Source organism: Zonotrichia leucophrys, chromosome 6 (genome assembly GCF_028769735.1).
Source record: "Zonotrichia leucophrys gambelii isolate GWCS_2022_RI chromosome 6, RI_Zleu_2.0, whole genome shotgun sequence".
In the NCBI taxonomy this organism is placed as follows: Eukaryota; Metazoa; Chordata; class Aves; order Passeriformes; family Passerellidae; genus Zonotrichia; species Zonotrichia leucophrys.
The window spans coordinates 8,688,452-9,265,167 of NC_088176.1; the positions used below are offsets into that span (position 1 = coordinate 8,688,452).

The 576,716-nt window shown below is 40.4% G+C and overlaps 6 protein-coding genes and 2 long non-coding RNA genes across 39 annotated transcripts in view; 4 read left to right on the top strand and 4 right to left on the bottom strand.

Moving 5' to 3' along the window:
- Positions 1–123,873, bottom strand: part of TCF7L2 (transcription factor 7 like 2) — a 171,209-nt gene extending 47,336 nt beyond the window's left edge. For 9 of the 26 annotated variants that reach the window (XM_064717458.1, XM_064717447.1, XM_064717446.1 and 6 more), the window contains exons 1-4: positions 123,048–123,586; positions 122,650–122,716; positions 122,339–122,463; positions 63,214–63,315 (exon numbers count right to left, since the gene is read on the bottom strand). In XM_064717458.1, coding sequence (XP_064573528.1) covers positions 63,214–63,315; positions 122,339–122,463; positions 122,650–122,716; positions 123,048–123,236 — 483 coding nt within the window. In that variant the 5' untranslated portion in view covers positions 123,237–123,586. Of the gene's footprint in view, positions 1–63,213; positions 63,316–122,338; positions 122,464–122,649; positions 122,717–123,047; positions 123,592–123,686 lie in introns of those variants that run through there. The other 17 variants (XR_010440905.1, XR_010440903.1, XM_064717436.1 and 14 more) reach the window with 10 other exon arrangements.
- A 63,193-nt stretch (positions 123,874–187,066) lies between these two features.
- VTI1A (vesicle transport through interaction with t-SNAREs 1A) lies at positions 187,067–443,578 on the bottom strand. 4 transcript variants are annotated; one of them, XM_064717431.1, is made up of 9 exons: positions 443,398–443,578; positions 436,851–436,909; positions 432,581–432,691; positions 393,527–393,604; positions 387,188–387,208; positions 382,266–382,350; positions 288,896–288,966; positions 284,503–284,564; positions 187,067–188,425 (listed from the first exon to the last, which is right to left on the bottom strand). In XM_064717431.1, the coding sequence occupies exons 1-9, from the start codon at positions 443,489–443,491 to the stop codon at positions 188,332–188,334; spliced, it is 675 nt and encodes a 224-aa protein (XP_064573501.1). In that variant the 5' UTR covers positions 443,492–443,578; the 3' UTR covers positions 187,067–188,331. The 4 variants fall into 4 exon arrangements, with proteins under 4 accessions (XP_064573501.1, XP_064573503.1, XP_064573504.1 ...); XM_064717433.1 differs by having other exon boundaries at positions 187,288–188,425; positions 284,492–284,564; XM_064717434.1 differs by lacking the exon at positions 387,188–387,208 and having other exon boundaries at positions 187,312–188,425; positions 284,492–284,564.
- A 349-nt stretch (positions 443,579–443,927) lies between these two features.
- On the top strand, positions 443,928–453,857 carry ZDHHC6 (zinc finger DHHC-type palmitoyltransferase 6). The gene is made up of 10 exons (XM_064717430.1): positions 443,928–444,294; positions 445,990–446,081; positions 447,030–447,189; positions 448,232–448,393; positions 449,035–449,088; positions 450,501–450,668; positions 450,950–450,991; positions 451,338–451,483; positions 451,572–451,615; positions 453,327–453,857. The coding sequence occupies exons 1-10, from the start codon at positions 444,046–444,048 to the stop codon at positions 453,428–453,430; spliced, it is 1,221 nt and encodes a 406-aa protein (XP_064573500.1). The 5' UTR covers positions 443,928–444,045; the 3' UTR covers positions 453,431–453,857.
- Positions 453,858–455,478: 1,621 nt separating this feature from the next.
- ACSL5 (acyl-CoA synthetase long chain family member 5) lies at positions 455,479–475,944 on the bottom strand. 2 transcript variants are annotated; one of them, XM_064716864.1, is made up of 21 exons: positions 475,682–475,944; positions 466,813–466,998; positions 466,164–466,272; positions 465,446–465,510; positions 465,265–465,366; positions 464,858–464,957; positions 463,519–463,697; positions 462,849–462,881; positions 462,595–462,646; positions 461,982–462,055; positions 461,461–461,538; positions 461,113–461,247; positions 460,509–460,643; positions 460,339–460,434; positions 459,757–459,829; positions 458,903–458,991; positions 458,706–458,822; positions 458,122–458,265; positions 457,139–457,240; positions 456,700–456,771; positions 455,479–456,315 (listed from the first exon to the last, which is right to left on the bottom strand). In XM_064716864.1, the coding sequence occupies exons 2-21, from the start codon at positions 466,966–466,968 to the stop codon at positions 456,175–456,177; spliced, it is 2,052 nt and encodes a 683-aa protein (XP_064572934.1). In that variant the 5' UTR covers positions 466,969–466,998; positions 475,682–475,944; the 3' UTR covers positions 455,479–456,174. The 2 variants fall into 2 exon arrangements, with proteins under 2 accessions (XP_064572934.1, XP_064572935.1); XM_064716865.1 differs by lacking the exon at positions 475,682–475,944 and adding an exon at positions 472,351–472,482.
- A 15,890-nt stretch (positions 475,945–491,834) lies between these two features.
- Positions 491,835–496,213, top strand: LOC135449660 (uncharacterized). The gene is made up of 3 exons (XR_010440810.1): positions 491,835–491,879; positions 491,994–492,226; positions 495,926–496,213. It is a non-coding gene; the product is annotated as an uncharacterized LOC135449660 (long non-coding RNA).
- Positions 492,753–501,454, bottom strand: TECTB (tectorin beta). The gene is made up of 11 exons (XM_064716866.1): positions 501,344–501,454; positions 500,374–500,462; positions 498,549–498,739; positions 498,008–498,150; positions 497,855–497,927; positions 496,459–496,562; positions 496,296–496,379; positions 495,940–496,102; positions 494,206–494,275; positions 493,295–493,327; positions 492,753–492,805 (listed from the first exon to the last, which is right to left on the bottom strand). Exons 2-11 carry the CDS (start codon positions 500,447–500,449, stop codon positions 492,753–492,755), a joined length of 990 nt encoding a protein of 329 aa, XP_064572936.1. The 5' UTR covers positions 500,450–500,462; positions 501,344–501,454.
- Positions 501,455–505,302: 3,848 nt separating this feature from the next.
- LOC135449659 (uncharacterized) lies at positions 505,303–531,977 on the top strand. Its single transcript, XR_010440809.1, has 4 exons — positions 505,303–505,496; positions 516,328–516,411; positions 520,486–520,558; positions 531,410–531,977. It is a non-coding gene; the product is annotated as an uncharacterized LOC135449659 (long non-coding RNA).
- Positions 531,978–533,061: 1,084 nt separating this feature from the next.
- Positions 533,062–563,003, top strand: GPAM (glycerol-3-phosphate acyltransferase, mitochondrial). Of its 3 annotated transcripts, none has more exons than XM_064716654.1 (22): positions 533,062–533,146; positions 533,332–533,485; positions 534,869–534,999; positions 536,929–537,051; positions 539,959–540,032; positions 542,915–543,028; positions 544,261–544,410; positions 545,055–545,151; positions 546,173–546,309; positions 547,617–547,716; positions 548,442–548,654; positions 549,036–549,149; positions 551,113–551,198; positions 552,138–552,253; positions 553,024–553,094; positions 554,209–554,473; positions 554,976–555,118; positions 556,455–556,532; positions 557,258–557,398; positions 558,135–558,324; positions 558,434–558,492; positions 559,674–563,003. In XM_064716654.1, exons 3-22 carry the CDS (start codon positions 534,898–534,900, stop codon positions 559,788–559,790), a joined length of 2,490 nt encoding a protein of 829 aa, XP_064572724.1. In that variant the 5' UTR covers positions 533,062–533,146; positions 533,332–533,485; positions 534,869–534,897; the 3' UTR covers positions 559,791–563,003. The 3 variants fall into 3 exon arrangements, with proteins under 3 accessions (XP_064572724.1, XP_064572726.1, XP_064572725.1); XM_064716656.1 differs by having other exon boundaries at positions 557,261–557,398; XM_064716655.1 differs by having other exon boundaries at positions 533,093–533,146; positions 533,335–533,485.
- Positions 563,004–576,716: the final 13,713 nt, after the last annotated feature.

A 576,716-nucleotide genomic window follows, 5' to 3' on the forward strand; every position in this document is an offset into this window, starting at 1 on the left:
TTCCATCCATGCTTGTGAAGAATTTATGAGCTATGCAATATCCAGTGACTTTAAAACCCCAGCAAGCACTACATTACCAGCGTGCAGGGGAAAGGCGCGCGCCAGAGCTGCCTCGCATTTGCATTCGCCCAACTCTTTTCATGTTTCAGAGAAAACAAACCCAACTCCCTGCCCGGGAAAGCAAAGGGAAAGTCCAACCAAAGACTTGACGCGAACTGTCAAGCGCCAAGAACAGGCATTCAATCAGCTGCCAGAACTTCCGCTCACTGAACTCTCACCCTCTTTTCATTTTATTGACATTTTCAAAAATAAATACATAAAAATAACCTCCCGGTAACACAGAAACAAGACACCCATGTCAACACAACATGGTCCATTTGCTGTGCTCAGCAACAAGTTTCAAGAGAAAGGTAAGCGTGTTTAATACGAGGCAAAAAAAATCGAAAGGCAATAAACCTGGGTTTGTGGTCTTTAAAGAAGCCCTGGCTTGCTTTATTTATTTATTTATTTATTTATTTATTTCCTTCGCCACTGTGCCTGCTTTGTGAGCCACCGTTTCATGCTTGTATTACATCTCCTAGGGAGTGAATAAAAGCAAGTTTAGTGGTGACCAAAGACACTCACTCGGACTTAATGCAAACAGAAAGAGCAGCTACACCCCGATAAACAGATCACATTCCTTCAGCCCATTGATTTTTTGATCTTTTGACATTTTTTAGTTCCTTCCTTGTCTTTTCCTCAATGTCACAAAAGACAAAATGTCTCGGCAATTGATGGCTGGGGTATCTATTAGCTTTCAAGCCACCTTTTTTTTTCCCCCCAGCCCTGGCTAAGAAAGCACAAAACAGAAAGCTGAGAACTGGCAAGGAAACAAATTGTGGGAATCATCTAATTTAATGGGCTCCTCATATTCTGGGATTTTGGCTTTTCCACATCTGATCTGTCTGGTAAGCAGCTGGAAGGTGCAAAGGGGAAAGGAAAAAAAGGTTACATTGAACGGATTTCTGTAAATTTTTTTGCTACATGGAAACAAACTGGAGAAGACAGAGGGGAGGAAAAACAGGAGGAGAGCTCCTGGGAGGTTTGGTGTGGTGCCTCCGTGTCTCTCGCGCTGTTTCCCTGCCCGCGCACGGAAGCGAACCCGGTGCAGAACGAGCGTCTCAGCTCAGCCGTGCTTGGGGGGATGCTGGACATGAAACACAGGCTACTGGAGCCTGGAAAACTTGTACAATTTTTTGGAGCAGAAGAGAAAAAATAATCGTGAGAGTCTGATGACTGACGGTGAATCTGCCTGCTTTTTGTTTTGTTTTGTTTTCAAAATTTCATTTTGGACATTTTACTGTTTGCCACAACCCTTGCCAACGCTGAGCAGAATGAAGGTGAAGCGCAGCTTATGTTTTACCTCCTATCATTTACAGTAGATGACTGTGACTTGTTCTTAGAAGATTTTTTTGGTTTAGGCAAATGAGTTATTAGTCAGAAACCAAAACTGTTTAAAACAAAAGCAAATCAGATTGAAACACACAATGAAACAGTCATTATTTAACAACAATAATAAGTAAAATGTAAAAAAAATTCTAGGCAAACTATAAATCTTCAGAAGATAATTATGCAAAAATTCTCAGCGACTATTTGTGTTTGGTTTTGAATGCAAAACCTGTAAAAAAACACCAGAGAAAGTGCTTCTTTTGATTTTACAAGATACCATAAAGCAAAGAAGTGAGTGGCACAAGAAAGATGAATTATTTTACAAGCAAATCTACCAGTGTCATTCAAGGAACAGACACTTTAAGCACAGAAGGGAGTGTAAAACAGAATGAATTTGTCCTTCGACAGCTTTTTTTATGTTGTTTTGCATTTGAAATTTCTAGGAATCTGCCTTTTCAAGTTAGGGCCTGATCCTGGTAATCAACTGTAAATGGGAGAGTTTTTTGCTTGATAAAGGACTTCAGAGTCTCTGACTGCATTCAATCAATTCTGCTGGACCACAGGCAGGGAACACAGTTTTGTCTTTTTTATCAAATTCATATGTCTGACAAGAATTGGCTCATTTTTGCCAGCAATGTTGCTATTTATCTTGATGTTGAAATTTCATCCACTTGGCAGAATAGAGATAAGGAAACTTGACTAAAAAGAAAGAAAAGGGTAGTATCTGTTAAGTGTAAAATATTTTCTCCAAAATATCATGAATCACTAAATTATTTCTTCTAAAACATGAAATATTGTACTGCATGCCAGGAATAAGCTTCTTTTCCCCTCTTTAAGTAAGTTCGAGTTCAACTCAAAGAAGCAGGTGCATATTCTGAAATCTTTATCAGCTTAAAAAAAAAATGAGGGAAAAGAAATCTGGAGAGGAGCTAGCTCAGTTTCTGCAAAAGCACACCTTAACTTTGCTGCTTATAAGAAAAGTTGATCGGTGCTCAGGTAAACCCCTGGGCTTGAAAAGAAGAAACAGATTTTACAAAACACCCCTTCTATTTTATTTTCCCTCGTCATTTCAGTCCGGAAATCCCAGCGATCATCCCTGCTATTCATGTGTTGATATTATCAGAGGTTTATAAAAAAAACATGTCTGATGAATTAAAACATGTGACTGGCCAACAGCAGCAGCCCAACTGACCACAGGTTAGCGAGGGGGATGAACTATGGTTATGTTTTTTTAAACCCCACGCTGTCCTTGGAACGGAGGCTGCATTCGGCGCCATTAGATACAGCCACGGTGCTCTTGATCTATTATTTACAAAGAAAAACCCTTCACTACTTAAGTGGCCCCTTCTACTTCAGCCTTCAATTTCAGCTGCATCAAACAACCTGGGGGGGGATGAGAAAGGAGGGGGGGGAAACTTGAGTTCATAATATAATTCTATGCAAGAGAAAATTATACTTGAGTAGAGAAAATACAGAATGCCTGGAATAAGGTTTGGCATCCAAACTGCAAACCTCTCAGCTTCCTGAAAAACTAAAATGGTAATAATCTTAGTTTTTAATAAAACTATGTGGGGTTTTAAGGAATTTATACACAGGTGCACAAAACAATTTAGCTCCTCTTTTAAAAGTAAGATGAAAGACTGAATGTGAATTGCAGGACTCCTCATTGGAAAAAATCACCATATTTCATTAAAATATAATTTTGCATTAAATTCTGTAATTATCAAGACTATTCTTTAAGTCATACTGCATTCAATCTAATTAGAAAGCTTAGATCTCACCTTTGTACTGAACTTTCAACTCTCTGATGCCAATTAGAAACTATTTTAAATGAATTTCCCAATTAAACTGACTCCTGTGATCAATTCTGACAGAAGATAAAACCCAGAATTTTCAGGGAGGGGAAAAAAAAAAGGAAAAAAAGAGAAGCATAGAGATGTACAGCCTATCTGTATTTCTGAAAATATTTTGAATGGTTTTTGCATCCTTATTATGATGAATATCTCATCTCCTGTGCCTGAAACATCCTCTCAGAAATAGCTTATATCAAAAGTGTTTAAACTGCAATTAGTATTGTTTCATTATTCAGCACGTTTCCATTTGCAATAAATACCTTGCTTTATTATACTCTGTATTTGGTTCTCATGTAATAAACTATCACATTAGATGAATTATAAATGTAAACTATTAACAGTTTAGATTCTTTTAAGTTGTTATCAATTTCAGGCTTTTGACAGCTTAAAGGAAATTCTGTAAACATACCTCCTCTCTAGAAAACGGCTTCTATAAAGCCAAGAGCCACCTTACAATTAATAAATGGCTGTATTCTCCTTTTGTGGAGAACAAAATTAACTGAAGTTTCCCATATAAAAGACCATATAATTAGCATTAGTAAAATGTGGCGAGATATTCCGACAGCCTAATTATATCAATGAGTCATCTAACTCTGCTGTTTGTATCAATTCAATTTATCTTCATTTCAGTCAGAGCAGCCTGACGGATAGGTATCATTAGAGGTGACAAAGGCTCCTGCTGCAGAGAAGCGCGGGACAAGGCGATATCCCAGATAAGGCAGCCCCAGACCTTCCAACGCGGCGGAGCTGGAAATGCCTCCTTGTACACACATCGCTGCCTCCACTAAGGGTGCCTACAAGTTATCATTAGGCACATTCATTGTTAAAGACTAACCAGGTCAGTGTTTCTGATCAGGTTGCAAATTAGACCAATTGAAGTGCTCTTAACCTACAGACTGGTGTCAGTAAGGACCTAACGGTGCTGAAGCTACATAGTAATGTGCACGGGCACACCACCATTACTGCACATTTCATGCTGAACACAAACAGATTTAAGCAAAACGACTGGGGAGGGATGTGTATAGAGAATACAAATTACACAGCGACATAATGCTGTTGTTTTAGTCCCATTTTGTTGCAAAACAATTGCTCATCAGCGAACATATTAACCAAAAGTGCAGACTTGGGCAATGAGAGCATTAGAGGTGCAGATAAACATGTCATTATAAAGCCAAGGAACCAACATGCATTTCTATTTCAAATTATAATCCTGCTGGCTTTCCATATAATAGTTAAATAATAGTTTTCAGAAATACAAATGATGGCTAAATGAGGGGTTTAAAGACTGATCTAACATGAGCATTATACTTGGCTGAAAAAGCTGATGTTGGGAAGGAGGGGGGAAGAGTAAAATCATTTCGCTTCCCACACTTACTGTTTTCTCCTCCATTCTATTTTCCTGCATGAATTCTAGCGGTGAGGGTTGCATCCTGCCTGCTCCTGTCCGTGGGGCATGGCACACTAGTGAAACCAAACCCACGGAGCACCAACACATAGAAAATACCTGCATGAAGTTATACTTCTGTTTTTCATGTAGTAAACCAGCATGCAAGGCACTCATCTGAAGCATGCAAGCTATCAGTGCTTCCCTGTCTGACTGCTACATGTTGGATAAAATGGGCATTGTTTTTGATGGGCTATTAAAGGATTTTTATTTGGAGAGCTTCCTCCCAAGTTGGATCTACACAGATAGAACAGTTAATAGGTGTAGGCTTGAAAGTTGAAAGGATATAGCCAAAATATTCAAAAACACACAAGAAAAAAAAAATCACGCAGGATGCACAAGGTTGTGCAATATAGGAATTCACTAAACAAGTTTGGTACATGACTTTAGGAGTTTGGTGTTGCTTTAAAAAAAAAATACATCCCCATCAGCAAACAAGAGAGATCTCCACACCAGTGTCAATCATATATTTTCTAATCACTGCACAGAAGCAGGGACAACATACAAAGAGCATGTCCATTAATCAATATGCAAAGAATACATCGTCTCAAGAGTATGTATTTATGGTTATAAGTTAAGATGATTATGCAGCATGAATTTCTGAGCTGGGAAACTCTTTATCAGCTAACAAACGGCAAGCAAACCTCAATTTAGAGCCATGTGCAGTTATGTCCTTAAAGCTACTTAAAGAATTCAAGGAGAATTAAGCTGAAATGAGTGACAAGGTGGAGAGGACACGGGACATTGCATGACAAGCAGTGACCAGCTGGAGCATTTCAGGTCAGCTGATAAGAAAACGGTACAAATTGTCTGACCTGGGTTATTACAACTGATAAATGCAAGGAAATAATAACCTTGTACGTGCATTCAAAGCTGTCCTGGGGTTACTGTAACACCCTGGGTTGGTCTCTATTGGGTGGACAAGGATTACACCAAAGAGCCCAGCACAACCCACAGGAGGAGTCCCTCAGCTAGGATCCAAACCCCCAAGCTGAGTTTGGATGGTGCTGGAGAAGATTAGATTTGGAGACATCAAGAAGGACTTCTAGTATTCACTCCACACTCCCAAACTGATGAGTAATAGCAATTTTTCCCTCAACAGCACTTTCTTTGTATGAGCACATGCACTGCAAGTTTAAAAAAATGGAACAACCACAACTCCAAATAAAACACAGAACAGAAGAAGAAGGAAATTAGTAAGTGTCTTGTTAATTAAAAAAATAATTAAGTAAAAGCTTTTCAGACAACCTGACTCAAATTCTGAATGAGCTGCTTCACAGTTTAGAATCCAAGCCAGAGGATGGTTACAAGCTCAAAACAAGTGTTATTACAGACTACTATCTAGACATGGGCCAAACTAAACAAGGCTTTGAAGATCTCCAGACAATGCTCTGAATGGGAACCTGATCCAAATTCTACCACTTGTTCTCATCTCAAATTCAACTCAAAACCAGACAAACCTGGATGCTTTAACATGCACTACTACATTTTTTTTATTCAGAACACAATGAGCACAAATACACACAAGCCAAAATAAACCAGTGAGCCGGGATCTGGAAAAGTAACCTGAAAAGTGAAATAAAGACTGGGATGGATCTTTTTTGAAGCAGTTCTCCAGAAAAGGACTACACACACACACACACATGTGCTGGATTATCTATATACAAGACTGTGTGTGCTGTCAATTGCTATTACATACCTGAACTTGCAGCAGCAAATGTCAGTGGCTCTTATATAACTTACACTTATTTCAGCCTTATTTTTCATGTGTTTACAAACCTGGCCTCTAACTTTGGGTCTGGGGTGATATATAGCTGTGCAGCATGTGTTTCTAGAAATACTCCATTATTGTAAAAAATGTTGAAATAAATTAAAATTAATGTGTTTGGGGTCTCTCAGAGGAACCGGCACTCTCTGTGGTGAGATGAGGCTCTTAAAGTGTTCCAAAAACTGGCATAACCTGGATTACAACCCTTTTTCTATGGAGAAGAGAGGCAATACTACTCCCTTGCATCACACCTGAGTACAGAGCTGGATGGACTATCTCCCAGAAAAGGCACAGTTCTTGGCATTTCTGCTGATGCTGCTTCCACACTCAGGAAGCATGGAGGCACTCTAGAGCTAGAAGTTGTCCAACAGCAAAGGCTCTAAGCAATTCTCCTTGAGAGGGTGGCATTGCCAAAGGTCCTTCCTTCCTCCTCAAGCCACCTCCTCGAGGTGAGAATTTTCTCATCTTAAAGAAACTCATCTTCACAAGACTTCTGCCAGGTAGGGAAGGCCACTGTCCCTAATTTACAGGAAGGACACGACATGGGGAAGACTGTGTAATTTACTTCATTTGTCCATCAGTGGGGCAGGATCCTGAACCCACATCTGGAGCTAACCTCCCAGGAGCCATTCCGTAAAAGTAATTATGTGTCTGACCTCAAACAAATAGTAGGAACTCACTGTTTAAAAATTCATTCTCTCTCCTCTTATCATGGAAATAACAAGGTATAACGAGACTCAGCCATGGGCAGCTGAATGCAGTTATTTCTGCAGAGGGATAAAGCTTTGAACCTTAACTGATGTGTAATAGTTAAATATGGTCACAACCCCAGTCGCTATCCCAGAACAACCTAATGTCCTCCTTCTTCCAATTTCCTCCCTCCCCAAAAAGTCCAATTGTTCTGAGGGGATAGAGATTAATGATATTCATACTAGAATAACAGCTACAGGGGAAAAAGCAACCAAATATATTACAGGACCCAAATTACAGTAGTAAGAAAATGCATCGTGCTGTGATGTAGAGATATAAATGAATTAATCCTGACATCTGTTTCTTTTGCAGAGGAATTAGTCATAGTTTGAAGCTGACCTTGCAAGAAGCATGCAAGGTGATCAACTAAAAATGGATAGTGTGCCCTCTCCCCTGCCATGGAGATAATACTCTTCAACCTCCCAAATCACACACTACAAGGTGTTCACCAAAGGTCACCCCACTTTGTACACTGAAACTGAGAGCTACTGGACAGTCTGTGCATTTGATCCAGATCATCCAAAGGTCAGACAGGTACCCTGAGTCCCACCTCAGCTACAGCCCATAGCAGCAGCACAGTAGATTGCCAGACAGTCAGTTTTTCTCTAAATTTTGATTTTTTTTTTTCCCCCTGATCTTAGAAGAATGTTTTATCTGCAACTGTCACAACGTGCAAGAGATTACCATCACAAAAGCTATTTTCATCTGGTCAGGTGGCTTTTTTTCACAACACATCATGGTGCTTCCTGGCATTAAGACACTTGTCAAATCATCTTTGTGGCATATTTCCAGACTTAAAAACCAAATCTTCATGCACAAGTTTGGGCCAATAGTTAAAAGGCAAACAAAGCCAGTGATCCTAGCAGGTTACAATGCTCTTGCCATATGCTTCCCTTCAGGCTCACATTTTCTGCAAGACGTGAACTAGTGTCAGTAAGCTAGAACTGCTGATTGCATGCTAAGATTAATACAAGTATTGAGGAACTTTGTGCCTCCATCGTGTTTCACCAATATTTTTAAAGAAAATACATTAGCATGGAAGGAAATGTGGTTCCTGCATAAACAGTAGAGCTATTTTTCAGAAAGACTTTAGAATCAGACACACATTGCATGCTTGAAAAATAAACCCACACTCAATAGGCTTTTCTTAGTGAGCCCCAATGTCTTAAAAGGACAAAGAAATCCTGGTTTTAATGAACTCCCTGAGTAAGTTTTTACATAATATATTTTAAAAAGTGAATAAACCTGTTTTAACGTGATAGCTTCCGTAGGGCTCAAGAGACATTCTAGTCTATTGTGTTGGTGGATTAACTCTATTCAGCAAGGAAGAGGATACCAACATGTTCTATTATGCCCAACAACTGCAGAGATCTGCACGAGTGAATGCTGCGCTCACACGTGTGTGCTGAATCATCAAATGCCCTTTCCAGCGAGAATCTGTATCTCCAACTTCCAGATTTTGCTGTGCAAGTTACTTAAGCCTCGTTGCTGTGCAAGGCAAGTCACCCTAGTGGAGACTCCTGGCTCAAAGGATGTTCACAGACCCTGGGTGCTGCTGGAGGAAACAGCCACAGTGCAGGACACAGCCACGCTGCTGCCTGCCCTGCACCTCCACCACACGTTAGGAAACCTCAAGCACTGGCATCCAACCTGAACTGCCACACTATCCCAAACTCTCACAGCCCAGAAATAGGGGAAAGCCCCTTCTCCCTGGAGTGGGATGGGAGCCCTCCAGCAGATCCATGGGGCAGAGGGCAGCCAGCAGCAATGCTTCAAGGGGCCCTGGTTAGATGCACTGGATGATCCACGCTGCAGCCCAGCACTTGCCTGACAGCTCTACTTTTGGTTAAACTGCATTTTTTGGTTTGCAAATGTGGGAAGTGGGAATACTTTGGGTGAAACCTGGCCCCAACTAAGAATGAGAAGCTTTGCAACCCATTTTCCCTGAAGGCAGCATTTTGCTCACTTTTTTTTAAGTCAACACCAGGCAGAACACGAAGTAAAGTATTCCTCTTTGCATTTCACAGAAGAAGGTATTCAAATACTGGAGGCTATCAAAAAGGAGAAAAACTTTGTTTCCATGTGCCTTCACTAACAGACTGAATGTTAAAACAATTAGAAACCCTGGAAAAAAGAAATTAAATTTAAAATCCCAGCATATAAAGAGATTAGGGTCATATTATACATGGCAGAGCTGCCCCCAGCCTGAGATTTTGTTGACAATTCTTGATATTTGGTCTATTTAGCTTCTGGGCTTCACCTTCTGCTTCCTCGGTGTGAGCAAAAGAAAATCTTTTCTTTTTTTACAGATGGGGTTTTAAGAGGAGGCTGTTGATTTCAATCAGTCGTAGACCTTTACCCTGTAATACAGGCCTCAACGCAAAGCCCTGTGTCCTTCTATTTACGTAAAAGACTCCCATGCTATGGGGCCCCACAGAAGGCTCAAATATCCACAAAGAAAATACCTAGGAATGACTCTTCCTACAGCTGATCTGGTAGAAATCCTTCCACCTGCAAAGACACGCTTTTGTGCACTGTCTCGCTCTGAGATGGGCTGTGTGAAACCACAAAAATGCAGCTCCAACGGCACAAGCTCCATCTGCACTATGGAGACTATTAAGGCTAATCCAGCATTCCTAGACTGTGGTGCGAGACATTCCCAGTATAGACCTGCTCCAGCAGCACTCTGCCAGTGAGTTAAGTACTCTAAAACCATAACTCATCTCATGTTTCCCCGGCAGCCGCGCCAGGTCAGGCGATCCCGGCGGCTCTCCCGCGCCTTGCCCTCCTCGCCTGCGTCTTGGCCGTGCAGCTGGTGGCCAGCACACACAGTGAGCTGGACACTGGCACTGACCCCAGCCAGGGCCACCAGCCTGAGTGCTTTGAGAGTGGCTATTTTTAACTCAGAGCCCTTCTCTGATTTGGTCTCCCAGCCATGGCAGTAGAGATGGGAGTATGGTTTATAACCCACTTGAGTGGGTCCAACCATGGGCAACAGCCCAGGTCTGACCATCTCTAGGATTCACACCACAGCACATCTGATCCCACAGTGAAACAGTTTGGAAAGCTAAATCCACACACTGAAAAAAAAAAAAAAAAACCAACGAAAATAAAGAAGAAAAAAATAAGCCCTCCTCTGCCAAGTTATCTGTCACTACAGCTTTTTGAGTTAGCTAACAGGAGTCAGAAAGACCAGCACTGGGTAGGGAGAAATGCTGCAAAGCCATGGTGAGGCCATTCCCTTCAGCTGCTTCAGCCTGATGCTGTATCAGCCAGAGTGCAAAACCATATCCCAGAGACAATCTGCATGGGGGGGTGACTGCTGAAGCTGGCATGGGCACTGAAAGAAAAGCTTGTCAAGCTCTACCCTTGGAGAACACACAATTTAAACTGGAGAAAGCAAGCTTCAGCCAGCATGGCTTCACAACGTTTTGCCCTCCAGTGAGCAAAATCAACCATATCATCAAAAGCGCAGTTTTGCTGGCATAATTGCATTTACGGAATCACCAGGGATTTTGCCTGAACAGCTACAGCAGTGTGGAAAAAAACCCCAAACCAAACACACACTTCATCAATATCCTTGACCAATGTAGCTGCGTTGGCAAAACTCTTCAGAGCAGACCTGGCCTGCATTACTATCACAAATCATATCAGAAAAAGTATTTTTCTCCTGCTTAGTTTAAGCTCTGCAGTTCATGCAGTACAAACCAACTTATTTTCACTTCTGATTGAATTCAATCCCTATTTTTTTATAGGTTTGCAGACCTTACAGATTTCAAATACTGCAGGGGGGGAGTTTAAAACCAAATGCCTTCCCCTTGAATGGGATTTGTAAATACAATTTTTAATAAAAAGGAGAGGGAATCCTGCCTGTGAAAAACTTCTGCTAATAATTCTCCTTACCAGTCAGGTATCTATAACCAATATATAGGTAGAGGTAGCTGCTGGCTAGCAAAGATGAACAGCCATAATTTGGTCCCCCACAATTAGCAACTCTGTCTCCCAGTCAATGGTGATTGGCAGACCCCTGCTAGGATGACAAAAATAAACATAAAATTTAAAAATTGTCTCCTCAGGTGTTGCTGGGAAAATGGCTTTGGGAGAGACAAGACAGCTGGTGGGCTGTAAGGCGAGGAACGAGCAGAGCTAAATGTGTGAGGATGATGTCCCTCACAAGAACAAGCACAGGAGGCAACAGCCGCTGGCTGGACTACAGGCACGTGTGTTGTCACCTGGAGGTGTCACTTACTGGGTGACCAAAACTGTTCCATACCCTCACACTAAAATTCAGATGAATTGCTCCTGCAAGCTTCTTCCTTTATGGCTGCTGCTGAAGGGATGGAGCATGCTCAGCCTGTGGCTGCTGAGCCCGTCCACATCCCTCACTCTGCAAAACAAGAGACTCAGCGCGCTCACAGTGACACCACAGCAGCCCCCTCGCTGCCCTGCCAGCATCCACACACCCCTGGGCAGCTGCTCCAACCTTTGCTGCCTGCCCCAGGACCATGGAGGCTCCACAGAGAGTTTCCAGGTACACCTGAGAACTTTGGTGTCTTTTGGCTGGCAAAGGACAGAGCCCCATGGCTGCCTCAGTCCCAAACAGGGGCACCAGCCTGAGCCCCCTCCAGCTGCCATCCAAAGGGCAAACTTTGGAAAATGCTCCGTCCAGAAACAACTTCACTCTCACTCCCCTGAACCTTTTGTGCCTTTTTTTGTCCCAGTTACTGGGGGAATTCACATGAGAAGAGCAACTCTGTTTCATAAAGGTGAACGGCAAGTTTGAAAACCAGAGGTCTTAAAGAGATACTACAGGCAATAGAAAATGAACGCAGGTTTAAGATTACCTCTCCATAATTTTACAACTGCAAAATGTTAAGAACTCTCTTTCTGCTTTGCAGCTGGCAAATCCAGAGTTAAGGGCAAGACTGCTTGATGTGTGGCTTTTTTTTTTTTCCTTTTAAATCACCTTTTTTTAATCACTTCTCTGCTGCAGAGGAGCCTGAATTCAGAGTGTAGTGGGAACCTCTACAAAGTATAGCCTCCATTTACTAGTATGAGGAAAAAGAGAGAAAATTATTCTGTTAGGTTTCTTGAAAGCATCAGTGTTTTCACCAAGCAACTCAATATTAATTAAACATCCTGTAGAGCAGAGAACATCAGCTCTAACTCAATACCTCCAACAATTCACACTGGATTGATTTAAGAGGTCATCACTTCTACCCCTTTCCCGGGGGCTGACACCTTCATCGGGATGGCAGAAGACAACATGTGCCCATGTGTGAACTGCAGTGCTCTGCTCCCCAAAACACTGACAGTGGTTTAAGGTCACCACCAGAGTTAGCACCCATCCTGCTCCACATTCTCTCCGGCTTGATGGAGGGTCAGGGCAGGCAGTTCCACTGCCAGCTCCTGGGTCAAGGCCCTGAAACTCATGGTTTGTTCTTCCTGTGGTGTCTGCAAATTACAAGATTATCTATCCTTTCCTGGCTGGAAACTGCCAACCATTTGGGCTTTCTGTAAGTTAGCCCAGTAGCTTTTTAACCACATTGTTTAAGTGCTCCCCACAAGACCATCCTACAAATATGCAGCAAGAGCTACTACGTCAACTACAGGCATCAGGCTGCAGCATGGACCTTCAACCAGCAAATGCTCCAGGCCTTGTTATTTATCCAAGACAAAGAATAAATGGTGGTGGCTTAAAACTATTGGAAGAACATCATCTGATTCAGAACGGCCATTTTTGGGACTAATTTGCCACCTCTGCATCTCAGATATAGAGAGATCTATATCATCTCAGATATAGATTTATATATATCTATATAAAATAGATCTATTTTATTTATATCTAGATATAGATATAAATAAAATTTCAATTTATTATATTGAAATAAGGGAGCAGGGCAGTGTCCAGGCAGTCACACGTGAGCTGGGCACTGCCCTGGCACTGCAGAGCAGAATGGGCTCAGGGTCCCAGGCACATGGACTGCCCCTCGTGCCTCTGTCCTGGGCTGCTCTAATACAAAACAGACACAATTTTCACCCACACTGTGACTGCTCCATGCAGAACCAAGACAGCAGCTCCCAAGCACTGCAATATTAGGCTCCACTTTAATGAAGATGGACTCAATCAGCTCTTTGCCCCTTCCATACCTCCTTCCTCATGCAATGCTATTTCTCACCACTATGACTGAGGACAATCCATGTGAACAACTTGAACCATGGCCCTGTTTGGATGGTGAATGTTTCCCTGACATGAGGAGCTAATCCAGAAGCAGATATGCCACCTAAAGCCGGAGGAAGGTGGCCACAGCCAGCCCTCATGCCCAGTCAGGGAGCTCTCCAGGGAAAGCACTTCTGGGAAGCATTCCTCCAGCCCAGACTCTGCTAACAGTGGTTTCTCTCCTTGCTGTGAATGCCTCTTGTGGCCACACAGGCAAAGCCAAGACACAGTCCAGGCTTGGCTCCTTTTATTTTTGCTCTCTTGGCACCTTCGTGCTGGCTGGGCACTACCAGCAGGGGAGTTTTCTTTCAAGGCACCATCACAGCAGCCCCATCATCCCAGAATAGCTGCACAGATGACATCCTGACTCAGCCCAGATGGATGTGTGCAGGAAAACTGACAATCAAAGCTGATGCAGAAATATAAGAAGTCTGAAGAAAAATATTCCAGACTGCCACAGCTTGCTTTCCAGAACGTAAATACATGTTTAATGCATCCTTGGACTTGCCAGGAGGGCTGCAAAGAAGATGTCAATGATCCTGGTCTAAAAAACCATGGTTGTAGACAGAGCTGTGCTCTCAGCATGCTCACCAGAAGCTGGTAACAGAACTGGGAGATCTCATCCAATTTTAGCATCTACCCACCCCAGTACACGCAGAACTTCCTTTCTCCCCTCACTGTCTTCTCAACCCCTCCTTCTACTTGTGACCATAACTTCAGGCACAGAGGGAGAAGGCTGTCACCAGTGTGATGTTGGCTTCTGGTTTTGGGACTAGCTCATGGGAGTCTCACAAGACCCCTGCAGCTTCCAGCAAAGGGGCATTTCTCCAGTCACAGGCCTTGCCCACCAGAAGTTAAACTAAAAAAAAAGAAACCTAAGCATAAAACCCGCCTCAAAAAAAATTCCTAACCAAATGAACCTTCCCAGCAAAGCCAGAATCAAATCAAATCTTTCCCCAGACAATGGATTTGTGGACAGAAGTGATGAAGAAATTCTCCAACTCATCTACTGATCTGCAGAGGAGGAAGTGACCTCTGTAGCTCACACTGATGAAGTTAACCCTGCAGATAGTCCCACTATTCAGAGAAAAACTAACATTAAGCAAGATGACAACTATTCCCATTTATCATTTCCACCACCCTGAAAGGATTCATGCACAAACACCTTTCAAACATGGGTATTGGGCCTACTTAAACTAAAGAGCCATAAGCCAATAGCTGGCTAAGAGGACACAAACCTAAGAACTCAATTAAAATTAAATAAGGAATAATGCATAGAAAAATATGGTCAGTAGCTATTCAGAATGGTGAGCTGAGACCTACCAGGACAGTCTTTCTAAGCCCCAACTCTGCCACTACCTTAGCTCTAGGACATGAAGGAACTTTAACACTTACAACCTCTTCTACAAACTTATTCAAGATGCTCAATGACAAAAGTATTACTGAGTGGAAGGAAAGAAAAACCTTTTGTCTACCAAAACTTTGCACCAATACTGCACTCCAACTCAAGTTTCAATTCCAACCCTAACATGTACTTAAATGCTAGACCTATGAGTGCCAGGAGACCACTGTACAACACTGCATAAGTTTTTCACTAAAGCTCAGAACTTATTCTAGTGACAGGGTACAAACAGGAATTATTCTGAGAGTTCTGCTCCATGCACACAGTCCCACTGATCCCCCAACATAATGCAGGAAAATGCATCCAGGATTTCTCTGTTCACCAGAAAGTAAAACCAAACAGTATCTGATTATTAAAAATGGTCAATAATAAGTGCTCCAGCAACATTTTTAATTTGTTGTAAGTATCTCCACAAACTTATAACCTTAGGACAGCAGCTAAAATTCACTCTAAGCAAGTGCTTTGGCTTGAAGACTGATTGTCCTGTCTGCAGAAATGAAATTTGCCTTATTACAAAAACAGCACATAAGCCTCAAAACCAAATTAATATTTTTTGGGTAAATGCTGTGGTCATCTCCACAGCAACTAACATGCTGTGAGCTGAGCTGAAAAAGTGATTATTTGTGAGAGGAGCAGTAAGTACTTTTATCAGCAACCATGTATATGGAGTAGATGCAAAGCCTCTACATTCTGGGTTTTTTCCTCCTTTGCTTTGGTAATGCACAAGCTACACATTTGTGTATAGACATGTACTAGAGGACAAACGCATACTCACACTCACCATTCACTTTGCAAAGTGCTGCATATTGTATATCAAGTTTTGAATTTTAAAACCCAGAAAATACTGGTTAAAATCTTCTACATGATATTTTATCAAACATGCCAGACCCCTTCATGGTTTGGATGTGGGTGTGGATATCTGCAAATGACTCACCATCGCTGGCCTGGAAGCCCAGGCATGCAGGGATGGACCGTGCAGGGAGGAGCAGGAGGTCCTTCCCTGCACAAGGAAGCCTTCCTCAGGTTCCCACTCACCCTCAAAATGCCAGTTCCAAAGCACCTGCCTCTTGCAGGGTCAAACCAGACACTGATTTTCCAGAATCCAGTATCTGGTTTTGAGGCAAGGTCTGAATGAACCAGGCAGATGAAAATAAAAGTGCAGTAAGATAGCAGGAGGTTGTCAATCCAAACCATGCATCCTTGGCAGGATGGCTTTTGGCTTGGGTGATGAGGCCCTACAGAATGCAAGAGCAAAATGGAAGATGTGCTACTTTTAAACAACTTAATTTCCTGTCAATATCCAGCTACTGGTGAGATGAATTTTCAGATGTGGGATGTCACGAGTACCCTGAATTCCTGTTTCCTAAAGCGCATCAGAGTGCCTCACCAGGGCTGACCATTCTCCTCGGAGATCATGGAGCAAATTCACAGTAGGTTTAAAATTAGTCACACTCTGTGTGGCCAATGATATAGTTTATTTTTGGCAACAGTGTGATATTCACAAGCATTACTTAATTCTATTGCCTGGGTAGAAGAACTGAGGCATGGAGTGAGGTGGGCTCTGGTCCAAGGTCATGCAGACAGTTGGTGCAGCATAATTCCAAGACACCTTTTAATTATTGAAGCCACTTTTGACTTTCTGAAGCCCCTAAGTAGCTGGGGGCTCAGGAAGGGGCTGCTTTTCTGCTCTGCTTGTGCTCTGCTGAGGACATTCATGCCACCATATCAAGTAGGATTCAAGCACAAGCCACTACTGTCCTGCATTAGCTTCCCTCCATGCCTCTTCCCCTGGAAAAGATGCAGGGGGAAAGAAGGAGCCTTAATGATGCCCAGGGGGTGCCAATAAGTTTAACTACAGAGAGTCATTTTTGTTAATGGAATTCTGGCTGATACAGTTTGAGTAAGGAGGATGAGAGAATCTTTCACTGTGTTTTTCTAAAGCAAATATTTGGTGCTTTCATCTTCCAGTGCTTTAACATGCAATCTGTCACCAAAAAAACCCATTTACGTGGGAGTTCATGGAAAATATATCATGTTTGAGACGGCAATTGAAGAACAGGGGGTATCCATTGCACTGCTCAGAAATGTAATTCACGGAAACTGGGTTGCAAACCACACAGCTAGTTATTATCCCATCTGCAGGTGTGACAATAACATACCTTAATATTGATGTTTCACACTTGCCACCACTATCTTCCACCACCACCATCATGGAATAAGATGGGACAAAGGGTAACAAAAGTTTCCACCATCACTTGTCCAAGTGTCCTCATCAACTTCCAACCCTTTCATTTAAAAAGTGATTATTTTTAAACAATAAACACCCTGATTCCCCAGTGCAATCCATAGCTCTCTCTCTGGGGTGCCAACCCCACGCTGTCAACTACCTGGAGCACCTCACACACACCTGTCAGCAATTCATACCACCGTAATAAAATCAGGCAAAGAATCCTACAACCAAGCACACTTCTCCAGGGCTTTGTTTTTCCTGGCTGGGAACACCAAGAATATCATGCACATATTTGAGCTGCTCCACCTAGTCATTATCCCGAGGGAAAAGGACAGCCACACTCCTGGTATGTAGAGCCACACAACCAGCACAAACACAAGCTCCTCTTGGCTGAGCTGCCTGGAGACTGCTGTGATTTGCAACTGACCCATCGCCAGCCAGCTCCATGACCACCCTGGTCGTGGCTCCCATTCTCCGCCTGCTTTTGGCACGGCGACGGCAGAGCCTGGGGTTTTTGTCAAGTTCCCTCCCCCTCCTATTTCACTTTGTGCCCGGCCAAACTCCTGCCTTTCTCCGTGCCATCAGCAGGCAGCATCAATGGGGCGAGCGGAAGGAAGGAGGGCACCGCGCGCTTGGCGGTCGCGGGGCGCAGCCGCCGCGTGGAAATGCTTCCAACGGCGTTGTGGTGGCACCAAAAGGGGACACAGAGAGGGCTGGCTGCACCTTGGCCATCGCTGATCTGCTAATGCGGCGTGGAAAATCACTGGAGTCACTTAGTGACACGCAAACAAGCCAAGGGATTTATTATTTTTCCCCTTGCCTTTACCACCCAGCTAAAAAAAGGTCAAAAAAGAGTCCTTGTACAAACCCAACAGTTTTCTTCACAAAACTCACAGTGTCCTACTTGCTGCTGACTAATTTCTTTTGTAGTGGATTAAACACTTGACCAAAGCTAGCTCTGAGAGTGGACCTGCAACAGGCTGTTACATAGAATTTGGTGGTTGTACGATTAAGAATAATCTATAGGGGTCTTCCACTTGTATTTTTAGATAATGGAGGCTGCTTTTGCACCGCAGCTGCACAGAGGCCAACCACTTCTACTACTGAAAGAACAAGGTTAAGTGACACACCCGAAGTCAAAAAGGGCAACAACCTCCTTGATTTGCAGTCTGCTGTTTTAATACTCAAGACAATCCTTTCCAACTTGCAACATTTCCATTTCCAGATGGAAAATTGCTTCCCTCTTACAACACAGAAATCAGAAACAACATTAAATCAGCTGCTGTTATTTTCTTCAGTCTCCTTTATTCACTTCTGCTTTTCTTCCCTTTCCTTGGCTTATACTCTGGGATCAATTATCTAAATTTCTTGCTCAGCTGAAGTTGCAGTTCTCCAGTCATTACAAAGAGAGGAATTAGATTACAGAGGAATTTACCTGCTGGAAACTGCCATTACCTTCCCAAGCAGAGCAGACGGGCAGAAGTTGTGTACCACGCTCACTCAAGCATGTCCAGCCCACCGTGTCAGTGTTGCTCAATTCACCCTGCTCTGGGGATGAGGCACCTACTGGGTTTCCATCTTCTGCCACTGTCATTTAAAATCCCTCCTCTCCCTAATTCAAATCAAACCTTCTTATCAAGGATTCTTATTCCCTGATGTGGACGGCAATAAGTCTTAACCTACGCAAGGCAGAAAAGTTCTTTTATTGCTATTACTTCCTATCTGGCTGTCTCTAGGGTGGCCCAGGGGTTTCCACAAGCCCAGGGGACATATTGCTGTTTAAGCACAGCTGTGTGCACCATGCACCCATGTGCTGGCCAGGGACATCTGCACCAACATCGCACCCAGAGGCTGGGCCAGGCTCTGGACTCATGTTGCACTGTCCAGTCTGGCTGTGCTGCGGCTTGCTGTCATCACTGCTGGTTTTCTCATCTCCTTCTAAGCTGGAAATGTATCTCCAAAAACAACCAGGGGGGTCATCCCAGCCACATCCACAAACAAGCTGTGTTCACTGGCAAGAAGGAAATCAAAACATCTGCTCTCCCTCTCCCAGCCAGCAACCAACTCACTTCTATTTTCAAGCCATGTTTGTCCTTTCCTGGCCACAAGTGCCCAACAGCTTTTTCCTGCCTGCTGTGAGGAGCAGGTTTCCTCACCTGTCACTTCAGCTCGTTGTAAGCAGAAGCCTGATCTGAAAGCCACCAGCAGTGATGACACGCTCAAATGAGCGTCTACTGATTGAAGGCCCTTGTCATCACCCTTGACCCCAATCCTGTAGATCATGTTAAATCCAGTATTATCTCCCTGCAAACTTTGTTTTCTTGAGAGGCGAAAAAATGACACCAGAGCCTGGACCCGAGGGGCTGAGTGAAGAGCCTGTCAGGCAGAAAGTGGCTGGAGACTGGAGAGCAGGATGAAGAGGCTGAGTGCCACTGACACCTTTTCTCATCCTTCCTTCTCTCTCCTCTTATGAAGAATTTTTTTAGGGATTAAAATTAAATAAAATAATAAATCAGAACTTGTACTTTGCAAAAGAAAAATAAGTCTTGTGTGAACTAAGTGTTCCCCTGTTGTTCTTCACTGGAAAAGAGCTATTAGTACTGGATTCAATAAACCATTCTGCTTTAGCACAACACAAGCAGGTACTCCTATTTACAAATGTATTTACCCCCTGAGGTAAGACACAGCTCTGATTCCAAAGAGCCAGGTGTGATGCATCTCCTCCCCTTGGGTTATCCCACTGCCCATCACAGCTGGGGTGGACCTGCCTCCAAGACGGGCACCTAAGTCCCATCCTCACTGAGCTATCTACAGACACCATGAGATGCTCTCCTCCAGTCTCACCTGACTACTCCCTGAGGGACCTGGATGGGTTAAAAGCAAGACACAAGAGATTGTTTCCATGTGGAAACAACTTTGCCTCTACTACTCTGCCAAACATGAAGTTTTAAATAGGCCTTGGGTAGAAATGACAGCATGCCTGAAGGTATGTGAGGCCTGTATAGAACACGCACAAGAATAGGATAAGCAGGGGGAAAGAAAAAGCCTTAGGTTTATATGCTGCTTCTTAACAGAAACAGAGTTTTAGTAAGTTATTTGCCTGCAAAGATCCACAAATTCATAAAAGGTCCTCTTGAAACATGTAAACCACAGTCCAACACAGAAAAGGCAGGTGTTGAAGTGCTATGTAGAAGTGAGGTCATAGTTATATTATTGGACCTGAAAAATGGAAAAGTCATTGTATGACTAAAGGATTAGGAGTGGGCCCACTAAGTGCTGAACTTTGTATCCTGGCTTATGAAGAGCCATCTCAACCAGGAAAGCCACACAGCTGAGGTGGTGGATTAAAGTCTTAACCTGTTCAGCAACAAAACCAGCAGTAATAACGTGACAGGAAAGAATTGCCATCACACAAAAATTCATGCTCGGAAATTATGGGCTGTATTTAAAATCTATTTAATGATTTAAAAGAATGACACATTTTACCAGGTTTATGAGATTTCATTGTACGAGTTTAAGAGACTTGGATTGGACCTGTTAATTCCATATAAGTCATGTTGTCTATAAAGTAGCTGGTATGTCAGCAATGTGCTCTGGTTTAGCTACGTCTGGTGAGATTTCACATACTGTGCTTATTAAAAAAAAAAAAAAGGCAAGCATGCCACCCCCAGCAGTTTATAGAACATGCTGTGGAAAATGCAGGAGCAGTATCATTCCATAAACACATTTAATACTCATACACATTATATTATACACGTATAGACGCATATACACACACAATGAGGCGGATAATTAGGCGATAAATTGTGGAAACATGATAAATTGCATTTATCTGGCACCTTTGATTGCTTCATCTGCTCTCTCCTCACTAATCCATCTCTGTGGAGGCTGGTTTCGAAGATTAAAAATCCCTGAGAAGTTTAGAAAACAGCCATATTTATTTTTAATTAGCCTTTAAAGATTCACTTGCTTACCACTATAATTTTGTACACTTTGCTTCATCCAACAGTACTCTTGATCCAACATGCAGAATGAGGAATACTCACTGCTGGCATGGACCAAAACACCATGTAATATGGATAGGAACTTTATACCCTGTGGTGCAGGGAATCTTCTTTTTTCTAGTCATACATTGCATGGTCTTTATGTCAAGAGTGATTCTATTCAATGTTTAACTTGGTAAACAGAGATAGTGCTGAAAATAACTTTACATTTTACATGGGCTCAACTTACAAGTAGCAAGGCAATAAGAACCTTCAGGATTTGTCCAAAAGTGGGTGTTCATCAACCTGCCCTGCTCTGAACTAATCCCAACGAGATAGGTTTGTTATCAGAAATAACCCACTCTAAGGCTATTAGAGGTGTACTGCTTTGCCTCCTGTCTCAGGACACACCCTACTATTGTCATTATTAAACCATGTTTAATGACCTAAACACAATTACTTAAAGTGACTTGCCTTTAAATCTGTATTGATAACTAAACAAAAGGAGTGAATGTTCCATTTTCTACTGTATTTACTTACTTGGCAGTATTTGCACAACTGATTTACCAACCTTAATGCTATGTGCAGAGACGTATTTACCATCTGATTGGGAAGCAGCAGGGAAATGTGGAGGCTGAGAGGGAGCAGGGGCGCACCCTTTTCACTCAGTGGCGACCACACTGCTTGGCAGGAGCAGATCCATTTGGACAGGATGGAATTCCTGCCAGACCATCAGTCTATTTTTATAAAAGCCAAGTTTGTTTATCAGCCATGCTCATGAAGTCACTGCCTCCTGAAAGCTTTCGAGAAGCCAGCGTGAAATGAGCTTCATCCTCATAGTTCCTGCTGGAACAGCCTCACTTTCACAAGTGACTAGAGGTGGGCCAGGTACAAGCCCTTAGGAAATTATTGTGGGACCCCCTCAGTGGGCTAAAACCAGCAGTGGGTCTGAGCATGTCAGCTCCATGCCAGCAACCCCCTCTCTAAATGAAAGCTAGCACTTTTAAAAGCATAGCCATGAGTGTGGGACGCTGGGCCAGAGAGGTTTCTTCTTTCTCCATTGTCACATCACCCACAAAAAATTCCCACCCAAATCCTACATTTAATATTCTCCCACTGATTTTGATTAAGGGCTAAAGCTCCTCACATACAAACAAAATGCACATACACATATGGAATAGAGAAGGAAGAAGCCACATTAAAACCACCATCATTCAGGTTAGGATGTTAAATTGATAACAATGGGGATATCCATGAACAAATTCCAAAATCATTAATTAAAACAGAGGGTTACTCCAGAAACTATGAGAGGCCCTTCCAGGTTGTTCTGGAATTCTCTGTATTCTCATGTAAGAGTCCTTTCTTCAGGTTCATCATAAAGGAACACCTGTCACTCACAGCAAGTTTTCCAAACAAACTCTAAGGTTGGCAAATAATCTAGTCCAGTCCCCAAATCCTCCAGAGATTTCTGCACTGTATGAATTCTGCAGCATTGAAATCAAAGTCAGAATATTAAAAAAAGTACCAGGTTGAAAAGTACATCTGTGGCAGGAATAGATTTAAGCCATGTTTCATCAAAATCAGTCCATCAAAATAACAAGACATTCCCTGCTTTCATGCTGTAAGAATGACTACATTTCGGAACAGCACTGCAAGGAGTCAAAACTCAATTAGGAATGAAGCCAAATAATAATTGGATTCATTTTTGAATATTAATAGGATTGAACAATTAAGGAAGAAAAAAGGGAACTCAAAAATCTGAAACAGGATCTCAAGCACCAATTCCTTTGAGCAATGAGAACTGCCACCAGCTCATGGGCTGATGAGGCAGGAAGCACACAGCTAACCCAGTAAATGCAGAATATTGGCTGAACTCCTTAAAAGTTGTCAAAATGCACAAAGAATACCTGTGCTAGGTGGGAGAGGATATTCTGGGTTAACGGCTTTGCTTCATTTCCTCACTCAAATTTTGGAGAAATGCATGCACACACCTCGAGCGGGAAACTTCCATCCATTGTTCCTCCTTAGGAACACACATGAACTCCAAAGGGCAAGTGATAAGGGCTAAACAAAAGTAAATCATTTCACAACAAAGGAAAGCATTAATAAATTCAGTTCACGAGCGTCTTCAAGCTTCATTAGAAAATTGAGAATTAAGGTCAACCAAATACAGGAAGATATTTAGTCAAGATAAATAAACTAGTGGCCCCCTTTTTTCCTCTAAGCTCGGAAGACAGGGGCATGGAGCCAACCAGGGAACATTCCTCAACAAAAGCTTCAGTTACCTCTTCTCAGGGGGTCAGTTGTGCTGTGGCTTAATATAATAGCGGGTTGGAAGCATAAACAAATTAGGACTGTTAGTTTGAAGGGGGACATGACCGTTGCCTTAGTACTGACCATCACAAGGTCAACAATTACAAACAGCTTGAAGGATTACAGCATCACAAAACAGCTGGGGCTGGAGGCACCTCTGGTCTCGTCCAACTGCCCTGCTCAGAGCAGGGTCTGCTACAGCAGGTTGCTCACGGCTGTCCAGTCAGGTTTTACCACCTCCAAGGATGCAAATGCCACAATCTCTCTGGGCAACCTGTTCCAGTGTTTGATCAGTAGGAAAGCCTACTGTTTCTTACACTGAAATAGAATTTCCTGTATTCCAGTCTGTGCCCATTGCCTGCTGTTCTGTCACCAGGCATCACCAAGAAAGGCTTGGCTCCATCATTTTTACTCCCCCACCAGGTACTTATATACAATGACAAGATCCCTCTGGCCTCTCTTCTCCAGACTGAGCAGTTACAGCTCCCACAACCTTCCCTTATATGAAGAATCTCCAGTCCCTTAATCATCTTTAGGGCCCTTTGGTGAACTCCATTAAATTCATGCCTCTTTTGTAGCACTGGGCCCAGCATCCCAGATGTCACCAGGGCTTAGCAGAGGAGAAGGATCACCTCCCTCTGCCTCTTTACACTCCTCCTGGGCCACTGACCTGGACATCTGCAAGGAAAACAAAGGCATGGGCACACCAGGAGGCATGGGACCTAGGAGGGAAAGGGCTACACCTGCTCACATGTCTACTTTCCCTGCCACCTTCCCAGGAACTGTGGGTGAACACAGCCACCACACTAAAATGCACCAGCGTGTTTGCACGAAAGCTCCACAAGGCTGAGGAGGGTCCTTCAGTCTGACTCCCCACTGCAGAGCAGGCAAGTTACACGTTTGAGATGAAAACTGCCTGTGCACTTTAAGACTTAACACTGCCAAGCTAGCCTGGGCTATTTTTCTGGGTGTTGCCCTAACATCTTGATCAGCCACAGAAATGTCTCAGCTGGAGTTTAGTCATGATTCTGACCCAGACTAGCTGGCACCACTGGGTTAAACAAAGGGCAGCCCTGCCTTGCCTCCTTCCGTGCCCAAATTAATCAATTCATCCCTGCTAATATCAAAAGGATGTGAGCACCTGAGTGGAGAGGGGTTACACAAAGGAGCAGGAGATTTAAGTGACAGTTTTAAAGTATCAAGAAAATACCATCGACCTGCAACAGTTTTCCAAAGGAATTCTTGGGTGCCCTCACCTCTATTTCTTCAGACATGTAAAAATGGATATGATAATACAGAAAAAAATACACTATGGCAAGGAATCCTGTTTTGTCAGAGCAATGGAAAGGAAAATTGAGAGTGTCTTACCCACTATAACTTCTGTGATTGCTGCTCGAATTATGATGATCATAACCTGGAAAAGGGAACAACTTCTTCCCCAGGAGTTCCAAGCACGGTGTCAGGGCTATTTTTACCAATTAATAGATCTCCAACTTGTCACAGAGAAAATACATTTTCTTCCCCAGGAGTTCCAAGCATGGTGTCAGGGCTATTTTTACCAATTAATAGATCTCCAGCTTGTCACAGAGAAAATACACTGAGCAACAAGTCTAGCTGCCTCAACTCATCACATGATCTGCCTTAAGAAAACCTTTTGTTTTTGACAGAATTAGCATGGAAATATTAAACTTTGCAGTATTTCGCAGCACCCACTCACACATTACGTTGCATATCCTGCATGTGTATGTAAAATACAAAATATAATTCACATGCGGAGAACACCCACTGATTACTAATTGGGTACAAGATATATATACCACTTCTTTTCCAAAACCAACAATATTTGTGCTTGAATTACTTGTCAGCCAGGCAGCAGGCTGGTGTTCACACTGCTACTTTAAAAACTTATGCAGCGGCACTGAGTTCTGTCTTTCCTGAGATAAAAGCATGTCCTGAATATTCTTTATTCTTCAGGGCTACTAATTTGAACACACTTGTCACTCTAAGTAGAGGGAGTTGTGGAATATTGACATTCTATTGAATTATTTAAGATAAATTAACAATGTTTCACATCCTAGGAGATTGCTATTTGCAGAAAAAGCCTGACATACTTGTGCTCAGACCTAGTAGCCAGAATGGGGAGAAGTTACAATTTATAAACTATTTTTTATTCTGTGCGGAAACAAACAGCAGACACACCAGCTGACTGCATGTGACTTGCCTCAGCACTGCAAGCAGCACTGTGAGTTTTGAATATTTTATTCTGCTTTGTTGCAGATGGCAAGGACAGGAGTTCTTATGTATCATCTTGCTAATTTATGGCAACACCAGCCCCTTTCTAGTCAACATAGACAAAATGTTGATGACTAGACTTGAAACTACAGGATGCTCATTCCCTGTCAGCAGAAGTCATGTTCAGACTTATGAGAAGGTTAGAAGGCATTAGCTCTCCTGCTCTGGAAATCCCAAAGAGGGACCTTGAGCACTGCTGCTGTTCCAGGCCTCTACCCTGACTGCAGGCAAGAGCTGAGATACCAAAAACTCCAGGGATTTTTTTTTTTTTAATGGTAACACAATGTTTCTGTCGGCCCATGTACAGACACGGATCTCTCAAAGTTTGTCGAGTTTGGAGCAAAAGTTTACAAGTAAGAGGCAGCATCAGTTTTTAATGGGTGCTGCTGCATAGGTGTTCAAGCCTAGATAGACATAATGTTCACAGACAACAACGCAGCCTGGTGAATCACCACCATAATTCCTTCACAGAATTACGGGCTTGGTTGATGTGCCGAGAAACGCTGTCCAGGATTTAACACCAGGTCGTGCTGGGTGGGAATGCTGCCTTCCAAATCCTCACCTGACAGACAGGGGAACATTGTCATGGAAAGGCACACACATATGCAGTTACATCTGTATATATATATGTGTACATTATTTACCTGTTTTTAAGTGTGTATAGATATGTGAAGGGAAACTCTGAACCACCTCCCTTTCCTGTTTTCCCTTTCTCTTTTTTTTTTTTTCTGCAAAACACAGAGCAGATGGTGAGAAGAGAAGGATGAAGAAGGATGTTCCTGAAGAGCAGAAGACAGCAGCAGTGTTTGCTTGCACGTTTTTGGGTGGGTGTCATCAAGACCCAAAGGCCCATTGAGGTGCCCAGTGAGAAGTGACCCCGGAGCAGCAGCTGGGGACAGACACAGTGGGAATGGGGCCGTTCCTGAGCTCCATATTCTGGGAAGGAAGCCCATCCCTCCTACCCACCCAAAGACCTTTGAACATGGAGAGGAACAATTTGGCATCTGACAGGCCACCAAGGGCACGGTACCCCGTTTGCAAACATGATGCTGAGTCACTGACCATGCCAGAGAGACTGACAACGGGAGATTAGCATGAATTTATGGCTCAAGTCCCTCGTTTTTCTTCATCATGGTAATGACTCATTTCCTACCCACGGGGGCAAAGGGCTGGCTATAAAACCTCCCATTGTTTCTCTCACTTACCTGCTAAGGAGATTAAAACAGATGTTTATTTATGCTCCCAGTTTCTACAGAAAATTATGTAGGAGGAGTTTGGGAAAATATTTCAAAGACAGAAGTGTGCATGTGTGGATGTGGAAAGAGGCTGTGAAAGGAAAATAAGACAAAACCTAAATGGAATTAATCTTCAATTCAGCATTAGTTGGATTATCCTTCATGTACAAATGGATATACATCTCTAATCTTGCAGATATAACCATAAGCACACATGGAGCCAGGCAGCGTTCATGCTCACACCAACACCTGGCTAAGGCTGATGGGAGCCCTCGGTTATTTTCTCCATCCCACTTTTGTTGGCACATTCCTACTCAAAGTTTCTGAGTCTCTCACATGTTGTAAACAGCTTCTTTCCCAGCCTAAATGTGCCACTCCATTTTCTTTCGTTTTTTTTTAAATAAAATCCCCACAAATATATCCCCATGTTTTTGAAGTTCTTATTTCACACACACAAAAAAAAAAAACACCACGAAAGAAAAAAAAAAAACAGGTAGGAAGAGGTTTCAAAATCCAGCATCTCCAAGCTCATTAGAAAACCAAATCATTTTATCACTGATTAGATAACCAAAAGAGCATAAGATACTAAATGTCAATCATCCATCATCACTGCATGCAACAAGTATTTTAAATACTGCAAGTTTCCAAAATGCTGTTGCTTTTTTATGAATGATCTACAGTAGGTTCAACACAGTTGGAGTCATGCTAAGAAAGGAGATAATTTTATAGCAATGAGGGTAAGAGTACCTCTCAGTAGCACTACCAAAATACTTTTATTTTCTTTTGAACAGCATAAATAGAACTTTGCTACCAGTTGTTCCTAACCATTTAACTTATCAGTCCTCAAATCATACTAATTAAGCATTTATTATACATAGTAAACCACATAAAGAAACCTCTTGTTTAGGAAAAATGCCAAATGCTACATGGAGCTCTGGCGAAGTCTTCTCCCACCTTCTGTGAATCATGCTTTTCAAAGAGCAGCATGATCCAGAAAAAGAATCAACTCAACAACTCTTTTTCACACACAGGTTTTCTATAGTGTCTACTTGGCAATTTATGTGGAGCACCTTCATACCAAGATGGCCATAATAAGTACTTTGAAGTAGCACCCTTAAAACAAAGGGCTTATATACACAATTGAAATGATTGCAAGTCAGGAGTTACCAAGCACCAGTGGAGCTCTTCAGCTGATGCCTGGCACTTTTATTAGTTCTCTGTAATTCCTAAACCTAAACTGTGATTAAATACAGTTTATCTTCAGAAAGTGCTGAACACATCTTTTCAAGCGAGCTTCTCAAGTCAGGTGTCCAGCAACACTTGTCATTTTGGAAAACTCAGCCCAACACTCAGGGCCTTTAACTCCCGCTGACACCACCACAGCCACTCGAGTGCAGCAAGCAAGGACAGGAACCAACCCTTCTCTAATTCCCATGCTATTAAACACAAGGGTTGATTACTGGCTCCCAGAGTAGGAAACCCTTCTTATTTTGCCATCACTGTTGATACAGGCGGAGCCCTAAGTAGAATTTGATATAAAATATGCACAAAGGTGCTAAAGTAACAACGGTAATGTGAGGATTTTATAAAGGAACAAATGCATACACATAGAACACATACATTTTGTTACTTCCCCTCTTTGCCACCCTACTATTTAGTATCACCAATGCAAGAATGAGCAAGAATTCAGATTTTAGATCTTAGGCTGTATTTTACAGACCAAACTGTCCAAAATTCTTATGTGTCAATTGGACAAATACGGGTCAGAAAATATCATAGAGAATGGCATATGGAAAAGGATAATTTTTATGAAATTATTCTCAGAAATGTACTTTAAAATAAGGCTACAAATCCAAGGTATTTAAACACATCTGTTTAGCCACACTAAAAACTGTATTTCCTGGAGGTCACCATGTTCTCTTGGTGTGTAAGAAGAGCATGACTAGTGAAGAACTTTGTACAATTGAGACACTGAAAGAGCTTTAAAAATTGCTACAAAAATTAGAACAATCCTGTGTTAGTGAACTCCGTTTTGCCTTTCCTTTTTAATTTTTTTTTTTACCATTATAAAGTAATAAACAGTAAAACCTTAAATTGCAAGGTCTCCAGTCAGGTCATGCTGATCTCAGTATCTTTAGTTCTCATCCATCTTACCCGCCACCGAAGGTGGTGTACCTTTGATGTGAACTAATTACATTCGAAACATTTTGTCAAACAGCTTAATGCAGATGCCAAATAAGCTCTGTCTGTCTAAACAGGGCTTTAGACAACTTATCACTTTCAGTGTTAACTAAGAGCTAAGTTCCACTTCAAATAGAATATTATGCTGCACAGGAAAAGATCTGCATATAAAACTCCTGCGAAAGGCACATTATTGGTTTTTTATTTCAATGCTGCTGCATTCCCATTGTTCTGATAGAACGGGCATTGCTGTGCATGGGTGTGTGTGCACACATGTGCAACAATAAAATATACAATGCTGAAAGCAACAATTCTTTTATCTGATAATACTATCTACATGACAAGAGGAAGTGTTTAAGAACAAGGCATTCTGTCTGCTGTCTGCAGCATCATTTCACGGTCTCCTCAAACGAATCTTGTTTATTAAAAATTTATTAAAAAGAATGATTATTGCAACACAAAAAAACAACAAGGGGGGGGAACAACGACCAAAATTCTGCATCCAGAGAAATAGAGTCCAGGGTGCTGGAAGGAAGAGAAAATTGTTCTCCTGATCCTGTAAGTAAAAAAAATGGCCTTTCACATCTGAGCAAAAGCATCTAAATTTTCTCCCTGGGAGTAGGGAGGTGAGGCAGGCAAAGTCAGGGGAGAAAGACACAGCAAGAGAAGCTTCTGAGGGGACTGGAGTTCACTCACCTTTTTTCTTAAGAATTCTCCTATTTTTTCTGCAGATACTCATATTTGTTTAAAATGCCTCTGTTGTATTTTCTTTTTTAAAAAAAGCAATGAAGACTGATTCTAACCTGCCTTGATGGAACAACAGCTGTCCCCACGATGGCCACCACCACTGTCTCATTAAATCAGTTTTCCAAGGTGTGTCCTCATACCTTTCTTCTGGTGTACAGTACAAACCCCTCTTACTATCAGTTTTGGCTCTTAAGCATGCAAGCAGTGATCTGAAACCCTTTGCTATACCTCTGCCCATGTTTTCAGAGTCTGGATCACAGAAAACTTCTCCTTTTCAAGCAGAAGGGAAAGGTTACAAGTTTTCCCACAGTTTGAAAAACACCAAGTACACTGTCCAGGAGATTCAGATACATCTCCTTTAAAAAGTTCACCTGCCATAGTAAAAATGTTGTTGAAACTACCTAGAAAGTACCTGCTGTTGAAAGCAGGAAAAACCATCCAGTTCCTGTTATACTGGTGAATACTGCAGCCTCTTAAAATGCAAATATTATATACCTTTACAAATGGAAAACAAAACAAAACAAAATCCAGATTGTTTCTCCTATTTGATGCCATTGTATGCATACAATAACATCCTAGTCCCACCTTTTCCCACTTATTCCTGTGTCCACCTGTTTACATCAGCAAAACCATCTCATCTGTCTTACATAAACCTGGAGGGAGCAGCTGATGTAAGGTTCAAATTAATTTGGGGCAGGAAAAAAGGGAGGGAAATGTGTTAACAGCCCAGTTCTCCAATTTGGTTCACATATCCCCAAGCACAAGGCAGAGGGCAAGAGCTGACTCTTCCCATATCACAATTGTCTGGGAGAATTTAGACGCTTGTGAAGCTCCAGCCTCCTCCAGTCTGATTGCTTCCTATTGTCTGAGACAGCCATGCAACTAAAACTAAGCATCTGATAATTAAATAAGAGGTGATAATCAAGATATACACTTTTAATTGCAGAAAAGTTAATCACTGCTTGCTTGCCTAAGAATTTAACAGGATTCTCAAGGCATTACCAAGTCTAAGAAAACCTTAGAAACTGCTCAGATCTGGAGGTGCTCCTCTGCTCACCTGTCTCTTTGCCTTGCTTTCCTTTTTTTTGACCTAGAGCAGACCAGTTGCAGTTTTCAGCATTTTAAGCCACGTGCTGTGTGCACACCAGAGAGACCTGGTAAGCTCCCTGTGGGTTTTCAGGGCATCCTTCCCTCCATCCCCACCTGGCCAGGGCTCTTCTTGTCCTTCTCCACAAGTCACCAAAACTCTCCTGGGTCCTGCCTCCCCTTCCCCTGCCCTGCCACGCAGAATCCTCACTGTTCTTCATGTGCTGAACTTCCAACCATCTCTACAGGGAGCTCATAACACTCCAAGAAACCACTTCTAATATTGCCTGCTCTCTCCAGCCCCAACCCAAAGGCACTGGTCCCTGCCAAGAGCAACAGATTAAAACCCATTTAAGAATTTAGGAGACTGTTTCTGAGTTTTGAAGAGCCAGTGCATGCTCAGAAATAAAGACCACCTCATTACACATTACCCTCTTGCTGCCTTCTACATTTGGCTTCATCTGAAGACTCTTAGCTCCCAGCAGAAAATTGTATTTATCAAGTTTGAGTATGACTAGGCTTTTAAAGGTCAAATTTAGGCTGAAAACAGGGAGGTTCCCTGCAAGGAAGGCAAACCCATCTCACTCCCTCCCCTTACTGTAAATGGCAGGGAATTAGCCTGTGGAATTCACTGATGCAGGGGTCAAAGACAAAATCCTGCGGGTGGAAAATTTTACAGCTAAAAATTACGCCAAATCCAGCAGCAAAGGAGCAACCAAAGGCTGCAATTTTATTTGCAAATGGCGCAGGAAAAAACACTCTCCACTGTGTATGTCACACAGATAAATGTACAGACAGACAGCTGGGCTCTAATCTGCAAAAGCTTGCACTGGAGAAGTTATCAATGTCATTAAATGCTTGTGACACCTCCCTCTTTGCTAGAAAGAGGGGACGGACTGTACACTGTAATCTCATATATCCTGTCCAGAAGGGGCCCGGTCCTGCTAGAAAACCAGTGGCTTGAGTTATCATCTCAGTATGTGTTTCCCTGGTACATCAATGTTCTAAAAACAAGCTATGGCAGAGGTCAAGGAAAGGCATTTTATAGCAGAATGGCAAATAATGAAAAAAGGGTGCAAGACAGTGATACAGCTCCAGGATCAAAATGCTATTCAGTCATCTCCATTATTGTGTCTCGCTGGTATTTCAAGCAAATCAATCTGATCTCATCACTGTGCCTACTAATGTTTTTAAATACAAAGAGCAGTTTCTTTTAATAGCACCTAGATTTCGCTCCTGGAAATATCTTTAGAATTCACATCTTATTAGCCACAAGAATTCCAATTACACATCTTCTCTTCTAATTCCTACCAGCTGATTATTAGCATTAGACGATAATAGAGTATTTTCTGCTAATATATTTCTTAATAACATCAAACTGCAGAATGCCTTTGTGGTCTAATAATTTAATAACTGCACTGAAGAGAGTACTAAATTACTGGAAAATGTTTTACTCTAAGTCTTTATTGCAGTTCAAAATCATGGAATATTTAAAATGCGCTCATAGTTTAGCTGCATTCATCAGGCAAGTTTTATTTGCAACCAAAGAAAAATGAACACAAACTGTTTAAAGATCAACACATAATTCAAGTTTCTAAGGAAGAAGGAGGGAGAAGACAGCTACATCCACATGCACACACGGATAATAAAAGTTTTAATACTGAGAAGAGAGTGCTGGATTTCTGGGTTTTGTTAGCAGATCTCAGTGCAGGGAATGATACCCCAAGACACGCATTCACAACACAAGCTGGTATCAGCTACTACAGAACATTTTTCTTTCATTTTGAGGACCATTAACAAAAAACATTAAAGCAAGAAATCAGAAAGTACTTGAAGAACAAGTACTTGAAGAACAGACATTGGAGACCACTGTCAGCATAAAAAAATCATCATATGTTTATATTGCAAAACTTAACCACTGAAATAAATTATGAGTAATGGATCCTATGGTGCCAGGGACTCTCTAAATTAGCCATTGACTCCTGCAAAAGAGTAGAGCTCTAGGGCTGGGATAGGCACTGCAAGTCATGACTAAGGAATGATAATGGGAAGCATGAGGTAGCTTGAAGTTCGTCTTCCTCTCACCCTTCAGGCTCACAGAGCCCCCTCTGCCTCTCTCCAAAATCTGCACAGGGAAATGTGCACCTACTGATCAATCCACATCCCCAGATAAACAGCATCTCGACTGGGAAGAGTTCAAGGTAAACACTTCAACTAAAGAAGAAAACAAGCCATGAATGGAGGAAGAGAGTTCACCTCTTTATTCGGTATCCTGTGTGGTGCAAATACTCCCAATTAGATGTGTCCATGTAATTTTCACATCAAACATCATGAACTCCATACTCAGCTCCCAAGGCAACTAATTGCATAGCTCACAGTGGATTTTCCCAAGTTTTTTGAGAACACTGCTGGCACTCTTCAATAAAGCCATTTAACATAACAGGAGGTTAAAGTGAGACACAAACACTTGCTTTTTTTAATTTACACCTTTCATTTACTTCCACAGAAATGTCAGGAAAGGGCTGAGATATTGTGTGATGTACTGTCATGTATGCTTCCTTTTAAGAGCTGGGTTAAAAGAAAAGGCTTGGATTAAGAGAATGTAATCAAGATCTATACCTTTAACAAATTTTTAGACAGTCAGAAGAGGGTGCATGCTCAAGGGCATTGATCTTAACGTGCCTTCAGAACAAAGAACGAGCGTCCTGTCTTATATATTTACAGACATGAAAACAGGTGGTAGGGAAATCTGCAAATGTAATGACTCTGGATGATCTTTTTCAAAAGATCAGGTGGAACTGGCCTTTACTGCAAGGACCAGGCTACTTTAACACTGTGCACATTGCACTAAACACTACAAACCTGCCCAGCCCTGGGAACTGGGCTTTATTTCATCATACTTATGCAGTTGTAGTAATTTTTTTTTTTTAATGTCTTTCACGAACCTCCAAGTTATGGAAGGTCCTTTTTAGTGCAGGTGTAACATGACCCAGCACAGGGAGAGGTGAGGGCAGTGCTGGATGCACTGATCTGACATTGTTGTGTAGGATGTGTTTTCAGCTTTGGGGCTTCTCCAAGGATGACATTTACATCCAAATTCAGCAAGCAATTTAAGCACGTGCATGGTCTCACAGATCTCACCTCCAGCATCAGAATCATGGTTTCAGCACCTGCTGAACTGGGCCTAAATGCAGCTTTTCTGTTCAGGGGACCCCTGCTCACTCTCCTTTTTCCTCTTACCCCAAAATCCCACATTTCCCAATGGGCAGCTGCTGCTCAACACAAAAACCAGAGAGAGATCTCTCTTAGAAAGTCAACACAACCTTCTTCACTTCCCAAAGACATTTGCATCAGCCGATCAAACACAAGGGAATAATTACTGCTGGTTTTCCTCTTCCAAAACTTCACTAATGGAACTCCTCCATATAAACTATTGAAGGAGGACTTCCTTACAGAGCTGAAGTGCCAGATATTCTGTAAATCCAGCAAAAAATAGGTATGTTTTAAACATGCAGTGAAGACCCCAGTGGGTTCAGGACAGACTCCAGCAGTGCTGCCAAGGCCCTGTGTCACTGCAATTTATTTTAATGTGCAAGTACTGTAATTTACAACCAGGCTAGATTTGTGCACCCAGAGTGAGAAGAACCCACGGCTATTATAAGAAACCATATAAATAAAGGGTTTTCATTAAAACCACTGTGCAATATACAAAATAATTACTTTAAGGAATAGCAAGAAGAGGGCTGATTTTTTCCTTGTGCATTTTGAAGATCAGTGTGTGAGAAGGAGCAGGAAGACAATAGTGGAGAGGTACAAAACTTCTCTAAAACTAGTAACACCAGAAATAAAGTGTGCAGGGGGAAAAAAATACAAGGCTTTCAAAAGAAAAATGGACATTTTCTCAGGAAAAGGAAAGAAAAATAGGCAAAGCTTACAATGAAACGAACTTTTACAAGTTTACAAAATTTTCTAAAGTGACAATGAAACCTATTCACGTGTCAAGTTTATCTCCTCCCATTTGTAACCACCAAGAAGACACTCCAGTAAGTGTCTCTGTCATCCCTTTAGCTTCAGTTCCCCTACTCTGCTGCCTGAAATTTTGCCAAGATGAGATCCGTGGGGGAAAAGAGGAGAAGCCAAAACAACACTGACACTGTTTGGCAGAAGCGTATCCCACAGCTGCTCACAATATTTAATAAACAGGAGAGGCAAGTCTAGTGTTTAAATTACAGAAGTAAGTTTATACTGAATAACATGAACTCCTGTTGGCAGCACATGGTAACAAAGTCGGTGCAGAGCCTCTACTGATGGCCACCATTCCCCAAGGGTTTCCTCAGAGGGACTGAATTCACACCCTGAGTGACACAGACACAGCTGGGGCAGGGGAAAAGTATGAAATGTAAAGGAAGGTCCATGCTTCAGTGGGAGTATCAATCTTGCACTCACATGGCATTGTGCTAAACCCAGGGCAAGGAGCTTTTGGGGTTTCAGCCCTGTCCAAGGAGGAAGAAGGGAAAAGCCTACAAGGTCAGCCAGTGTGCTGGCTGATGGAAAAATTCCCATTTCCAATCTGGGAATTTGGAGATTTCCATATTGGGTGTGCTGGGCGTGCTGAGCTGCTGCAGAGCTGCTGAGGAAAGCACATCCTGCCCATGGTGGTGAGGAAGAAACCCTCAGCAGAAGGAGGGTGGCAGCCCAACCTCCCTGCGAAGGGTGTGCGCAGACTGCAGCCACTGTCTCTGCCTGTGGGTTGCAGTAGAGACAACACATTCATTCTCCCGTGCTTTGCGAGGGCACTCCCTCTTCCCCCCTACCACTCCACACAAGACCATTAGCACTGTAAATTAAGTGTGATGTGTAAGTAGCTCCGTTCACCCTTCAGGAGATGTGGGCCAAACCAAGGCACACCGCTGTCAAGGATCCTGCTGCCTTAGTCTAACTCTGATCATTTTGTTTCTGGTGTTATTACCCAAAGAAATTGCCTACTTAACAGATGAGAACAGCGCTGTAACAGAGACCAGACACTTGGAAATTTAGCACAACACATGAAATACTGTCTTACAGCATGGTAATTTAAAAAATGAACAGAAAATTGACTTGGCTAAGAACACCATCATATGGCTAAAACGCACACAGCTAAGCACATGTTAGGTACTGTACAGTATATCCACATGGGTATCCCAAAGCTTGGGGCTAGGATAGCTTGGATTCAAGTATTTTGGGAATGCCATTACCTAAATGGGGTTTAGAGTCAAAATTATAAAGGAAATCGCTGCTTCCGTTCAGCAGCAGAAAATTATTATCTCTCCTTGAGATCTCAAAAAGATTAGAACGCCTATTTCTTGTTTGAACAAGAAGCTGGATCAGATTCTTGTTCATATACTAAATACTAACAGCCCATGTCCCTCTTGTCTCAGGGTGAGACAGTTCCAGACAGGGACAGCTACAGGACAGCCCACACCTGTGGGCTCTAGGTACTCTCAGGTACTCTAAAGACCCTGGTTTTGCTTTCCCTCTCTGAACACTGGCCCATCATTAACATTTTTAAATGTTTTAAACGATATACTTTTAAATGCTGAAAAAGAAATCCCTAAATAAGATAGATGAGATAGGCTGGGGACAAGGGGAAAAGAATAGTTTGGCCCAGCTCAGACTATTTCCCCACAGGTCCTACTGAGAACAACTCAGGAAGAGGGATGAAAGCACAGGGAGAGAGTCAGGAGGGCTGGTAGAAAAACAAGAGACGGCAACAGCCTCAACTGCAGAAATCAGAAATGACCATTGGAAAGGGAAGGAAAGCTGAATGAATAAAATTAATATTCCCTGCAGGAGGAGGAAAGAGAAGATTTTGTGCTTCTGAGCACTTAGGGTGAGAGGAGAAGATACAAATTTAATGAAGATAGTAGGTACACAGGAATTGATGAGCTAAGCACAATATATAAACCAAAGTCCAAAAGCATGTTTTGCTCCAACAATGCATTTTACTTCTTCCCTTGTGTCCACTCAACTTGTCAGAGACAGCCCCAATACTGCTGCTGATCAGTCTTATTTCTCTCATTTGTTTCAGCTTTGGACAGGCTGTGCAGAAAACGGTGACTTTTTTGTCCCACAACCTGCACAGATCGTGTTCTTCTGAAAACCCCAGTGAAACACCTAGCAAGAGCACAACACTGGCTAACAAAAGAAAAGCTGAGGCTGATAAAATCAAGTCTCACAGGAGCTTGTTCCAGGTGTCTGTGTGAGGGAGGAAACTGTTCTTTTAAACAATGGGCTGCCTGCCACCCTCAGCATTTGCATCAAACACATCCATGACTCAGGCAATGCAGTGGTGCAACATCACAGGTCAGGGACTGGCTCAGTGCATATGAACAAGAAACAAATGGATTGGAATCAACAACTAATGCCACCAGAAGGATTTCCCTAGCTGGTATCAAACAGCAGAGAGGGCTGGGTACCACCCAGCAGGGCTGATGCCTCCCTTGTGAATCTTGTCTGGGGACTTTGGCACTTTTCATTTTCTGGCAATTACAAAAATTTGGTTCTGTGCTTGCTCAGGATTTTCTGGGATGCATCCGTTCCCCTGGGTTACTTTCAATATTTCAGAAGCCATAAGGCACTTGCAGATAAAACAGCCCATGGTCACCACCCTGGGGTGAGTTATCATTTGCCTTGTCCCTCTTTGCTTGGGAGAGGTGGATATTTGGTGGAAATTTTGTCACCTGCATTGGCAGGACAACTGAATTTGAGAGGCACCAATCCTAGCATTCAAATGCAGCTCCCATTACAAGCAGCAGGGACACACAGCAGCCACTTCTAACCTTCTTCCATTTTCTGATGAAAGACAGGGAGAAGGTCAGCCTACCAGAACCAGGCTTTTCCATAATTATCTTTACCACCCCTATTACAACTTGCTTAGGGACAGGCCACCCATGGTCACAAGTCAACAGATGACAAGCTGGAGGCCCCTGGCCTGGAGTCTCATTTCCCTCCAATGCTGAGCAACAAACCCAGGTGAAGTGTGACCCTGAACCAGAGCATGAAGAGATGTTTTGATACTGAGGATACTCAGCTGAACGTGAGGCAGTGTTACTGCAGGCTGCCTTCAGCAGCTTGCCTTTGTAGCATTAAAGGAGAACAAACCCCACAGTGAGCTCAAAGCTCATTTGCTTGGTTGACTGTAAATTCCAGAGGCCAGATTTGGTTGTCAGTTGCATAAAACACAAAAACAACTATTTCAACAGAATTACTCCACATGCCTGGCCCTTAGTCTCAATCAGTAATAGGGCAGATGCTGGCAAGATAAAGAGGCCATCTATGCTATCATTAATGAAGTTTCAGGTAAAACATGATGCAATGTTATTTCAAAATACTGACATATTGCTACAGGTATTTGCTGCTCTTCCCTTAATTACAATTGCTGGAGAGCACTTTTTTTCTCTCCAACATTTGCTTGCCTGAAACCTAATGGCTGTGTTAGAAAGCCTGCAGCTGGATGGGTTATTTTTCTTTACTCATCTCTGTCATTAGCGTGCAAAACTTACAGAAAGGAGAACGGAATTTTTTTTTTTTTTTGGATAGACAGAGTCAAGACCCTCTACAAAGAATTACAGAATAACAGGGAATCTCATCTACTAATCCATCTGTTGTACAAACTCAGCTTCTATTAAACAAAAGTTGTACTAAAGCAATTTAGCCATGCCCACCCTCACCCCTGGATTTCTTTGCAGCACTTTGGTAAAATAAGCTCCCTCATTACCAATGGAGCCACAGCTGTCAAAGAAGCCAGTTGTTAAACAACACTTTGCAGTGATGCTATTAAAGCTTCTGGATAAAAGCTGCTAACAAGAGCAAAACAACTGTCTGGCATTTCCATCCAAGATGCTTTCCAAAGTTCCCTAAGCCATGCTGCAAGGAGGGCTTGCCTATTAGGGGAACATGGCACTGCAGACACCAGAGACAACATTGCTGACAACCTGCTGACCCCCCAGCTAAGGTAGAATCTCCATCTTCCATGCTATTAACTGGTTTGAAGTGAAGCAGCAAGCTGACAGCCCACCAGAGACCCCACCACAATACACTGCCATGAAGGGTGTAAAAACACAAGACCCACCAGAACATTCATATCAAACAGGCTCAGAATAGAAATGAGAGTATAAGAATAATTGCATTGGGATACAAATGGGACTTGTACCATTTGTGCCATTTAACTGTTCTTCCTAAACTCGACAATCAATAGTACAAAACCCCAAAAGTTAAAGTACTTTGTTAAAAATTTAACAAGACCTATAGTCCATGCAAGGGCTTTTGCTCTGCTAGAGTAGTGTCAGACCAATCACAACATACTATAATTGTGGACATTAAAACATTTAGTTCCAACCAGTGTTTTCACAAATCTTAGTTCTTTCATATAAACAAAAGTTATTTAAGGTTCTCATGTGAGAATGATCAGTCCATACTCATGGGCAGGATTTCTCATGGACCTCAGATGGTGAGGTACCACATGCAATCAGCACAATATGGGTCTGTTACTGCTACAATCTCCTGATAACAAAACTAGATTGTGATTCTATGCCTGGCTACCCTGAGAAAACATTAAATAAACATAGAGCTGCTAGGACATGTGCAGAAAAGAGTCAAATACAGATTCACTGAAGAAGCATGAAACCAGAAATAGACAACTTGACCCCAGTACCTACTAATGCACTGGTACTGGGTTGAAGAGGAGTTATCCAATTACTGTTTTTCTAAATATTACAAACAAGAAAATAATTTGCTTACTATTCTTTTCCATTTTCATTCTAATTTGAAACACCAACTTAGTTAACAAACAATCCCTCCAAAGGAGAATAATGGTGGGAACTGTTGTATTATCTGATTTTAAACAGGCACACTCATCAGTGTATCTTTCCAATTTCCTAATAAGGACTTTGCAACACCAGAAATTCCAGTTCCTTCAGGGAATCTATCCTAGATTTTTATATTGAAACTCACACACACTGTGAAAAGACCTGGGGGTACAGCAACTGTGTGCAGAGTTTCATATTGATGATCCCTTAGAGACAGGCCCTTTGGTAGCTACACACAGCAAGGGCATCAGACACCGATGGATGGAAGTTCAACTCCTGCAAAACTCTGAGACTGCATTTACCACAAGGGTTTTACCAGTTCCATTTTAAACACTTTGAGGCCAGAACCAAAGCTCTTTCCTCTAGCTGTCTGCATGGCAAATTAGAGGTGACCACAAAAATGAAACCTTGTAATACACCAGAGACCATGTGGGATTGTGGGATCCATTGTCTACAGACCCTACTGGAAAATGGATGAGCTGGTTTTGTGGTGGAAACCCCCTTTCCTCCACGAGTACCACTGACATTTGCATTCCCACCACTCCTGCCAACAAGCTCGAGCTGACTGCTGCCTCCTCAGTGTAAGGTGTCTACTTTCACATGAGTGGTCATTCTACACCAAAGAGTTTGGGACAGATATGAAGGATAAAGAAAGGACCCAATTTCTTGGCTTTAGTTAAGAAGTTACCCTTAACTTAAGGAGTTAGCTGAGAATCCCCCCACACTTTATTTCATTCAGTCTCTCCCTACTCCTTGTGCACCCCACGGGATTAATCACATTTGGATCCAGTTTGTTCCCCTCCATTTCACTCAGCACAAACTCTCAGTATAAACCAGAAAATCATTCATAACTCCATTCCTCCTCAGGCACTGGTCAGTCTTCCATCTCCTTAGCCCAGCTCCCTGAGGTGTAACTTAAATCATCGCTTCTCATGCTTTATCCATGAGAACATCTTTGCTAAATACAGCTCATGAAGCCTCTGTAAAGACCTGGGTGCTCTCTGTTGACTGCAAGGAATCGCACAGGTAATGAACCAGCCTTGCACACACCTGCTATTAGCAAACATTGACAAATAACTCACCTATCTTCTCCAAAAATAATTATATAGCATGTGTATTGCCCATATAAGTTAACTGACAGCACTGACAGTGTATTACTGCCCTAGTCTACAAAGACCTTTACACTTTGCCAGTCGAGTCACCAGCTCCAGGAAAGCTCAGATGCTCATGAGGCACCATAAAGCTCAGGTAGGGAGACCAGCCTGGGTCATGGACATTGTTAATGGCATCAGCATACTCCTACACCCAACGTAATTAGCGAGACAAATTAGCCTAGATGCCACACCAGAGTGAGCAACATAATTCTGCATTGGCTTGCACTGAACTGTGAGGTTCAGCACACAGGAGGCCAAACTCCACTGGTCCTTTGTGTTCCTTCTCATCCTCTCTCATGCTTTCCTCCCACCAGACCCGGAGGATCCACAATAAAGCGAGGAAAAGCCATCACAAATATTCAGCTTGACATTCTACATAATACAGGCACTGTCTATTTTTGTGTAAGCCCAAATTAAGCCCAATCTAATGCAGCGTTACTAATGCTTTGGAGCAGGGAACACATACTTGTGCAGGGTCAGCCAGTGCCTGGCAAAAGCCAAGGTGCCTGTGACCTGCCCACAGTGGGCACGAGAGCAAGGCAAGTTATAGGGCAATATTTACATCCAGGCCCAGATCTCCTTGCACACACGGAGGGGTGGCACATCTGAGCACACATGCGCGGCACCCAGGTTATCTGACCTCAGTCAGATACCATCTGCAATTCAGGACAGAACAGAAGAGTTTATTTTGACTCAATGTTAGCAGAGAATGCTTTCTGCCAGAGCAGCTCACTATATTGTATGATAACTGAATGAAGCTAATTTTCAGCAGATTCTATCTAACAGCTCTTAACTGGTAGAAATAGTTCAAGGTCTTCAAAGTATACAGTGTTGCATAGCCCCTGATTCACACATTCCGCTAATAACTGCCAGACAATTGGACTGAATTTATTCAAAAACCATTAGCTGCAGAAATTCATATTCTTCAATTCTGCCTCAGATACATGCTATACACTTACATTAAGGTTAATGTGCAATGCCAGTTCTTTAACAAAGGAACTGCAAATATTTGAAGTTACAGCATCTCTTACCAAGGTGTCTGTTTTAAAGTTTATTGTTTCTCTCTCACAATTCCCCTTTCATCCCTGCCCCTGCCAGGAGAGTTGGGCTGAAAAAATGGTGAGAATATTAGAGCAAATACAGGCACATATTTGAGACAGTCTTTGTACAGCGTGCATATGCTACCAGCATTACAAGGATTTTTCTTTCATCTGTTCCTTCAGACATGAGCCTCCAAAATACTTAAAAACCGCTTCATAAATATCCTTCAAAAAACCATCATCACATCTTCAGAGCGCTGGTGTGTTAAATGCCTGCCACCAAAAAACGATGTTAAAATTTGGGAAGAGCTAGAGGTGGAAGCTGAGGAGGAGAAGTAGCAAGAACAGAGGAATGTTTAAACAAGAGAGCCTCAGTGAGAGGCTGAGACATGGTGTACTTTCTATAAAGAAATAAAACACACCTCCCATTCATGTAATAAAAAATGATACAGGTAGGCAAGCTTCTGTAATTTATCTAATACTCTTATATTCATGTTTCCTTAGGTTTCATGCAATTTATTAAGTTTTCAGCGTTGCCTGCAGCAAAAAGGATAAACAAAAGCAGATGTGAAACTCCCTTTTTTAAGGGCCCGCCAACCTCCCGCAAAGCCTGCAAGCAGCTGGGGAGGCCTGATTGCCATCAGCTCTGTATGGCCAGTCCAGCTGCCCTCCCCAGGCTGAGCCCAAAGCTGGTACACCCTGATCCACAGCACGTCCTGCCTCTCTAAAAGGGGCTTTTCCTCTCTGTTCTCTAAGATTTTGGTTGGAAATATGTTTTGTTGGCCAAGGGTTAAGTAAACCACAAGAACAAAGTAACCTGGACAATAAAAGAGGACCAGCAGAACACAAGTGCCACACGTCCCTGGCTGGTCACAGGCAACAGAGGATTTCATGAACATTTACACAAACAAAAGGCAGAGCCATGGAGTTTGTTATTCCTCACAAGGAATAACCAAGGTATTACCCCTTCACTGCACCTACACTAAAAGGTTCTCAGCGACATCAAAGAAGCAGAAGCTTCACAAAATTGGTGTGTAAGACTCCTCAGTCATAGAAGAGGAGGTACCATGCTGAGGCACGGGAGATGCTGGAAGAGAATAGAGCATTACAAATCTGTATTTAGAAGACTGGTACCCCCATGTCCTGCTGGGCATCACACACAGGACACATCCATGCAGCAGAGCATGGTGCAGGACACCACCTGGGCCCATGCACCAAGCCAGCTCCAGTCTGCAACACGATGTCTTGGGTTTGCATTTGCTCGGCACTGGAGGAAATCCCTGTGTCTCTGTTCCCACCTACCCAGACACACCTTCTGTTAAAGGCCATGGGGAGAACAGACATGGAAGACCATGATACCTCCCACCATTACATGTGTTCCTTTCATATTGTTTCAGCTCTATTTCTGGTGACGAAGACATCAAATAAGCACACTTACTCTACAACCTTGATTTTAACCAAGGGGCTGTCTCTAACCTAATAATCTTGCATTTCCAATGACCATAAAATTCAACTAAAAACCAACAAGCTGCAGGCTCTCTCTCTCCTATATCCCATTGTCTCAAAGAAAAGGATTCAATCTTTTCCTATTTTGTACAAACCAAGAAAGCCTCTGAAACCACTTACACACAAACACATGCTAGAGCAGTTGTTTCCCAAACATTAACAGCCTCCACATTAAAAGTCCTGTAAGGCAAAACAGGCAAGAAAGGGGAGAATCCCAGCTCACAAGGTGCAGCTGAAAAATTAACAGACTGCTTTGAAAGAGGGAGGCAAATGTGCTGCACTAACGTGGCGCTAGCGAGCGCACACATAATAAATTGGGGATTCCCCGTGTCAGGGCTGGCTCCGAGCGTGAATTGCAGAGTTCCAGGGAGGATCAATAACTGTCAGAAGGAGAAGAAAGTGAGCACTAAATTCGCTCGCCTTTCATCTTCAACAAATGGAACAGAAAATCTGATGGATGACAGAACCTTTCGTTTCTATAGCGTTCGTGTTGAACTAAAGACTGGTGACATTGAGATGATTTTCGACATGCGCTTCTGTAGATCCTGAAGCAATTATAAAAATAAAAATAAAAGAATTTTGTTACAAAGAAGCCCCCAAACCAAAAGTAGCGATTCACAAGGGCAGGGTAAAGAAAAAATATTAATGAAAGCCCGTGCCAGTGGTCAGCCCCTAGCATGTGAGAGTGCAGAGTTTTGGAAGCATGGAGTACATTAAACACAACACACCCCTTGCCTCCCCCATAATTAAGTTAGAGATGTGAGAGCAAAAGCAATAGAGGCTGTCTGTTTAGTTTCTCTGCTTGGCAGGGCACCACACACACATGCACACAATTTCTCCTCTTCTCCATTTGTGAAAGGAAGGAGGGGGGGGTCGACAAAGGGGGGGTAATAGAAAGCCCAAATGAGCAGATAAACAAAAAATCCAAAGCAAACAGAAAAAAATCCCCCAGATTTCAAAGAAGGAACACGCTACTGCTCAAAGAAATGCCAAAATATCTTCTCCATCCCTTTATTCTACTGTAGACAGTCACTCAACCCATCAAGAAAATTATATTAAAAAAATAACAACAACAGCAGAAAGGAGACAGGACCTTTTGTACAATCCAGCTGGCTTCTGTACCTTGACTTTCATATCAGATATTTATTTTGGCATGTGGGCAGTGGGGGAAGGGGAAGCATCTCTGGACACTGCATGACATCCTCCACCATGGTGTAACAGTTCTGACACAGGGTACATCCCTGGCTGTCACCTGTGAGTGCTGAACTCGCCATGTGACAATGCACAGTGCCCTTGTCCCGTCCCGTGTCACACAAACAAGTCACAGGGCAAGGTGGCGGGAAGTCCCAGAAGAGAACACATGATCCATCTTCAGCCTTATGATCTGGGCTCAGCAGAGAGGTGGCACTGCCCAAAGCCACTGCTCTGGTGGGTCTGGGACTGAAGTGCTCTCCTGGAGTTTGCCAGGTGGGCTGCCAGGGTCACCCAGCACTGCAATAACGTACCCGCAGAGGATGCGTCACCTGGGCCAGCCCAGAAAAGGCATATTGCCACCACTGAAATGGAAAATTAAAAGCCTGCAAAACAAATGCAATGATTCAACTGGGCATAAGGGTTTGGTGTAAAGTTCAGAAATTGGCCAATGCATGCTAATTCCACCCTGAAGTGTGTGGAATGTGGGGAGGCTATTCCTGCTTTGTCACTGGAATGAAGATATTGAATGACAAGTTCTGAGACCCCAGACTAGCTGATAGCAATTAAAAAAAAAAAACATAAAAAAAATAAAAGCAAGCCCCAATTCTCATATTTTAATCCAAACAGACCACGCCACACAAAACCAAGATTAGCTGGGAGTCTCTGGTATCAGTGACTGCCTACCACAGACTCATTGTCCCTGCAGCTCCCTGGCAGTGCCAGCCCCACACCACGCCCTGTGGTTTCCCACTGACACACCAGCATTCCCCATCCCTGCACCCAGCCACCCTCTGGCTCTGCTTTTTGGGAGACACAGACACCACTCCAGCAGCCTCCTCTGGAGCCTCAGCAGTGGCCCAGTATGTTCCTCCAGCCCAGCTTCATTCACTTCTTTTAGACAGGCAAATTTGTGTATAGCCACAGCCAGTTTTACTGCTGGGAATCCAGAGAAATAATTCAGATATTGGCCATTCAAGCCCATCATCAGAGAGTACTGGAAATGATCCCTCTGAAAATCTGCATCACCCTAACAAAGGAAAAGAGTTGCCTGACACCCCCATTGAATAACCTGGTAATTTCAGCATCTCAACCAAATTGTGGTTTGAGAGATGAGGCTTTGTCTCCATATGAAAAAGATAAATCAACCTAGAATACACAAATGCAATTTTAAATGAGAGTATCTATTCCAGATCAAATACAGATGCGGAACCCACAGCTTCAGATTAACAACATCCTCCCAGTTTAGTTTAATCTACTTTGAAAGCAAATTACTCTGTGCTAGGCAGAGGCACTCATTCTCCAACAAAAGCATCCTCACACACCAAGTAGCTCCTCGAGAGCAATCCCGTGGGTGGGTAGATGGGGCATTGTTTCTCACAGACAGGAGCCTCTTGCTGTGCCTTCTCTCCCTAAAAGCTGTAAAAAGTTGCTGTTACTGCAGAACTTCTTTGTTTCACCTGAGTGCTTCTCAGGCCAGGTCACACAACCCTTCACAGCCTGCCCAGCTGTGGAGATGCCATCACTAGCAAGCAGTGTTTTAGTCTGAACTTTTCTCCACTGAAGGCAATTTTTTGCCTCTTAGAAAGATCTGTAAAATATAAACAGGAGCGAACAGCATTGTCACCAAAGCAGGGTCTCTCTGCACATTTTGAAAGATTTTGCATGAAGTTTCCATGCTTGACAAGGAGCATCTCATGAGGACAACGCACTGCAGTTGATTGCACAATGACAGCAAGTGCCAGAAAACTCCAAGTCTAATCTGAGATCTGACACTGTTGTGTGGGCTTGGGCAAACCACTTAACCTTTCTGCACCTCAGCTTTTCTGCCCATAAATGAGGGCAATAATGCCAAGCTCCCTCTTCCCCCAGGGACTGATAGGGAGCTTGAGGTTTTTATGGCACTTTGGAAATGTGAAGTGCTGCATAAGTGCAAAGTACCATTATCTAGAACTTCCACCACCACCTCAACATGTGGGTGCAGCAGATGCTGGTGAGAAGTGGCCTGCAGGGACGACTCCAGACAAACTGAATGTCCATGTTTACCCTGAGGTTGCACTGGGAAGATGTTCAAGCAGCAAAAGGGGAATTTAAAAGTCCTTTCCTCCCTGCTCACAGAGGCAGGAGGTACCCAGTGCAAGGGCAGCGTGGGTGCAGAGCCATGTAGGAGTCACTCATCCCTCAGAGAGGTACAGCTCTCCTGCTGACAGCACAGGGAAGGGATTGCTCTGCCTCAGTGGCCATATCTCAGATCTGTGGCAGCTCTCAATCACACCTCCCAACACCCAACCAGAACAACAGGGGTGTTCCTCTGAGCCCTTCACTGAACCACCACCACACCTGCATCTCACCAGGCTGAGTCAATATTCACGGGAGAAGCACAGCAACAAGAAGAGTCCAAACACTTACACCACCCAGCACGTGCTCATTCCAGAAGGCAGGCAAACAACATTCAACTCTTGCAAAGTGTGACTTAGCCCATTTCTTGCTTTGCTAGCTTCCCAAACTCCACAAGCAGGATTCAGGTCTTGTGAGGTGAAGGGACATGAGAGCACACGATGCCCAAGCTCCATGGGCTCGTCCAGGCACGTCTTAGAACAAGGGTGGGAGACAAAGCAGAGCAGATGACCTGCTGATTACACCTCACCAAAACCTTAATAACACAAGCAAAGGTTAAAGATGCTGTTCATTCTGGACAATTGAGCTGCCTTGAGCATGCCTTGAAGGGTTATAGACACCACACATAGCTACAAAGAGCATTTTCTCCTCAGTGTTCCCCTATTTCACCTACCAGTTCATCTAAACGAGAGAACTAACTACTTGCTAACTGGGATGGCCAGGAAAAGGCAGCCCTGAAAACTAAACAGACACATAGATGGGCTGTCCAGCTGTATAGCAGACATCTTGTGAACATGTTCTGCATTGGCACTAAAAATAGCATTGTTTCACCTGGAACAGCAGTTATGTCTCTCTAGGAGATGAGGAGGAGCAGAGAAGCAGAGATCTCTTGTAGGCTGTTATTATCAGTAATGAGTTTATTTTCAAATCAAAGCAGCTGGTTATTCATGACTAGAAAGAGGTGGAAATTTCAAAATACTCCTAAAAAAATGCTTCAAACTACTGATTTCTTTACTTCTGTGTTTATAACATACAAAACCACAGCAACCCAAGCTAGACCAGCATTACACTGTGCTCTGCAGCAAATAGGAGAAATTCATTAAGTGACAAAGCTAACTGCTTTCTGTGACTACACCAGCAAATTAATTCAGTGGTAAGGACACTTGCCAAGATGGTGAATTTATGCAAGTCCTGGAGAATCTTCATGGAAAATAAACTTTTATTAATTAAAGAGTATCACTCACTGCTCAACCCAGGGGACGGAAATGTATCACATGTTCCCCATCTCTGCTCAGAGGAGCCCCAACACCAGCCAGCTCAGGAACTGGTTGTGGATGATCTCCAAGACAAAATGCTGAGGCTTGTGCATGAGTAACAAACAAAGTTCCACAAAAAATCACGATCTCTTCAGTGATCCTTCACTAACAGGAAGAGCAATTCATTTTGCTGCACGAATGATTAATTATAAATTATTAAATCCAGCTCTACTCAGGGTACTTACTCAGGGAAGCAACTGCTCCAACCTGTCAACAACTTTTGTTTTCTAAATCTCTGAAACCAATATCACTTCAAAACACATATGGAGCCAGATTTTCCACAGAAGCTCTAGCATGTGTTCTTAGTGCCACTCTCTCCAGTCCTGGCCAGACTCTAAGAGGGCCAGCAACTTTCTGCCTGTGCTCTGGCTTTGGAAACAGCCTGTTTCAATAGGACACTGCCATTGTTTTCACCCTCCTCTCTCTCCTCCATCCATGTGAACCACACACGGAAGCATCTGGAGAGCATGAGCTTACTTTCCCCATCCTTATCCCACAGGACACTGTATCTCCCAGGCAGGAATTTGGGGAGCAGCCTGTCCATGAGCACAAGTTCTGCTGCGTTACTGCGTGCAGCAGCCAAGGAGGAGGCAATTTCCTGCCTGGCAGGGAGGCAGGGGAGAGCCCTGGGATGCTCCACGCCTCCTGCCTGCCCACCAGCAGCAGGCAGGGGCTGGGGAAGGACAAATGTGAGAGCAGGAGAAAGTGTGGGGCTGCAAACACGCATCCGAACACCGAGCAGCCAGAGGATGCACAGATACAAAAATGGGATGCATTATTATTCCATAAATTAAGTTAAAGCAACCTCAGCACATCCCAGACCTTTAATGCCGGGCTGCTGCACTCCAAGTGAGTTGGCTTCCAGCCTGCAAAATGTTTCAACTTCACTCAACTGAGACAAGACCCACGTTTTATTAAAAGAGGTTTATCTTCCTGCAAATAAACCTCAACAGCTTTTGCGCCCTGAAGAAGCAACTTCGGTTTGTGTCTCGCCCTCCTCCCCCCTGCCCACAACAAAACACACATTCAAAACCTGATGAGTAAAGAATTACCAGCTACAGCTTTCTGGACCTTGCCCATGTCAGGCTGGTATGCAACAGGTTTCAATGTTTGTTTTTATAATAAATAAAGCAAAAGTATGATGAGACAGCTAAGCTCCTCGCCTCTCCTCTGCCTTCTTTGAAGATGGATTTTTATTTTGAGACTTAGGCAAAACAGTAAAGCAGTTAAAAAAATAAAGGGTATTCCCTATCACATTTCAGCCTGCTCCAAATAATCTAGACAGCCTTAAAATACCAAGCTTGCCTGTCAGCCATTTAATGAAGAAGTACTAATTTTTAAAAAAATGTAACACACACACACTTTCCCTTATTCTTGTATATCTATTGCTCTGCCCCATGATCTTATTTTTCTGATAAAAACCAAAACCATTTAGAAGGGGGGGAAAAACCCCAAAAACACTTTTCCAAGCAGGGAGCAAAACCTGAATAAAATTAAGGAAGTGTAAAGCCCAACTTTAACAGCAGACAAGTATGCAGAGAACAGCGTGACCTTCCCTTATCACCCACTGACATGCTTGATCATTTCCAAACAAAAATGCTCTTCTCTGCAACTTCTTCACTCTGCGAGCACCTCCAGCTCCTACACGGCCAGTAAAGAGTTAAATCTCCCACTATCCCCTGCTGCCTGCGAAAAATCACTGAAACAATTGAGACATTGTCCAGTGAACAAGACTCCCAGGGCCTGACATTTTTGTTTATGTCCCAGTTCTCAGCCTGTCAATTTTCACTCCCAACGTTAAAAGCCTGGCTTGCCCCAATACAGTCTGCCCTCGTCTGAAAAGGCTCCACTTCATTTATTTTATTAAAGCTATGGTGTGTTTATGATTCAGAGCTCTCCCCATCTGAGGACCTGTTGGTCCCATCCCCCTGCCTTCCTCCCTGCCCTGCAACAGCAACTTCCTAACTCCGAGGAGGCTTTGCAATGCCTTTTGCAGAGCCATTGCCCAGGAAAATAACTGTGCTTGGGTTAAACACTGCTGTCCACATTTTCCTAGAGTATGAAATATCTGTTACTGAACTCCAGGCTCTTAAAATAGCCTTTCATTAGTAACCAGGGTAGGGTAGAGGGGAAGGGAGTTGGATACTAAGCCAGAGTGGCAGGAACTTTAAAAATAAAATAAAGTTAATTAAAAAAACCAAAACAAAACAAACAAAAAAAAGGGAAAAATAAGAAAAACACCCAGGAAAAAAACCCAAACCACACACATCCACTCTCACTACCCAGCAGCAGACTAGAAAATACATGTAATGGAGTAAAACAAACATCTTGGAGCAAAGCAGTGTTTTCTCCGCTGCTTCGCGGCTGCATTTCCTGCCTGTGTTTTCATAATGACCGGAGCGTCAGGCCCAAAATACATCCCTCTCCTTCACCCTGCCGTCCTCTCCCCCCATTCCCAGCAGCTTTTTTTTCCCCTTCGTTACGCTCTCAATACTTTATCTCCATGAAAAGCACACACAGCGGTCACCAGCGTTTCCTGTTTGCCGAGTGTGCTTTAACTATATCACACCCTCGGCTGCTGCGCTGGAATGCACAGCATATGGCATTGTGAAAGGCTTTACTGTCGAATAATGGCAGCAATGCAGCCCTGCTGGTTTATATCAAACCCTGTCACTCTCTTCACGGAGGTCTCCCTCGTGCTCTCCGAGAGGCGAGGTAAAACACACACACACACACACACACACACACACACACAACTTCAGCTCTCATGTAGGACCTCAGCAGAAGCCTGTCTGAACCAAGACCTGCGAACTCAAGGCAAGGAAGATTGCAGCTTATGAAGTGGGAACTGGCAGCCACTCTGAGAGTTATTTTGGATCTTAGCCCCCATCATAATGGAACCTTCTACAGGTAAACAATTGGGTTGTTAAAAGATTTTTGAGTCTCTCGCTGGGATTCCTCTGGGCACAGCCACCATGGGCTAGAGGATGGCTACATTCCCAAGCCCCTCTTCTCCAAGGCGGCAGGGCTGTCAGCCTGAGCACCTCCCTGTGTCCTATCCCAAAGCACAGCTTCACCTTCCCTGCTTTTAAAAATCAGCGCTGATATATTTGGTTATGAAAACATCCACGAGAAAAGCAAACGTACACCATCACCTTTCACTTTGGGTCAAAGTTTCAAAACTGCATTTTCATTTAATTGCTCACAGGTTTATTTTTGGCTTGGCTTTTTGTTTTTGTTTTTTTTAAGCAACTTTGAAAGAAAAATACTTCCCAAGTAAATAAATAGATAAAGTGCTGCTTCCAACTGCAGTCAGGTTTAGCTAAGATGCTCACAAAGGTTATACTTCAAAGTGCTTTTTGTGCAGATCTTGAAATGCCTTCCCATGCCCGGATGCATTCGGCCAGCAGACGCTGAAACGAGTAGCAAGACTTTTAAAGCCCATTGAAATGCATCCATCCACCCTCTCTTCATAAAAGGAAGCCTTACTTAACAGGCATTTATTATTGCTGAACTAGGGTTGAAAGTTCAGTGTCCTTATAGACCAAAATTATCAAGATTTCTGAGTTTGCAGCCCACGTTTAAGTCCTAATGAGCTATTGTACCCACTCACTGCTATTAACTCTTTGATGTCAGGAACCCATGATGCTCTTTTAAATGTCTCACAGATGTCTAAAGGAAAAAGTGCAAAGCTCACCTGTGCTGAAGGACAGGTGAACAACCGGGTTTGGTTTTTTCTTTTGCCTTTAGTCCCCTCCAGCAAAATATGCAAAGACAACTACATCATTAAATATGCATGTCAGAGACAGGCTAGCCTACCAGTCTGGACTGTGAACTCAGACTCAGGGGAGCTGTACATCACTTCCAGCTTTGCCATGATCTGATATGCAGAACACGCTACCTTCCTGGGAAAGGGACGTGAGCATACGGTGCCCGTCACAGCACACACGTACAGCAGCCCAACTGCTGCTGTGGGCACTGCTCAGCCCCATCTCCCTTGTATTTGGGCAGTCTGAGGCAGCGACAACAATCTGCTTTTCTGACAGTTCCGTGTCTACTACATCTTCCTAAATACATGTAACAGTAAAATGATAATGAAATTATCTTTAATTTGCACCAAGTGCTTTGACCTGCTCGTTACACAGTCACATCAATGAAACTGTGTCCACAGGGAGAAGGCACCACTACCATGCTTAAATGGCACTTGGGAAGGGTACCTAATTTTCCATCCCCAGACTAAGGCCCCCAGTCCATCCACCAGCAAACAGGAGCAGGGTGATGGTTTATTTCAAGAACCACAAGCCCAGCTGGGCACCCAGGCGTGGAGGAGATTGAATTGGCCAGACAAGAACATGGCACCAGCTCTTTGGCTTGGTTCCTCTCTACCACCAGTGCTGTGACTGCTCCCTCACACTTTCCCACTGTTTACTCGCCCCACAATTCCTCAGTGCAGTGACCTGAGGTGCCCAGGGTTGCCTGTGCAGGAATGGAGTTTAACAATCCATCTCCGGTGCGAGCGGACGCTCCCTGGACATGCCCCGGGCATGACGAGCAGAACAAGTCACTGCAGGGTGAGCCCAGCAAGGCCTTACAGCACCTCTCTAACTGCCCAGCCACATGCTAGACACCTCCAGCCCAAATGGCAGCTGCTGCCTCACATTTACCCCTCAGGCAGCAATTGTGGAGCAACCAGCATTGCCTCAGATTCACACCGGAGCTTATCCCAAAGTAACCCGTCCTGGCCATCAGAGCCCTTTAATAAGGAGCAGGTTATTTCATGTCCAGTAGATGACTTCCGTCCAAAGAGCTGGACATGCCTGAAAAGCATGGACATGAGGAGTCAATGTGGAGCAGTTATGGCTTTAGCAATTCAAACTCTTGCTTGCTTAATATTAATTAACCACGTAGACATGCCCAACATGCAGTGACAGAAGTTCTGCTGCCAGGGAAAGCTTCACTGCAGACATTTGGGGTTTTCTAATGATATGGCTTCCATGCAGCTGCTGGGTAGGAGCCATAAGTGCATAGTAAGAAAGTCTGGTGGCTTTCAGGTCTCTTCATTCTGTTTTCCTCCATAAAACATCATTTCTTTATTACAGGGCAGTCACATGCCCACAGCACTCAACATTGACATTGCAGAGCTCTGCAGGCACAGATTAGGCCAACTTCTTTTTGTTTTCTTTCCTTTCCCAGACACTATTCTTTCAGCCAGGGAAGGAGACCATGTTCAGATTTTCTTCATTTGTCAGTGGGCAGATGGGCATTAAGAGACCAAAATCCTTCTTCAGCTTTTCTTCTACTACTCCTCCTACAGCCCTGGGAAGAAATATGTCAGCACAAGGACAAGCTCCAGGGGAGAAGGGTTCAGGTCGCACTATTCCTTCTCCTCCTCTTTCTTTTCGGTAGTTGGGGGATAGGCAGAGGCCACAATTGTCTCTCAGGAAAGGACTTTATTTCATACAAATGCTCATTTCAAGCACCTCAACTCAGAAAAGCATCACTACACAAGACAGCACTTTGAGCACATGCTTAAGTGTTGTCCTGAACACCGATGGACATCAACGCATGTTTAATGATTTCTTGAATCAAGGCCTAAAGAGTAAAAAGGAAGGGGAAGCTGGTTTCCACAGTAATAGCAGTTGAGAAGTCTTTGAGTCGTGCCAAAAGGAAAAATGCATGTTAAAGAACCACTCGCCTCTCCTAGGAAACTGCAACTCTTTCTGCAGGCCTGCACTGCAGGGCCCAGGGTCACCATCAGGTCCTTAATCTGTACCAAGAGGGTAGAAGAATAAAGTTGGAGGAAAAAACTTTTAAAAATAACCTTTAAACCAAACCTATCCCTCTTTTTGCACATGTCATTCCCATAGATGGGGGCCTGGGTGCATGGCTACTCCAAGCCAAGGCAGAGGAAGGACTGGTCCAGCTCCCCCAAATTTACTAATTCCAAGACCTGAGGTGTAAGGTACATCTGACACAAGGACCCAAATGACACCAAAAGTAACTTTCCCCTAAGGTTTGATAAGATGCAAGGATTTTAGGTTTAGATTTCAAAAACTACTTCAGTTTCTGTGTTGTTCTTTTTTTACTTATTTATTTTTGCTTTCCTGTGGGGCTACAGGCCTTTTTGCTTGCCTCTAAAATACAGATGTGGAAATCGTCAGCTTCTCAAAATCAACTAGGGAAAGTTACTTAGCATCTCTTCTGGCCAGACTGGTGAAACGGAGGAGTGAGCAATGCTTCCCCACCTGGGTAAAGCGCTCAATGACTTTACTCACAGGTTAGATATGAGCAAAGCTTCCAAGTAAGTTCCCCTGGAACCAGACCCCTATCACCAGCCCACTGCACATCCAAACCCAAAATCTGTTTGACAACTTATTTCTAGCTTCCTTTTGTGAAAATACGCACAGAACACTGCTTGGGGACAGATTTGGGGTGGGAACTTGTTTTACAAAGGAATCAGTCCTTGTTAATTGTAACATCTCTAACTCCCCAAAGGCTTTCCAAAATGGGTCTGCCCCTTGCCAAACAGGTCTGCATAGGGCAGAGCAGAAAGCATCCTTCCTTCTCTTTATTCACTGGCTTACAAGGCAACTCCAGTTTCTTTCACAAGGGAGAGTAGAAATGTCTACACATTCCAGAAAGTAAAGCATCCCATGAATAATCTAATCCCAAACCACATGAACTGGTGAGAAAAGCAATAATCCTCGAGCAAATTGGCAAAAAAATGGTCCTGAGCCCAGCAATCCTGGTTTCCTTCCTTTCTTTTTAATGAAAAATACGTGCTGTTTACTTTACTATAGCACCTGGACACAGCACACAGACCTTGTTTAGACAGAAAATAGGTGGTTCCTATTCAAGTAGGCTCATCTGCACGGGAAAGTTTTTGTGCTCAAGTGTGAATTGAAAAACGCAGAACAACTATTTCGAATTATCTTTCCGTGTGGACACTGTTATTCAGCACTAAGAGTTCCTTTGTGAGATTTAGCTTAATCCGTTTCCAAAGCGGATTAAGCTAAACCACACAAAGGACCTCTTACTGCTGAATGAGAGTGGCCGCATGGAGAGATAATGAGGAATAGTTATTCTGAGACAGCCACTTCCACTGGGTATTTGGGCTTTTCCATTCTGCCTCAACAAGCCCAAAGCTGGACTGGTAAGGGAAGACTGTGGTTCTGGAAATTTGGAGAAAAATAAATACCAGGGCCATATGTGACAGTGTTCAAAGGGCTTCTTGGATGAGGGGAGAGATGAGAATGTTGACTCCATGTTCAGAAGGCTTGATTTATTATTTTATGATATATATATATATATATTACATTATAACTGTACTAAAAAGAATAGAAGGAAAGGTTTCCTCTTAAGGCTAGCTAAAAATATAAAAGAATGAATAACAAAGATCTGTGGCTCAGACAGAGAGTTTAAGCTATCTGGTCTGTGGTTGGCCAATAATCGTAAACATTCAAGATGGCCCAATCAAAAATCCACCTGATGCATTCTACAGCAGCAGATAACCATTGTTTACATTTTATTTCTGAAGCCTCAGCTTCTCAGAAGGGAAAAAATCCCCAAAAAAGGATTTTTAGTGAAAAGATGTCTGCGACAGCCACATCATACCCATTAAACCTTCTGCTCTGTACATGATGGCTGCTCCTGCTCCAGTCAGCACAGGCTCTGGCTCCAGAGGAGGCTGCATTATTCAGTACCTACTTCTCTGAGCTCCAGATTGAATCCAGCCACAAACTTCAGCTGCAGACGGGGTGCGCGGGGAGGAGGACCTGCGGCGAGCGGCCCTGCCAAGTCTGCCACCCTCGGCGCGCATCAACTTTGATCTGACAGGCTCACCCATCTGGCTCTGCAGCATCACCCGGCGCTGCTGCGGCGCCTCGGCCGCTGCCAAGGCCGAGCTGCTGCTGCTGCTGCAGCCCTCGCGCCCGCCCGGGCCCCGGGGACCGACCGTCTGCGTCCTCCCCGCTCCGCCTGGCACGGCCACTCCTCTGATGGAGAGCTCACGGCCTGCTGGTGTTTAATTGTAGGCCCACACAGGTCCCTAGAAGTTCATTTAACACGCATGCTTCAGCATAACAAACTGCCATGTGATTGAATTCAAAATGCACCTTGCAGTCCTCTGTGCTGAAATATCTTCCCAAACTATCTTTCCAGTACAGGTTTCTCAAAATATTGCTCTCTGCAGGTCTACTGCAGCCCAGACTAACTAGTCAAAAATGGCCAGAATTTAGGTATCCTATTTGTGTCATATTAAGGACATAAGGGCTTGTTTTATAAGATACAAGAAGGAATCCAGTAGGAGATGCACTTCCAACCATACTGAAGGCAGCAAGGCTACCTACATCTTTTTTAAGATAATGTGATGAGCAAGCTTTTGTCTTACTTCCCCTTCACCCAGAGAGCTTCAATACTCAGATATGTCAGAGAGAGATATACTTTGGTGTGTCATAACAAACCAAAATGTCAAATCTCAAGGCTCCAACTTATATGCAAGACTGCACAGCCTCTTCAGGAAACCAAAACTGCTGCTGGTTCACTGCAATATCCACAGCTATAAACCTGCACTTCAGGAGGACCTGCTGAGCCACCCCTAGTGATGTTAGAGAAGCCTGACCCTGCCTGGAAATGCTGCAGCCATCCATCACAAGGTAAGTACCCCAGCACTCTAAACCCAGAGCCTTTGCCGGCACCAAGGACCAGGTTCTCCTCCCAAAGTCAAACCAGATGATTCACAAGAAATGGATGATCAACAGATGAGGGTTTGAGCCTATCCTAACACCCTACTCAGCTGCCTTCTCCTGGAGCAACACTCAGGGTTGCTAACTCCCAGAATTTCACAGCCAGTCTAGCAGCACTTGCTGTTTTTCAAGGCATGGTAGCCTTGAAGTCGAGTGTTTAGGGAAGAACCTCAGACTCCTCTTACAGCACACAGCAAGCTCACAAACTGCTATAGAGAAAACTTTGAGATTGAGCAGAGTATACCCTGCAGGCTCAGGAAACAGAACAAATAAAGAGAATACAAAATGTATTATTTAAGAAATAGAAAACAAACAAAAACAAGACACAACCCCCCGCCCCACAAATCCCCATGATCTTTTGAGGCCTGACTCATGATCCTAGAACAATTGGGGTTGGCAGTACTGTACATTTTACAGCATTTATTCACAGCTGAAATATCCCAGCATTCAAATACTTCAGAGTTCTTGGAACTACCCACAGATCTCCTGACTACAACCAAGCGTGACAATTCATCCCAGCTGCCAATCCAGCCCCAAGGTGTCTTCTGAAGGTACTTTAGTGCTGACTGATGTTTGCAGAAGCATTAAATTCCTGCTCACTTCACAGTAAGAGGTGCAAGCCTGCACATTTCCCCAGCCTCAGCATTACAGCAGAGGAGATCCCTCCAGTACTGAAAGGAGGGCTGTAGAGGATGGAGACTGTGCTACTGAGTAAACACAAGGCCATGAAACAGTCCCCTAAAGTCTGAACTATTTCACAAACATATGAAATTACCAAGGGAATTACTTTCAAGGAGCCCAAATTTCTTCTGCTGTCTACACAAACCAAGCACTAGGTTTCCATTCATATTTAATGGGTACTGAATATAATGGGTGTGTTTTATAGGAACCCATCCAAAACAATTTTATTGGGCTGCCGGTAGGTGAATTCTATACTTAGCCCTAAACATTCTGGTTTGTACACAGGATTGCTTCAAACACAAGAAAAAAAAATCAAAAGGAATTAGTGGTGAAAGATTCAGCCACAAAATTCTCAGCAAGCTTAATTTGTTCTGTGGCTTAACTCCAAGAAGCTCCAAAAATTCAGGACAAGACGTTTGCATACTTTTGGGCATGTATTAATGAAACATTTTATTTACTTAGCAATTGCCAAAGCAATTAGCCAAATAAAGTATAGAGTATTTTAAAAGGAGAGAGTCACTAAAGGAGCTTTCCAATTAAGCCTGCGTGGGTGTTTCTGCAGTGTGAGTCTCGGGGATCTGCGTGTTGGGTCCATGACCTGCCAGGCATGAGGGATGAACAGACTGGGCACCAGCACAGCTCAGACACAGCCCTCTCCTCCTGCCCACAACGTGTCCCTCTCAACACCAGGCACTGACATCAATGCCCAGCTAAGTCCTTCCACCACAACACCACTGTGCTGCTCCTGGATCACCCTGCAGATCTCTAGGGACAGGAGAGGGTGTCCTGTCATCCTGCAGGCAGCCTGCAATCCATGAACATCTCAAGAAGTTACTGCAGAGGAAGAACAGCCTCCCTACAACAGAACATAAAAGACAAACAAAGCAACAGCTTTAAAAGCCCTCTCAGAGCACTGTGAGTGGAAGTTGCAAGATTATGGTTCCAGGTGGCTCAACACATACAGGACACATGTACGTCCAGGTGCACCCCACTTCCAGCCTGCACTGAAGGTGCATTTTAAAATCTGCCTAAAATAAACCTAATTGTCACTAGTAGGTATTTGTTTTTTCTTTAAAATGCAGAAGTACAAACCACATTAGACAAAAAAATTAGGGAACAGGCAGGGCAGACTTCAACTCCAGTTGCTCTGGGAAAAAAAACTCCTGACACCCAGAGGTCCCAGATGCCCACAGCCCATGCTCATTGAAGAGGCTGAGAACAGTCAGTATGTTTCAGATGGTTTTGCCTTCAGTTTTGCTTGTCACATTATGTTTTGAAAAAACATTTTTACTTAAAAAAAAAAAAAAGGAAAAAAAATAGATACACTGCTGCACAGTGATTCTTTGTTCTTGATGATTCAGTCTACTATATGGCTGTGTCCCTTACATATTAGGCCAAAAAGTACTGGAAGTCCTCCCCCCGAGGTTAGCACTGACATTTACTTCAAAATGCAGGAATTTTTTAAACCCCTTAGAGTTTTATAAGGAATATATTGTACCAAGACACCATCATCTTGCCTTCTGAATGTTTTTGCCAAGTAGTAAGGAAGCTAAAAGCAAGTCTTTGCACAGCCTGAAGGAGGCAGGATCCCAGGACTGGGCTTTCACCCACACTCCTGCCCAAAACAGGCTGAATCAGAGTATTTACTTTGTAGAGAACAGGGAAGAACAGCACTGGTTTTCCCCTTAATTTTGTAGGAATGCGAACAGATAAAAAAAGGTTTTAAAGGAGCTTGCTTTCTGCAGTGAGCAGATTTCAGAGATCCTCACACAGACAGACCTTGCTCACTTTCACCTGCCTGTCCAGGCTGCAACAGAAAATGTTCATGTGAGATTCCCACTCCTACATCACCCATCTCCCATCCTTATCACCCTGCTGGCAGCACACATGTGGATAATAACAAGTGCACACTGACCATGGGACTTCAGGACAACTAGCACCCCACCCCCTGAGAGCAAGCTGGGATCTGCTTTACACCCAAAACTTCCTGCTAAGGCTGTTTCACAAAATCTTAATACCTTCAATGAAATCAAAGGTCAGAAAAAAAAAAGAGGGGAAAATAACCACAAAAAGCACTTTAAAAATATCCCAGCCTCGTAATAGTACTGTCTGCAGGCTGAATACAAAATTTTGACCGAGCAAGCTTAATAACATACTATTAAAACAATTTTTGCCCCATTTTTCTTTCACCTTTGGACACAGATAAGCAGCATGACTGTGCCATAGCAAGATGCAAAAAGTCTTACCAGATGAGTGAAGCACCTAAATGTAAATAAATGCACTGGTCTTAAATGGAGCCTCATGCTGTACCTTCCTCAAGACACACTGAACATAATTTCAGTTTAATATTCTGTTTCTCATTACGGACCTTGGAGACTCTCTCAAGCACCATGAAAAAGCAGTATTAACCCAGCCCTCGGCACTGGGGACAGCAATCCAGCCAAATTATTCATGCTGGTCTTTTGCTTCAATTTTTGTAGTCTTAACTTAATGTTCTTAAACAAATCTGAAAGGAGGATGGCTGACAAATAGAACAGATTTTACTTTAGACATTACAGACGGCCATGTTATGCAGCCTTGAGTCATTAAGCTGAACTCCTAAGGGGAGTTTCACTGGAGCTGGGAGTAAAAACTGACACAGAGCTTGTGGTTGTCACAGCCAAGCACTGAGAAGAAAGAGTGTTAAAAAAGGGAAGACAAAAAAAAAAAAGAAAAAAGGAAGGGTAAAAAAAAAAAAAAAGGTGGGGGTAAATAAAAAAAAAAGTGGGAAAGGAAAAAAAGGAAATAGAACGAGGGAGGGAAACTCAAGCCACCACACTCTCCTTTCCTCTCTTTGTAATCCAGCTATGAAGATTAGCCTCAAATCCTGATTTCAGAGATAGGGGAAAGATAAGAAGTGATTTGCAGGTGTTAGCATTTTCCTACAGATCTTCAGGGCAGCCCAACTGATTTGAAGATGAAAAACTGGCATGGGTACACTTTATGGGTAGACTAGACTCAGCAACCAGGGTAGAGAACCAGTTTCTATCCCTACATGTTACACTTGCACAGAAACATCAGGATGCCCATGAAATGCACATCCCTGTTCCACAAAAAGATTAACTGTGTTTTCACAAATGCAGGCAGAAGTGGATACAGAGCCCTGTGCAAGAGCAGCCAGGTCCCAGGTGCTGTGGGCAGGCACAGCAGCAGCAATGGGGACACCAGAGATGCCTGACACATCCCAGGCCAACTGGCATCTGCAGCCACTTTATCTCCCACAAATGCCATTACCCGCTCTAACTTTATTTACCAAGGAAAAAAAGAGACCATTTTCACTCCACAAAATTAATGTGGCCTGGGGTCGGTGCCAGGAAAAAGGGTGGAAAAAGCTGCCCCTTATTTATATATTTTAACAGAACAAGGCAAAACAGTTTGCTGCTAGAAATAAACATTAAACCTTGCAGAACCTGCCCCCCTCCCTCCCAAAAACCCACTGCTCTCCCCGCTCCCTCCCTCCCTCCCTCCCTCCTCCTCTCCCTCCAACATTGTAAGTAGCACAAAAGATCACATTACAAATGCCAGCTGTGGCTCTTTGGGAAGGTGGCCTCCATCTCGGAGGTAGTATATGTTCCTCATGGCCTAAGTGGTTGCTATGGTAAATATGCTTTTTATTGAATAGCAGAGTGAAACAGCTTTTAAAGATATCCATAAGAACCCCATAAATGGTCAAAACACAAAGCAGATCAACCTCAGCCTCCCTGGAAGCAGGTTTCGCTTCGTTTTCCAAAATGATTGTGATTTTTGAACCCTTTTTGTATATTTTGTTGACTACTCATCTCGACCTCGCCCACACCTGGGTGGAAGGGCTGGAGAGAGCCAGGGGAGCTGAGAGCCCAGCGAAACCCCTGAGCACCAGGGGCTGCTTTGGGGTTTAAAGGAAGTGTCTGCTCTCCTGCAGGGCAGGAGGCTCAGGGACACTGGATGCTCAGCTCTGGGAAGCTCAGGGGATCCCAACCAAACTCACCCCACCCTCCCCACCTGCCTTATCCAGGAGAAGCCTCTTGTTCCCTCTCCATCTCTTCCTAGGAGCCTGACACCACTCCACCACGCCAGAGCCACAGGGACATTCCCACCCTGTGTCAGTCCTCCAGCACAGCAGTAAAAAGAAAAGAATTCAAATAGGAAAGTTTCTCTAGCTCATTTCTTATTAGGAGTGAGATGATGGCAGGTTTTGATGACTTTAGATTTCTGATTAAGCAGCCAGACATCTTTTCTTTGATCTCTTCCTCCAGTGACAGCCCAAGTGGACAGGAAGGAAAAGCAAAGTAATTCTGGAAAAGTGAAGCAGCCAGCACCAGATATCAACTGGGCAGATACCAGTCTTGTTCCAATTGCTCTCTGATGATTTGAAGGATGGTTTAGAAGCTATGGGTTCTAAAACATAGGAAATATTTTTTTCCTTTTGAATAAAGAACTATGACATTCATCACAATGGGCTGACAATTCTCAGTTTAAAGAGACAACAATGGAAAAAGAAGCACCTCAAACTGTTTGGTATGATTTGAAATTTCTAGAAAAGTCAGTGTGTGCCTTGGATGATCTACCAGCTGTGTCAGCTCTAGACTATGGAGCAGAAAGTACAGAATGAGCAGATTCTTTTCCTGGCATTTACTTTATCATCCAATGGTTGTAAAAAAGCTTTTTAAAAAAATCACATCAAACTTGATGATGAATTTTTTTTGGAAGAAATATTCTCACCCAGTACATGCCATTCTCTCCAGAGGTAAATGTCCCAGATGAATAGTCAGAGCTAAGATGCTCCTTAACAATAAATGGCATTGACACTGATTGTGGGTGAGGATGGACCATTGCATATCTCTGCTCTTGCAAATCACCACATAAACAAACCATTTCCTTCTTGATCTCTATGGATGCTATTTTAGAAAGCAAAATAAACCCCCAAACCACTTTCATGAAAATTTGTACTGAACATTGCAAACTCAACATTGTTTTCACAACAGAAGCGCAAGAAAAATTAACGAAGAATTGAAAATTAAAGTTAGAAGTTAATAAATAACAGTATTTTTTTAAAACACTATTCATTATAAAGAGAGTTTTATATTTTGCAGGTAGCAGTAAATATTTGATAACAATGTTTATACTAAATTAGAAGTCACCACAACACAAAGGAACATGTGCTTTGCTGAACTTGGCTCTTTTGAGCCTTCACCCAGGTAAAAGTCCTGACCAATTCTCAAACTCTCATCCAGGATTTTACAATAAGAAAAGATTTCTTTAGGTAAAGGACATAGAATAGGCTTTTGATTTTTCTAAGGCAATCTTAAGTCTAAGCTTTCCAGACAGTCTCTTCACTCTCTTCACTTCAACACAGGTAGGTCAGATGTGTAAACCAGCCTGACTGGACTCCACTGCCCCTACATCATTCTGCAGTGTGTAAATTTAGAGTATTTTTGACTCCCTGCTCTCCTGCAAGGCACATGGATGATAATTTCATAATTTCAGCCCAGTGATAACAAAAGTATTCCCTCCTTTTACCGCAAGCTTGTTAGGGATTTGTTTGTTTTGGGGTATTTCTCCTTTGGTCTGTGTAAAAGAAAACTGATGACAACCATTGCCATTAATGTCAAATGTTTTGATTTTTTTTTTTAAACAAAGGAAGAACATCTTTCTGTGTTTACTTACAACAATGTGTGCTGGAGATGGAGACCTAGCATCCTTGAGGGCTTGTCTACTCTGAAGGCTCCCTGCCTGAACATCAAGCAGTGGCCATTTCATCTGCAGATACTGGATGGAGGAAACAAAAATGGGAAAAGAAAAATGAGTTCAGAAAAGAAAGGCAAAAAAAAAAATAACAAATCTTAGGCAACATGGATAAAAAAGTATAAAGCAAAACTTATGCAAGGAACTGAAACAAAAAATTAAGACAACCTTACATGTTTGTGGATACAAAATCTGTGCAGAACTAACAATCTCATACCACTGTGTTACAGTTCAGGAATAAGAAAAAAAACCAGATTGCAAAGACATTATTACATTAATTTTACTGATCGCAGCAAATCTAGAAGTAGCATAAAACTCGCAAAGAAACAAAACAGCATAAGCATGGAGAGGATGGGACAAGGGAAAAGGTGGATATCAGTGTCAGGAGAGGGAAAACATATCATGAAATTAAGAATATGATCTCATTACTGAACGAGTCATCGGTCAGCCTTCTTTCAACAAATGTACCAAGTCAACTGCTCCAACTGCCCAGTGCTGTACAAGCCCTAAAGGCAGGGCACTACCCCAAAATGACTGCTGGGTCTTAGCACCTATTTTCTCTACTTTTCATCATTTCTAGAAGACACCATGGATTTTCTTCTTGCTTATCTTCTGTCAGACAACCCCGGCTTGGGGACAGCCACAGCTTCTCTGTGGCACTGCCACCAGCAGACAGGCTGGACACACACAGGGGGCACCTCTGCAGCATATGGGGGCACTGACTCAAAAGCAAGAAAAGCTTCAGCTCACTGCACCAGAAGTGCTCCATTCTGAACAAAAGCAGGTCCACAGAGAAATTAGTTATCCCAAACAAACTTCTGCGCTGTACATCTAAATATAATTTCAGCCCAGGCTTTTCTCTCTGCACGCTGCTGTGTGCTGTCCCAGTTAACACAGGTTAATAAGAGACTTCTAAAAGCCCTGTATCATGCTGGAAGAAATGTGCACAGCCACATACATTCAGCCCCCTCCCAGAACTAAGAAAAGCAGCTGCACACACAGATCAGGCCACTGCAGAAGCTCCTATTCAGCACTAGATGCTGCTTGACCTGACAGATCTATTCCTAGAAAATACCTGCTAGAGAAATAGTTATGTTTACCTATTCCTTCCTTTCTTTTTTTTTTCTTTTTTTTTTTTTTTAAAGTAAGGATAATCTTGAAGAAGTAGCATGCACAAGCAGCCCCTGCAGTGCAGGGGAACAGCGGAAGCTGTATCTGAATCTCCATGGAGGAAGGAAGGAGATCTGGTTCCATGCTTTCAGCACATCACTATCTATCACATTTGCTCACGTATGCAAAACATTTGCTCACATGCAGGGCCTGTTTGCTGCAAGACTCTGGGCACTGAGGTGCCCAAAAAGCAGAAGCCAGCAGGAGAATGTGTTACCAATTCCCATCACTTGGAGGGCCTGAGTTTTCCGAGCTACTGGAATGCAAATAAACAAACCCATACTCTGGATTTGTGCCCCATATGAGTTCCACAAGTTCCAAGAAGTCTTGTTTTTATTCATGTTCACATTTGGGATTTGTGCAATGTGGACCAGAATGTTTCAGCACTTCTTAAAAACAAGAAATAAAACCCAAACAAACCAGAACTAGACTACCGATAAGCAATATTTCTAACTCTTACAACTCAATTGTAAGTCTCCAGATATTTGATCACTTGCATCAAATCCCTGTTCTTCAATATATGTGACCACAACATAAATTTTAAAGTTGAGATCATGTTAAAGCAACTTTCTAACCCTTTGTGGTTGAAAAAAATGCATAAAAATGCAACCCTAGTGTGTAGAATTTGGACCCAAAGCTGAAGCCAACTGAGAGCCAACTTTTAAACTTGAGGGGAAATCTGATACATTGCAGATTTTCAGATGGCACTATTAAACAAGTAAACTGCTACATTTTCAAAAGTCCACCAGTTTTCTTAGACAGCAGTCAAAACACCACCACAAGAAGGGGTGCATGAATTTCCAGAATGGGTCCTGTTGGGTCACAGCTACTTCTGGCTTCCTCAGGTTTTCCAGACAATCAGCGAAGTATTTTTCCCTTCTTCCAAGGAAAACGTCCTCACAGGATGTGAGGCATGTGAAGCATGACTCTGCTTCAAAGTTCACAATGGTTTTTGGAGAGCAAGAACCTACCGCTGCCACAGCTGAAACCTCTACCAGAACATGACAGCTCAAACTGTGGATTTCCAGGGAACAGACACCAAGCCATTACCCACAAAAATAAACTCATCACCTTCATTTTTCCATAACCACTCCACAGTCACAAGCAGCCCTGGAATACGTGTACAACCATGACAGCCTGTGAGGAGCTCAGGTCAGCAGCTGTCCTAAAACACAGGCTGAGAAACACGTGGGCTTCTCCGAGACTGCCCCAAGGGCAGACAGAGGCATTGACAAGCAGCAGGGGTGAGCTCACAGCAGACCCCATCCAGTCAGTAATTATTGCAGGGATTACAAAGCCTTCAGGACTGTCAGTTGGGCTGTTTTTTACTAGCAATAAATTCCATTAGAAGAAACAGAGCAAGAAGGCATGGCTGCTCCCACTCCACCTCTATCCCACCACAGCCCGTGCTTTCAGCACATGCTTTCAGCTCCTACACCAGGCTGACCTAAGGGCAAGATGAACGTTTCAGAAGATCTTACTGTTACACTTTTTTTTTCCTCCTTTTAAAACCCTTAGTCTGGACTCTCAGTAAAGCCCTTCTCTTACCCACCCCTGGCAAAGAGGATCCAAGAAGTCTTACAGTGCAAAGGCTAAAGCACAAACAGCTTCTTTTGGACATGCACATGAAGCCCAGCAGGAACAGTCCAAACCCAGAGGGCTCAATTTTGCTCACAAGCACAGACACGGACAACTTCCATTTCTACCAGTGGATAACACACCAGTGGGAGACAAAATAAAATCAAATAACCACACCCAAGGGAAAGCAGTAAAGCACAAGGGTCCATAAAGCAACTTCCATGAGCTCTACCAAGTGGCCAGGATCCAGAGCAGCTTCCCAGCCCTGCTAAGGGTGAGATGTTCTGTCTGTCAGATAAGCAGAGGGGGCCAGAGCCCACAGCCAATGCCCACGTCAAGCTAGTGAACCCACACCTTCAACAGCAGGATGTTTGCAAAAGCAAAAAAATGTTTGCTGGCTTCAAAATGCCAGCCCTGTTGATAAAGTATGAAATATTAGCATTGTTTAAGGTGACGAGCCTGACTCAAGGCCTCCTCATCCAAGAATTGTCATGCCTGTAACACAATATTGATGTGGTGGCTTATAATTCTTACTTTACATAAAAGCCTCATTGTGTGCCAAATTCAATCTCCACAGGCTACCTGAGCCACAGATTTTTACAAGTCTACATTTCAGCGCTGCGAGTCTACAATACACATAATTTTCAATTATGTTAGGGCAGAACAGGATCACTGCCTATATAACATTACTGGTTGGAGGAAATGAGACTCAGCCCTACTGCCGAGAGAGCTAACTGGATCCAGATGGTGGCCGAGCACAGCAGCCACCCCCTCCACAGCTCTCTCTTTCGCAGTGCAGGGACATGCCAGGCCCTTGCTGGGGCTGGGAGCTGTGACAGGAGGATGCCTGGGCTGGGGGGAGCTGCATCACCTCGAGGAAGAGGAGGGAGAGCCCTGATTGCTCTCGGAGGTTTACTGCTGCTGCGCTACGCTATGATATTCTTATTAAAAAGGAGAAAAATTAAGTCCTGCTACAGCAGAGAGGTAAATCCTTTCCTTCCTCAAGCAACTAAATAGCAGGAAATCCTCTTCTTTTGGCCCTAAATGCAGATTTGAGCCAGACAGTTCCTCTGATTTGCAAGGAGCCCACAAAAATCCAAAGCTGACTTTCCCAGCCTTCTGACACTGCTTTTACATTCCTGCACTGGGCAGCTGGAGGGGGCAGAGGGGTAAGAGGGAGGGGAAGCTCCCACCAGCCTGCTCCTGCAAATGCTGGACACCCACTCACTCCTCTCCTGCTTCTTGTGTCTCAGTGTGGAAATCGGGACTTGCCTGTACAAACACTGAACTTTTCAACAAATTAACTCGAACAAATCTGTGCAAATTATTTCAGAACAAAACTGTTGAAATGGGCTCTGCTGGCCCGCTTTTAACATTTTTTTAAAATAATGTCATCATGGTGGAAGTACTTTATTCCCTGTTTAACAATATGATCTGATGGGGATCATTAGCATGTGTGCATTTAAAAAAAAAAAAGTTTTATGGCAAGTCTCAGAGAGCTTAAGCAAAATAATTGTTAAGCTCCAGGCCTCCACACAAGAATTAAAACAAGTTTGGGGCGAGCGTACTTGAGAGAAACCAAAGCTTTTAAAAAGGCTGTTAAATTGTCAGCACAAGGGAAAAGGCAAATGATTTGAATGGCCCAGATTTTTTCTGGAGAAAGGAACAAAAAATACCCAAGAACCTTCCTACACATCCACACCTCCCATCTACAACTAGAGGGTCCTGCAGAGCACAGACTCACTGGGAGCAGCTCTGCATAGGCACCCCCAAAGCAGCCACCTTCCTGAGCTCTGGCTGGGCAACAAACATCATTCCCAAGTTTTCACTGCAGAGCTGGTCCAAAGCAGCTGAACTTCACATCCAGCACTCGAGGAGTTTGCTGGAAGCGCCAACTCAGGGCCAGCAGCTGCCCCACACGCTGGGGCAGGGCTCACAGCGGTGCAGCCATGAAGGAAAGGATGGCACTGAGATCACAGGTGTTTCCTGCACTGGTGTCCAACCTGGACCCGCCCCCTGTCACACTTTTGTTTTCACTGCTAGATCACCCTACAAGTGATGTTCTTTAACATATAAAAATATAAACACAGTAAGGGGTGGGGGAAAGGCCATATTTTTAAACAGAAGGAAAGCTGCACAATGCTTTCCAGCTCAGGCTTCCTGCAGCTGGTGCTTATTAGCTCCCAGGAACTGAAACAAGCAGGAGCAGGGCTCCTGCAGTCAGCTTAATGCCCCTGGTCTCCAATACCTCCCCTAACCACTGGATCACACCTCCAAAGTCTGCACTTCCTTCCTGGACCTCAAACAGAAATATTCCTGATCCTAACTTTGGGGTCAGTCCCTCCCTTGGCCAGCATTGTAGAGTTACGTGGAAGTACACACCTGGATGTCAACTTGAAGGTCAGGAGCTTCTCCAATATTTAGTTAGAAGCATTTCTGGGAGGGAGCATCTAGACAAATTTTAACCAGAGATAATGCAGTAGCAACACTGAGATCACAATGCTGAGGGGAGAGCTGATATTTATGGGGAAGCCAATAAGGAACAAAGGCCATAATAGCTCTCTACAGACAAAAAAAAAAAAAATTAAAGTTGCAAGAGGATACTCATCTTGGTACCTACAAAGAAAGTTCTGTCACCTATTAGTGCCTCCACTTACATTAGAAGCAAAGCCTCTAAAGATTTAACTGTAGACCCCCAGCTTCTGCTCCATCGCTTAATTTACCTCAGCCCCTTATTTCTGGTCTTCAGTTATCACCTTGTTTGTAGAGGTGTGCGTGTGAGAGCAAAATCTGAAGGATTTATTTTAAATAACTGAAGGAGGCTGTTGAAGGAACTTTAAAAAGGCCTCCTATTCCTTGCAGACCTGCAATGTCTGGAATTTTTTGTATGAGAAGTAATAGACACCACCCACGATGCTGAGCCCTTCTACAGAATATGCAATGCACCACCATGAGGCACAGGGGAGCTGCTCAAAACAAAAGCAGCAAGGTTGGTTTCAGTGAGACCAATCCTTTCCACACAAAAGATTTCCCCAGAGCATTCAAGAAATTAAAGCATAAAATTGAAAACACAGAAGTATTTATCGTATATCTCCACTTTTCATTTTATTAACATAATCTTTTAAAATTATTAAGTAGAATGCATACATGGGGGAAAGTGGTACAAAAACCAGGAAATGGTGTTACATTCCTGCACTGACACATGCACATAAGGCCTCTTCCAAATTTAAAATGTCCTTTAATTCTCTCATTAAAGGGGAGGAATTTAAAATAATTTTTTTAGCTTTACAAGAGGAAGAGTGTTCATGTGACATAGAAGTACAGCATTACTTTCTGCAGTTCACATGGTATCTCTGCAAAGTAACTGCAGGCTGTATTTCTCAATCCTGGGTGGAGCTTGGGAAAGCACCATTACTTTTTTCACATTAAATTTGAAAGACCCCACCATCCTTCCTGCACAAACCAGCAGGCTGGCTGAGGACTATTCAGATATCTGCAAAGTGCTGTTCCAAAAGAAAGGTACCAATAAAAACATAACTTCAGTCAAGGAACAAGAATAAGCATTTTATCTACTTTAAACCATATAAAAACCCAACTTCATTTTTAAGCTACTTTCCCTAAATTTTCTCTGCAACCTGTTCTGTTGCACATAAGCACTGAGTTTCCATTAGATGAAGACTAGGACAGTCAAAAAAATCCCAAGAAATTCTTTCTGTAGGTCTGTCTTGCTTAGACTCACAGTTTAATCAGCCTCTAAGACTCACCAAAAAATTTGATGTACAGACACACAATTTCTCATCCTGGCAATCTCTCAGCAAGTGAGAGAACAATTGGTAACTAGTGTTTGCATGAAGTCCAAGAATGCATTTTATGGTCTATAAAATATAATTCCTTTCCTCCCCTTTAAATCAAGGCAGTAAAGATATCTGACAGCATGTTAGAGACAGAGATCATGGCACTGTGCTACCTCCACTCAAACAGAGGAGCTGCTCCAGGGGAGCCCTGCCTCCCTTAAAACCTTCCAACTCTGTTAGGAGCATAGCTCTATTTGTAAAGGAGGGGCTGGAACTTTAAGCCTTGCAACTACTTTTTAATTTTTTTTTTTTTTAAGGAAAAGCAAGAAAAACCCCACAGCACAGCTGTGCAAGGAGCAAAGGAGGCCCACCAAATCTGCTCCCATCTTTCCCTTCACTTCCACCACTTGGAGTTAGGAATAGAATTGGAAACATGGGAATGTATTTCCTGATTATGGGAAGCATCAACCAGTCTCCTTAGGTACCCTGGTAGTGAAGCCCATCAGGAAATTCATCTCTACATGACCATGATATTGAACTGGTACCATTTTCCACTGCATGTCTTTGTGTGAAGGCAAAAAAAACCTCAAACCCTGACAGAACAGACATAAAGAGGCCCTATCTTTGTACAACTCTGTCCTGCATCAGTCATAGAATCATAGAATGGTTTGAGTTGAATGAGACTTCGAAGATGATCCAAAGTTCCAACTTTCCTGCCACAAGCAGGGACACTGAGAGCAGGCTGCTCAGAGCCCCATCCAGCCTGGCCTTGGATGGGGCATCCACAATTCCTCTGGACAGCCTGTGCCAGTCTCCCAGCATCCTCACAGGAAAGAATTCCTTCCTAATACCTAATCTAGACCTACCCTCCATTAGCCAATCAAGGGTTGATTTATAAAGTGCTTGGCACCTCCAGCTACCAAAAGCCAGCAGAGGCATGACAAAGGCAAGACAGTCAAAGGATGCTCTGCAAGACAAGTCCCTCTCCAAAGGGGCCTCCAAGACTATCTTGGTTGGGAGGGGTTTCTTCACTCTTGGATCCAAATTCTCATCTCAGATCTTGTGAAGTACCTGTGAAGGAGTGGCACAGGTGGGTGAGATCCCTGAGTAAAAGTGCTACAGGAAAATTTAGCGGTTTGCTCATTATTGTAACATGGCCTAAGAGGGTTTTACCGAGAGTCATATTTTCTTCCACTGTTGGGTAAGTGAAACTCATGACTCTAATCACTACCACAAAAATTCCTGTCGATGTAGCAATTCTGGGTGAACTGCAGGGAGCCACTCTCTAGTAAACCCAGCAAATTTCATACCAAATTTCCTGTCGCCTCCCTTGTGGTTTCCATGTGTGATTGGGCCTTCAGTGCAACAAGGGGTAACTGCAGAATAGATGGCTCCAAGGGTTTCAGGCCTTCATGAAAATGAAGAACTTGCAAAATTCTCTTTTCTCTTTTCCTAGGGGTAGTAAGTTTTGTCCTTGGTTTTTTTTTTGGGTTTTTTTTTTTTAAGGTTAACACAAAAATGTAACCTTAAGGCAACCTCAGGAAAAAAAGTCCTGGAGATAACACTGGAACCAGCAATATTCTGACCTCCTAGGAGAAACTGGGAAGGTTGCTGTTGAGGTTTTGTTTTTCAGAAAGGCCTTGGAAGAGAAACTTTCCACTGCATCATATCCTGGTCCACATTCCTTGCAGTAATCTTTTAGCTCAGATGTGTGGAGATGTCTTTGAAAGATGTAAAAGAGGTCGAGAGTCCCCTCAGCTAATTGTGCTGGCTGAGAAACAAAACTTGTGGGCTGGGGTAGGATTTGTGTCAGCCTGACCTTCTGTGAGACCAGCTACTCCTCTGAATAAAACCTTCTCGCTGCCTCTGCCAGAATCCTCCTGCCACTCAAGTATCATCTTGCTGTAACAAATTACTCCTAACCCAGGATTATGGCTCTTTCCAAATCCCTCCTAGAGAGCCGGGAAAGAAACATTCCCTTCCCAGGATTTGGAACCCCCATCAATAACCGCCCTTTTTGCTTCTCTGATGGCACTGGTTCCTGGGGACAGCCAGAGCTGCACCTATTTTCCTTCCAAATGAAAGCTGGACATCTCAATTGTCCATCAGAAGAGGAAATGAGGAAGGCTTGCCTTTGGACACCTATGGAAAAGACATCCCATCTGGCCAGAGGGAAAGATGACTCCTCGCTAAGTAGGAAGAATTATATTTAGGTGGAGGACTAAGTGAATCATTTGGGATGAAAGCAAAATAAAACAAATGAAGTATTCACTAAATCTGTGCTGTCACCTCTTGTTCCTGAGCAGCCAGCCTGTGTATTTATTTTCTGGTTTCCTCCAGTACTACCAAAACAATGCAATATGCATTTAAGGAATTTAAAAGAAGTATTTTTTAAAATATTTTTAGTTGAATCATCAGCCACACAAACCGTTCCTCAAAAACACATAAAATGTTGGTTTTTCTTAAAGGAGATGCAGAGAAAAATATGTTAAAACAAATATGGCCCAGAATTGACACCATTATGCATTATTTTTCCCCAATTTAAAGGGCACCCCCAATGAAAATAAGCCAAATGACCACAAATTCCAAGTAAATCATGGCAAGACTTTAGAAAGGCACTCTGACTTTTCAAGTACCTTCAGGTTATGCATTAAATGTAAGTAACTTTTCTTCAACTGGCACAGTTTGCAGACTTAAGATGCACAAAATACACAACTAGAAGTTTTGAAGAAGGGGGGCTTATTGTTCATTCAGAGAGAAAAATTTTCCTCAGTCAAAGAACTACACTACCATATCCACTCCCTGAGCTGAAAAGAGTAGAAATAAAAATCAAACAGCAAAATGAACTAACGCAAAATAGTCATTTCAGTTTTGAGAAATTGAGGGGGAAAAAAAGGAAAATACTCTTTTTTGAGCAGCAAATTGAAATAATGCATTGCTCCATGTATGTATAGGGGGAAAAAAAACCAAACCAAGCCAAAACAAAAAAATTTCTGTTGCACGAGGAAAATGCAACATGCATGAGCCTGCATTCTTCTTCTCTAAGTGTGGGTGGAAAAGACGAAGGAGGGGAAGAAAAAAAAATTGAATTAAAAAAAAAAACATGTAGAAACAGTGGCTTGGAGGGTCCTCTGTCCCAGGGAGAAGGGCAGCAGCAGCAGCTCTGCAATAGCTCATGTCCTGGAGGGACTGTGCCCCATGCCCACATTCTTGTGGCTGGGGCAGAGGTTTGTTTTGGAGAGGTGAGGGTGGCTCTGCACGCCCAGCCCGCAGACACCGCACTCCCACATCTGCATCTGCCACACTCTCCTGCCACAGCCCCAAAGCTGAAACAAAGGAGTCATCAGAGCAGCCCTGAGCTGTACAAATCTGCAAATAGCTGAAAATGTTGCTCTTGTTGCTAAATATAGTGCAGGCATTTTGAACCGGCTGGCCCGCAAGGCAAATTTTGTATTTATTTATTTAAAGGACCACGGTTTGAAAACACCGAGTGTTTTTTAAGTCTGTTCATGTATGTATGTTTGCTCTCTCTCAATATCAATATGGAAAAAAAAAAATTGAAATAACTTAGCAGGTACTAGAAAAACAACTTCCATGTAAAGGAGTCAGAGAGCAGAGCAGAAAGATGTATTTGACTTTGCAGCGGGAGCAAAATCTCCTCCAAGGCTGGTAAATCATGTTCATACAGAATTAAACACAGAATAGCTTCAACCCTGCGCCCTGATACAATTAGCAAATATATACATATACACACCTAGATATATATATGTACACATATATATATACATATATATATGCACATATGTACACATGTATATATACACATATATATACATACATATATATACATACATATATACACATACATATACATATACATACATTATATATATATATATATATACACATACAACGGCTCCCTGTGGGAGCTCTCCCCAGGATCATCATAATTCCTGCCTGGCCATGGGAAGGGAGGGATGTGGATGCTCCAGGAGAGGGGAGGAGAGGTACAGCCCCTGGGCTAGGGAATGTCTACAAGAGGGATGCACGCCAGCCACCCTCTTGTGGCATCCCAAAGCCAGCACAGGGATGCCCTTCTGCTACTAAATCCCGGGAGCTGGGCACCAGCTCACCCTGTGCCTGTGCAGGAGCAAAGAGCAGGATTTCCCAGGAAGGGCTCTGGGATGGCAGCCCAGCCCCAAACCACACAGCAACAGAGCACACACCTATGGGATGCTCTCTGAAAGCCAAGAGCACAACCCTGGGCTTGGGGCAGCTGCTCAGACACCAAGGGGACACGGTGATCCCCACAGAAGCTCAGGACAAGGATGGGAGAGCACACCAATCCCTCCTGGCTCCATGGGGAGAACCACAGCCAAACCGGCAGCACCTGAGGCTCCACATGCCTGTGCCAAGTGCCCTGTACCCACAAGTGACAAATGAATATTTCAGGTTTTAGCCTTACCTGCAAGTGATAAAAAACCCCAGTAGCTATTCGAGGTTTGTTACAGCTGTACAGCTGTCTTAAGAAAAAAGGGGAAAAAAAAAAAAAAAGCTTTTTCTTAGCAGGGCGGGGGGTGGAAGGGGCTGCATCGACAGCTCCAGTAGCCAGAGGCACTTTGCAAGGAGGAAAGTAGAACTCACGATGTGGGCAGGCCTCGGGTTTCTGAGCCTCAGGGCACATCCAAGAGACACAGCCTATTTACTGAACAGCCAGGAAAGCAAAGGCTCCAGTCTAAAAACACCTTATAATCTTATTGCGGACGCTTATATTTTATAAGTATTTGAGGTTGAGGAGAGCAGGGTGGGGACACAAGAAGGCACTTTAGCTGCCTGGTGGGGTTCTGAGAGGCAGGTTTGTTTTTTAAAGATGAGGTAGGATGACTCCATATGTGGGTAATTATAAATGAAGCAACTAAGGATCAATGAGCTCCCTTTCATAGCAATCGCTTATTTATTTATTTTAAAAAATCATGACACAGCATTTCTGCTCTATTTCCAAGTCAAATTTATCCTAGGTGGAATCAGAGGAAGAAAAACCAGGTTCCTACACAGATTTTTTTTTTTTTATGAGAGCATTAATAGACTGGAGAGCATCTGCGCAGGACAGCGAGTTGAAGTCAGCGTTTCTGCATGCTGCACAGCCAACCCCACAACCTCAGGAGGGAACTTTCATCTCCACAGACCTGCACACAAAAGGTCACTGCAGTGCACCCTGCTCCCACTAAGGAGCTTACCTCTCACACGTAACATCAGGCTTATTAAGCAACGTGAGATGATACAATAGCCACTAATCTACTGAAAATTATTATTCCTTTCCTCCTGCCCCCAAGCAACACGGGGATTTGCAACATGCTGGTCTGGAGGATGTACCTGAAGGACAGAGGGAATTCAAACTGCCCTACCCTCCCCAGTCCCTTGGTGATACCTCCCAGTGATTTCCAGTGAGCCCAAGTATTGTAGAAAAATTCCTCTGACTTTGTATGGAATTAATCATAATAAAATAATAAAATAAAATATTATAGAATAAAATAAAAAGTTGCATTTAAAAAGAAAAAGGAAAGAAAAAAAAAGAGAAATTATTATTTCTCCAGCAAGCAGGAGAACAGGAAAAAAAAAAAAAAAAAAGGCAGGAGCTCAGTGCCATCATCCACCACCTCTTTCCATTGGTCCAAGAAAGGATTGGCAGCTCCTGCAAGACCTGCTTCAGGCTGTCACTCTGTGTAGCTGGATGTTTTGCCATCGCTTCTAAATGATAATTGGCTCCAAAATTAACGCGCCTCAGTGTGCCTGCAGAAAGAGCCCTGTGGTCCCATCCAGTGGGGTCATTACCCGCCAGAGCATTCCACATTTCCTCAAGTGAGCACGAATGGCCTCAACTCCCACACACTTCAGAGCAGTTAATTCACTCTACAGGGCAGAGTATTCAGGTCAGGATTTTTCCAAGAAGCCATAAGGACTTGGGTGCCTGATTGGCTTTGCTCCTTTGTGAATCCCGTCCCTTGCACTGGTGAGTGATTTAAGACCCACACTGAAGCTCTGTTCAAGGGGTCAAAAATTTGCAAATAATATGCAAATAATACTTTTTCATTTTAGAAATAAATTTGGAGAACTTTGAGCCATATCAGAGAGTGCTTTTATTCTCATAGTAATTTTAAACCTCCTCTCTCAGTTTATTAAGGCCATTAACTCTTCTCCTCATCTGAGTCCCTTATCTTGTTGCAGGATGAAGAAGAATACTCCTCTGTCTGGGGACTGACGGTACCCATGGTGCATCTCTCTCATATAAATGTGCTTGGAAAAAAAAACAGAGTCCTTTGGTTTTACTTTACTATGGAGTTAGCACTCACATCAATCATTCCACATACATACACACCAAAATACACAGCAGACAAACCCATACTCTATCAGTCCTGCATAACAATGCCTTAAACTTATAAATATAATACATCAGGCCAATTCATGCACAAGTGTTAAGAACCTCAGGGAAGTTACTGGAGTTTTCAGTGTTTTGTCCCTTAGAAACTCTGATTACAATATGACCACCAGCAAGGCCAAAATATTTGTGACAGTATCTTGTGCTGTACCTCATACCCCAAGCCATGCCAAATCATACAAAATTCCCTACCTTATTACAGTGCAAAAGGGAAAAAAAAAATCAAATCAACTCCCCAGACACACAGAGAATAGAGAAGATTGCAATGGAAAAATGGATGGTGCAGTCATTCGCCCACAGACATCAGGTACATTACAAATAGAAGTGAATTTTAAAAAATCTGGGGAAGTCCATACTATCTACTGTATGCTTAGAAATTATTTTTTTTTTAATTAGAATAAGGAGGAAGGCTTGCCAACAGACTTCAGCTAAATCATTTTGAAAATGGAGAAAACCCAGAAATGACAAAGCAAGTCAGCTGCAGGACAGGGCTGCAAGGGTGTGGAAGAGGCCACTGCCAGTGCTGGTACCAAGTAACAGCTCCCCAGCCAGCCAGCCCACTGCTTTCCCCATGCAGGAGGAATTAAAAAAGAAAAAAAAAAAAAAACCTAACAAAATAAAATGCCAAGCCTGCCCTTCAGTAGGACCTAGATTAATTGTGAATGCAAATGAAGCCCTTCTGCAGCACTAGGGTCCATTTCCAGGGAAATGTGTGCACCCGCCTCTGTTTACTCCAGCTCCAGCAATGCAGCACAACCTTCAGTCAAGCTATTAACTTGAACGTTGAACTTCACAGCACTGGCTGTCTTTCTCAGCCATTCTTTTGATGTTACCTCCAAAGCAAAAGATCAAAGACTTTGAGTGTGGTGAGGGGAAGTCCCAGGCTCTTAGCCTACCAGCCTGTGATATATGTTAAAATCCTGGCCAAAAGAGAGAGCGAAGGGAAAAAGAAAGGAAAAGCAAGCGAAGAAAGCGCTCTGGCAGAGCGGTGACACGAGGAAGCGGCACAGCAAAACCCACACGCCACGTCTGCCCGGGTTCATGACCCCAGAAAGGGGGTTTGTTCCTCTGCCCCCACGCTTTTTGGCAGTGCTGGGTTGCTCCCCAAAACCTGCAGCCCCCAACACCCCTCTGCCATGAAGCTGCACCTCGCACACTGCCCGTGCCAGCAGCGCTCCCAGGCAGAGAAGCATCCCTGGCCAGCCCTTGGTGCCAGCCCACGAGCTCAGCAGGACAGGGAGAGGCAACACAGGATCAGGCCTCTGCGAGACATTGAATTTCCACGTCCGTCACAGGCTCCCAGGCCATCCTGAATGAGTCACACCAAAATAAACCCTTCGCCTCAGCCTTCCTGCTTGTAAAACGCGGATAATATTGCCCTGCCAGGATAACAGCCTATTCTTCCTTGTGGGGCCCCAGCAGGCTGCAGTGCTAAAGGCCGTGCTGCTATCTGCAGGGTCCAAGTCCACACAGCCCCTCACGTGTAACCACACCCCAGGTGGCAGGAGGAACCCACAGTCACAGCGACAGGCAGCTCCCCCAGCCCAAAGAAGGGGCAGCGTGGCAGCAAGGCAGCTTTCTCACCACCACCACCCTGGAGCAGACCTGGAAGCCCCAGTCCTGCAGGAAAACATCCAGAAAGTAGCCATTTCCCCCATCTCTCAGCCTGTTTTTGGGGGGTTTGGAGGTTTTCTTATGGGTTTGTTTTTTTTTTTAATTTTAGCCACATGTTTAGAATAGGACAGGAAGGGGGCGACCTTTTTATTTTCCTTTTTATTTTTTTAATTTTAAGATTCTGTCCAATTATTTTTCCCCTTCCTGAGCCTTTTTTTGGGTTTATTTATATTCCCATAATACACAACAGCATTCCAGATTTAGATGGTGACACTTGGTTGACACAGTCAAAAGTGGATCCAGTGCAGCCTGTCTGCCAAACCAAGCCCCTCATCCATCAGCCCAAGTCCTTTTACCGCAGGGTCACGAAGGAATCAGGGACTGTTTGTCATTCCTTTCTACCAATGTCCCTCCTAACTCTAGAAACCAAAACCCTCTTATGCTTGTCAGCTCCTCCTCTTCCCCACCCCCATGAATTCAGCTCTTGGCATTCACCAGCATAAAAAGCCATGGGATTCAAAACAGAAATTCTTCAAAACAGAATTCATGGCATTAAGCAGTAAGTAGGATATTCTGATTTTATTGTACTTTACTTACTCCTACTTAGCTCTAATCCTCACTCCCTAGATAGAGGCTCGCTCTTGCTGTCAGTGAAGTCGATAGGAATTTGGCTATTGACTTCAATAGAAGTGGGATCAGTTCCTCACATCTGTTGCACAAGGCAAGCAATATGCACAGCAAAAAAGAAAAATAGGTGGGGAGAGGAAAATAAAGTGGGAAAAAAACAAGAGGAAAAATCTCCACGCTGAATTGTGAAATGATAAATTACACAAGTCAGGACTGCACATAACAGTCACAGGGGACCTCCAAATCTGCAAACCAACACTATCAATTCCTAGACCAATTCCTGCTTTCATAAAAAAGCAATCCAAACAACTTATGGGGGGGATAAAAAAACCCAAAACACAACAAAAAAAATTACTCTCCAGTCACAGTTTCAAATGCACCAGCTGGCCTGTCCAGTCTAGATTTTCATGCCGAGGAATCCCTCAGTTCCCTTCCCAGCCCTCTGCTCCCCAGAGGTTTGGAGCACAAGGAGAGAGGAACAGCAGGAGATGGCAGGATCCCAGCCTGCAGAAGATGGAGCCGACGGAGCAGTGCGAGAAGTCAAGTGCTCGTTGCTGCTCCACGGCAGGAGCAGGATCCAAAATAAACAAGACCTAGATCTGGAACGTGATCCTGCCCTGCGTCACAGCCCCGCGATAATGCACCGACAGTCAGGATTTCTTGGCATCAGCCACGCTCCCAGCAATAAACAAGCCAGTTCTCCAGAGCTGCGAGGGATGCAAAGGTAGCTGGAGAGGGAAGGAAAGGGAGAAGGGGGAAAAAAGAAAGATAAATGAAAAAGAATTATCTGTGTCTGAGACAAAAAAGTGTATAACGTGAGTATGCAAAGGTGGAACTTTCAATGGGAATGGGAAGAAAGAAAAGGAGATGCAGAAATGAACTTTATACACCTCCTACCTGCAAAGATGCTGTTCAAGGATTCGGCATCTTGGCCGAATAATTTCTCTTTCTGATAAATTAAAGGCAGCAGTACTAATTTACAATAGAACAGCCCCAAGATTCAAATTCTCCACCTAAATCTCTTAATATAACTAAGAATTCCAAAGTCTTGTTTAAAAAAATACAAAAAAACAAGTAAATACATAACAATCTAGTTGGATCTCAAAAATTCCTGAAGTCTGTTTGCTCACTATGCTCCATGGCAAATCAGAACAGCTACTCTCCCTCTCTATTTATACTCCATTTCAAGTTGGGGTTCTTACTACGTGCAGCATGTTCACCATGCCAGAAAAATCACTTAGCTTGGAAAAAGCCAGGAAGAGAATGATGAAACTGGGAAGAGAAAGAAGGCAGGGACAATATTTTGCTAAAAAAAGTACAGATGGCATTTGTGCTCAGACAGGAGCTAACGTAGTGCCTGTAAGTCTCCGATCCACCCAAGCACTTAAGCACCTGCTTAACTTTTAAGCTGGAGCAGCCCTGAAGGTTGCAGTGTATTTCAAGGTGCTCCAAGGCCTGGTGGATCAGAGTGAGTGGTGCTGGCCGAGTCGCTAACATTTACTGACTGCACGTATGGCAGAAGAGGCTTAAAGCTGCACAGCAAGTGGCTTTCAAAACCATCAGACCTGTGAAGAAAAATCAATACAATTTGCTTCTAACCACCCAGTGCTCAAGTCAGGTTTTTTCATTGCTGACCCACCTTCTTGCTCTCCCATCCTGCCTGATCCAAAATGCCCCGGGATGCTCGTGTATTGGCACCAAGGGAAACCCCAGGTCAGGGCAGAGGGATGTGATGGGAACCAGAGGAGACTGTCACACACCACTCACTCTAGCATGCTGTAAAAAGTCACCCCCTGCAACACAGAAATTCTCACAGAATTAAATCCCTTATAATCCCATTTAGCAGAAACAAGGTAGAGTGGTATGCTGGTGCTTAAGACATTTTAGTCTTTAAGAAAGTACATTTTGTTTAAAATTAAAAAAAAAAAAAAAAGAAAGAAAGCCCAGTCTTCTGTTTAAAAAACTTGAATGGAAGACATTTTAAACCAGAGTTTTAAACTCCTCTGTGAAGGTTCTTTTTGTTTGCTGGGGGTTTTTTTTAGGTTTTATTCTATTCCTTTCTACAAGGAATAGAATAAGCCATTGAAAATTTTCACTCTTTCCAAATTTTTTATAGGGGCACACATACATGCTACCTAGCTCATGTGTGCAAATAAATGTACTGAGCTAATATTAAAACAGCAACCAACTACAGTGAGACAGAAGCATTGGCTGCAAGACTATACAAATACAAGCAAAATAAAATATACGCTGCTTCCTAAATTAAGAGCTGCTAACTGTGTTTACAACTTCTTTCCCACTGGGAAATGCTATCTGTGGTCCAGCAGAACACCTTCCCCTCTCCCCCAGAGCAAATGACCTACCAACTAAGTACCAGCTTTATACTCCAGTTGGTCAAGTAGGTTTTTGCTTAACCCACAGGCATTTTTCATATTTCAAAGTTTCTATTAACTCCCTACTGATGTACCCTAAAAGAAGTTTTTAAGGGCTTGGAAGCACATAAATAAAATAGACTTTGCTGGACCAGCACAGATGAATTGAAAGCCTTTCACCTGCAGTGGTGGTGATAAAAATTTTAGATGTAGCTGCACACATGGCCCCTCCATAGACTTCAGATAGCTGTGATTTCCAGCCATTCAGCAATCTCCTGGCCACTGAGCTGCCTCAGTTATGAGACAAGCATCAGGACAGGACCTGGGGTTTGGGTTGGGTGTTTTGGGACTTGGTTTTCTTCTTTGGTTTGGTTTTTTTTGGTTTTTTTGGTTGGTTTTTTTTTTGGCTGTAGCAAAGCCCTCTTTAGCTGCAAGCTGAAAGAAGCTGCTAGCCTGTACAGTGATGATAAGAAACCTGGAAGAGGAGAGGGAGATGGCAAGGAAGAAAATCTGGGAGGAGGGAGGGTGACTTGATGTGAAACCCTGAAGCAGAAAAATAAAGGTTTGCTTCAAAGCTAATGCTGTGTACTAACCCTTCTGCCCCTGTCTGCTCTGTAAGGCACATGCCCAGCTAGAGACAGACCGTGCCTGCAAGGTAGAAACTCTGAAGGAGTGACCAGAGACTCAGCTGCTTTACTGACCAAGTTCAAGCCACTAAAAAATGGATGAATGCAAAACTGACCCATCCTCTGTGGTGTTGTATCAGCAAACACAGGGAGAACTAGTTATTGTCCTTTTTTAGCTTCCTTCTACTAACTTTGCACAGTAAAAGTTGATAAAACCAGACAAAAAATAAACACACCTGTATTATTATTTTTCCTTCCTTTAGTCATAAAGTGTTTTCCACATCTAAACAGAACTCCCACTACAATGAAGTGCCTGGCTGCACATTCTGTTTAGAGACTTACTACAGAGGATCAGGTCATGTCTCTCATAAAATATCCAGCAATTAACTCTTTCTATAAAGTTCATTTGGCAAAAAACCCTCAATCCTGCTTTCTCCTAATACAGCTTTCTGCTCCAGCCCCCACAGCACATGTTAAGCTGAGAGCATTTTAGGTTCTGTCTGGGCTACAGAGCCATGATAAATTAAGCACTGCACAGTTGCATGAACAAAATGAATATACAGAACCATTTAAAGCATGCTAATGTTAATATAAGGGAACTCCTACAGATAATCCCAAATTTTCTAATCCCTTACACTTTTCACCCATGTGAAAGGATTAACAGTCCCAGTCCCAAGACCACTCATTAAGCAGAGCATCCTCAGCACAGCCTGGCTGAGCCCTGCTGAGCACAGCTCTCCACTCAGCTGTGGGTCTCCGTGGGTCAGCTTTGCCCTGCGCTCCATCAGTAATCCTCAACAAACCTCTACCTTGTTGGCACCAGCCTGTTTCATTCTGCCTTTTCCCAGGCTCGCTCTTTTGATGCGTTTAAAGCAATTTTCACCACCTTCCAGGGCCCCACCACCCTGGGCAGTCACAAGCCCACGTCCAGCAGCCCCACAGAGGGTGAAACACTGGGCAATGCTCACCATTGTCACACCACCAAGAGCAGCATGAACAGGGGCAGAAAGGCCACCTAAGGCACTGGGTATCTTCCTTATGCAGGAAAATGTTTTCCCTTTAAGATGTCAATATACTGAGAAACATACAGATTTCATAAAGGGCAAAGGAAGGGATGATCTCAGAAATCAAACAGATATTCTCCATATCCCCTATTAGAGACATGAGGCCATTTTCCCTTCAGTTCTGCTCAGAGGGGATTTCTCATACATTTCACATGCAAACATCCCAGGGAAAGCAGGACTTAAGAAGAGACAAGAAAAAACACACCATATCCTTGGCAGCTTAAGGCCAACTTTGCCAGCATTCACTAAATATTCTCAGGAATCCTGCCCTGTAGCCTCTCATGCAGAGGCAAACCCTTCTCTGCCACTTCCCAGACAGATATCAGAGCCCCAGAGAAATGCAGCACAGACCTTTTATTTCCTCTCCACAATATGCAGCAGGTCTGAACAGCAGAAACATTGGTTGTTTGTCATTACAACTTCTGCATATATTTACAGAAGACCAACTAAGTAACTTAAGATTATTATCAGGGTATAAATCAGTTGGCAGCAGACACTTTCGAAACCAACACAACCATTCGTTATTCTGGACCAAAAAATAGAAAAAGGAAAAGTTTTCTTTGTGGTGTGACTCTGCTTCATCAGCTTTATTTATTTTCCCTAAATCACATGGTTACCCACAGCTGCCTTTAACTACTTTCATTTCAATTTTGATTCTGTGATTTTAATTTCTCCTTTCCAATAATGGTCAGAATTACTGGCAGGAGCAATGCCATTGACAAAACCACCTCCCCAAAAAAAAAATCTCACCTGATTAACTCTGATGAGTGTATTTTCACAGGGATCTCATGCTTATTTAACACAACTCAGGCAAGGTGCCAAGGTGATTTACAGATAGGGCTAACAGATGCAAATATACCTGGCCAGGAACCATCAGGTACAGACACAGCACATAAACACACAGGCAGCAAACATGCAAAAGCCATGTGTCTCTTGAAAATAGTTTCCTTAGTGGTCTGATGGCTGTTACTGGCTCTCTGCAGTACCACAACTACAACCCCCCCTAAAAGAAGTGCAGAGCTGTCCTATAAATGACATCAAACCAAAGAAAGACCAAGGTTAAAAATACTGTAAGGAAAGTCCCCTTCACATGCTTGATTCTACCCCAGTATGTGGAAAACAAAACCCACAAAACAAATCCAAATATAAACATACTGTGGATGATTCTGGTGAATTTGGTAAGAAAACAACTCTGTTGTTATCCACTCAACCAAATCCTACATGGAAGGGGGAGAAGTGGGGTACCTGGTGATCTGCTTTGTGCTTGTACACTTGCAGTTATTTACACAGAATGTGTGAGCAGATGGGATTTTGGAAATACAGAGTATTTAACTGGTGAGTAAATGCTCCCTCATAACCAAGGCATTGATTTAACTCAACTGCCAACATCACCTGGGCTGCTGGAAGCTGGGAAAGTTTGAATTCTTCACTCAGATGCAGAAACCAGCCAGATGTGTCCAGGATGAGCAGCCAACCTGATAAAGCCTTTCCTACTCATCCTCTCAATATTTTCTTATTCAGAGGACAGTTATAAGAACTTTTCATTGCCAGCTCTCCTCTTTTAATCTCATGATAAAAAGCCAGGCATGGCAGACTTGGAAGATTTTTTTAACTTTAAAAAAAACCCTGTAATACTTTGATTTAATTTTTTAATACACTTCCCACATGATCACCATCCCCAGTCATTCTTTGATACCCTCTTGGACCCATCTAGCAACACACTCTCTAAGCCAAGACCTATTTAAAGACCATTCCCATGAGGAAAGTACACTCAGCCCCATTCTGCACAGGGGCAGAACAGAGGAGAGGGATTCTGAGTGGTTTGCTCCAAAAATGAAAACGGGAAGTTTGTGGCAGAGCTGGAAATAGATCCCACATCGCAGTTCTCCATCACGTGCACGGCCCCACGCCACCCCAGCCTCCCTCCTGTGGCGGGGGCTGCTCTGCCCTGCTGCAAAGGCCACCCTGGGGGCTTCAGGCAGGGTGGCAGTGGGCAGATGTGTGACCCCAGGGCAGGCAGCAAGGCTGACCCTCAGCACAGGTGATGCCAGGGGAGCAGGGTCTGCGTCCCGCAGCGCAACCTGGGCTCGCCAGGCTGCTCCTATTCCAGCACGACTTCCCACCATTGCTATTCTCAGATATTGTCCTGCTTTTGAGGCTGGCAGAAAATAGCCTCAAGTACAGCAGTCCCATTCACACCGCTTCCCCTCTCCCCGCTCGGGTCACAACGTAACAGGTCAGGTCACACCAAATGCTAATATTAGCGGATAACAGGGACATTTTTAAACTTCTAAATTAAACTAAATTTGCTAGGACAGGCAGGTCATTCACCATGGTTTCCCTTGGTTTACTCCTTTTTCTGAAATGGCCCACAGCAGCACAGTCCCAGCATGAAGCCCAGCTGGCACAATAAAGTGGGATGTTGGCATGGTGGAGCTAGCAACACCTTTTCATGCATCATGTCACTCTCCATCCCAGCCCACATCCTCTCCTCACTGTCTAACTGCCTTGTTGGGGTGGAGAGATGGCACCTTGGATAATGCTGCCTCCTGTGCACCTGCAGCCTCCCAGGCACAGCTCTCCTGTACCTACACCCCTGGGGCCAAGGAGACCCATGCTGGCACAGCAGTGCCTTTATTCAGAGAAGGAGCCACTCCTCAGAAATAGTTTTTTTTGGATAAATACTCCTGGATGACTGTGAGAACAAAAGGGAGGAAGTCAACTGTATGCTGCCCATCCACATCGATAATAATGAAAGAAAAATGAAAGCAGAAGTCCCCAAGTCTTTTTTATCAAAAACTACTTCATGGTGAGAGGACAGGCCTTTCTCCCACACATGGCATTTATTTTTCTGTGAGTTGCTCCATTCAACAGCAAAACCTAAGCTAGTCACAGACCCCCCTCCCACTCCTCTGATACCATCCTATGCTTTTAAGTGACTTTGTGCTCGGTGTGACTTGTGCTGGTCAACATAAAGAAGAGGGAATTAAACCCTTAGGATAAGACTAAGACATAAGTGAACGCTCCTAAAAAGCCTTTCAAGCGACAGAAATAAAACTTCTCTAATTTAGAGCCCCTAAAATTAGGTGCATGGGATTTCCTACAGCCTGACTCTTGGTTTTAGTTTCATCTACAACTTAACTTCCCCAGAAGAGCTCAAGAATGACACAGCTTTTTTTTTTTTTCTAATGAGATTAATCATCTTCATATAAAATACTAACAGAGGTCACAGGGAGGGAAGGACTGAACTTGAATTAAGCACTTTCTGTTTTCCCTCTTCCAAGACTTTGGGGCAGTTATGGAAAATACACTTTAAATAAGAAACAGACTCATTGCTGGGAAGTCAAAGAGAAGGTGGATAGCATGGGGAGCAGGTTATTTCAAACCTCCAGGGGAAATCCTCAGCAGAAAGCCAGGAGCCAAGAGCTGTGGCTTCCCAGCAGCGGATTTCTGGCTGCACTGTGGTCCCCAGAGCCAGCTCCCAGCAGAGCCAGGGACAGGGGCTGTGGGGGGGACAGTGTGACCAACCCAGCCTGCATGAGGGCAAGCCCCAGGTATTTTGGGAGCTGTTCCTCACCTCCAGGCTCCTGTTTCAGGAGTACACACACATCAGGCAAGCTGGGGGACGGCGGCAGCCACTGCTGTCCTTGACAGCAGAGCAGCAGAAAGAAGAGTCTCACCCTTTTTTCTCCCTTCTCCTTAAGAGCTTGCTGTCTCACAAAGCCCTTAGTCACACTTGATTTTTCCAGTTCCTTTTGCACAAAATGCGGCATAATAACAAAATAAAACGGGGGCCCAGAGAACAATGAGTTCAACAGATTAATGGACAGGCACAGCCATCTTCAGCTTTTATAGCCATCAGCCCTGAAGAGCACTCCCTTCCCACAGCCTTTGAAATGAGCCTCAGCAGTCCTTGGACCTTTCAGGCAGCTGACAAACACGCACCTTCCTTTCTCAACTAAATCCCAAAGACTCATCTTCTGCCCGTGTGCACGTCAATCTTACCATCATTATTAAAGTTTTATTGGCACAACAATGCAAACTCTGAGCACAATGCATTAACCTTGTAAAAATAACTGAAAGAAGCCAGGTAATGGAAAGAGCAGGGGAAAGCTTTTTCATCTCTCTCCCTGAAGACAGAGGGGGGGAGAACCACACAGCGCTCTCAGCAGTGCTGAGTCATCACAAAAAGGATTTCCAATCTCTCCCCTCATCCCTCGAAAACCACCCACAACTTCTTGAAGACACCTTGGAAGTACTGTTCTCTGACCCAACTTGTCAACTGAAATTCCTTTCCTTAAAAGACAACACCATCCTGTTCTACTGTGGCATATTCAAAAGAGGAAGAGGAAAAAAAAAATATGTCAATGTCCAGGAAAGTAGGAAAGGTTACACTCAGCAGACAAGGACTCCTATTTTCACCATAGCAACAAGCCTATTTAGAATATGGCCTACCTGCATCAAAGAGCAGCCACAAGAAGCTAAATGTAAGTCTAGTGGTACATTCAAGCACTAAGATGAAGAAGCAGCTCACATAAGCATGTCAATGAAACACTTCCAATTACATTACACGCACAATTATCAGGGTTTACTCTGAACCTCCTTTCTTGGTGTGTTTTTTGTTTATTTGTTTGTTTGTTTGAATCCAGGTAAGAGTAGCAGGGATGGGGTGTGGCATTATGGAAGGTCCAGGAGCAGGGAAGGATCAAAAGGAAGCAATCCCAGTGACTTGGGTTTCAAAGGGGGAGGCTCCACCGGGAGGCATTGCAGGAGGAGGTTGCTAGCTAGGACAGAAATGGGAAGTTACTCACTGATTGTCAATTTGCTTCTAAACAGGGTATAAAATTACACATCCGTGTGTGGTGGCAAGAGCTCTGATGGGGTTTCTCCACTGGTGAAGGACACGATGCTGGCTGGCCAGAGCCATTCCTCCTCCTCTTCAAAGGTCCAGCAAGGACCTGAACAGATTCAGGGAGACTGAGCTACACACCACAAAATGAACAACTTCACTCCCATTCAGCCCATGAAAGGAAGAATGCAGAGGAGAGGCGATGAGGAATCTCTGGTTGAAGCCTCAGTTGCTTATTTTTCCAATTTTTTTATGCCATGGTCCTACCTTTACTGCATGTAGAAATGAACACCTTAAAAATCAGTTCTGGAATTAATTAAACCGAACTCATACAATGTCTTGTGCAATTGCTAAAATCAGGCCACATTTCCACGATGTTTATCACACGTCTGCAGCACTAGATCATCCAGCATCTCTCCAGTTAGGGTGTGGGCACTCAATTATGTTCTTGTCAAATTAACAAGAGACCATGGTATGGAGTTTATGTCCATGGCAGGAGGCCAGATGATACCTGATCTGGCATGAAGTCTGCCAGGACACCAAGGCTCCAAAAGATTTTAAAAACCAGAAACTGGTAGAGAGGTTTTATACAAGTTCAGTACTTTGTTTCCTGAGGCTGCAGCAACCTGTCTCCCTACAATCTGATTAGCTAGTCTGTGCAGCCAAAAACTCGGCTTAGAATCAGCTATACAGTCATTTCCACCTCTACATGCATTAAAACAACAATAAAGACCACTGATTTAAGAAAGTGTACAGGGAGTTGCACTCAGTGGAATATGCTGATTTCTAAATCGCACCCTTATGTAAACACAGGCTACTTTGTGTCTAGATCCTGTTTGAATTCTGTTGTTCCTATTGTACAAATGGGGAAACTGAGACAAACAGCAATTAAAGGAGATGCCTGAGGTCATGTCTTAGGTCTAGCAATCAGCAGAGGAATCTGGATTCCCAACTCCTACTTGTATTTTTTAACCACTAAACCACGATCCTTCCCAGTTCAAGTACAGTTTCAAGTTCAAGGACTCACAAGAAAAACAGGAGCAGACTCTGCTAGATGCATATGCAGGCTGCAATGTTTCTCAAAACACAAGTAACTTTCTGAAAAATCTAACTACTTTAAAGAAGAAAAAAATCACTGCAATATAGTCTTAGTTGGAGCCTGAACATTTTTCCACCAGGGAAGCAAAGTAAATACAAAACCAGCGACATCTAAGTACACAGGCCGATTACAGCTTTACTTTCAAAAGAGCTTTGATTGATCTTTTTTGATAGACCTGAAATAAATTAAACTAGATTGACTCACTTGAGAATGGACTGTAATCCTTTAGTCAGATCCTGAAGAACTCAAACCAAACCAGCTGTTAATTTAGGCTTTATAAGATAAAGCCTGAGAAATCCAACCTGATGTACCCCAGAGCAATGGCTTACATCATCTCTGCAAGCAATCAACTTGCTGCTTCTTTTAGGAGCTAATCAGTGCTCTCTACCATGTGGGTGCCAAACTTGTTTTCTGCCTCTCCAGCAGACTCCACAGCCAAAGTAGGGGGGAGGAAAAAAGAGCAAGGGACAAGAGGGTGTAATTTAAAAGATTCAGCTGTTGACTTCATGAAACACATTGCACAGGCAGTCCCAACATTGAGAGAGGGGGGAAAAAAAACACATGAGCTGACTTACAATAACTATTTCAATTCAAACAATTGCTGGATCTTGGTCGGGAATAAACTGCCCAAATCAACACTCACAACTTGGAAGGGGAAAGGAGGGGAAGGAAGAGGAGAACCCACACATTTGAGGAACCAGATACAGACAGACAAGGAGAGGGTCAGTTGCAGCCTTACATGAAACAACAAAGTAGGCAAAATAAAAGGTGGGGCTTTCCAGCTCTCACAATCCAATAATAAAAACATGCCCATCATTTTCTCATTCTCCCATCTGAGATTAGTCTGCAAAAAACACTTCTTCCTGAAATGCTGTTTGTTGAACCTAAGGGGATCACACTAGAAATACAATTCAAGGACTTGAGGTGCTTTTAAACTGGTTTTTTTCCATTAAAGAAAAGATAGTAATAAGGTTCTTAGGTGAAGCAAACAGAAACTGATTCTTACAATAACATTAATGTGGTATATATATATATACACACACACACACACATAGATATAGTGAATTATAAAAAGGGACATGCAACAGGCAGAAACTCCACTCTGAAATCCTTCACAAAAGGAGGTGAACATAATTCAAATTCAAAAAAAGATACGACTTCTAGTCATAAACCTTATATAAAGGGAAAAGAGGGAAGCAAGTCTTAAGACAAAATCTGAATTCCACCAGACACTCAGTAAATCCTTGGCAATAACATCTCCAACAGGGTGAGTTACTCCTGCAAGACAGCAGAGTCCCAGCCAGGTACTTCTGGGAGGGAGCACAGTGCAATCTGTGTTAAACACACGAGAGGTCCCTGAGAAAACCACAGCTCTGCAGAAGATGAAGCTGAAGATTACTCCAGGTGCCCAAGGTTGCATTTGCAGTCTCTGTGTCAAGAGGACCACTCTTGAAGCAGCTTTGTAGAACATTGGGAGAGGAGGAGAGGAAAGGGAAAAAGAGGAAAAGCAGTGCAAGTGTCATGGGGATTGAGTAAATCAGATCAGCCGAACTACTATGGGGGAGGAAACACCCCATCAGTGGGTAGTTCCTGTATGCTTTGTTTTACTACAGTATATTAAGTTCTTTTTAGAAGACTCCAAGCAGGATTTTATTGATTAAGATCACAGTGAGTTCTTCTCACAGGAAAGGAACATTGCAGGGTGTTCTTAAGAGCTGCAATGCTGGTTTATATTCCTACTCCTCAAGGTAACAAGGCTGTACCGAAACATCAAGCTGGTGCTTCTATTATCAAAGTATTACCAAGCACAATACTTGCACACGTTTTCCTTGGTTCAGAGTACAACTGAATACAGCAAAACACCTTCCTAGCACTTACTAGAAACACCTCTGCAGTGCTCAGCAGCCCTGTTCAACACTGATCAAAAACAAAGTCAAACTTCGCTCTGGTCAGCAGCGCTCCAAGGAAATTGTGGGCAAAGGAGAGGAGTCTATAAATGCCTTGAGATACTTTTGGAGCCTATCCAGGAATAACAGAGGTGGCCTCGGATACAAGCTTGCACTATGCAGTTTTATCCCAGCAAACAAGTAGATACAAGTAAACAGCGTTGCCTCACACACGTCCCAGAGGCGCTGCATACCTCAGACACGCAAGCGCTCCCTCAGCTCCGCGGCACTAACGCGCTCCAGCTGTGGGGCAGCTCCAGCTGTGGGGCAGCTCCTGCCCTGACTCCCACCAGCTGAACAAACCAGCACTGCCAGGCAGGGCTTGGGCACACATGATTTGGCCATCTGGGAGGTGGTCCCATCTCTGACCACCACAAACCTCTACGTGACAAACAGAAGCAAGAACTCAAATTCAGCTCGCTGTCGTTAACATCTAGGTCTGTCCACATCAGCTCCTTGCAAGAATTAAATCAACTCAACCTCATGATTTCTCACTTTCCCCACCTAAAATACATCAGCACCACCTTAGGCTGTCCTCTTCAGGACACCACCTCAGTCAGTCCCCTCTTGAGGGAACTTCAATCTCATAAACACACCAAGATGCCTGGCTCTCCATGCCATTGAGACCTGCTCAGGTCTTCTTAGTTGATCAAGGCCCAACAGTCAGTTTTAAAATCTTAGCTCAATTTTATATATATTAAAGAGCCACCAGACATGAAGTATGAAGTATGATTGTTGAGGCACACAACAACTTGGCTCCAAGGTAACTTCCTGCACCATGAAGAAAGACTCACCAAACATTCAGAGGAAAATCATAAATAATCAGCACAACAGGGAAGAGAGAGATGTCTCCACATACCCCCTCCTTCTCTATTCTTTTTCTTCATTAATCCATAAATTATTTCCCCTGGCCATCTCTGATGTGGACATACATTCCAACACAGTTGTAGGACTACACATGTCTCCTCTCCACACCCATTCCTAACATATGAGAAACATGTCCAGACCCTGGGACAAATTCATAAAGTCCTCAGGCCTTGAGTTATCACAGTCTTCTATCTTCAGTTAGGAAGGCACTACTCTCTCTAGTTTCACCTGAGCTTTTTGGATTCCTGGCTTCTTTCTATGGGATTCTGAAGCTCACCAAAAAATAAATAAAAAAATTTTTAAAAAATTAAATTTTTTAATTTACTAACTATCTCCTATGGGGATGAAGACACATTCACCCAGAGGTATTTTATATTCTTTCTAGGTAATCTGATCTTCTATGCAGAGACAATGTATTCTAAGTAGAACCTTGTTTACTGCTCAGGGAAACAACTTTAAAGAAATACAGGGGAAAAAAATTGAGTTTTTAATGCCAAAGCAAAAAAAAAAAAAATTTAAGGAATTACTTCATAAAGTATTATTCAGGGTTTTTTTAATTAACTTAAGTAACAAGACTGCTACTGTTGTCTTTATAGGAACCATATTTGTTCACAAAGTGAGAGTTTGGAGGCAGGGTTTATAACTATGTTTAAGTCTGCAATCCAGACAATATTAGAGTCAGAGATCACAAAATCAAACTGAATCCTTCACACAGCACCATCCATCTCTGCACCATACAGATTGGCACAGGCACTCCGTTGTGCAAGAAAGGTTGCAAAAAAGTTCGATGCAAACTTTATACCCTTTTATTTGTCTAACAACAGTGCCCAAAGGCACCACCAGAGAACAGAGTCCTTTTGTGCTAAGTACTGTACAAACAAGAGAGTGAGAAAGACTGACCCTGCCCAAAAAACAGATGGGAGTGAACGAGGGAGGCACGGAAAAGGGAAACTGCTCAGAAAAGGGAAACTGCTTGAATGAGAGACCTGTGAAACACAACATCCATGCTAAGGAACGCACTGCCTGTTTGAGTGGGTGACAAACTGAGAATCAGTAACAAAGAAAATCAGTTTCCTGCATCTCCCCAAATGCTGATCCCCGTCCCAGCTAAAACAAGTGTCCCTGAGCAAGCATCCCAGGAACTTCCTACAACATAATCAAGTACTTCCACACCACATCAGCCTGCCCGAGCCTTGTGACTAAGAACAAGAGAAACAAATGAGCTGACTTTGTTCTGCTGGAAAGTTGGGTCCCTCCCCTCGCCAGGGGAATTAAACTCCTGTTTCTAGTGCTGCAGGATAAAGCATCAGGTTTCAGAAATCATGGCACTTTTAGCTGCGGGGAGAGCTGCCAGCAGCTGAGACATAAAAATTGCTCATCTCAGCCTTGTGGTCAGAGTTAACATTTGGGGATATTTCCACAGACAAACAGATAAGGAGGGAATGTTTCCCTGGCAGATTTATTAATCTGTAAATGCTGGCTGAAGACACTGAGCTGTTTGGAGCAGAGTCCCAGGGAGATGGATTCGCAGCAGAAGCGTGGATGAGGTGGCTGTGGGTGCATAACGCTAATTAAATATAATCTGCAATTTATGAAATGGGTTTGTACATATAAAGCTACATTTCTCACCACTAATCACAGAAGATCACATAAAATCACCTTCTACAGCACGTGGGGGGTTATACACTTATTAATTGGAATGAACCATCAGGGGGTGTTTACTGTGCCTGTAAACTGTACCCCCACTCTTGTGAAAGCACTGCTACATCACCGACAGACTACAGCCCTGATGCTGCAAGCCAGAAAAACAAAATAAAATCTTCAAGCAGGAGAGAATTCCTTGCAATCAAAAGAGATGGACAAGCAGCAAAATGGTATAAACAGGCAACAAATTTCCTCTTCCTGCTGCCACTAATTTCATGCCTATCAATAAGATGAATTATTCTGCTGCTCATTTTCTGTGTAGTCTTTTGTTTCCCAACCCCAGGAAGATAAATTATGTCAAAGTATAGGCTTCACCACAAGCCATGGGCCCCAAACTATGCATGGGCCACTTCAATCTCTTCAGCATATTTTTAAGGAATGACATTTCTCTCTAGAACCATCCATGCTTTGCAGGATGCAGTTCCTCTATGTGCTCTAGATACAGAAAGTCTCCTCTACTTTTAGGAAGACATCATTAGGCAGACAAAGCCTTCTAAAAGGTGTTTATGCCCACACTGTGGTGAAACTGGAAAGCAACATTAGACCTTTATTAATAAACAATTAATTAACTGATAATTATGATTTGATAATTCACTTTCACCACTACTGGCTTTTCCAAGGTTATTGATGGGAGCAAACAGAGTTTCTATTTCTCAGTTTTATCATATGTCTGACAGTATTTGATGTTGCTTAAACAGTACAAGATCTTAGGAGCATGATGCTAGAAGAAAAACATTAGCTTTCACCTTGAAGAGGATTCCACTGCTCTCAAACATGTGAATACACAGGAGTTTTCATGCTTGGTAAATTTAAAAAGCATAAATTCTTCACCTTCCAAACATCCATTATCAATGTTCAGGTGGGAAATTCAGAGGTCCTGACTATTTTTTTCCTCTTCAGTATGTATTTTATATAGGCAATATGAAATAAAAGAATTACTGAAAGAAGCATCCACAGTCACTTGTAGTAAAAATTAAACAATTTGTTTAATTCTTTTAATTGTAATTTTTAAATAATTTAATTATGTCCTGAACCAGTGAGGTGTTAGACATGGACATGGTTCTGAGAGAAACAGTTCTTTAACCAGTTTATACTGAGACTTGTCCTTAGGTAGCTTTCCTGAAAGTGAGGTGTTCTGTCTCCATCCAGTTTGTCATGGTCAAGGAGAGGAATTTTACCCTACAGTAATTCTCAAACATTTTTCCTACTTATCTATCTTAAAGATCAAGCTAGAAATGGGACTTGCAAACAGCACAATTAAGAAGTCTGGAAGCCATGCTGAATATTGCTGATAAAAACCACAAAACCAAGAACTCAATTGCAAAGTAGGCTAAAGAGCAGAAACTCAAAGATAAAAAGCCACTCTTGCTGTAAATAACAACGATAACAGAACCACTAAAGCAGAAATCAAAACCCCACGTACTCTGCTTGTGGTTTTTGACAGAAAACCAATTCATTTGCTTCCCCTCAATTTGCACACCAATGTAACCAATATTTTGCATACTGATTGGAAAATAAAAAAAAAGACAATCAACACAGAAAAACCCCAACTCCTTATGTAATATATATTCCCACCACTCAATAGCATGCAAAAATATAAGTAAATACAGATTTTTATGTAAATACCTGGAAACATGATAATGCAAAAAACTGTCTTATAATATTCATGCTAGCTAGCTTGAACATTTCCCAAAAAATGAAGCATTGGGTTTCCAACAAGCCCACCCTGTATGCTTAAAACATGCTTTTCTTCTACACTTTGAAAAATGTTGTTTACCAGAAAATCCAAAAGATGGGAAAACAGTCACTAAATACAAGCAGCAAATGAAAGTTGATGCTGTTGCTAGAGCTCTTCACCATTCTGTTCCCTGACATGTTGTGATATTAGCATGGATTTTTTTTTCTTTTGCCATTCTGCTTGTTTCTTGTTAGGAAAAAAAAATAAAAACCATCAACAAATAATCACAGCATCACACATTTCCAAACAGACTTTGAAGTTCACAAAGTTGTTGAGGGGAAATTCACAGCCCTGTTGCTGAGATTTGGTTACAGGCAGCCCTATAAAAGCTGACTTGCTAGAGTAATCGTTCATCACCATTGAAAATAAGCATTATAATGATTATCAAATAAATTATAAAAATGAGAGTTTAACATCTAAAAATTACAAGATCAGCAATTTGCTCTGAAACAGCTCTTAGAAATGGTGGAATCTATTTAAATGCCTACAACAACCTTGAGGAGAAGTATTTTGTGTGAGCACAGGATTATAAGCACAAAAAGATGAGTCCTTGGTGGTATATTTGGCCCAAGCCTTGTACATTCATTTTCTTGTAATTTTTGGTGGGATTATAGAGCCCACTATAATAACAGGAGTAAAGCATGGAGTGAGGGGGTGGGAATCATTGTTTAATAAAACTAAACTTTGGAGTGGTATTTTCCATGAGATTGCTATAATCAATACAACTTTTACTCAGACTTTAGGAGGAGAAGAAAAAAAACCAAAAACGAAATGTGCATGTGGTCAGGCAGAAACAAAGCCTGAAATGTATCATGCAGTCTGGCTTCTCATGGCTACCCCAGTCCAAACACTTCTGAGAACACAAAACCGCAACGCCATAATGAAAATTCTTTCGTATACATAATTATTGAACACAATCAGCATCTGGTAGGAGAGAAAAAGAAAGAAGTCCAAATACACAGCTCCCATCATGACAAACTGTCAGCTGGCTTAATCAATCAGCAGCTTATGTTTGTACATATGATTTCGGTCAGAAGTCAAAAGGAAGGGAGCTTCAGGGGAAGGGAGCATTAAAAAAAAAAAACCCACACCAAAACAAAAAAAAACCCAAACAAAACTATTCTTTCATTTCATCCAGCTCTTATTTACTTTAGCCCCACTTCTCTTAAAGTTCTTTCAAGACAGCACCATTTTCCAAAACACAGAGAATATGACCTTATGCCTTAGGCTAAGTATTAGGTAAGCAGTGCTAGTCCCATTTCATAGATGGGTAAACTGAGGCAGAGACAGCCAGACCAAAGGACAAACAGAATTGTCTGTAACAGTCAAGAGCCATCTCAACCCTTTGGGTTCAACAACTTCTGCATCCTTCCTCCCATTTTAAACAACACCACGTCCAAGATCCTTATCAGCTGAGTGATGTTCCTTAAAGGACAGAGGCAGGATACACACTACATCCCAATAATACACACATTCCATATGACCTGTGCTCTCCAAACCAAGAGTGACTCCCATGTCAGCATCCAAGATCCTGCAGTCACCTCATTAAACAAACAGCGACCTTTTAATTAAGAATGAACCCAACATTCCTGTGACACGTGCACGCATCCCAAGACACCAAAAGGCCTTCAACTCCTCTTGTTTGCACTTCAAGCTTTTGTTTCAGGGTTTTTTTAAAGAAGTAAAAGCTATTTTATAATTTTTTTAAAGTATTAGGCAATTCCAAATCACAGCAGCTGGTGGGCCAGTTTTTTGAGACTTAAAAAAGAATGATCCACACAGGGAAAAAAGAAAATACACAAACTCTCACAGAGTGGGTCACTGGGCAATCCAGACACATTCTCAAAGGCAGACATTGCGGGAGATGAAGTTACTAGGAACAGGAAAAACAGTTGCTAAGTCTGAATATTTGGGTATTCTCAGAGCAGGGATTACAAGAGGAAGTGTTGACAATGTAAGAGTAGCTACCATGAAGTCCCCAGAGCTTTTTAGCTGTCCCTGCTGATCCCAGAGCGAGGGGAGGGGTGAGTGACAGTGTGACAGTGCCAGAAACAAGCTCGTGTGACACTCACAGCATGTTATACATTGTCATTTCAGCACAGATTCTTCCAGGCTCTCCAGAAGGACCTACCTACACACAGACCCTGTAAGCAACACTGGCTCACCTCAGTGTCACAGCTCACAGTGAATCATACTGCTCTTTTTGCCATTACAACATGGCTCCATCCAGAAAAAGGAATAAAACACCTTTCTGCCAGCACCACTATGTCCTAGGCCTTTTAAACAACTTGGAGCTCAATTCCTTTGATCCTCTCAGAGCAGGCTTTCTTAGCTTGTTTTCACTGAGGCTAAATGGACTTTCAGGACCAGACAGGAACACAGCCTACCAGCCTTCCCAAAACGGCTGATGGATCTGTCTTCATTACAATGAAGCATCACTCATTCAGAGTCCCAGGCACAGAAATAAAACTGTTTGAAAATATTTTCAATAGCTCAGATTTAGCAGATATCAAAATGAAATCATGCCTTGCAAAATTAATATGCTTTGAAGTATAGATGACTGAAAATGAAGACCAAATCTTCTCCCTGTGTTTTATTAAATAAAGTCCTGCAGAATCCCTTTTGTTATTACACTGAGCTTTCTGGTGTACCAAAAATAAGGAATTACTAAAATGTCCTAAATTTTTACTTATCAGCAGCAGGTTACTTCAGCCTAGGTTTAAAAGCCTCTAGAAATGTCACAAAATGACTAGCTGACCTCAACAGCCCAACTTGGAGACCCATAACCTTGGGACAGCTTCTCTTCTCCCATGTTATTTGCTACCAGCAGTTGCAGTTGAGCAGAGCACTGTGACAATGAGAGGGAAGCAAGGGGATGCTCAGCAAGGCAGGAACAGGCACAGAGGGATTCAAATAGGAATGCTGCCTCTTTATTCGTGGCTTTTAAATGTTGTGGAAAGGGCCTTAAATGAGTAATATAAGGAAAGATGGTTTGCTGTGGTTTTTTTTGTTTTTTTGGTCTGAAATGAGACAGAACACATGGATCTGGGTTACTGTTGCTGGAACCTACCGAGGACCATGAGCAGAGTCAAATTCATTCATTGTTCAACCTCTCCATCTTACCAATGTGATTCCTCTGTCAGATTGTTCACTTGCATCTTTCCTGGCCTTTTACAGCTGCCTAGTACACACATTTTGGGTATTACACCAAATATTTATATTTATAAATAAGCAGTGACAGCTTCCTGGGCCATCACTGCACAAAACCCTCATCCTCTGGAATATGTCAGTCATTCTGCCTGCACAATATGGTGCTTAATTTTCTCTTAAAATACTGAAAGCTGTAACTGGAAAACCTCTGAATAAGCACAGATTGAATACATCCCACAAAGCCATCACAAGACTAAGACAGACCATGAGGAAGTGATCAGTCCCTACCCTCTGTTCTTGAAAAAATAATGAGAAAAAAATTAAAGAAAAACCTTGCCTCCTCCCTTGCATTTCAATAAATCTTAAAAATCCCAAGAAGTTTGGGGAAAAAATAATTTTAAAAACCCCTTCACACTGAGTAAAAAAAAAAAAATCCAACAAAACACTGGTTTCAATTTATATATATTTCCTTCTCAATGGGAAAGATCAATAGTTTTAAGAAAAATACTACACCTTCTTTCTGCTCCATATGTTTCTCTTATTGGTTCATTTACACTGGGCTGTTCTCATACGAGCAGTTAGTACATCTTTTTGTCATTTTAGCCTTCCCCAGCCATTAGTGCTAACCACTGAGACGGTGCAGCTCTCCTCTGCCATCCTGCCTCAGCACTGCATCTCTTTCTCCAGCCCTTCTCCCTTTGACTAATGTTCACCAACACTCATACATCATTCCCAAATTGGTCCAAATGAATTAAACACAGCTCTGCTTAACATTACGAGATTTAAATGGATTTTCTCTCTGCAGGTCTGCCCCATAATTGGGTTTATCCATCTTGTTGAAGTACAGTTTACACTTGCTAACATCACGCCAATTCAAGCTACATTTTCTGCTCCAGTGGCAGGAGTGAAGCAGATTTGTCATCGGATCATAACAGGTAATTCAAACAACAATTAGTTTGATGACGGCCCGTATGTCAATGTCTGGTCCCAGTCAGCTCTGCCTGCACCCGCTGCTCTCTGTGTGCTAAGATGAATTGTGCTCACAATTCTTCAATTTCAATCGACAAATACTTACCGGGAAACGCTGGGACGCGATTGACACCGAACCCTCCCATCTCCCTGCAAGGACCAGGGGGGAGAGGCCCTGGCAGAGCAGGATGGTGCAAGCTCCTCTGCCCTCCAGCTACAGCAATGCTGAAGGACTGGGGCTGCCCCACGCGTCTGCAGGGCAGAGCAGCGCGCTGGAAACACCTCTCACCTGCGCACACAAGCCTCGCCCAAACGCAAACCCACCCTGCAGGACAGGTGCAAGCTGCCCTGACTCTGCAGCCCTGAAAACTCAAGCAGAGAGGCAAGTCTAGACAGAGGGCTAAAATGAGAATATTTTCTGATGGGTGCCACAAACACGACCCACCATCACTGCCCCAGGGGCAGTTATAAAAAGCTGAGCATCACCGAAGATGAGCTCCTCAAGGTGGGCAGTCAGCACAAGAAAGTTTTAGCTCCAGATTTCCTTGTACTGGGAAAGAGAGGGCAGAACACCCCGAGTCCCAGTTTTCAGTGAAATACTTCAATTCCCATAATAACGTTCAAAATATTTGCAGGCAAAGTCATGAGTTCTGGGTTTGAAAATACCATGCATTTCTTGGAGGGCTGATTTTGCCAATTAGACAAGACATCATCTGCTTCTCTAAATCTGTTCAAGAAAGAGGTCCCTTCATAAACATGGGGTTGTCTATGACACAGCTCTGATAATTTCAAACAGCCATGTACATCTGTATCTACAGTAATAACTAAAAATGTGATGAATCCCTTGGCTACTTTTCCTCTTATTCTTTCTGATTTAGAGAAAGAAAATATCTTTTTAAGCGACTTTTCACAATATCATTTTGTCTGCAATTATATACTAACATGCAATACTAGTTGCTGTACATCATTTAAATGAGAAATCCAGCTAGCTGGCTGAGAATGTAGGAATGCCTTTAATAATTAGAAAAAGATCTCCACTGAAAGAAACCAGCATTTAGATAGCAGCCTTGGTTTAAAAATTAAAAAGTGCTTAATGAGTAACAAAGACATCGGTGACTAAAGATTTTTGAAGCCAATACCAGCACACCATAAAAATGTCTTTAACCTAAACATTGTAAAGGAAGATGATTAAGCTCCAATCTAAAAGTGGTAAAGCAATGGTATATAAAATATTCTCCTTCTGGAAGAGGCAAGGAGAAATTCTGCACAGATAGAAAGCAGATACAGTAAAACCTTACTGGAACCTGGAAAACATCATTCTGTGTCTCTACACTAAAATTTAAGTCAGATACAAATCAAAGCTCTGAAAAAAATTACAGTATTTTGTGTCTCTGGTTCACATTTTCTGTTCTAATACCATCACTGCCTCCCCAAAAAAATTACAAGCACTTCTTTCATTTTCAGCTTTTTTTATTATTCTGATGCATGCCTTATAGATGGAGGCAAATCAGACTCAGCAGGCCTAATGCTTAGTTGACGAAAATCATGAGAGGGCCACCAGGGATTTTTTTTGTGGAGGGCTGGTTTTTGCTTTTTATGGGTTTTTGGGGTTTTTGTTGGTTTGGGTTTTGTTTGAAGGAGAGTTACCACAGCTCTGGATTTTGTTGCCCAAAATCTTTGGACAACATACATTTAGCAATTCTACATTTGTTTTTTACATCATGCTGGTGTTTCAGGATAGTTCTGAACACTGGGAACAGCTCCAAGTGTCTCAGGTCACTTCTTAAAGTACAGTTGGCATCAATCCCACAGGTCATTCCCTTGGAAGGCTTCCCAACATCTCAGGAGCACCCAACTGAAAACTCCAAAACCACGCAGAGCCATCAATTCCCACACAAAGCCCATCCTCTGGTGATTTGTGCCTGTCAAGCTCTGAAGGAAGAAGCCCCAACATCCCAAACAATGGGCAGAAAGAAGTCACAACATCTTCACCACATTCCCAGCACTTGACCCCAGCCCCGGGCAGGGAAGTGGTGGCAGCAGACAAGACTCTGGCAAGAAACCAGGACCCAGTTTTGCAACCATTACTCCTGTCCCACTGAAGGCTGAGGGTATGGGGTAATGTCCCCAGAGCAGACCCTTATCACCCTTACCCACAAGGCAACAAAGCCATCGTATCCCTGGGCAAGGCAGGCACTTTTTGCACGGTGGAGGGGGCAGCAACCTTAACAAGGTGTTTATTTTTGCCAAGCTGGCATGGGAATAGGGCACAGGTGTGCACGTGAGACAACGGCAGGGGTCACAGAGAGAAAAAGTAATAATGACTTCCAGGTTTCAGGATTGCCCGGCACTCCAGAGCCAGCAGATTCCAACTCTTCCAGCTATTCACAGCCAGGAAATACCCTCGCTCTCAGTCATCGCTCAAAATAATAAATATTTATTTATAAATTGCACACAGCCTGTTCACCTAGCACGGGGCTGAACAAAGCAGAAACAAGGGCAATGCAACCCCAGAATACCTGCAGGAACAAACAGGGATCACAAGTTCCATATACACACACTCAGTACCAGGAAGCATCACCAGCATCCAAGAAATTATGAAGACAACTGGAAAATTTCTCCGGGTTTTACATCTATCCTCTCTTCCAAAACAGAGAGATCTTTCCCAAGTCATAATCCCTCAAAAGAGGAGACTTCCTACTCTATCACCAAGCAGGCTCAGCTCCAGCCATGGAGCACAGGTGCCAGGCTCTCATCCTGGCACTAAAGGAGATGGGCGCTGACGGTGCCCTGGATGCAGCACTGGGTAGAGCACAGCCAAAAGTCTACACAGGCAGCAGGAACTGAGTGGAGCCCCCAATAAGTGGTAATATTTTTTTTTAAATTTCATAGGTCTCAGCTATCACTAGCAGCCAGCACAAAGCCTGAGAGCCAAGCAGAATAACCCATCCTCAGGCCTTTGTGTCCCAGCCTGTCCTGACGGCTTCTGTTGCAAATCAGTTGTGGTAGCTGGAGACGGGACTTGAGACGCTGATTAAACAAAGCTTGCTCTGCTCCTGCCTGACACAGCACTCCCTTGTCCAGAGCCTCATTAACAGGCTCATGGATACCCATCCACTGTGACTGCTAACTCCTCTGGCTGGTGAAGGGCATGCACCATGCTGGCAAGAGGCCGGATCTGAAAAAATTCCAGCTTTTCCAAGCAGTCAGAGCCCTGTCCCAGGGCAGCATGGATCACTGTGCTGGAACCACTCTCTTGCAGCGGGTGAGCTCAGGCAGCTGGCACGGGAGCCAGGCTGAGGTCAGGCTGCTTGGAAAGGGCAAAGGGTACTGGACCAGCCAAAGGGCCATCACAGCTTTTTAGATTTGCTGGTTTGTCCCAGCAAAATCCTCAACAAACCAGCCCCGCACTGCAGAGGGACTCGATTTGGAGACAGAGTGCATCCATACCCCTGTGCAAACAGCCCTGGCCAAAAGCCAACCTGAGAGACCCAGCAGTCAAAGTAGGTCCTGCTTTCAGGGGAAAGCAGAACACCAGAGATAAAGGCTGGTATACAATGGCCCTCTTTAAAATAATAATTGGGAAAAAAAAAAATCCTTAAGAAAACTCTCATCGGCTTCATCAAGGCCAGGATGTGACCCAAGCTTGTGGAGCCGCCCTGAGGGAAGGCAATTAGCCTCACTCAAGGGATGCCAAAAAATTTAGCAGAGCATCCATAATCACCCTGAAATGTTCTCTACTAGCAAAGCATAATGCGTTTATCATTTATTTCTCAATTAAGTGGTGCTTAAATTGACTAGGGAGTGGATTTCTATTGTATATTGATTAGCCAATAAAAATACATTCTAAAGCAAGTTGGCCCACAGACAAGGAACATCCATCCTTCTCCCTCTGCCAAGAAAGGTGTCTTCTTGGTCAGGCTGCCCTACCTTCTCTGCACCTCTCCCAGCAGTTCAGCTCTTGTGCAGAACACTTTTACACAATGAATGAATGAATTCCTAAGGCTACTTGTAAAATTACTAGGCGCAGCCTTGTTAAACATTCATTTGGAGCTAAGACAATACATTAAAAATCACAAAGCAAGCGAGTGCCAAGTGCAGTGCTACCATCAAAGCTAAATAAACAGAACAGTCCATCAACGGCTTATTCCCCCAGCTAACCCCAGACCATCCATCTGCACTCACAGTCTCCCACAGATCAATAGCAAGGCTCATTGATTATAACTGGAACAGGAACATCACACCCTTCTCCTTGCAGGTCAAAAGGCACAATGACTACAAGCCATTAAGTACTTTGTGGCATCATTGGATGACTGTATTTATGCCATGTACGTAGTTATGATTATTGCGTGGAATAATGTTCATCTGTTTCAGCAACAATCTGACAAACTATATTTATGCTGCACCTTTGGCCTCCTTGCTTGAACTCTGCTCAGCAACATCTCTCAGCTGGGACTACTTCTAACACACAAACCCTCCAAACTGCTTTCAAACTACCAATGTTTCTTGGATGTTGTTTTGTTTCAATCTACTACAAAAGGGCATTTTTTTTGCTCTCTGCTCTTCCACCCTCCTCCTCTTCTCCTCCTGCCCCTCAAGCTGTTGGCCAAAGAAAACAAAGGATTTTAAGATACATTTCTTGCGTGCCCTCTGCGAGCACTGCGAGTCTGAAGCGTTACAAAGGTTGGCCCAAGAAGCTGCATTTCACCACCCAGCTGGGGAAGATGCCCCTCAAACCCCAGCAAAGCACACAGGAAACCTCACCACTGCCTACAGTCCCTCAGGAGCTTCCAGGGGGCCTGGCTGACCACCTTGGAATGTCACCTTATAAAAGTGGCCTTAATTGCAGACATTCCCGTGTTGCACTCATATGACAGCTTCCCTATCATTCCAGGGTTGCTGTGTTTTTTATGGACAGCCAGCAGCAGAAATATTAATGCTACTTCTGTATTTCAGAGAAAGAAAAAAAAGCATAGACACATACTTCTATTTTATATATATATATATATATATATATGTATGCACACACACTCATATAAAACCCTTTGCTGTAAACAAAAAGGCTGGTTTGTCTGAAGGTGTTATAAATGCCCTTCAGAGCTCATTTAGTCTGGTCTACATAATCTCACCAATGAATTTGCCACTTGTAAATATTCCAAATTTATGCCAATAAAGTCTTCTCAGAAACCAGACAGCCTATATATGCACACATCTATATAATCCATGCATGGAGCCATTAACATCCGTTGGTGGTTTGTTATTCTTGTGAAAGATCAGCAGGGGAAAAAAGGGAAAGTCCAAACCATGTGTCCTCAGAAAGAACACTGAGCACTCAGCAAGTTGGAAAAGTGGAAGCTCGCACCCCATCCATGAGATGGGGCAGGTTCACACCACTTCTAATTTCAAAACTGAAAGCAGAGACAAGAACGTCAAGGAGAAGGGAGATAAATGATGTCTTGTCACGCTCTCATAAAAGGTCTGGGTACACCTACAGAGCCTTCCTTATGACTGCCATATAAACATTACACTGGAACTGTGTGCAGGAGATTAAACTGGAGCAGAGAGAAGCTTCACATGTGTCATTCTACCAAAGGTTATTTTAGGATCAGCTTAGAAGCTGAGTAGTGGGTGGCAGCTGATTATATTACCAGAGGCATATCTAAATATCATGGGCCCATCAGGATCTCTCATAAAGGGTTGTGGCTGCACTGGAACTTGAGCTTGAAGCCCAGCCTGCAGAGCAGTCCCCTTCCCCAGGGCTGTGGCAATCCTCCCTGGGCGTGAACTTCCCTCAGAGCAGGACACACACAGACAGCACAAGCACTTTGGCTTAAAAGCCACTTTATTCAAGGAATAACGTCAAGGGACATACCCCTGACTCAAGCAGCATTTTCCCAGCCAGGACCACTCTGCTGCCCTATGAACCCTGGTGGGCCACCATAAGCACAAAGAACACTTGGGCACAGGGCACATCCAAATATCACACGGACAGTCCTACATGGCCAAGCCACCACCAAGCTGTATTATCCCACAAGCCAGCAGCAAGCCACAGTTTTCTTGCTTCTGTGCATGACAAGTCCCAGCAGTCAGCTACCTCTGGAGTTCCAGCTGCCAGTGGATCACACCATGATGGGAACTGCAGCTGAAGGAGGGCTTTGGAAAAGCACAGCCCAGCTTACCACGAATCCAGAGGAATGTGTGTAGTGGATTAATCTCTGCTTATATAAGAAGAGCCTGTGTTCTCCCACATAAGCACCCACCTTCACAATCTTGAGTCAGAAACCAAGGCTACCTAGTCAGAGTCATGGCCATGGCTTGAGATGGCCAAGCAATGCTGCCAGTCCTGTCTTCAAATGGCCTAATTTCAGGTGATTTAGAGGAAACCACACAGCTTATTCATACAGACAGTGACCACTGAGCACAGCACCTTATGGCAGTGCTTGTTCTCACACACAGACAGGCAGGCCCTCCCTACAAATAATCCTCCAAAACAACTAAAAAATAATCATGATCTTGATTCTCAAATATTGCCATGACCTCAAGTTTGCAGAAAAAGAAATCTCAATATATACCTAAAATATATACGTGTGTATTTACATATATTAAATAATGCATATATCATCATTACAATAATATTATAAATATTGGTGTTACATAGATTATAGATGTTGATGTTATATAGATATTAACATCTATTTTAATATATAACAGATCTTAACAGTTTCCTATCAATTTCTTCCAGATTTCTGCACTAAACCCCTGGTTCATAATTAGCTCTATTTAAATATTTTCAAGGCTTAAAGCACAGTTTCTTGGTATTACTTGTATAAAATGTGCAAATATTTATTGAAGCTTTTAAAGAGAAGTTTATGTTGAAAATTAACCATTACCCTGAAAAGTAGCTAATTATATCTTCATAAATTTGTAACTGTTAAGCCATCCAAAACACTACCAAAAAGCCAGCTTCATTTTCGTTCAGAGGGAGCTCCTCTCCCATTTCCAACTGTTCCAACTGTTGGTACCTATGACTACATTGATGTGCCCAGTTGATTAAAACCAAGTATTTCTACTGCAGTTCTTGGATGAATCACTCTGTCAGGCTCTGCAGGCCCAAAGTATGAATTAAATCTGAAATCTGGGCCTCAGTTTGGGTGGGCAGTATTCCTTAAAGTTGTAAAAGCACTCAAATAACACCACATGTTAACAACACAACTGCTCCTCTGGCTTTGTCATCTGACAGGACATCTCTCCTTGGCTTTTTTCAGCACAGGAGGCCCGTTCATCACAGGAGGCCACATTCCCCGGATTTTCCCTGAACACGAGTCAGAATCAGCTGACACTGGACCTGACTCTTTGTCTGGATCAGAGAGAACAAGATGCCACCCAGTGCCCACCCTGCCTGCTCAAGCATTTCCAGTAAAGGGAAACATCTCACTACAGTAGCAGAAAAAAGTAATTTAGCTGCTCAAAAGGGGTCTCCGGTGACCCCACCTAGCAGCTGTGCAACAAACTAAACACAACATACGCTGCAGTGAGTGCATTTAGCATGGAACAGGCCAAATGATACAAATTTCCAAGGCAGGCACATAACTCTGCTGATAAAGTAAGAAATGAGTGCAAACAGCAGAAATTAATACAATCTCTATTGGTAAACACTGAGGAAAGGCAAATCAACACCAGTTCCATCTTCTCTTAGGTCAGTGTACACAGACTCATACAAAAAGAGATCTTTTTTTTAATTAATTTCCTCCCTCTACTTCAATAACAAGTCTATAACTTGCATCAGGAAAATCCACACAACTGCAAGGGCAAAGAATCACCATAACCACTAACTTACACCACCTGCCAGAAATAAGATCACCTCAACAGTTTGCAATTCAGAGGTTAATCTTCTTAAAGTTTTAAGACAAATCACTACACATTATCCTACTGCAACTACACTCTTTGGCAGGAGAAGGTCACATCACCCACCAAAGAGAAAAATACCTATCTCTAGTGGTTCAAACCATGGCACATCATTGAAGGACTATTTTTAGCCACCTTCCAGACAGCCTCAAATCAGTGAGAAATATCTCTTTCCAAAGTTTAAGTTAGCCTTTAATAAAGAACTCTGATTGTTTCCCCAGTATAAGCCAGGCTGCCTGACATTGCTTGGAGGGTAACTCATCCTCCTCCAAGCAGAGGTACAACCACAACTCCTTTAGTGCATAACCAAGCGAGGCAAATACTGATTTCTTTCTTGATCAAACAGTCCCATACCTGAGCCTCCTGTTGTGCCTCTCAGCTGAGTTATTACTCCTTGAAAAAGAACAGCAAGTCACTTCTGAACCATTTCACAGGCAACAGCCTTTTTCTCCCCTCCTACATGAACTGAAATGCCAAATACCAAACCTATTTGTAGCAGTCAGGATTAGTTCTAACAGGAGAACCACTGAGAGGATAAACTGATCTGAACATTTATCTAATTGCTAACCATCATTCCTACTCATTAGTTTATTGTACCCCAAATGCACAGAGTACTTAATGTAATAGAGAAAGTTTGACCTGTGCCTGGAGGAACTCCCAAGAGTAGGAAAGAAACTGAAATAAGATGAAACTGTAAGAGAAACCAATCTCAAGTTGCAACCATTTCTGATAGCAGGAACATGGATCTTGGTTTTCATTCTGCAAGAACCTCTTTTAGCTGTTACTGGAACTACCCCAAAGAGAGATAACCCTCAGTCAGATAATCAGGAAGTTACACAAAATGTAAATCTCTGCATCAACATCACAGAATACCAAGAGGAGATGTCCTACAGGCCCTAGCACTAAATGCTCCTGGCTGTTTTGATGTTCTTGCCATCTCTGAAGGTTGCTCTGGAGCCATGAGACAGCAAGTCACCTTTGGAAAGTACAGACACCTTCATCTTTAGAGGAACATCATCCTGGGAGCCAGACATCCCAACTGTGCCCCTACCAAACACAGCACAGCCACGTGAACACAGCCCTAATGCAACTTGCTGATTGCATCAGAACATTGCAGTTGGGGCTGGTGATTGCTGGCACCACAAACCACCCCAGTGTCCCAGCACCTCAGCCCCATGCAAGCACTCAGGCTGAGATGTGATCACTCTGAAGGCAATCAGTGTGCAAGATCATTACCAACCACCTCGTGCAGCCATACCTTGAAAAGTGACTCCATGAAAGTGGTATGAGGGTGAGGTAGGGAGGAAAGAGGAGTGTAGTGTTTATTTCCTTCTAACTTTCCATTTCATATGCATTCAGTGCCGTGTCAGAACACGTCCAGACATTTATTCCCCTCCCCATTTACTCTTCCTCCCAATCCTTGTCCTACAAATTTTTTTTAGGATCAGAAAATTAAGCTGAATTCATTTCTCTTTCTTATGCACACAGAGTAATAAAAAAAGACACTGCAATCCAAATCCTGCACTTGTGTACACCTGTGTTAACCCCATTGTCCTCAAATTATTCCCTTAACAATGGCTGTGGGTTTGTACAGGTGTAGAACAAGTCCTGCAATTAGAATTTAACAAACAATTCCAACAGCAGAGAAAAAAAAAAAAGTGAGACTTCAGCTCACTCCTTGTGGTATCAACTAACATATTCAAGTAGCAGGGGGGGGAAAAAAACACAAAATCAAATTTCAAAGGTATTTAGGCATGTGCAGATGCTGGCAGGAAACTCAGGAGATTTCCAAATACTGCCCATTTTCTACTTAGATCCACAAACCAGAGCAGTAGCACAGAGTAAATGAAGTTGCTTCTCATTTGCACCATTTTTTTCAGTACTCTCTTTAGCCTCCTTCCTGCTTCACCAAGTATTTTGCTTCCAGAATAAACTTTAAGTTTCCTCATGGGATCACTATTTAGGCCATGATCCTACAAGCCCAAAAGCACAGACCCAGCTGGGCTGAGGACAATTCCTCAGAGGGCTGGAATGGAGGAAAGCCCAGAGCGTGTGCAGGACCAGGGCTTTGCACCACCAGTGCCTAGGAAGGGAAGCATCTCCAAACTGCTTCTCCAGTCAGAAACAGCACCAAGAGCAGGCAGAGAAGCAAATCGGGGCCAGGCAGGAAAGCAGGACTGAGGAAACGTCACACAACAAGAGGAGGACATCAGCTGCTTTGTGTTGCCACCTCAACTAAACTTGACAGCTGCTCTTCCAGACTGAGCTGGATTTTACACAGCTGAAAGACCAAATAAAAGCTTTCTGTTGCTGTCATGAGCTCTGGCTTGCAACCACCACTTCAAATCAGCTTCCTCCAGCCCTCTTTCTCCATGCACCAGCCAGGACATAGACTACAGACCTGGTTAGGCTTTGTTGTGATGGATAACTTGGTCACAACAGCCGAATGGGAAATGTTATCAGCTGGCAAATAAATGAGATTGGTGACTTTACAGGGCCAGCAATTATTCCCCAGTCACACAGAATTACTACAGAGAACTCCACACTGAAGATATGCCCATTAATGACAAATTACCAAACCAAGAAATCAATTACCAGCTGAGAAAATAATGGACAAGGGCTTAGACTGAGAAAGCCACTTTCAAGAGAGGTCCATCATTTGCAACAAGTACATTCTCAACAACAGTGGGTCCTGGTACAATTAGTCCCACACTGGTACTCTTTCAGGATGGCAGACATCACAACTTGTCTGCAAACCATCAATGGCTGGGACAAAATAGCATCATCTAAAAAAGGAGACACTGTTCAACCTGACTGTGGCATTGTCCAACACACAAACCCCACTCTGTGCTCCAACACTGCACAAGCAATTCAATCAGCATCACTTCCAGGAAAATCAATGTCTCCCAACTCCTCTTTGCAACTCCAAGACAACTTCCCCATGATCAGAAAGCCCTGCCATATTCACACACCGTGCTCACAGATGAGGCAGCTGAGCTAGAGGAGCACCTGCTGCTGAACTTTAATAGGCATTTTTGAAGTGCAACCTCCAAGACAAGTAGTTTTTCCATAGTTTTTCATGTTTGGGCACAACCATGTAAAAAAAAGAAGTCTGCTTTTTGCTCAAACATAAGGAAACTAGCCAAATTCTTCATCATCATCATTAAGTGGAAAGTAATTGAAGAGGGATGAAGGGGAAAAAAAAATCAAACCACACACGAACACATGATCTCTGAGATACAATATTCACAGCCATGGCTATTTAACAAGGTATCCATAATCAGCAACAAGATCTTCCTTTACCCTCTGGGCCATGCCTTAGGAATTCACCGCACTTGCTGGCTGATCCCAGGTCTCCAGAAGAGAAGAGGGGAGGAGACAGACAGCACTCACAGGGTGCCAACAGAACACCTGACCATGCCAGAGGCCTTCCAGGCAATGTGACACAGAGAAACACAAGGCAGGGTGAAGACATTGGCCTAAATGGCTCCTCTCTCCCTCCCTCTGCACTCAGATGTGCATGAAAGGGAGAAACATAAACTGACTAAATTATTAAGTAAATTAGCCAAGGTTGCCAGCTCCAAACCTTAAAGTGGAGATCCTACATAATTTTGAGGAATTGTCTTCAGCCCAGCTGGTTCTGTGCTTTTGGGCTTTTAGGATCATGGCCTAAACAGTGATCCCATGAGGAAGCTTATAAAGTTTATTTTGGAAGCAAAATACTTGGTGAAGCAGGAAGGAGGCTAAAGAGAATACAGAAAAAATTATACTATACTATTATACTTCCAGGCAATGTGATACAGAGAAACACAAGGCAGGGTGAAGACATCGGCCTAATGGCTCCTCTCTCCCTCCCTCTGCACTCAGATGTAGAGGTGAATGAAGGGGAGAAACACAACACTGACTAAATGATTAAGTAAATTAGCCAAGGTTGCCAGCTCCAAACCTTAAAGTGGAGATTCTACATTATTTTGGGGAGAACAAATAAAAGGCAATCACAGAACCTAAGCAGCCTATTTAAATGGAACTGAAATTACCAACATTACACCCTGGGTGATTACTTAAGAAACTCAAGGATCTTGGTATTTTCTTTTCTTCAGAAGTAAAGGCATACAGGAAATTCAGCAGTCACATTTTCTTCCTGGGGCAAGAACACCCACACTGCTCAGTCACTCATTCACTCCCATTTTTCTCTGTGCAGTGTCTGACCAAGAGGAGCCCAGACCGAGTCCTCCAGACACTCCTGCATCGTGCACAAAAACAATCCTGATTTTCACAGTTTTATTTGGCTTGCTCACAAGACTCAGTCTCATGTATCCACGGGCCTGATCCTTCTCCTAATAAGAGCAATGGCAAAACTCCAGCTGATTCAGTAGTTCTGGACAGACCTTGCAGCGGCAAGAGGATAAACTTTAAGGGCCCAAGCCTTATCCATTCACTTTTCTTGCTTCCACAAGTAATCCTTTTAAAAATAATGGGACTGCTCTGAAGAGTCAAACATGCAGGACTGAATGAGAGCAGAAATCAACAGAGAAATAATATTTGGGGCTCCCCCTCCACCAAAGCACAAGTGCATTTTCCCAAGCGTCCTCTTATTCTGGTAAGTCAAATGACAGAACTAAAAAAACCCAACCAAACAAACAAAAAAAATTAAAATAAAAATAAAAGCAAAATGCCAAAAAATGCCATTGAAGGCAGGAAGAAGAAACCTAAGTCCTTCTTCTTTTTAAACACAGACAATCAAATGATGAGTAGCTGAAAATGTGGCCACACACACACACTTCTTCATATACACATACATACACAGAGGCAGTTCATCAGAAGTGAATCGGAGAGAGAAAGATGAATTTGAACCCTTTATCCCCTGTCCTTTATAAAGGCTGCCACTCAGTAAACGGAGATTGCTCTAATTACTGTGACAATTCTGCACCCCGTTCAAACAACTTTTGTGCTCTGGACAGGTTTCTCCGCGAGTTTGAAATTCTTGGCCTGAGAACCACTCTTGTCTAAAAGAGGTTTCTCGTTGCAAACGCAGAATGCAACACTAACAAGTTGTCCCTCTTTTCAGCTCCTTTCATTCTCCTCTTTTCCAACTGCCTGATTCAGGGCTTAATGGAAACTTGTCAAGGCTTTTCTTCCCACAAACCCTGTAGAGCCCCAAGGCAATCTGTGCACAGAGCAACCACAGGAATCTCATATTGTCAATTAAAATTGAATAGACACCTGATAACCAAGTATGTGTTCAAGGATAACATACATTACATGCATATACACAGATGTACCTGTGTAGCCAGTCCAATGCCAACATTTGGGCACACCAGCAGCACAGCAACTCACTACTTCCCATTTACAACCTCCCAGTGACACCCAGGTTCTAGTTTTCACTTTTTCATTCCATATTTATTAAATTTAATTTCACTCTTATGAAATAAAAAACAAAGTACTTTCAAGTACTGTAGTCGAGCAACAGAATACAATGGAAAACAAACTAAGTACATGTACCAAGCACTTGGCCTTTAATAACCCTGGGGATTGTAAAGATATTTAGCTGCTATCCAGATAAAATAAGCTCTGTGGATATTCTTTACACAGTGGTTTGTGACCAATGCAGCAGTTATGTTTGTGACTAGCTCCTGTAAGTACCTTCTTTAATTTTAATTGACACAGACATCATTTAAACTACATTTTTATGACGTAGTTGAAGAATTAATAAAAATCCCATGGGAGAATGTAACAGGGATTGAAGTAAACTGAGACATTTGATTAATAATAATAAAAATCTCAAAAAACCTGACTTCCAGACAGACAACTATAATCTGTAACTCCACTGAAAGGGAGAAAACCTTCCTATTAATGTCCCACAGAAAACAAAGATAGAAACACTAACTGCCATCTTATTCTTCTGATGTGTTCATTCAAGGTCATACCTTCCCTTGGATTCTTTAATATTGGCAAACATTTATAATAGAGCAGTTTCAATAGCTGTCTGTTCAGCCTGGGTGTAGATCAATGCATCATCCATACGCTGACTTCCAGACCTTGCCTATGTCAGAGTAGTGGTCCTGCTTTTATAAATCTCTTAAATCTAATTAAACCAATGCAAACCTCTTACTGTCTATGCTCCCAAACCAGTTCACTCATTTAACCAAGTTAAAATTATTCAGGCTAGGGTTAAAAGCAGTTCCGAGAGAACCTTTATTAAATATTACTATCAGTTAAAAACAGAAATCAGTGTAGCAGCTTTTCTCCAGAACAGAAAAGCCTATAGTCTCAGACTTTTCCAGATCATTATTTAAGGAGTCACTGATTCCAGTGGGAGTTCGGATGTGCTCCAAGAGGTACGCCTCCACCTTTTCTTGCTCTATTTTTTCCTTTCTTAAAATAGGACAATTTGTTTCTATTGTATCAACATCCAAGAATCTCTCATATTCTCCAGAATGTCCTTTTGCAGTATTTTCAGATTGGCAATTTCTATTACTTTATTACTTCCCACACCCTCCTTTTGGAATGGTTTTTTTTGGGTGTTTTTTTTTTTTTTTTTTTTTTTTGTGTCTCTGCTGCATCACCACCAGTAGTGAATTAAGCAGCAGAGAATGATTTTGTTGTATACAGCATCTCTCATGCCACAGATAGTTTGGAAAGACCTAGAAAGCTGTGAGATACACACAAGTTGAGCACATTTATATATTCATACTTGGTAGCCAAAGTAATGTAATTGTACTTCCAATGGAGCCTAGGGCACTAAAACCTGCTCTGCCAAGAGGGGAGAACAGTTATGCAGGACTAATTGTGTCAGCAGGAAGAACAAAATGGTCAAGTCCAACAAGAGTCCCTCCTGAATTCAGCTTCACTCCCTAACTGAATGCTGGCAGGAGTTTGGTACCCCAAACATCTGACCCCGAAAAGAAACTGCCCTCCCATCTTCTCCCTCCTTGCACTCCCTCCACCAAGCAGCAAAGGCATTTCAAACAACATAAATCCATTCTCCATTCAAAGCCTACTTGGCTCCTATAATTTCTATCATTTTCCTGTCATCATTTCTTCTTTGCTGAAGCCAGCAGCATATGAGTCAGAGAACAATCATTAACTTTTACAACTTCCATACAAATCCACCTACTCGTATTAGAAAAGCAGAACTGACATGCAACACAGCCTGGGACCAAACCCTGATCCTGCCAGGATGCTCCACACTTCTGTGGGAAATACTGCAGAAGCAGGAGCTCATTCAAGAATACACCATTGGAAATGCAACTTGACTTCTCCCAGCCTCCCCCCCTCCTCCAGGAGCAAAGGACTATGATGAAGGAGCTATACATCAATATCATATTTAGTTGAGTTTGGCATTCTCAACGCCTTCATCCACTTTTGAAGAACTTGGCCATTGGTTCAAGACACACGGGGCCTGATGCAAAACCCTTCGTTATTAATAGAAGCCTTTTTTCCACTGACTTCAATGGATCTTGGACCAAGCCCAAGGAAGACAAGATTTCACAGCAGTAAGAGTGACACACATTCTCCACATTGAAAAAAAAAAAGGCAAAAGAAACAATACGAAGCATTTACGATGTCAATCTGTAGCACACAGTTTTGTTTGTGTTTTGCTTTTTTAAAATAGGCTCTAGGCTGTTAGATTCTGAAGGTGGAAGGAAGCACAGGCAGATATGAAATGCTATGGTGAGATACATAACAATCCCAGTACCTCCCTCAACTAGGATATAGAGGCATCCTCTACCACAACATTTCTTGTAAGTTGCTGTAGCCACACTTGAAAGTGTCCCAGCACTATAAACTCCTCCAGTAACAGCTACAGTATTACCCATGATGAATTAATTTATATTAATATGGCTATCACGCGCATTTCCATATGAATCCCATTGTTCTGGAATATTAATAAAAACCTTACTAAGTGAAGTAACATGGTACCCCTACACTTAGTTTAAGGATATTTAAAATAAATACATTTAGAACAAAATTGCTAATATCTTTAGTTTATCAAATTTGGCACAGCAAGCAGAAACCCAGCTATCTTCTCAGTACGTATTTATAGCATCACCCGTTCCCATTCATTCTGCATTTTCTTAGAGAATCTGCTGTACCCTACATCTGCAATTCATTGACTTTACAATTTACCACATGTTGAGATGGAGAGGTCTCAGCTCCATTTGAATCACTGCACAAATATGCAAGTGATTTATCGTTTTAAAACTAAAGACTGCAGAAGAACGACTCCACTTTTCCTGAACATTACTCCTTCTGGCAGACCATGAACAATTACAGCGCGTACTAATTAAGCTCTGTAAATGTGCTGTGCCCTGCTAATGCCTACCAGGCCTCAAATTTAGTTGCATGAAGCCAAACTTCAGCCAGAGACTTAACTCATTCAGCACTGCCCAGTTGCCTGAGCGTGACCCCACAAAGAATAAGGGTCGAGGGTTTAGCCAACCTAAAACAAAGGCGTGAGACTGAACAGATTTTTGCCGGAAAGAATCACAGGGGGGAGATGCTGGAGGGGGTGGGAAGCATCTTGGGAACGAGGGGAACATCCTTGTTGATAACCTGTTAAAAAGGTACAATACCACACCAGCTTTGCAGCGCAGTGCTGGGGGATTCGGATCTGTCCCTGGGGGCTAATAAGTCACAGCGCTCCATTGATTAGGGAAATGCATAAAACCTTCAACAAAACTGTACAGCTATTTGTGGAAGAGCTGAATTGACAGCCCCCTCTTTTTTTTCTTTTCTTTTTTTTTTTTAAGTCAGGCTTTACATGGCTCTAGAAGAAAAACATATGTCTAAAGGAGTGCAGCTTTCCACCACACACATAACCCTGCCTTTTTCTTAAATTAGTCTCCAAGCACAACAGTAACCTAGAGGGAACCCGAAATCAACTGCTGGAGAAATTAAAGCTAAAAGTAACACCTAGGCATATTTGAGTAATCACATTATCTTGTTAAAACACACACACACACCCCCAGCACAGACAAGACCGCAGCACTTCAAATCTGACGGTCCACTCTACAAAGCCTGTGTAATGGGGAGTGAGCTGAGAACAACGAGCTCCGCTGAGCCAAGCACTGTTTCTTCTCGGGCCCCAGACTCTCCTGACACTTAAGAGTCAATCCCCAGATCCCAAGCTTCCCCTCCAACCATCCATTCAAATACTGGCGTTTCCCCCGCCCCCCCCCCAAGTTTCTACAATTTCTCCTCCCGCTCCAACATCCCTCCTTTGTCCTCCAATTACTCTCCAGTGGCCCCCCTGCTCCCGCAGTGCCTCCCCCCAGTTAACCCCTCCCCAAACACCACCCTGTGCACGTCCCCCTGCTCCCCTCCACGCTGACCTACTCGTCCATCCCACATTGTCCCTTCCAGCAGGACACAGGGCTTCTCCCCTAAAAACTGCCTCTAACCTCAACATCTTCATTCATTCAGTGCATGTTTTCCCTTAACGTGGGCTTTTGCTGCTTTCTAAGAGGCCCTGTTTTGTACACACAAACCACTCTAATATCTGTATTTCCAAGCATCCTCCTCCTGCATAAAACCCGAGGCAGCTTTTTCTTTCGTCCCCAGCTCAGCGGCATGTGAGAAAATTAAAGGACATTTCCAGGTGTCATCTGTCTTTAAATGTTTGCTTGTGCCGGTATCTAGGAAATGCTGCACGATACTGCTGAGACCTCTGTAAAGGACATGAGCTGTGCTAAACTTCTTCCCTCCTTCAGCCCGGCTGCATCACCCACTGCCCAGCCTCTACAGCACCACAAGCGTTAATTATAAACTTCAGAGCCTACGTAACAAAAAAAAAAAAAAAGAAAGCACAAACATAAAGCAGCGGTTGGGAGGAGCAGCAGAAATATTCTTCGCTTTTAGGTGGGGAGAGAAAGGATTTCCATATCTCCCCCACACACCCCCAGCACCACACTTCATCTCTCATTGCTTATAATTAGTGAAAGAAATTTGACCCACTGCCAGTGTCTGTGGACCTTGGATATTATAAGGCCAGCGTGGCGTCAAATATCTTAACATTCATAAGTGTTATAGGCTGTAAATAAACCCCGTGGATTTATGACCCTGCCGTGCTTGCCAGCAAACGACTGTGGCACATTTCTTTCAGCAGACCTGTCGAGGTGCAAGTTTGCCTTTGGTTGTAAAATTAACCATTTCCTTCACAAATGTGCCCAATTAAAAGTCAAAGTTTTAAGGCTTACTTACATATTTGCCAGGACGTGGGACTAAGGAGACACCCAGAGAACACAGCTTTAAACATCCCCCCAAACCTCACAACTCCCTCCAAAGCAAAACTTCTCACAACAGCCCCAATGTGCAAGGAAAGTGTCTGATTTCACCAAAAAGCCCTGAAAAAACCCCAAGCTGACGACCCGGCTGCTGTTCTATTTCTACGTGCCTATGGCCAGCCCTCATTTTTGGCTGCTCTGAGGCTGGGGGGAGCAGGCGTCTCCCCCCAGGCTGTGCCTGGAGAAGGATCTCCTCCCTTCCCCCAGGATAATGTCATCTGCTTCCTGTGTAGGAGAGCATTTGCTAAATCCAGGTTGTCTCATGCTTAACTGCCAATAATCCAACTTCCACATAACTCCCAGACAGCTGGGAAAAGGTCCTTAGAGTTTTTAGTCATGGTACAGAAACACACGTCCACACAAAAAATCTGCAGCTGTCCTTTTTCTCTACACCACATTTTTTATCTGATTTTGGGGCCCACTCATGAAAGTCTTGACAAATTTAAAACATTTTTACCTACATTCTGGTTTACAAGCGCCAGTGAAAGCTGCAATATATTCCTTCCCCCCCTCCATCTTCAGCTGACAAATCAGCACATACTTGCTTGAACAAAAAAATGAAGGGGAAGAAGGGAAAAAATAAACCACACCACCCTCTTCAACATCCTCAGTCGTTTGTATGAATGCATTCAAAAAACCTGGAAAGGCATCTACTGTATTTTTTTTACACTACAGATCAGCCACTGGTGCACCTATTAAAATTGTTCGATTTCCAAAGCAAATATTATTTTTAATGAAGTGCAGTCCTGCAATTATCCTGTACACTCAAGTAACAGTACTGCATTATATTGTTTTGCAAGGTCCCAGAAACATGAAACTTTTCTCTAACTAATTTTCATAGACCCCTGAAGAGAAACTGTTGGAGTAAGCAATGCAGCATTTGCTCCAGAATAAAATCTTATCAAGGAAAAAAAGAAAGAAAAAGACGGGGGAAAAAAAAGAAAAAAAGAAAAAAAGCATAGCATAAAAAATAAATCAGCATCTTTACTGCAAGTAAGTTAACAAACACAGTCTGTTTGCCACTGTATACCAGCCATGCTAATGCTATAGCAGAGTGATTCAGCAATCTACCTAATTAAGCACGAGCAAAGTTTCTTTTATGGAGGCTCCATTTGATTTACACCACAGGATCATCAGTTCTTATTTAACAGCTTGTTTTTACACAAGTCCAGAAACTTTATTAAGAGCATGTCCATTCATTTTTTTTAAACAAAGCAAATAATTCACTCTCCACTGAATAGCTCTGTATCATAAAGTACCAAAGTGCTGACATATTAAGTTGTATCTACATTATTAAACTAGTTGGGGGACATTAATACTATAATCCATACTGCAGACATTAAACCTCAACCATAAAGATTAGTAAAGAATTAATATTGTCACATCGAGACTGAAACCTTAACACTCCAGCCATAAATATTTCTGAAGGAGATGAAAAACAATTAGCATAAACACCAAAGAAGGGCAAGAACACCTGTTCTTTTTCAGGGCGATAAGCATTTTATTGTTCTCTATTTAAAATGTAATGACCTGTGTAATTACAGTAATATTACATTGTATTGCAAGGGCTTGGAATGTCACACTTTGAAAAGTGTTGTCAAAACAATTGGAGGGAGGGGAAAAAAAAAAAGGACCACCATTAACCCTTCACACCCCAGGGTCTAAAGCTTTTGTAATACGAAGGATTACATTGTTTGATTCAGTAGATAAAGAAAAACATCAATTTTTCAGGGCAATTAATAAAAAAAATGTTTCCTCCTAAACATAAAAATCAAGGCGATGGGGCTGATCTCCAGCACAGCTATTCCCGACTCCCAAACTTTGGGGCCAAACATAAGCTTATCCCTACAGCCTCACTCAGCCAGCAACAACTCAGGGGAAAGGAAGATGCAACAGCACTAGTAAAAATAAGAGCATCTGCCAGCAGGGTTTTCTCACATTACACTGCATATATTTGCTTACCAAAAGCATTAACCAAGCTCCAAATTTAAGCTAAAAATCAAGTACACCACTTCTATGTTTTCCAACTCTGAAAGGAAAACAGTCTCCTTTATTACCCACAACATGCAGCCACCCCAGTCCCTCCACAAGTGCAGGGATGGAACTGGTGCTCTCAGATGCGTCACTTCAGTACTATTTGACTAGACCTCTACTTAATAACATCTATTCTCATAAGCCCACCACAGTATTCTATCAACAGCAAGATTAGCATGCAAAAAATCTTTGATTTTTAAAAATAAAATTATTCCTATCAACCTTGATAAAGAGTTTGCAGTATTTAAAGCGTTATCCTTGAGAATAGATTATTCCTCATAAGCAGATTTTATGATGTTTCATAATTCTTCACATTCCTGAAGCAGTAAAGGAGAAATTGCTGCCCACAAGTTTGCTCTTGATCAGACAATTACAGGTACATTTAAAAAACACAATAATCCCACTCCACCCCCAAATAAAGCAACAAAAAAAATCCAGGAAAAAAAAAAACCACAACAAAAAAACCACACCCACAGACTTTTAAGATTGTACAACAGCAAAAGGAAAAGAAAAACAATTTTGCTACGTATCTGCATCACCTCTTTACCTTGCATGCTCTGACACTCAACAAATATGGCTCCAGGAAAAACTACATAAATAAAAATAAAATTCGTAATTATGCAGAAGCATCTATACCTTTCCAAAGCGCATTTAAAAATAAAATAAAATCAAACAGGAAAGAGAAAGATCTAGTTCATCTGGAATTGAAAGCTGGTACAGCAGAGAACTAGAATCCACCTAAAAATAGTGTGTGACAGACAACAGCTATCCCGCTGAATCTTTATAATATTCTGCTCTCAGGCCTAAATAAACAACTTTAATTTTTCCTGGCTATAATTAAGTGGCAGGCAAACAAACAAGAATACGGAATGTGAAAGAATAAGGTTAAGAAGATAGGAGAAGGTTGCTGGAGCCTGGATGTGGAAATAAGAAAATTGCCTATTGAGTGTGGAAATATCCTTTCAGAATTCATCTGATAACACAAGCAGGCCACCTGCTATACCAACAATAAACCAACCTGTAAGCTTTTGTACAGCACCTTTAATTCACACGGACCCAACATTCCTATGGAGGCCTTTTTTAGCGGTGGGGGAGCAAGGGGAGGAATGCTCCAGGAGAGCTGACTGCTGAAGAACCCTACCCCACATGCTAAGGGAAAAGGGATCTGTAATAAAGGTAATGAGGAAAAAAAGAGCTGGAGCTGGTGTAAGAAAAACGCTTTAAGAAAAAGGCAGCAGAGGTGTGCTTCCGATTAGTCTGCACTTGGAACAGTGGAATGCACTGAAGGTAAAAAACGAGGGAAAAAAAAAAGGAATACAAAGCTACAAAGCTTCACAATTCGTAACAAAGTGATTTGGAACAAAGATTGTTTTGCCATCTGGATTCTGGTACTTATGGAATTTGGAATTTATCACCATCATCCATATACATGTGGGCGACCATATTCAAAAGAAAAAATATAATGCATTCAGCCCCTGAATTCCCCTCCCCATCATTACAATTGCAAACTGCAGTCACCCCTCTGCTACTGTCCCAGAAATCACCTCCTCACAAAAAGAGCCTCACAAGCTTCCAAAATAAAACTCTGCCACAGCCCTAAACATATGCAAAGTCAGAAAACCTTCCTCACAACCTCCCTGTCACTCTACATTTACTAATCTGTGTCTACTGACGTTTTACTAAGTGAAAACAAGACTGACCCGATGTTTAATATTTTAATGCTTTAAAACACTTGTAGATCTGATATACTGAAGTTGTCCAAGCCCTCAGTCATTAGTACGGCTTCAACATCTACCCAACAGTAGATCTATTATTGTAAATCGCTATCTCGTGTTACCACAAGGAAAAAAAAAAGTGTATAAACACACATGGTGATGGTGGGAACGCTTCAGACTCAGAAACACTCTGAAGAAACAAAACAGCAACGCTAAAGCCATCGGTAGGAATCAGTGGTGTTTGGAAGTCCCAGTGGATTTAAGCATTCAAAATGAAAAATTTTTAAACTCTTTTCAAAAGGAAAGGTGACACTTGAGAAATCTGATGTTAGAGTAGAGCACACCGTGGGTGACACTACGAGCGGGGAAAACAGCTGGGACTACAAACCCACCAGCAGACCCCAAAGTTTCCTGGGATCTGGGCTAAACCTCGCTCCAGCTGCAGGCACACGCAGACCTGCACCCCCCCGCCAGTGAACCCCGAGTTAGGGGTGAAAAAAAGAAAAAAAAAGGTAAAAAAACCACCAACAAAAAACCGGACGCTTTCAGCAAATTGTTTTCCTGCCAGCATACTTCCAAGAGGAATTTTTCTCGACTTGTCTGATTATTTTTTGCGCTGCTGTTGTTGTTGCCAGAGCCAAGCGAGGCGAGTTGTTTCCGGACTCAGCCCCGTGCCCCGAGCGCGGCTCCCCCCGCTCCGCACCGGGACGGAGCCGCTCCCCGGGCTCGGCCCCGGCCCCGCCGGGCAGGGCAGCGGCGCTCGGCCCCCGCACGCCGCGGGGCGCGGATCGGGGCGGCCGGAGCGGGCTGAGCCCGGGCACAACTCGCGGCACGCACGGCCCGAAGGGGCACAATGAAATCGCCGCTCACGCAGGCCGGGGCGGGCGAGGGCAGGAGAGGGTTAAGGGGGAGGAAAGGGGAGGGGGAGCCGGCCCAGCCGCCACGGAGGAGGGCAGAAGGCGACGGATCACCATGGAAAACGAGGAGTTTGTGGAGGAGCGGATCTCAGGCTCGGCCAGGAGAAAATAACCCCCCTCCCCAAGGAAGGGGAGAGAAGGGAAAGGGGGGAGGGGGAAAAAAACCCCGCCAACCCCAAACTTCTTGGGTTTTTAAAAATTTCTTTCCAGTTTTGTTTTGAGGCTGAAATAGGTGTTGTTTGGAATTTGTTTGCTTTTTTCTTCCCCGCACCACACCCCCCACAGCGGAGGTTACAAGGGCTCAAAAAAACAAAACTGCCCACAAAACTGAAAGTAAAAAAGAAATTAACAACAAATAAGAAAAAGACAAAATAAGAAATAAACGAGGGGGGAAAAAAAAAGGAATATGGCGAAGTGTAAACAATCCCCCTCCCGCCGCGGCCCGCGGAGTTTGGAAAGTTTGCGGCGCGGGGGAGGGGGCGGCGGCAGGGCCGGGGCGAGCGGGGCACCGGGAGCGCGGCGGCGGCGGGAGCCGGGCAGGGAGCGGGGGGGAGAGGAAAGAGAGGGGGAAAAAAACCGGCACTTACCGTTCTCGCCGTCGGAGAGAGCGATCCATTGGGCAGATACGGGCTGCTGAGGTCGGGGATCATTATAAAGGGATAACCCGGGTATGGTGGGCCCTTAAACAACCCTCCATCTTGCCTCTTCGCAGCTAACATGGCGGGGAGACACGAGCGGGAGCGGGGAAGGAAGGGGGCAACAGGGGGAAGAGAAGGGAGGAGAGGGGGGGGGAAGGAAAAGTTTTTTTAGCAAGTGTCCCCAAAAGAGGAGCCGGGCGCCCGGCGGAGGGGCGGCGGTGCGGGGCGGGCGGCGGTGCCGGCCGGGCCCGCGTACTCACCTTCCTCTAAACTTTCCCGGGATTTATCTCTGAAAGTTTCGGACCGAGGCGGGGGCCGCCGCTCCGCCTGGGAGCGAGCCGGGGGTCGGCGTGGGGCAGTCGGGGAAGGGGTAGGTTGGGGTGGGGAGGATGGTTTTTGGGGGGTGTGGGGGAGAAGGGAGAAGAGGAGGAATGAGAGGCGAAAAAGAAGGGAGAGGTGCGGGGAGAAGGTGGAAGGGGAAACAAACAGAACAAAACAGAAGGCATCGTTACAAGTTGGTGCCGCGGAGAAAGTTGGGCGCCGGCGGGAGCGGGACCCGGCACGGCGCCCCCGGCCCCGGCGCGGCCCCGGGCACAGCGCGGCCCCCGCCCGCCCGCCCGCCGCCCCGAAACGGCCCCGCGGGGGGCTTCCCCCGTACCTCCGAGTCTGAGGAGCTGTTTTGATTCGTTTCTGATTCATTGACGAGAGACGACTTGACATCAGCTAAATCCCTCTCCGCCGAGGAGTTCTCGGAGATCTTCTCCTCCTGCTCCCCTTCGTCTTTGAAAGAGATCAGTTCATCGTTGGCGCCCAGGTCGTCCCCTCCACCGCCGTTCAGCTGCGGCATTTTCCTCCTGCTTCACCCCACCAGCAGCAATTTTGCAAAAAGGGGAAGGGGAAAAACAAAAGAAAAAAAAAAAAAAAGGAGGGGAATGGGGGGGGAAAAGGAAAAAGAAGGGGGGGGGAGGAAAGTTTGCACCAAAAAAGAAGAGTCCAAGGTGAAAGTTTCTTTTTTTTCCCCTTCTCTTTCCTCCTGGGGAGGGGAAAAGAGGGAGGAGGAGGGGAGGGAAATGTCTCTTCTTTGCTCCTTTGCACCAGTGACTTTAGGCTTCTTCCTTTCCTTCTTCGGGATTTTCTCTTTCTTTCTTCCCGGGAGCTGCTCGGCGTGCACTGCGCGCACACGCACACCCGCGCACGCACTCGCGGAAAAATTAATAATAATAAAAAATATATAAACCGTGGGGAGGGGGGAGCAGCGGGGGGGAGGGGGGGTTAAAAAAAAAATAATGCAACAAACCAAGCCCAGAAGTCAGCTGTGACGGGGGGGCAGTCGCCGCGGATATGGGGAGCCTGTGCCGCTCGGGTTTGAGTGAGTTGAAGTTGGACTGAGAGCTTTTCAGTTCAAAGGCGGCGCTGATTGACAGATAGAAAAAGGGGGATCGAAATCCGGAGGAACGGAGAAGTCTGGGATCCGGGATTATTGACAGGGAGCGAGAAACACACCAGGCACTTAATGAGATGCAGGAGAGGGCGGGGGCTCCCCGGTGACGTCTGCATAAATAAACAGGTCTGGGGCGCGGGAGGGGGAGGAGGAGGAGGGTGGGGGAAGTAGGAAACTAACAATGATCCTTTTTGGCATGGGAGCGGGAGCGCCAGGGGAGGGCAGCGGGGGCGGGGGCGCCGCTGGGGGGGCCGGCACGCAAAAGGAGGGGGGAGAGGCTGGCAAAAAAAAAAAAAAAAAAAAAAAAATTTAAAAATTGTGCGCCGCAGCTCAGAGCTGCGGGACGGGGGGAGCGAGGGGAAAAACACTCGAACGGGTGTCCCTGACTCCGCGCTCCGGGAGCGCCAACTTTTACATTCTGGACATTAATAAACATATCATCCCCCCGCAGCCCGGCTTCTCCTGAAGGATGTTTGTGTGCCCTTATTATTTGGGTACATGTGACGGCAGGGTGGTGCGGTGGGTGCTTTTTTTAAACCGTTAACATTTTTCATGCCACTCGTTGGAGGCAAGAAACTCCAATCATAATAAACACTAGAATATAGTAAAAAGTAAAAGCCTTTTTTTTTTTTTTTTTTTTTTTTTTGGGCAGCACTTGGTCCTTGCATTTATTATGGTTATAACACGCAGGATGAAAATGTGTGAGATCACTCGCTGAAGATCAGATATTTCCAAATTATCTTATAGTAAGGCATAATGTTTTCTGGTCCTTGATGTAAAAAAAAAAAAAAAAAGAGAGAGAGAGGAGGAAAAGGAATGTGACTGCTAAGAAGTTAATTAGCATGGCAGGACGGAGAATCAAGGACTCCCAGACTTCAGAAGTGAAAAGTTGTGGTGGCGTAAACATCGCGCTGCTGGGGGGCAGTCAAAGGGAAGGGGGGTCCGCGGGGTCCCTGCCCTGTCCGGCCGGGGCTGTGCCCGCACGGCGACAAAACGGGGAGCGGAGTCATGCGGATGCGAGAAATGGCATCTGTTCCCCGAATCTAATGTGGCGAGGGGAAGGGGAAAACAAATTGATCTTCCAGCAGTGACAAATTGTAACAATGGACGAGTCAATTGGAAACTTTAACATGGGCAAGGAACAAAAGGAGGGGAGTGGGGAGGGGGGCGGGGGGAGACAGTAATTTCAATGGGAATTAGTAAATTGCCTAATGGAAATGGTGTTTGAAAGCAAGGGACAGGCTGTACTAAATAATCCAAACATTCCTCCAGAAATCTAACCTGCTGCTCATGCTAAGGGTCATTCAGCACATAGGGTTTCCAAAACAAAGCCAATTTGTCATGCAATATTTAGAGAGTTTGGGGGTTTCAGCTAAACTGTCTTCTATAAAAGAATAATAAAAATAATAATACAGAGATCGACGAGGCTAACACGAATTCTCAGGCATTAAAAAGTTCACATAGAAATTTGCATACTAAAGGGAAAGATGCAGACAAAATAGAAATAAAAAAATCACTGCAACTTACAACTTTAATATTAATCAGTAAAGCAGAAGTAGAGTGAAAGGAAGCATGAAAAGAAGTAAAACAAATGTGTACATTTAATCAGACAGGATTGCATAGGACACAAAGAACAGGGCTAATTAGTCTCAGCAGGTAGGGACTAACCTTCAGACTTCATAAATAAATAAGTCTGTGAACAATGTCTAAGTGGGAATATGGAGACAGAAAAGGGATTATTTTAAGACACCAAGTAAAAACATGACTAATGAAATACTTCACTGTTAACTCAATGTACAAATGCATTGAACAGTTTCTTTTTCCACTGGTCTTTTGACTAACTTGCTTTTTACTTTCAGAAATTGTACTAAATAACTATCTGTGGGCATGCACACTCCTCATTTACCCCTGATTATGTACTTACTGTTTCTGCAAACTAGTGCCTTGCAGAGTGACACCTTAAATATTCTCCATTTTTGTTTGCTTTTTGATTTCAGACGCCTTTATATCCCAAAACAATACAAGATTAGAAATACAAATGTGACAGACTCCTATTTATTTTGCAGGGCCATGTGCTATAATTTGATCCAAATGAACAAAAACAGTTGCACAGTTTTGTTTTGTTTTCCCAAGATCTTTTTACAATCTGCTATGGATTTTTCTTTAAACAAGCATGCTTTTGCTTCAATCCCAGTGTAGTTGCTAACTACTTAGTAAGCACCATCAAAAGTCAGTGTGCAGGACAGAGGCAGTTGTTGCCCAAAGCTGGTTGCAGAAGAAGGGCCTGATTCTGTAGAGGCTCACACATGAGTCACATCACTGACAGGTGACTTGAGGAGGTGATGCCACACCCGGACTGCTCGTGCAAGCAATGTTACTCACACGAGTAAATGCTGCCAGAAGGGAGCTCAGTGCTGTTTGCCCCAGTGCCAGTGCTGGTCCTGGGTGTGGAAGATGGCTCTGGAAGGGCAAGGGGCTGTGCCCCAGCTGTGGAAGGTGTTTCTTGGGCACGTTTTTGCAGTTTTGCCCCCATGGTGGATTCAGAGGAGTCCCGTGAAGGGCCAGGAGACTGCTCTCGAGTTTTCATCAAGTTCTTCCTTTTGCAAACTTCCAGGAGTTTGTTTTCAAATTGCAGCCTAGAGCGAGTGTGGTTGTGAAGTCCAAGGACTGTAGATGTTTACTGAACCAACTCGGTTGAATGAAGGTAGTACAAGTCACTCTGGATGGCTTGTGCATCTGATTTGTATCATTTCCCCTTATGTAACAATTTGTTTCACAGTCAGGGAAGTGAGAGCTCTCCAGGGGTCAATAGCAGCTGTTGAGTAGTAGAGTCTCAGATGATACCTTGGATTTAAAAAATAGTATAGCGTTTAACAGTGAAAGAAACACAATATTAAAAAAAAAAATAGAATAAAAAAATTCAAGCTAGCCCATGTCACAAAACACGATTTATTGTTTGAATAGTCGATTTTAAGTGACAGCTGGAGAGACAAAGCCAGGTGCTCCACATTCGAGAGATGTCTTTCTTGCCAAAGCTGACCTCTAGCACAGATGAAGAAGTGGAAGTGCCTTTCTCCAAGCTTTTGTAACCCTCACCACTCGGTGCAATTGTACCACATCTGAGCTGTGGGGTTTGGTGACTGACGACGGTGTCACCATTTAATGTTTTGGCCCAACAGTTTGGTCCCGAGACTCCTGCAGTAGAACAGCAGCAGTGAAAAACCTCGTGAGCTTCACCTCACAGCTCACAGTGCAATGAACTGAAGAGGGGAGAGGTTGACATGGGGCGGCCAAGGAAATTTACTGTTTTATGAGGAATGTTTTGGAGTCTTAAACATCTCACCAAAGGCCCAAGCCTTTATTGGAGAAATATGGCCTGCTAAATGCCAGCTGGATCTCCTGGCTAATGTTTACATATTTGGTGTGAATCTGTTTTCATGGTCTTCTCCAAGAGGTCTCAATGTAGGTTGCAATGTGTAAAATTCAAATTATTTCTTTTGGAAAGATAAAAGGACTTTGGTTGACCAGGCTGGGATTTGAGTCTACAGCTCAAAGGAATCTGCATGTTTACAAATAATCTTGGATCATTAAATCTGCTCTGAATGTCAAAAAAAAAAAAAAAATCAATATTGAAAATGTTCCAATAACTGGAAGCAAACACATCTGCCTAGTGTCTTACCAGTACTGGCTCTTCCAGAGTTAGCAAAGAGGGGAATTTTTTTCTAGGGCAGACAAGATGACAGCATGAAAACACAGAAACCATGGCTCCTGTCTGCAGTCATTTGCATTGACTGAAACAAGCACACGTGAAAATTCAAGAAACCTATTAAACAGGAAAATATCAACAAACAGCCAGATCATGGTGCTACTGCCAGATTTCTTTGTGGCTTTAGATGTCACACATACTGACCAGGTCACTGTGTGCTACTAGATAAAGGAGGACTTTCTATCCTCATTTGATGGAGAAACATTGGAAAATTAGTTCCAAAAAAATGCATGCATTATTTTTCAAGCTCATAACACAGCTTAATGGCTCTTAATCCATGCTCTGCTTCCCAAGCCATGCCTATTGCTCAGTAGGAACATCCCTCCCTTTTAGCACCTAAACCACAGCTGTACCACTTGCTTTTGTTAGAGATAATTCTGTCAAATAATAAAATCGTTAATGGGTAGAAATATGCATTCATGCAGGGATTATTCACACTTTATCATGAGGTGATATCAAGCACTATAGGAGTGAATGACAAGAAATAGGCTTCTGTAACACGGAGCCCTCCATAAATATACCATTTTTATTGACAACCCATCTTTTAACCCTAATAGTAATGGAAGAAATCCAATAAATGAAACATTTACTGCATAACTTGCCTTATTTTCGGGTGGTGTCTGATTCCTTTCTAGCTGTCTCTAGAAGATGTTTTTAGCCTAATTTGCTCCCTAGAAATTTCACTCGCTAGAGTTATACATCTATGACGTTTTATTGCCTGAAGCCAAGTCTGAATAAGAACTTTCTTAAGATATACTTATCCTAATGTCAGTCTACAAGAACTGGGCTGCTTTAGTTTGATTTATTTGTGCAGCAGAGATATGGTGCACCTATATAGCTGGCCATGGCCTCAGACTGCATGTAATACCCCAAACATCAACAAGTAAGTGAAACCAGCAAGTTTAGCATGGTTAGTTACAAGTAGACACTTTGAACTAATCACCTTAGATTTGTATTTATATGTGTCTGTTTTCCAAAACAACCAAAGCAGAAGACCGTTGTAAAGCACTCTGATTTCACAGGAAGGGTGAGTGTAGGTGTTTATAATGTCTGTATATGGTCACAGGCACACACCAAGCACTAGCCAGATGCAGCGTGCTTCTACTGTCTAAGGAATACAGGTTGGCATTGAAGGACCAGGAGCGCAGAGGTCACTGGCTGAGCTTGCACTGCCTGGCTGGTTCCCTGGGCCCTTTCTTCTGCCTGCTGCCTCTAGCACCCACTTGTGCAGTCAGTCAGTGCTTTGGAGCAAGAGCCTTCTTTTTCTTGGTGGTTTTGCTGGTCCCTCACCAGAATTTGTGCATGTTATGGTGATGCAGACAATGCAGTGATAATAATTTGGCTTGCACGAATGCGGTGTCAGTGAGGGTGGTGGTGTAGGTGAACCATGGCTGAGAGCAGATGGTGGTAGGCAAGGAACCCAGCAAGCTGAAAGCCCCGAGCATGCCCTGGGCCAGAAAGGACTGCCCTTTCAACTGACACACAGTAATTAGCTGTGTGTGCATTTGTAGTCTGTTGCAATATGAGGTAAAAGGGATTAGTTTTGCAATGGTCTAGGAACATGAACATGCGCCAGCTGCATTCCAGCTGTAGGGATTCTGGCTGATGGATGACAATACTCAGCACAGGGGTAGCAACTTCTTAAAACAATCAAGTTTAACAGCAGAAGATTATTTGATCCTACCAAGCAATCAAAGAACCATTCATGTTGGAAGGGACGTGAAGACATCTTCAGTCCAGCCTCCTGCTCAAAGCATGTTTTAGCTCTGAATTCAGACACATTTGTTGAGGGATTTGTTCAGTCAGGTTTCAAAAGCCTTCAAGGACAGAAATGAGACAACTCTGAGTTAGAACTTTGCGTTTATTCTTTCTGAATTTCATAATGTTCCTGTTGGCTCATTCCTCCAGCCTCTCCAGGTCCCAGTGGACAGCAGCTCTGCCCTACAGCATATTAATTGGATGTTCCAATTAGATGTCCGATGTCCTCTGCAAATGTTATGAGACCTCCTCCAGGTAATTGATGAAATGCCAAAGAGGACAGGCCCTGGTTTAGGCCCCTTTACTACTGCACCTGCCATTGATAACCAGAGCTTCAGGGCATAGTCACCATTCTTTGGGTTTGGTCATCCAAACAGTCCTGTGTGCATCCAGTTATCTGCCTATTCAGACTGTAATGTCCTAATTTGGGTGCCGAAGTTTCCTCTCCTGAAGCCATAGATTTGTGCTCTGCTGCTTGTCTTCTTCACTCCTGTCACATTTGTGGCTCCTTGTAGTCACTACAGCCACAGCTGCTGTTGTTACCACATCCCTGTCCAATTCTTCCTTGCTTGCGAGTAGCAGATCCATCACCCACCTTTTGGCCATCCACCATCTGTGTTACAAAGTTTTCCTCAACAAACTCCAGAGGCTTTCCAACCCTATTCCATCCCACTGTTTTGGTCTTTCACCTGAAGCCAGAGAGGTAAAATTTTCCCAGTAGCCCTGTGGACTGTTATCTGGAGACTTTTAATTATGTAAAGACATGATTGACTTTGTCACCTTAATCAGATGATCTGTAATAAACCCATCAGTGTTACCCTTCCTGGGTTGCCCTCAAGCTCCCAATCAGCCTGCCTCTGTCTCCTGTTTCTGTATATTTGTCTCCTGTTTCCATGTATTTGTGCTGCTCCTTCACATAGATTCTCATGTGTTTGTTCTCCTCGGAGCACAGCCAAGTCAGTGCATTCCCTCCTGCCTCAGTTTTTTCTCAAAATCAGTCCACTTAGATTTTATGGTCCTCAGTGTACCAGTCTCTGGCACTGTGTTTTTCTGTCCCAGATCCCTCAGATCTTCAGAGCAGCCTATGGCCACTGTCCTAAATGCAGCCAGTAAGGGTGACCAAGAGGAGGTCATTTTGGGCTAAGACAGGAAGTTTTAATTTAGGCTAGGAAGTGAATGAGTACTGCATTTCCTGCAAGGCCAGAGTTAAACACGCAGCCCAAAGCCCAGGAAGGTCTGCAGGCTGGAGCCACATGTCCACATGAAATGCACTCCTCTCAGGAGCCATCAAAAGCAGATTTCATTTTACAGAAAACTACAGGAATGAAAAGGTTTTCCTCCACAGAAGCAGTAATTACCAGTATTTTGCACAGAGCCACCTCTATGCCACTTCACATGCAAACAAACTCCTGACACATGAAGCTTTTACAATCATATTAATTAATAGTTGATCTATTAATTCATAAACAAAGTAAATGAGTTCTCAGGAAAATCCTTCTTAACTTCCTTGAGAGTATTCCAGTAGCTTGACCAGGCCATTCTTAATAGAGATATTTACTGTATTTTACTATTTCCTAACAAATAATTTTCTGATTAATAATTCTGCTTTAAAACTTGCTTTGGTCTTTCCTTTTCTTCCTCCAGCTCCTGAAGCATATGTCTTCCTTTTTTTCTTCCTCATTTGGCAAAGGCCTCCCAGCTACATCAAGCAGTTTCAAGTCAGCCAAGGAGATAGACAGAGCTCTGCTGAAGGAGCAGAGCAGTCTCTCTTTGTAAAATATGCTGCCATTTATCAGCAGACAGAGGTTTTTCTTGCAACGAGGAATCTGAGCTAGTGCATACCAAAAGAGTGGCACTGGAGACTTTGTGGTTGGCTGTTGTTTCAGGCACATTCAGCGTTTACATAGCCTGAGGGCATAAATGAGCAGGCAGGAGGGAATGGACAGACCTTGCTACAGCACAATTAGGTGACAATGAGCTATCCAAAACAATCAGGATAGCAGCAACATCAAGTGCTTTCCCTGTGTCTCAGGAGTCCTCCCAAGACTTATTGCATCAGAGGCTCTGTCTATTGCTGGTGCCTCTAGATGGTGTCTCTGGAGAAATGCAGTTGTCAGGCGCTCTGGAACAGGATCCTTTCTGGGAAACTTCTTGCAGCCTGAAATATTGCAATTAGCTCCAGTGGAGCTGGTTTCTGAGCTCCCTGTCCTTACTTAGTGGTAGGAACAGAGGAAATGGACCTGCAGGCATTACAGGAGGCATATGTAAGGGGAATAATTTACAGGAGTAATTCCAAACATCCTCCATCTACTAGACTGGGAAAAGAAGAGAAAGGTCTCAGGACCTTTCTGCTCTGGTTCTTCAAGCCAGTCTTTCTTGGCTTACTTTCTCCTTCATAAAGCTTGCCTCTGAAAAAGGGAAGCCAGGGAGCTGCTCTCCTGCTCTTCCACCTCAGCTCTCTGGATCCATTAGCTCCTTCCAAGGACCCTAATCCCACAGAGCTCTGTTTTACAGGGGAGAGATCAGAAAGAAGGTTGCAATTTCAAACCAAAAGGCATAGAAGATTGTGATCAGCCTCTGTCCCACAGAAAATGCACCGTGTTTGGATTTCAAGGCATTTGGTAGATGTAAAATTCCACTGGAGACTGTTCTGTTTAGTTAGGGAGACACAAAGGGCAAGGGTGAGTCCTGCATTCACAAGAAGAAACCCAGTGTGTTTTGTCTGCTATTTTACCTGAAGCTCAAATCTACCATTTACACCTGCTCCATTCACTTTTCTTCAACAACTCACAGGTTGTACAAGTACCACTGTAATTCTTCAGGCAACAGCACCCTTAGGACATCTCCTACATCCGTGGGAAGACGTAATCTGGCATTCAAGGCATTGTGGTAGAATTGGCATCACCACAGTTTGCCTGGGGCACCATCTTCTTTCTGTGCCTTGCCAGCCTGCTTAGCTTAGCCTCCTTCTCAAAGGCAGGGAGCTAAGGCAGCGCTTTTGCCAACGAAGAATGCAGAAGAAAGCAGAGATTACATAGATAGAATAACATTGGCCTCTAGATTTCTTTGCTGCCCCAGACTGGAGAAATCTATGTTCAAAAGACCTGGGAAAACTGTGCCCATGGTTATGAAAATACATGTGTCCTCAGGCTTGCTCTCTTTGTCCCTCTGACCTAAAGCAATCTTTGTCCAGACAGGAGTGGAGAACATAGCTAAAATAGCACATGTAGTCCATTTTGCATACTTTCCTGTGGCACTAGGACTAAATGATTTATAACTGAAACATTGACTCTTGCAGTACAGGACAATTACAGGAAAGTTGGCAAGGCAGCAATTTACCATCTTGTAGGAGTATGAAATTCCTTTCTTCCTCCTGGTTTCAAACCTGTCAAGTGGCAAACTACCTTCACTCTCTTTGGGAGGATAATCAAAAGGTTGCAGAATCAGACCATAAGTTGTTCTTTTCAGGGCAAATAAGAACTGTTGTCAATGACCACCTATAGGCACCTCAGGACATGCAGGGAGCTTCTACTGTGCCTTGGGTACTTGACATGCCCAGAAATAAATCCTGTTCCACCAATTAGGTAATTTGTGCATGAATCTTTTACCAAAATCCATGAGATTCTTCCTGTGCACAAGTCTAGTTGTTTATGTTAGAAAATGGGTATTATATGCTTTTTTGGCAATGACTCTCTATTTTTACTAAGTGACTTTACAATGTTTAGCAGAAAATAGCAATGTTAGTTTTGATTTAGCACAACAAAATTTTTAAGAATATGTTTGGGGTTTTTTCTTCAAGCAGATGTTATTTGAATCTAAGCACAACTTTAATACAGATAAATAAAAGTAGGATTTTTAGGAGATTATTATGATCTTCAGCTCTGAGGTCCTGTATTACAGAGGTCATTGAATTTCAACAAGTGGTTCCTGCCATAAGTCTGTCATTTCTAGCTGAGCTACAATATTTCATTTAGAAAGACATCTGACCTGGTTTTAAATATTTCAAGTCAGAACTCCCCTTCCACTGTAGGCAAATTTTGTTCCAGCGATTGTTCATTACCCTCTCTGGGGAAAACAGAAAACAAAAAGGAAAAAAGAGCACCGCAATTCTATTTCAAACTCATTTCCCTCTTGTTCCAGCCATATAATACCATAAAAGAGTATCATCTTGTATTGCCTTTTCCTCACCAGTAGCTTTCATTCCTTTCCTGCTGTTCTGTGGTCCATGACTGAACTCCTCTTGCCTTCACATTTTCCTCCCTGGCAGCAGAGGGACACCACAGGCAGAGGGCTCTGCTTGTGTTTTGCATATTGCAGGATAAGGCAGTGAAAACAAATTTGAAGATTATCTGCAACAGTAACATATCAGAGAATATTTTGTCTTTCCTGGCCTTAAGCTGGTCGTCTGAGTGGCCTGCAAAGTTAATATAGAGGCCCAAACAGCAGCTTATCCCAGCTAGACTAAAACATCCCCGCTGTGCAATGCCTCACCTTGCTGTGGTACCTGACTTACTCTATTGACTGCAGCCAGTGCCTGCAGGACTGGCAGAGACTACACACAAAAGGTTTATATCCCTACAAGCTGGACTTCACTTCTAATGAAGATACTTTCTAGGACTTCACTTCTAATGAAGATACTTTCTAGAAGGAAAATGCTACTAACTGCCAACAGAAAATGTCTTTATATACCCTAAATTTATTGTCTGGAGTATAAAGCCACTGTACAGTAAACTCCTATTTGCATTCCATAGCTGAAATCTTGGCCATAAGGACTCCAATGGATAGACATTTCCATTTTTTAATAAAGAAAGCACAGAGACTCTGAGAGACAGACATTTAGGAACTCTGGTTTTAAGAGAAATGCCAAGATTGAGACATTGGGGATACAGTCTCTTGAACTGGCACCAACATTAATTCAATAGAATACGTGATATTCTAGCATAACTTTGACCAGAACTCATAAAAGTTTCTGTAAAATCCTTCTGGATTTGCTTCTCTGAACAACATAGAGCGCCCTTGTTTTGTTTTACTTTCTAAAAGATTTATTATGCTTGTTTTTCATCAGAGAGATATATGAAGTTTAACTTTCCCTAGTTTTGTTGGCTGACAATCTCACCTCTTTTATCTTGGCTTCCTGGAGAAAAGCAGCTCACCTCATCATGCTGTAGCATTTGTAACCATAGATTAACTTCAGCTGAATGTGACAGGAGATGGAGACATCAACAATATTTATGTCCTCCAATTTAATGACTGTTAGAAAAGTCCAGCTTAGCAGCCATGGGAAGGAAGGTCCATATGGAAAGGCAGTGGGGGTGGCAGAGAGCAGTGAATCCATGGGGAAAGGTGTATGGAGAACAGGCTGCCCAAGTCCCACTGCTCACCCCACTGCTCGTTCAGTGCTATTAATGCTGTGGTCACACACAGATTACTCTGTGAACCCCTTCTCCCACCTACAAATATCAAGTCCTTTTCCAGCCAAGATCACATTATATGCCTTGCAGTTACAGTCACTGGAAGGATTATTAGGGGAAAATGCACATATTGTTGACTGCCTTTAGATTTTCTTATAATTTTTTCTTAATTTCATTACAAAAAAAAAAGGAAATAAACATGTTCAGACCCACCATCCTCCCACAGATGTACCAATGGTTTCCTATGCAGAGTTTGGGGATTTCTGTGCAGGAGTTCATCCTGGAGTTTGTAGGATTTGTAAGATTTTTTTTGTTTTGTTTTGTTTTGTTTTTTAACAAAAGGTTAAATAGAATCTCCCAATTTACTCCAAACTGGCAGTGTAGACAGGGAAGTGATACTTCAGCTGTTGTAACATACACTTCAGCAGGACCAGCTCGTACATCATAAAGCACCACTTGCCTTATCTGTGCTGGAACAAGTCGCTCTAAATGCATGAACTATTCTAACAAAAATAGTGCAGACTTATCTCAGAATGCGCAGGGGGAAGTCTCACACGTCCTGATGGAAGGGCACAAGGGCTGAAACTTTGACAATGATTTAATCTCAGCTGCATATTTCACAAGGTTATAGTTAAGAGCAAATAAGCAAAACCAGAGGATTTTAACAGTTCCATGAAAAGTGGCTTCCCAATTTGTTCAACTTCTGATCTTCACTTAATGGGTAGTCCTGCTTTTTTTTTTAGAACTCCAGTGGCAATGTAGTCTGCTGTGAAAGATAAGACCTATACTAGCAATGCAAACAAGCAGCAAAGAAATAGCTTTGACTACAATTTTTAAGTCTTCTTCATATATTACAAACAAGCACCATACCAAAACCAAACCAAAACAAAACAAAAAAAAAAAAAGAAAACTAAGGGACTAAAAAAGAAGAAAAAGCCCACAACATCTAGGATGCAGTGATTTTTATATCATCCAAAGAACAGGGGGAAAAGCTTGATTACACTTTAAAAAGCCTTGGTAGTATTGAAAATACAGCAAAATCTTACTTGGGAAGTAACAAGGCTCAGTGGCTTCCTTTGCACGAAGCCTTCAAATTTCCAGATCTCTGTGCCCACTGTTTACACTGACAGATCTACTGCTGCCCAAGAAGAATGAAGGTTAACAGTGAAGCTGGAAATCCAGTGGCCCAGGTGGAGTTTACATCTATGGAGCTGTTCTTGGGCAGACAATGATCCTCTCTGTCCCTTTTCTAGCACCTTTGCAAATTGGAGGTATTGCTGGTCGAATGGGTGAGGGGTTTGCACTTTAATTAACTTGTAAGGTCTTAGAAAATGTTTTCAGTCTGTGACCTATAGACTTCTGCTACCTTTACTAATAAAAGGTTAAGGAGAATGGGTTTGCAGATGCTATGGAGCAATCTCTGCATATGGAAATGCTAAAGGGGGCTATACTTTTCACTGGAAATTTGTAGGGGTCCAAAAATCAAAAAAGACTGGAAAAAAAGTGGCTCAGATCTGATCTATTCAGATGAAAGAAACTGCTGAAGACTGAAGTGTAGATATGTATTAATATATCATGATATTGTAACTAAAGAACATTATACAGCAGCACAATGTTATGAAATAGTCCCATCTATTGAGTCTCACAGGGCTCTAGCAATAAAAACATAAGAAATGAAGCCAGACTGGGCTGTTTACTTTTAGCTTCTGCTCTCTAAAAAACGTTTTATTTACAATAGGTGGTTGTTAATGTTTTTAGCAATGAAATCCTTGGAATTATTAATCAGAGTTAGAAAACAGCTCCACACACAGGTTTGGCTTAAGAGTAATAGCTGTGTATGGCAAAGGAAGCCCTGAAGTCATGCAGGGCATCTTAATATGATACATGTACTAGAAAATATTGCATAGATGCAATGTGGCCCCCAAGTGTAAAACTCACACATATTCTCTCCTCCTCCCTCCCTCTCTTTTTCTCTCTGTCTTTCACTTGTAGTCTCTTTCTACATTGCTAAAACTGAAAACAAATCTGTTTGTCACTAGACTATATGAAAGCCAAAACCCTCCACATTTAGAATTGTGAGATCTAGCACAAGAGAAGGAGTACATTTTGGGGGAGGGAGACAGGATTTTTTTTCTTTTCATATCAGCAAAAAATATTGGAGGTAGATATCTGTGCAGTTGCTGAGCTTTTGTGTTCTGGGGCTAGGAGACTTGAATATTATTAAGGGATCAGTCACAAAGTGCATCAATCTGGCATGTACTAGAGCCAGATATCTATTTGCCAAAAACTGGAAAAAAAAATCTCAGCAGGCTCACAGTTGAAGAATGGTGGACATTGCTTTGATTCAAGAAAGCCCTGGCACAGATATCTTCCTGGATATGGATAACATAATGGACTTTGGGGAGCATATTAAGTCACTCCCCCGTGACTTGCTAGCAGCTCTGGATGTGAATTATACAACTCTGGATTGATATGTTAAGGACTTAACAATTTCTGTCTGCAGCATTTCCAACCTCTGAGTGAAATATTGGGTTATATTTTTTCCTTTTGGTTTGATGGCAAATTGTGCTATGCTGGGTAATACTTTTTTAAAAGCCTGCAAATAAAAGAAAGTGTAAATTAAGTGGGGTGGGGAGAGTGACTGTGAATGTGTGTGTGATGCACTGCATTTAATATTTCTCTAGAACAAAGTCACACTTGAAGGCTGGCTTCTTTATTTATACTGTTTGTTTATGAGGTCCACAAATGCTTGTTTTCAGCATGAAATAATTTTTGCAGTGGCTTCAAATGAAAATATGTTTTCACTAAAACCAGAAAATCAGCTGGGAGCTCACCAGTGCACTGAGGCCCATTCAGACTCACAGCAACCCAGCACCCAAGGGCTCATTAGAGATTCACCAGGAGCAAACTGCTGCATTGGCTCTGCTCTGGCTGTGTCTGGGGTGGGTTTCCTGGAATTCAGCTGAAAAGTACAGGTGTATGCAACAAACAGGTTGGATTTTTGGTACCTGACATCAGCTGGAGATTGATACTGACTGGCAGGTGTTGGCAGTTAGGGCAGGTGCAGACTTCTGAGAGGTTTCCTGGCCCTATTTGGTTTTAGGATCAGAATTTTTTCTTGATGACAGGACTTGGATTTGATTACTTGAGTTTGATCACATGTGTTCATACACATTACATTAAAGCTTTATTTCCTTATAAAACCAAACTGGTTTTATTCCTAAGTGTGATATGCAGAAGGCAATGGAAGGCCATGTCACTTTCTAGAGTATAATTTGGGTGAAAAATTCAACAACAGATACAAAAAATATTAATAAAGAATGAATGTGGGCTCCCCAATCTGTGTATAATGGAGACTAATTCTTTATATTGCTCTGTGGGTGCTTTGCCTTCTATCCCTGATTTCATGGACCATTATTTTTTATTTCATCCCACACAGACCATCTCTGAGCCATAATTGCATAACATATGAAAGATACACTATTTGCTTATCTGAGAAAGTAGCATTAGTAAAATAATGATATATTTTAAACCTAAACACTTTGTCCTGTTTTCTTTTAACAAGAAAACTGGCTGCCTGTAGGAGCACTGGGAAGTGACAGCTTGGAGTTGGAATGACATGACTGGACATCTCCCAGACAGAACAACCATTCATGCCCCACAGACCACTGGGTTTCAGAAGCTGTGATTTTATAGCAATAGCAAAAAAAGGTCACTTTGCAGATGACTTTTTAAAAGAGATGACCAAGATCCTGCATATGTGAGGATATTGAAGTTATGAGAGGAATTTATGCTGGAAAAAAAGATGGATCCAAGAATGGCAGTGAAAGAAGTAAGACTGGAATTATGGGTACAGAGAGCACAGGAGAAGAAGTCTTGGCATTTTACATTTGAAGCTGTTTAACTGCCACACAGATGTGATTTGCCTGGAACAATTCCCCATAAGCATCAGGGAAAAAAAGGGTATGGTGTGTAAGATGACAATTAAAAGACTTATTTTTTATGATTGCACAGGCATCAGTAAAGGGCTCAGAGTTATATATGAGGAATTGTAACTGTAACACACAACTTATAAACTCTGTGACTGTACTCACAAAAACACTGGACAAACAAGTTAAATTGCTCACCCCTGGCTGCTGTCACTGGCTGAAAAAAAATCAGAGAATATTTATTTTTTAAGTAGTCTCTTCTTCCATCACTCCACTTGGTCTCACTTGTAAAACACCTGGTCCATGGGGGTGCAAACATCAGGATGGATAAAATGGTCTTTCAAGAGAATTCTTTAAGGTTTTCAGGTCTGATACTCATAATTTACATGAAGAAAAAAAGAACTATAATGGATGCTTATAAATTCTGTCAGGAATGAGGAAATCTGTTAGCAGCTGCAAGTAACTACCCAGCATTTTAAAAAGCAGCCGTTTTCTATCTTGTTCTGTCACAGGGTCATTGAAAGTCAGAATCTAAAAGATCTTATCCAAGTAGATTTTCGCCATCATCCTGGAGCCCATGGGCCAAGAGGGATGGTTAGTGAGATGGATAATCCTGCCCTCCACACATTATGCAGCCAGGGAGAAGGGCAAGCATTCCAGTGGGAGAGACACTGCCAGGCAGCCTTTGTGGAGGTGGTTTTCTGGCAATAAGAATGAATTGGAGAATGAAGTGCAGCACCTGTGATAATGAGTCTTTTAAATCATTATGTCTAAACATTCTTCTCAGCCTTCTAAAAACATGTTTCAGTTTAAGTCAAACAACACCATTCAGCACAATATGTCTGAGGAAGAAAGCCACATATTGTTCTTGCATTTGTCTTTTTCTTTTCCCTTTTTTTCAGTTTTTTAAAAAATTTATTTAAGAACACATTATGAAAGGCCCAATCATTACAGTAAAAGAACAAGTCCTGCAAACCTTCACACATGTGATTTTAATAGGTGTAGATATGTGAACAAGGATTAGTAACACTCAGCCCTTGCTTAGCATTAGTGTGTGGGCTCAAGTTATGTTCTTGCTGTGAATTGGCAATGAGACACAAAGCCTTTCGCCTCTGGGGCTGTGGTTCAAATGCAGCCTGGGTCATTGGTGGCTCTACACAAAATGAGGGGGCTGTTTCTATCCAATTTCACCCTCTCCCTGTTAAAAGACAGTAGAGAATTCAAGGTCAGAGTGATCTCAGAGTCTCTCATCTTATTATGAATTGTTATTTTTCACTTACTATGCTATACTACAGAGCCTGGAGGCTTCTGCCAAGCGTGGGGCATGTCACACTGGTACTGTGAGAACAGGTGCAGCTCCACTTATTTACAAACACACTCGGTGGAAGAGGAAGATGAGCATAAAGAAATGAAGCTTCATATCCAAAGGACAGTGGCAATGCCCAGAGCAGAGCACACCTTTCCCTGAAACCTGACTGTTCCACTTCCTTCTGCACCTGCAGCTGTGGGCAAAACAGTGGCAGGAAACAGTGTCCTTGGACTTTTGCTTCCCAGCAGGTAACCTGCAAGGCTGTCAACCCTGCAGAGTTTATGGTATTTTTTTAGTAAGGTGGGGATAATATAAAACAAAGTGTGTGACAGATGAAATGCATTAGCCCCAACAATATTAATGGATGATAATGTATACAGTAGATCATTTTATCACACCATTTACATGTAAGTTTGTTTGGTGTATTATTTTTGACACAGTGGAAGATTCATAGATCAAGAGAATTGGTGTAACCCAATTTCATATGTTTTGTTGGATCTTGGAACAAAAGTGGATGCATTTTGAGTATACATTAAGCAAGTGCTGCATTAAGAACTTCCTTGCGACACCTGGCACCTACTTTTATGGCTTATTTTGTCAGATTGTTTCTTCTATTCAAAGATTAATTTTCCCACTTGCTGAATTTGTTAAATCTTTGAACATTTCAGCCAACGAAGAGGTTTTCAGATCTGAGTTTTCTCAGGATTAAACACTTCTGTAACAGAAAAAACGCTACTCAGTCAATACAGACAGACTTGTTTGAAACCTAGCATTTGTTAAACAAAAAAGGTTAAGCTGTTTATAAAGAAAAGCCCGGAATCAAACATGCCCTGGCTTTCAAACATGCCATCTGTACCTAAACAGGCATTGGCTCAAGCACTTATAAAAATGCTGTTTTATGCTCATTTAAAATTTAAAACAAATATTGGCTTATCATGTATATGGCTTAAAATCAAGGTATGTGCTGGTTCCTAATGCAGGAGAAAGATGTGACACCTCTTCCAAGGAGGAGATACATCTTTGCAACACTTTTTTGGGGGGTCAGTCCAATTGCTGTATCAGGTTAGTGCTATGCAGGCCACTGAGGGGGAATCTCCACTCAAGTACATCCCCGTGCCCATTGCAGGGCTTCTCCCAACACTTGTGCATCCTCTCACCAGACCTGTCAGTTCACACCATTTTTATCAGTCACTCCCCTTGGCAATGATAACACAGAGAAAACTTCCCTGGGACTTTCTGTGAGCTTAAATTAGAGATGAGGTGCTGGCATCCTCAAAGCATTCCACAGCCTGGGTTGTACCCAGTGGCACAGCTGAAAACTGGCACAGCTGTAGGATGTACCAGGTGCCAGGTCCACAGTCCTACCTGTGAGGCACACAATCATCTGGTTTAAGCCCAAGATTTCTACTGTGTGCCTGGCATCAACACCTGCAAGCTTGTTCTTCATCAGCCAGACTCGATGACATCCCAAACCTCAACTCAAACACTTACAGGCATTTGCTAATTTCTATAAAGTCCTTTCCCAGCATATTGGCATTTTTGCCATTTTTAACCTGGAAACAGGATTCTACTGAACTGTACCTGTCAGGGCTGTGTTTCTCTGAGATTTCGAGGCCTGTATGGAAAATCCCAAAGCCTCAGTACATATTTGGGTGGATTTTGCTGGTTCTGGGGAGTGCTGCAGAGGGCTCTGGGGTGTGAGAAGGGAGGCTGAGCAAGGCTGCTAGTGTGGCTGGTCTCTGGTATAGCAGTGGAAAGACTGGCTGCCCTCCTGGCTTGGCTCTGCCTCAGGAGCACTAAAGAGCCTGCACACAATTAGGGACAAGCCTCCAAACTTCTTCAAGTTCACTCATTTGAAAAAGAAACTAAACTCTAAAAATAAAATGAAGCCCAGACAAATGAACAAAAAGACAAGACAAATGCTTAAAGAAAATGAAAAGAATAAAGGATTTTAAGCTATTTCCTTGTTACCTTTGTTTCTCCTCAAGGAAGTAATAATTTTTGATCATTAAGATCCCTCTTCCATAATAAGGTAAAACATTAGATTATAAAGAACATTTTTTAATGAGAATTCAGGGACATTTCTGAGCTGGTTGAGAAGTATGAAAGTATTTAACCTCAGTTCAATGGACTGCCCTTTATTAACATTTTTCTTCTAGTGCCACTCACATAACTGCCCTTTCACAAGCCCCGTCTCAACCATTTGGTACGTATAACTTGGTTTTAGCCAGAGGGTGCACTGCAGAATACAAATCAATCATTGACTTTATTTCTTGTGACTAAAGGATTTCATAGACAGTATCTTTATGGACAGAGCTACCACTAAGAAAACAGTGCTTAATGATTAAAATGTGTCCATTTTTTCTCTCCATTCAGCAGTAGAACTATCAGAAGTGTTTGGAAGCCTGTTCAGTGAGTGATGTGGCACTGACAGTGCAGCACACCTCAGCTCAGCTGAGCACATGCATATGTAAACAACTCTGCTATCAAACACTTGTGCCTTGTCAAAGATTAAACGTGTCTTTAGGGAATGGGAACAGTGCCATGCTAACACCTTGGTAATACAGGCCAAGTGGCAGGACACTTGGCTTCCCATCAGTTTGTCATATGCCTCCCTTGGAAACATTCTTCTAAAAACATAAGAGCATCCCTGTCATGGGTTTCTGTCCACTGGCTGCTCTGGGTGAGCTGCCAGTGCTTCACACATTGCCAATGTTAGCAGTGCTTTTGTCAGGTGGACACTTGCCCACTAGGAAATGGATTGAAGCCACCCATGTACTTTAAATGTGCCATTGTCTGAGCTCCAAGTGCTAAAGAGAGTTAATGGCATCAAGTCTGGTCTGGAGTCTTATAGGAGCTGTATCCCTGCTACCCACTGTTACCTCTGAGGGTTCTGTCCTACCTCTCAGTATATAATGTTTGTACTACACCTCCCTAATGCAAGAGGAATATATTTGTATTTGTACATTGCACAAAAGAAGCAGAGCCAAGCTAGAACAGAGAGTAGCAACACTGTGGTTTAACTTAGAAATTAAGGTCAAGTTGATGAAAAAAACCCGATGAGGTTTTGCTATTCATGTAGAACAGCCGAGTTTTATCCCAGAGACTCCCATCAGTTAAGTGCATTTTGCTCTATCTGCTATTGGAGGGTGTAGAATGGACCAGCTGCACCTCTAATGTTTTGGAGAGCACTTCCAGAATGTTTTGCAAATTTTAGCTCAACAATTTTGACAGAGCACAAATTCTCAGGCACGGTCATGAGAAATTTTGCAACCCAGTGGACATGCACTAAACTCTGTCCCCCAGCCATGGGGCACAGAAGAGCTTTTTGAAATAAAAGGCTTTTCTTACAGGTCTCTTCCTTGCCAGTCTCCTGATGCCAACATTCATTAACATCCCAGTGCAGACGCACTGTACCTGCTACATTTGGATGCACGGCCAGTGCTCACCCTGCTTGGGCACACCAGAAACACTCAACAGCAGCCAAGAAAAACAAGAAGAAAGAATGTCCATTAGGAGATACTTTGTAAGAGTTACAGATTCCCAGAACAGCTCCAAGTTTTGAGGTTGAATCCTTGGGTTTCTATCTCTTGTCTTATTTTACAGACATCAGCTCAGACAGGTTTGCAACAGTTGACAGGCAGAAGTCAGTAGATTCCTGACCTCCTTGATGTCAGTGGATTTTGCTGCTAGCATTCATGGAGCCAATATTTAATTCCATTTTAGTACTGGATTAACTGAGGTACATAAAGCAACACACTTGTGAATAAAGGCAGTGCATTAGCCTCTGTTTTTCTAGGCATTTGGTGACACATCTCATGGTCTCAAAGCATTATAGCAGGAATATGAGATTTAGGCCTTTCAGACATGAAGGAATGCTGTGGCAACAAATGCAGCAAAAAGCACAGCTTATGAGAAATGCAAAGCAGGTTAACAGTAACTGTCTTTATCAGAATACACTTGTGTGTCTTCTGGTGTGAATATCAGCTCTCAGAGTTGGAGGTAGTCTTGCAGTCTTGAATATGTACAATACTCAGCAAGAATAAATTTTAGCGTGACATTAAAAAGGGTGCTTTTTTGTTGTTGTTGTCCATTTATTTTGTTGTTTTCAGTTACTAATCTGAACTGCATAATAATTTTTTTAGTAGTCATGTTGTTTGTTGGACAGTTCTGTCCAAACCTTAGGGTAGTGTACAATGAATTAAGACACACACACACATATACACCTGCAAACTTCAAAAATCCACAATGAAAATTTTAAGTAAATACATCAAGGAAGAAACTGGCCTCACATCCACCAATCTTCCAATGCTGTGTTTTAAATGAGAAAAAAAAAGAAAGCCACAAACTTTTGTTCTTGGAACCAGCAGAATGGTTAACACTTTTTTTTTTCCACTTAAGGAGTCTCTTGTTTTAGCAGTGAAAATAAAGGATGGTTTGCTTTTGCCATTCATGTATGACACTATTTTACAGCTCACAGCTAGCTGCATGCAGACTTTAGTAGATGCACAAGGAGGTGTTCATTACCTGAATGAAAAAGTTTAAGCAATCACAACTTAGCAGAATCTCTTGGCCCAGGTCTCATTAGCCTGGGAGTTCCAATTCCCCTGGAAGCACCTTGTTGAAGCAGACAGCTTGCCTCTTCCAGCACATCAGCTCTGCCTTTGTACAAAGGATGTTACAGGAGAGTGATTAGATGGAGGAGGATTTTTCTGCTAAGCAAAGAGCTGGCAGAGGAGGATGTTATAGTAGAATATAAAATCATGAATGGCACATGGAAGGCAAATAAGAAATGGCTGTTTCTTTTGCTGCCCCTAGCTCTTGCATGAGGCAAGCAAGTGGTACGTTCACAAAAAATAGCAAATGTTTTGTTGTACTCCTTCACAGAGTACAGACTGGAGCAAGTTGTGAAACTTCTTGCTGCAGAATTTTGTGTGCCAGAAGTTTGCACAGATGAAAAAAAGGAGACTAGATAAAGCAATGGAATTAAAAGCATTACAAAAATTAATGTACCAGTAAATCTGGATATGCCATTCTGTCTTGGGAAGATCTGAGCTGCTGGAAGCTAAGTGAATAAACTTGGGACATATAAATGCCAGGATACATTTGCCCTGTTCTTGTGCCCTTATCTGGGCACCTGGTATAGCAAGAACTCAGACCTTTGGCCTGACCATGCCAGACTGGTCTCGTGTTTGCACCTCTGCCTGGTTTGTGCTTATCTGCAGCCTGCTGGTAAACTTCTGTACAGCCTCCCCCAAAATGTCTTTTAAGAGCTTAAAGTATCATGAACTTTTACCTAGCAATTTGTGCAGATTTCTTGAACTTTAGAAGAAGCTATAAGTAATGACATTTGCTGAGGAGCACAATAAGAATACAGAGTCAAGCAAGCTTAAGTCTCCTAAGTGTGTGTGTGTGTGTGTGCATGCATGAGAAGGAGAGAGAGAGACAAAGAGAAAATATGTGCATGTGAAAGTAACTTTGTGTATAAACCAGATATTTTCCATGACATATGCTGATGAATTGAATTCTGTTAATTTATAAACTACATTCAGAGCTGGTAGAATTTCTGTAGTGTTTCACAGGCCCGATCCTGTGAATGGACTGGGAAAAATCTGTTCCAATTTACTGCACGCTCTGCAGTGATTTTCTGACCAACTGTGTGTGAATTATTATATTTCGATCTGTATATAGAGCACTGAGCACTCTGGCCCCAGCCCAGACAAGCAGTTAAAGGAAATGTCCTGCTGAATTCACAAAGACTGTTTGCATTCTTAAAGTTAAGCATGTGCTTAAGGGCTTTGCTAGATCATAACCAAAGATCTCAGAAGCAGTTGGCAAGACTGATACCACAGAGAATAGAAGAAGAGGAAAACAGCAAGAAAGATGTCAATAGATATATTGACATGAATTTGGAATGGTGCTTAGCATTTGAGCGCATTAAGGAAAAAGAGATCTAAAAAGCTCAAGAAAAGTATTTGAGAGAGTGTGTTGACTTCTAAAAAACCACTTCTTTCTAACAGCCATACATCAATCACTGACTTTCAAAGGAGAGAAACATTGCAACGCGTGTTGCACCATTCTCATTGTATTATTTTGCTATGTGTAACACTGCAGCAATTTTCAGCATACAAATTCTTTATCTCGTTTGGTTCTAAAGCACACACAGATCACATCACTGCTGAATTGGCATCTCTAGAGGTTGTCCTTTCAGAGCAGGGGCAGCTATAGCAGGTTGCCTGAGGGGAAGAGGATGCCACAGTCTCTCTTGGCACCTTGTTCCAGAGTCTGACCACCTTCACCAAGACTTTGGTATCTTCTTCCAGTGGTACAAAACTCCTTCCAGTATTCTCATAAATGTTTAGACCTTCTTCCTATACTCCTGCTCTCTTCTACAAAAATAGGTAGGCCCCAAGATTTCAAAGGGATTAGCCATAGGATTGTAAAATAGACATGAGTGCTTTCAGCACTTTAACTGGCAAGTCAAAGTGAGTTGGTCAAAGTTGTCGTAAAAATGGAAAAACCCCTCAAACTACATACTGCAGAACTCACAATTTCATGACACGGATATGACAATATGTGTGCACAATTTTTCCCCTTAAAATTTAGAGGAGTATTATTTCTTAATCCTGGGTCAGGTTTGAAAAATTTTCAGTTTTAGCTGTGGTAGTGGAGGGCTTTTAAGGATTCATTCACATTCTGCTTCCCCCCCACCCCCTCCCCCTTAAATTTAAGAGCATTTTCTCACTGATTCTGATTTCCATAACAGCCATAATTTCACTCTTTCTTTTCAAAAGTTCAAAGCTCCAGTGCTGGTAAAGTGTATATGGATAAGATTGAACCCTTGGAAAACAGCAAAACACACGAAGGCAAAGGTGCATGATAAAGCGATTTATCTGTGCCTTTGCAGTTATTACACAGATAACATTTTGATATGTGTATTATGTTTAGTAACTCAGTATCTATGTGTGTAATAGACAATTTTTTAGTTAGAAGTTTATCTTCCAAAACTGTAACGTGTTTTTCAATGAGTCAGCTGGTTACAGTGACTCCTGCAATTTGTGAAGTAAATGCATTTATGTATTATGACATGAAATGTGCTTCATTCATTTCTGCACCACTGTTTATTTATGATAATACTTCACAGGAGATGAGTGAATATTCTATAAAACCTTTCAAGAGGTCAATGTAGCCTTAACTATAGTGTCTTCACTCTGCACTGACTAGTAAATCTTTGTTGAGGGACAAGGTGGCTGGGGTTTGTATGCTCACCATGACCTGCATGGATTAACAGAGAGCAAAGGTTCCAGTGAGTGTTTTTGTGCAAACATATATCTACAGGAACCTTCAGGCATCCTGAAAGCTCATCTGCTTCCCTCAAGGATTTGAAAAGATGGGGAGGAGGACTAAAAGAGTGGCTAACAGATACAAAAATATTACAGTTATGTTAACTTCTAATTTTCTGGCCTTGCTAGTAAAAAAGAAATTGTTATTGTTTAGTTAGCATGGAGATGCTGTGGGGTATTTGCATCTTTCCCTAAAATAGGGCATTTGGAAAGCGGTTGAAAAGAATAATTATTTTGGTTCTGTGCGGATTTAAAGACAGAAAAAAATTGATCTGCCCTCAAGTCCACAGCTACCTAAAGAAGGGAAACAAAATATTGTCTGTACTGTACATAAGTGGCAAAAATATGATCTTAAAGTAAAATTACTAGCACCGCTTGAAAACTTCTTTCTTTCTCTCCTGGTGCTAAATTTTCAAAACATTTCAAGCACACAAAATCTATTTCATCTTTTCAGAGCAGTCCAGGTGCTACCAGAGTTGCCATGCCCATCCATCTCAGCAGCCATGCTGCTTCCAGTGTTTTGCTGGGATCACACAGCAAGGTGGAGGAGCATGGACTTTCAGTGAATGACTGACTTAGGGGGTTTTCCTGGCACCAGCTCTCCTTCCTTTGCACCACATCCCTTGAATCAGGCTCAGTGCTTTTTTAAAACAGCCCACCACAGGGTAGAAGACTCAACTGGCAAAAAATGTGAATAGCGTTCCAGTGGTTGAGTGAGCTGAACTGCCTGACTGAAGAGTGAGAAGGGAGGGGGAAGAAAGAAGAGAGAAGAGAGCCACTATGTTAGAGCCACTTTCTCTTGAAGTCTTATCCTAAGAAAAAACTCTAGGTAAGTATACCTGCAGGCAATGAAACTCAGGTCTGTTTTTCTCAAGTGCTCAATACTTCTGCTAACTCCCATGGCGACACCTTAACAGTCAGATTCTCAAAAGGACTTAGTCTTCAGTGAGCACCCAGGGTGCTGAGGCCTTTAAAATTTCTGCTCTCTTCCTTTGCTGCCTACTTGGGAAATGAGATTTTTGTAAAATTCTGGCTTTACTCAATAAGTAAAGCTTCTTAGTTAACTCCACTAGCTGGGGGAAAGACATGGATCTTTAATACGCTCTACTAGTATTTGCTAGAGCAGCCCAGGTTGATTATAAAGTGTGTCTGTGTGAAGGAAGCTGGTGTCTGTATTTCCCTCCAAAGCCAATGCAGAGTGTAGGGCATGAAATGCTATGAGATGATGGGTCAGTCTCCAGGTCATGGCCAGGACACACAACCCTTCCCTGAAAATAATTTCTTCCTCTCTCTAGCCCCAGGCTGCGTAAAAGTCCTTAAAACCATATTCTGAATTTTGGTGAAATTGTACAGTGCTTGAACCCAAGAAGATGTAAAGACACTCTCTCCAAGGACTCCAGGAAATTATGCAATCTACAAACCATTTACTACCTGTGTGTTTTACCCTTGGATTTTGCCAAGGTGCTTAACTCTGCTTTATGGACTTCCCATTAAACTTATCTCATTGTAAAACAGTGTTTCTTTAGGGAGGGGAAAACGTTTCAACCTTAAACGATTTAAATCAAAATCGCTGAGGATTTTTACACACCGGGAAGTGGCACCAGTTAGTTCTAAAGAAACTGTTGATGTGAAAGCACCGGCACACCCCACTCTCACTGGGGCAGCATTGGCTGAGGAAGGCTTCACCACTCCCACCTCCATTCACAACAGAATGGCAGGCAGGGAAATGTGCCAGGGCCTCAGCTACTCAAGTGTAAAATCTGGCATATTATCACAAAGGCTGAGAAAGGTAATGGAATATAGATTGGGGCACCTAGATGTAGGATGCAGAATCTGTCCCTTTGGTGCTTTGACAGCCTCTGACAAAACCTCGACAGGGAGACTTTCCAGTGTGATTTAGCTGAGGAAAGAGCATCCTTACAGGCAGCCATCCTTTATGGGTGACGAGCCCTCCTCTGGCGGGGTGGGGACTGAAGGGTGGCTACAGTCCCTGCACCTCCCCAACCACAGGCTCCAGACTTTGTCCTCTCTCTTTGTCCTTGTTTTTGGCAGCCAGACAGAGAGGAGAGCACGTGGGTGAATAGGCAGAGACACAACATGTTGAGGCTTGGCCTCCTGCCTCTCAGAGGTGGTGCGGTGGTGCCACCTCTTTGGGCTCTCTGCCTCCACACACTCAATGTCCTCCTTTTCCTTGCTCGTTAACACCCCCTGACTTGGTAATGAGCATCAAACTGTAATTTAGAGCATCCAGGAGAGTGGAAGGAGTGGAACAGGACAGAGAAAGTGCTGCTCAGCTCACCTCTTTGGCCCCACAGGCTCCTCCTGGACAGCTGACACTTCAAGTTTGGGATGGTGTTCAGAGCTTCTCAAGCAGCTCCAGGCCCGGGCAGGGAGCCTGGCTGCTGCTCCAAACTTCCCTTGGGGCTGAGGAGCAGAGTCTGCCCCATCACCTCCAGGGTTGACCTCCCAAGTCTGTCCATCACGGGACTGGTTTCCCAGACTGTTGGGGAAGGTTGTGTGGGAAGGGTGGGCCTGCTCAGCTGTCCTTGCTAAGCCGTGGCACCCAGGTCTCCCTGCTCCGGGGCTGATTCTGTAGCCAAAAGCACTACAAAATGCATACACATCCTCAATTTTGCATGAAAAAAGCCAGTGTTGTGCAACTCTCTCTCCAAAAGAGGATCCAATAGCTCTGTTTACATGGCCTCAGGCTGATGCTGGCTAGGCCATAAATATCTCACAGCCGTAGCCATGGGCATGCTGGAGCCTGTTTTGGGGAGGAGGGGGATGTCTTCATTCCAGACATTGCAAACCAGAACAGCTTCCCCGCTATCTGAACTTGCTGCTCCCTACTTACTATTAATTTGTCCCTTCCTGTAGCTGATTTGTACCTAAATTCCCCTGCTATCTCTAAAGTTAATTCGTTGTGTTTTGTCCTACAGAATGGTGCTTAAAGACTGATTCCTGGCCTGGCATTAGCTAGTGAATATCCAAACGAGATACCTTAGTCTTTCCTTTAAGGCTTCAAGGATTTGGATCTAAAAAATTAGCTAATTTTCTTTGTATTTTTTTTCCTGCTTTGAAATCCTGGAGGATAAGGCAATGTGGTTGCAGCACTTGTGAATGGATATCCCTGTCTCAGGGAAAATAAGGACAAAAAGGAGACTTCTAATCTTGACTTTTTATTGAGAAAGGTTTGGCAAAGATGCACAATTAGAGCTCTTAACTGGAGAAGCAGTTTTGACCCCCAGTTAAAAATATTTTTTACATATTTTTTCAATATAGTTAACCAAGGCTAACATGTGTCAAGAAAGTGGAATGAAAGGTAAGTGTAAAATGGGAATGAAGGCAGCTTAGAGTGAATGACAGGGAAGGAGACTGAAGGGACACGTAAGCCCAGAGTCTGTCCAGGTTGTGACCACACCAATGCCTGGATCAGGGGACAGGACACAATTAAAAATCTTCCAGTGGATCCTTTATGAGAAGGTGTGAGAGAGAGACAATAGCATTTCCTGACCGCACTGATTCCTGTGATCCTGTGTGGTCTTAAGCTCATTTATATGGAACACTGCAAGCTACATAACCTGAATTAATGCTGTGAGACAGAAATGAAGCCACTAATGGACAAAAGGAAGCATGAGTCTAATGGTTCAAACACAGAGCTGGGGAGTCAGGAGACCAGAGCAGTTTTACCTGATTTAGCTACTGACTCATCTTGAGAGACTGTGAGGAATTCACTAGTATCAAAACTCTTGCTGATTTTGGTTTGGTGTCTATGTTTTCTGAGGTTATGGTCATTTTGAGCACTTAGACCTGAGTTCCTGAATGCCACAGCTGCCTCATCTGGAGGCTGTGAGCATACACTCCTTCATGCTAGTGCAGCCCTATGAACCTCTCAGGGGAAAGGGCATAACATTATAATTTAAATAATTTACTTTAAACCTTGGCTCAAGGGACAGCACGGCTATTAAGTAATGGCCTTTGTAATCTAGAAAGCCTTTCCTGTCCTTCCCTGAGATGGATCCTGTACTTAACACTTCACCTGGCAAAGCAGAGAACAATTTTCCTCCACTTACCTTAACAAGGCAAGTCTTTTACTCACCACACCACAGGCGGGCTGGACGCTTTGATCGAGATGGCCCCGCATAGGCTGTACAAAGGATGACTCAGGAAAAGTTTTGCTAATCCTAAGAGTCTCCATCAGGCAGCTCTGCGGTATCCAGGCATTGCCACTGGTAGCCAGCTTGGGGCTCCCGTCTGCCCATCGGCTTCTGTTGCAACAAGCACCAGGTCACACATAGTCATATGTTAAAGGCTTAATTACAAACGAACTGTCAGCTTCTGCAAACTTGTTTGTGGGTAATTCTGTTGAGGATCATTCAGCTTCCAGGGGTAAATTGGGTGGAATTGAATCTCTAACTTCAAAAAGGCTGTGTTTAGGGACAGGTTTGGTGCCTGTCATGCTGTCACGAGTGCCACTAAGAGTACTTGGCTTGCTTCAAAATTGTGGGGTATATATACAGGCATACAGCTTATGTAGTGGTTCATGGGGGAAAAAAGAAAAGGAAAACAAAACAAACCAGCCAACCAGACAAACAAAAAAACCCTGAAGTCTGTCTTTGTGGATAAACAATTTGCTTTCAGAGGTAAGGTGAAACAAGGTTCTGACCCAAAGATACCTATTGAAAAATTTCTTGTGAGGCAGGTTTGTGAGGTACGTGTAGTTGAAAGCAACCAAGATGAGTGCAGCCATGAACTCTGTCCTCCCTGCATTTTCCAGTGGTGGGCATAGTCTGGAACGTGCTGGGAGGGAATTTATCCACACCAAGGATGAGTGCAGCCCCAGCTTATGCCTTTCTCCACAGCACTGGGTCCTGATTCCTGTAAGAGAGGTCACTTGATGAAGTATATCCTGTCTCAGGCATGATCTGGCATGGCACTGCCTGTATGTTTTCTCAAGTAAAACTCTCACTGACATCAGTAGAAGTTTGACTTCAGAGAAAGCTGAATTTCTGCCTATTTAATCTGATTCAAGCCTTCCTACATGAAACACAAGGGACTGACACAGCCTCTCCACCTTGGGAATCATATCTCCCCACACCACAGCTGAACATGCCCCAAGGTCTGCTGTGGAAAAGCTGAGCAAGTCTGAGCCATTTTCAAAATGTTAGTGGAGTTTCACAGCCTCAAGCAGTCATTATTGCACTGGGTCATACCCCTGAGGTAAATTATTAATAATAATAATATGTTATTTTTGTTAAACCTGACATCTCCTTTCATCTCAGCCCCATGCTTATCAGGAGCTCTGCAACAACAAAAAAGGAAAGTTTTATTTCCACATTTCCATCCCTTCGTCTCATCACGCCACGTCTGCTTTGGGGAGTGAAGAGTAATCTGTGGAAAGCTTTCATGCTCTCAAACCTACCAAAACATGCAATATTAATTGGGATTATTAATTGTATTTACTGCACTAGCAAGTCTAACCTTGTTAGAGGCCAGTGTGAAGATGTGGGATCATTTCTGTCATTTGGAACATCCTGCATGCTACCTCCTCTCAGAAATCAAAAGGAAAATTACCTCACTTTTATTAATCATCCTTTTTCTTACAAGATTTTGCCTTTTGTTTAGCTGCACTTCACAAGGAGAAGGTGTGTTTTTCTGTGCTGCTTTGAGATCTTGGCAGTTAATGGAACTCTTTGATTTTTAAATAAGAGTTATTCCTCTGAGTGTACAGTATAAACCTAACAGGCAAGGGACTGTGCCTTTAAGTTCATCAGTTTTCCCAGTGCTGTACTGGAAGGATTGGACTGAAACTTTAAACATTTCTAGCCATACCTAGCATATGTATAATTTATAAGCCACACACCGTTTTCTGTCAAATAGGCGATTGATCTGACTCGGATCTCGTTAATTATCCTCCACATACATTATACGTTAACAGATCTTCAGTATACTGTGTATCAATATTAATAAGATTATAAAACACTATTGATAATTAGGAAGAGAAAGAGACCAGGCCTTTGATTCACTCTGTTACTAACGCCCCTGCATCTCTAGATTAAAAAGAGACCACTTTTCGTTTAATAATATCAGATCAGTACATCCATCTTCTAAAAGGCTTTATTAAGAGAAAGCTAAGATTTGCATCCCTATGCAAGGGGCTATTTGAAATTGATTATGGAAGCATCATTGATGTGTGAGAAATTTGTTTCTCTGTCTTGTCTAAAGGGGGACCTAATAGGTGGGAGGGATTTAAGGTGGAGCACTGCACTCTTGGATCTTTGATCAGGAAATTTCTATTTTTCTTTGTCAGGCTATATTTGGTAAGCCAGATTGTCTTGTTTCAGAGGAAATTAAATGGGATGTCATATTTCTTCCTTTAAAAAATAATAACATCTATGCTATCACACTCCAAAAGAGAACGGTGAAATTAAATAACGATATTTATCTTTAAATTATGTGGGTCAGATTATTTTTTTTTATTGCTTTTTACAGTTTTCATTTTTTTAAAATTTGGGTCTGAGTTGCCCTTTTTATTTCCATTAAGATTGTTTGCAACAAGCAAAACAAAACAATGAATTGCTAAGGAGAGCTCTGAAACTTCATATCCAAATTGAATCAGGTAAACTTTGCTTTCTTAGAAATTTCATGCTAAAAGTGAGGGGGAATCATTGAAGGATGACAGGAGTCATTGCATAAACTAAAGTTGCCACATGACTGGTCCTCCACTGGAATTCTGTATTGCACCATAGTGGCTTGGGAACAAATGCTCTGGCCAAGCCCAGGTGGTTTTTCTAACACCTTAGAAAAATGATTTGGAATTCATGCAGGAGACCTGATTTTGCCTTGCTGCTAATGTCCACTAATTACTGAAGAACTTATGTCACTAATCACCCAGTCATTGTCTTCATGCAACTCCAGAGCAGCTCTTCCCCAGCTCAGCTCACACAGAGCTGAGGCAGCGTTCTCAGGCTCCCTCCCTGCTCTGGGGCAATTCTGCAAGGCATCCTTCCCACTGCTGACTCCCTTGGGCTGGCCACAGTTAGGAGACCTCATACCAGCCACCACAGATATTTTAAGCATCATATCCTGCAACCCTACAGAGATGAGATTTCTAAAATACCATGTTCAGGACCCCACAGCTTCTGCACGGGTGTGCAAGTGTTGCTGTGCAGAACAACAAGCTCTAGTGGAAAATAGTGTGAGCAGCAGAGGGAAGCTGAGAAAAACTGCCCTCACTTGGCCAGGGGCTTAGCTCAGGGAAATTTTACACATGTATTTCCCTGCAAAGTAACCCAGTAGATTCTGATTTCTCATGGCAATTCTGCTAAAAGCCTAAATAAAACCATCAATTTATGGCTTCCAGGAAATCTGCCCTATATATAAACTTTCCATTCCCTAGAGATCTGTGATTTTCAGACATACTGGGACAGATGGTGGTTTGCAGGACTGTGGAAGTGGCTCTGAGATGAGGGAGGTCCCAGGCTGCTGTGTCCATTGCAAAATCTTGAGAAAGTCCCTTTATCTGCCTGGGACATCCATCATACTTGTGAGGGATCACAGGAACTGCCTGGGTGGGTACAACCATGGGTACAGGACAAACACCCACAGTTCCTTCCTAAAAAGCCAGTGGGACTACACTGACACCCGCATCAACTGGAACAAGGCCACCAAACAAGATCATAACATTTAAATTGCTCATTTTGTCTCATCTCATTCCATGTGAAACTAGGAAAGGGGCAATCAGCTGAGACAGAGGTGGCAGAGCACAAAGAGAGCTGATGACCTGCTGGAGAAAGGCTAAGCTGAGAACAGGTACATAAACCCAGATCAAAATTTATGTACAGGGTACATCAGGAGCATAAAGGGCTTTCTGTGTTGCTACAAGTGTAGGCAATACAACATCCAAGAATTGTTCTTTTTTAACCTCTTGGATGGTTGTGCCCTTCTTCTTTCTTCAGGGAGCCTTGAAGGAAACTGTAGAAAGGACAGCGAGAGACAACAATGTGAAATGAAGCCTAAAGGCTTAGAAAGACATAGAATAAACCAATGGAAGTGCCACAAAATAGCACAAAACTTCCTAATTTTACTTCCTGATTGAGAAGTCTAATGGCTGGCAGATTTTAATGAAATTCCTGCAAGTCAAGTGGACATGAGGGCAGGAGGACTGGTCTGTGTCAGCCTCTGGCTAAAATCCTGCTGCCCTTTCTCTCTTCCTGGATGCACCGTGGTGCAACTTCCTGAGCCGAAGTTCATTTCTGGTGGCAGGCTGTCCCCTGTTGCATGGGGCATGAGCCTGGGACCCTGGAGACCTATCTGAGCCATGTCACATCCATTCACACCAGGTTTTTCATACGGTTCAGGCCATAAATAACTTGCTATGTGTTCCTGGAGATGCACCATTGCTGCGTGCTGTGTATGCCGTGTGTGTTGTGTGTGAGCACAACAGCACCTGCATGCACAAGGATGTTTACAAAAGGAAGCAGGCAAGTGCCTAAGGTATAGGATTCTCATGAAGGAGGGAGTTCATTCCCCTAGGCCCAGAAACACTTTCTCTTATGTCATTTCACAAGAAACACATGGGAAAACAAAACTACTTTCATTGAAAATGTAGAGAAGTAAAGATATTTACAGCACTGGGAGCTAGCTAGAAAGCCCTGAAGATCCAGTTCATATTCCATTGGGAATATCCTAAGTTAATGCATTCACATGAATGCATTTCCCAAAAGAAATAAAGGAAAAGGAGACAGTACATAGAAATTCGGGGTTCTGACCTGTCTTTGGCATTATTTCTTTAATGCCAGGCTTGTCCTCTTGGCTGCTGTGCAGTGCGGTGGCTCAGCAAGCCTGGCAGACTTCAGTGAGACTCTGAGGTCTGATGCTGCTCCACAGACGTCTTCAAGTGGCTGGAACCAGGAAATAGAGGCCAGGAACAATCCCTCAGCTGACTGGTGCAATGTGTGGGACAAACACATACTGAGATCATGATGAAATGCTTGTCTATCACCTTGTACAAATGAAAGATCTCCTGATATAACCAGGGCCATAGATGGGGCTGTCAGCACAAGAGGCAAAGAGCTTTGATGGCCAGTCTTATCCATCAGGCAAAATGGGTGTTGAAGCTGTACTACCCCAAGTCATGGGTCCTGCCAGCTTTGGGCTCAAATGTGTTATAGAAGAGCATGGAAGACTTTTTTTTCATCTATGGCCTTGCTGTCTAGAACTGTACAAAATCTTTCTGCCTCTACAGCTCTCAGGCTGGGTCTATTAATTAAGAATCAAAAGAGGGAGGTGAGGAGAAAATATGCATGATTCCTGGTATCATCACAGCACATGCTGAAAATGAGATCCTTGGAGGCAGTGGCAGCAGTCAGTATTTAGGCAAATTAGGGCAGTGGTTTAATGCATCAGTGCCTTCCTGATGAATCACAGAATTGTTTGAGTTGGAAAGGACCTTAAAGACTGTCTGGTTCCAACCCCTTGCCATGGGCATGGACACCTTCCACTGCACCAGGCTGCTCAAAGACTCATCCCACCTGGCCTTGAGCACTCCCAGGGATGGGGCACCCACAACTTCTCAGACAGACAATTCTGCTAGTGGCTCACCACCCTCACAGTCAAGAATTTCTTCCTGATATCTAATCTAAACTTACCCTTTCTCAGTTTGAAGACATTCCCCCTTGTCCTATCACTACATACACCTGTAAAAAAGTCCTTCTCCAGCACTCTTGTAGCCACTTTAGGTACTGAAAGGTGCTCTAAGGTCTCCCGGAAGCCTTCTCTTCTCCAGGCTGAACAGCTCTAACTCTTTCAGCCTGTCTTCACAGCAGAGGTGCTCCAGTCCTCTGATATCTTTGTGGCCTCTTCTAAGCTCACTCCATCAAGTCCACATTCTTTATTTTCTGGGGCCCCAGAGGCAGATGGAGCAATCCAGATGGAGTCTCATGAGTGCAGAGTAGAGGGGAAGAATCACCTCCCTTGGCTTGCAAGCTTGTGTTTATTAAATAGAGTTTCTTTTGATACAGCCCAGGGTATGGTTTATGGTGTGGAACCCTTATGGTGGAAACGGTGAGAATGATCCATTATCACAGAGATGGTGCTCCAGGTGTCTGCATAGCCCAGAGCAATTATTACATGGCTCCTTGACATGGTACCTCCAGACAGCTCCATTGTGCCAGGATTTGCATGTTATTAACCTGCTCAGTGTTAGTACATCAGAAGAATTAGAAAATAAAAGGAAAATAATATCCCCATTTGAGCTTGAGCATGGTAGACTATTTTTCAAGCCTGGCAACATTTTAGTTTCTATCAAAGAAGAACATTTGCTTTTGTGTTAAGTGGGGAAACCCTGCAGATGAATGTGCAGCGTGAATAAAAATAGCAAAACCTTGGTGGTTCCGCACTTAAGAAAAACAATACTTGGGCCACTTGAAACAATAAGGATTGGCTCCCAGCTTGAAATTTTGTCTGACAAATTTCAGAGAGAAGGGTTTTTTTCTCCCCTCCTCTAGCCCTGAGACATACTGCAAAAAAATGCATGCACACGAGCCATTGTCACAGGGAATGTACCAGCCTTCCATTAACATTGCTCTCTATAGGATGGTGGTTGGCAGGAGTGCTCATTTTAAAATCCAAAGGCTCATGTCTAGTGCTCCAGCCCTTATTCCCCAGAGTTTTTTCAAGCCACTTGAGCCACTTGTCTGGAGCCTGCTTGCTTTGATCTCCTTCTGCATCGAACGTGTCTGGAGAGAGCTCTGCAAGGGGAAAGCATGAATCGAATTGTGCGCTCCCATCTCAAATCTTGCCCATTGCAAAGCCATACCAGGAAATTGAGGAAATGCTCCAGGTTTAAGCTTTCTACCCTTAGCCAGAAATTAAAACCCCTTCATTAATCCAATCTTAAATCTCAACTAGCTGCTGCTTAAAGTGGTAATAAATATTTCATACCGATTGTGTTGCGTTCCTTGCTGTGTTTATTAAATGGAGTTTCTCATAATTCCAGTTATTCATTTTAATAGGTCAGGACTTGGCTGTGATTTAAACAGACCACTGAGGAAACAGCCGTGGTTAAACATTGTAACAATATGGATTATTAATTTAATTGGCCAGCTATTACTTGTTTTGACTCTGTGCTAACACATTTAGCTCAGTCTCTTGTGGCCTATAAACCACAAAGGTCGTGACTTCAACATTCAGAAGAATGGGAAAAAGAGAATCAGGGCTGAGATTATGAGGAAAAATAGAGAAACAGTGTGGGGAAGACAGAGTGGGGAAGGCTAAGGGCTTGCTGGAGGCAGTGCAGGGCAAAAGGGGATTTATTTAGTAGCTCAGCAACAGAACATCCTCTAAACCACCAGCCAAACTAGCAGTTTCTTTCAGTCTCGATCCCTCTGAGGTGATTTCAGACAGTGATATTTACCTGTGGGTATAACAATGGTATCCCCACATGTTTAATAATACCTCTATTTTCTTTCTAAATTTTTATAATCTAGTTGAAATTATGCCATGCAAAGACTTCACATGTGGATAATCAGCAATAATATTTATAAGTGTGTTAAAAAGCCCAATCAGGCATCCCCACCCTGGATATTTTCACTGCACCTTTATTGAAAACCATCTCATGATGCTAGTTAGATACAGTGGGGTGAAAAAGCACATTCCAAAGGGCATGCTAGCAAAAAGTGGCAGCAAGCTAAAAATGTGGGGTTTATCTTCTGTGTTCAACAAAGGCAGTGCAACCATGGACTGCTCCACTTGAAAGGGGTCAAATCTTTCCACTGATTTTTTTTATGCACCACTCTCATTGACTCCAAATAGGAGTTCCGTGCTTTGAATAGCATCAGGATATGACCCCGTATTTGTCTTAGCAACTGTGTATAAAATGTGGCGGTGGGCAATGTTTCCTTACTGGTTCCTGCGCCAGGTATGTTCAACATTCAATTCATACAGGTGCTAAGACTACCACGAAGGAAACTATATGAATACAAAAGGCAGACAGGTGTATTAGGCAGAGAAGCAGTCAGGTATGAATCTCCGTTTTCAGTGTTTATCATGTGCCTTGGAATCTGTAGCTGTTCCTGTAACAAACTGCACAGCTCAGTAAGTTGGAAGAACACAGCCCAAAACCTTTGTCTGCAAAGGCAGGCTCCAAATCATGAATCTAACATGGGAAATGTAGCATGCATGAGCACAGCATACATAATCAGCAGTAACAGCTGCCCAGACAAGTTGGTGGGATTCCAAGGCTGTAAGACTTCTTCCATCCTTGCTCTCTTATCCTCCTTTGCATAGCTCAACCCAGTTTTCCAAGACACAGGGACACTGGGAAGAAAAACACAGGCTTGAAATCTTATTGATTGTGTAGAAAAGAGCCAGATGGAGAAAAATTCCTTCATTGCTCCTTTCTGGTTTTTTCACCTCTCCTCCTTTTCTGTCTCTCTCCCCCTCTCCCTGACCTAACTTTGGCCCTGCTAGAAGCCTTTCTTCACTATGCCAGCCATCACTCACACCCCTATTGCACAGCTCAGCTCCCCTGCAGGCAGAACCCAGCCCCAAAGGAGTTCCCATCTTCCAGCCCACATTTCCTTGTTCACCTCTTGCCTTAGGCTTCAAATCCACTTGCTTTCTATCATTGCATCCCCCATCATGCACACTGAGTCTTGGCTCCTTTCCAACAGTTTTTATCCTACCTCTGAGCACCTCCTACTCCTTCTATACTCAAGAACCATTTCCAGACTCTCACTTTGTCCGTCTGGTGATACCAGCATCAACATCCTGTAACACTACTGTCCCCTTTCAAGAGATGTAATTTTTTGCATGCACAGAGTACAGACCAAAGGCTAGGCCACATAAATTCAGCCTCTTCAGAAATCCTTTAAAAGCATCTGAGAAATCCTTGCTCCATGTCGTCAAGCTGTGCACCTCCCAGACTCCCATCCTGCAGTAGTCTGGCTCCACCACTCCTCCTGGCTCTGTGTGGCAGTCAAGAAACCCCAGCCAGTGGAGCACAGCTCCCCATCCAGGGGCCATCCTTAAGCTGCTGCAGGTGCCGCGTGCTGGGCCCTGTATTTCTAAGTGCTGCTGACAAACAGGGCTTTCTTCTGTGGTGCCTAGCACCAGCAGCCCCTAAGGACAAGATACACTTCCCTTCTTCTCCCCCACCCCCAGCCCTTGCACACAATACAGTATTTGTCATGAACTTGTTTTCCAGTACATGAGTAGCACAAAAAACACGTGCTCTTTTATGATAAGGTAAGCAGAGTGACCCTGTAACATTCCACATCTGAACTCAGAACGGCATCTGCCTCACAGCTGTCCTTGTAGCGAGCATTTCAAAAACACAGACAGCAAAATCCAGCAACAATATCTCATCACCGATGTAGCTGCTTACAGCACAGTCCTGTCTTCCAAATACCCGTGTTTGAGAGGTGACCTACAGCTGTGAAATTTGGATGCAGATTCCAACACCACCCCTTAATTTCAAGGATGTTCCAATATGAGTTTCACACAGAGTTGCAGGCCAAGTGCAAAATTTGTGGCTGGAGCTAGGTTCAGACTCTGTACACCCTGAGTCACAAAGATTTCCAAGAGTTTTGGCTTCATTGCAGTATTCATGTTCCCTCATACTTGAGTGCATTGACATATCCTCTAGGAGTCATGGACTAGGAACTCACAGTGAAAGGCTCTGCACAAGCAGAATAAAAATAAAGGGAAGGGTTTTAAGTTCAGAGTCAAGAGATAGATACAGAGAAATGTGGAAGTGCAGAGAAAGAGTTGCACTGCCAACAGGACAGTCGAAGTGCAGTTAAGTTTTCAGTGGTCATCCAGACAAAGGAGAACTGAGGGAGATTTTGAAAAGTGAACAAGTCAGAAACATTGCAAATGCATGTAGAGTACTTCTGAAGAAACATGGATGAAAAGATAGCCAGCACGAAAGGACAGCTGTGGACATGGACATCTCAGACCAAATGGAACAAGAGCTGCCTTTGAGGAAATGAACAATGGGAAATGGATGGAAGGGGAAGAAACCTTGAAGGGCACTGAAGGCAGAAGCAAACTGTTGCTACTTGCTACAATAGCTAAGGTAGTGTAGGAAGGCAAAAGGAAGATTGATGGGATCCAAGTGATGAAAAATGGGCACCATTCAGAATGAGAGGAGATACAGAGTGAGAGAAAGGGATTTTGCAATCAGATGAGAAGAGCTTCAACGAGCAAATTGGTTGGTAGAAGAGTATCTTGAAGAAGTTGTGCAGAAGGTGCCAACCAAGATAACTTGGATGCAGGATTTTAAAAGAGAGTAGTCCAGATTAAATCCAATTTATTTATTTGACCCTATAAAAAGATATCCCAAAGAAGTGGTGGGATTTTAACTTGGATAGAGGGAAAAAATCACAGTGGAAAGAGGACTCAGGAAATCAAGAATGGTAGATGAAATTGAGTGGGTCTTTCTAGAAGTTATAGTTCAGTTTGCATGTGTAGTCCTTCACATAGTTCTGTTCTACCTTGTTTTTTGGATCTGGGGTTCTCTGGCAGGCAGTGGAGGAATAACATCATGAACTCCTCCTTGTCTTCAGATATCATATGAGAGATTTTGTAAATAATAATGTGGCTGCAGAAAACCGGGAGAATATTAAATGTATCTTTTTATTACCTCTAAGATGTTTCTCTCCACAAAATGTTGACAAAAATCAGCATTTCTAACATCACAGATTTTTTAAAAGAGGAGGGACTGTTAGGTCATCTGGAGAAGGTCCTGTTGAAAGATATCAGAATGTCTGTGGTTGCTCATATGCAATGCCTTCTTGGCAGTCTTTAGGGGATTAAAATGAATACTTTGAGTACAGGAGCATGAGTTAACTTTAGTCAACATCAGTAGCCAAAGAACTGATTACACTGGCTTGTGTCTCTGCTGTGGCACAGATGGAGACCATTCAGTAAATTCCTTCATGGTGAGAATCATCCCCCTTTGTTTTGGAAGAGAGGTGAGGACACAAAAAATATAAGAGAGTGTAGCAAAGAGCAGGTGCTGGCACTCTGCTTGTGCTAGCGAGAGTGATGTAATACTTGAATAAAAATAATTAGGCTGTTGGACACAAGCCTTCATATAAAAAATGACATAGAAAACACATGTTTTCACATGTTTCCAATGCAAAAACCACCTGTCCACAGTTGGTTTAATGAATGTTCACATTACTGTGAAGTTTAAATGAGCATGCAGTGGGTGTAGCCAGCACACAGCGGGTTGGTGTGAGCGCTGCTGTAGGTGAGCAGCAAGTCCTGAGCTCCACACACTCTGAATGTCATGCATTGGGCCAGGGGAACATGTGGAGGAAATGCCTCATTTTGTACTTCTTCAGGAGAAGGAATGAACCTATTGTCTGTTCTTCTGGGCAGCAAGTACCCGACTCCAAGCCCAATAAAACTAGTGGGAATCAGATTCCAGGATCCTGTTGACATTCTGCACATTCTGTGGTTTCTCTTTTGTCAGGATGCACACTGCTTTGGTGAGGAAAGAGGGGAAGGGAAGGAAAGAAATGTTCAGAATTCTCTCCAAAGTCATTTGTGGGAGCATTTATTGGTTTTGCTCTCTGTGCATAAACTTGCTTGCGTGGTCTTGAGCTGGCTGGGTCATTGGTTTCTGCCTAAGAGTTAACTGAAGTGAGAGTAATTTTTTGTTTCCCATGATAACTTGTATTTTGAAAATGGTATTCAAAAACATTGGCTTTTTGTCTTTAAGGAAAACAATTGTTCATTTGAAAATATGACATTAAGAAAATATTTTGCAATGTAAGGACAGCTGAAAATGCATTTTGCAAACAGTACAGAACTTGACCATGTCTCTTGGCAGATACATGTTAACTCCACCTTAAAGAAGAGATCTAGTCACTTAAAACTTGCTAGCAGTGTATATCGTGAATAACACCAGGGCTTTTTGTATTTATAAACACTATAAAATTAGTTTAAAAATAGATTTAGAACATACTCCGGAACACAGGAAAGAGCTGGTGTACAGTGCTTTGGAGGTTTGTTTCAAAAATACATAGCAGCAATGGATCATTACTTGGTTTTCATTCTCACCTGCCTCTGACTTGTCCCACAATACATTTCTGAAACTGTCCTGACCCATTTCCACAACATATTTGTAGCACCCACACAAATATAATCTGTATTTTTGCAAGATAAACATGTGAATACTAACTTATCTTGCCTAAACAATTCAAGTGGAACCCTAACTGCCTTACTAAAATCAAAATATTTGTAACTTCAAATAATTAGCCTTCATCATATGCATAAAGATATTTTCATCCATTTTTCTACCAGCTCCTAGATTTAAATCTGGACTCTCTGAAAAAGGTGTAAAAATCCAAAGTCTTCCTCTTCTGCATCCATTAATCAGATTGAAATATCAGTATTTTCTAAATATCCAACAATGTTTACCATGCCCAAGTGGTTTTTTTTAGTCCCCAGCCTTTCTCACAAGCTCAGGACATGCAGATTTGCAGACTTTGTTACCCCTTAATATTCATATCCGTAGAAAAGAGTGACAGGCTTGGGGAAAGACCCAGAGAATTACTCCAGACTCTTCAACTCAGATTTCATTTTGTTTCTTGATAGTCAGCACCTGACTGTAATTCATTTTGAAAAGTTTAAACAGAACCTTCTATTTTTGGTGACTTTGGAGCAAGGGCATTAGTCTATACCTCATTAATCTTTATGTCACTTGCAAGAAACATCACACCTTTTCCTTTTGGAATAGAGGAATTCTCCAAATAGAGGTCCAATGCTGCAACCCTTGTCCCCATTAAGGTTTTGCTAATGACCTTACACCACTCAGAACAAAGATTATTAAACTGGGCCAGATGCTTGCTAGATGAAGAGAAGTTGAAAAGTGGCACTAAAACAGAAGGTTTCTCCTTTGACCCTCCAGTAGAGTTTAAGGCATCAGCTTTCAGTGGGATTGACTTAACAGAAGCAGGGTGAATTTAATGATGAGTATTTTCCAAAATCCCACCTGAGAATTTGTTGGTGTTGGGTGGAACCATCAGCCAAGTGCTTCCTGGCACAGTTTGAAAGGTTATTGAATCTTTTAGCTGTCCTGTAGATACAAGTTCTGGGCTTGACAATATTGGTAGGCATTTACATACTTGCTAATGCAAGAGAGTCGGAAAGCACTCAGTCTGAGGATTAAAACTTCCAGCCAAAGAGTGAGAACTTGTTAATATACTCCAAGAGTATCTCAAGTCCCCTTTTTTCCCCTGCTTGGGTTCACAAAATATCATCCTCAACCTCTCAGGATTAAAGCTAACTAATAGAAAGGACAAGCATGCACCTTCATAGCAGAAGCTATCCCAAACAAAACCAGAAGTATCTCCTATGTAGAACTTTCCCTTGCTGAGCCCCACCTTTGGTAATCACAGAAAGAAACTTGGAGGAAAGAGTACCCAAAGCAAGGCTTGGAGATTTCATAAGAAAAGGAATGAAGAAAGAATAATGACATTAAAAAAGTATTGGAAAATAAAAAGGTACAGAGGATTTGCTATGGATATATCTGAGGAATCTATGTAATATTCTAGTACTGGAGAAGGGCAATGTTATTCTTAAATCTCCAAAACCTGACAAAACATATAAAAGACAGAACTGGGTTCATAATTACTCCCAAGTGTAATATTATTAAGTTCTTCCAGAAGGGACTTCACTGTAATAAAAAACGGGTTTGTTTCTTCATTTTACAAGTCTCCCTGACCTCATATGTTCAGTCTGCCTTTCACACCATCATTGAGTTTTCTTATTTCTGGATAACCACACTCTCTCACTGACACAGGAATGTTAGAGTCAACCTGACACACACAGAAATGTTTTCTGTCTGTTAAGCAGTGCAGTGCCAGAATATAACCCAGGATGTAACTGCAATGCACAGTGTCCTCCTAAAGAAAAAATACTCAAGAGATATATGTGTTAAGGACTCTGTAAAATGAGGGAACTAGCTATTACCAGAGTTTCCTTATTCAGGACATCAACAAAAGTGGACATTATTCCTTCAGTTGAAAGTCAAAATAACTCGACTCATCCAAATAGTACTGGTGGGAAAGGAGAAGGTTAGGAGAAAAAAAGAGTTTTTACTAAAGCTTGAGTTTTTTTGCTGAAACACTGGGGAATTTGGACCAAGTTAATACAGCCTCTATTTTCAAAGGGGCCTTTAATTTAAGACATCCAGCTTTCTGGTGTCCAGCTGCAGAAAGGGGCAGGCTGGCTACCGAGTGTCAGTCTGAGTTGTTGGGATGTGCAGGTGGCGCTGGGGAATCAATGTCAGGCCTTCTAGGAAACACAACATCAGTGGAAAGCGCTGACCTCCGCTGCTCCACGCCGTATCCTTCTGCGAGGATTCCAAATGGAAGAGCTGGTGTAATTATACTGCTGCTTGTAAAGCACAGGGATTGAATGTGCTACATCAGCACTCGCTGCTTTTATTACTGAGGGGGAAGAAAGTCTCGCAAGGAAAGGAGTGAATGAAATTCTGAGTGCTGTGCTGCTCTGGTTAACTTCTGGGAATCTAATTATTTGAGGAGATATGCACTTAGGAATCATTCTGTGTGGGTGTAAAAAAATTGCTAAAGAACACCTTGTCTTCCCTCCTCTATATCTTACCCTCAGAAAAAGAAGGCAGGTAAGGGTACATTTAACATTCACAGTCTTTTATACTACTAAGTGAAATCAGAACAAAATATGGTAATTAATCCATTGTGCATTCAAGGATTCAGGTTTGAGCAGCAGATGGGAAAAGTTGTGGATCATAACCCCATGCAATATTTGACAGAATATCAGTCAAATATAGTTCACACATCTTCATGTTTCTGTCATTCCCTCTCATCTAAAGTTAATTTAAAGTGACAAGAACTACATTAGCACTTTTCAAAGGGTAATGCAAACTTTAGAATATTCACCTCAAATCAATACCCATCCAGACTCCTAAATGGTCAAACTGGCAAGTTCCTGAAGGCGATTCCATTTTGCTTTTCATGCTAAATTTTCCATCTGTTTCTGGCGTTTATGCATTAACCTTTAAAACAACTGGTTCAGAAGCATGGCAGAGAAGGTGGCACCTGTTTATTCTGCATGATACTGTCATGCACACATGTACAAAAGAGTCAAGGCAAAGTGACTCTTTTGACAGACAATCACCCTAAAACTGCTCAGAATGAAAAATACTGTGAAAATTTTGAACTTCTTATCAGATACAGAAAATCTAGTTGTGCAAAGTAATAGTTTGGATCTTAGCCTGCGGGGTTTTTTTTAACAATGCAAGTGGTGAACTTTGATGCCCTGCTTGCGAGTCGGGCACCTCCTTTCATTTCACCACTGCAATAAAAGCGAGTCCAAAGCAGAGACCTCACACAGGCTCCCACAGAAATTTTCATCTGATGGCACTGGTGCTCACAGCAAAGTTCAGATTTCCTGAAAAGTGTATTATTTGATAGAAACAGTAACTTCTCCCTTTTTTTTTTTCCAACCAAAACAGCCTTTGTGAGCACATGCACATCTGCAAATGTACGCTTGCGTATTTTTGTGACTGACTTGGGTGTGGGAGTACAGCAAAGTCCAAATCCTCTGATCTAATGCTATTGCTGTGCTCGTTGCTTGTGCTTCTGCTCCTTGTGTTCACATTACCAAATAAGAGATCACACCCTGCAAGGCTCCACAGAGCTCATCTCCAGGGAAGGCAAAAGCACGTCCTGGCATTCGGACTGCACACAATCCCAGTGTTGTCCCCCTTCCCCCCCGGCCTTGTTACAAATGATTTAAGGCAGGCTGTGAATGAGAAACATAAGGTAAACACTATTTAGCCTTTATTGCCTTCTGTCCCAAGCATAATTTGGCCTTGCCTCTGGAGAGGTGCCCAGCTCAGCCCTTCTGGAGACACAGTCACTGGCTGGGATGTGTGTGTGTCTTCTGGAGAAGGTACAAAAGAGAAAGGATCACATTGGTGAAAGGACTCCGGCTTCTGGACTTTGCTGGGGCTGAGTCACACGTGGTATGGAAGGAGGCACAGAACCCACCAGCAGCTGGCGGGGTGGGGAAGGCTGAGAACATCCAGTCCCTTCTTGAATTCTCCAACTTTCTTTTCCATAGAGCAAACCCTAAGATAATCCTTTCCCTGGCAAAACTGACTCCACCTCACCTCATATTCCTTGTACAGGTTGTGCTCCAAAAGGGGTGATGAGGCAGAACAGCAGGCCAGCCCAGGCTGTTCATCATCTTCATGGGGTACTTAGGTATTACAAGATGGATAAATGGATCAAACTTAGACGTGTGCCTGGCTCATTTATAAGGCTGCATGAAAATACAGCAGGAAAAATAGCTAAAAGGGTCCCCAAAGAAAATTGTTAAAATAGATCAGACACACTTTTCCTCATTATTTCAAACTTGAGATAACTTTACCAAGATGTAGCAGGAACTTTGGCTACTTCAGGTAGGTGTGAGTGGTAACTGACTAAGATGCTCAGCTTGCAGGACTTAGTTTACTTGTTCCAGGTGGTATAAATCCCTACTAAAAGCCCACTGCTGCCAGCATCTTCCCAAAGACTGAACTGCAGCCTCTTGGTGCCTCAGCCTGGAAAAATCATGAAAATGCTTCACCATGGGGACTTTCTCTGTGCAGCAATTCAACCACTAGAATAAATAAAACATTTTCCTCTACTTCTTGACAAAAAGACTTGACTGGGAAAAAGGTTCTTTTCTTTCATAGCCCTGACCTATGAGTATTTTTAGGTTCACATGAGGGGATTAAGTGCCAGCTGGTTCCACCCAGTGTAACCAGGGAACCTTGTTTTTTTGTGTGTCTAGTCATATACACGGAGGTGACACTACACAGGGTTTTTTTCAGCATAGCCTTATGTTTATGAAAATGTCTATATTTAAAATAAAATAAATACTGAAATCCACAAAGGCAGAACCTGACATGTGCCCCACCCATCTGCCTGCCCTCCTGTACCTCCTTTACTGTCCATAAACCCAAAGTGGACAAAGTGGGTTCTGATAAACAGGAGAAGAAATTAACTACTGGAATCAGGCCACACCTCTTCTTCATGGTTGGACTCAATGATCCTAAAGGCCTTTTCCAACCTAAATGATTCCATGATTCTGTGATTCATAGACCACTTGACTACAACACAAAGTGGCACCAGCTGCCAGGTGCCCAGGACAGAGGACTCCAAGGCACAGGAACCTTGAGCTCCTTTTGCCCTTGGTAGGGTTTCCAGATGAAGCACAGACATATAAACCAGGCTTACCCTCTTAGTTTTTACCCAGATGTGCTCTGGCAAAGACTGCTTGCTCCTCTGGGCTGGCCAAGGGCTGTCAGGCTTTGGAAAAACTGTCGTGTGCTGCAGTGGCTCCCCAGGAGACTGGGAGGATAGCCAGGAATAAAAGGAATCTCCTGCAGGAATCCAGGAGCCAGACTATACCTGAAACCTCAGGAAAAAATCCCTGGTGATGCTGCCAAAGTTAAACATGGCAAGCAAAGGACAGACTATTCAGTGTTGGGGTTCATGGGAAACTTCTCTTCTGCCTCCTTCTTCTGCAGCCACTCTTTGTGCAGACCTCCACGATACCATTTGGTCACTGAAGCCAACACTAGCAATCAGACATTGGGAGTTATAAAAATGTCGTCATCCTTCTCATCTCTCTTCTACAAGAAAGAATTTAGTGAGAGACATGTTAGAAATGAGGAGCACATCCCAATTCGGGGGTTGAACACTGCTTTTCCTTGCATTCAGGAATTTGTGCTATTTTTCTTTTCAATTCTTGATGTCAGAACTATAGTGATCTGTAAAGCCAGAGCAAAATTATTCTTCTTTTCCCTTCTGTAGGGGAATTACTTGTATTTTCTGCAAGACTGCCTCCTTTTGAGGTATGCACTAAAACAGTTATACAAAATGCTAGGGAAAAACTGTGCTCGCATTTTTTCTGCTGTCACCTCTTTGCTAAGAAACACAAAATCAGTGAAAATCTCTGTGTTCTCCCTGCCCTACATTTTCTATGCAATTTCTGGAACTTTTAATGCCTGCTAAGAGAACCACATCGCAGGAGGAAGGCACAGCACCCTGGGAGGACTGGTATTGCCAGCAGGGCTGGCAGCAGAGCCACAGAGCCATCCGAGTAGGTCACCCCCTGGAGCGAGAGCCATGAGCTCCTCCAGCCTCCGGGGCTGCCCAGGAATGGAGCTGGCACACTCCCTCTTCTCAAGCAGACCACGGCAGCAATTAATTGCATAGTAATGCAAAGATGCAATTAGAGCCTGGCCAAGCACAACCTACCCCCTCCTGGGGCCTCCAAATTTGGAACATTTTCATTCAACAGCTCACCCAGACATGTGGGTGAGAGTTGATCTCAGAGGAGTATCTGACACCCTTGTCAGCACCACCCTGCTCCCATCCTCTTCCTCAGTGGGCGAGAGTAGCTGGGTGCTGATGCTCTGAGCAGGCACTTGGATATCTTCCCACTTTGTTTTGCCAATGTGCTTGCTCGGGGTTGTTTTCCTGACAACCCAGCAATTCTGATCTTTCCTCCAGGAGGCCTTTTAGTCAGTGTAACTCCCCGAGTTTATTCTCAAACATGCTGTACTTCAATTATGCCACTTATAAAGAGTGCAAACTACTACATATAATTTGTTTGTTTGTTCTGCCTGTGCTTTCTCCTTGGTTTTGTCCTCAATCAGTGAACTACCCAGAGCAGGGCAGTTGTCTGTGCTTGTTTGGAAATAAGCCAAGCACATAAAGTCTTATGATTCTGGGTCCATCCTCTCCCCTTCCCCCCACCTCACCACAAATGGACTCTATTACTAATCATAACTCACAGCCAACATCTCTTTGGTTTTAGAGAGGAAGAGATTTTCAGCCTCGGGCAAAAGACATCCAGTCTGATCATGAGAGATGCTGAAAGCTACGGGGGTTGCTGGCTCATAGTATCACTGAGGATATAGTCCTTGGGGAGCAGCTTCCCTGCTCATCTAAGTTTTCTTTCATCCAAAATTCAGGCCTGCCCTGTCCCAGTTAGCTGACTAAAATCTTTACAAGAAAAGAATGGATTTGGGTGGTGTATTTTTGGGTGTTGACCACAGTGGAGGGACCTGCTTTGCAGAGATGGCTGAGCAACTTGCTTTCTGAAAAAGAAATCTCCTTGCACACGCCAAGCAGAGCACCCTGAAGTGCAGGAATCTGAGCTGTTAGGGCACTTTTGAAAATGGCCATAAAACTGCTCAGAATGAAAAATACTGTGAAAATTTTGAACTTTTCATCAGATATGGAATTAGGTTTCACCTTCTATGCTACAAAAACCTTTTATTGTCATGTCCTGTAGCATTTTTAAAAAGAAAGACAATAAACATTAGAAAGCAAAGTTTTACTTTGGCTGAGATAGAAGTCTGCTACCTGTACTCTGCTACCCTTACCACGGCTTCTCTTTAAAGCCAGTGGAGGAAGCTCTCCTAGCACACCCAATCCATGTGTTTGTGTACTGTTTCCACCTATATTTATATTCTCCTAATTACTTTGTATCCCATACAGATTTAAAAACTTCTCTTTTAGTAACAAAGCCTTCCAGCTCACTTTTGTCTTTCTTTTAAAAATAAACAACTTAAAAGAAGGCAAGATCAGAGGATTAAGCAAATTAATGAGAAAGATACTTAAAAGGCTTTCAAAGTATCCTTCTTGCAACACTGGTATGTAGATTTCTTAAATAAGTAATCATGAGTTCGCAACTCAAATTAGCACCACCGTACACATTAGGGAGGTCTGGCTCAGGAGCTACAAAATTTGAACTCACCTCCGTGAAAGAGACAAACCACGTTTGGTTTCATTTTGCTTTTTCCTTTCACTGCACTTTCCCCTCGGTGGCTGGTGATGGCATTTCAGCATGGCAGGCATGCTCTGGGTTATTCAGAGCAGGAAGCTGTGCATCTTTATGCACGAGACAGCGCAGGCCGGCACCGCGCTCAGCTGTGGAAAGGTGGGAAGAGCTCGGTCTCCGCAGCAGCTGGCAGGTGCCTGCACACTGCTCTGCAGGCACCAGGGATGGGGACACAGGGAGGGAAGGCTCCAGCTAGAAAGAGACAGAAAACACAGGTAGACACAACTGAGGCCAAGCTTTGAAAGACGAACCATAAAGGCTACAGACGGATGTCTTAGCCAGGAGGCACGGAAAAGTATGAAAGGAAGAAGCAATTAGGAGTATTTGTCATAAGAAGCATTAGGGAAGAGAACAACTTTGACAACTTAACCTGTGGCATGTAGGCAACTTGCAGCTTGCTGTCACCGAAGCTGAAGGGCAAGGGCCGCCATTTTACAAAACCCCCAACTTCTTCCAGTTCAGTCAAGGGCCTGTTTAAGTTACTGGAGAGTACAGAACTGCTACACTCTGCAGTGCAGCACCTCCTCTCCTTCATACTTACTTTGAGAGAAAGTTGGGTGAAAATACTGCAGGTTTTTACCTCGAGGAGGAGAGGCTGAACACAAAGAACTCAGTGACCACTGCCTTCCACAGGCCATAACCACAGGGAAGCAGTGAGACCAAGGAGTCTGCATTGCAATCTGACCTCAGACACAGATAGATATAAATACAAATACAAATATTGTTCTCTTCTTAACAGATGTGTGAAACTCTAAGGCTGGATGAGAGGTAAGAGTATGCAATATTTTTTACCCTGATTAGCAAAGGAACCTGTGCTTCTCATCAGTGGCATCCAGACCTCCTCCACTTCCCCCTGCAGATTAACCCTGTCCTCCTTGGCAGGACAGTGGCAGAGCATATCCCCAGCCTAATTTTGGGAATCTTGCCCATGTGTCCTTGCTGCCTTGAGAAGACACCTCAGCTCACTCACCTTCCAGCTGCATTTCTCAGGATAAGAACTAAAGTTGTGTGGGACAAGTCTGGGCCTGGGTGATGAGGCCCATTGTCCCTTTGTGTCCATCAGCAGAGTTGTGCAGGCTCCCAGCATCTCCCCTGATTTTGGCTGTGTGAATCCTGGACTCCTGAAAAATCAGCGCATAAAGACCTAATTCCTCAGGCTGGTGTCTTAAAGAACCTTGGAGTAACATCCCTGTTTGGGCCAGTGGAAGTACCTGAGGCCACAGGAGATGGCTGCATCTCCCAAAGCCCTCAGGACGAGGAGGCCCAACAACTGGAGAACACATTTTTAATAAAATATTTAGTAGCATTTAGAAATTTAATTATCTAAGATTTGTTAGAAGGGTTTAGTCTTGGTTAAAAAAAATTTCACAAAAATACTGTTGAAAAGGTGTAAAATAAGATGAACAGTGAAGTAAGTGTGTGTGTGTGTGGGTATGTGTGTATAAGCATGCTAGAGAATTCTTTTATCTCATTGAAAGACATTTGATACTTATTAAAAGATTATTGCTTTAAGGCATATTTTGATTTTCTGCCTAAGACTGTGGAGAGTCTTGCTACTGAGATAATAACAAAGAAACCTTAAACATGAAAAAAAATACCCACATGAAAGATAATATGTTCCTTATTAGTAGTGGTATCATTTTCGGTGGGATTGCTTCTCTCCAAATATAACAGAAGTTTAAAAGTAAAAGCTCATTTCCAGTAAAAAGAGACACCACACAGTAGTTTTGAACTTTTTTTTTGTATTCAAAACTGCTGGTGTGTGATACTTCATTAAGCAATTATCATGACTATTTACTTCAAAAATTTATTTACAGTTTCAAGATCTGTGCAAAGGAGAATACAATCAACTATGTTGTGTGTATCAAGACAGAGAAAGTTAGACAAATCTATTAGACATGCCCCAACAATGCTTTCAAAACTAGACTTTTTTCTGCTCTTAGATGAAAGCATTTTGGGGAGCCTAAAAGCAATCATGTGCAATTTTAGAATGATTGAAACCTTTCAGAAACTTGACTATGTATTTGATGTATTTTTTACATATATATATATTTTTTTAAATGTGTGTTTTTACTTTGGTAGTTCTAGTCTCTCTTTACAGCACCTTTCTGCCCTCAGACTCTGCAGAAAGCTGGAGAGTCGAGCCCAGGGTGGTGGAAGAATATTTCAGTCAATGAGAGGATACAGCTGCAAATATAATCTCCTTGTAGCTGCAAACTGTTAGTTTAGAGGAGTAATTTATTTTTTATTGAAGTTAATTAAAGTCCATTTGGATTGATCTAGGTGCAGAAGATGACAACCTTCTTCACGGGAAAGAAGAAAACAATCATGGTACATGAAGCTAAATAAACAGCATGGAAGAAAAAGACCATCCCAAATTTACAGACTCTTCCTGGTTTACAATCTACTGAAGTTTAAATACCACATTAATAACCTCCTGAGCACGGAGGCACTTGAAATACATGCCTGATTAGGGAAATGGCACATAAAATTCATTTTTCTATGAAGATGTGCAAATATTTTATTTACTCAGGAGCATTTACAAATTAAGATTTAGTCAGATATTTTCTGTGTTTTGACCTACACTTATTTTAACAACATCCATCACTAGAATAACTGTGCTGCCTGCATGAACATGAACTCATTTGTATGAACATTGAGGAGCACATTATGTGGAGCACATTTCGAAGAAGAAAAAGACATAAATAAATAAATATGTGATTTTTTTTCTCACAGAACAGAAAGGTTAAGGGATCACTGACTGAGGCAAGAAATGCTTTGGCATTAGAGGAAAACTGTAGATCAAGAGAATATTATTTTTAACAGCAAAATAAAATCTCTTTTACATTCAGTACTTCCTTTGTTTCATTCAGGACAGTAGGCATTAGAAAAGGGACACAGCCCCAGGAATGTAGCAACCCAAACCCCATTAAACATGCATGGGGAAGATTTCCAGCCTGCTGTGCAGGGAGTTACATGCCCAGGCTCTGTTAACAACAGTAATTGTGCATATAATTTCCTGTGCATTGCTCTGAAAATTCACCCTACAGTCTTTAGCTCCATGTCAAGTAACTCTGCAGCCATTTATTATAGTCTGAGGGTGGAAACCAGAACTTTGAAACTGCAGAATGGCAGCGGTCCCCTTTGCTCCCCTCCCTTTCCCTCACTTTTTCCAGAATTCATCAATGAAGGGAAGGTCCAAGGTCCTCAGACAAAGCAGGGGTGCATCCCTGAGGGATGCAGCAAATCCTGTGAGGTGATGGCTCCCTGTCCCTGGTCTGTGCTCTGCTGGCCTCCTCACAGTCCCTGTTGGGGTCAGCAGATGTCTGATTGTGTCCAGAACTCTTTGGATCTGGGTTTCACCTCTGGAAGCCTTGCAGAGGCCTGGGTGTGGATGGCCCAAGGAGAAAAGACACAGCTGCAGTGTGGTGGAGGGTTAATACCCACAGGAGCCCAGAAAGTGGGAGAGGTGGCAGCTGCCACATGGCAGGAACAGATAAACTCACCTAAAGTGACAGACTGAAGGTGCTTCAACAGTGGGTTTGAATTGGGCTATTAAAACACGAGCGGCTGACCCCAGAGAAGGGGCTGGTGCTGAGGTCCTCAATTTCTGGATAGGGGAATTGCTAAGAAAAGTTACCAGGACAGAAAGTAGAAGTGAAGCTTTGAGAGGAAAAGTTTGCAGTGGGAAACCCAGCTGACAGTGCCCTGATGCCAGACACTACCGTGAGACACGCCAAGAACCCACAGCTGCCCTGAAAGCTCAGAGTTTTATGGGATCAGACCAAAGCACAACTGAAATAAAAACCTTCTCTCCTGGAAAAGCAGTGAAATGCCAAGCTGCCTTCCCTGGCAGAGAAGCAATTAAAAGTTTGGCTCTATCTGCTCACGGAAGAGTGAAAGCAGAAAGTAAAATGGGAGCTACATCTGAGGACACTGCAAAATCAGGGCAAGCCATGAAGGTAATTTGCTGTAGACCACTGGGCTCCAGAAGATCTTACAGTGAATTATGTTGAATAAAATCACTCCCTATCTGGTCTTCTGCACTTAGATACTAATTAAAAAAGTATCTTCATCCACAGAAATATGTACATACTCAGGCATCCAAACCAACATCCTGACTATGAAACAAAAATCCCACCTTCTCCACCGCACTCCTCACCAAACTATCCCCTCAGCACCAGGAGGAAAGGACAAGAGGAAAAAGCAGAACAAAACCAAGATGTTCTTGGCACAGTGTGCCCACAAGGTTAGGCAGTGATGCACTAATGAAAAAGGTTCTCCAGGGAACAATCCCACATCAGTAGGTGGAAGAGCTAATCTAATAGTTTTCTTCCATATCTAAATTCTATAAAGGTGTAACTTGCAGCAGGGAGCATGTGATCACTCTTTGAATAAGCAGTGGGAGGGGAAAGGATATGTTTAATGGCCAGAATTAGTTTCCTTACACTGGTTTCCTGAGCCATTGTGCAGAATATGCAGCCTAAGAGTAGTGTGAGACTTTTTTTTTTTGATTTTGAAATGGGTACACATCAAATGCACCCATCCCCCAGACACAAGAAAATTCTCGCCACATGCTTCTGTCCTCCAGACTTACACAGCATTTTATTGTATGGAACACATCAAAAGGGTTTGGTTCCCTTGTAAAAGTTTTACAGGAAAATCATTGAAGAGCAATGTAACTTTTCCTTTTTTTTTTTAAATTCAAAACTAGAACCAATATTCTGGATTCCCACACTTTGGTGTGGACTCAGAGAAAGCTGTGCTTTTCTGTACTGTAGAGCAGAAATACAGACCCTGTATAATTAGAATTGCAGTCATGGCCTGTGGGATCTAGTGATTTGGACATATTTTATTTAACCAGCTTAGTAAAAGGTAATATTCAGCAGCTGTGATCTATAGCAGAATTACAATTTTCAGGGTCAAGGAGGGATTTTGATATTAGGAGGTTGGGCAGAATTGCTGTAAAATCTCATGAGCTGTCGTTAAAAATAAATGAGAAAATAGGTTATCCAAGAGTCATTGTAAGGGAAAAATCAATAGGCAGTGTCTATTCACTTGGGCTGTCAAAATCCTTGAAATTTGAACAAAAGTTTCACGTTTAGTGTGCTGTAGGTTTTGAAATGTAAGTGGTGAATGCTCTGTGGGTACAAATTCATTGTGCTGTGCATTCAAACAAGGAGAAACCCTTCTGAAGTTCTGGAGTTCTCTATTAAGACAGTACAGCTCCTTCGTCACCAAGTCAGACATGTAAAACAGTTGCCAGCAAAACTTCAGAAGCAATTTTAGCTAACTGGTGACAAACTCTCTCTTGGAAATAGCGCGTTTCTTTCTCTCACCTTGCTCCTCGGGGGTTCCCTCCCACGTGTGGCTCCCAGCGGGTGCAGGGAGGGGCTCCAGCCCCGAGCCCGGGCTGCTCCATGCGAGCGCACGCGCCTGGTGCGGAACCGCGGCCGGCGGAGTTTGGGAGTGAGGATTATTGATAATTCGCTGCAGCACACATAATTGATATGGAAAGGGAGTATCATCCTCATTCAGAAACAATTAACTTCCCCCTCCAACACAGCAGTTCAAAGAAGACTCAGCCTTTTAAATATGAATGAGCAGAATTTCAAAATATGCAACTATTAGCTATTACAATGTACACATGGAGTAGGATTTTTTTTTTTTAATATTCTTGTGGCTACCAAATTTAAGGGTGACGTGGATGCAGATCTCCCGGAGCCCAAGTCGTGCATGGACTCCAATCACTTAGAAGTGGAAAGGGGAAAATGAGAGCTTCACGCTGCTCTTGAATTTTACTATTTTATTTGAGCCACAGCCTGATACAACCCAAAAGTCCAGTTAATTCCTGGTTCAAGACAAACAATCGAGACTTTACAGAACATACAAGAATTAGCAGAAAACACTCATTCCTAATGGACATCCAAAAGGAAAACCTTTCCCCAAAGCTCAACAACGCCGAGGAATTCAACAGACTCTTCTGCAGCAGCCCGATGAAGATTTGTACATTGTTAATTTGATTGCAGAAGGTGCATGTTAAATAAAAAAGAACTGAGTTTGTCACTGTCATCTGAATCCATTCAGTCAGTGCAACAAAGGTATATTTAACTAAAATATGAAACAGACTTGCTAACATCGCATTATTTTCTCAGGCTTACAAAGTTAAAAAAAAAATTAAACTGAATATAAATGACTTTGAGCATTTTTTATGACACCCACAGCCTAAGTGATCCAGATAATGTAATCTAACCATCATTAGAAACCATGAAATTACAATTCCTCTGGGATGGATATTTATCTCTCTGTTACATACAGAAAGGCGATTAATTAGTAGCTCTTTCAGTGTTTAACATTACTGTGTACGGAGGCTGATTAAAATCTAACTATAGAACAGCTATGATAGCTAACACGTAATCTGGGGAAAGTTTAGCTGGGGCACGAAGAAGCACCTTAAAAAGAAGACTTAAAAAAATGCACTCTTAGAAGTATATAGCTTCAAAGCCAAAACACAGACTTCCTTCTAATTTCTATTACACACAGCAATCATGACAATTACTGAGATTTCAAAAACCTCAATATTCAAAACAACTAAACCCACGTCAAATATTTTTGCAAAGTGGTACAATTCACAGAATACCTTTTTTTTTTTTTTTTTTTTTTGAGAAAAGTGTACAGAACACAGTCAGGAAGGGAAACACATTGTCTTGAATGTCTTATTCTGAAATTTAAATGGGAGGGTTTGCCAGGGTGTGTCTGTGTATGTCCTGCATGGATAGCACAGCGTGCACACACTGTGTGGGCTAAATTCATATTTCTGGTGTAATTTCACTGGCTCGTGTGGAATGCACCAAAGATGTGTCAATGTGTGTGTGCAGGCAGTTTCCTGCAGGATCTCACGGGGGAAAAGAGGACATGGATAATTTCACTTTGGAAGGAATAAACAGAGGCAACTTTAGCAGGTTTGCTTCCCAGAGCATTCCTTTTGTGAATAAAAATACTGAAGGAATTTCACGCAAGAGTGGCTGAAAAATCCCAATTCACTAGTTGTTATTTTGAAAATAATTTCTTACTTTGGTGTCACTGTATCTAGGTATGAGAACTAAGAGGTTTGGTCTGATTGAGAAAAGGGAAGAAGCTTTAAAAGCAAATGTGAACAACTCAGCAAAAACTCCAAGGTAACCCTGGTTATATTTAATTTTTTGAAACTACCAGCTGAGACCACAAGTCAGTATTGGGCACAGGTTGTATTTTAGTGACAACACACAGAAAGAAAGTGGAACTACCTTTAAAATGTAGTGTAAAGAAAGGACACTTTACCACCCCCACAGCCCCCCAGTTCAGGTCCCAAAGAACTGAGCCACTGATTCCTAATCCTCTCCATTGCATCAAGTATTGTGTAGATGCTGCTCTCTTCTGGCTGCCTACACAAATTTTAATATGTAAAATGTTAATAAAAAGTGAAATAAAAGGCTGTGAACAATCAAAGATGGCTTCAAAGTGCTGAGGGCAATGGAGGCACTCTGAGGCCTTGCTGAGGAGAGGTGACCTATAACCAGTCACCTCATAATTCTGATCCTACACCACGTGGGCCACAACCTCCTTCAAAATTTCCCTCCTCTCTTCCTGAAGATCTCACTCAGGATGACCCACGTTCATATTTGGAGGCAAGGGGAAGGCACACACTTATTTTTCAGAAGAAAATTATGATGGAGATGGGTAGCACTATCTACTTGGACAAACCATGCAGGGCAAGGGGTACAGCTGTGATGCCATGGGGTGTGTGTGTTTGGCCATGTCACACCTCATGGCAACCTGAATATCAACAGCTCAGTTTTGTATTCTTACAGAAAACAAGGACAACTGAAACCTAGTGAAAAGGTTAAAAAAAAAAAAAAAGGAAAAACATAAAAAAATTCTAAACTCTCAAGTGACCCTTGCATCAGGACAAGGATCTTCAAGACTATACTGCACAACTAAGCTGCCAAACCAAGTGTATCAGGGTCACACCACCCCTCCAGAGAGAGCGGAGGAGGAAAAAGATTCCTTTGAATAGGTTGGAGGTAGGAAATTACTTCCCATTGCTCCACTGCGGGACACAACAGGGTAGAACATTACTGGAGTCCAAGATGACCCCAAGATGGTTGACTTCTTTCCTCCCTCCAGTTCTACACAATAGACATATCCCTGTCAGGCACCTCTGACCATGCTCTCTGGAGATTTCCTCAAGCAGATCTGGCTCAGTCCTGTGCTTGAGAGGAGGTGCCACACCCTGCTCCATCCCTCTCATGTGCCCATGTGGTAACATCACACAACCATTGTCGGCCTGAGAAAGAAGGAGCTGCTCTGAGGGCGGGTGACACCTGTGGGTATGTGCGAGTTCACACTGTCCAACAGCACCCAAGTCACCAGTCCAAGCTGCAGGACAGCTCAGGCACTGTGTGAAAGCCAAAATATCTCATCCTAGAGGCAGAGGAAATAACCAACACTGCTCTAACCCCACACTAGTTCATTGTCGTCCTTAAGGCTCTTAAAAGATCAAATCAATCTTTAACTCAAGTGATATCTGGCTACGTTCTACATCCCTGGAGCTCTGCTGACCATGCAGCCAGGACGCATGGGCAGGGCAGAAGCCTTGTGAAGGTGAGAAATGCTGTCCCAGTGACAGACCAGCTGGTTGTGGTGGCTGGGGATGTGCACTCTGTGCCACGTGTTTGTGTGGCACTGGTTTATTTCTGCAGCGCGAGGAAGTGCAGTCCTCACAGCATCCGCGGGACTCGCAGGGATATCTGTTACAATTCATTAAGTAGTGCTCTAAGAAGTTACAATAATAACATTTCAACACAGTTTCCAGAGGGAGTCTCAGAAACTACAGGAAAAGCTGACAAGTTTCAATCCATTTATCAAAGCACTCCAAGACAGATGAAACAGCAGAGCTGCTTAGTGAGGAATGTCTCTCTTTCTGGGTGTCCAGAGCATTTTAGTAAATAAAAAGCTCTTTAAAAATAAGTCAATACAATGGAAACCCTTTTGCCTTTTGCCAGGGCTTGTATTACACTTGCACCCAAATGACCCTCCTACCTATAATACTGCAGCATTTACATATACATCAAATGGGTGCTTTTCACTTACATAATACATTTAATCCAGGGATTACAGAGCACATTATATATTAAACATCACACCACCTCGTGAGGTAGGTTAGCATTAATGAAATTGTGGTGGGTAAACTGAGGCACAGGCCAGCTTTATTACTTGCCTGTGGTCCAGAGGCAATCAGTGGAAAAGTCATTAAGATGCTGCTCAAACAGCAGAGACACATGTGCACCTACTTGAATGGGTAAAATAGACTGATCCACGTGTTCTAAAGCAACTTCAGCTGCTCATCTGGAGACACTCAGGTCTTGATTTGCTGAGGGCAGGAGAACAAAAGGCAAATAGGAAACGTCAAAAAGAAAAGAAAGCAAATGTTTCCTGTTAGAAATATATTTTTTTGTATGCCAAACTGTTTACACAAAACAAGAGGCATCCAAGACTGAAGGACACTTCAGATGCTGATCTCTAATAATTTGATTTTCTGAGTAAAGATTTTTCTAGACCTGCAACAGGGGTTTTGTTAGGTTTTTGTTCAATAATGTTGGTTTATATTTAGCTTTCGTATAGCAGAGAAAAAAAAAATCTTTGGTTAAGGTCTTTGAGCCAAGCATCTAGGATGAAATTTTCAAAAGCACTCAACAGTGGCTTTTGAAAATAGAATTAGGCTAGTTGCTGAGACAAGCTTTGAAAGCCACCCCCTGCCTCCTTTAGCATTTTAACTGAGAGCTGATTTCCTCAGCGATGTTCCCTGTTTTAGTCTCCCCATCTCATGGCCTTCCCCAGTATTGCTGAGGCAAGTTGGATTTAACGCCAGGAAAGCAGGCAGGAGACAGGAAAGGAGGGAGCCTGTGGTCATGACCTCCCCAGCAGGTCTGCTGCCCCAGAGTGCTGTAGCTGGACACAGGGATGCTCCCTGGGTGGCTCCCACTTTCCAGCCAGCCTTTGTTCTCTTTGTGGGAGCCCTGGCTAATAGAGGTGTACACCCTTCGCCTGATGGGTAGGTGAGGCTATAATTACCTCGGTAATAAGGTCTGATTCTTCCCTGCTCTGCACCTCCTCAGCTGGCCAGGAATACTTGTCTAAAGTGGGTGCAAAATGCTACCAGATCAGAAAGATGACATTTTACATCAATGGAAATGACCAGGTGTAAGGAACAAAGGCCTACAATAACAATGCTCTCAACTCTGTTGTCCTTTAATTAAGTAGTTCCTCCAGCAATGACACTAATGAGGCCTTGTTTCCTCAGGGTTGGATTCTCTAGTATCTAAATGGGATGTGAGCTTTTCCTGGGGAGAGAGGCATTTATAATTTCTTCCTCCTAGGTAGTGTCCAATTTGGGTGGATGTCACGCTGCAGACTCTCTTGGTGAGGACGCCAGTGAGGACATCTCTCCTCTTGGCTGCTGATTTCCTGAAACTGAAAGAAATTTTTGAGAGCTCTGCTCTCCTATTACATTTGGCTGAGTTAGGTCAAAGGCTCCAACTTGGCAGGGGATGGGAAGACAAATTCATCAAATGAGACAGAGCAAAGACATAAGCCTGTTTCTTCTAGGAAGAGAAGATTAAATATTATTTTTTATTTAAAAGCAAGTTTTCTAGTGGTGTGGTAAACTCACAGGGTATTTTTTTGCTTCCTTGGAAGGTATGCCTGGCTGCAACTCCTGCAAGCAGTATCAACAAAAGGAATATGTACAGAAAAATACATGCAGGCAGGACATGCATCTCAGGCAACAAGCAGTGTTACTTAGCTGGCTATAGAAGAGAGCTGGAAAGTTCATTAAATCCACAGAAGCAGCGATTGTGTTCACTGGGGACAGTGCTGACCGGACAAGGTCATGGGTCTGAACGGAGAAAGCAACTGAACAAAGAAGCAGCAGTGGAAGGTTTTCTTTGGGTTTGGTCCAGGAGAGCAGTCACAACATGGCAGCCAGCAGGATGCATGCACCATAACACTGGCAATGCAGGCTTGGCAGCCTGCTCCAGACCTCTCTGGCCACAGGACAGCAGGGACAGCCCCTTTCCTGTACAGAGTTTAATGGCTCAGAACCACTTGAGGCCCTTGAAAATGTGTAAAACTTCCACTTTCCAACACTGCTTTCTGGCAGGACAGACATCCAGGGAATGCCTTCACTCTGCATGCTCCTGAACATCCCATCAATGAACAGGCACCAGCCTTGTGAGAAAACTGACACTGCCTTGCAGAGTCCACATCCTTTACTGGTTGTGCCGCCACTACCACCCAGTATCTCTTCTTTTGATAAAGCCAAAACACCAAGGGAACACCCAGGCTGCACTGCCATAACTCCAGGATAAATCTGCAGCAGTTCCCCAAAACACCGCAGTGCCTGGGTGGTGGAGAGATACTGGCTGTGAGTGACACAAATTCTCACACTTAGCCTACCCCACAGAATAAAGCAACATTTGTAGGTTAGATTATCTAGAGGTTTTTTTGCCAAATTATTGTTGCCTGGGGAAAAGCAGACTATTCCTAAATCCACCCTGGGATGCCTCTCCAACTGCAGACACCATTTTACTTATACTTGTGCACAACAGTCTCCCAAGCAGGTTTTCCAGCCAGGAGAGGTAATCCCGTCTGTGTGTTAGTGGGAGACAGAGAGCTGCACAGAGCGAGGGCTGGGAGCTCCCCCTCTCTGTGTCTCCCTGTTGAACTTGTCTGGTGTGAGATGGAGACAGAAGCAACAGATCCCAACAGTACCAACCTGTTACAGCCATACCTTCAGGAAAAGTCCATGGAACTACCAGTGGACCTTCCTGAGCAACGGATCAATACAGAGCTTCATATCAGCTGCGCCGTTATTCACGCCAAAGGCAGTTGTTTGGATGAAGGGATGAAGAGAGCATAAGTTCACCAGTTCTCAGTGTATAAGCTCTTCCTCCCCCACCCCGTAGATGCCTTCATTATTTATGTGTGACAAATAAAAGACAGCAGTGGAAGATGCCAAAGTGTTTCTCAACATGCACCTCTGTTTCCTGACACACACAGGCCAGGACTGTGCACCCAGGCCAGGCTGTGGGCACGGCGAGGAGCTGGTGTGCCACTGCTTAACATGCACAAAAAACCCACTGCCAGGCAGTAGCTGATGAAATATTCACCTGCTACATGCCTCTTTCCCCACGTGACTCCAGAAGTGACAAATTATCGCAAGGAGGTGCGAGGGAGCATCGTGGACTCGGATGGATTTGCTCTGCAGCATCCTGTGATACGTCATCACACCTCGCTCGCCATTTCTGCCATCATCCCTGCTCAGGGACCCACTGAATGCAAACTGCATTCAGATGTATTGAATAAGAAAAGATCAAAGACTGACTATTATAAAGCAAAGGGAGCCTAACACATACCCTGCCTTTGACTGTTTCTTTTTTTACCATCTTAAAATTCTCCTGAAGCTTCTCCTTCCGTAAGACGATTATTTACAACCAACAACTGCAACTACACAGAGAAAATATACTTAGAGATAAATACTTTTTCTCCTATAAAAAGTAGCAGTTAAAAATATCTGTTTCAAAACAAAATCTTCCCATGGTTTCTTATAAAAACCAAAAAAATGTCAAAACACATGCTGTCCCCTCCAAATGAAAAAAAAAAAGCCTGAACCCACATCCTCCTTGAGTTTATCATAAGCTGTCAAGTTGCTAGAAACAGAACTGTGTAAGACATTGCCACAGCTAACAACTTTACTGGGGATCCACATGTAGCTTTTTCCCCCCTACAAAAGTCCTACCAGATTTTGAAATGTGAGTGGTGCAGTTCAAAACAAAAAAAGAAAGGGACATGGATTTTTTTTTTATTTGGGATGTGTGCAAAAGTGGTTCATTTATGACTGTGTATTAAAAAAAAAAAAGAGTGCATATAAATATTTATGATTGGAAATTTCATTATTTAAAATTATTCTATAAATTTGCTAGTAACTCAAAGATGAATGCCTGCTGTACAGTTTGCAAATTAAGTACCATTATTTTTCTCTTCTGCACTTGAATATTACTCACAGCTAAAGTCATTTAAAGGGGTTAACATCAGCCTTAATTAAATATTAAAGTGTGCCTGTACCTGCTGCTATTGTTGCCCTTAGAATAAGATATAACCTATTTTTGACAAGTTTTCATCTTTCTCTGTGGAAGACGCTACATGAAACCAAATCAGTGGCAAAGAGGAGGGTAATGAATAATCTATTTCATATTCCAGCAGTACCCAGAGCTCTGAGTGGAAAAATATTCAGTCAGATGATAGTATGAGGCTGCTGAGGTACCACATGACGCAGCTAATGTTTAAATAATAATAATAATAATAAAAAAAAAGCGATAAACAAATCATTAGCCCTTAACAGTTGTTTAATGCAATTTGTTAATGAACGTAATGGTGGGGACTAATAATGAAAGAAAATAAAAACGTCTAAACAGGCGCCAAGTTGCCAGTGATGCTCAATTATTTCCTTGTCAAGTTTTTATGATTTAATGAGCTCCTCTGGGACTGACGGCTGTCAGTCAGTCGTGACTTTTTGACACCATTACAACTTCAAATACAGCAGCAGGCAGGCTGTTTTCCTCGGATTTGAAATACTGAAATGATCTGACAGGTTTAAAGAAAAGATGTGCAAAAAAAAAAGGAGAGAGAGAGAGCGAGAGAGAGAAAGAGAGAGAGACACAGTTGCTTTTTCTTTCTTTTTCTTTTCTTTTTTTTTTTTTTTTTCTTCTATGGGGCAGACAATCTCTGGATGCTGTTTGGTAATGAAAACCCAATCACAGAGGTCATTATCTGATGAGGTTTTCTTGGAACTGGCAGGGTTTTTTTTTCTTTATTTCTTTACTTAATGATAACCCTCGATGGGTTTGCCCCGCATGGGATGGTCAGAGCCGCACAATTTTGTTCACCATTAATTTCAGCCTTTGAAGCTCAGAGCTCTGAAGCAGCAGCAAAGAAAACCCCCCACCAAGCTGGCTCCAAAATAAGACAATCCAGCCTGCCTTAAACAGAATAGCAAATGGCCTCCCATCCCAGAGATGAGAACTGACGTCAGTCAAGCTACATTTTCTGATATTTCCCCAAAACGTATAGCATTTAAAACCCTTTAAAACTTAAGAGTCTTTAATTAAATTGCTTTTGATTTTATATCAGTGCAGAATTAGTTTATTTATTCTGTGAGCCCAGCTGTTTAGCAGGGATGGATTTCGCACACAGCACCACGCGTGCGGTTTTTAATTTGTCGTTTCTCCACAAAGGCTGGCAACATTAAAAACACTTTGCTCTTTGAGGTTTACATTTGTAAGCACTTGGATTCATTCACAGACGTGCTGTAAATGTGACCAAACTAGTCCAGGGGAAGCCTGGACCTGGGGATGTCACACTACCTGTGGGTGGTTGGGGCTGTGCTCTCAGTTGAAGTCGCTCAATCCCCACCAAAATGTGTGGATTTGGTGAATCTCACCTGCACACTTCCCAGGCCAAATGAACAGGGGTGAGAGAGGAGTAATAATGTGTTTTGAAGATGTAATGTCCACCTGAGCACTATTTTACATGTAGGAAGTACGTGAGGATGCAAAGCAGGCGCAGAAGAGTTATTAACAGGTTAGCATGAGAAACATAGCGATGGCGGGCTCATCAAAAGTGGAGATGAAGGCTTTGCGTGGCAGTCTCTCTCTCTCCCTCATTCCTATCTGAGTGGATGTATCTGATGTGACACTATGCCCTAGATTTATACTGGGATAAGGAAAACTAGCTTCCTTTCAGCTTTTTGCTGATTCCAGCAGGTGGCTAGATAGAGGGCAAAACCTAGTCATAGGTCACTGTTAAGATCAGTAGTCATGAATCAATTCCCATGATAGTTAAATTATTGAGGCAATGCAGAGAATGTCTAGGCAACAGACGGAGCTTAAGATTTCCTTCTTGACAGTTTTCTGCTTTACAAAATATGCATCTCCTAATTTGCCGAGCTGAGGATAAATATCTGTAATGCTGCCAGGCTTCCTCCTAATTTGTCTGAACTCAGCTCTGTGCCATCACTGGAAGCTAATGGCCAGAGCTCTGCTTACACAACCCAAAGGCTCAGTTTGAGTGTCTGCTGTGCCTGAAGGCTGGAAGCTGAACACCCAAATCTTTCTGTGTCTCAGAGCCACGGGGTAAATGCCACACACCTGGCAAGGATGAAACCAGAGGATGCCCCAGGAGGCAGCTGGGGGGTCCCATGGCCTTGCGGCAGTGCAGGGCCATCAAGGTGAGGAGCTGAACATGACTGTGCTGCACAGAGCAACACCTCCTGAAACCTGGGTCTGGGCTGCCCAGGAACTTTTGTTCCAGCACCATCCTGCAGCCAGTGACATGAGCTGGTAGAGAAACCCAGCACATAAAGCACTTCCAAACTTTGTTGTGAGCTGCATGTAACACTCAGACAGCAGAGCTGACCCGACATGCTTACATTTGTTTCAATAAGTAGCATTTTTCCTGTGGATCCTTTTATTCTACATTTATTACCCTCTTTCTATGTCTTAGCTGTGGCATTAGTACCAGATCCTTTTAACTGAGTTATTTGTTTCTATGTAGAGAAAACGATGACATTTAGGGCCAAAATCAGCCTCCAAGGACAGCACAGCAAATCAGTAGAGTCCACAGGAATGCCAAAATCCCAAAAAAACTAAGGCACACATGAAAATTCAGGGCTCAGCTCCTGCCTAATGTGGGAGGAATTTAAAAGTCACCAGATTTTTGTTTCTTTGAACATCTTTTGGAAACATTTAATGGCTTAAGTTCAAGGGCTTAATATTCCTCTTCATTTGCAATATTTGTAAGGGATTCCAAATAATGAATTTAAGAGTTATTATAAAAATACGAACTTTATCACATCAGCAGTGATAGACCTTTGTTGGAATTGCAAACTTAAATATAAGCCAAATGACCTCAACCTGTCTAAATCAGAAGCACAGCCAATAGGAAAAGAGAAACAGCTCATTTACACACAGGTAGATGAAACTATGATATATTATATCAGCTAAAAGCATATATAAATTAACATTTTTACAGTTTCTGTTTAAAAAGAGGAATATCACATCAGAATTTAATACACTCAAAATACTCCAACATGCAGTCTCAACATAGTCAGGCCAGTATTAAAAATCTAGATTGTTTAATGCATTATAATCACACATTTGTTGCTGAATTATTATTTAAGATCTCTTTTCAATCAGCAACAAATAGATAAGTATCTTTAAATATCTTCATTAAGGGCCTAGTGTGTAATGCTTATCAGTACATATATCAACACTGGAAGATTTGAAAGAGATGGGCTGTAGCCATAACTTCATTTTAGGTAAGTGATGTGTTTTCATGATCTTGATGAAAGTGGAATTGCTTTGAATAAGCAGAAAAGAAAGCCTAACTTTAAACAATAAATTGTTAAATTGAGTTTTGGATTTACATTATATATTAAACACCCTCCTAAGGTTGCTCTCTTTTTAAAACTAGCTACTGTTCTTAACCAGGTTACATCTACTACGATAATGCGTGATTGGGAGTTAGTCACAGGAGACAGGTTCACTTTCTACATCATTTGGTCTTTGCTTTACTTATATTTTAAATCACAGAAGGTCAGATACTGCTTGATATTCATACACCCTGCACAGTACAAGAAAAGTGCAAAGACTCTCTTCCCTCATGAAACTCTGACAACTTACAGGCTAATTGTCTGTGGGTGAATTCAACACATATTAAATCTTTTTATACCAGAACAAGCCCTCACTCCAACAAATATTAAGATCCTGAAAACACTCAGATAAGGACAAATATGTAAGAAAAAAATAGTCCCACATGCCATCAACTATGCCATCAATAATACAAAATATTTTACACCACTTGCACCTGAGTTGAAGAGTGGAAAAGAGAGGGAGACTCTGTCAGTGCAAGAGAATGATTCATGTGACCACTTTGTCTTAATTACTCAGAACAAGCAGTTTGTTGCTGTTTAGTGAAGAACAAAGATATCAGCGTCCCCTGACAGAAAAATAAATAGCCATCATGGTGGTGAAGATGATGATGACTGCCAGCACAACAATCAAAATCCGGTTTTGGATGATCCTGGAAAAAAGCAGAAGAGACAGAAAAAAATTGCAGTGAATAAAACAAAATAAATCAAAACAACAGAACAGATATAAAATTATAAAATGAGGTGTACAAAAAAACTGGAGAAAAGACATATGCCCACAAATTCAGTATTCCCTCTACCTTTTTGTATCTTGGTTATTTTATACTTCTCCCAATTTCCAGTGCTTTCAACAGTATCTTTATGTAGCTATTAAATCCAACTTTTGCATTCATGAAAGAAGTAGAATTTTCTGAATTATGCATACATTTATATACATATTAGAATAAGTTAAATAAATTATGTTCCAATTTATTAACCTTCTAAGAACAAATTAAAAAAATAGCATTCAGTCAACACAATCCAAGCAGGGTGGTCTATAATAGTAAATATCATTATATAGTTTAAAATAATTCTCAAATCTTCAGTATTTTTAATCTGAAAAGAAACAATTTATTAATTTTCAAGGGATTTTACTATTAAGGAACAAGATTTCAAGGAAACACATGTCAATGAGATACTCACTTGTACTAAAATACCAAGGGAAAAGTACAAAAGATAGTTTTGAAGAAAAGGATGATATAAAGAAGCAAGTGTCAAACTGTGAAGCTTATGTTGTAAAAGCATCTCTTGTCTCTGTAGCATACCTTTACTTATGGTAATAGGCAATGTTACATTTCTATGCAGTATGAAAAAAAAGAAGATTAGTGAAAATAAAAATTGCCAGAAGTAGAAAATCCTAATATTTTCCCATTATTTGTTGGGAGAAATTCCTGCTTCTAAAATCAGTCATCACATCACTTCAGATTCTTCCTAAAATTAATAGGTCAATTAAAATTACTGAATCAGGAAACAGTAGAATTTGAGACACTTTACAGGAGGATTTTGGATTGTAAGAATTCACTGCTTGTTATTCCATTTTCACAGAGAAGGAAGAATATTTTCACAGGCTCTTAATAAATAGGGAGTTTTGCAAAACACACTTGTACATGAAGCTGATCATCAGAATTGGAGAAAAAAAATTGGAGAAAAAAAATCCCAACAACCAAGTGCAATAAAAGCACCCCAAGTCATAATTTTTTTTCTCATGCTTCTGCAAAACAAAACAAAGTCTGCAAGAACCAAACAATGGTAAGAAGAGGTAAAACTGCGTTATGTGAAACATCAAATCTAGTACAACTTGAAGACAAGGAGTGTAATGTGTTAAAATGAGCATATTTCACGCAGTGAAAGAGAGAAGAAACTCCAGAGAGCAGAGGGGAGTTTTTCTTGGTAAATGTTTTTCATTTAGATGTGGGTGGATATACATATAAATTATACTGGGAAGTGTAAAGAAAAATGCAGTTTTAACCAACTCCAGCTCTCTCCTTGCTTACCCCCCACCTAAAGGAAAAGCAGTAGATGGATGGATGAAAACTGTCACATCAGACAGACACCCTCCCCTGTGACACTCTAAAAGGACTAGCTCTCTATCCTCCTGACAGGTTACAAAATGATCACATTTGCTGACACGTCTTCCGCAAAACTGCTTTAGTGTTTGTGTCCACTTTCCTAGCAGGAGATGAATGGGCTGCTTTGTCCTCATTTATCACTTAAAGCTGAACTAAGATCTGTCTCGTTTATTTTTCCCTTCCTCACTAGAAAGGCTCAACCACAGCATTAATTCTTTCGCGATGACAGCTAATTCAAACTTAACAGGCAATATTTACTCTGCCAAAAGGATGAGGAGGAGGGAGGGATGGTTCTCACTCTTTTTTTTCCCAAAAAGAAAAAAAAAAGTGTAGCAGGCTAACAAAATAAAGCTAATTAAGGGCTTTTGGTTCTTGTTGGTTTGCACTTCAATTTAACACCTGAACTTACAAGCTTCTCTTTTGTGGCGGGGTGTGACATTCTCTGCCAAACACCTGATAACAAACGATTTGCCCAGGCAAATGCATGAAAACCAGAATATATATTTACTCACTCGCCCTCATCACTCCTGAAAGGACACTCAGCAAAATTGAATCTCAGCAGTGAAATAGATTAAAAGCATGAAAACTCTTAAAACATTCAGCCTTAAGTAATACACAGTGCAGCTGGCTTGACAACCATTTTATTTGTGGGATGTGGGCCCCAAGGCATCCATAATGCTAATTTACAAAGGATTAACTGTGAGTGAAACTCGCTTAATCTAACACATAGTTAGGCAAAGGCATACATAACATACTGAGTGTTTAAATCAACTCCTCCTATCTCTGGCCCACCGAAAAAATCATTGCATTGTCTAAGAAGCAAAACTAAAGAAAAAGAAAAAAGAAGCATGAAGTCCCCCAAATCACAATTATTTTTAATATTTATTTTTAATACTCTGTCAGTACACACGTGATTGCAAGATTATTTAATCAGTGTCCCTGTCTCTAAAATATTTTTCAAGAAAACACTGAGTGAGGCAAGCCACCACCTGTATCTGCTAATTGAAGGTTCCCTTACGGTGTGAATCTAGGAAATACATATCAAAGTTCAATTTCTAGGAATCTGAATTAGTCTGCACAGTGCAGCAAAAGAATATCATATTAAAAGGAACAAATTAATCATGAAATAGGATGGATGTTATCAACAGATTCCTACACTGAAGCATTATATACTTTTAATATTCAAGTCCACAGTTAAAGATTAATTTTATATCTTTAAAAAAAGAATAACATTGAGTTTTACTGTTTTCCTTTCAAGTGAGCAAGTAAAATTAAACTAACTGCATAGTGTCCAGGGGATGGGGCTGGGAAGAGAATGACAGAGCTCTTAGGCAGCAGCAGGACAGTCCCAAGGAGGACTCGGTGGTGCCTGTTGAAATCTGAGTCTGGGAGCTGCTGCTAAGACAGAGAACACAAGTTCTGGGTGTCAGCACATCTCAGATCTCAAAGTCAACAGGCAAGGACGACCCTTTAGAGTAAAGAAAAAAGGAAGAGGAAAGGGGGTTTTGAGTGATCCAAGACAGTCAAGCCAGCTCACAGTTGCAGAACAATGGTTGGCATTGGCAGGACCCATCTGTAGGGAAGCCTATAGTACTGTCACAGCCAGACACTGCCAGTGGGTATTGCTCTAGGCAAAGCATCAAGGAATTTAAGTGGGGGAGGGAGTGATAATACCAAAGGAGAAGAAAATGGGGCCTAAGCTCGCTACAAAAAAATCCCAAAGGCTAACATGCTCACAAGAAGCAGATGATAGTCTTTTATCTCTATTACACCTTAAATTCAACAAAATCTGGTGAATGAGGAAGCCCAGATTTTTCTTTGAAAATGCAAAGCATGTTTACAGGGTAAATAATTTAGGAAAGAATATATACTTGAAAGAAGACACCCATTGAAACATCCATGGCTAAAATGCCTGAAGGCAAAAACTTGTGCATTTGCATGCTGCATTTTATTAAGTTAGCACACTGTAGCTTTAAAAGAATGCATGGCCAAATTAAGAGGAATGTGTGACTGAAACATCAAGGATTCCTCAAGTTTACATTATGAATCACAGTGCTGTTGATATGAGATGAATTAACCATTTAGTCGATGCAGCTTAGGCACTGAATTCACACCAAGTTCTGCTGGAGCCCTGTGCGGGAGCTCGTTAACAGCCAATGTCTACTGTTCCTTTCATACTCGAGGCTCTAGGAGCACAAGGGCTCATTCTACTTTGAGTTAGAAGAGACAAAAAATCTGTGCTTTTAACCAAGCTCCATCCAGTTTATTATGGACAGCAGCCCGAAATATTTGGGTGCAAAACCACACAGAAACCGTGACTAAAGCAGATGCAAGGGTAACGTTAACTGACGCACTGGAAGAGCACTCTGGACTAATAACACAGAAAGCACATGCCTCTCCTCTCGAGTTTCCTTCTGCTCCACCTTTCCAGATGCCTGACCCTTACGGTCACAGTGCCTAATCTCCAACCACTGCTGTGCTGGAGGGTGCCTCCAGCCAGTGCCAAATTCAGGGCACCACCTGCTTTTGAGGATCACCTCCCTGCTGCACAGGGCAACCACCGCTCTGCAGAACAGGTCCCACATGTGTTACCAAACACTGATGCTCCTGGAAAATCCGTTCCCCTCACTGCTGCCCCAACAGGAATTGTGCTGCCTTTCCACATTTCAAACCCCCAAAGGATTCGCGCCTGTCCGTGGCTTCACACACACACACGCACACAATGGGTCTAACTCTGTTTGTGCCATGTTTAGATCTGCTCCATATAAACACAAAGCAGCTCCCAAATAAGCTCTTGCAAACCTTACATTAAGGATGCCAACCGTGTTTAAACCTTTCTATGAAACTGCATTCATTAGCAGGGGAGTGCACGACATCTATATGGGTTCAGCCTGATGTCTTGCACATGTCTTGGTGCCTGATTGACCAGCACTGAATAATGATGCCTTGCCATTAAGCACTGATGGTACAATAACAATTGTCATGAAAATCAGCAATCATGGTAACATGTTAACAAAATGCAGGATATAAACGAACCAGTGCAGACTCTGGGTGCATAAAGAGTGTGTCCTTAACTTGAGGACTACAAATAAAATACTGAAAAAATTTCCAACAGAAGCTCAACTCTGACACTGATACAAATAAAAAAAAAAAAATGAAACCAAACAAATGGCTTGGGGGATCAGTTAGCACACATTCATTACAACACAGGGCTTTATTCTTAAAGGAGGCATCTTGAAAAATAGTGTCCTCAAGAACACAGACTGATTGATGACAGAGCACTGTCCAACAGTGTTTCACTGTAATATGTATTTATGATTTAACTAGAAGTGATTCCTATCAGTTTACTGCACAGAAAGGCTTGCTCTGTACACAAAATCACATCTTAAATGGTCACTTTGAATACTTGGCTGTTGCATTTTTTTGTGCCCTTTTATTTCTGATTGGCAGTTTTTGCTAACATGAAAGAAAATAGGTGCATGCAAATCAGTGGCAAGCGATTTTTAAGCGTCCAATATTCATGTGCAAATCAGCAGATTCAAACAAACACTAAGTGTGGGTCTAGTCAAATAGGCAAAAACATACCAGGCAAAATTAATGTGCATTTAAAGTAATACTGCTATACTCACATAGCTTCTGGACAGACACAATTATTACTATATATAAGGACATCCTTGTTACGATGAGTTTTCAAATGGAAGCACTAAACCCCACACAGGGGAATAAAATGTTATGATTGGTAAAGCAAAGCCTTAGATACATAATGATAAATCTCAAGTTCAGGGTATCTGGGGGCTGTTCAATCATTCACATCTTCAGGTTTAAGAATGCTGTTCTTAAATAAAAGCAACTGAAAAGAATGAGACAGGCTGTGGCAAAAACATAAAGACATGGCAACCTACTGTAATAAAAGAGCAAGAGAACATTGCCTAGCAGAATTACAGCTGGCTGGCAGTATCTGACTCGAGACATTTTTCATCATTAACGACTGAAATTAGCAAACAGAAATACCAGTGAAAAAAATATCTGCACAACTTGCATATGATTCCTTGGCCCTCCTCTAGTGACCATGGGAAAAGTGAGGAATTTGGAAAACACTCAAGTTTTTTTCCTCTTCCTCACCACAAACTCTGAACATATGTCTACGTCTTTATGTTCTCAAGCCAGAAGACCTAATTACATTGTAATTGACATTGCATATTTAGATGTGAATAGGCTTTGGGAGTGCTGGAGAGGGGATGGGACCCCCTCATGGCTTTCTGGGGACAAAAAGACAACACTTCCTGAGGTCCACCTTCAGTCTGCACACTGTTCCTAGCAGAAGCCTCTTCCACGTCCTCTGAATTCCTTCCCAAAGTTGCCTCTTTGTAAGAACTTGGGAAAATCCATAAAAATTGCTGAAAGCTGAACAGATAACAAAATGAAACCCTCAAAAATAGAGGGCCGGTGATTAAAAAAGGGGCTTTTTCTAGCTGATTTTCTAGCAGGGTTTAGTGAAAGAGCCAGGCCATACAGGGCACCTAGGATTTTGTTGATAGGACTGAGGAATTGTGCAGTGGTATGTCCTCTAGTTTAAAAGTTCAGTCTTAAGGACTGGGCCTGTCTACTTGTAATAACATGGATACCAATCTCTAGTTATAATATTACACTCAAACCACATCAATGTGTTTCCACCTGGGCCCTGAATGAAAGAATGAGTCATGTAATAACAGGTGCGGGGAAGTAGTCACACCATCCCACTTTAAACAACAAAATTATATCTAGCTGATCTCTCTCAGCTCCCTGTATATAAGCTCAAATCCTGCTCTGAACTGCCCTCCCTTTCTCCTGGCCACACGGGCACCCCAGCAGCGCTGGTCAGCTAGGTTAGGTGCCTACAACATAGGAATGACCATCTCTTGAACATGAGGCCCAGGCAAGAAAGCTTGGTAGCTCTGAAGGCAAAATCATACAGAAAGCCACTAGCATGTAGTAAAGTGTGTGTAATCTGCCATCAATCAGAAATATTGCAGAGATGAAACTCACCAGTGAAGCAGAAGATGCTAATCAATAATTAGACAGTAAAGACCTTGATCCATCATCTCTTTTTAATGGATCCTATATTTGCACATTAAATTTTGACCAGAAGCAAATGTACTTTTCCTTTGACAGTTTTTCTGGAGGAGTAAAAGAAAGGATATCCCTCTTTTGGCTGAATGCCTGCTGAAACACATTGGCCTTCCTTGACTCAACTATGTTTTTACCTTGCTGTGTCATCTTCTGACAACCTTGCCATATATTAAAACTTAAAATTATTTTGATTATATCTCATAGCTAAAATACTTATGGAGACATTTAATTAATAATAGAAATCTTGCAACACATTCCAAATGAACAGCATTGGAGTACAGTGTTATTTGGTAGCCATCAGGGCTTGCATGGGCCTTCTCTCAAGGAGCTGGCAGTCTCAGGAAGTGAAAATTGTACCCAAGTGATCAGTGGGGTGTGTGGGGAGGGAGAGGGGACTGACTGACCTGGGAAGGAGAGAGATCTACAGGAACAATTGGAAATCAAATGTGGTAATAGGGAAAGCCCGATTGAGGACCTCATAAATGTGGGACTAAAGGTCAAAACACAAAATTGAAGGGTGCTGAAAATCTTGTACTAGCCAGATTTTACTCATTGCTTATTTTAAAAACACATGGGAAGGCATTTCTGAAGGATGAAAAGTATCCTTCTGCTCCTGAGACCCTGACATGGGACTTTTCTCTCCACGGTTTTGATGCAACTTCAGCTTTCTGCCACCTCCTTCCACAGAGGGAATCAATTAGGTTGTGACTGTCACTAGGAGGCACAGTGAGGCTTCTGGGGCCGTGGAAACTCACCCACCAAAATGAGAGAGGGACTAACTCATTTCATGCAAAGCACAGGCAACCCCAGATCCCTTTGGCAAGTCTCAATGATGATCACATGCAGAGTGGCAACTGCAAGTGGAAGGAGTCAAGGTTGTCTTAATCTCCAACCAGCCTTTCTCAGGGTACTGAAGTATCAAGAAGAACAAATCACACATTTAGTCACCTGAGCATGACTAAGAAGCATAGGCCTCAGCAAACATTACAAGAGCTTTAGCAAGAGCTCAGAGGGAGAGCCCAGCTGTCAGTGCAGTGGCATTCTTCAGCACGTCGGGTACATGAAACCCTGGTCCCCAAACAGTTAATGGAAAATAAAAAGCCCCAACCCCCTCGTCAGCACTCAAAGCTAAAGCAATTATTTCTCCAGCAGAAGAAATGTATGCAAGCTATAAAATGACAAGAACGTACAAGATCTCATATTGGCTTTTATGATAAATATAGTTAAATTTACATTCTGTGCAATTTAAAGAAAACAAAAATGTCAAAAGTCTGCATCTTATCAACTTCCATAATCATTAGAAGCCACTAAAAGATATATCTTAAACAGATGAAAGGAAGTAACGTCTTTCACCCTGCCTCAATTTAATTAATGACTAATCTACAGGTTTTAGCTGTGATAAAGCTGGAGACTGGACACACACACTCTTCTTGCATTATTTTCTTCTGATTACACAATATTTGACTGGGCATCTTTTTGTATGGCAAGTTTCCTACAATTGTCTTAACAATGTTGACCTCTTTTGTAAAAACCTGAAGGCATCTGCAGCAATTGTTCCTGAAGATCTGCTATCCAAAATGTTACCATTTCATGGCACTTCTTGAATGATAGAATAGAATTTTTTTTGGTATATATTCATTTTTTTTCAAATGCTATAAAAGAAAGGAAAACAATCATGGCTAAGGCCATTTGTGAGATGGCATTAAAAGAGCCTACTCTGAGACAGATAAAAATAATGAGAATCTTTCTGTCAAGAAGGATTTAGAAAATATCACGAGCATTATTAAAATTTAATTTTTTACTGTGCTTTTTGGTTCCCCCTTTTCCAGTGATAATGAGCAGGACTGCACACCTCCACAATGCTAGTACTTGTTTTGAGCAATAAATTCAGCCTTCCAGTCTGAAGACATTTCAGACAACAATTTTGACTGCTATAGGCTTATTTTTCAACCTTTTCTGAGCTTTGAGTCTTCCTATAAAAACCAGTTCATAAGCTAATTTTCCACAAGGCCAGTGGAACAAATAAAAATCAATTTTTGCCCAACCGGTTCAGAGAAAACCTGGGAACACTGAAGACAGAACAGTGAAAAATAAAAAGAATCGATGTATTCACAAATGGTTTACCTGATAGAGAACTATCAAATTAGTTGTCAGGAGATACTTGCCACTATGAAAGCATTTTCTTTCCAGCATGTTACAGTATTTCTATTAGGGAGCAGAGAAGCCTCTACTTTGTCATGACCTCAGACCCCTTGGTTTAACAACCCCCAAATATTGGGTAAAACCACAGGGCACAAAGTCACGGTGCAAGAGCCCCTCGCAGTCCTTGCAACCAGAGGGACCTGCAAGCCCAACTGGCTTAGGGTGGGTGTAAGGCTTCATGATCTCCTGCAAGGCACAGAGATTCCTGTCTCACAGAAGGCAGGGAGACATGCATGACCTCAGGCCAACCTTGTCAAGAGGAATTTGGTCCATCAAGAGAGGGAAAAAATCGTAAAAAACACCGCCCAGACTTCCCTCCTCTGTTAAAACCCCAAGTGTTCAGGAGCACGCTGAAGACTAAGCAGTTTAATCTCTTGGACAGCAGAACACAAATTTCTCCAAAGATAGGAATCCCATTTGTAGACTTCAAAACTTTTCAGAATCTCAAGGACAACTCAGGGCACAGACTTTAATATCATGGCCCAATCCATTTCAACATCTCCCCCGCTAATTGGGCAAGTGCTCCCAAAACTGCCATACTGAGAAGGGATGGGATAGGTGCTCATGTCTGTCTGTCTGCAGCCAGAAAAAATTGTCTGGAAAATTGATTGAAGAACAGAATCTGCTTTTTAATACAAATTACCCATCACTGCTGTGGAAATAAAGCAAATTTATAATTTACAAGCTTAAATAATAAGGAAGCTATTTTTAAGTACCTATAATCTCCACTCTGGTATGTAGCATTTTATACACTCCTATATTTTTATGAGTTGGCATTAGAATGTGACTCATTTTAACAGAAAAAAAAAAGTATTAACTATGTTACTCAGAAGTAAAGCTCCATATTACCTATTTAAAATATTGTAACACACCATGGAGACATCATTTCTAGGGCCAAACAAAACATTACTCAATGAAGAAATGGCATGAAATATAAAATATTCAGCAGAGGAAGGGTATTTGGAGCTAAGCAGTTTCACTGCCAATAAACAGCATCATAATAAATAATGTGCATGTAGGAAAAAATAAGTATACCTGTTCTTCACTATTTGAGATGTAACACCTTAGTGGGGGAAATGAATAAAGATACTACTCCTCCACTAAGCACATGCAGGGAAAAACTAAAACCACCACACATTTTGATTCTGAATCTCTTACAACTGATGCTAATTTGCTTATGATATCTGCCTGATTTAGAGCTAATCTTCTGTAAATTAACTCCTAATGCTGTCTGAAATAATCCTCTTAATGCTGGTCTGTCTTGAGTACTTTATATCAAACACCATGAAACGCACAAGCGTACACAAGGCGTTCAGCAGCTGCAGCGCTGGTGGCTGCTCAAGAGTATTTGCTGCGCCATGAAGGCACAGAGCTGTGGGGCCCTGGGGCAGCTTGGGGACAGCTCTGGTTGTCCCCTTGGAAGGGGACAGCAAGCCAGAGCCGTGTCCCACCACTCCTGGCCACCAGAGAGAGGAGGAGGCTCTTTGTCTCCTGACAAAATGGTGCAGGGGGGTCCGGCTCCGTGCTCCCACCTCCAGCAGCACATGATAATGAGGAAATGTAAACGGCTCAGGCTTCGAGATTTCCCAGCAATGAGATCTGTGTTAAACAGCACTAATTATCAGCTGGAAGCCTAATCTGATAACGGGTTTGAGAAGACAGAGACAGACCATTTTGTTTCTTCAGTGGACGAAAATATTTTTAAGGGTGTTGCTTCAGCATTGGCCAGCTTAATAATTATTGTAACTGCTTACAATTCTGTATTCAAACATATATTTTTTCTGCTAAATCCACTCGAACAATTTTCTACTCAACATTAATTTAATGACAGAGCCAAAAACCTAATTGATATCGGTGAGAAATGCAATACAAACACATTATTTTCTTGGGTTTCGAAACATAAATGGCAGACACAACTTTGACTGAATAGACTTCTTTATGTTTTAACAGACAGTTTACTGGCCCAGACTCCTACATATAAAAAGCACAATCCCAAAAGCAATACATTTTTAATTGAAAAATTCATGTATTTTTACTATGTACAGGTAACTTTGTCAGGTAAAGGGCTTTTAAAACAATTTTAATTCATGGAATGTTGTTTAGAAATTATATTCTCATCATAGCAAGTGCTTATAGGAAGGTATTAAAAGAAAAAAATCTATTGTTTAAACCATACTTTATTGGAACTTGCTTTTTTAATATATTGAAGAAGAGATAAAGCACAGCGATCACTGAGCTGTATGTGTCCAACAGCCCTTCAAGAGACTTGTGGAAATGTATAAAACAAGCAGTGATACAATCCTTTGCCAAACACTGTCATAAATTTTTTATTTGGCAGCTAACATTCTCACTAGCTTTCTTGGCAGCAATTGGGACCTTTAGCAAGAAAGGTGCAGGAGAAAAATACCTTGTTTAGAGATGTTTTCAACACTTTCTGGGATTTTTCAGAACTTCTGCCTGCAGCATATTTTACAACCACAGTCTCCAGTCACCTGATGAGTGGGTGGTGGTTTTAAACTTTTTTTTTTAATATAGACAGCCTACTACTTCCCTCTGGCCTTCAGCCTAGGATGTGAGCGTGTGGAATGGGGCTGTGTGTTCCACAGAGATACAAGTGGTTGCTCCTCTCTGTCTAGACAAAAAAACTTGAAAATAATATCAGAATGTACCTTTCATTGCTCCTGATACTATCTGTATCTTATTCCCGGATGACAGAGATAAATGAAAGTCAAACATATGCTGATTACTTTTGCATTTTTCTCAGGAGATATCTGCAGAAGAGCTGGTCACAGGTGCAGCTGCCCTGGCCAGCCAGTGGGTTGCTGAGAAACAGAATTGGGAAACAGATTTCTGTGCCCAGGTCCAGAGGTTTTGTTTGTTTGTTTTCCTTTAATATAATGAATGTAACATCTGATGCATTACCTTCCTCCATGAGCCCAGATGTGCTGATATATGCGTCTTACCAATTCACTTATGGAAAAGATATTCTATATTTTGGTATTTCATCATTTCAGAATAAAAAGAAGATGAACATACTTTACATTTCAGCAACTGCCTCCAAAACTTTCACAGCATTAAGATATATTTCAGTTCTTCACATGAACAGAAAGGAAACAGTCTTCAACAGATGTGGACAAGAAAAACACCTTATCTGCCTCAAATGAGAAAGGCTGGAATTTGGTTTTAGACAGTACACATTGCTTTAAACACAGGCCTAATTAAAGTAATTCTGTTACAATTATAAACACAAACTAAAAGGCTTCCCCACAGCCTGTGCTCCAGTTTTGCCTGTGTTTACCAGGGGCATCACCCCTCGAGAAGGTTTCAGAGCCCACACAGACATCTAGTGGCAGGTGAGGACACTGCACGGTGGCACCGCCACCTGGCACAGCCCCGCGGGGCCCTGAGGCCGTGCCAGGGCTGAGGTGAGCTGGCTTTGCTACGGCTGTGGTTGGGCAACCCAACAGGGAAAGATGCGCTGCTCCCTCCGTGCCTTCCCAGCAGCCATGGAGAGACAGCTGCTCTCTGGCAACTCTGGCTTCCCAAATTTACATTACTATTGATTCTCTTCAATTAAATCAGAGCTCTTTTTTGTCTTTCTGAGTACCTTTAAATGTCTCTCCCCTTGCTACTATTTTATCTTACTTAAAAACTGCAGAGGCTAATTATGTAGCATCATTTGAAAGTCTCTCTGAGCGTGGCTATGCACAATGCAGCTGACTGGAACACACTGGGGCAATGAGACTTTACAGAAAGCAAAACACACACATGATGAGCGAGACCAGTCAATAATAAATTCTAAATGGTTGGAGGAGGAATATGACTTGCTCCACAGTCCACATCAATCAATGGAAAGATGCCTAAAACTTCAGTGGGGTTTGAGTCCCACATCTGCAAAGGAGATCAAGCGCCACAGCTCTGCACAGAGTTGTAAGAGCTCAGCGCCCTGATTCTGCTCTGTTACACCATTTTAAATCAAGCAGTACTCAGTGGTGTCATAACCCTGTACATCTGTGTCAGACCCTGTGTTGCAAGGACAGACTCGATGCCAAGAATGCAAAACAGATGTTGCTTTCCTAATGTTTTCTTGTTGTCCTTTAAGTTGTTTTCATGGGGTTCTGTTTTCATTTTGGGGAGCAAAACAGGTTGACAGGACTTTTCAGAGGGCAGACTGGAGGAAAGCTTCTGCATCTTCCTTTTTCATTTTGTGTGCATGTGTGAATATGCAGAAGCTTTGAGTTACAACTGGGAAAAATATCTTTTTTTTTTTTTTTTTTTAAGCTTCATTTGTGCTGTGCTTAGTTCCCTTGGGGCAAAGGGAAAGGTAGCTATTTGTGGATGGGAAAAAGAGCTTTTGTGAACAGCAAAACTGCATCACCAAACGGCTTAAGAAAAAGATTTTTTGAAGTTATTTTTTACTACTACTTTAAGAGGAAACAGGGATAAATATATCTTTTTTGCATGTTGACTCATTAACAAATTTAGCAATAAACACCTTGCAATTAAGTCCACTAGTTTACTGCTATCCAGAAGTTTCTCAATACTCTGCACAGAAGGTTTTGGAAAACACATAACTAAGAAATGGTGAAGGCAAATCCCAACAGCTTGCTCAAGCAAATCTAGCCAAGGCTTAAACTCACTTCTGAACACTGAAATTCGAGATGCTGTATCAAATAAGCAGCTCTTTTTCCCTGAAGAGAAGAAACTGGGTGTAGCTAACCTAGTGCATAATAGGTTTATTCTCATTCACAAAACAGGAATTACTTTATGGCCCCAAAGTAAAACTAGCAGAGAAATATACTGGCAGATTTGCTGCAGATGTGTGTTGTGACACGTATGCAGGGAATCTGCTATTAATCACACGCTAAGATTTTAATATTATGTAGGGTAATGCAGGCAATCATTATGGTGGAGGTTCTGGATGCATAACAGCCTAACCCACAAATGGGACTTTTAAATTTAACTCATTTGAGCTCACTCTCACACTGCACCAGTTGAATTCCCTGGTTCATCCCCCCACTCTCCACTACATACATTTATTTCAATATCTATTGTGCTTTTCTTTTTGTGCTTGTCCTCCGCTTCTTTTCTTGAGACACGACAGTTGTTGGGGAAAGTGCAGCTTTTCAATTCTCCCGTTTGCCAGACTATGACAGGAATGTTCTTGTTAGAGGGGCTGTTTGTGAGACCCCTGGACATGTACCCAGCACAGGAAACAGTCTGGCTCAAATGCTGGAAAAGCCATTCTTCACCTGAATCCTTCAAAATTTGTGTCTGAACATAACTAGAACCTATGTATCCATACCCGGGCTGAGATTACTGCGGACAATTATACCGTGGAAATGCATTATTCTGACAAAGCAATCAATCACGTTATTTCTCACAATTTCAGTTCACCCCTAAAATTTTCCTTACCTCCAAAGCCAGCTGGATATTATATTACTGAAGCTGTTGAAAGGGTGTAACACTAACCATGAAGCCAAAGGCCACTAAAACTATGCAATGCATAAATTTTTATTGTTTGCTCAGCATTGAAATCTCATTAGGGCTCATAACTCATCGGCGCACTGCAAACATTTGCATCTGCTGATCATGAGAACTTGGACGGAATGTACACCTTTGGCTAATTTACTTGTTATGTTTTTAGATGAGACTGTGTTGCTTTTTATTTTCTTTTAAAAAGTCCTTATGCAGTTGTGAGTCAAATGTCCACTTTTTAAACTGAATACATGAAAACTTTCATTTGCAGTTTCTCAAGGTTGTTCTGTTGCTGGCAATGTTCATGATCATCATTTTACAAAAGCTTCATTTGACTTAGTATTCAGGGTAGTCATTGTTTGAAAACTGTGCCCCATAGAGCATTTCACTTCATTCATCCTTTCTGTTTTATGCAGCCACATTTTAATTAGATTAAAATTTGTCCTCCAATTAGCTTTCATTAAAGTTTATAGATTACAGGAAAAATCTCCACTGAGTTGTGCTTCAAAACTGTGCCTTAAGTTTAAAATGAAATAACTGTGCAAATGAAGCTATTATGAAGATTATTACTATGCAAAAAACATCAGTCGTTTCTTGGTTTACTTATACATTTAACTCTGTAATTCATTTTGCCAACTTCAATACCTCTGTGTTCTCTAGAGTAGTCATCATAATAATACCTTACAGTTACAGGATACCTTTCATTACCAAGGATCCTTAGGGGCCTGATTCTGCATACCAGTACTCCTGCTGAAGTCCCTGGAACTATCTGAGCAAGTGCTCCTTGCTGCATGTGAACCAGAGCCCAAGTACAGGTCAAACCCTGCTTCCAGATACCCACGTAGCGTTAGTGCTGATCTGCGCAGCTCAGAATGCAAACCAGATATGAACATTATGTAAAAAGTCCTTCTGGGTGAGATGTGGCAGCTGTTTAATGGTGCATGGTTACAGGACTCACCTCTGTAAATGAGGGTGCGAGGACAGATACTTCCCCCACAGTTAAAATTGCAGAGAAAGCTGAGAATGTAATTATCCAGGGAGGAAGCGACTCCGTGGGACACGGGCTGGGGCTGAATCTCTGCTGTCACTCACGTCCTCAGATGTGACATTGCCAAGTATCGGATGCCCAGCCACTAATACCTCCTGCACATGCAAATCTACTATGTGCTGAAGGCAATATAAAGTTTACAGTTCACCAGGCTTATCCTACAACCAGACATTTACTCTAGAGCAACCTCTTGGTGGAACACAAGGGACTCCATGTCGGAGCAGGGCACCACAGAAATGGATCTGTTTGCAGGAAATTCCCTCCCAATAGCAAGAGCTATAAATATATACATATAATTAAAAATAAAGAGAGAGAGAGAGAGAGATGCAGCCAATGTTTTAAAACTAAAAATAGAGACACTTGGGTTACAAAAACAGGGACCTGTCTTTGCTCTAGCAACATATTTCTGATAGGAAGAACGCAGTTGAAAACAACTACTTTACTACAAATGAAATGTAGGTCATTAGCATGGGAGAATTATTTCAGCAAAATGCAGGAGTGTAAAAAGCAGTTTTCCCTATTTTTCATATGCTATTGGTTGATCAACCAGTAGTAAGTCTTCACATCTCTGTGGTAACTAGTGTTATTCCCACTTAGCAGATGGCAAAAGTAAAGTTTAAGGGTGTCAAAGGCTAGAGGGGAATTTATAGTTTAAATGCTCTGACTCAAGCCAAGACCATGTTTCCAAGATGCAAAGCAAACAGCAGTAATACTAATTTTAGGAGTCATGCTCAAGTCTGTCCCTTCCTCCACCTGTACTTCTCCTGGTGTTCACTTCTGCCATCACGTTACAGCATGCCAACCTCAGTTGTGCTGACTCATGAGCTTATGGGTCCATGTGATGAAGCAGACCAAGGGATTGATTCAGGACAAAAAAAGAAAGAGAAAAATGAGAAGGGTGGAGAGATGAGGAGAGATATTTTGCACTAGATCAATTAAATCTGAATATATTGACAGGAAAACAGAAGTACCCATGTAAACAAGAGAGCAGCTGGATGCAGCATAGGGGCAAGAATGAGTATTTTTGTAGTATTTCTGTTGTTGATGTTGATGGTTTTGTACCACAGGACTGAGGTCCAAACCATTCTGAAATAATTCAATTTTTGTGTTTTAACTCTTTTATAACTCCTCTTCTGTTTACCTCCCTTTGCCTGCTTTGCTCTGGGGAAGATCATAGTTACTCCTCACTACCTTAGCTCAACAAATTTGAACAAGAAAATTCAGAAACTGCAAGTATTTGACTTTCCGCAATCAAGACCTGGAACACCAAGTTTGCCTTCTCAGTTACACTGTCTGTATTTCAGTAATTCTGCTTCATTTCCTCAATAGAATTGCCATGTTTCATAAAATACAGACAAACTAGTCATGCTTTATGTCAAGGGTGCATTTACAAATAGTTTATAAAAGATTTAGATGATTAACCATATATTAGGACAGTTAATCAAATTTAAGAGGCTATTTCAGAATTCTACAGATCAAGCACTTATTTATAATCCTTGTTATTGCTTTCTACCTTACATCCAATCCTAATGCACACCATTAGAATATTCTGCTAACTCTTTATCAATTATTTGTGTTAGCAGAAAAAATCCAAACAACAACAACAAAAAAAACCAACAAATCAACCCCAAATCCTATCGTAAGGAACAGGTTAGATAATTAGGACATTGAGACTCCTAGACTAAACGAATCAGACCCAAGAATCAAATCTTTGGAGATAATTAGCCTCTGCCATGATTTAGATGCTTCAAGGTCCTTAAAAATCTCAGCCCTCATCACTGTGCACATGGGATTTAGGCAATTAAAAAAAGCAGGCAAAGTGTCATCTGAAAAGGCACAAATGCTGCAGTAACTGCAACAGCTGAGGAACACATATTTTCTTCAAAAAACCATCGGCATCATGACAGGTTGCTTAAAGCTTCAGTGCTTCATGCTGGTTGGGAAAAAAACCAGACAATGGAAAACTTGAGGAATGTTAAATTTAACTGTTATCCGTACAAAATGTAGTTCAGCTCAGTTAGAACAGAATGAAAAGTTATTTCTTGTCATTTTATTCAGTCATTTGAAGGAGCGTCTTCTCTTTTTCATAGTTTTCACTTGGTACTGGGCATACAGAACGTTTTTAATGAAGAACTAACTACAGATTACTTTTATTGTGATATGATTTATATAGCTTAAAAAAAAAATCTGTTCTGGAAGTATAGTGTATTTGGTGCTATTTTTGCCTAGGAATGGAAACTCGAACTGGAAATAGAGTCATTCATTCACACTTCCAGGATGACATCGCGTTGACAGGCATGCAAACTTGGAAAGGTGCTACGCAGTCACTCTTAAAATACTACACTGTAATTTTTTTCCTTCTAAGCTTCAATTAAGAAAATATTATAGAAGGATCAGTACTTTGTGAAGGCTAAGGGTTCATCATTTGCAAGAGATCTTCTTTCAGAAGTACAAAGACAGAAAAGTCAAGGCACTAACAACTAAATAAACTGTTTTCACAACAGAACTGGCACCTTCAAGCCCCTCTGCCGTGAGGTGCTGTGCTGTCAGGAGTTCTGCTTGTTCACACTCATCTCAAAGAGCATTCCCCAGTCCCATCAGAAAGGTCATCAAGCCTTCCTGCCAGGTAGTCAGTCACTTGCCTTGGTTGGGCTTTTTTTCCCTCAATTTGAGGAGAACGAAAGTCATAAAAAGTGTGAGAATATGGTTGAGGTAAATAAACTTAGAGATTCTAAAAGAGCTGGAATGCTGTTGGTGCTAACAAGCCCTGAGCAAGTGATCCATGTCTGGCATGCTCTGCCAAACAAACTGCAATTACAGAAGAACCAAAAATAAAACAAGCAACTTTAAACCTCGTGAACGTGTGAGCCTGGGTCTAAGAATCATATTTGCACTTGCTCACACAGGCTTGCTTCCAAAAGGCACCCAAAACTGGAGGGACCTCTCTAATGGGAAGGAAGGAAGGAAAGTTTCCATTTGAGACCTGGCATTTTGGAATGGCAGAAAGAGCAGCTGACCCCAGGGGCTCTTGCCCCTCAGTGTCAAATTCCTGCAAGAGCAGCTTGTGAGACTTGGGCTGTATCATACCTGAATCAAAACGTCAGGGCTCGAATCCACAACACAAGTCATGCTCTCTGAAACTGAGGTACATAATCCTCTTGGCTTTGCTTTCTGTTGGGCTTTTCCACCCTTCTGCATGCCTCTGCAGTGGCAATCAACATGTGCTTCCCCTTTTTGTCTTAAAGAGAAAACCTCAGCTAGGCCCAAATTTTAATGATTTCAAACGATGCGCTCTGTAACTTCCTTTGCAGCAGCTTCCTTGTTTGCTGCTGGTTCTAAAAACCCCCTTTGACCCGCTCATAAGAACACCATTTCTGTTTCTGTCATCCCAAATTAACAAATGAATGAGGAGAGGGAAACTCCCCTGTCACTCCAAACCTTCACCCTTCAAGTCCCCCTGCCTCATTGCAGCCCTGGTGCTCTAAAATAAAGGGAGCATTAATGGGCTGAAGTTTCCATGGGACATCAGCACTTACTTAAATGATATTCTGAATCGTGGGCTAGCTGGTGGTGGGCAAGGGCAGGTATTTACTTGGGGCAGTCTCTTAGGATACAATGGATTTATGGCCGTCAATTCTGAACAACACCACCATTGTCTCTTCACATTCTATCTGCCTCCATTATTCATTTGTGTTGATTTTGATTGATGAAGACACTTTAAAAAAGAAGGGGAGGAAGGAGGAGGGGGAGAGGAATACTTCAACTGTTTGGTTTCTAATTCCTGTAAATCTACAGTTCATACTGCAGAAGTACTACTCAAAAGAAATGTCAATCCCCACATTCTGGTAAGGGGTTTTCCCTTTTAGCAGTCTAACTTCTTTCTGAAAGAAGTGGGGTGCAAACAGTGCTTCCATGATATGCCTAATCACCATAGGGGTGGCACATCACACTTCAATCAGCCAAGAAATGTTGGGTTTTTTAATGAAAAAGTATTAAGACTTCTGCAAAACCTCTTCTGCATGTTAACTTCCTATGCTACAGTTAATTAAGTTTTAGAGCAGGTTTGATAAGTCAAAAATTGCTTGGACCACAGTCTTGAACCCAAGAAGAGTAGACAAAACTTCTTCATTCAAAGTGAATGCACCTGCTAGAAATCTGACCGTGTAGAAGTCATCAAAAAAGCCCAGCCTTGGCTTGCTTGCTTCCAAATATATGGTATTTTCTGACCTCTAATTAAAATATCCTGACAGAATACAGATTATGAACCACCGATACATTTCTTTCCATGGGAGGCAACGTCTGAGGCCTGGGGGTAAAGAGATTCCTGAGAGTTGTTTATATTCAGTTCACTCCTCTCAAAGTTTTAAATGAGCTTCTGAGCAAGCACTACAAACTTGCCCAGCTCTCTGCTTACTTATGGAACAGAGAGAAAGAAACAGAGAAAGAAAGAAACAAAGAGAGACAGAGAGACAGAGAGAGAGAGAGAGAGAGAGAGAGAAAGAAAGAAGGAAAGAAAGAAGGAAAGAAGGAAAGAAAGAAGGAAAAAAGAAAGAAGGAAAGAAGGAAAGAAAGAAAAGAAGGAAAGAAGAAAGAAGGGAAGAAGGAAAGAAGGAAGAAGAAAGAAAGAAAGAAAGGAAAGAAAGAAAAGAAAGAAAGAAAGAAAGAAAGAAAGAAAGAAAGAAAGAAAGAAAGAAAGAAAGAAAGAAAGAAAGAAAGAAAGAAAGAAAGAAAGAAAGAAAGAAAGAAAGAAAGAAAGAAAGAAAGAAAGAAAGAAAGAAAGAAAGAAAGAAAGAAAGACATTCACCACAGGTTTCCATTTCTTCTCAGAGATCTACCCCAGCACATGCTGACTGCCTGTAGCCAAGGGAAGCCCAGTATCCTCCTGAATATTTGGCCACAGGATTTCCTTACTAGTTCCACCCCTTTTTGCACTTTAAATAGCATGAGCTATAATAAAGCAAGAGAAGTAAAAAAGAAAGTGAAAAAAAAAAAAGACAGATAATTTTTTAATAAACTGGCGTCAGATGTCACAGTCACCACCACCTTCATAAATCAACTCCTCTATTGTAATTTTCGTGTCTAAAATGCTGGTGTTTTAAAATGACTGCAGGCTCAGAAAGAAAGCTTTGCTGTTTCCTATTATCTCTGAAAATGTGGGCTTAGAAACATTACTTACAAAAAAAAGAAAACTTTACTTCCAAGAAGAAATAGGTGAAAGGAGGAAGAGTCTGTGGAACTGCTGAATACACAAAAGCTTGCTGCTTGACCACTTGGTTTGTTCTACAAAGCATAATTACATCTGCCTTTTTATAATGTTGTGTGGTTCATATTATTACTTTCTGCACCATCTTTCATGTTTCAAGGGAGTAGGCTGCTACTAACTGGTGTTAGGAAGAAACTAATTCTAATTACTCAGTATTTCTGCAGCTCCCTGAGAGGGATACAAATGTGTGCAAAATCATCCGGTTCTGTTTTTGAAACTCCCGTCTTCACAATTTTGACTTTTCAAAATGATCTGCTCTTAATATAACATGAGTTGTCAAAGGCTGTCAAATAAACGATAAAACTCTCAGGAAATAAACATCTCTCCCCTAGTAGGTTTGTATATATTTCCGCAAAAGTAAAGAATTCTAAAAGTAAATAAACACATGGGAGGATTAGAGAAGCAATAAACAAAAGCATTTCCACATTTTGAATTTAAGAAAATAGGAGCCTCTTTCCAGCCATTGCCAGGAAATACTAATGCACAGAGGTGAAGTTTGTACTAGCTAAAATATTATTTCATGCTAGGGCATATGGACATGCATTCACTCATACATGCACACATTGCACGTATATATATATATATATATATATATATATATATATCCCCAACCAAAATGTAAATCAGATTTCTACTGTGCCTTGATGGATTGATGGGCAGAGGATTTTAACACCCGTTTGGACCGACACAGGCACGGGGACTCCTTGCTGCAGGATGATAAAGACTAAACCTTTTAGCCCTAATGAAGGAGTTTACAGGATTCCTAATCCCTGCACCCCACCTCACTTCTCCCGCAGCCCTGCTGAAAGCTTTAAAACAGTCCCCAGCACTAACATGGTACAGAGCCTGTTGAACATGCTGATCTGCTCATGATTACTCTTTGCCACTGTAAAACAATCTAACTCCTCAAGTGAATGGAGTCTGTAGCAACAATGGTGTTATTGACTTGTTGCTCCAGCTCTATTTAGTTATTACCCTCGAGGCCACAATCAATAGACTTTGCACCAAGTCAGCCTAATAAATCCCAGGCTTTCACTGGAGCTTTGCCAGGAACTGCTAGAAAATCTATGGCAGTCAAACACTTAGAGTATGAATAACATAGAAAGCTGTACTGACAGCTGTATAAATTAATTAACAAGGAATGTTCTTACTCTTTTAAGAAGATCATAATGCACGTTTACCATGATTTAAGGAGTCACAGGTAGAGCAACAGAAAAATTACCTTTGTGCTTTCATTTAAAATAAAAATCAAATATGATTAAAACAAAACAGCTTCAGACTACTTTTTCCTCCCTTTGATTATTGGAAAATCTGCATTCACATTACTGCTGTGGCCATTTAATTATTTCAAGTTTGATTTTAAAAGGAACTGAGCCCAGCAAGCACTGACCACTCAGTGCAAACGGTGCTGGCATTTTAACCGGATGAATGTTGGCTGCTGTGTGCTGGTATCTGCGAGGGGGACTTAAATCACATTTGCAATGCAGTGATTAAAACAGAAACAAAAGGAAGGGGGAAAACAGCTGTTCAAGAAGTAAGAGGTTGGTCACTAGTGAATTCCAGGTTCTTTCAGTTCCTTCTGTAATAAGCAAATATTCTGCAGAGTCAGCTGCGAGGCGCCTGATCGTGGTGTCCGGAGACACGCTGAACCCACTGTGGCAAGAGCTTGGTGCCAGCCCCGGAACAAAAGAACCTCCTTTTTGCACGCTGGAAACAAATGTAACAGATCAATAGGCTCTTACAAGTGATTAGCTGCCCCAGTGGTACTCTCTGGGAGCATTCAGCTTTCCTAGCGAGGGTCACTGCTTTGCTGGGAAGCGAGGAGGGGCTTGGGCACCTGCCAGGCTGGCTCCCCACCAGGGGAGGTGGGCACAACCTGGGGCACACACCAATGCTTGAGACAGAGTCCTGGCCTTTGGTTTGCAGGGAAGTGAAGGAAGGCTTGGGCAACACGGCAGATCTAAGCCATGCTGTTAGCATGGGAGAGATGAAGGAAATCTGTCCTGGCCCTAGGCAGAACTGATCTCATGAGCGAGGTGAGGGAGGTCAGACCAACCTGTCCCGTCTGAGGAGGGGCAGCAAGCAGATGAGGGGGTCACAGACACCTTTGACAGGAAAAGACGGTGTGACCATGCTCTGAGGTGTCTTTCACCATCCACAGCCAGGAAAGGACTTCAAGCAACCCTGAGAAGCAAGCAGAAAGCCTACTTGCTCTCAATAATGGATGCTTGTTTTGCTCCTTTTGGGCTTTAGGGGCTCTTAGGAACCTCACTGGAAGCAAGGGGAATCTTTTTTTTTCATTTGGATGAGGAGATTCTCAGGAATCAACATGGGAAAACCCATTAAGCATTACCTTATCTTGGGATACTTGGTTTATCCATAATTTCTAAAAGAAGGAAAATCCTGCTTATTTAACTTGGTGAAGAAAGGTGTCACGTTTGGATCCCAACTCATAGGAAAGGGGATGTGAGTGCTGGAATGGATATATTCTGAACATACTCTCACATTGAGGATGGACAACCTCACCCTGAATGGTTGGTAGACAGTTTTTTAAAAAATTAGATTTCAAAGGTCATTTTGATACTGCTTGTTATCAGCAGAGAGGAAGGGATGAAGTTCATTTCACAGCTCTCAGTTCCTCTCCTCTATGGGCAAATGCATTTAGTCTCAGCTTTTGAATTCAAAAGTAGGGCTTTCAGGAACTTCAATGTTTCTAAGGATTGAGGAAGCAATTTCTACTGAAGTTTCCAAATTCTGTTTTTGTCCTCCTGCCCCAAAAGGACTCATGAGGTTTTTTGGGGAAAAAAAAAGTTACACTTTTCATCGAGAACATGACCTCAAATTTGAGGTTATTTGATTGCTTCTGAGTACTGCTCTTCCCTTCTCCCTTCCATTTCTTTTTCTTTTTAAATATGGCAAATTACTTTGTTTTAAAATACTCCTTTCTACAGAGTCATATGTAAAGGATCAAATAAAAGATCTGTTTGGGAATTAGGACATATTTTCAAGAATAGTGAGGTGGAGAGCCAGAGTTTCTGAGGGCTCAGCCCTGTGAAAAGGGCCTAATTTTCATTATCAGATGAATATCTGTCCTTTTAAAACATAACTTCTCTTTAATAAGGTCAATTTCAGTCCCCAAAATTGTGTCATCAAAAGAACTATTCATATTTGAAAATTTAGGATTCAGAATTCATTGAAAGTAATTTGAACCCACCAGGGATGCACCTGGAACCTTACAGCTCTTCTGGCAATGTACCATCAATGCCACATGCCATTGTCTGGCACCTTGTTAGCAAAATGGAGTTACTCTGTGTGTGAGGAAAAAAAGCCTGCACAGTTTCTGGGCCCTGGGTCACCCTTGAGGTTTCCTGTGCCATGTGACTTTTTATTAATGAACTTTCTGAAGACTCGGTCCATCACTGTGACATGTTGATGCAGCTTTTGTAACGAGCAGAGGCAATAACACACCTGTATTTTTCAAGCAGCTATTTCAAACACAATATCTAAACTCCTGCACCTTGATTTTGTGTGTGCAAACATGTCAATGGAGCTCAAACCTCAGCACGTGTGCCAATTCCTGACCTGGCAGCAGGACACAGCAATGCAGTGCTGGAAGCTCCATGAGTGGAAGGCAGAGACTGAACATCCAGGGCCTGCCAAAAGCAACAGTGCTGGATCTGGGGCTGGCATCCTTTTTCCTTCTGAGCCAGTTTTGCAGCAAGCTCCACGGTGCTGTCAGGAAGCTGCTCTGCTTTGCTGATGAGATTTAAAACTAAGCTCCTGGTCTTTTGGGAGTCGTTAAAGATCCTGAGATAAAAGTGAATCTCATTAGCCAATCTTAAGAAACTCATAGCAAGAGGGGCTGTAGAAGGAGAAATAGCTGTTTATGAGCACAGCAATGCAGAATTTCATTAAGTTCTTGCCCATATTCTGCATCTGACCAATACAGAAGAAGACAACTACAGAGACACCAAAGGACTCCCAACCTCTCATTTCCTAACATCTTCAGAAATATTAATTATCAGCTTCACAGCATTATCCAGCCTACTTGCTTTTTTCTTCACTGCTCAGCCTCTTGATTGAGGCCCCCCTGGCCTCTCTGCAGCCAGCTCCACACACAGCTGGCACAGCTGACTCTGCCTGTCCTCAGCCCTCTTATCCAAGACACAGTGTCACCCTGGCTGCCTGTCCACCAGGAACTTTCTAGAGTGACACCCAAAGCACAGAGCATGAAACAGCTTCACAATTTGGGTCTGATGTGCAATTATACTACCCATTTAAATTTTAAAATAAAACTGCTAATGCTTAGCAATCACAGGAAAAAAATTATGATTATTTTAAACAGACACCAATCAAATGTAGGCTAAAAATCTGACTCTCTTTTTTCCTAGTCTCTTCTTTCCCTGCTCATTGCACTGCATGCAAATCCCTCTCCCCTCTTCACAAACTAATTTGATGGTCTTATTTTTAAGCATAGTAACAACTGTCCATACTAGTAATCAAATAACAGCATTTTCCCCTAAGTACCTAGGTTTTTTCACTTGTACATGAATAAGTACAGTAATTCCCAGGCATACAGCCACAGCAAGGCAGGACTTCCAAAAAATTGCATCACTCTTCACAGCAGTGCCTGCTACACTACTCTGCAATTGCTTCTGCTCCTTGAAATAATCCCCTCTGAAATGGAGTTCTGGATTTTGGCGGGTGATAATCCCAAGGGGTACCACAGTGATAGCCAACTACCCGTAACCAATAAAAGTAAGCTTGCCAAAGCATCCTCTTCCTCTTTTTAGTTCTCTGATTTCCATATTCTTGAGAGCTGGCCCAGAAACCCTGGCCAACAGCAGACAGCTATATCATGGCACAGATTTAGAGGATGAGGAGTATAAATGGAAATACAGAACAGTTGAAAAATTACATTTTAATTCAATTTTCTAAAAAACAGTCCCACACTTAAATGCACTTTGGACGAAGACCATAAAAGTTGTACAGCTTCTCTGGCTGCTTTTCTAAACTCAAATGTGTGCTATCTCACTTCAATCTTAACTGCTTCTTAAGGTGATAACACTGAACAATGTGGCTCTAGAATATATAGGCCAAACAAGAAGCAGGAAACATTTTTCTTTCCAGCAGGTCTGCAGAGGTATAACAAAAAGAAACACTCCTGAGCACTAGACTAGCACTGAACATAAATGATAACATTGTACAGGGCTGAGTTTTCACTGATTTGTTCCTTTCTACCAAATGTTCTGAAGGTAATTGGCTCTGGAAAAGAATCTGTGCAAAGCTGGTATGGCCCAGCCTGCTTTAATTGGGGTGGTGCCCACCAAGAGCTCCTCAGGATCAGGGCAAGGCATCCTCCTGCCCAGCCAGGCTCTTATTTACTCCTGTCACTTCAAAATCTCTCCATGGTGATAGACTGGATCAACCCAATCTAAATGTTCTGATCTGTTACATACGTGGAAAATGAGAGACTGGCACACACACACATACAGCAGCTGTTTTCTCAGTGCAGTCCTTTAATGGCCTCAACACAGAGCACAAGGCAAGTGAATTAGTCCAATGGAGACTGAGTTACCTTCCCCTGTCTGTGCAACACGGGAAAGGAAATTCAATGCCTGCTTTAAATGACAGAATTAAGCTAGATGTAACTTGCAAATTGATTAATTTTCTCAGCAGACCGAGATTGATCTGAGTTTTCTCTTTTTGTGCAGTAAGTATTCTACACTTGTCCTGAAACAAGTTAGCTAAAACAAATTAGTCAGCGAGGAATAAATTTAAAGGGACACTGACAGATCTAATTTAGCCCCAAATTAAGGATAAAAGTGAGAACAATACCAAATAAATATTAAAAAGTCAGCCTGGAAAAAATCCCAATGCTTCTGTGGACTTCTTATAAGGAAATAATTTCTATTTAAATAATATTCACAACCTGCAATCAAGTTCTGTGGTGAAGGTGAAATTTACTTTCAGTGGGGTGACACCATCAAGTGCACTCAGCTTTTCAGCTGCAACCACCAGCAGCAAATAGAGTACAACAAGCAAATGCAAAATTTCTAACCAGTGACCCAGGGTTGGTAGTTGACAGTTTAAATACATTGCTATCTTGATAGCATAATATTTTAGGGATCATCCATAAAAATGTCAAGTATTTTAAAAGGCACTTATGAGAGCAGGCAATATGATCATTGCTGGTATGATTGCTTTTATCCAGAGGTCCTCCTGGACTGCTGTGCCAACTTGTGCACTTGGAAATTCATGCTTCCACCACCAACTTCACCCACTTAGAGGAATTCTGCAAAGATGCAGCTCTGTGGGCCTTAGGACCTGACCTGGCATGACTGGACTAAAAAGGAGACTAGTTCATTCACATTCATTTAACAATAGTTTAGTTACTTAGTTTTAGGTTAATAGTTTAGGTTACTAACTGGTTTAATAGTTTAGGTTACTAACTGGTTTTGTGGCAATTTGAAACAGTTCTAATTTTTTTTCAGTTTCAAATTCAGCATTTGTATTGCACAGATATTAAAAAAAAACCCAAACATTTTCAGATTGGGTCTGTTCAGTAGCACTTTCCCACCATGCCTTTCAGTCCTTCTTTGGTCAAAAACCAATTTCAAGCTCACAGCACCTCCTGTGATGGGGACTCAGACACATGCAGACTCTCCTTGCTGTTGTATGAAATAAGACCCATGGCATCCATACCATAAATGATCAGCCACCCCTCATTAGATCTCAAGTTGCTAACTGAGCTCAGAACTTTCACATTTTATTTACGAGACACTTTAAGATAGTAAATAAAACCTGATGTGCTGAATAAAACAAAAAAGACAAAGGAATGACAATAGCAATTGAAGCTCCTTGTGGGGGAAGCACCACAGAACACAACATTATCCATGGCTGCAATAAATCAGCACTGAAAAGAGTTTAATAAAGCTATTGAGTAAAAGGTAGAGAAAGGAAGTGTAAGGGCAGTTCTTACAGGAAGAAGTAAATTGATTATATCACCCTGATGGTGATAAATATGGTGATATCAGCTGCCTTGTTGTTCAACTGGATGAAATAGCACGTATTTCACCAGCCTATGGGATTAAAACCTGGAGGTGACAAATTGAATTGGCATTAAGAATAATGTTTGCCTTTGTAATTCTTTTTTTCTCAAGAAACTTACTATATTGAATGGGACAAAACTTACATTTAAAGGAAAGCTTTATTTGTCACACATATGATCTTAACTCAATAAACCAAACAAGGCTTTTCTCTCTCCCTAAATCAGTATAATAATGGTAGTTTTGTTTAAGCTGCTTGTTTATACAAGAGCCTGTAGATATATAGACCTTAGGCTAATCCTATTGCTGAAAGTAAGACCTAAATGAAAACAAATCTTTACCAGCAGATCTTTATTTTAAAGACAGCTCTGTTCAAATCAGCTATGCTGATTATACTCTGAGATAACCCACACACCATTTAAGGTCGATCACTTCAGCAAACATGAGCTTTGCACTGCAATTTTCTGGTCTTTTATTTTCCAGGATAGCAAAGACCCCCAAAACGACTTTATCAGAGAGTTACACAACTTCAGGCCAACAGATTCTGCAGGGAAAATAAATAAATGCAAAAGCTCAATTTTAAATCTCTGTGTTAGATTCTCCAACAATGCTGGATTTTGGTATTGAAGAGCAGGTTCCATTTTCTCTTTTTCTCTTTCATGCACACACTAACTAAAACACAGAGTGATGGCACCTTGACTTTTTCTGGTCCACATAACATCTACACAAAACTCATGAAAATGACGTGCAAGAACCTGAATGTGGTTTTACTCCTCCCAAACAAAATATTTTTCCAAGGAGTACATAATATCTCTCAGGGATACAGGGGAGTGTGGGAATAAGGGAAATGGAAAAAAAGCAATATCTTTTAAAAGCCAGCAAACTTTTAAAATTATTATTATTATTTTTCAGTGTGAAACAAAAGCCCTATACCAGAAAAAGCTTGGTAGATCCTTGTCTTCTGCAAATACATTGGTAGGGTCCATCACTTTATGTGCTCACTCATTACATGCTGGTGGACTTAATCTTTAAAAGAAACTTAATTTTCTCTGTGAAAACATTTGCAGAAGAGAACTGATAAACTTGGTCAACTTCCATTTTCCCCATTCCTCTACCTTTTCTACTGAAGAATAGAAACAGGCCCCCCTGAGGACTCTGGCCCTCAATGATTGACCAAAGCCAACAGAGCCCAGTGCCAGCAACAGTGGCTTCAGTACTCCCTGCAACCCTACAGCTCCCTGTGATCTGCCCAGATGAGTCTGCAGTCCTTTCCTAAACACACATGCACAGATTTGTTTGTGGTTTCTGCAGAAGAAATATTGCCTCAGGTTGTATTAACTTCTGGAAAGAGTTTTCAGTGGCGATTTTTGTTTGCTGGAAAGAAAAACTCCGTGCTCTTGATAACCCCTACTCCCCCTACAAAGAGATTCCATGAGAAACCCTCTGCTATGGCCAGCAGAGGTGGGAAAGCTGCTGTGGAGCTGCCTGGCCCTCCCCTCTGCCCTGAACCCCTCCCAGGCTCGCACACACCAGGAGCAATGACCGGGCTTGCACTCCCTGCTCACCACAAACGCCACGGCTGCAGCTAAAGCACAAGTTTTAACAAGTCTGCTGACTTCAATAGCAGCATTTGCTAACACAACACATGTCCACAAAGTCAGCAGCTCTTTAGAGCAAGGATTACAGATCTCCAAGGAAAAATAAAGTCTAAACAAGGGAGGTGATGGGCTAACTCTGAAAGGACAGATGATTTGGGTCAGAAGTGCATTAAAAGCTTCAAAAGTCATATAGCTTTTTCTCTTAAACCCTTTGTTTATATGTTCAACCCTGCCTTACCCTTCTGTTTCTACCTAAGATCTTGCTTCTTTCTCTATACCTGAGGCCTCTACCCCCTCTGTTTTCATTCCTTGTCTGGTTACCTCTCCTTGTTACCATAAAGCAGTTTGTTTCCCACTCTTTTCTACTCTTTTGTTCAACCTAAATATTTGTAAAGATAATTTCCTTTCCCAACTCTCCCCAATAAATCTATTAAGAGAAGTGATGAATTCATTGTGCCACAGCCACATTTTGAAAGAAAGGGGTGACATTTTATTGCATGTGGGGGATATGAAGGGGCTGAAAGAAGTGGCTTTGCCTGCAATGAAGTTTCCATTCAAGTCTGTATTTCTGAGTCTTGGAGATAACATTTAAGTCACTACATTGCTCACCCTCATTGATGTCTTAATTCACTTGGCACCTCTTGTTGGCCAGTGATTGAATTTAAACCTGTGGGCTAAAGGGCTCTCTTTGGATTATCTCATTTAGCTAACTGGGTGCTAATCAGAAAACGTGCACAGAGTAGTGAGGCAGTTATTGCTGTGTATAACCAGTTACAGCTCTTCTAATTCAGTATCCAAGACTGAATGTGTCAATAAAAAGTTCAAGGATACCGTGTGAAATTATACCTTCTCCTGGAAGGAAGTGCCCAAGGAACTCTCACCCCAATTCTAAATATTAAAAATTATCTAACACCTTTCAAATGTGAGGCTTTATCTCCTTCTCAGTGATCTCTTTGTATTAGATAATAATGTTAGATATTTTCATTCAGTTTTGCAAATTCTTGGCTTGAGTGGATTCCAGTGGCAATGAACCTTTAGACTGATCACACATTGTGTGAAATGGCAGGTCTGGTTCTGGGAGCCAAGCCAAAGCTGGAAGCTTGTTGGTACAGAAAGATATTTTTAATTGGGAAAGGAACAATTTCAAAAATGCCAAAAACCAACCTGTACATATCTTAGTTTTCTGTCAGATTGATGATGTGACAATTTATTAAGTTTTCTCAACTCTTTGGTCCAGTTGTTAGTCAGAAGAAAAAAGGAAACTGGGAATTCTGGTAAGAGCAATGCCACTAAAAAAGTGGTACACATTCTTTTTCTTCTTGACTTATTCATGCACATCATTTGTCTGTTTCTTGATAAATGAATTTTCTGGACAGCATTGCTCTTATGGCACATCAAGGCTCATGAACATAGTACACCAGGGGAAATAAGAAATGGACTTTATTAAGTTTATTAGCAGCTAAAAACATGATACTTCAAGGCTGGAAGTAAAGTAATCCACCTACACAATTTGAGTGGAATGAACATTTGGCTTCAACTACAGCTCATATGTAAAATATAAATCCAGTTTCTCCATTGAAAATCCTCTGGGGCTGGGTTTTACACTACCTTGATCAAACTAAGAATTAAAGTTCAAGCTGGCTTCCATTCCCACATGGCAACATGACCTACATGTTTGTATTAGTGGTGCTACTCCTTCCATACCCTTCTTCATATCACCATTTCCCCTAGCTTCTCCTTTTTTTTTTTTTTTTGCTTCTTTTCCCTTCTTTCAAAGTCAAAGTGAGTTTTAACACTATATAGACAATATATTGTGCAGAAAACAGAAAAAGTAATTAAAGAAACATTACAGAAAGAGCCACTTCTAAACAAGGTCCCATCTCTCCATCACTATCAAAATGGAAAAGAGTTGCTATCAGAAACAAATGAAGCAAGAAAAAATGGATCATTTTTGAAAGAAAAATCTGAAGCTCAGTATAGTTGCTGTCAACCTAAACACAGAGGAAATCTCATGGTTGTATGGTCAAGGCCATACTGGAGAAACAGGACTTGTGAGAACCAGCATTTCTGGGCTCAGACGTGCCCCAGACACCCAGTGTGCCTCCTGTGGTTACCTCTGTGCCAGAGCTTTTCCATCTGGAAAGTGAAAGCAAAGCTCACCTCCCACAGAGGGATGGAGCAGGGCTCAGCTCACATCTATGGTGCTCTGATGCCCTTGGATGATGAGAGGTGTCTGTATCTGAAATGCTGTCCTTACACACCCACTACCCGCCATAGTCTGTTGTGGCACATATTGACTTCTACGTTACCAGAAGAAGACAGACCTGATTTCTTCCCAGATCTCACTCCTTGTACTCTGGGAAGCAGCTCCAAAGCAGAAAGCTCAGAGAGTGCTGCTGCTGTTCTTATTGCAAGGCTTTCGCACCCAGACTGTTGCTCTGATGGCCTTGCCAGTAAACTCACACACTGCACTGTCCCTCAGCCAGAAGAGGCCTTGCTGAAAGTCAGTTCAGGCAGGCTGAGGTCTCCAAGAGATCTGGAATGACTCAGATCAGTTCTAACCACTAAAGCTCTTCCAGTTGCTGTTATTTCCATTGACACTCAAAGGCTCTGGTTAGCATGGAATAGTATGGTCAGAGGACTGACTGAGGAAGCAATGGCTCTGATAATCCAGTTCACCTTCCCCTTATTCCATGGTGGAGACTTCAGTAAATATTCTTCCAAAAACCACTGTTTTGAGACCAAATAGGATCAAAATTGACAGATAGGCAGGAGACCACATCTGGGTACCAAACAAGATAATAGGGAGGAGGAGCAGTTTCCTGGACTGGGTGTTGCAGCAGTGGAGCGCAGGAACACAATAACCAACTCCTATAAGTGATCTGTCTGTGTACAAGAGGGAGTTAAATCAGCTAATCATGTATGCCATCACAGGATGGGTACTACAGGGCAGCTCAGAGAGTCCAACAGGCAGTGATCACTCCTTATCTATACAAGCAGCCATGTTTTAATATATGGCGCTTCACCCCACCCTTTTCAGAAAAGATTGATAAGCAAAATGATGAAGCTTTAATGAGCTTAATTGCAAATGCCTTATGTTCTTGCATTGTTGCCAAACAGCTACTTTGACATCCAGCAGTTTACTTAATAACTCCCCCCTCCTTTTCCCTACCCCCTCCAAGCCCAGTAACGTAATTATTCCTGTGGCAACCCCCCTATTTGACGTCTCTTTATTTATTTCCCTTCTCCCCCTCCCTGAATTACTGTAAATGGGTATCTTTGAAAGGAGGGTGGCAGGCAGCTTTTGGTACAGGGCTCACCAAGGAGCCCTCCATCAAAGGGCCCTTTGTGAGCATGCCCTGGACCGAGGCCAATCAGATCATCTTGCTGTCTGTCTCTGAAGAAAATTCGCCCCTGGTATGCAAGCCAAGCCAAGAGCCTAGACAGGGTGACTGCACTCCTAGTCCAACCTGTCTTAGCTGAGTGAAAAAATGCTGAAGGGAAAATTACCTGTTTGGCTCCAGACTGAATTAACTTTTTAATATACAAGTATGTTTATTATTTTTTCCTTAAAAGTGCCTGCCTATCTAATATATTCATTAATGTTATCTGGTCAGTTCGCTTGAAATATTATGAAAAATGTGCAAATGCAATAAGGTGACAGTGCTTGGAGGCAAAGCAAGATGTATTTTCTAATTATATGACAGAAAACAACATTGTTATTAACAAATGACAGTGCAGAGTAATCTTCTTATGTCCAGGCCAGTGCAAGCTAGGATATCTTGCTCCTTATATCCAGAGTATCAAAAGTAGAGGGCCTTGACACCAACTCCTTCCTCATTCAGTGACCACCACAAATCCTCAGCATCCAACTCCATCAAACTCCTGGAGCCAGCCTCCCAGCCCCAGTTTCCAAGTGGCACAGCCTCTGTTCCCCAGCAGAGCCTCCTGCTCTGTCCTGTGCCCTCCCAGCCGAGGGGCTCTGCATTCCATGCTCAGAAATGTTGCATTTTCACCATTTTCACTTAGCTGCTTGCTAAGTCCCCTGCGAGATGTGCCTGGGACTGCAGAGGGAGCGCAGAGAGGCTCTGCCTGCCCCCAGCCCCTGCCTCTATCTGGAATTCCTCCCTCTGCTGCCACTTCCCCTCGCAGCTTCTTCCTGCTCCCTGTGTGCTCTTGACTCTTTTGTTCCCCCTTTTAGAAACACCTTGTAAGTGCCAGACAGGAATTTCCCGACACTATGTCCTGCATTAAGCAAGCGATAATGGCCGAAACAATAGAGAATTATGTCAGTAGGGTGCCCGAACAAAAGAGCAGAATTTAAATGAGGACGCAGCTTTGGTCTTTGGAATTTGTCCACTATAAATGACTCTTCTTATATTATTAGCATGTCTCGTTTAAGTGGAACACATTGTAATTTTAAATGGACAATAATAAAGAAGGATCATATGTCCTATTCTTACATGTGCACTTAACATTCCCTGGGGGTTCTTTCCGCCTGCCATCCCTTCTCTTTCCCCCATCAAAGCCCTTCATATTTCTCACTATATTTAACTATCTTTTTAAAACTTGTTTTTTGCTCCTAGGAGAACCCAAATCTTCTAATCCAGAGCTGTGTAAAGAAAATATAAAGTAGATTGTAGAACTACAGCTTGCTACTTGTGCACCATCCCTGCTCACAAAATGTTCATTTTGCAAATACTATAGAAGAAAACTTAAATTACAGACTATATTTACAAAACCTGCTGACCTTAAACTTATCCTGGGTTTTGCTCTCTGAAAATTTAAATGACATTAGGATCCCTATATTTCTTTCTTAGTTCAAACAACAACCTGCCAGGCTGCCTTTCAAAGCTGGCCATCACCTAGCAGGAGCAAGGATACTTAAAGTAGTCCCTTAAGCAGCCATTCCTTCCTAAAGAGCTGTGCTGGTTTCTGACTACACCTCAGATTTTGCAAACTAATTCAAGCCAAAACAGCCACTGACTTAAAATAAGTCTGCTTCCTTTACAATACAGTCCCATGACCAGTTGAACTTCACAAAAGAAAGTCACACCATGGATAGAAACCTGTGTCCAGCATGTCCATTGACACTACTGACAGTGGAAGTTATAATCATGAAACAAAAGATTAAATTTCCTAAATTTCTGTGCAGTAGAAAATGAATGACCCCATTTGTAGTGATATTTTTCACTCATTTCTCATCCCTGTACTTCTTTACAAGCTATTGTCACCTGAAAACTGGGGTTTCAGAGCAACAGCAACAAGAAAATACTGACAGATTAAATAGGGGTTGTCCAAGACAATCTCTCCAAGGTGAATTGCAAGACTAGGTTCAAAAGTCTCATTCTGTAGCCTAGATAGTGTTATTTAATTGCCATTCTGACTGCTTTCTTGACCATCAACATAGCCCTTACTAACCCTATGTCTCACTTTTGCAACTGGCTATCAAGCAAACCAAAGTGTTGTTAGTAAGCCTGAACAAAGTGTAAAAATTCTTTTGTAGAACATGCAAGCCCATGCAATGGGTTAGTGCTGTTAACTTTCAGAAAGACTTGGTTTAAAAAGGATGTGCTACAGTGCTCTTGATTTTCATTCCTCAGATTGTGGGTTACAGCCAGGGAGCCCTATGCTTTTTTTGCTGCACATGACAGGCTCATTTTTGCTTACTTGAACTGTGATCAGTTTTACCAGGCCCTGACAAGGTACACCAAACACAGCCTTGTTTTTCTTTTAGCAGTGTGCAAGAAGAATAATTTTACATACCTTTTTCCCCCCCTGCAGCCTACAACAGGGCCAAGGAGTACTTCAGATGAGGTAGAAGCATAGTCGAATCATTTTAGTGGCCTTAAATCAAGCTGGCCAGTATCAAAATACTCTGATTTCTGAAGCACTCACTGGAATTTAAGGGGTCTTTCTGGAATTAATCATTCTGACACAAGACACAACCACACACCATCTCTTTCTTCTATGCACTAATTTGTCATAAAGATCTGTTCCTCTGACATTGTCTCTGGTGCCAATAGATGACAGTTGAGAAAATATATGTAAAAACAGCCACAGACTAAGCAAGTTACAGATTACAGAGTGAAGAACAGTCCAAAAAAATCTGTCTTAAACCATAAAAAAAGGATGAAACTTGTCTTTTCCTAGAGATAAAGATTTCTGCTCCAAACACCAGTTTTCCATTTCCCAGATGTGGCTTTTGAAAGGATTCACCATTTGTAAAAAAGGAACATGATGAGCAATAGCTATTTCCTGCTAATTTTGCTTCCTGTAGGGATTTGCTCCGTGGTGTGATCTCACATGTTCAGGGAATTGTATGTCCCAACTGGAACCTGCTTGGTCTACAGCCCAGTGAGTGATGATATGAAGAGAATGGAAAAAGCCCTTCAGCTTCAGCATGCTGGCACTGCCTCTGCAGAAGGCTGATGAAGAAATGAAGCTGACAATCTGAAGGAGGGATGTGTCTCCACCAACCTGGTACGTGCCAGGCTACCACAGGACATGGCATCCAGGAGATGTGGCCTTTTTAATCGTGCTTCTAGGTCTGGCATGAGGAGCAGTGAAAGCACACTGGTGTTACAGTCCCTGGGGAAAGTGCCCTCCTGCATCTGCTCTCTCTCAGCTTTTGGCTTTTAAGCCCTGTAGAAGGAGCAGCACCCATTCAGGAGCACAAAGCCCTATCCTGGCACACAGGTCCCCATGCTGTAGCTGCTCCTTGTTTGACTTGGCCGTCCAAGAGCTCTAAGCCCTTAAACAGAATCCTAAAACATGGATACTGTAAATGTAAAAGAGAAAGAGCATTTGGGCTACCAGGAAACGCCCATGGGAAATGTGGTGGCGCAATGTATCCCAAACTGTGATACACACCTCATAAAGGCAGGGGAGCCTCTTCAAAGCAGTCACACAGGTTGGCCCAGAACCAAGGCCTTTGCTGCAATAGCACTTGGTGCCATTGGAACAGCTGCAGAAGTAGCTAGGCTGTTATATTTATCTTTTTTTTTTATTTTTAATTTTAAATGTAGTGGCTATCCATTTGGGGATATAAATTTTACTTGTGTCCTGGAACAGAAACATGAAACAACTAAGTCTCACAAAACTCCTGTAAGACAAATTCCATAACACCCCCAATTTTAGAGGCAGAGACAAATGAAGTCAATATCAAACCCAGGGTGTGCACGAAGAGCTCCTACCCCTGTGTTCAAACCACAAGATAATTCCCCTCCTTTCAGGCCCTGATCCAGAGCAAATCAGTTGGAGTCCTTCTATTGAGTCCTCAATCAGCAGTGTAATCACTTTAGCATGTGTCAGGATTAAAACCAGCCCTCCAAATAAGACCATGTCTACACTGCAAATGCCTTACTGATAAAGGAATACCAGCACAGTAAACAGACAAAGCATTCCTGGGGCGGTGTAAACTTACACTGGCAAATCTGCTCTTTGTAGCGGTACAGTAAAATCATCCCCGCAAGCAAAACAAGCACCATTTTGAGGTATAATTGCATCTACATGTGTAGTGTTTGCTCACTGAGAGGTGTCAGTCTGACCAGAACAGCTGTGCTGATAGAAATCTGCAGCACAGACCTGGCCTTATTTAAAAAAAAAAAAAAGTTTTAAGCAATTAATAAAAATCAACATTGACTCTCTGGTCAAAGTGGTGTCAGTTTGTCTCTTCAGAAGTTTACACAAATTGGTTGATTTAAAAAAGAGAAAGGAAAGGAATTTAACATGGTTACATGGACTTGCCTTGGCTGGTATTTCGAAGAGTGTAAAGCTATGGAAATCAGATCTACTGTGTGGAAACACCATTTCTGGACACAAAGCCAGGCTTTGTGAGTTTACAGCTAGATTTTTCCAAGCCCCTATTCAGCAAAGTCCTGTAGTCATAGCCTGCTAGTTCCACAGATGGGGGAAAATGGTGATGTGGAGGAGATCTCCCCATGGCCAGCCTCCCTGCAAGGCCCTAAAGGCACACGGCCTCTTGCTGCAGATATCTTTGTGTCACCTTTGCTCCTACAAGTGAGAGTTTGAGACTGGAGGGAAAAAAGGAAGAAGAATACAAGGAAGGTACAAGGGATACAAATGCAAACAGCCAAAAATGAGACAAAAATCTGGCTGGGAAAATTCTTTGGAGGGAAAATGCTTCTCCTGAGAAGCCTTTGAAACACAAGAAAAATCATAGCTTAGCCCAAAAAGTTCCCTTCCATCCTTGGACCACTCTGCTTGCTCCTATTTCCACCTTAGGTGCAATTTATGTTCTGACAGTTTCTTAAGATCCACTTGAACAGAACGAGATTTGACTTGATGATGTGAGATCTGATAAAATTATGTAAAGAAATCCTAATTTAACAACCAATCCCTTGAATCACATTTCCTTAGCCCCAGTAGAATCTCATTGTGATAACCTAATACGAGCTGCCTCCTCTCTGCTCCCTTGCTGTGCCTAATGCCATCACTGCTCTGCTGAGCTTCATGTTCACCCCTGCCCAGCCTGCTCCCTCCACTCCCTCCTGTACTGATTCCACACAGGGTGTCTGATTTACTCCCCTCCTGCTCCCAGCCTCCTTCTTTGCTGGATTCTCAGCAGCCAAAAGGCTCACTGCCCTGTGGTGTCTTTGCAGACACCACCTCTAATCCTTCTTTTCTGTTATGTACCCCTCCTCTATGGGCATGATCTTTCTCAGTCTCCATTCTTTCATCTGCTCAAAGATCAGTTTCATTTGCCTTTTCATTACCCAATTTACAACTGAAGAACCTTTTCTGACACAGGAGCTGGAGAAGACATAGCAGTGAAGCTACCACAGCCCCTTCTGCCTCACCTAAGCACTGACATTTCTCTTTCTTTCCATACTGATACCCAGACTATCATTCTATGCCAGCACAACTCATCTTTCCTTCCCTTGTTCCCACAAGGAAGAATTAGTTAAATAAACAGACAAAACTAGAAACTTGGCAGTCTCTTGTTTACTACAGACTCTCCGTGGCTTCCAATTTTTCCAATTGTCCAAAATTAATCAGGTACAGACAACTTCTCTATTCCCACACTCTAATCAGAAGTGCTTACTTGCTAAACAGCACTTCAAGATCTCTTCTTTGAAACACCACACTTCATTCCTGTGTGAAGCACACAGCCCCCATTCCCTGGCAGAGACACGGCCTCAACGCCTACCCTGAAGGAAGATGAAAAATGAGATGGCTGTTTTCTAGCTGTGCATACTTGAGAAAGAAATATGTATTTTCTTCCCTCCCTTTTGCCTTGCTGAGCATGTTGCAGTTGTGATGACATGTCGGAGGTGATTAGGCGCTCAATTTCGATGACACACATAACTTATCCATGTGGCCAATAAAACCTCCACACAACACCTCCCCATCCACCTCTATAGATCCTCTCAATTCCTACCCCAGGCTTCAACACCCAGGAAAGTTATTTATGCCTAAGTGAATTAGCTTGCTAAGAATTTCTTAAGTGGAGTGCAGTGAGCCAGCAGTTTTCTTCCACAAATGAGAAAATAAGTAAAGGGCTCTCAGAGATCAGTGCTGCTGAAAACAAATTGGCACAGCTAATTTTGGCCTGACAAGTGCACTAAGGATTCTCTACATTTCCCATACAGGTCAAGCTTATCGGTTCACACTTGTTAGTGCAAAAATCTCTTTTCCTATCTTTGTTTCTGCCACTTCTCTTATCCTGTCACTCTGCTGCAGTAAGTGCACTGGCTGGGCACTTCAGTAGCCATTTTTGCAAACACTCTTATTCCATTACAGAAAGATATTCACATTACACACAAATGACAGTAGACTTCAGTGTAGTGCTTATCACAGAGAAAGGACAAGACAGCGTAGTGCACCTACAGCATTTCATGCTGCCTTACACAATGTGATCTCTTTTTCAGCAGCTTTCCTTCTGGAAGAGACAGGCAACATTTCAATTGAATCCTTTAAAAAAAATTCAGCATGGAAAGGACAGAGAGAGGAAGGGAGAAAAGTTATCCATTATGATGGATTAACTGCAAAGGTAGCACTTGTAATTTCCTCTCACTTTTGAGCCCTTGGGTCATAGACTTGACTGGGGTTGGATTGTCCTACATTTCAAGTTTGGGGTTGTTCCATTGCCTGACCGTGGGTGAAGCACACCAACCTGCTGACAAAGTTCTTTCCTTTCCAAAACATGGGAAAAGAAACCAAAGAAACACAACCCAGCCCTAATTTAACAGGATTGGGATCTGCAGATGGGAAGTGCTTTACCGAGGCTTATCACTCCTGGGAGACTGGATATTTGCTGAATCACACTGCAATGGGTCAAAAGGATTCTGCTGGACATAGGCTGAATTTGATGCTGATCCAGCTGTTGCAAAACACTGCTTGCAGTCTCAAGGGAAGTGCAGAATGGTAGAAGGCTGGAGATGGAGAGCCCTGCTGGGAGGAGAGCTCCTCTAGGTACACATGGATATTAGGACCATAGGCAGCACAGTGAGGGATCTCCATGGGATGTGGACACTTGTGTTATGATCCTCTGGCCCTCCTGAGTGCTAGGAGAGATTGTCTAAACTCCACAAGTGAAGGAAAACCACAGAGGGAGTATGTGTGACATTTTTCCTTCAAACTCAAATCATTCTATGGCCCATTTTTCCACTGAGTGAGTCAAAACTGCAAACCACAGTTCCCATAGGAAAGCAGAAGTCAAGCATTGGGCAAAGCACTTTTCTGAAACTGATTTTAGCATTTGCTTGATCCAAAGCAATAATCTGAAGTCAAGTAGAGGCATTTTTCTTTTTCAGTAATGAATGTTTAACAGTGGAGCAACTTATGGAGATGACTGCTTTCCCATCAATACTCTGTTCTTTCCCATTTATCATGCCCAGGGCAATGCCAGCAGTTGTCCTCCACTGTAGATTTTGAAGCCTGATAAAGATAAAGGTATGCAATAAGGTCTAGTTGGCATGCAGGCTGATTCTGTTCCTACATAAACACCCTACCAGCACAATATGGATAGTTGTAGCATCTTTGATGCTCTCAGTTTTGGGGGCAGAAAGAAACATTGACAGAAGAGGAAGTAAGGTTCACTCCATGTAACAGCAAAATGCACTCTACAAGCCTAAGGAGGAGGAGGAAGAATTATTGGCCTGCTTAATAAGCTGCTGAGATGTCCAGAGGATGTGAAACTTCTCGAAGTTCAGGATTCCAGTTCAGAGTATTTCACACTTTACAATTCCCTGGCAGGCCAGCCTGTTTGCACAGACTCTGGCTTCTGGGATTCAACATCTCACATTAGGCCATTTGGAATTTATTAAACACGTGTCCCACAGAACACAAGGCTTCCTTCAGAGGAATAGGCAAATCACTTGTAAGTGTGCATTTACAAGATCAGAAGTCATGAAAACCATGCTCACTGCTTGTCAACTTATTTAGGGGAAATTGTGTAATCAACTTAGCACAGCAATTATCCTTTACCTAAAAGATCAAACTCATTCTTCCTGTATGTCACCACACTTGCCTATTAATCACTCAGAAAAATAGATCATTTTTGTTTAAATTAAACTATACAAAGTGGGGTTAAGTCTGAATTCAGGTATCTTCTCTCTATTTCAGAGAAGCTGGAAAAGTCAGAGTTCCTCTAGTTTAATCCCCATCTTTTGGAGAAAAATAAAGAAAAAAAGAGAAAAAAAAGATGAAAAAGAAAGACATTTGAGTGAAGGTTGCTATAAACTACTTATGTCCTCATCACAAGCTGTTAAAGGAGACAGGTAGCTAAGCCATTCAACACCCTTTCTTTCATCTGTTCCTCTGTTTTCCTCAAACAATTTGGATCCCACATAGAATTTTTGCCACTGGCATTTTCTCCTTCTACTTCCTGCATTTCATCTCCTGTGCAATTCATGGCAACTCATGAAATGAAGCAAAGAGAAAAAGAGATTGAGGGTCACTTTATGACTAGACAGGATGTTCTCCCTTGTCCAAAGCCAGTAGACAGCACTTTTGGAAGACAATGTGAAAACATTGTCATCCCAGTGTGGTGCCTGGAAACACATTGAGCTCCCGTACTCTGAGTACTGCTCATCCTAAAAGCCCCTCAGGATAGTGATCCAGCTCATTAAATGAAAAGTACTTAAATTCTGGAGAGACATGATCACATTTTTCCCTACTTGTCCTTTCAAAACCTCATATCATGTAATTGAAACTTTTTTAATAATTACGCCAGAAAGCTGACAACAGCTCAGATCCCCTCTCCCCACCATGACTTTACCTGGGCTTTACCTGCCATGAATGATGTTATGCCATTTCTGGGACTGTTTCAGAACCTGCCACTTTGGGATATCTCTCCTGTGCATTAAATTGCATCTGGTTACACTCCAGAAACACATCCTGCCAGGTCAAGGGTTTTTCTTCCCTGGGAATTAATTATGAAGTCTTCATCTCCAACATGTACGCTACTTCTTATTTGCTGCCTACATGCTTTTCACTTTCCTGTTTTTAAACGGGTTGGAAATGCTAACAAAAGAGGTAATCTGCCTTTGTGGGTACTCCCATAATTAGCAACACGCACATCTGGATAGAGTTTCAATAGTCCACTGTTATTCAAACAATTTGTAATCACACAGACTGTGTAGTGAACCAGCAGACCGAAGCATATAGCTTTTCATTATTATGTAGTATACAGTACCCATAATACACAAATAAACTCAAAACCTGCAGCAGCAACAATGACACATTCTGTGTGGCCTCATTCACCAAACAGCTCTCTAAGAAGTCTTTATCGAAAAATGCAACACATCCACTAATTATTCGGGGTTGTAAGTGGGTAGGAAGTGTAGGAAAATCTTGCTGCATCTGTTCAACATTCTAAAAAGCCAAGTCCAACAGCATTTACAGGATTTAAAAACTAAAGTCTATAAAAACCAGGAGAGCTTAGTTATGTGGGTACACAGTACCACGTACCATGTAACAGTAGTCGATTTTACAGGATATGTAACAATACACACCAGCATAGCCAAAGGCAGGATCAAGCCCTTAAAATTTTATATTGTGCTTCGTGCTCAAAGATTTGTTTCAGTGTGGATGCCATGACTCATATTCTCCATTCCCCCAGTACTTCATCCCCTCCTTCCTCACAGCCCAAGCTAACTTTTTATTAAAATGCTCTGGATGCAGATTCGCTTGTTTAAGCCTGATATTTATGTACTTCATCCTGCAACCTGTGCTCACAGAGCTACTTACACAAGGACTGTGAGACTGGCCTGTCTGGAAATGTTTACTGCAGAAAGAAAAGATGTCTATTCCTGCTCCTTGGCTGAAGGAGGCTTTTCCTTTTAATGACAGACTGCCCAGATTTCCTCAGCACAGGACTGACTAGGAAATATCTCCCTTTGTTGGCCCCTACACAGCTCTACAACGATCCTATCTGAGCCCACACTATCACAGGACACTGCTGAACCATTTCTAAGTGGTGCTTCAAAGGTTTCACAAGATATTTCTACTAGTTGTTGTCTACAAGACTATATTAAAAATTTATTATCAGAAGAATATATAATTCACTTAATCAGTACTGAATCAAGGACATAATTTTTAATCTTTATATTCTTTTGCTTGTCCTTCTGCATTATACAGAATGAGACAACAGTAACAGCAGGGTTACCTTTCTCCCCCAAAAAACTGCTTTGCATCCTCTGCATCTTGCCTGAACAACTCTGAGTTTGGAAGAGCTTGAGAATGTTTATTTCTCCTAGAAGGAGCTTGGGTCCATACTTGTAGTGCAGCCTTTTGAGGCTTTTGGTGACAAGACAAAAATAGCGATAGGACTGAGTTTCCCCATTGGCCTGCTGCTCTGGGATGAGGGATATTTCAGAGCATGCTAAGAATAAATATTTCTCCCTCTGCACTTCTTCAAATTCTGTGAAATGCGTTTTTGAATGATGTTAGGTATATCAAGGATTGTTAAACTGGGTTTTAATAATTACTCACATTGACTTATCAAAACTTGTGTATTTATGTGTCCTTTTAAATAACAATTCTTCAATCACAAAAAATTATATTCACCAAAACCTGATGTCTGCACATGGCACACATTCTGGCAACACAAATCCACATGACAATTACCTGGATGTTTTGACTAGCTCCTAGTGTTACAGATCTAGGTGGCATTGACAATAGATGTTTTCCAGCCAATCCCACACTTTTTTCAACCAAACACAAGCAAAGAATTTCTTCTCGTATGTGACAACACATTCTTATTTCTCAAAGGTATTGTATAGCTACATTAATGCATGAGAAATGTGTTGAGGTGATGAGTTGAAAAACACAATGAAGGTGCCAATCAAGACTTAGAATACTGACAAACACTGAAGAAATTCAAACCTCCATACAAAAGCTGAAGCTCAAGGCCTGTGTGAAATAAAATAAAAATTTTGTGACATAACAAGCATTATATTTGATTAAAAAAATTCCACTTTTTCATGTATGAAATCCGAATTATTTCATTTTTCAAAAGTAAAGTTACAATAAGCAATAAAATCTCTTGCACAAACTGCAGAGTAAATTAATTTTGAATATAACTAAACAATATATCAGCGAAGTATTCCTTTCAGCTTCCTGGAGACTTGTATATTGCCAATTTATAATTAGTTGCAGATTTTCAATTACTTTCTAGCTAACAAAACAGTTTCATTTGCATTGTTTACTTGCCACTTAACTCAAATTGTACCCAAATTGGTTATTTTAAAATGTGACACAGATTTTCAGGGCCAAAGCAAATTCTATATATTTTAATGTAACAAGCATCTGTATTTCAGTCTTCAGTGATAAAAGTGTACAGGATTTGGCCAAAACTCAATCAACTCCATCACAATCTCAAAATGCCTCCTGTGCAATTTGTCAAAAGCAGATTTCTTGGCAACAACACATAAAACTACAGCAACATATAATGAAGAACATAATCTCGGAAAATACGCAAAGTTTGTTTTGTGTACTAATTGAAACTGGGAAACCACTGTAGGCATATTTAAATTTAAGAGAAGATCAAAGGAATTAACCATCAAAATATTCTGCTACTGTGCTTAAATGTAGTCCACTGCACTGAGTCTCATTCCTGGTAGCCCCACTCATCAAGAGCATAATAAACTCAAGGTGCAGGGATTTGGGGCTAGAGTGACTAACTGGAGATGCTCAGTACCAGGCAGACCTCAGCTAACTCTGTTACATGATATTTTTCATGATAATGCACCCTGCTATGAGATTTAAGAACTGGCTGTCTGCAGCAATACCCTATGCCACGAGATTCCTGTTACCAGGGGAGAGAAGTGTTCTCCACTCCCTCTCCTGCCACACAGACATTAAATGCAGGTGATTTTTGACTTCCAGAATAGCAAGTGCAAGTGTCTGACCAGCTTTTGTTGTAGTCCTCATTCTGTAATTGATCATCTCCTCCCCATATGAAATAGGCACAAGTTTAATTTTTTTCTCATCCAGAATGTCCCACTCAACATCTGTAATTGTTCTGAAAATGTGTCCATCTCTGCTGGATGTGGGGTTAGGACACCTGTTATTGGGCCCAGACAGTCTCCTGAAGATAAGGACACACCCAGCATGGAGCAGACTTTTCTTTTTCTGCACCTGGAGGTGTCCTCATGGACCAGGGTGGAACACACTGGTGACACTTTCCTGATGAGTTATGACAGATTCAGGGCTTACAAGTTTGCTCTAAATGTATGCACATTCCTGTGACACATATTTTACCTTTTGTGTGAAAAATCTTATTCAAAATTTTATTATCTGAATGAGTCTAGGTTTGCAGAGCTGTTTTACAATTTCTCTTTCTCCTCCCCAGCCCCACTTGAGGCCAGAGGTGCCTTGGCCATGGAGTGCCTTGGTGCCAGCCCCAGCAGAGATCACAGCTCCACTGTGGCAAGGGCTGATTGCAGTAAATAGGCACATATGCTGAGTTCAAAGGAAGGACAAAACTTCCCTGGACATTTTAGACCAAAATTTGGTTTTGTTCTTGGATTGGGGCTGATATGTTTCATGAATTACACTGGTTTAGATTACATGGTACAGAAAGCAGGTCATGTTTTTTTCAGTGGAGAAGCATCTTTTGGGGAAGTGTTATTGCTATTGTTCCCTCTAATTTCCTGTTTCTTCTCCTTTTGAATGCAGCATGACAGCACTAGAGCAGTCTCTATAACACAGATACTTAATATTAACCTACAGAATTTCCTAGGGAATACTACTTAATCATATTCTATGCACAATAGCAATTTAACAAAATATATATGTTAAAAATAACGAAGTCTACCATTCCTAGCCCCACCCCTGAACAGCCATTATTGTCTCCTTCCAGCAGCAAGAAATGGGCATTTAATCTTACTTTCAACTTTCAGTCTTTAAATCAGTTTTAAATCCATGACAAGACTTTACATCCTACCCTATTGTTAGCAAGATTCCTTAATTGCCTCCTTTAAAAGACTTTATCCAACCCTTTTGAAAGTTTAAATAAATTATATCCACTGGTTCTCCTTTATCCATTATTTGTTAACTATTTCAAAGAAATCTGAGAGGCTATAGAAATCGTGCTGATTTGCCCCCATCATATTATCCTCATCTAGGTCCTTTATAACTTGATCTTTAATCATTCCCTCAACCATATTTCTTTACAGTGAGGTGCCTCCCAGGTTTATAATTTCAGGGATCGCCCATAACACCTTTAAAAAGGAGGGCAACAATGTTGATCACCCTCTCATTAAACTTTTTTTTTTTTTAATAATGTGCTGTTGCCATTTGTCAGTGGCTCTGTTGCCAGCCATGGTTTTCTTCATTTATGGCCTCTAGGCTTGGTTACTGCATCTAAATATATTTAAAGACAAATTTGGCAAATCTGAACAATTTGAAATTGGTACAGCCCACCTTAGCAGCCCCAGTTGTGTGAGTACATCCAGGACATCCCCATGGGACATCCCCATGGAATATCCCCATGGAATATTCCCATGGGACATCCCCATGGCCCTCTGCTTTCACCACTGGCTCTCTCTGGAGCTGAACACAGGCAATGTCTCCATCCTGCCATTCAATGGACCCGCACTTCCACTGAATGAGACAATCTCCTGTCACACTGAACCTCACCCTTCCCTGAGGATCTGCTGCAGGATCAGTCAGCAACAAAAGTGAGCCTTGCAAAATTCAAAAGAGAGTTGTCTCAGAGGCTGGTGCAAGAGCAAAATTAACTTTTGCAAGAGACAAAAGTAACAGTGATACTGTATCACATTCCCAAAAACCAGCCAAATTTTTTTCTTGTGGTTTAATTAATAATAACAATAGGCATATCCAGACCTCTGTCAAAGTCAGTGGGGCAGCTAAATAAGGAAGCAAGATATGTATTTTCTTAAATTTTAAAATGCATAAGGCATGCAGATGCTATTTTGACATGAGAATGAAACCTAAAAACCTAGAGAGCTATTCCCCTTGAGTTTCTTCCAAACTTGTATCATTGCCATACAGATCCAATTATCTATTACAAATTAATTCTTCTAGTCCTTCCAGCACATTTTTTATCCCTTTGTCTCTGTCAAAACGCTGCTGTCACTACTTGCAAAGAAAACCAATGGAGGAGGTATTTCCCCATTGCCTAGTGATGCAAACAAATAATCTAGCTTTTCTACACTCTCCTGCTCATCAAGCTGAACTGGGTTTGACAACTGGAATGTATTAATTAAACCCTTGCACATTTAAGGGGAAAAGAGTCACTCTGCCAAATAAAATGGGACAATAATGAGGACAGCATTGGAGCATCTCTACTGAAAGCTTGCCACATTTCTAGACATGTATTCATTCACCCACTCATCCTTCCCCCTCCCCCAGGATCTCCAGTTTGGTATGAAGTTCAGAAACAAGGATAACAGCAAGCAGCAGACCAGATAAGCAGACACAGTGAGTATTTTTTGATTTCCCTTATTAATGACACGAAGAATTGGCTCTTTTAAAAAGGATTTTGTATTATTTCCTCCCACTATTCTCATGAAGCAAAAGCATAACACTAAGAAAGGGGTCCATGCAGTACCATGCAAACACACAGACTCAAGGCATTTGCCATCACATTTGGGATCTCAACCACCCTCTTCTGGGTTTTACAAACTACATCCACTACAGAGTGCCCCTTGCTTTGAGAGAATGGGATGCAGCTGGGGAAAACACTGCTTGGAGGCCCAGTATCTGCAATAAATGGGCTTTGGGGTTGCCCAAGGAGAGAGAATACCCCAAACTCTCTTTCCTCATTCCTATGGGTCAGGACAGTTTGCAGCTGCAATCCAGGCGAGCCCGGCTGCAGATGGTCACCAGGAGAGATTTGTGCTGTTGTCTGGTGGCCATAAAGAAAAAGCCCTGTCACCACATCCTCTAAAAGCACTGCATGGCAGCATTTCCCAAGGATAGCCTGGAAGGGAAAGCAAGGCACCAAACCCTTGGAAACAACTAATTGCTTGAGAGAGAGTGTAAACTTAATAAGTAGGCCACACAGATCACATCTTTACCACCAACACGTTGAACCATTTACAAAAAAGTTTTGTAATTCTGCATAATTAAGTCTTTTAATAATGTAGATTTGAAGACTACAGAGCCACTGCACTTAAGGTTGATGCTATTTTAATTACATGGAAAAGACATAATTTGGGAAGAAGCCTTGCAGTTTATTACATTTACTTCTGTCAAATAACTTATAATTGTGTGCCAAGGTGCCTGAGAAAAGTATTGTGGGTTTTTTGCTGTTTTTAAACATCTTATGCCACTCGAAAAGGATTACTTCCTTTGTAAGTTGCTGCTTCAACTGAAAGGTAGCAATTAATTAAGCCATTTACATAAAACTGTCTTGGATCAGCTACCTACAAAGATGAAGGCTGAAATCTACCTTCTAATTGAACAAATAAAGTTTTAAAAATAAATATACGTTGGTAATTATCTGTAATAATACAAATTAGGAAATTTAGCTGATAAAATGAGTATGTCAGAAATTAAGACTAAATTCTTATCATCCAAATTGAATAGGATAGTCTATAAAAAATTCTTCTAATTTATCTCTCATTTATTGTCATTTTGCACATCTTTGTATCATTTGATGTTTTGCCATATCTCATGATGCAAATGGAGAGGAGGTGGAAAGTGTCTCTGTTTCAAGGGATGTGCATATTCTGATCAGGGTTTTGGCTTTTTTTATGTTTGTTTGTTTGGATATGGACAGGACAGAAAGAAAAAAATCTCTGTTTTTCATAAACTGTCATTATACAGAGCAGGAGATAATAAATGACATAATTTAGCAAAATAACCTGAGGTACTTCAACACACACAATCAACAGTAAACTGTTCATTTATCTAACTGTATACAATTGATTTGAGTTCATAGTGTACTAATATATCAAGTAAAATAAAAAAGGGGTGTCTTATTGCAATAGTTTTAACTCCAGAAACACAGAGCAAAATCATGGTCTCACTAGCATTTAACTACGGTCTATATTTTTTCCTTCTGTACTTTAAAGAGGAAATTGTACAAAAACATCTTATGCCAGTGGTGAAAGAGATCTACACCAGAGATTTGCATTGCTGCAGCTACAGCAGCACAGACAGACGGACCCCGTGCAAAGCAATTTTTACATCCAACCTCCAGCACAGAAGGTGGTTTCTCATCCTCCACCTGTGTGGTGGTTCAGCTGATTAATGGTCTCACTGTGACAGCTGTTACACATGCAAAACTTGCACTGAAGCGAGATGTGGGGGATTTTTGTCTGCATAATGACTCGAGGACACAATTCTGAGTCATATCACATGTTCTGAGCCAGGTATCTTCCCTTCCTAATTACAGCATTCTTTGCTAATGGATGGGATACATTTTCTTCCAATATATCTCATCCAAATGTTCTTCCCACACATAAATCAAACTTATAATACTAAAAACTTAATCTGGAGAGATTTCATATTAAAGCTTGCTCAGTCTGTCTCCAGGCAGCGACTGAGAACCTCGGAAGCAGCTGAGATTGTGCATTACACATGTTGTGCCTGCACTCACCAAACCAGATCTCTGAGATGTATGAAAATATTTATGTACACAACTTGGAGTACTCACTGGGAGTATGCATCTGCATAACAATGAGCACAGTGTTAAGTGCTCACAAGACCAGAGCTCAAATCCACAAGAGATTTCACTCTGCAAACATCCCAATCTCATTTTTTACTACTGACTAGTAATGGGACGTGCAGTCAGGATTATTGAGCTTCTACATCTGGAAACATCTGTGCAAGCAACTCTTCAGAGCAGAGGACAGCACTACTTCTAGGTTTATGCAGAGCCTCCAGACTGTGGGCTACCCTTTGATAATCAAACCAAGTAAATATCTGGCAAATAATAATTTAATACATCTGCTGTGTGATCCTTTACTGTTGTACCTCAAAACATTATAGCATTTTGTAAAATTATTCTAACTGAATTACTGAACTAAACAAAACTGTCTTTTAACTATACAGCAAACTTGTTCCATGTTCCAGCACTTCCAGGTCCTCAGCTGAGGCGCTGAGCACCTGTGGCAATGATTCCTTCAGCTCCAGTCTACCACATGAGGTAATTTAGTGAGGCATTTTAGAAATTGGATAGAGCATTTCTGGCCCTGTTTTTATACTTGCTTAAAGGAAACATTTCAAATAGGATATAATAGTGGACAGAACTGCATATCTAACATAATAAGCAAAAATTGAACACCTTTAGAGGTACACTTTTGCACAAGTTTTCACACATGTGAACCAAAGAATAAATACAAAGATATAAGTGCACTACAGAAAATACTGTTCATGAATGGATGTTATGTAGGAGAACATGTCACTTCTTCATGTAATCTTTACTACTAGTCTGAAATCATTAGTAAATAGGATGCAAAAATCTAAAACAATCCAAGAGAAAAAAAATAAACCTGTTTTCTTTTCTGCTTCTCTTTCAAACAGTGTTTCAAAGAATTCCTTTGCCTTTTATAATTTCTACAAAATTGGAAAAAAGCATTACCCAGGTAAGTTTACTGATTCTTGATTTAATAAATATAATGTAGATTCCCTGCCTCAGTGACAGTGAGCTACATCCTGACAGCAAGCAACACTTCCATCTGAAGTCCAGCACAAAAGGTAGCACATGATAATGCAGCCATTGCAATGAGAACCCTTTTGCACCAGGCATGGTCATTTCATAACAGAGGAAATAAAAGATAAATACTTCTCACCACATTACAAATAACAGAACACATATAATCCTCCCACACTTCTCCATCCACCCTGTATCAGTCACTGGTGTTAAGATGATTAATAAAACTCAGTTTGCTCAATAATAATCTGCTTTTGCTTTCAGCAGGAAGCTCATCCTTCCTCCTTTGCCTATGGCTCTTTTATTGTTCTCTGCCTCTGGTTCCAGAAAATGGTACAGCTTTGCAAAATGCTTAGAGATGTTTCATCTATGGAAGATGCCATGGTGAATAAACTTCTACATTGCTTCACTCTACATGTGTCAAAAGTGAAGTTTCTTCTGCCACTTATGACAAGTGTCTTCTAGGAGAGACAAGCCTAGCCTGAGGAGTTATTCAAAGGGTAAATGCTGTGTTTAAAAAGAAGGTCTACCCTTGGCAGAAAATCTGATATGTTCTCCTTTGCAGGAATATAATAACTTCTAATATCAAGATCGATTTGAACCAGAGAAAATAGCTCTACCACAGTTGATTTTTTACAGCTGAGGTTTTAACTTTACACCAAAATGTTAAATCCCTGCTGCACATATGTAAGGCTGCATCTCCAGAGTGGTTCATTTCTCTGAGGTCCACCTAGAAACTGGCCATAGGTAAACAATTCCATTTTAAGGAAATTTTTATTTTTATAGCTCCTGGACCATTATCTAGAGGTATCTATTGAGTTACAGGAAGGATATTGTCTTATGAAAGATCATTACCTCTGAATTGCTCATCCTATTGCTGTTGATTTCTGTGATGCAACAACAACCTTTGGCAAATATACTTGAAACTATGTCACACTTGTCTCCTTCTGAGGAGGTAATGCCAATGAAAGTTTCCTGGTATCTGGAAGTTTTCTTTTGTACTCATGGAACAGGTAGACAGGAGTTAAAAACTATTGCCTATTTCCTTTACATAAAAATGAGTTTGAGAAATCAATTCTGGAAATTATAATTCAGTTTCTACTTCTACTTTGCCCCAGATGACTTAGACATTACCTCATTGACAAGGATCAGAAAGAAACCACTGTTTCAACTTGCCAAGCCTGTGGCTAGAAGTGACATTCTGAGTCTGATCTTAGGTAACAATCCCTAAGCAAAAGGCTATATAACTAATTACTATTCCCTTGAGCTGTCTGGGCTATAGATGGCACCATCATACACTATTTATTTATTTGGATGAAATTCTGTGTCAAAATATTTCAGCAGGACTACAGTGACCTGGCAAGATACTATAGGGATGGATGACTTAGATATGCCACAGATCAGAAGATATTCTTAGCAAGTGTATGACTCTCAGAATGTTAAAACATACGAAGCTAGTTATCAAAAAGCAAAACATATCATAGATTTTCCTTCTGATTTTTTTAAGTTTAAGAACAGCATATAAAGAAACAATATTGCAGAGTCTTAATTTTTTATCAGTTAGCTCTATTCCTAATTATTCCTATATTTTATCCTCTGCAGATGCCAAAGATAAAATAGAAACATAATTAAACGAAAAGCAAGGAGGAGATGTCCTGAACCTAAATGTGTCTAAGATAACCTAGTTTTTGGAATCTAAACAAATGCCTGTTTAAACATTTCTTCTGCAGTATGCCTCACTTGGAAGCATCTTCATTTCCAGGTGAAAATTGCAAAATTGAATCCCTGACACCAATGCAACTAAGACCTCAAGAGCTTTGCCTCCTTAAAATGTACAATCATTTCTCACTAGCTGACACTAGCTGTTGACCTGTGTGATTTGTTATCTTCAACATAAAGTACACAAAAAGCTTTAGAAATTCCACATACAGGACCATCTGGTTAGTGTTACCCCATTTATTCCACTCTTTTTCCATTAAAAGTTTGAACCAGAAGTACACGAAACACTAATAATAAGTAGAATGTTCAACAAATGCTAATGACTGACTATAACTTATCACATTCTTCATTCTAAATACCTCATGGAAGAAATCCATTTGTTTTCAGAAATCTTCACCATTAGAGAATTTTCTCACTGGCCAGAGGAACTGATATTTGTTCCTTTTCATAATACTTGCCAGTTATGTGTGTGCAGGATGCAATCACCAGGAGCTGAAATGGTGTACATTTTACTTCTTACAGCTGTTTAAGTCCTGGGACAGGATTGTCTCTATTGCTTCATGTGCTAAACAGGAAAGGCATGTGCTGGCTTTTGAGTCCATGGCAAACAATATTCTGCACCCAGATGCACAGAATCCTTCTCTAAAGTTCACACCTGGCAATGTGTGTAAATCCATTTTCTTGTCCTTCAAAGATTTTCCAAGCCTGCATCACCTTGAAAACCAATTGTTTTTGTATGATAAACCAGGAGGGAAATGGGCACACACTCATCCTGCTTTAGGAAAGGCAACAGCTCCATACTTATTGTGCTCTCCTGTGATCTGATAGATCCAAGATCCTGTTTCCAGTTCAGACTGAATGCTCACATTTCACACATGAGTTTAAGCTTCTGTCTACTGACCCTTCCAGGGAAGGTGTCTCTGTTTCTCCTCTTGTAATCATTCATTTCCAAATTATAGTTACTCATTGAAGCAGGCATTTTGATCCTCCCCCAGAGCTCCTCCAGAAACAGCCACAAGACCATTTGGATGGATGAGAAAAGGGCAATGGATGCTAGGTCTGTATATATCTCTTTCACTCTCCTTTTGACCAGAAACTCTTTGTCAAATGTAGTAAAAAAGTGAAAAATGGCAGTCTTGTATATAGGTTTGGGGGGGGGGGGACACAACTTTTTTTTTGTCTAAAAATTTCTCCTTATCCTCACTGAAGTGTTACCACTCTCTGTACATGTACCCACATATCAGAGAGCATCCACAGTACTCAGGACTTTCTGAAAATGAGAATTGAATATTGGGCAGGTCACCTCTCAAACCCAGTGCTCTCACCAGACCAAAAGCCAGAACAAATCCCAGCCACTGGTGTGGGGAAATGGATGTGTTCCAACTCAGTGTTTTATTCCAGCAGTTAGGAATTGTTCCTCAAGCTATGAAGCTCCCCTCAAACTCTCCCTTCCAGGCTGAAAAGAGTAACAGAAGCTGCTTGGCACACCAGGCAACACCTGGAGTAGGAGAGCTATTGCCATATTGAGGGCCTGGTTACCCTCCATTGCACTGACAGGATTCCAGGGACTGAGCCAAAGATGGGCCTGGAGCTCTTGTGCAACCTCGTCACATCGAATAAAACATGTTTGAGATTGACTTCCTTGCATTTATGTGCATTATAGGAATGTATATAACAGGCACTCAGGGGAGAAATATATTCTAGGAGCACACCCACGTCCAACATGTCAGTGAACATTTTATAAACAATTTTCATATTTACAACAAATCCAAGTGTTAGATTCTTGAACCAACAGTAACCCCTTAATGAGTCTTTACGTGTAGCAAGAGCAAAGTAGGAGCAGGATCATGCATGGCTTGGGAAACTGTAAGGGAAACTGAATCTTCTTTCACATCATTTCAGGTTCATCCTATCAAACACCATTATGAATTAAAGAGCTACAATGAAATTTGTCATGGGTGGGGGTTTAGTTTGAAGCAACAATACTACATTTGATTCAAGAATAATCAATTGCGACCTATAATACCAGTGTGCCAGCTTTTTCAAATTAACTGACCATGGCTAGCAAACAGCTATTAACGTAGTGACTGTGTGGGGATACAAAGATATGCAGTGTCTGTGCTGCTGAACCACAAAGTATTTTTAAAAGAAGAAAAAATTAAAGAGGATGACCTCCTCCTCTCCAACTGGCCACTAAGACAATGAACTTATTCAATCTTTACAGTCTTTTGTGCTTCTTTATAGCAATATTCCACCAATTTCCAAAATTATAGCTGGTAGCTGGCTTAATATGATTTTTGTGTTAAAATAATGACAGTGTTCACAACAGGGCTAAGTGTTCTATTAAATCAGTGATTAGTGCACCCTTGTATATATGCCACATGTCACAACCATCATACATCTTTGTAATTGATTATAAAATCCTCTGTAAGTATGTATAGTAATAAGGCCACCCTGATGTTAAAACATCCAGACACAGTTTACTACTCACTGCTAAATTCATCCATTCATGGGGATTGACACCAACCTTTTCTATTTTCTCTCCCTAACAAACTGCAGATGTGTCTTCTGTGCAGAAGACAAAAACAAAAGACTTGAAGGACGACCTTCAGCACAGCAATTTGGCCATAAGCTGGCAATGGCCACAGGAGCCCAAGGAAGATGGATGCACCAGTGACTCGTCCCCAGCACAGGACAGGACAGAGTTATGCTCCTGCTGCACCAACAGGCCAGTCCAGATCATCTGTTCCAGCCTCTCCACCAACAACAGATGGTTCATATAAGAATACAGTATAACTCAGTTGGGGTTTTTTTCCCAGATTTTGAGGAATATGGTTGCCTAAGGACAGATATGTGCTTTGCTATAACACTGCCTGGTAGTAAACACCCCTTTAAAAAATACAGCAATATTTTTCAGAAGCAATGAAAACTGCACAACTGAGGACATAACAAACCCAGCATTTTTAACAGACTGAGAAATCTGTTAGGCCTAATTTTAAATAAATATGATAAATCAACAAAGCAAGGACTCTTGTGCCATTCTTGTACTGATTTAAAAAAAACCCCAAAACACAAATGAAGACACCAGTTACCAATTTTTTCTCCCTAGCAGAAAAGTATACTTTTGTTCTATTTCCTTATAATAAAGAACAAGAAAATTATTGGGTCTCAGGCAATATAACTGTTCACCTCAAAGGCAGATGCCAGGCTTAGAAAATTTCTAGTGATAATTCCTGAATTTCAGAAAGCAATTGTGAGAAGCTGGTTATGATGGGGATGCATACAAAGCCATCCTTACAATGCACCTCTTCCTTCTGCTTATTGAAAGAGCAGCTTTGGAAAAGCTTGAAGAATTTTGACCATTGTTACTCCTCTTTGCTATGGTTTCCCTTTTTCTGTTATATAAACATAATCTACTTGATTTTTCTTTCAAAGCATTCTCAGCCTAATCCCCTCCCAACCTATTCTCATTCATTTATTCCAGAGGGGAAAGCTCCCACCTCCAGTCAGCCCCTGACAGTAGGCTCCATCACCCATTTGTTACCTTTTCAAGCAAGGATCTTTGTGCTTTCTCCCCTGCTGCCCCCATGCTTGGGTAGAGCTCCTTGTTCATGTCCACAAAGCTGCCTCGTTATCCTCCTTCAAATCCCCTCTCAAACCTCCTCTTAACTCTGCTGCCAGAAAAAAAGCTTGACAATGGCTGTGCTGCTGCAATATTGAGCCCACTACCTATGAAGCCGACCTTCTTATTCACTCCTCATGCTTCCCCATCTGCTTATACCCACCTGTTGTCTCCTGTCATTTGGTTTAAAATTTATCAGAGGAGAAAGAGCTAAATCAGCTTGAATTACTCTGCCTTTGCTGAGAATGCATATTCTTGTCAGCTGACATGAGGCAACTTGTTACCCTGAGAAAACATCTTTATATGCCTCAACCATCTGGATGTAAATTCTCTGGGGGAGGCAACTCTGCTCTGTGTTTGAATGCTGCCTAAGGGTCCTGGTCCTGGCTACTCCATAGCACAAAAACACTGCTGGATCTGCAACAAGGATTGTGTTTGCTCTTCTAGGCACCCAATTGTGTGTGTCACCATAGCTTGGGAGCCTGAGTACATGGACCGAAGACAGAAAGTTTACTAAACAGTGGAATGAAATATGGGTCAGCCTCTCAGAGTACTGGACATATGGCCCATATTTAAGTATGACTAATACACAGGCCAAATTCTACTAAACATTTAAGAAGCTGGGTGAAAGACATATATACAGCTACAACCTACCTGGTTACCCATCCATGAACACAGTTACCATGAGCAGGGGGTTAAAACAGCTTTACCTCAATACCAACATCATCTATCTCTACAAGGCTGCTATTTCCACTGCCTCCTCTCCACCCTGTTGGACAAACAATAGAGCAGCATCACTCAGTCTCAACAGCCTCACAGGAAGGATTGAAACTTTTAGCTACTGTGAAATCATCTTTTTTAAAAAGCCAGGTGAAGTGGGTTGGTGCTGAACAGGGCAAAGAAGAAGACTTCCCTGAGTGGTCAAATCAAGCCTCTGAGTCATTCAAAGTATAGGAAAACATCTTTGACTAAACCAATCAATGCAATTTTCAATCTGTCATTTAGTTAAGAAAATAAATTACTATTTTTACTCTAGAAATAAATATGCAGCATTCAAAAGCAAAAATCCCAGCCTTTAGCTTTGTGCTTGCTTATTGTCTGAGGGCGAGGTTTGAATTTGCCCTTGCCTAGAAATCCCATTTAGGAAAGTATGGGATCGGTTTCTTCCTTTTTAAAAAAACCCAACTTTTACAAGTGGAAAAAAATCCCACAGAGGCTGCAGGGTAATGTTTTTCATTAACCGGAACACGCATTTTCAAAAGTAAATCTGCATGCTTTTTTTCTGGCAATAATTAACAAATTATTGTATAGCATTTTTTTAAAATTACTCCCCAGATAATGACTTTTCTGTTAGTTTACACCAATGAATACTGCCAACCTGTTTGTTTTTAAGAACAAAGCAAGAAGTCCAAAGCCCATTGCTGCAAGCCATATTTCCAGTCCCTATCTTCTGCATAGTTTTGAACTATAAAAAAGAAAATCTTTTTCTAAAACTTAATATAGAAAAATGAGCATGACCAAAACAGTTTCAAACCCCAATCTTCAAATGAAAGTGCAAAATGAATTTGAAACTGCAAATGAAGTAACATTTGTTTTAGTAAACAGCAATTTGTACAGATAAGGTTATTTACACAAGAGCTCAACACATTTTTTCCATCTGCATTATTTGACAAGATGGATCCAAAATTCAAGAAAGTTAAAACTGAATAAACAAGGGTATCCGTATATTTAAAAATCCATTTCTTTTACTACTTCACCTAATACAAAATCAGCCCAATGCAACTGCCATTTTAAGGAAGTCTTACAAAGTTTGAATGAGCAAGTGTACTTCATTACAAAAGATAAAAGTTTCTTCTTCCCTACAGTGAAAACAGGTAATTTCAGAGGCTGTGGCTTATAATTATTCACTGCTGAAAGGCTTTTAAAAGGTCCATATTGAAAACAGTGACCCCCAGCTTCGCCTCAGGATGAATGGAGGTAGAAATTCTCATTTTGCCAGAATGCTGGTTGATAACTGTTAAGCAAAACATGCATTTCTTCATTACAGTGTGGTCTGCAGGTTCATTTAAATAACAATATCATCCAGCATAAAAGTCACAAAAGAATTATCTAGCAATTTCAATATGTTGAAATGTATTATTAGTGCTAACAATGGGCACCTTGAGTAAATAAATGAATGTTATTGGCAGCATTACTTCCAACTGTTTAGCTTTATGGAATATCAAACTTTATAATTCAACGCCTTGGTCAAGAGTGTTTGCTTGTGTAACTTTTGAACTAGAATTGACATTTTTTAATGTCTCTCCAATTTCCTCTTCCTTTCCCCACTGTTACCAATAAAATAAAAAAAATACATTGCCCAAGCATGGGAAGCACTATTATGTCCTTTTGTGAGGTATTTAAAGAGCCACCTTCATACTGTCATTATTTTTCATGACAAAACCCCCTAAATATGGAAATTAGATTTTTTTCAAAATGTATGAATTTATAAATGATATAGACAGTATACAAAATCCATCAACAGTCTTTTCTGACCTGCAAATCCCACAGATCTCACAGAAAAAAATTAACATTTTAGAATATTATTATTACAAGAAATCATCTCTAACTCAAGAGACCCCACCCTATTAATTACCATTATGATAGAAATCACAGCACAAGAGGTGCACATGATGCCCTAGGTTTTAGCTTTCATATTTTCCAGATTCTGTACTGCCACAGTGTGTAATTCTAAACTTCATATAAATTGTTAGCAAATTCTTTTCACAGTTTAGTTAGACAAAACAATCCTTTCCCAGCCTGAGAACCAAGGACACTGTTGCATCTTTGGGCCCAAAAAAATACAAACAAGGGCAAATTGAGGAGAGCAATCTAGGAGGATGGGATTTCATAACCTGAATTATAGTTCATAACCTGTAATTAGACAATTAACCCCAATATGCAAATGGACCAAAACTTATAAAAGAGTGAAAACTCACAACTGGTCATCCATCTTAAGTCCATCTTAAGCAGAGTGACAGCCAGGCTCTTGTACTACCCAAGATGTATCTTTTAGAGGCCTTTTAATAATTACCTACTTTATTCCTTTAACTCTGTCCAGCCTCTGTTCCAAGTAGCCTCTCTAGACACAACACAGCTTCTGAGACCAAATTCGTGTCCAAACCCATGCAATGATGGCAAGTGCTCTGTAAGAAAACCTTCCCCACTGCAAGCCTTCAAACGGCTCTATAAGGAGGAGGAGCTGTGCTGGTAATCAGAGATCACCCCACACCTGACCTTGGGGGGTACCCCGACCTCTGATGGAGTTTTCAGGGTGGAAATTCAGCCTGGTGCCCTCACCCCCATGCACACAGGGCTCATCCACACTCTAGTCTTTCCCCTCCTCCCCACTGTCAGTGATCCAGGTGGGATACACGTGGTGCCAGAGAGGACAAGCTCTGATGTGACCCTTACCAACCCAGGCGCCCTGTGATGTAACCATGGCCATGAAGGGGGCTGTGACAATGACTGCAGAGCTTTCACACAGCTCTTCCTTCTGGTGATGCTCTGAGGGCTCAGCTACTGATTTCTCTCAGCTGCCTTTTGGATGCACAGTCCCAGCCCTTGGGTGCTTCCCCTTTGCATGACATTTCTGCCCCCTCAGCAGAGCTGATGCCACAGAAGAGTTTGCTTGGTGCAAAGTTGGCTGTTCAGCTTATTTCACCAACAAAGGTTAGTTTGATTTAAGGCACTGTTCTTTGCACTGAAATGACTGAAACAAACCCCCTCCCATTTGATTTTGTCAGGTTTCTGTAGGGTTGGCAGCCTCAGGCAGATGGATGGGATGGACAGCAAAGAGATGGTAATACACACCACAGCTATTTCCTTGGGGTACATCTGCCGATATCCTACACCTACTGAGCCTCTTAGCCATTTCTTCACATCCAAGATATCCACTAAAGAGGATACTCAAAAAAATAAACCACATTACAAGAAAATGGCAGATTCAGTTGAGCCTAAAGAAAGAAAAATCTTTTCCCAAAAGACAATGCATACAACCAAGGTGTGCAGCATGACTTGTGCAAAGATATTTATACCATTATCAAAAAGATTGAGAAATGAATGGAGACTGCTGGGATACGCTGAACCAGGCAGCAGCTTTGAAACATGGATGTAGTAAAATGTTCCCTTCTTTTATAGAACCTTAGAAAGGATGCAGTTTGTAATTCAGGAAGACAAAATTTACTTATTTTGACAGATCTGCAGGTAAAGAGAACTGCAGTTCTGTTTAACATTAGCTACACTGCCTTCATGCCCATACGTAGCCTGGCACAGTATCAATCTCAAATGATTGTAGAGTTTGTAATGACTGACAAGGCAGAAGTCAGCCTTGTAATTCAGGTAGAACATTCAGATATGAGAAACGCAGCTTCAGTTCTAAATGTTATAACACATCCCCTGCACCACCTTTGGTAGGTTACAATCTGTGCATCTGCAGCACATGGGAAAGATAACACTACTCCCTTCTCCTGTTCTTTTTCTTGACAACCAAGATTATTAACTCATCAGCACAGAGAATTTCTCTTAATTTGCGTTTATACAGTAATTTGTACAACATGGCCCCAATTTCAGATGGAGACTCTATGCACCACTATACTTCTAAATAAAGCCTGGCTTGATTTCTTCAAGTCTACAGAGCCAAATTACAGCAATTCATTTCAACAAATTGAAGAAGGGCTTGTATATGGGAAGACAGAAAGGGACTGAACATGTGGTTAGCAAGGGGGAGTTACTTGTGCTGTTAATCCAATTCCAGGGTGACTGCTGGGAATCTTCTTTACTCAGTAAAGCCCTTAATTATGAAGAGAGTCTATACAGAACTGCTGAGGACAAAAACAATGAACAAGTGTCATGGTTAAACTATCTCTTCTTTTATAACTGGTTCATTTCAAATGTCTAACAGAGAAGTCTGCAAAATCAGAACCCCTGGATCAGAAGCACTATATTGTTTTTATACCATAGGTCAGTGCATCAGCATCCTGTAGCAAAAAGGGTATTACACAAGTGCTGAAAGGAGTAAATATCAATGAATAGTAGTAGCCTGTGACGTCTCCAACATGTGATACTGCAAACTCAAAAAGCAATTTGGCACTTCCAAATGCTGGCACCAAATACGGCAGCGTAATGTGTTTCTACAGTTCTCATTCTATACATGTGTGATCTCACCCTCAGGTCTATAGCCAAATACAAGAAAAAAAATAAGGGGGAGCTGCAAAAACATGTGAGAAAGAAACATTAAATAGTAGTTCTCCAACCCCCACTGCTATGTGGCACAGAGACAATGTTAGCAATGGAAATCCTGTTGCAGGCAGCCGAACATTCAAAGAGAAGAAGAATCCAAGCAGCAACAGAGCTGAAAATCTCAAGAAGATCCTACAGCCAGATTTACAGCCTGTTTTAGGTCCCCTGCACAGACAGGTCTGATCAGGCATGCCATCCTTTTTCTTGTTTCTCTAAGTGTATAAAAGGTTGATTGCATATTTTTTCAGCATATTTTTGCTCTAATGTGCAAACTGCCAGGAAGTCCCACAATAGAGATCGATATCACCCAAACACTGCAAGGGGTTCTGATAAAGTATTAACTGAGTGCTCTGGCCAGTTATTAATGGGAGCTTTCTCTGTTATTACAGCCATCATGTCAAAACTCGAGCCAAAGGAATTTACCCAGGCTCTGTCCAAGGAATACGACACAGGAATGTAACACACATATGGCAAAGATTTAATGTATGTGATGACTGCTAGGCAAATGATGTTTTTATTGTTCAAGAAACAATGGCATATTCAAATCTGGTATAAGTAAGGAGTGAATAATGATGTTAGATCATTGCACCACCAGGGACACACAAAAGAAAAATTTGTTGCAAAATTTGTCTCTGTGAATAGAGTAAAACGATACTGAGGACAGGCAGACCATCAGGAATCAAACTGCCTTCAGGAAGAAGGGGGGCTGGCATTTTTTTATTGCCAGTAATTTTCTAATGAACTGTTGACAATCACAGATGTTCTCACACCTCAGACAGCTGGGGTTCTCAAAAATTCACCATGTGGCCAAGTGTCAAATTTTAACTGGCTTTTACCTGCCTTTGTGGTTCTGACTACTCAGAGTATGCCAGTGGTTTACATTTTTGCTGTTTGGATAGTCGCTGGCTAAATGCAATAGTTTCCACTTGCCTTTGCCCTGTCATGTAGGTAAAACACTGCAGCTCAAAACCAAGAGTAAACCATGCATGGACCAGCAAAATGAAAGGCAACTTGCAAATAGCAACCACAAAGGAACATGAATATCTGCTTGGGAAAAAACATACAATTTTTCACTTAGCTTTTAGTAGCATCATAAAAATGTGTACAAAATCACCAGTTTTCCAATCCCTTTTTGGGTCACATAAAAAAAAATAAGCAAATTAAAAATGGATTTATAACTGATTCCTAAGCCATGAAATTTTCACAACAGCAGTGATACAAGTTCTAAGGCAAAAACCCAAACATTAAGAATTAAAAACTCAGGACCTGCTATCAGACAATCACAATTATCCATTTCTCCAAATTATAGGGTTCCTCTGGACTTTGTGATTGCAAACAAGAACCTTTAGAAATCTACCAGAATGCTGTGTAAAAGTATCTTTATAGTCTCTTCTGTGGTTTGATTTCCTGAAACAAACTACAATAAATTCAGAATTGCCCTGGATTACAGAAGAAGCCACTCTACAGAAGTCCAAGAAACTCATTGGAGACTGTAACTTTTATCTAGCTACATCCTCTAAAATTCAAGGGTAGAAGAATATATGTCCTCCACAACTTTAGGGTCTCAAAAAGTCTCAGTAATTTTCCCATGACAGGCCATTCCATCTGATTTAACAGAAAACAAAAACTGAACTTTTACATGGGGCTTCTTAGAGGCTATTTTTTATAACTATCCCAATATGAAACAGTTTTCTTTAACAAACACTGTTCTTGTTAGCTTCTGCTAAAACAATAGGCATGAAGTGGTACCTTTTGAATCTTCTCTCTCAGATAAGGTATTTCTGAACTTGATAACATCACCTGAAACACTCTTCCTTTTTATGACCTAGAAAAATGGCTGGTATTCTAAAAATGTGTCTATTTTTAAATTATATGTATTTGATAGCTTGACTTGTTTATAATCATCTCATACAGAAGTGATATGCTACTAATGACAACTGAAGTACCAAAAGATACCTTTCATTTACAGATTTCAAATTAAACATCTCCCAATACTGTGAGAATTGTCACCTTCACTTCAAAAACAAGGGGGGAAAAAAGGAGAAGAAAACACTTTTCATATAGTGGAGAGAAAGAGAATAAAGTCCAGCCAGATTACATATTTTAGTCTGGTGCTTTATTTCTACATGGCACAGTCCAGTTTTCTGCTGGCCATTAATGGTATTTAAAGTAAAATAAAGAAATTAACTACGACTGGTACTTTAGAACAGGGGCTTGTACATGTCACAATCCTGGTAACAATAATTCTGATGATTTCCACTATGCATTACAAGTGCAGATTACTTTTAATCTTGCAGATTAAGCTACAATAGATTGTCAGACTGTGCCCAGTGTGCTCCTCACACACCAGGACCAAAAGGCAAGGGGGCTCTTGGCCCTGGGCCCCCATTGGGATACCAGAACTCCTTCAGTGCCCAGAACTCCCAGCTGATCAGCAGTTTGTGATCAGCTTCACTCTTCAGGGCCATGGGAACACCTACAGCAAATGCACCCAGATTTTTATGTTTGATTTGCACTACCACTGTGAATGCACAAGAAATGCATGGGAACTGATGTAAGGATGGGGACAGCCTTTAGTATGTCAGTGATGCCCTGTGTTGTGCTGCTCCCCAGACTTGGACTGGATTTCTCCAAGATGAGACTGCACACACTCCTTCTCCACATAACTCTGTGAATCATGGATTCTTCTCTCATGCAGGAAGCCTCTTTCTTCTGGGGTCACCTTCAGCAAAAAAGCAACCTCTCTTAGGAAAGATTGCCTTGCTTGTGCTCCCCTGTCCAAGCTCTCTGCACATTCTCAAAAATTATATTTTAAAGTCTTGTGCTAAAGCAACTGGCCTTTTGTTCTATCTCAGGGGATATTTCATTGTTGCAGACCCCAAGCCTGTGTCAAGAAGCCAAAATGAGTGGGATTTCAAAAGCTGCTCCCATCCTATTGTGCTATGAAGCATCTTTTGAAAAGGAGCCAGCTTGTCACTCAGTCTGCACTGTTAGGACCTTCTCCCTTCCCAGGGAATCTCAATCCCAAATGAAGATGAGACAACAACGGAGAAAGCAAATTAGCCGAATATTCAAAATGGACATGGCAGTCAGGTGTAGAAACACAGTATTACTATAATTTGAAGGGTAATTTGTAGATTTTACAGAGCTGCTAGATACAATCTAGCATCACTATATTAATGTATATATTGGTGTTCCTTTAGTACAGTTTGGTAAATATGGAAACATACTGAAATACACTTCAGATTAAAAAAGCAATAATTTAAAAACCTCTCCAGTAAGACTTTCCTCAGATACTCCCAATAGAAAAATTTCTGTCTCTTTCTCTGTCACATAGTTCCTCCCTTTTCCTCGTCACCTCGTAAAAAGTAAATCATCCTCTCATAAGCCAAGAAAAATTTTAAGCAATATTTTTTTCTGGAGTCATGTAATGTTTGGCTCTATTCCAGCTCTCATGCAGGAAATCTAGATAACATCTAAATAGTAATGACTTTTTCACTGAAGAGAAGCTACTGTGTAGATGTAATGCCTTGTCTCCTAAATGAAATAATTGGTTTGACTGTAAATGACCAAAAGCTCTATTCTACTGGGTTACCCTGGCCACTAAAACGAGGAAAAGCTACTGAAGACTGCCTCCATGTGAGCCCATAACTCATAAGCACTCATTTACCTTATGGTCTAGTGTGAGCTCCAGCCCAAGGTTTTATTGTTTGATCCTCTGAGTGGCCAGCAAAACCCAGTGAGCATGGGGATGGGATGGACAGAGAGTGCTGACACATGAGACTGCACTGGACTGACTGAAGCTGCGCCCTGCTGGGCTCCTGGAGGATATTGCCTTCACTGGAGAGGTGCCTGGATGGGAAATGAATCTATTTGTGAACAGCTGCAGTTTACAACCCAGTACTATACTGTAAATTAAACCAATGTCAGGCTACATTAATACAGCAGATTATAAACAGTGGTGGAGGAGCAAATGCACATCCCATTCAGCTCTCACCACAGTGGTTGCACTGACTTCCCAAAAAAAAGGCAGATGAACAGTCAGGAGTGGAAGCTGCTTCAGCCATGTAGCTTAATTCACTGTTCAGTGTGTCAGCAAAGCCTATACAACACATGTATAAAACTGGTTTCCTTTGTTTTTGAGCTGGGACACAGGGCAAACCAGCAATTTCCAAGAAAAAAAAATTAGAAGATGAAACAGGATCAGATTGAAGCCTGCCTCCTACCCTTCAAAGCCAGGCCCAGTCACAGCCTGAGAAGATGGACAGAACGGGTTACCCTGATCTGAGTAACAGCCTTGGGCCAGGGGCAGGTGAGGGGCAGAAATCATGTTTGGAATCTCAAAGGTAAGTCTAGACCCCCGGAAAACATGCAGCACCTATATATGTGACATGTAGGTGGAATATAAGCACTTCTACTTAAGACAAAGAATTGCAGCTTTAGCAGAAGAGGTGAAAAGCACTCACTGCCCAGCCTCTCCTTAACCTGGCTTCTATGCTTAGCTGATTTATGAACCCCACACTTGGAAACAAGCCCTTAAAAGACAGGAGTGGCAAATGTGCTTTGCATGACCAGGGCTTAAATGTCTACAAGTAACCAGAGTGAAGGGTACTGCCAGATAAAACCTTTTGAAAGCAGAATGCCAGTAAAGGAATCTTAAACATACTGACACACACAAAGTATTTTCCTAGTGGCATATTTCATGGACTATAACCTTACAAAACTTTTGAATTTATGGAAGCTTTGCCAATAGTGAAGTGTCACTAGAAATGTTCTATAATTGGGACTAAATGCAAGAAAAAAAAGACAGTTGAAACTAACCATGAAATCAAAAGTGTTTACTTTTCTTAGATTATAAAACTGTATTTGCAACAATGCCAGAACAGTATAACTAGACACATTCAAAGAGCAAAGAACAAAAAGGAACTAGCTAAATGCTATGCAACAGCCTAAAAATACTATCATTAAGTTAAGAAACGGGTTCTCCTAGAACATTAAAACTACCCATTAAATGAAGAAACTAATAATTGGTAGTCCTGAGTTGTGACACTTCATAACCTGTGCAGGAAAGCAGCAAATGAGATCTAGGAAAAATCACTGGAAGCAGAATTTAATTTGTACTGCAATATTATCATAGTCAATCACAGTCTAGAAAACCACAGAAAGACAGATCATAATGGGAAGGTTCTTAAAACCATGAAGGGAAGGAATTCCTGAACTGTAAACCTGAAACCCAACTGGGTTATGGTACTGCAGAACAGTTCCCCAAGTACTCTATCATATCAACACACAGGCTCATGAGCTTTTACCTTGATGCTCTTGCATAGTGAAAACAATTCCCAGCCACATGAAAAGAGAAGTGAAAGAGGTCAGGGCATCCAAACACCAGCCCTGCTCTTTACTGTTTTTCCCACAGTTAACTCCCTTGACTTCACTGCCACTGAGCAAGTGTAAGATTGAGAACAAATCACGTTGATGAAATCAGCTATTAAGTTCTGAATATGAATCTATACTTCAGTGAGGGAGAGGTTGGAAAGGACATGGGCCAAGTCCAGCTTGGGTGGAACTTCTGAGAGAGCAGCGGTTCAAGAACCACCTTCAGCTTTTCATGGCAAGAGTGCCCTGCTGCTATTTGCAGCACTTCAGAAGAGGAGCCACAGAACAAGAACAAGGCAGCAGAGTTTACTTTGGACCCCTCAAGTTTGCTCTGCTCAGAAGAGGTGAGAGCAGGAAGTTGCTCCCAGCTGGGATCTGCAGTTTTCACAGCCACAGAACAGCACTATGGTTTCTCTGCTTGGGACTCTGGGCAGAACCTGATGCTGGTCAGGTTGAAGGACGGATCAGCTGCATTCACAGCCTAATGCTGAGTGCTAAGGCTCCATCAGAGCCTTTTTCTGGCATTGCTATGCTGGCTAGGAACAAGAAAGACAAAACCAAACCTAACCCCGCCAACATTACTTTTCCAGCAAAATTTCCAGTTTGAATGTAGCAATGGTGACGGAAACATGCTATTGTTGACTCAGCTAATGTCCTTCAGAGGAGCAGTGTAACCATGCCAGGCACAACAGACCACTGGCACCAGCACCAAGCTTGGCACTGACCTTGACTGGGGATGATGCCAACTACAATGAGTTTCAACACCTTCTCAAACAAAACACGGCAACAGATTCAACAAGGGATCCCTGCGAGTGACAGAAACTAGTAGGAAAAACTCCTTGGGCAAGCATGTGATACATCATCTAAAGTGTCCTTCAGCAAAATGACAATACCAAACAGCTGCTGGAATGGAGAGATAGCATTGTTGAACCTGAACTGGAGCGGGTGTGACACAGCTTAAGAAACAGGCTGTTGACTAAGTCAGGGGAAATGTCAGCCTGACAACCAGCCCGTCGGAAGTGATTGCAGATCCTCTCTTTGTATCTATATCTGCATGTCAAAGTCACTGTGGTTTTGACAATGACCATCCCTTTACAGGCCTGCTATAATATTTGTGTCATCACCTTCCATTGAGACACTGAATTAATTATTTTTTTTGTAAATGATTCTGCAGCTTGAATTAGCACCAGGTTGGCTCTTAAGCTAATATTACTAGAAAAAAATGAAAATAATACTAAAAGGAAAGTATCACTGAGCACTAGAGAAGTGTATTTACATACTAAATCTTATTAATAAACACTCCAGTACAGTGGGAAAACAAATAGATATCAGTGTGAAATATTTAAGTGCTGGATGTAATAGTGCTGAGCTGGCATGAGCTGTCATAATCGATGGGAATTGTTTACACAGACTCCATTCCTCCAGTTACGCAAACAGAGCCCGTGTAAACACCAGACTGAACACGTCGGTGCATGGCCCCATTCCAGGCTTCTCAGAAATGCAAGACACTTCCACTCTCACTGACAGCATCATCCCATGGCCAGAGCTCACAGAGCAGGGATGAGGCAAACACTCATCTGAAATTCCTCACTCAGGACGTACACGGGACGTTGGGCAAGTTGCTTTTGCCCAGAATGGATTTTTCCCACTTCTCTAAAGCCTGCTTTTCTCCCACAGCTCTTTAGGATTTATGGCAGAAATTTAAAAGCTCTGTGATTTTAATTACTCCTATGGAAAGATCCTATAGGATTCAGCAACTAGGTTGGGGATGGGTTCGATTTTTACCTAGGATGACAGAAAGGATTTCTGCAATGGAAAGTTAGAGAACAATTCAAAGCTGAAAGTTTTAGCAGAAAGAATACTCACTTTCACTAAATTTGAATAGAGTTGTGAGAAAAAGCTTCAGAGCCCTACTGACTTCTGTGGATTTTCCTTCTCAAATTCACTATTTCTTTTTAACAGAGAACACTTCTCCCAGTACCATCCTCTAGAAGCTTTATTTTTCTCATGTTTCATTAAATACCTTCTTATAATCTCCCTTTTCTCTTTTAATATCAAAGTAATGTAATACCCAGTTATTTTAGAAACTTTGCCAGCATATGACATGATGCTAGTGCTTGTAAAATGAGAGCCAACTTAATTATGTTTTACCTCAGGATAGTTATCAGGGGAACACTGTCTGATTCAGAAGAATGAAAACATGCTTTCTTCATGCATTAGAATGTTATCAGCTTATGATACCTAAATAAACTTTACTGGGATGAAAAAGTTTACTATACACTCATAAAATGGACCCATTGCTGAAGCTCCTAATGTTTGTTTAACAGCTGATGGGCAAGCATACTAAAAGGAAATTATGTGGTTGAAATGGAGTTTCATAGTTTATAGACAAATTTTAGATAAACATTCAAGGCAGACTCTGAGTTTTGCACATGAAAATGTACCAACTATCCGTTTTCTATATCAAACCTATGCAGGATAACATCACTACTAATCTGCTACTCCAGCTCTGTTCTCAGTAACAATGGGGCACATAATTTTTATCTTCTATTTACCAAAGCTGCAGAGATCATTAATAGTGGTAGCAGATCTCCTGGAGTGGTGGAAGTTAGCTTTCCAAGTGGAAACATAAAAGCATGGCTGGGAGACAGGAAAGGTCAGAAGGGCTGTGTATTCCTGAAGGATGATTTTCATGACACTGGCATACAGTCCATATCAAAGTCAGCCCAACAAAGTTCATTTGATAATTTCAGAACACGTAACTTAAGAATCTGAAGAGTTTTAAACCTCGTGGAAGTGCAGGCCAGCAAAGAAAAGCTTCCTCCCACAGCTCTGCTGTAATATCCAGCTTGAGCTTGTGAGTCCATGACCAAAGCAAAGCCATTGTGCTGGGCTTTCCTAAACACAAACTCAGGTGGGAACAGACAAGTCCATTCACAAACCAGAGCGGGTCTGAAGCGAGTCTGCCAACATTACAAGTGGATGTGCTAATCACCATCTCACTGACTTCCACCATCCTTTCCCTACCCTCCCCACTTTAAAGAGCTTTTTCATAATTTATTGTCTGGAAGGCAAAATAGTTAATGCTAATGTATTCAGGAATAGTATGCAGTAGGTTCCTGGGTTCAACAATCCATTTCTTGCCTTATTTGACAAAAGCATTTTGTCTGTTTAATAATAACAAAGAAATCCACATTTTAAATCTCTGGGAGAAGATATTTGTTTTAATTAGGAAGCTGTTGATTAATTTAACCCTGTGTAAGCACCATATTTAGCTACTATTAAACTGAAAAATACCTAAAGTAATTAACATGGCATCTTTTGAGAACTTTCTTCTAAAAGCTTTTAAGAATTTTTCATTGTTTTCTGCCATGACAATAGAAATGCATACTTTCTTCATCAAACAAATAGAATATCAGAGCAGTTACCTTGCATGTGAGAAGTGTTTCTACCTCCTTTCTGGGATGCATCAAAATCTTCTTGAATTACTCTTTAGAGAACCTGATGTGGATCAACACACAGCACAACTCCTGAGGAGTTGAGAAGTTCATTGCACCTAAGCTTGTCTGTTTATAAAACTGGCAGAGCATTTTAAATTGCATCCTCACCTCATGCACTGGTCATTTCATTTTGGGAAATCAAACTTTTTCCAACCATTAATTACATAAATTTAACGAAAGATTTTTGAGAGTGTTAGCTGAGTAGCTGCTAAACAAAGAACCCTCTGGTTTCTTAAGAGTACTTCATGATGTGCAATGGCTAAGAAATATATGCATCAATAAAATTTTTAATTGTCATTATATTAGTGACTGTATCTCTTGAGGATGCAACTATGAACAGCACCATTGTTTTCATATGTACAAGAAGTTGTATTTCAGCTGGCTGCTATATACAACCAACTAAACCCATGGTCCATCACTTTTACTCTGAATACTTCCTTACTTCCCAAAGAGACAATTAAGCAAATGGAACCATTCATAGGAATTCAGCCTCTAAATCAGTCTGCTAACTGATTAAACTGTGCTTACTTAAGAAATGGTTAGAAAACAATTCCAAGTTATAGCATAAATAGATTAAAAACTTCACAGCCAGCCAGAAATCTTGGACTGCTTCAGCAGTCAGGGAAAGTTGAATGCCAGTTTTGCTCTAGTTTTTAAGGACGGCTTTTGGCTATGTTATGGATGTATTACATAAAAAATTGAGCGCTTCCCACTATCCCTAAATAAAGTTTTATTAGTTGTATCAGAAGTTCTTCATATAACAAGATCTTTAGTCTTGCAGAAATTAGAAGCACTGCACCTTCAGATTCTAATTTATTACTTACTATTTGTTGCATAAAAGGAAGTCAAATTTCATTTGAAGGACAAATGCAGGATATGCTTTCAATTAAAAAAAAAGAAAAGACGTTTCTTGTACTTATTTAGAGTAAAACCTAACAGAAAATGTCTTTGAGATCAGATCAGTTCTGGAAACAGCTTGGCACTAGTGTAGCAGTAAGAAAAGGTGAGAGGAATGTGAACCAAACTACAGGTGGTAAGAGAAAAACCACTTAATGCTAAACATGTTAAATGGGTCCACAAAGGCCTTTGAGAACCATGTACTGCAGAATTAAGGGGCCTCAACGTTTCCCATTGGGATGTCTCAAATTTCACTACTGGAAGGACTTGCCATTACAGAACAAGCCCAGGCCCCAGTATCACTGCACATGATGCTGAGTACCTGTCACGCTCCAGGCTTCACCACAGAAACAATAGCACTGGAAACCTATACTCAGGGGCAGCCTTAAGCTTTTCAGCTATCACCAGTTACAAGAGCTGAAGTGGTTCTTCAGTTTCCTTTCCAGGGCAGTAACATTCCCCAAAGGCTTCTGGCATTGCATGGGAAAGGGTGTGAGGGCCTTTCTGGGCAGTGCTCAGCACCACAAGGAGGGACAGAAGGACACCTGCAGATCCTGGAATGGGGGCACCAGGGAGATGGGCAACCCACCTGGGAACAAATCAGTTAATTGACTTCAAAGGTGAAGGAAGATGCAAAATATTTCCATGCAAGGTAAAAGCCTTCAGAGAGAAAAGAGAGCTGTGGCAAAGAATACATGCACACGTATGTGGCTAGATATACATGCGTCTGTTCTGGGGAAGTCTCAAAAATAACAAACTACTTAGGAAAGTTGCAACATTTATGATGTAGAGATCACTGCCCAGTCTCAAAACATCTCATGGACAATAAACATCTATCATCAAACTGTCAGCTCAGAAACACTGTGGGTTATGTGGTTGTGGGTCACCAGGTCAGCAGTTCCATAGGAACAAATGAGGAACTTGGATCAAGATGCCTTCCCAGTATTAAAATATTGCAGTAACAGGCTAGTTTTCTTTGCAGGTATCATACAGCTGAAAACAAAGCCACATCCTTCAAAGTTACCTCCAGCCTTGTGTGAAGGATAGTTTGCTGCATGAGAAGCACATCAGAAACTGTTCTGGAGTCACTGTTCAACCTAATGATCCTTTGAAACATCAAGTTATGCCAAAGGGAACGAAGAATTTGTAACAGAGAGATTCAAGGCTGATGGTCTGTACAAAGGTCAACAATACAGAAGCCTTGCCAGGGAATGAAATACTTTCCCATCTTCCTTCCATCCCTCTTCATCAGCCTTTTGTATGGGTAGCTTACCACTGTGCCTTTTTGCATAAATATAATTATGAAGTTAAATCAAAACAGGATGGTAGCAAGAATGTGTGGAATCCTTGTAAACACAGTATGACAGCTTACATTTTATGACATAAACTAATTAAAACATGCTTATTCTGTCTCCAGAACTGCATCTGAACTCAGTGAAATAAAATTTTTCATGAATTTCAATGGGGAGAGAAGAGCAAACAATTTATCACACAGCCAACCTAGAGAAAAATTTGTGTATCCACCAACAGTTTTGTTCTCTCATGAGAAACCTCTACAAGTCAGCAATAGATGATCTGACCAAAGTGTGAAAAGTCAGAGACTGAAGACATGTTGCATTTTCACAGGAAAGCTGACCCACCCAGCCACAAGACATTATTCAAGAAAAGCCCATCAAAACCAAACAGGTCATTGTAAATCTTCTAATTTAGAAGATTTTTGTGACTGGGATGCAATTTCTCCTCAACTCTTGTTTCTGTACACTAGATCCCAGCAAAGAGCTTCCCAAGGGAACATCACATTAAGGATTCAAAACAAGATCTTTTTTATACATGGCTAACTAAAAGCATGAAGAAAATCATCATTATCATTTTTAATGAGTCCTGGTTTTCAAAAATCTGATTTGTATCTCATATCATATTTAGGCAATAATTCGTTGGCCACAGATGTTCCTCCAAAACCGGAAGCAAAATACATTTTTATCAGGGATTTTTTAATAAGGAAGGGGAAGACTCATATTGAAAACACAGTCAAGTAAGAAAAAAATTATAAAAGTGTATATTTAATAAAGGATATATATGTAGTGCCATTATCAGGCAAGGTTGTAATTTTTTGTTGTTTCCTAATGCCGTAGCCACCTGGCAAAGATCCAAATTTTGTACATAATCTGTTTCAGTTTCTTCCTGTGGTTTAAATGTAAGGCAAAAGGTCAAAACACAACCTGAAATATTTAAAGTGGTCAATGACAGTCATACTGTCAATGAATTATCTCAAGTTTACTGTTAAATATGGATAGCCTTTGAGGTAACCTCCAGTATATGTCACAGTTTTCTAATGAGTTATTAAGTTATTAAGCTATGAAATATTTCTGAATTTTAAGCAAGACTAAGGAGTAAAACCAAGTAAAACAAATTAAAAGGATAATAATTATGCAACATCTTGAGATGTACCAGTCACACTATGCATATATAAAAAAATACATTAATAAACCGAACATATTAATAAAAAGCGAAGACTGGCCCTTCAAGACCTCAACACTAATTGGAAAGGATTTAGACAGCACATCTTGAATAACTTTCATTAACAGTTTTGGTAAGTCACTGTTCAACTATCTAAAACTGGAATAATTTAAACTGCACAGTTCATCTACTGTATTATCATTTGTGAAAGATCAGTGAAACATCATTAGACAGTTTGAGTAATGAAGCAATTGTCTAATTGCCCCAACTTGAATCTTATTTCTGATGAACTTAAATGATTAACCATGAACTGGTTTCTACATTTGAAGCCCCACAGTTCAATTAAAGGCCAATGATTATCATCATCCCTGAGATAATTTACTTTGAACTCTGAAGAATTCTTTCAAAGAGGGTGACACTTAAGCAGATTTTATTTTTAACAAAGAGGCAAGCTTCAGACCCAAGAGGCAGCTGTTATGCCACCGTACCTAGAAGGGTAAGAAGCCCACGCAACCCCTCAGCAACTTTGTGGTCTGCTCTGGTACCATCCTGCAGAACAAAGAGATTATTGCAGCAGCAGCAACGACCAGCCCTCCCATCTGGCAGCCAGCAAGTTGCTCCTGGGTCTTTCAGATAATAATCACTTATCCAAAGCGTGAGCTCATGCACGCACACCGGGAGCCCACGCACCAGGAAGCCGGACTGAAGCCATCAGAGAAGGACTCCATGCAGGCAGGCAGGATTCCTGCTGAGCTGGGAGACAGAGTCCTGGCCCACACCCTGACAGTCCTGCCCAGGGCTGTCTCACATTGGGACTTACCCAAATACGTCAGGAATGGGCCCAAGCCATGGTTACAATTACCTTGAAGGCTGTGACATCCCCTCATTTAACTGGACCCAAGCTGTAATTCATGGTCTAGATGAATTTCTGTATTCTCCAAAATATCATACCCTCAAATACAATTTTGGAAATGAATATCAACCAGGTTCAGCTGCTTGCTTGTTTCTTTAGCTACCAGAACTTAACACATTCATACAAAATATCCAGACCACGAGCTCACATAGTTGGAACATCTGAGTCACATAGTTCTCCTGATAAACTTCTGAATGCTAATTGCAAAGGTGTGATGCCTTCTTCTTTATAAAAACCTGGTAAGAAACAAGAGAGTCAGAAGGACTGTGAGCATCTGAGAACACCTCATGGTTTCAGAAGGTGCAGATAAGGACAACACTGTCACAGGGTCATGGACAGAGACAGGACAGTGTGTTTGCCAGTGAGCATCTGGTAGAAAGGAAGTTCCCACAGGTGGGAGAGTTTGGGTGGTAGAGAACAGCACCTTGTGGTGATGGCATTGCACAGGGTCAGAAGTTTTGCCATAGGGCGTATTCACACCTTTTTTTGTTGTTGATAAGCAGCAGTTTTGTCACACTAATAGCAGAATTCTCCCTTGATTTAATGAAATCTACATTAAGGTGCAGTATCACAATTTAGCACTTGCCTTTAACCCCCCTGCAACACAACATGTATTACAAATCTGCTACAGGAATCACTTCATCCAACATAGATATGCAGAAGTCTCAAGGGTGGAAAGTGGCAGCTGTTCAACACATTCACTCATAGAAACGTTATTCACCATCAGTATTTGTTTTGCTATTGTTACATAGTTATGTTTGCAGTGAAAGTGCCTGAAATATTTGTTTTCTTTTCAGAAACTATCCCATAGTAGCATTTTTTTTCTGCAAATAATGCTTTCTGAACTGCAGATTAATGAGTAAAACAAGTGGTTAAAGATATCTTTTAAATATCATTCCTTTTTCATTTTATAGCTCCAGAGCCATGTGTCTCTCTTTAACATTGTGATTTGCAATGTAATACTCCATGAGCTTCCATATCTGCCTTGTATAATAGTTTCAAATAAAATTTGGCTCTCTGTATATCTTAACCTTGGGAACAGGACTGTTAAAATCCTAGAGGCCAAATACCAATATCCCTATAGGATTCTCATGCACATCTGCATTTCTGGAAAGATGATATTTTTAAGGGAAAAGCTTTCAATTAAACATTCCTCCAGAAACCATAGTTTTGCCCAGCTCTTTCCTGTTGCTCACTTGGTAATGGACACACCACAGGGTAAAATTTGCCATATGACAATTTCATCAGGTAGGAGACCTAAGAATACATTTTTGTAATAAGTTTTATTTTTGTTTAATTCCCCTTCAGATTTCTGGGGGTACAGCTGCCCTGAAACTTGGTGTTACAGCAAGAGGACTGGAGGAGCTCTCTCATATCCCCACTCCAGACTGGATCTCACCCTGTCATTTGCAGGCAGAGAATTGCAAGCAACCCACCTGAACTGTGAATGAAGCTACAGATGCCAGAATTTGGTCGGTTTTTTATGTTTTTGCTTTCACCCATAGTACCTAAGGCACTGGGATGCAGACACTGAAGAATCAGATATAAGTGTGTTCCCATTTTAACCTCTTGCTTATAGATCATTTCTTGAAAGCTGCACTTTTGAGAAGGAAATTTCTCCATTTTGGTTTTGGCTAGGTGATCTTCTGCTTGCTTGAGGGGTTTATTTGTGGTATTTTGTATTTGAAGAAATGCAGTTCAGCTATTTGAACAACCAAAATGTTAAACACAAGTATTTCCCTTAATATAGGCCATGGGTTTTTTTCAGTTGATTTTTTAAAGCTGGAATGACAAAGGGTTAACAGCTAAAATCCAGAATGAAAACTGAGAATTCTTACCAAGAATGAGGGACTGTGCTTGTCTTGGAGAGAAAATATTCTGGTTTCAACATGACACATGAGCCCAAGCAAACTGAGCACTGACCACATGCAGTAGATTTTTTTGTTTGTGTTTTTGCTGAACTAAGAAAGGATGCACCCAAGGGAGAGATTAACAAACTGAGGCTACTCAGTTCACAATGTTTGTTGTCCAAGTCACAGAGCAACAAAGAAAAAAATGCCACAAAGCCCAAATATCCTAAAACCTTATTGATTTTAACTCATTTCATGCTTCTAAAGTCTAGAAAAAGATAAGCTGTGAGGCTGAAAGACCAGGAATACTGAAAGTACAGCTGCAGATGTCTGTGCGTATTACCAAACCATCCCCACAATTTTTTTTTCTTCTTTTTGTAAAAAAAACTAGGAAGTGCATTACCTTAGAAAAGTAAATACTCTCAAACTTGACATGTTCAGTTTCCTTACCTTACCAGCTTCACAGAAAAACTATATTTTTGAATAGGTTCTAAATGAGTGTTTAGGGTTTATTTTTTTGCCCCTAAGATCAAGAAACTTACTGTCCGTGGTTTTGTGATGTCAGTAATTATCCCAATAAATCATTGTTCTCCTCCAGAGAAATGTTATGCCACCACATCTAACTGAGTCCTACACTGGACATAAAAAACCAACAGAACCAAAACCAACTGAAGGGTGTGATTTCCAAAAGCATCCAGTACTGGCCGAATTTTACACCCATAGAAGTCAGAGGTAATTTAAAGCAAAAATAAAAGAAACCCAAACAACCAGAAGATTGGCTTGTACCATATCATAATGATGCAGTATTAGGCTGAAAACACCCCCAAGCAATCAAGGTTCCAGTGTTGGCATTCACTTACAAAAGTCATTTGGCATGAGATACCAGTGGGAGATGAGCAGGTACTGATCACTGGGGCAGACTGCACAGCTCCAGGGCTCACCTCCCTGACAGTATTGAGGACAGCACTGGGTTTGCTCTCCTAGTGTGAGAGCACTCTGGAGAGACCACAAAATAGCTGAAATGTTCTTGTGACATGAAACTGAGGCCTGAAATATTTAAATATTTAGAGTGTCTCCCTGGAGTATTTAAGCCTTCTGATTGCATGTATTGAAGAACGCTGAAGTAGTGTGCTCCAGAATTAGGAAAAATGACTTCTGTCTCATTCTAATGGGTGAGCAGAAGGAAAGTTCCCATCAAAGACCTGTGGCATCACACATAACACTGTGTAGTCCCACAAGGTCATGGCTTCATCTCCTCGATAATCCCAATATATTCAAAAAAAAGATTGCTACAGAAATCTGCAAAACTTAGTTCTGAACACTGTGTTACACCTAGAAGAATGCTTCACTATAAACAGTTGCTTTCAGACCTCTGCAAAGCACATGGGCCTTTTTACTTGAGTAATGCTTGAGAACTGTAAAAAAAAGTCTTCTGTGCAAAAGATGGAGTCCAGTGCAACTCTGTTTGCAATTCTCCTAGGCATGGGGATTAAATGAAATGCAGATCTGTAAATTCAAGATCATTACAATGCCACAAAGTCTAAGGCACTCAAATCACCTTCAGATGTTGCTGCTGTTAAAATTAACAATAACAGGAGCACAGTTGCTAATGTTAGGACAGCAGACTCAGAAGGCCAGTCTATGAAAAAGATTTGCCACTACAACAGTATAACTATTCTGGCTTGAGTTTCTACTGGAGGTGCAATTTACCAGCTGGAAAAAAAAGCTTTTATTGTTAGAGGCTATACCCTCCCCAAGCAAAATAGGATATACTGGCCAAAGCTTTTTTTTTTTTCCTGGTACAACCATGTCTACTCTAGGGCTTTTGCCAATACACACATACAGCCAAAAATCACACCTCCAACTGACATTACTAAACTGGCAAGTGTTTCTAGCACTGGCCTTAAAGCAGTTATTTGTTCAATCACTGCTTTCCACATTCATCCCTTACCCTAAAAATACTTTTATTTTTTTTACAGGTAAAAAACTGGGAAAAAAACAATCTTGGATCTTATTAATCTGTTTCTTATATAAGGAAAGGATCTTTCTTTTGCCTTCACAGAAGTTGAATTCCTCCTTCCCTTACAAAGGCACAATAAACATGGGGGGCTGGTGGGGGGGTGTGGAGAGCATGAATCTTTAACCCCACAGCAGAACAAACAAACAAAAGTTCAGGTCAGCCCTTGCTCATCTTGCAAGAGGGGCAGAGAGACAGAGAGAGAACAGAATTCTCAGTCCTAATGACTGCTTGTTGCCATTCTCTACATACCAAAGTGAATACAGTCCCTCAGCTTTGAAAGTGCTATTTCTGTTTCCTATTGCTGCATCTGCTAAAGCAGATTCTTCCACAAGCAAAAAGTCAAACAATCATCACCCAAAGCTCCCACAGAAAGCAATACTTTAAAGGGGGCATAATTAGTACAAAACCAGGGGCTGAGGGGAGAGAAGAAGGAGAAAAGAAATGTCTTTTCAGGAAACCTTACAGTACTCTCCACAAGAAGAGGATTTTCCTGTGAGTTGTCTTGGTCTGAAATTATAAAAACAACTATGTATTTCCAAGCACATTTGTTTCCAATAGTTGCAATATTTTTTTGCAAAAAAAATTATCTAAACAATGGCTTTAAACATTGTATGGGAAAATAGAGCTTTAAGTGTTTCATTTTACTTCTAAGGCAGCAGTATAATATTTTCTTAATATCCTTCACCTCTCCAAGCCATTTCCTGTGGTTTGTCCTAAAATTTACCCTTGTCAGCCTAAATGGAAGTATCTACTACGCATGAGGAGTCAACTTGCTCTTGGACTGAAAACAACTGTACCCTTTTAAAATGCCATGACTGAAGCATCACTAGAGAAGGCAAAACCAGTGTGTTTTTAGAGACAGAGTTGTTTCTCCTTCTTCAGGTTGGTATTTTTCTCAAGCTAAGGGTCAGAGAAGTTGATTTGGAAAACACCACGTTATTTATGCTTCTGCTGCTTCTGTTCTGCCCATGTTCAAACAGCTAAGTAGAGACTTGAAGATGTACAGCGGATTTGGCTTGGTACTAAATTAAATAAAAATTTCCTTTGGAAGCTGTCTAGCAGAGCTTATAGAAAGTGTTGTAACTGTCCCTGGAATACTCTAAGTTTTAAGGAAATTTCCATGTCATATACTGGTTTAATGCATTACTGGCACACATAACCTGCAGAACTCAGATGCAGATACAGATTCCAAGGTGTTGAAACATCCACACTCGGGGTTTTGGTTTGAGCTCCTACACAGTAAAAGATTCCTTTACCATGAGCACGCAATGATACTTTACAAGTGGTGAGCTCTGCTATAACTCTTTACAGGTCAGAAAAACCTGAACCTTCCATTGTGCAAGTAACCCAAGATCACCAAAGGAAGGCGAGCCCCAGGGCCAGCCCATCTGACGCAAGGAGAGTGACATCCGGGCGTGTTTGGAGTATCAACACCTCCAAGCCAGCTCCGTGCTGCCAGCAGCTTTTTCCTGTTTGGATTCAAATGTAAAGACACCTGGGATCAAACGCAAGCCATCTCTTTCGATTTCATCCGCAGTGACGTCGGGTGAGGGCGGCTGACAGCACCCCGAGGAGCCAGCGCACACGGCCCCCGTTACCTGGGGCTGCTCGCGTTCCCCTTCCCTCAGCCCCGGGCTCCTCTCAAGTGCTTGCTGCCAGCTGCACTGAACTGCACACAGAAGAACAATATGCAATAAACAGACATCATTAGAGAAATGTTATTTTTCTTATTACAGAGAAGTTGAAAACTTTCACAATATCTTGAAACGCTGCTCAGAAATTACCTCTTCAGCTTGGCATCCATTCCTCTTTAGGAACAAAACAACCCCAGCAATTACAGGAAAAAGCCAAACTGACATAACTAAACCAAGAAAGTCTTTTATCTGTTCATCTCACAAGGTTTTTGTTTGTTTGGTTTTTTTTTTTTTTAAACTACTTCTTAGGGGCTTGAAAAAAAGGCATTAGGTGCTCTTTGCACGCAGAACATTTATGACCTTGTTCAACTTCTTCAATACATTTCTTACTAATACTTGCTGTATTAATGGACTCAGCCCAAGAGCTAGTAATGTTGAGCTTTTTAATTGCTTTACATAATTAAATACTAGTGTTTCAATCATTAATAAGAACACTAAATATCATTGTTTGGAGCACAATGTAAGCAATGTATTAAAAAAAAAGCTTCACTAGGTTCCTACCTTTCACTTTTTATAAGTAGTTCAGAAAAAGAAGCCTAAAAATAAATAGCATTTACTGTCAGTGGAGAAAGTGCTGCAGTAAAGAGCAGCAAACAACTGGGAGACACAATTATAACCTCCACCCCTTACAGCCTTCACAGAGCCTTTGCTGTTGCTGTCTATGTAAGCAGAGCAGAGCTGTCTGCTTCAGGGTTAGAGTTTTCTTGGAAATGTTTACTATAATGAGAGAATTTTCTGTTCTTTTTCTTTTAATCACAACACTGTCCAGTTTTTAGACCTGAATTGATGCAAAAAAACCCAAACCAACAAAAAAAAAAAAAAAACAAACCCCAGATGACATTTCAAGGAATTTAATAATCAGATGCCTCATTGCACAGCCTGAGAGTGTGTTTCACATTATATTAAAATTATTGACATCTAGTCATGTTATGGCAAAAAGAGCTGACACCATGCTTGGTTACAGCTGTTGCCACAACAGTAGTTATTTGGCAAATGATGTGAAAGAGGACAAAGTGCTATTGTGAGTTCACACCAAGCTTTTACACACTCTGTCTCCAGAACATAAAGAGGAAGGAAAAAAAGAAATGCCGTCTTTTTTCAGAGCAACCACATTGTGATTCTAAGTGAATATGTTTGTCAAAAGATGTCAAAACCATCTCCAAATGACAGGCTATGAAAGCCACTGGAGGGGATGGAGAGGGAGCCCAAGAATCCTGCAAGAAACTCACCTCAGACTTTGGGTAAATAAGATGAGGAAGCCAGAAAAAAGAAGGACAAAGAGGTCTTGGAAAGCAAACTTGCTCTTTCTCCTACCAGGAGGAGCAGAACTCAGCTGCAACTTTGTGGAAGTACCATGAACGGGTCACACCCTGAAATGGCCACTTGTGCTCGCAAAGGAGTGTCTGTCACGGATTCTCTGCTCTTGAAATTCAGGTGAAATTCGTGAGCATGCTGAGGACATGCATCCCTGTCTACTTTCTTTGTGAGTCCATCCACATTAGAGAGAAAAGAAATGTATGTTTGACTAAAACACTTGCATCTCATGGTTTTTTCCCTGCATCAAGGAGCTGGAGAGCCTGCCTTACCACAGAAATGGTTTCCCAATAAAATAATCAACAACAGCGTTGGAACTCTGTTCCTTGAAAGGAGGTTTGTCTCTGTGCCCCAGTGAGCCAGCAGGGAAAATCAGCTGCTACACATTAAGGAAAAAGTAATACATTTAAAACAACAAAAAACAAAAGGAAAGGAAAAATAATTTTCATCCAGTATTTAATTGCAAAAACATGGTGGAAGAGAAAGAAGACTAGAGAAACTCCAGGCCTTCTTGCATTTAAATCAGCCATTTTGCACTTAACACAGAAATGCTTGAATCCTGGTTGTTGCAGAGATATTTCTGCAATCTTTTAAATTAATTTACTGACCCTGATGTTTTTTCCCCAATACAATGTTACCCTGAACCCCTCCTCACATCTAGTCGAGCTCTAAACATGACCTAAGAATTCATTTTGATGTCTGTGGCATTGAGACCCATTCTTTATATTGATCCAAAATGAAAAATTCAGATGAGAGAAAACAGCCAAACAGTTGACCTATGTGAGTATTGACTGTTGTCTACATGAAAAAGTTGGCTTTTTCCAGAAAACTTGAACCACCACGTAGTATTGAAGATGCAAAAGTGATTTCCTCTAGTAAGAACAAGGTATCTCATGTCTGCTTTTGCCAAAGGCTGATTTTAACAGTAGCCCCTGGAACATAATATGTATAAACTTACTATGTGACAAACAATTTATAGAAAAGTAGGACTAAATAATTTTTTAAATTTCTCATAACACTAGTTATTAGCAACACCAGATGCATGTAGTATAATTATAGCACTTATTTACTTTTAAAATATGGGAAGACACTAGAAAATATTTTTAAAATATTTTTTTCTTTCCTTCTTTATTCTCCACTTATTATTTAAATATGCTTCTGCAGTGAGGAATTGCTCTACACACACATGAAAACTGCAAAGTGAAACTGAATATAAACAGAAAGTGACTGATCTCATTTCACTGAGCAAGAGGGTTGAAGGCCAGAAAAGAAATAAATTGCTTAAGGGGTGGGATGTTAAGCAAATATTTATACAATTTTCCAGTTTTTATCAAACATAAAATATAATCTAATAATCATCTAAGGAATGTTTTGAGAACATTTTCCCTTAAGTATTACTCAACATTTAGACATGGATGATCAAAAAGTCGAGACCCACTCCCACCAAGCATACAACAGTATTTATCTGAAGCTCTCTCTACTAGGAAAGATTATAAAGATTAAATTTCAAGCTTGTGCAATTGTCTTTAGACAAACACAACAATATGCAATAAACTAGTATTCCCCAGATGACTTTATGAGAAAAAAAAATTGTGCTAATGACAATTAAGACTGAAAGAAGAGCCAAATAAGTAACAATGTGGGACAAAGAGGCCCCCTTGAAAGATGCATTAGCATGGAAGCCATCAAATCAGGGGGTGGTGGCTTTCCATGTGGGAAGGAATTCTTTGGGGCCACTTCATGGCTTCCTCCTCACAAAACAGTTCATTCCTTTAAATGATGATACATATTCTCAGGGTTTGGATCAAAGAAAGCAGGGTACAGTGGGTCTCAAACTGAAGTCAGCCTCAGAACTCAATAGTTTAGGGCCAAGTTTAAAAGCCCTCCCAAACAACTTCTATTATCCAGTTCAGTCACAACAATATTTTCCTATTTAAACTGTATTTAATTGGGTCAGCAGAGCAAGAAGACAAACCAGAAACTGTACTGTAAGCTAGTCCCTGCATTTATAAAATAGCTTTTTTCTGGTATATTGAGCACCTGCTCCTCCTCCCAGATTCAGAGAACAAGCACTTGGGCACAGAGTTTTCGACTGATTTCAAATAACAGAATTGTAAGCATACAAAAATTGATGCCTGAAATAAGTGCATAGGTCCATTCAACATTCCCTGCTCCACCTGTGTTGTCCATTTACAGTGAGCATCTCTTGAGCCTTTTTCCTTAGCTGACTGCTAAGGATCTTGAGCACTTCTAATAATGTTTGTGTAATTTCTTCCAAAAAATACTACATGCGTTACATACATAACATCAAATTTGAATATAAAATAATTCCAAATACACCATCTTACTCCAAAGAGGACACTGGGAATTTACTAAGAAAAAAACTCCTTGAGAGCAATCCTTGCATGAAGGATTATAAATGCTCATCTCATTTGATCACTTAGATTCTTTAAGTAGGAAGCATCTGATGGAACTGGCATGTGGAAGCTTGATTCTCTCACTCCTTGCTGGTAGAGCTTTTCTAACTTTCAACGATTCAAAGATGGCCATGAAAATATGACCAACCAAGTGCATCAGGCACAAGAGATGCTCTATAAAGAGCACTCTTCATGGAAATTATGCTCTACAGCATCATTACAGACACCACATTCAGACCTCATTCTAGTCTAGCTTTCAACATGTGCCTGCTACATAAACTGTCTAAGAACCTTTCTTCTAACTTTACAGCTAAGACCACCATCATTTCAAATGATATTTCAACAAAATGCAATTAAAATCCATGTTTTTATTTTCTTTTTAATCAGGAGTTGTGCAGTAAAATACTGGCATTTCAAAGGCTCACTAGTGTGTTTTTGGTCATTGAGTTACTGCACCAGATAGCATTTTTATGTATGCCCAGAGTATCTCTGTGGCTTTACCATCTGTTCTGTAACAAACTATGTTTCTTTTTATTTCTCCACAGGTGAGAGGTGATGGTGACAAAGGAAATTTTAGGCAGAAGAAGTGACTGTCTACCTTAATCCCTGAGCCTACATGTCTCCTCCACACCTCCTTTGACAATTAAATTGCAGTGCTGTGATAGTAAGTCATAAAACATTGCATTTGTTAGGATCTGCTTCTGCTTTGAGGAACCCTAAAGTACTTAACAGATTTTTGTAAAGTCCCAATTGATTGCAGGTTGACAGCAGACAAAAATAATGCATTACAGTCCACAGCATATAATAAGAACAAAATTTCTGACAGAAGCAGTAAGGAGAGATTTAGAAGGAAGAAGTTGCCTGGGCTAGCACATCAAATTTAACATTACTGCTACACTCTCTCTCTCTCTGTCTCTCTCTCTCTCTCACTATATATATATATCTATACACACACATCATTATGTCTCAGGGATGTGTTAATTCTATTTGTTAAACCAGCCCAAACACTCTTTTCTGTCTGCAACAAACCAAAAATGCCACCCAACATAAGATGAGCTTGTCACCTGTAGCCCTCAAATTGATATCTGAAGAAGACAACAAAGAATTGATACCTACTCTTTCTCCTAGCTTTCTCCCAGTTCAATAGCTGAGGAGATGAGGTATGTACTTGCCAATAGACTATTATGGGAAATTAGATACTCCATACCCCTCTAGTCTAAATTCTTCCCATGCTTCTCTTTCACTCTTTTTAAATCCATGACTCCATGGATTTAAGCCATGACTCCAAATCAGGATGGGCACCACTACCAGTCAGTCTATCATTCACAAACTCTCATCAGGTCATGTGAGGACCATGCACAGATTAATTAAGAGCATTTGCTCTTGGAATGCTTTGCTGTGATATGGAACATTATCCTCGTTTTAGAGATACACAGAAACAGATGTGTTCACAGTTACCCAAGATCTACCCAGGACAAAGCTAAGAATCAAATATCAGTAGCCAAGTTTCTGATTGTTTTTACTGGATTGGGATGGGGGAAAAGCCCTTTATAAGATTAGAAATAAGTTGGTTAGACAATATCTCAAAATCAAAAGGCAATACATCACAAAGCCTATGGAAACCTGCCAATGCTTAATATTCAACTTACATGCAATACCTATGAAAAGACTATAAAAGGAAGACTTATAGCTGAGTCTTTTGTAATATTTTAAATATTTTAACTAAATAGTGCATATTTTGAAATATATATAACAGCTCATAAAATGAGATATTTTCTTCTCTTTGCTCATGCACTTGAAAATACTTTATCTCTAAAATTCATGCCAATACAAAAAAGTCCTAGTAAAAAAGTCTTCTTTCTTCATACCTCAAGATTAAGAAAACCCCCAGTAATATAATTAGCTTGCCTTTGAAATAGATTTAAAGACTTTGAAAGCTATTTCCTCATGTCTCTAGGAGTAAATGAAAAGTGAACACATTTCAGCATACAGACTTTGTTAGTGGGTATGCCCCTAGTGCCTCTGATTCCATCTGCATTATGTAGGACAAAAATCAAAATGAATAGAAACCAAGCTGTGGTGTGAAGCTCAAGACTCCTCCAGCCATGAGGACCTGCCAACTCACTCTCAGCCATACAAATTCCACAAGTCCTTTCCCCTCCCTGTCTACCATCAATGCCAGCCAAGCGTTCACGTGGTGATAAATCCAATTGTATTTCCTCATAAAACACAATGAGAAGTGAGACTGAGTCCTCCAGTAACGATTTCAAATTCTGGGCATCTTAAGCACAAGTTGTTAAGTAAAACACTAAAATGAACATTACTGTTGTAATATGGGGCTGTGTGATCTTTCGCCTCCTTAAAAATGTGCCAGCAAGCAAGATTTTACTTGTAAATTAATTTTTAATGTATTTTGGCGATTATATTTTGGTGCTTATGAGGGATACTTTGGGGAAACTGAAATATCGACCGATTTCCTTTGTTTCTAGCAGAAATACACCCATTCACCTCTGTCCCTTGAATAAGATTGGGCTTTGCAATTACTGTCTGTTTCATTCTGCTTAAGCATTGCTGAAAATAAAATTAAATTAAATCAACTGTAAGAGAAAGCAACTTCTTGTCTCCAAAGTTTTGAAATGACTGAACCATCTCATATTTAATAATTCAGACTCAGTCCTCTAAATTTTGTCCAGGAAAATAAGATGCTCTTTATATTTCAAAGATGTCTTCACAAAAGTCTGCAGTACTGGATTTTCTGACGCAGAGTGATTATAAAACCCCCTTTTGTTCTCATAACTTCATGATGTATATCTATAACTCTTTCTTGTTTGTGAAGATAAGACTGGCCTTGTCTCTCTAAATGCCTTTTCAAAGGAAGATTCACAGTTGTTTGACTTTTGATCTGTGTGGCAACTAGCTCGACCACCTGCACTGGGTTTGAGCAGTTACTGAGCTTGCTTTGTACCAGCATATGAACACAGCAAGCCTTTGACACCAGAACAAGCTGATGTGTGAATACACCAATTTACAATGTAAATACAGGGTCCAACAATATGGGCATCTTTAATGACCAAATGTGTAAAGTGCATATATTGTTTACTGATTATATCATTAAATAAAACAGATGGCTCATATTCTCCATCCACCTACAGTGGATTAAAACACAATGGTGTAATAGTCTGGTAAACTGGTAATGTGAAACATTGCTTTGTACTGGTGTAGTAGCATAAATAGCTGTTCACAAATGAGCTACAAAGCTCCACTGCCACTAAGAGTAATTAGCTTAAGGCAGTACTGAAAGAATGCTACCTTCACAATCAACACGTGTGTGCCATTCACGCTGAAAACTGCATCTGAAAAATACAGCGGTGACAGAAAGTAGCAAGGAAGTTTCTTGGCATGGATAAAGAAGACCATATGCTTCCCAACATCCAGGCAAGATTGGACACACTCAGAATCATGTTTCTCAAACAGTTCCCTATTTAAATGCATTATTTGTGGCCATGATAAGCATGTCAGAGAAACAACAGTGGGTGTTTTTTTCACTTGCACAAGCATTTTCATCAGGAGGAAAGTGGGGAGTGTGTGCAAAAATAATTTTAAGATGCAATTTTTTCTTCAAGAAGAAAAATTGGTGTTGTAATCTTAAACTATCAGTAGATCTATAAAATAAGTAAAAGAAAATATGAAGACTTTGCTCTAACTCACAGATGTTACAAAAACCTTCTGGGCAACACTTTGGTTAATATAGCAAATTCCAAGCTAAACAAGAGCTCTAAGGTAATAAATGCCACACAGTGAGATCCTGCACAAACTATTTTAGAGCTTCACAAATGTTGCAGAGAACATAAATAACACTATTTATAGCAAAAGAGTTTTTCTCTGTCTTTCTCATTTTTCTCAATTTCCACACTGATTTTTCTTTGCCTTCTTGATTAGATTCAAGTCAAAGAACCATAGAATGGCTTTGGTTGGATCTTCCATATTAGGTAAAGAGCCAGTCAGAATCAGGAAATTTTCATCCTTCCTATCACCAGGTCGACTAAACAATCTCTCACTGTATGGCCACACTTTCTCATTCATGGCTTTTTTATTCTTCTGAGAGATGCTCAGCAGGTCAGTGATGTGTGAACATTTCTTTTGCAGACTTTTAAAGGTCCAATACAACATATTACATGCTACCAGGGATATAAATTCTTCCTCAGTTTTGGTATTGTCCCACCGCAGCACTAATTTATCTGTAACAAAGTGAGTGATACCCCAAAGTCATAATTTATGGCCTTCTTTGTAAAACTACAATAATAACAGCAACAGCAACTACAAAACACCACCCACCAGACCCCAACCAAGGTTTGCTCGAAATTAGAGTTCCTTGTTCAACATTAGGGCTAGGGATGAGCAAACCACTCGCACAACTGTGACTGGCAGGTTCAGGTCCTGGGTTTTGAGGTAGAACATCACTGACTTGGACACAAATTGTACTCAGCTGAGTTTTCCTTTTCCCAGTTGTTGGTCATTTAATCTCTTATTAGCCAGAAGTCTGACCTACTACTGGACTGAAAATGATCTAGACTAAAGTTATTAGCTGAAAGATCAGCTAATAAGGACAAGATCCTGATATCACATCAGTTTTATACCAGTTGGATCACTTCATTGTTTTCTTACAGATAAAGCTCTTAATGTGCAACCAGAATCATGCTGGAAAACCAAATTAACTTTGCTTTTATTAAAAGTCAACAATTTTAATCAAGTGTGGCAAGAAAAGTGCCAAGTGCCACAGAAATCATACTGAGAAGGCACAAAGGAGCTTTTTTACCTGACAGAAGACGAGGCAAATCAATTTGCATTCCTCCATTTGTTTTCAAACACTATCTCTGTCCAAAATACTGGTGTGTCTATGGGCACACATAGGGTGGGAGAAATGAGTTAAAATCATGTTTGTTTGGCAGAGTTACTGTCTTTTTCTGTAAGTGTTTGGTAAGTGCTACCAAAAAAGTTAAATCTCAGTCTTTTGTAATTTTGTCTTGCAAATGTTGCTTTCAGTCAGCATAGTATGCAGTCTAGTTTTAGTCCAGATATGCAACTTTATGAGAATGATTTAATTTGGATGTTTCTATTTGCAAAGCTCCAGGACATGTACACATGAAGCTACTGTTTGGAAAGGCTGAGCTTTCAGGATTTGCCTATTAGAACAAAATCCAACTCTTCTATTTTTACATTCCTGTATCCCATCATAAGGCTTGGCTTGATGAAAACTAGAAACTGTAATTTAATTCCGTACACTCTTATTTATGTTCTTTAATTCTTGAAAGGTTGAGCAGAAATTTCTTTCCACAGCACAAGTCACCAGAAATCACCTCACATGCACCACCACATAAAACAACTCTGCCTACACAGGAAAAAGGATTTGGGCTAAACATTAGGGAAAATTTGGAAATATCTGACTGAAGAGATGGGGAATGTTGATCAGTGGAGAACAGGCCAAACAAATATCTGTCAGGATTAAAACAGGGTCAGTCAATCCTGCCTTAACACAAAAGGATGAACTTTTCTGAAATAATTTCCAAGGTGGTTCTATTTCCTTTGGTAAATACATGGATTAAAAGGAAGTGACCCAGTGGCAAGATATCATAGATACCTTGTGTTCAGAAAATGTTACATTTGGGAATTTATGGCTTAAACACTCTGAAGTAAAAGGCATGTGCAAAATTCAACCTATATTGTTCTTCCACAGTTATAGTGTGAGTAGTGTCAAGAACACGATCCCTAATCAACTACTGGCCTTAAAGAGTTTGACTTAATTGATTTCTGAAAAGTTGTCTCCAATTATTTCAGCAATTACCAATGCCAGCTTTTGCTAACAGTTTCTCTCCTTCACATAAACAACCATATCATATCCAAAACATGTTCCCTACCTTCACCATTCCTGAACATCACATCGGAGAGAACTCATCCTACTCCTAGCAACTACTGCAGGAAAGCCCTGCATTGCTTATGCAGATATAAGACATGGCTTCTCAAGGAAGCATGTTGTGGGATACCTGCTGTGGCTCAGACAGGACAATGCTGGCTGTGAAATGCCTTTTGTTTCACTCATGACACTGTGAACCTTTTTAGGCTCTAGCTGCTTAATGGCAGTCAACATTCCCTGTGCAGAAAACAACCACGAAGGGTTACACAATACTTAACCTATCCTGATGCTTTACATTGTTGGTATATGCAGTCTAGGACTAGCTAGGATAATTATCCACTGGGATCCTGCTTTCCTGCAGAAACACAACTGTGTGTTAATGTTCTTTCCAGCTGTTCCGCTGGACATGAGTAGACAGAAGGGGAGCAAATGAGATAGCAATTCCAGATGATAGAAAAGAGGGAATGAAGGGGATGGAACAAAGACCATTGTACACTTCAAAAAGGAACGGAAAAAGAGAATTAGAAATGTGGTCTGAAGAATGCTGAGAACCCTGCTCATAATGGACATAGTGTAGGCAGCCTAACATGTGGATAAAGCTTTCCAACAATCTGAAAAATAAAACAATGCTACCACATAAATGCTCTTACCTCACTGAATGAGGGACATCCCCTCTAAAGCTGTCTGGGCACAAGGAGATTAAAACACTGACTTATTTTATCCCATGCATTTAAGTTACTAGATGTGAAGATCAATCGTGATGTTCCTTTTTTCTTCCAGGTTTGAAGAAAACTTAACTCTGTATCACTTAGGTTGTTAGAGATGAAGGTTTGCAAAGGCTACGGTGGCATTAAACTAATCCCAGCTACATGCCTGCAATGTTGAAATTGGTCCCTTTTAAAGGCATTCAGTGCCTGTGGCCTGGAACTCTCCATGTACACTGATGGCTGGTGGCTAAATAGCAGCTCAAAAGACTTCTGCACCCTCCATGGTGCATGGGCTGAACAGTATTTCTAACACTGAATGAAAGTAGGGCAAGATTTTTCAGAAGTATTGTGGAAACAGCAGAAACAACACCATCTAAGAAAGATGAGTAAGGTTTAGAAAATGGCTTTCCATTGATTATTAAAAATAAGAAATGCATCTTACATGCATCAAATTACATCATACCTAAACTAAGGACAAGGAACCCATATTATCCCATACTATTTTAAAATATTTGCTGTTCAGACCTGGAGGTACATTTCCTGTTTTTTGGTTGGACCCCTAATGATAAAGAATGCTCACCCTTGGGAATTTTGCTGACGACACATTTATGTTTTCCAGATGTTTTGTCCATCACTTCAACAAAGAAACAAGGTTTCTTTTCAAAGTCAGAGACAAAGCGAGGAACAACTAGGTACTAATTAATGCCAAAGTTTAATCTGGAATAACAAGCAGTATGTTCTTCATCCAAGGACTAGATTGTGATTAACATCACCACAGAACTTATCAGTTTCCTTCTGAAAAGATTCAACACCTCACAGTTGATAAAGGTTAGCTGCATAACGAAACACAAATGTACAATAACATAAGAATCAGGTAACTATATTAAATGCTCAAAAGTCAGAAAATTATAAAAAAAGTTCTTATATTGACAGTAACAAGCACTAAAATACACTATGCATATTTTACAGCTTCCAGTTAACAACAGAAATATTAAGGACATGATTTGTAAGGAGCACAATAAAACCTGTGTTGCCCCAAGAGATGACCCAGAATCATTCTGCCACCTATTCCCCCCCTTATTCAGTCTCCCTCAAGTTAAAGAACTTGCTCCTCTGGTTTAAGTTAACCATGTGCTTAAATATGCTCCTGAATCAAGGTTTAAATTACTGAAATAAACAGCTGCAGCTGTAAATATTCAACACGGAGCAGACATTTTGCTTGAGGATTTACTGTTTCAATCATTTTTCAGTGTAGAAATACATCTTGAATTAAAAATAGAAATATATGTACAAAAAAGTTGCTGAAACAATTCCTACTCAAACTTCTTTTGGCTTGAGACCAAATATCCTGGAAAAAGGAACTCCTCTATTAGCATGAAAACAAAGCAAATGTAGCTGTATGTTAAACTCCACTCTGGATTGGTGATACAAAGACCTGCCTTCAGAAAACTGCAGAGACTCAACATTCATGGCCAAGTATCACTGGAACAGGCTTTAGCTCAGAAGAAAATCAGTTTTTTGTCATGGACTTTTGGGGATGGAAACAGAGATTGGTAGGGAAATAGGGGAAAAGGCAGTGGTAACACTCACTCTTTGTTTGGGTTTGTGTCCCCACAGGGACATGACTGTCCCTGCTGCTCTTCAGACATATGGAAATGTGGGCTTTGTAGCCACGCAAGGAGGCAGAACAGACAATCTAAACTTTGCACATCTCTAGGAGCCAGAGGAAGCAATAAAGAAGTCCTGTGCACACACTGCTGAATGGCCATGGCCAGGTCAGTGGGTGGAGGCACAGCACCCCATGCCCTGCTTCAAGAACTGCCCCACACAGAGTGTCCCCCTCAGCCCAATGACCACAACATCCCCACTGCTGAAGCTGTATGAGAACTGCTAGAAAAAACTGCAATCCAGGCCCAAATTCTGAAGGCCAATTCTGAAAATCACTTCTGCTTAGGACCAGAGGCAATGGACACAAGTTGGGTGCTGGGAAATTTTAGTGAGGTACCTGGAGGATTTGCTTATCTCAGCTGCTACTGGAACAGATTGCTCAGACAGACATTGGTATCTCCAGCCTTGTAAGTGTTTGAAATGTGACTGGAGTAGAGTCTGAGCAACCTACTCTAATGAGACTTGCTTTGAACAGGAGGTTGGACCAGATGACCTCTAGGGGTCCCTTCCAACCTAAATTGTCCTATAATACTGCAAAATGTTGAAAAATAACTGCAAGGTCTAAAAAAGTAGAACAAACTTTGACTAGCAGTGATGCAAGAAGCAGAACTCCCAAAATTTTCCTGGAAAGAGTGAAAAAGCTTCACCAGAACTCTCGTTTCATTTCTGACTGCAGTTATATTGGTCATGCAGCTGTTGGCAAGCCACATAACTTATTATCTGAGAGCTGAACTGAACCTTTACTGCCTCATTTCTATCAGGCAGAGGTAGTGTCTCTGTCCTGCTGGGAATCAAATTTTAAAAGTCTGTTTTATAAATGCAGATGTGTTCATAAGCTTCTCAAAACATCATTGACAACAATTCAGAACACTGAAATCTGAAGATTAGAAGAGTATTTTTAACACAAAAATTTCCTGGTGAACCAGACAGGATAAAAAGTTGTTCTAGAGTGTAGCAGCCATTCTTCTAAAATATTTTCCCGCAATTCGAAGGGGGTAGACAGAACTTATCTGCTAATTGAAAAAAGATTCAAATCTACTGAAATTTTTATCTGGTTACTTTTAGGTTTGTTTGTTTCCCACTGGGCTGTGTGTGGCTTGGAGACTTTCCAAATTCTTTTCTTATAAGCTTTTCTAGCCTATTGGCTTAGGATATGGGCAAAACCCTGAAGATATTCCAGAACACATTCTTTTCTACCTCTTTCTAGCATACTGTGCACTCCCCAGTTCTCACTGGGGTACAGGGCAAGGGATAGAGACCTGAGACAACCCATTCCAGTGCCTCACAGACAAAAACTGCACACTTCATCTAAATCCAAAAATTAATTCCCACTCTAAGTTAATTTTCTGAACCTCCATGGCCCATCATTGCACTCACAATAAAGAATTTCTTCCTAATATCTAATTTAAACATACTCTCTTTCCGTTTGAAGCCATTCCCCCGATCCTAGTAATGCCATGCCATAAGAGGAATGTATTAGCTTAATAGCACCTAAGCAGTTTCTACAGAAAAAAACAAGACCATGGAGGTATAGGTTATTTTTATGTGAGAATACTTCCAAACACTTATTACAAAAATACTTTTACCCACATACTCAAAATATTGTGAGACAACAAATTCCAGTACATAAGGCTGGGTACCTTATTGCTGGAGCAGCAAACGGGGATAGGAAATCCTGTCCCTATTATCCCACTGATTTCCTTAGTGAGCCATGGCCACCTACAAAACCTGTCTCTGCTTTTATTCCCCATCTCCAAAACATTTTATGCACAAACACATGGCCAGGGAATTTAGGTCATACAAAGGCAGTAATTTAGCCCTCTAGCTATCTAAATACATGATCTCTTAATATATTCAGCCAGATTCAAAAGAGATGCTGCTTTACCTTTCCCAGACAGTAAAATTATAAAGAGTTAGGTATTAATTTGCAGTACAAAGTTGTTAGCATGGCATATGATTTCAAGCATATCAGCAAATATATATTGTGGGAACAGCAACTACATTGAGCAATGTTCAATTTATCATTACCTTTTCTGTATAATATTGATGTAGAGATGGTCCTCCAGTGTTTTATTTTATTGGTTCCAGTAATTATGCAAAATATTGTGTGGTGTGTACTGAAGTATGCAGAAATCAGGAAACAACTGCCAATCTGTGCAATTGTATTTATTTAATACATGCTGATTTCTTGGGGTCTGTATTTCATTATTATTCTTGTAACTAAACAAATTGGGATGATGCTGAGGGTGGGATAATGCTAGACCCTTCTACCCAACAGTCACAAACAAATTAAATTCACTGTAGTTCTATCAATTACGAGATTTTAAACAACATCCCGAGAATTGTCTACTGAAAGCTGCTTCTCTGCTGGCATTGCTTTTGGCACATTTACCTGACCTGAGCTTAAATCCTAACCTGCCTTTCTTCTAGATGGGTGACTCAGCTCAGCAGTTTTGTTGAAGAACAAGGAAATCCAGGGCTGTTCTGACACAGAAACATGCCATCATGGTGTTCAACTACATAATCCCTTTGTCTGAAAAGAAGAGCCCAAGTCTATCTCAGAAAGATCATATTTTTCATTTGGCTTATGGAACACTTATAAACTAGGACTCCTAACTGTGATTCCCAAACACAAAACAAAGTCAAAGGTTACAGCATATGTTTTTGTTTCAGCTTCTCCAAATTACTTGCAAATGTATTCAAACACAATATGAGGAGATACTTTATTTTATTGAAAATAACAGACTACAGGGTGCTGCAAAAAAGGCTGGGGTACCTCAAGCATAAACATGGAAAGAATACATTGGTTTAGAAACCCATAAATCCTTATTTGAATCTGCCAACCTGAAAGCCAAGTAAAGCCCGAAAAAACTATTTTTCCTAAATGCTATGTCTGATTAAGCCATACTAGTAAATGACAGCTGAACTTTAACATTAATATGATATTATTTAAATAACTGCATGATTTTTTTTACACTAAAATGATGAATGATTTTTGGACAGCTCAATTGACATAAAGCAAGAAACCCCTTTAATGAGATTTGACAAAATGGAGACATATGCAGAATATTCGTTACAGCTCATGTCGCAGAGCCCTTCCAGGGGAGACTTGGGTTTAGTTGGTGTCTTTTCTTTTCCTTCATTTTTTTTATAGTTTATTTTGATTGTCTACAGCCACTGAACCATCCCTTTCAATTGCCACTTCCTTCCTCCATGGATTTTGAATTTAGCTTTTGTCATTTACATATTACTCTTAATCAGAGAATTTTATGTGTTTCATTTTGGAGTTGGAATTGTAAGAAATCTGTGGAATGAAGGCATCATGTCCAGTCACTTTAACCTTAGTCAGTCTGGTATACAAGGAACTAACAAAGGTATTTTTCTGAGGAGACTTATGGAGAAATAAAGCTTGTGCTAAAGAACAGCTTATAAAATTCCAGTTTTCACATTTCCTAAGCCAAATGACAAATCAACAACTCTGCTAAAATTTTCTCCTCTTTTTTTCCTTTTTTCTTTTTTTTTTTTTATAAGCAAAGTGCATTAAGCAAACACACAACATAAAAGCCTGTGGCAAGGGTAATTTCAGACTGAACTCTTCAGAGGATGCACTAAACTCCTTTAAAACTGTGCTGTCTTAGCACCCAGCACTGCTTATTAGAGGGATGCTTTTCTTCTTTAGGAAACTGAATATGTACAGAAGCACACACATCACAGAGAAGCTCAGGTGCTGCCTCACTGGGTAAAGAACACATATCCAGTGGTGCCACTAATTCAAAAAAATCCGTCTGAGAATGCACCCATGCAAATTTAAGAGGACAAATAATCAGTGGATAACTCCCTCCCTTCAGTCCCACACAGAGTTTTAGGACATTTTCCTTTTCATATCACCTCATTTTGATCCCAGGGACAATTTTCATAACATTGAAAGCGTGGAAAAACATGCTAAAACCACAAGGGTTGACAATGTGTCTGTCCCATCTATTTAGGTAGAATTGATAATTTTAACCATTTCTCTGCACATAAATTTATGCTGCCCCAAAACATTTACAAACTTTCTCATTTTAACAGGCAAAAAACTCCCTCAAGACACAGAAATCACTCAAGAATAGGAAAGACAGAAAATCATCATCAAAAGATCTTAATTTTAGAACACATCCAAACCCCCACCATGTTTTAGAATGTCCAAGACCCCCAAATAAATACAAAGAAACAAAGATGAGAAATCATTACACAAGGGCTATCCTTCAGGTTCAGAACACTCTTTCCATAGGAATGACAAAGCCTTCTATCATACAAAGACCTTCTACACAGCAGTCTGGGTGAAAAAATGTCAGGTACACCAGCAATATGCTGAGATTGAAGTAAAATTGAAAACAAAGGCACGGAGGGAGAGAAGAAAAAAAGAAAGAGCAGAAATGTCCCTACCTTGGCCTTACCTTCGCAACATTCCCGTCAAAATCCTGGAACTCTTCCCCAGGTTTGCATCTGCTTCTCTAAGCTGGGGAGAAAAGAGTCCCATTAAAGGTAAAAGGCACAGGCAGCCCAGTCTGTACAAAGGACAGAGGTTTCTGCAGTCATCTATGTCTGCAAGCTTCAGGGTTAGTACACAACAAGCTTGTAAAGCCACCAAAGCTCTGAAATTTAAAAATATCTTCTCTTGTTTTCACTTACATAAATATGAAACCCAGACAAGGGAAGTCATTGAGGCAAGAAAGGTGAGTCAGGATAAAGAGCAAAAGCTTTACAAATAAAGGCTTGCAGGTAGAAGCTCTGTACATTGGAATCCATAAGTCCCACGTGTGTGTATATTGTTTGTGTACACCAGTGAAAGGATCAAGGGATGAAGAGACAGCCATGTTCCTGATGCTTTATGAAAAGAAAGCCATATCTTTCTTTCACTGTCTTTCAAAGACTGTAGTTAAAAGAAAGAAACAGAAATACAAAATATATCACTTTAGCAATTCTGTAAAATAAATATGTCTATACTGCCCCTTAAATATAAAACTTGTACTGACCTTACAGCAGCCACCTGTGGCCGGGGTGCTCAAATGCTTTGTGTATAGTATATGCACATGTACAGAAGAAACAGCTGTACAATACATATGGTGGTTTTTTTCATGTAAGGAACTCTCACTCACTGAAATGACCATTTTTGTAGTTTATTAGGACAAAGGAAACCTACAGTTTACAGCTATACCTAATTAGCTGTCTTGTTCTACAGCTCTCAAAACATTACAAAATAGGTAAAAAATGAAATAGAGTAGATGAAAAGTTATGAAGCAATTGAACTTCATGTTTATTATTTCTATTGCTTTTTAAAAGGGATTAAAATGGCCCCTCTCTTTTTGTGTTTATTAGGAAATCTAGAAATTAGAAGATAATAGGAAGAATGGAGTTACTTTCCTATCACCTCTTCTCCCACTGGCAGCTAGAAGAGACATCTTTTGACATTTTAGGCATCTTGGAACCAGTGAGACATCAAAATCAACTGTAAAAAGATAATGTAATGATTATGACTATTTCAGTTATGAAATAGCAGATACCACTGTTTCTAACATGCCCCGAAACACAGCTGTGTGTATATACATAAAAACCTTCTTCTCCTTGTGAATGCCGAATATTTACCTCTTCATAATCAAATAAGATTGAAAGGATTACCTGAGTCATTGACTTCTTACTGAAAAAACTTTGTTGTAGTAGACAAAATGCATCCTGTGTTTCAAATCCATCAAGACAGTAACACTGCCAAGGAGAGTGGCAGTCTTCCAATAACAAATCACCTTCACCATAACAAACCACTATTATATCTTGAATATTTGAACAGCAGCAATATTAAACCCAGTCTCTATTCTGGAGCACAATACTGTAAATATTTGCTGGCAGATTTAAGGCTTATTACTGGAATCAGTAGGTGATGCGACAATCAGTGTCACATAACCTTTTTGCATAAATTTCCTCCTTATTCTTCTAAAAGCTATTAAGAAAATACCACGTAGAAGCTGGGGCTGGATAACACCAATCAAGTCTTGCTCTTAGCAATATCTTATTCAGTGGGAAGGCTTGCACTAACTCTCAGATCTCTGTAATTATGTGCTATGATGGAACAAAGATGAGTATTATATTCCAGGGAGGCCATTCCCTCATTTTTTCCTGATTCATCTAGACAATTCAAGCTCCAGAAAAGCAGTTTAGCCCAGTTTGACACAAGTAACAGCAGAAAAAACGTCACAATAATTTTTAAAAGGCTCATTAAAAAGCCAAGTTCTTATCTATGCTAGAAGGGAATCTGAAGTACAAATGTATGCTTTACATCGGTCTTTTATTATTCATAAAGATGCATTTAACACTTGGGGCTTCTCCTCCCTTTTCACAGAAAAGTAGCGCTCTCCTTTTTACCATTAAATGTTTGATCCTAACTTTCCTCTCTTGCTGCAGGATTCTACCTGACAGCTAGAATCAGCGCTGATAGTTAGGAAGGGGAAGCTGAATCTTAGGGGTTTGACAAACTCCTCTAAGCAAGACGACCTCATGTTTTTATGGTAATAAAAAACCCACAAAATAAGCAAAAGAAACATTAAAAAAGAAACAAACACATACACAGATAGTTGGAAGATCTCTAGCTACCTCCCAAGAGAATGCTAAGAAAACACCTTTTCTTCTAGCTCTGGCAGAGAAAAAAAAAAAAAAACTTGAAGAGTTTCAAACTGTAAGTTTGTTTTTATTTAAAACTGAATTATCTGAATGCAGTTCTTCCACCATTTCTTTACCAATGCCAGCATATCACAGAAGTGTGGAATGGAACTGGTGGAATGTGAACCTCTTAACCAGCGTGTGTTTCACAGAACTGCTGTAGTGAAAACATTTTCAAACAGGCTTTGATGTTAGCAGTGGCAAATCTATATGGTTTTTAAAGATAATATTAAGAATACTAATGAGAAAACAGGAAGATGAACAAGATGCTGACATTGATATCTTGTCTGCCTTAGACAAATTTTGAGGTTTCCTAAAAGATGTTGCATCTTTTAATGTCCTGTATAATCCAGCTAACCTATTTGACTTGTAGCACAGCTTTTATCCCTTCTCTTTGTCTTCAGAAGAAAATATGAGTTTTACTCTACAGACAGGAAAATTCATATATGTAAATTTAACCAAACCATTGAGACATGAGTTTATTTACATTTTGCTTTTAAAAAATAATTGTCCCAATTTTCTTAACATTGAACTGTTAAACCTGACCATCATACTCATGGTGACTATTTCATTCCAGAAGACAAGTTTATTCCCTGGTTGATAATATAATAATTCCATGTATTTAATGTACAGCTATCATGCATTGATAAAGCTCCCTCTGTTCTGATCTTTCAAAATTTCTAGAAAATGGAAAGCTAGCTAAATTATCTAAGATCTCCCCTGAATGTTCATCTGAATGCACATAGACAGCTGGAACAGGTAGAGCCATGTGGCTCCACTGGAGAACTTTCTGAATTCCCTGAAGAAAATATTTTAAGTATTTTTAAGTATTTAAGTGGCTTCTGATAAAAAACCTTGGAATCTGAGATCTTCCATTACGACAAGAGGTTTTTTCCCTGCATTGTGGTGGAGTATGTATGTACTACACTTTCCTAGAATATCCTTCTTATTTTTAATCTTGCTCTTTGCATCTTACAGGTTTTGCCTTCAAAGAAATTTGCTCCTCAGGTGGAAAGCAATGAAAAGGAAAAGTTATGCTATGAACCATGCATACATTGAGTGATCAGAACTACATCCCTGGGATATACAGGATCAGCAGAAAGGAATACATGGCATTAATCTCCATTGCCTAGGTTTTATTTGTCCAGCTAGAAACAGAAAAGCATTTCAGACTCAGCAGTCACTGGGGATATAAGAAGTGGAGGTGAAATATAACACCAAGTTGCCAGAACAAAACTTGGTCAATCCTCACAATTCTCAGTTACATTTAGTGATCTAGCTATATTTAGTGTTTTAAAGTAGTTCATGCCCAGCACTTCAGAAAGCAACTGGTATAGCTGGCAGAAAATGCCACATTAATGCTGTTATAGGAAGCTTTACTAATCAAAGCTATCCAAGTGAAGAAACTCCCTGGGACAGATAAAGGAGTTTTTTTAAAGTGACACTGGTCAGTTAAGAGATATGTGGGAGAACCTGGCTTTGCAAAAAATTGGTCACTTGTGAAAAGTGTCTGAACAAGAGGTCATGGACAGAAAGTCCTGGTTCTGTGAGCAGAAACCAGAGACAGAGAGTTTCCACATGGGTTTCCACATGGAAGTTCAGAGAACTTGTACACATTGGATGGGATGGGCTCCTGAGCATCTTCATTAACTCTGCACAGTGGAGCTGATCCCCATGGAAGCCCCAGGAGCCAGAAGTGGCACAGATATGTGGCCTTGGCTGCAGAGACAGAGCAGAAGCACCTGCTCCTCACACAGACCTGCCCCAGGGGCTGTTATTTGCATCTGCAGCTACAAAGAGTAAGGTTGCTCAACTATTAGAAGCCCACTTATCATCCTGAACTGTCTCATAGGAAGCCCAAGAAGTCATTGGAATGGACAGCATAACAAACCCTTCAAAGGACAGAACACTGACCTAACTGTGATGGTGACAGAAAATTTGCTCCCAGCAGCAGATTTGGTGACTACAGAGTGACTCCCCATCAGAGAGACGTGGCAGGATGGGGCCCATGTAAGACACTTTGCAAGTTCTTCATTGCAGATGGTGATTATATCTCATCTGGATTATTTTTGCATGCACAAAGAACTTGCCCAATGCAAATAAAATGCAGAATCAGCAATTACTTATTATCAAACTTACCCTCTCCCGAGCCCGCTGGATCTTCTCTCTGTCATGGCTGAGGTTTTCAAGCATCTCCTGTCCAATCTGCTCTGCATTAAAAAATGAAAATGTAAATCGTGAAAAATACAGCTTGTGACTGCAAGGCCTTAAAATGCCAAGTTAGATTCTAACAAGAGCACTTAACACATGTGGTAGCCTAATCATTCCTCCTAACTGCAAAGAGGAATGCATCATTATTTTAAATTTTAAGTTTTTCAAACAACAGAAAACTGAAGAAGCAAACCAAACCAGAAACTGTCCCTCTGCAGTCTCTTGAGATTGTCTACACCCTGGGAATTGATGCCGACCTTTGATCTGTGAAACAAAGGCAAGAAGACTTTCAGACTTGCTCTAGATGCTGGGTGCTCATACTTCCTATCTGCTCCTTAAGCCCAAGGAAGTCAGTAAGCCTTTGCTAAAACACCAGCCATCCTTGTACATCTAAAGACACAGAAGTCATATTAGAAGAAAACCTCTCTCACTGCCTCTCAGCATTTACCATTGATGCTTAAATGAAAGCCTTTTCAGGCTCAGCCCAGTCACTGGTGTGTGCTTTGCTCCACCATGGACTGTTTCTGGCTGGCTTAGAGATAGGCTGTAATCTGCTGATGTTTTCAAGAGCAGACAGAGACATTAATTTATAGTCATCACCGTTTGTTTACACGGGGCTTGTTTGCTTCCGCAGCTTATGCTGAACCAAAGGTTGCAAAATTATCGTGGAGAGGCCTCAAGATATGGTACAAAGACAACACAAGATGCCAAAACTTTACTCTTCAAACAGCTTCAATCAAATGCTTCTCTAACACTGAAATATTAGCAGCAAGTACAGAGGAGAGATTTTAATCTTCAAAGCTCTATAGAAATATTAAGGAACCCTTCCTGTATTTCCCCGAAGGAGAAAAATAAGTTAAAGCATTCCCATTTTACAGATGGGGAAGCAGGCAGAAGGAGCTGAAGCAGCTGTAGCTTTGCCTCAGGACACACAGCACGTGTGAGACAACCAGCATTTCTGTGCACATTCATTTAGGGTACTTAGCAGGTTTACAAGAGATACGAACCAAAACAGTACAACTACAAAAATATGGCTTTTTTTCCCCCTAAACAACAAAAAAAGTGCCTTGCTTTTGTTTTGGTGAGAGAGTGGGATCCTAAATGTCATTATTCAGGAAGTCTTCAGAAATGGATCATTAAAAATTCAGCAATATGTTAGTAAACAAAATTATGGGGTTTTTTAATAGATAATCAGTCCATTTTCAAGGAATAATCCAAAGTAGAATCACCTCAAACTTTAAAAGTTTGAGACAAGCAATGTTATTTTTAAATCCATTTAACACAAGGTACACAGTCTGCCAGATAAAGTCGGAGGAAATTCATTACATATATATTTCTCTATCAGTTGCCAAGTATAGTACAAGTAAGATAAATATTTCCTCTGACCACAAATTGACATCCTCATTATGCTATCTTGTCCCTCTTGGCTCGCTGCTCTTTACTTTTAGCTGTATATACAATGCCTCCCAAAGGTGAAATGTGGTAAGATACATGGGTTTGGAGTTAAAAAGGCTGCACAGTGCAGTGCAGTTACACAAATGGCAGCCTCAGAAAGTGATTCACAAGAGCCTTGCTAATGTTTGCATGTCAAAGGACTTACAGGATGGAACTATACTGTGCTTTTCCTCATTAAAGCACTCAAAATACTGTAACACACAAACAGAAATATGTGTTCAATATAATCCAGGGGAGAAAAAAAAACAACAAAGCAAAATCTCTTAAAAGAGAGAGGAAAAAAATAAACAAATTACCAACCTAGTTGCATGAGGTGAAATGATAAAAAGTGTATTTAGTGCTAAAAATTACATGTATGTTTGCAGACATAAAGGAGTACGAGGTACAGATCTTCCTTCAAAGGAATAAGTATAAAATACATGGCTAAAATGGTTTTGTATCTCATGAACAAAGCTCAAAAATATCTTTGTAGGGAACAGTTTTATTTTTATTACACCAATTTTTAAGCAAGTTACTGTGGGTTTGTATATTTTTTTTTCATCTTCTTCCTGTCAGTGGCAAGTTCAGACTCTTAGCTTTTTATAATGATTGAGTTTATTTTCCAACCATCAATGTGACAGCAGCATCAACTGTAAGTGAGGGTAAAACACCGTCACTTTGACGAATAGTGTATTTTCCTCTCATTGTCGATGACTGAAGACATCAATAAATAAGGAAGGAGAGCATGTCAGCCAGAATATCACAGAATGAATTGTTGATATGACACTTAGGGATTAAACCTTCAGCCATGAAGTTCAACCTAGCAGAGGGGTCTGAGAACTGAGATAGTTGCGTTTCTTCCCAGCAGCCTCTATAGATAAATAATTGGACGGATCATCAATTTTACAGGAGTAGCTTTACTCTACATGCACTTTTGTTGATGATCTCTGGCCTTTTTTGGGCTAAAATAACAACATAAGTTGAACAAAGAGATAGGACGGAGATAACATAATCTCACAGTAAGTTTGCAAACATAAATTGACACCTTTATCCTCTTCATATCCTCATTCTACTCAGAAAATTCACTGATGACAGTGAAACTTGATTTTTAGCTGGAAGGTCAAGACAGTCGAACAAAAATATTATTACACAGAGAAGATAAAGACTTCTCAATGAAGACATGTCTCTTCACTTGGTTTGCAACTGAAAGCACCTGGGACTAGGAAAAATGCAGCATTACCCCACAGTACAGCTAATTACAAGCTTGATATAATTGCTTTCTAACATTTTTCAGGTTTCCCCACAACTCTGATGTTTTCCTTCTAGTTAAAACATTCATCAGTGTAGCAGATTCATGCTTTTAGTGCAATGGTGCTGCATGGATCTTCCCAGCCTACTTATAATGCAAGTCATTGAAGAAGCTACAGTTATGCGAAAAGGTCAGGTTTGTAAGATATACTGTAGTGCAGATGCATGAATTAAGACCAATATACAAACTAAAGGGTGTTGCCTGTTGGCAGTAATGGCGTTATTTCCACAGAATCTTAACAATGTCAATTATTTGGGGATTATGCCAACCTTTCCCTTGTTTTGTACGGACAATGTTCAGTATGGTGCAGTCCCAAGTCCTTCCAAAGACTGAGTGGTGCTGCCTCTTCAAACTGAAATTCCCAAAGAGATGCATAAAATTATGTTTTAAAATTACAGCTAAACTGTGTGAAGCAGAAGGGTGAATGCATTTACATCATTATTATCTGTGTACTGACAGAGGGCAAGAATATTCGATAGAGCAATTATCTCAGTCTTAAACAATACTGTGATGGCCAGAAAAAAATATTTCTGAAAAAGTACATAATGTTAACAAGCATCATCCTTAAATGGTGAATGCTAAAATCCACAGCTCTAAATGTATTCTGCCCTAAAGGGTTTTTGAACAAAGTATAGGAAATCATCTTCTTTAGTGCCAAGCACTTCAAAAATGCCATGTTGTGAGTCCAACACAAATGGTGCCTGGTTCTATGAGACTATGTAATGCAAGAAAAATATAACATTTCTTATCCTAAAACACTGAAATGAATCAGAGGAATGAATATAACTTTCCTCACTTGAAGAACAAAACCAACACCCCCCAAACATAACAAATGCAAACCTAACTTCCCCCTTCATGTGTGCACAAATTGGCACATGGCTTTCAACAGTTATGCTGAGATAAACCAAAAGACAATGATCACTTCTAGCAATGATCTGCACTCCTGAATAAGCCCTTTCTTTGGAATTTGCTTGTAACCTGTATGCAGTATTTATACATACAAATTGTAATTATTTAATATGTGATCCACAGAGTTTAATTTCTAATACCTACACACACATCAAGAATGCAAAATAAGTTGTGCTTGACTGGTTTCTTTTACTTTTTTTGCCTCCAGCCATTTAAGAATTTATGTACTTTATCAGCTAAACTGATTCTGAAAGAGCTTTTTCTAATCACTCAAGTCAATAATACTTTTTTTGCCCTAAGAATGACTAACATATTTACTCAAGAGACAGGAATGACACTGAATGAGCCTCTCCAGGTTTTAGGATAAACAAGCATGAATTTTTATTAATTTTGAAGACAGACTCCCTATTTTTCTTTTCATATGAAAAACAAAATAATCCAACATAGTTTATAGAGCACTTTTTCTCCCAAAGTGTACCCTGTGTGTTTGCATATATATGTATGTACATATATATGTGTGTGTGTGTGTACATATAAAAGTGTCCTAAGATGCAGCAGATATCCTGATATGATTTAAAATACAAAAAAACCCCCTCAACTTAAAAGAAATAAAATCACAGATAGCATGCCTGGATGTATGATTTGCTCAGTCTCATGATATATACAATGAATGCATCTGAGCTATGTAATAAGAGGTTGGAAACAACAAATTAATTTAACTGGTAAAAACAGAAGATTACGTTAAAAATCAAGATGGCTGTTCTACAGAACCATGAAATACACTACGAAAACCACTGTGTGCTGACCAGAGTAGAAGTGGGGAACAGTTCCAGGCTGAGATCCTCAGCCCTGCCCAGTGAGCAGTGCCATTTGGGGAGTGCAATTTTGTGTGGTCTTTGCACAGAGGCATTGCATGCTCTGAAGATATAGCAAAAGCTTATACAGGAGTTTCAGAAACTATGCTGACAGAGGCTGGGGCTTTTTTTTTTTTCTTTCCTAAAGCCACTCCATTTTGGACAGGTTAAAAGTTTTGATTTTAGGAGACTAGGATAAATCATCAAGAGCAGTGTCTGGGAAAAAATACTAGAAAGTGTTAAAAGCTCACTGTTCAGAGGTGACAGCAAGCAGATTTACAAACTTGTAAAATATATGTTGCAGGAGTTGAAGAATTCAGGGCTGAGTTGAACACCTTACACTTCTGACAGCAGAAAGTTAATAAAGAAAGTGATGACATATCTTGAAGTATAGGGACACAGGTAAAAGTCCAATAAATTCCACAGTTCACAGCTGACATATATTTACATTGAACAGCTGATACGATTAGAAACAGAAGGATTTAGATCATTAAGGGTGTTAAAAAACAAGTACAGGGTAATACAGATAAATGAAGGGTAATGTAACAGCCATAAGCCAATGGGGAGACAATTTGTAGAGCATTAACTGAACAGTGAAACATGAGTTAGTGCTCAAATGCCTCAAGAATCTGCCATGAAGATGTTAATCTGCATGCTGATAAGTGGTCAATTAACATAATAAAATAAAAATTAGCTACTTTTTATAAGGATTAGTTGGCTTCTTCAGCAGAAGCAAATGCCATACAGGTGGAAAGGACACCGACAATCCACAGCATTCACCAAGGACATGCAACACTTCCAGAGCTGTCAGAAGTTCAGTTGCAAGAGAGGATAAAAGAAGTTGCCCAGTCTTACTGTGGAGGCAAGTAACATCTAAAAATACCTCCCAAACTTCCAAAGTCCAAGATGTCCACCAAAGTAAAAAATACCAACATTTTTCAAATGAAAAGGTCTCCCTATAAGCTATAATGGATGTTCATGAAATTATTTTTATTGGTCAAGAGCAAAAGGGGTTGGTTGAGACTGAGGTCGGAGAAGCCAGAAAGAAAAACATCCAGAACACCTAATCAGAATTCAGTCTTTGTGTTTTGTTCAAAATAAAGAAGAAAAGATATTTGAGGAAGGTGCCACATGCCTTTAAGAACAAACTGGGAGCATTTCATAACCAACGCCTCCCATGGTCCAGGCCTGGTTTGTCCTTTCCCAGTAAAAAAATAAGAAAAGGCAGATGAATGAGAAGAAAATAGGATAAAGAAAGAAGAAAGATGACAGACCTAGTAACTTCACCTCCAGTTGCTTTTTCTCTTTCTAAAGTTTCATATCTTTTCTGAAATCCTAACTTACATCAATCTGCTGGTAAAAAACAAGTCATTTCTCACTAACTGATGTATTTTTTTTCTGTCTACTCCCATCACCAATCTAGCTGAGCTCCCTTACTAACATCCTCACAGCAACATTCACAGGAGGTGGCAGACTTTGATTCTGCTGAGCACTTGTCTACATTGCAGGCTGGCCATTGTTCTTGCCATGCCCCAGCCCAGCAGTGCTTGTCTGCTCCAAATTCCTCCCATCACATCTTCCTCCCCATCCCTCTTCCTTCAAGTAAGTTCTAAGGCAAAAAAAGAAATCTTTCCTTGGTGCATCCATAAGTAAACAACTTGCTACCCCCCTTTCAATCACTAATAATATACCTAAAGTTGGTAGCCAACCCTCAGTGTCTTCTTTTGCTACTTTTTAAGTGTTCCCAGGATGGAAGAAGCCCCTGCTCGCTCTGAGCTTGGTGCAGGAATGGGAGATGCTTCACTGCAGTACTGCCAGTCTTGAACTTGTCTGAAAGTGGTTCAGCAGGGGAGAGTATTAAAAATCCTGATTGCATCTAAATTAAGTTGAAGAAATACACTTTAGCCACAAACTGACATTTAATTAAACTTGTGACTCCAAACAGCACTGAGATGACACAATGGTGATCTTTGGTTCATCTAAGGCTGTATTCATAATCATTATTTAATCAAAAGTGCTCCACCATCTACCCAGTTTGCTATAAATTCAGAGCAGCACAAATAATTACTTTGGACTCTGTATTACTGGTAATTTTAAAGACTTAAAATGTGCAGGTAGGGAGTTGGCAACTTAAACTCCTGCATAAGCAGCTTGAGGCTTGTAAAGTTGGCCCTATCTCTAGAGCTGATCCATTCTTAAAGCAGTAAGTGCACTTCAAGACACAGAGCTGAGCACAAGATAGGTGAGACAGGCTATTAGCCAATCAGGAAATACAAAATAAAGTTACATTATGTTTTTGAAAGAGAAGAAAATGTTTTGAAATTCATGAATAATATTCATTGAAGGATATACTTTAAAATTGAAGAGTGGAGTGAGAATTTTTTTCCATCTTATTTAATTACATAACCACTACATACCACAGTATATTACATTTAGGCAGCACAATGATGAAGAATAAAAACTCCTAGTTAAATCTGTAAGCACTGGAAGAATTTATTAATTTTTCAGATTGATTCTTTATGATCCATTTATGCAGCTTAAACATATCAAAAGTAACGAGAGTGTTTTGCAGTATCTCCTCTGGACATCAGCAGACCTATGAGAAGAGTATATCCTTCAACTGTTTCAACCTGAGAAAATGCTCCTTGAAGCAAAAAGCAAAGTTATCATCAAAAAGTAAAGCCAGAACCAAACAAAATTACATTTGGGCTTGTTCAGGTTTCTCCCAACATCCTGATTTACCAGATTTATCTTGGATCTACAGGTCAATTAGAAAGTCAGGAAAGCTGCCAACATGAACAAGAAGTCTATGCCTGTTTGATCTCTAATACTTCCAGGAAGCTAAGAGTGTTTTAACCTTTCTTACACTGTTCAGAAATACATCTTAAATGTGAATGGAACTATCTCCTGCTGTATTCACATTCATATTTAAACAACAAAAGCCAGAAATAAAATAGCACCCAGACATTAGAAAAATAAAACAAACCTAGAAGCTGATTAATAAATAATGCTTAAACACATTGACCAAAAAGTGCAGCGGTCTGTGCATAAATAAAGCATTCTGTAAACAGTGTGTGGATATAAAAATATAAATGTATAAACTTTCTTAAACATGGTAAAGCCCACGAAGCAGGTGAACAGCTCAGCAACCTCAGAGCTGGCTTCAGTGCAACTCACTCTTTGAATACGAATTAGCAGTGGGTAATAGCAGCATATTTATGAGGCCTTTTGCCTGGTCCTTCTCTCCAGTGAATGCTGTATTATTCATTGCGTGTGCCCTGACCCCAGTGCGCTCCTGTTCTGACAAATCATACTTGATTAAGACAAATCTTTATTAGTTAGCTAGTCAACTTCCCCATTTATCATTTGCAAATCCCATTCTCTTTTTCAGGTACAGTAAAAAAAGTAACTGAAACCAAAACCATTTTTTCTCCGTGTAAAATGAAATGCTTGTTACAGCCAGTAAGTGCAAACTGAAGCCTAGAAGTCAGTAATAGATGATAAAATAAAGCTTTAACAGGCATAAATTACAAATGGGGCAAAACTCTAACAAAACAGTGTGCCTTGGATAGCCAGAAGAAACATTAATTAGTTCATTCTTTCAATGTTTCCCATTTTTTTCACAAACTGAATCCCTCAAAATCTAAATGCCATAAAAAGAAATGCATTGCAAAGTTGGAGGATGAAAGTACTAAAGTATAAAAATTAATAATAGAGAATGCTGAGGAAAGTTATTGTTCAAAGTTTCTACCAATACTAAAAAACATCTTTTAAAAGGAAGAAAAATGAGTACCAAATTACTAATGAAGATTCACTTTCCCTTGTAAATGCAGTTTCTCTCCAAAGAGGTGGCAATTTGGAGAGGAAAAAACCCTTTCAAGACAATGTTAGAGTATTTATTGGGCAATTTACAACCATGTGATGTGCAGTGCACAATGGTTTTGTCATGATGGTGGTTTTGCTTGCAGGGAAGAATGTTTCTTCCACCAGGACTCTGGAGATCTGAAGCAGCTTCTTGGAGATGAAGGGACAGGGACAGAGGGAAGGGACAGCCTGTAGCTTTTTGGGCTGGCTGCTGTCCAAGTTCCAGCTCTTCCCCAGAATTTTATTCTCTGGAAATGTTCACTTGGCTGTGTTTTTGTCTGGTGATGAACTTAAGTAGATTGTGCATTTTATTACATTTTGAATTTTGTTTTTCTACATTGTGATATTTATACCCATTAATTAGTATCCGTGTTCATTTGAAATATACAGCAATTTAAAAACCTGCACCAAAAGGACAAAACATCAAGATAAACATCTTGATGCTCCTTACCCAGAACACTTCTTACAGCTTTCCTCCACTTACAGCTTCCCATCTCAAGCCATTTTCCTTTGTTTTTTCTTTTGTTTTCTTTTTTTTTTTTTTTCCTGCAGGACCAATGCAGCTATGGATTCTGCTGCTTTTTCACACAAATGAGCTAAGTGCTAGTTATTTCCATCTGCAATGTTGCCTTTGATTACACACAGACTATTGCTGAGAAAACCACTGCCTCACTAAGCCCACAGCAAGGTTCAGAGGGAACAATGAAAAATACCTGATGGCCTTGCAAATCAGTGTTATCAGGAGGTATACAAAAGGGAAAGAATCCAGACCAATTTTAAAATCCTGGTTGAATTTGCAGGACTATATGTATATATATGCATACATATAAATAAAATTAAAACATCTCTGTCCTTGTACTTGTAAAACAAAGATATTTCTTCTGGAAATTGCTGAGATGGAAAAATAGACTATCCCATAATGGAATTTTTACAGCACTCCTCAGAGCATACTGATATTTCAAGATCAAGTTAAGCTCTTCAGATGGTGTTTCAGAGGTTGACTTACATGGGACCTTTATTGCATATAGACACAATTTGTTTCTAAGGCATCCCTGCTAGGAAAAATTGTTGAAAAATCTGATTTTTCAGTACGTGCCTAAGATGACAAGTGTGATTTCTTCTGATGGAGCAACCCAGCAACACTTATGAACAGTTTTGGCACCTGTACATTAGACTACCACTACATGACTTGATTTAGGGCAGATCTGGAGGTTTTTAAACACAAACTGCTCCAGAATAGAGCAGTTTCCTGCATGGGGCAGCAGCTTCTGCTTGGATGCTCCCAAAGCAGCAGCCTGGAGAGCTCCAAGTGCCATCCTCGCTACTGGAATTGGTCTTTGGGTCCCCGAGGATTTGGGCCAGGATGACCAGGATGCTGCTGGGTGCTCCCGGGGCTCAGCTCAGCTGGCACAGACACGGGCACTGGAGGTGCCCTGGAGCAGGGCTGGCAGCTGAGCAGTCCCTGTGCGGATGTCCCACGCTCGGGTGACATCTCCCCCCTCTCCTGGTCTGCCACACTTGTCAGCATGCAGGACAACCAAAGGCACGGGTGGTTTGCTGTGGGACGTCTTTAACAAATTTGTGGGACTTGTTGGCAGGCCACTGTTGGAGTTTATTTGTGTGGATGGTCACTATGCTGCACACACAATGGATTTTGTGTGTTTTTCTTTGCTGTACCTTAATTCTTGATTTCTAAAAGACAAGCATGAGTGAAACATTGTCTAGCAGCCCTTAGCCCAGACAGTAAAGAGACAAATATCTGGATTTTCTATCATGCTCAAAGATCAAGAACACAGGGAAGCAAGGTCAGATTTGAGAAAGGGCCCCAGACTGCTGGGTTCTGTATTTGAAATGAAGTCATGCCACCTATGGGCAGGTACCATCCAGCCCAACATCCTCACTGACATTACAGACCTGAGCCCATGGCCATTTTCACATTTTACTGCTGTTTTGGATGCCAGGAAAAAAAATAAAAATTGATCTTTCTGAAATTTCTTCAAGCAATCTTTAATGTTGCAAGATAGGAATTTGAGAGAACAGAACTGAGTGTCTCAGGCACTACTGTACCCCTGGTAAATTCTTGTCCCTGCTTCCCTGGATCTAAAATGGGTGTGAAGGAATCCACATTAGTCAAACAGTGTGTAACATTAAAATAATAATTTTCCTATGGAAGGCATTTAAATGCTGCACTTAGCTTCTTATATATTAATTTTCATTACTACTAGTTTGAATACCATTTTAACTGAAAAAAACCCCAAGATTAAAAATAATTTTTAAAATTAAATCTGAAGTTGCCAACTCTCCTCAACTACAGAACATTATATTTAATCTAATAAGGGGTTTTTAGATTATTCAAACCCCAAAATATAATTATCCCATTATCTATTTAATTGTTAAATTATTGCAGTATGGCAATGTAATGCAAACACCCAGTTTACAAACATAACTTTGCTGGAAATTCTCAAGAAGTGTTAAACCGATGTCAGTGTCTCAGTAATTTCGCAGTTTAAAAACAGTTAGAAATGTAATGACTACACTGCACTTGATTAAAGCATTTACAGCTCTAATCAAAAACTGACAGCAAGATCAAAGATGTTAACTTAAATCTCTCTTCTAATTATGTTTAAAATGCCACACCTCAGGCCTGTCTCTCCTCTTCTTTTTCAAACCAAATTCTGCTTAAGAAAGATCTAACACTTCTTAACAGTTCATTATCCAATAAAACTATTCAAAGCTTAAAAGCAATCTACACAATTAGTCAGGACCTCAGGGAGTCCACCGGTAGTCTTTATTACAGGGCTTCATATTAAAACACCTTAATTATATTTGTCAAATGGATTTCATTAAAACCCATCGTCACTTTAATTTTCATATTTTGACAGTGCTGGCATAGCATTATTACCACCTGCCAAGCTACAAACTACAACAAAATTATCAAATTCCTTCAAATACTAAGCAGTTTCTTTTTGTACCTGACCAATGATTTCCCTCTTTTTGGTGAATGCACCATAATTAAGAGGAATAATTAAAATTTCAAATTCAAGCAGCACACAGGCAAACCAAATGTGCAGTGTATCTGTTGCAGGTGTGTAAATAAGAACCTATATGGATACCTGGTTGCCAGGAGCACATAATACAAAGGTAGGGCACATATACTGAAGTGCTTCTGAATAATAAAGCCAAGACATCAAACAGAATGCACTATTATTTAATCAAATGACAACCATGAGGATTTGAAAGCAGAGGACATTTTACCTTCTACTCATTAGACTGTCATTTCAACACAACAGATCTGGGGATTATGACCATAGACTGTAACCACAGTTTTATTTTAGATTTAATCCATGGAGGTTCCACTTGACTTTAGACAATCACAATGAAATTTATTTAAAACAAAATTTTTCATCCTCTCTTCATACAGTTAAGCACTGTGACAGGGTTTCTGATATTTAGGATACATTTCCACTGCAGGACATACCAATTGTTGTTCAATTTTTTCCTTAATACTCAATGCCACAGCAATTAACGACTTCAGATAATTACCAATAATATAAAAGGTAGGTACGAGCATCTGTCATGCAACACAGTTTGGGCTGTTAACATCATCTGGGATATAGAAATAAATTGTGTCCTCTTTTTTGTTATCTGAAATGCTGCACAGAAAACTGAATTTATTGTTATTGTGCATATATTTACTGAGCTAAATTCAAGCCTGATTAACTCCATGTTCTTCAGTGAACATGTGTGTGAGATGACTTTGGCCCACAACAGATAAAACAATGGCATGCAGATTGCAATGGGGAAAAGAACAGAGAATTTTCCTTTCTTCCATATAATCATAGCAAGAAATAAGAAATTAAGAGGTTTCTGCCATATGTCTAACACACTTCACTGCTTTGTACAAAGGTCTCAAGAGTAATGATCTCCGTGTGTTATGAATATTTTAAGACTTATTAAATGTTCTTGGATTATATGAGTAAAACTATGGGATTCTAAAGAACTGGTTTAAATGACAATCAAATATTATTCCTACTTAAGGTGAAATAAAAATTTTATAATTATTTAATGTATTATCAAGGAGGAAAGCTTCAACCTCCTTCACACCATATCACAAGTTTTAGCAGAGGAATTGCTGAAGACGTGCTGGGGTCTATTTTATTTCATTTCTTTTATTTCTTTTCATTGCTTTAATTGCTTTTGAATTACAAAGAAATAGATAAACAGTACTTACAAGCAAGGGACTATGAACTGATTACAGATCTCTTATTTGATTTTTTGGCAAGTCATCTTATTTCTTTTATCCTATTTACTCTGTCTGTAAAACAGGGGTAAATAATGTTTCTACCAGAATTCCACTGAAACAAGCAAATGCCCACATGCTGCCTAGCTTCTGTTTCTAGGACATCTTACAGCAAACAATCAGAATTTTCTGGTGTCTCTTGTTCAACTTCAAACTACGCTGACAGCCTTGGGGGTTTCTCTTAGAGAAACCCAGAGACAGTCTAGGAGGAAAGCAGTGTTTTGAAAACAATCCCAGCCCAAACCAGTGTAGATTTGCTTCTACTGACCTGGTGGGAGCCAGCTCCTCCAGCTAAACATGGGGATGGATGGAGGGATAGGGAAACTTCCCAGCTGAGGAGCTGGTGGATGAGGGAAGCTCACACGTGCCTTTGACACAACTTTCCCTCTTGAAATCTCCTCCTCCCTCTGCACCCAGGCTCCTGCCCTCTCTGTGAGAGCTGTGTAAGGCTCTGCCTTCGGTTCCTTCCCCCCCCCACAGATCTGCAGCTGATTTATGGCTGGAAAATCTCATGCACCAGCCCAGTTACTATTTAATAAGGGACAGATTTCCCTCCCTGCTACACTGCTCTCTCCCATCTCTCTCACTGCTCAGCCTTCAACTCAAATTCAGCACAACACAGCAATTCCTTGTCCCCCAACATGTCTCCACACCATCTATTCTCATGACATGTAACATGATTGTCTTCCTTTCTACCCAGCCTCGACAGCTTTTTTTACTCGGTTCTTTTTTTTCCATCATTGCATTTTGGGCAAGCTCTCTGATTCTTTCTGCATGACATCAATAGGAAACAGACTGGTCCCAGCCACTCCTTTCCTAAAACCCTCTTCTAAGCTCTCATCATTTATTTATATTATCACACACTTTTGTTTTAGCCTTGACAAAAAAATCGATGCACCACCAACAATAATCTAGAACCTTGCTACAAACACTGTTTTTAGTATCATATTGGTCTTTTCCTTTCATGCCACTGTTTCTCCCCAGCTCAGCACATGAAACAATAGCCACATTCCTTCTGTAGCCAATCCCTTCATGGTCTGACTTCTCCCATTGTCTATCAGCATATTAATTCCTCTCTCAGCTCAGATATCATTCACCTGTTAAAACTTTTACTCAAGCATTTCTGCACTTTCTCCCATGCTGCCATAACTGAAAGGAGCTGAGCATAAACAACTCATCACCTCATCCCACCCCTGCAATCTCTGGTCTGGCTTCTCTTGCCAATTGATATACCAGGGATAATAATTTCTTCACAGTCCATGGAAATCTCAGGCACCACCATGAACCTTTGTGTTAGCTGAATCTCTAAATGTCTAGTCCCACATGCAAAAGCAATAGCAGAAAATCTAGTGAGCCCATGAGAGTATCATCCACAGGGGAGGAGGAAGGTACAGTAAGAAACAAGTTAGCACCATTTGTCTCCAGTGTTTCAGAGCAGGTGTGACACAGGGATTTATGATGTACACTGCATTACTGTGAGGTTTTACCTTCCTAAAGCAAACACTATCCCCCACAAGCTATCAGCAAACAGAATGTAAATATTGTTGTCACGAGTGAATAATTTATTAAATTGACACTATTACTAATAATTACAGAAGATGTGCCTGTTTTTCACTCCTGACAAACAGGAAGCCAGCCATGTTTCCCATTTCAGCAACGATACACAAGGAACAATTCAAAGTGATGCTCGTCCCTGGCTGGCACGTATTCTTTACCATTTGAAGTTTATTTGATACAAATGAGGGCCTACAGAACCCTGCTGACATGAAGTCACAAAGAGCATATACATTTATGAATACTGCATTTACTGCACTCTGTATGCGATGTTTGTTAGGTCTCGGGGCTGAAATCACAGCTCTGAATCCATCTTGAAGATGTTAAGGATGCGTTGTGAGCTTTTGCTTTCTCTCCTCCTGCCCCCCAAACAAAACAAAACATCACCACAGCCTTCATGGCTTTAATTATTAAGTTTATATTTTCTGTTTTATCTTAAATCCCATAATGGAAGCAACCAGGGTTTTTTTTCTGTCTCCTTGTTTCTTTTTTTTTTTTTTTTTCTGTAATAGTACAGACTCTTGATGTAGGAAGGAAATGTGAAGACAGAACAATCCAGCTGGATTAGACATTTTTGAAACCCACTGCCAGCAGTGAGCTGTCAAAGCCAGCAATCAAATGTAACCCTGGCGAAAAAGAACTGGGGACTGCTGTGAGGAGATTTACTTAGAAGAAACTCTCAAATAGTGCTTTTATGTCCTGATTCTCCTCCCCTGAACCAGTTTTATACCTGCTTGTTGTCTCCCCCACCTCCTTGAAGCTACACCTGGTTTACAGTCTGTGGTAGGAATATTTTCTCTATTCCAAAATTAACTATTGCATTTCTATGGCCTCAGTGCAGAGCACCTTAACAAATACCTATTGTTCTCCTTCTAGATCTTAAAATCTATGAAAATGTGGGGTAGCTATTAATACAGAGATCTCTACAATATGTCCAAGAATAAAAAGACTTATTACCATTTTTTTTTTCAGCTCAGAAGCTGACAAAAGAAGGATGTCACCAGAAGTCAGAAGGGTAAGAATTCACTATTCTGACCTTACTCCCACTTTTCCACAAGATCATAATTATTTAAAATTTATATTCCATCTTTTCACCAGAAAACTGTTAATAAGCATAAGGACAACTTGGTAATAAGCACCATTAAAATTAAAAGATACAAGAAGACATTTTGCCATGGCAATGAAAAGCAAAGGAAGACAGAAGTTAAAGAACTGACTGGAACATGAAGACAATTTAGGGTTTGGATCTGGGGTATTGAAGAACAGGGTCTCAGACAACCAGTGGGGGAAAAGCAAAGACCAAGAATATGTTGACTAATCATTACAACAGCCAGATCCTTACATTACAAAAAAGGTTTTTCTGGATTAAAAGAGGAATGACTACAGAACAGGAGAGTAACATCTGAATTTTGGCTATATTTAGGCTACCAACACACCTGAGTCTCTCTTCACTACAAAATGAAAGAAATGCTATTTAATTATTTTCTAGCAATGGCATGAAGATTTATTGATTAATACCAATTTTTAAGCTTTAAAACCCTCTGGTTCATGCACAATCTGAATTTCAGTGCAACAGACAAGGAAAAAACTAGAAATACAAGAGTGTCCAATTTGTGTGATAAGCATATTCTTTCTGTTGGACAGAAAATTGCCTTTAAAATTGGAACATGAGACGCTACAGAAGCCACTGTAGATCCATGCACAGGAAAAACTTGCAAAGAGTAAAGTGAATAGTTTAGTTTCACAATTTATGATCTGAAAACTCTGTACCACCTTAAATTTTAACCAGAAGAGAGAGTTTATAGAATACTGGCTACTTTCCCTCTTTTAAATTGATCAGCCATTACAGTGAACAACCTTCCTACACCACAGAAATAAATAATGTTGTATCCATTCTAATTTAAAAACTCTTACCATCATTAAAAACACAGTTGATTTAGTCAGAAGTTCCATCTATTATGTGCTGTAATGATTTAATAGTGCCAATTAGATCTATAGTATTCCTAGACATGGAGGAGTTGCAGCTGGAGCTCTGCCGACCAGTCAACCAATTTTCAAAGGATATTCAAAGGTCTGCACCACTCTACTCTAGATAGAAGATTAAATTGTAAAGGAAAAAAGAAGCAGGATTTCAAAACAAATATTCCAATATGACAAATAACTCTTCTCCCCGGGCTTTGCTTTTGTAGAAAAGAGAAGTATTTCACCCTCCTATTCCATAAGTAGCTGGAAATGCTCTGCATATTTTAATTATGACATCAAATAACTTGCTAATTCAAGATACTTTAGCCAGCCATGTGTCCTAGTGAGAGACAATGCATGAGCCCTTTAAAGTATCTACAATACAGAATATGTTCCTTGATAATGTCATTAAGCCACGATGACATGTAGCAAGCAATTGCTGGCAAAGGTCAATAACCTGATCCATTTATACAAGGAATGCCTGTTAAAACAGTGTTTAAAGAACAATCAAATGATTGATGACCATAAGCTCTATGTTGGCCATGACGTGCTGGGTGCACACACGGCGTGTTCTGCAAGCACTCCACGTACCTCTGCTGCTGGGGGGAGACTGTTCTGCCAGAAAACAAACCAAAATGTTTAGACAAAAATGCTGACAACAGTAATTGAGTAAATAGAGGTCTGAACATGCATTTGTGAGCACTGAGCACTACAAATGTGATGCAGATCTGCATACAGCTCAGTTTGAAAATAACGTGCTCTGCAAAACAGACTGCAAACACCCTCTAAGCTCCATGTCACAGCCTGGGGAAAAAAAGAAGTGACCATCCCATAGATCTCCATCACTGATTTCTAAAATTCCTAATTTTTAATTTAGGCTGATGCATTAAAATGCAGCTTGATTTCATGCACGTTTCAATTTCGCCACCTCAAAAGCCATTGTCAAAATTCACAGGTCCAATTTGCTGTGTTATTTAAAAAAAGGGGAGAAGGATCATTTCCAAAATATTTTGTTGTTTTAATCTGTCAACAACCATCATTCTGTCAACAGAGTGCTGCACACTTCTTTGAATTTAATACCCTTTTCTAAACAGTAATTAACCTAACAGCTTCTTACAAGTCATTTCTCTGTCTCACCAAAAAGCGTGGTGACCTGTGTGTTCTTTAGGACAGGAATGCTTTCCAAAATTGTCATATAGTCCCCACAAAGAATTAATTCTGTCATTCTAAAGTGACCACATTTCACTTTTCACAAACAAGAACAATCTTGAAAGTCATATATATATATCTATCTATATATATATATATCTGATCATAAACTAATAAAATAAATATGATCCATGCAAGGCATTTGATATTCTATAACTGTAATGGTTCTGGCTTTCATGAGATAAACATGCTGGGACCACATTGTGCTGCTGAAGTGCACCCTTCAATTAAAGAGCATTTCTGCACACAAGCCAGTTCCTCATGGAGGTGCTGATTATAAGTGGCATTCATCAGAATCAATGGTATAAAAATAAGCTCCCTGCCATTTTGCTGCATCCATAAACAGGTGTGGCCTGAGCTTTATTAGGTGCCCAGACAAAACGACATGCAAGGACTGTATCTCAACATGAGTCACAAAGCAAAATTACAGTTCTGTGCTGCACTTGTGAGACTTCTTAAAATACGTTTCCCAAGTCAGGGGCAGCAGTCAGTGTTGTTGGTTAGGGCAGTCAGGAACTGGATCCACCCCTTCCCGGGCCCTGAAGAACTCCTGCATCGTGGTGCAACAGCCAGACACGTTCCATGACTGTTCTTAGAGCTCCACCTTTCCTACAAAAGTGCAATTTCTGCATGGCACAGTGAGCAATGTTATACTGGAATTATGTTTAAAAGCATTCATATGAAGAGTCATCACTTCTTGCCCAGTAATCTCCATCCAGCCACAAAACCAGCTGAAAAAGGGCAGAAAACAGTTAAAGCAACAGTGAGTTACACATTGATGACTTTTCCATCTTGCCCTCAGTGCAGATGGAAGTTCAGTCTGCTCCTTAGCACACATGTGCCAAACAACTGATAAAAATGGATGCAAAATACTACTTCTTTACATTTTGGAAGCTAACACCAACTGACCTACTAAAGGAATCTATCCTGTTTCCATCCTGTTTGGCTCTGCACTTGAAGCCTCCCCTGCCTACATTGTTTTAACCACACATACTAGGATGGATTTTCCCCCACAAGGCTTTACAGGCACATCACAATTTTCACTCAAAGTGTCCAAAGATCTTTCAGCAAGCCAGTGGTTCCCATGTCCCTCCCGTGGAAATTAAGTTTTCATCTTCCTTCTTACTCTGTGAAAGAAATCAACCTCTTTCCCATTTTCCATGACACAATCTCATTTCTCCCCTTCTGCTATTGTCCTCCTGCCAGGCTTTTCCCACCAGCTCCTCTTGTGTCCTTCTCTATCTTGTCAGCCATCAGGTGAATGCCAACACTGGAGCCTGATGATTTCATTATGAGCTGACAAAGTCAACGACTTGTCATTTACAGATCAGGAATGGAGATGTGGGAATGTTATGGTTCTTCCAAAAGTCGGAATAAATTAGTGAGACAAAGGTGTATCTCCTGACCTCCAGTTTCTTAGGACAGATCATTGGAACATTTAGCTTGTGATTTTTCCATGTTCAAGAGGGGGAAAAAAGGCATCATTCTCGGGTGCTAGGAACTTCCACTCCACATCCTTACATGTCCTTCTAAGATGTTGAAAGAAGTGGGGCTTTCTTTTTTTAGTGTTCCTGGTACAGAAGTCAGTACCTTTGAATTCTGCCTCCTTGGCCAGGGGAGCAAGGCCAAGCTGGGGCCCAGAGCTGCAGGGGTAGGAGCTTAGTACAGACCACAGACCAAAAACAGCTCAGAGACTTGCAGTGAAGGCAAGCATTCTATGGGAGGATGTGTTTAGATGATTCTTAACTTCTCTCTACATTAAAGAGCACTACATTTTGTTGGGTTTGATTTCCCCCCCACTCTTTTTGGCCTAGGGAAAAATCCACCTTCACTTTATTAATAGTGAATTCAAATGGTTTTTCTGCTGCAATTTAACAACTTTTTTTTTTCTCCTGCACAGAGACAAGATAGTCTTCTCTCTCGAACCCTTCAACATATTTGTTCTGCATTATTTTTTCATTCGCAGTTATCCCGGAGGCTCTCAATGTTTAAATAGCTCCCTCCCTCCCATGTAAAGCTGTGCACTAATATCGATCAACTTAGGCTGGGAGTTACTATAAGGCATTTTTCAATAACCAGCCAAGCTGTTCAGAGAGTGTCTTGGATATAACCCTTAGGTAAACAGCACAATACACAAGGAACTTTCACTCAGCAGGCACATCCTTCCAATCTCGAGGCTGGCTGCCAGTGCTTCACCAGACAAAGAACTCGATTCTGACTTTCTACTCTGCAGGTCAGAGGCCAAGTTATATTAGCTGAGGATGTCTTTATCCTTATGCACAGCATTTAAGTTTCTTAGAACGCGTGCATATTTAAAGATCTCACAGTCATGTGCCCTTCAAATAAGGGGTCGGGAGGTAAATAAGCTTTTAATGAGTATCAATTTACTTTCTAATTTTAAAAAATAAACTCAAATAAAATTTCATTCATCTAAGAAGACAAAGGTGTGGCTGTGCAAGAATTTTAGGTATTAATTAGGTGAAACATCTTTATCAGTTGATTTAGAGTCAATAGGAACTCTGACCTGGGTGAGGGGAGAGGAAGAAGAAAATAATTTTAAGCTAAACAACTAAAAATAAATCATAGCCAAAGGATGATACATATAAACAATATGTCAAGTAGCATCCACACTTACAGAGAGATGAGTAAGCTACTCTGAATTGTTAGGTTTTCATTTAATTCATCCCTGATATAAAATGCCAGGTTTATTCTATTTTTACATTACCTCATTAATGAAAAATGGGAGAGAAATGTGATTGGCATGAAAGACTTAAAATCATTCATACTTTATGCCTTAAATAGCTACATTCATTGGTTACTTCCCACAGTACTTAATTCTGAAATGAAAAACATGGGGTGTTTTAATTTCCTCTTCTTAACTGTAAAGCACCAGATTATGCTACATTGTTATTTTAGCTCTGAGAGATCCTTAAGAGACAAGCCTGTGTAAACTAAAATGGCAAAAAAAAGTCTGGTGTAAAAATAGTCCTAGGTCGTTGCTTTGCACACTAAAAGCAGTGATGTTCACACCCACCAGTGGGCGAAAGATAAACATCACAAAAGTAAATAACACTCTGAAATAGCTGGCTCCTATGAGTCCTGCAGACAGCACAAACTGTTTTGTTGTTTTAAAAAAAGATTACGCATAAGCAAATCCACATGACTTTAATGGCAATTTCTGAACGTGTGTTTTCAGGTCAACATCTGTGCTGGGGAGCCGGGGCAGAGCCCTGTGGTGCAGCTGCTCCCGCTGCCCTGCTGGCTCTGCCCTTGCTGCTCCCTTTCCTGCTGGACCTGTCCGTGCCCAGGCTGGCTCCTGCTGCAGCAAAGCTCCCTCACTGAGGAGCGAGGCAGGACACAAAAGTGAAGGTGAGTGTGGCTGGGCAGCACTCAGGCACCAAAGCTTTGGGGGATGCCCACATGTATTGAGCTGAGGCACACACAGGGATGGGCCCTTGGAAAGCTGAAAGCCCCACATTCAGAGTTGTGTGCACCTGGCAGATGGCTGAGGAGCACAGCACTTACCTCTCTCCCTCCCCACAGAGCAACACCTTAACCATCAAGAATGAAAAGGGTTGCAGCAACTCAGGAAAATTCCTGTGCAATGGCAAATGCAATTCAATGCAGGTAAACGCGGGATAAAAATTGTAAGACAAAAGATTCCAAAAGAAAGCCAAGACATTAGGGGAAAGTGTTCAGAGGCATAATGATTGAAGAGAGATTTAAGTGTCCTCCTGGGTTATGAAAGTCTTAAGCTAATGGATAACTGCAGTGGGAAAATAATGCTGCACAGTGAGCTGCATGCCTAGAGGAATAAAAAGCTAAAATTCTGGTGCTGACTGGCACATAAGACTGACTGGAAGCCCTGCCTATAGAATTGCATTGTCTTTTTGCACATAAATTAATATTTCCAAGTAAACTGACAAAAGAGGAAGAAGAAGGGAGGGCCATCTGAATCACTAATTCATATTTTATAGCCCACTGTAGCCAGCTCTGTATCACACAGAAACTGCAGGTCACCACCACACTGCTGCAATTTTCCATTTCTGGCCATGTTCTGTGAGAGTGCAGATGGGATTGCAAAAGAGAAGTCACAGAAAGAATCTCCACAGGGTCATTCAGATGCCTTTGCTGTGAATGTATGCTACAAGCTCAAGGGCAAGTTAAGTGCTGGATTTTTTCATAAAATAGATTAGGAATATTCAAAGGGCTGAAGCAAAGTGGTAGGCAGAAAGGACAAACAGTGATTATACTGCACACATACAGTATAGCTTTCCTTACTCTTAAAAACACAACAAACCAAAAAAGTCAACCAACCAAAGATGGAAATTTAGCTAAACACCAGCTTATGACAGATCTTGAATTATGGGAGGTGATGTGCATGTTCTGTGCTTTGAGACAGTAATCAAAACAAAACAAGAAAATAACATCACCAATGTGCCCTATAACATGGGAAACATTTAGAATAATTTGCAAGATGGAAAAAACTTCTGTGGTAAATACAAATTATAATGCTCAACTCTTCAAAACAGTGTTAATTCAAATTATTTCAGGACATGAGTACTATAAAGCAGGTTCAAGCATAATTTTACACTTCAGAATAACTTCAGCACAGCTCCCCTGAGCCTGGCTTGCTTGGGCAGAGCACTGCCTGTCTCCAGGTCACCCTGAGCTCTGCTCAGGTGCCACCTCCCCAGTGCAAGGGAGGCAGGACTCAGGAACACACAGTGGCTCAAAGGTGATGCTGGCCCATCACCTTTACAAACCAATTTGTTCAGATATGCTCTGTAGAAACTGAAGTCTTGGAGGAAGAAGTGCAGCATCTGATTTGGCACTTTTTTAGGATACAACATCTTTGTCATGTCCCAAGTACTGTGTATCAAAAATTGATTTCTATTTCCTCTAGAGCCTATCTCAAATTAAGATCAAAAAATGTAAGACTTTTTGAAAAGGAATGAAACCTCACAAATATGCAGGATCTTTGCCAGATTTCTGTACAACCAGAGAGGGACTTAGGGTAGAAAAGACAGTTCTAAGACAATTCCCCAAGGAAGTTTCTGAAAATAAAGATGCTGCCTTTAGTTACCAAAAATTAGTTCCAAGTTCAACTGGTGGAAAATTTGAAGCTAGAAATGTGCAGTCCATTTGAAAAGTGTTTAAATTTAAATAAATCAAAATAAAACCACACCCCTTTGTGGGGTGTAGGATCTTTGAGGTAGACCATAAGCCACAGCTCAGCACAATGCCTTCCAACAGGGATCTGAGCCCTGGGTTCTCAAACTGAGTCAACCTTAAAGAGCAGGCAGTGGGCAAGGGCACTTATATTAAGGAACACCATCCTTATCTTCCCACACCTTCTCTGAGGTTCATTAATCCCCTGAGGGTCCCAGGGCTGACTGGAAGAACACGCCAAGGCTCCCTGCCCAGCACATCTGTAACAGGCACAGATGTTACAGATGTTCCTGCCTTCCTTTCCCTCAGAGCTCTGGGCAGTTCCTCCCATCCTGCTAAACCACCAGGACAAACAGTTACAAAGGTTTGTTGGCAGATAATTGTAAAGAAACATGTTCTGAGAATGTTTTTACAATCTTCACCTCTACCTGTTCCATCCTAAAATCCGTTTTTCACTATTGCTTCTCCAAAAGACAAATTTTATGTTTCTTTCTTTTTTTTTTTTTTAAACCCACTAGAAGGAATCCCCTACTGCCTACACAATAAAGTCAGTCAGAGGCAAGATTCTTTCTCACAGATCTTATCCCTCTAAGCCATCAGACTGACTAAACCACTATCCTTTGATCAATAGGCCGCAAAGTGGGAATTTTCAAAAAAACCTTTAAGCAAAATAAAGTTGCTTCCTTATTACACACAGGCCTTACTCCCCCAAACTAGAAGAGTGGTGGGATTTCTTTTTTTTTATTCCTTCACTTTTATTTTTTGTTCAAAACTTGTTCAGTCTGGATGGAAGACAGATCCCATCAAGGCAGAGAAAGCACTGAGAATAAGAAAGTATTTACTACCACTGAAAATGGTGATTTCATCAAAGGCTCAGCAAAGTGGCCAACTGCGAGAAATTGTGAACCATACACTGAATTTCACCATTTGTTTACAATTAAATGTATTAGAAAAGGTGTCTAATTAACAGCCTGTAAATGTAAATGTATGCTATGTTTAATTAAAGGGATGTGAATAAAAACAGTGGTTCTACCTGCAGCATAAATGGGGACTGATTCTTCGAGCTTTATTTTAAGCTGTCCATAGTGTCAAAAAAAAGAAAAAGTAGTTTTATGTGTGAGACTCAGTTTGGACATTGGACTTCTGAGATCCTATTACAGCAACCACCTAGTGTTAAAAAGCCAAAACATCTTTTCAGAGACCACTGTCAGACAGAAAAGAAAATGACTCTCTAATAAAATCAGATCAATTTTCTAGCTAACCTGTCCCAAGTGGAAACAACATAAGACAGGTTCCCAGAGAGTCAGCATTAATGATGGGTCCATGCAATGAATATCATATGCTTCCCTGGACATAACAAAATTGCCTGGGGCAACTTTCATATGAGGGCTGGATTGCAAGTTGTCTGTCTTGCTTCTTTCCCCTTCCTAAGCTAGCTCCTAGGCTTTTTTTTTTTTTTTCCTAAAGATTTCTCACTGTGCTTAACTGTGGTACAGAGTATGTGCTTAACCATATGGAAAAAAAGAACTGATTAAGACAGCTGGGCTCAGTTCCTGTCTCTGCAGACAAGGCACAGCCTGGCCCTGGGGAGGTCACTCTGGGCTGCTTTTACCAGGCCTTCAGCAGCCCACGCTGCTGGGCTCTGAGCAAACATCAAGCCCCCATCAGCCTGCGGTTCCACAGCCCTCCTTCCACCCTGGCAGTCCCTTCTGGACCCACGAGGCTGAGGTTCAACACCATAAAGACATTATCCATTACCATAAACCATTATTCTATTTTCCACATAAGGAGCTTTGGGCTGACAGAGGATGCTCCTGTGAGCCTATGAAATCTGGGACATCCAGAAATCCAGGCAGCATCCAAACTGTGCTCAAACCCTAACTGAGATAACAACAACAACATCCCTGGACATAGGCATGTTGAGGATAAATTGCCAGAAGCAAATGAGACATCCCACCTAAATGCTAGATAGGTTAGATACATTATTTTGAAAAGAAGCCCAAACATATTGATCTGAAAATACTTGGGGTAGGATAAAGGAGAATTTTTGCACTAAAAAGCCATATGTAGGATTTAAGTGCCAGGTATCATATAATCAGCTACACTATTGAATATGACTGCAGAATGTATGGACACTTGACTAAAGTATCTGTCACTTAAAATTTTTATATTGAGAGAGTTCAGATTGGTCAAAAGTATTTATATCCAGCTTTTTACCTACTAAAGACATCATTTAAAGAACAATATTTAGAACAAAATTTATTGTGCCTTTTTGCAACCATTTTCATTGTAGAAGTAATAGTACTCCAGTGCAGTCTCAAATCATGACAAAACCAAACAAACTAAATTCCCCAAAACAGCCCAAGAGACAATAACTGCTATTTCAAATGCACTATTTCCACTCTTTGCTTCTTCAAATATCTATTACTTTTCATGAAAGGAAACCTTTTTGTACACAAAAAGGGCTGGGCAACATTTTTTTTTCTCAGTTAAGGGTACTCTGCAGACTTTTTTTAAACTCAGTTTTCATTGTTGCAATTTTTAATTTTTTTACTTTTGCAATGATCACTATCTATATTACAAAGAACTGATATAATTTAATTTGCAGATAAATATTCCTTCATTGCATCAGTGTACTAAGAAACATGAAAAAATATATATACTATGGAAACCCAGCTGCACTGTTTCATGCAACAGGAATATTTCAACCTTGAAGTAGAAAAATTACCTTTTATTTCCAAAGCATTGTCAATAGTACTACAGCAGAAAGCTAACGTGGGCATCTACACTTGTCAGTCAAACATAGACAGGTAGTAGAATTGCACTTTAAATATAAATATCACAAAAGCAAAAAATTGGTAGAGTTCATCATCTGTACACCTTATTTTCTATTCACATGACTCTAGTGGTTTAGTATCCTCAGTTCCAAATTAATACAGATTCTATACACATATGGTAGCTCAAAATATTTTTCAACAAATTCACAAGTTGGCACAAAATCCAGCTTCCCTCTGCCACCAGAAAAGCTGGTCTTGTGCTGCCTCTGGATTTGGAGAATTGGGTTTTGCTCATTGCTCCAACACACATCTGAGAAAGTCATTTAATTATGTCCTTCATAACATGGGGCTCATAATTTCTCTGTCTTGCCTGGTGGCATTGTTAATATTGGAACAGGGGCTGCCTCTTGTGCTGGGTCTGTGCTGTGGGATCAGGTCACGATGCTGCAGGGGCACGTAACTCCTGGTGCTGCTCACTGGACACCCACTTGCCTCCATGACCCTGACCCACCACTCCTGACACACAGCAGCCTCATCTTATTAATTTTTTATTAAATACCTGCAAAGAATGGGAACTAAGTATAAGAAGCTGTTGGAGGCAGGTGCAAATTACCTTAGTGCAATTAGTCAGAAATTTAGTTTTAACAAGCAAGCATTTAAAATGCAAAAGCATTGTAGAGTCATCTGATCTCTTTCCCCAGTTGAACTTTCCACTTGACAGTGAAAGACACAGGGACATGAAACTGAGAAAAACAGGTTAAGCTATGCTTTATTATTCTACAGCAGATCAGTCCAGCCCCTGAGCAACATGTCCATTAAACGCTTCAGACAGTGATGGAAACCCTGTGGATCTTTGCATCTCACCTGTGAAGATTCAGTCCTAGGCTGTAAGAAAGCACAATAAAGAAATACTCCATGATTTACTCCCTTATTTTATTTTACTAATAGAAACCAGCAACCCAGCTAAGAGGAGGTACTGCTTTACAGATAATGCTGGGGATCACCAGAATCTGTAGAAAGCACAAACTGAAAAATTCAGGTACTAATGACAAAGTACAGGGAAAGAGTAGTAATTAGAAATACATTAAAGCATGGGGCAGCAGGGATTAATGCATTTGCTTTTCAACACCACAGTAATAATAAAACCACACGACAGTAAAGGTTAGTTTGTACTCCTCCTGCTAACACAGCTCAAATCTGCCTAAGGATTCAAAAGGTCTCAGGACCTTCCCATGGAAGGAGCTGCAGGAGATGCCCATCCCAGCACTCCACACCATGCTCTGCTCCAGCCAGTGTGAAGAACCAGATTTTGCACACACAAGAAACAGCCCATGCAGGAGATTTGTTGCACTTTAAGCTCGTGCAGATGCTTGAAAACAAGCAAAGCTTAACACTAATCCTGCCCAGGAATCAGTGCTAACTAATGCCAGAGTTCCCTCTTCCCATGCCTGTGGAGGGCACAGAAGGAACCCCACAGCAAGGCCAGCCTGCAGCCAAGGGCTGCATTCCACATGGACAGCTTGGGTTTGGTTCCCAGTTTGAGTCTGTCTCTCCCTAGGTTAGGGGGGGAGAGGAGAATGATTTAATGCTGCTCAACAGCAGCAACCCCTTTGGGCAAAGAAAGCATGGATGGGGTCCAGCCAGAGAAGGGGGGAGTCAGAAAGGCTCTGACTGTGAAGACATTCATGTGACCCAGGGCAGAAGGAGATTTTACTCATCGTATGAAATGTGAACTAAACGAACACCCAGCAAACTCTGCTTTGGTATTTTTAAAAAAATCTACTTCATGCATCAAATTATCTACCAAACCACCTACTTATTTGTCTTTAATGACTAGTATGAAAACAGCTATCTTTTCTTAAGTGCATTGTAAACTGAATGACCCCTCTATAAAACCCCACTGGATTTATAGTGTTAAAAGCCAAAGTCCCAGAACCGTACCTCTGTTTACTTGAGAAGTATAAACCATTACCCAGAAAACAGAGAGGCCTTTTACAGAGACTGGAAAACAAATGGTTTAAAAGCATTAAGATCTACATATCTTTCCTTCCCATACATTCAATGCCATCAATCATATATAATCCAGAACATACGAGGTGCAAAAGTGCTAAAAAGGGCCCATTAAAATACAAGTCTTTCCAGGTGTACCACCCAATCACCAGAACTGAACACAGAGCAAAACCAGCTCCCACTTATACACACAATACCATTAAAGGTAATTTATCATGTCTTCTTAAAGTGATATATAGCACGTTATGAGATTGCTCATTAAGTCTCCCAGCTAAAGCCCAGCTTGCCCCCATGTACTTAAGTGACTGTAATTGGCATTTCAGAGACCTTGGCTTAGAATTCACTCTTATTCATAAATCTCAGCTTCTATAATCAACTTTTTAATCTGCTTCCAGTAATATCAGTAAGTTCATTTTTTTCTGTGTTAGTTTTGCATATTATGCAATGCAGTGGTTCCTTTTGAGCCCTCAAACAGACAGTATTTGAAGTAGATTTCTTCTTCCCCTTTGCCATTCTCCCTTCAAGAAGACCTATAAAAGCCTAAACCCATACAAGCCATGCCTTTACTATAGATACAAAAAATGCCTTCATTAAAATACCATTTTAATAAGTGCAGAGCCACAGAATTTTTTTTTTTTAAATGGGAAAGAAAGCATTCTCATAAATATCCAAGATCATGATTGTAATCATCCTACCACATAAGTATCATTAGTCACAAAGAACTGCATTTAAAAAGCATTTCAGCACATGCCTAAACTCCAGCATATGTTTAAGTCCTGCTGCCTCCAAAGGGACTTATGTGCATGTCTGGCTAAGGGCCAAACAGCCAAGTTCACATATCAGCACATGAGAGGTTTCACACCCATGCTTTGCAGGATGACTTTCAGCCAAAGGTCTCAATAGCCTTCCCCTGGGAAGCCAAGTGTCACTGGCTCATTCAGCTGGATGAGAGAGACACAGGGCTTGGCCAGCTTAGAGCCTAGCACTGTGCCAGAGCCAGGAATTAAATCTTTCTGCTGAAACTTTAGCAACCCCAAATGGTTCCTTATCCACGAGGCCTCTCCTGCCTCAATCAGGATTCATGCTCTGCTGTATTTGCTTTGTCTGCTCTGCACTGGCAAACACAGGCCTGATGCTCACAGCAGCCACAACACTGTCCTGGAAAACAAAGTCCTTGTGGAGGAGCCACGCAGCAGTTCAGCTGCTGGACCATCCAAGGCAATGCTAATGGACTTATCCAGCTTTGTCTGACTAAACCTACACTGGAGAGAAAACATTTCAGCACAAGTTGATATTTCCAGACTGGCTTAGAAGTCCTCATCTCTTGTTTGTTTGACTATTTCCAGTTCAGGTCTCTACTCATTATTATTGTGCCTTGAAATTACAGCAAACATTTTCTTTTCAACTTCATCCCATTTCAGTCTTTTTCTGAGAGCAGATGACAAGGTTCACTGTCACAGGCAGAAATATACAGAAATGCATTACAAAAGAGATGCTTCTACTAAGGGTGGAAAATGAAGCTCAGCAGGCAAAAGTCAGTGAGAAGGAATTCCCTCTGAGAGTGTCTGTTGCTTTATAGGTTAATATAGAGGTCCTCAAACCATTTCATAATTGCATCACTTCTTAATAGAAGACTGGCTTGCTGACACCTTTCCATTTGCAGCTGTCTGGACCACCTGCCCTCCCCATTTGCAACCACATTACATCCCTGTGACACCCTAGAAGAGCAATGCCTGGTTAGTGATCTCTTTTATTTCACCTTGTGGCAATTTATCAGACTGAAACAAGAGGAAGGGCCAGCTCCTTACCACACACAATTAGTTATGCAAGAAGCGATTTTTAGGAACAAAGCTAAACTTCATTGTTGTAATTTATTTGATTCCTCAGTACAGACAGAGCACTTGCCTATGACTGTGCTGAGATGTCTGCATGGCACAGTGCCCACCTCTGCTGTGACTGCCATTGGACAGTTACCCAGGGCATGGCAACCTGTGACACACTAATAAGCCCAGTGCACTCAGCATAGGAGTCCCTGTGGATGGCTTGAGAAGGACAGGACACAAATGACTGCAAATTAGAGTAAGTTTTGCCGACGGGAGCATAGCCCCATCATTGCCCCTTTAACTGTTCTAAGCCCAATTCTAAAACGATCCCTTTTGACACTAAGAGATACAAAGATATCAAAACCATCCCCAATCACTTAGAGAGCATCTTGAATAGCTCATTCACAAATTAATTGCAGTGTGTCATCCTTTGTAGTTCACAGTCTATTGTTACTGCCAGGTGCACTGGCAAAGGCAGTATTTGCCTCATGCTTTAGGCAGCATTTCTCCCAACAGAGGACGTTTTCCTCTGGTGACAGCATTACAAGATTTAGAAAGTAGGCTTGAACAAAATAGGAGCAATACTGTCCCAGGCATCACAAAATATACTTGGATAAAGCCCACTCCAGACCCTGACAGCTGAAATCCAACAGAGAGATCACAAGTATCTCTAGGAGAAACTGTCTGATATCCTAGTCCTTACAAAAATAAAAGGCAAGACTCAGAGACAGTGATTTGACCAGGATCACTGGGGATGCCTGTGGCAGAGATGCAAACTGAACAGAGCCCTTTGTGACCAAATACAGCTCTCTGCCTTGTAACTACAAAAACACCTTATTCTGACTGCCTGTATTCAGGAACTTCATCATGCTGTATTGGTTTTGGCTGTGATAGAGTTAATTTTCTTCATAGTAGCTGGTATGGACTGTGTTTGGGATTTGTGCTGGAAACAGTGTTGATACTACAGAGATGTTTTTGCCATTCCAGACCCCAGGAGGGACTGCATAATAATATGGCGCAGTGTTTGATAGGTGCTGGCTGGGGCCCAGAACAGTGCAAAAAGTTTCACCATCCTTGGAAATGTTCGGAAAACATGTGGATGTGACACCTGGGGACATGGGTGAGCAGTGAACATGTGGGCAGTGCTAGGGTAATAGTTGTATTTGATGATCTTAAAAGGTTTTTTCCGGCATTAAGAATTCTATGATTCTAAGTTGCACCTCCTTGGAATGGCTACAGCACTTCTTTTCCCCAGGCATTCCATCACTTCATCAGGATCCTGCAATTGTTCAGGAATAAACTATTCCAGACTATTGCAGGTAAGAAATTCTCTAAGACACCTGTCCATATTCTCACACATGCTGTACCAGGACTGCCATCCCCTCACAAAGCCTGGGCCATACTCCTAAACTGCTTGTTAACCTTAGAACCAAAGCATCATTCCTAGGAAATACCAACAGAAGTATTTTAACTACTACATGTTCAAGGTACTGAGAAGGTCTCGTAAAGAGGGAGAAAACATCACAGAGAAAGATAGCAAAGGTGTCATTCTGTAATTCTTCCACAAAAACAATATAAAATAATATTTTTCAGCAAAAGAATGACAATTCCTACTTGTCTGCATGAGATAGTACCCAGAGTACAGTAGTGGCTTCAGTATAGAGCCCAAATACCAGATTAAGCTTAGGTCAGTGTTTTAACAACAAATCTTCCAGGCAAAACATCACTAATCACTACAGAGCACAGCAAACACCAATCTTTAACATGTACAGTGAAAAAAAAGCACATGGTGCAGATCAGATAAACTAATATCAAGAACAGATGAATCAATATCATGACCCACAACTATTAACAGACATAAATCACTTCTAATATGCTCTGGTCAATCTGTTATTATCTCAAACCCTTTGAGCCCCACCTTGGGTGCCAAAGAGGACTGCCATGGTTTAACCCTAACCGGCAACTCAGCCCCATGCAGCCACTCACTCACTGCTCTCCTGATGGGATGTGGGGGAGAATCAGAAGAGGAGACATGAGAAAACTCAGGGATTGTAATAAAGACAGTTTAATAGGGAAAGCAAAAGCCACACACACAAGCAAAGCAAAACAAGGGATTGATTCACGACCTCCCATGGGCAGGCAGGTGTTCAGGCATCTCCAGGACAGCAGGGCTCTATTGTGTGTAATGGCCACTGGGGAAGACAAACACAGCTCTAAATATCTTCCCTTCCTTCTCCTCCCCCAGCTTTATGTGCAGAGCATGATAACATAAGGCATGGAGTATTCCTGTAGTCACTTGGGGTCAGCTGTCTTGGCTGTGTCCCCAAATTTTTGTGCCCCCCTAGCTGCTCACTGGTGCTGCAAGGTGAGGAGCAGAAAAAACCTTATACTGTCTAAACTCTGCTAAGCAATAATGGAAACTTCTCCATATTATTGAGTGCTTTCAGCACACTCCCATCCCACCATAAAGAAAATTAACTTTATCCCAGACAAAACCACATACAAGTTAAGACATTGGTGTATTGACAGGGTAAGTAAGAAGAGACTTAATACTGAAGGTAGGAAAAAATCATATAAATATATAAAAATCTAAGAACTCAATATATTTATTGCCTCTGAATTTTCACTGCTTTTGTGTTCCCATGGCCTGCCTAACAGTGCAGTGTGTCCTCAGCAACTTCCTTGTGTGACCAGAACAAAGGGTTTCACAAGACAGGTAAACCTTAACATGACTGCAGAATTAGAAAACACCAGTCTTACTGTGTCCAGAGAAGTTACCATTTTTCTGTACTGCTTTTGAGATTGTTATTGGATGCTTCTCAAAGCAATTCCATTGCTGCCATAATAACACATCTCCCAAAAAAAAGTTTCCTTGCCAAGACTAAGTATGAGGACAGGAAGCTAATGACTTGCTGGAGATCTCCTAAAAAACCACACTTCAGGTTATTGGAAATATTTTCCCACTTGAATACTAGTGTGACTTTTCAATATTTCTCCTTCTAAAATATTTCAATATTTTCAATACTTCTCATTCCTGTCACCCTGAGGCTCACAGATTAGGATGCACACAGTATTTCATCCTGCTCAAGACCTTTCTAAGCATCTTGGAGTCTTCAAGCCAATCTTGTCCCATCCCAAGTATAAGAAAGGCCAAAGAATAACTATTTTCAATACATCTCAAGCTATTATGGACCAGCAAGTTTTGGATGTTTATTTAAGTCTTTAAATGTGGTCAAACTCATGCTGAGCAAGTGTCTCAAGACTGTCAGAACTGCACTTAATGTGTAGCTTTACCAGAAAAAGTCAAGTGTGCTGGTGGTGTACTCAACATCCTTCCTTCTCCAGTTGAGGAGCATACATGTAGCTGCTCTTTTCCTTCTGCCATGGTGCACATCAGTCAGTGGGGACAAAAATACAAATAACGCAATGAAATCAATAACACAAGGCTGCTTCCTAATTCATTGCAATGAAATGTGAACAGCACAAGCTTTGCTTTCACTCTAATTCCTACCTGATGTTCTTCATCAGTAGCTCTGTACAAAGAGGTGAGAATCCTTATTTCCAATTTCCAGATAGGGAAATGGAGGTAAAAACAAAGAAAATGGCATGGCAAAACACTCACTATTAGCAGAATCAAGAAATTAACTTCAGTTTTCTGAATCATATTTCTAGGGGCCTATTTGTTATACTATACTGTCATGGTTTGACACTGGCAGAATGCCAGTGCCCCCATGAAAATATTTTTTCCTTAAAAATGTTTTTATGGAATATTTTTCAGAGATATTTGTCCTTAAAAATATCAACATCAACATCATTTTTTCATATCATATTGATGCACTTTAGATTTTTATACATATTGAGCAAGCAATTTTAAAAAGTAAAATTAATACATTCCTCTTGTACAGAACACTGCCAAACATTTTTAAAATGTCACCATCTCACACTTCTGTAATCCAGAGATCTGGAACTGATGCTCTATTACCCAAACAGAGAGCTCTATCTCCAACCAAACCTGAGTCCATGGATTTAGTTTAATTTCAAAGCCTGTGCAGTTGGCTTCTATAAAGCATGTTTCTGAAGGACTTGAGATCCAAGACTGAGATGTAAATTCATGGCAAATTAAAAAAAATAAGAAAATAAATTAAAGGCTGTATGATTTCAAATGAGGTCCCCTTAAAGCTTTGAAATACTCCTGTAAGGCAAGACCAGTGAATTACAGGCAGTCTCTGATGTTCCCATCATGATATCTGGCCATGAATTACAAGATGCTCTTCTCCCAGAGAGCCTTTTAGCACTTCAACTTTCACCATAAGGAATAAATGACCCTTTTCCCCCACACATTGGACAATTTGAAACCAGATCTTATGCAGCATCAACTCCAAGCACCCTTGTCTCTCTCATTTTCTGATTTCCAACACAAGCCAGTTTTGTGTCCATCCTGTGAGCTTCTCATTTCACCTGTGAACTTGGAGAAAAAAATCACTTTTTTCAAGAATCCAGCACTTCCAGCTGGATCTTTCCCACATCACTCATTCCTCCTTACTGACACCATAGACCCATATAGGTTTAACTATGGTATCTATCAATGTTTTGTAATTTGTTTACCCAGGACAGCTCAACTCTGATGGAGCATCTGTTTTACAGCAAGGTCTTGCTTTTGTTACCCAATTTTCCAGCTGGATTGACAGAGGCACAAAGAAGTCAAGTGACCTGCCTGGGTCAGGCAGTGTCAGTGGCTTGGAACAGATTGGAGCCCATCATCTCCTGTCTCCATACCCTGCACTAGACCAGGCTCCCTTCTACAAGTTGTTCTGCACTAGAGATAAATTTTGTTGTGTGTTGTCCTTGTTTCATAGTAATTCCCCCCATTTCATTTATAAGTTGTTTCACTTAACACAGGTTTAAGCTGTTTGGAGGTCATTGAAATATACATAATGAAGCATTCAAGGCAAATTGTTCACTGTTCTGGCCTCCTGATCCTTCTCCTGAAGTCAAGGACCTGGCAAACATTTCTGTATCAGGTGTTCATATTTCCTCTACAACTTCCTCCAGGAAGAAGGAATGCAACTCATTTGCCACTTGTGCCTTGTCAAATTCTAATTGTTATTAATTTTCCAGCTAACCACTTCCAGTGAGATTTCAGGCTATTTGCATCTTCATTTATCATGGGATTTCTATTCCCATCACACAAATACAACCTACTGTTTACAGTTATTACAAAGTAAAGATGCTTGTACAGACCTGGCCTTACTATTGTGCACTTTTAACTTTATAACTTTCAGGCTATAAACATGAAATTCCCGTTTTAACTACTAAAGGCCAGAACCAAAAGGCCAACTTGCTTGGGGGTTTTCTGGCTTTTCTGAGACCTTTAATAATTTTCTTAGACTTTCTCAATCTCACTTGGACTGTTTGCAAAACTATGAGTTTCCTACTTTATACAATTGAAATGAAAGTAAACTGGTTAAGGCTTGCAAAGATGGAAATAGTTAAAAAGCTATTCCACTGGGGGCATTTGCTTCCTAATATAGCCTCATTTTTAAATTCCAGCTGAACCACACTTTGCTTCAGACCCAAAATGGGTTTGGAAAGGTACACATGCTTTTTATCTATAACAGGAATGTTCTACTAGAGCACTGCTGAATAACTTCCTTTAAGCTCTATTTTTTTGAATAAACTCACTCACCTAACATCTTAAATTCCTTTTGTATTTCAAACCAAGGATTATGAGAACAAAGGGAGCTTAATATTACTATTTCAATGGTATTTCAGAAGAAAGCACATACACAATGGTACCTTGGTTATTCATTAAGCCAAATCTTTACTAAGTCTCAAAATAACCTTTTGTTTTATAAATGGTAGGGTTTTTTTTTTTCCTTGAGAATAATTGGATACACCATTACTAGGTAATGAAATATCTGATTTAAGGCAAACAGATAGAGGTAGATGACTGGCTATGATATATCAAAATTTACTTCAGAAACAGCACAGTCTACCTGAAAGTGCTAATGCTCCTTCTGTTACCTTCAGTCAAATTCACTTCCATAATCATGCTGGCTTCTCTAGAAAAGAAGTGTATTTGCTAAATTTGTATCCTCATTTTTTTGAAGTCATTCAGAAATAAATATTTACATTAATAGAACCAAACCCAAGTTAAATTGGTAAAAACAACCCCTTCATGCTAAGCCTACTTGCTCTCCTTTCACTCACAACATAATGCATATTTACATATATATGTAATCCATAAATACCACACACAGTTCACTTCCTTTAGTGAAATTCTGCCAACACCTGACCATTAATTTATGATTCCTGTTATCATGGTTTTCCTGAAACTCTTTTATTTACGTCCCTAATGATGTTGTTAGGTAGTTGTACACTTTATCAAGCTCACTTAAGCCCTCCAAACACGGAGGAAGCAAGGAATTTTTGCCCTGTCAGGTGGATGGACAAGGATTCTCACCAAAGCCACTCATCACTAATTCTCATGTCTCCACAGGGGCAGCTTCTGAAAAAGCACAACTTCTATTCAAGAATGTTTATTCCAGAAGGACCCTCTCAGCCCTCCTTCACACACATTGCAGGTTTGCCTGTGCCTTCAGTAGGGTTCTCTGTATTTACATGAACCCAGGTGTGCTGACGCCACCACACTTCACAGCTTAGTGGGCATGAAAGGGCCTGGATCCACAGCAATTACAGGCAAGGCAAATTCCCCATTATGCATCCCAAAAGAGATATTTTTATGTACTTCTGTGATTAGGGAATTGTACTTTTGGGTGCAAGATCCTCTCTGCACACCCCACATTCCTACTTTGAGTGCTGTGATAAGAACTGTTGAGTATTAGGTGAATATCTATCTATTTCCACATCCCTCTCATACTTTATGGATAAGAAAGAAAATAAGGCAAATATTTTTTCTTGGGGCAAGAGGTGTTTAAAGGTGCTAACTTGCATTCTTTTGGGAGACAAAAGGAAGGCAGGGTTCAGTTAAAAGGCATATAAAGGGTGGTGGCATGGCTGGGTGTGTAGTTATTTCTTCCCAGAAGCAAGGATATTCAGTAGCTAGACAGACATGTAAAGGCTGGTTATGATACCATAAAGGCACCAGGGCTCCTGCAGAGCTAGAATTACAGGGTTAGTGTGCAAAGAAAGTAGGCCCAGAAGGACATGAGGTATTTAGGAGGAAGCAAGGGTGTAAATGCTATTTTGGATTTTGTTTTAGAATTCCTGGAACCAAAGAGGAGACTAAAATGAAAAAATGCTTTTGGGTGAGGGCTTCCCATAAGAGCTGATTCTGAATGCAATTTTAATTTGAGGTGGCTCAAGTAGTGATAGAAAAATAGCAAGCTCAGAGCATGAGTTAAAAACAATGAATAATGTAATACTTGCTGAAAAATGCATCTATTCTGTTGTTTTAGACACTGTGCAAACATTTGCACTTTTCACTTCTTCAAAATCCTTCTTTCCTGTGGCTAAACCTCCAAGATCAGAAACATTGTGAATAACAATGTTAGCCAGAAACTCAATGATACTTAAGGTCAAGGTAGATGCGATCATTCTTTGGTTAGACACTTGGTTTTTTGGAGCAGAATCAGTCTCAGACCTCCTCAGTGAGGTGTAATTGTAGTCATTCAGAGTAACTAGGTTAATCATCATCACTTTTTTATCCAAGAGATATAAAGTTAGTCCCTGCCCAAACATCTTCCTTGACGAGCTGGGAAACACAGTCATGGAAAGACTGGGAAGCTTTATGCACAAAAATGTGGAGCTTTATAGTAGATCTAGAACTGAAATAATTTTGTCAAGAACCAGGTCTTGGTTCTTTTTCCCTGCTCCCTACAGTCATATTATTCAAGACACCCTCAGTGAGGTCAGTCTTATGGATAAAGGATCTCTGGGAGACCTGTGCTCCTTTGGATTGGCAAAAAAGATGGGAGATGCCCTGTGCCAGCTCAAGTGTCCACAGTTCTGTATCACTGGGCAACTGAATTGTGCCTTCAAATGTGTCCAGTCCTCTTCCAGTTAGTTCACAGGCCAACCCACCCTGTCACTCATGTGGTTTGTTTGAGCCTAGAGAAACTTCAAATTATCTGTCCATACTTGCTGGGACTAAATGGTAACTAAACCATGGTCTCTTAACTATTTACCAGGCTCCACAACTGTTATTTACAAAAATCAACTGTATGTAGTATGTTCTTATTAAAAGCTTAACCACTTAATCCCTGCTACCCATCCTTCTGAACCTATTGCCTGTTCATCAACACCAAGAATACCATACATTCACTACTTCACTTTCATTCTCTCTGTTCCAGGATTAATGAATCAGTGCAGAAGATGCTGAGACTCCATGACATTTTTGGGGTTGGACTTAATGATCTTCAAAAGCCCCTTTCAACTTAAACCATTCTACAACTCTATATTTGCACACAGACTTCTATTTTTACATCAACAATTGAACAAAACTAACTTCTAAATGAAACCAGCACTATTAATAACATTGGGAGATTAATTCATAGCCTCACACCTTGCCTGCAATTCTGCATGCACAGAACCATTATCGGACATCCCAAATGGTTTGAAAAAGGGCTTTACAAAGGCAACAAAGCTGAAAAGTTTTAGCTGGTAAGGAGTGGTTTTCCCCCACTATCTTCAATGCAAACCTGCCAACTATAGCAGATCCAGTCCAGTCCCCCCTCCTAGAAAATTTTCACTTTTCAAAATGCACTGCTATAGGCAGTTATTTCTGCAGATCCAAACCCCTGCATTCAAGATGCTCAGAGACTTTATATCTCCTGTTAATGTATTCCTTGGGGATGTCACTATCCCCTAAACCCCCCATAGTTATTGTTAGGAAATCATTAACCCACAGCTCTTTTCAACTCTTGGTAATTATGATGTTAAAAAAAGGGAAAGTTTTGCTGCTAACAGTTGCAACAATGTATTTGTTTGCCACATGCAATGGAAATCTGATAGACAATATCTGTGCACTCCATCTGTTACACTGGATTGATCCGCTGATGAGATTCTTTTTAGAAACCTGCTTACCCCTGCTGGTGCTGCAAGCTTGAAAGAGAAAAAACACTTTCTTCTCCTTGTTCTCTTGTGTGGTGGTCGACCCTGTCTTCCTCTCCATTAGAACCCATCCTGCTGCCACAGATCTCACAGGATTTATATTGTTTTGATTCCTTTCAAACACTGTCTTGTTACCAACATCTGACAACAGTCTCTTGGGCTATCAGGATTTTACAAACTGACCAGGCCTGCAAGTCTCCATAAATCCCATGTGGATACAGACCTGTGAAAATGTCTTCAACTATCCACTAAAGTACACAGTAGCTCTTTTATTATATAAATAGTCATGGGTGTTCTACACTTACACGGAGGAAGAAGCTGTATTTTGGGGAGGGGGGAAGGAGGGAAGTGCTGGAAAGCTCTGCCAGAAGAGGTTGTTCCCTCAGCACTCACTGCACATCACTGAACCCATTTGCTCACCACGCTGCTTGATGAGGACACACCATGGGTGGTCTTCTTGCTCCCCACCCCCTTCATAACAGCAGTGAAAAGCCACAAAACAGTGACTCAAATTTAGGCATGACCACACATGTTGGTTTGTCGCAAAGTCGGGGAAATTTCAGCAACAACCAATTCAAACAACAATGCCCAGAAAGACAACAATGCAAGGATGTATCTACAACTGGAAAACTGGAAACATGTTGAGTGTATAATACAGCAAGACAGTTTTAATTAAGTGTTTTTGTACCGTGGCTTTGTGATAAGTTTAAAGCTTACAATTTGTGTGTGTGCGTGTGCACGGGAATGAATATGTACAGACAGACAGACATCAACACTTCTTCACAGCAGATGAAAGGGAAATCTGACTGGGTTGGAAGTGCACAGGCTGTATCTAACTTGCCTGTTTAATCAGCAGTAGCAATAAACCAAACTCCTCGCAGCCAAGCCAACTCACCTGAACGAGCGCATCGCTTTCAAACAAACCTGCTGTTTGCAAGAACAGCCGTGACCACGCTTCTGCCAAAACCAACATCTCTCCTGGGGACTCAGATGATGCCCGGGGTAGGCGGGGAGAAATCAAATGGTTAATAGCAGGGCTGCTGCTTTTCCCAGGCGCAGCACACTGAGCCTAATTGATGCTGACGCGTGACAGACTCGTGTGCGCGGTATTGCCCGGGCAGCGAGTGAAGCTGCTGACAGAGGGTAAATGGTGCATGGCAGCTGGTCCTGCCCTGGCCTGGCATGGCAGAGCACGCACACACTGCCTGTCAGGAGATATCATGAGGGCTAATGAAGGGCAGCCTACATTTTTAGAATTCTTCTCACTGAGTTCTGGATCAGGCTTTACGCCGTGAAGCCTTCTCAACCTTTTAGCGCTCGGTTAAGGATATGTGACACTTGTTTAAAAATTAATGTGGTCTAATCAATTTAAAGTTGGGAAACTAAAAGCCAGTACATTTCTGTTCAAGAAAGAAAAGAGTGTGGATACGAGTGTGTGTAAGATGGAAAGATATGGCAGGGAAAGAAGAAGAGCAGGAGAGGACAGAAACACAAGCATTTTTTGCAGCCTGAAAGTGATAACATGGAAGTACCACCAATTTGTCTGGCTGCATTTCAGTGGTCTTCTACAACTCTTTTTAAAACAAAAAGTAGTAAATTTCTAAAAGGTTTACTAAAAATAAGTGATACCTTACAAACAAATGCTTCCTCTTTTCCTGAATCCCACTGCCTGTAATTGCAGCTGAATAACTGCATCAGCCCCAAAGATGAGAGAAATTCTGCCCCCCAGTTCTTAGGCATAAAGAATTAAATACAGGAAAACAGAATTAGGATAAAAGAGACCATCTGAGAAATCCACCTGATTACTAACTTCAAATCAGAAGTAACAGCCTGGTTGGGCCTTCAGTTCTCAGGAATCTCTGATGGTTTCACATTCCTTTATGTTATTTTGCATGGTAATAAATGACAGAGATATTTCTGGCTTTGTTTTTTCTGAAAAATTCTGCTTATAGACAAATGGAAAATCCACATGCAGAAGACTGTCAAGACTTTTCATGCATTTCACTGACCAGTGCAGAATCATTTCTTGCCACAAATCCCTGACGGCTTTATGTTGGTTCCAAAAAATCCCTGGCATTTTCACAACTGACTTCAGGATTTCAATAGTTATTTTACATGCCAGTAAAAAAAGTGCTTGGTTCTCATCTAACCTTATCCCCTGACAGTCACTATTAGTTTATGTGAAATGATCTCTGAGTTTATCAGAGAGAAAGAATTTATCTTCTGGGGAGACTGACCATCTTCTCTGCCTCTGTAAGTCAAAAGGATAATTTTAGAAAAAAAAGACATTATAACGTTGTAGCTCCTTGCCACCTCTTTAGGTCTTGCACTTATATCTTCTTTTCCAAACTATGAGTAGGCAGAGCAGAGGGGAAAAGACACCATCTGAACTACTACACTTTAGAGGAAAAAAAAAAAAAGGAAAAAGAAAAAAAAGCAAAGAACTTTCTCATTCAAAAGTCAAATTCCTCATTCAAAACCTACAAATTGCTGTATTTACTTGGTAAATAAAAACTGCCAATTTTTTAGGTTTACCAGTTAATGTAGGAAAAAGTGAACCTAACCTTGGCAAGTACAACAGACCATAAAGAAGTATCACACTCTGAAAAACAAACAAGAGAAGCTGATGATGGTTTTCACCCTCAGAGTGGCAATTTGCTCATTGAAAATGCTTGTATTGAAGGGACACTCAAGAAACCTAAAACAATGGCAGAAGGTACAAAATGAAGCACCTTGCTCTCTCTCTCATGCAACCTCAGAACAACACAGCTTCACTCCCCAGGAGTGCCTCTAGAGAGAATTTGTGTAAATTTGTGTAAAGCAGTATTGGAGAGGATAATTTTTTATCAGATTGGCTGATAAATTTGGGGAAAATAATGGGTGATGGAATATAGAGGTATTACTCATCCCTGTAAAGCTAAACTATCACACATCAGTAGGTTAACATGGTTATAAGCAGATTGATTCTACTGAATGCAAGAAATTTTGTGCTAATAAAGGGTATTAAAATATTTTCAATTGGATATTCAACATAAGAATTAATATGTATTAAGTAATAAAAATTAAAAATTTTAGTTAAAATTAATAAATTAATAAATTAAAAATTCCCAAGTCATTACAAATTTTCTGGTTTCTGCAGTTTGATTTAAAAAACCTCTGTAATTCACCTTTCTTTTACTCAATTTCACATTCTATTTCTTCCATTACAGGATGGATATGAAGGACTTGATTCCATATTTGTAAAGAAACAGAAGCATGCATGATCATACACCAAACAAAATATACAAAATATTTCACTTTCTACTTCCAATACTGTGAAGTCATGAAATGAAACAGTTTTCAATAAAAGTCAGTAATTTTCATTTTTTTAAAAGACACATCTTTGTTATAGTAATCTCCAAAATCTCTTACAAGATCTGATCTTTGTCTAGTTTAAAATAATAAAGTATTTTTGTTATTTTTTTTTTTAAATTCCAATGAGAGGAACACCTGGGGCCCATATAAAGGCCAGTAAACTGTATAAAAGCACTTCATCAATTTTGAATAATCTGATTTTATGGCTGAATCTGTAATTTAGCTTAGTGAGAAAAGGCTGCAGTGTCATACCAGCCTTGCACTATTCAAGTTCACATTGTACTGCATGATTTTGCCGGTCTGGTTGAGGAAATAACCTGTTTTCTTAGGAGAGAATAATTACTTTAAGTGTTTGACACCTTATTCTAGACTTCAAGGCAGAATTTGATAAGTTTGTGCTCATGAATCTGCTGCCTATAAAGATTCAAAATGTGAGCATTTGTACTAGATTTGAGGACATGTCAGCATGGTAACAAAAACCAATTTTTTAACAGAAGAATTATCACAAACAGTATTTGTAAAGCTAGATGCAAATTAGAAGAACGTTTTGAGCATGGGAAGGGTAAAATTTGATTTAAAATTATATGCCTGAAAATGTATGTATATGTGGAGACATACACAGTGATCTACACTTAGGATTGTGTGCGCACATTTGTGTACTTGTTCACATCTACAAACAAAGGTGATATATTTGAAAAGCTAGTTCTAGGAAATTTTTGTCCAAAAGAAACTCCATACTAACTGTTGCACCTTGGATTTTACAGGAGCTTTGTTTGGTTTTAGCTGTGAAAAAGCCACTGCTCATCTCTGAGGACTTCTCTAATAGATATTTTGAACAGGTCAAGTCCAAACAAAAATAAGAGAGATATTTGTGTGCATCAGGACTGTAAGATCAGGCCCTTTATACTCAGCTAATTTAAGGACTGGCACTGTGCTGGTGTGCAAGTATATGTGGGTGCATAAACTATTTAAGTGCAAATTGCCAGAATGTCAGTAAATTACTGCTGGAGCTGCAAAGCATTTACATACCTTAGGCATGAGCAACCAATTGGAACTTTTAATCTTTTAACAAGTTACTGCTCAGTGACATAATAATGAATAAAATGAAGAGTAATGAAGTTGACCATAAAGCTTAGCAAATAAACACTGTATACAAATATAACAATTCCTGATTAGCTCTGCACACAAAATCTACTCCAGGTTTACTTCCAGTTACTATATCTCATGCCAAAACACAGTAACATCCTCCATGCATTGCTTTTGGCAATGCTGTTATTGGTTTTTTTGTAGATCACTATCTGCTGCCCTCACCATGCTGGGATTCACCCTCATTATAAGCTGTTCCCCTGCAGATAGCTTTATCTTTCAGCATTGTTCCAAGGAAGTTTTTAGAAGCTTCCTTGTCTCAATACTCCTGTCAAGGAAGTTGCGGAAATCAGCCTCAGGATTACTGACAGAAACTTTCCTTTGCTTGAAATCTGAATGTGTAGCCTGGGTTATCAGCACTGACAAGGTCAGAGACCAGGCTCTATCGTTATTCTCACCTTCTACCAAGACTCCACGATTAAGTCACCTAAAATAAAATTCCACTTCTGTCAAAAGACAGAGCAAACCGCTCGCAAGAGCCGCAGAGATGACTGACCACGCACGGTCCTCTGTGGGTAGGAAAGAAGTGTGTCTAATAAGGTAATATAGCTGGGGTATCTTTTCTAATTGTGACTGGCACACCCTAAATTCACCTCATTTTTGTAAGTAGAGCAAGTCTAAAGGGTATCAAGTTCAATTTTGTTGAAGATGAATTTGGTTCAGTCATTTGTTATAGTGCAGATAACTACAAAGGCAGGTGAGGAGCTACAAAATAAGCAGTAGGATTCTGCATCAGGCCCCAACAAGACAACAGCAGAAACAAAAAAAGGCAATAATGGGCACAAGTTACTGCTGAGTGACAAGGCTTTGAGGCAGAAATCCACTTCCAAATGAAGTTCCTATCAGAAAAATGACCACCAAAATTCCTTCCTCTGGCAGCCATGCCAGTAGCTGAGGACAACAAACATCAACAAGGGAGTGTGAGAGGCTGTTCTTGCAGGATGAGCACTTGGTGGAGCCTTGAGAGAAGTTGAACTGCTGTTGCCTTTGTGTTTTTTTCTCTGTAAAAAGAGAAAACTGCCTTTTTATGATATGATTAAGGACTTAAAACAGTATTATATTAAAAGCTCTGGGGAGGGTAACTGAAAAGCAAACATTTACCTTTTACTTATTCCTACAATGAAGTAGCATAGTAACATGACATTATCACTCCAAGGTAAATATTTACTTGTTAGTATTGGGCTCTGCACAAAAATATACCTGCCTTCCCCACCCAAAATGATTTGCATTTTCTATTACCAAGACCAAAACAACCACCCACCCCACAGTTCCCAGTTTAGCACACTGCATATACTTCTTGACCTATACTGAGAAGCTAAAATGTACAGAGCAATATTTGGGGCTCCAAGAATACAACTCTCAGTTCACAGAATTGGATAATGAGCTGAGGATGTGTGATGACAAAAACAAAGGAGGAAATTTCTACTTTCAACTTCTACCTCCAGCCCAAAAGAGCATTACCTGTGAACAATCCACAGCACAACAATACACAACACCACCACAAACAGGGCTCTCATCTTCTCCCCATCAACTTTTATTATTATTTACTTGTCACTTTCACTTCAGGAAAAAAACAATGTGATGACTATCGAGACTAAATGGAAATCAAACATTGTAAATAAACTCTTTATGATTTCTTATATGTTTGGCAAGTACTTTTGTACTATTTTAGCAAAGATTTTGAAACTTCACAAAGCCAGGACACACAGTTTCTCATGAGGAGGAGCCTTTGTTTTTGCAGTGTTAGGGGATAATGGAAGGCATATGGCTTTTGAAGTTTGAAGATTTTATTTTAATTCTATAATTTGCAAATACAATTTAAATTTCATCTATACCACAGTACTCCAAATACCGTGAAGTTCTTTGTGCTAAGCCAGCAATGAAATTTACTGAGAGTTTTTAATTTTGCCTTAATTTAATCTTTGGCTAAAACAGACTAGGCATTGAAGCAAAACTAAAAGTTTCATTTTGGTACTCAGATACTTTAGCTTGAACTACTGTGCTCTCATTTTCCTATGGGAGGAGTAGCAGGGAAAAGAGAATTTTTATCCAACAATATCTTGAGAATAGGTCTGAATGGTAAATGATTTAAGATGCTACTGTCAGATTCCCACCTTTCTTGCTCCATGTGTCTTCCTAAGGCTCCTGCTTTCCTGTTAGAGGTACTGTCATCATGACAGCAGAGAAGGCAAAACATGTGTGAGCATTCCTCATCTGGCACAGGCAGGAATCAGACAAACTCCAAAACTTTTGGAAGAGCTCACAGTTTCTCTCCCATAGACTCCTGAGCCAACTGCTGCACAGAGAGATTTTCCCTGCCAGACCTAACTAAAGTGGCTGAATCCAAGGTCTTCTCTTGAACTCTGCCATTGGATCAGTGGATGTGATGGATCATGGACCTGCATTATCAGGAAGCCAAACTCCTTCAGTGCTCCAGCAGCAAGACTCCACATTATCCATGCAGCTACCACAGAGCCAGGTAGCAATTTGGGAAACGAAGGTCTAAACAGAACGAAATAGTTCAACAGTCTTTGGCAACACTGGAAAGCTTAATTTCAAGATTCACAACCAACCCAAAACATTCTAGTGTTTCCAAGCCAAAAGTCTGCAGAGCTTCCTTTTGAGTGAAAAAAAAAAAATTAAAAAGGATATGTCAACTTTCTGTTCTCATTTGAAATAAAAATGGGTGATTTCCCAGGAAAAAGCACCGCTCCTTACAAGCTTGAGGAGTCATACATTCAGAAGAAACTAGAAATTGATGCAATTCTTGCTTTATAAATATAGTCCTGAAGTTAATAATTCCTACAGCCAGACTCACCTGACCATTAGTGCCCTGCTACAGCCTCAGAATTGCTGCCTTCCCTCACAGTAGCCAAATTACTGCTTCATGTCTTTCTAATGTCCTTTGAGTGCTCAAGATCTCAGAGTAGCTACCAGAAATACACAAAAAGGTGTAGAAGGAAAAATCATCAATGTCAGGGAAGGAAGGAAAAAGAGAGAGCAATGAATATTTGTTTAAATGACAACACACTCTCCTCTTTGTTTCATATAAAAAAACCCAACAACATTAACAAAACAGAAAAAGTAAACAATTAATTACTCAGTTTCCTTGCTATCAACAAAATTAAACTCTTGGGGAGCATTCTGATGCAAAACTATTTTTCAGATATGAGACTGGCAAACTTATTTCCTCTTCCAAGGCCAAAAGCATTTTTTTTCCAAGGAACAGGGCTATAATATAAATTTTAAAAAAGCGCCTTTGTATTTTGAAATTTTCAGTGGCAGTTTAAATAGTAAAAATAAACATTTTGAATGAACTAAAATTCAAGTAATAACAAGAAAAATGGTGGAGAAAGATATTGATTTATAACATATATAATTTATAATTCTATAATCAAGATTGTGATGCTTGGTGCAGCAGAAAGATTTCCTTGAATAAATTCACTGTATTTTTAAAGAGAGAAATTTCAGAGAACGTAGTAGTTAGTAAATATTTAAAACCTTTGTGGTAAAGGCTCAAACCTCAAAATAACAAGGAAATTACAACTGTTTATTTTTCTCCACATAAAACTGAAAGTTATTGTAAGGTCATTATAATGTAAGCCTGTTTTCCCTTTAAGAAGTAAATAATTACACCACTGATTTGAGTAGACCTGCCAGTAAGTCTACATGTGGTTAAGTCAGATAAACTGATGCTCTAAAATTGGCAAGGAGCTGCTCCCACAAGCTATTAAGCAACTCTGAGGTCTAGGTAGCTCACAGCACTTTTATCATAGGTCTCTGAACAGAAAAAAGAAAAAACCCCACATTTAGACTGCAGTTGTTGTGCAGCCTTTGAACAGGGTTCTGCATATTCCATGATAACACAGAAACAGAATTTGATGCAGTGTTCACTCTCTGCTGCAATATTTAACTGCAACATCTAAGCTTTCTTCAGAAATGTGTCTCTGACTCTTGTGGTCACAAGGAAAACCTTCATAGCCATGGAACGAAACCATTTGCAAAGATATGACGATGCTCTTGAGCTTGCAAACAGCCTGAAATAATGATGATGTCACTGCAAAAAGATTGCATTAAATTAATGTCTGCAATCAAAACAATGAATGTTGGCTGTTTGACCACTACTTTAACCATGGCTGAGTTACAGATTTTAGCACTACCATCAGTATGTGCTTAATCCCACTTCTTTAGGCACCAAGACCTCAGCTGGTGCAGAGCTGTTGATTCCCCAACCTTTGCTGATGAATTTCCGTAACACAAACTATGCAGCAACCTGGGCAGCTCCAGTAACCACTACACAGACAGCAAATGTCCTATACAATCAATACTTTCTGATATTCAGCTGAGTAAAACTCTTCATTTACTGATTTGAATAAATCTGTTGCATCACAGTGCCATGGGAGCTCAGGGGACACCACTGCAAATTCTAACCCAGCCCATTACAAGACAAATGCAACTTTGCCTGTGGCCAGTTCCCACCGTCATTTCTCCATCTGGGCTTCCACTGAAGGCAAAGAGAGCTCTGCATGGGGGACAGCAACAGAATATAGGTCACATCACCATTTGTGGTATGAATGTTCACCCATTGTTAGTAAAACAATCTACATTTTCTTCCCCAAAGATAAAAATCAATCCAAGTATAAAGTTGCAATCCAGATTAAAACCAAAACAAAAGTAGCCAAACCATTCACATCATGGGTCCTGCCTTGCAGCTGTTGGGAGGGTTGGATGCCTCAAAGCCCTCTCCATAATAGTGCTAGCAAACAGAAAAAAGAAACCTGTATTCTGCTGGTGACAGGACTGCCATCACAACAGCCCTGAGACACACTGAAGCTCCTTCTCTCAGGATTTCATGGAACAGCCCAAACAGGAGGGAGCCGAGGGAGCGACTGACACACAGAATAAGGGCTGCAAGGAAAGCAGGGGACAAACTTCCATGGCAGCACAAACAGAGCTCCTCTGGAGGGTGTGCTGGCTGTAGCTGGCAGAGTCAGCAGAAGGCTGAGCTCCACACACAAACCCCAGCACACAGGCAGGTAAAGCAGCTGATGCTTGCAGCATCCCCTAAGAGATAAGCCCTAGTGTGGTTCCTGCTCCCACTGAACTGCATTACCCCCCTTTCCTGTAACAAACAGATGAGCAGGCACCCAAACACCATGAGTCTCACAGCAAAGATTTCCCTGAGCTAGAGCCTAAAGGGAAATGTGACACATGGAAGGTTGGCAGCAAATCTCAAATTCAAGACTTGCTTGTTCCTTAAGTCACAAAACTCTAACCTCTGTAGGTCTCCATTTTGTGGCACAGTCTCCACTGGTGACACACAGAGTCCAATGACAAGGGACTGTGACCTCTGGTTACCAATCCTAATGCTGAGGAACAGAGAAGCTGGAGAAACTGAACCATTTGTCCTTCCAGAACACAGAAAAGCATTTTCCCAGGGCAGAATATGAAAAATGCACCATTGCTACTTGAATAGTGGTTACAAAAAAGAGAGCTTTAGCTCTTCCAACAAATCAAATTATTTTCAGCAATGAAAGTATTAAAAAAACAAAGAAAATAAAAATGACAAACAATTGGAGATGATATCAAGTCCATTTAAAGACCAGCACAGAGGATGATGAGACAAGTTTTGGAAATAGACTAAAATAACCAGGAGAGGAGTTGCAAGACTAAACAAAGAAAAAATTCCTTTGCCTTGAAGTCCAGGAGCAGTTTGATGCTTTTAAAGGAAGCATTCATTTTCTTCTCTATAGTTTTGCAATAATTCTGCTAAATACCAAAAATATACATATATTCTTTAAAACTTCAGTTTTCTAGCAATGTGATGAATACAGCACCTGAAAGGATCAACCTATATGTTTTCTGAATAACCATATAAAACTTCTGATTTTTTTCCTTCCTTTTTTTGTCATAAATGTGCCATGTAATGACAAATTTGGGCATAAATATGACAAACAAATAAACAAAATCAGTAGATCTACTCACAGTAGTAAAGCTATGCAGATGTCTAAATATTTGCAGGTGTCGTAGATAATAAGCTTTCACAGCAGGAACTACATATCTGTGATTAGTTCACTAGTACACTTTAGAATTTTCTAAATATATGTAATAATAAGGTTAACTCTGTGGTGTATTTTTGTTTGGCTCATTGTATATAAATGCAGCATAAATCTTCTGTATTTTATTTTCTTTGTACATTTTCCACTGACACACACATATATACATACATAAAAATATTTATACATTCTGCATAGACACAAAGAAATATCTTCATGAAGGTTACATTCAACCAGTAATGTACATTGGTCAACAAGCAACCACCCTCATCCTAGAAACTGTTTAGTTGCAAAAATGTTAATGAAATCCACAGAAACACTTAGGAACCAGTTTTTTAATCTCATTACCATATCAAGGAGCTCCCTGTTAATCACTGTCCAAATTCATTTGGATTTATTGCATCACAGTTATGCTTACAATTAAATGCCACAAGGTCCCAGTCAGATTAAACAAATGATTTTTCCTGTAGTCCTTACAGGACTAGTAGTGACAAATCACATGGAAGTAAAATATATCATAATTAATTAGCAGAGCCCCATAGATAACCTCTCCCACAAATCTCCATGGGCAATTTTAATAGGTTTCAATATTTAAATATAAAACCCTACAAAATTGCTTAAAAATTCAAGGAATACTTGCACTTATTATAGGTAACGAATATGTCAGTCATGTAATTTTTTATTACATAATTGTTTCTTTAGGGATGTTAGAAACAAGTAATTATTTTCTTAAAAATGAATTGGCAGCAACTATTTTAAGCATGCTATTGTGAATGAAATATTATCAAATAATTGTTGTATTACTAACAACTGACTTACAGAAAAGAAGAATTTCCTTATCAAAGCACATAGCATCTCACCATTGTAAGAAAATTTAATCTTCTTTACAGAAGCTTCAATAAGCCAGTAAGAATTACAGGAAGATAACTGGTCTTAACATAAAATATGAACACCCATGTGAAGAAAAAGGGTTTGGCTTCTTTAGCTTGATTTCTAATAACCCATGTTAGCTGCTCATTCCTCTTATATGTTTTAGGGAAAGTAACAGATGACAGCATTCCAGAGACATGTCAGGAAAAAGTCTTCCTTTACAGAAAGAAATATTTTGTTAAATACTTATAAACTGTTCATGGTAATCTCTGTGCTTAAGAAATAGCAAATTCTACCTAAACCAATTCAAAACAATGTGTTCCCAGAATGGGCAGGCTACAATATATAAAACCTGACAAACAAAAAGCCCTCATTTATTTCCAGAATTAAGCTTTCATCTCAGTGATGTGGATTTGTTTATCCAGTAGAGGCCTTGGTGCTCCTTCATAAAAATCCTCAGTACACTGTATTTTGTCTGCCTTCAGTCTCTTCAAAACATCAAAATGTCTCATTTCTCATTCATTCCTTGCTAATGTTCACTTAGGGGGATATTCAAAAATGTCTGTGCTAGCCCAGGAAGACTGGTCTCCTGACACTGGAGAGGAAGGAACCTAACTTAAAATAAATGTTTAATGATGAAATTATTGAACTGAGTTTAGCCTTGACATGTCTGCAATGTCAAAAGAAAGTCTTCAAGTTAAATAAAAATTTGTAGAAAATACCAACTCTGTAGAAAATTTCAACTCTGGTTAGGAGCAACTTCAGCTTGTAGAAAACATTTACTTTGAGCCACAAACTTGAGCTGAATCTCAAGTTATATTGCCTTCAGTTAATTTGAGTTACTTAATTGTGGTAGTCAATCTTCGGTATCCAAACAATCTTCATGAAAGAATCTCTTGGAAATTACACAAATTCTTTCATTTAGAAGCATATCAATACTGACTCTTGTGTTGGGCACAAAAATACCCAACAGTGCAAGAAGAGAGGTGGGAAATGAAGGATATGAAATTTGTGGAACAGCATCATGATATACTGACAGCAAGTAGGCTGTGAATGAACTACGCAAATGTTACCAGGGTCTCCAAGTCAAAATGTGATACAAAAGAACAATAGAGAAAAATTCATTTGTGAAGTCAGCCTCTATAATAGGAATTAATATATACTGGATATTAAAAAATACTGGAATTTGAAATATAGCTCTTCAAACCATTTGTGAAGAGTGAAAAAACTGATGTTTAAAATATACAGCAATATTTTATGAACACTACTTAATCTCGAGTCAAGTAGCAACAACAAGATTTTCAACAAATAGAGGTCAAAAAAGGGAAAAAAGATAACATCATAAACTAAAGAACAAAAATTTCAGTCCATTACACCCATTTCTGCTGCAAGGTAAATTTTCAATTAGGTTAGTGTAAATACCTCAAAATGTAAAGTTCATGGTACCTCAAGAGGTTTCAGCAAATTACCCTGTGTGTATCAAGTAAATTACCTGTTATTGTATAGATGAGGAGAAGGTCTGTACCTGAGCCTTTCAGTGGCAGCTCACCATTAGATTAGTCCAGTTCTAGCACGAAATCACACTCACAATATGTGAGCAGGGTTAATTTTTGTTGAGGCACTATGTGTGAAAGAATAGCCAAAACCACTCTGTGCTGATGGAAGTAATCATCATTAGTTAAATGAATGTGCACTTAATCTCCTGACAAAGAGCAGGAGATAAGCACTGAGTTGGGGAAAACTCAGAAAGGACTTTAAAAGGCTGTTTCTGATGAGCTAGAAGATGGAAAGCTGCTGGCATGGTAAAACAAGGAGAGGTAATGCAATGGGACATCTGACTTGGGAAATATCTGCAGCAGCATTCAGAATGGGAAAAAAAACACTGTAAAGCAAAACAAAAATAATTTCTGTTCATAAGTGAAAATATCTGGGTATGTGTGGGTGCTCAGGGAATACTAGATCTGAAGAGTGCCACATGAGCCTATTCATATTAGGACCTGCAGAGATCAGAAATAAGAATGGTACCTGTCACTGAAGGGAGAGAAGCAGTTGGCAGAAATACCTGTGGCCAAAATATTAGAAAATATTTTAGCTTCATTACATGAGAAAATTCTGCAAAAATCCATTTTTGTTACTCACAACACCATGTTAATCAAACCTAAAGAATTACTCTGGTAAAAGCAAGCCCATCAATACAGCTGGCAATTACCACTATTAACCTTTACAGAATTGGTAATATATTTTCAAGTTTCTGACTACAATCCATAACATAGGATTATCTTTTAAATAGTTTGTTCATCTTTGTTTTGTATTTACTTCTAATAGCTATCCCTCTTATAGAAACCTGTGGGATTTCAAGATACACAGTTTTGTTTATGAAAGTAAAAAATGATAATATATTTTGAAACTTGAAACATGAATAAATCAGTACATAATTGTTAAACCAAAGTAGCATCTAATCAGTTGGCTTTCACATCATAGCACTGACCCTAATCTCTGAGGCATAAATAAACATGCATTCTTCGTGCAAACTTTAATCATAAAAAAGAATGAAATATATTCCAACATAAATATTTCAGCAAATAGCCATGTGAAGGAGCATGAATGTTTAATTTAGACATCACCTCTGTCACTATCTGTTAGACATCATACCAGTATTTCTCCTCTGGGAATTCCAAAATCTAACCAAGTTTCCAGTGCCAACTGAAAATGATATTCCTTCTTAGCCCCATAATACCCATGTTCTTCTAGGAACATTAAAATATTTTAATGTTTAGCAAAATTCTTCTTCAAGGTTATCACTCCACATTTGGTTGATCCATGTCTACTAATACTATCTACAAATTCTGAATAACCTTCCAGTGCCTTGCTTAAGCTGGAAGCTTCTTCCAGATATTCCTACCAAAGATCAAGTCATTCCTAACAAAATTCCTCAACTAGAACATACATTGTGGTCAATTTAAGGATCTTCTGTTACACTGAACTTCTTTTCATTTATTCCAGGACTTAGCAATGGCACGTGACGTAGGAAGATAGATGTTTTTAATACTGGCTTTCAAGGACTGGAGACTTGAGTTTAAATGAAACAGACCAGGTGAGGAAAAATGTATGGTTTCCATATGCTTTGTCATTCAAGACAGTGATCCCCCTTCAACTGCATAAAAGTGCCTTTGATCTACTGCCTCAGCTAAACAACCATGTGATGACCCTTAATTGCACTTGAGCTGTGGAACTGTTTGGGAATACAGCATGGAGGGATTTGTGGCTGCATGTCTGGAGACTTGTGGATCTACAATACATACAATAAATGTGTCTAGGTGGAAGGAAAAGTTATGTTCAGCAACTGAGTTCATTGCTCTAGGTACAAAAATAGTGTCTCATGAACACTAGAAAGCTGCACTTAAATAGCACTCTAACATTAAGGGTTTGCTCCTCAATCTCTGTACCCATTAAGTCTATAGAAAGGAATAAAAATATAAATCATCATCATTTTGAAAGCAGATACTGCAGCACTTCTAATGTGACATTTTATCTTAAAAATGAGCTTAAAATAGTATGTCTCAGAGGAGCCACAACAGCACATAACCTCTTACAGCTGGTTTACAAGTGGTCTCATATTTTTCCCCATTGGAGTTCAGTAAAGAATTAGCACTTACCAAAACACACTGCCCAGACTTAATGGAGTAACAGGATGTGAAAGAAAGCAACTCAACAAAAGCTGCAACTGTGTCCTTTTCTCCTTTCTCTGCTCACCTGGTCTCTTCTGAAGCACTCTGACAAGTTCTTGGTAGAATGGGATCCCTGTCCATGGCCTTACAATCACATTTCATTGTCTGGATTATTAGGTTAAACTTTAGGTACTTATGGACTTCATCCTAACTTTCTCAGAATCTCAGTATGGGAGGGTCTGTTCAAAGGAATGAGTAACTGGAGCTGGCTGCACATTTCTAATGAACTAATATATTACTACATAAGAAAAATGGGTAATAGAATAGAGTTCAGAAAGAAATGGTGAAAGTACAAGTCTAGTTCAGAGACAGTTACAGAACATCTATCCTGTAAGCCAACATACACCACAACCTGAAGTTCCTCCCAGGATCCCTTGAGAAGCTTAAAAAAACCCTTAAAAATTAAAAGCCACAATTATAATGCTTGAGAGAACAATAATGACATCACATGTTTGAAAAACCCAACAGACCAGCTATAAGCAGCCAAACCAATGTTCTGTATATTAGCAATACACAGGATAAATGAAGATAATTTTAATAAGGAATTTAATATCACCAGTGAAAACCTCAGAAAGCCAATGGCCTCACAATGCCAATTTGGTTTTTCCTCATGGTTAAGAGAAAGCCTCTTACTTTACATTACAAAACTCAATGTACCTAGACCATAGCTTTCTGCCCAAATTTTAATCCTATTACTACCCCAAAAAAGTTACATGTCTATGCTGTCACATAAAATCTAAAGGAATATGTGGTTTCACAAAGGATGATCATTCAAATTAACCACAAATAAATCTTCAGCACCTTAATACACATCTGTGTATCTCGCTGCATGAATATTAATAGACCCCACCATTATTAGTCTTTCTTATTTTAAGAGAAAACTTAAACTTTCATAGATAGACTATGAAGCAGTAAATTCATCAAAGGAATAAAAAGAAAAAAAATCCACATAATATTTTTGTCCTTCTTTTCAAACTACAATTCTGAGAGGCAGAAGCTCAGGAAAAGCTAAGACAATTTCTGATCACAAGTAGAGGAGAACACAGTGTTACACCTATCAGGCATTGTTAATTCAGTAGTGTAACAGATCAGAACTAGTGCTTGTCTATATATGTAACTTGGGAATGAAAGCAGCTGTGTCCATTACTTCCTAACATACTTTTGGAACCTACTATAGCAACAGGAAAACCACAGTCAATCCTGGCTGAAATAGGAACAGCTCATTTTCATGGGAGAAAAGGTACAAGAGTAGCTCATATGCTTGATGAAGAACTGGAAATGTGTACATATCAAATTGCAGTTCAAATCAATTATCTGTATGACACGGCATTAAATGACTTCCAAATTAGCGGAGAGCATCCTGAAAAAATCAGTCTAAACCCATCAGTGATGGGGTTTGAAGTTCCCAGAGTGTGTACATCTCTGGAGAGATCTGTGTCTATATTATTTCATTTCAGGGATTTATATTGAATCTGTCAGAGTATTTGGACACAGACCTCATAAACCCTAATCATATGGATGCTGCCTTCTGTTCTGCTGGATTTGCCATACAAGAGAATAACTCTCACATTTTGGGAGCTCTGACAAGTGCAGAGCATGCCTCTAAGTTGATGGGTGGCTGTGCTCCTCAACTCAGGAACTTTACAGGCAGAAAGCAGCAACTTCACCTATGCTCCAAAGAAGCAGGTAAGTTGCCAGCTTATTTCTGAATGACTTGGTGCTGAATGAATTCCAATATTTGAGATGTTTCTGCATTTCTGAGCAGCATGAGGTGCTTGAGGAAGGCGCTTCCCACCAGAGGGAAAGCTGCCACAGCACTCTGAGCAATGGCCCACACCACAAAATAACTCTCAGACTGGAGAAGTGGAGGCAGCAGCTTCAGTCTACAAGGTCTGATGCAAAGTTCTTGGGATTTCTAAGATCTGCACAAGTGCAGTAAGCAGAAAAATAGAGTAGTCGGACAGGAATGGCATTGTGGGACATAGTACTGTATATTGAAAGTTTTTCATTTCACACTTAACCTGTAACAAGTCTTTTTCTCCCAAACTGCACCTTGTTTCCAGAGGTTGAGGCCCAAGACTCTGCCCATTGGTACTTGATCAAATTGCTACAAGCTGAGGGCCATTCATTGCATGAGGTAAATCAGCTCTTGGCCCATTATGTACTTCCAAACCACTGTGATTATAGAGAAAAACAAATAAGTTTAAACCACTCCTATAGGTCAGAACTGATTGTAACAAAGTAGTAATTAATACAAAATCAGTTATCAATACTCATCCGAGGAGCAATTCATGAAGCTAGCACAACTGAATTGATCACAATCATCCATGCTAAATTACATCATGTGCCTATAAGACACTCGGTACAGTGAAGTCTTAATTACAGTTGCAGGCACCATACTAACTGAATAACAAAATAATAGTAATAATCATACTAATAAAAACCATAATAATATAAGTTTTAAAGAAACTGCAGCAACTTCACCTGAATATATCTATCATACTCAAGTATCTTCTGTGTGAACTTCCCATGAAAGACAATACAAATAGCAGAGCAGTGATTATGAGGAAGCTTTCACAACTTTGGTGCCACATCGCCTCTGGCTCAGTAGACAGCCTGCTGTATGCACAGCCTATACACATTTTGGGGCCCTACACGGCAGCAAGCTTTGTGCCAGGCAGGACTACCAGAACTACACAGTATTTTTCCAAGGACATTGTTCTGTCCTGACCACAAACTGAAGCACAAACTTTATGAGCAACAACTTCAACAACTTTGGAAATGGCCCCGCTCCAGCAGGACACGCCCCAGAGTGCATTACAGCACTGCCTTGTAAACTCTTTTATTAATTTCATAATTAATGCTTAGAAATCAGACTTTTTGCAGGTGATAATTAAATATAAAATCAAGGCAAAACAGATGTGTGATAAATTCTTGGCAATGGTCCTGTTTAACTGAGTTTTAGCATGGATTTCTGGCAGGCCCAGCCTTGCCTCTGCTCTGGATCCCCCTGCAGCGCAGTCGCCAAGGCCCTTCATGGAGCACTTTGCCTCTCTCAACACTGTCTTTAAAGTTTCACTTACCATTACAACATATCAATGTGGAAAGGTTTAACACTTGATTTGGTTTTGTTCAAAATCAACTGCTGCAGTTCATGGTAAAACTTATTTAAAAGTTCCATAAACTTTTTATGCACTTTTCAGCTCAATACCAGCTCATTTTTCTTTGATGACATCAGTGCAACAGTGGCTTTCTGTTGCACTTCCAAAAGGGACAAAACTACTGAGAACTTTCAATAGTTCCATAAAATGAGGCCTATACCCCCAAAGAGGAAGATACATAACATCTCAGCTCTCCTCTCTCCTCATCACCTCTCTGGCTGTCAAAGGAAAACTACAAATGGTAGATTTAAAAAAAAATCACAGAAAACTTAAATATTAATAGAGCTAATACACACACAGGGTCACAGTTTAATAACACATAAACTGCTGGCCACACAGTTTGTTTGCAGAGAATAAGACTGGACGTTGTCCCTACAAACCTAATTTAGGTTTGGAAATCCCAGGTATGTTTGAAGAGACTGACACTGGACTTCACCCCACAGGTCTGAATTAACTTTGGAAATCCCCATTCTGAGCCTGTACTAGCCAGCTTCCTTCTCCTCAGAAAAGGATGGGTTTTATTCTCTCTGATGGGTTTTACTCACTCCAGCTCATGCCGGAGAATGAGGGGAGGAGGTGAGTGAGGATGGACCCCAGTGAACGGCCTGTGCTGGCCTGAGAGCTCCTCATTCCCTCTGCTGGGGCCACGGGCACAGCTACAACTTCAGCCACACAGGGACACACAAAGGCCTCTGAACACAGGGTGTCCTCCCCTTCCCAATTCACACTGTGCACTTGCATCCAATAAAATGACAAGCCAGGCCCAACACAGGTGGTTTCCCTTCCCTTCAAAGTGACCCTTACACTCTGCTGCACTGCCTGGCTCAAAACCGTGCCTGGTTTGCTGCCATGAGCCTGCCAAGGCTGCAGAGGGATGGGATAAATGTGCCCAAGAATGGTAAAAGCCACTTTAATTTGTCATATAAGGAAGTGTATAACTAGATGCCATGTCTCTACTAAGGCCTGTCTGGTTTGGCTCAAGAGCAGGACCACATCCACTTACACAAACCACTAAACCCCTGACCTGTGTGAACCCATGGAGGAGCAGAGCTCCTCTGCAGCTCACTCATTCCTTACCCTGCTGCTCCCTACTGTCCCGGACATGACACACTTCAGGAGTGTGGATGATGAGTGGGATATATTTTCTAGCTTGGACTATTGTTGCTACAACTAAAACCATAAATAAAGTTAACTTCAGCCTGCAGTCTGCATTACAAAATTCATTTACTACTAAATTCATGAGGACATGTTCATAAAGCCATCCTGATTGCTCTGTTGGTCACCTACTTGGGGCTGACTGAGAAAATTCTCTGCACTGGAGGGGACATCTCACATTGCAGGCAGGGATCCCACATGGTCCCCACCCTCAGGAACCTGTTTCTGTCTGGGAGGAGAGGAGAGTCACACAGTCAGTGAGCTTGTGGGAACATGTCTCCCACATTAACCTCACCCATCCAGTATCAATGCCTACAAACTACAGAAGCAGAGAGAAACTATTTTATAAGTTATTTTAACAGTCTGTTTTGCACAGTAATTAATCAGATGAGCCCTCTAAGGGGCTCCAAAGATCCTAAGGTAAACTTAATTCACTGTAATTGAATTAAAAACTATTGAGCTCTAAAAGTTACAGTGCCTGGAAAAGATAAAAAATATTCCTATAAAACCTCCCTGGAAGTAGGGAACTAGCAGTTTTGCCAAGCAGCAGCACAAGAGGACGTGCACTGCAGAAATGACAAAAATCAAAACACAAATAAAAATATATTTATCTCTTTTATCAGTCTAAGTTTTAATATTTTAAATTAATCATAGCACTGTGCTCAAAGGAAAATATCTGATATTTTTCAGGGTTATGCCATGCATTGGATAGGGCTGACTGTCAGCTTGCTTTACTTAATGCTTAAGTCAGTTCTAAGGTAAAGATTGTACTTCCCACTCTTGAGAGGTGAAACACAAACAATGGTCTATTTCAAAAAAGGAACTTTATAGCATCTATAAAGTAAATGATTTATGCAAGTGTATTAGTTCATTTTTTTTGTTGATGACTGCATACAAAGATATCTATGTATACAAATGTCCTCACCTTGAAACAATTCAATAATTTGCTCATGTGAACATGTGTGGCCTGTGGATTGCCTGTGAACTATTTGTCCTAGATACTGTTTTGATTATTTGTAATTCATATTTTTCTCTCTGCAACACTTGATTAATCACCTCCACCTCATGTTATTGCTCTTACTTCCAGCCTGGATGAACCCCAAAGAACTTTCATACTCACATGCCTGGGACAAATATTCAAATTACATACCTTTGCATGATTATCTGTTACCATTTCTTTTCTCTGGAACATTTACTCCATTAAGCACTTACTATTAGGAACATTCAAAGTGAATAAAAAGCAACATGAAAACCTAAAAGGCATTCACAGAATTTTCCTAGTGAATGCTCACAATACTTTTTTTTCAACTAAATGCATCAGTGCAGAAAACAGGTAAGCAAAAAAAACCAAAAAAAAACCACCACCAACCAAACTGTAGAATAACTAGAGTGCAATTACATCAACAAAATTTCTATTACAACATTAAACTTCAGGAAGAAGTTCCAAAACAAACTTTTACTGTCAAACAGGAAAAACAATTTTCCTGGGAAGTTTTCTTTTTAAAAATAAAACAAAACCCAGAACTCTGCATACTCTCAGCCCCAAAACGTAGACAGTAGCTATTACTTTTACTAAAATTATCACAGAACTTATACTCAGAAATACAGGCTCAATGGCTACTTGATTTGTCAGGAGAATGAAAAAAGATAAACAACTCAAGAGTGTTCTGAATAAATGGCAATTTAGCAGAAATACAGTGTTTCCTTGAATGCTCTTTTGGCTATAAGCAATAATGCTGCCACAAAAATCTGGTTTGCATCATCTAAATGCTTGAAAAAAGAACACATAATTTAGGAAAAAAGTGATGGCTGCCACTTAGCCATAAAGAGCAGCACTAGTGTTAGAAATAGCTTTCCTATGATATTTTTGTTCATGTTCTGGGTTTTTTCAGCAGTAGAAGTAATTACCGTGGTTTGTGAGGGCAGTGTTTAGTGCCATTATCCTTTAAACACTGTACACAAACACTGAGCCTGACTCCAGGAAGGTTGAATGTGGCCACAAGCAGGGCTGCAGCCACATCCTTGCCTTTAACCCACCAAGGAGCCCCAGTGATTTCATGAGAAATAAAGGCTGCACTCAGGAAAAGGTGCATTGCCTTTGATCCAACTTCTTGTGTGTTGGAAAAAATCATTCTTTTACACCTTATATGATAATTTTATGCACAACACTTTAACCTAAAAGACAATGAGTGGAACAGCCCTTGAAACTTTGGTTTCAGAGACTGGATATTCTTTTCCTTTTCTTAGAAAATGGAACCCAATGCCAAATCCCTTTCATCTGTGCTCTGTGAACTTCATATTTCTACTTCCAGGAAGATGCTTTACATGCCTGAGAAGCTTTGAAAGAAGACATCCCTAAATAGCTAGAGATGAATTTCAGACATGCTGTCACTGGTGAAACAGGTACTGATGATGCCAGAGGGGCACAGGCAGATTTGAAGCTCAGTGTGCACCACATAAGGCTTTCACCACCAGTATTTGTGGAATTAGCCTGGACCAGCCTAAGCCATAGCAGTGACCCCTTAGGGTCACTGTTTGAAAAAGCTCACAACAGCCAGCTGGGAGGTTTGCAAAAGTTCCAGATCCCTCCAGGATGCTGTGGATTCCAGTGATTCCTGGAGTGTGCACACCCCGTGCTGTCAGTCCGCACCAAGCTCCCCTCCCCAGAGCAGCTCAGCACTATGACCAGCTTCCTCTCCAGCCAGCAGAGACTGCAGGGAAATCACCCAGTGACACACACACACTGCTTCAGCTCCTTTCTGTTGGCACACAACTCCATTCTGCTTTGGCATATCATCTGCAATTAATCCAGATGCCTGCAGACAATACGTAAGTGCTCGGCTGAATACCAGCTCATTCTCCTCCTGTTTGTAAAACAACCTCCTTTTGTAAAAATTTTCTAGGAAGGTGCCCCTGGGACTGGTTCTTTAACTACCTTCCAAGACTCAGAGGAACTCTGCTGTATTGACCCTCCAGCCAGCTGGAGGAGCCTGGAAATAGCCTTTCTGAATGACAGACAGGATACAAGGAATGCAGGAGTTTCTCCAGCTCCAGGGTAACATGAATCACTTCCTACAGATAATAGCATGTAGATCACATGAATCCTCTGCTGTGTTTTTAAACTTTGCTGAGAAAAAAAAAAAAAAGAAGTTGCTAGCAAGGGCTGTGCACTTTGAACATAAACAAGCAACACCTTGCACTTACCATTAGAGCATGGGGACGGCCCATTTATTAACACTTGGGTTTGCTCCTGTTATAAACAACTATGTAATAGTTGGCTTTTGCTATAATACATTTCTTTCACACTCTGATTACAAAGCTGGTAGGTATTCCCCTCCTCTTCCAGCATGGTAAGATGACTACACCAAAATCAATATGCCAGTTGGCAGAGGTTTTGAACACCAAATGCCCTTTATCAACTGTCTGGTTGACAGCGCAAGGTCACTTTAACAGCGAGGTGTGGGGTCACCAAGGATGCAGGTTACACCACGGGACAAGCTTCTGAGTTCAAAGAAATATTACCTTTCCAATCAATGGATTAAATGCCCTGCCACTGGCTTTGCACCAAGGGCGTGTCTGCTAATTGCAAGGAGCAGATTGAGCACCGCACATTCCTCAGCCCAGACAATAGGGAAGCAGCACACCTAATCCCTTTAAATGGGATGCCTGGTGTTGCCTGCAAATCTGTTTACACTGTTTAGCAAATGTGAATTAGTATTAGCTGGCATAAACACCCCGCTGTGCAGACCTTTGTTAACTTGAGGCTACTTCCTTGTTCTCTCAAAGCTGTTTAATGACTCAATCTGGCCTTAATATGTTTCAGTGCTGTGTTCACTACTTATCTCTCAGGCCTATTGTTTTCTAATGCATCCTCATAAACGTCTAAGAGGTTCTTCATTGTGACAACAATTTGTTCAATAATTACAGGTTCACATGAAGAAAGACCAATATACCGTGTGGAAAACCAAATACACACATGGAGGTGGAGGGAGAAGAGATAAAGACAATCTCAAATTACTTTTTTAAAAAAAGATAGGTCTGGTATGAAAAGTCTTTAAGCGCTTTAGGATTTTCATAATTACAGAAACAGGAAATTAATTAACGGCTATGTATTTTACACAGCCTTTTAGGGGTCTGCAGGGATAGTGCACCAGGAAAAAGATTAATTTGTGTAGTCTGTGCTGTTCTTTGGTTCATGATATGATCAAAAACAATGATATTTGGCATTAAGAAAGTATTCAGTATTCACTATGTGCCCAAGGTGTGCAAGATGAGGTCTGCGCTCCAAACAGCTCACAAAACAAATGCATTGACAAAGGAACCAGTAACAAATTATCCCTGTACCCGGAGTTTCTTTAACATAAAAAACCTCCATGAATATTATAGCTTCTCTATACCAGGAAAGAAGCCACTGAAAACCTTAGTTAACTTTTCAGACCTCAGTTAAGTCTTCAAATACTTGCAGTTGGCAGGCTTGCCATCCAAATGAACACTCAAATCATACCTGCACATGCAGATTTGTCCAGGGCACAGGTTTATGACCTGCCAGCAGTGGCTCTCTGCAACCCCTCAAACTTACCTTCTGACCTGTTACCTCTCTGTCACTACCCTAATAGGAAAAATTTGCCAAAGCCAACTGTGATGTTCAGCAAGAAAGCGACAGCTGCTGGCCTGGGTGCAGCTCAGTTCTGCAGCTACAATAAATCAGCACCCTCCCAGTATTTCAAACAGCTTCCCTCTCCCCCTCACTCTCCTTTGGCCAGTGGAGCAAGCCATGCTCATCACCAGAAGTCCCCTGTCGCTTTAAGAACAGAAATGGGAAAACCTGTACCATTTTTATACTTTTGTTCATTCTTTTCAACCCATTCTAGCTCCTTCCCCCTGGGAGCTAGCCCTCCACCAAAAGTTTCTTTCAGTAAAGCACTAGCTCTGTCTATTAAGCTTACCCACCCCTGCTCAGCCTTAACACTGGTTTCTTTGTACTTGCCTGGTGAACTGACCAGCTATACAGCACAATAGCTACAATTACTAAATTACACTCCCTGTCACTGCCTTTTGTGTCACACCTCTAACAGGTGTCATTACCATGATAGGCAAATTGTAATAATCCATCCACAGGCCCCCCCGGTCTTCATAATGTTTTTCTTTTTTTTATTATTATTATTATTATTATTTTAGTTTACATAATATATGTGTGAATACTGCACAGAGCCTGAATGGTTGGTAAATGCACAGGACTGGAAGACTGAACTGCGTGGACTGCACACACAAACAGCAGCATTTAGGACAACAAAAACCAAATGCTGACACATCCCTGACACTGTGAATACATGCACGTACACAGATATATTAAAATAGTTATAACAATGCCAATAAACGTGGCTATAGAAAACATGGGTTTGAAAAAGAGGCACAGGAAGCATTTCTGAGCTGAGGCTGCTCCCCTGCCCTCACCTCACCCAGATGTGCCATGGATATGATGGGTGCACAAGGATAAACTGAGATCCCTGGCAAAACCCTAGCAAGTGAGGCAAGCAAAAGAAAGCATTGCAGGTTATAAATCCCATGGAGCCAGCAATTAAAGGCAGGTTTTTAGTATAAATTTAATATAAATATTTATTGACTTATATGATTCGCAAAATCAAATATTTAAGCAATGTTTAAGTAAACCAATAAGAAACTTCTTTACTGAGGCCATTGGAACCTGCCATAACCTTTTAAAAGTGATAAATATATCAATATGTTGCTGTCTGCTGTTTTCTGGAGTTCCACTCACTACAGTGTTATCCCAGTTGTACACCACACAAATCCACTGACTGTATTGACTGGAATAAAAGGTCACACAGCAGCAAAATGGGTTCCAAAACTCAACCTGATAATGATGGCATTGACAGCCCCACCAACACAGTTTGGATTTCCTCAGTGCAATGCAAAGACAGAAATAAAACACGGAAAATTTCACACACTTGCAATGTAATACCTGGAGAAAAAAAAAATACACTGTGCTTCAACACTTAGTTGAGAATCTCCATTCTGTGATTCACACTGCCAAGATATTCTGGGTAAACAAAAAGAAATTTAAACAAGTCCTGATGGAAAAAATTGTTTTCTTTGTGCTTCATTTAAAAATTGAAATCCATAGTTAAGCCATTTTTAGCTTTACAGGGTATTGTAGGAACACAGTTGTTGTTCTAGCCTGAGAGAAACACAAATGTGGCCTGTGAAATCTCACTGTGATACTTGTTTAGATGCTAATAAAGGTAAGAATGATTGTTCTTGTCTTCCTGAAAAACTGTATTTCAGAGCAGAAGCAATTTATGACCTACCTGCACATTTTTGGACAATTAGACCACAAAATTTTTGGCCCTACAGCATCCACTGAAATAGCTACAGCTAAAGGCAAGAATCCCACTACCCAGCTGTATTCCTGCTGCAAGTTTGGCATCTCCTTACACAGTTGTTTCTCAACATGACAAAAAATTGAATGCAGACCAAAAGAAATACAGTTTGTCCTACTCCATCATGCCATTCTTCCACCTTGCACACAGCATTTAACTAAGTTCCCAAGCAGGACATGCTTCAGGATGCTCCTGCTTCTGAACGCAACAAACCTCTGTAACTCAGAAAATGCAGCACAGATGTCAGTATTTCACACAGCTGGAAAAAAGTTTGGATTCTAACATTTCTTCTTCAAGAGGGACACATTGTACCACACTGAGTAAGCAGGTAAGCTGCTTTGAAGCACATGGCCTCCAGGCCTCATCCCCTTTTAAAACTCTAATATCACCATCAAATCATAATGCAAAAAAGCTTGCAGGGATCACTGCTATTCATAGGCAGGAAAAAATGTCACCCCACTTCAGGCACAGAGCTGCTGTCATTTGACAGACCCCATGATTACAGCATGGATCTCAGACAGAAGAAAGAGGACAGGAAAGGTATGAACATGTTTTATCCTCTTTAGTCTAGACTAGGGTCTGTAATGAAGATGTCAGTGTCATCAGAACAAGTGACAAGTGGTGGACTGGGGTTATCACTCACAGTACCAAATTTTACAATCTACAGAAGTTTCTACAATACTCACAAATATAAGTTACACTTCTGTAGATCTCAGCTCTGGGAATTGCATATTTAGGAGGAGGAAAACATAAAAATAGGCGCTGAAGATGCTCTTGCTCTTGATTCTTTACCACACTTTCTACAGTTAGACAAAAAAGTAAACCAGAGTTGGTATGACACACTGTCATAACTTGGCAGACATGAAACATAAAAGCAACACAGAAGCTGCCTCGTGTCTTGCATAATCTTTGTGAATCACCTGTGAATCATGCTCCCCTGAAATACATCACCAGACTGAATTGAAAGTGCCTTACTTCTCCCCTCCATATCTTAAAAAGGGTCTTGAATAATTGAAGAGTACAGACAAGGGCCACAGAAAAGATTTACAAATTGTGGGCAAAGAACCCTATTTTACAATGAGGGATTTAAGGAATTCAGTTTCACAATAAAGCTGAAAACAAGTTTAATTTATGGTTCTAAATATTCTTATGGCAAAACATTCCACTTGCTAATACAGTCTCCAATCTGTCAAGAAAGGGAATGTGAAGGATTTAGGATTTAACTTTGAAGCTTGGCAAACTCAGATTAGAAACAGAATCACCTGCTCCTTTAAATGCAGACTGAGTCACTACTGGAATGATTACTATGGAAAGAGCTGACCTTCCCATCTCTTGATACTTTCAAACTAACAGATGCTTTTCTGGACAAGCTATTTTCATGCTTACAATTTACGGAGTTAAACGATAGAATAATTAGGTGAGATTTGCTGGCTTTGTTTTATACAAAGGTGAGACAATGATTTAATAGTCCTCTATATTTAAAATCTATGAATTTATGAACTGTGTCAATGTCTAAACATTTTTCTCCATCAGGTATGACAACAGTTTCTCTCTTCAATTTCCAGGTAAGTTTAAATACAGATTTATCCTATTACTTTCCCTCCTTATGGTACATGCAAGACAATGGGCATGAAAAACATTGAGAAGATGATGCTGAATCTGAAACTATACAGTGCAAATCCAACCTTTTCAATAAGGCCCTTAGGAAAAGCATGCATCTATGAAGATATCCTGAACAGAGATATCTGAAGAGCTGAGGTGAGTACAGAGTAGTGCAAGCAAGCCTCTTCATTCACAGAACTCAAAATTAAAATTCTTAGGAAAGAAATGACACAACTTGCTACGTAAAACTCTCTATGCAACATTTATGGATCATTGCAAGAGTGAGCCACATTTAGGAAACAAAACACTTTAATACCCTATTAAAAATACCCTATTAAAATCTTACTGGACCTTTTTCTTCATTTTACAAAGTCTGGATGACAGCAACTTCAAAATCAAACATTATATTCTACTCACATGAAGGCCTCACTGAACATGCCACTGCCACAGTAATAACCCAGCTCCCTCAAGGTGAAAAGGTAATAGTTTGAAATCACACACACACACAACTGGGAACACAGGCCCATCCTCAGGTCTGCAAGAGGCTGTGCCTCATTTACAAAGATTTCATTAGAATTAGCCATCCCCTATTGATATGGTGATAAACTAGCAGGGATTGAATTCCTACCTCCCAATGTATGTGTATATATAAACAGAGGGAAAAAAAGAGGGAGTGAGAAATTGTATTGATCTGGATGTACATACAAAAGATATGTCTTACATACAAAAGATACAAAAAAATCTCATCATGCCCTGTAAGGCTGTAGGAGTTATTTCAAATTTTTCCCATCATGGCAAATAATTATGTTACTTTTGCCCATCTCAGCCCATCCTTAGCATTGAAGAAAACAATTCATTCTAACACATTCCATCGCTGCTTCTACAAGTTCAACAACCAAGCCTTGGATCTGCCACTCTTTAAAATATTCAAGAACTGTGCTGTTAGAGTCAAATTATTGAAAAACGTTAAGTGTGCATGTCTGTTAGAATGTGCAACCATTTCCCTAAATAAAACAAACCTGGAAAAAATTCCTCCCATGGGCTTTGATGATATGAAGGATAAACATGTCATTTTATCATGACCTTTCCTGTCCACTTTATCTATCATTAACACACTACTTAGCATACTGCATGAGACAGATGAAAGTTTGCTGGGCGACCCAATTTTGTTCTAGCTTCCTGATTTATTATGTTAAGTACTTATCTGACATCTGAATTAAATGAGACTATCAACAGTGCAATCTAGTTTTAATGAAAAAAAGAAATGATTGAGGAATACTTGCCTCTTACAGGGACATACTTGAATATATCCAGCCTTTGTTTCAAGCCAAACACAATCAGAAAAGAGTTCTTAAACTTTGTACTGTCCCCAACTCTCCCTGTTACCTTTTTCTCTTTTACCTGGTATCATTGCTCTTACTGCAATATTTAAGCTCAATTTTCATGTTCTTTTTACCAGACTTAGTCTAAAATCTTGTAGATTATTTCCTGCTAACACTGAAATACAGACTCCTCTATCAACTGATATGTAAATCTTCTGTCCTGGCTTTCATCAGCTTTTCATTGATTATTCAAATAATCTCTTCCCTGGCTTTGATAAAATCATTATTTTTCTAGCCAGTCGTTTGGGCAACTTATCTCTCTGCAGTGCTTTCCTTCCTGCTACTTCCTTCACTCCTGCCTCCAGTTTCATTCCTTTCCCACACCAAATTTTAGGTGCCATTCTTCAAGGCCAGGTCAATTGCACTTTTAATCAATTTTTATTCAGTATACCATTCACTCTCTTGGCTAGTATGTATGACCAGCCCAAGTGACCAACTTTCCAATCAAATCTGCAAGCAAATATTCTCCTCTCTCTTGGTCACTGTCCATGACAGTTGGGAGGATTTTCAGGCCCACCTAAAATTATCTTTCTATTACATTTACAGTTACTATTTCTCCTTATGAGCTTTGTAACTTTCTGTTAAACTCTATTGCTATAAGTTTTGTGAGAAGAAAAAAAAAAAACCAGCACAAATCTTACCACTGATGCAGCAAGATGCTGATCATCACTCTTCTTCTTTTCCTTTATAACCTGTTAATCCTCATTCATCTTCCCCTGTCTGATTGTTGGTTTTTGGAATAGGAAGCAATTTTTTCCCTACATTTACAAACAGTTGAACAGGACCTTCATCCATGACATGGATCCTTAGCATTATGGTATTAGAAATTGTAAGGTAATGTATAGTAAGAATGTATAGTAATTACAAGGCCAGAGATCTGCTGGACTGCATGATACACAATAAAAGCTGCAGATACAGTAGATTTCCTCACCACAGCTGCACTGGCACAAAATAAACCTTGCCCCATGCACCACATCGCATTTATACAATATACTTTTAATATACCAGAAAACAAGGAGGAGTTTCTGATTATTCTGTTATTATTTTATATATACAAGGTAGGAATAGTTCAAACCTAATGACTCTGTCAGTTGCTCTTTATACTGTAATTTCTGCTGTGCTTTTTTGTGAACACAGACATATGTCTCCTTACCAAATTAAGTACATACACATTTAAGTGACAGCATATTTTTAGAATGCAACATTATATGTTGGCAACAAAAAACTATGACATCACAACATCTAAATTTATAAAAAAGCCAGCATAATACTGTGATAGTATCACATTAAAATAAAATTACACTATATCATCATAGCATTTGAAATTAATGGAAAATGAATATTTCAAAATGTATTCTGTTTCATAAGAATAGATCTTATAATGACCATAAAGAATTTGTGTTTCAGGTACGTTGGATCTTGAATTTGGTAACACAAGAAAGAAAAAGAAGCCACAGAAATAGCAAACAAGATTTCAAAGATGCAAATAATTATTTAAGAACACATGTAAACCACCCCCCAACTCTATTTTTCTCACAAAGCTTCATAAACAGGGCACACACACAGACACAGCCACCATTGCAAAACCAGTTGTAATGACAGCAGTCAGAAAAAATACACTATCAACATAAACCAAACTGGCATTCAAAAACAAACCACACTCATTTCCAAACAGAAGGTTTTATGAAAAAAATGGAGTATCTGTAACAGTGCATCACAGATCTACACAGTATGAAGTTTATCTCACTAATCAGTCATTAAGTGAAGGTTTAATAGTTCCATAAGGGAAGGTAATTCCCTCTTTTTCTAATACCTTCACATCATTAAGTGACTGCCAGTTTCATAGAAATGTGCTTACAACCTTCTGATTCAGAATATAAAAATACCAAACATCTAACACTGGAGGAAAACAAACCCCATTGAAACAAAAAATATTGAACACCCTGCTCAGAAATCCTGCCCCCTCCTCCCCCATTAGATGTGGTTAGTGTGTATGCAAACATATTACTAATGTGTATTACAAATTAAGCAGAACAGAATAATCTTTTGCCTAGACTTACAGGACATTTTACATCTTCAATTAGATGAGCAGCAATAATATTCACTTTGAGTTCTAAAATACCTTTCACAGATAGAGAGGTTAATTGGTTGATCTTAGACTATGGATAAAATTCAATACTTAAATTAAATGTATGCGTATAGATAGATATAAATATATATATATATATATATATATATAAAAGCATCTTTGCACTTTTTGATAAAGTTATTTTAATTAGAAAAACAGACATCTTTTTAAAATTAATTAAGTTTAAATCCTGTTTAGGAAAAACTTGCATATTATTAACACTGTATTTTTAACTCTTACTCAAATTCAGCCATTTGCTTTTTTTGGTAAATTTATTATTAATATCCCTGGTATGCAGATAAATGTTTAATAGCAAATTGATATACATTTCAAAAGAACAAATAACTGTGTTTTATAAGCACTGTATTAAAAAGTATCTATGGCATATTTATGGATACAAAAAAATCCTAATAGGGTCAAACTTATAAGACACTGACTAATGTTACAAGTAGGTACTTAGAAACATGCTGCATTTTCCCCAAATTCCATTATGGTAACAAACACAAAAAGATGCTGATATCCAGTTCTGTTAAGTACATCTTTAGTTCCACCCATTACACAATCTCAAGTCAGAAAACAGTTTTATCTGACTGGCGGCTCAATGGCGCAGCCTATGTGTGCAAAAGTAGAACACAGCAAGTTTCTGGTTTTAGAAATGAGTGCCAACCCTCTGGTTTTGTTGCACTTAGATAATCAAACATACCTACAATCTGCAAAAGTGATGAGCTGCATAAATGAAGGACTATTTTAATACAATATGCATACTTACAGACCTAAACGAATTAAATTATTGACAACATGTAACATGAAATCTAAGTGATTCTGTGCAGAATAAATAAATAACTACAATTTATTTGGATATTTCTCTGTAGGACTTGATCTGAAATGATTTTCACTCAACCTTTATTAAAAAGATACTGAAGAATATAAATATATATGTATATATAACACGTTTCACCTCACCACCTTAAAATATCCATTTGGGTACACTAATACTGCTCAATTTGTTTCTTATTTTCAGACACAAAATACCTACTTAGACTTATATTGCTTTGAAAATGAAAGCGTATCAGTATAAAATGTTTAACTACTCTGATACAAGTAATGAGTGAATTCTGTAGCACAGAAGGATGCAAAGCACAAACAAATACTCTCCCCCTATATATACATTTAACACAAATTAGCTTTTCCACTTCCCCATCACAACCCTCACTCAGTCCAAAGCAACCAAATTCAGTAATTCTGCTTAAATATGGTCACAAACCAGTTAAAGCCCAGGATCTAAGTGTGGGCTGTAAAAATCAGGGAGAGAGAAGACGTGAAAGAGACAGGGACTGATCAGCTCATGCCTCTAAGTGAGTGGATAATACTTTTCAGACTGGTGAAAATACCAGTTTGTTCATTCCAGGTGGGTGTCCAATACCTGGCTACGACATGTCATGACCTGAATCACTTGTTCCAAGTGAGCTGAACAATCTTAGGGAATCTGAACTCGGGAGACCTGCAAGCAGTGCAGTTTGTTTAGTTAAAGAAACACTCCTCTAGTTAATTTGACAGATTTAAAATTAAAATAAAAAGCCTTTTTAAAAAAATACCAAAGGAGTAACTGTCTTTCTAACAGAATATAAGCACATATCCATAGAAATATAGAGGCAAAACTCTCAAATAAAATCTTATTTAACAACCAGATATTTGTGTTCTGTTTTAGAGAACAAAGTCATAATGGTTTTATAAAGCCAAGTATACCGACATAAAGAAGTCTCTTTTTTTTGTCATGCAGAGTTCGCTGCTAATCCAGACATAGAAAAGATCAGTGTTTTATATTTACACTCCATTCTTTTTTTTTCTATTATTCTAATAAAATGACCCCGCATATTTACTCAAGCTGTTTAAGCAGGTAAGAAGTGCAAATTACATGACTTGTATCATGTTACAAACCCAAATAAGTAAGAAAGCTGCCAGCACAAAAATATATATCAAATTCAAAAAAGACAGATGATTTACAGAAATAAATAAAAAAATATATATTAAATTCAGAAACACTTATGCAGCAGTTAATTTGAGGTCTGCAAAATCCCTTTTAGATATTTCAGGAATTTTTTTTTTACTTTGTTAGCATCTCTTGGTTTTTGTAAACATGCAATTAATGAAAAATTCCTGGATTTAACTCAAGCTTGGATAATGTTGTCCCTTTGTGTTACACCTGAAACAGTTTTGAGGTTTGTTAACAAATAAATAGGTCAAATGCTCCTATTTCTTTATATGCAAAAGAACACCATACACTAATTTCACTTTATTTGCTAATGTTGTTCATTGCTGACTGTTAGTTTCTCTGGACATTTTCAAGTTAATTTTTGAAGAGCTTGTAGTGCTTAAAATGCATGGAAATGATCAGCCACATACTTGTCACTAAATTGTCCAAGCCAAGAAATCAGATGTGGGAAACAGCACTGACAACCTGCATTCTACAATGCTTTTAGGAAGCTTGTTTTTAGCAGTAATAGCTTTGTGTATTTATTTAGCAGTGCTCTTTAGTGCTAATTCAAATAGAAATTTGTATTTGGCCACGGACATGCTCATAACCTGAAAAGAGATATTTATTCCGTAAAAGTTAAATCCCTACTCCAACTGTTTCTTTGGCTGCTTTTGGCTCATTCTAGAATTAAACTGGTCACACACATTTTTCATGTTTGATCCATTGAAATAAAACTAGACAACTTTTATAGACATGGCTTTATTGAAATGGATGTTTATTAGTTAGATCATACTACTCTACAGAAAATAATTCTCCTGCTGCTTATAAACATTTTGATCAGCCATATTCAAGGGAAAGAACAAGTCTAAGGGGGAGGGGGAAAGCAAAAGAAAGAAAATGGGAGGAGTAGAGACGGATACCATGCACAATTCTCATGTGACCTGTGGTACTACCTAATTAGAAAACATAAAGTTTCCATAAACCTTTCCCTGGAAGCAGCAGTATTCCTACTATCACATTTCAGTCCATGTTGGCTGATTTACCTACGTTTCCGTGAGTAGAAGAACAGAAAATGCAACGCATGGTTTTGAGGAAGAAATCTAATGGCACAATGTAAACAAGCACCACCAATTTAGAAACTGAATGCAAATACAGCAAAGGGATTTTTCCAATAGATCTTTCTTCATTATGGTACAGGACACATAAGAGAACGCTACTGAACTGCAACCTCAATTATACTGGCCAGCAAATTACTTTTAACCATTAAATTAGAAAATGTTCTTCAGCGCTATTCAGTTTAGCATTCTACACTGTCTCCAGGCTGAAGGTGGTCTGCATGTTGAACTTAGTACTGTGTGGGTTATAGTCTTTGTTTGCAGTCTTAACTGGGGATTGCACCTTAGCTACCGTAGTTCAAGCGTAAAAATACTTTGTCTGTAACACTATATACTGTTGCCAGCGACCCTCTAAATCCTTGAACCAACTGTGTCCTCTGGTGTCACAGAAGATAATGCCAATTTATTGCAATGTGTGGCTTTTTTAACTGATTAAAATTAAGCCGTAAACACGTGACAATGGAATTAGCACATTTAGAGAGTCTGTTTTCCCACATCCCATTTTGCGCTAGTGCGGCTGATCCCTGCAACTCTACGCGGGTGCAATTTTAATGACTTCGCTGGGTTTTGATGTTCTTATGAAAAAGCAGTGCTTGGTGTTTGTGGAGAAGGTAGATATGGAGGCTGAGTAGCTGTGATTGCGGACACTGTGACATCGCCTCTGTTTTTCGATAGGATCGGTGTCATTTTCCTCCCCACGATAAGACACCTCACTGACAGAGCCCGATTAGGGAAAATTTTATTATAAAATTCACTTCTATCGAACAAGGATGGAGTGATAAACAGTTCAGCCTCAGGGAAGAAACAGGGAAATATTTTTCTTCTCTCTCTCTCTCTGTCCCTTTTTTGTTTTCCTTTTTTTCCCCCATTTGAGAAAATCCTCCCTCCTTGTAGGACTTTTCCTGAACGTGAATGTGTTAAGCTAATAAGAATTCTCCAAATGTAGAGATCAAAGACATACAAATGTTGTTCTAAAAGGAGAACAGTTGTGTTACCTCACAATTCAAGAATATGATTTTAAAAAGTAAAAAGTGAGGACATTTTCTGAATTACATTTTCTGTCAAATTCATTAAAATCAAAAGTCTTCTGAACAGGAAGCTCAGGGAAACACAATTTTATTTTCCAATATTCAGTTACATTCCTCCCTGGTTAGAAAACTGGCAAGCTGCAGGGTAAACAGGGAAAACGGATAGTTGTGGCGCTCTAATGCTTGAAGATGGACTAACCTCCAAGGAAGAACATAAAAGAAATATTGATTTTATCTTTTTTTTTTTTAATACTAAAACATCTTTGCTTCCACGTTTGGTAGCTCACAGAGGATACCTCTAACAGGGTATCCAGTGCCATATATGCAACATATTTCTGTAATCAGCATAATGAGCACTGAGGTAGCCAGTAAATATCATTTCTAGATGTCTTGGGGAACTTGGAGAGTGAAGTCCAGGTACACAGAGTAATTAATCCCAGTTCTTATTTCTTTACATATTTTCTCAATTTACATTGCGTCACTGATAATTAACTGATTAGGAAATAAACAGTGCTACAAAGTAATTTTTCTAAAAAAAGAAAAAGAAATTAACACAATGGAAAAGAGTGTACTGATGGTTTTTTTCAGACTTTCACATCCAAGCTGTAACAATGCCATGAACCAAATGGTTGTCTTGGTTGCTCAACAATAAAACTTACAAAGGAAGAAAACCCTAAGCACTGCCAGTGATTTTTTTATTTATGTCCAAACTGGAGTCACTACATTGAAACCATTCCCTCAAGATGGTGGCCTCAAAGTTACAGATGCTCCTTAAATGAGGTTTAAGCACTTTCAATTAGAACATAACAAATCTGCTGTCAAAGAGAGCCTTAGCATACAAGTCCTTCTGGCAATATTCTACATTTGCTTTTATTAAATAACAATGGGAGGATGTTTACAAGCATATATAATTTTCATTAGGCACACTCAACCCAAACACAGTACACAGATGATGCAAACTTCAAATAACTTCAGTAGCAGTTGTAGCCCTGAAGTAAAAACTTGCCAAAAATGCCTCCTTATTTGGCTAACACATCTTTCTAGAAATTGTATTTACTGACATCTGTGCCCTTCTATTAAGTTGAATAGAAGTATTAACTGAAGGGTCTGCTGAAATAAACACTGCAATAAATTTTATGACTCTATGAAACTACATTAGACTCAGCCATCAAGACAGCTCAGCTTTTCTACTTGCAACTTGTGTGAAAGAAGAGACAAAAATGTTATTTTACACTCTTGGAATGGTCAAGACAAAACATGTGTTCCATCTATCTATAATTTCAAGTTGAGCACACCATATTTTTAATAACACACAAATTATTTCATAAGTCATGATCATACTACCTAGTCTTATCTTGAAACACTAGATTCTATCAAATACTATCACCATGTTTTTCAATTGATGATTCAGTTTTATGCTGTGCAGTTCCACACAATCAGAAAAAGAAAAATGTTTACAAAGATGACTGCATTACAACAAACATCAGTGTGAAAAAATATGACTAATGAAGGTAAGGCAAATCAATTAAAGGGCAAGTTGGAACTCCAACAAATTTCTTTTTAGCGTTCAAAGTAAGGTTTTAAACAATGAGTTAGTGATTTCAGTAGGGGAAGTAGCCAGAGGAAAATAGTACATCATTTGACTAGTGGTCTGTTAGATAGATTTCCTTCAATAACTTCTTAAAAGAACATTTGCTTCTGATTGACTGCAGCTGAAGCGTCAGAGCTGTTAACTGTGTATTAAACATGAAAAAAAAATACAGCTCAATAACCCCATCTAAACACAGAGGAATTCTAATTAGCAACAACAAGGCAATAAGGCTGTTCTCCCCTACAACCTCTTCCACATAAATGTCACTAAACCTGCTTGGAACTTATGTTTTCTGGGATGGGGGGCAAAAGAAAACTACTCAAATAATTTAAACAGCTCAGTGTTACCTACTCCTTGTGCTAAAGTTGGCCATTCCTCTCCATGTGCAGCCTGCACAGGGGGCTGGTGAGAATGTCAGGAAACAAAGGTGAGATCAGAGATCATCATTCTGTTCTGTGTAAATACATGGCATTGCACTTTGCAACAGAAACCAGAGTTATACCTGAACTCCAGTACCCAATTGCATAATTAGCATCTGAATACAATTCTTAGATTTTTTTCCCTGTAATATACCCAAACAGCAATGTTAACTAGAAGTCTCCTGGAAGGCACAAGCAATTCCCTTTTTCTCTCCAAGACATAGCACATGAGTTGCCTGTGTGGATCTGTGTAGCTATAAATACACTTATCTAGAAGAAATAGTCAAACAGTCTTTTCTAAGAGGAGTGCCTGATTGGTTAGCAGAAAATTGATACAGTGGAGTGAAGAATAACTGATAAAGAGATAATCCAGTGTGGCAATGTAGTTCTGCAGTGCTGTAGCTCCTGCCTTCATTGGGTGGTGAGTGTAGGGTGATGGAAGAAAAGGACAGGCTTCTGTTGTTTGCATTTGAAGTATGAGGGAGACATGGTGTGAGCAAACTTCAGATGTGAAGAACAAAAGCCCAGTTTTCCTCTATACCATCTTTAACTATATGATGAAGCCTAAAGCTGAAACACTGCTATTCCATTTTTACAGCTGATGTTCTCTTTATCTGTTTTTTACCTCTACAAAGCAGAGATGCAAATACCTGCATGTACTTATTTGGTGTATGCATAGCTTTATTTCCAGAGAGAGTGTTAGTGTATATGTTCTAACCTGACCTTAATTTACACAGTAATTTCCCAGATTGTTACATCATGCTCATTACTAGTATAACTAAATATTTCCCAAGCAGGCTATATTTAACAAATGTTTAAAATTATTTCTACAAGGATTAAACACCCACAGATGATTTTATTTTATATAAGTGAATAATTTAGAGAGAAGAATAGTACCTAAGCTGGTGGTGGATCAGAGTATGCCAGTTACAGGAGCAGTTAAGCGCCCATTGGCACAGCAAGACTCAAAGACCCGGTAGGTTTCAAAGAAACACTTTTTTTTCTTCTTCCCCCCCTTCTAGAACTCTTTGCTTTCTAGTAAAGCTGCAACCACAATGTTCTCTCTCTTAATGCCACCATAAAAAATCAAAACACTTTAAAACAAATTGATGTCCTCTTTAATATAGTCATCACATCATCACAGTGCCCTTGCACCCTGCTTGGTGACAACCAGGGGGATGCACACACACATCTCTCTCTTGCTTGCTCTCTCTCTCTCTTTTTTTTTTAAGGCATTGAAGCGGGCAACAAAGAAGGAGAGAAAGACTGGGAGAGACACTCAATTGAGATATTGGCACCTTTGATTGACAAGATCTAATCAGCTTATCTCCACACTAATAAAGTTGATGGCCTGTGGAGCTGGTATATGTCCAGCTTCAAGTGAACTTTCAGTAGCCAAAGCCTCAAGGGCCAGGACTAAGACTGAGCTTATCTAAACTGATTTAAATCAATTCCTAATGGGCTATTTCAATTTGATCAATTTGAAAGGTTGGAAACCTGTAACCACTTGACTAAATTGTCCTGATTCGTGCTGGCATCACTGGAGATTTGGTCAGAGACACAAACTATTTATCTACAATGAAACAATGGAATACAACTGATACACTTCTGAAATTATTTCATCCTCCTTAAAGTACAGTTTATTACAAATTGGGTGTTTTACAGATGATCTTCTCTTGTACTCAACAGAACAATTTGAAGCATGATGTTTGAAAATGGGTAGTGAATGCCACAAGCAAAATTCCCTATGTCATGAAAAGGGGCTGAAATGCTTTGTAGCTATGGAACAATTGGATTTGTTTTTCTAAATTAACAGATGTGTTTGGAGGGACTGCCTGTCCCACTGAAGGTGTGATGGCAGAACTGAACAAGGAATGACTTGAGCATTCAGATAGATTTCATTCATTATCAGCAGAATTAAACAATTCACTTCTGAAGTTCTTGGAATTAATTTTGCAAAGCTCAATGCACTTTCAACTCCAGAATAACATAAATAAACATATGTGGCTATGGGTACTGCATCACATGAGGAAAAGGGCTTGCTGCTTCCTTTAGGGTAAATCACTGCTTTTAAGAATGCAGAGAATTTCATAGCATCAAATTGCATCTACACAAGATAACTTCTGAATTAAGAACTCTGTTATCCATATAAAAATTAATATTTTTAGGAAAACATGGTATTACTAAACAAACATTTTATAAGGCGGAATTATATACTCATATATACTTTACAGATTTAACAAAGCATGAGCAGTAAAACCAAATATAAGTATTTTTCAGTCAATAGCACACATGAACACCTTAGGAATGTCTTGTATTTAATAGAGGTAATTTAAGCACTTTCCAAAGGAAGAGTTTTTTGGTATTAATGCTAGATTACAAAAAACCCTGAGCAATATTTTCATTCAGATTGTGGTTTTCAAGTTGTAATTGCTTTATACAAAATCCACTCTAGTGTTATCACTCAATATCATCTTCACTGCTGTACATCTGAAGATAATTTTGCAATAAAACTTAATTGATAGAGCTTATTTTTCACTAATCTCCTAATATAGAAAAATGAAAAAGTACTAACAGTATGTATTATAAGCTATGACCCTCACAGAGCAGGATATTTCTAGTTTATCAAACTAAAATAGATCCATTTTATGGCATCAAATATTTTATATACTTTAATAATGTAGAGACTTTTTCCCCAAATAGGAAGTAAATGGAAAATTCCCTTAATAAAGGAAAATGTGGAGAGTAAAAGTCATTCACAAAGAGGATAAGCAGAACATCTCATCTCATAACATTACTAGCTTGTGCCCCACTGACCATTAGAGCAAAATTTCAAAACATTTCAGTTATGGAAATCAGTAAGTCTGCCATCAGTGACATCTATTAAGAAGTTAAATTCAGTGATTTTATAATTATAAACTGAACTCCTTCTGATGTACTGCATAAACTGGGTTCTGAACATGACTTTTTAAAAATTAAAACACTGAATTATTTTACATTTCCTTCTCCTTTGGGTAAGTTAGACATAGTGTCAGTCCTAAGACTTCTCATCAATTAAGTAAACAGTTCTAGTGATTACAGAGAATATCGAAGAGAAAATAAAGCATTAGGTGTTCATAGATGGCATTTTGCATTCATAAGGCTTTTTCTTGAACTTCAGTACACCTTAAAGACAATGCTTCTAGAGCAGAAAATTCCCCAGGTACCAGCCAGCCCTCATGAGAAATGTCCAGTAATCCTGACACCTGGGGTCACACAGCCACTGCAGCACTGTGCTCCTGAGCAGAGTAGGTGACTTCTGTCTTGAAAAAGAAATGGTCTGCAGAGTCAGGGAGCTAAATTTGGCTCACAATCAACAGTTTGTCTGCTTGCCCCAGACTTTGTTCCCAGTTCTACTACAAAAAAATCTGCTGGAATGGACAATTTGACACTTTGAACACCAGGGTGCTGCTCTGCGATCTCTGTAGGCTGAAATGAGATAAACCTAAACTGTAAAACTGAAATTATCTCTCTGCTCCTGCAGTGAGACTTTGAACTTTCCTTCCTCCCCAAATCAGCCACTTTCCTGCACCCTTTCTGTTTTGGTCTTTTGCAGAAGGATCCAAACTTATTGATTACCCAGACATGACTCAAAACAACAGAGAATCAAGGAAAATGCTCCTACTATTTGGGATGCCTATATAGGATTTAAGATACCACCCTGCCTGATCATTCAGACTTCTGCAAGACAGAAAAGATAATCATCATAACCACAAACATCTTCCCAGATCTTCACCAGCCTCATTTTTCTGAACCTCTGAGACAAATCTAGCTTGGTGCTGTCTTCTCACCTCTTTTTTTTTTTTTAATTTAACATCACTCTGCTTTAGTCTATCAACAGAATGAGTATAATATCATTGTTTCTATCTTGCAAGAGGATTATATGGATGCACAAATGAATTTAAAGAACATGGTATTAAAGAGCAAAACCACATTCCCATCAAACTGGCAAAAAATTGCAGCAGTTGTAAAAATGCAAGTATGGCCTTATTTTTGTATTTAAATACCTCTCATACTGCCATTTAATGATGGAAAAGTTTTCTAAACACAGCCACCAGCTTGCCAAGATCACTGCAGATGCATCAGACAGAATTAGAGAGTGTAAAATGCTGAAAGATTTGAGCTTTGTCTTCTGCAAAGGAAGACACGACCCTCCAGACCAAATCAGCCTCTGCATCTTTTAGCAGCCAAATCATAACAAAGCCAAAGTAATACTAAACTATTGATGAGGTTTTTAAGTTTAAATATTAAAGTGGTATATATGCAGAAGAACTGTTGACATTTGAATTTCAGCAACAGGCATTTTTTTAGGCATTTCAAGCTCTGTAAAACCTGACATTTCAGTGTTTATATACAAAATCTGCTATGATACAAAACAACACCACTTCACCAATACTTTGTCATTTAAAACTTTCTCTTCTTTGTTATATAGTCACATAGTAACATTTCAGAACACTGTATTACCTAGAAACCTGTCATCCTTATGTAAATAGGAAAAATCTGCTGTATATTAATTATGATTTTTTGTAGTGATCACTTTCAGTCTCCTTGTTTCCTTGTTAGTCAGGTTTTCATCCCCTTTATTATTCATGTAGAAATCTGGCAGGTAAAATATAGTACTTTTATGCAATGTTTTGATGAAGCACACCAGAGAAAATTAAATGGACTGGACTACCCAAAAAAAAAACCAACACAGGTGAAATACAACTGTTCAGTGTATTCTTTTCATGACATATGGGAAATAACCTGCACTGCTCCTTAATTATTCCATAATGTACAATGTCTGTTATCCCCAACCTTTTAACAGCTGGGATTGAAATGTTTTGACATGATGATCTCTAGGTGGAAATACTGAAAGCATTAAAATATAGATATAAATAGGTGATAATGAAGAACAAAATGTGCAGCATTTTCTTGCAGTCATAGTTTGCAAATTAACAAGCTGCTATTGATTTTTCTTTGAGGTCAATAACAGCACTTATTGATCTGAGAAGTTAATACTCACAGAGGCCAATATTATATCTCAGGGGTCAACATATCTGGATTCTGACTTCTATTTCCTGTCCATATATAAATATTATATTGACAAATGGGAAAATTTCATCTTTGGAGATAAAGCACTGTATTTGACTGGATACAAACTCCCCAAAACATTAAAACTTAAGAACAGAGTCTACCTGGATCATTTTCAGACAGCTCTCAAACACTTAAAATCTTAAAATCTAGAAGTACTGTCTTCATGAACTGTATCTTCAGCCCTGAACTTAACATCTCCCAAGCACAGAATGGTCATTGTGCTATTTCCCCATAGTAAAAATGAAACCATTGTAGAGACTACTCAATATCAAGGGATACATATTTTACCAAACTAAACTAAAATTAATTTTAAAAAATATTAGCTGATTAATATTTGTGGTGGTTTTGATTATGGTTATTCCCCATACTTTCCAATGTGATCTCAGAGAAAATCAAGAGAAACTTCCCTGATGCCTTCAGTGAACTCTGGATTGGGCCCTTGCAAAATCACACAAAGTTTTCTACTGTAGTTTGTTACCCAAGCATTAACATGTCTGAAGAAAAACTACAAGTGAGCAATTAGTCTCCTGATAAATTACTCTAACAAATGTCAATGAAGCTGTAGCACACTTAAGGAAAATGACAGGAAGATAATAAATTTCAGAAATGCCAAGCTCATACAGGGATTTTTACATCTCCAGTGCAACAAATGGTCAACAGCATAACATCTCAAAATATTATCTTTGTAAGGAATTGCAGTTGTGTGAAGAGATACTATTACACTTACAGCACAAACGAGGCACATTGTGGCAAGCATTTAAATTGGCTAAAAATGATACTCCAGAACTTTAATAATATTCATCACATTTGCAGAACTTTACAATTCAGGAACTTTCTATCATTATGCAAAGCAGAAAATGTTATTTTATGCATGAATAAGCTGTAACACAAAAACTGATAGTCCACAAATTGTACAGAACTAAAACTGTTAATACACCAACTCCTGACCTCTGTAGTAGGAATGAGTGAAATATGGGTCCTCTGGCTTTTGGCACCAGGACTTCTGTTTGAGTGCTTGAGCAAGTAAAGAGTCACTAAAACAGGAGACCATAATAAGCTATTTTTATCTTTAATTCAATATTTTATCTTCCTGTATTAAAATTTTGCTTCAAATGTCATAAATTTACAGGGCAACTATTTAAAACACTCATTGTTACCAAAACACAGTAGTTCCCAGACAAAATGTACACATAATGGTGCAAGTGTGTTGTGCAGAGCATCATAGATGAATAAAAGGTTCCATTACAAATGGTCTAATTTTTTTAAAAGTTTTAAGAGACATGATCATGTATCTAGTAGGAAAACACAGTAAAGTAATAAACATTGTTCCTTGAAAACATACAGAAAGACACAACTGATTTAATTTAGAAGTAAAAAACAACAGTCAATCTTATTTTGAATCACTAGTTAAAATTACTTTCTTAATCAAATATTCACTCTCTGTTTTTTCATAGCTGCTTAAACATGGAAATTTCCACCAAAAGAAAAGAAAACCTTTCAAACTCAGTTTTGTCCCTCTGGGTGGTCAGGGGGACCACCATATATTTCTTTAAGAGCTACATAGGTTATGGCATATTCTTCTTTATTTCATGACTTAATTAATTTTAAGTTTGAGTTTGAAGAAACTTTCTTGGAAAAAGGAGATCACAAACATTATTTTGTTGTCTAAATAGATGAATAAAATAACTTAAAAAATGTCATCAACATAGGGAAAACACCAAAGTCTATCCGAGCATATTTTACAAGTGATTCATTTATTCCACAAATTTAGTGCCATTTCCATTTCTGTGGGCCAGGCTTTAAAAAACATTTCTAAATGTTTTCTCCAAAGATTAATCTTAAGATGTTAAAATTAACATTTATTCTGTTATAAATAGAGTAAATACCTAATCTAGTTAATGACATATTTATAAAGTTTTGCTAGAATACTTGTTGTATAGAACATTTTATGGGTATGCATTAAATAACCCTTCCCTTGAATTATTACCATTTGAGCAATACTCTGACTTGCCACTTTAAACTCATTAGAGAAAATATCACTGTTTCTAGACTGGATTTAAAATATATCCTCTCCATAAAATTGAAAGCAGTTAATTAAAAAAAAATAATAAAATAAAGAAAAAAATTAATGTGATCTCTATGGTTCATTCTTAACACTTCTATACCTCATATTTCATTACTGAAGAATAGGGCACTAAAACAGAAAAATCACTTGCATACAGAGTAAAGCAAATATAATAATTCTCAGAAAATTTCTCAAGATGGCATTCCAGCCAATTATTACAGTAGGCAAGTGCCAAAACATTCAACACATGGAAATCTTACAGCACTCAACTATAAAAATCAGATTAATGCTTTCAAGACATCTGTAATGAAAAGACAGAGTTATTGCATCCCTGTGAATAACAAAAAATCAAAACTTAAACAATACTCTCATTCCAAGTGTTTTGCATGTTGGCTGTTTGGATCCTGCAAGGAAGCTAAACAGAAGACAAAACTAAAACACATGAACACTTAAAAACTTCAGTTTTACAGAGTTTTACACCAGCCAAGTAGATGCAAGAGATACCTCTAGAGTATGTTTATCTTTGCAAGATATGCAAAGTAAATTATGGAATTTATTTCACAAAAATGCAAACCACAACAATTATTGACTCCCGATCCCTTGATTTGGAGATAACCAGACAGACCTCGACATCCCTGATGGAAACAAACTCTTATCTTGCAAACCTTTTTGGAAAGGTACTAAGCAAAACAGAGAAAGTGACCAGTGACAGATTGGCCTGGAGTTGTGTCAGGAGAGGTTTAAGTTGGATATTAGAAGAAGGTTTTTCCCCCAGAGGGTGTCTGGGCACTGGAACAGCGCCCAGGGCAGCGATCACAGCACCAAGCCTGACAGAGCTCAAGAAGTGCTCTCAGGCACAGGGTGTGATTCTTGGGGTTGTTGTGCAAGCCAGGGGTTTGGCTTGATGAACTCTAAGATTCCTATGGATCCCTTCCAAATCAGCATTTTCTATGGTTCTGATTCTTCCTCAGCATGCACATCAATGTGTCAATCAATGTGCATGTGCCCACACACACTTGCAATTTAATATGTAAATATTTATGCTCTGCCAGCCAATAACTGGGCATGTTTATAAGCATGACAAGTTTATTACATTTGTTAGGATTAGGCCAAGAATATAAAATTCCATATAAAAATTTACATTTTTGGAGATAGGGAAATATGATGAAGTAAAGAGAATGTGGCAGAAAAAGAAACACAATGTGACAGACAGCTGATACTTGGAATTAGGAGCAAGGAAAAAGCTTGCAAAATATGGAAGGAACACAGAATCACAAAAGAATACTAAAAGGTTCTCTTGAGCCAAGAAAAAGTACAGAGAAACAAGAAGGTACAGATGTGCATAAGTGGCCCATGACTGATATAAAATAGTGAATTTGTATTCTCAAAACCATGAACTACAATTTTTTTGGTCTACAGTTCCTCACAACAACTAGTAGCCAATAACCAGAAATAGTTTCTCAAAATAAGATTGTAACAGCTCAAAGAAAATCACAGTGCTGGTTCATAGTGCCAGTTCAGAGAGATGAGTGGTACTGCACATCAGCAGTTCCACTCACACTGACAGGATGAAATCAAGCCAGTCAGTAAACAGCTTCCAACATGGAACTCCTGAGTCTTAAGTTTTGATTTAAAAGTAGAGACTTCGATGGTCGGCAGTTCTTGCACAAATTAGAGGTTATGTCCTCATCTGACACACATTACACAAGCTGACATTTCAACTGTAACTGGACTAAGGTTTCACAATGCTCAGCATCTTCTCAAACCTGACTGCTTGTTCGTACAACACACAGATAATTTTTTGGACCATAAACGTCAGTAATTACAGGACAAAATAAACTCTATCAGCACTATAATAAAATCATTATCATACAGCAGTATGGTGTGATTTTAACTGTATGTAGAAATACCCTTCCATCATTCCACACTGTGATAGAATTATGTTTTTCAGTTCTGTATGTCCTGTTTCAGGACAGTAGTTTGGGCTTCTCCTCCCTGCTCCTATATTTCCCCCCTCCAAAAAAAAGGTATTTGTGTAACTGTAACCCTTCAGTCCTAAGATGTAAAAGGGCAAAATACGGTGCTTCAAAGAGCTTGTATCATGAAAACCTTTTGATATTGGCTTTACCTAGAAAAGCATGCTCAGTACAGATATATTTTTTAATGTTCAACTTCATCCTTTAGTGCATTTGGAGGAAAACAATGTTAGCCTATCAGGAAGCAGAGGTCAAAAGCTTCAAACAAAAAATATATAAAATATCTAGAAAACACAGGTGAGCTTTGTCAAGTCTAAGCTCATCAAATTTCTTCTTGACATAAGCTGTAAAATAAAAAGTCTTTGCCAAGCAAGACCTCATGCTCTCATGCTGTGCAAATTCAGCCGTGCCCATGTAGCAAAAAATCTGTTAAAAACTATTGAAAATCAGGTTGTTTACTTAAATACCAGAAATTCCAATTCACCAAAGTCTGTTTTTTTAATGAAATATACAGCTGATGTTCTGTGGAGAATGAACTCACCAAATGAAGTCATTAAATTAGCAGTGTATTAATATATTTGAAGGTCAAAATGTGGACTTGTAATTCCATTCAGCTGTGCTCTTTCAAAAGTTGCAACAGACTGACTGTCGCTGCCAAGCCAGTATCACTTGGAATCAGCTCCATTCACTTGGTGAAAGTTCAAAAGGAGAGCCAGTGGTATATGGGATGAGAGGGAGAGAATAAATCATAAATAAATGGGAACAGTGTTTAGGGACAACATATCAGAATTTGAGTTCTACCCATTAAAGATGAACCAGCAGTTCCCAACTTTCTGCACAAGTTTTCTACACTGGATTTTCCTCAGGGAGAATCCGCAACCTGATCAAGACATGTTCTCAGGCCTGTACAAGTTGAACATTTACTTGCTTTAGGCTTGACTTGACACTTTTTGTCCACCTGTTGAAATGGGTTTTCTGGACAAGCTGTGTTAGATTAAATTCTAACATCTCTTGGAGACACCTAAGCAGGGTGGCTGAGAGTTAACAGATAACAAAAGAGAATATAAACATATATATGGAGGAAACAACTCCTATACATGGAAGCCTCATCTGGTGGCTTTTGCCTGCTCCATTATCTCTTTCTCAAACCAAGGTGGTTTGGAGAGTTTATTCACATTGCTAGAAACAACAGATACTGCTCAAAATATCTTTTTATTTTATCCGTCTTTTATTTGCCTTACCTGCTCAGAACCAGACAACAAACTCTGAAATGTTATCACAGAGGCGAAAGCTCCCTGAGGCTAAATAATTTCAAAACTGAAAGAAGCAGGTAGTGTAAGTTCAGACCAAAAACTAGCCATGTACCTTGACCTGAAATCCTCATATTCTTATTAGGACAAAAAGTCTTCAAAAGCTTTACTACAGACTTAGGAATAAGCTGCAATGAATACAGTCATCAATAAACACCATCTTATATGAATAAATACATTAAAGAAAGAGGGTCAGCACCAAAAAAGATGACGCTGAAATACTGTTTTCTCTGATTCAGTTAGAGGTTATCTCCTATACAACAGTCTACACACTAGAGGTGGTCCAATAGAGAACTTGTAAAATAATACTTTAATGTTATTTTCTGAGTTCAGCTTATAATTCAGGTATTAATATTATTCACAGGTATTCTATGACAAATGCAAGGTATTTGTGAAAATATATACAGATTTTAGCTTATGTGATTATTTGTCTGGCATACACACAGGAAGTACTTAACGGGATCTGATAACCAAAAAAAAAGTTTTCATCATTCTAGCATGGAATAAAAACTCCTAAAATTATGTTTCTATTACATGCAATAATGAATCTCTATAAGGTTATTGCAACGTTTGCTCATCCAAAAATCAGTCTTAAGCAAACTTCAACTGGATGCGAGTTCCTAACAAGACTGAAGTTAAGTTGTCCCATGATGAGTGGTACAATAATGAATTCCTGCACATGTAAAATATCCTGTGACTTCTTCCAAAACAGAGGGCAAAAGGTGAAATTTGGATCACTGTTTTTTCCTACTTTGACTTAGCAAATCTGTACTACTGAACAGATTTGACATTCCTTATTTGCTGCATTAATGATATAATCCCAAACCTACTGAGGTGAAAGATAAGCCCTCTTTTTATTGGAAATACAGTTGAAAGGTACAGAATACCAAAAAGATAATCTTTTAACAGAAATGGTCTTACAACTCCATAAAGTAAGTGTTTCCTCATCTCTTCAAAAAAAGTAGTTGGAAAGTGGTTTTTTGGTAGCAGTTAGAGGGCAGTACTCTCAACTAATGAAAACAAACAATTTCCTTATTTAATGGTAAGTACTTTATGTATTTAAAAATACAAAAAACCACTAAAATAATCAATATCCTGCATTTGAAACAACACATGGAAATGCAGAGGACAAAGGAGCAGAGGGAACAGGCTAAGAAAACCAGTAGACAACACTGGGTGAGTTACTGGATAAACTTTTCATGACCACAAAGGTGCAAGGCCCACACTGTTGCTGAATCAAATCCTTCCCAGAGCTAAGGAAAATTGGGATGGTGCCAGAATTTGAATTAATGTGCAAAGAAGTATCTGAATAGAGAGAAAGGGTATTAAAGAGCTGGAACTGGGCAGGTCAGAGCTGGGAAGGACGGTGAGAGGGAGGGAGGAGGTGGCAATAGGGAGCAGCTCAGTGACTGGACAAGCAAGGAACCAGCAGGAAATATTCAAACTGAAGGTGTAAAAATCCCTTCCCTGGTATCAACAACTGCAGGTAAAGCACTGAGGAATGGAAACTGAGTAGTCTGGTCTCTCCATGCCCTCTCAATGCTGCTTCTGACTGTTTATTACAAAGCAGCAGCACAACCCAAACATGATTCCCCCCCACGACCGTGGAGCTGGGATACTCCTGAGGCCTGACATCCCCAGAAACAAAAATCTCTCCCTATTTCTTCCTCCTCACCACTTTAAAGCCCAGACTATGAAGAAGGGCAGAGGGCTTAGAGATGTAGGAATGCAATATGCCACTTCAAAATGAATTTCTGAAACAATAAACAGATTTTAATAGAAATCAGCCAGAAAAGAAAAAAAAAATTATATATGAAACATGAAATACTGCTGCTAGCAGAAGAAACAGAGATCATGAAAAAGCTCTCTCTGATGGTGACTGGAAACTGCATAAAAACTCATTTCACTATAGAAACTTTGGATTAAGATTTCAGTAGAAAGATGTTCTGGCATATCAAAGAAACACCTGAGGAGGAGATATTGGTATATGCTCCAGAACTCAGAAGCCCTCTTTCTCTAATGAAAGGTTTTACACACAGTATTCACATATACATGTATGAATAATTCATTAGAGATGAAATAGGTAGATATTAAGTGTAAATATCTAGGACAGGAATAGCCTTTTTTATTTAAAGCAAGGGACACTGGAAGCAAGGTCCCGATTTTCAAAACTTGGTTTCCATTTCCATACTCTTAGTTATTTGGAGCTCAAATATAATCAGAATATGCATAGACCTAAAGACAGAACAGGGATGTGAAGGTCCAACAGATATTAACTAATTCAAGTAAATTACTAAGAATACAAAATTACAACATAGGAGACACAGCAACCTTTCCACTACTCTAATGCAGCCCAATATGTATGAACACCAGAATTTGTTACTTTGTTAAATTAACAATGGATGTTAGAGCCATTTGAAGTTTCTTTAAGTTGAGCAAACACTTTTTAATTCTATTGTATCTGTAAACTCCAGCTCTTGCAATTGTAATGGAATGGAAGCAGCTTGGTCAATATACTTATTTTCATTTTAATGGTTTCACAAGTGTTATGACAGTTCTGGTGTGCTTCTCATTCATGACACCCAACCAGCACAATCACCCCATGAAATATGGTGGGAGAAGGTCTTTCAGGGCAGCTGCTTGGAGATTGAGATTGTTCCATCAGTAAAGGAATGAGAGATCCAAATCTGTAACATGCTGCTGTGGACAATGTGCTTGTACATGAAATTCCATTACTCATATCTGGCAGGACACCTCCTAGAGTTGTGTTAAAACAGTTCCCTTTTCATGCTAAAATCATTGAAGACTCCTGCCTTCAGAAGCACCTTATAAACATTTGTTGACATATTTTCACTGATCTGTTCACTGCACTTTCACTCAGTGCTGCATCCAGATAAGACAATAATTAATATTACTCCATAAAGAAGCAAACATAGAGATCCCTATTTGCTTCCAGCAAGAAGGCTATCAATGCTTTGAGGTGGGTCTGACCATCTGCCCATTGGTCACAACATAAATTACATCATGTTTTTATGGCTCAGTCCAGAAAAGGAGGTTTGACTGTAGCTCATTACAACAGGTGAAAGCCACTGAAATTTGCTTGGGTCCCTTAGTAACAAGAAATAGTCATGTCACACGAGGGAGGAAAATAAGCTGTTGTGTCCCTTGCTGACAGATATTTCTCCTTTAACTGCTTCAGAGTTACATATTCCTGAGATTCCCAATGAGTAAGGAGGAGTGAGAAAAAATAATAATTTTAAGCAACCTCAACTCAAGTTTCAGAATTATTTTCTATATATGGAACAGGAGACTTTTTTCCTTGATTTCTTAACTTCTACAACACGATGTTTACATGCTACAAAAGGGGTATAAAAATAGAAGCAAAGACAAAATTAAGTACAAAGAATAGATCTATTATCCACAAACTCTTCTAGTAGCACAGATATTTCCAAGAGATTCAAAGCCACAGCATAATATGCAGTAATCATCACTCATAGAGGCAAGCTCAACACTTCTCAAATTACTGAAAGCTATAGAAATATCCAAGGGTGATGAAGAAAATAAAGTAAATACATGCAGCATAGTTTTTCCCTAAAATATTGGACAGCATTCAATGGTTGGATTTCTCTCACACACTGTCCTGAGACAAGGTGAAACCTATATTATATAAATACCACTTTTTTTTTTTTCCCCTGGAAAATATCTAGCAGTTGAGAAGAACCCAGTGAAAGCAACTCAACTGCAGAGCACAATGGTCCTCTACAACAAGGTGTGCTCTCCTTCTCCTTGACAGTGTTTTACATTTCCATGCCAATTTTATCACTGAAGATGAATGAAGCATTTTAAACTATTCCTCATTCAAAACATTCCTCTTTGAGCAAACATATCTAAGACTCAACAAAAAAGGGTATACCTTACTATGCTACATTGTGCAGACAAAATAAGGAAGTTCTAGAATTTATTTTGGTACTGTAGAAATCTGAGCATGGGGAATAGAATTAAGCCCCCTCAAAACCAGGAAGAATTCTGTGATTAATCAGGATTAATTTCATGAGCTCTCTTTTTGACTGAAACAGGTTTTAAGAATGCATAAAAATTGCTTTCTCATATTCTGAGGGTATATGGTCAGACTAAGTGGCTTGAAATTAAGAGAACTGAGTTGCAGAGTTGCAAATAATGTGTGGTGTTAGAAATGCCTATTTTACAAGGCTGTAAACTTGTCTCTTTCTCACCAGCAAAGCAGATTATAACACAAATCCAGAAAAATAACAACAAGAAATATTCTTTAAAAGTGTGTTTTGAATTTAAAAAGCAGATGAGTGCACTTTGCAGTGTTATCAACCATTATTAAAAACTTCCCCTACTTGGAAGAAACAATGGAGACCTTTGAGATTCAAACAGCTGATTGTTTCTCTTTATGTCTTGAGAGATTTTCGTCATAAAATTGCTATAAAATTCAGGCAATTTAAAAGCAAAAGCTCTGATTTACTCCCAGGTGTACCAAATCAGCTTCTCAAACACCTGTTAAATTTGCAACATACTCCTACAAATGTTTATTCTAAAGTTCTTCTGCTTACAGTGGGCCTTGAGTACTGCAGAGCTGGCTGCCAGATACGAAAGGCTTTGCGTAGCCCTTCAGGAGGTTTCTGCATAGATTTAAACATCCTGAGCATCAACAAATGACAGCAGAGAAACTATGAAAGCCTGACAGTGCTGGGCTGCCTTAGAGATGGTGACATAAGTGGCATCCTGTTCAGACACCACTGAAGGCATGAATCAATGACACTGCTCAAAGAAGGGAGTCAGACCTTCCAACAGATCTCAGCTTGTATGAACAACTGTACATAAGATGAAAGGGCTTATCAATTTAGAGATGCAAACAGGAAAAAAGCTTCTAATTTATCATGGTAAGTTTCAGGAATTGTAATGTGAAATTGCATAAAATTAGTTATGTGATGTCAGATTAATCCCTAGATGATCACAGGGGCAGGTTAAAATAGTATATGTATTTTTGCTGATTAAGGTAATAAAAAAGACCCAAATGTGACTTATTCCAGAGGTGAAAATCATCCAGCTTCATTACAGTATGCAACTTACATATCCATAATTGTGAAAAGACACCACATAAATAAAGTAGAATAGACACTTAAGGGCTGTCACATCCACCTCACAGAACCACAGAATGGCTGAGGTGAGAAGGGACTTCTTGACATCACCTTGTCCAACACTCTGCCCTAGGGTCACCCAGAGTCAAGACTTATTTTGAGTATCTTCTGAGATGAAGAGTTGACAATCACTCTGGGCTACCTATTTCACTGTTTGACCACAAAAATGATCACGTTCTGATGGACTTTCACAGGTTATAATTTGTTCCTCTTGTTGTGTCATTGGATATTACTGAGAGGAGTCTGGCTCCCCTTCTTTATTCCAACCCATCAGCTATTAGCACACTTATAAAGTCCTCCAGAGCCTTCTCTTCCCCACACAGAACACTGTTTGCTTTCTCAGCCCCTCCTCACATGAAAGATGCTCCAGTCCCCTAATTCTGCTCATGGTCCTTTCCTGGACTCACTCCAGTAAGTCAATGCTTTTCTTGTACAGGGGAGCTCAGACCTAGAAACAGCACCACAGAAGTGGCCTCACCAGTGCTGTGTAGAGAAGCTCTTTATGCAATAGAAGTAATAAAAAAGGCAAGACATGGTCTGAGGAGTCTTCTCAAAGAAGAACTGAAAATGTTTTATTTTATTGGGAGAACTCAACACAGAGAAACCAAAAATACTTCCAAAAATAAGTTCTTTCACTGCACTGGATTAATTTAAATTCTCTTATACCTAGGATCAGTGTGGTCCATGCCAGGATTAAAATACTTCATCAGTTTCTATAAAAATCTTCAGAAAAAAAAAAATCTACATTATAAGGAAGTCAATATTTCCAAAGTCATTGTCTCAAAATTATTTAATATTAAGAAGTCATATAATACCACTCCACTCCTAGTCTTCTCAGAGTTTTGGGACCAAGAATTACACATCCCTCTCTCTCTCTCTCTCTGTGCATGAGATAAAAAGTAGAGATGGACACAAAGATGGGGTGAATTAGAGACTCCGTGGAATTCAATGCAGTTTCACCTGGTTTTGATACTGAAAGACACCGTTTCCATATAAATATACATTTGCACTCAACCATCTTTCTCAGAAATCACCATGGAGATATGCAACCGAAGTTAACATGATCATCTCCATAAAACAAATTCCACATGGAGTAAAAAAGTATATAAGACATCTCCTCCACAAAAGGATCAGTCTGAATTTTTATATACTGCTTCTTTGTGAAAGATCCAGGCTCAAGTAAAGCAGATTTTTACAAGTTTAAAATAGTCCTTCTAAAAACAAGTTATTGACCATTTATAGAAAATCTGCAGGAAAGCAAATTTAATTGCTATCATATGTCTGTCTATATAATGTGCCATCCTCTGGCACAAAAGAATTAATGCTCCTTGTGCCCTCCAAATTCTGCACTGTATGTTCCATACATCCATTTCATTGTTATGCACAGCACTAAGCCCAGAATAATTAAAATGTAGGCACTTGAGCAATACCATTTATTTAGCATAGCCATATTTAACTCTATAAGGGTTTAATTCGATTTACCTCTTATAAGGTTTGAATTTTAAAAAAAATTCTGGATATGTATCAATTAATTGGGACTCTCTTCCAGAAAATTATTCATGGCTCAAACATGCATTTTCTGAAACTTTCTTCAACTTTGCAAAAGCTTTATTTAAGGGGATTAGACTTTGAAGGCTTAACTATTGCTGGTTTAAAAAAAAATCCACTAGAAATTGCTAAAACTTAGAAAAAACATTTTGAAAATACAAACTGAAAAGTTGTAGTCAATTAAAAACACCACTAATTCAATAACTGTGCTGCAGTTTAGCCTTCTCCATTAATTTTATTTCCATCTGTATATTTAGGGATGTGATTTGTTTACTTCTTTCATTGCACAGAAACAGCTGCATAATCAGTCACTGAACTGACTGTGAGAAAATTGTGCTGAGAACCTTATTATATAAAGTGTAGGTAATATCTTATACATTTACTAAAATGAAATTTTTTACATATATGAATGAAAGTAAAAGACAAAAACAACTGGAGTCTGCAGTGTGTGCTAGCAATCATTGCGGGTGGGTAAACTGACAACATGTAACTGCATATTAAGACAAATGTAGAATTTAGACGAAGTATTCCATCTCTTTTCAGATGTATACTTTTAAACCTCAGGAACTGTTTTCAGTAGATGTCATGCCTTTTAACTTGAAAAAAGATAAGCGCAAATAAGCTCCCAATTGTCTCCCCAATATGTAAACCACATCTCGGGCTGCTGTCTCTGTTTCGCCTTTGAAGTTTCCCTGAAATGTCATGTGTTGTGAAGACTGCTGTGCATAAGCAAGACAATTTGCTCACTCTCAGAATTCTTACCGGTTTCCACTGCTATTTGGTATCCAGCCTCTAGTCTCCGAGATGACCTTTCCAGCCTCTCTGTGTTATCGAGCAGATGTGCCCTCTGAAAAAGAAAAGGGAAGAGAGAGGAAAAAAAAAAAAATCAGGCAGCAGCCTACAATGTTCTCTCCCCCTTTTTAATTGTGCTTTCATATTCCAAAACATAAAAATATCCACGTATATTTTATGGAACTGTCTGTTACAAGGACCACTGGAAGGGGCAGGATCTATGATCAATCATAATTATATGTACCAATCATTTTTGTTTTGAAACATGGAATATGTGCTTCACTCTTCTTTCATGAACCCACAAATCAGAATGCAACTGTTACGTGGGAAACCTGTCTGAAGAGCATTTCCAAAATAGATTTCTCTGTGACACATGCATGCAAGCACCCATGATTTCTATTCAACTATAATTTGATGAAACAGTCACTTTAAGTGCAAGTGATAGTTTTTAATAAGAACTTAATTTTCAGCAGAGGGTATATTTCCTTTATATGTACTACTCAAGTGAGGTGATAAAAACAACAAGGTATTCATACAGAATACTGAACAGCATGAATATTCTTCAGACTGTTTGATGTAAAAAGATGTAGAAACAAAACACTGGTTTCTTGATTTACATCTCTTATGCCTAAATATATGTGAATACATAAATAATATACACAGATGGAGGTATAAAATATTTTTTCATAGAAGTCATTTGCCCATTTATAACATAGTGTAACATATTTATAACATATTTGCCATATATAACAACAAACTGTGATAAAAATGCATCTTTCAATGCATTTTTACTTGGGGAGTCCATAATGGTGAAAAAGCAAAATTATTATTTTTATTAGTTTTTCCTCCATCCAAAACGCCAACATTTCACCATGTAAGCTCATTTCCTTTGAAAATTTGATCCTGGACTAGCTCTAATCAAGTCATCAAAAAATATAAGCCACCCCCTCTCCCTCCCACTAATCACACACACCTTTCCAAGCAGTTCTTTACCCAAAAAACCACATTTTGGAAATTTGTCAAAAAATATTCCCTACAACTTTGCCTTGTTGACAGATGTCATTTTAAAATGGACGAAATGCTTTCTAATAATAATAAAAAAAGGAGGTGCCATACATATTATCTGAGTGGCTGTCTACCGAAACGATCTACCTTGCTCTAATGAGCCCCTATGGATCTTGGGAGATGCAAGCTGTATTGACATGCACACTTAAGCTAATACACCTAGACCAGTGCCTCCAAGCTCTAGCAGCCAGGGATGCTGACAGAATATCTCGCTTCTATCTTCAAAGAAAGGAAGTGATTAGTATGTTATCATTACCATTCAAAACGTGATTTCCCTATTCCCTCCCGGCATAGGTGACACATCTCTGAGATGCGGCCAGACGATCGAGGCAGCTAAAGCCACATCAAAGCTTGCCTTGAATTTTTTTCTCTTTTTTTTTTCCCCCCTCTCTTTTTCTTTTTTTGGAAATCATTAAAACAATGCATTTAGATCAGCATAGATAGGACCCAATGTGAAGGTCAGGAAAGCTGCAATAACAGTCTATAATAATTAATAGACTTGTCTAATACACAGTGGATAGGTTAAGAGAAAATTGCAAAAAAGGCTTTTGCATTCATGGGGGGCAGGCCACCAAGAAAAAAATAATCAGTGCAAGCACTTAATAAAATTTAAAACCACAAGCTACAATGCTTTAATTGAAATCATGACAGTAACTAGAGTGGTGCATGTTCTTAGTACTCATGGTCAATCTAGATAATTAGTGTTAATTTTGCTTAATTATTTTTAAAAAGGCATCTTTTCATAACATCTGCTGGTTCCTCTTCATTGCCCATTAGAAGAAAAAAATAGTATGGTGCCTTTCTCCAAATAGTATCCTTCCAAATGATATTGAACTAGTGTTAAGTATTTTAAACTTTGTAAAAACCCTCAGAAACCTAACACTCACATAAATGTGTCTCAAGAAAGAAAAGTAGCAGGGGTAGAGGGTGGGAGGTGTGGGGCATAAAAAGAAGGAGTTTAGAGGGTAAGAATCCTAAAAGTTAGAGAGGAGATACTTAAAAAACCACCAAAGGCTGGGAGTGAGCACAAGGAGTACAACAGTGATCACAGAACAGATGTACAGGGCTGTGTACGGGAAATGAAAACACCATCCCGTAATGTTAAGGGAGAGAGCGGGAAATAATCAGATTTCACATCACAAGGTGAAAGAGCTAGCCAACAAAGAATTAGCATTTGTATATTTTTCTATACCATTTAAGCCACATTTAAATAAAATAAATTACCATCCCAGTTCAGTCTTACTGTGAGCAATTAGAATACTAAAGCCCTGTGAACTCGGTGTTAACACTAACTCAGAGCCGTTTCTTAACTTGATTTCAGAGCCTTTCCACCCAAGGCATCCTATAATGAAACCTAATTTTATTATAAAGGGTGGTGTCATTTACATTGTTTGGATTTGGAGGCTCCCTATCCTTTGGACATGAAATCAATGCCCTGTAGCAGCAGCTAATGCTTTCAACTGCTTCCCACCCCTCCCCAAATTCCTTCTCCCACAGTATCCCCTGCACTCCGTGAGGAGGGTAGCGAGGTGATGCAGTCTGTCTCACAGCTTCAGAAACAGCTTCTATCTGGAGTTACATAAGGAAGTTTTGCAAAGTGGCAAGCTATCACTAGAGATTTAGTCATTCCATGTGGGCTGGATTCAAACTGAGATCTCAGGAGCTCAAAAGACAGAGCGACACAGCCTCCATGGAAGCCTGTGTACGGCAAGTGTGCGAGAATAGAGCCTCGTAATGAGAGGAAGCACAGGTTTTATTAACAAACAGTATGGCAAACCACAATTTCTTTTAAGATCACTTCATACCTCCTTAGGAGAACTATAATTGGGGATGCCTTGATGTTTCGCTCTGTGACGAGTTAAGAATTATGCCTGAGTCACTGTACTAGCCTTCATTTAAACTTTAATGTGCATTTTGCATTGGGTATAAAAACACCATTGCATTTACAACCTATCCAACACAGAGTGGGTACTTTCATGCAGAGAAAAGAATGGCAACAATTGGATTTTAAATTATTTTTCTCTCTACTAGTAAAATTTTGTTCCAGACTAAATAAAGGGATTTATTACTTTATTTTCTGCTGTTTTCACTGTATGCAGAGAGAGGAAAAAGTAACTTATGAAGATAGCAAGGAAAAGAAAAAAAAAAAAAGAGAATTACCAGAAGCAATGTCAATTTTTTTAGGCAGCTAACACAGGATTTATAAAATCGAAAAGGTGTAACTGAGTTCAGTATAGCTCCCAAGTCACAGTCCTTTGCAATAACACCCTGAATATTCTTACTTGTCTTCATAGCTATTTCAAAAAAAAAGCAGATAAGCAGCAGCTTTGTTCTTTACATATAATAAAATTTTCAGAGTGAATTTAAAAATTAGGAATCTTTATAAAACTATAATCTTATGTTTGCAAACAAAAACCCTACTGCACTCTTTGCAAAAGCACAGGAGCAGACACGCAGGTGCTGTTAGAGGGATGAGAAAATGAACCGTGTTCTTCTGAAAAAGCTCAGAAATCAGGCTACACAAACCCTTGCAACAATACTGTCATCTGTTTAAATACTGGGACTATTGGGGAGGGGAGCTCAGCAGTGGTGGGAAGGCTTTCATGTGGTTACATGTTTATTTTATTTAATTTTTTTGTTAACTCTTTTGCTCTGCAGCTTTTACATATTAATATCAGCTCTATGAGAAGAGGGGGAAAATAAAGCATTTGGGGAACTAGTGAAGAATGTTTGTATCACAAATACCTACCTGTTTTTAAGAATTCTCTGTAATTGTCCTTAATCTGGTTACTTTACAATTCTTTGTCATCACCATTTCTAAAACTCCCAAATCCTTTCCTGCAGAGTTCAGTATGTATTACTGATACATAACTGGGCACACATGTTCCACAAAGAAGATACCAGACAAATGAGTGATGTTAAAAAACTTGTGCTTCTAAATATATTTATTCAAATACTTCACTGGTCCAAGCTTTCCGTATGAAATCCCTCAGAAATCTGACCTGTAAGTAAAACTTGACTTTACTCAGCCCCTCTTTTTCAGTGGTTACTAGGAAATAATAAAAAAATAGCAGGTCAAATACCTGCTTTGCTACAACAGTTAGCAAAAGCAGAGATTAATTTCAGAAAATACACTGAAACATTTGAAAAACTGACCATTAAAACAGGCTTCTTTATAAATATTTATGAATCGTTTATAACTGGAAAGTATTCTGGAATACTGATCTCTAGTGTTACACCTACAGATCTACAGCACTCACAAATAAATAATAAATATTGATATGTGTGTAGGTCTCTCTACTTCTACTGTATTTTCAGTGGGTGTACAATATCCAGTATAATGCATAAGCTATTTAAATACCTCACACCAAACTCAAAACACTGTGAAATACCGTGTAATTTTTAAAATGTTTCAGCAAAGGTTTACACTAAAGCAATGCTTTCACTTTCAATACCAGTGTATAAATGTACTTTCCCTATCAAAGATTTTGTGATGCAAACATGATTATTACTGTACCTGATTTGATCATGGTATTCTTGGAAAGATCAAATAATAGAGTTTTTTTCCACCCTTCTTTTTCTAGTGCCTTTTAAAAAAATTCCACTATCAAAGAATGTTAATTTCTAAGGATTGATCTAGAGATTCCTATGTAAGTATACAATTATTAGGGAAGAGGAGGCACAACAGTGAATATTTTAAAGCAATGTAATCAATATTTTTGCTTTGTGTAGATTTCCCTGCAACAATGAACAAAAAGATCTACTTCAGATTTAGAAACTCAGCTTTAAAGGGAAAGCTAGACAACAAAAAGCAAGAAAGTACTCACCTCTTCACGTAATTTTATCAACTGCAACATGAACGCACAAAAAAGATAAAAAGGAAAGAAATGGCAGGAAAGAAAGATCAGTTGTGTGACAGGATACAGAATTAACATTGACAATTTATCTGTTTACATGTTTAGCATTTAAAAATCACAGACAAACACATTAAAAGAACCTAAACATAGACTACATGCAGAGTTTTTTGAACGAATAAAGATCACTTTCTCACACTGTCACATTAAACAAAGAGAATAGTGTGAAATTCTCTTTTAAACCACATCTAAGACACCATCATGAAATAAAGGGGAATGACTTCATAGAAGTCTATATTATAAAGAAAAAAACAAGTTTACTATTCCTCTCTTCGAAGATTGTACAGCTGAAGTGGTTTTGTATATACAAGTTTTCAGAATGTTTTCTGTATATTTTAGTTGTGACAACTGATTTCTTATTTTACTAGCAGATCTAACTTATTAATAGATGACTGCATCTTTATAGCATATATTTCAGTATTTCAATTTTTATATACCTGAGTTCTACTGCAACTATATTATTTAATTTTATTATTGAACTTCATACTGACGGTTTCTGCCAGGTAAAAAAAATGAAGCAGCTCAGTTAAATGTCTCAGAACTATGATTTATTGAATAGCATATTTAAAAATAGACAAAGGAATAGGGAACAACATGAAACATATTTCCCTCAGAAAAGACCCATTCCAGGTTCTTGATCCAGACCACTATACAGTGTGTGTGTATATATCTAAATATATACATACAGGGGGTGTGTGTATGCTTATATAGTATATAAATTTATATTTATTTACTTATGCTTGCAAATCAACACAATCTAACACAAATAATATTGCTCTGGCAGCTTTACTGTAAAACTAAATAAAACCCCAGCCTGATTATAAAGCTATGTTGTAATATACTCGCCTCTTAGAGAGACAGATAAATTATTTGTACCGGAACAAAATGTATAATTACTCACAACAAATACCTGCACAAGAATGGCCCTTTATAAAAAATTACAGTTCTCTCACCGATTCCAGTTCAAAATTACAACAGCAACACAATTATCTCAGTTTATGCTGATACTTCACCTACAGTTTCATAACACCAATTTTCAACACATGTGTAAGCTGAGAATGTTTACTACTAACAAAGTCTCACCAGCATGAAGGAAACAAAAGAACCTCCATTATTCTCTATTGTCTCATATGGCTCATCTAAAACTGAAGGCTTGCCTCACCCCATTACCAACAGGGACAAGAGCTCTAATGAGATGTAATTAGGGGGGCTCCTACACCACCCCAAGCTGAACTGGGCCAGCTCTTCTGCACCCAGCTAAAGGAACTTTGCCACAATTTGGTATAAAGGAAACTCACACTGCTGGGCAAACCAGCGCTTAAATTCAAGTGCTTGGCCTATCATAAATTGGTCTCTTTCTCCAGCTCTTCCCCCCCTTTTTCCCCCAAAAAGGCAAACATTAAGGCTCTTTAGAAAGAGACGATCTGGGAGTTGATCACATAGCTATCTTTTCTTTCTGAGGCCACCATTCTTCAGTTGACTATGATACTTAAAGGGCCAAAGTTTAAAACGACTCTCCCGCAATAGAGCCCGTCCGGGCATGCCACCCTGCTATAATCAATGAGAGTTTTAAAATGCTGCACATTTGCTTTTTCAATAGGTCCCAAACAAAAATGTTCTATCTTGTTTGTGCTGCATGGCTGAATTTAAGCTCTGCATGGGATTTGCAGCTAAGCTAAGTAATGGGAGAGGGTTGGGGTTTTTTTAACATTGGCTGAAAGATATTCATTCAAATTAACAAAAGATGTATTTTTCCCCCATTTAACAATGCTCTTGATGAAAATGTGTTACCTTTATATTTCTATTTTGAAACATTATTTTTATTATGTTCACTCCTGAACTGTAAACAGCGTTAAGCCGTGCACAGCCACCATTTTAGGTTATGATAATCAGCATATTTTTGAAACAAAGATATTTTTTTTCTTCTTTTTTTTTTTTTTTTGCAATACAGAATTCGATACAAGAGGTAATCTGTTCCTTTGTAGGCTAAAAAAAAAAAAAAATCTGGTTTACGCTGGTTTGAACCAGTGGAATCTCTTGTGGCTAAGCCTTCTGCTGTGACTAAAATCAAAACTGCACCACAGAGAGTGAGGGAGCGAGATGGGATGTGTGTGTGTGTGAGTGAGTGTGTGTGTGCACGCACGCGTGTGGCCGCGAGGCTCCTCACGTGACACAAAACTACCGAATTTTTTTTAAAAAGCTGATAACGCCACCGCCGTCTCTGTCCGCATATAGATAACGAATAAATGCTGAACTCTATTAAACGCCCTTTACACATTATCGTGGGTCGAACACACAATTTTCTGAACTTATGATGACAGTCTATTTATTTTGCTATAAACCCTCGGCATGTAACGAACAGATTTGTGTCTGGTAATGATCTGCTCTGCCAGGGCTATATGAAATGATACCGACCTTCTTTAGATCTTGGTGAATTAAATTGACCAACTTCACCCCCTGGTCTGTAGCTGAAGTTTGACACACTTTATGCACAGCAAGCCCAAATCTAATATTATCACAACTTTGTAGTCAGAAATTAAGTAGACACAAAATATTTGTTCACCATGAATCACGTATAGAATGTATGGGTATACGGATATGCAGTTTAACCCAATGTGAATTTATTTAAACTTACTAATGAACATAGCTGCAAAAGAAAAAGGAACACTGTTACACCTCAACAAAGTTGGTAATACTGAACTTCACATCATTTCTGTTGAGAGAAATTTCTGATTTAACCCAACACATACTTCCTCAAAAACATGACTTGCTACATGAACCAGTTCTATTATTATTGAAGTGAAGCTACAACTTTTGGTAGTGTATCACTGCACTGAAAAACTCAAAACTTTCAAGAGATTTGCTAAATGTTGGTGGCCACAACAACAAATAAGACTTGAAACCAACAGCCTCTTTAAGACCACTCTTGGAAAATAAATAATAACCCAATGCACACAGCAGCTTTTGGGATTGGGTTTGTAAGGTGGGACTTTTTTTTGATGCAAGAAGGGACATTTCTTGATTTTCATCCTCTGAGTGCCTCATCTGAGTGCCTACATTCACATGATTCAAATTAAGAAAAAAATTAACGTATGTTAAGCAATTACTTTATTGAACTCTAGGATTACTAAGAGCACTACATCACTACCTGTCTCATGAAAACCAGCTGTGCTTATTTAAAAAGAAACTTTCAATAGCAGAATTATATAATTCTTACAACTTCTTACAGGAAATGCTTATATACGCTCTATCTGGCAAAATCAGTTAAATTTTGGTATAGCCATTAGAAGGGAACTGTATTCCAAATTATTCTGAGTGTCTTCTAGACACGATGGCTGCTGCTTTTGAGAGACATGTTGGGAAAATGAAGACAAAAGAAGAATCACCATTACCTATTCTTCAATCTTTCTCCCTGAGAGAACAACTGGAAACTTTTACCCACCATCCTATTCATTACAGCTTATAACTTGGCTGTGGTTTGCTATAATTTTACCTTTGAAACTCAACTGAAAAAGAGAAGCTGAATGAGGATAAGATCCAGATAATTTAGTTTTCCATTAGTGATCTGTTTTATTTGTAGCTTTTTAATATGGTCATACTAGCCAGCAAGCATTAAGTTCCTTTTGTCTCCTCCCTCCACCGAAAACATCATGCAAATGTTTATCACAATGACAAAGACCAACAGCTCATACCTCACAACCCTGACTACCCAGGTAATCAATATTTCTATTGGCAGATTTTACCAATTTCTGTGGTTTGGTACAGGAGCAATTCTGAGCTGGCAAGTTTTTTCAACACCTCCCCTGTCAGAAAAGGAATCCTTTCTCTCCTGTTTCACAGATGGTGACTGAATTGGGGAAAACAAATCCACCACTTTTCAGTTAAACTAATTTAATCTAATCCAAACTGATTGAGAAGTAAAAATCCTACAATATTAGGGCCAGGATCAGTCCACATATCTATATTTATTTCCATGAGACAAAACAAAAGCAAGCATTTGAAACATCTTCAAATATTTAACATGGCTTTGAGTTATATCTGGGCATCCTTTCATCATTTACTCCAAGTTTTCTACTGATATACTATTGTACAGGAGTGAAAGCATATTAAACCTGGGGTTACTGAGTTAAACACAACAATATCTCATGCTCAGTGTCTCCTAAGGACCCAAACCTACACTTGATTTTGAAAGCTGTACACTCTAATAAGCTCAATACCAGCTGAAGTTTTTGCACTAACTGCTTGCACCTGCATCTACATGTACATAAGTACAGGTATAAATAAAGATATTTAATAAGAAAAGGAGAATATTATATTTATTATAGAAACAGCATAATAAATAATAGATTTTTAAAATCCTGGCATTTGCATATTTAAAAGAAATTAAGTGACTCCTTTATGGTGCTATTTCATTATTTTTCAATAAAGTAATGAAGAACTTTAAAAGGTACGGAGGTAATAATTTCAAGCTGGGCTATAAAAAAGGATTTTGATTACCTAAAAAACTATACAAGAGTCCTTTAGCAGACAAATTTTTCATCCATTTAAATAGTGGACATTTGGAAGAAAAAGCCCAAAGTTGGCAAATGGTTGAAGTTATGATTTAGCTCCTTGAGATGAGAACATGGCTCTTTCACCAAGTTTGGAAAAAAGATCATCAGTCACAGCAAGTGCTCACATGAACCAGTTATTTAAACATTCTTTAAAAAGTGAAAATAAAATATTTTATCTTATCCCTACACATAAGATATTCTGTTATAAGTAAAGCTTCTTATCACAATTGCCCTTTTATGTCTGAATTCACACATTTTTTTTCTTGAAATGCAAAAGTAGCAGCACCTTAAGAGAAATAAAATGAGAACCTTAACAGTTTCACAGGACTTCATTTACAATCATGACATACAGACTGTGAAATTCTTCTCCCAGAAATAATCTTCTCCATAAATTCAGTATTTAGGTATAAAATCCCCTCTTTATTTTACTCAAATTTTGGAATCTCCCCTTTCTATCATATATAAATATGAAGATTAACGTCCTTTAAATTTGTCTTCACATAGATATCAGAGCTGCTATACTCCAGTCTTATGTCTTCAGATAATGTATCCTGTGTCTAATTTCATTCATGTATGAATTAAAGTCTATTACAGAGTTTAAAACTTAGTGAGCATATCTAAAATACTCTATAAGACTGGGGTTATGGGGTCTGTGTTTTGAAAGTTCTTGTACAAGGTAAGTCTCCAAGTCTTTATTTTTTCTGTCCTTAGTGGAGCTGAGCCTATACTGAGCATAGAAGATACAAAAAAATTTCAGAACATTCTGAGCCATTTCCTTATTTAATAACACATTTATCAAGTAAACATTTAAATATTTTTTTCTTTCATAAGCAAAATAGTTTGGATTCTATTTGGCCAGAAGAGAAAATATGATGGGTAAGAAAACTTTCAGCTAACTTCTAACTCCAAAAATACAACACTTTGATAATATAAATTTTAGAAAGAAAAGAAATATTCTCCTTTCAGACAGAGTGTCAAACAAGTTTCATCTCAAAAAGAAATATTAACAGGTGGGTCAAAGTCTCCTGAATAAAGCATTGCCATCACAGTCTATCAGGATCTCACTGTAGTATGCAGAACAGCAATACGGGTACAAGATTTTTAAAAAGCCCCAGGATTATCAAGCTTTCATTCATTAAAGGAGGTGGATAGCACTCTGCATCCTAGTACAACATGCATTATGAAAGCACATTCTTATTAGTACAACTTGTGTTTTTGGTACAAGGAGAGAAAATCTGGTTAAAGAGGGAATCACACAAGGAAACTGAGTGGGATACTGCCTAATTCTGAGAGCGCACTTTCATTTGTTTTGCCTGCCAGTGTTGATTTAATTATACTGCATTATTATCAAAGCTGCATTATGTACTTTTTTATTCCTTTTACATGTGTTTGAGGTGAAGACCTTGGCTTTGTCGGCAAACAGCGTGTTTCAAGTTATTTCTTAAGTACTAAATAATAAAGAAAAGAGAAGAAAAGATTTTTTTTGAGATAGCAGACAGTGATCACAAGTTAAAGGGTTAAATGTAAGATCTCCAAGAAACATTTTGAAGTTGATTAAGACCCCAGCTTTGCATTAAACAGTATCACTTCCACATGAGTTGTTGCTAATGCTGTTAAGGAGCAGCTTGAGAAGCCCAGTGTGCCAGTGACCTCCTTCACCCTCCAGCCACCCACTAGGGCTTCTTGATTAGCATCCTACCTGGTTCTCTGAGGAATTCCCGTCATCCCCCAGGAGTTCATTCCGCACCTCATCACTGTAGGCGATTCGTGACCTTTTCTGTAAAACAAAAAGAAAAAAGGGTTAGGAAGTAAAGCTCCGGAGCCACTGGCATCAAGGCTGATCATCTTAAACCTCGAGAGCCCCCTAATGGATACCTATTTGATTAAAAAAAAATAAAAATCTGCAAGTGAAAGTTATCACAAAGTTCTTCAACTGCTGTGCCTTAACAAATCTGCATGGCAAAACTATAGGATTTCTAAGGCAGTCACTCCCTCAACATTGCAGCAACAAAAGCAGCTTCTGTGAAGCTTGAGATAAGTAACATGTGAGGCAATATATACTAACAGCAGAAGCATTGAAAAAATGCCAGTGCAGGAACCAAACACATCTTTCTGAAGAACACTTGCTAGCAGGTCAAAGAGCACAACCTAACAGCGATGGCAGCAATGCCACCAGACAGGAAAGAAGACTGAGCTTTTCCCATATTAAAAAAAACCAACAAAAAAACAAAACAAAAACTGAACCTGAACAACACACATGTGATGTATCTGATTCAATTTAAAGATGCAAAAAATTAACAAGTATTTTCTATGCTGCTAAGGCTGCTGGGAAAAGATCAGAAATTAAAGGGCAAAAGAAAGAAGAGAAAATAACAGCACAAGGAAACACTGATTTTCAGCAGTTCATGGAAACACCACAAAACTGACACAGGCATCCATGCGATCATTATGACAGACAAGATATTAAGTAAATTCACAGCTTATGAGCACCAGATTTGCTCTTGAACTGATAATTATGTTGATTCTAAACTAGATCAAGTGCCAAGCACTGGAAAGCAAATGTGTGATGGTTAGCAAGGTAGCACAGGATTCCACAGAGCAATAGAGAAGGCCACAATGAGAACACCAGCCCAGCTTTCACTTTCTGTTTGCCAAATAACAGGCTATTACTCAGTTAATATTCCCACACTTACCATTAAAGGAGGGTATGAATTTTGAACACATTGTCCAATTTATTTTCTTTTTCAGAGTAGTTATGGTAATTTTTACACCTCATCAGAGGAAGAAGCCCAAGAGAAACAAAAACTAAGCTGTAGGGCCTTCCTTTATTGATGGGGGCTTCCCTCACACCCTGCCATGACAGTGACTACTGGTAGGAAATCAGAAAAAATGAATCCCTCTTCAAACCTTCCCTGCTTGGGCCACCATGCCAAAACTGGTGCTTGGGACTGAGGCACAGGAAAAGAACACTAGAAATTATACTGAGCACAGGGAAATTCATCACCTTAGTAACACAGAGGTTTGAAATGGGTCACCCTTTGTGCGAGGGACCTAGCAGCGAAGTAGGCCTTGTTTGGGTCACCCCAGAGCAAAACATTTTAGCTCTTTATGCTGGGTAGCTCCCCTTTATTGCCAACATGATCACTACAATGTTTACACATTTGTGATTCTCTTGCCATCAGATCCCAAAGCTACAGATATAAGTAATAAGGACAAAGCCCTGGACCACAGACCCACGGCAAGAGGAGAATTGTGCCAAATCTTTTGGAGATCTCAGCTGTCACAGTTTCACACTAACCAAGCTAAAGTAGTCTACAGCATTAAAGGAAATGAGAACCTTTAAACAGGCTGTGGTATCAGAGCTGCCTGTTTAAATTATTCATTTCATCACTATGGGGGACTAAAACACTCCACAGTATGCAAGAATATCATATGGAGATCGGTTTTGTTTTTCTCTTTTCTCACCAAAAATCCAACAAATTGGCATAGATTGCTCAATTACATTATTTTCCTATTTTCATTTTATACACATCAAACAAGGAAGGAAATTACAAATATATAACAATAAATATCTAATCATCTTTTCTGATTAAGATTCAATCTTAGGACTTCATTTGAGGTCTAGTAGTTCAACTGTACAGTTTCTCCCAATTTCACAAAATGACTCAGCTCCATTGATCCTGTTAGTGTTGAACATATTTATCATTATTAGACTGAGATGAGGAGCATGATGCTTCATGAGCTTGTTCTCTAGTGAACAAGCTTCCTAATAATATGTAGGGACTGAAATGGTCCTTGATTACACATCATTTATTTGAAAGATATAACTGGATGATATTATCATTCTTAGGAGCCTACATGGGAGAAAGGAAAAAGAATATACTTCACGGGAAAGAAATAAATGTTAATAGCAATACAATTTTTAGAGGCCTTTTATAATCCTTTATTATCATCGCCAGTGAACTTAATAAATATATTTGTATCATTGTTCTTTGATTGTAATAATCTGTCAGGATCTGAAAATCAGAATTTTTATTAAAAGAAATAATGCTTTGGCTACAATTAGGTAGAACTCTTTGCCATAATCAATAAATAATTTGATACTACTTTTGATCACAGTTTCACTACCAAATGAATCAATAATATAAAAGGAAAGGTCTTTGAACTAAAGTGTTCATTTATTCTTTCAGGATTTGTCCAAAATATCAATATCTTGAAACACTATTCTTATTTTTATTTAAGTATTATTGGTTAACATTTTTAAATGTGGCTATCAAGATTAGTTCAGCTTGTCTGAACTCAATAATTGTTTTTTATTGTTATTTTTTATTTTATAACCTTCAGCTGTTTATAAATATATATACTTTAGCCAAATGCAAGAATGATAGTTTGAGCTGGAAATGTCACACACTCTGCTACATTTTGAAGGAACCCAATTCATAATGCATTTTATAAATAGTTAATGACTTCTATACATAAGCTAACCAGGCAAATCAAGAAATTGTCAACATTTTTAGTCTTAGTTGTCAGTTACCACTGTCTACTGGTACTTTATATGTATGTTTCTAGAAAAGACAGAAGCTTTACAGAGTTTGTAATCCAAGGCATTTCTGGGCAGCTCAATATAGGTTTAAGAGGTTCTGTGTGCAGTTTTTTGTCTGCAAAGCTCTGTCACATATAGAAGTTTTCCTTGTATTTTATATTTTCTTGTATATACCTAGACAAAAAGTCTAAGCACACCAGTGGTTTTGCTCAGTGGATGTGTTTGCAGTTGAGCATAGCATGTGCCCAAACACAGAGACACAAAAGGGTTAAGCTACTTTCTACAAGAACTTCAGCACTCAGAAAGTTTCAGGGGCTGTTTTAAATGTACTACAGTACCCAGACCTTCTGACAAGGAAGAATTTCTGATTCCAGGCAGATCTCTCTTGGTTTATGAACAGGATTTTTGCATACTGATTGGGTGATTTCCTTAAAGCCCTGTTCAAACAGATACACTTGCTCAGTTCTGTCTGGCAATTTGGCTTTAAACAATCTGTCTACTTGACCCAAGCCTTAACATTTCCCAATAGAACTGAATGTGTTCATAGGCAAGCCCAGCTAAATTAGAATTGAAATGAATTAACTCAGCTTAAACTAATTAAGATCTGTGATCTGCAGCACCACCCCCCTGTATGATTCTACATGTGAAGCAGGGTACACGTAACCAGACTGTAAGAATTCTGCTGTACCACTAATCTGAGCATACCAATGAAGTTCTTCTATTACTAAAGCATATGAGAAGTTAATTTCCATGGCCTACACATGGCAAAGCAATTGCTTAAATTGCCTCACCTGGGAATTTAATACAATGTTATCATCAGACCAGCCACACTGTAAATAGATTTATAATGCTTTCCATGTGCTAGGCTAGGTTGCATATGAATTAAGTAATGATCTGGTATTACAATACAATCAGCTAGTTCCCACACCTGGCAGACAGGATATTTTGCTAAATTACTACCTATACAGATACATCACAACATAAAAACAGAGAAGGTAATGGGAAGAGAAACAATCTACATGGTGTATGACCGAATTTTACACGGTAACCAAATAAGATGTAGATAGAAAGAGGTATCCCAAATAATCTATTTCCAACATCTGCACAACAGAACACATGCTTATTCATTTCTATTCAATTTTGGCCTAATTTTCCGCATTCTGTACTTTAATTACCATCCACATTCTGAAATGTTCCCATTAGTGAAGGCCAGAACTAGGCAGTGCCCCCTCACTCCAATGCACTTCCAGCAATCAGTCAAATAATTGATGTAAAGTATTGCACATTTTCATACATGAACTAAAGAATAGCTCTCCCCCTCCTAAATGCTAAGCAGCCCCCAAACAGATGAGCAAATGTAGGTGCATTTCAGACAAAAGACCCAGCAGATCCTTTTATCCCAACCTTTCAGTTTTTCAGGCTCAATGTTTTAAGAACAGATTAAACAGATTTTTCTGGTGGAATATGTGTAAACAACAAAAAGGCTTATTTATCCACAAACACCTGTTTTCATACAAAATCTATTATAATTTCCAAGTATATATAAATGTTTTAAAAAAATCTCCAGGCACCTGTTTGACAGTTTGGCCCTGCTCTAAATGTAAATAAATACTTGAGATTAACATAACCAGAAATAATTTGTGGGAATAGATCAGATTTAATTTGGGTTCTTGAAGTAGTCACTTCTGCCATTTGCTAAAAGCAAGGTGAAAAAAGTGACCTGATCCCCAAAAGGACAGCTAAATACTGCAGAATATACTCTTTCATGTCTGCCTTTTGGAATAGGTATTTAAGTAATTTTTGCTGAGCAAAATGGAAAAGATACAGTTGAACAAATTTAGAGGAAAAGTGGCCCTGTTTAATAATCCTAAAGTTTATAATGAAACAGAAACCCAAACTGATTTCTTAGCAAGCAAGAAATATTGGAATTTCTTTTCTATTTGAAAAATTGTGTTCAAATTTCAGTTTTCAAAACTCATACTTAATTTTAATTTTCAAAACTATATTTCTCTTTAAGGTCATCAAGAAACAACAAACTAGACACTTCAGACTGCAATTCCAAAGGGGTTTCCTGTTCCTAAGTGCTGAGTTTTTAGCAACTGGGTGCAAGAAGCAGGAAAATGGTGCTAATACAGAACCTGATGCAATGCAGGACTTCCAAGCATTTCCTTAAGAAAACTGAGAAAAAAACCCCAAATGAATACATTCCTGTCCAAAAGTAAATAAAAACTATTCCACAAATCCACTGAAACTTCTGATTGAAAGAATCAATTTACCAGTACATGTCAGCTGGCAAAAGTCAATGTCTCAGCCACCCCCAGTGCTGCCTCCCTCCCTGCACACGCAGAGAAGAGGCTGCAGGCAACTCTGAAAGAGAAACAACTCAAACCCCGCGTTCTGCCATTCTGCCAAATGTCAGCAGCTTCCTGCAACAGCACTGAGAAATCAGACTCCAAGTGCTAATGTGAAATTAATGCAGAGATGCTATCATCCATCTTAAATAGATGTCACAGGTCCATAAATCTTCTTTTCAATAATCCTCATCAAACACACTTTTAGTTTCATTATGGGGTGAGGGCAGGGAGGAAGGTCAAGCAAAGCCCCATGAGGACACATTTTGTTATGTTGATGGTGAAAAATGCAGCTTCTGCCCACAAAACTACTTCCACCTCAAACTCATGGCCAGCGGATCATGTATGTCACCAACAAGGCAGATATTGCACCTGCTGTGGGTAAGGAAGGAAACAGGTGACCTGAGAGAGAACTGAAATTCACTGTTTTTGTGAATTTATGGAGTAACAGAGGATGGTTCCTATCATGAAAAAGACAGTTCTATTTAGAAAACCAGCTTTTATTTACCTGAACTCAAACTTGTAAACTTAACAACCCAGAAATGGAAAGATTTTTTATAATTCAAAAGGTTGGAACTTACTGACCTCTGCCTCATTCATGATCACTTTTAGAGAATGATCAAATATTCACTATGATCACTATGGAAATCTATGGAAACATCTAAAGAAACCTAATATAATGCAATACAACAGTTATAAATCCAAGCATAGAAAATTTCAGGTGAGTACTGCTTGGGCTTGAATAGTACTCTACAAACATAAACTAACTCCCCTTAGCATGGCATGTAAATCAATGTTATTTTTCTTTTTATTATAACCACTCATCTTTGCTTGTTTGAATTACCACATACTAATTCCAAACCTTGGTCCCTCCATATACAGTATTTTATTCTTTCATCAGAATTTAGTTTCTCCAAGGTGCCTGCAGTTCTAGGCTGTTCTGCACGGCAGTTTGCCAGCCTTTTTACTCATGTGCCATAATCTCAAAATGTGCCAGGCATCAGCTGCTGCAGGAAGGAAGACTGGGTATATGTGCAAATTTAACTGTAACATCTCTGTAGGCCAGCAGTGATGGATGACCTCTGCACTGCTGACTTGCAGTTATTCCACTGTCCACTGTTACCCACAGCTCACAGCCTGCTCCTGTAATGTGCTTTTCAGTACTCTAATTTCAGTATTTCATCCAACCCCCTTCTATGGATTCCTTCAAATGACCATTATTAAACTATCTTCTTTCATTACAAAGCCCATCTTTTCACACCTACTTAGCTGGCTGAGTTAACCAACTTCTCTATTTAGACAGTGGAAATTCCTTTAAATTGTGCATGAGATCACATAAATTCACTCCTTCTCAGATCCACCCTCCTGAAAAGCCTGTTGCTTCCTTGTAACCACCCTGTGTGTGTTCAAAGACCAGTCTGATAATTTAGATTGGTGAATTAAAAGTCGGTTGTTGTGCTTTTTGCTTTGATATTTATGGCACACATATATTGGCTAATTTGCTGACAAAGGATTTGCAACTTGCAGACCTTTTTTACTATGGCCATTTCTATCATCAGAGCTGGAATAAAAGGCAAGAGCAAGGCTGGAGAGGGGGGAACACCTTCTTTTCCCAACTCAGGAAACAGTTTCATAATAAAGATATCTCAGGTGAAAGACCACGCCTGATGCAGGTACAAAGTAATCTACATACAGACAATTAATTTGGGTGTAGGAGGACTAAGTGGGATAAATTCTGCTATTTAGAGAATAGGTTCACAATTGGTCTTGAAGTGAAAAAGGCCATGTCCAGACTGTGGCCTCAAAAAAATCCATCTGTATGCAAAGAATAGGAACAGCCAAAAATTAAGTGCTCTTGCTAGAGAAATTAATCCTTAATTCATGTTCAGGCTAACCTGCAGAAATATTTAAGGATACCAAGATGATTACTTAATTAATTTACTGTGTCAAATCTGAGAAGACTCTCACCCCTAAAACAGATCTTCAGAGTCATGTGAGGCACTTGAAGTCAGTCACTAATATCATACAGGCTGCTGGTTTTCTACAGAAGTCTCTGAGATCTGAATCACTTCCATTTAAACACCAGCTGAACTAGGCTACAAAAATAAGCTTATTTTGAGAATGGTTTATCTACAGCAGGTTCTTGAATGTAATATATACATGTAAGAATTACAAGTTTCTCTGCAAAACTACCTTTAAGGAAAATTGTTAAAGATAATGGTGGAACAGAGAACTCCTAGTGCCTTTTAAAAGCACACTACAAAGCTTATGTTTCTTTTATGAAATTTTTATTGGTTATCTCAACTCATCTCCTTGCTGTAATGACCCAAGCCATATATTTGTGGTTCCTTTTATGAGTTTGGTTTTGTGCCTTTTTTAATAAAGTCTATTTTACCACACAGCTTCCTTTATCCAACTAATGCTATTTAGAGGACAAGGAGCAACTACACATCACGATCATGTACTTCAGACTGTTTTGTGGTCCGAAGACTTTATGCTGTGTGTAATCAACATAAATGTTTTCCAAACCTTGGAGATGGAAGATAAACTCCAGTGTGTTGGACCAACAGATAGATGAACTGAGAAAATAAAAATATGGAGCCATTTTCCTCCAAGGGAGGAAGTTTAATAAGAATGCCAACTTTTAAAGAGTGCTCCCAGAGACACTAAAGCAGGGAGGAAAAAAATCTTAAGGAGGCTCAAGATTTTCTAACTAATTAGTTCACACTAATTAGCTCATGGTGAAGGATGATAAACATCTCAGATAAACCAAAACATTAAATGTTCATTAAAATACCTTTGTTTCAGCCAGTATCTCCATCTGGAGCCTGGGTTCCCATTGCTAACAGCAACAAGACACCTGCTGGTACATTCCACAAGCTCCTTCCTTTCCCAGGAAAAAAGGCATCCAAGTTTCACTTCCTTCCTCTTAATTGCCTTTATCAGTCTGTACCTAACTAAATGAAAACCTGTATATGGGCTGGACCAGTTGCCATTTTTGAACACTTACCATCATCTTTTTCAGCTCTCCCACTCCCTGGATTTCTAACAGCAGGCAAAGCCCAGGAAAGATGGTATTTTTTAGGCTTCCCAATTAAAAGTACAATTTTGCTACAGAGCTCAGTTCTCTTAATAAATTATACATTTTGTCCACAGTGAACTCCAAGTGTAAAAGCCAAAATGAAACCATAAAGACAGATCTCATTTTGGACATCCAGAATGAGGACAGGGAGAATGAGATGTTTCTAAGGCAGCTGAATTGTCCCACCTCCATTTGTGCTACTCTGATAGGATCTATTTTAAATCAAAGAAACTTAAGCAAACCTTTCCAAAAATACTTTCTAGTCCATAAAAATCTATTTTTAGACACTGTCCTTTTTTTACTGAACACACACACTCTCTCTCAGCAGCATCTTTCCAGTCATATATCAATATATGCTTGATTTCTGAAAATAATACACAGAATAAGAAATTTTCAGTTGACTCCTAAGAATATTAATCACAATGTGAAGAATCCTATCCCATGAGAGTAGCATATGATCATTTCTGACCCCACCATTAAATAATAATAAAATGATGCTTGATGCAAAGAACAATTAAATAGACACATTGTGTAATTATGGTGGCTTGCATACAAGTACACCCACAAGGTACTCATTCGGTGTACTTCACTGCAAACACTGAACTATACGCAAATTAGCTCAAATTATTGATTAATGAAAAGGGAAATTAAAAATACTTTGTGTATAACATGGCCCTATCAAAACTAATTTTTGGATCTTGCTCTTCATGCTTCCTGAATTTATTATTTTTGCACTGACATGATTTAGCTGAGATTCCTTTCCTTCCTTCTACAACATATGCACTTGCAGACAGACATGCTGCCTTGCTTGAAAAAGATAAAAAAATTGTCTGAGTTTAGTAATTTTAGTAGTTAAGTGGCCACAATTTGGCTTTGAAGTTTGCAGCAGATTGATGGGGGAGTAAATCTGTACTTTCACTGCTCCCCACCAGGCACTACTGGGACAGCACCAGTTGTTTCATGCTGTGTTAAATCAATAGCTAATATGGTAAAATACTAACCCGATGTTCAGACATGGCATTTTCTAGTTTTATCACAAGCTGATGATGAGCAGTTCTTGCTTTGCAGTACCTGAGATAAAAGTCAGTAACTAATCCACTACCTCTAATTTATTGAAAATCCACTACCTCTAATTTATCAACCCAAAGTCCTTCTCCTTTTTATACTGCCTCTCCATTTTTCAGTCTCCCCATTCAGTGAAAATACTTGTTAAAATATTCATTCAAGTGGATGAAAAAATATTACAATACACATAGCTATATGAAAAATAAGCATACCAAACCATTCCCTACTTCATTTATTTCTTTAGAGCTCAAGTCTTAAGCCTAATAATACAGTGTAAGGGAAAGGCAGGATACTGATAGAAAATATTGATATTTACAGATATTTGGTATTTAAAGTGTCTCTCTAATAGACAAGCTTCATCTAACTTGTTGTTTTTTCCTGTTACCTGAGGCATAGTCAGGAGTTCTGCCTCCAAGTGGACCAGCATCCCACACAAAGAATAATGAGCAACACCAACACTGGCAGTAGCTCATTTCACAATAAACACTGATGTCCAAACTCTAAAAATTCACTGAGTATTTCTGTTTTGTCCTTGTTACTATGTTGTCACCAACAATGCTTACACATTTCTATTGATCTTGTTTATAGCTGCCTAGATTTTCACTGTCAAGACAATGTAGTGTGAACCTTAAGGAAAGTCTCACTTGATGTATGACTGCATAAAGGCTGTTATCACAGTCAAAGCTTCAATTAGTCCAGAACTTGTACTGCCTCCTATAGTGGCCATTAATGGATAATAAGGAGAAATCTTAAGAAACAGAGCAAGGATAGAATTATTTTCATTTCAGTAAACGCCGCTTGTTTCTGTTGATCAGCAGTTCAGGGAGTTTGAGATATATCTAAGAGCTTCACACTTAATAATAAACCTTGGTGGTTACTGCTTAAATAATGCTTCTTTTATTTAAATAGCAATTGAAGAGTGGCATTCATGCACAAAAAGAAAGATGTTCAGATCTCAGTATTAGGACAAAGATTAAATTCAAAATTTATCCTACTTTTCACTTGACAAACCTTGAGTGAAATTCCAAACAAAGAAGCTAACAATTAAAGTATCAAAAGCAATTAATTTGTACCACACCGAGTGTTGTAACATCTCTTCCATGAAACACATTTTGGTAATAAGAATTTAATCCTGAGGATCTCATCTTTACATGGTGAATTCCAGAATAAGAAAAGATTACCTAATGAATTACTTCCCAATTTCAGCTCCTACAAGTTAGTTGCTCTCCCAATCTCCTAACAAGCTATGGCAAATATTCAAATTATTCATATTAGAAAAATAGAACTATACTCTACAGTCATATTATATTTCTGCTCAGTTCCTTTGAAGTGCAAGAAAGGCCCAGTACCATTTGACCAAACATCTGTCCCTCCACCCCAGCAGCTGTTCTTGCATGGCACAGTGTAGAAACTTCTGGTATAACAAAGCTGTTAGCATCAAACATAGATGATCTGATACAAAGCCAAACAAAGTTTGATAGCATATGGCAAACATAATAGTTTCAACACCAACTCATGAACTTGACATGCAAAACCAACGTGGAAAGAATATAAGGAACTAAAGGAAGAAAAAATTGTGTAGCACATATCTGAGTTTGATTTCTGAGTATTCAAGGACAGACAAATTTATGCAATAATCTCAGTTTAAAATTTCATTACCACTGTCCACTGCTACTATGAGCAGTTCTATGATTCTACAGGACAATGACAACCTTTATCACAGATATCACCACAACAGATTTCGAAGATTTCTGAAGTAGTGGCCTCACATAAAAAGTTTAGAACATTGTTGGGTGACAGCTTATACATTTTTCCCTTAAAAAAAGATGTATATACCTGATAGTACAGGATCCTGCAGTAAATCACAAGGCTGATACTTGAGCATTAACTCCAAAACATAAGTGATTCCACTTAAGCAGGAAAATAGGAAGCATATTTGCACACAGCTGACTAAAGGTATATTTTTATATAAGGATGAAAAGCAATTATTGCACCTTAAAAAGCATTCTATCAAAAAGTGTTGGCTAGGTCATTGGGATTCCTAGTTTGTATTTCACATTTTGGATCTAAACACCTCATCAAAAAGAGGGTATTTCAGTTATTTATTGCATCCTGAAAGAATCATTGCAGGGGATCAGTAGGAGCAAGTATGTGTTTTCCTAAACATTATTTCCATAGATGGCCACTAAAACTGACACATTTGTTTGTGTCACTCTGGGAAAAACAGTCGAGACCTCGTGGCTGGATTTCCTCCTCCAGTGTATTATGGATCTACTTTGACTAAACAGATAAAAGTACAGAAATCACCACAAAGCCACAAACCAGATCCATAGAATAATTTATTTAACACTATCTGCTAAAGGGGAGGAACACTCTAAGACTTTCCCAATCACTCTAATTTCTTATAGGGACATCCCTGGTGTCAGTGTCCTGTTTTTCTCAGGGGCTGGATAGTCCCCATGGTTATTAAGAAGAAACTACCCGTCCACTATCTCAAAGAGAAAGGTGCACATACATATTTCTCCTTTGTCTGTTTGATTTACAGACCTGAGGAATATGGATTACCTCTGTTATCTGCACAAACAAGCTCTACTAGAATCTTGGCATTCAGTCAACTTTTATCTTGGGGACCCCAAATTGTACTGTTAGGCAACACAGAGCACCTATCTCGACTGAATTGTCACACAAATAGATTTTTGTCAGATGTTCAATTTGTATTGGGGAGCATGCCAGCAAAAACAAAAGTCAGCAATTTAAAACAACAAACCAGCCCCTGTGCTGACAGGAACAAATTACTATATTCCAAATGAATAAGAATTACTGTAGATCACAGATCCTCAGTATGAGCACTACACAAAGGGTGGAAAAATGTTCCTCAAATTAATTCTTTCTGGTAACTCCGTGCTCTGAAACAAAAAGAGGCTGAGTACAAATAAAATACAGAGCAAAATAATACAAATAAGTTTGTAAAAGCACATAAAGAGGTACAATCAAAGAGGAATTAATTATTTAACAACTGGTAGTGCAAAGACGGGAGATGAGCAAAGACTCATTAGAGTTCAAAACTAAACTTTTGCAGTTGGTCAAACAGAGCAGCAGTGTGCTGTACTTCTAACAACTGCCAGATCTGCTTTCGAGGCAGTGACCTTACAGAGCTGAGTGCCCTGCGAGGTGATGCATGCATCTTTCGGGCAAAGATAGAAGTAGCTGCAAAAACACAATACATTTTGTTAGCCCACCCTAGGAGCAAAACTTATTTCTGTTCTTCCACAAACCACACAGAAGGTCTAGCACTATCTTTTCAAAGAAATCTTCTGATCACTCTGTAATTATTCCTTTTCGAGTGACCCCATTCCATAACACACCATTTATGAAAAGACCTTGAAAACACTTTCCCTCTGAAACTTGGTAGTACACTACACAGACCTTAGCATTTGAACTAGGAATTATTTTTCTTTTATGGATTATAGCACTTAAAAAAGAAGCCTTCATCTACAAGCTAATTGGAATGAAATTTGTCTAATTTTTTCTGTTTCTTTTTCTGCTGTTTGCAACATTTTTGGGGGTTTGTTTGGGGTTTTTAACTCTGTTGAAAAACTCAGCATGTTCACTCATAGTCTATCTCCTACCCTGACAAATAAAATGATTTCCAGTCTTGTCTTTGTGACTGTAATTTCTTACCTTAGAAATTACAATGCCAAAACAGCAATGTGAAATAATAATGTAACGTTGAGCACTGGTAGGCATAAAATTATATAAAAATCCCACCACCCTAATGGAAAAAAACATATCACCAATAACTACAGTGAGAAAAAGCATGTACAAAATCAAGTAAAAGTAAAGAAATATTTATTTCTTGAAAGTCATCTTCTGAAAAAAAATTATAAAAAATGCCTGCATAATGCACTTTTAGCAAACAAATAATATTAGAAAAATAAAGCTGCAAGCAGAAAAATATTTTCATTTCATTTCTGTTGGATCATTCCATTATCTGCACAGTGTATACAATGATTTTGAAACTACAGGGAAACCACCTCTTCCCATCATTTTAAGACATTCCACAGAAACTTTACACAGAACCAGCACAAAAAAGTGAGCAGTGGAACAAGAAATGGATATAATCCAGCCTCTAGCTTAGTAAATTAATTTACATATAATGGTATAAATGTAAGGCATCAGTCAAATAATTAATACTAACTAAAATGGTGACAGCCTAGTTTTGTAGAAAATACAGAGCAGCCACTTTCCAGTTTACTTTTACCAACAGAGAGATGATAAACCAGTTTCATTGAAATTTGAGCAGCTACAGATACTCAGCATCTCAGCCTTGGCCCTAAGACAACAGAATCAAGATGAGTTTTGTTGAATGCTGCCATGATTAACCTAAAACATTGACGGCTGTATTTCCCAACTTACAGGAGTAAGTGTGAATGCAGGATGCTCCACTCCTGGCCTTTGCTCTGTCAATCCTACACACATGTGGAGAGATCAGTGGCAGCACACAGAGGTGATGCCAGCCCTAGTCCCTGCTTGTATTTGAGTCAACTCTTGGTATGACCACATTAGAGAACAAGTCTAGAAAGGGAACTATATATTTACAGATCAAAATGAGATAACATACATAATACAGGCACTATACCTGCACAGAGAAGTACATGTCATTCTAGTCCTGCTTAGTAAACAGAAGATGAAAGAAAGCAAAACTAATGTAATTTTGAATTATGATTTCATTATTTCCTGTAACATTAAATAAAGCATTTGGCAGTGCAGAATTTTTTTTCACATTGTTACAAAATCGATTTACAATTATGATGGTGATGTGGATTATTTGCTATTCAATCTATACCTGTCTGATTCACAATCAATACATGAACTTAAAAAACCCTAACATGTCTTTAAAGTAAAAGCTGTGTGTCGTGGAAGACTATATAAACTGTATTGATGGAAGCTATACAATGTACAGAAGCACACAGCTACCTGCTTCCTGTGGTCATTGTCTTTTTCTCATACACTGGGAAAAATACCATTCTGCTAAGATCTGAAGTTTTAATACTTTCTTTGTGGGGTTATGACTCTTTTATGTGGAATTCAGAAGCTGAAGCATAAGTACACAAGATCTACCTGCATCTTTTGACTTGAATTTTGTAAAATTGGCATGGGACGAAACCCTTTGGTGAACAAATATACGAGGGAGATGGGAAGAGGTTGATCAATTGATTACTTTTTAAACAGAAAATGTAAGAAAGCTCCTTCCCTGGCAAGATAGAACTTAATAATACAAACCCTTTCAAATCTCAGCAGCTGAAGTTCTTTCTAATGAGACTTGATTTGGGGAAAATATCAAACTTTTCTCACTGCACAGGGACAGCATTCCTATCATATTTTCCTATTGAATGAGCAGGAAATATATGAACACCAGCTATGTGGCTGCATCAATACACTCTTTGACACAGCAATTCATAGAGGAACGTGGCTGAAAGCCTAAAGATCAAGCACTTCAGTTTTAAAGTTTTAAAATTTAATTATTAGGAGCATAACAAAGTAAAATAAAACACTGCCTTATTTTAAAAGAAGTACAACTGTGTTGTTGCATAAACCTGATAGCATCAATGTGGGCATATCCTTCACTAGCAAAGCCAATGCAAAGGTCAGATACTGAGCTCTTTGTGCAGAGAAGACATCTTTCTGACTCTGGCCACCAGGCCTGAGGGAGTTATTTGAGACCTACTGAATTACCAGTAACACAGTAATATTAGACAACACTGTTTCTCATTAACAGAAGCGCTAAGGGGGAAATACTGGGCTTGCTCTGCAGTTACATAGCTGTTCTAAAAAAATTAGCAGTCTGAGTGAACTGCATTGTCACACTCAGTAGAGCACAAAATACTGCTTCACACAAAAAACCCTGCACTACTAACAGAGCACTCTATAAAAAATTTTATCTAAGTAAAAAACAGTAATGGTTCACATGAATTCTTTAATTGTGTGTAATATTTAATGACAAATATGAGACTTTACACAAGGACTGAGAAGTGTGTAAGTATTTCAAACTCAGGTTTTGTGTTCAAACTTCCACAAAGTGGTTAAAGAAAATTTTCAAGGTACCTCTTTGAACACAATCTCCTCATTTCCAGATAGGTTTCTAGGTGGTTGTTGCTTATATTGTAAATGCTACATTTTAAAAATAAATGTGAAGTGGTAAGGGTCTAATTCCCAGCTGGATAAGTTATATAGAAACAGTAACTCAGAAATGTACAGCTTAACATTTGCACTATCTTTAAGTGGGCATATAAATCCAAAGTGTACAAAGTTAAAAATATTTCCATTTACAAAGCTTTTCCTGAGAATGTTCCTATGAATGAGGCAGACATAGAAACAGATGGAATGTGTTTGTATTCCCAAATAATAGTTGTGGTATTTTCCCCACTTAAGTTATACTATTTCCAGAACTAGGATCACACCAGAACAAAGGAAGTCTTACTATTTTCTGTATAGGCTGAAGCTAAATATATTGATCTATCACTCCAAGTAAACCAACACATGCCTGCTATATTGTCAAACTTTAGTTGGAATAACAGGCACTACTTACCTAAGCAACACTTTCACTGTTCTGGGGCCAGGAAGCTCAGACCCACTGTTATACCTCACCTGGGCACAACACTGCAGAAGTGACTGCATCCCCTTCTGTGTCACGTGTGGTCAGGAAAAAATAAAATTTATAAAGCCAACTTAGCCATGCCAATTCAGACCAAAGGTCTATCCAGCCTAACATGCAGTACCCAGAAAGTTCTAATATTAGAAACCCAGATAAGGGGTCAAAGTGCACAACCCCTGTCTGGTACCCCCTCTTTTCTCACCCACCTGGTGCTGGATGACACATCAGGCACTTCCCAACTCTGATGCCCTCTCCTCTCTTGCATTTTAATCTCTAATTCAATAAATTAATTTGATACCACCTGACACATATTATGAGCAGAGGTGAAAAACTTGACACTGCACCTTCTCTACATGCCACTCCATTTACACAATCATCTCCCTATACAGCCCTTCCCTCCTAACCCTAACTGAAAAATTTCTTTCCATTACCCAGTTCCTTGTACTAAGCTGCTCCAGAGATTGTTCTGCTACTCATTTTTGGGGAACAGGGAATTATACTCACACAAAGAGTCAAAGGTAGAGAGATCATTTGGCTCAGTCTCTATTCCTTTCATAGTAATTCCTTCAGTGCAATTTTCTTTTCTGAACACTATTGAGTTTGGACTTTTTCCTGTATTTTCCCCAAACAGTAACACTTGCCTGTCATTGGGAATGACAATTCAGAACTCTTTTCCTGATAGGTGCATTCCTTTCTACTTATCAACAATAAGCCTCACCTCTGAGTTTAAGGCTTAACCACTCAGAACACTACTCCTGAAATAATGAATTTAGCTCTTCCTTTTAATGTCCTGCATATTTTAGTACCACCAGTAGCTTTGTCAATTCTTTCCTTTTTTATATTAAGACCATCTAAAAATGTGCTGAACAACACAAATAGGAAGTTGTGGGACAACAATGACGAGCTTCCTCCACTGTGAAAATTGACCATTTCTTCTTACCCTTTTGTTACTTATTTTATGAAAGTGTCTTCCCTAATGGCCCACACGGTAACTCAATTTTGTGAAAAAAGCTCTGCTGAATGGAAATCTGTGAAATCTTCTCCACATAAAATAAACTTGTTAATTTTGCTTAATTAAAGAATGGTTCAAAGTTGCACACATCAAGTAAAATGCAATAGATTGAATTAATTAAATGAATGGTATGAAGTGCAGCTGTCTCTTCTAGACACTGACTAGTATCTATTTCCATGAATATTTCCTTAGAAATTCCTTCTCAGCCTCCAAACAGATTTGAGTCATACAGCCTCAAGATCTACTATTTGAATGCATACAGTTTTTAATTTATTTATCTTAAAGAGAACCTTTGCTGACACCTAGCAGATAAATGATTAATTGCACTTCTTACCATCTTTGTGGAGCCCCTACAGCTGATGCTTTAGAGCCCAAAATGAAAAGCTTATCCAGATAGAAAATAGGTGGTACTCATACTCTTAAAACCCCCCACACTCACAAAGTAAACAGAAGTGCCAGTTACAAGCATAACAAAGCATTTCCTACAATTACATCTCTGGATACAGATATTCTCATTTGAATAATTTCTAACATCTGCTTAACTCCTAGCAGAAAATAGCCTTAAGACACAAAAATAAAATCCATGCAATGCAGAAACATTATATAATTTCAGAACCCTGATAACTTACTAGACAGGATGCTTTGCAACCAATACTACTAGAGAAGGACCTCCTTCTACCCACAGAATAAAGTCATCCAATTACATAGCATGAAACAAATTAAAGAAAGCAAAGGAATTTTCATATATCCAATGTTATTCAGTTTTATTTAATGCACTATCATTTTCCAGAGTCTGTGCACCCCCACTCCTCCAACAGCTTTATAGGGAGCCTGGGAACAGGTCCAAAGCAGAAGGCTGCTCATGGCAGGACCACCCATTCTTCTACCTCCATACCCAGCCCTGATATTTTTTGCCACCACTGGTTTTAAGTTCAGGTCTTACATTTGGACACTGTAGCAATGACAAAAATTAAAAAAAACCCCAAAAAACACTTTCACATTTGCATCCTGCTTCATCATTCCCTGAGTTTAGGACAAAACACAACTGACTCACCCTCCACAGAAGTTCTGCTCTGACTTTTTAGTTCCCCTGATCCTGAGCCACAACTTTAATAACTAATTCCTGTTCTGGTAATGTACTTCTAGGTTGAAACACCACTTTTCACTCAGGAATCTCTCAGTCCCAATTGAAGAGTGTAAGACTAACAACAGCTCACACCTCATTTACCCCTGCACCCTTCTGCAGTGATCTTTTCCTCACTCACAGAGAAATAACATGAAGCTGTTTGGGGTTTTGGTCCAACCTAATGTACTCATTCTTGTGGCAGGTGGGGATATACCAATGGGAAGTGTTTGACAGAGGTTTCAAAAGTGATGCACAACTCTACTGACTTCGCTAAGCTACCCCACCTCTCTCATTTTTAGCAACACACTCCTATAGGAAAATTTTAAAACTTTTTGCTAACTGAATCACCTCCAGTATAGATAATATTATCCTCAAGAGTATGTTGTATATTTCTATCTTTTTCTCAGCTATAACTTCAGTTCCACTTCAGTCTTGTTATCTGTCTACCTTGTAACATTATAAAAGAGGGAAAATCAATCATTTTAGTAAAGATGGAATAAGAGGTGGTAATATTTTGGTGGTAATATTTTTTTTCAATACGAGCTGTATAGGGACAAACACTCTGCATCATACCACAGAAAAAGATGATCACTCCTCAAAGACTTTATCTGGGTAACATTACAGAATTTCTTGCATTTCGTTTTTGCAACAACCAACACTTTAAAATCTTTGAGGTATTTCTGTCCCCTTCATCAATGACTTAAGGATTATCTTTTCTATATATAAGTTTCTGATTTCATTACTTCAGCTGGTATATTCACCTACCCAAAAAGCCTTTGGATATCCTGGTTGCTTAACCATACTGGAAAGTCACATGAAAGAAAAGATATCAATGAAATTCTCCAAATGGCAAGTGATCTTCTCTGAATTCAAAACTGTTCAAACCCTACCTTGCTAAGACTGAAACATGTTTCTTGCGACAAGATCATGTCAAAGGATGAAATTTCAAAAGCACTTATGTAATCTGAAAAAAAACAAGCCCTCCTTGAACCATGAAATGATGTGCAGGTTTCCACGTATCTTCCTTTCACAGGTTACTCATGAGAATCTGAAAATCCCACCTGAAAAGACATAAGACTAGAATTTTTAAGAGGTCTAAGCTGCTCAGCGCTGAAAGCCATTGAGGATTGAGCACTGACTCCTTCAGGGTCCTTTCTGAAAAAATCTCAACCTACATCTTTTAAGCTGCCACAGGTAAAAGCTTATAGCAGCTACAAACGATGGCTTGACAATGGGGAAAAAAAGATGATAAAGATGGCAATGGCAGTGGTCGGAGGTAATGCTTCTGCATGTTCCTGCAGACCCAGAGAGAAAGCAGCTTTTGATGGTGGCCTCAGAAGCAGCTTAATCGTCTGCACTGGGGCATGAGGCAGCTGCACTGTGGACTGCTGTAAAGGGGGAAGCAAATCAGAAGGAATAAAATGAAGGAAAACAGAAAAAATCAGGCTACCATCTAATCATATCCTTGGTGGAAGAGAACCTCAGAGAATTACTGGGATGAGAAAAGTTTTAAGTCAGCATCTTTCCCCTAAATGCAAAGAAAGGATTTAAAGCTGATAAATACCACTTTACCAGCCTACTGCATTTAGTTCCCTTCCTTTGGACTCTCAACTGATAACTTTGTGAAAGGGCACCACATTAAATGTTCCAATAATGCTTGGCTTCCTCAAGCCCAATTTCACCAGGAAACAGACACAGGAAATAAAATCACTGAGATACCAATTTATAGTTCTAACTTAAACTTTTCACTTTAAAGGAGTACTTCACATGAAGGTTAGTTTCAAAGAAGCAGATCTAAAGCCAGAACATTTTACAATTTCACCAAACTTTATATTTTAAAAAATGTTTTGGTCTGAAGCTTTGAAGCTTTATTCATTTTCTTGAGTTGAAAGCCTCATGAACCATTTAATTATTTTGGGTTCACAACATAGAATCATAAACTTTGGTGTTGTCTGTAATTTTGTCCAATTCCTCCCTCTCCTCACCAGTCACCAGAAGCAATGCAAGGACAAAATTAAATAAAATGTGTTCATATATTAGTTTTAAATTACATATAGTTTTAATTGTTCCACAGCTGCTGCAAGCTAAACTGGGATCACTGTATTCCATATACAGCAAACAATGCACGTGCATCTATACACACACACACAAAGTACACATCTGGATCTTGCACAGATTTTGGGCAACATTAGAAAGCTTGCAAAATAGAGCAGCATTAAAGTAATGTTCAGCTTGGCTGAGGAACCAGACACTTTGAATGAAGACAGTTCAATACAATTGCAATTTATCTTGCATCATTATTATAGCCTACAGTTATAGAAATACCAGCTATGTTTACATATACTGAATTTTCTTCCTCAATCTTTCATATTTTGTTCCATATTTGTAAACAAGCAATATGGTTCATTTTATATCTCACTGGCTTCTGATCCTTAGTTACGGTCCCCACATGGAACACAAGCTTAACAACATTGCAAGAAGAGACAGTTGCTTGACCTTGCCTTTGTACCCAAAAAAACTCCCTGTTGGTAGACCATGACTTCCACCAATCCAGAGAAATCACTGGATCACTGGAGTAAAACCATAAGGCTCAAATGTAACGTGTCACACACTCATAGGAAAGGAACAACAAACTTGGGAAAGGGACTTCTTTACAGGGAAGCTGGGAATAAAGTGAGCCACAATGAAAAGCTCAGATTTAGCCACTTATAGCTGAAAGAACAGCAAAAGGTCAATGATGCAATTTATCTTTCTCTGGACACATCCTCTGTCCCCCAGTTACACCCACTGTGGAAGCCTTCAAACTAAAAATACCTCCTTTGGACCCTCCATGTAAAGAAGAAAACCCCACATTCCACAGCCACATCCGTTATATTTAAACGTGTCCAAATGTTAATGTATTTCCTCTCAAACACCATCCAACAGTTTACCAAACCATTAGGATCTGAGCAATAGGATCCATCAGCTGTCCAGTCAAACATGCACTAAAAGGGACAGCAGTGCTGATATGATCTTCCCAGTCCTTCTGCCAAGTTTGCTACCACAGAGTGTGTGTGTGTGTTGGGATGACTCCTATAACAAGGAGGGAGCAATGGTAAGAGGGACAACTGTCTCCTTTTAGCAATCTTGTTTCTAGCTGAGGAGGTGGAAGGCTGAGCAGCTTTCCTTCCACTCCCAGCCATCTGTTAAAAACCTCAGTGAGGACAGATCTACATCAGCAATTATTATTGATAAAACAAAAGTGCTCTGACACAATTTTTAAAACAGGATACTTCATTTTATCAGTCTAGAGAGGAACTTATTCTTTCACAGAGTTACTAACAGCAGTCTGGACCACTCAACCCCCCCCTCACTCCTCTCCCCAATATGCAGCACATTCTGTGCCAACCATCTCCCCTGAGTTTAACACTGTCATCTGTGTTTTGGGGGGGAAAGGGGAAACCTGACCTCACACAGCACTTTACTAGAAAAGCCTGGAAGTCATAGGGCACTAATAAAAATACCAGAAAAATAAAATTAAGGAAAAGAAAACAGAGAGAAAAAAAAAATCCACAACCAAAAACACAATAGAAACAATACTTTGTGTTCCTATTTTAAGTGCCTCTCTCAATGCTATATGCATAGCAGCTAAAGGCAAGCTGGAAACCAGCCAGGTCCTGGCTGCCAGCAAAAATTTTGTCACCTCCTTTGAACATCTGAAGTATGTTTACCCAATAGATTTCATTAAATTACACTTCCATTAGGAAGCATACAATGTTGATACTCATCTCAAAGATAAAAGGGATCGCTAAGAGGCATGTCATCCTGCTCCCCAGCTGATTGCTATTTCTGGGCCAATCAAGGAAAGGAGCCAGAACAATACTTAGTTAAAAAAATGCAGCATCTCCCCAAGGACTACATACTAAGAGACTGCAGCTCCATTATCAAAATGAGCATATCATTAATGACAATACACATAGAGTATGTTATTTTAATACAACTCATACACAACAAACAAGCTGTATTTGGGTCATTAGCTGAATTTGTAAAGCAGAATTTCCAAGGGTTAGAAACTCCTTATCGAGATATGAAGTTTATAGGTTGGGAGCAGGGAGAGAACAAATATTTTATATGATCCCAAAATACAGTGACTCTAATAACAGTCTGTGGTTTGAAGTGCAATGTAGTAGCTAACAGAACAATAGGCTATTCAAACAGAAGTTCTCATATTAAAGTAAAGCAAAAGTAATTTAAAACACCAGGCACTGTTTTGCTAAACATCTATGAGGGATAATGAAAGCAAAATGCCACTGATGCAGTTTATACTGTATGTATCACCCTTTAATTTATTATTACAGTACAGTTAAAATAAAAAAAATACTCAAAGCAAATTTTACAAACATTTAAAAAAATCCATAGAAAAAACAATGCTGATTGTAAGGCAAGGCACTGGGGAGGGAGTAACACAGGAGAATCAAATAACTTATCCTATGGTAGGCTGAGCCTTTCCTAGTAGAGAGGAGGAGATATCTTTGTCTAAGCATTGCTGTTAGATGTATGATGTTTAGTGTGTTTCCTAATCTCCAATTCACATAACAGCAATAAAGGGAAGAGGACAAAACCCAACCCATGCTAATTAAAATCTGAAGATATAGGAAAGGGCTGGGAGGTGTTAGCTCTTTACAGTCAAGCTCTGCCTCATCGTCTTGCAGCAATCTGTGACTATTAATCTCTAAAAACACTCCTTGCTCAATATTCTGCAATCTAGACTTCAGCCAATCTCTTTCAACGTGCAGAAAACCTTTTGGTTTAGCCATATTTGACATATCATATGAACTCCAATTATCCATCTTTTTGCAGTTAATCATCTCACAATTACATTTCCTGCACTTATAAGCATCCAGCTGGGAACTGAGTTTTAATCTAGGAAATAAAAAAAAAGGATTCAGGTTTCTAACAAATTACTTCTAATTAACCAGAACCTTTTCTAGTCATTCCAACCTAAAGACGCCTACAGCAAATGAAAGAATTTATTGTTTGCATTCCTAATGATACTTTAAAATTTCATTTCAATTTCCCCAATGAGTAACTTTCAGGAAATTCACTGCACTTATATCTACTTAAACAAACATTCTGTTAAGCAGGAAATGCACAGCAACACAAAACCTAGGGGAAGAAAGAGAGAGCTGGTATTACATTGAGCAGAAAAGCTGCTAAACAAAGCTAAAAAATCAGAATGCTAATTAATGGCAACTTCCAGAAGTGCACTGCAGCTATGGTGCCCATGCTCTGCTAGAGTTATTTGGAATCTCAAAACTACAATCCCAAATAACAGTTCAGAAATTAAAAGTTTGGGGTTTTTTATTTTTTCAGGGAAAAAAAAAGGTCAGTTCTACTGATACAAGGCAGCAATTTGTAATCTGTACAAAGGAAGTGGATTAAATGAAGCCACATCTCTAGATAACTCAGGAAACTAAGTCAATGCCAGTAAAACAGCACATGAAAGAGCATTGTCCCACAACTTCCAGTGATTTCCCCAGGGAAAGATTTGGAATAAAAGCATACAAAACATGCTTACTGCACAATTGGGAAGTGCTTGATACCACAGGGAGGTAAAATGAGGTAAGAATCAAATGTAACAGTTTCATTTACATTAAGCCATATCAATTTTCTCCAACTGTTTCAGAAAGTCAATGCAACCATCTGACAGAATAGGATTGTTGCAAAGTAAATTATACCTTTCATGTTTTTTGGACAGTCAAATACCAGAGGGTTTTCTGTCAATTACATGGTATAACAGATGTACATCCCAAATCTGTCCATCTATCTAACAACAAGAAAACAATATACATCTGAAAAACACTTTTCAGAGCTAACTGTAAGTAATACATAATATATAGGTCAGTCTAACTGCAGAAATATCTGCTCAAAAGGTTGGTGTTCTTTAATGCAGTACAAAAGTTTCCACAATACAAAACAGCACTGCACTAACTGGCTGATTGATTTAATACCAAGTTAAAGTAGTTAATTATTCTGGAAAAGAGTTATTTTTAATGCACCTGAAACCTTCCAAAACTATTAAATTTTATATGCCTGCACTAACCTCCTATTACTTTGACTTTCATTAAGTACCTCTGTAGGCACTTAGAGAACACCAAAACTTTTGATACATTTTTGGTTTCATTTATAACAGAGATTGAGCTGTGACCATGGACATTTTAACTCATTTATAACAAGGGAAAAACAACAAAACCAGTAGCAACATCCTTTACCACTGCTAAAATTTATTATACTCTAATTCAGCAACAGCTTTGATTCCAACACTCCAGCATCACAAACCAATTAATGCCCACCTCCCCTTCCCAAATTTCTGCATTTCTGGTTAACTTCTCTATCTGAATGTACATGGAGTACATTCAATGACATAGGAGGAAGGGATGGATTCCCCCTGATGAGATTCACAGATATATCTTTAGTTATTATAGAGAGAATATTCAAACCACTCAGCTGGAATTGTGTGAAACATCATGAGGTTATCTACCAACACACTCCCAATCTACCTGTGCACTTTCAGCTGTGATAAATGAAGACCTGCATGAAGCAGCAGTAAGAACACTATGGGAAAGTTCATCTTAGTTGTGAAATTGGTCACCAAAGACAGAACGGAAAGCCTGGCTGACAGAAGACAAAGTTTTTCTTCTTGAAGCTCCTCCCAAATCTAAAATGGGAAACAGAGACACAATTCAGACAGGCCACAGGTTTCTGTAGGAACTCTGCTTGCAGCCATCAGGATCAAGATAGGTGTTCCCATTCTGAATGCAGTGCAAGGTGGTTGCTATTCCAATGCACACTCTAAGTGAACACTATGAAATCCCACCAAAAAGTCCTGCACACTGGACACAAAACATCCCAGGCTGCTCACCCAGACTCCAGACCTTAGGCAGAGGTGCCCAGGAAGGGGACAGAAATCACCACTGGAGTTTTTCCTATCAAGTAGCTTTAAAAGTCAGAAAGAACAAGGCCTGTGAAGTCACACGTGCCACAGACACCTGGCACAGCGGCCCAGCTCCCAGTGCCAGTAAGTTCAGGCCAGAATTTTATCAGGGGACCTGATAAATTTTATCAGCAGAATTTTATCAGCAGGGATCACAGATGGGCAGGGCCATGGGGAGCTGAGAGCAGCATCCCACAGCTCCCCCAAACAGGAGCACACAGCCCTGAAGTGGAGCCCTGGGTCATGGTGTGTGGGGACACTGCTCAGGGCCACCGAGGGCCCCGGCCACTCAGAACTGACCTTAACTTGAGCAGGAGTTCATATTAATCACAGCTTGTGGAGAATGTGGAACAAACATCAAGCAGAGAACACATAATGGATTTACATTGCCACTGAGAAGACAAATTTCAAATCAGAAATATCCAGCATATGAAGCAACCCTGATGCAGGTTAAGGCCAAGGACATCTGTCTGTTGTTACAAGAAACTGCTCCAACATTTTTAGAGTTTTCACTGGTTTACTGCCCTTGAGTCACATAAGCCCTGAATCACTGGCAAGTAAGGAATGAACAGATAATATTGCAAAAAGATTCAGATGGTACCAGGCAAACATGAAAAACAAAAAGAATTAGAAGAAAAAACACCCTCTCAGCCGCAGTCATTTAAGTAGGAACACCACAGAGAAAAGCTCTTAAGTGCAAATCTTTCTTATTGCAGTGTTACTTTCAGTGGCACATGAAACAGCAATGATAACAGGCTCAAAAAAAACTTTGAAAATAAAGTTAAAAGATACATGTAACTTAAAACTAACATCTTTTCCTACACAGAAAGGTTAAATTGTGGGGTTGACATTTGCATTTGTTACGTTGTCAACGTTTCCTGCCTATCAGCCTATGTACAAACAATATCTAAAGATGTCATCTACATATTTATACCAAAGGAGTTTATGAACAAGACCTGTCAGTATATTTTAACACCTTTCCAAAACGTCAGCTTTCATCAGGTATAAACACAACATGTTTAATTTATTAGTTTGGTTTAATATAAAAAGTTGACAATCATATGTCACCATAACTATTGATAAGGTAAATAAGGACTACAAGAAAACGTCAGAAAGTTATTAAAATATTTCTCAGCTTCCTGAATCAAATTGGATTTATTGGCTTTTCTCTGTCAATAAGTGCATCACACATTTTTCTTCATATGGCTATTTTTGAAGTGATGTGTCCAACAATGAAGTTTCCAGACAGACGATATATCCTAGAGAATCTGAATTTCACTTTGACTTTTTGGGCCAGGGGAAAGGACTTCGTTAATATTAAAGAAAACCGCAACAAATTAACACAAACACACAGATTTCTTCAACAATATTTAAACATATGCCAAAAATTTCTTATTCTAAAATATACCAAGTCTCTTAAAAGGTAAAATATAAGGCAAAAAAAAAAACTTTAAATACAACTCTGAAGTTGAGCAAAGCAATGGATTTGTTTCCACTTTCCACAGGAGGTGCTTGATTCAATTCCCTCAAGAAGATTGCTACTGCCAAAGGTCCCCTGACTTTGTTTGCAATGGCAGAACAACCTGTTGTCACTTCATTCTGGATATTTCCCCCAAAAATGTAACAAGAGGGCAGCATAGCCACTTTTCAAGAATTTTATCCCCTCTATGGCTGTACAGCCAAACACCTCACCAGTGACTCACTCCAGCCAGACTGCAGCAGTTGGCTCTATAGGGGAAAAAAAGCCTTTATCTGAATGCAAGGATAAACTCCATTGCATAGATTAGTTCAAACACTCCTGCCCAAGCCACACTCAGAACAAGGAACAGCACAGAGAAGAGGCACAGAAGTTTAAAGGCAGGGGGTGCCAGAGAATGGACAGCTCTCCTTACTGGAAGAGGCTTTTCTTTTCTTCAGAAAGTCCAACTCAGAATTAGATACAGTGCAGAATTTACAATTATATAACCAAGATCATACTAAATTTAATACTAGGGACATCATGAACCATGCACGGCATGGCCCAGCCCAGTCTCTTAATTAGTCTGTAAAATGTATCTGGCAGGGATAACAATAGTATTTTCTTAGAATTCACCAGATACGCTAAATGTGCTCTCAAAGACTTGATCTGGACTTCCTGTTGCTAATTTTTGTGGGATTTTAATGATTCATGTCACTTCTGCACCAAAATCACAAATGCAGCAAGTACAGCAGGGACTCAGGTATGCAATATCAGAAATGCAAACCACTAATCCTTTGTTGCTATCAGAAATTTAGTGCTGAAGACCTTGAAAGTGGATTGGATAAAATGGAAAACCAGAGGCGTTGTTTTTTTGTTCAAATGACAAGAATGTAAAGGAACTGATACATGTTCCACCATAAGTGACTGGAAAGACAATTTCCAACAATGAAAAATAGTTCAAATTTATTAATAAACATATTTAGTTATGCCTATTAGCCATAGGATTATCCAGGCCCATCCCTGGGAGTGTTCAAGGCCAGACTGGATGGGCTTTGAGCAGCCTGGTCTAGTGGAAGTTGTCCCTGCCCATGGGGAAAGGGTGTTGGAACTACATGATTTTGAAGGTCTCTTCCAATCCAAACCATTCTGTGATCCTATGATATTTCAGGCTACAGAAGCACCTGTCCTGCTTTCCTTTGTCTGATACAGGGTACAAGAAAGGGAATGGAAATTCCACAGGGTCCAAATTTTCCACAAAGGACGGAAGGACCTCAAAAGGAAATCTTGCTCCAAAAGAATACATTTATCTACATCAGGAACATGTTGGAGTTCTTCCACTACTTTTTCTGTAGTGTACATGATTTCAGGTTTTATTGCAGAATAGATTTGGCCCAGTTCTTAGATCAAACATCTTCCCTTCAACATGGCTCAAAGCTGCCTGAAACACCACTATTTTCTTCAGACCCTCATGTCTGTTCAGTGCACACCTGAAATGGAGTTTCCAGTTCATTTTCCTGAAAAAGCAACTCTGTTCAGACTCACAGGCAGTAAGTGAGAAAAATAGGGGGATTTTGTCCAGGCAAACACCACCACTGTACAAGAAGCCCCAAATGGGAGAAAAGTCCTTAGCTAAGACATTTTTTAAAACATACAAATGGGTTGGAAACTAGTCCTACATTATGAGAGAACTCAGTGGTTCTGACCTTAGCAACAGAGTACTTTTTAGGTACAAATCAAAAGTAAAAACTTTTAACATTTGCCCCAGAAAGAGAAACAGAAAAAGGAAAAGGGAAAATGAGGGGAGAAAGGAGCAAATTTTCCTTATGTTCATTCTAAAATACATGCATTTTAAACCAAGCTCTCTACAGGGCCCAAGTGCTGAGCCACCGATCTGCATTGCTGAATGCCAGACATGTAGCTCATGAATGGAAAAAAGGGATTTAATAACACGTTTGAAAGTGACTCCAAGTATGGGTCAGGAGAAAGATGCAGCCCAGGTGCCTTCAACTGAAATAAAGATCTAACAGAGGACAACATGACAGAAGGTAAGAAAAAGACAAAAGGAGCACTAAGGGCTTAAAAAGGCTGGGAAAGCAATTCAGGTTAGCAACCCCTAACTTAATCCTGACCTTTCTGTAACTTTTTACCTTGATTTAGTTGACTGAACTAACTTTGTGGGAAGCTTACACAACTGAACCAGAGAATGTGATTTCTCCTGAGGACTGGGCAGACAGGAGAGGGGAATCACATGGTCACTTGAGGGTCTTAATGACATTGAATTATGAAACTATACAAAAGAGTCAGTACAAATCAAATCTTTTCTTTTGACTAAAAAAATCCTGGTACTGTGGTTTAGACCCTGCCTTAGCATTATTTTACTCACAACCCCATTAATCACAGACAAATGCTTCTCATTTTTTAAGGATGCTAGAAATTTTAACAGAAACACATTACATGAAAACCTATGGTTTCAAAGACAGCTGCTAATAGAACAACCTATAATACTAATCTGTATTTCTTAAACAAATAAAAATAATCACAAGAAACACATTAACATAACAAGCTAGTCCTTTGCATAGTTCTATTTAGTTAATACTCATTACAGTGCCAAAGAGCTGTAGTCATGAGTGAGAAATCCCTTTGTGCTAGGCACTCCACAAATGGGGATCTCTGTGACAAAACAGCTGCAGTTACATGTCCCAAAATACCAACCACCATAATGGAAAGTAACTTTTCAGATTTTGAAATAAGAGAATTTACTTTGATATTAATGCAGCTATTCTCTCAAATAAAATATTAAATAAACACTTTTTTTCCTGCTTGGTGACACAACCTAGCAAAAGTTAGAGCTCGATTTAATAATGGCTCAAACCTTTACTCAGGAATCAGTGAAAAGGAGGTGTTAAACTCATAATGCAGGAGCATTTTCTAACTAAGGCTCAAGCCAAGACCCACCAGACACAATACAAGCCTTTTCTTTGACTTGCCAGAATTCACATTTGAATCTTTAGTGAACAGGTACAAAGCCTGCAATTGCAATTCAGTGTTTTCCACACTGACCAGGAGGGTAAGTTGGCAAACACTACCCTTATTCATTCTGGTCTTAACTTCTCAGAAAGTGAAAAAAAAAAAAACAAACTAAGGGCATGTTGGAAAGTTGTGGGGGTTCCAAAAGCATGCACAAATGCCACTCAATGGGAAACATGCAGAGCCCACACACACACTCCCCCTTTTCTTTCTCTTTATATGCCAGGCACCAAATATTTAGTTAGCAAAACCCTTTTTTCATTACACCCATGTGAAATGGTTAAATGTTACTATAGAAGGAAAAATTATTCTGTTCCACTGCTGATCCCTGAAGCCACCTGCTATATTCCTTTTTACTATCTGTAATCTTTCTATTTCGACTCTAATTTTCATTGATCACCTCTTTTAGGAGTGAAACCTCTGTAGTATTCATTAAATATTGGAAAAGGCCTATTTTCCTCACATTGGCACCCTAAAGGCAGTTTATAAAAAGCAAATGAAAAGTAAGGGAGGTGCTGCATTTGATCCACTTATTATAAATGTATACAAGCATTAAATTGTCAAATGTACAACTTTAGATCCTCTAGCCTTTGCAGGGATTTCCTCCCTAACTGAGCAAGAACAGCAAGTTTAAATAGACTTTGTGGCCAAGAACCACATTTTGTTGAGGTTCGTACAGCAGCTTTAAGGGAAGCTGGCTGTATTTGGGACAGACTACTAAATGATTGCAGAGTAAAAACAAAAAGCTACCAAACAAAAGAACAGAGATATTTCACACTTTTTCCATATGTTTCACATAGTAAAGAACATTGCTAGGAGGAGGCAGAATCACTCTAATACACTTCCAGCTCCATTTTTTTACTTTCTATTCCTTCCTCACTAAAAGCCAGAAACAAGATGACATCTCCATTGCCATAAAAGTCCATCTTTTTTACCTGATAGCAAGTTTTACAGAATCATGAAGTTCCTTCCGAGCTTATTTCCAGTAAGTTAAAAAGAACCAGCTTAGAGCACAAAGTGGGAAGGTTTTTTCCCTGAGACAAAAGAGATGTGGTCTAGTTTTTACATAGCATTTTAAAACATTTATAGCTAGAAAATACTAAAGAAATGTAATTTATTTAGTGCAAATTAAAGTCTACTTAGAGAAGGGAACAGCACTCTCTCCAACACTGATGACATCTGCCTAAATATCTACTTTGTTCTTGGGTTAGAATTTGGGGTGAAGGCAGAAACAAAAATTTACTATTTTGGTTAGTAAGAAAAATCTGCATGAAAAAAGGTGGACTTACTTGATTAAATGATTTCTCATAAGAACCCCTGACATGTTTGAATTCATCTAACACTTTAGCTTTTCACAAGGGCTGTTCAATCAATTATAGTAGACTTCTTGAGAAAAGAGCCAGAAATGCAATTTAATCGAACTGTATTTCTATTGCACTCAATTTCAGTATTCCACTTTTGGAAACCCAAGATCATAAAAACAAAACTATGCAAAACATGATACCTGGCAACTCTGATTTCTTGTAAAACACACAAGTTAACATGTAACATCACTAAGTCTGTGCTGTGGAAAGCATCACAAAGAAAGAGCAAATACATCCATCACTGTTTCTTTATCTCTCTTATTAACAAATTCAGAATGTATTTACATTTACAAGAACTTGCAACTAGCATAGAAAAAATTGTATTATCCCAGTAACATCGCCACAAATCTACAGTTTCCTGCTATTCTGTGGCAAAGGTTTTCAGCAGAAACAAGATAACTAAAATATTATTAGTACTAGCAGAATATAATGAATGCCAGTATTTGTAATGTTTGACAACTGTTTAACAACCAGACATGCAATGTATTCAGTTATGCTAAGAGGTTTTTTTTAAACACTCCTATATTTGCTTACAATGCCATGAGAATTTCAACAAGCATTTAATATATAATGACCATATAAAATTTTCTCCTTGAATTCTGATTGAAAAAATATCAAGATAGAGAACAAACCTCTTGAAGTTGGATAGAAACAGTTATTTTTAACAGCAGTGCTTGTATTTCAAGTTTCTCTTCATAGAAGCAACAAAACCAAGCTGGCAAAAAAAGCTATTAACCACTCATTTGCCAACTAATTTTTGACATGGGACAGTTAATCAGTCACAAATAAAAAGTTCACCATTTACCAGATGGCAACTTCACTATAAAGGGAAGCTATTTTTGACCATGGCAATTAGTCTTCTCATGTTTCAAACACTACATTCTATTTTCACATTAATTTTTAAATCTATGTGGCTTTAACTTAAAATAAACTGTACATCAAAAGAATGGAAAATAAACAGCCAGGAACACAATTTGACGAATTGGATTTATTTAGTTTATTTAGCTAAACAGGGTCCATTGGATCTCTTTAATAGGCTGACAGTTGCACTGGGCTGGTTAATAAAACATTCAACACAGTATCTTCAGCCAATATAGAAATGCAAATCCCACCAGAAATATTTTATTCATGAAACAGTAATTTCAGTTACTACCAAAGCAAAAAAAAAAAAAAAAAAAAAGGCAAAAAGCAAAAAAAAAAAAGAAACTGGAGGGGAGGGGGAGAAAAGGGGGGGAAGCGACGCTTGCTTTGCAAACAAACAGCGCCACCCAGCGGCACTGCAGGGACAGCACACCGGGACATCGGAACGGCCGGAATTCATCCGGCCCCTCAAAAAGAACCTTCTTCCTATTTTTTATTATTTACCATAGCACGTGTCTCTTCCTGTGCAGCACTGAAATGCAAACTAGCCTCTCTCTAGCTTGGAAAAAAAAAAAAAAAAGAAAACCCACAATAACAAAAAGCATCATAACACGTTAAGAAAGTCGAGAGTGCAGTTCTAGCCTGAAAAGTAAACACGTTCAAATGGTGGCGGTTTTGCTCAGTTTGTCTGATTTCTTTTTTGGTTATCTTTGTTTCTAGCTCGTGGTAGAAACAAAACCAAACTTCTACTTGAAGGAGTGCAGGTGAGCAATACAATGCAGTGAGCATGAGGTACACCCTGCTTTCCTCATTCATCATTGCCCTCTACACCCACGTTCAGCTATAGCACCTTTATTACAACTGCTACCGAAAGCAGGACAGCAACAGCTGCTTCTTTTTGCACAAAAGGTATGGGAGTGTCATTTAGGTAGAATAATAAATCACTGAGGGAATGAAAAACAATAAAGCCTTCCCCCTTGTGCCCTCCCCCCATTCACCTTTTCCATATGAAGTCACTTTACCCATCTGCTGGTCAGAAGAAATTTTGACTGAACATGGTTTCTTCCATTCTCTTTTGAAAGAACAGCAAACATACTTAACTCTACTATTTTGAGAAGTAGAAGTTTTCACATAAGAGCAAACTCCATGGTAAACAGAAATTGCAGCTCTCTGCTTGGGAAAGGGCTGAAATCTGAACATGTCTACAAACTATCAGCTGGTCTGCCACAGACCACTTTTCAGTTACTTTAGTACAGAAACATTGTGTGTGTGAAGGGAGAAAGGAAAGAGGCATGAATGCTTACAGTGCTCTGAGTCATACACCTTCAATTATTCACAGCCCCCAGTCACACACAAGAGTTATCAGACACACCAAATCACTTCCTGAAAACACCTTTATTTGTAATCAGTCAGCCAAGCCTAAGCTACACAAATGGGTTTTTCTTAAAATCATGTGCATCACCTCCACCACAACTTGCTGAGGGACCAACAAAGAGCCACAAAAGCCACCAGTCTCAGCCCTATGTGTTAACAGATGAGCCAGACAGAATTTCCTGGGAGGGTCAAGGGGGAGTTGGTTCAGAGAAGACTTTAGTTAAGGCATTAGCTTTGCTGACATTAAAAGTTTGCTGCTTGGTTGCCCTCACCCAGCATATTACCTCTTCACACACTGAATTATGAGATGCATAACACACTCATTGGTCAAACAACGGATGATTCTTTGTAAGCAATACCTACAGAATTACAAAGCCCAGGAGCTAAGGTGTGTTTCACTGGTGTGGCCTCTCAGGAATCTCAGCTAAGATGATCATAACCCTTTAGGTTAATTACAAATTAAGCATGTTAACTCCCATCTTTTACACTTTCCTCCACAGAAAATCATCTCATCATTACTAAATTCCATTATGAAATAAATTGACTTCCATCTTCATACTTCCACACTAAATAAAAAGAAATTTAAGACACAAGTAACAAAGAGCAAATTTTCTCCAGGTGTTCTAAGTTATACCACTTCCTAATATTTTATGAGTTTAGGCCTTGAATGTTACCAAAAAAAAAAAAAAACCAGTTTTTTCTGTATCACTTTTTTCCCATTTAAAATAGCAGTATTATAAATCAAGTAATTTCAAAAGGTGAAATGCCTCCACCTTTTTCCATCACAAAGCCACCAGGGTGGGACACAAGTGAAAACAAACTGAGGACAATGTGGAGTTAGCCTCTATAGAAAAGAAGCCAACCTAATGCTCAGCCCCAGTCAGGCAGACAAATATATCAGAAGTTATTAGAAAAGTACCAGAGGAAAACAAACAGTGCCTCTGTAAGGAGCAGTTTGAGTTGAATGCAGAGGAGTGATTACTTATCTCAAGAAGGTGACAGTATCTATAAAAATGGCAGTGAAGGAACTTTTGTTCACAATATGCTTTTTCAAAATTAGATTGTCAAAGTACATGGCCAGATAATTCAAATTCTTTCTTCTGAAACTTAGTTCAACCTTGTGTGCCCTAGAACAAATCCTCCACAGCCCCATTCAAAAGAGCTGTACTATTCACAGAGCAAAAACCAATCTGGTTTCAGAACTTTATATGTGTCAACAGATCAGGTTTCACTAAAGGCACCTGTACCTGCCCAGGCAAGGTTCTTGTGCACACATGACATTTTGGCATGACAGATTCCCTGCTTTCAAGAACACTGTTAGGATATAACAACTACGATACACACACAGCAGTCCCACACATGGCTCACAATTTTTTAAGTACAGAACATTACTGCACTATTTGCTTTATAAACCAAAATAACCCAGCAGCAACAGTGGAGTTTTTAAGTTTTAGTTTAAACTGGAGACCTGGGGAAGACTGGCCATAAAGATACAGCCACCAACTTGTCATTTGAGAAATGGTTTCAGGTGCCTACAGCCATATTTGTCTGGGTAGGTGACTGAACCTGAAATGGGGGAAGTGGTATTTGCAAAAAACAGCCAGAACACAACAGACACAGCTGCATGAGTTGTTCAGGTGAGCTTCTGGACTCAGGTGGTATTTGAGAGTCATACAAGAGAGCTAACTTTGTCCAATAAAATTATCTCCTGGTTATCTCCTTAAATGTTTTTAAAGCTTAAGAGCAGCTGAAGTTTTAACAGTAATCTGAAAAACAACCTGCAGGAGGTATAAATTGTAAATACATACCTCACTAATGACTGAAGCTATTGTTAAAAGCCAACAATGTTTAAATGTTTACTCAAGTTTTTTACAATGTATCTATATATATCTGCAAATTTACCCCACCCCTTTTCTTTTAAAGGTTATTCTCAAAGTCAGAATTACCAAAATCAGTACCAATTCTGAGGATTTAAAAGGAACGAGCACTGTCTCCTGAACTGATAATAAATGCTAGCTGCAAGATTTACCTCTGTGCTGCCAACAGAATAGGAACAGTTTGTATGTAGCCTCCATTATTTGATGGCTAGTTCTTCTTTCTCAATATGCTCATCTCATTTTCAACACTGATTGTGCAATATTCATCTTTGTAACACCAATGTTACTGTATAATGTAGTCTTACAAGATTTTTATATTTCCTCATCTATTTGAATGCCTTATAGGCCAGCAGTAAGCTTTTCAGGAAAATAAATGCCTGCCTTTGGTTTTTTCTATTTTATGGTGCCCTGACATTGAGCCAGTATATGGAACCCTGGGGATGGATACAAATGCTAGGAAATAACCATATATTTACAAGGTTTATAGAGTCACATTTTCACATGGACTGGGACTTAGCTTAAAGTAATGTTTATAAAATCTGGAAGCCTTTTACCACTATAAATCCCCACTAGTTAAAGAAAATTGGCTACTTTTAGGTAACAATTAACATGAAATGCTTTATTTCTATGAATAAACAACACCTATAGTCCACATACTTAAAATACCCTTTTTTGCCATCAGAACTTACTTCAAGTAGGCACCATGGGCATTCTATATATAAAACAGGCAGAAAAAAAACACTTACAAGCTTAAATCTGTCCCAGCATATACCACAGCACACGCTGCAGTCGAGAGGGCCATGATACACAGAGGGTCACTATACAATATCAGAAGGCTTCAACCCACACAGAGTAATGCCACATCACTTCAGAAGGCTGCAAGCATTGGCCCTTCTTGTTCTTCAGCCCAACCTTTTATCCCCTCCTGTTGATGCATTGCCCCTGTGTGCCCTCTGCTCCCTGTGGTGGTTGGTCAGTGCCCTGGGCACTCCCTGGCTCACTGCTGTCAGTGCTGCTCACACTGTGCCCATTGAGGTTCAGCTGCAGCCCCACTCCCAATCACCACAAACTGTACCTACCTAAACTGCACAATGGTGCACTGTTAAATGCAGGGGAAAGACTTTTGATAGGAAGATTGTTTTAAGCTTCAGGAACTCTTTGGCATGTGCTCCCAAGCCGTGGAGCAGCCAGGAAAGCACAAGGCTGTGATGTGCAACTCCACTTGGGGCCACAAGATAGAGCCACCAGCGCGCTCACAGCCCGGCAGAGCCCCGCGGTCCTTCCCGACCCAACGGGGACCAACACCCCTACAGAAATGAAGGGCTTGGGATGAGATATTGAAAATCAGATAATAAACACAAGATTTACATCTGCAAGTGAAAAAAGACACAGCATAAGGCTTATCAAACAGTTTCATATCACAAGCCTGAAAGTTGGCTTTTGGAGATGTGTGCAGCTTTTCTGCAGAGAAGCATCACTTCATGTTTGCCCTGTTCTGGTATTTCTCCCCAGGGAAGACTGCAGAGCACTGAGGGGAGCACCAGAAACCACTTCTGCCTAAAGCTGAGGTGCAGTGCTCGCTCTGCTCATTTTCCCCATCAGTATTAACAGTGCTATGCTTCCTGAATACTTTTAAAGACAAAATTGTGCTATTCTGTTTTTCATTATCACTGTTCTCCTTCAAGAGAGAGGGCTCAGACTGGGCAAGGTGTTTTTTTCTGCTCGGATATTATTTACTGCAATTAGTGTGTTACCACTATGCAAGTGCAATCCAGTGCCTTTGCAATCCTTTGCCTTCACACACCCCTGGACTGCAGAGCACTGACACCTAACTGCAAGGATTAGCAGTGAGAGGAAATAAATCTCCTATTTGCAACTTTTTCCTATTTGATTACAAAGTTAGAGATGAAAAGCCACGTTTGGAGTAACTTCTCAACAGCGCTTAAATCTGTATTTTTCAGAATGTACTTCAACATAGTGAAGTGTACAGGAAGAAAACCCCTACATATTCACAAAGATGCCACAGCACCTAATAAATAGTATTACAGTAATGGCCTTTTGTCATTATTACACACGCTGCTCAAGACAAAATAAATTCACCACTTACGTATTAAATGTCAAAAATAAACTTTAATGTTGTTCATCCTGCCAGTAAAGAATGGACACGTGAACAGTCCACAAACCTCATGTTTCCTTCTCCTAGCTTTAAACATGCTGCTATGGTGCTGTTTTCCATAACTGTTTGGGTAAGGGCAAATTTTCAGATGCTATAAGGCATTCAAATAATCACAAGATCAATTTTCATGCTATCAATGAATATAAAATAAAACTACTAGTGCTGGTTCTGCGTTCACTTTACATTTGAAATGCAGAACTTAATACAAGACTGTGCAGTGAAGTATGTAGTTTTTGCCATGAATTTTGTTCTATAGTTTCCAACAAGTTGCTATTTTCCTGGATAATAATCCAAAAAGAGTCTTAAATCCTTACATACAAAATTAGAAAAATATTAGTACTTAGAACCTGTAACTATGTAAGGCACTTTTTTGTAACCACATTATTTGCTATATAAGAGATTTTTTTCAAGCACAGTTGTTTTCTTCCAGCACTTTGCTCCATCCTTCACATTATTTTCTTTCCTTGATCTTCTGCTGAAGATCCTTGGGTTTGGAGCTGTTGTTTCTATCCATTATTACGACCTGTTCCTTCCTCTTTCTCATCTTGTTTTTGCTTCCTCACTTGGAGCACAAACTCATGTTCTTGTGTTCATGTAACTCCCAGTGCTATGATGCATTTCCTTGCACTCATTTCTCCTCTTCCATACAGTGTTCAGCTCTGAACTCTCTCATTCTCACTTGCCTGGGAATATGAAAGTATGAATTCCACCATCTACCTACATATAGAATAGGCCAGGAACAAATATATGCTGACAGCAAATTCTCACACATCTGAGAAGATAAACAGCATTCACAATTGGTCAGAAATTGCTCTCTCTGGGAAGTCACTGTTTGGCCACACACAATTCCTATAGGGGAACAGATGAGACTGCCTCAAAATTTTGATGCAAGTCTTTTTATTCTAAGGTTCCTCAAACTTTACAAACTGCAACCGTCTTCTCATACATTTTTGTGCAACTGCTCAACTTGGCAGAAGCACAGAGGAGTGACAGTCAGCTGGATTTCTTGGCTGCAGGTATAAACACTGACTCCCCTCCCCTGAAGGATTAAACTGCTGCCAGCAACCTGAGGAAATTCACAGCTCTCCAGTGAATGGAAAATACTGCCACTAGTTATTTCTTTCTCCCTACCCTGGAGGAACTGAGCTGCTGCCAATTAACATAGCATTTTCCTACACTTTGCAATCCCTTTGAACTTTTTCATGATTTTACAGGAAACAGTTTTGTCTCTATGTAAATCTATTCAGTGCAAATCCCAGCCACAAAAAAAGGACTGATAACTGTAGCAGAAGCCCCTAGACAAGGGAATCTTGTTAGTCTGCATCCATTACTCAGAAAAATGTAGTATTTATAACCAATTTGTACAAAAGCCAAGAAGAATCTAAATGCAATGGAAAAGACAACACAGTGACTAAAAAATGAAGTGCACATGAGATAAGCTACATTGAAAAATTCCACAGATTGGAGATCATACTGCTTTCATGTTACTGCCCACATCACTACAAGCTGTCATTCCTTGCAAAATAGGATTAAAAGCTGACTATTTTGCATACATCATGAACACTCACAGTATCTACTGATGGAGAAACAAGAGTTTCAGAAGGCCAGCAGCTGGAATATTGGTGTGGGACTGCTGCTAAAAGCTTCTCTTCCCCAGTTTGGTTTTCATCGATATACATAGCAAGACACGTGCAGAACTCATCCCTCACACTAGTCAAAAATGCCCTCTTGTGTGCCTGAATAATTGCATTGTTTTATTTTGAAAATTCTTAGAGATGCCTTCTTTATGTAATAAGTTAAAAACTCACAAAGTCAGCTTCAAGTTTTCCCATTTCTTGTTTGTAGCTCCTCATTCGACTGCTGTACATCCCTCGGCTTTGGGGTGGGATCTCTCGGACTTCAAGTTCCATCTGCTCAAGCTGACAAGGGAAAATAAAGAGGAGGTATATAAATCAAAAGGTTAATTAAGGCAAGAACAAATTTACCTGAGTTCAAGAAATATACCTAAAGTCAAGAAATATTCCTTCTTTATAAGGAAAAACATTGCTTATTCTGCAATATAGAAACAATTTATCAAAAACTTCGCACAGTCTTAAGTCAAGAAACAAGTGACAACATTAGTATTGTGAACACTCAGAAGGAATGACTTGAGCCAAATATTTCTGGATTTCAATTCCAACTGTGATGAATACATCTTCTTAAAGAAAAAAAAAAAATAAAATTAGTAAAACAGTATAATTCCTGCCTACCTTCACCTAGCTGTGCAGTTTTGGAAACCATTGGCTAAAAAATGGCTTTACATATATATATATGTGTGAAGTTTTATTTTCCACCAGTGTGTGTGTTTAATAAAGTAATTGTTATATTTAATAAACTAATTATTTTTTCTTTAAATATTGCTATCTCAGCAGACTTACATAACCTGAATTGTCTACCTAAATCTACATCCCAAATTTACATGTAAGAATATTAAATAGTTGAATTTCAGGGTTCAATGACAATGCTATTCAAGAACTTGCATACAGTCAAATGGATTGAAAAATTAGAGACGTATTCTATCCTTCAAAAGCTTTTTTTATTTATTCTTGCCATGTAGAATTCTAAGGGGCCTGAAATACAAGAATATGGCACAGGGATACACCAAAACAGAAGTTGTAAATGAGGGCTGCTAATTACCTGCCCACTGGGTCCTGGAGCCTGCTCTATATGGTGCTGCCTGTTCAGGAATTCTGTTTTGAACTGCAGAAGAATTCCACACCTGCCTTTTAAAATCTTTCCAATTTACTCAAAAAAGATAAAAGAATACCTCTCCTTGGTTGCTGTAAGCACCTGAAACAATATTTACTCACCTCCTGCTGATCTGGGTTGAACAATATGGCATAGGAGCAGAAATGCTTCTCAATTAGGGTCCCAGGCTACTGGTTGCAGATCTTCACAAGGGACTGCTAGAATTTATTCCTATGTAATCACTTGCTTACACTTTGAAATTTCATCCTCATATCATAAGAAAAGCATCTGAATTTAATCAATGGAATTGCCAGATACTTAAAAGTCATTTTGCCTGATGTATTCTGATTATACAAAATTATATTCAATAATAAACTATAAAGCAGACTTTAATTAAATAGTCACTAATGAATTGAAACACACAAAGCAATTTCTAATTCTACCCAGTTCTTTAGCTCAGGCTTAACTTTCCAAAGGGGGTATTATAAATTAAACCAATAGCTGGAATTAATAGCTTATTTCTTATCAATTTCATCTTAATATATTTGATCTCAAATGTTCTATAAACATTTCCCTCATATATATATATATATACATATATATGTATGTATGTATATGTAGATTTTAATGAAGTCTCAATTCTGGTCTGTTATATAAAAACAAAAACATATACCAGTAAATCCAGAATTTGCACTAACAATCAGACCATGATCCATGATATCTAAAATGTTCATTCTAAAGAGTCAATATTAGAGAGTGTAAGGTCCAAGGAGCAACAATGAAACATGTTTAGGTTGACCAATATTTACCAATGTTTTTTCATCATGAGATTAAATGGGTGCATTTTGTGCCCGGGCTGAGAAATTTCCATGAGAAGCCATGCAGAACATAGTGGTCCAAGCAAGGGTGAACCTAAATGCAACCTAATTTCATGCATCTCCACTTTCAGAAATGGTTTTATTGGTCTTAAAATCATATTTTTCATAAACGAGCAAAAGCAGAGCAGCCCTTCATACTTCCACTCAAAAATACAACAATGTAGTGTGGCTGATGTTGCCCACTCCAAAATAAGATTCCCCCTCCCACAGGAACTTCTCCATATGAATCTGCTCTGGACTCTGGAATCAGCTGCTGTATTTTAAGAAGCTTGTAAGCTTCACTATTTTATTCTGTTTCTAAAGCTGTGGAACTAAAATAGAGATCTAAACCAAAAAACACAAGACAAGAATAACCCAGCATCTGCAACACAACAATTTTGTGATGTGTTCTTCATCAAAGATAAAGGCAAATAACAGAGAGAGAGTTGTCTTCTTTAAAAGTAGAATTTCACTCAAAAAATCACAATTCTTCTGGCACATGCTGGATTTTACACTCAATTTCCCCAAGGTTAGCTCAACAATCATCTTTCTTAAAAACCTGTTTAAAATAACAATTAGATACTCCACATTGGATGTAGAACAACAAGATTTCTCTCCAGAGATTCTTTACTCCACAGCTCTGGTTTGAAAAGGCAGCCTGGGAGTCTGAAAGTTTTCATGTCAGTTCTGCATATATATCAAATCAATTACACCAGTGATTTTACCCAAACAAAGCAGAAAGTGTTTTAAAACCATCACTGGTTAGTGAACACAAATAAATTATCTCTATAATAATATTTATAATACATGAGAGTGTTATTTCCTAGCCAAGTAGGAAATAAAAATCAGCTAATCCCAGCTTTGCCTATGCAAGACAATGAAGCAAACCAATGTATGAAAATTATCAGCAGCAAGGAATTAGGTTTATTTTGATTTTCTACTGTAGCCTCTAGTTTAAAATAGGATCCTCTTAATCAGTTCTGTTATTAGCAGGTTTGTTCAAATTGATTTCTAAACCAAGCCTTGACATTAATCACAAACATGTTGGGTAATTGCTTAAAGCCAATAATTGAATCTAAAGATCTAAAACAAAAGTGTGAAAGAAAAGCCAGTACATTAAATGAAGATCATAATTAGCATAAAAATGCAAATACTGGATTTATATTTTAATCTTGTAATAAATACAAATGTAGATGATCTTTTCCTGACATAAGGAGAGAAGTAAGAAGCCATTACCTCAATTTCTGCTCCTTCCAACCTACTTCAGCAGAAAACCAAATCTGAATGACCACCCACACTGGAGCTCCTCTGTACTGCTCTGTCTTTTGCCATGTCAACTTGTAGTGAAAATGAGCTGAAAACCATTTCTAGATTTCTACTTTTTGCAGCTGTTTGAATATGAAAGTGCCCAAAATGCCTTAATGTATCTACAGAACATCCTCATGAAATGAGTCAATAATTTTACCATGTGTCTCACTGGGAATAACAAATCAGAGAGGTTAGGTGCCTTGTCGTCCTGCAGGAAGACATCCCAAGATCCAGCTTTACTGGATGCTATTCCAATGCTCTGGTCTACAAGACTAATTCTATTTTTAAACTAAAAGCACTATGTATGCCTTCAAACAGGCAAGAGACTTTTTTTCTTCCTATGCCACTTCAAAAAATTAATTTTAGTATTTAGTTAGTAGCCAAAAAATTGATCCAAGTTTTTTCCATTACAAGAAATTCTAGGGTAGAAAAGCTAATTTCTTTCCTTATTCTAACATTCAGATTACATTTCTGACATTAGATACACCAAAGCCATTTGCAAGCAATAAACAAAAGCAACTTCAGGTAAGGAACTATTGGCCATGTGGGAAAAAGACAATCTCAGCTGTCACCAACACTCAGTTACTCCACATCTACAAAACTTTACTCTTATCCTCCTCCCAGATGGAAGATATGCCAGGCTGTAGCGGGAACAAAATAAATAAAAGAGTCACAGTTGTTTGTCACATACTGGGATTTTTTGTCAGTGTGAGCCACAAACTAATGCCTGGTTAACAGCTACACTCTTGTTGGAGCAGTGACCCACACTGCCATGGCCCCTTGTCCTCACCTTTATGTCTCACTTGCTAAAATGGAAAAAAAGATCTACTACTCTACAAGACATTCTGATAGATGAAATTAAGTAGGTGCTTGGGTCTTACAAGCCAAAAACAAAGTCATGGTGTGTAAAAATTTAATTCCATTCCTGAAGACCTAATCCTCAACTATGTCTAACTATTTATGGACTTACAGCAATAGTGCAAACCTTGTATCACTTAACAGAGGATTAAAAAAAAGATACACTCTTATTTCATATCCTCAAATAAGAACTATTTCAAGACTACTATTTCATTTTCTAATATATCATTGCTAAGTATTTTTAGGGCATGGGTGTTAAATGTTGCTATCAATGATTCTATTACTTTTTTAGGAATTTGCAGTTAACACATGAAAAGCCAGAACATACCAGTTCCCTCGCTTCTTCAAGCTGTTTCTCAACATTTGCAACCATCTGCTTCTTCTCATCTGAAACAGAATTGTGAAAAAGCCAATATAATTGTGTTCTTACCATGAAAGAAAAGCATACCATTTCAAAAGATTGCATGTATCAACTAAAACAGACTCGAGATTTATTCTGTGTGACATCCTCACACATGGTGATACACACATTAGTAATTAAAAAAAAAATAGACTGGAGAATCCTTGAAGTTCTGCCCTGTTATGCAGCATTTGCTAGTTAGGAAAGCACTTACAGCTGCTTCAGCTGTAGGAATTCTGCCTCAGCAGGCATTTGCTGGTGTGCACAAATGCATGAGAAGGCACATGCATACACTAAATGGAAAAAATATCATTTAAGAACAAAGGCATAAAAGATTCACCTGCAAAATATGAGATGCACAAAACCAACCAAGCATCCCAATTAATACTAATTCAGGGTCTGAAGAAAAATGATATTTCTATTCCCCTACTTCTATGCTGGGTCTAGAATTGTTTCTTTTGGTTCAACAGATATAAAATGAAATGCCACAGGAACTACAAGAAAAACACTGTCTTCTAGTAACAGTAAAAATGGAAATTAGTAATAAAATATAGAATTTTTTAAAAAATCCAAATAAGATTTAAGCTATACATAGCAAACACCATCTGCCAGGTTCCCCAGCAAGGTCCCAGCTACAGAAACTGACTTTTGCCCTGCCTCCAACCATCCATTTGCAGGCAGAATCCAGTCTGAACTGAGAACTGAAATTCAGTGTCACATCATCACAAACATTCCAAGTGCTTCACAACTTGGTTTGTTACAGCATGAAACAAACTGAGAAATATTCAGACACTGGATAATAAAATGTCCCCACACTGCTTCATTACTGTGGGTATTCAAGGTTTCCATCCTACCATCACATCTTCCAGCCCTCAGACTCTAAATCCACTCATTATGTCAATGAAGTTAACAACAAAACTGAACATACAAATGGTTGGTTTGAAACCAGGAGTCTCATGAGACATCTCTACTGGTGGTTTGCCTGATGAAGCAGATAAAAAGTGAATGTCACCAAAGTGTCTCCAGTCACAGCTCCCCAGAGGTCACGATGGATAAGTCTATGTCAGCACAAGACTGAATCATGTGTCTCTAAACTTCAGAGCTTTGTTTTTAATCTGAGTCCCCTTGCTCCTCTTCCACATGATCTCTTTGTATCCTGGAACTGACACGTTAAAACCCAAAGGGACAATCTGATGATCTCCTTCGATCCTCTGCATTCCACAAAGCACTGAATTTCATGAGAGAACCACTTTAATAAAGGAACATAAATCACTTCTCACAGGCTGAAATGCCTATCCATCCATCTTCTCATTCACCAAAATACTCTACACTGTCATTCAGGGACACAGGAACATCACAATCTGTCCTTCCTCAGTTCCATACACTGGAGCTCTGCCTGCACAGAGGATCAAGCTTGGGACCATCTTTCCTGCAAATCTGGAATTCATCCTGACACATCCAGTGGATTCCACCACAGCAGAAGATGCAGGAAAAATTTTCTGTGTAGCACTTTTAGTTTTCTGCAGGCAATGTCTTCCTTTAATTCCCCACCAGGTTCTCATGATATCACCCAGGCCAGAAAATTCAGCACTTTATCTTCCCAACACAAAAAAACTAAAAGAAATCTGCCCCTTCCCATCCCCCCCATATATTTCTATTCCAATATCCCAGAACACCTCTGTTCTTCCCTTCATTTGGAAGTCAGCAAGATGACAATGGACAAAAATAAAAACAATGGAAGGTATGAAATACACAGCACCATTTTATTGAAGCTGAAATAAAATTTTAAAACATAGCAGCAGAAAATAAATGTACTATAGCATTTTCAGTACTTCCTTGAGTTATACTGGATCACAATTTTCATACACATTTAGTAACCTGAAATTTAGGGATATAAAGTTGAAGTTTTTTGGCAGGTATTTCATACTGAGAAAATTCTGCTTGTACTTGTGATTACAAGAACTACCCAGCACTCCACTGGCCAGTAAAATCTTACTGACCCACAGAGAAATTTAGCTACAGACCTTTTGTAGGGAAAACTCATTAGTACAGAAGAAGGTCTAGCTAAAACTGCTCTCATAAAATTAGGAGGAGAGGGTATTCAAATGACCTCCAATGGTTTAGTTAATTAAATTTTAACCCAACTACAGATTTTAATACTGGCCCAGGTACATAATCACCCGATGCTGCCTTTGGTTTTGCTTCAAATACAGATATGTGAGCAGGCACATGGCAACATCCCAGCACTGCAGCTCTGGAGCAGGATCTTCAGACTTCCAGGAGAGCAGCTAAACTTGTTGCAACTGCTGATCCTCTAGGGCACACAGTACCATGTAACCATGGCTCCCAAAGCATTTCTTTTCAATTTTACTTTTACTTCAGTGGTTAAGCAAAGGAAATTCTTTATTCCACAGCCAGAATCCCCATAGGAAGGGGGCACAGTACTCACAGGATGATTTGTTCAGAGACTGAAAGTGAGATCCAAGGGAGTTCCTCTGGTAAGAGAAGTTTGCCACTAATCAAGTAGATCAGGATAAACAAGTTACAGTCTAATTAAAGATGCTCATATTACTAACTGTATTAGTCCACTGTGACTTAGCAGTTTTCAACCTGCCTACTGCATCACTTCCCTAAATACACTTCCACAGGAAGTAAAAAGTGCTTTATAACTCTTTATTTTGATTGAGAACTCAAATATCCTTTAGAGAAAATAAAAAACAATGCTCCATCAAATATATCTAAATGTAATCTTTTCCTTACATTGCTAGACAGAATGTCCCAAACAAAATATTTCACATAGCTTGTATATTTTAAGTGAAAATTGACAAACTATGGATAAAGACTGGAAACAAAAAGGGTTTTTCCTCTGTGGAGGATTGTAAAGAAATCTGTTCTCTGTTTGTACACAAGGTTGTATAACTTTCTTAAACAAGCTTTTCACATTTTCCCCAGTTCTTTCAGCTTTGCCCTGGCATTAGACACTTTCTTTGTCTCCCAAAATACAGCAGTCACAGAAAGGTGGGAATCTGTCTACAAGACTGGAAAGATAACACAGCAGTGGTTTGATCTCAAAAAACCCTGGCTCAAGACTGAGTAGTCCCACTGCTCGTGGAATTGCATCTTTTCATTAGCACGTGCTGAGGAAGACACTGAGTAACAAAGGGCTTCAGCTCACTGACCACTTGCTGATGCTGCTGTGCTCACTCAGGTGGTTACATGTTCACCACTGCCAGAAGTTACTGTCCAACAGCAGAGACAAATGAACAGTACAGGCATTTCTCTCTTTGGGTCATAAAACTGGGTTCAAGAGGCATGGCATAATGAGCCAGACCTGAAACTGAGACAGGAAACTTCAGTACAGCAGGAGTACAACAGAAAAGTGGGGCTTTCTTCAGTTAAACCTGTTAGCAACTCAAGTGCAGCACTTTGATTGCCCAGCAGAAAATGCAGGTACCAAGTATGAGAAGAATGGCAGCACTCCAGTCCAAGGCCATCACAAACCAAAAGCTACTGTGCTGGGAATAGACTAAGATCACCATTTTTGCTGATAAAACTCTCTTTCATATCAAGCAATCAAAATCTGTATGAAGTTTTGGTCAAATCATAAGACAGATGTTTCTCTGAAACACCGAGGAGCATTAATAAAACACATCAGTCAATGATCTTCATTCTTCAAAGACCTGCAGCAGCAACACAAAAAATCTATTTAAAAGGCATTTCTCTATTTATAACTTTCTTTAATCCCCCAGGTGATGTCTGCCTCAACAACAGAAGACATTTCTTCCCAAGATGTTCTATTGTCCCTGCTGCTTATTGTTTCTGCGATATCAGAGAGCCTTTGTTACATTTCTTGCTGAACTATTTATGCATTTGTGACAACAGCTGAGCCATCATCCTCCTAGAACACAGGACAGCATCATCTCCTGACAACAGGGAATGCAGGAATGTTGCAAAACCAATTAAGCAGCATTTCTCCACTGGAGCAGGTCCATCTTGGGCAGCAGAGGGAAATAACCAGTCACTAGACTTCAGGAGATCTCTCTTTATTATGCAGAGTGGCACAAGTCCTTACACCTTTCATCCTGCTTCTTCCAGCTGGGAGGAAGAAGGCCATCAGCAGTCTCTCAAATCACTGCTGCTGCAAACTGTCCCCTCAGCTCCCCTCCCACCTCACATTCCTCTCTTTGAGGCTCTCCCAGTCACCGCCACAAGAACTAACTGGAACTTCTGGTGATGAAGAAGCAAAGATCTTGCAAATGTTCCTATTAAGAAACAAGGGAAAAATATGTATTTAAAATATTTCTGATAAAGGGTTCAGCATAATCAGAGATTTCTTTTTCCAAGTGGTCAAATGCCTCTGTTAGCTAAGACTGCAGTTTGTTTTGAAGTCGTGGAATTTTTTTTTCCCTGATGAAAGACAGAATAGCCCTGAAAACAGAAGCAATAGCTAAGCCATAAGTGCACAGTGCAAGAAGCAGCTATAATGCAAGTCAGTTCAAAATCCATATAACCAACCACAAATATAATATGGGGTGAAAAAAATTAACTTTTGTCTTATCTTGACTCCATTTAGCCCAGTACCACATTCCTGGTCCTGCAGGGAGCATTCATTCTGTCTCCTCCAAGAGGATGGCAAATTCTATTACAAAAGTAAACTTCTAATGGTCTCATTAAAGAGTGATGATTGCAAAGCCTGCTGCTTCTAGGCTATGTCACTGTTGAAGCCAATACTCTTTAAACATCTTTTATTTAAGCTCCAAAATCTCCCTAAGTGAATAAGGGAGACTGATTCAAGGAGAGGATTATGGAAATCCACTACTATTATGCAGAATATTCTTTCTACTATTGAGCAGACTCTGATGACTTCCAAAATCTATACAACAAGGAACTCAAATCTCTATTCTTTACAATTAGGGAATTAAATCTCTCTTTTCCTATAAATCAGCCTGGCACTATTGATTTTCAGAGGATGAGCCAGTAGTGTATTTATGATGTCTCCTTGTTCCTATGAGATGTCTTTAAATTTACAGTTCAAAAGTTAAGAAGCCTTTGTGAAGGATTCCCTGCATCATCTCAGCAAACGGTTCCAGTGGCCATTTACAGGTTAAATATAATTTCTGAGGAGATTAAATTACACACCAGTTCTAAAATTCAATCACAGGAACTCTGATTCTCTTTCATCTTCATTTTGTAAGTTTCCATTAGAAAACTGACAAATTTTTCCACCTCAGCTGCAGGTTCTGACTGAATTATCTCTCTGTGTCCTTGCTGTTAAGATCAAGAGCAAAACATCTCTGTTAAGCCAAGGAAAAGGCACAGTTTCCTTTAACCATGGAACTCAACCCTGTTTTTTCAGAAGACTTTCCAACTTGCTGAGATTAGAATTGGACATAACCTTCCAAAATCAAAAAGATATTTTATTCAAAATCCCCTGAGATCACACATTTTAGTTGACCACCTACCTCAAATCCCGTTTAGGGTCCCTACTCATCACTTCATGATGCATTTCCCACTCTAAAAGTAGGATGCTGTTGTTTGGTCCTGGATGCATGATACCTTTTCCTTTAGTCATATGGAAAAGTACACCATTAGTATGTGTTTACTTCCTTCTTACACATTATCCACTCCTATGGTTAAGGCTCCCAAACTTCTGGGTAATTTGCATGAGAAGCAAAGGCAGAAGTATTAAATGAGCTGGAAGAGGCATTAAGCAGAGCTACAAGAGGAACAGATGAGAAAACCCCGAGTGCCAACTTCCCTCCATGTCACACTCAGAGCCCCGTACTGGGGCACTGATTCCTGTGGGCTGGAAGATTCAGCTGGGCTGATTAACAAGATTAAAATTTTCATCTTTCTACTCTTACAGACAGTATTGACTCTGCTGCAGGGATACATCACGAAATAGACCATGAACGCTGCAGGCTACTGACAAACACATTAAAGTAAACGAACACGGATTTCTTTGAATCTGCTCCTGCCTGTGAGTCACCACAGTCAATTATCCAAATCAAACGTACGAGGAGCAGGCAGCAAAAATACTGATTCAGATTAAGTCACGCACAAAATCTGTCTGTGCCACAGGAAAAACACTTGATTTCCATGAGTGATGTCGTGGCATGATCACAACAACGAGGATTCAGCAGCAATGCTGGCACGGGGAGCATCCCCCAGCAGCTTTAGCTCTGCCCAGCCCTTCAGGAGCACCGGCGGAACCCCAGAGCGGGGCAGAAGGGAAGGGCTGATCCTTACAGCGACCAGCGAGCAAATATTCTGTCACAGTATCCTCAACACATCTCGCTGCTGGGACAGACCGGGGCAGGGCGGTGACAGCGCTGCGTAAGGAGCGAAGAGTGACAGCGCCGAGGGCTCCCTGAACCACGCCGGCACCTCCCGCCACCGCCCTGCGCGCCCACCGCCGGCTCCCGCGCACGGGCCTGCGGAGCGAGGGCCGCGGGGGCGGAGAGCAGCCTCTCACCTCCTACCAGCTTCGGCACCTTCCCGATGCGGCCCGTGATGTCCGCCGTGAGCACGGCGAAGTCCTGCTCGTAGCTCTCGAAGTCGGAGGACATCGCGGCGATGGCGCTGCCGGTGCCGGGGGCGCCGCTCCGCACCGCGCCGCTTCCGCGTTCTGCCACACCAAAACGCGTCCCCCACCCCGCCCCCGGGCTCCTCGCCACACGTTCCGGCGAAACTCAGGTGATTTAACCGGCAAGGCCCAGCCCCTCTCGGCCCTCCCGACAACCCCTGAGCGGCCTTGACACGCGGGATCGCGCCGCACCTCAGGCACCGAGCAGAGGCGGCAGCGGCGGGTCACTCCCGTCCCGCAGCCCCTCATGCCCCGCCTCGTAACCTGCAGGGGAGGGGAACGCGGCTGCGGCGCTACCGGCGGGCCGCTGTTTCCCGGGGGGGCCGTATTGCGTGCGGACCGCGGGCGGGCTGTGGTGGCAGAGCGGGCCCCGCTCCCGCCCCTTCCCCGCCCCTTCCCCGCCTCTCCTCCCACTCCCTTCCCTCCCCTCCCCTTCCCGCTCCCTTCCCTCTTCCCTTCCCGCCCTCTCCCTCGGCGGCCGGCGGGAGCCATGCACGGCGGCGGCGGGGCGGCGGCGGCCGGGCGGCGGTAGCGGCGATGGTGGGGCCGGGCGCGCTGCAGCGGGCGCGCCGCCTGTGCCACTGGGGCCCGGCGGTGGCGCTGGCCGTGGTGGCCGTGTGCTCCGCCACCGCCATGGCCGACGCCGCGCTCTGGTACTGGCCCCTGGACACGGCCGGGGGAAGCGTCAACTTCGTGATGCTGCTCAACTGGACCGTCATGATCCTCTACAACTACTTCAGCGCCATGTTCGTGGGCCCCGGGTACGTCCCGCTGGGGTGGACGCCGGTAAGCGCTGCCTTGCGACCGCCTCGGCCCGGGGCCTGGCGGGGCCCGGCGGGCAGCCCTGGGGCCGGGCCGGCCGCCCCGCGGTCAGGACTGTGCAAATCGCGTGTCCTTCGGTGCCGCTGCTTCTCCTCTGTCCCCCGAGAACGCTGCTCGCTCTGAGGCCACTCCTTCCTCCTTATCTTGTTCCGAAATCTTCCCTTTGCCTCTCCCCGGTTTGCTCTTGCCGCTTCCAGAGTTTCCAGTAGAACCCAGTTTGTTCCTGATACCGAAATCGGACAGATAGAAACTTTCTAACGCAGTTTTGCTCTTAGAAAGCAGCACGCTGGGCCCTTCAAATATCCTTCCTCTAATGGAGTATGCCGAGCGTTGGGTAAACAGAGTTTTTATCCGCCGCACTGATTACACATTCACTAGCTATCCCCACTTATTTAATGTATATGTAGTGCTTTACTTTACATTGTCACTTTCCTTATTGGAAGCCCTTATGTGGCCTTTTGGGGTCTGTTTTGGTGGTATTCTGTGTTCAGTGTTGTAATATTTGGAGGCCGTTCCTTGACCCCAGCTGCAGCAAGCACAGCTCTGTTGATTTCCGTGCCTGCAGCTTTGTCAGCCTTGCAGAGCTGAGCGGGCTTCCTGCCTGCCTGAGTTGCGTCCTTTATCTGCTTCTCCGAGGCTCTGTTCTGTTCTGCTGCCCTTCTCCATCCCCTCCCTGTGCTGTCAGGGCTCTGCTAATGCTGCTTGGCTGGCAGCAGTTGCTGTGCTTTATTGTATTAGGGGCTTCTCAAAGCAAAGCACAGGAAACAAGGACAGATAGCTGGGAATGAGAACCTCAAGGTTATCTGCGTGCTCCTGCAGACACCTGGTTTGGAGATTTTGCTGCTAGCAGTAACAGAAGTAATTAATTTAGAAAATTTCTTTTTTATTTTATGCAAGCCAGAAAATTATATGGTTACCATCTGCTTCACACAGTGCAAGAGAGAAATTTGCATTTCCCGTGCTTCAGTAATCTCTTGGAAGAGTTGAAGCCAAGAATGACACAAGTTCAGTATCTCAAGGCAGTTGCCCAGAGTTGGTGTTCCAGTGGGGTGATGCAGAGTTTAGTGCTGGTCACCTTTCTAATTGTGGAGTATTACTCAGGACAGAGTCTGGGCAGAAGAGGATCCTGATAATCATCTTAGCAGGACAAATGGGTGCAAGATTTTGGCCACTGCCTGCTGTCTGCAAGTGTTGCTGTAGTTGGGGACTGTGTGTGCAAAAGAGATTGTGAGAGAGTTGAACATTAGTGTTTACCAGTGCTGTATCTTAGTAATAAGCTTAGAGTAGATTATTGTGTAAAATGGAGAGAAAATGTGTTCGGAATTTTTTTTTTTTCTTAGAACAATAACGTGCTGACTTTTACTCTCAGAACTTCACTGTGAAATCCTGCTTGTACAGTTGCTCTTCCTGAAGGAAGAACTGTTTATTTCTTTTAGCAGCCAGCACTTTCAACAGTGGGAGATGGCTGTGTTGATAGCCAAGAGATTAGCTGGGAGATGATTTAATTTTGTTTTTTCCTCTCCTTGACGCCTACCATTAAGTTGGGTTGGACTATGAAACACACCCTGTCAGAAGAAATCAGAAGTTAGGAAAATGCCAAGATAAACATTGCCAGCAGAGTTGTGTATACATCTAACACTGCTGTTCTTCTGTTTAAAGGAGAAATCTCAGGATTGCATGTATCTCCAATACTGTAAAGTGTGTCAGTCTTACAAGGCACCTCGTTCACACCACTGTCGGAAGTGTAACAGGTACTGTTCCTCTTCACAGTTGTTGAAAATCCATTTTAGAGCAGCTTCAAACCTCATGATGGGCTGTTACCATAACTTGTGCTTCCAGCACCTGCATTGTAGTTTTTTTAAAACCTTCCATATGAGCACTATAGCCTTTCAAGTGTTTCCACTTTCTAGTTGTATGGTATCTCTACAGTTTTGCTATGTTTTAGTTTAGAAAAATGACTGTCTTTAACATTTTCGTTATAGTTTGAAATCAGTTTCTCTTAAAAACTTCATGATGGTACTAACAAAACAATGCAGTCCTGCTTCAGAGATGCAAATGTAAATACCTAAAAATCATTTGAAATTTTTTTTAAATTCTTAGTCAAAACATTGATGTGCTCTGAGAGTAGAAATACCTCTTCTGTCATCTTTCCAAAGGGGAATTAAAAGTTGATTTGAGTGGAAATTTTGGACTGCTTTTTTTCCACTCTTCACCAAAGCAGGTTTTTGAAGGGAGTTGACACTTTAAGTGACATAATGAAACCTTTTTGGTCAACTTAAGAAGTTTGCACCTTGTTATCTTCCACCACACTTGTCCTGTACAAAGGATATTTTATTATAAATAGCTGTCACTAGAATTTAGTGCATCTTGAAAAAATCAAGGCACTTCAGCTGTCTGCAGTCCGGGCAGGTTGTCCTCTGAAGGACTCCTATGGGAGTGTGGAAAGGATATTGCAACATATGTGTTCATTTGTTATTTCTATAAACCCTGGAAGCACTTTTTATTTGCTTTTTTAATTCTACAACATGGAAATATAATTCTGAATAGCAACTGAAAAGAAACTGTGTCGATCTGATTGTAGAAGTTGGTGGGTTTAAATGAAAGAATGGAGGTTGAGGATTAGAAAATCAGCCATCCTTTGAGTTTTTTGAGAAACATCTTCTCTGTCCTTTATATTAATCAGTATTTATTATTCACAGATGTGTTATGAAGATGGATCACCACTGTCCTTGGATCAACAACTGTTGTGGATATCAGAATCATGCATCTTTCACTCTGTTTCTCCTCTTAGCTCCACTGGGATGCATTCATGCTTCTTTCATATTTATTATGACAATGTACACTCAGCTTTACAACAGAGTAAGAAAACATAACTAAATGCTTAAAATATTATTTGAGTCAGGTGCATAATTTATCTCTGGAAGTAGGTGAGAATTTGGTTTTCTGAGAGGAAACATGTGGAATTCCTTGTTCTTCTTCCACATGCACTCCTAGTTCTGCTGGGTACCTGTAAGATGTATGGGAATGGAGGAGGATTCAAAGAAAGTTGTTTCTATTTTAATTCTTTTTTTTCTTTTTTTTCCCTGTGGCTTCTCATAATCACAGGGAGTTTCCTATTGCTCTACATTGACTGAAGACAGTTTCTGAGTAGCACTTTATGGAGAGAGAGAGAGAGACAGGCTGTGTTTTGGCTGGCACAGAAAACAGCTGCTATTTATTTCCAACACACAAGTTAGATCATATTTATTTTCTTTTACTGGCCACTTTTTTTGAATTGTGTCTTTTGCTTCAAGAAAGAATGTACATTATTTTTGAGACTAAAATATATTAGCTGTAGTTTTTTTAACTGGAAAACTTCAACAGTGAGTAAAGCTCATTCTGGAATACACCCCTTATCTCAGATCCATGGTTAAGATTATAAGCTTTGATTTCAGCCTTTGTGGTTGCACTGAAGAGCTTGATAATGTCACCTGAGTGTAACAGATGAAGTTGTATTTGTAGCAGCTGAGTTGTGTTTGCAGAGGGATAATGTTGGGAATTGCTGTCTGCAGAGCTTTCAGTGGAAACCTGCAGCATTTCCACAGAAAACAGGGACTGTCTGTGCAAACATTGTCCATCTGACACTGATGAATATGAGTTTTTGAACATACCAGAGTCCAGATTTTTTTGCTGATTTTTGGGTGTGTGGAGCTTGCAAGATGGGGAATGATTGTAGTTTCATTTTCCATCTAGCAGCAAACTTCTGAAGATACAAGTCTTTTGAGTACATTTTTTTTGTTACTCTACTTCATCTCTGTGAGGTGTTGGACACTTACTTTCAGAGCCAGATTTCTTAGGGATAACTTGCTTTGTTTCAGCAGTTGGAAAGTTCTAGAGTTGAATGGAATTTTTCTCTTTGCAGATATCTTTTGGGTGGAGTTCTGTGAAGATTGACATGAGTGCAGCCAAAAGAGACCCTCGTCCCATTATTCCCTTTGGACTGTCTGCATTTGCTGCATCTTTATTTGCCTTAGGACTGGCATTAGGAACAACTATTGCTGTTGGGATGCTTTTTATTATCCAGGTGAGTCTATGGCTCTGTTACAAAGAAGTTAAAAGCTGTAAGTTCTGTGTGCTTGTGGAGCAGAAACAGAATTCAGGATTGAGATAAGTACAGTTGTTCAAAGCTTATGTTGTATAACTTTTTCAGGGATTTGTGTAGCTTTGTCCCAGTTTTTCTGCTACCACAGTTTTGTTTTTTTAAAATTATTTTTTCATATTTTTAAATTACTTTTTTATTCTTTTTGATTTTTTAAAATTATTTTTCATTTTTAAATTATTTTTCTTGGATGTGAAAATCTAAGTAAGTAAGAAAATATGAGATGGATTTTATAAACTCCCTGAAAAAGGAAAAATACCTGTCCTGTCCCTGCAGATAGGTGTAAATATATTTGATATATTTCTTAAAATGTTGGAGATCTTTGGAAGGAAACAAAGACACATTTTAACCATAAAGTGCAGTACTGTGTGGTACTGTCTTAAGTGTGTAATTCTAGATCATGTATCTCTGCTGAGGGTTAGCTTCTAACAAATGTTTCACTTAAGTCTATAAAAATTGTTTTGTGCTTTAAAACAAGTTTAGTTTGTTAAATGAAGCTTTCTTTGTATAGGTGATGTATGTCTGCAGAAAATAAATCCTAATTTCACCTAACACTTTTATTTCAGATGAAAGTAATTTTGACAAATAAAACTTCAATCGAATCCTGGATTGAAGAAAAGGTATGCTTTTATTATAATATTCTTGTACTGTTACAAAGTCTATTTTCCATATTTATAATTTTTGTTGCATCTCTGGGTTAAAACCAAAGATGTTATTTCAATTGACAATTTCAACGCTGACCTAACACCTACAACAAACTTTTCCTTTACCATCTCTGAAATTCACTGAAAGAAATGAGAAATCATGTAAATGAATAGATTTTTCTTTTGTTTTGGAGGAGCTTGTTGAACATACAATATTTGCTTTGAAAAGACTTTACTTACCTACTTGAGGGTGTTTTCATCTGAAACTTGAGCTTAGTCATTACATTTGCCTGTAGATGTAGATTGTCCACCTCGCTGACCCATTCAAAGTGGCATCTTTTAACTCATAGTTTTACCTGTTTCTTACTTTGGATTGTAAGGGAGGATTTTCCTTGATTTTAAAGAAGTACTAGAAAATACCTAGTTTTCAGTCCTTTAAATTTCGATTGGATCTCCTTGTCTCTATAAAGGTTTTCACAAGACTTTTCAGGAGAAATACAGTCAAGCAACAGAAGCTAAGTTTAGAGGAAGCAAAACTGACTCAGTATTTAGAAATTAGTTTGGTTCTGCCTGGTTATTTTTTTGTGGAAGTCCACAAGCATTTCATTAATGTCTTGTTGTCTTTCTTTTATTTTGTGTGGCAAATTAGCATGAGAATCTTGTAATACTTAAAGTATTGTAATGTCAGCTCTTTGTATGGCTGGATCCAAGTTCTGGGATAATGGAACATAAGTGAAAGGAATCCCTGTTATTGTAGAATTTGGAATAATATGTTAAAATTTTTACTGTAAAACTCAGGCTGCTAATATGTCCCTTTTGAAAGCTGAGCACAGACTATAATACACAAATATTTAATAAAATGGCATTTTTGCAACAAAGAGAGCACTGTTCTGTGGCTGCTCCACTAGATGTCATCAGAACTGTGGGAATGTAAAGCCCGTGACTACGGAATGTTGGCAATTCAGATCATGCCTGTGTGTGCATTCTTAGAGGAGGAGCTGGCACCACCAGTGTTGAGTCATGTTCATGATCATTAGCCAAAGGATTCTCAGCTGTGGAAGCTTTTGTATGTAACTGAGAAATAGTCAGGCATTAGTCTCTAAAAGAAAGCAGTTAAGTAAGATCAGAGCATGGAGGGAATTATCAATGTAGTCAGTGGACTGTTGTTAAAGAGTAAATGGGGGTTGACAGGGATAGGGGCACCCAAAGCAGACATGCTTCTGAATTTAAGGAGGTTTTAAAGCCTGGGTTGATACAGCAGGAGTTCACTACTGTTGCTTGAAAATATTTGCTCTAGGTCCTATGGACCCATACAGGGCTTATGACCCTTGCTGCTTGACTCTAGTGTAAGGTGTTTTTATGTACTGCATTTCCTAATTATTTTCCAGGCCAAAGACAGAATCCAGTACTACCAAACGGGTGAGACCTTTATCTTCCCCTATGATATGGGAAGTAAATGGAAGAACTTCAGGCAAGTGTTTACATGGTCTGGGATTCCTGAGGGAGATGGCCTGGACTGGCCAGTTAGAGATGGATGTCACCAATACAGTTTGACGGTAACTGCTCCTCAGTGGTGTCTCAAGCTGATTCTCCCCACTATTGTCTGCTTTCCTTTCCAATAATAAACCAGCTTTTTTAATAACTAAAATAAACAGGCTTTAAATACATGTACAGGAGTTCTGTTAAATGTTCTCCCATTTTTGATGCACTAAAAAGTTATGCTTTTGTGAGTGCTTCTAGCTGCTAATGGTACTTCCTGTGTTTGTTGAATGATTTCTATACCTGGTTTCATTTTGTGTTGAATTCTGCCTAAATTTCTATTTTTAATCATTTATAGATAGAGCAACTGAAACAGAAAGCAGACAAGCGAGTAAGAAGTGTAAGTATTTGTTGAAGCTTGGTCTAAAATTACTTTGAAATAATAGAAACAGTGGTATAAATAAATGTAATTAAGTGACACAAACAATGTATAGCAATCTGCTCAGTTACTCTTGGCACTTAGCCTTTGCATTTGCTTCTTAGTTTCCAGATGGGAAGAAACATGATAATAAAGAGGATTGTGCTTCACTGTTAAGCAGTAATTTAGAATTTAGAGTCCCTTTGACAGCCATTGTCATTATATTTAAATCTGTGGTATGCTTGAATTAATTTTTTAGTGTGAAACTTATCAGTAGGGCCATAACTCCTTCAAAAAACCAATTGCTGTGTTCTGTTCCAATCTGTAGGTGAGGTATCGAGCCATAGAAGATTACAGTGGTGTCTGCTGCCCTGTGACTAAAGGTGTTAAAACATTCTTCACAACACCCTGCACTGAAGAACCTAGAATTGCACTGAGTAAAGGAGATCTGATTTTAGCCACCAGAGGCTTAAAGTTAGTGGCTCCACCCCTTTATATTTGGTTAAAAGAAGTACTGAGTTGAGTTCTGGCATCTAATTACCTATTGTGCTTCCTTCCCCAGACACTGGATGTATGGTGAGAAGATTCTCATCTCAGCTGCTGATGGTATGGAGCAGTTAATTTCACTTTTTCTGTTGAAAATTGCAAGTCAATTTTATAGCTATCTAGAAATGTGGCCAATATTATATGTTCACTTCTCAAAATGTAGAATGATAACATTACTGGCACTAGCTTCTCTCCACAGACTTCCCAGTTTTGATAAACATTAATTCATTCTGTCAGACTGACAGAACACTGATGTAGTAGTGTATTGAAAGTTGAGTGGTAAGGGGGACACTTCATATTCTAAGGAAAAGTTAGAGTTTTAGACCATAAAGAGGTTAAGGATTATTAATTTTTTTTATATTTAAATGGTGGTCTGTCTTAAACACATCCAGGCTTCCTACCTACACACTCTATATCTATAGAGATTAATCTTTGTGTATCTTAAAAACTAGGAGACAACATATCTTTGTTTGAAATAATTTCTAGAGACATTATGCATTTATAAAACTAACTGGGGCTGTTGAAGATATTAAAGACTCCTGCTGATCTGCTGGTTAGCATCACAGCCACCTGCATTGAAGCTTTTACATTTTTCACTTCAGATCTCTTGCTTTGGACTGAACTAAAATTTTACCTGCCAGAGGGTGTGTTGGAGTCTGTTGTTTCTTCCAAACAATTGTTAATTCACTGCATGTGCATTTCATATTTGTACGAGTGAGGCTGCCAGCCTCACTGAAAGAGTTCATCCTTTTTGTGGGACGTCTGAAACCTTCATGGGCTGGAAGTGCCCTGGCAGCTCACTCTAATAAACCCGTCCAAACATTAGATACAAATGAACATGTTTGTATTACATTGCTTATTGTGAAGATTAGTAGGACATATCTCCTCTATTGAATGTTGGGTTTTTTAAATCAGCTAAAATGAGTTATGGATGGAGAACTTGGTGAACCCTGAGAGGCTGGATCAGACTAGGCTTCAAAAAAAGGATGAGTTTTGTTAGGAAGGTATAGCAAAATACTGTAAATAAGCAGGAATTAAAAGTTGCACTACAGCAAGATGGCAAAATGAATAAGTAGCAGTTCTTCTGTGGAAAAAGACTCAATGATAATCTTAAGATGAGTCAACACTTTCAGAAAAGAAAAGGCATACAGCTTCCCAGATGCTGATGTAAACCTTCCATCTTCCTGAGCATTGGCAGAGCCTCTGCTGAAGTACTCTACAAATAAAAGCAGTTACTGCATCTCAGGAAAGAGGAAGATCAACTGTAAAGGGGTGAGAGGAAAACAGAGAAAAATGAGAATTATTAGGATAATAGAAACTGTGACTTATAAGGAAAAGCCAAAAGAATTGGGATCGTTTACCTGGAGAGGAATAGGAAATGGGAGACAGCCTGGGTGTGAACACATAGTCATCAGCTGTGTGAAAGTCTGTGGTAGACAAGTTTGTTTTCTGCTTCCTGTGCCCTTGCTGTGTAGAAAAAGGAGCTGTAAACCTGATTTATAGACAGAAAGATTCAGATAGGGTACGAAGACGAATTTTCTCAAGGAAGGTAGAGCACTGCAAAACTTTGGAGATGGCTGAAAGCATTTTAGGTAGTTGGAGAAAATCCGTACATCCCCAAGCAATGATGTTAGAAATTACTTAGCTGTTCTGTGTTGTAGAAGAAAATAACTTGGGTAAGTGCTTGATGGATGTCTCTTCCAGTGCTGTGTTTTTCCTCAGTAGTGGGCCATGTTTTGTTCTAAGTTAATGCAACTTTTCATGTCTTAAGGTGGAATAAGAGAACGAGGCTGGTTCCCTAGGAATTGTGTGGAAAAGTACCAGTATGACTCTGAAACGGATCAACCAGTGGATGGAGAGAAGAAAATCAAATAGCCTTCTAATTTTTTTAAATATGAAATGGAATTTTTACTTCAGACCACAATCCTTTACTTGAAATTTTCTGTATATTATTTTAGACTTCTGCAATGAATATGTTAGGATGAGGTTTTCTTTTCCTCACTGCTGAAAGGGTTGTATTATGCCTGTGCCATGGTTTGCATACTTTTTGAACAATAAATAATTGAAGAAGCCATTCAGTGGATTGCCTTCAAGATGCATCTTTTTCATCCCAAGTCAGGATTGTTTTTTTCTGTTTATTCCTCAGCCGCATCTGATTGTTATGCGTGCTGCTTATCTTTTGTATTTCTCTGAAGCTGCCCCTGAAAATAAACACCTGATTCAAATTCCAGATAAAATTTGTTACCTGTGACTTTTAATGATGTGATTTGTCCACCTCAAATAAATTATACATTCATATTCACTTGTGGGTTCAGTTGTTCTTAGACCTAGAAGAACTTAGTCCATAGGCATGGGAGTGTGAACTGACTGGGAAATTAACATTTAACTTTGTAAGTTGCTTTTCAAAGGTAAAAAGGCAGCAGTTGTTGCAGTAGGAATATTTTGTGCTTTTAATGGCAAAAATCACATCCACCACTGTCTGTTCCCTCTGAAATCTGAGCCAGTACCCAAGAGATCTTGATCCATTTTAGAGTAGAAGGAAGCAGTATCCAAGAAGAAAAATTTTTGTGAATTTTGCTACTAATGATAACAGCGTTTTTAAAGCATTTTCATTTAGTATCTAGTTTGAATTATTAGAAGGAAGACCTTAAATTGGAGTAACTTATACCAACTCAAGGCTTTTTAAATGTCTCCAAAATGCAGCTGGTGCTTTTGTTCTCTCATAGTGTAGAGTTACATGTCAGCCAGGTTGAGAGATTTTGAAAATCAGTTCATGTGGCCGAAGTGGCGCACAAGAGACCAATATAAGACCAATTTACACTTGAATTGCTATATATATTTTATTGTTGAGGCAGTGCCATTTGCCCTCCAAGCATATCTGTTCAGGGAAACATCACTTTATTGTATCAACAGAAGTACTTTCCAGGCACTGCAGCAGGGGGCATCACAGGATTCAGCCTCGATTCTGCAGGTCTCAGTTGCACTGGATTTACTCTCACCAAATAACTTGCTCATTTTTGTGTCCACAACCAGTTCTGGGATAAATTTCTTCTTTCCTGTTTCTTTTTTTTTATTTTCCTCCCCAGTCTCCCATGGGGAGACAGATTAGGCCACCACTGATGTCATGTCACATTGCTTTAAGGAAAGGAAAGGAAAGATAAGCAGCATTGTTACATGGAGTTTCAAAGATGCCTTTACAGCCTCACATTTCTGACAAGCACAGTAAGTGACACAATGGTTACCCTAAGATGTCAAGGTCTTTGGGCCCAGACTAGAAACAGAATTAGGTCCATTGTTTTTACTAGTCAAAGCTAGAGCTGCCTAACAGCAAGAGGGGATCTTTTGATAAATCTTACTTTCATTTTGGGATAGCTGAGCAAGAGCATTAAAGAGGGAGAGGAAAAGCCACTAGCTGTTGAAACAAGACAGGGAAGACAATTTTTGTCTGCAGTCAAAGAGAATTGGCCTAGGAAAGCTGCAGATACACCTTCCCCATGTTGCATCCTTGTTAGCACTGCCTTTTGAACTACTAGAGCTGACTACTGCAGGGACAGGGAGGAGCTCTCAGCAGAGACAGCACAGACTGATGGAAGACATAAGAAAGTTTTCATCTTGCTTAAATCATTTTCTGAAGCAGGAGCTTAACACAAGAAAATCTCACATCTTATTTCCTGTGGTAAATTCATTCTTTCACCTCAGCCTAAGCTGAAGACAAGGAAAAGGAAGTTGGCAGAGGAGCAAGTAGACTACAGGAGCAAACCTGGACTACACTACATTACTGGTTCATGTCTGGAGCTGTGGCTGACCAGTGACAGCATAGGGAACAAGTTCATGTTCTGCAGGAGTTGAGTTCTAGCTGCAGCCATACAGAGCCAGGCAGCAAGGCTGGCCAACCAATAATGTGATTGCAGCAGAGCCACAAGTAGTTCACACAGGCTTTAATTTGATTGTGCAGTCTCAATTTATTGCATCCTATAACCTTAGGATTGACAGCTAAAGTTTTACACTTATTAGACTCAAATTCATAAGTGTATAGGCTTTAACACTGCCATTTCATTTGAAAATGTGCAAAGACTAATCCAGTGCTTCCTAAAGAATGAACATTTGCTGTAGACAAATGTATTTTGCAAATAATTACTAATTTTCATTATCAACAACTTGTACCACGTGGTCCAGGGCTAGGAACAGGAAATTCACTTCTGTATTTGCTAAACAGATGTTAGCATGAATTCATACTGTGTTCAGTCTGATTGCAGATCAGTCCACAACAGGTCACAGTGGAGTCTGTAGTTTTAGCAGGAAAACAAGATTTGCTTTTGACAATGAGAAGTGCACACAGCTGTCTTTTAAAGGCTGAGGGTTCTTGCATGTTACAGCATTTCAGTCACAGTCCAAGAAAGATGAAAGTTGTGGCTTAGCCCAGACAGTTGATGCTCAGTCCCACAGGATGTTAACACTGCAAGTTGTCAGTTATACTACAGCCATCTTCATCCACAAGTCATTTTTCAAACTTAAATTTATTTAAGTTCCTGCTCCCCTCTGCTCAAGCCTGTCTTCACCACAGGCCATGTAGTGTCACAGATTTAGCTACTCCATGCAGTGTAAGTTAAACTGGCTGTTTATTCCTGAGTAGCTGAATAGAGGGCCTCAATCTCCTTCTGGAAGAATTTAACAACATCTCCTCGCTTTGCCTTCAATGTTGGCGTCAAGAGTCCATTTTCTACAGAAAACAACTCTGTGTGGATGTACAGGTCTTTAACCTATTAAAAGAAAACCATTTAGTGCATGACACATCATTAAAAGACAAACAATAGTTCTTTCCAGCTTCCTTGGGCAGAAATTCAGTCCCAGGAGATCTAGTAATGGAACTGGTTTTTTGGCTGACACAGCAAGAGGGTGGAATCCCTACAGCCTGTTGTGAGCCTCCACTCCATCTCCTGGCAATTGCTATGCTTGCCCTTCACAGCCCCTGGTCTCCTGGTATAGGGACAGGCAGCCAATGTTTCACTGAGTGCTTCCATCAGGTGTCAGGGGCAGCTGCCCCAGGGCCCCTCCTGGAACAGGCAGTAGCAGCAACGGAGACTTCCCAGCCACTGTGTCAGCAACACAGGTGCTAGTGACAAGCAGGATTTGAAAGTACTCACTTGTTCAAAGGATTTAAGGCCAGCCTGTCTCCCCAGTTGGATCATATCATCTAAAATAGCTTTCTTCACAGCCTAGAAGAAACACAGCAGAAGCAGAGTGGGTAAAACTGTCATTGCAGCTCAAAACCATAACCATTTGCCCAGTCAGGGACAACTGAGGATGGCAAGAATACATATTTCAACATTCAAGATTTCTCACATTAAGGCCACTACAGAGTCATGTCTCTCTTCTCACTGGAAAAGAAGCAGTGATAGCCCTTGAAACAAGAGACACCTATACTGAGTTCCAGTTTTTACTGGAAGGCTGCTTGCCTGACTCACCCAGCATTAGACCAGTTCAAATTACTGAAAAGAGGTGGATAGAATAAATTCAGAGCATTGTAGGATTGGACTTAGAATTAAATTCTGTCTCTAACCCACTAAGCACAATGCCACTCACAGGGTTTTTGCAGAGCTCTTCAAAGGAACCTTTGACTCCCAGTTTTGCTGCAAATTCTGGAAGCATCTCAGCATCAGGAACCACTATACCTATTAGAAAAGACTGAAAACAAGTGGAAATAGTCAGGCTGAGACCAAGCTAAGGCATACTAAATGTCTTTGTGAACTTGATTGCAGGCACTATTTCTATGACAAGTCAAATTTACATTTCCATTCATTTTCAGTTTCGAAGGTAGGAAGGATTTCCAAGTCACTGAGAGTTGTGACAGCAGTAATTGAGGTACTGACACAGTTTGTTATGTGTGCTGAATGGTCCAGAAATTACTTTTGGCTGTTTACAGACTGAAGACTGGCCTCTGCTAGCATTGGTAACATGTCTGTGGCAAAGGAATGGAGAAACACTTCTGCTGTGCAGAAAGAATTCTGCTGAGAGAATTGGGGTTGTTCAGCCTGAAGAAGAGAAGGCTCCAGGAAGACTTTTTTGTGGCCTTTCAAAACTAAAAGGGAGCTTGCAAGAAAGATGAGGACAAATTTTTGGTAGGGCTTGTGGCAATAAGACAAGAGGTAATGGTTTCAAACTGTAAGATAGTAAATTTATATTAAATACAAGGAATTTTTTTAAGTGTGAGGGTGGTGAAACAATGGCAGAGATTGCCCAGAGAGGTGGCCTAGAAATATTCAAGGTCAGGCTGAATGGGGTTCTGAATCTAATATAGTTGAAGATGTCCCTGCTTATGGCAGGGGGGACTGTTCTATGAATCTAAACTGCACAGAAGTGAAGTATGTAATTAGCCTTTACCCAGCTTGCAACAATGCCATTGGTCACTTGGCAAGTCTGTAGGTCTGAGAACATCTTCCTATAAACACAGCTCTCTTAGGAACAGATTTTGTTCAAGGACTCTTGTACATGCATCCATTTGTGCTCTGATGATCCAGAACTTGTTGTGGAAGGAAATCTTGCAGGATTCTCCTAACATCACTTACCCTCAGACTTTCCCCGTGCACAAAGACCTGGGCTACAGGAGCACTTCTGATGTAGACATTTTCTATCTTCTCTGGAGCAATGTATTCACCTTGTGCAAGTTTAAATATATTCTTCTTCCTATCAATGATCTTCAGCGTTCCATTCTAGAAGTAAAAAGTGGAGGTCATTAGTTCCAAGTCACTGTCTTATATAGGAGAATATAAACAGGCTTTGTTTAGTTGTATGAAAGGCACTTCTGGAACTAGTCTAGAAACCACATACTGGTCTTTGCTTTCTACAGAGAGAAGGGTTTGTGTAATTTTTCCAGTTAGCTCAGGACATGATTCAACAGCTCCTTTATTCTCCTCTGACAGAAACCAAGACACCTTGTTATATTATTTCTACAGTGAAGAATAGTCTTAACTATGGGCTAGCAGGTGTTATTTGATATTCTGTAACCTAACTGGTCTTTGGAACTTTGACTGGAGTTACCTAGTGAATCTACTGTGTAGAAACTTTTATCCTAGAATTCCATCTTTAGAGAATACTGTGGAGTAACAGGAATTCACATGCAAGAGATGATTTGTGTTAAGCAGCTACTCACTGGCAACCACTTCCCTATGTCTCCAGTGTGGAGCCAGCCATCTTTATCAATTGCTTCTGCTGTCTTCTCAGGGTCTTTAAGATAACCTTTGAACACATTTGGTCCTTTAATGCAGACCTATAGCAAGCAGAGAACACTGTTAGTCACCAAGTCTTATGTTTCAGTATTTCTTGACATGCACAGCAGATGGTACCTACCTCGCCTTCATTGTTAGAAGAGAAGTAGCTCATTTCTTCCACATCATCTAGTTTTATGATATTACAAGCCAGAGGGGCTCCAACATGGCCTAAGAGAAAAAAAAAACAAAAAAAAAAACAACAAAAAAGGCTGCAGTGATAGTAGATCCTCACTGGGTTTGTTCACTACTTTAACATGAACCGCCATTATTTAAAGGAGTATGGCATCATATGTTCAAGCAAGTTGTTGCAATTCCATTTTCAGACAGTTAGTGTAGGACAAATAGCAGCTAAGTCTTGATGCTTAGAGCACTATTGGTGTCATCTACCACACCAGCCATGAAGCACTGAACCACTCGTGCCTCCTCAGGACCCCCTCTCATAGATCCTGGTATTCATTTGCATTTTCATCCTTGTTATGCTTTGCAATTACTGTGTTCACAAAGATGCTGACTTGAGTCTAAATTTAGAATATCCAGTATTGCTAAAATAAAAGCTAAATCTCCAGGTCCTTCAGGAAAACAGTCAAGTATCATGTCTAATATTTTTGAGTAAAACATATCATTTAAGAGACCAAGCTAGTTTCTTAAGGCCATTTGAGAAGTCTCTATCCAGTTTGCTCAGCTCTCTCTATTCCTTTCCTATATTCTGGGACAAAGTCTAAACTGACCTATGACACTTTACACCAGGGTTCCTCATCTGGTTGAGTCAAGAATTTTAGTACCTATTAAACAGACAGGTGATGCTGCTACTGAGAATCACTTTGAGTACCCATGATTTAATTTTCATTAAACTTAAAGCATTATAGCACCTAGGCTTGAGTGCCCCTTTATGTGGACAGCTCTGGGAGACTTCACAAGTCTCAGCTCCCATACCTGTTGTCCAGTCTCCAGGCATTGAGAAAGTGGATCCAGCTGAGCATTCAGTCTGGCCATAACCTTCAAAGATCTGTGTGAGAAAGGATGAGTATTCCTTGAACATCAAGTCCTTGGTGTGAAAGGCCTCCGTTTTGATAGTTTTGACAAGTTTTCTTAGGAAGGAAGCCAAAACAACCTTTGCTTTTAAGATATCTTGATCTTATTGGTGTGACCAGATGTTAAAGTTCACTTATTCAAACTTTGCTTTGGTCACCTCATTTTCTGTTCTCAAATGTGCTATGTTGGGAGCTCTTTGACTGTCAGAATAAGCCACAAAACTCAGAAGCAGCTGCCTGACTATGAGTGCTGCATGTTCCTATTTCTGCTGCTCTATTCTTCTCAAAGCCTACAGCTTAGTTTTTTGGTAGTGTAGTTTAAAGTGGACCCTGCAGAATTTTTTTTCCTGTTACAGTTAACTCAGATGAAGCAGTCTGTAAATGCCTGAGACTTGACAGCATTGAGCTGGACCCCAGCTATATCACTGGTCACTCATTTGTGCATAGTCAAACAAGGCTTACTTTTAAAGAAAACTCAGCTTACCTGACAGCCTAATGCTGCTCTAAGAAATGTCAGGACAGAGGGAGATATAGGGGCTGCACCTGTCACCATGATACGCACTCTTCCACCCATGCTTTCCTACAAGTGAAAAAGAAGTCATCAGCTCCTCCAATGTTACCTTGCTTAGCTCCCTTACACTTGGAATAACTTACCTGAATTTTTTTGAAGACAACCTTGTCCCAAATGCTGTCATTTCGAATGATGCCCTGTTTTATTTCAGCTGTCTTCATAAACACAGCAAAATTTAACAGGAATTTCTTTACTGGGGTGTTTGCACCACTCTGGATCTGCAAGGAAAAAGAGTAGTGACTCTTGGGTTTCACTCACATCTGTACATCTCAGTCTTGCCTTGGTAAGAGGCACCAAATTTTACTTCAGTGTTCTAGGGCCTGTCTTCACTGCAGTATCTAGGAGGTGACCCAAAAGGCAAATTAATTCATGTTAATCCTGAAACACTACAGCCATGGCTTTGAGGAACTGGGATCCTGTTAGCTGTGCACTCGATTCATTTGCATTGCAAAAGTAAACAAAGTTTTTACCTCTTAACAGCAACAAACGTAGCCCAGTCATGACTGGATATGCTGTTCTTATACTCCCAGAATGCTTTCCATCTCCTCAGAAAGGACTCTAAAAAATTCCTCTTGCTAAGAGGTAATTAACTAGTGATGATGTTATGACATATTAATTACTATTTTGTATTTGTATGCTTGTTTGGATATATGAACACAAAGAACACAGCTAAAATTGCTCACATACCTTGTCATAGACTCTGTTGAGCAGTCTTGGTACAACTGGAAATAGCGTTGGCTTCAAGGTTTTCATGTCATCTGTAAGCAGCCTGATATCTCCTTGGAAGAAGCCTACTTTTGCTCCACAGCTGTATACCACAGTCTAAAAATTGACCAGACTAACTTTAGTCAAGCAGAATTCCTACCTTCACTAGCCATAATTGTTAGTCTATGAAAAGCAGCATGATTTCCAGTGCCCAGTTATTACAAAATAAGCAAAGTTATTGTGTGAATAGGTTTTGAGGACATACACATTGCTAATGTCTTTTACTGTAATTTGGTTTATAAAAGCTCAGATACATATATCTGTACATACCTGCACAACTCTCTCAAACATGTGAGCCAGAGGAAGATAGGAAATGACAACATCTGAACTTGTACACTCAATTGTGTTCTAGAGGGAAAGGAAGTAGATGTACGTTAGCATTTTCTATGCCTGCCTGAGTTACTTTTAAGTAGAAAGTAAATAAAATTGAGATCAGTTTGAGTACTTTTAGACAGACACTTCCAATGACTGCAACTCAGGCTCATCCATCACCTCTTCAAGATTTGCAGCTGTCACTCAGCCACACTAAATCAAAATTAGTTTAATGTTTTGGCAAGTCTTGAAGTAGATAGTTCAGTACTCTTGGTATTTAGGACTGACTCTTTCTAGAGTAACTTCTATGTACAAGTTCTTGTTCAATTCAAACCAAGTTTCTTGCAGTAGTATTGTCTCATTGAAAAAGGGGCACTTAGGAAAGCATCAGTTTCTGGGAGTGAATGAATGGTTTACAGAAAATGCCCACATTAAAGCTGGTTTCAGGACTGAGGGACATATCCTGGAGAGTAGCTCACCTCTGTGCATCTAAGGAAGGCAGCAGCATTTGAAACAACATTCTGATGTGTCAGCATGGCTCCTTTAGGGTTACCTTTGGAGAGATCAAGCAAGGTGAGCTGTGGCTCTGACTGCTTCTGCTGGCAGTTCCCATGTCTTGTTTGGCTCAGTTTGAACTATCTCAGTACTAGGCTCAGTCCCAGCAATTATTCTCATGAGAGATTACAAATATGCCTCATCTTGAGTGCTTTCAGCTATGGCTGTTACATAAAGGAGATGGATACTGAAACAGCAGAGCAATTGGGAGTAGCATAGAGAATGCTGAAACAAGATTTTTGCTTTAGCCCCTGTGGACCAAAATACACAGTTGAACAAGCAATCTCTTGAACATTAGGCTGCATTTTTCATAGGGTAAGCCAACATGAATTTGGCTTTTCTTGCCCCAGTTTTAAGAAGATTTATCATAGTGCACTTCACTTGTAATGATAGTATCCCAAGTAAAACTGCAAGAGCAGTTTGACATTGCTCTAATTTACTGGTTTACTTCCATGTTCATAGGATTTCTTTACTTTTGTGCAGGGAAGCTGCATGGGGAGTCTCTTTCAGTGGGGAACCATCACTATAAATTCTTACCTGTGGTTCCACTTGTAAAACACACAACAGAAAGATCTTCAGGCTTAGGAGGCTAGAGAGAAAAAGCCACATAAAGTCAGCATGAGGATTATGATGGTTATCTGTAACTACATACAATTCCTAACTGTGACAAATCAGGAATTATGGTTCACAAAAAAATATCTGGCAGCCTCCTCTACTAGCAGCATAGCAAGAGGTCTTTCCAGAGACAAGTTTTACAAGTCTATAGGTGATAGTATCATAGAGATACTTACAACTGGATCTCTCATGTTGTTTCTTCCCAGCTCCTGTGTTAGAGAAAAAAAACAGCTTAAGAGATGTGCACAATAGGTGAATAGGTAATTGCATTTCAAATGCAACACCTGTTTTACTACTTTGCCTCTTGATACTCTGTCTCATTCAAACAGAAACCTCTTCCTGAATCGAATACACATAACTCTGAAAAACTGTCTGCTGCAAGTGTGGAGAGGACACATCTGAATGTGTGGAAAGTGATCAGAACTACTTCAGGAATTTGGAAGTCCTGAGTGGAGAGGTTTCCTTTTATTTGAGGTAGGCCACATCTCTAGATGTATGCAAGCTTATGCCTAGTATTGGGTTGTCTAAGAAGCCAGTAATTTGCACTTACAGTTCCAATTAGATTCAACTGCCAGCTTAGAAGCCAAATAAATCCTGTTACAACAGGATCACAAATTAAGCTAAGCAAGTCTTGGCTGTTCACAGCACATGGGCACAACTTTAGTCAACTGTTTCAACTCTGCAACTCTGTTTAGCTAAAGATATCAAGTTTCAAAATGACTGCTCATTAAGATGTCAGGTACAGGCACGACAATTGGGTAATGCTTACATTAAAGTGTCATTGCTGCCACAGAAGATCAGGATGTTTAAGCTGGCAAAGTATTACAGAAGCCTTTATCCACCTACCTCAACCTCCTGCAGTGACAGAATTTCAACTCCCACTTTAGCTCCTCTGTCCTTGAGCTCTTTATCAAAGAGATCCATGAGAACAATAATCTTCAGACATGGGGTCTTTTTGTCCTCACAGTTCTTAAGCAAGACCTCTGCCTTTGCAGGCGTGTCACAGATCACCACGCTTATGTCAGCTACAGAAAAGAAATCATCAGAAGTCTGTTTAGAAGACATGAGGCCAGTGACAGCTCAGCAGCACATGATTTTAGAGCATAACATTGTTTTGGTGCCATTTGCATTTGTTCATATGGATTCAGTGGCTGGCTTACAGTGCTGAGAAAGTTCCTCCTACCATATTCAACTGATTGGGCAAACCTGATGTTCTGGCACTATAAAATGAGGGAAATGCTGAAAAGCTGAAAAGAAATTTCATTGCTCATATTCAAGATGGGCATTGAAACTTTTGGTATTGCCATGATATTGTTTAGGTTTAGCCATCTTCCTTAAATCAAAAGAAATTAAGGCCCAATTGAAAGAGGTAGCTAAAAATAGTGAGTTAATACTTCAGCTTCCCTGTAGATGCAGTTACAAAAGCCTTTTCCTTTAAGTCAGCAGAGGAACTGGAGTTGCCTGAGCCTGCCAGTTCCCAGTTAGATTGGTAAATTACAGCTGTGTAATCAATCCCAAAACAACACCTGTTTCCAAGATTCATCACCATAATTCTTGACGGGGTTTTGCTTGGCAAATCCTATTTTTGGGATGGATACCAGATCACTGTAACAACAGCGGATATTTATTCCCCCCCATATCTCTCCTAAGACAGGGGGAAGAAAGTCTGAAGATTTATTTAACTTCCTTGCCAGTTTATTCCATGTTGGCCTGCTAGATGTTGTTTCTGTAGAACGTGCAATAACCAGATAGATTAAACAGATTTAGGCAAATCTTTACCCTTCCCTCCTCCAGTCTTTTCATACTACAGACATATACAGACAGACATATAAATCTAGTCTTAATTTACATGCAAGTCTGTCTGCATTGTCTGATTGTTTGGCAGTGTGGGAGTTCAAGATTGCAAAATCTCAAATAGCAAATAGTTGAGCACTGATTGCAGAATGATCCACAGGATCTGGCAGATCCTTCAGTGGTCTTGCAATCAAGACACTAGCAGACATAGAAAGCCCCCTGGATTCTTGTGGACATTGAATCATGTGCTCTGCAAAGCAGCTTCACTAAGTGTCTATAAGAGCAGTAAGGTTAAAACTACTCTGATTTTTGCAAATTCCCTTGAACTTAGCCCTCCCAAAAAAAAGTTTCTTAGAAAAATCCTTATGAAAGAGTGGAAGTCAATATTTACCTTTGTTAACAATATATACAATGGCCTCTGGTCCCAGAGTGTCATAGAGTGGAACAGCAACCATTGAGTAGGTGTAGCAGGCATATTCTGAAATGATCCACTGAAAAGAGAAAACAACACAACTTAGGAAAACTAGGAGCCCTCAAGACAGGATTGCCTGCAGACTTCATACAGCTTGACAAGCCCATGTACTTGGCAGTGGGGGTGTGGAAGGAGCACATCCATGAGAGTAAGAGTTGTGAGAGGTCGTTGTATTACATGCTTGGAATGGTATGTGCTCAGTCAGTAAAAGGGAATTGGGAAGGAAAAAGTGATCCTGATGTGGCCTGAAGCTGTTTAAATACAGAGTCTCCTCTCATCCCAAGGTGTCAGAACAGTTAGGAAAGAATACACAATTTGTTGCTTACCTCTGGCCTATTCTGAGCAAAAATGCCAATATACTGGCTTGATGATGGTTGGCATCCTTTTTGCAGAAGTCCTGATCCCAGGTATTTAGTTCTGTCTGAAACCTGCAAGATAGTTATTCCCCCACTTTAGTGTTTCAAGGCAGAATCCCAAATTTACTCATCTGTCATATACAATACTCACCTGTTTATATGTCAGCCACTGATAAGGTTGCTTGGGTTTCCTGTAGCCTAGACAGTCACCATTTCCTAATGAAAGAGTTCAGAAAAGCAATTTCAAAGCTCAATACTGTAGTTGCATAACACCAAAGTGCATAACACTAAACACTTGAAGTGGGAAATGTTTTCTGTCAGGCATTCAGGCAACTGCATGGAGAGCAGGTCAGTGTCCATAGTTAAGCACTTTGCCCAAACCAAGGTTGTAAGACTTTAACTTTGTCCTTACAAGCAATACTTCTAAGATCTGGTGATATTTGTTGGATTGCACAACCCATATGAGGTTGAAACACCTTGCAAACCATCACACATTTCCATGCATAGGACTTGTGAAATGACATGCACAAATTCATATCTGTTGCAAACAGGCAGTAATTTCACAGGAAAACTCACATCATAAGACAAAGGAGAGGTGTTTCCCCCCCAGTTCCTCTGATGCTCTGTATCTGCTGACTCTTGACTGAACTCTACCATCTTCAGCTTTCCAGGATTTGTTCCTGCCCAGTCTCCCAAATAAGACTAAATTGGGACAGGGAGAAATATGGTCACTTGTCTCTCCACCCCACAGAAGGTTACAAGAGCTGTTGCTAGCCTGCATTATTACCACAGCCAAGACACAAGGAGAAGGATCTTGGAAAAATTTTATTTGTGATAGACAAGTACTAACTACCAGATGCAAAGCTTACCAGAAATACTCACTCCTCTCTGGAAAACTTCATACAGGGTCTTAGCATCTTCAAAGTAATAAGAGAGCAGGTTATTATCTGTCAAGAGTGCAGCTCTTCTGGCTCCTCCCTAGGAACAGAGCATGGTTATGAAACAGAGCAGACCAGATAAAATACCATTTGTTCCTCAGCCGTTCTCTCATCAGTCCCATTTAAAGCATTTCAATAGCATTGTATTGTTAGGGAAATCTTTTTCCCTTCCTGATTTTGATCTACTCAGTCACATGCAGAGTGATTTTCTAGATGGCCCAGCTTAACGTTGAGTTACAGGTTATTGAGAGGCCTTGACTGACTGCTACCACTTCCCTTATTACATGAAGTCTAGCACCAGTTTCAAAGCTGAAACAGTGCATTGAAAATACAGGAAAGTCAGTGACAGCCAAAGCCATCTGGTAAAAATCCCACCTAACTCTGGTTGGAACAAGCTGCTGTTTCTCATCTTAGCATCTTAAGATTTCCTATCTCCCCACTGTGCTTTTGAGTTGTACACCTGGGAGAGAAGGCTGTGCCATAGGACATGAGAGCTTCCACTGACACCCAGAGTCAGAATGGATCAGTATTCAGATGAAGCTCCTAAACAGACCATGCCCACAAGCAGAGAAAGCATTACCTCAATTCCTATCGACTGCTTGTTCAAGTCAACAGGAGGTAAAAGGGGTTTTGGCCTGCTTATCACCCACAGGAAGATGACAGCTCCAAATGCAATGAGACTGATCAATGCTGGTGTTGGGAGCGGTGAGAACAACACTTGAAGTATCCAGATCATTGTACTGGATCAGTGGAGCCAGAGCTGAACCTGAAACAAATAGGAGGTTTAGTAGACTTGAGTTAGAAGCTTTAATTACCTATGAGCTATGGTTACTTAAGTAGCTTGTTAAACAATACTGCAAATCATTTCAGCAGTTTGCCCCTGGAGAGCCCTGGTACAATAGTGAAGCACACTTATGCAATGTTTTAAGCCTCTTAAGAGATCTTAAGTCACCTGTCCCCATAAATCTTAATCTATGCAGCATCCACCTCCACAGAAAGCTGAAGCCTGATGAAGTCAGACAAGGGACAGATTCTTTCCATCCTTAAGTAAAAAAATATGCCTGAAGAAAACCAGTATATAATTTCCCAAATCTGTCTCCCCAAGTATAACTAAGAAATGCCTATGGTTCAGTGTCGTGAATTGTGGAAGTAAGAAAATTTCTCAATATTGTTAGTGTTCAATAGGAAATGGTTTTGCTGAAATAGGAAGGGTATTGATAAATTACATGTTTCATACACCTACATATATGTCTGCAAGACAAACAGTATATTCACTCTCAGCTGCTTTTACAGGTCATGCCAGACAAATATTGCAGAGAGTGACAGTGTGGTCAGCCAAAAAAAAACCAGCACAAATCAAAACTGTGAAAGTTGCTTCCCACTAGGAAGTGGTGACCTGGATGTCAATGTGTGCAATGGAAGTCTAACTGGGAAATACAGAAACAATTCTGCTGCTTGCATTCCCCATGGTATCTTCCATCAAGGACAGGGAAGCAAAATCTGAGAATGCAGATGCTTTTTATAAGACACAGAGACCTGAGCTTTCTTCTTTAGAAACAAGCAGTTTTAAGATTGAATTGCCAAGACTGCTTTCTATCTGAATCAGCTCAGATCTCAGCAACTTGTATTTGCTAATGTCTAAATATCAATTCCAATGAAGTTGAAGGTATTTTACAAACCAATAGTAAGTTCAGACAGGACCTGAAGTCAGAATTTGGGTGTCTGAGCCCAGAGTGATCATTTAGATTACCCGTTTTACAGTTTTGTAGTTTCCAGTGGCAGGGTTAATCAGCAATCCTGGTGTGTTCTCTGGTAAAAAAGGCATGCTTTGCCTGCCCTGCATCTGGATAAGAAAGGGTACCTCAGAGGTTTTCCAGCTAGTCCAAGCTGCCAGATGCACATCACCTACATAACTGAGAAATACCAACTCCCTAGTCCTCTTTCCTACTCTAAAGCTTAGTTGCCACGTGTCCTTCAAACTCCTGACCTTGGCTTCATATACTGAGAGTCCAAAAAGATTGTACTACAGCCTGAAAGGCAGGAACTGCCCTTGGGACTCTCTACTGATAGGCAATTCCAGTCACTGGGCATACTGATCCTGTGGGAGCACAAACCTGTTTGTATCACAGCATATCACTCATCTCCCTTTGGACCTTTATCAATTGAGCCTGGATTTAAAAAAAAAAAAAAAAATAGCAGACCCTAAATCCAGGTCTGCTGATCAAGTTTACATTCAGGACAAATCTACTTATCAGTTTAGGTTTAGCACTGCTTGGTTTGGAAAACTGAAGATTTTTAATTAAGTGAATTTGGTAATCAGCTACTCTTGACACTATATATATCTGGACCATCAATGGAGCAGTTAGCAAGCAGCTTTCTGCAGTGATTAAACTGCATATGGCTTGTGGTTTATATTTCCTCTTTCACTAACATGAGCCCGACACTTTTTTATAGCATGAGCACTGAGGCAGCTAGGTAGAGGCATCTCCATTCTCCATCATGAAACGTGGAATATACAAACTTTATTCCTTTAGCTCAGAGCCCACTACTAAATCCAAATGACAGAACAAATCACATTTGCACCATTTGTATGTTGGAAGCTTTCTAGACTGACAAAGTAGTTCTCACTCACTGCATTTCACATGACTCTTCCCTGGTCATTTTTTAATCAGCAGTGAGAGAATAGAGCTATATGCAGTAACTAGAGAGACCACAGGCCTGTACAGCTGGGCCAGTTTTATTCGCTAAAGTGTGCTCTCATCTGCTTATTTTAATAGTACTTTAAGACAATTTCCCAGAAACCATGAAGGATAGGTTGTTTTTAAAGTATCATGCTAGAGGCAAGAAACAAAACTATCTTATTTATGGCACCAAGTCCTCTTCTTTAACTTATTTATATGGCTTACCATTAACACTGCCTGACTAGGTCAGACAGACCAGAGCAGTTGTCACAAATAGCTACTGTCTGTTATATGGACTTACAGAAAATTTACAGAAGACACTTGTCTGACCTTTTTGTGATAAGGATCAGAGAACCCAGTAACGCCAAATGCTCCATGCAGCAGTAGACAAGTCACTGAAAATTTTTCCATCTGGGTATTTCCCTGTTCTCACTGACTCACATGCGAAGTACTTTGTACCAGGACATGTAAGAGGACTGAACATCAAACCCTGAAGGATATGATTTTTTTGCTTGGATCAAAGAACTCAAAGTCCAGAGAGAACAGCTAATCAAGAAATGATCATTTAATACAGCAAAACTTTTGCCTTCAGTTTCTGAATTGATTCCACAAACCTCTTGCATAAAAAGAAAGAGGGAAAGATGAGGCCGTAGTCTAATCCCATTGTAGCCCTCCCAGTATACCTATAGGAAGTCAAGGATGATTTTCAATTATATTTGAATGAATTCTTAATTTAAAGAAAGACCTGGTGACAAGTTTCTTTAAGGTCTGGGAAGTATTATATGCTCATTAGCTTCTAGGGTTTGGTGGGTGTTTTCAGTAACTTTTAGTCTTCATTAGCCCACTTACAGCCCTGACTGAGACTACATATGCAGGACTTTGCATATATACCCTTTAAAGATAGAGAGGTTAGTGCTGCATAAAAAACCCCCATAGATGCACAAAAACACAGATCTAGGTAATACAAAACAATGTTTTTCATATCTGAAAAACTATTTTCAACACCCTACTTTATTAATAGAACAGTGATCATGTTTTCTTTTGCTTTCCAACAATGTTTCCACAAAAGGGCTTTAGTCTCTTCTATCAAAGCACATAGGATGTGTTACTCAGGCTGTGGCAAGAGATTGTCAGCAAATTTGTCTCAATTCCCAGAATTAGGACAGTTGTTTCCTATGCCTAGAGCTTTTACTGTAACTATTTGTCAGTCCAAGTAGCTGCTAATTTATCACCTCTGGCATCATCCAAATGCCATTTAATCCTGTTGCCATCAAAACAGAAAAGCCAGAGAGAGGACAGGGATCTGTACTTGATAGACCTTCCTGTCCATAGTGAGAGAACAGCTGCAGCCTAAGTCTGTGCTATGGAACAGCTACAACCAGATTTCATCCCACAAATCCAAGTGCCCTGTGCATACATAATACCTGATCTACATCAATTTAGTGAAAACAGTGCAGAACAAGAAAAAAACAGAGCATTTTGGACAGACACCCACTTCCACTGCAGGGTAAGTCTGAGCACCAGTTGTCTTTTTAAACTTCAGAGGGCTCAGAGGTGAAGTGTCTGAAACCCCTGAGCTCTGAGGGCTCAGCTCCCAGGGACACAAAATGCAGAGGATGTCTCAAGCCACCTGTTAAGCTTCTTGTGCAATAAGATGCTGGACAGTTGAAAGTGCACTTAGGTTGTCTGCCCTGATCAATGGTCAATGGGATAAGATGCACTAAGCTCCAGAGTCAAAGGCTTCATTTTTATCAGAAGAGATTACAGGGATACCATTTACAGCCTTGAGTTCAGGAGTACACATTCTCATTTCTACTGTACCTCCCCCTTTACAGCTATTCCTTCATTACCTAAAAGGAATTAAAGTTATTCCTTATGCTCTCCACGTGAGACTCTCTCCACTGGAAAGTGGCTGATCTTTGTACTTTTGATTACATAAATATGAAGAAAAATCAGTGTCATCTCCATTGCAAGAGTTCATTATGGACAACAAAGCACCCTCTGATACTTGCACAGTTTTGGAAGCAACAGTCTGCACTGCCTGGGAGAATGTCTTCTGTAGTTCTGTACTTTGCATCAAGTTTGCCTAAGCTTTTGGCATGATCATGACATCTTTTTCTCATCATTAGCAAGGCAACACTGACTGTTTACAAGCAGGAAAAGTGGAGTACAGCCACCTACACTAATTAGTTACTTAACCATCAGTAACTCACTCTTTCCATCTGCTTGCACAGTGCAGCTCTTGCCTGGTGTTGTCCTGCAGACCTGAGCCACTTTGCCAGTTCTTACTCCTTGGAAACTTTGTATTGCATATTGCTCCTTGATGCAGCTGGAGTCTTGTGTTCCACAGGGTTTAGGAACATCAAACTTTGAGCATCCAGAGGGAAGTTAAAGCACAAAAGCTCAGCAGTGATTTCTGAGCAGAACCATGCAAAAAACAAAGCAAAATGCTCAGTAACCTGCATTAAGCCCAGGATATGCTTCAGTGAGGCTTTGCTTTTAGAGTACCTCTTCAGAGAGTCAGAGCCAAACAGTTCAAGCACCTTTTGATCTTAGCTGAGAAACACCCTGCTAGAGGGTGGGAAGGTCTGAGGCCTCAGTAACTTTCAGGAAGCAGAGTGCTGTGGTTTCTGAGCCTTGCTGCTGAAACCAATTGAATTCAATTCAGTATGTTTAAATAGAAAGACCATTTTTTTTAAATAAGGAATTTTACTGTGCTGGATATTACTGTCTCTCCATCAGGAGGACAACAACATCATGACGCTACTTAGTACTAAAAGTAATTTTCTCAGATAAATTGAAAAACCAATATTTCATATAGTCTTTATATCAGATTTTCTCTTTGAAACTAGCTACTCAGAAACATGCACAACTGGCCCTTTGAAGCTTTTAAGAATCTAAAATACAGTCAGTATAGCAGGTTCTGTTACTGTTTATCCTATTGGATAATACAGGTTCACTTCTTGCAAAAATGCAAGAAGTGCCTCAAAAGAAGTGCATTAATGCATCAAAACTATATTAATAGGAAGTTTTCTCTAGTGATAGGGCATGGTTTTAAGAGCAAAGACTAAAACTCGACTTGAAAATTCACATAGAACTCCTAAGAAAATTAGAATATTATCACTAGGCACCTTAGCCACATAGAGAAAAGGTAGCACTTGAAGTTTCTAGCTGTTAATGTCCATTACTTCATATCACAGCACTTCAATTATGAAGAGCAAAGAACAAACACATATCTGAACTTAACTCTGCCCAAGGTCCACATTTAACTGATAGCACACTACCAGAGATTTCCTAGGAGGCTCCTGAAAAACTCATTATCTTGAGCCCTGCATCTAATCACTGCACTTGCACATTGGATTTACTAAAGCCCATGTGAGTAACAACCAGCAAACTCATGAGCAATAAAACAAATACAGTAAAACTTCATTACTTACATGGAAAATCTGGCAGAGCATGTATAGAGACGAGAACTAGTGAGTAAAGGCACCTTCCATTTTGAATATAGGGTTGGAAATCAACCTCTTCTTAAGTAAAAGGGAGCCTTCATAGCACAGTACAAAACCAACACCACTTAGGTAACACTCATGTCAAAAACTACAGCCACTTTCTTGTCCCCAGTTTAAATAAATCAGCAAGAAGAGAAGCACATTAGTAATCAATTTGGGCACTTTTGGGAGGGGAGCTTTAAGGGAGGAACTTGCATGGGGAAACTGAAGTGATTAAAAAAAATAAACCAAAAAAAACCCCAACAATCCACCCACACAAGAGGAAGTAATTGAGCTTTTTTGTTTCTTAATGAAAACAGCTTGAAGTAGATCTAAATGAAAAGTAAACCAAAACATTTTAAAACTGTATTTATAGTTTATTCTTTCTAAGCTGTTTGCTATTATCTTTTCTATGTATAAAGCTGTATTTTCAACAATAGCAATTTTCTCTCTATAGCTGCATGTATGTTATGGTGAGCAAAGCTTTGCAGCCTGTAATACCAACAAAATGTTTTGACTACAGCATCTCTCATATACTGCTGCAATGGACTTGCTGGTGGGCTGGATTTCTGCTGATGGTTTTGTTTTATTTGGTTTTGATGTTAGTTTTCTTGTTGCTGTTGTTGGGTTTTTTCCTTTTTTTTTTTTTCCAAAAAGCTAGCTAGTTCTTTCTGTTCTGTTATAGACATACATAGGTGCAATTATTTGTACCAGGTAACAATGAATCCTGTTTCAAGCTTCAGTTTTGTTTCTGCTGTGACATGGATTTTTAAAAATTTTTTCACAGTTTTATTTCTTTATTTATAAGTTTATAGCTGTTGCAGTTTCCCTTTTTCTCTTCAATGCTTGTCTAATATAACTGGAATTTCGCAGTAGGTTTGGAGGGATGGGAAGACAGCAACTTCACCTATCTCTCTATTGACTTAACCTCAGATTTTAGAATTGTTTTCTCCACTTAGGAGTTTCCCCATCTGACAGTTTTCCTATGCTGCATGATTTCAGAATAATCTGCTTAGCTAGCCAAACTGTAAAGCTGAGATGGAATTAACACAGCATGTACTTGTACCCAAAATACAACCTGTACTGGACCTTGGCTTGCTAAAACACGTAGCCCCTACTAATTGCAATTATATTTTTATTGCTGCTGTAATCTTGATACTATTCAGGTAGAGCTAACTTACACGTAGTTGTGGCATTATTTAGCTACCTAGGTATGTTTTAGGGAAACTGAGGGTAGATTCACTGATTTTCCTGTAAGCTGAGCATAAAAAGAAATAGCTTTTTCTTCATGAAACTTCTCTGCCTTCGGCTCTTCCTTCCCAGACCTCTTCCTGTGGCATTTCAGAGAGGCAATGAGCTTCAGCTTGAGTAGTGGCTGTCAGGGGGCATTTGTGCTTATAGAAAGGAGACAAGGCCAGGCTCCCAGCCCAGCCAGGTCCTTTAGCACCCACTCTGTTTGCCTCCCTTAGCATTTTCCCCCTTCTGATATCTGGCCTCGGGCTGTTGTTTTTCCAGGAGCAAGAGAAGAAGCAGTGAGTTTGCCCTGACACAGGTCAGCTGTTGGAGAGCAGTGCTGGGTATCTCAGGTGCATTCACTTTGCTGCAGGGTGGGAGAAGATGCCCACAGCATGGTCCTACCTGCCCTGCCAGGAGCCCAGGATGTGACCCAGAGCTCTAAAAGGCTGTACTCTATTGCCTGGGCTCAGTGAGTATCACATAAATTGGATTAAAGAACGCACATAGGAATGCTTCTCCTTAATGATCATTTCTGTAAAATGCTCATAAATTAGAATACAGATGACACTCTTCCCTAGTTACACATAACAAGTGACATGCAAATATTGAGGCTTTTAATTTTTCATAAATGATTTGAATAAACTCCAGCTTTTTGAAAGGCACAGATCTTTTTTTGCTAGCAATTTTCTGTCAAAAAACAAAGCAAAGTTATGAATCTCAGCTTTTGCTTCTCTTTGTGCATGTATATAAAATTTACACCTGCACCCATCATACACATTAGTGACTTAAGATGAGCAGTAGGTAGCTCATGCATATGGGGAGTTCATGTTGTTTCCTTTCTGTTGTCACTGTCAAAAAAGTTTTGCATAGAGGATGAATCAGGTGAGCTTTTGTAACAAACCTTAAGGTCATAGCAAAACATGAGCTTTTGTTATCCAAAGATGCCAAAATAACCTTTCTATATATAGGAAATGGCAGAGGATGCAAACAAGTGAAAGGAAAGCATTGGCTCCATTTACCATTTACTCTGTTGTCCCTTCAAAACTTAGATTTAAATTTTGTGAGTCTGTGGGAGTTGTGAGCTCACTTCATTTGAATTATTTTAAAATTCCAGTTTGTTTTCTTAATGCTATAAACACAACAATTCTTTATTGCTCTGTTCTGCTTTTCAAGGGCCGTGTCCGGCTTTGTAAAGCAGAATAACTGCACTGGAATAGAAATTATCTTCTCAGAGTACAAGTGAGTTCCTCAGGAAAGGAGGTAGGGATAGGAGATGGGCTGCTCTAGGACTCGGAAGAGCAGCATGATTTTTTCCAGTTCTCTTGCTTGAAGCTTGATTTCAGGTTGATCTTTGTCTCCACCACCCTGTCTGTACACAAGCAAGAGCTTGGAGAAGGCTCCATCTCGTAGCTAGAACAAGCAGTTGTACCAAAGCAATGGCGACAGTCTGGTGTGCCGTACTCTATGATAGGGGCTTTTAAACCATTACAAAAGGCATTATAGCCAGCTTCTCTCTTCCTAGTTAGGGATTAAGCTAGATTCTGTTGTATTAAATGTTGCCAATAAGCTTGTGTATGGAAATGACCTAGCATATTGCAGCCTTTTACTGCTTGTGAAACTGTGAAAACAAATATTCTTATATTTTTGGAACCTAGTTTAAACATTAGTCTGAGTGGGAGCCTGGCACTGCTACTTTGTGCACTGTATCTTTACATAGGCATAACTAACAAATTGATAAGAAAATGGCTTCAGCCTGGGCTGTAGACAGGTTTCTACTTCCAGCCAGCCTATAGCAACAGGGAGTGTTCAGCTGGCTGCTCTCATTCAAGCTGTGATTTCCCTGTATGCCACCCTGAGCCCAGACTTGCTTCTTTAATAACATCCAGCTGTTGCCTTTAACAGCACACAGGGTGATAAGAATGGTGCATTGGATCCAGGTATTGCAACAAATTGGGGTTATTATCCCACTTGCAGTATTTCCCTGCAGGAGCAGGAAGCCCAGGACTTGGGAAACACAGGCTCTGACTAGGAGGGATTTTCTTACCTTCCTTCAGTGCTGGAGGAGGGTGGAGGGGCTGGCACAGCTTGCTTCCTTTGCTGCTTTACAACTCCCAAGGGGTGTTCTAGGGTTGGTTCTTCCCCAGCTGCAGTGGTGCTTCCCCAGCTCCCGTGGCAGGACTAAGCCCCGAATCATCAGAGTGTGGCTTTAATAAACAGGCGACACTGCACCCAGGTAACCTTTGAACCTGCCTTGCAATAGGTTCAAAGGTAAGAAAAAAAATTATTCCTGATCAAATATAAAGAGCAATTTTGGCTGGTTAGAATTGTTAAACATACAAGTCTTGCACAAGAGCGTTAGAAGAGAGCAGCGCATTGTGAAAACTAACCCCAGCCCTGTGAAAGCTGCAGCCCTTTTCATAGGGCTCTCATTTACTCCAGGTGTGCAGGGGGACTGAATAAGTCTTGCTTCACTGAGAAAAGGAGCCTCTTAGATTGCACTTTGAGCAAGCAAACATATTCCAGTGTTTTTCACCAGATGCTTTGTGTAGAGTCCTGTCCATAACATGTCCAGCTGTTGAGGCATGGGTTTCCCTTGCAGCTCCAGGGGTCTGTGAAGTAGTCACTCCTTTGGGGTCAGGGCTCCCATCCCCTTTGGGATGTATGGGGGCTGGTTATCTCACCATGGTGCCCCTTCCCTTTTGACACTGTGCAAAGGTCAGTACACTTGCTCAACTGCCAAGTAGGCCAAGCCTGTTTTGTGAGAGATTTTTTGTGTTGATTTAAACAATTGTGGTTTTGGTTTGGGTTTTTTTGCCTTCCTCTCTATCTGAAAAGGGAATAAGAGAGCACCTGTGCTTAAGGCTGCATGAGAAAGACAAGTGCTTGTTGTGGGGTGAGGTATGAAGGCTGGGCTAGCAGTTGGAGCTTCCTGGCTTTGCTTCCAAAAGCTGTGGATATGATCTGTGGAAGACATTTTCTGCACATGATCCAAGAGATAAATAGCAAAATCCTTTCAGCACTCACTTATTAGAGAGCATCCAAAGGAGGGTAACAGAGATGGTGAAGGGCCTTGAGGGGAAGCCATATGAGGAGCTGATGAGGGCTCTTGGTTTGTTCAGCGTGGAGGAGACAGGGGAACAGCTTCCTCTTGACTGGGAGAGGAGGGACAGGCAGTTCTTCTGTTTGGTGACCCAAGGGAATGGAAGCTGTGTCAGGAGAGCTTTAGTTCAGATATCAGAAAAAGCTTCTTTACCCAGAGGGTATTTGGGCACTGGAACAGGCTCCCCAGGGAAGTGGTCACAGCACCAGTCCTCACAGAGCTCAAAGAGTGTTTGGACAATGCTCTCAGGCACCTGGTGTGACCCTTGGGAATGGTTCTGTGCAGGGTAGGGAGTTTGGCTCGATGATCCTCGTGGATCCCTTCTAACTCAGAATATTCTGTGATTCTGTGACTGGTCAAGATAATAAAGCTTTTGTTGATCTGGGTCTTGTTTGTCTGAAGAAAAAATTAATACACTTTTCACTTAAGACCTTAAGTATTATTAATTAGTGTAAGGGAACCTGCCTGTATCACTGGGTATGAATAAAAGTGAAAGTACCTGTGCCAACACAGCATTCTAGACCTTGTGGTTCAAACCTCCTCTTAGGTTTTAGAAAATGCCATTTTAAGGAAGATGAAAGAAAATTCTTAGGGGGGTTTTCCAAACTTGGTGCAAGGAGGTGACACCAATGTTGAAGTCTCTTGGCTTCTGTCTGTGGTGCATCTTGCATGTGGGAAACAATGCATTTGATTCAAGGTTTTTACAAGTATGCAACAGATACTAATAATTAGTAGTTGGGCAGGTCCCCGTTCAGCCTAAGTGAATATTGCATCATCATCTCAAAAGATCTGGAGTGACTGACACCATGTGTGGTTTTGGCTCCTGGATGTGTTTCATAGAGCAGTGGGGGTGGGGAGGAAGGCGGGGAAGTGTACCAGAGTCACTTGAGAAGGAAACAAAGCCAATTACCTGAGCCAGCTGTGTATATAAAGCTGTAACTGCTCTTCCTTCTCCACCCTTTCTCTCTGGTACATAAAGTACATGGCATTTTACCTCATTTCAGCAGCAAATTTGTCCAAGTTGTGGTGTTTTGTCACCTCTCACCTATACAGTTTATTCCTAATGAATTAAAACTATTGATTAGTTCACTGTTGAAAACTGTGGTCTGAGTCACTTGGAACAGTGAGTGGGTCATCCTTGAGTCCGGCAGGGGAGGCTCTTGGTCAGATGTCCTGCTGAACTGCTAATAGTGGGTAACCTTTTTACTGCTTGTTTTGAAAGCAGGTGTGAGAAAACACATTCATGAGTCCTGGAAAACAATGGGCTGTGTTCTGTAGTGCAGGCTTGTCTCTGCACATCATCTGTGTTCCTTGTGGTCTGCAAATCAGTGATGCTGTAGTTTGTGATCTCAATGACCAAAGCACACAACCAATGACATAAAATAACCTGAATCAGCTGTGCAAACATCACCTCTGTTCCAGTTCTGAAAATGAGGTGCTGAAGGCAGACCCACAAACACCAGGTGGTTTTTTTTCATAAGATTTGAAAAAAAAATCAGGTACTGAAAATGATAATTTTTCCCCTCAAAACTTGATTATTAAGAAAATGGATGACAAGTGCCATGATGAATTCTCTGTAGGATAGCAGGGGTTCCATGAATTTTAACAGGCTAGTCATTTTTTGAAGTCTGAGCAGGTTATGGCTCAATATTTATTCAAACTATTACTTTTTGACAGAAGTGTCTGCATGCATGGGGTTTTCAAGATGGTGACAATATGATTTTTCTTTTGTTATTTGTTACAGGAGACAGAAAGCTCAGTAGTTTCCCTTCTTTCTTTAAATCCACTTTCTCTGCTGATCTAAAGTATCACTGGTTCAGATTAACACATCTTTCAAATGTAATCATTTGCCCCTTGTGCAATTCACTTGACTCTTGAATAATGAAGAAAGAGACCAAAAGGGAGCAAAAGCAATTAAAAAGAGTGCATCTTCCAGCCTTGTTCAAGCTCCATTACTAAATGCAGGATTCAGAGGTGTGTTTTAGATACCTGCCAATGAATATACAACTGTGGCATATCCCTGAATGCTGCTTGAAAGTTATTCTTACTGTGGTTGGGCAACCAGTCTGAGCCATGAAAGAGTGGAGCTAAAGGTCATTACTACACAAGCTGGAGTTTAATCAGTTCTAGGTACCATATAAAAAGCCCTTTTTTTATTGGTCTTGTGAAATCTACTCAAATGCAATAGGTTGTTGAACGATAAACACAAAATAAACTCTAACCCTTCAGCCTAAATAGTTGCCCTGACATAGTAAAAGTTGGGGCCACGATATTATAAATAATTTTTTACTGTGTTAAAACATTTGTGTGAAAGGCATAGCTGTGTCATCAAACTGTTTTAACAATTAAGGAAGCTGCACATGTATTTGCAGTTTCTCCCTAGGGCTCAAGAATAGCTGCACATTACTTTTGTTGTAGGATGCAGCTGCTGCATAAAATTGAAGAATCTGAGTGAATTTGCTGCTTCCATGTTACCATTGACAATCATGCATTCTCCTCTCTTCATGCAAAGTTGAGTGGTGTGTGTGCCTGTAAGTGTCTATGGTTTTAAAACCAGACCAAACAGAATGTTGAGATAACTGTGGGTGTTAAATACATACAAGTATGAACTGGTACTCTCCACCTTGCAGGGGAAAAAAGCATCTGATTTCTATCTTGACCAACTGACTCTAAGCATAACAACTGACATAATTCTACTGATTTGACTGGAAACTTTTTCATATGTTATAGAGTGTATTTACACTGGTATATTTGGGATCAGAATTTGTCCTCAAAAGACTGATTTTTCTGAGCTCTGATACAAAAGAAATATTTGGCATTGATCTCTTCTGTTCAATCTGATAAGATCCATAGATGATCCAAAAACTGAAGCTACTGATTCATTTGCTCAGTAGTTTTCAAAGTCCAGTTCTCTTGTTCCACTTACACATTTACTTGAACATTTTGCTGTACTGCCAGGATAAAATGTGGACAGCATAAGCACGCATGACAGTTTATGAACAGACTTTGACTATTGACCATTCAAACTGGAAGTAGGAAGATGGAGCAAATCTCTCCAAGTGACTTTAGACTTTGGATTTTCATACTAATAAAAGGAAAAAGCTGATGTTCAAAGTGAGCAATACCTGACGTGTAATATTTAGATGAGGAAAGTTTAAAGACCATTTGGATTGCTTCTAAGTGTTATCAGTGCTGTAATTTCATTAGGTGGCTAAATTCTTATTGAAACAACTAAATTCCAATTTTTGTTTTCAAGATAACAAGCTTTTGATGCTGCAGTGGTAAATACAATGGTTTGCTAGGATGTCTGTTCCAGCCCTCTATGTGTTGTGTCTTGGACCTTATTTGTCCACTTCTGCTTAACAGATAGGATAAGCCTTGGAGTTTAGCTCTTTTTCTGATATTCTGAGGAGCCTTGAGCTCCATCTGTAATTTAGAAACTGTCTAATACAGGGACTCTTTTTTTCCTTTCAGGCTGAGATAATGCCATTTATGTTGGTTACTGGTAATTATAAACCATTAGAGGTTCAGCCTTTAAAAATGGCAGATCTTCTACTTACAAATTGTTATAGAAACAATGCAGAATGCCTGTAATTTCTGAAATATTTTCCCTTGATCTGTGCTTCAGCTCAAGCCTTGACTGAATCAGCTTTGCCCCAGGTAAAGACCAGGTTAAATATAAGAAGTTCAAGACATTGTGAGATTAGGTGTCCCAATGCTTTTGTGATTTTATTCTCTGGTTTTCATTAGATACATAAATTTAAAAGACCAATAAATAATGCTGTTGGATCAGTACTGCCATGGTTTTTAATTTCCATATATATTTCTTTAGAAATCTGTGTAAACAGACCACTGCTAAATTTTAGAAGGTTTTTGAGATCACTGTCATGCAAGATCACAAAGAGAAGCATTGCTTTGAACTGAGAATTTGGATTTTAATTAAGCCTCTCTTGCTGAAGTTGCTTATGTAATGATTAAAGCACTTGTATTTTGGCACCTAAAAATAGGTTCAGAAATTGAGAGACTGTGTTTGAGGTAGTTTCAATAGCCCATGTTGGTTTTCAGGGTTGTACAGATAAAGAATTTTCAAATTCAATTTAGTTCCAAGTGAAGCTACTGACTTTGAAAAAGCTAATTGTTTGACTAAAACCCCATAGCTATATATTGCAGTTCAGGGGAATACATTGAGGAAAAAAAGTAGTGCTATTCAAATTCAGGCAATCAGTGTTTCCTGTGGCTAAACTGTAACCTCTGGGTCATGTTTAGTAAGGGTTTGGAGCAAGGTGATTACATGACTTTGTATACCTGATTCAGTACAGTATGATTCAGAATCAATGTGTGATAGATGGGGTTGTAAATGTTCCAATGTCCTTCAAAGGCATTTCCTCTGCAGTCACTGGAATAGATTTGCAAAAGGGATGGATCTGATGCTTTTAATTGAGCTACAGCAGATATGATTGTCAAAAGGTACTGTAGGAAGTCATGACAAATCACTAATCAGATGTGTCATGGTGAGCACTTAAGTACAGACACTTTTGTTGAATTTCTATTGTGTTCAGTGTGACTTCTTAAGTGTTGTAAAACTAGCATGTTTCCCAGATTTGGACAGAAAGGATCTGCAATAAATATGTAACAAGAACAGGGATTTCTCTTGGATTAGGATGGCAGCAGAAGTGTGTGCTTTTCTGTCCAGGAAGAGAATTTCTACCTGTGCTATATAATACAGAATGTTACTTCTGGTTTAAATAGAGAGAGATGAACAGCAATACCACTGAGGCAATCATGCACTTCACTGTGTATTTGCCTCATCCTCAATTACTCTTTTACTAGATCAAATATACCCAGTTGTTTTCCTTCCAGCTGCAGTGTGATAAACAATATATGATAACCTGTAAAATCTGAGCTGCCCTGGGTTGCAATATATATTGAGTCCAAACTCAGGATGCCATTGAAACAATTAAAACAAAATGCTCTGATTAATTATGATTTAATTAATATCTGGTGACATATAAAGAAGTCAGAGCCAGCAGAATATAAAATTAAATAAGAGGAAAGTATAGAGTCTGAGGTATGGCTGTACTGCCACTTGGTGACAGCACATCTCATTGTGCCCTTCAGTGCCACTCCTGTCTGTCAGTGCTGCAATAGCTCTTGCTCTCGTGAACCTTGCCAACACTTTGGTTAATGTGCCAGACACCTCTGAGCTTGTTTGGGCATCTCAGGCACCCTGGAATGCTTCCTACCCACACGGCAGTGAGAAGCAAGGCTCAGCTCTCCAGATTGCTGTCAGCAGCCACTTCCGACCAGTCGTCCTTAGGTAACTTTAGCCCAGCTTTTGTTTATGCTGATTGTGTTTGCAATGCCAGGGAGTCTTCTGATGCCTTCACCTGTCAGGTTCAGCAGGAGAATGTTTCATCCCTTTTGGACCAGGTTGCTCAAAGGATGAGGTGGAGTTTCTGTTTCTGTGGTTAGCTTGTTTTGCCCTCCAAGTCCTGGGATTCTGGGGTTTGGATATTTGAGAACAGCTTGGATCAATGTCTCTCCAATTTCAGTGGCAAATGGGAGAATGCTGGCATGGGAGAAGGCTTTGTCTAATTTTTGACTTGCACCTGTCTTCTTTGGTAAAACCCAGTTTGACTGCTACTTTCCCACAGATGCTGTATTCTGTTTCCAGGCTTTTCTGGAGGAGTGCTTTGGAGTAAGACTATTGCTCTGAGGAACCAGGAGGATTTTGTCAAGGGCTCTGTACCCTCTGGCATTGTTTCTTCTGTGTCTGAGCTCAAAGGTTACTGCAGTGCATGCATCTCACTTTCTCCCTCAGTATAAAGTTCTGAAATTCTTGTGATGACCCCGTGCACCTGCCAGTAGTTGCTAAAATGACATGAGACTTTGGACAGCAAGCTGGGAAATAGGGCATGGGGAGGAGATTGAAAATTGCTGCCTCTGTGTAAGTCTTCTGTGTAAGTTAACATAGTGTTAACACCGTTTTCCTGTGGCTTCTCATCCGCTTGTGGTGAGAACTTCCTTTGATACAGATTGCTTTGTGCCTGTGCCAGATCTGGGAGCATAATTCCTTCTGCTGGGAAGCTGGTACTTGCTGTTAGGAAATGGGATGGAAGGGGGCTTGTTTGGTAGTTATGACAAATGACAGAAGGGTAAGAATTTAACAGCAAACCCAGGCAAGTAGCGCTCTTCAGCTGTGCTGAACTTGAGTCAGCCTTTTTTGCAGGCAGCTCTATCATTTTCTCTGATGAGAAGCTGATTTCTGTTCAGGCTGTTTCCCACAAAGTACTTTCTAGAAGACCTCAGAGCTATTTAGAAAAGAGTTTTATTTGGTGGTCAGTAGTTTCAGAAAGCTGAACACTATTTTGCTTTGAGGATCTTTCAAACTTTAAAAAGCAATAGAACAGTTTTATCTGCACACAATTGCATTATTTTTTTTCTGAAATGCTGAAGCACAGTGTCTTCACTTTATTTCCAGCTAAGCTCAGGTGTTTGGCAATATGATTGGCCGCAGTTGATACCAGCCTTGAGAAATACTTTAACTAGTCAGAAGCAGCCTGCGTTTTCATCCCCAGTCTTGTACATCCTGGGGTGGCACTTCAGGCACTGGCTCAGCCTGCCTTGAGTACCTTTTAAGCCTGAGGCAGCACTTGCCAGGATTAATCTCTGTACCATGCATGTTACTGTACTTGAGGCTGCTTGGAGCTCCTGAGTGTTTCCTCTTCTTTGGCACACAGCCTGCTCATTTCTCAACCTTTCAAACACAACACCCACCATGGTATAGTTTGCCCCAAAAGTGTGCTTTGAGGTTCTCTGGCAGTCTGCCCATAGCTTTAGATGAATTTGCTATGACTGCAGTCACAGCATTTTGACTCACTCTGTAGCAATCCAAAGGTGCTTCCTGGTAGAGGTATGCAATGCAAACACTGGAATATATTCCTGCAGTACCATATCTCTGTTTAAAACTGGTAACATCCAACTTCAAACCTTCCTTGAGGAAATGGCATTTAAGCTGGGCTCATGTCCTATAGCACATAAGGAAATCTGTCTCTGTTAGCAGGAGTATGCAATAAATGCTGTAAATACTGTAAATGTCAAATCATCATCACCAGTGAGAAATGGATCATTAATTATATGAGCTTTAGGTAGCTGATTCTGAACAGCAGAGGAACACTTGAAGAGTGTTAAACTGTTCAGTCACTTTGTAAACACTAAAAACTGCTAGAATATAGTAAGCAGTATCTGCTCCATATGCTGTGCATACACTCCATGAAAAAGACTTCTGTGGTAACACCCTCTGTTGTCCTCTTCTGGCTGCTGACATCCGCAGCTTGCTCATGTTCAGTCCATGGTGAGGAGTGCAGATCATTGCAAGACTTCCTCCTGAGGTGCTGTCACGTGCCACGCTTCATTTCATACACCCACAGATTGTTGTAAAACCTTTGGTGTAACCAATATCACTAATTATTCCATGTTAGAGTAATACATCCCGAACCCATCTTGTTGACCAAATGACAGGAAAGGGTCCCATATTCCCACAGAGCAGGAGCTTCTATAGAAGGTGCTTGACTTCAGCCTCCCAACACAGCTGGAGGACAACCAAGGCTCTGGAGATTCTGACAAGTGCTGGAAGTGATGAGTCTTTCTTTCCTTTTCTTTCCTTCTCTTCTATTCCATTCAAAAGTGGTGCACTCTGGTGGTTTTAATTTTTTTAATTAAGTTTTTGCAAGAAGATACATTAGGAAACACTTCTGTAACACCCAGATGGATTTCATCTCATTTGCATTCTCATCTCCAAATTTTGCAATCTGTGTTTGTTAAAAAAAAAAAAAATTAAAAAAAAAGGAAAAAGGAAAAAAACCACCCCAAAACTAAGGAGGTATATCCAGGCAGTAGAATTGATGGCTTCACTTAGCTCTGTGCAGTCACTAGGGTACTTAATATTCTGTAGTACTACTTCATCATTTGAAAAAATAGCATCCATGATGTTGCTGGGATCCTTCTTTTTATCTTGTGGGTTGAAGTGCTATTTGCTTTCTTCCAGTCTTGCAGTAATTCCACGTACTCTTCAAAAATTCATACCAGTATACATTGATTCATTATCTCACATATTTCCATGTATCAAATTGTTGTCATAGAATGTAAGAATTTAGAATTTTTATTTCTCCTATCTCCATCCCCTTTCTTTTTCTCATTTCCACTCCAAAAGTGCAAATGCACCAAGCAACACAGTAGCTGTTAGTCAAGACTGGTAAATGGAACTAGATACTCCAGAGAGGATACTCCTCACAAATAAAACCATAAAAATCCCCTAGCATCTTTTAATGAGCTTACTATGAAAGATCAAAACATGCATTATGACATACGAGAGAGCAGAAGAGATCAACAATATCATTGAAGTCTTAAGTCTGAAGCAACAGGGAGTTGTTAACTTCTGCTAAGCACCTTTGCCCAAGAAATGGATAAAGCAAGCAAATTTTTTAAATTTTTTTTTTCTTTAGGTTACTTTTGCCTTAAGTCACTTACCTCTTTCAGTAGAATATCAGTTGTTGTTTCTTTAATCTCCTTAGCACTGTTGTTAGCTTCCTGCTTTTTGCTATTCGATCTGCTTACTCAACCATCTTTTATACTGTGACAGCTACACCCTCACGTAATAACAACTTGTTTTTGTGCAGTGCATTCACTCAGTGATTTACCCAGCCTACTCACAACCTTACAAACCTGAAAACACTGTTTTAATGGGATGCTGTCTACCCTCTAGTTGTCTAATCTATTAGTGGTATTTTCTTCTGTGATTTCAAGATCACTTCCAGTGTGGCTTCAAGGACCCATAAGCAAATGGTACAGATTTACAATAGATCCAATATGGTAAAGAATTTCAGTCTGAAATTGATTTTTCCCATTCAATTGAAATTATTTACAAAAGGACTTTCTCAATGAATCCACTTTGACAGGAGAATTTCTATATGCTTATCAGACATCAAAACTTTTCTAATGGAGGTTCAGTGTCCAGACTTAACAGAGAGTTTAAAATTGAAGTAAATTACCTTTTCATCCAGAGCCTTTGTGATTGTTGTTCCTAGTCACCTTAAGACAACGCATTTAAGTGACTTCCACTTACATGGACTTTTACCAGAGTTGGGGGGAAGTCCCTCCTGGTTCTCCCCCAGTTTGCATGGCCAGAAGCTTGAGCAGTTGCCTATTGCTGCAGAGATTGTTATTTTCTAAAAAAGGCTCTCAGAGAGATCTTGCTGTAGTATTTGACATCCTTTCAATGAGGCCCAGCTAGAGATTGTCCAAGAGCAGCAAATGCAGCTATTCCTGCTCTCATCTGCCTCGCTGGGCTCCTCTCAGGTGGCAGGGAGGGATTAGCAGTTCTCTGTGCTGCCACAGGGCTGGTGCAAAGAGCACGATGAGCTTCTGTGGAAGAGTGGTTAGCTTTCATCTTGCAACATTTTTGTTTGCTCCATTACTTTTTTTCATTCCTTACTGACCTTTTCCCAAGTCAAATGATTTTTTCAATTTTTTTTTTTTTTAAATCAGAGACTTGAGAGCAAAAGTTGTCATCCCCTGGATATAAATCTTGATACAGATATACATTATAGAGAAAAAAATTATTTTTGCTGATTGCCTAATAGTTACTTAGGTAATACATGATCCCCTGCAGTTAATTCTGTCTGCTGATTTGGATCACTGTCATCTGTTGCATCCTTTAACTCTCCTGCAAGCTCCTCAGTTTCAGTATTCCCTTTCAGTATGAATGCCAGGCCAAAAACATAGAATTTTTTTGTTTGATGTAGATATTCTGGTATTATTGTGATCAGCCATGTTTTGGTAGAGGAATTTGGACAAATATATGTTAGTTAAAGAACTGGGAAAAACACGTAACTATAGCTTTTTCTGGAGCTTAACAAGTGCTATGTGAAAATCCTTCTGAAGCTATCATGGTAAGGAATGTATTACATAGTACTATAAAATATGCAAACACCTGAAATCTGTGGGAGGCCAATAAATCCAAATTGACATACAAGAAAAAAATAAATCAGTAGCAATTTGGATTATTGAAGATGATAAAACAATTCAGAGTTGCTCTACAGAACGGCTCTTTTGTTTTTATTTTCTGGCACAAAATAAAAGGCAATCTTCATGTGACCATCTTTAGATCACATTTTTTTTTGGTCTTCTGAAATATCCCTGTGTTTTGGCATGGTCAGACAGTAAAGCTGGACAATGTCTTTCTCTGACATTCTGTCAGAATTGTGTGCCCTCTGCAATGAGTAGCACAAGTAACTTTATAAACATGCTCTGACAGGACCTCTGCTGCATTAGCTGGAAGCTCACCTTGGTGTATATTTGGGTTTTAACAGTAAATAGTGTGAACATTTGGTCAAAAGCAGTCTGGTTTTAAGGTTTTATGTGGTTCCCAAAGACGATAGTGTTTCCAAATCTCTGTGGACTCTGTCCTTACTGTTAGTTGTTTATAGGATGATTTCTATTTCTTACTAGCTCTTGCAGAAAGCCTGTGAAGCTTTACAAAGAGGAAATGTTCCTCTTGGCGCAGCCTCCCCATCCCCAGTGGGGTCAGCAGCACTGAGGAAATATCTGTTATGTCTGAGAAATTTCTGAGTGCTGTGATTCCTTTAGAGATAGGCAGTGTAGCCAGACAGGAGCTGGAATTGCACTGTTGGCCTTCACATGAGCCAACAGCCCAGGTCTGGCTGGCTGGCAGAGGGTGAGGGTCCAGGTACAGTGGAGGGTAAGGACTGCCACCCTCTGAGGCACAGTGTCACACCTAGCTCAAATGTGGGGGAAAAAGTGTTGATGTAAGCTTCCTCCCAGGTTATTAACCTTTGAGTTTTATTTTATGTTAGCTATAGTTGTGATTTGTTACTGTGTGTCACCAGGTGCATAATAAATTGCATATCAGAAGCCTTGAATTTATTGTATTGATTTTCTGTATACATGGATTTTCTCTTTCCAATGCAGATAAAATAAATGCAAAATTTGCAAGTTTTCTCAGTTCACAACTCATTCTCAGAAGTATCAGATCTATCTGCCTATTTTTCCTTGATTAATATTATATTGGTCCACTAACAATCCCCTCTACTGGAATGAGTGCCAATTTGATATGTCCCCCTGCCATGACCTGCTCATGACGTTCTTTACATGTCAGATTTTCTCAGTTTGTAAAGGGAAGATTAAATCTTCCAGATTAAACAGTTACTGGTCCTAGAGTACTTTGAAGTATTCACTGTAAGGTGCTAGCACAGAAGTGTTGGGCATGGAGACAGTAAGAAGTGCTCAGAATGTTCTTATCAGCACTGATTAATCACCATGTAATTTTATAGTGCTGGGCAAACATTTCACAGTGATAAGATGTCTGTTTTAGCATTAGACCTTTGCTTTAGCATTAGGCCTCAGCTTTAGAGCTCTCCAAGCTGTAGGATCTATGTACCCCACTTCCTGTCATGCCTTACTGCATCATTTGCACTCTGCAGAATGTGCTTATGGAAAAGCAGAATGAAATTCAAACCTTCAAGATCTTCTCAAAACACATTTTAGGGCCATGTTACTGCTACCAATTGTGGACTGTCTTTTATGATAAAGTTAATTTCATATACATCCTGATTGTGTCTGAGGTATGTTGATGTGCTTGCTCTCAGAATAAAAATGCTGATGTTATTTTTCTGTTAGGAGCAGGTGAGTGTAAGCAGAAGAGCAACAGGGTAGGATCCCTTCCAGTGGATGCTTTGTGTCACAGTGTAAATTCTCAGAGAAAGGTGGTCTGGGGGAGGAGGGTGTTAATGTGGATGAGACCACATGCAGAGAAAATTCAGCAGGGGAGGAGGCACAGGCTGCCAGAAAGCAATCTGGGAAGGCTGGAGACTGGTGGCACCCCAGAGCAGCAGTTTGCATTGCAGGTGAGTTTCATACCATGGAATCTCACAATATTTCTCTTAGAACCTTATACATAATAGGTTCTAATATACCTATTAGGTTCTAATACCTACTAGAACCAGAGCATATCTAAGGTAATTTTTAAAGAGGTATGTTCTAGGTTTTCCCAGTAACAACAAAGTTAAGAAAAATATATTGGAAAGTAGGGCTGGTGTCTGCTTCTCAGTGCAACGTGGCTTCAGATAGAGCTCAGGACACCTTTCTCAGCCTTGTGTCCCTGACTGCCAGGCTGCAAGAATTACCATTTATTTCCCAGAAGCCACTGAACTTGACCTTTGTAGGGTTGCACTGATATGCTACATGAAAGGGACATGGGGTCCAATCCATCAATAGCTATATTTTTCCTCTGCACCTGTGAGCTGCTCTTTGGATGGGAATAACTTTAAAAGACTTGATCTTCAGTGCAGAGTGAGAGGTTCACTCCTCATACAGACCATGTACATCTATGATGTGTTTTGGATGTAGTGAGTCATGATACTGTTCTGAGGTAGGGTTTTTCCTTGTCCCTGACCTGGACATTTAAACAAAATGTCATGGATTTACAGAATAAAGAGATAAAGTTGGTATTTAATTGAGGATTAAGACTGGGGAGTTTCTATACATGGATCTGGATCTGGGGCATTGCCTGTTTTTATATTGTGTAATGTATTGCCAATTCTGGCAGCACATGCACTGTTTACCTCAGTGTGTGTATCTCAGAGCTGAGATCCCCTACAGAAAGGCTTTCAGCCCTGATGTGCTTCCCTCCTTACAGGGCAGCCCTAGCAGGGGTTGCACAAGGTGGGCATGTCAGGTCAGACCCAGCCTGGCATCTCTGCAGCAGGATCATGTGCATGTCCCCCAGCAAATACCTGCTGAGGTTTAATTCTAAAGTTTGCATTTGAAATTGTGAGATCCAAGCACAGGATATGAGGCATTCATGACTGAACGTTATTAATTCTGACTTGACAGTCTTGGTACTTGCTCCTTCTTCACTATTGAGCATGGGGTGGCAGGACAGGAATCACAGTGCCAATAGTAATGCTTGTTTGGGAATACTAAGGATAGATTGTCCACAATGGGAGGTACCAGCTTGCATTGTGGCATTCTTGCTCATTTTGTGTAAGATTTGACTCATTCTTTCATTTGCAGTTTTTGTTGGACCTCTTCTGAATTGTTATTTGCATCTTCAGTGACTATCAAATCAAGGCCACCCAGGTTAATGCTGTTTACCATTTGCAAGTGAGAAGTGAACCTCCATTTAATGAAGAAAATATTGTGTAAAGTGTGTCACTGTACTGGCAACATTGTGCTGCAACCTGTGTTGTTATCATCTTGATGCCTGTGTGTGTTCATTTCTCTCCTACTTCTTGTCATGACCTCTGTGACCTTGTGCTTCAGCATTGCAGTGCCAAACTGTGGGAAGGAAAGCATGCAGAAATTCATGTCCCATTAGAGTTCATCCAAATGGAAGGAAGAACTGGGACAAAGCCCAACTGGAATCTTTGTGGAGACAAATGTTGGGTTCCAAACAGATTATCTGCATCCTCTCTAAATAATATTCCTTTCCCTATGTTTCCATGGGCAGACTTGTGTTTGGCTTTCAGATGCAGAGATCAAGGCAAGCATCTTCATGCCCTGACTAGAAAAGATTGGATTTTAGTCCATCTGAAATGATGAAGTCAATCAAACTTCATCTTGCACTAAAATCTTTAGCAGTCATTGCATTTTCTGATACAGGCAACATAAATAGACTAACTAAACACTACTTGTTTACTAGAACAAGTAGTGATGAGCCATATGCTAGGTTAGGAAAATAAAAGGTGGATACTTTTTTTATGCAAACTATTTAGGATGGACAACTTTTGCTTTCTTATGGAGCAGTACTGCTTGAGCTGAAACCTGTTCATGTGTTGTTGTTTTCTCTGGCAGATAGACCTTTCCACAATCAACTCTGGCAGCTGTTTTTCAGTTGTTTTGATTGGTTTTGGCAATAAACCATTTCTGGACTGTAGGGAGACAGTGATGCAGACAAAACAGACAGGAGGGCTGCCTGATCCCTACTTGGTGCAGGAGCACGGGCAGGAGATGTGTGTGCCACAGGGACAGATGAGTGTGCCACAGGGACAGGAGATGTGTGTGTCACAGGGACAGATGTGTGTGCCACAGGGACAGATGTGTGTGCCATAGGGACAGATGTGTCACAGGGACAGATGTGTGTGCCACAGGCTCCATCCCACGGCCGGTGGGAGCGTCCTGGGAATCCACAGGCGCATCCAGAGCTGCTGAAATCCTGCACGGTTGGTTCCAAAGCCACACTTCTTGCATAACCACAAAGGAATGAACCAACCTGCCAGGTCTTTCTGCACAAAACACCCGTGACAGCAGTGCAGTGACTGTTGTAAAAGCAAGGCAAAAGAAACAAGCTTTGGGGAAGGACAAGAATTTGAAGAGGCAAACGCCGCTCGGAGGTGCTGAAACGCGGGGTGTCAGCGGGAGGAGAGCAGAGGAGAGGGAGGTAATGCAGCAAACGCGGGCCCAGAGCCTGAGGGGCGATCATGCCGGTCAGAATGTCCTGAGGAGCAGCGGGCATGGCGGAGAGGAGGAGAGCAGAGGAGGAAGAGGAGAGCCGAGGAGAGCAGAGGAGAGGGAGGAAGCAGAGGAGAGGGAGGTAATGCAGCAAACGCGGCCCGGAGCCTGAGGGGCGATCATGCCGGTCAGACCGTGCTGTGGAGCCGCTGTGCCGCAGCGCCCTCTGCTGTGCCCGGCGGGGAACGGCGCCCGCTCCCCGCGCCCTCCGCCCCCGGCAGCGCCCGCGGACCGAGCCTGCGCCGGGAGCAGCGAAAGGAGCCCCTGGAAATGCACTAAATGTGTTTATTTGATCGCTAGGGTCTAATGGATGCATGTTCGAGCTCTGCGTTATCTTCATTACAATGAGCTTTATCAGGGAGCTGAAAATCCTTCACAGTTATTCAGGAGGCTCCCTCGCTACAAACGATAGTAAAAAAATCTGTAATGCTCTTTTGCTTCAGTGTATGCAAACACAGGTACACCCACCGTGTTCATTAATTGGAAGTGTAACAACTGTAATCATTCTTCCCTCTTTCACATTTAGGATCTTGGAAGTTTTATGGAAAAATTCTAAGGATATTTCTGACACTTTCAAGGATTTTGTTCAATATTGTTCAAATAACTAATGGAAGTAAGGAACCTACTGTTATGCTTTTTGGGGAATTGTTTAATGTCCTGACATTTTCTGCTATTTATAAATCATTATTTCCCTTTCCACTGCTTTTGTCTTGCTGTTGTTGCTCAGGTACAGACCTAACACCTGGACCCTGCTGTGTCTGCCCCTGGCTATGTCTTCAAGGAAGTGCAAGGCTCATTAGCTTGTTTTCCAACCTCAGATGTGCTCAATATGCTCCCACACCATGTCACCATCCAGCACTGAGCCTGTCCAGTCAGCAAGACATCCTACTCCTACAGTGTGCTCTACTTAATCCAAGCAATCAATACTGACAACGCTGAGAATCAGGAAAGAAATGTCAGGTAATTAACTCTGAGCCCCTTCTAATTACTGCTACATGAAAAGAACCCTTTCCTCCCATCCTTGACATGTTAGGCTCGTTTTTGTTTTGTTGCAAGACTTCACAGAACAAACTGGGACTTTGCAAGACCAGGCCTGGAGGGGAGTTTGGTACCACACTGAGACTGGCAGGGAAGGGAGACCCTGAAGGTAAATTTAGCACTGAAAAATGCTGAGTTTTCACATCCCTATATTCTCTTTAGGAACAAGTCCTATTGCCATCGCAGATTTTTACAAGGAGGCATTGGCATAACCCAAGGGTTTTCACTAGTTCAAAATGCCAGCAGAGACTTGTGAGAAGCAAATCTGCTTTGGGATTTTCCAGAATTTGAGGCACAAAGCTCATGGAATGTTTTATTTATCTGGTAAAATGGTGCACAAGGATTTTTAGTGGCTTTCCTTTTTCCTCTGTAAAATAAACATCTTTAGTAAAGAAGTCCAGGTCCAAACAGGATCAAGGAAAGTTCCAAAGTACAGCTGGGCTGCATTTTATAATAAAACAGCAGAAAATCCAATCACAAAAAGTAGGTGGAAGATGACATCTGCAAGAAAAACACAGGCTACATGTGAGTACTTCCCTGTCAGCTCCCTTTCACCTTCTCTTCCCACCCCATTCAATAAAACTGCAGGCCCTAATGTGGCTCTGTCAACATATCAAATGTTAACAAATGGACTTTGAAAGGTGTGTTTCAAAGCCTTTCCAATCAGAAATGCTTTCAGACACCCCTGTTAACCCAGTAAAACATGATTGTTCCTTTTTGGGAAGGGGGTGTGACAATTGGAGAAAGAAGATTGTTCTGTATTGGAAGTAATTGCTATGATTTTATTGTCTGGTGTGAGGGATATACCAAAAAAAAGGAAAACAAAGTATATTACACCAGGAAATAAAGTCTGATTTTGAAATATTTACTCTTCTGTCAAATTTACTGGTATTTCAGTTTTTTTCTTTGAGCTATGGACTTTATGTTGACATAGACACTCAAAATGCATATTTGGGATTGATACTTTCATTGTCATACTTTGCTGTTTACCTGAGAGTGTGTAAAATCTGGATAAACCTTTGCCTGTATAAAAGAGGAAGAAAATAATTACATCAGGATGATGATTAAAACAGGGCAAAGTGCACCGGTGTGTTTTGTTAAAGAACAGGAAACATTTGTCATGTTTTGAAATTCTGAATATTTCTTCCTCTTGGATTTACTGTTTGAAGTTATAAAAGGATCCTCAGTTCTTTTACCTTCTAACATTGATAGGGGTTTTCTGGTGCGACATAATGGATTGTAATAATTCTACTGTGTCTGTATTTGTAATTTTAAATTGGCTTTCAGATTGGTGCAGTTGATAAACTAGTATAAAGGGCTCCAGTAAAAACATTGTTTGTTCCAAGGACTTGTTTCAAAAGATGAACCAGCTCAGAGAGAAATCCCAGGTGCCTGCAGGAGGCAGCAGTTGGAGGGAGCAGTTGCTCTGCAGTGGGGAAGGCCGATGGCAGTGCCATCAGTGTGTCAGGAGGGATAGGCACAAATCATCCCTGCAACACATGAAGGTGTTGTGGATGTGCTGAAATACAGACCCACAGTGTAAAGAAAAACTCTCCTGCTGCTCCTGACCTCTCTCCCACTCCCCTGCAACCTGCCAGAGCGTGTCTGAGCTGCTGCTGAGGTCACAGGCAGGTGAGCAGAGCTTTCACTGCCAGCTCTGTGTGCCAGTGGTTTGGCCATTTATCATAAATGCCAAAGGGCTGCCCTGACTCACTTGGCAAGCGAAGAGAATGTCACTGAGCTCTCCTGCCAGAGTTGGAGGGGACCAGCTTCTGTTCAAGACTTCTGCTGCCCCGGGGGACAGGGGTCTGGCAGAGGGCTGTGGCTCTCTCTGCTTGCTCCTCTCTGCCAGTTTCCTGTCTTCCCAAAGGGAGAAGCACCCCAGGAGCCCCGGCACTTACTGCGCACGGTGATCTCCGCCACCAGAACGCCTCCGGTTTGTTCCGCGCGCTGCCCTCGCTTGTCACATATCTCAAGAGAGCAGACAGAAAACCAAAACAATTAAAAATCATTAAAAAACCCCACAGACACAATTCTTATGTTTCCAACCAAGGAAATTGCTGCATATTTTCTAGGGACTTTTTTTTTTTCCTGCCTGTAATTATTGGGGGCTTTAGTGCAGAAGAGATTTGAAGAGAGCCTTACAGTTAATTTTCTGAAGATTTTGGTGGGCTGCTTTCCCACCCTGCCTTAAACAAAACTCCTGTCAAGAAGAGGGAAATTGAGCTCCATCTGTTTAACCCCTGACCCCTGTGAAGGCTTCTGTGGTTGTTTATTGCTCATGGTAATTGTTGTCCATTGGGTAGAAACAGGAAGCACCAAATCCTTTCCAAATTGATCAGCTCATGTCCAGCACTAATGATGCCTGTCACAGCTGACAAAGTCTGTATTGGAGGCAGTGCTCTGCAGATTAAAGGTCCTTGTGCATCTCTCTGACCTTTGCAGATCCCCAGCTGTGGGCATTTTTATTACTAACTCAGCATGTAGTAATTCTGGTTATGAGTTGCTTGTAAGCACAGACCACCAGCTTGGTTCAACCTTAATTGCAGGAGACCACCAGCTGCATTTTTGAGTGGGAACTGGACTCGAGGGATGTTGCCTGATTGAGCAATTATCCTGCACTGGAGGGTGAGGTGGGGATTCCACACAGTGCCTGAAAGGATGATGTAGGTGTTTGACAGTACTGCCAGAGGGGCACATATGAAGTAATGGGTTTGTGTTTTCTGTTGCCTTTGAAACTTAAAATTTCTAACAATGTGCTTTTGTCAAACTTGCAACTTGTGCACAAGTCAGTTCCTCCTGCTTAGCATTGAGGCTGTATATTACAAAATGCTGCCTTAATTTGCTCCTGGACTGAGAAAGGGGTTAGAAAGAAAAATTGGGGTCATCAGGAGTCATGCTTTCTCTTCTTCAGCAAGAAACATTTTTTATTGAAATGACAGCATGTTGGCCAAGGAGTATTTTGTGCTTTCATTTCAGGTTAAATAAAATTCTATTTCATTACATGAGAGAAAGAATGGCAAAGCTCTGACTTGGTCAAGGGTGGAGAAAGAAAGACATTTTATGGGCACCTGCCCTTGTTAAATTATGTGCCTGTATAGCACCCTCACCATGCTCCCATCTAAGGATACAGGAATCCACTCTTCTACCTCAGTTCCTGCTCCAGAGACAATTTATGTATTTTATGCAGAGTAGATGTCTGCAAGAGCAATAACTTATTGCAGCATGGCAGGGAGGACTTTCCTTGGGAAGGGGGACTGGGAGCTTTGGGACTCCCACTGCCCTGAGGCTGCTCTTAGCACCAAGATACTTGGTAAAATGGAAAAAGCTCAACTTTCTCCTTTTTTCCAGGCTTGTGTTTAACTGTAGCTGTTTGTCAGACAGGACTGTAGTCTGGGATATGAACAGGAGCTGAGTTTTTCAATGGCTGCCTTATTTCTCCATACGTTTAAACAAGTTTCCCAGTGTTGCCTGTGGCATGACAGAGGTTGGGCTGCCCAGCTGGGCTCACACAGTGCCTGCCTCCATCTGCTGAGAGCCCTGGCGCTGGCTCTGCTCCTGCAAACCCTGGGGAAGGGCTGGCCATCCTCTGCCTGAAGGTGGCACCGTGTGTTTCTCCAGCAGGGAGGCCTTACCACGGGGCAGGAGAACTTCTCGCTGTCGCAGATGTGCGTCTCGCAATGCAGCCAGACCTTGGACAGCTTGGGGATGTTGCGGAAGCGGAAGGCGTTGAACTGGAACGTGGCCCGGTTCGTTTTGCCGTTCTCGTGCACTAGGATGGAGTAGTCCGTGGCACACCTGTGTTGTGTGGGGAGAAGCAGTGTCAGAGCCCCGTGGCTTCAGTGAGACATCTCCTGAGGTGACATCTGATGAAAGCATTTGCCCTGCTGTGGGCCAGCTTTTCCTTTGCTCCCTTATACCCCCACAACCAGCTTTCCAGTCATCCTCAGGGCTGGGCTGAGGTGCTCTCCTGGGTCCCACCAGCACCTACCCCTTGGTGATCAAAGGCCAGTGGATCTGGTAGAAATACTCTGAGGAGGGAGTTGCCCAGCAGTTGTTGAGAACAACTTTAAACCTGGGGAGATACAAACCCCAGATTAGCAAGGAATGTCCCAATTGCCAGTTTATTACTCATTCCTCCTTCCTTTGCCTACCTGTCACTTAAGCCCTTGGCTTCCACTCCAGCGAATATGTCAGAACCAATTTCTGATGTTTCAACCACAAAGGGGGCTTCCTTTATACTTGAGAACTTGGCATTCTTTCAAAGACAAAGACAAAGTCATCATACATTATTTGTAACATACAAAGCAAGGCATCATTAAACTTCAGACACCACTGGAGAGATTGACCCCAGAAACCTGGGTTCTTATAACCTGCAACCTCCAAACTCTACACTGGTAGTAGGACTATTGCATACCAAGATGATGTTTAAAAATATTTTGATTAATATTTGGTGTAAAATGATGATCAGTGAGAGAACTTGATGCTGTTTGGGTTGTAGCATGTATTGCATGTATTCCCACAGAGGGAGTGGGGAGCAAGCTTGCTGCTGCTGCTTGTGGTGGTGGGAGAAGCTGGTGGGAGTGAGAGTGAAGGTGAGTGTGCAGAATGGGAATGGAGTTGGGACATGGCCACGTGTTGGAGAAAAGGAAGGAAGACAAGCAGAAATCAGCCTGCTGAACATGGAGCAGTGTGGTGCTCAGGTGAAATGTTTTTGTTACAAATACACTGAAATGCCTACTTTAAATCCAAATGCTTCTTGTTGGGTAAGATGATAACAAATCTAGCACCAGAACTGTACAAAGAATATCAGGTTTAGCCCTAGCATTGGCTTACCTAGTGGAAAATACTCCTTTTACCTGGCCTATAATTTTAACACAGTATGTTCCTAGTTGTGCTTTTTCTTGCTGTGCTAAAATAGAGAGGCTGTTTGGGAGCTTTTGACTGTGCTTTTGTGGAGAAAAGATTCCAGGATTAGGAGCTGGCTGCTCCAGCAGTGCAGTGAAGCTGCAGAGAGGAGAGGGAGTCTTCAAAAGATCTGCCTGATATCAAGGGACAATATTTTGTTGGCAACAAAATTCCAGCATGACCTAAAGATCTGTGGGGTACATGAAATATCTGTCAGGTGAGAGGATCAGGGAGAGAGCTGCAAGAGAAATGCAGGGAGCTTTGCTGTGTCTATAGAGGCCATGCAAGGCCAGCAGTACGTGCAGATTCATGCTGCTCTTGCAGTGGGACTACACACAAGTTTTGATTTTTCTTATAAAACCTGTCAGCAGGTTAGAAATGTACCTCTCAGCAGAAAAATCTGTCTGATTCTGAGGGATTAAAAGAACAGTTGGCATGAGTCTGCTCAGTTCACTTTAAGTATATCCCTGTTAATCAGCAGAAACAAGAACCCCTGCCAATCCCACTGCAATTATCTGTTCCAGGCTAGTAATGTGCTCCATGACACATAAAAGTCAGGAGCAGCTGCCCTGTTTTTTCCAGCCCTTTGGCTGAAGCCTTTGTAAGGTAAAGGTGAAGGTGTGAGTGGCAAAGAGCACTTACAGAGTAGAAGTTGAGGGACAGCTGGCTTTCAAATGAGCCGGAGCTCCCGTTCTTCACATGGACAGTGGCCACCCTGGGGACAGGACAAAATTCTGCATGAGTGAGGCATGGTAATGAGGACAGGGTGAGACACACTCCCAGGAGAGGACATACCTTTGGTCAAAGGCAGCCTGGTTCACCAGGTAGTTGGCATTGTATGAGCAGGTGAATGAGTAATTCACAGGCTGGTTCTTCACAATCACCGAGGAGTCATTGGAGACGATGGAGTTGTAGAAGTGGTATATGGGATTCTTGAACTGTGAATGGTGAGACAGAGAAATGTGAGCAGTACTGAGTCCTTGAGGCATCAGGAATAAACTATGAAACATGAACACTCTGATGTCAAAACAGGCTCCCCAAGGAAAATTGGCTTGGTAGCTCTTTATATGCTGTGCTGCCTATTCATATGCCTTACTAAACATAAGTTCTGTGTAACACAGGTGCAGGTGAACAGCAGACTAATATCACTAAGCCTGTGAGTATTTTGCCTGGAACTGCAAAGCACAGCTGTGTGATTCTTCCTTCTCCTTGACTCTGCAGTTTGGCTGCTTCTTCCATTGGTACCTAAAGCTTACTTCAAGCTGAAGAGGACAGGACTCTCTCAAGTGAGTGCAGCCATTTCCTGAGTCAGAAATGCTGACCTTCATAGTCTTACCTCTGACTGTGTGCCACAGTATGATTTGTTTTTAGGTGACAGGTCTGGGATTGTGAATTGGTAATATCCTGAATCGTGGATCCCATTGTAGCAAATGCCTCCAAGTGCCAGCTGATTAACCTCCCATCCATAGGGACACTCTGGAATTCTGGTTATGATGGTTTTAGGATAGCAGTATACCAGAATTACATCTGGAAGGAAAATGATATACCTGAAGTTATTCAGTAGTAATTTCCTTTCAAAGAGGTGGGTCCCCCCATTTACTTTCCATTTGGCTTAACCTTCTGTGAACAGGGATGTGTGCTGGAAGGTCCCCTAATGACAGCAGCTTTTGCTACACAAAACAGACCTTTAGGTTGTTAAATTCTGTCCTCTTTGGAAGAGTTTAGCCTTTGCCTTCTAATCAATGCAGAACTTTGTGAGAATTTTTTATCTTTCTGGAATAGCCAATTGAAAAGCAGAGACACTGGTGAGAAACTTGAAGTTAAAAAAAGACTGCACTGAAAATGTCTCATTAACTTATGCTGCAAAGCTGGCTTCTGCAACACCACTGACTCTGTAAAAATAATATTGGTGAGGTTGTTTGGTAGGCTTTGTAGATCTGCACTGTTTTGTACTGGTGTATAAATCTTGGCTGCAATAGATATTCTGCCTTTTCTTTTCTTGGACTGGCACTATAAATCCAGCACAAACTGAATTTTTCCAATTGTCAAGTCAAAAGCCAAGTTCTAAAACTGAACCTGGGCCTGCTAACAACAATAGGAAATGACTCAAACTCCCAGCCCTGTTAACAGCAGTGCTGTGTATTTCCAAACATGGTGATTGCTAATGCACACGTGAATGCTGAACATCATAACAGACAGACAGACTGATACCTTCATGACAGCAGAATTGGATATTTTTCACAGGCACAGCTAATTTGAACATCCGATGGAAATTTTAAGGGCAAATATTGACTAACCATTAGTGACCTGAAAACTGAGGAAGACTTCCAATTACCACAGTGAGAAAAAAAGGTACCCTCCCTGGAATTATTCAGTTGCTTTTTTCAAAGCCCTTGCCACTCTCATTTCTTATGCTAAAAGCCTCATTTTGCAGCTTTTCCATGTCTGCTGGGGAATAATCTGGGAAAGTCAAGTAGAGACATTAACAATTTGGTTTTTCTGATTAACAAACCTTGAGCACATGCAAGCTGATTCTGCTTGTGTTAATACTCAGATTTAAAACTGGCAACTTTAGAGCTATGAAAATTCCTGCAGTTAAGAGAAACTGCTTGTGCAAATAAAGGTACTGAAATAAATGGCCAGAGGGCCAAATACTTTAGATGTACCATGAAATGACTGACAGCAATCTGACAGCAGTCATGCACTAAAAGCAAACACTAAATTGAGGCATATTCCAACACATTTCTGGACGACATTTTGTAATTGTAGTGAAATCTGTTTTACAGGTCTGGCAATCTGACTGTAGTCTGTGGGACTAAAGCCCAGTTTGGGCAGCAAAGATTTGCTGCATCTAGCCTGTACTATTACAGAAAATTTCTAATTGTTTTTGTTCCCTTTGTTACTTTATGCTTTTGTGATTAACTTTCTTGCACTATGGTTATTGCACAGAATTTGCTACATGCCTAATTCTTTGTGGGGTTAGGACTTGTATGGAACATTCTTTACTGTGCTAGCTCAAAGCAGGTCAATAAAAGAAATTTAAGGATTAGCTCTACAGAATCCACAGTTTAACTTTCTGAAGGAAAACCTTTTGATTTTGAATGAAAAAACCCTTTGGCATCTTAATTACAGGAGATCTTAGGAGATTTAAGTTCTTTTACCTGCTTTATTTGGAGTGCAAGGCCCTGCAAGACCTCGAGCCAAAATGACCAGCAGATAAATAGCAAGAGTCACCATTTCTTGCAAAGATCTGAGGACACAGGAAATAAAAGCTGAAAATGTCCTTAAAAGTGGAAATAAAAACAATGCATTGTCTGCAGTCCTGAGCTTGTAGTAGCTACTGTTAAAATGTCATTTTTGCAGAGAGAAAAAATAACATTACTGATATCCTGTCACCCAATTGCAACTACAGGGTAAATATTTCAAAGACCATTGCTATAATTAGGTCACTATTGTGATAATTTTACTATTTCAGTGTAGTGGTGGCTTTTAATTATTCTTGTTTGATTTCTTGCAAATAGTCTAAACCTGAAGTGTTAATATAACCAAATGAAACTGAAACAGTGGGATTTGAAAAAAAGAGGAAATAGAAATTACTAGAAGAAATATGACACAAGAACATATATAACGTGCTTAAAATTTAGTGCTGAAAGTATTCTCTGTGACGATTGGTATTCTGGTGCATATAAACTTAAGATAGCTCAGTTTTGGTGAATTATGTATTTTCTCCTTTGCTGCTGAGGAAAGCATCCATAGAAGTTATTTACATTTACATTTCAGGCCTCCAACCTGAAAGCTGTTTCCCATAGGGGAAAAACTTATACAGCCTGTGGGATTTGGACTGCAGTTCTCCTAATTTCCCTTTGAAGACACTCTTCATCATCAGCCCTCATACACACATCACTAAGCAGACTAAGTCACAAGTAAAAAATATAATTTACAGGAAAAAAAATCATTCCATTTCAGTAATTGTAACAAAACAAATCAATTTCAACATTTTCACTCAGCCTCTATTTAAAAAAAAATATAAATATATATGAGTTTATAAAAGGGTCTTAAAGTACATATCAGTGATAATTCCTTCTAATTATCATCCCATGAATTCTACAAGAAATTAAAGGTTATACCTACGAGACAGGAAGGTGCTAATTATTTCAGATTTTCATTCCAGTGTTATTCCAAAAGCAGCGCCGTCAGCTCTTTCCAAGATGTCCTCTTTCAAATGAACCCAGCTGGTGTTATCTTCGCTTTATATAAGCAATCTTGTAAAAGGAGCCCATCTCTGGTTAAATCTCAACCTGCCAGTATTGTCCAGTGTGAGAGGAAAAAAAAAAAAGAGTTATAGAAAAGGAGTTCTCTTCCCCTAGATGAGACTGCATTGCTGCTATTTGATTTTTACAAATCTTTCTACAGTGGTTTTTTACTGATTTTGCAAACAAGTGAAGAGAAACCTCCTGAAGGTACAAAATTTTTTGGTTTGTGAGTTTATTAGGAAGATGTAAAATTTCTGGAGAGGTGAAGGTGCAGCTGCCTGCTAGAATTCAGTGAAAACATATTTATAGGAATTAGCTGCTTGTCTTAATTGGCTTATTGAGAATATCAAGCTTTTGTGCCATACAATTGAACAAAAGTAGTGGCAACAGATCATATACTACCTTTGGAGTTGTTTTTTTACTTATTTTTTTCTAAAAGCTCACAGGTAATCTGAGTTTAGGTAGGCTCCTCTATAAGCCTTAGCATTATGCTACATATAATAGTACATAATACTAAATGCACACAAGGCTGTGTAATATACATTTAACATTAAACTATGGATTGTATAAAATTTACCATTGCACAGAAAACTGAAACAAATTTACTCTTTGTATGACCACCAGTCATGAAGCTGCCTGTGAAAGTCTTGGCTAGCTGGTGGGATTTTCTGGTGCCTCATTAGATCCTGTTTGTGTCAGCTTATAGTGAAAGGCCCAGAAAAAGTAGTGGGTGCACTACTGCTATTTTATACAGAATATGGGTTTTAAACGCTCTTGCCATGGGAAGTGGCCCAGGCTCAGCTTTGGGCACTGTGTCCCAAACCCGACCCAGTCCCGTGTGCTGTTGAACCACTCCTGCTCTGATGTCTTGAGTCACTAAAGTGGGACCCAGCCCCATTGGGGATCCTCAGAGATGGTCTGGTAACTCCTCTTGTGCAGAACCTCATTCTGCCCCACCCACAGCAGGACTTTGGTGTGGATCTGCCTTCTCCCAGGCAGTTTTTGGCAAACAGGGTGGCACAGTAATAAAGGTGTACCAGTTGTCAGTAGTTTGGAGTTTTTGAAAGAGAGAATCGAATGGAAGAGCACAGTGGCTCTGACCTAAACCTCAATGCTCAAGAAGGAGTTTTTAGCTGGCCTGTGAGTGAGATTTGTAGGAACACCTTGATGACAGCGTTCATTACAAGAAGTGTCTCAAGCCAGAAAACCTGAGCAAAGCAAGGCCATGGGTGCACCTGCACTGTGAGGGCTGCTTGGTGATGATCGTGTGCACGTGAATCTGCAGTGACATGAAGAATTAAGTGATCAGGGTGACTTCTTCTGGCAAGCTGATCCAAAGCCCTAAAAGGTTGAAAAGCCATGTTGGTGCTTGATTTCAAATATCAAGTCTGAACCAAGACTGAAGCTTTGTAAGGAGTTGCTCTTACTGCTCTTGTGAGCCTGCAAGCCACCACATTCTGATTTAAATGAGATTACTTAAAGATGGACACACAGATAAAATCCTCTGGGCAGGGTTTGTTGTTATTTTAATTGAATTAAAGAACAATCCACTGAACAAGAAGCAAAGCTCATCAATCATTTGGTGTGATCTCTCTTAACTAGAGATTATCCTCTAGTTATCAGAAATCTTAAAGCAAGGAAGATTTAACTCCAGGTACCTGTTTTATAGCCTCACCCCAAATCATACAGGGATTCAGGCCTAATTATGATTTCCTAAGGCTAAATCTAAATATACACTGTGTCAACATGCACCGTTTTATTGTCTTTCTGTGTGTGAGTGTGTATTTGGTCTGGAGGAAGAAACCAGGGTTTATGGTGAGACTTTCTTTCTGATCAACCCTGTTGACAAGAATATTTAGCTCAGAAACAAGGGGACACTTGCAGAAGAGGGCTTGTGACTTGAGAAAGGACTCATGGCTGTGTACAAGCTAATTCTTCAAACTCAAAGAATCAGATTCAGTCCTGAGGGTGGACTTGGCCTATCAGGCCTGCACACACAGGGCTGATTTGGAGTATAAGATATTTGGCTAATCTTGATTAGGAATAGTGTAAATGCCTTGCTGAAAATTATGTAAGTGATCCGCCTCACCATAACATTAACAAAATTAACAAAGCTCTTGAAACACAGATTAGCTTTTTACTGATAATTTTTAGCAAATACGCTAATTAAATTATCATTAGTATAACAGTACAGGTTTCAGTGGAATTACTCCAAAATGGATCTAATCCCATAATTTGTATGAGAAAATAAATCTCTCACTATCTTCTCACAGAAAACTTATCTCCACGTACATAATACTCCTTTTAGGCAAAAGGTAGAAAACAGAATGAAAACCATGAAACAAATTTGGCAGTGGTGCCAGCTGGTGTATAGTAGTTTGCATTTGCATGAGAAACAAGCACAAAATGTACCTAAGCCAACCAGCATTTGATACCTGCACTGATCAGAGGTGAAGGCTTGGAGCAGGGTTAGGTTTCTCTCAGTAAGTGCTCACTCGGAAAAAGGAAAGCCATTAACTTGTAAAGCAGACCATTGAGGATTGTTGCAGTTCCCTGAATCTTTCCAAGACCATTGAATAATCTCAGCAACCTAAGTATTTGTACAGATTTCAACCAAGAGCAAATGAAGGCCTTATTGTGGATTCCACCTACAAGGGCAGCTTGTGTCTCCAACCTTGTTCCTCACAATGTGATGGAAAGCTGTGTGAGTATCAACTGTCTGGCTCTTACATGAAGCAAATGAGGTTCTGCTGTTTGAACCTGCAAGGGATATAGCAACATCCAGTTTTCACTGGTTTTGGACAAAACAATAAACCTGAAGAGTCCCTCAGCTATATGGAAGGACTTACGGGATAATGGAGACAGGCAGCTGGTCCCTGGGGAAGGCAGCTCAGCAGACACACATCTAGAGGCTGCAATGTAAAAATGATAATGTTTCCACACACCAAAACCTGGCATATTCAGTTTTGTCTGAGATAAGAGGTGTATTTATCCCACAGGCATAGAGACATCCATGCTGGGTCTGGAGGCATAGCAGCTGTATTTACATTTGGCCTGATCGGAGTGAGTGGATCCCCTTGAAAGTGCAGCACTCTGTTGGTACAATCAAATTTTCCTGAAGCCTGATTGAGCTGAGCTGTGTAGACTTGTTCCCTCAAGTCATAAATACCTTAGGGATTTAGGATTGTTTTGCCTTTTACAGTGTAAATACCTTTCCTGTAGTTTATTACTCATGGCACGTGGCTGGTCACTCACTTCAGCACATGACTGAGTCACCATCCCTGGAGGTACATGAAGATGTGGCACTACAGGACATGGCTAGTGGTGCTCTTGGCATTTAGGACAGTTGGACTTCAAGATCTTTTTCCAACCTAAGTGATTCTACAGTTCTATTCTGTGAATGTTTAAGGCTTGTGAGCAGATTATAGCACAATGCATGTACGTACAGAGAGCTTGGGACACACAGATCTCCTGCACTCCAAGTCTCCAAGTAGCTGATATTCTTCAGTAACTGGCACAAGACCTATCAGAAGAAGGGGAAATCAGAGGAAACTGTCATGGTGGAGGAGCTACATAAAAAACAGAGATGGATGTTCAGACCACTGGAAGAGACAGCCTTCTGCTCTTGACTTACTCATGTGTTAGTTGTGTAACTACGCAACACTGAATCATAGTTTTTCAGCAATCACCTGCAGCCATGAGCTTGGTGAGACAGTGCTGCTGCTGGTACAGGCACTCCTGTGAGAGAGGGTGTGAGAGAGGACAGTCTCTCAGCTGAAGAAGCCTTGATAAATCTGCTATTCAAAACAGATATTTACATCAGCAAATCTTGCTGAACACAAAATTGTGGCTGAAGTCAATAATCATATTTCATGTTCATTTGAATGCCTGATTCTATTGCTGTTTAGCTTTGCCAGCACATTTAATGTTCTTTGGATGCTTCTCCAGCAAAATCCTGCCTATTTTGCAGTTTGCTGCTGTTGGAACAGAACATCAGTTTGCAGCTGAGTTTCCTCGAAGCCTTTGTGTGGGTAAGTGCTTTATTTGTTGTGATTTTTTAGGGGATGTCTTGGATCTAGCTAGTTATGAAGGATAAGACTTTGGAGGTTGATTTAATAAAGATGTGGTGCTTGATTTAATGAGTGTATGAGACATGTAGAACAGGTCATGCGAGACCAGAACTGGTGACTAACACCAGTCATGTGAGACCTCAGTCCTTGGACTGCCTCTAGTTGGGATGCCTAAACTTGCCATGTACTTAATTAATTTGTCTAAACGAGGCATGTATTGCATTAGCAAGTGCTGTAAGGTGGCCAAGATACCTGCACAGACATCTGCAAGGTGCCCAAGATATCCTGTGACACAGGACCTCTGGGACACTCAGGCACTTTTGGAGCAGGAACTGGAAGCCAAGGATAGTCAGGACATCTTAAATGACACTGGATGTCTGTGTGTGGGCAGCTCAGTGGAGACCAGCCAGACACACTGCTCTGCTTGGCTTGGCATTCATTTTTGCTCGCCCTGGGAGCCTGAGCAGCCCTGCAAAGTCAGCAGCACACATGCCTGAGCCTGCTCCAGCACCCTCCAATTACTCACTGGGTGCCCAAGGACAGCTTCCAGGCAGAAGCTGGAGCACTTCGGGGGAAAGATAGCTTTGATCTCAACAAGCAAGAATTGGGTCTCCTGTAATCCTGGGCGAGGGCTCTGACCACCAGTCTGCTCCAGCTGTTCTTTGAAGAGGGTGTGGCTGTGGCTGCTGGGCTCCACTGTGTCCAGAGCTGCTGTCCAATCTGGCACCTGTCAGAGCAGAACTGCAGGGATTTTCTGCTGAGAACACAGGGATTAAGTATTTTGTAATGGCTGGTTACTGCTGTGGAATAGCATTCTGTAATCACCTGAATGTGGCCTGAATGGCTTCTGAGGTACCTAAGTGCTTTTTTGGATCTCAATCATGCCATCCTGTACAACACCTTGTAAACCTTTTAGTTCTTCTTATCTCAACAACAGGTCTTGATCTCTTGGCACTTGGGTGAGGATCTCACCTCAGTGTGGGGGAGGATTTTAAGAGGAAGGTGAGAACAAAGCAAGAATGAACTCTTTGTGTCATTCATTAGTTTAATCTTCTCAGTTTGGCAGCTGGCTCTGACACAGTGACCATCTCTTCTTGGTTCAGTAATGCTCTCTTTTCTGGGCATTATCCCACTGGTGCTGGGAAGGGTGCTGAAATATGCTGTTTCCCCGTTTGGGTTGGGATATGTCACCCCAGCAGATGTCTGATCTTCTGCCTCATTCCTGGCCATGTGTGCTGACCATAAATAATGCTGCTCACTCAGCCTGCATGCTTTGCTACAGAAAACCTGACAAAAACAGGACGGCAGTGCAGTGACACATAAAAAGTATACTAAAGGCAAATTTATCCTCTGGGGTCCCTCAGTGCCAATTCCGCTGATTGCTCAGAAACTGATCCTAAATGTATGCTGCTCATTTAAAAAATATGGTTAAGGAAGAAAAAAACAAAAGAAAGACAAATGAAGGGGCAAACTGATAAAGAAATTTCAGAAGCAGGAGGAATGCTGAATTACAGTAAAGGACTTGATTGCCTTGAAGCTTGGAAGGCCTCCCATTCCCAAGCCCGGAAACCTTTCCTCAGACTTGCAATCTGTATTGCCCTGGGAGCCTGGAGTGCTCCTGCTCCCTCTTTAACCCCTCTACTCTTACCTGAGCTACAGAGCAGTTCTCCAGCTTCCTTAGTTCTCCATGGTCTAATCCAGCTGACTTATAAACCTGCTTTGTGGGATCCAGATAGGAATGCACACATGAACGACTGGTAAAAATCATGTTCTTGAAATGTTCTCCATAAATTCATATCCTTTGAAGAGTTAAGATCCATTTGTTTTCCCTATGAAATAAGCTTTCAGTATCTGTAGTGCTGCAGTCTCAAATCCAACACAAACCTTTGCACTTCTATCAGTGGCAGCTGCTGATTAAAATCACAGTTTTGGTTTCCCAAGCTACATAATCCTGCTAGTTCAATCTTAGACCTACTTTTCTCAGCACACTGTATCCATTATACCAGTGTTGTCCTCATTTTTGAAAGTTTGTGAGTTTTGGCAGTCTGATAGCATCATCCTTGGAGACAGTCTCTTTTGCCGTGAAAGGGATCTGTTTGTTGTAAAGAGTTATGTGGCACTGAGAGCTACATGTATCAAACTTAGCTGCATTAATTAGCTGGTGCTGTGCTTGTAAACTGATCATAATAATGCTTATCACAATCTTAGTACTATTATCTCTGCTTTGCAGATAATGGAACTGAGCCACAGAATGGCAAAGCTCAGTGTAGGGCTCTTGAGCTGCCCATCCTGCTCTTACTTTTCCTTTGCCACTGAAAGAATAAGCAGCTTGGAGCAGGAAGTGTCCAAGCAAACTCTGGATGGGTTTGTCTGTGAATGAGAAAAGCTTTTTGGGAAGCTGGAATGATTGTTTGGAGTGCCAGGTCATGTCTTCTGGAACAGAGGACTCACATGTCAGAGGCTCTTTTGCCACCTTAAGTAGTAAACTCCCCCTCGCTTGTCAGTTTACCATTTCCACTGGCCTTTATGGCTTTTTGACAATGATTTGGTGACTTGATTACCAGTTGAGTGTCTCAGTGGGTTTGCCATAAACAAAGCTTCTCACTTAGTCAAGACACATTCTTTAGCATTCAGCCTCCAAAAAGGTCACATTCTGAGACTTCCCACAGATAACAGATCAATTTTCAGATCAGTTAAAGGGTATTGTTTTCTTCAAATTGCACCAACACACTATTGATGACATCCACTGAAATGGTTCTTTCCATTCACCGTGTTTCACAGTAGCAGAGAAATGTAACAGCTTCATGAAGTGGAATGGAGCAGAGCAATTGATCTAAAAGTTTCAGGCACTCAGTTGAGTTTTCATTTCTTTGTTGCATTATGACTCAACCAATGCCAAACAAAATCCAGATCTTACTTTTTAAATTGGCTGGATCATTAATTTTAATTATTATTAAATGTTTATATTATTATTAATTTTAATTACTTCTTGTAGAATTCACTTAAACACCAAATGCAAGAGGTGGCTGTGGTCCATGTACATTTCTTCAGAGATTTTCATGGGCTCCCTCTGATAGGTTTGAGAAAGCTGACACCTTTGTGTTTTCTTCTGCTGAGCTGTAGCTGGTGTTGTATTGATCATTCAAAATCAATTCAACCATCCTGGGCAAAAGTACTATTTGCTAGCTCTTAAAATGACAGTTTCTCCCTTCTGGTGTAGCTTCCAGTAATGTAATTGGAGGAAATACTCAGTCTGCAGCAAACCATCATTTCGATCAAAGCTGGCTGAACAGAGCATTGTGGTCATAAAAATGCTTGAAATTATGATACCACTGGCATTCATGTAGTATTTCCTACAAGCTATTCCAGAAAGTATGACACTGTAGTTCCCTTTTATGAAAATCCCTCAGGAATACAATAATGTGATTACCTTCCAAGGGATTCATAGAGTTGTTCTCCTCCATAACCCACCACGGCTCCAAGTACTCAATCCTCCAGGACAGACTGTGCTCAAGACTCCAGATTGATTATGCTGTTAATGACGCAGGAAGCTCTGCTGTTGTTTGTTTATTCTAAGATTAGCTAAAATTAGAAGTTGACCTTATGTTCCTGAATTAATTTTATTTAAATATAAAAATTCAAGTTACTGATTCTGATTATTTATTTTCTGGAAATATGATCTTGAAAGCCAAAGCTCCTTGAGCTGTGAGTCATTTCTGAAGTGATTTTGAAATGAAAGTTGTCTGGCCCAATTGATACATAGGAGCAATAAACCCTAAACAATCTCCAAGGTAGTGCCCTTACATGTATACTGGGCATCTACAGATATGTAAGATTTTGAAAGATCAAGAAAATGTCAAATCCTTGTTTTAAATCCTTGAAAATATCTGGATAAATTCAGTAAATAGACCTCAAACTGCTGACTGCTTGGATATACCAAAAGCACATGAAGTTGAAGAGTTACTCTTTGCGTCTCTGGATGGTCTTGATATCTTAAAAAAAAAAAAAAAAAAAGGGAGAGAATAAGAAGAGCAGGGAATACTGAATCTTTTATAGCAATAGGCTGTAAGATACATTATTGATGCTTCAAAAAGTGTGTAAGGCTTAAAGTGCTGAACTTGAAATACTAGGAAAGGATCTGTTTTCACAGCTTTTTCTTATTATCAGTTTTGTTTTTTTCTCAGTGGGCTCCAAAACAAAATGTACCTAAATACATCAATCAATAGTCAGTTCTGAAAATGTAAGCTGATTTGAGAGTATTCGGATACATCCTCCCGGAAATCCTTTGGGAAAAAAGAATGTAGTTGGAATGCCCTCTCTCTACATCTAATTCTGGGGGTGGGTATGGTATTATTTGGGTGTAGGTGAAATCAGTGGATATGACTGTAGAGAAGATATGGCAACAATGGTATTTTCTATGTTTGCAATGCCATTCATTTCAGGCTCCCTGAGACCTTCATAAAGATTTTAGTCCAGACAGCAACTGGCCAGGAGATGGTGTTAGTGATGTACTATAAACAGACACATGTGGCACAGAAAGGCAAAGTGACTCATGAAATCTGGTGAAGACGTCTCACCCTCCTCTGAATGGTGCCCATCTTTTGGACCCTTCCTTGGCCTGTTCTGATTATTTTCATTGTCTATAATAATTATTATTTAGTATTGCTATTTCAATATGGCAAGCAAGTAAAATATTTTTCTTGTATCTTTGTCAATATATTCGTTAACAAATATTGTAGATAATTTATTAACAGATAAGTAAAAATAGAATAGATCAAAGCTTAGATCACTCAGGAATAGCAGATTTGAATGAAATAAGTTCAATCATCCAGACCTTTTTAGCTTCTCTTGCAAGCCTTAATCTTGTGGCTCGTAACAAGTAGTTTGGAAAGATGCTCCTCTCTAGGACAACAAATGCTGTATATTTCTTTCCTTCTGCACCTCTTGTCAGGAGCCAACTCAGCTGAGCTCCCCAGCCTTTCAGTCAGCTTTGTCAATTCCTGTACCAGTTCATTTCTCCACTTCCCAGTCTTCATTTTCCCCATGTGATTGCAACCCTTATGATCTGCCCAATAAGCCACTAAACTCACAATGTCTGAAGGTGTTAGTTACTATGTAATGTCACCTTCTGGTATTCTCACCTTCCCACCCCTTTCCATGTTTCCTGTCCCACCACCTCTCTGTGCACTACCCCTTCCACTCAGCTCAGCAAACACTGCTGCTCCATCAATCTCCTCCATTTCATGACTTTGCCCATGCTACTTAAATATGCTTGTGTGTGAAATTTTGGTTGTAAATCTTTCCTTCCAACAGTCCTTTGCTTTGTGCAGGGTTTCCATGGTGGTTTCCTGCTGGCTTTTCACCTCTGCTCCTCTCACCAGCAGTATGACATTGGCCAGAAATGGCTCTGCAGGCAGGAGCTGGTGTTGGGCAGACAGTGGTGGTCAGCTAACATGATTCCTTGGCAGCAGGCTGCTGCTGTGGTCTCAGGTTATACATCCCTGGGTTTGCACTTTTTAAAGCTATTTTAATCATGCCTATCCAAAGAGATGGAAAGAAAGGCTCTTGTCTTCCTGCTTTGCTGCACAGTCACAGCCAGCCTGGACCCTTTAGTCTCAGTCTAACCAGGCTCTCTTGAAGTGAAGTGAGGAGGCCAGGTGCAGCCTGGCCCCAGGAGCTCAAAGCATGAAGAGGGAAATTGTACCTTGATATTTCATTTCTCTGCCTTCCTCAGGGAGGATTCTGCAGCTCACCATGCAAAGGGAACTGCCCCTGCCTTCCCTGAGGTGAGGACTGCCCTTTCCTCTCATTTTGCACGCAGAAGGGGCAGTTCCTCTGGTTCTCTTATCTCTTATTTGCCTGTCCATGCCAAAGTTGGGGGCATCCTGACTAGTGGGCAGTGTAGCTCAGGTGAAGGGACAAGCCCTGGTATTTGTATCTAAATGCTGTATATAGCCATCTCATGGATATTATCTTTTAGATGTAACATACTGGACAGGGTGTCCTGGATGGCTTGGGAAAAGAGCCATTGGGATTAAAGGTCACTGAGATCAATCATGCTGATGATTTATTTAAGTGCTTGAGAATTGTGAGTTTTCTGCTTGGCAAGTATGCTTTTTTAAAATTTTAAATTATGTGATCTTCTCTGCAAGACTTCCTGTTTATGAGCAAATATCTTAGGTCTGGGGAGCTTGGCACCTAAATACCTTTTAAAAATTGATCTAAGAGATTTTAGATGACTAACTCATATTTTTAAAAAAAGTTAGTTAGGAATCTAAATCTAGTTATTTTCAGGATTGCAAAACTGATGGACTTTTCTCAACTATTATTAGCACTGGAAAAGTGTCTTCCTCTATATTTGCCAAATAGATCTATTGAATTTTGAGTGTCATGCACTAAAGCCTTTTAAAAATTAACTCCTATCTTTCACCAAGTACTTTTCCCAGTGACTCTACTTTGTCTGAAGTGACACTTTACAACAAGGCTGCTGAGGCCACCATGTATTCTTCAGACTGGTCTTTATCCTGCAAGTACAGGAGCCTCCAGCACTGCTCAGGGCAGCTTAGAGTTATTCCCTGAGAATCCTGGCAGAGAGGGCCATTTGGAAAAGCAGTGTTCACTCTGAAAAGGGTCTGTTGCCATTAAGTTACTTAAAACTGAAAACTGGTAAGGAGATAATGTTCCATCCCATCAGGAAAGTATATCTTTAGGATATAGATATATTTCCATAGAATTCATTATTTCCATTTTTGAACCAAATTCTATAGAGAATGAATGTGGAAATATTGCAGTGCTCTCCAGGATTGAAGGTCTGGTATTTGATCAGTTGTGCTTAAAAATCTTCTTGTTTGGGAAAGCACTTCTTGTTTGGGAAAGTTTTCTCTGTCACAGAATTCTCTGAAGCAGAAACCTTTTCTCCCAAGAGTAATATAGACTAAAATTTTTACTTAGGGAAAACACACTTATTTAGTGTGTTCCTTTTTAAAGATTGGTCTTTAAGAAATTGAAAATGCCTGAGTGTGTGCATAAAATTGTGTTTAAATACAAAGGACTGGTTAATACAAAGTGAATACAAAATTGGAAATTTTTATATGAGAATGTAAAGAAGAAAATAGGCAAATGTGGCCAGGGTAAACACGTATATGGAATCCTAAGGAAAACAGCAGTAGAATTCAGGAAATATTTAATCAGTGGTTTGACCATACCTTTGGCTCAAGCTTGGTAAATATGTGACTACTCAAGGTAAGGATGCCAGAGCAAGAACATTTTTAACAGGTCACTGACTGTTATTTTAAGTGGACTCCTAGCTTCATGGCTCACTTAGATATAATGTTAAGAAATTCTTTGTGTGGAATGGCATCCTGTTCTGTTGAAATATTTTATTATGTTTACCAGGCTGACAAATCTTTTGATTGCAATTTAATTTAATACAATTTAATTGCTACTAGTAGGATACCCTTCAGGAGTTTACTATCCTCACTCTTGCTGGAATTCCTGTTGCTGTAGTGATGATGTTTTCCAAACATTGTTTTGGAAAAAGAAATTTAGGGTTATCATTAATATATAATTATGCTAATGAATTACGATAGCTTCAGTTTGCCTTCCTGTAACACTGTGGGCATAGCTACAATAAGATAAGAGCCTTTAGGTAACATTTACATTAATTATATTAATTAGAGAGTTGTTAGGGTAGTATTACTACTTTATAGCCCTTGTACTCACTATTTTGATAGCCCATGTGCAAGGGCATTGCTTCCTCTAATTTTGGTGAATAAGGACGATCACAGTTACCTGGGAAGAGGACTGTGAGTGCACCTGTGGCTGTGCAGCAGAGCACCCCATGTCAGCCATCCAAAATGACCAGTTCCAGGGCATGGCAGCCTTTACTTTCTTCTGCAGACATGATGAGTGTGAAATATATTTCTAAGAAACTGGAAGAAATTCAAGAAATAAAAAATAATTTGCATGTATTGGCCAGAGACATTAAACTGCATAAGACCCCAAGTAAGACTGTGTTTGTGATTTGCAGTTTTAATTTTTCTAACTTTTATTTTTTTCCAGTTTATCTTTTAGTGCTCATACTTATTGAAATTGAGAGTGTAACTGCATCTATTTAGACAGAAATTAAAATGAAGAGTTCTCTTCTTTTTCTATTATATTGAAAAGTTCTTTTTGTCACTGTGATGGAGGGTGCATATCTACATGCAGAATATATTACAATTTTGGAAGATGGAATTAATCCATTTTTTATTCATTTCCCTCTTATTGATAGTGTCAAAAAGACTGCAGGATCAGCACCAACAGTATAGTTGATTGAATGGCCTTGGCGGGACTTCAATCACAGTTTAAACAGATTCTGTTGCAGGAAAGGCCAAGGAAAGGAAATTGCAGAGCCTGGTTTAGTGAAGGATTTAAGAGTGATACAGGTGTGCATGAAGGACTAGCCAAGGCAAGCTGGAGAATTCTAGAGTGGTCTGGTAAGCTCCAAGACAGAACTGAATTCAACAGTTTTGTGCAGATCCTGACAGCTCAAAAAATGCCATTTTTAAAATTATACAAAAGAAGTGTAGCTTCCTTTAATCATTATAGAAGGCTCTGAGAGGCAGAGGTAAAGGAGGAAGGGGCAGGCTGATCAGCCCAGGCATTAATTAGGGCCAAGGTCTCTTTTGGAAGTTAATGAGTTTCTAAATAGCTAACGAGCAGCTGATAGGGATCGGAAAAATACTCAGCCTCTGCATCCTGCTTTTATTTCTGCCCTAAAATGAGAGATACCTTTAGGAGATACAGACAGAAGACTTTTGTGGTCTTTTATATCTGCTTCTCAGGTGAAAATCCTTTTCTTACGCAATGCAAGGGAAAATTTAAAGCTTTTTTAGTCTCCTGAGATTCAGAACGATTTACAAGAGTATTTTTTGAGCCTTACTGCAGTGCTCAGGATAGGACCTGAGTGATTTCAACTGTTCTGGTCTCTCTGACCCTGCCTTGTCTGTGCTTCTGAAAGTGTCTGACATAACTGCTCTTGTTTGCCCTTCTCCCTCATCCTTGTAAGGCTGATGGCTTTTGCCATCTTCCTGACCCTGCCGGGTAGGCATTGCACTGACACAGCTCTTGCATAGCATTCATTTGATTTTGAAAAACACTGAAAGGCAAAAGAAATGAGAAAAAACCAAATAAGATGGGAAGCCAAGTAAGCACAAAGCAGGGGGGGATCTGCTCTTAGGGCAGACCAGAGAGGGGGTTCAGGCACTTCTTCAGTGTGTGCATGGCTGTGCAGGCACGCTGTCCTGAGCAGAGGCAGAGGTGCAGCCTGGTGTGTGTGTGTTGAGCTGTGAGTGTGATACACCCTTAGCTGAGCACTCACCTGGGATACAGGAATCAGCCATGCAGAGGCAGAGGGGATTTACTCACTCCAGTTCCCAGCTTAGAAGGGTCTGGCCTTTCTGAACCACTGGCACAGCAGATCTGACTTCAGCAATTTTCCCCCCCGCCCCATAAGATTCTCTGCTACTCATGTCTTAATAGGTATTTAATAACATGCATGAGTTAAATAGAATATTCTTTTATCTGCTCTAAGATTCCCTTTTATTTTCACCACCTTACCACTTGGTGGATCTGCATCAGGAAACACCAGTGCATTTCTTTGCAGTTTGAAATACTTGTCATTCTTGTGGTGGCTCTTTTCTGAGTCACAGCTTTTCTAACCAATATAGAAGTAACATTAATATAGCAACAAGTAATTAAAAAAACCTGGAATCTATTTGGCTCATACTACAATTGAGTATGATTCCATAGCTGTAATTAACTAGGCAGTGTCTGGAAGTGTGTTGCATCCACCACCTGCCTCTCCTGTGCTAAATTTCTACTCCCTGTTCTTACAAAGAGTAATGAAAAGCAAGGCTTGGAACAGAGACATTTCTTGATTGAATGCCATGGAGGCCAGGAATCCTCCTGTGATGTGTTGGAATGTCTTGTGCTGTTCTTGAAACAGCCCACAGTGGTAGCTAAAGTCCTAGGATCTTAACACTGAGGGCATTCAGCCCTTCCAAAATAAATTGCCTGCTACCTACTTTTTGGAAAAAATTAATTCTCTCCCACATGTAAAACAGGTAGCTGCTAATTCACCAAAAGGTTATAGTCTGCTTTAATGTGATGACAGTTTTTCTTAGATGTAATGGCCTAAAGATAGGATTTCACTTACGCCATGCTCATCCTTCTCTGGTAACTGTTTTTGGTTAATAATCAGGACTCAGGTTAGTAGACCGTACACATCGCAGCCAACACCTGTATAAACTGGTTATCTGAACAGGATGTAGATGTGTGTATGGGCAGAATATAAATTTCTATATAATTCCCTTTAAATTGGCATATGAAAGGGAATTGCTTATGAGTCATGTGCTATTTGCAGATTAGTGCTACCCAGAACCTGGTGCCAAGGAAACTGACTTATTCTCTGTTATTACTTTGCTATTCATTACATTGTGCAATACATCAATTGCAAACATAAATACATTGTGTAGTCCATGGATAGGAATAAATCTTGGTATGTTCAAGTACGTACAGGCCAGGTGCTAGCCTGCACAGGGAATCACATACATTGTGCAGTTTCCTTGGATTTTTCATATTCTATTCATAGTACTTTGATGTTTTGGGTTTTTTGGGGTTTTGTTTGTTTTCTTTTTCATTTGGCTGCTTCATTTTTGATCCTAACTTTGAAGAAATTACTTGAACAAAATATTTTGGACTTTTTTCTGAAACTCACAGTGCTCACTGAGGGTCTCTCATGTATTTTCAGCCTCTGGGTATCTTTGACTCTTCCAGAAACTTTTGGGAGGACATAACTTCCCCTTGACTTTCCCATCAAGGTTCTTCAGCTAAGGTAGGTTTGTTTGTATTGGTTTTTGTATTGGTTAAGTCTTGTAAGGTATGGAAGACAGAAAGACTCTGTCATATTACCTAGAACATATTTCTGTTTTTTACATCTCCTTGTGTTCAGCCTGCAAGAAATTGGGGAACTTTGGGGTAGTACAAAGCCCCTTTCCAGATCTGTGTGTCCAGTTCAGGAAGGACTGGTGCTTTTCCTTGGATCTCTCCTGATTTCTGCAATGGTTTCTGTAAAACAGCTTTCTGATCCCACTGGAGACTGCTCCAAATCCACTCCCACTGCTGGTTCCATTGGTGGTGATGGGATCAGTCATTCAGCAGCAGATTCTGCCAGCTGTGCCCTTGCACTGATGGTGAACTTTGGCTTCATGTTAATTTAGGACAGTGAGAGACATCATTCCATGCAACACTTTTTCCCCTACAATCTCTAGAGGCCCTGGGCACAGGCCAGCTGTGTGACCACAGACATGGAATATCACCCTGTGCTTTTGGCTGCCCTTCAGCTTCTGCCTTATATTTTTAGCTTTCAGTCCTCTTACCAGGAGAATTGTCTCTTCTTACAATATTTGTAGCACACTGGGTGGATTAGCAGTTCTGCTCACTCCTCCTCTGGTATCTAGTAAAAAGCAAATATTCAGAAATTACTCCTTAATTTTGATGAAGGAAGAATTGTACTTCCTAACACTGCATGACAAAACCTCCTTGTTTAAAGGACTTTGTTTGAACTGGCATCTTTAACTGTGTGTCTCTGTCACACAGCAGGTGCTTCAGATCACTAATCTCCTGCAGTACAAGCTGGTATTTATTCCTGTCCACTGTCAGATCCTTTTACTTGGCATAGCAAAGCATACCATGCACCCCACAAATTGTGCTGGTGAGCATATTTAATTGTACATCAGCAGGTTACCTATAATTAACTCCATCACAGTGAGAGCCTTGGATATCCTCATTGGGAGGATTAATGTCTTCTCCAAGTACAGAAGCAACCCTGCAGGGAAGATGAGCTGCAAGGCTCTGCTGGCAGAGATTTGAGCTGGTTAAAGCCTTTGATGGTCACTCTGAAGTTGTTTATATTTCAAAGTCCAGGCTTTGACTTCCTTGAGCTGTAGCACTGGGTAACTACAAACATCTCAGGGTTTCCTATCACTCCTGTGCATCTAGGCAAACTCTTCCTTGATTTGCTCCAATACCAGACTGTCAGGGTGGTCAGCTGGGATGGGGTTTGGCATGATTAGAAGTCAATGGTTTGTCTATGTTTGGAATAGTCAACTTAAATTTTATGTTCAGTGCAGAGAAACTGGGTCTTCAAAGCCTGTTATGAATGATGCACGTGGATGCTTGAGGCATTTGCTCTGGGATCAGAAGGTCTGTGCCCTAGAAATGAATGTTTCTTCCTAATGTGAGAGACAGATACAAACATCTAGGCTTACCTGGGTGAAGCTCATGCAGTGTGTCGGTCCTTCAGTCCAGTTCAAGTTTTCCTCATCTTCTCAGTAACTCCTCAATATTAGCAGGACTTAGGACAATTTTTCTAGGCTGTAAGAGGCACAGACAAAGCAGATGAAAGAGCAAGGTGTGGCAAATCATTAATATGATTGAGACCTCTAAGTCCACTCCAGTTTTGTGCTAATAATGCTTTTTAAAAAAAACTCCAAATTATCACCCTTCTGACTGTACCAGAGCACCACCTGCTACCTTGCAGACCTTGCAGGTCTCACAGATGCCCAGGGAGGCAGAAACACAGCTCCTCTCAGGCTACAGCTGGGGCTACAATTGTGGTCACAAGGTATGCAGTACTGCCCCATATGGTTAACTCCTCTGCATTAAGAACCCACAATGGTTTTCTGTGTTGCTATTTCAGACTTTCCCACTTGATTAGCACCATGTGTTTTCACTCATCTGAGTATCTACTAGATATATCAGCAACTGGATTTTCCTAGGTAATATGTAATTATCTAATTTCTTGTAGGGATAAATTTAAGAAGACTAAATAATTAATCTTCTGATTCAGAGTGAGCTGTGTTTATCCTCTTATCTTGTCTTTTATTGCCATTGCATTTTCAATGGCAATTCAAATTATTCTTTCCAAAATGAATATCCAGGGGTTGAAATGGAAATTTCAAAGGCATGTTATGAACACTAAGGCATGCTGATGTAAGAATGTGAGAACTCCTCATAGCTTTCATTCTGCCTTTTTTCCTCTCCATGGAAAGTGCTGGTTTGAGGTATGACACAGCAGCAGCCACCAGCTCATCCCAGTTGCTGTGGAGAGGTGCCTGCTGCAGTACATTGTGTTGCACTGGTGCTGAGTGGCTGTAGGTTTTTGTTACCCCCTCTGCTGGAAAGCCAAACTCTGTGTGTCTGTGTGAGCCTGCAATTAGGACAGCTGAAACCACACATGCATAATGAGCTGGAAGTGGATTTCCAGCCTTGCACCATGGCTCCTGTGAGTAACGCATATGTCACAGGCCTCTTCAGCATCACTGAAATTCCTCTCCTGAGAGGGAACCATTCAGCTCAAGCATTTGAGGGTCAGGACTTTAATTTGTATTAACTAATATAATATATTTGTGCTTTTCTGCCTCAAACTGTCCTGCATGTCCAAACTTATTGGAAATTTTGCTCTGTGTGTGTACAATGATGTCCATGTAAAGAGAACAGAGAAAAGTTTGTCTGTGATCACAGACTTGTCCACAGATTTCAAAGAGAGAAAACTGAAAATCTTTTCTATTCAGAAATATTACTGCAGAGACCTTGGGAGATGCATTTAGATGCATGGACTCCTATCTCAGACAAAACCAAATTGCATTATACCAGGGCAGATGTTGCAGAGCATATGACAAAGATCCTGGCATGGAGAGGAGAATGAAGGTAGGATGCTGCCTTTGGACTGCATCTCTCCTGAAACACAATGATATTGTTGATATCAAGCTATTGCTATTGAACTGTGAGCTCATCCTCTTTCTCCATAACTGTTGCAGAATTTCTGAGCTGAAATTTTCATTTTCATTTTTCAGCAAGTGATTGGGACAAAATTGCTCTTATTTTTAGATTTAAATGAGAGATGATTAACAAGAACAGTTCCCCATAAAGATTAACTTTATGCAATAATTCCATTCATTCTTTCATGCAAAAATATCCAACCAGCTCTAGTGCAAGATACTAGTAAAAACTGTTTAAAACACTTTTGATTTGGTTGGCTTCTACATCTAACTGCACCATATTAAGGTTAATGCATTAAATTAGTCTTAAAGCTCATATTGGTTACAGTGAAATAGCCAAGATATTTCAGCATGAAGATATGAAAGGTGGAAGCTTTCCAAAGTCGCCTGAGTGGGTGCATTGTATGAAACTCTCTAACATTGTTGAAATCCATTCCAGTACAACCCCTCTGATTTTCATTAACCTTGAATTGTCGCCAGTAAAAGTTAAAATGTATTAAATACATGATGAAAACATCCTTCACTATATTGCTGCAATGGTCCTGCTGCAGAATTTGTCTTTGGCACATTTGGTGCTCTGGAACTTCATGGCATTTGTTCTTGCATGCTTTTTCCTTGGTACCTTTATTGCTTTCAGGTTTTCTGTCATGAGGATTTTGTCTAGGTAGCTACAACATACCCTTGTGGCTTTAGAATCAAGAATAAAAAGATATAAGTTGTCTTAGTGAAATTTTTTTAAAAGCATTATCATGAAGTCTGAAACAAATTAATGCTGCCTAAGCTTATTGAGCATGAACTTGAACTGGCATTAGAGAATAGTTCAGGTTGGAAGGGACCCACAGAGGCCATCTAGCCCAGCTTCCAAAAGACTGGCAATATAGTAATCCACTGAGTTAGAAAGATGGAACTGGATGAAAAATGCTCAGATGGGACTGTAAAAAGAGGTGTTTTAATGGAAAACATGTCAACATATGGGACACATTACTTTTCATTGACAGGTGTTATCAAACCTGTTATTAATTGAGCAATCCAGCCTTGCTTGTTTCTTGCTGTAAGGGCTGCAGAGGTGATGACATAGGTGTGTGTTAATCAAGTGTCAGTGGATCACATACTTCTCTCTCTTGCAGGACTTAACATTCATCAGTCTAAGAGCATCTCAAAATAACAGCTAATTATCCTACCCAACATCCTACCAGGCTGGTAAGTATTCTGCCATTTTACAGATAAAGATAAGTATAAAAACACCAAAAATTTCTGACTGGGAAAAATAAAAAAAATTTATAAAGAACATTTTTCCTTCACCTGTGGTAAAGCACCTGTATAGAATTTATGGGCTACTGTGTTACTCAGCCCAGCAGCAATGGGTACCTCTACAGGAGAAGCTACCAGGTGACATCAGTCATCAAACTCAACTTACATCACACAGAGTAGATGGTACCATGCCAGTGTCCCATGTAGAAATGTCACTGCTGGCTTCAGTAAATTAACAAGATCATATTCATATATTTATAGTTTGGGGATGGCTTCTTCATGTATGTAAACAGGGATGTTTTGCTTCCAAATCAGTTTCAGGTATAATGTTGCCTTAAAGCATGATCTGATAATCAAACTGTGAAAACCTAGAGGCATGAGTAGCTTAACAACATCTAATTAGAATTTTATGACCACATGGACAATAGGGGAAATACAGTCTTACTCAGCACTCTGTGATTAAAATGATTGACTGGAATGGACATTTAGAAGCCTTGTTATGGAATATATTTATCTTGACAATCATAGTGGAAGAGCAGTTGTTGTGCACTGAAAGAAGTTGCTGCAAGTCATTTCAGCTGTTGGTTCATGTCCAGTCCCATTCCACGATGGGACCTCTTGACTATTTTAGCATGAATGCTTGAGAAACAATTGGATACTTTGGGAATTAGGTTAGGTGATGATTTATATAGGAATGGTCAATAAACACCTTCTACCCACCAAGAGCATGTGAAGCTTGTGCAATGATCTTCTCCAAGCTCCTGACCCAGGATAACCCATGTTATCTGTCCATCCCATTTGCGTGTTGTAAGAACAGCTGTATGCCCTTATATATTCTGGTATCACAGTCATGGGAGCTGTAACTGCCTCGGCAAGACAGATAAAATAGCAGAGGACAGAGATCATCCCTGGCACCTCTCCTGGGTACCTCCTCTCTATGGATGAATCATTCTTTATCCAGGCAGATTTTATGTATGTTCTTTCTCATGACCACATACATATGTGGCTGGATTGGCAGGCCATGGTAATGCACTGGTTATTTTGTTATATTTTTTGCATAAAAGAAAATACAGTGAGAGGTTCCATACAGTGCTCAGGATACGTGCAGAAAATAAATGAGAAAATAAATGTTTCTCAGGTGTCTTAAAATGGAGAGATATGTGAAGCAGAGCAGCCTTATTTTTTTCTGAATCACTGCCTGTTTTGCAGTTATCTTTTTATGTGTTCCTTCTTTACTATTTTTTAATTGAACATGAGAAATCCCTGATTAAAAATAACTCTGTGGAATGTATCTGTCAGTTAAAACAATATAATTAGGATGTTGTAAATAATTCTGGAATAACCAGTACAAAGAACACTTAAAAAATTAAGATATGAAGGTGAGAAGATGATACATAAATGCTTCATCACATTTCCCAGATTTTTTCGGTACTAATAGATCCTGTAGTTTGTAAGCAGAGGTCTAACTGAGCATATAGAGATAAAATGGCAGTTTGCCAATAGTAGGCAAGGAAAGAAGCCATCCTATGTGGCAGCACACTGGTTTCCAAACTGTAGGTGGTAGAAACCACTTTGGAAACCTATTTCATTAAAGAAAGAATGATGTTCCTGTCAAACACAATTACAGTGTTCTCAAGCATGGCTGAATTGGATGTACCTTGTAGCAATACTTCAGGAAAACACCTTGATCAAGAAAAGAATGCTTTGGTGATTAATCCCATTGACATTACTGTTGCCTAAAGGGCTCTGACAAATGCAATACAATTTTAATTAGGAAATTAATACAAATATATTCTGATAAATTGAATTGTTGGCATGAAAACAAACTGGTTTTATTTATTTATTTTTAAACTGGGAATTTAAATGAGAGAAAAATATGTTATCAGTATTTAAGCTGTTTTCCTTTTTTTGCTCCCAGAAAACAAAATTAAAGCCCAACCAGGATAATCATGTAAAAGATGAACTTTTAAAAGTCACAATTTGACATCATTCTCCATGAAGTCTCTTTTCATTCTGGGGCTTTTCCTCCCCCATGTTTGTGCTCTCCTTCAATAACAGGAAACAGTGCTACTCCTCACAAGCAATGGGATGTGAGTGCTTGAGCACAGCTCAGACACTGCTTCTAAAGGCTCTGCTACTCTGCACAGCTCCTGCCCCTCCCTCAGTTACTCCTCACACCCTCCCACTGCCACTGCAGCTGTTCCAGTGTGATGGCTGATGAGGAATTCTCTTTCAGGTGCATCATTTCCCCTCTCCAGATCACTGCACACCTCCCTGATGAGAGGGATATATTTTGCCACCAGCATGTTTTAACCAAAAAATCCCAAAGGAATGGTGTGTTTTCTTGAGAGGTGGGAATAAAATGGAAAAAGAGAACAAGAAAGCCACAGGTCTTCTTAAACCTGGTCTTTGGGCTTTGTTGGGTAGGCTTTTCAGGGACTGAATGTATTTATTTCAGCATTTCCAAGTGCTTGTGTTTGGAGAGATGGAATACTAAAATAGGATAGTCAACAGGGCAAATAAACTGGTGGGTTAGAAGAAAAGTTGGATGGGTGGATTTTTATCAGGCTGTGAAAAAGATAAACCTCAAACTTCTTTCAGCTCTCCTATCCCCCTTAGTGCTGTCCAGCCCTGTCAGCCTTAGTTATCCAGTATTATTATTTTATTGCTGTTTAAATATATTTGATTCAAAAATGTCACCTCTTTATCCATTATGAACACATCAGTCAAGGAAGCAATCCCATAGACTAAAAACACCACCTGTGTCTTATCTGAGGCCTGATGGTGTTTTAAATACTTGAGGGTTTTCTAAAGATGTCACCTAGTTAAACTGTGATGAACTACTCATCTTTCAAATAGAATTTCTAACCACAGTTATGTCTTGCCATCCATGTTCTTCTTGGCTGAGGAAAAAAATCTACTTTGTTATACCAGTGGAAATCTGGAGTAATCCCAATCTCTATTGATGTAAAAGGGAACAGAGTCTGTCCCATATAATACTTTGTATAGCACTTCAACTTCTGCACTGTGAAGTATCTAAAGTGGGGCTTGGAATGCTCCTTTAATTAAAAATGAAACATATTTATCAAGAAATCAGATCAACTTTAGAAAATATTCTGAAAGTAGTGCAAAGACAACAGATACCATTTCTTGAGTTTAGAATAGAGGTGTGGATAGCCATAACTGCCTGACTTTAGGCATACCCTGCAACCTAAATTAACCTCTGAGATTAAAGTATTGCCTGAATTAACAGTTTTAATTAAAGGACATTAATAAATTTTGTGCATTAAAAAGTGCAGTATGTTCTACCCCTGTACTAAATCTGAAAAAGTTGCAGTGCCCTGGCATAATGAAGACACACTCAGACATCAAACTCTTAAGTGTCTGCACAGTGAGTGAAAAATGGGATGACAGGAGGAGAGAGGCCCAAGTAACCTCAGTGCACAGAAGTATCTGTTTGCTAATGAACTGTTTGTTTTAGACCAAAAGTTTATTATTGCAATCAGTAAAGATATGAGTTGAATTGCACACACATTTTCTGGCAGCATTGCTCAAAGTTTGTATTAACAAACACTGGCAGGTTTTGAACGATAAAAACTTCCCAATGAAAATCCACTTTGTGGCAGACTATTAAGGCCACCAGCAACAGAACTACAGAGCATCCCAGGAAATGGATTTAACACAAACCCCTGTTTTCTGCAGGTAGAATTTACTTTCTGGCACTGCTTTGATGATTACTCAAGATCCTGTGTGTGCCATGGATTTTCATCTGCCGGTGGTGTTTGCATTAAGTTGTGTAACTGCTCCTTAATGCTGTTACGTAAGGATGCATAGATTGCAGCTCCCTCAGGTGTCCTGCACAAGCCACAGCTGATAGTGTCAGCCTGCTTTCAGAGGTTACTCTCGGCTGAATTAATTTCACATTAATTAATGCTCCCTGTGGAAGTTACGTTAATACAGAAGTGTGGAGTTTGAGCTCAAGCAGGGCTCACAAAGTGCCTGTGGTTGTCCTGTAATAGAGTATATAAGTTTTGTGACATTTGTACCACACACCACTGTGATGCAGCTTTCCTGGTCAAGGGGGACATTTGCTATTGGCTTTTGCCATAATTTTACCCCAAGGATCTCAGACTACACAAGCTGAAATACAAACATGTAGATAGAGAAGAGATCAGACAACATACAACATTCATACAACATCCAAAAAAGGGTTTGGTGGGTTTTTTTTCATATACTAAGTTTACTGTTTTAGCCCTTTTTCTTGTATTTAATTTTAATTAGGCTAAGTCAGGATCTGTACTGAGGAAAAAAGTATAAAGATATCTTGGACACTGCACTAAATAGAGAATGAAGTGTAAAATGTAAGAAATTGAAGAAAATGTAGATGAGAAAAGAAATCTCAGTTTAGCAAAAATGAAAGTTTAAATCAGAAGGACTGTAGACACAGTTGGAATTTAAAATGTTTTAGCTATAACATTACCTCCCTTCCTTCTCTATCCTTAATTTAACACCTTTCTAAATGATTCATTTGAATTCCCATAGCAAACACAAGTTACATTTAAGGCACTTCTTCACTGGAGGGCTCCACCAGGATATATTTTCTAGTGTGGTCCTCTTAAAATTCTGAACATTAACTGACTATAGGGATATCACAGGGATATCCTGACCATGTTTCCTATGGTCAGGAAACATCTACATAGGGTCCCCAGAGGAATAGAAAAAAGCAGAGAAGCAAAGACACAGTGGATCATGTTACTGACCATAAAGCTGCAAAATGGCAGACTCTTTAACTGTGCATTGTTCTGCTTCCAAATATTCTAAGGACAGACATGGATGACTTTTTCTCCACATCTGCCTTTTTACAAGATTTAAAAATGCCTAGATTAGAAAATAAATATTATTTCAAAATATTTTGGCTCTTATTTTGAGGGCTGATCAGAAGCAGATAAGGTATCTATGCCAGTCCTTGAAGTATGAGTTAAAATATAGTAACCAAGTTATTTTTAGTAGCAGGTATTGCTTGGGTAAACAAGCTATGAAATTTTGCTTCATGTTTCATCATACTGGGTAGGATTGCTGATGGTACCTCCTGGTCCATACATACTAATGATCTACCAGAAAAGCTGAAACTGAATGAGGAATGGTCAAAAATGTCAGATGATGCCACAGTGTAGGCTGGACTTGGGGCTGATATTTGCAACATACCTCTTTTGGAAGGCTGTTCCAGAAATAACTTGCTCAGTGCACAGGAGCCTTCTCCAGTTTCTGATCTGGCTGGTGCTTCCCAAGTATTTTTTTATGTATTAACTTAATTAGCATATTCTAAGCACATGTCATATAATATATACTAAACACTAACTATTCACAAAAATATATCTGAGCAATTGTCACAGGTGAAAATGCACAGGAAGTTCTTTTGTGAAAAAAGCTGGTGGGGAAACACAACTGAGCTTAATTGGGGAAGCTCAGTTTAATCTCAGAGACACTGCAGCTCAGGATGAGAAGAATACTTTTTGCAAGACAGAGCCATAGGCAAATGCACGCCCAATATATTTTGACCACTAAAGCAGATTTCTGAATGCACATTCAAAGTGCACTGGTCTGCTCATTACTTTTTGTATTTCATAATATAAATATAACATTTATTACTAATTATTTTTATAATTATGATATTTACAAACTGAAAGAGGGGAAACTTTGGTTAGATATTAGGAAAATGTTCTTCACTGGGAGAGTGGTGAGATACTGGAACAGGATGCTAAGGGAGGTTGTGGATGCCCCAGTCCTGGAAGAGTTCAAGGCCAGGTTGGATAAGGCCTTGAGCAATTTGGTCTACTGGGACAGGTCCCTGCCCATGGTAGGGGGGCTTGGGACTAGAAAACCTTTAAGGTTCCTTCCTAACCCTTAAGATTCTATAATTCTATTGGACCAGTCTAGTCAATCCATAACATTAATTAAAAAGTTCCGTCACAAAAGGCAGAGGTGGTTATCTGCAGTCTGCTAATGTTTTTCCTCAGAAGAAATAAGGCACTGTGGCTTCAGGGGGCTCCTCTTCTTGCCTTTCAGCCTGAGTTCTATTGCTTGTTAACAGCAATTCTAGTTTACCTGAAATACTGTGACGCTTTCAGTAAATTATGCTGATAAACAGGTGCTTACATTTGCTCAATTTTTTTTTATGGTGGATGACATGTTTTTTCTTTGTAACTTTGTGTCTCTGAAAGACAGGGCTTTTAAAGCCAAAATCTGATATAATCCTCGCTTGTACCTCAGGTTAATTTGATGACATGAAGTTGATTACAAAGGCAACAGTCACTTCTCTCCCTCAAAAGACCTGGCTCAGATTGTCCCTGTCCTACAGCCTGGGGTACTTTGCTTCTGGAAATATTTAGTCTCTCTTTGTAGGTAAAGGTAAAATAAACCAGAACCCTCCAGAAACCACTCTTGCTTTATTCATCCTGTGGAAATAATGAAAGGGGAAAGTGTAGTAAGAATAAAGTCAGCATGTATGATCCTCCATTATCCTAAATCTGAAAGAGCTGTGGGGTGACTTAGCCCACAAGCAGCTTTATGCATCCAGCCTGTCATGCTGTGACCCATGCAAGTTTCCTGAAGCAATGGCTGGCCATGTGTGAAATACCAAGTTAGTAATATGTTCTGTTGTTTTATAAAGGGGAAAGACAGGACCTGCAAAAACATCATCATCTAGAAAGAGATTATAACCTTTTCAAGGCCTCTGTCACTTCAGGTGAATATCCTGAAATAACTAGGCAATTTAAGAGTTTAGGGTATACAAATGAAAAGATTTCTGTTCTCATGAAGGTATAAGGTACTTAGGAAAGTATTAGGTTATGCTTCAAACAGTGAAAAAAAAACTGTGTAAGATTTTATCATTATATGAGTTGAATATCTGTAATTTAGTAACTGAAAAAGTATACTTTTGCTGGGTCAGTTGGTATAGTTTTGGTCAAATGATCACCCACAGTTTTTGAAATCTATCATTGTAATACAAGTTCAATGGTTGGCTGGATCTTAGGACTTAAGGACATTTTTCTGCAGTTCCCAGATGCAATAGACACATAAGTGGGAGTGGGAAAAATGCCTTTGTTTGGAAAACACACTGTGGGAAAATTGCTCAACATGACTTGAGTGTCAGAATTGGAATGTAACGACTGGTGTAGCCAGATTAGTGCAGAGAGAAGGCCAGAAGCAAAAATCTGCTTTTTGTCAGGGTTCTCAGTTAATTTTGTTGTGCTGAGACAACATTTATAGTTTACTTTTTGTTGACTGTGTTCATAGATAAAATTTCTGTTACATAAAATCAGTTATGTATATCTGTGGTAAACTAAAGCCTGGAGACCTTCTATTTTTTAGTGAAACTGACACAAAGGAAATATATCTAGACATCTATAGGGATTTTTAGTTCCTTTGTGCTTTTTGCAAAGCCAAAATCAGCAAATCCATTTTGTTTGCTTGGATAAACTGGGGAGCAGGGAGTGTTGCCCTTTGTAGGTGTCTCTCTGTTCATCTATATGAGATAATCACATAAGGGATCGGGAGTGAAAAGCCTGCAGTGGAATATATGGCAAACTGCATCAGGACCATTGCATCAGAGCAGAAATGATGCCCAGACACTTTCATAACTCTCCCAGGTTGTTTCAGAAGATGTCCCCAAAATTCGGTGAAAATTTCCCAACCATCAGTGTCTTTCACTGCAAAGGGATTAAGACTCTTCCAAGGGTCCCCCCAGCAGTGCCTTGATTAAGGTCCCAAATACCTGAAAATGAGGGGAGGGGTGGGATATAATGTAATTCAACACCTGGGTCACACAGTCTGTTGCAAAGCCTCTTGTGCACTGTTGTTGAAAGAGCTGTCTGTGATCCCAGCTTCCAGTATCTACAGTATATTACAAGATGTGACAAGTCCTTCTAAAGCCAACAGCTGCACAATAGAGCAAAGCCGAGCAGTGAAAAGTGCCTCCTTTGGAGATACTGATGAAACACTTGCCTAGAACCTCATATTAATTAGGGGTTGTGCTATTCTAGAAAAATTCACTGTTCTGTGCCTCAAGGAAAAGCCACTGCAAATTTGATTAGATCATGATTTTATGATTTTTCTATTAAATGCCATTTTTTTTGAAATGGCCCTTACTGCCCTTAGCTCTTAGATTTCTCTGTTTTCTATTATATTCCTTGCTTTCTTTTTTGGAAGGGTAGAAAGCAGTTCTGGATTCCTGGAGAGGGAGCTAGATGAGAAGAAAGTCTTTGCTTTTTGCAGAGAAACTGACAACAAGTATAAGTTTATTTGGCTTAACAATAAAGTTATTAGTGAAACTTGAAGTACCTGCAAATGCAATGTATCCTTTAAACACCAGAGTCCCCTACACACATCAATTTTTAATGATTTACAAGTGCATAATAATTCAGAATATCTAACAGTACTCAGGGCCTATATGCAGTAAATTAGTTGCTTCATCTGTTGTTTTTTACATAAAATGAGTTCTTGGATAGAATGTCAGCTTTGTAAATACCCTCAAGAAACAAAAGTGAAAAAGTGCAACCACCCTTATAATACATCCCCCTTGCTCATAGCAGGCAGGGGGAAGCCTGCATTGTTATGGCAGATAATTGCTCAAGGCATGAGTATGGGAGAATCTTGTTCCAAATTCTGCCATTTCTCATTGCTAAATTTAAAATACTGCCAAATCCCTTTGGATAGTTAGAATTTGTACAAAATGCAAGTATGTGTGTAATTTCTTGACAGAAAAATGGTGCTAAGTTTGGAAGTGTAAAAGTTAGTTGTCCTGGTTTTAACCCAGTTAATTATACTGGATCTTTCTGTTAGAACAAAAGCCTTTTTTGTACTAATGTGAGTAACAAGTTCAAGGGAAAAGCTAGGAGCAGCTTGGGCTAAAATGCCCTTATCTTTTCAAAATTACAGACACACAATATATTTCATAGGAGAGAGACACTGTACTCCTAATGAATTTTGTATTTGTTCTCAAGATAAGGGGGATGAAATAGAAAAGAAAAAATCATTTGTCTTGAAAGAAGATATTAAGTATACCCAAAGCATTTTTACATACAATCTTATCAGCCCATTTTGTGGCCACTTGCCACTCTCAGATGCTCTTAATATATTGTATACCAAAGGCAATAGTGCTGACACTGAGTTGTGCCACTGCCAAACTGCATATTCATTATTGTTCATAGTCATGTGAGGTCAAGTTCGGTCACTGCAAACAAAGAACCTTTGTCTGGATCCTTTACTCCCTCCTCACACAGTTTTTGGTTTCCTAACTTTTGTAATGCTCCCCAAGTTGAAAGTTTCTTTTTAAAGAGGATGCTGTGTACTCTTTTGTAAACATGTCTCCATTACTAAAAGTGACATCATGGGAATCGCTGGGAATGAGCTCAGAGAACAGAGCCAGGGCAGAGCCGATGTAAAGAGAAGTCCCCTTGTCCCTGCTCCCTCCTCCTCTGCACAGAATTGTCCAGCAAACAGGTACTTTGTTGAACTCTGCTGGAAGCTTCATGAGGAATTTAAACATAGGAAGGACTAATCATTATTTTATAAAAAAAAGAGTCCTGCCAGCTCTTTCTCCTCTGCAGGCTGCTATGCACGAATGTGGTCAGCAGCTTATTCACACAAAGCCAGGGTTCTGCTCATTTGCCATCATATGCAAATCACCTCCCCGGACTCATTGGCACGGCAAACACTTCAGTTTAAGGACTTTAAAAAGATGGATTGCAAAACTCAGGCATGCTCCTGCTCCTACTGAGATCAGTGGCAAGCCTCCCATTGGCTTCAATAGAAGCAGGAGAGAATCTCCCTTTTCTGGAAGTGAAAACCCAGCGGTATTTGGGCTTTTTGGAGCACATGCAGCTCTGAAAGTCTGTTCCTTCAGGGCATTCCAAAATTTTTCCCATTTGCTTGATTCCATGGCAACACAACATCACCATCAAGCTTTCAATACTGAAATGAGATTTTACTACTAAGCCTGAGGATTTATACAAGTGTAAAAAGATCTTGCTAAGCTGCAATTCCCATTAGACTAATTCAGGATCCTTTCCAAATGAGTGACGAAATTATCTCTCGATTTATTTTACAATCAGCCAAAAATTTTTTCAAGGTTAGAAAAATGGGAAAATTGCTCTACAATCACACAAGAAACATTCTTTCATTATTACACAAAATTACTATGTTTAACTAAACCACTGTATTTATTTACTATACTTTCCAAAACAGTCTAAAGAATAGCCTAAGCAGTTTTCTCATAAATTATACTAAAATCAGACTCTAGAGACTGCACAAAATTACAACAAAGCCATTGAGGCTTTTCTTCTGATTTTGGTATTACTTATATGACAGAAAAAACTCTTTTGCAAGCAAAAAATATACCAGTGTAAAAGTGTAGAATGGAAAAACAAGCCAAAAGCTCCATGTTAGGTTTTAAATGTACTATATTTCATCTTTTATAGAAGGAAGCAAAGCAGACAAGCTGGCTTTTCACTCAGTAGTTGAGAGTTTGCTGTGTACTGTAGTACACTGAAAACAAATTCCCTCTTTGATCCCCTATTTTTATGAGTGGAAGGGGAAAAAATTCATTGTGATTCCACACCTAGAGGAGGTTGTGTGTAAGCAGTATTGAGGGTCCTTTATAAACTACCTACTAAAAAGCTCACAAACAACACCACAAATGCAGTGAAACAAATTATTCAACATCAGTAAGAATTTTAAGGGCCTTATGTTTCCTGCATTTTCTTAGACTTGATATATACTTTCCATCTCTCTTATGTTTAGTTTTCACGTAATCCAGCTCTTGAATCATCTCCTCCAATGTGATTTCTAAGATGACTCAAGCTCTGACTCCCCTCACTGCACAGACTCACGCTGGAAACAGTGATCAAGATGTGGGCTGCAGCATTTTATTGGGACTTTGCTTCTGTGATCTGCTCCTTATACAAAGAGAGTTACGAAAACACGGGATGTAACCCTGGATTTCACTTTTCTGATTGGAAGCTTTTCAGAGCTTCCCCTTTCAATGCTTCCAACACCCCTGGGTCAAACCCTGAGTGTGGGACATGGCCCTGCTGCCGATCACCAGATCAAAGATACTGAACTGCTTATTGCCAGAAACACAAACTTTATACGAGTTGTACATTTCATGTTTGTACATTTCATAGTCGTACATTTCTCACTCATAATAGTACATTTCTTGCTCATATCTTATTGTATTTTTTAATTTGAAAAGTGGTGTCTTTTATTCCAACAGCCATGTTGCACCAAAAAAAAAGTATTTTTCCTTGCTAAAGGAGGAAAATTCAGACTCAAAATCCCTTCTGACCCACAAACTGCAGAGTGCTCTTTGTAAAATACCAGCTCTAATACTCCAGTGGTATTCCCTGGAGGCGCTCAGCTGTGGGAACTAGGGCAGCTCTCCTGTGCATGCAGCACTTAGGTTTCTGTCTATCACATCTTACACATTTTCTTTTATGTGTGAAAGGCAGTTGTAATTCTTACAATTCTCATTTGTAATAATTTTCAAAACAACATCTAGAAGGAAGACCTCAAGGGGAAAATTAACACCTTGCGCTACTTTAAGCAGAGTATTTGCATTTGTACAAACAGTATCTTTTATTTTATCACTTTATTCCTTTATTGCACTGCTGTGATTTGGACATTAAAGGAGAAATGTAGGCACGAGCCTTCCTGCTGAGCTGTAACTCAAGCCACGGAGAAACTGTCTTTAAATAGCCCAGGAATGCCAAAGCCAAAAAGTACTCTCGCCCTTGTCTGGTTACATGCAGCAATCTCAATCAACATTTACTTTTGCGCTCAGTAAAAGGCAAACTGGCACTGCTGCAAGGCCGGGCGGGCAGATCGATACCTGGCCCGAAATTTCTGCGATTGCTCGCAGCGGCAACGCTGAGTCGCTGCAAACGCATTTAAAGACCACTTCACATCACTTTCCCAGCGTTTTCCTGTTCAGCAGCTCAGATTTGAGAGCTAAACAGCCGTGAGTCGCTGCTCTCTCTGGGCTGGGGGAGGAGGGCGGTGGAAGCGGCTGTTGAACCACGCGGGGGCTGCACCAGAGGAGGGCTGGGCACGGCCGTGGGGCGAGGGCTATTGAGGGCGGGAGGGCAGCGCCGGGGCCCGGGGCCGGGCAGGGCCGCGCTGCGGGCCGGGCGCTCAGGAAGTCGCGTCAGGCGCGGCGCCGCCGTGGGCTCGGCGGGAGGGCTGGAGCAGCAGCGGAGCCCGCGGTGGGTGCCGGCCCGGGGCCGGCGGTGCGGAACGCAGCGGAGCGGTGCGGAGCGGGCGGCGCGCACGGGCCAGGGCGGCAGGCGGGGGCGGTGCGGGCCGGGCCGCGCGGGCGGTGCTGCCCCCGGCGGCGGGGCGGGGCAGCGCAGCGGCTGCCGCGTGGCGGGAGGGGCGGGGCGGCCGGGGCAGCGCGGGGCAGCCGGCGGAGCGGCACCGGCGGTGCGGAGGGCACGATCCGGCTGAAGGGTGGCTCGGGCCGGGCGGCGGGTGCGGGGCCAGGTGGGCGAGGGGAGCCTCGGTTGTCCTCGCGGGGCTCCGGGCTCCGGGGGCCGCTGCCGGCGGCTGCCCGCGGCCGGCGCCCGCCCCTCGGGGCGGCCGAGGAGGCGCGGGGCGGCCCCTTGGCAGCGGCGGTGCCCGTGGCGCTGCGCACCCCCACCGCGCTCAGCCCGCGGTTTTATTTATAGCAGGTCTGGTGAGCGGCGGGGCCGGAGCCCGGAGCGCTGCTGAGGGAGCCCTGGTGAGCCCGGAGCGCTGCTGGAGCCCGCGGGGATGGCGGTGGCCGGCAGGTGAACAGCGCCAGCGCCGCAGCGGGCGCTCGGGGGGCGGGTTGGCTCACAGGTACGTATGCGGCGGCGGCTGGTGCTGCTCAAACGGGCTTTTAATTGCGTATTTTTTTAAGTTCATCTTTTGTGTATACCGGTGCAGCCAAGGTCACCTTGAGCATGAGCGGGACGCATTTCGGTTCCAGCATTTGAGGTCTCCAGGCATTTTTTTTGGCTATTTATTGGGAGGGTTATGTAGTAATTTGCCTGAGGACTAATTTAACTAAAAGGCGGATTGGATGTAACAGCCAGCAAAGATAAAGGGATGGGTTCGGTACTTGGGCTGTGCAAGGATATGCATGGTCTGCATGGTTATACCGGCTCGGTATATACTCCAGGTTGTAGTGGAGCTCTCTGCGTGCCCGGATTACGGGATGGGTTTGTGGCAACTTGGGGAGGGCGCTGGGAAAAGCAAAAAGGTTGCACTAAAGTTTTAGATCTTGCTGTTGCAGATGTTAGCTTAGCATTCTGGGTGGGAGCAATATCTTTCCTGATGGCCCACAGCTTGGCCATGATAGAAGTTTCCTTGTAGTGACAGATGGAAGGGGAGGTTTTGCCTCTTTAAGATGCTGGGATTCTTATTTCAGTGGCTCTCAAAAACAAAGCAGTTTAATTTGTAGTCTTTTGCAAATACACTGTATAACACTAAGTTGTTTTAGTATGTTTGCTCTTCCTTTTTTCTTTGGCCAAGGGAGAATTATTTACGGTGCTCATTGTATGAGCCACAAAACTTCCATTTCAAAATAATTAATCAGGTTGAGATTTCCTTACTGCTCTTTAATCCCACAAGACTGAAATGTCACTTATCAGCAGCATGTTCACATTTAGATGGGTGCTTTTTAATTGAGCACTCCTTCTTCCCAAGGAATTTGGAAACTGGTTTGACTACAGCTAGGCCAGACACATAAAATATACTGTGGGATAGGAATAGGTGAGAACATTAATGACAGTTTTTGTAGATCATAGGTGTCCTTGAGAAGCAAATTATGAAAGAGCAAGGTCAGAGTGCAAGAGAATAGTAAACTTATGAAAGTGTCTGACATGCGTATCCTTATGGCTGCAGGGTTTAAACCATGCAGTAAAGAACAGTGGAAAATTACAAGGGGACTAGAGTGACCTGTTATGGGAAGAAGAGCAGGGAGAGAAAAGCGTGCAGGAAGCTGGTTGGTGTGCTGTGTTTTTGGAAGTCAAATGTGCTGGGGTTTTAGCATGTTAAGATCATGCCAATTTCTAGCTGCAAGGAGGTATCTTTGGAACTGAACTTTTACTGAAGGGTGAAAAAATACCAGTTTGCCAATTTATTGCACTGAAATTTAGGTGTGTGTTTCTGTGCATGCATATAAATATATGAATATACATATAAAAATAACATATATATGAACATGTTATTATTTTGCAGTTTGTGATCTTCAGTTCAATTCCTGTGTCATGGATGAAACTGCTTTGTCCCTTGGAACAATAGATGTTTCCTATTTATCCACCTCAGCAGACTGCAGCATCAGTAGATGTAAGCATTCCACTGAAGAGTGGGTAAGTAAAAATTGGGAATGTTACTGGCCCTATTTATCTCATTATTTCTTCAACTTGAAGGTGGACTTTTTATTGTTATGAACATAAGGAATTATGTCTCTCATGCATGATAAAGTTTGGTTTTGATTTAACTTGAAACATGAGGAGGAACCAACAATTCAGTTCTGTGCCAAAGAATAATGTTGCTAGAAAAGAAGAATCCTGTCAAACTCTATTGATAGTTTTACAGTCATCTGGTGTGATGTTGCTAATCATTTTATATAGCAGTAAATGTAGAGAATCCCATTCTGGGGTAGCCAGAGTCAAACAGAAAGTCAAATAGGAGGCTTGTTGCTCTTTTGGGTAATGTAATTTAAAGTGTGCAGGTGAAATGGAGCTTGATGCTGAAGTTGTACAGTCATATAGGCATTGAAGCTGGAGCAGTCCAGGAGGCAGAAAAAAGTTGGTGGATATAAATAAGGAGCCTATTAAAAGTCTGTGTCCTCCATTGAGTGAGTCTTGGGATTTGGAGGGGACAAAGGAGAAGGCAGAGTGGTCTGGGTGGAGCCAAAAGAGCCGCATGGGGACTGGGGTGCTGGTAGATGGTTTAGCAGCATAGGCCCGGAGGGATTAGACATGGATCTGGAGAGGAGGAGCTTGAACTTGATACAGAAGAAGAATTGGAAATGTGGTCAGGGTTGAGGGAAAGGGCAGATGTCTTGGCAGCTGGGATGTCTATCTAGCTAGATCTAAGTTCCATGGAACAGCAAGCTGCAGTAACCAGGAGGGCTGTGAGAAAGTGGAATAAGGGCAGGCAAGTCAGAAGAGATAGAAAAGAGGTTTTGTAAGAAAATGCTGGTGAGCTATGTCAGGGGTTGGAGGCAAGCAGGAGGAAGATGACATTGTTAGAAAGTTGGTTTGGAGTTGGCATTAAAGGAGGTGGTAGAGGAGGGATTATGGCAGGCTTAGCATCTTGATACTTGTTTATTTCAGATGGAAGAGTTAGCCTTGGAATATTTGCCAGTTTGTGCTGCTTGCCAAATATGATACATGCACAATTTAGTTTTTAAGCATCTTCAGCATTGCTTTTGACTTTCTGGGAGTTTCTCACTGGGCTGAGTATGTGATGATCTGCATTTGTGTCTTCAGTCTTGATTCTACCCTATTGCTCTGCCACTTAAAAGTTCTGTTTTAAACAACGTTTTGGTTTGGTTTGTTTCTGTAACTTCTCTTTTAATACTGGAAGTAACTTTCTTCTCAATAAAATACGTGGTTTAAAAATGGCAACCCAGTTCTCATTCTCAAGCAAGCAATAATTCAGTAGACTTTAATGGAAATAACCAGGGTCTTTGGAAATATACTTAACTACAATTTTTGCATTATGTCCTAACATAGAGAATGAGTTCTGTGAATGCAGTCACTCTGGATATTTTTTGTTCTGTAATCTTCAGATAGACAGTGTAACTTTGGAGAAGGCACAGGAGCTCCTTTTTCATGTCACTGCTTGAAACTGCTGCAAGTGCCTACGGAGTCTATGGAGTTGATATTTTTGGTACATTGAGTCTTCTTGCAGCTTTACAGGGTGATAGTCAGTTGAACTTTAAAATACATTGTTCATATTGCAAGCACCTTTACATTCTTGAGAATGTAGTGTACTGTTAATTTCTTTCAGTTTTCTCAGCTGGTAGTTTCTTTGGTGTTTCTTAATTACAGTTTCATTCCTTTTAAAATTTTGTGTGTCAACCCATGCATCAGTGCTTACATAAGTACGACACTGAGGTTTTGCTTTTATTTTTTTTTAAATTTAGAGAAATATTGGAAAAAATTATACTTTACATAATTGAGGGGCAACTTTTTGTGTGTGTCTGGCAGCTCCTCTCCCTCAAATCTTTCCCATACACAGCAGAACACATATTTCTGCATATTTACACAGTGGTCTTTGTTCTGCAGGGAGAGTGTAACTCTCGTCCCACTCTGTTCCGATCTGCCACTTTAAGATGGAAGGAGGCCTTGCTGAGCAGGAAAAGGCCGTTTGTGGGACGATGTTGCTATGTATGCACTCCCCAGAGCCGGGTAAGAAGATTATGGGATGGATTATGTTTGACAATAATGCATAGTTGCAGCGTAATGAAGTTGCAGTAGTTTCCTTACTTTCAGAATTAAGGTCACAATGTTTTCTACCTCATGAAGTGCTATAGTTTTTCACTGTTGTTTTCACTCTTCACTCTGGTTACATTTAATTTGTCATGGAATTAAAGGATGGCACACACTTGGTTTGATGCTTAGTCTCCCACCTCACAGTGCAGACTTACTCCTTGCATAAAACTCTCCAGCTTCTCAGAATTACTACTAGGAAATGGGATAGCAAAATTATCTGGTGTGTTAGATTAATAATGGGAATTTGGACCATATAAAAGTGTTAAAGTTTTCTTTTAGGGCACTTTAATTTTCTATCCACAGAATACAGTTTGGAAGCTAAGCAGTATGCTTCCTTTCCAACTTGCTTAGTCCTGTACTTGAGAGAACAAGTTAATTTTCTACAGCTGGCTGATTTTCTGCACCTGTCTCTTTGCCCAGCCTGGAAACAAGGCCTGCCAGTTGTGATAATGGGGATATTTGTCTCCTGGGAACAGTGTCAGGATGGTGGCTCTGGAGAGGTTGTGCAAGCTGATTTAAAATGTGAACTTTATTGAACAGCATTGGGCAGGCTTTCTGTAAGCTCAAGATGCAAAATGCTGATAAATGGCACAATACAGTTTGCAACCAGTTCATCATGTAATTTGGCTATGTGTACACCCTGAGCTTTAGATTGCACTCAGTTACACCTTCATTGGCTAGGCTAGAGGGAAAATTTGTTTCCCTTTTGACCAAAGAGAACTTATTTCATTCTGTTCGTCTGCCAGAACAGAAAATTGCAGCAATGACATATAAATGTGGTATAGAAATCCAAATGTACTTTGAAGGCTGTGTATGATATTGGCAAAAAGACAAACAATTAGATAAACTGAGACTACTTCAAAAAGACAAGTGTTTTGACTTAGAAAAAGGTGTGTGTGAATCCTCAACTTAGGGCTTTATGCATTTAGTAATTAGCCTGTTCCTCTCAAACTGGGAATTATGCTTTAAAAATAAAAATCTTGTTCTGTATTTTGTCCACTTAATAAGGGACTAATTAACTGTCCTGAGATCCCACTTAAGAAAGGAGCGTGACCTATTAAGCCCTTTGTTGCTTTCTGCTGTAAGGGAAAAAATACCATCCTTGCTGAGACAGTAACAAAGATAATCATCTCATTAGATTCCAAATACTTTTTTTGAAGCTGTCTTTTTCATTGTTTTTCTTAAGGAAAATAAATTAATGAAGCAAATTTCTTTAAGTGTGCTGTCCACACTAACAACTTGCCAATGCTGAGAGTGGAAAATCTTGCTTCAACCTCTTGTGTTCTTTCCTCCTCTCCTGAGGGCTGATCAAGTTCACTAACCAAGCAGAAAACTATCTGCTTTATTAATTTAGACTGTCTATCTTAGTTATTTGTCTTGTCTGCATGTAGTTGGGATGTTAAAGGGTGTAATGAATGTTAGAGGTGCTCTAAGTTAGGAGGTGAGCATAGAGATCAGCAGGAAAGGCCAGGATGTGGTGATGGGAGCTGGCCTTCTTCTTTGTGCCAGCAGGGAGATCCTGTACTGACTCAGTTGGTTTCCCAGAACCACATGCTCTGCCTGACACAGGACTGGAGGGGAGTTAAATAAGGAAAAGTTAAAGTGTAACAGTACTGCTGGAGGATGAGTTTCATAGTGAGGTTTAACCTTTCCCTTGGAGCACTGCTATGGACAGGTATAGACTGGCATTCAGTGGTACTGAACTTTGTTGTGATTGTTTGGGAGACCTAGAACAAGTCATCTTCTCTTTGCCAGAACACAGCTTATCACATCCACAAAAAGTCACCAGTGTGTAGTCAAAGAAATTAGCATAACATGGAAGTTTCCTCTTAAGGCCTCAGAGCAACAATTGTTTGATTGTACAGCACAGTTGTATTTTAGCAGGGAGCAGAAGACTTTGCTCTCACTGTAGCTCATAACTTCTCCCTGATTTGCAAATGACATAGGACAGTCATATATTTTAATTTTGTGGTAAATGGTGTGTCCTAAACAAAGTACAAACAAATGACTCTTACCTGACTTCCATTGCAGAATTGGTGGTGAGGCTGTTTTGCAGCTCTGCTGGTGACCATCTTTCTCTTTGCTGCCCTTTTTCATGTACAATTCCAGTAGTTTTAGCTGTAGTTCAGTGCTGGCAAGGTACCAGTTTTATCATTATATATCATTTGGGTAGAAAGAAATCAGCCTGTTAGCCAAAGTATTCACTTGGACTGTGGAAGAGTAGAATTTATGTCTTCCTGCTGAGGAATATTTGTTGTGGAGGTGCTTCTAAACTCACCCCACTTAATATGTGGAGTCTGTAACAAGGCTCTGCAAGGCTGGACTGAGTTTGTTGTTCAGGCAGAGCAGGAATGTGGAGTTTTGCCACCTAACCATGGATGGATATCCTGATCCTTGGGCTGTTGTTGTGCTGACGAACTGGATGCTACAGACTGAGCAGCAAATGCTCGTGGTTACAGTAATGCCCGGTGTGGCTCAAAGTTCTGTCTCAAAGATGAGTTCTGTATTATGACAAGTCCTGGTTTATATTACATCAGAATCTTCTGAAATGTTGTGGCTTGAAGAGTGTAACCAGTGCAACCACACAGTAAAGCCTTGAGAATGCTTTGAAAGTATTGGACTTGGGAATAGTGATTAGAATTCCATTTTCATTTTAGGAGTTTTTGTACTGTATAGGCAGGTCCAACACTTCTCTGGTTTTGGCTTGGTTTAGTGCAAATGAAAAACATTGCATTATCTTAAATGTTATGATGAATGTAACAGACAAAGCTATTTTTATGAAATAGTCCACCAATCTTTTTTTTTTTTTCCTTGGTTTTACAGGATAACTTCTTCAATTCTAGTATTCCTTCTTTGGGTCTACGTAATGTCATATATATCAATGAAACACATACCAGGTATTGTAACAAGTGTTTCTTTTGCTTTTAAAATTCAGTGTGCTCTGATTGTGAGACAGGGAAATCTTTATTATGATCTGGACTGAGTTGATATGTATTGTGGTCCTGAAATGCAGAGATTTGGTGCTGACTTCAGTAACATGCTTGTTAAATCTGGCTGTGTGTATTTGGGAACTGGGCAAAGTCCTTTGGGGTTATAGACAAGGAGTAGGGGTCAAACCTGTTTCACAAAAAACCCAGAATTTTTTCACAAAACAGATTCTTTCTCCTTTCATGCAAGTGGCAGCAGCATCTGTAGCATAATATTGAGGGCACCTGTTTTATTCCCTTATGCAGAATCACTTCAGGCTGCCCTTTAATTTACTGAGCAGATCTGGCTCACAAGTTAGGTGTTGACTATTACCTCTTGTGGCAATTAACCTGATTATGTCTTATGAATCTGTCTCTTCTCTGTCTCAGTGGCAGAGTGCAGCTTCTGAAAAGTGTGGTATAAATGAAAAAAGTCTAAAAAATGGAGATGGGTCTTTGCGCTGTTTGAATATCTTGTGTTCTGGGATGAAGATACTGGAAATTGCACAAAAATATTCTGTTCTTTGGAAAGTTAATAATGCTTGCTAAGTTTTTCTTACAGCAATCATTAGCATAAGTAGGTCCTGCAGTGTTTGTTGTAGAGTCAGAGCAAACAAAGAGAGGCCAGCAGCATGAAAGAAATGAGCCAAAGTGTCTGAGGGAAAGAAAAGCAGCATTGTATGTGCTTGAGAGGGAGAAAGCTAATGTTAGAAGCTGTTCTTTATTAAATTTGTATTAATTATGGTTTTTTTAAGAGTTCAGCTTGTAGTTTAGAATGCAGAAAAATAACAGAAATACTGTTTAACTTTTTTAAAAATCGTTTTCGAAAGTCTAAGGCTTGAATGGTTTTGAATGGTCAAAGTTACTTGAATTAGAAATATTAGAAGAAAAAAATATGGGTTAATGAATTATTCTGAAATAAACACATCTAGCTCAGAATAGTGAGAAACACAGTGTCATTATAGTGTGAAAATGTACAATTTTAATGAACTTCTGATGTCTCATGGGGCTACACAGTCACAGTTTCCTGGCTTTAGAAAGCAAGAGGGGTTCTCTTTATCTGCCAGCATGCTGTAACTGTACTGACAGCCTTTATCTGAGGTACAACTGCCAGTTTTAAATGTCTCTTGACTGGTCCATTCTGTGTCATTTTTGTCTTTTCTTATTGCTACATGATCAGAAACCAAATTTTTCCAATTAAACTACATTATGTCTAAGCTGTAAAATGAATGTAGAAGCTTTCGTACCTTGACAGGTCCCTGCAATAGCTGTGTGCTGTTCTGATATGTTCACAGTTACCAAAAAATATTGTTGTCAGAAAGCATATCCTTTCCTTTGCTTTCTAGAAAAATCAGTAAGGCTCTCAAACTTTAAAGAGAAGAGGGATAAAAGAAAAAAGCAATTAAAAAAGGGTCACCAGTCTTCTTCTGTGACAGCACAAAGAGCTGGTCTAAAAATTTGTGTGATCATTCCATGCCACTCTGTGCCCATGGCTCGTGCATGTGCACCCATCTTAATTACAGTTCACTCCAGGGCTTTGGCCTTTTGCAGTGTAAAAGTTCTGTCTCATCTTTCCTTGCTGTTTTTAACACATGTATAAATTTACTGAAGTGTGGTAGGGAGGTTTAACAGCCAAGATCAGTAACTCGAGTGATGACAGCGGGTGAGACGTTGGCGGGGCTCCAGCATGGAAACCACTATGAGCTTTGTCACCCACGGTTCAGTCTGGGCCACTCACTGGAGCAGCAGCCAGGCATTGCACCAGCAGGCCTCAGGACAGGAGTTTTGCATAATACATACTGCTCTGGGCTTGGAAATTGCCAGAATTTAATTTTTCATCCAGCTGTTAATTCTGCCCCATCACATCAGCTCTGCTGTTAGGGGTTCCCAGGTGTTGGGTTTGTGTAAGTGGTGGCTTGTCCACTGCTGGCCTGGTAAATGAGGGAGGTGAGGAGAGAAATAGTGATGAATATCCCCTGTGAGGGAAGGGGTGTAAGCCATTCCTGTGTCACAGGCATCTTCTGGGATGTTTGAATTCCAAATAACATTTTCTCAGGTGATTTCTGCTTGTATAATTGAGAGAGTAGAGGACAGGGTTAATTAAAAAAATGGGACTGTCTCCATAAGTTACCTTAAACACTTAAATTTGTAGTGAGATTTACTAATAATTTTGTGGTTATACACTTGCTAAAACTTTACTAGGAGAAGGAATGGAGAAGACACATAGGACTGGGTGTTTGGAGACACTGTAAAGGAAGAAAAGCTAACTAAAAAAGTGGGTTTAGTTTTGATGGCTAATGCAAACATATTTTCAAAAGTGTTTGTGAGAGTTTACCCTGTGCTTACGTGAGCAGCTTTCCCAAGAGGACTTGGTGTTCCTTGAAGAAGTTGACAAACCTCTTTAGCTGAGCATTTACTTTCCTTGGTGGAAAGGGGCACCAAATTGGAAATTAACACTGTCACTTGTTTTGGCCTCTCTGAGCTGGCGAGTTGGTTCTGGGGACAGACAAAATGTATATGCTGGTTTGGTCACTGTACTCCTGTGATTCTGTGGGTGTTTCAAGGCCAGTGTCACCCTGAGTTGAAGGGGTGCAGATGTTGGCTCAGATGTTTTGTGCTATTCATCAGTTGTTTCGTCTATAACATGAAGATATTGGCAATTTACTGGATGATACAGAAGCTTTTAGACAGCCATTTATAAAATTTTACTTACTTTTGCTTCTTTATTGTATTTTTAGTTGTTTTTAATGCTGTTGTTTTTGGAAGCAAAATCTTTTGAGGGTCACACTGAAATACCCTTCATATTTTTGTAGGTACAGAGGGTGGCTTGCGAGACGCTTTTGCTACGTGCTTTTTGTGCAAGAGAGGGATGTTCATAAGGGTATGTTTGCCAAGAATCTGACAGAAAATGTGCTGAATAGCAGCAGGTAAGACAACACAAAATTAATAATTTTAAAAATTTCTACTACATTACATTAAAATATGCCTTAATTTAGAAACTGAAATTTTTGAAAATCAGACTGTTTAAAATATGAGTAGATGCAGTATCTTTAACACAGCTTTCAATTTCTGTTGGAATAATAAAAGAGGGGAGTTTAAGGTTTACAAGTCTCTAAATGAATGGTGTGTAGTGGGGGAACAGCAGACAGTACATAGAAAAATAAATTGATACAAGAGAGCTCTTCAAACTTCTGTTTATCTAATTCATGCAAGTCATTACCGCTGAAGTCATACTGCAGTCATCAGAAATTGTCCGTATTTCAGATAACAGGAAAGCAGCATTTTGGAGTACGCTGAGTGTACACCTGGAGAGTGCAGCAAAAGATGGAAAAAGGCTGTAAAATGGAGTACCCAGTCCTAATTTTGTAGAGTTTGTCTTCTGTTTCATATGCCTCACTTTAAATGGCATCTTGAGCCTCTGATCAGCTGTTCAGGTGTCAGTTTTCTTTGGACACAAAGAAATTCAACCACCTGCTTGCCCCTTCAGGCCACTTTTGTCAGAGGGCACACACTGCCTACATTAACATTCCTAATTCTCCTGAATTTTTAAAGCTTGAGTCACATCTGAAGATGATAGTGTTGCTTTTGAAAAGTAAAAGCAGACTGTGTTGTGCTACAATCAGAGTGTGTTAAAGCCACTTAGTGTCTCTTGGGTATATTTTAAAGGGGGAAAATAGCCCTTACAAAATTTTGTTAGACTTGGTAAAACTGAGAATTCAAGGGCAAAAATAATCTAGAAGTTCAAAATAGCAGCTGCATAAATCTGTCTAATGAGGTATGTGAAATTGCTGTGGCAGGAAAAAGAAGGCATTAACAAAAACGAGACTGCACCTGTTCCCCCTGAATTTTTATCTTTATTAACCATTTCAGAAAATTATCAGTCACTTAATGTTTTAATATTAGTACCTGTGAATTGTGTATGTACTGTTTCATGTAGTCACCTTTGAGCCCATTCCATCATCACCTGCCTCTTAAATTAGAACTTATAAAACTGAATCAAGTTTAATGCATTTGGAGTACACAATAGTTTAGTGTGGATGCTTTTTATGTTTGCAAGTTACTCCTGTAATAATATGTAGCTCATTCCTAGCTGTTGTTGTCTGTGTTTTGGACTCCTCTGTTGTGGGACTGTCTTATAATCTTTACTTTTTAATGTTAGAGTCCAGAAGGCCATTGTAGATGAAGCTTCTGAGCCAAGTACTCCAGGCACTTTTGTTCAGGCAGATCCTAAAGCTATCAACAAAGTGAAGAAAAAAGCTAGGAAAATTCTCCAGGAAATGGTAGCAAATGTGTCACCTGCTTTAATCAGGTAAGAAAAATGTCTCATCAATATTATCAGTGAGTAGAAGAATGGACAAGCTCTTTCTACATAATACCAGCAAAAATAGTAGTTGTTCTTCATTTTCAGATGCAGCAGAAGTCGTCTGCCATTACAAGGAATATATTTTATGATAAGATTAAATACAAACTTTTCCTTTTCTCACAAACCTAGTTTTGGTGCTAGGGCTTGGACCAGTATTGGCATCATTTGTTATTTCAGGCTCATATGGGCAAGAGCAGCTATCTGCAGCATCACAGACCAAAAGATAATTTTTCCATTAGCCTATTCAATGCTATAATTTGTAGATATAAATATCCAAGGGAGAGTCTTATTTTAGATAAAATCTTCTCCTGTGGTGTCTACATTCACTACTAAGGATGATTTTGTCTCTGTCATGTTCCTAGTTCACAGCCCTCACTGAGGTTGATACAAGATTTGTGTCATAACTGCAGGAGGCTGAAATGTGGCTACTAACCATAGGCAAAACCTTGTTTAGCAATTGGATTTTATAGTAATTTTGTTTGAATATAAGTTATCAGATTAACTGCTTTGCCTCCAGTCATACAGAAGCAATATAAAACAGAGGCAGAAATAAATGAAGTTTTTTGAGTGGTGTTTGTTTCTTCCCTTAGGTTGACTGGCTGGGTGTTACTGAAGTTGTTTAACAGCTTCTTCTGGAATATCCAGATCCACAGAGGTCAAATAGAAATGGTCAAAGCAGCAACAGAGGTAAGGGAGGGTGGGAAAACCCAGGAAAGTAGATTTCTGAAGTAGTTTCTAATAATATTTACAGCACTTCTCTTTTTGTGAGAGTTCTGCTAAGTCAGTATGAAAAGCAATTGCAGGTAGAACTGTATTGGTATCTGAAGTACAATAAGAGCACTGTGAAATAGTGTTCTTGATTAAATATATGCTCCTAGAGTTGTGTAACCTAAAATACTATGTGAACTCTGAGTTTACCTTTGATTCAGGATCAAATTTTAACTATTAGGCTGAATGATTAGCTCAGATGGCCTTGCATCCAACATCATTTCCGCTTTTTGAGCTGAGGCAGCCAGCAATAAATTAGTGGATCTAGTCAGGATTTTTCACTTTCACTTTGATTTGGAATAAAAACTTTTTAAGAAAAATCTTTTCCCATTTCTTACTAGCAATCTGTTTCCAGTTTCTCAGTATTTATTGAAATTGGTCAACCAACCTCCTGAATGCTACCATTTTCTTTATACTCAAATGAGTTAACTTGTCTTGCAGGATTTACCTTAGCAGTATTGATTAGATAAATGAAACAAATAAAAAAGTTCCTGTTCTTTTCTGGGTTTTTTTTTTAATATTGTGTTTGGGAAACCCACTATTCATAAATCTTTGCTAATATCTAATAGAAATACCAGTACTTTGGTGTCAGTGAGGATTTTCCACATCACTTTGTTTGATTAGTGTCTCAGAACTGTGAGTCTGAAGAAACTGAGAGTATTTGTATCCATTATATTAACAATGATTACATTGTAAATGTAATGGATACAATTGAAAACTAAGTCCATGAAAACTAATACTAAAGACAAGTTGGCTAAAATGTTCTCATTGTCCCAGCTGAGGAAAACCAGAAGTATGCAAGCTCTATTATGGTAACTGGAAAATAACATCAGTTTGGGTAAGATGATGCTAGCAATCTCAACAGTGGATTTAAGAAAAGGAGTAATATTCCATGTTTCCTACCAACTGATTTGTTTACTGTTTCCTCTCCCCACCTTAGATGAATTTGCCTCTCATCTTTTTGCCTGTTCACAAATCCCACATTGACTATCTGCTGCTTACATTCATTCTTTTCTGCCATAACATCAAAGCACCCTACATTGCTGCAGGGAACAATCTCAACATCCCCATCTTCAGGTAATAACCTCTCCTTGTTTGAAATAAGACTGAGGTGGTGGGATCTGATCTATTGCACAAAATGCCTTAAGTGTAAAATTATCTGACTTATTGGGCCATCATGTAGAACTTCTTTGGTTCCTATGACATGTTCAGAGAGGGAGCATCACAACATCCTTCTGAGAAGCTCTGTTACAACCTTAGGGTAAGGAGAAAGGATATTCCTTTTTTTGAGTTTTAGTGGTTGGATGACAAAGGAAAGATGATATGGGAGAAGGAGTTGTGAATGGACAGCTCTTGATGCAGTTTAGTGAGCTGGCTAACAAGCAGCAACAGTACTAGTTGAATAATACTTTGTGGAAAATTATTCCACTTGAGTCTGTGTTTAAATTATATTTCTGGTGGCTCAAAAGCCTGAGGTATTTTAGGTAATATTCTGCCACTGAGACAGAATTTGGGCATATTTGGTATCTAAAGAATGACTGGATATTATAGGAAATTATGAGGAAAGAAAGGTAATTCCTTGACTTCAAGGGTGTTTTAGACCCTGTAGGTGCTGGTCTGTAATAATCCCAGTGAAAAAGGCATTCATATAAATTAGCAATTGAAATGCTAGTTCTTAGTGCCAACAGAATAAAGAAAGGTTAGCACAGATAATCTAACATTACTTTAGGCACTGGGCACCCTGAGTTCTGCAGCATTCAGCAGGCCCATGATCCACACATAGCATCCTGTCTGCAGAAAGGGGTACTACTCCTCTTTGGTCTTTTGAGCCAGTAAAGGATTTTTTTCAAGAAAACAGCCCTGTTCATTGCTTCTGTCAAGCAGAAGGGATGTCCTCATGGGGACTTCTTGCTACACTGTGAGATAAATGCAGGACCATGCAGGTGGTGTAATTGCTGGTGCCAAGTGGGAGCTGCCTGCAGATTGCTCTGTTAAAATCAGCTGGGTGAGCTGATTCTGCAGCTGAGGGGAGTGTGCGTCACACCACGGGCGTGCAGGCTGTGCAGTCTGTGCAGCACAGCGTGGACTGGGGCCAGCTCAGGTGAACTCTTACATGGGTCACCAACATCTCAGTGTGCAACAATCTGCTGGTCAGTGACCTGTCAGGGCAGTGAAGTGAAGCAAGACAGTGCAGAGAAGCCAGTTTATAAGTGAAATAAAGAAATATTTGTGTAGTCCTATCATGTGCAAGTAGTGTAGTACACTTTAGTCTTTAAGAATTTTAGTTATTTGAATCCCTGTTGTGTGCAAGAAATTATTTGTTGGAGATGTAGTAGTTTCCTGCAAGCTGAAATCAATGAGTGTAATCCTTCTTTGGTGTGCAGCACATTGATCCGCAAGCTGGGAGGATTTTTCATTCGCCGGAAGTTGGATCAGAACCCTGACGGTCGTAAGGATTTCCTGTACAGAGCTTTGCTCTATGTGGTGTGTATTTCTTGTCTTTTTTCTGTAGGTAGCATTTCACTTGGGTAGCAAGTGGGAAAAGTGGGTTCCATCACTCTAGAGATGTATTTATTGCTTTAAATTTGTTGTAAGTTTTATGCTGTAAAAGGGGATTCATTTTTGTATGAAGGTTTGAATTTATAGAATAAAGAAAACTGCATGCTTAGCTCTTTTGAGGATGAGCAGATATCCACCTTGCATAATCCTTATTAAAGAATGTGGAATTAATGCTCTCTGAGTTAACTTATGCTTGTTTCACTGATGTCTTTTGTTGTGAGGCATCTCTACACTGATTCAGTTAACACAATGGAAGTCTGTTCATGATGGGCTGATGTAATCCTTTGTGCCATTCAGTGTAGTAGCTGTATTTGCATCTTGGAAGATGGGATGTGCTGGGGAACCAGAAGGAAAGATGAATGTGAATCAACTGCATCAACCATTGCTAGAGATGCTTTTTGAACAAATGTCATTGTATTGCTTGTATATTCATGCAAATTCAGTTGCACATAGGTCTGGGCTTGTGTCAGGCATAAATTACTGGGTATTTTTCCCCACAAGTACTCATGCCAAATCATGATCTTCATTGCTTTTAAAAGGAAATGGTTGCCAACAATATACCTGAAATGTATGTTATTATATATATGTATGCCAATATCATATTGGATATGATACCTATTTTTTCTCTTTTCCAATCTTTTTGTGTTCAGCACATAGAAGAACTGTTGAGACAGCAGCAGTTTCTAGAAATATTCTTGGAAGGGACACGGTCTCGAAGTGGAAAGACATCTGGAGCTAGAGCGGGGCTGCTGTCAGTGGTGGTGGATGCTCTCTTCTCAAATGCTACCCCTGATGTCCTCATTATACCTGTGGGAATCTCCTATGATCGCATCATTGAAGGTCACTATAACAGTGAGCAGCTGGTAAGAGCAATCAAACAACTTGCTTTGCCTAGGGGATTTTCTGCTTATGTGCAGGAAAATGTGTTACATAGTTAAAGTGTAGTGTGCTAGTCCTCTGTTTGTGGACTCAGGGTTCCTGTTCAGCCATGAATCACAAAATGGCTCTGACAGGGAGTGCTGAGGTACAGGTGATACACTTCTAAATGCAAATTCATGACATGACAAGTAATAAGTTCAAGGGGATATCTACAGAGAAAAATAGTTCTCTAGATGTACTTGAAGTTATAAGGTGTGTCAAAAGGTTTGGGCTTGCTTTGTGTGCTGTTGCATGCATTTTAATTTTAAATTACCTTTTAATTGCAAAGTGGAAGAAAAGCAAAACAAACCACCTGTGTTTTCTAGGGCAAGCCTAAGAAGAATGAAAGTCTTTGGAGTATAGCTAGAGGAGTCTTCAGAATGCTGCGGAAGAATTATGGGTGTGTCAGAGTAGATTTTGCACAACCATTTTCCTTAAGAGTAAGTTTGATATCTTGAAGTTCTTCTTGAATATTTGACATTTTTAGTATTTCAATAGTGGGACACATTTATTTTGATTTCCTCATTGTGAGTTATCATCACTAGCATTATCTGCTGCAGTCCATTCTGACAGGACAAAAGTATCCTGGTTTTGATGAGTGTTTGGACTTAATGCATCTGTATTAAGCTGAAATAGTCTCAGTGTTGATATATTAGTTTTGAAACAGTCTAAGTATTCTTACTGGTGGGGTTATTTGTTTGCTTAACCACTGATCTATAAAATGTTCTTTGTACTATCTAGTAATTCTTCACATTTGGAGTTGAACAACATTTGGAGTTGAAGGAAGCTGAATACTGTTTTCCAGTGTAATTTAATGACATCTGCAATAGTTGAGGAAGGGAATTTATCTCACTGGAGTTTTAAAACTGCTAAGCAAATTAGTAGCTATAAAAGTGTCATGGGTAATATATCATGAAAATATCTATATTCTTTGAAAGTCATCATTCATTATTAGTTCACAACTGTTATGTACAGCACTTCACTGTATGCTGTTCTATAGTTTCTCAGGTAATGGGGTATTGTGGCAGTATCTGCCTTTACTCTAAATTTTCTCAGATCTCTTTGTAGAATCTGCTGGTACTAATCTCCATTTCACTAATCTGTATTCTGCCACAGTATACCTTATTTTTAGTGTGACTTTAATGAGATTAAGCACTGCAACAGCAACTTACTAGAACATTATTCAAATTAATTAGGTGTTCTTCTTTCTGCCCTACTTCTCTCAGAAAATGCAGTAGGGTTGGAGAGCTTTGGAGGGTTCAGTTACCACAGCATGAAATTATTGTGGCCGGCTGCACTGCATTACAATTAGTGTAGTAGGGGAAGATACTAATTCACTTCCAAAGGAGAAGGCTTGGGCTATTCTTGGTAGAGAGTTAACAACTCTTCTTGGATCAGTGTAAGGAAAAGAGGGTTATCTGCCCTGTTAATCTAGTGAAATGCTAATCACTCTGTACCTTCCCAGCAGCCTCTGTCAGGTCTCATTTGTACCTGTGTTCCTTATTGTGCTCTAGAATGGTGATAAATGACATGAATCCTTAAAGTGTGCCTTAGCTCACATTTGCAGTAGTGTAACTGTAGTTGTGTCACTGCAGGTTTTTCTAAAGCACTTGAGCTTTGGGGGTTAATTTTGGGCATCTGCAGTTCTATGAGCACAGGCTTGGAAGCAGAAGAGTGTGTGAAAGAGGCTGTGGAAGCCTTTTAAGCAGCTTTCCTGGGAGGGAACTGTTTTCCTGACCAGCAGGTTAAGTGGCTCTTTGGTTTCCCATTCTTTACAGAAACTGAGGGAACACAGTGTCCTGAAAACAGAATAGTGTAAATTTTAACCTATAAGGAGAGGAGTTTGGCTTTTGAGAAATTTGGGATTCAGGAATTCCAAGCATGCAGTACCCTGCCTGCTTCCTGGGGGCTTTAGTTTGTGTCTTGCAACTGGAGTTTTGTACAGCAGTGTTTCCCCTTAGAAGCTCTCTCTCATGGTGTGTGAGGAAGGCAGGAGTAAGCAATAATTACAGTCTCCATGCTGGTTCTAAATGGGTGCTAGGTTTTGTTCTCATTCATGTTAATGAGGCAGTTCTCATTAATTTAATCGTGGAACTCATCTCAAAGGAGTTGTTCACAGCAGGGTGCTGACAGAGGTTTATGTGTTGTTTTCATTGCAAGTTTTATTATGAAGTACAGATTCCTTGCTGTGGGAAATCTACTTTTTGCATGAAATAAAGGAAAAAGTGAATAAGCTGTTGAAAACTTCTAATATCCCTGACCTTATTACTGCTTTCTTAGTGTGAGCTATTTTTAATCAGTTGCATTTTTGAATAATTGCCTTTTCCCTGTAATAGCAGTATCAGTTGAATGCAAGAATAAGGTGGAAAAAGTACAAAAAATAATGAACCTTTTTTTTAACAGGAATATGTAAACAGCCAAAGCCAAAAACCTGTGCCTGCTCCTTTTTCTTTGGAACAAGCTTTGTTACCAGCTATACTTCCATCAAGGTAGAGATTTGTTTGGGGTGTTGTGGAAAGGGAGGACAGGTTGGGATTTGTTTGTTTGTTTATCTTTTTAGTGTTCTGCATTACATTCCAAGCTGTGCTTCAGCTCCCCATGGATAATCTAATTGTTTATAGAAAAGTGCAAAACTTAGGCAATTCTAACTGCAATTAATTATAAGAGTTACATTCTTCCTGATGAGCTCTGTTCAAATATATTCAGGTAGACTTTCTCCCTTTTTTTGTTTTTTTTAGTAACCTCTGTTGAATTGTTTATAAATTTTATGGAATCATTTAGAGGGGAAAATGCCATGCTTAGGGAAAAGTAAAGGATTTGTTTTTAAACATCACAAACATTTCACAAGGTTTTGGAATAATTCCAAAGCAAATAGGACCTATGAGTGAGTGCTCCTTGTTTTCAAGGAGGTAACTCTCAGAACTGCAGCACTGCTCAGGGGTTAGTTCTGCATTTGTTAGATAGACATTTTAGCTGTTTTTTTCAGGAGCTATACAAACCTGTGTGGTCCTGGTGGGGGCAAAGTCAGTTCTGTACCTTTAAAAAGTTGTAAGTCCATACAAAAGACCATTTCTAATTTGTAGAGAAACTGGGTTCTGTCTTTCAGGCAAATTTGTTTTTTCTACTGTCCTCCATATTTGTTGAAGGAAAAAGAGCAATTGGTGTTACAGCAAAGTCATGAGTAGCCATAGAAAAAGCTTGCAATTTTTCTTCTGGCAATCTTATCATGGATTGTTGTTCAGTGCAAAGAAATAATCAGGAAAAGCTGGTAGAGCTTTTTGCTGATAACATTTTCTGCCCTTACCAGACTGTAGTGGTATTTTGTGCTGTATTTAATGTTAAGCGTACATTAAAAAAATCAGTTTATATTTTTTTACATTTTGATCAGAATCCAAATGTCATCATGTTAATTTTTATTGTGTATCCAGACCTAATGATACTGTGGATGAAGGTGCAGAGGCCTCGCTGCCCAACTCCAGGGATATCACCAGTGAACCCTTCAGAAGAGAGCTGATATCCAACTTGGCTGAGCACATTCTCTTCAGTAAGTGTTGAAGAGGATCACAGAATCATAGGGTGATGAGGATAGGAAGGAACCTTAAAGATCATCTCATTTCAACCCCCCTGCCATGGGCAGTGACACCTTCCACTGGAGCAGGGAGCTGTCAGCTGCCTGTTTGGTTTTGCTGAGAGCATGAATTTTCTGTGTGGTAATGTCACACTTCCTTATTGTCTCCATCCAGGTGATCATTTCATGACTTACATTATCTTGACAATTCTCCATCCTTTGTTTCCCTCCATTCTCTTCAAAGTTTAATAAACTCTTTTTCTGATCAAGTAGAGGATTTTTATTCTGTTTGTTGGACTAGTACACTTTCCTTTCTGTACTTGGAAGTGCGTGATTGTCATATTGATGCACTCACTGCTTGTGTCTTCATGTAAGAAGCTATTGGAGTATCTTAATGGCATTATTTAAGATGATACATGAGCTCATCTAGCTGCATGGACCACTGTTGCCAGGTTTTGTAGATTATGTCATGAATGCTTCAGCCAGTAGGTCTGTGGCTTGTGGTACCTGAGGTACACAGGAAGCAGTACTTACTTTAGTAAATATTTAAGCTTTATTTGGCCTTCTTAGTCCAAGTTACTTTGATTATTTTAATGTTTCTAGACACACATAAAACACTTTGTGTTTTATTCAGTGGGTACAGTTCTGTGCCTACATCAATGTGACTATTTTTTAAATAGTGGGTACTCTGTAATGATGTTTGGAATGTCTCAGATGCTCAGCAAGTTTATCTTGTTCACCTCTAGCTGCTGACAAGTCCTGTGCTGTGATGTCAACCCACATTGTTGCCTGTTTGTTGCTGTACAGACACAGGCAGGTAAGGCTTCTGTGTTGCTTAAATAGCCAAACATTGCTTTGGCCTTGGTAACTTATTAGAAAAAAAAAAGTATTAATTTTTTACTATTACATGATACTGATTAGAAAGGAAAGATGCATTTAAATTAAAGGGGATTTCAGGTAGTCTGAGTGCTGATATTTTAGTTAGCAGTGGGTGCTTGAACACAAGCCATTATTGATGGGATGATAATAAATGCTCATGTGGAAATAGATCTTTGTAATTCAAAATGTTATCAATTTTTTAAAGATTACATGGCTTTCATCTATTGTATTAGGGTTGTTTTTTAGATCTCAAAACACACTCACTACAGAATATTCTAGAAACTGTTCCATTAATTTCCAAATTGATTTACTGTTCCTCCGGTACTAATAGACTATATCACAATGGCAGAATGATACAAATGTTTACCTGAAGTCTTGTGCATGAAAGTTGGATGGATTTTTTTTCATCCTACAAGTTTGTTTTGTATTTTTTCTAAAAGTCCTTCAAATCTGAAGCTTTTATTGTACATAAACTGAGAACAAATGGAAAAATATTGGTCACTTGTATAATCCTGCTTGTGGAGGAAGTGTTACCATTCTCATCAGTCCAGTCTTTCCAATTTCCTGAAATAGTGGAATCGAATAAGTGTTTTATAATGTGATCTGACTCCATCGTGGGAGAAAACAAGAAAAGGAGGTGCCTGAGGAAAGGTTTTTCCTCATGTTCCACACCAATTGTTCCATTCTGTTGAGTGCAATATTCCCAGCTAACTGATCATTCACTTAAAAGCATAGGTAATGGAATCATGATACTTCTGACATGATCTTGAGGTATTCAGGTCTCTGCAGGCTGTGAAATAAACCAAGAAGTAATGAAAAACCTTGCATTCCCAAATAGTTCCATGGCTTTAAAATATATAATTGCATGTAATTCAAAACATGTGGAACTACTTCATCAAAACCTCAGTGAAAATCAGTTTTTCTGATATGACTGGTGTGCTTTGGATTATTGGTTAGTGTATTGTGTTTGATATATACCTGATTATGTGGTTTACTGATAGATTCCTGTGCAGAAAAATTGTTTAACTCTGTGATTCTGTGTTTATTTGTAGGGAACTGATCTTTCCAGACTGGTAGAAGACTTCTTCTCTATGAAGGAGGAGGTCCTAGCCCGTGACTTTGACTTGGGATTTTCAGGGAACTCAGATGATGTTGTCATGCATGCCATCCACTTGTTGGGGAACTGTGTAAATATCACAAACACGAGCAGAAACAATGAGTTCTTCGTCACTCCCAGCATCACAATACCTGCTGTCTTTGAGCTCAACTTCTACAGCAATGGAATACTTCATGTATTCATTAAAGAGGCTGTTATTGGTATGTTTTGGGATTTATCAGGGAAAGACTTTCGTGTAACCCTTGAAGTCAGAGAATCTGCACAAAAATCCCCATCAGTTTGTCATGTTATTTCCTTTAATACAAATTTTCACTTCCTGTTTCAACTCATGTTTACCTTAACAAACAGTTTTAAAGCAAACTTGTATTTTGTTTGAGGAATGGTCCCATTCTTTTTTCCCCTCATTCTTTATATTTCTTGGAAGTATTTGTGTATTGTTCACTGCCATAGGCAAGGCACTATCAGAGTGCTGAGCCAACATGGCAAAACCTCTGTTTTGGTGAGCAGTATTTTAATGAGATTTTGTTTTGATCTACATTGCTGGATACAAAATAGTAGTTAAGTCTGTCTTTATTCTTGAATGGCATGTGTAATATTTGACTGCTTTTAGCCCCAGAAGTGAATGAAACAGAAGTTCGATGTTTCCTTTGCCATAAAGCTCTTTGGAAAATTAAACTTTCCCTGTGTTTGTTTCTGCTCCAGCCTGCAGTCTTCATGCAATTCAGAGCAGGAGGTACAGAAATGGTACCAGTGGTGCTTCTCCCAGCTTAATCAGTCAAGAGCACCTGGTCAGAAAAGCTGCCAGCTTGTGCTACTTGCTTTCCAATGAATTCTCTGTGTCTTTGGTAAGTAATTGCTTTAATTGTCCAGTTTTTGTTCTGATTGCTACTTTAAAATTACAGGATGCTTTCTACAAGTGTCACAGCTCTGGTCTGTTCACTGTCAGTGCACTGTGATGGTGGTGGCTATCAGTGGCTGTCACACTGAGTGCCACCTGCTGCTCCTGCCAGTGCTGAAGTGGGTGATGCTGGGCTGGCCCTGGGACATTTCTGCTGTACTTTAGGCCTTTCCTGAGCAAGGCAGCATTAAGAAACCCACCTCAAGTTGTGGGAAGCTGAGAGAGCATCTCTAACTTAATTTTGTATCATTCCTGTCAGTAGCTCATCACAACTGTATTTGCATTCTGCCCAAAATATTCATTTATTTATTTTTTTACCTAAAGAAACAAAAGTCTCTGTGAGTACCCAGCTCCTGTGAGTTTGCACAGGTGGTTGAAATTGTGTTGGGAAGTAAGGCTCCATATTCTAAAGATATCCCTTATTTGCATAGGAGTGCAGTTCTCGTGTTGTGCCACACCTGGTACTTAGTGGAAATTTTAAACATGGCCTGACTTCAGTTTTTGTTGTTACAAAACACTAATGAGAGTTGATATTATCTCACTTTTCAGGCACTGCATACTTCCAGTTTTAAGTGCTAGATGTTATTTTTTCTTATGTGTAGAAATCACTTAAAATTCTAGAGATTCTTCAATTAGCTCTTACATTTGTACTCATATTTGACTTGTGCATTTTTACAGAAGCATAAGCTAAATTTAGTATTTTTGTCTGGGTAGTAATGTTAGCTCATATGCTAGAGTTCTTTAGTAATATTATCTTTCTGCTTTCAGAGTTAATAATTGATTATTATTTTTTTAACTAAGAAAATATTTCCTAAATTATTATGAATAATGTAAAAGAAGTTGGATTTTTTTTATTCTGTTTTAAAATACATCAGAGAATTTCTTGGAAGTGTAGTTTCCCTTAAATTCCAAATAGATCACTGCTATGAGTTTCAATAATTCTAATTTTATGATGATTTTATTCCAGAACTGTTAACAAACTAAGATTTGGTTAGAGGCTGTTAAAAAGGGAGAATATTTAATGTGGCTTTCTACCAGTGGTAATGCATTTTGGAAAAATCTTGGACATATTTTAAATATGCTATTTCACTATAATTTTTTTAATGTCTGCCAGGATAAACACAAGAGTGGTGCGGTGGGATTATGCTGATAAAAGTTTAAAAGCTTGTGTAAAAAAAATAATACTGCTATATCTAAAATATTCATACTGAACAGAGAATGATATTGCTATAATGAGTGTAATGAGTGTGACTTTTTCACTGCATTCCTTTTGTGTTGTGCAGCCTTGCCAGGTGATCTATCAAGTTTGCCACGAGTCTGTGGAAAGGCTGATCCAGTATGGCATTCTCCTGGTGGCTGAGGTAAAGTGGCAGAGATGCTGTACTGTGCTATGGGTGGTTTATGCTCCTTAGTTGTGAGACTTGTTCTGAGTATATGTTGTTACTGAAAGCTTGTACAACGTGCCCAGGACTGAGACTGCTTCACTCCTCTGTTCCTGGTACAGTCAGCCTGTGATGCTTCATGACTCTGTGTAATTTCATTTACCAGTAAGGCTATTAAAGAACTATTTTTGTACTGTCATGAAATTTGGGATTTATTTTATTATTGGAGCCCTTTCAAATGTAGCATAGCTACATGTATTTTTTACTTTGTACTGTACACGAGTCAGGAGTCCAGACCTTTTGTCATTCTTTAATTCCTTTGTATTGATCTCAGAATTACTGTAAAACTCCTCAGCTTGCAGTTTCAGGGCCGTAGGGTGCAGTTTGCCAGAGGTGCACAGTGCAAAGAAAACCTGAGGAGTGGAGGCAGCTGATTCAGCATATATTTGCTTCATAAACTTCTTTTTGTGCACAGTAAACAAACCTTGGCACCCAGGAGGAAGCAAGAAAAAAACCTAGTCCCTTTCACCAAATGTCTCTTCTCTCTCCTTTTCTCAGTGCTGCCTATAATTGAGTCTCACTTGCATCCATTAAATACTGGTTAATAAATGCATTAAGTCAGATGAGATTATAAAAGAAACCTCTTGCTTGCCTGGATTTGGAGTTTCACCTATTGTTTTACCACCTTGTTTTTGAAATTCAAGCAGGATGATCAGGAGGATGTTAGCCCCAGTCTTACAGAACAGCAGTGGAATAAAAAACTCCCTGAGCCATTATCTTGGAGAAGTGATGAGGAAGATGAAGACAGTGATTTTGGGGAGGAGCAGAGAGATTGCTACCTGAAGGTAGTATTTTCCTTGTAATGCTGAACCTTCTTGTGACAGTTATAAATTACTTTGTTTATTCAGGACCGGTACTGATAATTTTTTTTTGTGAGGGGTTTTTGTTGGTTTGCAATGTTGGTATTTTTGTACAGTCCCATTTGTCTCCTTCACATGAGGAGAATAGCTAAAGAAACATAAACAGTCTTTACAGGGAGGTAGAGGAGCAAAGGGTTAGAGTCCTGAAAACTGATAAAGACTCAAGTACCTTGGCTTTATTCTTTACATGCAGCCCTAAAGGGGCACATCAAGCTGGTGTTTATATTCAGCCTCTGTTTCACTTCATAGATTGCTTGTGTTGATTTTAGATATATTACTAGTTTTCTCAGAGCTGACACAAACACTTTAGGATATTTTGTTAACACATGAAAACTCCTGTCTGTCTCTGTGAATGTAGGGCAGCCCTTCTGCTGGCTGCAGAACAGCATGATGTCTTTAATTTTATCTTGAGAAAATAGTAATACCCTGGAGGAGGAAAAAATAGCCTTGGTCTGTGATGTTCAGTGCCTGTTTTGTCCCTCGTAATAAGCCTCTTTTTTCTGCTATGCTCCCATTTTGTGCTGTGCCCTCACACTTGTTTTTGTACAAGTTTTTGTACTTTTGTTTTTATTTTGGTTGCTGTTTCAACATGTTATGCCTTGCAGGTCATTTCTGGTTTCCACTGCTCTCTGTCACTGAACCTTTTGTTGCCTTTCCTTAGGTGAGCCAGTCTCAGGAGCACCAGCAGTACATCACTTTCCTGCAGAGGTTACTGGGACCATTACTGGAGGCATACAGCTCTGCTGTCATCTTTGTGCACAATTTTAGTGGTCCTGTTTTAGAGTCTGAATATATTCAGAAGCTACACAGGCACTTAATAAGCAGGACAGAGAGGAATGTTGCTGTGTATGGTATGTTAAACTGGTTTTGGAACTGGCTTTGATTCATCCTGTTCTTTCTACCACAAGGTAGCCCAAATTGAATTTCAGTTTGTTTATATCTATGTTTTCTCTCTTGCAGCTGAGAGTGCTACCTACAGCCATGTGAAAAATGCAGTGAAAGTCTTCAAGGAAATTGGAGTAAGTGTTTGGTGCTCAGAGCTGGGGACTGTTGAGTTTCATTTCAATAATGAGCACAATTTGGACATTTCATGGAATCTGTTCAGTGTCATTTTAAAATCAGTGTTTATATCTGTGGAAATGTATTTGGGTTTGGAGCATTTTGGTTTCCTTTAGGCTGAGGGCTGTAACAGAGACCACAAGCTGCAGAACAGGGCATTTCTTGCCCCTGGGAAGGCAAGAATCCTCTGTCTGGATGAATGGGTGACTAGACATTTTTATTCACAGCAAATGAAGTTCCTCTGTTCTACTCTGTGTCCCTACTGAACAATATTGAAAGGCTGAGAGCATGTTCTGTGCTCAGTAACAGCTAAATTTAATTTTGAAGTCTACTTAAATCTTTAAAAAAGCATTAGTTACTGAATTTTGGCTTAGCAGTGATTGATGCTCCAGAAGAACCATCCTTATACACCTTCAGTGTTCACCATGAGGATACTGGTCTTCTTTAAGATAAATATTCAGTATTGTGCTTTACTACTAGTATGTCAAATCATAAATCACCCATCTAGATTTTGCAAGTGAAGTGTTTTTCTTTCATCAGACTGGCATAGATTCCTGAATGCCACATAAGATACAACATTATAATTTGGAAACTATTGACATTTAGGCAAAATGTTGCTGGGTATGGGTTTTGAAATTTTTGCCTTTAAATTCTAAGGTATTGAATAATCCACAATAGTTGGCCAAGTAAAGCTATCTTTCTGTAGACTAAATAGCTGTGAGGAAAGCACATACTGAATCCATCATTTTCCAACAGCAGGGTAAACTAGAATGAAAAATGGAACCTAGATAATGTTTGCTGAGCACCTTATATAGCATCTGAATTCTTGTTTTTACAGTGCTTACACTTTCAGTTGAATGCCTTTGATTGGTTGTTTTGTCCCTCACTGTTGAGATTTGGCTGTTTATCACACACTGTACTTATTTCTCAATTTCTTTTCTTCCATAACCCCTGAAGGGCTTCAACCTTGAGTGAATTCTAATAATACCTCAAGGCATTGCCATCTAAGCCTTCAAGAAATGAAAAGAGAGAAGTCTTGTAAATGAGGGAAATCTTAGTAGAGACCATAACATTTTAATCTCAGAAGAAAGAAGATTCCTTTAACAGGGTGATGCTTACATGTGTTCCTGCTGTGCTTCAGGTTTTCAAGCAGACTCAGCAGAGGAAAGACACCATTTTGGAACTCGGCCCTACGTTCCTACCTCAGAGCAACAGGCAGAAACTGCTGGAATTTGTCATGAGCTTCATGGTGTTATAGACCACACACAGCACCTTTGTCCAGGGACACGAGGACACGTTTTGAGACTGTGGCAAAGCCTGGGGACATTTGCTAATCCTTCAAACTGTAAGGTGCCACTGTCTGGGTAAGGCCTTCTCTGACTTGAACTACTGGAAGACAAGTGCCTTCTTACGTGTGCATTTATGGGTTTCTTACAGTCCCAGTCCTGTTGTAATACAGCGATACTCAGATGACACTTTCGATACAAGCAATTTAACTTGTTGCAAAAAATAAGATAAATTATTAGACTTAGATGTAAAAAACCAAAAAATTTATCAGTGTTACATTTTAAATAAACTTTTAAAGACTGTAACAGATGCACAAGTACACATATTGGTGTTCAGTAGCTAACCCTGAGATCTTGAGTTTAGTGGCAACACAGCTTATGGCTTAACCAAGTAACTCTCATTCCAATTCAGTTTTATTGTTTTAATAAATGGCTCAAAAATTTTGCTTAGGCAAGCTATATACTTCATGGATAAAGCCATAGTTTTTCATAAGTGTTAACATAAATGCCAACATTCTAATGAAAATTACAGGTACAGACATCTGAGAATAATGATCATGTAGCAGGTGATTGTGAGAAATGTCAGCAGGCACACCTTGCACTATTAAAACTGTGTAGTGCAGTGGTAAATTGCACTAATCACTGCTGTCAGGAAGAATGTGAGTAGTGTTCTTGCTTTTATTATGGCATCTGTCATTCAGTCAGATGAGTCAGGAGACAGTTGCCTGAATGTGAATATCTTGTAAAATCTTAGATTATTATTTAATTAAAAAAAACCACCTAATAAGTTCAGGGTTTATTTTTTGGTTTGGTTTGGTTTGGGTTTTTTTAATTAATAGGATGCCAGATTTTTTTAAGTGGAGTAAAGTCTTGATTTGGTGAAATAAGTTTTAATTTTGACCCTAAAAATTTCAGCAATAATTTTGTCAATTCTTTGGAAACAAGTGTTCATATTATATTCTGTTGTTGAGCAGACCTAAACTGGTATGAAGTAGTACCTCTAGAAACACAGAAATATAAACAATGTACTTTAGACTGTGATCTAACTGACTTACAAATAAAATTAATTCACAGGCAAAACTGAATGATGAATAAATTCTGTCCTATGAAACAGGACTCTGGTGTTGCAATTTGATCCTTTTTCATGGAGGACTTGCACTGTAGATTTCATCGTCCCTTCATGTGAGGGCAGATTAGATTGCAACCTGTAGTCTTGTATTTGAGTACAGATGATTTAACTGAAGCAATAACTTGGTGGTATGTGAAGCTGGTTTGCTTGTGAAATGTGTTTTCCCTCCTTTATGCCTTCTAGATGAGGGAAATTAAACATTTCCTTTGCTGCATTGCTTTGCTTGATTCTCACATCCTGGCCTTGTGAGCAGAAAATCCCCCAAACTTCATCATGTAATCTCTTGCTTAACATAAACATGGAAAATCATACTTGAATCCCAGCACTTGCACTGTTATGCCAGCACAAAACTGATGCACACAATTAGAGTTTGTGGCCAAGGAGCTTGCATTTGTACTGCACATTTGTCAACAAGAATATTTCTGTAACTTTTTTTATTAAATGCTATTAATATTTGAAAGCTGCAGTTTATAGTTTATTAGCATTATACTGTTAGCACTGTGAGATGCATGTGTTTTGTCACTAAACCAGGTGCTCTACAACACTTAAAGAATTTCTGAACCAAAGCTACATTAATATGGATAAACACTGACCCTTGAGTCGCTTGTGTTCTTATGTCCTTCTGCTGTCTCAGCAGGACTGACTACATCACTCATAATTTGTTTTGTGAAGGCTACCAGCTGTTTAGAAAACAGTTTCATCTCATACTCACTGATGTGCACTGTTCATCCCCCTGATGAATTCTCCATACAATGTTTGTTGCTGATGGCTTCCATTTAATATCAAAAAGAGTCTAGGTGCTTCTGAATAACGAGCTCTCATAGTTTACTGTACTTCAGCAGATCTGAAGTGTACTAGCAGCAATGTTTGTACATAAAATTTTTTTTTTAAAATGAAGCAATATGAAGCAAACAAAACTTGAGTCATTTTATTAAGAATGTTTTGCCAACGGAGGTATTAGTTACCATAAAACCCAGGAGTACTGTGGTCACTGGAGTGTTCTGGCTAGGTGTTGCAACTAAAATAATTTATAGCTTACATTAAAAAAAATTAAATAAATCTGGTTAACATAAATCAATGAGTTGGTAGTAATGCATGTGAATACACATTAATGGATACTTATATATGCAGGGGGAGGGCCACCTCTAAAACTGTTTTGGTTTTGTATGGAAAACAAACCTGCATGTGATAGATTGGTACTATGAATCATATGCCACTGGAAGCCCTTGCATTCTGCAGCAAGTGTGTATGATGTATACATGTAAATATGCTAGTATGTATGTTCTGACACAACATCTATGCTTTTCCCTAAAATTAAAGCACAGAATGTAAAATTATCAGGCTGTAACAGTCAAAAAGACTAAAACCAACACTTGCACTGTATCTACACCTTCAGTGTCTTCTGATTTTATTAACTTTTCATGTTTGCTTTGCTGTTCAAATTCCAGGTCGAGTTGATTTCAGTAAAGTTAACCAGTAAAAGAGAAAGGACTGGCCCTGAATTACCACAACTGTATTTTAAGACTTTATAAAGACTTACATGAATCTCGTAATTCTTATGAGCATAATACTCAGGTGTGCAAACCTTTTTGGGCCAGTGTCTTTTCAGGCTATGAGAAATTTAACCTCTCCACGCCCATCCTGTAGATGTCCCATTTTTAGAGAGATGGAACTGTGGGATGGCACTCCCCGTGTTCCATGGGTTCACTGCCTGTGGCCTGGGCAGGGCCTTGGCTCTGTGCTCTGGGCAGCACAGGGCTGCACTCACCACCTCTGATCAGGAAGCATAGACACACACTTGCATTCAGCTGCCTGCCTGCTCCTCAGAGAAGTGCCCCAAGCACCACGTGGCAGAAGGTTGAGCTGGGAGGTGATGTAAGAGACTGTGGATTTTGTGTTTCTGTGCTGAGAGCCGGGAACTGCTGACTGGAGAATGTTATTACTGTGTTTTACCTGTTATGTGTAATGTGTGTTTGTTGTAGAAGCACAGAGGTGTACTGGAGTCATTTTAATAAATTAAACTGTTTGCTAATATGACATTTAACAAGCTCTTCTAGTGTTTTTTGATTTATTTTTTTGTTGTTGTGGTTTTTTTTTTTAAAATAACTCGCTGAGATAATTCATTCAATAACTTTGTTACACTGCAGGTAGTTTCTGAAATTAAACCATTACATTCCTCAGTGTAGCTGTATCTCTACCAGTGTATGGGGCTGGTGCAGACATTTAAAAAGCAGGTTGAAGTGACATCCCAATGCCTGAGCCACTGTTTTGTTGCAAAGTGGAGGTGCCATTTTGCCTCTCTGTTCCCCCATCCCCACAAGCTTGTTGCACATGGAGTTGTTGTGCAGTTCCTTTCTCCTCATGGGGGTGTTTGTGTGTCATTCAGCAGCCTGGGATGGCTCTGATGCTGCAGACTTCCCTTCTTATGGTGATTTCAAGCTGACCTGGAGTGTAATAAACACCTGTCAGCAATTGTGACAGCATCTGGCAAATGTGAATTAATTGGAATGAGGCTTTAATAGAATAAAACCTGCATAGATGATCATTACCTAAATTGAGAAGGAGGGATGCTGCTTCACTCTTCATGAAAAAAAAGTTCTAATCAGCTGATTCTGTAAGAGGCCTCTAGCAATGTTCACATGCAAGCAAGGCTCAATTAATTGACAACTCTAGGCTGAAGCAGGAAACTTAGAATTCAATTATTGTCAGTATCTTGAATTAAACCCAATTCTTGGTGGTGATGACCTTATATGTTATTTCTGTAAATGTCTTCCTATTTCTCAGTCTTTTGAAATCCCAAATGTCAGATAAAGCACTTATCTTTAGTTTTTGTTTAATTCAGTTTTTACATAATAAAAGCTTGTCAGGCTTATTTAGAAGGATCATTGCTTTGAGTTCTCTGCTTTGTTCTCTTATGGTACATTGTGTTTTGAGTAGCCCTGTGTTTTCAAAGTAAGATCCACATTGATCTGAGCTGCTGCTTGAAAGATTTTCTTTTCAGTCTTTATTTATAGATGTTCCTTGTGTTTTGCACTGCTGGGCAAGAATTATTGTCCTTATTTATTCTCCTGTAAGTCGGCCAACCTGTTAATGTAATTATCCAGAAGGTATTATCATAGTTGATGCTTTCTTTAGAATAAGGGACTTTCTGTCTTTTCTAAAGAAGCATGTAGGAAATGTTCATCACTGTGTGTTTTGCCAGAGTTCAGGCCTGAGAGACCATAAACCCCAAATAGATTTTCAGCTTTCATCTGTCACAAAGCATTGGCAGTTAGAGAAACAAAAGCTATTTAATTCATTGCCTAGTAACTATTAGTTATATAAATCTATGTGCATGTAATTATGCAGTGTAAAATTACAGTAAAAGACACATAGCATAATTGCTGTGTGTAATTTGCAAGAAAAGGTTGTTCTCCAGCACAGTAATTATGTTGGTTGTTAAGCTGATAGTATTTGCAATGCCTTGGTCTTAAATGTTTTCCAGAGTGACAGTCCCTGGGATGTGAGGAAACCCAGATATGGAGATCAGATGATGTAAATTAGGCTCAAATATTCACTGAACCCATGCATGGCCTCAGACATGTCACTTCTGATGTGGTTTTCTATTTTCATTAGGAAGTAATTTGAAGTACAAGTATGAAGTAGATTTTATCCTCTCCTTGAAACACAAGTCACAGCCAGAATGAAAGAATTTTGGAGTTGAAGGATTACTATTAGGAGTGGACACAATTTTAGGTCTTTTCTGAGTCTTGTCTGTTCAGTATCTTCATTAATGACCTTGGGAATGGAGGAGAATTTACTCTTTACATTTGTAGGCAATAAGATCTGGGAGAGGCAGGTAGTCCAGTGGAGAACATCATCATCCCAGGGGTAATGATATGTTTTGGAAAGATCTGAAGGCAAAAAGAAGAAAGCCATTCCAGCCAGGGAAGTACAGTGCATTACATCTGAGAGAGGACCAGCTGATGTACGCGAGAGGAAATAAACCAGCTGTGTAGCAATTCTTTGGAGAAAACTCCAATTTACTGGCAGACCACAAGCAGAAAGTGACTTAGAAGGGTCCTGCTGCCATGGAAAGGGCAGATGTCATTTCATGATACCCTTACTCCTGCACATGAATGACAAACACAAGGCAAAACTCGGCAGGCCATAAGGTCTCAGCTGGGATACCATGTTCTGTTTGAGGAGTTCTGTTTGAAGGATGCTACAGACAAGATGGAAGGGGAAATAAAGGTTTTCCCTTTTAGCCTCCTATACAGAGAAAAAAAGAATCTGGATTACACCCTGGCTATTGGATAAAAGTAGTGAATGTAGTCTTCAGTTGCACTGAAAAGAACCAAGATAGAAAATTTTAAAAGTTTTTACTGTGAGCAAAGAGAAGTGCTGAGACAAATGCCTTCCTGGTCTGGGCATCTTTCCTGGGCCAAGTAGAAATGGATTTGTACAGAAGAGTTTGGTCTGGCTGCTTTGGCTGGTGAACTGGCTGTTTGTGTTTGAGATCAGGAGCAGATGTAATATGAATTATACCTCTTGTCCCTGTAATCTTTGAGAAGTGAGATATATGAGGGTGTTATTAAGGTTGTTCTGTAAAAATGTTTTCTTAATGTTTTTGCTGGTCAAAAAAGAGATGGAGTGCCAGCAGGGAGCAGGCAAGGACTGGAGAAAAAATCAGACATGACATTGTGTTACTGTAGGAGTCTCCTGCCTCAGCCAGTAGTAAAATCCCTGGTGACTGGAAAAGGGGTGAGGAATCCTGCCCCTGGCATTTCATCTTCCAGAGTGTTCCTGGCAGATAACAATAATAAATTACAAATTAACCCTGTAATCTGTTAACAGTTTACAGTTTAACTCTGGCACTGCTTTGGAAACACTGAAAGCCCAGTGATATTTCCTGAGCTTTGGGTTTACTGTTGCCTTGACTATTGCATTATCTCAGGAGTTCAGGTTCTAGTGATTGTATCTACACAAAGAAAACAACATTTATAAATGCCACAGAATTGACAGTGGCACTCTTAATGCATTTTCACTGGAAGAGTTTCCAGGATCCCCCAAAAGTACTGAAGCAGCCTCTTTCAGAGCCCTGTGCGGTGTGATTGGTACCTGGGATGGTTTCTTGGCTGCTCACTGTAGCATGTCTCTAAAACCAGTGTCACACCTTTGATTTGGTGTCCCTCTTCAGATGAGGCTGAGGAAGGGCTGAGGTTTTGTTCCCAGTTAAACATTTTCTGTATCTGTGGATGATTTCAGGGGCTCACTTTACAGCTGTGTTAACGTGCAGGTTTTTTTTAGATTTAGCTGAACTCTAATTTTAACCACAGTGTTCAGCTTTTTTAAAATCAGACTTCCTCTTGTCTCTGCAGGATGGAGAAGGCCAATTAAGCTACTACCTGTCAGTAGGCAGTAAAAGCCTTTTTCTGTGTTTATATTTCCCCTTCATTAAACTAAATTACCATAGTTCACCACCTTTGCCTGCAAATCTCTCACTTTGTCTTGCTGGCTGGCTGGCCATTTATAGCCTCCAGTTTCCTTAGTATATCCTTGAAAAAATGTTTAATAATCCCTCAAAAATAAATCATTGTGTGTAATAAAATGAATGTTCCCTTTCCTAGGAGATGAGGAAGTTTAAACATGTTTTGTGTTTACATTTTTGCAGTCGTTTGATGTAATGTGAGTTAATTTTGGTTCTGGGCTTTAAAACTCCTGCTTTCTTTCCTCAAACCTGCAGATTCTGTCCCTTTTACCCCAAAATGTTTCTTCTTGTCCAAGAGTTTAGGAAAACTGGTTTAGATATTAGGAGAATTCCATCCCTTTACCAGCTGTAATCATTAACCCAGGTTGTAGTTTACAGAAGTCTGAAGCAAAGAAGCATGAAAATATTAGAAGCTGGTGTTTCTAGTTATACTCCAGAGAGCTGGGAGAGCAAACCAGGGCAGGAGGTTGTGTGTGTGTGTCTTTGTCTTTTAGCTGGTTTGTAAGAAGGTATCTCTTTGTTAATGCAGATGGCAGTAAAAATGAAAAATGTTGGAATCAGTGACACATGTAGTTAATTTTCTGAACTAAGTAAATTAAGTACAAATTGGTTATTAATAATTCAAAGGAAAATGCTAGATAAGAAACTGGAGCAGCTTTTCTATCACTTTCAACTAAAAGAGTAGTCTGAGCACAGCAGTCCAGAGCTCCCTTATCTCTTATTAAAGCCTAAATTCTTCATCTATTAAAGAATTAGATCTAAATGATGCAGCAGGCCCAGGATGTTGCTGCTGGAATTGCCTGGTGTGTTGAGCTGGGCTGCAGATTCAGCTAAGCTTAAGGAGGGTTTGTGCAGGAAATTTTGGGTGTGCAGGACCTCCTGGAGGTAACTGTGGCACAGTGAGACTCCTGGCCCAACTAGCTCAGGATGATTTTCTCCTTCAGTGCAGCCACTCTCCTTCTTCAGTCCTCCCTGTTGCTCCTGTGTGACTGCAGCAATGTCCTCTGTCCCCCCTGGTACACTGATTTCTTTCTCCCAGTTCATTCTCACACAAGGGGTTCACCCAGAGTCTGGCTGCTCATTGCTGTGTGAACAGCATAAGAGGGTTCTCTTTAAATTGCCTAAAAACCACTTTTCCCCCACTGTTTGCCACCTTTAGCATTCAGGTTGTACTTTTACAAGCTAGCACAGCTACCATAAAATTAAATAAAACCAGGCTTTCCAAAGGAGATACGTGGTTGCCTCTTATGTCCGTGAGTAGAAAAAATCCCTGATGGCTGTAAAACAGGATTAAGGACTTGGCATTTTAAACTTTTTTTCTTTAGAGAATATTGTCATTTTGCTCATAGCAAAGCGCGGATGAGCCCCGCTCCATCCCCAGAGTGTCCAGCAGATGGTGGTGGAGCTTCATCTACAGCTGCAGCTCCCTCGGAGGGACCGGGCACCACATTCCCAAACCTCAGTTCCCGGGCTGTCCCTTGGAAACTAAACATCATTTCCCTGGCAGCCAGCTGCAGTGTTTGCTGGACATAGAAAGCACTTCATTAGGAGCTGGTTTTAACTGTGGCTGTGGTTGATTTTCATAGTCTCAGGAGCTGGGCTGTGTTTGACACCTGGCACAAACACCACCTTGAAAGACCATGTGGAGTTTGCTTGTCTTCAAGTGAAAATGTGCATTAGGAGAAAAGCTCTTCACCCATCTTCTGCACTCTCTGGTGCATTCAGGCATTTTAAAGGAATAAACTATCACTCCAAGACCAGACCTGAGCATGGCTCAGGTTTGGAACTATCGCAAATGCAAGAGCAGAGTTCTGGGTTGAAGATCTCTATCAGACCCCCTCCCCTTGCACTGTGTAAACCAATGCCCCTTACAGCTGTGGGAGGCAGAGAACTGAACTTTCTGCAAGGCAGAGGGAAAGGAGAGGGCCTGGCAGGGCTGCCAGCTCAGCTTGTCCCCCTTTCAGATATAAACCTTCCTCTGATGCTGCAGGGCAGCTCCAAGACTTTGTCCGAGCATGGGTACCAGGTGTTATCACAGTATCACAGCATCTTCATAATTATTCTGCAAAGCATTGCAAGCCCTAATTTAATTTTAAAGTATTCTGCAGGCTTTTCCTTGTGAAGATAACCTTCTTGATCTCAAGCATCCCAGAAAGAAGTCATTAAAACCCCAGTGAGCCTGGTAATTCATCAGCACACAGAAGTGTTTTACCTTAAAAACCTCCTGATGGCCCCTCTAGTGCAAAGCAGATTTGAACCTGCCCTCAATAAAAATAAGAGTCCACTGAGTTTAAGAAATCCTCCAGGTAGGGGGACAGTGCTGCACAGCTCACAGATGTGGGGCTGGACAGGGAGATGGCTGAGGCCCTGCTGAGCATCTTTGTCCCAGTGTCCAGGTGGCTTTGTGCATCTCAGGGGATGTCACTCACGTGCATGTCTTGGCAAGACTGCTGATCCAAACAAATCCTGATCCTTCCCTCTCCCTCCTTAGTCCCCCCCAGTGCTGTGTCCCCTGTTCCTGGCTTGAGGCTTCACTGGGAGCACAGCTGGATGAAATTCTGCGCCTTCACCCCCTCCATCCCTTTTTCTTATGGATTATTTTTCAGGCACACCAAGGTCCCAGCTCAGCTCCCTGCACAGCACCTCTGGTCACTGTCAGCAGGTTTCTGGACCAGAAGCATGGAGCTTCCAGGGGAGGAAGGTGAAGGCAAGATGGGCCCACATGTGTCCCACACTTCAATCAGAGTGTGCTGCCAAGGCACTGTGGTTTGGGAGCTTGGTCCAGTGATCCCTTACTTGATGCAGAGCAGGGTCAAGATCATTGAAATGTCTGCAGGAAGCAGCTGTGGGCATTGTATGTAAGAAATAAACCAAATTCCACCTTTCCATCTTAGAAGCAGCTCATGCACCCCTCATCTCCTCACTAGGGGTGGGAGCAGCACTGGGATCACACAAGAGCAGGAGGCTGTGGGGACAGGCAGCCACATCCCAAGGAGCCTGAGGAGATCAGGAAGCCTTTCCTGAGGGGCTGGAGGATGTCAGCTCTGCCTATGGGGGCAGAAAGCCCCAGGTTACTTGCTGAATTATGCCACATTGAATTATCCCACATCAGACAAATCCATGGGCTTGATGATTTCCCTTTTCCATCGCAGCTGAGTGGAGATACAAACACACACACAATTCACTCTCTATAATTTTCCTCTGCATGGTGGATGTGACCTGAAAAATAAACTGTGGGCTGTGATGTTTCTCTGACTGGTGCTTGTGTTTGCCAGCTGTAGCACATCCCTTCCAGTCTGGTGCCTTTGCTGAGACCCCCACTGAATCTCTCTGGTGGTGCCCTGCAGCAGGGTGGGACTGTTTCCACTCTGCTCCTCAGTTAAACAGTGCTTTATTTCTCTGCTGGCACCAGGAGCTGTTTGCAAGGGAGGCAGAGGTAGAAGCCTGGCATCACTGAGAGGCCTCAAAAGCCTCAGTCTGGTCTGGTCTGCTTGTGGCAATTTTAAGGAATGAGGTTCTTCAGACAGCTGGGATGTCTGTCTTCTTTTCCAGACAATTTCCACCCAACTTGCAGAAGCCTGGGTGCTTGCAGGTGTTTTAAGGAGCTCTGCTGCCACCACAGTGCAGTTCAGCCCTCTCTGGATGCAGCAGGCAGAGAGCTGCCCACCCTGAGCATCCCCTCAGTGCCCTTGGATCAGCTCCTGCCTGAAGCACCTTGTGCCATGATGGCAAAGGGCTGGGGGAAGATGTCTGGTGGGGTGGTTAGAGGAGACAGAACATGGATTCACAGAAACAACATTTCATTGGTTTTGCTGTTTGTGCCCTGCCATGCTTTACAAGTATAAATAGGTTATCCACTTTTTAAAACTCCCTGTGTTACTGGCTTCTGGGCATTGCCTGTTTCCACACAACCCATAGGGGACACAATTGCTGCTGGAAAATGAAGGGGAAAAACGAGTCTTTAATTTGACCTGCAACATCAGAGAATTTGAAAAATTGTGAGTGTTTTTATAGAGCTTTTATATCATCACCCTTTTCAACTGAGCATCCTGAATGCTTTATAAATATTAATTAAGTCTCATGTGGCTCCTCTGAATTACGTAAAGACAGAATTGCCTCATCCATCAGAAGAGAGGATTCAGAAACTGCTTAACAATTTGAGACACCATTAAATGACACCAGTTCAGTGAATAAGAACCTAACACCCACTTGAAACTTCTGGGTAGGAGAAAAAGTGAGGCAAGAGGACTATATCCTTCCACTCTTGCAAAAGTGTGTTGGAGTGTTGGAGCATGAAGAGCTTTCTCTTTTCATTTCTCTCTTCTCTTCTCTTCTCTTCTCTTCTCTTCTCTTCTCTTCTCTTCTCTTCTCTTCTCTTCTCTTCTCTTCTCTTCTCCTTCTCCTTCTCCTTCTCCTTCTCCTTCTCCTTCTCCTTCTCCTTCTCCTTCTCCTTCTCCTTCTCTTCCTCTCTCCCCTTGCTTTGTGCAAAACCTTGCCTCCCTGGGTAAACTTCATCTAAGGGCAGGGTTTCAGAAAAGAAGGAACCCAAAAGGAAAATGCTCATAAAATCTTCATCCCTCCTCTCTCTCCTGGGTGTTATTGAGGGCTGGCAGCAGCAGGAGTGTGGAGGTGCTGGGCAGTGCAGGAGTTGAGGGACCTCCATGGAGCAATGTGGAGCTGGAGCAGGATGGTGAGGCCAGGCTTGATATGTGAACCTCTCAGAGAGCAGAACAGAGGGGTTTAAAGGACTGCCAGTCCTGATATCAGTGGTTCCTTTGGGAAGGAATTTCGAGATTATTCCTCAGAATCACAGAGGTGAGCTAAGCGCACACTGCAGGCCAATTACATCCCATGTGTTCCATCAATCATTACCCCAGCCAGCTGAAGAACTTGGGCTTGAACTCTGGGTAACTAAAACAATTCATGGTACAGACTGGCATTTAATGAATTCAGAGAGGCATCAGATTTTTACTGAAATTTCTCATATCCTACTGTAATTATTCTTGTTTTCTTCCTCAAATGCCTGAGAAAGGTATTGGATTGTTTCCTCAGCTGGACATCTCCGGCCTTGTCTCCCAAAGCTACTCTGGATAAATGGTTTCTAAGAAGACAACAAACCAGGATAAAAGTGAAGTACAGAGTAAAATATTGTATTGGAAAATCCTTTTTTTTTTTTTTTTTTTTTTTTGTGTATACAAGATACACCAAGGCAATCTTGAAAAGTTCTAAAATTCTAGTGAGTACAGAGGGAACAGACACGAGCTGCAAAAAGGGAAATTCCTATGGGACAGCAGGGAAAACATCCCCAGTGAGGGCAGTGAAATGCTGCAGCAAGGCCACAGAGAATCTCTGCCTGTGAAGGGCTCAAACACCAGATTTTACCCCTGTTGGGAATTGGAACAGATCTGTGGAATCTCTGTTTTATATCTCCAGGTTATCCTTAGACAAATTAAGAGACACAGGCAGTCTTTGAGACACTTAATTCTGTGTTGCTGTGTGAATTATGATCACTGTAAGGTCATGATTGCTCTGTGTTTTTAAAAATGTAAAAGTGAAATCGGTTTTCTTATTGTATTTCATTTCTTCACCACATATGATTTCACCCCTGCTGAGTTTTAATCTACTGTGAATTTTCTGGCTTTGTTTCCTGCAGAACTTCTTTTGAAGAGCCCTTGTAAAGAATTGCATGGACTTTGAATGGAAATGAGAAGTAATTCAAGGCATAGATCTGTTAATCCTGAAAGCCTCAGTGCTGCTTCCTCATACACATCAGGGAAATATGTAAAGTTACAAAAATCAGTTACAGCATGGCTGCAATGAATCTGGCATTAGTCAGGCAAAGCACAATACATGAAGACTGATGCAGGAGGAAGGTGGTGAAAGTGAATTTTTTAATTTAAATGGTCCCAGTTCAATCAATTTTGTCTTCTCAGCATGATAACCCAATCATGATTGTCTCTGTGAAACAAGAGGATTGACACCACTTTAATGTGTAATTCCATTTTACAGCAGTTGTTTTCCTACACATAATATTTGTGAAGGAAAACTAACAAAACCTAAGTAAATGAAAATAAAGTTAATTATAAGGTAGATTTCTCTGTCTTCTTCCTCTATAGAATCTCTATGTCTTTTCTGGTTTTTTGGTTTAAAAAAAAATTACTTTTTAAAGAAATGCTGCATAAATAACATCTAATAAACACCAATCTCTTGCCTTTCCAGTCAGGAAAAAAATAGTATGTCAGTACATTGCAAAGAAACAAATGGTAACAAAAGAGTGCTGGGAGCAGCTCAGTCAGGTTATAACTTTGCCCTCATCCAAAGGAGTTTGTGAAGAGCACTGTAAATTTCCAGTGACATGAAGGAGGATTTCAGCAGTGACTTACCATCTGTCTTTGTTTCAATTAATGGTTTGGCTCCCAGGTAAAATAACAGAAAGCACAGACGTACTCAGAAATTCTTTCATTTCTTTCCCCTCTCAGGTTTTCATATTTTGAGCATCATGCATAGTAAACAATGTGTCAACACTGCCATTAAAAACCTCTGGTTCTGGTTTTATACATGTGAACTGTAAAAAAATTTGCTTCAGGCTCCAAATTTGCAGGGTCTTGTTCATGAGATCCTGTAAAACATTTTATGAGTTCATAAAAATGTGTTAGATTCTGCTCCAGCTCCTGGATTCAGTCTCTTGAATCTCTACCACAAAACTTGAATAATGTGTTTTCAATACACTTTTATTAGTGAATTTCTTAGAGAGCCAATTATAAAATTGTGATCAGAGTTTCCTTATAGCTTTGTTTCTTCTTATCACAAACTAAAAAGCAAGCTTGCTTTTTCTGCTGTGTTAGAAATTAATTCTTGACTCAGGTAATCACCACACCATTTTTCTCTCAGGTTATCACATACTTGCACAGCTCTCACATTTCCCTCACTTCAGCCTCTCCACTCTGCTTGTTTTAAATAGCTCTGGAAGGATTTTGGATGGCATGGGCAGCCTGGCAGCAATCTCTAAACAGTGTTACTGTACCTACAGAATCCCCCTGGGGAGGATTTTGATTCAGCAGAGTGCCTCTCCAAAGAGGTTGAGGGAATTGAGATTCCAGAAGGGAAGAACCCAGGACTGTGATTTGCTCAGCAGAGCTGAAATAAAGTGAACTATCTGTGATATTGTAGAGTTAATAAGCACAACCCTTAACATGACTCTTTAGTTTGTGTGGAGTGTCAAAATGCAGGATTTGTCCTGCTGTGAGAAAACCACGTCTGTTCCTGCCCCTGACAGCAGCTTGGGCATGGGCTAAGACACAAGTCACAAAACCCTCCCAGTTAAATAACTTACCTTAAAAATTAATTTCCAGATCTCCAAGCTCATGGCTGGGAGCCCAGGCTGAAAGGCAGGGTAGGTTTTGTTGTGTGATGTCCTGTGTCCCTCAGTGGGGCAGCCTCAGTGAGTCTCAAAGGCTCCTTAGGGTTTGCATGAATTGCTCCTGCACACGGACAGGCATTTCCTCTGACCAGCTTCCAAAGGGTTTCCAATTCACATTAACCAGATTATCTCTTTCCTTTCATGAGGATATGTGCAGGAGAGCTCTATTTCTATACCCCACTGATATTTTACAACTGTATCTCCCCCTCTTCTCTTAAAACTGCCATTCCTGCTCTGTAGCTGATCATTTGGATTAGATTTTGGGGTGTCCATCAGTGTATGAGAAAGAGATATTCAGTATGGAATAGGCCTTTTGGTGGTCTATATGAATGTGAAATTTATAGTTTATTGTTTCTGATACCAAATTATGCTGTAAAGTTTATTTTTTCTGATGGTCAATTCTGCACACAGGCTGCCTTTTAGCTGGGGGGCACTGCATCACACTCTGTGTCAGGATAATTTTTCCTGCTGTGGGATAATTTTTAAGCAAATGTCAGTATTATCCCTCACTTCTACAACAGAGATGGATGGTAGTAGTGGTAGGGAGTGAGACTCAGCCAATCAAGGAAAACATAGCAGGAATCAGCCCCTGCTCCCTGGTGAGATTTGGGTGGTGTGGATGTGCCCTGCCTGTGGTGCCTGTGTGTGTGCAGGAACAGAGAGTCCCCTCTAACCCCTCCTTGGCAGGGTGTGCTCTGACCCTGTGAACTCAGCCTGTGTCACGCTTTTGATTTCATAAAGCTGCTGCCAGACTTGGGGAAGAAATTAGGACTTTCAAAATTAGGACTTTTCCTTCAAAAATAAAAGCTAAAATTCAGAACCAGGGTTGCTGTTTCATCCTTTTATTTCCTTCCTTCCCAGGCTCCCCCTTCCCAAGAGCAGGCTGTCAGTGCGGGTTGCAGGTCCCATCTCTGCCACAGCTCTGTGAGTGCCTCCCTCCTGCTGATCTCAACACTGCCCTGAAAGCCTAGCAGAGATTTTTCTCCCCATCATTCAGGAATTAGGCTCTTGGGTTACTTCATGGCCTTACCACTGAACTGACATGGTCAATGGCTGTAATTTCTCATGCAGAGAACTCTGAAAAGCACCCAGGACACTGAAGGTACTTTGAATGTGTTTCCTGAAAAAGAGCTCATGTGGCAGGAAGATGGAGTTTTCTTGTTACTTTGTTCTGTAGTAGATCCCTGTTTAGATGCTTTCAGAAAGGAGTTTTACTTTTTTTTCTTTCAATACTGCCCACGTATGAAACTGCCTGAAAGCAGCAAGGAAAATGGCCCTGAAAGGAAAGACATGGGAGCAGATTTCTTGTCACCTGGACAAGGAAGGGGACAGGAGGAGGTTACTGCCCTTTCAATACCTCTCTGCTAAGGTTAACAAATGCTTCAAAACACACCCCAAGTTTGGTCTCTTGTAGAATATTAAAAACCACTTAACTGAACCCTGCAGAAGCAATGCTCTTTAGCAAACTCGTGTGACTGCTGGCACCATAAATGTGCTCTATCCCTGCAGGCAGAGGGAAGATTACCCTGGAGAGGGACACAGGGTTGGAGGGGAGGCACAGCATTGCTGAACAGAGCTTTGTACTTCAGACTTCTTTGTGCAGAGCTGTAGTGCAGGAGCCCTCAGTGGTTCTCTGTAGTGTGTCAGGCTGCACAGCAATTCAGAAAGACCTGCTTTGTGTAAGAGTCATCTCTGCATCTGCAGTGGGACAGACAAAGGTATCACAGTCTGACTAAATTCCTGTGAAATCTCCTATGACTGACCCAGCAAATGATGCTTACCTGGCTAATCCCCATCTTTAGAACAAGCTGAAATAAAATCTGAGGCTTGAATGTTTGTGTTCCTTGACTTGTCAGGATAAACATCTGAAGGTTGTGGTAGTGCCTTGGGTCCATCAGTAATAAAATATGTGTGTGAGCTTGTGCTGTCACTTGTTTCATTTCTAGTAGCACTTTACCTGGTAGAAGCAAGCAGAGAGGCTGAATGGCCAGGAGTGATGAACTGCTGTGTCAGAGAGTCAGTAAACCTTAGCCACAGAGTCCTTCTGCTTGTCATAAGCAGGTGATTTAAAACTTCTATGTGTTAGCTTCTGCCAGCACATTTTGCACAGATCGTCTTTCTTCACTCCACCTTGCAGCTGCCACCTCCAGCAGAGAGCTCAGAAATGATAAAAAAAATCACCTCTGCAAAAAGGACTAAGAAACCACAAAGAAAACTCATTAACTCATTGCTTGTTGTAATCAGTTCAGCAAGAGCTGCAAATGAGAGCTATCCCCATGGAATCCCTTACCAAAAGCTTTCCTTTAAAGGAAAGCTTAGGCATGAAAATGAGGGTAAAATGCTTGATGGTCCCTAAGGTTTTGGAGCATTCAGTTCCTTCTACAATTAATGGAATTCGGGCCTGTAAATGCCTTATGTGGCTTTGAACATCCTGCTAGACTGATATTGGAGCTGCCAGAGCTCATCACGAGCTCCCAGGGGTGGGAACTGTCAGGGCCTCCCGGGAGCAGAGAATTCCAGCAGCCACAAAGGAGGAGGATGTGCTCCTTCATGTGGGTATGAAATGCTCTGCTTTCAGAGCTGCAAAGCCACAGTGCTTACAGATCTTCAGTGGGCACCTTCAAGTCTTCAATTTCATGTCTTCATATGTTCCAGAAGTCTTCAATTAATTAATTAGGCAATTATCTTTTAATAACTCTTTTCTGCTGCTCTGGGCTACACACGTCCCTTTGGCTGGCTGCTATGTGAATTTATCCAAAGATCAAACATTCTATTTCTAACTTTAGCAGAGCTCAGAGGCCTCCTTCAGCCCAAGACCACCTGGTCTGCATTGCTGGCAGTGTCTACACTGAGCAAAAAGTGGAATTTGTGGTAGTGAC

Bases quoted from the DNA above. Each gene is read 5' to 3' on its own strand.
- GPAM (XM_064716654.1), top strand. From the start codon at position 534,898: ATGGATGAAACTGCTTTGTCCCTTGGAACAATAGATGTTTCCTATTTA. The intron at 553,095-554,208 runs GTAAGGCTTCTG...GTTTATTTGTAG, and splicing joins TGCTGTACAGACACAGGCAG to GGAACTGATCTTTCCAGACT. The intron at 558,493-559,673 runs GTAAGTGTTTGG...GCTGTGCTTCAG, and splicing joins AAGTCTTCAAGGAAATTGGA to GTTTTCAAGCAGACTCAGCA.
- ACSL5 (XM_064716864.1), bottom strand. From the start codon at position 466,968: ATGATCTGGATACTTCAAGTGTTGTTCTCACCGCTCCCAACACCAGCA. The intron at 464,958-465,264 runs GTAAGCAACAAA...TTCTCTTTTCAG, and splicing joins TTGCTCAGAATAGGCCAGAG to TGGATCATTTCAGAATATGC. The intron at 460,644-461,112 runs GTATGTGAGCAA...TTTTCCTTGCAG, and splicing joins TCAACAGAGTCTATGACAAG to ATCCAGAGTGGTGCAAACAC.
- TECTB (XM_064716866.1), bottom strand. From the start codon at position 500,449: ATGGTGACTCTTGCTATTTATCTGCTGGTCATTTTGGCTCGAGGTCTT. The intron at 496,563-497,854 runs GTAAGTGCTCTT...TGTCTTTGAAAG, and splicing joins TGTCCCTCAACTTCTACTCT to AATGCCAAGTTCTCAAGTAT. The intron at 496,380-496,458 runs GTAGGCAAAGGA...GTATCTCCCCAG, and splicing joins GCCAAGGGCTTAAGTGACAG to GTTTAAAGTTGTTCTCAACA.
- ZDHHC6 (XM_064717430.1), top strand. From the start codon at position 444,046: ATGGTGGGGCCGGGCGCGCTGCAGCGGGCGCGCCGCCTGTGCCACTGG. The intron at 446,082-447,029 runs GTACTGTTCCTC...TATTATTCACAG, and splicing joins CACTGTCGGAAGTGTAACAG to ATGTGTTATGAAGATGGATC. The intron at 450,992-451,337 runs GTAAGTATTTGT...TCCAATCTGTAG, and splicing joins CAGACAAGCGAGTAAGAAGT to GTGAGGTATCGAGCCATAGA.
- VTI1A (XM_064717431.1), bottom strand. From the start codon at position 443,491: ATGTCCTCCGACTTCGAGAGCTACGAGCAGGACTTCGCCGTGCTCACG. The intron at 436,910-443,397 runs GTGAGAGGCTGC...ATTCTGTTTCAG, and splicing joins GGTGCCGAAGCTGGTAGGAG to ATGAGAAGAAGCAGATGGTT. The intron at 432,692-436,850 runs GTATGTTCTGGC...TTCCCTTGTCAG, and splicing joins TTGAAGAAGCGAGGGAACTG to CTTGAGCAGATGGAACTTGA.